Here is a 493,531-nt window from a genome sequence, read left to right as displayed (position 1 = left end):
GGTTATGATATAGGGTGAGATGCTCTTTGGAGGCTTGGTGCAGACCTGGTAGGCTGAATGGCCTCTTTCCGCACTGCAGGGACCCTTCGTCTATGCCTGCCAACAAAGATCTAATTACACTAATTCCAATTTTCTGATTATTGACCGCAGGTCTGCAGACTTATTTGGATTCTCATGGATAAAAATCGCTAGCAATCACTGACTTGACACTCATGTCCACATTTTATAGTGTTACGCTTGCTGTAAAAACCATTGAAATTATTGCACCTTGCTGATGAGGTTGAAATTATGTTGTAAAATGATTGATTAAGTCAGAAATAACTTGCATTGGTATAATATGTAATATTTATTCTTCAGTCAACAATTCAAAACTTGATTATCTGGTCATTCTGAGATTAAGATCTTAGTGTAGAAATCAGGAACAGGAATAGGCCATTTGGTCCTTTGAGTATGTCCCACCATTCAGTAAGATTATGGCTGCACTGATTGTAGTCTCATCGCTTTCACAATTGTATCATAGACAAGAGAATCAAAGCTACAATCAAAAGTTCATGTCGTAGAGATATACAGCATGGAAACAGGCCCTTCGGTCCAACTTGCACGTGCTGATCAGCTATCCTAAATAAATCTAATCCCATTTGGCCTATGTCCCTCTCAACCTTTCCTATTCAAATACCCATCCAAATGCTTTTTAAATGTTGTAATTGTATCAGCCTCCTTCACTTCCTCTGCCAGCTCATTTCATACACACACCACCCTCTGCTTGAAAAAGTTACCCTTTAGATCCTTGAGGTTGTACAAAATGCAGAGGAATGAAATTGTGGGAGATATAGCAGTTTGGATCGGAAATTGGCTTGCTGAAAGAAGACAGAAGGTGGTAGTCGATGGGAAATGTTCATCCTGGAGACCAATTACTAGTGGTGTACCGCAAGGGTCGGTGTTGGGTCCACTGCTGTTTGTCATTTTGATAAATGACCTGGATGAAGGCGTAGAAGGATGGGTTAGTAAATTTGCAGACAACACTAAGGTCGGTGGAGTTGTGGATCGCGACGAAGGATGCTGTAGGTTGTAGAGAAACATAGATAAGCTGCAGAGCTGGGCTGAGAGGTGGCAAATGGAATTTAATGCAGACAAGTGTGAGGTGATGCACTTTGGTAGGAGTAACCGGAAGGCAAAGTACAGGGCTAATGGTAAGATTCTTAGCAGTGTAGATGAGCAGAGAGAGCTCGGTGTCCATGTACACAGATCCTTGAAAGTTGCCACCCAGGTTGACAGGGCTGTTAAGAAGGCATATAGTGTTTTAGCTTTTATTAATAGAGGGATCGAGTTCCGGAACCAAGAGGTTATGCTGCAGCTGTACAAAACTCTGGTGCGGCCGCAATTGGAGTACTGCGTACAGTTCTGGTCACCGCATTATAAGAAGGATGTGGAAGCTTTGGAAAGGGTGCAGAGGAGATTTACTAGGATGCTGCCTGGTATGGAGGGAAGGTCTTAGGAGGAAAGGCTGAGGGACTTGAGGCTGTTTTCATTAGAGAGAAGAAGGTTGAGAGGTGACTTAATTGAAACATAAAATAATCAGAGGGTTAGATAGGGTGGATAGGGAGAGCCTTTTTCCTCGGATGGTGACGGCAAGCACAAGGGGGCATAGCTTTAAATTGAGGGGTGAAAGATATAGGACAGATGTCAGAGGTAGTTTCTTTACTCAGAGTAGTAAGGGAATGGAACGCTTTGCCTGCAATGGTAGTAGATTCACCAACTTTAGGTACATTTAAGTTATCATTGGATAAGCATATAGACCTACATGGAATAGTGTAGGTTGGATGGGCTTGAGATCGGTATGACAGGTCGACACAACATCGAGGGCCGAAGGGCCTGTACTGTGCTGTTATGTTCTATGTAAATCTGTCCCTTCTCACCATAATCCTGTGCTTTCAAGTTTTGGACTCCCCTAACCAGAGGAAAAAGACCTTGTGTATTTACCCTATCCATACTCCTCAAGACCTTATAAACATCTATAAGGTCATCCTTCAGCCTCTGACGCTCCAGGGAAAATAGCCCCAGCTGATTCAACCTCTCCCTATAAAGGCAAGCATACCAAATGCTGCCTTCATTATCCTGTCTACCTATGACTCCACTTTCAAGGAGCTATGAACCTGCACTCCAAAGTGTCTTTGTTCAGTAACATACACTAAGACCTTACCATTAAATATATAACATCTACCCTCATTTGCGTTTCCCAACTGCAGCACCTCGCATTTATCTAAATTTAAACTCAGTCAGTCATTCCTTGGTCCATTGGCTCATCTGATCAAGATCTTGTACTCTGAAGTAAGCTTTCCTGTCCACTACACCTCCAATTTAAGTGTCATCAACAAACTTATTAACCATACCTCCTTTGTTCACACCCAAATCATTTATATAAATGATAAAAAGCAGTGGGCCCAGTACCGATCCTTGTGGCACGTTGCTGGTCACAGGCCTCCAGTCTGGAAAGCACATCTCCACAGTCACCCTCTGTCTCCTACCTTTTAAGCCAGTTCTGTGTCCAAATTGTAATCCATGTGATCTAAATTTGCTAACCAGTGTACCATGAGGAATATTGTGGAATGCCTTCCTGAAGTCCATATAGATCATATCCACAACTCTGCCCTTGTCGATCCTCTTTGTCACCTCTTCAAAAAAAAACTCTCTTCCAATTAGAAAGACACTATTTCTCAAGCACAAAGCCATGCTGACTATCCCTAACCAGTGCTTACCTTTCCAAATACTTGTAAATCCTGTCCCTCAGGGTCCCCTCCAACAACTTACCCACTGCTGGTATCAGTTCATAGTTCCCTTGCTTTTCCTTACCACCTTTGTTAAGTAGTGGCATCATATTAGCCAACCTCCAGTCTTCCCGCACCTCATCCATTGCTAACAATGATGTCAGTGATATCTCAGCAAGGGGCCCAGCAATCACTTGCCCAGCTCCCCACAGTTTGAGGGTACACCTGATCAGGTCGCAGGGATTTATCTACCTTTATGCATTTTAAAATGTTCAGCACCTCCTTTTATCATGCACGTTTTTCAAGATGTTGCTATTTATTTCCTAGTGTTCTCTATCTTGCATCTCATTCTCCTCCTCCACTGTAAATACTGACTCAAAATACTCATTTAGTATCTCCTATGTTTCCTCACATAGATGGCCTTGCTTATCTTTAAGAGGCCCTATTCTCTCCCAAGTTACTTTTTTTGTCCTTAATGTATTTGTAGAACCCATTTGGATTCTCTTCCCCTATTTGCCAAAGCTATTTCATGTCTCCTTTTTGCTCTCCTGATTTCCTTCGTAAGTATACTCCTACTGCCTTTATACTCTTCACTTGATCTCTGCTGTTTATGCCTGACAAGTGCATCCTTCTTTATTCTTAACCAAAACCTCAATTTCTGTAGTCATCAATCATTCCCTACACCTACCAGGCTTGCCCTTCACCCTTGCAGAAACATATTACCTCTGGACTCAGTATCTCATTTTTGAAGGCCTCCCATTTTCCCACTATCCCTTTTATTGACTAACATCTGCGCCCAATGAGCTTTTGGAAGTTCTTGCCTGATGCTGTCCAAATTGGCCTTCCTCCAACTTAAAACTGTTGACTTTTAAATTTGGTCTATCCTTTTCCCTCGCTATTTTAAACCTATTAGAATTATGCTCACTGCCTCCAAAGTGTGCCCCCACTGACACCTTAGTCACCTGTCCTGCCTTGTTTCCCAAGAGTAGGTCAGGTTTTTGCTCCTTCTCCAGAAGGTACATCTACATACCGAATCAGAAAAAAATTCTTGTACGCACTTAAATTTCTCTCCACCCAAGTCCTTAAACACTGACAGTCCCAGTTAATGTCTGGAAAGTTAAAATCCCCTACCGTAACTACCGTATTATTTTTAGAGATAACGGACATTCCACCCCCCCCAACCCCAACATAGTTGTTTCTGAATTCTGAATTTCCTGCTGACTGTTGGTGGTCTTCTATCCCATCCCGATGAGGTGGTTATCCCTTTTTTTATTTCTCAGTCCTACCCAAATAACTTCCCTGGATATATTTCCAGGAGTATCCTCCTGAAATACAGCTGTAATGCTGTCCCTAATCAAAATCCTGCTCTCTTTGCTCTCTTGCTCCCTTGCTCCCTTTTAATCCTTCCCGTAGTATCTATACCCTGGAACATTAATCTGCCATTCTTGTCCATCCCTGAGCCACATCTCCAATTGCTATGATATCCCAATCTCTCATTCTCAACCATATCTTGATTTCATCTGCCTTACCAGTTAGGCCTCCTGCATTGAAATAAAAACAGTTTAATTTATCAGTCTCCCTCATTCTCTGCTTTTGTTCTTGCCTGCCCTGTCTATTTGATTTACTCCATTTCCCAATTGTACCAGTCTTGGACTGATTTCTCTGATTCTTCACTGCCTCCCTGGGTCCTTGCCCCAACTCCCCAACCACCATACCAGTTTAAACCCTCAAGCAGCTCTGGAAAACCTCCCTGCCAGTATGTAGTCCCTTTCCAATTAAAGTGTAATCCACCCCCCTTATTCAGGCCAATTCTATCCCAGAAAAGATTCCAATGATGCAAGAGTGTGAATCCTTCTGCCCTGTACCAGCTCCTTAGCCATGCATTCATCTACTGTATCCTCCTATTCCTACCCTCACTAGCTCGTGGCACCAGGAGTAATCCAGATATTACTACCCTCAAGGACCTACTTTTTAAATTCCTGCCAAACTTTCTATGTTTTCTCCTTCAAATCCTGTCCTTTTCCTAAGTTGTTAGTTCCACTGTGTACAATGACCTCCTTCTGGTCCTGCTCACCTTTGAGAATATTCTGTACCATCTAAGAAATTCTTGATGCTGGCTCCAGGGTGGCTTGTTGGCTGCAGAAATATCTGTACCTCTGACGAGTCCCCTATCATGATCAATCCATTGGAAACTGGCATATTCCTCACTACATTAGAGCCACACTCAGTACGAGAAATCTGGTTGTCAATGCTACCGTCCCCTGAGAGTTCATATCCCTTGCATTTTCCAAAACGGCAAACTTTTTTGAGATGGGAATAGGCACAGGAGACTCCTGCATCACCTGCTTCCCTCCACTACCTTTCTTGGAGATCACCCATCGACCTGACTGTATCTTTGGTTTCTCTCCCTCCATGCAATTACCATTCATCACACCTCCTAGCACTTGTAAATTCCTCATTGCCTCTGACAATCCATGTGATCCAATGGGATTCACAACCAAACACATTTCCTGCAGTCATAATAACCAGTAACATGGAAACTCTCCCTCATCTCCCACCTCCAGCAATAACAGCACATAAAAACAGAACTGTGGATGCTGTAAGTCAGAAACATAAACAGAAGTTGCTGGAAAATCTCAGCAGGTCTGGCTGCATCTTTGAAGAAAAAAATCAGAGTTAATGTTTCAGGTTCAGTGACCCTTCCTCAACAGGACCTGAAGTGTTAACTCTGATTTTTTTTTTATTCCTTCACAGATGCTGCCAGAACTGCTGAGCTTTTCCAGCAACTTCTGTTTATGTTTCTGAATAAGAGCCTATCACTCTAATAAAGGCCATCTTTGCATGTTAACAATCTGCAGACTCAGAAAATAGCAGTCTTACCACTCTAAAAACACTGCTCCAGACTAGTTTATTCCCTACGTTTTTATATTTTTAAAGTTATAGCTCATCTTCAAATTTTCAAGCCTTGTGGGGAACAGAATTTCACACTCATAGGTATTGCATAAAAATCTTTCCTCGCATTGCTGTTGGTTCTTTTGTGAAGTACTTTATATCTGTGTCCTCTGAGACAGGTGAAATAGAGTCTGCGCTGCACGTTATGGGTGCTGTACAGAGCTGGAACATTGGCTGCCATTTATGATTTCAATCTCTCCCTCACCCCCTTCCAATCATCCTTTGCTCCACGCTATTGAGCATGAGAGAAAGCATTTATCCACTGTTTTATCAAGGAGACCTGCTATTCTTTAAATTTGTTCTCTAGTTTTGGTCTTCCTGAAAAGAGAAAACATCTTCCTCTCCGGTCAGTCCACAGCATGTGGCCTGCAGAGATTCAAGAAGGCAGCTTATCACCACCTACTCAAGGGCAACAACGGATGGGCAATAAATGCTGGCCAGCCAGCAACGTGTACCGCTTTAAAAATGAAAATCACCTTTTTATTTTTCAGTGGGCATATGGTTTATTTTATGAGGAAGGTCACCCTATCAGGAATGAGTTCAGTGAACTTACTATAAATTGCTCCTAAAACAATGATTTATTTTCAAGTAAGGAGACCAAATCTCTATACAGGTGTCCAGATTTGGTCTTGCCAATGCCTTGTATAGCTGTAATAAAACTGAGCAACTTTTATAGAAGGCCAAATGCGAAAAAAGATGCTGGCAATCTGGAAGAAACACAATGCTAGCAAAGCACAAGCGGGCTAGCAAATTATGAAGAGAAAGAGAATTAATGTTTTGAATCTCCTATGACTGCATAGTTGAAAGGTGTTTGATAGTTCTTTTATACTTTCAACAGAGACAGAGGCACTTTCATAACTGAAAGATGTTGGAACATGTTTTTTTTAAAATATATGTTTTTGACAGAAGCAAAGACCTAGTGCAAAAGACAAATGACAATGGGTTCCAGCTTTGCTTGTCTCTGTGGGTTATCTGGAACATTCCTTGTTTCAGTCCTACCTGGGCCTCCACCTACATTTCTTTCTTCAATATCTTTTGGTACTGCTTCCTGCGCTCACCCAGATTTGGCTAAATTCATCATAGATAACAAAATGTGGAGCTGGATGAACGCAGCAGGCCAAGCGACTTCTTAGGAGCACAAAAGATCCAGCATCTGCAGTTCCCATTATCTCTGGGTAAATTTATCAGTTTGTTTTTTGATTCCTATTTCTGTCCTCCTTTCACCTTCACCTTGTCTATTTCTGATTCCCAGCCTTGACTTTGCTTTTATTTCTGAGATTAGGCTACCACCTTCCCCACCCCCCAACCCTTATCTATTACAATCCCCAACTCTCAGTTACTTTGGCTACACCACTCTCACCCTGCCACTTGCAAGGATTTCATTCCATTCTCATCAATTCAAGTGCTGCCAGTTTCCACTGGCTGCCTCTTACATGAAAGTCTTTTTCCGCAGATAGATTGTTAGGTGGCCTTCAGCTATGTTCGATTACATCTCTCATTCTTTTGCCTTTAACCCTTCCCCTCCTTTTCCGAACAATGTAGGTTTTCCCTTGTCATTACTTTTCTGCATCCAAAGGACCACCATCTGCCATTTTTTTGCCACACGCTGCAGGACACCATGACCAAATGCACCATCCCTTCTGTTCCACTGTCAGCATTCTGCGGAGACTGATTCCACCATGACACTTTGGTCCACTCCTCCATCACTCCTGGTGTTTTCTCATACCACCGTGGCACCTTCCCAAGTAATTGGAGAAGGTGTAACACTTGACCATTTACATCCTCCCTCCTGACTGTCTAAGGTCACAAACACACTTTGCAGGTGAAGCAGCATTTCACGTGTAGTTCTTACAATACACTGGATTGAATCATTGGTTACTATGCAATCTCCTTAAACATGGGAAAGACCAAAAACAAGCTGGTGACTGCTTTGCAGAACACCTCTGCTCTGAAGAAATGACCCTGACTTCCCTGTTGTTTGCCTTTTCAAAAAAACCATGCTGCTTTTGTGCTAATATTTCTGTCCTGGGCTTGCTGCAATGTTCCAACAAAGCATAATGCAAGATGAACACCTCGTTTTACATTTGCATACTTTACAACCTTGTGGTCTCTACATTGAATTCAAAAACTTCAGAAACTGTTTGTTGCCCATTTTTCCTTATGTTCTTTCCCACCTCTAGCCTTTTGGTTGTGTCTTATTTGGTTTTTCTCTGCCTAGAGCAAAGTAATCTTTCTCTTTCCCACCTTTATCTTAGACTTATTTTCCATTTTTCTTTTAACACCCACTTTGTCTTTTGCACTAGGTCTTTGCCTCTGTCAAAAAACATATATTTAAAAAACAAACACATTCCAACAGCTTTCAGTTATGAAGACCAGTTATACTGGACATTGTTACTTCTGTTTCTGTCAACTGCTGAGTTTTTCCCACATTCTGTGGTTATTTTACTATTTTTATGGTGCATTTGCTTTACAATAAATTGCAATTTCTATTTGTTTTGCTACTCGCTGCACAGTAAATTTGTGATTTGTGTACTAGGACACCCAGAACCTACTGAACCACAGAGGTTTAGCAATCTCATGCAATTTAAACAAAATAGTGCAGCTTTGGAATGATTGCAGTGTGTAAATTGGCTGCTGTGTTCCCTTCAAAACTTAAAAAGTATTCATTGACTGTAATAAACTTTGGCAGCCCTGAGGTCGTGAAGTGTGTTTATATAAAAGTTCTTTTTCACCCCTTTCTTAATCATTGGATGTCTCAAAAATCCTTACTAATTCAGGGATCTTGCAGTATGGTCACTGTTGTAGGAAGTGTAGAACAAAAATATGATGACACCACTGTGGACTCCTTGGCTTTCCTTCTAAATACCACCTTTGGTTCTTTTATGTCCATCTGCTAGGGCAGAGGGAACCTTATTTAATGTCTTATCCAAATAAAAACATTCCTTCAGTCCTGCAGTGTATTGTCAGCTCTATTTTGATGCTTGGGACGTCAGCTATGACACCAAGAACAGGATTACCTTCTTGAGCTTCAAAACTCTAACCTGGTCAATTGGAAGCAAACAAAGCCTCTGCTGTGTTTTGATTACCGATAACTATTAAGTAATGAGTAAACATACTAATCAATTCCCAAAGTATCTAATGCATGGAGTGGAATGTGATTAGTTATCTCAACTCCATCTCTACTTCTTTCATTAGCATCTACGTTAAAAAAAATTAAGGAAGCTTTGGATGATCTCTCTTTGATTCGTCATTCTTTCATCCTTATGTTTCTGTGAAGTGCCTCTAGTCTCTTATTTTCTATGTGGAAATGTGTTTCGTCAATGTACTTTGTTGTTGTTCAGCTAGTAAGATGCTCCAATTGGCTTTGGCACCCCTGAGTTCATGAAATTCTGTAGGCATCCTGCTTTTGATTGCAGTCCACTCTGCTGGAAATCAAGTGTGCTTCTCGAATGCTACAAGAATGTAAATAGAACCATGGGTTTGCCATTTGCGCCATCATACCTGCCCCATCATTCAATAATTATCTTGACCAACTTCATCATGGTCTCAACTCCTCCAATTTTCAACCTGCCCCCTATAATCCATTTCTGCCGAATTAATTAAAGGAAGTAAAGAAATGGCAGATGCATTGAACAGGATTTTGCATCACTTTTCACTATAGAGAATAAAAGAAATAGTCCAGAAGCAACTAGTAACCAAGAAATGGAAAGAAGGAATTTAGGAAAATTACAGTCATCAGAGAAGTAGAAGTTAATTGTTAGATACCAGAAGTACCAAGGCCCTGTGCCCTTAAAAGTAGAAGCAGTAGTGTTCAAGTGGTGCAATAACTGTCCCCACCTCTGGACCAGGAGACCCTGGATTCAAGCCCCATCTGCTGAAGTGGTGTGATAACATCTCTGAACAGGTTGATTAGAAATAAAAATAGCAAGTAAGATAGTTGATGTGTTCATTTTAGTTTTCCAAAAACATGCATTAGATTCAAAGGCAGCAAATGTAACTCCATTAATCAGAAAATGGGTGGAAACAGAAAGCAGGAAACCACAGGCCAGCTAACTTAACATCTATCACAGAAGACATGAGAAGCTATTGAGTTGAGAAGATTTGTAGCTCAGGTTGAGGTTCTGGATGTGAGTTTGCTCGCTGAGCTGGAAGGTTAGTTTTCAGACATTTCGTCATACTTTTTATTTGAAAAAATATACTTTATTCATAAGATGTACAAAAAATAAAACATTTATACACCTACCCAGTCATGCAAGCCGCTCCGGGTTACCCAGGGGGTACGTGCACCAATTAAAGGAAAAAAACAAACAAAGAAGAAAATAAAACAAAGCAAAGAAAATACCCCGGCAGTCGTCACCCCGCACAGTCCCCATTGGTCCTCTGACCAGTTGGGGAAGGCGCCAGCTGGGCCCAGTTACCAGACAGGGCCCTTTTTTCTATTCTGGACGGGAGGTTTCATACGGTGGTCTTGCCCCACCGCGCCTTGGTGGCGGCTGCCCCAAGCTTTAGCGCGTCCGTCAGTACGTAGTCCTGGACCTTGGAGTGCGCCAGGCTGCAACACTTGGTCGGGGTCAGTTCTTTCAGCTGGCAGACCAGCAAGTTGCGGGCAGACCAAAGAGTGTCTTTCACCGCATTGACGGTGATCCAGGCGCAGTTGATGTTGGTCTCGGTGTGCGTCTCGGGAAACAGACTGTGGAGCACGGAGTCCCGCATCACGGAGCTGCTCGGGACGAACCTCGATAATTACCACTGCATCCCCCTCCAGACCTCCTGCGCATAGGCACACTCCAGAAGGAGGTGATCAACAGTCTTGTCCCCCCCTGCCCCCCGCAACCCCTCGAGGGCAGCGTGCGGTGGCGCAGAGATTCCGGGCATGCATAAAGGATCTCACTGGCAGAGCCCCTCTCACTGCCAGCCAAGCAATGTCCTTGTGCTTGTTTGAAAGTTCTGGTGATGAGGCATTCTGCCAAACGACTTTGGCAGTCTACGTGGGGAACCACACGATGGGATCCACCCTCTCCCTTTCCCGAAGGGTCTCGAGGATACTACGTGCTGACCACTGCCTGACGGCCTTGTGGTCAAAGGTGTTTCCTTTCAAAAATTTCTCCACGAAGGACAGGTGGTACGGGATGGTCCAACTACTCGGAGTGTTCCGCGGCAACGAGGCCAGGCCCATTCTTCGCAACACTGGGGACAGGTAGAACCTCAGTAAGTAGTGACACTTGGTGTTTGCATACTGAGGATCTACGCGACGCTTGATGCAGCCGCACACAAAGGTAGCCGTCAGGGCGAGGGTGGCGTTTGGTACGCCCCTCCCCCATTTCCCAGGTCTTTGTACATGGTGTCCCTGCGGATCCGGTCCATCCTCGACCCCCAAATGAAGTGGAAGATGGCCCGGGTGACCGCAGCAGCGCAGGTCCAGGGAATAGGCCAGGCCTGCGCCACATACAACAGTACCGAAAGCCCCTCGCACCTGACAACCAGGTTCTTACCCGCGATGGAGAGGGACCGGAACGTCCACCTGCCCAGCTTCTGCTTCAGTTTGGTGATACATTCGTCCCAAGTCTTAGTGCACGCCCCAGCTCCACCGAACCAAACACCCAGCACCTTCAGGTAGTCTGTCCTGACAGTGAAGGGGATGAAGGAACGGTCGTCCCAGTTCCCGAAGAACATGACCTTGCTCTTACCCCTATTCACTTTGGCACCCGAGGCCAGTTCAAACTGGCCGCAGATGTCCACCAGCCTACTCACCAACGCAGAAGACTGCGATGTCGTCCATGTACAGGGAGGTCTTGACCTGAAGGCATCCACTGCCTGGGATAGTCACGCCCTTCAGGCTCAAGTCCTTCCGGATGGATGCGGCGAAGGGCTCCACACAGCACACGAACAAGGCGGGAGAGAGCGGGCAGCCCTGCCTGACTCCAGATCTGACAGGAAAACTGTCCGATTCCCACCCATTGATTGAGACTGCGCTAACGATGTTGGCGTAGAGCAGCCGGATCCAATTGCGGATGCCCTCCCTGAACCCCAATTTGGAGAGGACGTCCCTCATGTAAGCATGAGAGACCCCGTCGAAGGCCTTCTCCTGGTCCAGGCTGACGAGGCAGGTGTCCAACTGCCTGTCGTGCACGTAGGCGATCATATCCCTGATGAGCGCGAGGCTCTCAGCGATCTTCCTGCCCAGCACAGCACAGGTTTGGTCAGGGAGAATCACCGACTCCAGGACAGACCTGACCCGGTTGGCAATGACCTTGGCCAGGATTTTGTAGTCCACGTTCAACAGTGAAATGGGACGCCAATTCTTAATTTCTTCCCTCTCCCCTTTCCTCTTGTAAATGAGGGTGATGATGCCCTTCCTCATGGACTTGCACATTTCCCCTGCCCGAAGCGCACTACCGTACACCTCCAGCAGGTCCTGGCCGACCAAGTCCCACAGAGCGGAATACAGCTTGACCGGTAAGCCGTCACTCCCGGGAGTCTTAGTCCTCTCCAAGGACTTGAGGGCTCTGGTCAGCTCATCCAGGGATATTGGCTGGTCCAGCCACTCCCTCGTGCTGTTGTCTAAGACCTCCGCGATAGACGACAAGAACGACTCGGAGGCCGTGCTGTCTGTGGGCTTCGTGTTGTACAGTCCGGCATAGACGGATCTGCTGATCCTCAAAACATTGGGCCGAGACGACGTCACCGAGCCGTCATCCTCCTTCAGCCGGCTAAGCACAGAGCTCTCTTTGTACACCTTCTGAAAGAAGAAACGCGAGCTCGTCTCGTCCTGCACCACACACCGGACCCTGGACCGGAAGATTATCCTGGAGGCCTCCGCGGCGAAGAGCGAGGCTTGCTGGCCCCTCACCTCGCGGAGGTCCTCCGTGACATCGACACCCATCAACTGCAGAAGGAACAGGTTCTGCTCCCTTTTCTGGAGTCACGACAGCTTTCCCCGCCTCTCTCTCGCCTTCCAAACACCCTTGAGGACAAAGAACCTCTTGATGTTCTCCTTCACCGTCTCCCACCAGTCGCCTGGAGACTCAGAGGGGTTTCACAGTTCTCCAACCGGCGTACTCCCTCTTAAGCTCCTCGACGTTCTCTGGGGTCAACAGAGTCGTGTTGACCTTCCACGTCCCATTGCCGGCCGGCTGGTCGTCCTGTAAGTGACAGTTGGCCAGCAGGAGGCAGTGGTCAGAGAAGAACACCGGCTCGATGCCGGTGGACCTGACCAAGAACGTCCGTGACACAAACAGGAAGTCTAACCTTGAGCGAATAGACCCGTCTGGCCGTGACCAGGTGTACCTCCGCTGCGCCCCGTCTGCAGGGATGCTGATGACGTCGAGCAGCTTGGCGTCCTTCACCGTGCCCATCAGGAATCTGGACGTGACGTCCAGTTGACTCCCCCCACCCGCTGTCCCCACGCCGGATCTTCCATCTGCATCGATGATGCAGTTGAAGTCTCCGCCTAGGATGACCGGCCTGGACATAGCCAGCAGGGGTGGAAACCGCTACAGGACAGCCAACCGCTCACTCTGTACCGCTGGGGTGTACACGTTGATCAGCCTCAGGGGAGCGTTCCTGTAGGTGACATCAGCCACTAGGAGGCGCACCCCCCACCACCACCTGAACTTGAGAGATGGTGAAGTTGCGCCCCCGCAGCAGAATAGCCAGGCCCGAGGAGCGACAGTCGTTACCCCCCGACCAGATCAAAGGCCCACAGGTCCAGGCGCCGGACCATTTCCCGTACCTGCCGAGGTGCGGTATCCCGCACTCCTGCAGAACAGGAGGTCCGCCTTGACGGTGGTCAGGTAGGCCAACGTAGACGCACATCTTGCGGTTGACTTGACGCTGCGCACGTTAATGCTCGCAACTCATACCCCCATTGTGGGCAGTGACTGCAGTACCCTCCCCAAGTCCAAGGTCCAGCCCCTCCATCTGTCCCTTCGTGCCCATTGCCCGGGCTAACTGCTGGACGCTCTCCAGGCTGAGGAAACCGTCCGTGCTGCCTTCCGGGTGGCATCCCCCCGTCGGGGGTGCGGAGGCAGGAAAGTCCGTCTCTGGGTCAGGCTGGGGACGCGCTGTTTCCTCCTTCCCACCTAGAAGTTCCGGGGGGCCCTCCAGTGCCCCAGCGGCACATGACTGGGTGTCAGAGGGAGCCTCAGGACGCTTCCCGTCACCTGGAAGCGTGGTGCTGCTTTCCTTCTCCCCTGAGATCTTTGACTTCTGCTTTGTCGGGCCCTCTCCGAATCCCCCTCGTCAGAGGAGCTCTTATAGCCCCTCTGTAGCTGCCTCTTCCCGCCTGATGGTTGCGGTTCCTGAGCCCATCGACGCACCTTCCTCCTCGCTTTCCGGACTGTCGTCCACTCCCCTGGGCCGCCTGTCGCCGCCTCCATCGACTCCGGGTTGTCGGGGCGGGGAGCGGAGCCTGCAGGGGCGCTTTGCTGGCCTCGGGCCCATCCTGTGGGGCTGGGCCCTCCTGCACGACCTGCCCCTCCTGCACGTTAGTAGGGTCCTTTCAGGGCCCTGGTGCCTTCATCTCCTCCGGGGGACTGGCCCCGCATCGCCCCTGCTGGCGACCTGGGCGTAGGTGGTCCCCCCCGCTGCGGGCATGCCCTATAGAGGTGGCCCGCTTCCCCGCAAAGGTTGCAGCTTTTCTCTTGTGGGCAATCCTTTGCAAGGTGTCCCCCCTCCCTGCAGTTCCTGCAGATGGTGGCTTTGCAGTCGGCCACCACGTGACCTGACCTACCACGGGCATGGCAGACTTTAGGTTGCCCTACGTAGGTCAGGTAGACCTTGCTGCCGCCGATCGCGAAGCTGGATGGTGGGTGTACAATGTTCCCGTCCACGCCCACCCTCAGTGTCACCTTGACCTGCCTCTTACCGGTCCAGATGCCAAAGGGGTCCATGATGTCAGTTAGGTCCCCTTCCACCTTCACGTACCTTCCAAGGAAGGTCAGGACATCAACTGCTGGCACATGCGGGCTGTACATGTGTACAGTCACCATACGGCTCCTCTGCGCTGGCATCACAAACAGCGGGACAGCGGTCAATACAGAGAGGGGGCCCTCACCTCCTTTCTCCTTGAAAACCTCCAGGAAGCGCTCACAAAGCTTGGCACTCCTCAAGGTCACATTGTAAAAACCTCCTCCGGGGAAATCCTGCAGGCAGTAAATGTCCGCAGCAGCGAACCCACAACAGTCCAACAGGACCCTCTTCACGAAGAAGGTGCGGTCCACAGGTGCACCTTCATCCACCTTCTTTACAGAAACACGGACCTGGGGCACGAGCACTTGCCGCAGCCATCGTTGCAGGTTGGCTGCTCCCCTGAACCAGCGTTAGGCCGAAGCCAGCATTAAGATCCCCTGGTTGCAAGGGTGCACAGCCAACCCGACGTCTTCCTTTCATCTCCAACGCAGCGCTCTCCTCCTCTTGGTCCACAAAAGAGTGGGATCTTTATTTTGTTCCGATGTAAGCTGGTTCACTGAGTTTGTAGGTGTGTTCCCAGATGTTTTGTCACCATTCTAGGTAACATCAACAGTGAGCCTCCGATGAAGCACTGGCGTTATGTCCTGCTTTCTATTTATCTGTTTAGGTTTCCTTGGGTTGGTGATGTCATTTCCTGTACTTTTTCTCAGGGGATTGTAGATCAAAACACTACATTGGACAAACAGGCAGAAAGCTAGCCACCAGGATACATGAACATCAACACATTGGCTCCAAATCAATGTGAAGAATCTGGATGTGAGTTTGCTCACTGAGCTGGAAGGTTAGTTTTCAGACGTTTCGTCACCATTCTAGGTAACATCATCAGTGAGCCTCCGACGAAGCGCTGCTGTTATGAAACCTAACAGTCTGGTTAGGTTTCCTTGGGTTGGTGATGTCATTTCGTGGTCTTTTTCTCAGGGGATGGTAGATTGGCTCGGAGCCAATGTGTTTGTTGATGGAATTCCGGTTGGAATGCCATGCTTCTAGGAATTCTCGTGCATGTCTCTGTTTGGCTTGTCCTAGGATGGATGTGTTGTCCCAATCAAAGTGGTGTCCTTCCTTATCTGTATGTAAGGATACGAGTGATAGTGGGTCATGTCGTTTTGTGGCTAGTTGATGTTCATGTATCCTGGTGGCTAGCTTTCTGCCTGTTTGTCCAATGTAGTGTTTTGATCTACCATCCCCTGAGAAAAAGAACAGGAAATGACATCACCAACCCAAGGAAACCTAAATAGATAAATAGAAAGCAGGACATAACACCAGCGCTTTGTCAGAGGCTCACTGATGATGAACCTAGAATGGTGACAAAACATCTGGGAGCAAGCCAGCAACCTCAGTGAACCAGCTTACATCTGGAACAGAATAAAGACCCATTCTCTTGTGGACCGAGAGGAGGAGAGCGCTGTCTTGGATGTGAAAGGAGGACGTCGGGTTGGCTGTGCACCCTTGCGACCAGTGGATCTTAATGCTGGCTTCGGCCTAACGCTGGTTCAGGGGAGCAGCCAACCTGCAATGATGGCTGCGGCAAGTGCTCGTGCCCCAGGTCAGGGGGTCCGGAACACCATCCGTGTTTCTGTAAAGAAGGTGGATGAAGGTGCACCTGTGGACAGAGGAGCCGTATGGTGACTGTACATATGTACAACCCGCATGTGCCAGCAGTTCATGTCCTGACCTTCCTCGGAAGGTATGTGAAGGTGGAAGGAGACCTAACTGACATCATGGACCCCTTTGGCATCTGGACAAGTAAGAGGTAGGTCAAGGTGACGCTGAGGATGGGCGCGGATGGGAATGTCGTACACCCACCGTCCAGCTTCGCGATCGGCGGCAGCAAGGGCTACCTGACCTACGCAGGGCAACCTAAAGTCTGCCATGCCTGTGGTAGGTCAGGTCACGTGGCGGCCGACTGCAAAGCCACCATCTGCAGGAACTGCAGGGAGGAGGGACACCTTGCAAAGGATTGCCCACAAGAGAAAAGCTGCAACCTTTGCGAGGAAGCGGGCCACCTCTATAGGGCATGCCCGCAGCGGGGGGGGACCACCTACGCCCAGGTTGCCGGCAGGGGCAATGCGGGGCCAGCCCCTCCGGAGGAGATGAAGGCACCAGGGCCCAGCAAGGACCCCACTAATGTGCAGGAGGGCCCAGCCCCGCAGGATGGGCCCGAGGCCAGCAAAGCACCCCTGCAGGCTCCGATCCCCTCCGACAACCCGAAGTCGATGGATGCGGCGACAGGCGACCCAGGGGAGTGGACAACAGTCTGGAAAGCAAGGAGGAAGGTGCGTCGACGGGCCCGGGAACCACAACCGTCAGGCGGGAAGAGGCAGCTACAGAGGGGCTATAAGAGCCCCTCTGACGAGGGGGATTCGGAGAGGGCCCACCCGAAGCCGAAGTTAAAGACCTCGAGGGGGAAGGTAAGCAGCACCACGCTTCCAGGTGACGGGAGGTGTCCTGAGGCTCCCTCCGACACCCAGTCAAGTGCCACTGGAGGGCCCCCCGGAACTTCCAGGCGGGTAGGCGGAAACAGCGCGTCCCCAGCCTGACCTGGAGCCGAACCCTCCTGCCTCCGCACCCCTGACAGGGGGATGCCACCCGGAAGGCAGCACGGACGGTTCCCTCAGCCTGGAGAGCGTCCAGCAGTTAGCCCGGGCAATGGGCACGAAGGGACAGATGGAGGGGCTGGACCTTGGACTTGGGGATGGTACTGCAGTCACTGCCCACAATGGGGGTATGAGTTGCGAGCATTAATGTGCGCAGCATCAAGTCAACCGCAAGATGTGTGTCCACGTTGGCCTACCTGACCACCATCAAGGCGGACCTCCTGTTCTGCAGGAGTGCGGGATACCGCACCTCGGCAGGTACGGGAAATGGTCCGGCGCCTGGACCTGTGAGCCTTCGATCTGGTCGGGGGGGTAACAACTGTCGCTCCCCGGGCCTGGCTATTCTGCTGCGGGGGGGGCACAACTTCACCATCTCTCAAGTTCAGGAGGTGGTGGGGGGGGTGCCTCCTAGTGGCTGACATCACCTACAGGAATGCTCCCCTGAGGCTGATCAACGTGTACACCCCAGCGGTACGGAGTGAGCGGTTGGCTGTCTTGCAGCGGCTTCCACCCCTGCTGGCTATGTCCAGGCCGGTCATCCTAGGCGGAGACTTCAACTGCATCATCGATGCAGATGGAAGATCCGGCGTGGGGACAGCGGGTGGGGGGAGTCAACTGGACGTCACGTCCAGATTCCTGATGGGCACGGTGAAGGATGCCAAGCTGCTTGACGTCTTCAGCACCCCTGCAGACGGAGCGCAGCGGAGGTACACCTGGTCGCTGCCAGATGGGTCTATCCGCTCAAGGATAGACTTCCTCTTTGTGTCACTGACGTTCTCGGTCAGGTCCACCGGCGTCGAGCCAGTGTTCTTCTCTGACCACTGCCTCCTGCTGGCCAACTGTCACTTACAGGACGACCAGCCGGCCGGCAATGGGACGTGGAAGGTCAACACGACTCTGTTGACCCCAGAGAACGTCGAGGAGCTTAAGAGGGAGTACGCCGGTTGGAGAACTGTGAAACCCCTCTTTGAGTCTCCAGGCGACTGGTGGGAGACGGTGAAGGAGAACATCAAGAGGTTCTTTGTCCTCAAGGGTGTTTGGAAGGCGAGAGAGAGGCGGGGAAAGCTGTCGCGACTCCAGAAAAGGGAGCAGAACCTGCTCCTTCTGCAGTTGATGGGGGTCGATGTCACGGAGGACCTCCGCGAGGTGAGGGGCCAGCAAGCCTTGCTCTTCGCCGCGGACACCTCCTGGATAATCTTCCAGTCCAGGGTCCGCTCCGTGGAGCAGGACGAGACGAGCTCGTGTTTCTTCTTTCAGAAGGTGCACAAAGAGAGCTCTGTGCTTAGCCGGCTGAAGGAGGATGACGGCTCGGTGACGTCGTCTTGGCCCGACGTTTTGAGGATCAGCAGGTCCGTCTATGCCGGACTGTACGACACGAAGCCCATGGACAGCATGGCCTCCGAGTCGTTCATGTCGTCTATCACAGAGGTCTTAGACGACGGCACGAGGGAGTGGCTGGACCGGCCGATATCCCTGGACGAGCTGACCAGAGCCTCAAGTCGTTGGAGAGGAATAGGACCCCCGGAAGCGACGGCTTACTGGTCGAGCTGTATTCCGCTCTGTGGGGCCTGGTCGGCCAGGACCTGCTGGAGGTGTACGATAGTGCGCTTTGGGCGGGGGAAATGTGCAAGTCCATGAGGAAGGGCATCATCACCCTCATTTACAAGAGGAAGGGGGAGAGGGAAGAAATTAAGAATTGGCGTCCCATTTCACTGTTGAACGTGGACTACAAAATCCTGGCCAAGGGGCATAGCCAACCGGGTCAGGTCTGTCCTGGAGTCGGTGATTCTCCCTGACCAAACCTGTGCTGTGCCGGGCAGGAAGATCGCTGAGAGCCTCACGCTCATCAGGGATACGATCTCCTACGTACAGGACAGGCAGTTGGACACCTGCCTCGTCAGCCTGGACCAGGAGAAGGCCTTCGACAGGGTCTCTCGTGCTTACATGAGGGACGTCCTCTCCAAGTTGGGGTTCGGGGAGGGCATCCGCAATTGGATCCGGCTGCTCTCCGCCAACATCGTTAGCGCAGTCTTGATCAACGGGTGGGAATCGGACAGTTTTCCTGTCAGATCTGGAGTCAGGCAGGGCTGCCCGCTCTCTCCTGCCTTGTTCGTGTGCTGTGTGGAGCCCTTCGCCGCCTCCATCAGGAAGGACGTGAGCCTGAAGGGCGTGACTATCCCAGGCCGCGGAGACCTTCAGGTCAAGACCTCCCTGTACATGGACGATATCGCCGTCTTCTGCACCGATCGTCGGTCGGTGAGTAGACTATTGGACATCTGTGACCCGTTTGAACTGGCCTCGGGTGCCAAAGTCAATAGGGGTAAGAGCGAGGTCATGTTCTTCGGGAACTGGGACGACCGTTCCTTCATCCCCTGCACTGTCAGGACAGACTACCTGAAGGTGCTGGGTGTTTGGTTTGGTGGAGCAGGGGCGTGCACTCAGACTTGGGAGGAGCGTATCACCAAATTGAAGCAGAAGCTGGGCAGGTGGACGCTCCGGTCCCTCTCCATCGCGGGTCTGAACCTGGTTGTCAGGTGCGAGGGGCTTTCGGTACTGTTGTATGTGGTGCAGGCCTGGCCTATTCCCTGGACCTGCGCCGCTGCAGTCACCCGGGCCATCTTCCACTTCATTTGGGGGGTCGAGGATGGACCGGGTCCGCAGGGACACCATGTACAAAGACCTGGGAAATGGGGGAAACGGCGTACCAAATGCCACCCTCGCCCTGACGGCTACCTTTGTGTGCGGCTGCATCAAGCTGTGTGTAGATCCTCAGTACGCAAACACCAAGTGTCACTTCTTACTGAGGTTCTACCTGTCCCCGGTGTTGCGAAGGATGGGCCTGGCCTCGTTGCCGCGGTACACTCCGAGTAGTTGGACCGTTCCGTACCACCTGTCCTTCGTGGAGAAATTTTTGAAAGGAAACACCTTTGACCACAAGGCCGTCAGGCAGTGGTCAGGGCGTAGTATCCTCGGGGCCCTTCGGGAAAAGGAGAGGGTGGATCCCATCGTGTGGTTCCCCACGCAGACTGCCAAAGTCGTTTGCCAGAATGCCTCATCGCCAGAACTTTCAAACAAGCACAAGGGCATTGCTTGGCTGGCGGTGAGAGGGGCTCTGCCAGTGAGATCCTTTTATGCATGCCCGGAATCTCTGCGCCACCGCACGCTGCCCTCGAGGTGGCTGCGGGGGGATGAGACTGTTGATCACCTCCTTCTGGAGTGTGCCTATGTGCAGGAGGTCTGGAGCGGGATGCAGTGGTATTTGTCGAGGTTCGTCCCGAGCAGCTCCGTGACGCGTGACTCCGTGCTCTACGGGCTGTTTCCGGGGACGCACACCGAGACCAACATCAACTGCGCCTGGAGGACCATCAATGCGGTGAAAGACGCTCTTTGGTCTGCCCGCAACTTGCTGGTCTGCCAGCTGAAAGAACTGACCCCGACCGAGTGTTGCAGACTGGCGCACTCCAAGGTCCAGGACTACGTGCTGAGGGACGTGCTAAAGCTTGGGGCAGCCGCCGCCAAGGTGCGGTGGGGAAAGACCACCGTATGAACCCCCTCGTCCAGGATAGGAAAAAGAACCCTATCTGGTAACTGGGCCCAGCTGGTGCCTTCCCCAACTGGTCAGAGGGCCAACGCGGACTGTGCGTGGTGACGACTGCCGGGGTGGTTTCTTTGCTTTGTTTTTTTTTCTCTCTGTTTTGCTTTTTTCCTTTAGTTGGTGTACTTACCCCCTGGGTAACCTGGAGTGGCTTGCATGACTGGGTAGGTGTATAAATGTTTTATTTTTTGTACATTCTATGAATAAAGTATATTTTTTCAAATAAAAAAAGTGATGAAACGTCTGAAATCTAACCTGCCAGCTCAGCGAGCAAACTCACATCCGTTAGAACCTATTATCAAATATAGGAAGCTATTATCAAATATAGCACAGCATTTAGATTAGATTTAGATTCCCTACAGTGTGGAAACAGGCCCTTCAGCCCAACAAATCCACACTGCCCGTTGAAGCAGCCCACCCAGACCCACCCCCCACATGCCCCTGAATACTATGGGCACCTTAGCATGACCAATCCACCTAACCTGCATATCTTTGGACTGTGGGAGGAAACCGGAGCACCCAGAGGAAACCCACGCAGACATGGGGAGAATGTGCAAACTGCATACAGACTGTCGCCCAAGGCGGGAATTGAACCCAGATCCCTGGCGTTCTGAGGCTGCAATGAATTAAGGTAATCATGCAGATTCAACATGGTTTTGCTAAAGGGGAATCATGTTTGACCAATCCATTGGAGTTCTTGTGGATAAAGCAACACACTCTATGGATGTATTGTATTTAGATTTCCAAGATGTTTATGATAGATTCCCACGTTAAGGGTTATGGCAGAAAATAAAAGCTCATGATGTAGGGATGTTATTAGCATGGATAGAAGATTACTTCTTGTTAACCAGCCAATGTGTAGGTATAAATGTATCTTTTTCATGTTGGCAAGATGCAAGGATTGGCTTCACATGAGCTGTGCTGGGATCTCAACTGTTTACAATTTACATGAGATGGAAGATGTAGTTGCCATATTTGCTTATATCAAGGGTAGGAAACTAATTGTGAAGAGGACATGCAGTTACAGAAGACTTAGGTTAAGTGTGTAGTCCAATATCTGGTAAATGGAGTATAATGGAATAATATGGAATTATTCATTTAGCAGGATAAATAAAAATAAAGCATGTTGTCTAAATGGTGAGAGATTAGATCTGTGGTTCTGAGGGATCTGGATTGTAAAAAGCTGGATTGTTGATACTACACATAATCAGGCAAGATAATAGAATGTTATAATTTATTGAAAAGCAAGTGGAACACAAAAATAGGGAAGTTGTGCTTTGGTTGTACAAGGCACTGATGAGAACAGCCTTATCTACAAATATACCCTCAAGTAGTTATCTATGGAAATCACTTAAAGTAAATAAACCAACACCAAGAACAGCACCTTCTATTTAAAATTTGTAATTAAATTCTTAAATAGACCAATATAAAACACACTTTGGTACCAAATCTCATAAAGGTCTAATAAGCATATGACTGTAGGTTGGGCCTGAGTAAGCAGCATCTTAAAGGAGGAAGGTGAGATTGAGAGGTTTAAGAAAGCAGTTTGAGAACTTAAGGACTGTATATGTGTGGGCAGATCTGTCAATAGAGAACCTCAAATGATCAGGATTAAATGATTGCAGATATTCTGGAGAGTTCTGAGGCTGTAAAAATGGTCATAGATACTGTGGGATAAGGCCATGGAGGGATTTGGAAAAAAACATTAAGAATGTTTAAATCAAGATGTTGCTTAGAAGGGAGCCAATGGAGGTCACCAAAATACAGGGTTATGAAGTCACGCAGCATGGAAACACACCTTTCAGTCTAACTTGTCTGTGCTGATCAGATATTCTAAACTGATCTCATCCCAAATACCAGTATTTGGCCGATTATCTTTCTAACCTCTTCCCATCCATGTATCCACTCAGATGCCTTTTAAAAGTTGTAATTCTATCCAGCCCCACCACCATCTCCTCTGGCAGCTTGTTCCACACATGCACCACCTTCTGCGTGGAAAAAGTTACTCCTCGGGTCCCCTTTAAATCTTTCCCCTCTTACCTTAAACCTATGCCCTCTAGTTTTGGACTCCCCTACTCTGGGGGGGGGGAAAAGATCTTGGCTGTTCACCCTATCTATGCTCCTCATGATTTTATAACCTCTATATGTAGAGGTGAAATAGGCTGGGGCTATTTTCCCTGAGCTTCTGAGGCTGAGGGGTGACCTTATAGAAGTTAATGGCTGAATATGCAGGGACCACCCCCCCCCCCCCCCCCCCCGGCCATCCTGGGGAAAAGACCTTGTCTATTTACGATATCCATACTTCTCATAACCTTATAAACCACTATAAGTTTGCCCTTTAGCCTCTGATGCTGAGGAAATATAACCCTAGCCTATTCAGCATCTCCCTGTAGCTTAAGCCCTCCAATCCGAGCAACATCCCTGTAAATCTTTTCTGAACCACAGAACTTGGTGCAATTAAGGACAAATAGAGCAGAGGCTTGGAAGTTGTCAAGTTTATAGAGGATGAAATTTGGGAAATCAGTTCAGAGTTCATTGGACTAATCCAGTCTGGAGATAAAGAAGGCATGAACGAGAAGGTCAAGAATAGGATAAAGGATGGGAAGATTGCAATAACAAAGATGTCGTGGAACAAAAAGTAAATGAAGTGTTCGAGACTGTAGTTAGGAAACGAAGCATTTTTCCAGAGTGAATGAATGTGTTTGAACAAAATATAACCCTGTTCTCTTTTTCCTTTATTTCATTCATGGGATGAGGGTGTTGCTGGCTAGGCAGCATTCATTCCTAATTGCCTCAAGGGCATTTCAGAGTCAACTGCACTGCTGTGGGTCTGGAGTCACATGTAGGCCAGACCAGGCAAGGATGACAGTTTTTCTTTCGGGAACTAAAGGGGATTAGCAAAACAAGATTGGTTTTTCCAACAGTTGGCAATGGATTTATGATCATCATTAGACTCTTCAATTCCAGATATTTATTGAATTCAAATTCTCCAGCATCTGCAGTTCCCATTATCTCTCGCCACAATCTGCCATGGTGGAATTCGAACCCGGGTCCCCAGAACATTATCTCAGTCTCTGGATTAACTGTCCAGTGTCAATACTACTGGGCCTTCGCCTCCCCTTCTGTTTCATAGTGATCATATGAAAATCAAAACTAAAACATATCAAAATGGGCGACAAAGTTCATGGTCTGAAATTGTTGAACTCTGTATTGTGTCTGAAAGCTGTAAGGTGCCTAAGCGGGAGATAAGTTGCTGCTCCTGGATTTTGCATTGAACTTCACTGGAACACTATTAGGTTGACAAAATGTCTAGAGGGGTAAGCTTGTAAAAATAACTTTTGTCTGAATCATTTAGGATGTTATTTGCCATTTTGATAAAATCAGTTTCAGTATTGTGGCATGGTGGAGATTGACTATTGATTCAAACATGGAGTTTGAGAAAGATGGACACAGATTTGGGAGATAACAACATGTGCAAATGCTTTGGAGAGCAATTGGAAGTTGATGATGGGCTGATGGTTTCCAAGGATGGAAGGGGTTGTGTGTTTTGTTGAGGAGAATAGTGATGATTATATTTAAAGGAACTTTTCAGAGAATCCAAGGAACATGAGACAAGATTTTAAAAAAAAATCATGGCATATGGGTCTCACTGGCTGGGCCAACATTTTTTGCCAATCCTCGCTGATCTTGCAGCATAGTGGCTCAGTGGTTTCCACTGCTGCCTCACAGTGCCAGGGGCCCAGTTTAATTCCAGCCTCTCATAATTTCTGCCTGGAGTTTGTACATTCTCCCTGTGTCTATGTGGATTTAGTAGATTGACTATGTTAAATTGCCCATAGTGTCTAAGTAGGGGGTGGGTCTGGGTGGGATGCTCGTCAGAGGACTTGATGGGCTGAATGGCCTGCTTCCACATTCTAGGGATTCTATGAGAGATGGTAGTGAACTGCTTCTTGAACAGTTACAGTCCACATGCTGTTGGTAGATCCACAATGCCCTTAGGGAAAGTGTTCCAGGATTTTAACTCAGTGACACTGAAGGTATGGAGATATTTCCAAGTCAGGATGATGAGTGGCTTAGAGGAGAACTTGCAGGTGCTTGTGTTCTCATATATTTGCTACCCTGTCATTATAGATGGTAGTGGTCATAGGTTTTTAAGATACTGTCTAAGGATCCTTGATGAAATTCTGCATTTCACTTTGGTCAATGATGGAAGGAATGGCTATGTGTGCACATGAGCCACTCAAGCGGGCTGCTTTGTCTAGGATGGTGTCAAACTTCTTGAGTGGTGTTGGAGCTGCAGTCATCCAAGCAAGTAGGGAGTATTCTGACTTGAGCCTTGTCGTTGGGGGACAGGCTTTGGCAAGTTACCTGCTGCAGGATTTCTAGCCTCTGAAATGCTTTTGTGGCCATTATTTATGTGGCGAGTGTAGTTTAGTTTCTGGTCAATGGTAGCTCCCAGGAAACTGATGGTGTGGAATTCAGTGACGATAATATCATTGAATGTCATGAAGCAATGATTAGATTCTTTCTTGTTGGAGATGGTCAATTCTTGTCATTTGTGTGGGAGCATGGAGTGATATTGACTGGTCAGAGTTTATTGAGTTCTGAAGAAGTTAAATTGAGCTAAAAGCATTAATTCTGTTTTACTCTCTCAACAGATGTAGAGACCTACCAAGTTTCTTTAGCATTCTTCTATTTTTACAACCGATAGGAATTGGGTTGGAGAGAAACTGGAGCAAATTCAAGTCCAGGGCAGGGAGTGTTCTTTACGTTTGCCTGGTGACATAGGGGAAAGATAAGGATGGCTGAAGAAGCTGATCATTTGGTCTCAACCTTACTGCTAAGGAAGGAATATGCCACACATGCTGTTGGAGGTAAGATTGGCAGAGGCAGGACAGAAGATTTTTGAAAGGATGTTTGCAGAAGAGAAGAGTTGAAGAATTGTCTTTGTATCCCAGGGCGATCCAGTAAATGAAAACAATGAAAGTATGTTCTTGATTATCAATAATTATTTGAAACAGTATAATTCAACACTTAACCATGCCATTCTAACAGTTAGGCTTTTTAATAGGACTTTTGCTTCTACTGAGGACTGGAGTATCTATTTATTTTTACAAGAGTGGATGTTATTGATAAGTATTGGTATGGATGGAATTCATCCTTGGAATTTACTGATGCCAGGATAATTGAATGCCTGCACTCAACGAGAGGCTGATGATAATGTTTCAGATTTTTATTTGAATATTGGACTACTGCTCAATTCATTTAATTCCTAGCTTTAAAATAATCAAAATACTGAATACTGCAAACCATAGATCATAGAATCCCTACCCTGTGGAAACAAGCGCTTCGGCCCAACAAGTCTCCACCGACACATCTGCCTATAACCCAATTTAGCATGGTCAATCTAGCCAGCCTGCACATCTTTTGACTTTGCTACAAGTATAACAAATTGTTGTTCTACAGTGAAGATAATAAAATGTGAGGCTAGATGAACACAGCAGGCCCAGCAGCATCCCAGCAGCACAAAAGCTGACGTTTCGGGCCTAGGCCCTTCATCAGAGAGCCCGAAACATCAGCTTTTGTGCTCCTGGGATGCTGCTGGGCCTGCTGTGTTCATCCAGCCTCACATTTTATTGTCTTGGATTCTTCAGCATCTGCAGTTCCCATTATCACATCGTTGTTCTACAGTAGTTGAATTTCGGAGATTCAATGATCTCCACCACACGATAAGCCGAAGTAGACCACAGAAGTAGAACCAATTTTTTGAAAACGCAGGGTCATGCTTGTAGAGCATCTACTTGGGGGAAAAAATGACAGCGTTTAATTTCTTTTGTTGTGAAATACCAAACTACGCGTTGGAAGGTTGTATTTACTCTTTTCAGCATGCACTCTATTTTGTTATTGTTCCCTAGTGCTGGAGTTGAACAAAACGCATGCAGTCTCGGCAGATATGTTTGCAGTGTATATCCTTCAGAGATCCTCGTCAACGTTCCCACGGTAACCCTGCCACATCTGCGATCTTTGCTGGATCTTGCAGCGCAGCAACAGGCTCTTTGATGTCTGCAAAATAAATAGGTTTTGTTACAGAGAGACGCTGCCTGTGAAGTTTATATCCACCAGAAAGGTTAACCTTCCATTTTTGAAGGCTGTGGGAGATTTATATTGTCCAGCTCGGGCTGTAACTGAAGCCCGAATCACTTGGCTAAATAAATGTTTTAAAGCGAATAAGTTTTCTGCGATGACCAGTTTGCAATTTAGGGTCTGTGAATTAGGAATCAGTCGATTAGTTCATATTTCCTGTAATTCATCCATGAATCTATACTCAAATTGTTCCTTCCCCATCACCCTAATGTGTAACGACAATTTACTTCATCTTTGATTAAAACGAATAACGGAGGAGGCTGGCGATCTGAAACAAAAACAGAAATTGCTGGAAAAACTCGGCAGGTCTGGCTGTATCCATGGAGAGAAAGCAGAGTTAACTTTTCGAGTCCGGTAGTTTGATTTTTCTCCAGAATTTCTGGTTTTGTTACTTAATCTTTGCCTGGTTTCTGACATTTAAATAATTGTCACTTTAGAAACACGCCTCAGAAGGGTCCAGAACCTAAACGTCAGCTTTCCTGCTCCTCTGATGCTGCCTGGCCTGCTGTGTTCATCCAGCTCTACCCCTTGTTATCAGAGATAATGGGAACTGCACATGCTGGAGAATCCAAGATAATAACATGTGAGGCTGGATGAACACAGGCCCAGCAGCATCTCAGGAGCACAAAAGCTGACGTTTCGGGCCTGGACCCTTCATCAGAGAGTCTAGGCCTGAAACGTCAGCTTTTGTGCTCCTGAGATGCTGCTGGGCCTGCTGTGTTCATCCAGCCTCACATTTTATTATCTACCCCTTGTTATCTCAGCTTCTGCAGCACGGCAGTTCCAACTATCTCTGTAACATTAAAACGTTTTATTTTCCTCAGTATTATATGTTACAATAAATTATAGGTTGCATACTAAATGTACAGCCGCTCCGTGCTTGCTGATAGCCATTCAGTCGGTTACAACCCGGTGTTGGCTTTGGGCAGAGGGGGCTGTGTTGTGTGAAGAAGCAGAACCACCGCTATCGGATCCTGGCAGGTCACTAGCAGATGACGGCTCGAGCTCAACTTGGTCCACGGAGACTCGCCCCACTGCTACCATTGGACTAGCTCCGACCGGCCGCAGAACCGATTGGCCCGAGCGAGCTGTCAATCAGCAGGTTTTGTCATTGGAAGGGCGGGAACGGCTGCTGCAGGAGCAAGCGGCGAGGAGAGGGCACCGAGTTCTCCAGTGAGCAGGTAAGGGTCGTGTACAAGGAACACCAAAAGTTCAAAAAATCTCCGACTCTCTCTTGCGTTCGTCATAACCAGTAGATTAAAAAAAATACCGGGAGTGGCAATATCTAAAGTGTGTAAATTTGAGTGACGGTTGGGAGGTTAGGATAATGTCATGTGTTTGAGAAAAACCGTAACTGGACATGCATAGCAAAAAGGAGAGTACCGTGTGAATTAATTCAGGTAAGTGATTGTTTGGCAATTTATTTTCATCCCCGAGGATTAAGATTTTCCTGCCTATGTTTATCTTGGTGGTTGCGCATGCTGTTTTGTGGATTGCGCTGCTACTTATCTTGAAATACGAGCTGTCGAGGAGAAATTTTGTTAGATTGGGATCCGCAACTTGATAATCGTGATTCCTAAGTCACAGTTGGGTGCAGTTTGAAGGTAAATCTCTCCAGTATGTCGCTGGACGATGCCAAGCACTGATTTACGTCCGTTTTGGTTCACTAGCTATAAGTTCAATTTACAAAGGGCCGTAACGTAGTAAAACAGCCCGAATTTTTTCACCAGAACATATACCACCGTTTGATGCGGAAGCATTTAAGAATCTGTTAGGGCAGGTGACCAAAGCTTGTTCCAAGATGATGGTAAAACGCATCTTAAAGGAAGAGAAAGAAGTGGAAAAGTTTAAAGAGGAAATGCTTGAGATTTGACCCCAGGTGGCTGGCCGGCACTAAACCTCAGCTGCAGAAATAATTTTAGGTGAAGTAATTAAAAATTTTGTGCAAGAGGACAAAGTTGGAAAGTACAGAGATAAATGTCTTGCCCATTTACAACCTTGCGAGCTGATATTAAGTCTTTTAACATTTTCATAGCCTGTTTAATGAAGGAAATAATAAACGTAGTTAAACAAAAGACGTGAATGGAGTCTGCTCATGTTTAAAATCAAATGTTGAGTAGCTGTTTCTCAGTTCTGGTTATGATTTCCCCTTGTTTGATGTTGCTTTTTTCATTTTTGTACACTGTTGAGAAATTACGAGGCTAAGCCTGCTTGTGCTTGGAGAAGATGAGACCCAAATTGCATGATGCTAGGAATTCCTGGCAGTTTTTTAATTGGTTGTGCAAAAAGTATTATAAAGTAGCAGAAATATCTATCCTAATGAGCCGAGCCAAATGAGGAAATTTTAACGATAGTAGGATCTGCAGACACTGGAATATCTGAGATAACCACGTGTAGAGCTGGATGCTGCTTGGCCTGCTGAGGAAATTTTAAATCTCTGAAGTGCTCAGTGATACAATTCCGCGCTCTCAAAACCAGTAGGGACTCTCTGAAACTGGAAGCCCACACAAAGGTTTAGGACAGGTACTTCTTCAAACTTGCATGTGTGGATTTCAGCTGTACAATCTTTGTACTTCTAAATTAATTTAGTTTTTACTTCCTAAATCTCAACTGCAGAATGAATTTAATCTATTTTCCATCTATTCATTTTTTTTCCTATTTTCTGTTTTTAGCCATTCATGATATGTGGACTTCACTGATGGGGCCAGTATTTGCTACCTGTCCTTGGTACCCTTGAGAATTGAGCTGCCTTTTTGTGCCTCTGCAGCCCATTTGGTGTAGGTAGACCCACAAATGCTGTTAGGGAGAAAGGTTAAGGATTTTGACCCAGTAACACTGAAGGAACAGCAATATACTTTTAAGCCTGACTAGTTAGTAGCTTAGAGGGCAACTTGCAGCTCGTGGTGTTCCCATGTAGGAGCTGCCCTTGTCCTTCTGGATCGTATTAGTTGTAGGCTTAGAAGTTGCTGCTTAAGGAGCTTTGGTGAATTTTATTAAGCATAAAACAAGGCAGGACCTGGATGAGACATGGCAGGGCAAGGGCAAGAGTGATGTTGTGGCTTGTATTCAAGTGTTTATTTTGTGTTGACAATTAAAATGTGTGAAATCCTTAAAAACATTGTGTAAGATATCTTTGCAAGGTACAAGTGAGTTGAAAATGGAATAGAATTTTTTAAAAAGTTACTTGCGTTTAACTAGAAGTAATTGCACTCAAAAGCCAGTTCAAAATATGACCAAATGTAAATCTGATGCACACAGTTGGAGAAAGACTTGAGACCCTGAGTACCCAGTGACTCTCCATTGTCTATGTTGGTAAGTATTTTGGTAGGGTTTGAATTCTAGAAATTGTAGGCACCTACTTATTGGGACTCTAAAATTCAAACTACCCCTTAACCAAAAATATTCATGGAGGTTTGAAATGACAGAATCAGGAAACTAAATTGATTGATATTGAATAAGATACAAATTTTATTTATTTCAGGTATATGTTCCATTTAAATCAAGCTTAGAAAACAGAACCTCTTCAAGCCCTAGCTGCAACCTTTACATGGGTTCAAGATTTCACACAGATCGATTGATAACATAAACTTATATCAATATTTCTTCCGGTGCTGAGATATTCTTAGCTGATTGCAGAAAGAATTGTAGTGTCAATATACACTGTATCTGTGATGTCTAAGTTGTCATTTTAGAAGTAAGTTATTGAAAGAATATAGTTTTACTGAGATCAGATGACTGAATTTGGAAGTTGCATTGTTCATGTTACATTTGAGTTTTATATAACTTACATTCTGGGGCTGTCTTTAAGGTGAAATGAAGGGAATTGTGTGACTTATTTTGTCTGTTTATAGCAAGTGTGGATGGTTTAATTATGTTATATTGGAGGGGATGCTGTTTCACTGGGAAGAACGAATTAGGGGTATGTTTGCTGAGTTTGTAGATGATGCAAGGGTAGTTGGAGGGCCAAGTAGCATTGAGGAAGGAAGGAAGCTGCAGTAGGATTTGGACAGGCTAGGATAGTGGACAAAGAAGCGGCAAATGGAATTTTTATTTTTCTTCATTCAGGGGATGAGGGTGTCACTGGCTAGGCAGCATCTATTGCCCATCCCTAATTGCCTAAAGGGCAGTTAAGAATCAGCCACATTGCAGTGAGTCTGGAGTCACATGTAGGCCAGACGAGGTAAGGATGGCAGTTTTCTTCCCTAAAGGACATTAGTGAACTAGATGGGTTCTTCTGATAATCGGCAATGGGTTCATGGTCATCATTAGATCCTTAATTCCAGATATTTGTTGAATTCAAATTCCACCGTCTGCCATGGTGGAATTTGAACCCGCGTCCCCAGAACATTACCTGGGTCTCTGGATTAATAGTCCAGCGATAATGCCACTATGCTATTGCCTCTCCTTAGAAATAAAATTTAGGAAAATGTGAGGTTATGCACTTTGGTAGAAGAATAGAGGTGAAGGCTATTTCCTAAATGGGGAAAAGCTTCAGAAATCTGAAGCACAGGAGGACTTGGGAGTCCTAGTTCAGGATTTGCTTGAAGTTAACGTGCGGGTCCAGTTGGCACTTAGGAAGACAAATGCAAGATTGGCATTCATTTCAAGAAGCCCAGAATACAACAGCAGAAATGTACTGCTGAGATTGTATAAGGCACTGGTCTGACTGCATTTGGAATATTGTGAACAGTTTTGGGGCTCTTATTTGAGGAATGATGTGCTGGCTTTGGAGGGGGTGACCTTTCCAGACCTGCTGAGTTTTTTTCCCAAGGATTTTCTGTTTTTGTTTCTGATTTTCAGCATGATTTATTTTTTGTTTAGTTGTCATAACTTCTTGTTTTTAAACAAGAAGCGAGAGACTTTATTGCTTGTGAACCAGTTGCTCCATGCCTCCTATGAAGAAGTGTGTGAATTTGAAGGAAAAAATCAGAGCACTGGTGGTCTTGGGAAACAAAAGGAACACTCCAGTGAATCCTGCTGTTATTGAACAGTTTCCCCAGTATTTTACTTGCCCCTCCCTGCAGAATATCAAATTTATTTGACTGTGTGTGTGTGCGCATACAAGTAATTTTTTATTCATTACCAGGATGTGGGCATCACTGGTTGGGTCAGCATTTATTGCCCATCCTTAATTTCCAATAGGGATGTTAAGAATCAACCACATTGCTATTTTGTTTGGAGTCACATGTATGCCACATCAAAAAATTGTGTTGGATGTTATGTCAGTGTGCTGGCCTTATGGACGTGCTATGATGCTGCAAGTTGAAAATCAAATCTTAAAGTAATGTGGAGCTGGCATGCTGCTGGCTTGAATTAAATAGATGCTTCTGTACTTTTGAACTCAAAGATTAACAGGGTTGAGTAATCACCGTAGATCCAAAGGTGACCTGATAGATGAATATTAACACAAAACGTAAGTGCAAGTTGTAGAGTCTAACAGGATCTGAGATGACATCCCATGAATGTTCTGGAACAGGGTCAAAGGTCACACATGTATGTTAGGTTTTTGTGGATGCTTAGCAATAACATCAACAGTTAACTTTGTGGTCACCTGTTTAAACAAAACTTCAGCTAAATGACTGAAATCAGATAGGAAATCATTATCCCATGAGTAATTAGCTAACATTTCTATTTTCACTTTTTGTTATACTGTTCACCTTGGAATTGATAGATATCACTGTTACTTAGCGTAGACAGGCCCAGTACTTATGTTGTGATGCCATAATTAACAAAGATGAAACTTGCAGGAGTGTGGGAATGCAATACTGTTTTAGGGATGGCTGTGAAATGAGGCATTTTCGGCACTCCAGAAGAACTAATTGTCTGTCTGTAACTTCCTTTGGCATGCCTGGAGGTTACAGAAGATGATATATAAATGCATGTTTCTTGTATAGCACACAGTTGATTTTCTGGCATTAAAAAGAGAAAGTATGAGAAGTGCATACAATTAATTAGTCACTAAAAGGAAAAGACAGACTAACACAGCCTGTAGGATGGTTGAGGCAGTTAACATCACACCCTTCAAAACGTACTTGGATAAGTACTTGAAATGTCACAAGATTCAAGGCTCTGGGCCTAATGCTGGAAACTGTAGATTTAGTATAGCTTTGGAAGTATAAACTTGATGGGCTGAATGACCCCTACTGTGTGATTCTACGGACAGTTCAGACATCCAGACAATGACAGAGAGAACAAATTGCAGCACAGCACAGGAATGAGCCCTTTGGCCCAAGATGTTATGCCACACATGACACCAAATTAGACTAGTCCTTTCTACCTCCTCTTCTAGGTCCATATCCCTCCCATTTCTTGCATATTCATGTGCTTATCTAAAAGTCCCTTAAACACCCCTATTGTATCTCCCCCTACCACCACCTCTGGCGGGTCATTCTAGTTTCCTACCATTACGTTCTGATTGTCAACCCTATCTATTCGTCTCATGATTTTATAGACTTTTATCAAGTCTCTCGTCAGTCCGTCGCTCCAGAGAAAACAACCTAAGTTTTTCTAGCATCTCCTTCAAACTCGTACCCTGTAATCCAGGCAGCATCCCAGTAAACCTATTCTGCACCCTTTCCAAAGCCTCCATATCCTTCCTGTAGTGTGGTGACCAGAATTGAACATAATATTCTAAGTGACGCTTAACCAAAGTCTTACAAAGCTGCAACTTGATGTACTGACCCTTGTACTCATTTTCACGACCAATAAAGGCAAGGGTGCTATACGCCTTCTTTATCATGCTATCTACCTTTGTAGCCACTTTGAGAGCTGTGGATTTGAACCCCAAAATCCCTCTGTACAATGCTGTTCAGGGTCCTGCCATTAACTATGTATCCTTAGCATTTGATCTCCCAAAGTGCAACACCTCACACTTACTCAGATTAAACTCCATCTGCCATTTTTCTATCCATGTCTGCAACTGATCCCTGTTTCGCAGTATCCTTTGACAGCCTTCTACACCATGACAACTCCACCAATCTTTATCATCCACAAACTCACTAACCCACCCGTCTATATTTTCATCCACATTATTTATATGTATGACAAACAGCAGAGGTCCCAGTACAGATCCCTGAGGAACATCACTAGTCAGTGACCTTCGGCCTGTGGAATTCATTGCCATGGAGCACAGTGGAGGCTGGGATGTTAAATGTCTTCAAGGCAGAGATTGATAATCCCTTGATCTCACAAGGAATTAAGGGCTGTGGGGAGAGTGCGGGTAAGTGGAGTTGAAATGCCCATGATTAAATGGCGGAGTGGACTCGATGGGCTGAATGGCCTTACTTCCACTCCTATGTCTTATGCCTTAAGGTCTTATCTTTATTCATAGCTATCTTAAAACTTAAGGAGTTGTGATCGCTGTTTCCAAACTTCTTTCCCACTGAAAGGTCATTCACATGGCCAGGCTCATTAGCCAATAGAAGGTTCAGTATGGCACTCCTCTAGTGAGACTAGCCACATGCTGTTTCATGAAACTCTCTTGAATGCGCTTAATAAATTCTGCCCTGTCTAAACCTCTTCCTCAAATGGAATCCTAATCAATATTGTGCAAGTTGAAGTCACCCACTGTGACAGCCCTATTGTCACTGATTTCCGTAGTTTGCTTATATATTTGTTCCTCAATGTCGCGGTTGTTGAGGGACCTATAATATAATCCTATTAGAATGATTGCATCCATCTTATCTTTGAGCTGTACCCACCTTGTTTCAGTGGATGAGCCATCTAGTATGTCCTCTTTGAGTGCAGATGTGACATTCTCTCAGATTTGTAATGACACTCCTCCACCTCTTTTATGTTCCTCCCTATCTCATTTAAAATAACAAAACCCTGGAATGTTAAGCAGCCAGTCCTGTCCCCCCCTCAGCTGAGCCGCTGTAACGGCCACAACAACAAGAAAGCCACACCGGCCCCAAAATGACTTTCCACATCAAGCAGATGTTCACCTGCACATCCACGAATGTGGTATACTGCTACCGCTGTACACGGTGTGGCATCCTCTACATTGGGGAAACCAAGCAGAGGCTTGGGGACCGCTTTGCAGAACACCTATGTTCAGTTTGTGGGAAACAACTGCACTTCCTAGTCGCGAACCATTTCAACTCCCCCTCCCATTCCTTAGGCGACATGTCCATCCTGGGCCTCCTGCAGTGCCATAATGATGCCACCCGAAGGTTGCAGGAACAGCAACTCCTATTCCACTTGGGAACCCTGCAGTCCAATGGTATCAATGTGGATTTCACCAGCTTCAAAATCTCCCCTCCCCCCACTGCATCCCAAAACCAGCCTAGCCTGTCTCTGCCTCCCTAACCTGTTCTTCCTCTCACCTGTCCTCTCCTCCCACCTCAAGCCGCACCTCCAGTTCCTACCTACTAACCTCATCCAGCCCCCTTGACCTGTCCATCCTCCCCGGACTGACCTTTCCCCTCCCAACCTCCCCACCCATACTCTCCTCTGCATCTGTCTTCTCCTCCATCCATCTTCAGTCCGCCTCCTCCTCTCTCCCTATTTATTTCAGAACCCTGTCCCCATCTCCCTTCTTCTGATGAAGGGTCTAGGTCCTAAACATCAGCTTTTATGCTCTTAAGATGCTGCTTGTCCTGCTGTGTTCATCCAGCCCCACACTTTGTTATCCAGTCCATATTACTGCTTAGCTAACATCTTAAGCTAAACAATGCCTTTGTTTTAATAGACTAAATGGATGAATGTAGAAAGGATATTTCCTGTTGTGGGAGAATTTAGAACGAGGAGATCCTAAATGAGTACTTTGTGTCAGTATTCATCCAGGAGAAGGAATTGGAGGATAGTATGATTAAGGTGCTAGGGAATTTTGAGATCGAGACGGAGATGGTGGTATATCTCTGAAAGAGCACCACAGTGGATAAGTCCCCAGGGAATAATGGTATGTACCCAGGTTTTTGAGACAGGCAAGAGAGGAGATTGCTGAGGCCTTGACCAAGATCTTTGTATGCATTGTTTAAAAGTAAAGGGCATACAAGTTAAAAATAAAAGAAAACTTTTTCTCAGAGGATTGAGTGTCTTTAGAATGCCTTTCCTCAAAAGGCAATGGATATAGGATCTTTGCCTTACCACTGTCTTAAAAATATGCAGTTTTAAAAACAAAGCAAAGAGCATAAATGCGTTGAAGATTACTGGGAAGCCAGAGGATTGGGAAGTCTTCAAAAGTCAACAGAGGATAACTTAAAAGAGCACTGGGGAAGACACTGGACCGCTGGAAAATGAGACTTGCAGTAGTAATGGGGAGCAAAGAAATAGCAGAGGAATAGATACTTTGCATCAGTTTTCACAGTGGATGACATCAGCAGCATGCCAGAACTTTGAGAGTCGGGGCAGAGGTGAATGTAGTGGTCATCTCAAAGGAGAAGGTGCTGAGGAAGCTGGAAGGTCAGAAGGTGGATAAATCACCCAGACCAGATGGACTACACCCCACAGTTCTGAAGGAGGTAGCTCAGGAGATTGTAGAGATGTTGATGGTGATCTTTCTGGCATCAGTCAAGTCAGGGAGTGCCAGGACTGGACAACAGCTAAATATGACACCCCTATTTAAGAAGAGAGAGAGGCAGAAGATAGGAAGTTAAATGGATGTGAGTTTGCTCGCTGAGCTGGAAGGTTAGTTTTCAGACGTTTCGTCACCATTCTAGGTAACATCATCAGTGAGCCTCTGACGAAGCGCTGGTGTTATGTCCAGCTTTCTATTTATCTGGTTAGGTTTCCTTGGGTTGGTGATGTCATTTCCTGTTCTTTTTCTCAGGGGATGGTAGATTGGAGAAGGTTCAGAGGAGGTTTACCAGGATGCTGCCTGGACTGGAGGGCTTATCTTATGAAGAGAGGTTGACTGAGCTCGGTCTCTTTTCATTGGAGAAAAGGAGGAGGAGAGGGGACCTAATTGAGGTATACAAGATAATGAGAGGCATAGATAGAGTTGATAGCCAGAGACTATTTCCCAGGGCAGAAATGGCTAGCACGAGGGGTCATAGTTTTAAGCTGGTTGGTGGAAAATATAGAGGGGATGTCAGAGGCAGGTTCTTTACGCAGAGAGTTGTGAGAGCATGGAATGCGTTGCCAGCAGTAGTTGTGGAAGCAAGGTCATTGGGGTCATTTAAGAGACTGCTGGACATGTATATGGTCACAGAAATTTGAGGGTGCATACATGAGGATCAATGGTCGGCACAACATTGTGGGCTGAAGGGCCTGTTCTGTGCTGGCCTGTTCAATGTTCTATGTTCTATGATTTGGAGCCAATGTGTTTGTTGATGGAGTTCCGGTTGGAATGCCATACTTCTAGGAAGCATCTAGGACAAATCTTCTCAAAACTCGATAGGAAGTTAAAGGCTGGTTAGCTGACCTCATTAATAAGATTTTAGACTCCATTATTAAGGGTGATACTGCAGAGTTCTTGGAAGTGCATCGTAAAGTAGGGCTGAGTCAGCATGCTTTATCCATAGGAGGTCATGCCTGACAAATCTGTTAGAATTCTTGGAGGAGATAACGAGCAAGTTAGACAAAGGAAAGCCAGTGACGTGATCTGTTTGGATTTCCGAAAGGCCTTTGACAAGATGCCATATATGAGGATGCTGCATAAGATGATAACCCATGATGCTAGGGTCAAGGAACTGACTTGGATGGAGGATTTAGCTGACTGGTGGAGAGCAGGGATAAAGAGGTCTTTTTCAGGATGGCAACCCAAAAAAGTGAATTTCCACGGGGATCTGTGTTGGGATGACAACCATTCACATCACACATTAATAAACTGGATAAAGGAACTTAGGGCATTGTTGCTAAATTTGCAGATGACACAAATAACTGGAGGGACAGGTAGGGTTGAGGAAATGGGGAGGATGCAGAAGGACTTGAACAGGCTAGGAGAGTGGGCAAAGAAGTGGCAAATGGAGAAGTATGGGAAAGTGTGACTGCTTCTGTGATGGTTGGTCTCCAGAGTTTTCGCTGGCCGCATGTCCAGAGGGTCTTTTTACTCTTTCTCTCATCTCTCTTTGAGTTGTGCTGTCTCCTTCCTGTTGGCTTAGGCTCATCCATTTATCGCATGCCTTTTCCTTATTGGCCCTGGACCAGAGACTTGTCCACAAGGCTTTTACATAACCACCTCTTTTTTTTGATTTTGCTGAACTTGGTTGGTACCAAGTGGTTCCAATCAGCTCAGGCCAGCACCTCTATTTGGGTCATTTGCAGGTCACAAGCTGTTTCTCCCTGTGTGTCAGCAGTTTTAAACTGAGCATTCACAGCAGTATGTCGGCAGCTGGTACCTCACGCCCTCCCCCTCGCGCCCTCTCTCCAAACAGAAGAATAGAGGCAGGGAAACTTTTTTCTAAATGTAGGAAGTCTTCGGAAATCTAAAGCAAAAATTGACTTGGGAGTCTTAGTTCAGGATTCTCTTAAGGTTTAGCAGGCAGGTTCACTTGGCAGTTGGGAAGGCAAATACAACGTTGGTATTAATTTTAAGAGGACTAGAATACAAGAGCAGAGCTGTACTGCTGAGTCTGTGTAAGGCTATGGTTAGACCACATTTAGAATATTCTGAACTGTTTTGGGCCCCAATCTAAGAAAGGATGTGCTGGTATTGCACAGGGCCCAGAGGAGCTTTACAAGAATCATCCAAGGGATGAAGAAATGTTCGTTTGACGAGCGATTGAGAACTCAATGGAGTTTGAAACTTCCTTAATACTGAGAAGCCTGGATAGAATTGATGTGGAGAACATTTTCATTAGGAGGTGCGACTGGGACCCGAGGGCACAGTCTGAGGGAAGAGTGCAAGATAGCAGACAAAGACTCATCCCTCCCTGACACACTCAGTACCTTGGTTTGAGCAGAATGCTAGCAATGCAGTGATGCCTCCCCCGATAGCCCCGGACACACCAGTTTCCCCTCACCACTTCAGATGTCAGATCGGCTTCCTGGGAGTCAACCCAAGGAAATCGACGGGTCTGGATGGTGTCCCCGGCTGAGCACTCCGATCCTGTGCGGACACAACGGGCGGAGATATTCAACAACATCTTCAACCTCTCTTCTATAAGCCGAAGTACCAATCTGCTTCAAGAAGACCACTGTCAACACCCGTGCCCAAGAAAGTGCATGTAACGTGCCTTTAATGACTACCGCTCAGTGGTTCTGACCTCAATACTCATGAAGTGCTTTGAGAGGCTGGCCATGGCCCATTTCAACTCCAGTTTCCCAGCCTGCCACCAACCCCAACAATTTGCCTACCGAGGGAACAGGTGCACAGAGGGTGCTATTTCCCTAGGCCTGCATTCATCCCTGGCACGTCTGGACATCAAAGACACCCATGTCAGACTCTAGTTTGTTGACTACAGCTCTGCCTTCAGCACCATTATCCCCTCTGGACTGATCTCAGAACTGCGTGACCTTGGTCCCAGCTCCGCCGTCAGCAACTGGATCCTCAGCTTTCTGACCCATAGGTTGCAATCAGTGAGGATAGGTAACTGCACCTCCTCCGCAATAACACTCAACACTGGAACACTCTTTCTCTCTCCCCCCCCCCCCCCCCCCCCCCACCACCCCCCAACCCCCTGCCAAAGGATGCATCCTGGGCTCCTTATTGTACTCCCTTTACACCTATGACTGTTTTGCCAAATTCTGAATGAACGCAATCTACAAGTTTGCTGATAACACCACCGTAGTGGGCTGGAAATCTAACAGTGATGAGTTAGACTACAGCAGGAGATAGCGGGCATCGTGATGTGGTGCAATGAAAACAATCTGCCTTTTAATGTTGGCAAAACTAAAGAACTGATAGTCGACTTCAGAAAGAAAGGAGGAGAACACACCCCGATCTACATCGATGGTATTGAGATTGGGAGGATGAAAAGCATCAAATTCCTTGGAGTGATGATAACTGACGACCTGTCCTGGACTTTCCACCTAGATGTGACAGTCAAGAAGGCACAACAATGCTTCTTTTTCCTCAGGCAGCTCAGGAAGTTTGTCATGCCCATAACGGGTCTCACCACCTTCTACAGATGCACTACTGAGTGCATATTGTTCAGGTGCATAATGGCCTGTTACAGTAATTGCTCTGCCCAGGCCTGTAAGAAACTGCAGAAGCATGTGTGTACAGCCCAGACCATCACAGAAGCCACCCTTCCAACCATGGACTCTATTTACGTGGTTTGCTGCCATGGAAAGGCAGCCAACATTATCAAAGACTCATCACACCCTGGTAGTTATTTCCTACAACCTCTTCCATCAGGCAGTAGGTACAGAAGCTTGAACACATACATGAGCAGGTTCAGGAAGAGCTTCTTTCTAGCCGTTATCAGACTGATGAATGGACTCTCTAGCTTCAAATAACACTGATATGGCTGACTTTGATCTTGCTAAGCTCACGCTGTGTGCATTGTAACCTGTATCCCTCCTGTCTAAGATTAACAAGGGTTGGAGCTGGATGAACACAACAGGTCAAGCAGCATCATAGGAGCACAAAAGCTGACTCTTCGGGCCTAGACCCTTCAAGTCTTTTTGACCTGTACATCCTTTTCTTCCAATGATCTGCTTTTACTGCTTGTAAATAAAGCTTTTCACTGTATTTTGGTACACTTAATAATAAATCAATTGAGATGATTCTTTAGAACTGAAATAATTTATTCAGCTATAGGGTGATTAATCAGTGGAACTCATTACCCAGAGGGTTACCAGCTGACAAATCCCACATGGGGGAGCAAAGAAAAACACAGCAAAGAATTCCTATGGCTCACCTGCGAGCAGTCCTTGTGAGACATGGCAGGGCAAAGAAAAACTTCACCCCCTTTCTACAAGTACAATGCCCACTTGCAAATGAACCCATCTGAGCTGGTTAAAATCCCAGCCTCTGCCCTCCCCCTGGCTTTTATGCTGTCCCTGATTTCCCCTCATAACCCTAGTTGCCTCATCCTCCCTGTAGAATGTTGTTTCTTCTTTGGAATGAATTTTTGCTGTGTTCTCTGAATTACCTCCAGAAGCTCTTGCCATTGCTACTCCACTATCTTCCCTGCTAGTCTTCCCTTCCAATCAACTCTGGCCAACTCCTCCCCCATGTCTTTGCAGTTACCTTTAACTTAATTGTATTATGATTACATCTGATTCCAGTTTCTTCTGTCTCAAACATCAGAGTGAATTCTATCATATTATGGCCACTGTCCCATAAGAGGATCCTTCACCTTCAGCTCCTCAATCAAGTCTGCCTCATTATACATCACCAAATCCAGAATTACCCATTTCCTTGAGCTCTACCATAAACTGCTCCAAAAAACCCCAAATTCCCTTTCTTGAAATCTGCTACCAACTTGATTTTCCCAATCTGCCTACATAATGAAGTGCCCAATGAGAATTATATTAGTGCTTTTCTTGCATGCCTTTTCTACCTTCTGATTTATTTTCTTCCCCACTACTGCTTGGTGTCTTGTAGATAGCTCACATCTTTTTTCTTTTGCATTTCCTTGACTCTACCCAAAAGATTCTACCCCTTACAACTGTATATCGCTTCTTGCTATTGATTTGATTTAATTTCATTTTTCACTAACAAGGCAACCATAACCCCTTTGCCCATCTACCTATCAATCAGATGCATATCCTTGGATATTTAGTTCTCAGCCCTGATCCTTTTTGCAGCCACATCTCAGTGATACCCGCAACATGATACTTGCTGATCTCAGTCTGTTAAAAGGGCAGTCATCTCGTTTTGTGTACTGCATGCATTTAGGTGCAACACTGTCAGTCCTGTGTTGACTGTTCCCCCCACACATTTGTTCCCCTATCTGCTGTGCCTGAAGTTAGATTCCTGACTCTTTCCATAGTTGTTCTATTTTTTTTGTTCAGGAAACTTTAATAACTTTTGCTAATCCCTTCCTCCCTCCATTTCTTATTTCCCATACAACTGGCTCCCCCTCTCCTTTATTAATTTTAAAACCCTATCTACAGCCCTAGTTTGTGGTTCACCAGAATGCTGGTCCCAGTATGATTCAGATGGAGCTGTCCCATTGGGTGGCTCCCTGCTTTCTCAGTGCTGGTGCCAATTGGAACCCATTTCTTCCACAACAATCTTTGACCCATGTGTTTACCTCTTTAATCTTGTTGACATTGGGCCAGTTTGCTTGTGGCTCAGGTAGTAATGCAGAGATTATTACCTTTTGGTTCTGTTTTTTAATTTAGCTCCTAGTTGGTCACGTTCCTGAACAGAACCTCTTTTCTCTTTCTACTTACATCAATGACACCTGTGAGGACCATGACAACTGGATTGTGCCTGTCCCACTCCATGTTCCTCTGCAGCCCAGATGAGAAATCCTGAAACTGGGCACAGTCTTTGGGGCTTTCGATCCTGGCTACAGAATGTAATTTTCTCTGCACAGACAGACATGTATTGAGACACATTGATAAAAGTATGCTTGTCTTCCCCTCTGATAGAAATGAGAAGAGAACTACAGTGGCAAAATATTTCCCAGAAATAGAAGAAATATTTTCTGAATGCAAGAAACAGGATTAGTTTTTCATAACATAGCGATGTTGCCACAGTTTTTTGGTTTACTTTCAGTGTCACTGAACATGCAGAGTACACATGCTAGGACGTTTCGCTTCCTGGTCTTGGCCCTTCATTAGTTGAACCAAGTAAGCGTGAAGTTTAACTTAAGTTAAAGGTTTATGATAACAGCTGGGAACATCCTGGAACAGATATGCTTAGAAGCTGAAACAAGAAAAAGAATTCTATTACCTGCATGAGGATTGAATTACATGTTTCTTTTTTTTTCAATTAAAATCCAGGTTCGACCAGGCTGGATTTTAAAATAAATCTCTACCTCTGCTAGAATGAATGTGTGATATTTCGTGTTTAATTATAAGAAGGATGCTTTCCAATACTGGTTTGATTCAGCCATTCTGAGGAAATGGCAGTACAAAGAAAAATTTGAAAAGTGCAGTTGGTGTCTTTTTATTTGAACAACATGCACTGTGCAGTGATATTATTTATGTAAATCCATAACTATTTTTAGTCATCACATGTTCACAAAGAAAAACCACATATTTGTGACAGTGCTGGAGGAAACTGCACAGAGTTGGAAGAATATGAAATTCAATTACAGTGTTCGTAGTGAAGCAAAAACACAACATTGTAATGAATTTGAATAGATAAACAAAGGAAAACAGTTGATGATACTTGAGTGTTAGGACTATTTGTTGCCAACAAGGACTGAATATTGTGACTTTTTCTTTCATGGTAAATTCATTAATCTCTAACTAACTGTATACTTCTAAATGTAAGAAATAGGATCGGTACGGTGGGTGACAACTCTTATGTTTTCAAGAGGGTGCTGCACTGGCTCGTGAATGGAAGAGAAACAGCATCATATGAAGTGGAATTAGAGATCACATATTTGCTCCATATGATTTCCTGACTGTTCTTGATTTCCTGTGGAGTTTGGAGAGGAATTTTGCAAATTGTTTTTTTTTCTCTTTTTCTATCCTTGGGTTTCTTTTTCTCCTCTTGCCTTTCCAAGGATATTGCCTCTCTTGCGAGAGGTTGGGTGTGCAAGGTGTGGTAGAAAGTGATTTTCCAATCCTTGAGTGTGGACTGGGCTTGATGAACCAGCTGGCCTCTTTCTTCTCGACCTTTTTTTCTTGTGTGTTCTTACATGCTTGTGACTATATGCAAAGTATGGCTAATACTTTAGTGAGAGAAGGCACAATTATAAACTCGAACTGATTTATGTGAATGCATCAAATCAAGCTTTCCAATGAAGTACCTGTATACTACTATGTTTACAAGATAATAAACCATACATAATATCTCAAACTTGCTGTTACCAGGGTCTCTAGTTTCTTATTCTATTACAGACTGCAAATTTCTCTGTCTGGGCAATTAAGATTCTCTCTGAATTTAGGTTCCCTGTCCAACAGAAACCAGGAATCAGGTGGAGCAGGAGGTAATTGTAGGAGAGCACTGGGCAGTTCGAATGGAGTGAAGAATTACATTTCCCTCGTCCACTCCCATCTAACCATCTACAAATTTTAAGGCTGCAGGTGCAAAGAACACCTTTCGTAAACCAGTGGGATCCTCTGTTAACACCACATACTTTGCCAGAACTGGGGAGTTTCTCTGATAGGCTAAACTCTACCAGGAGCTCAATCAATGGCCAGAAGAAGTCCATTAAGATGCCGTAGCTTGTGAGTATTAGAAGGTTTTCTATAGAGTAGCACTTAAGTTATCCAAATATGTCTCTCAGCAGTGGTCCTCTCTTGCATCATTACCTGAAATTTTCTCTCCCCTTCTTTTGAGTGTAATTGGGCCCTCTGTGGCAATCTTAACTCTGCCTGCAAACGTAGGTATGACTTTAGTCCACGCTGATTAATCCCGAAAAATTCTTCATCTTTATGGCTCATGTCTCGTCTTAAACAGTATGCATATCAGTTTTAGAAACTGAAAATGCATTTTTCAGCAGAACAAATGCGTGACTAGTAATTTATTATTGGAAAATCTTGCTTTCTATAAAAAAAGTTAGCAAAGTTTCCAGATAATCAGAAATGAACATGCTGCAAATTGGAGTAATGGATGTTGGGTCAAGTATGTTTGTTATTCTCAGAGACAAACAAGATGAATATACTCGAGCCTGTTAGTAAAGACACACTGTTAATTTGCTATTTACTTGCTACATAAATGTTTAAATGCCTAATCCAGCGGTTAGCTGGCTCAGTGATTTTAATTGTGAGCAATAGTAAATGCCTGGTGTTTGAACTTGCCCTGTAATTTGGAAAAATATTTTCTTACTACAAAAGAGACCCTGCTTATATTGTTGGGCATTTATGGCAATAGATGCAGCCTTGTTAGTGTCACCCATGTTCTAAGTATAAATAAATAAAGTCGTGTCATTTAAAATCTGTGCAAGTGTCAAAATATTGCATTTTAGTATTTTTATTCACTAATTTTCATGTATGAATATTTATCATCAGAAATTCACATTCCTCTAATTAGTGTCTTAATTTTTGAGTTTTAATTTTGAACTTATAAACAATAGACCAGTTTCTGATTGGCTGCAAGATTTTTTTACCTCAAGATGTTTTTAATGTTAGTGTAAATAACAATAACTGCAACCCAATAGACAGTAGTATAAATTGGTAGCTACCATTAACTCAAAACTGATTAACAACTAGATAAATAAGACTAGAAGATATAAAAATGGAATTAGTCCATTCAGCCCACTAAGTTTGCTCTGCCATTGCATGAGATCATGTCTGATCTGATAACGCTTAACTCCACTTTCCTGCCTTTTCCATATAACCCTTTATTCATGTGAAAAATAGACATTAAAAATTTGTCTATTTCAGCCTTGGTGATTGACCCAGCTGCAATAGCCTTCTGCAGTAAAGAATTCCAAAGATTCACTACCCTCTTTAGAGAAGAAGTTCCTCCTCATTTCTGTCTTAAGTTTCTGACCCCTTATTCTGAGATTGTGCCATCTTGTCCTAGACACTCCCGCAAAGGAAAACAACATTTTTTATCTACCATGTCTAGTCCCTTAAGAATTTTGTATATTTTAATAAGTTTGCCTCTCATTCTTCTAAATTCCATTGAGCACAGGCAATCTGCTCAGCCGTCCATCTGTACTTGGTATAAACTGAGTGAACTCCTCTCGACTGCCTCTAATACCAATAAACCCTTCCTTACATAACATGCCCAAAACTGTTCAGCTCTGGTCTGACTAGTGCCTTGTATAGTTCTAGCAAAACTCCCTACATTTATATTGTATTTCCTTTTGAAATAAAGGCCAACATTGTGATTCATGCTTAAGGACACCCAAATCACCCTGTTATGCAGCCTTCTGCAGTCCAGTTCCATTTAGACAATATTCAGCTCCTTTATCCTTCCTAACAATGTGCATAACTTCAAATTTTCCACACATTATATTCCATCTGCCCAGGTTTTGTCCGCTTACTTAACATGTCTGTGTGCCTCTGCAAACTCTTTGTGTCATCCTCACCACCTGTCTCCCCATCCACTTTTTATTGTCATTTACAGAACTGGCAATAGTACATATACTTTTCCTCATCCAGGTTGTTAATGAATATCATAAACAATTGTGGCCCCAGCACTGATCCATGTGGCACACCACTAATTACACCGAACTGTTTTCTATAACGTTGATCTCTCACAAATAGGCTGGAACATGAAATAAAAGTGCCAAACTAATTTGATAGAGGATGCTTTATTCAGATTGAGGCTTGTTGTTTCAATAGAGTATAGGAAACTTTATCAAGAACTGAAATTGCAGAGAAACTCAGTAGGTCTGGCAGCATTTGTGGAGTGAAAGCAGTTAATGTTTCGAGTCCAGTGACCCTTCTTCAGAATTTTAAGGGAATTTTTGTGTTGTGCTATACTTAGTCTGGGAGGTTCAAAGCTGATCCTGGACCCTGAAATGGAAAAGTTGTTCCAGCTTCTATAACTAACATCTCTCATCTTTGATTAACAAAAAAATTACAAGGCATGCTTGCATTGTAAATTATATAGTCTTGAATTCATAGGACAGCTGTCTCATGACGTAACCTGGGATTGAGTTCCTAAAAAGGTAAAGTCACCAGAGTTGTGCCAGACTGTTGGGCTGCTCTCTCATTAGAGAGTAACAACTGGTAGTGGTTTAACCCAAATGGAGGAGAGAGGTTGAGAAGGAAAGTCCTTTGTGGTAGCCTCAGCAGATGCAGGAATTGAACTCTGACTGTTGGCATCACTGTGCATTGCACACTGGCTTCCGGTCAACTGAGATAACAGGAACATTCACTGTTTATAATACTGAATGTTTTGAGGTAAGGATGTTCTTCAATTATCCTGAAAATAGCAGCCATCCGTTGCTCAGGGTGCATCTAGGAAAATTCCAGTACAGACATGCCAAAAATGTGGGAAAAGAACATCTACCCATAAAGCTGCCCCAGTGACTTGCTGAGTGTTTTTGAAACTTTTTGTTTCCTGAAAAAATGGCTTTTACCATTAGAATTCAAGACTTGAGGCCAGCCTGCAACAGAAATAACCCTACTGTTTTGTCCCTGTTGTGGTCTCAAAAATATGTTTTGTATTGGCTTAATGGCAGGAGACGGAGTAATGATGAATGGCCGCTTTTTGTCTGGAGACCTGTGACCAGTGGTGTTTCACAGTGACTAGTTCTGGGTCCACTTTTGTTTGTCATTTATATAAATTATTTGGATGAACATATAGAAGGCATAATTAGTAAGTTTGTGGACAACGCCAAAATTGGTCATTGTAGACAATAAAGAAGGTTTCCTAAGATTACAAAGGGATTTTGATGAAATGAGTCAATGGATTAAAAAATAGCAGATGGAGTTCAATCTGGATAAATGCGAGATATTGCATTTTGGTATAACAAACAAGGGTAGGGGCTATGCAATTAATGGTAGGGCCTTGGGTAGTGTCGTAGAACAGAGGGACCTAGGGTTACATGGACATGATTCTTTGAGCTTTGCTTCACCTATAGACAAGTTTGTTAAAAAGACGTTCAGCATGCTTGCCCTTCATTGCTCCATCCCCTGAGTATCGGAGTTGGGAAGTCATATTGAGGTTGTATGGGACATTCGTGAGGCCTCTTACGGAATACTGTGTCCAGTTTTGGTTGCCTGCTTATAGGAAGGATACCATGAAACTGGAGAGGGCTCAGAAGATATTTACCAGGATGATGCTGGGTGCAACAAGATGTACAGCTGGATGAACAGAGCAGGCGAAGCAACGTCAGAGGAGCAGGAAAGCTGATGTTTCGGGTCTGCACCCTTCTTCAGAAATGGGGGAGGGGAAGGAGATTCTGAAATAAGTAGAGAGAAAGGGGGAGGCGGATGGAAGATGGATAAAGGAGCAAATAGGTGGAGAGGAGACTGACAGGTCAAGGAGGCCGGGATGAGGCTGGTAGGTAGGAGGTGCGGGTGGCCCAATGCAACCCTCTTGTTTCTTAAAAAAAAAAACACCCCTCCTCCTACCTACCTGCCTCCTTGGCCAGTCTGCTTTCCCTGGACTGATGTACCCCCCACCCTAACTCCCTAACTGCACTCGTCTTTACTGGCTCCATCCCTGCCTCCTTGATCTGTACGTCTCCTCTCCACCTAACTGCTCCTTTTATTGATCTTCTATCTGCCTCCTCTCTCTCACGCACACTCTCTATTTATTTCAGAATCCCCTCCCCCTCCCCCATTTCTGGAGAAGGGTCTAGGCCTGACATGTCAGCTTTCCAGCTCCTCTGATGCTGCTTGGCCTGTTGTGTTAATCCAGCTCTATACCTTGCTATTTCAGATTCTCCAGCATTGGCAGTTCCTACTATCTCTGATGCTGGGTATGGAAGGTTTCTGTTATAAAGAAAGGCTGGATAGGTTGACACTTCTTTCACTGGAGTGTAGGAGGTTGAGAGATGACCTTGTAAGAAGTTTATAAGATAATGAGAGGCATAAATAGAGTTAATGGTAGTTGTCTTTTCCCTAGGATGGGGGGGTGGGGTTTCAAGACTAGGGGGCACATTTTTAAGGTGAGAGGAGTGAGATTTAGAAAAGACATGAGGTAAGATTTTTGCACAAGGTGGTTTGCAAGTGGAATGAGCTTCCTGTGGATGTGGATACAGTTACAACGTTTAAAAGACATTTGAATAGATACCTGAATAGGAAAGGTTTGGAGGGATATGGCCCAGGAGCAGGCAGGTCGGACTAGTTTTGTATGGGAATATGTTTGGCATGAACTGGTTGGACCCAAGGGTATGTTTCCATGCTGTATGACTCTAACTTCAAGTGTGCAGGAAATGTGAACCCAGATCGTTCACACAGTGACAGTCACTGTTGGATTGTTGCTTTAATCCTAGTTTTCTGTGCACTGACACTTGTGCTTTTCTGGCTATGTCTTCTGAGATTGAGACAGATGTGCAGCACAAACAAGCTCATATAGAACTCCATTGTAGCGAAGAAGACAAGTCACCACCCTCCCTGCATCCTGTTATGGCACTAGCTGCCAAAGGTAAGTTTTAAATGTCTAGTGGGAATGTTAGTGAATGCATGAATGGAAGAGTGAGTGAGTAAAGGTTGAGGATGTGTGTTGGTGGGATTGGTAAGTTTGGAGCTGGATAGGGTGGTGAAATGTAGTATGTTGGGTCAGGTTGTCAGGTTGTAGGCTGGTTTGGTGAGTGTGTAGCCGGGTGCTTTATGTTTGGGTCAGTAGAGTAGTCGGGTGGCTGGAGGAGGTTGTGTGGGTTGGTCAGTTTGAGTGATTGGTGATTGTAGGTATACAGTTACCCAGGATTGGGCTAGGACGTTTTTTTAAACATTTTCTTTGACTATCCAAGTATGCCGGAACTGTTCAAAGTTTCTGATTCTAATTCTGAATCAGAGATTTTGCAGAGAGGCCCAATGAGCAAGAGAATTGCCCATAGTGATTCAGACTTCCTGGGCAAATCCAACACAGGTCAGCAGGCTGGGACTTTTGTCAGGTTCCAGTGCCTATCTCCAAAGATCTGGGGCCAGAAAATCTTGGCCCATTTCATTTTTGGCGTCCCCTACCTCCTTTCCCTTGGTGATCCTTATTTATTTAGGGTAGCTTTCAGCTTGATCTCCAACATGGCTGAGACCATATCTTATGGCTGGAACCCAACAAATAGAGAGCACTGATGGTATTTGAGCTTGTGAGATGTGGGCGTGTCAATGGGAGTGCACCTTTATTTTCACGGGACAGATGGATGCAAGGACTCACATGTGACAATCAAGAGGTTCATGCACTGGAAATGGCTATCCCGATTTTGAAAGACGCTAAAACTTGAAGGAATTCAGAGAAACAGACAGCCAATGTAGCTCATCATACTTTGTCAACTTACTAACATGTAAAAACACTAAAACATCATATATCAATGCAAAGTGTTTTCAAATCCTTTAATGCTAGAAGTTATTTTTCTAGTTTTGGCTTGGTTCTGATGAACATCACTGGACTCGAAACACTAACTCTGCTTTCTTTCCACAGATGCTCCAGGAATTTCTGTTTTTGCTATTGCTTTAGGCGTGGAATGGAAAAAAAAGCAAAGCAGTGTCCAGTTTAATTTTGTAAGAAAATGGTATATTTCCAAAGAATGTACAAGAGTTAAAAACAGCCATTGAACCACAAAATTAATAATGCTTATAAGAACAAAAATATTCTTTGGAAGAAAACGTAATACAAGATAGAACATTCATTAGAATTCAAATAACTGGAGGGTAGGCCATCTTTGGAAGATATAAATCAAACTTTCTTAGAGGAGGGGAAATCCTGCTGGACCTGCTGAGTCTTTCCATTAAGTTCTGTTTTTGTTTCTTAGAGAAGTCTCATCTGAACCACATCTACGACATATCAGGCACGTTAATGGTCATTCAGCTAGTTTCAAATTTGACACTGGGTGAATGTTACAATTTTGTCTGAAAGGGTCTTGGTTGAGGATATTGAATACAATCTTCTGTCAGAGAACTACATGGTGCTGACAGAATATCTCTTGTGATCAAAGAAACTCTAGGAATACCCATAAAGCATAGAGATGAATAGAACAGATACAGAAAAAAGGAGCAGGAAAAAGGAACTCGAGAGACTGTTCCTTCTTTTCCCCAAATCCTTTGATCTCTTTAGCCCCAAGTACGGTATTCAAATCCTTTGTAAAATATGTATGTCAGTGCTCTGAACAAAAATTCATGGTTTGCTCTTAAAATTCTCTGCATTGAAGAAGGTCAGCCAGTTCAGTAACCAAAATAACTGTGATCAACTTAACATTACTTATTAAGAGGAAGACTTTACATGTTCAAAGAACAACCTTCTGAGACAGAAGACAGAAAATACATCATTCAAGTTTAATTACATTTGTATCTGACAGCTCTTCACACCAGAGAAATTGGAAAATACCACTGATTTTCACAAGTTTGGAAGATCATTCAATTGTTTTCCAACTGTACCTGAATATTAAACATGGTCATTGAATATCCTTGACACAGCAGCTACTGGGAATTAGTGTTAGACCTTTGATACAGCCAATTCACCTATTTGAAAGAATCAAAGCAACAGTCAACTTTGCTGTCTACGATTTGAACCTGATCAATTGAAAGTGTTATCCAAAAGAACGCTAGCAAAAATGACAGATCACTTGAGTTTACCTTGTTACAGTGTCAAAAAGAGGAGATTAATTCTTTCAGACACACAACTACATACTTTGACATGACTTGAGGAAAATAAAGATCCTCTATTGGAGATAAACCTTCAATAGCCATGTCTATGCCAGAGGATGTCAAAGGATGTCCTCGGCAAACAATGCTTGGGAAATTAAATATCCACTGGTGTGGTAATAAACTGTATGTGAGTATTTCATCCTCAAACAGGAGACGTTCAACCTAACAAAGTTATCAGTCATTTATAAAGTCAGATACTTGAGGGGGTAGTGATAACTACTTTACTTTATTGTACTTGTTTATTTGAAACACTTGTTAGAAAAATTTAATAACCAGAAAAAAAGTTTGAGGAGAGTTGTTGTATAGAGTCATAGAGTCACAGAATCATGGACCAAAAGACCCTTTGGATCGCCCGTCCGTGCTGACCAGACATCCCAATCTGACCCAGTTCCACTTGCCAGTATTTGGCCCATATCTGTCTAAACCCTTCCTACTCATACCCATCCAGATGCATAAGAAGTATTAGGACATGAAAGAATGAACTCGCATCATGAGTAAGCTCATCAAGAGCATTCCAGTGCAAGCATGATGGGATGAACGGCCTCCTGCGTCATCATAATTCTGTGATACAAAGGTCCATTCTTGGGAAGAGCTAAGTAGAGTTCAGTTTCCACTTCTGCTTCTGGTTCTGTTTGTGACCAGAACTCTGTGGGAATGTTTTCTTAGCAGTAATGTGAACTTAACCTTCACTTGAGCCTGATGTTCCACAAGAGTCCGTCATGTAACTATCAAGTAATCCGTGATAAACCTGTTTATTGTTCATCAGGATTGAAACTATGCTAAATTGTCATGAGGGCATCGCCTGCATGGTACCAGTAACTTTGATTAATGCCAGCAAGAAAGTTTGACTGCAGTGACCCTACTCTATATTCCAGGTGGTTCTGGGAGATGATTGTGACTGTAGAATTTGGCATTCTGATATGTCTGGTCTGGAGCAGCAGAAGTTGCATGCTATATATGCCTTGTACATCGCATCAAATACTTAAACGAGCTCAAGAAATACAATTTGTCCTTCAAATCCATGCTGGCTTTCATAGACTCATACAGCATGGATCCACCAGTATATGTTGACCACGTTTCCAAACCAAACTAGTCCCACTTGCCTGCATTTGGCCTGCATCCCTCCTATTCATATACTTACGCACATGTCTTCTAAATGTTGTAACTGTACCTGCATCCAAAATGAACCTCTGGCAGTTCATTCCACAGAGGAAACATGTTCCACATTAAAAGGTTGCCTCTCCCCACCAGTGTCTTTTTAAAATCTCTCTCTTCTCACCTTAAAAGTAGGCACCCTAGTTTTGAACCTCCCTACCCTAGGGCAAAGACCCTTGCTATTCACCTTATCTATGCCCTCATAATTTTATAAATCTCTGTAAGGTGATTCTTCAACCTTCTATACTCCAGTGAAAAATGTCCAAGCCTCTCCTTATAACTCAAGCCCTTCGTTCCTGGTAACAGCTAGTAAATCTTTTCTGAACCTCCATGTTTATCAGAGTCACTGTTTATTTTTGATAAAGAACTGCAGATGCTGGGAATCTGAAACAAAAATAGAAATTGCTAGAAAAACTCAGGAGGTCTGACAGGATCTGTGGAGTGAAAGCAGAATTAACATTGAACAATCTGAAGAAGGACCCAAAACATTAGCTCTGCTTTCTCTCCACAAATGCTGACAGATCTGCTGACTGAAATATCATTTCTGAAAGCTTCCTCACCAACAACATTAAACTGACTGACCTGTGGTTGCGTTACACTTTGCACAATGATGCAATATTTACAATTCTCCAGGCTTCCGGGCACCACCCTTGTACTTAAGATTTAATCATTATGGCTGTTGTCTCCTCAATACGCCCCCCCCCCCCACCTTACTTCTTTCAGTACCTTTGACTATATCTCATCTGATCCTGGTGACTGTATACACAACAAACCTATCTAACGCTTATTTATCGTCAATGTTTGGTCTATCCAATATCATGATTGCCTTGTTATTTACTGTGACTTAGGCAGTATCGCCTTTCTTGATATCAACGGATAAAGGGTTCTTATTTAATACCTCAGCATATCCTCTAAACATATCCCGTTTTAGGTTCTTAACTCATTTTCAAATGCTTTTACTGTTTGTGTCTATAGAAGATGTTTGTATTCCGTGTCATGTTGTCCTCCAATAGAAATGATTTAAATTGTACCATCAAGTATGCTATCTCACTAGACTATCATATACCACAAGTTGATCCATTCAATACTACGACAATGCACAATATATTAACAATCTGTCTTTCAGTCCAGTGTTATCAAAGATTTTTCTAAAGCCAAGTTTGCAAAGGTAGGCAGGCATAGCAAGCTTTGTAAATATGTAAATGCAGTTTGTTCTTTAACTACAAATGTCTCCTTGCTCACATGCTTAAAGGTAGCATCTGTAGGAGTGAAAAACAATTTTCATGATATCTTCTGTACAAAGGACAACAAAAGGGCAGGAATGAGTTGGAAATGTGGCATGCTTTGTATACAGCCAGACCTGAACTCATTGTTGCTATTCCTTGCAATTTGAGATTGCAATGTTTGTTTTAATGCTGTCAATGTCAAGGGACTGGGGTCCATATCAGAGACCCATTTGGAGCTTCTGGCCTCCTCGTCTGTTCCCTGACATGCTCCTAATTCCAAACAGTTTTGAATAAGGGTTTTTGGGGTTGAATTGATTGCCTACCCCCAAGCTCTGGATTGCCACTTGAGGTCATTAAATGTAAAGGCCCTATTTTAGTGCCAGTTGAGATTCCTGTAACAATACAGGCAGCCTGTTGGGTTTGTGGGGCTGAGACTGATGAATCTTGTAAGGTTGCACTCCTCCCATATGAACAGTGGGCCATAGACATAGCTGCTTGACATACCTTGGATAGGCTTTGAAGAAAGGTCACTGGACCCGAAACATTATGTCTGTTTTCTCTCTATGGATACTGCCTGACCTGCTGAATTTTTCCAGCATTTTCTGCCATTTTGATTTCCAGCATCTGCAGTTCCTTGGTTTGTTTTTGGTGTTTATGCCTTGAAGAAGTTACCCCCTGCAGGATCATCAGGCAGCTGTGGTGTTTTAATATGTAAGAACAAATTTACCTCTACTTGTTTCTTGTCCCCATCTTCAGATTTGCAGTTCCATATCAGCTGATGAGTTAAGAGGGACTTCTCCTGGCTCTTCAACCAATGGAGCCCACTTGCCATCTATGACTGGAATTTAATTTGTTGAAGATTTGAAAATTCATTTGAGAGTGTTTAAAGCAATGTGGGATCTGGAAACAAATCCATGTCCAGTTCCTTACATCTGATCAAAATCCCAGTTCTTGATAATTGTGATGGAACTCAGATCTGCCAACCCAGGCTGGGCTTCTCTGCAAGAAAACCATAACAAACTTTTGTTTCCTGAGAGCATCAAGAAATGAATCAACAACTCAATAAGTCACACTGTTTGTGTCTGCATATACCTACATTTATCATCAAGAGCCTCATGTTTGTTATCTCAGTAAGATTGGTTGCATTGGAGATGATGCTTTCTTCTCAGCAGATTATCTACAATATAACCAACTAGATTATCAGCAAGGTTTATTGGCTAGCCCAAAGAACATCTGATCAACAGATTCAATCACAATGTCATGTTGATCCAGATTTTTCTGATATATGCATAAATGTTGCAGGCAAGGCATTCTTATCGTTTGTTTTGAAACATTATGTGGCTTTTATTGCCTAGGTAATGCGTCATATATTCTGAGAATCAATTCTTGGAAAAAGTTCAGAGGAGCACTATTAGGTTAATAGTTCTAAGACTCTTATTTAAAATGACTGCCTGGAAGGGTGGCCGAGGCAGAAACTTCCATCATGTTTTTAAAGTATTTGGGTACAGAGCAAGGGCTTGTGTGGATTCAGGCTGTGAAGCCATTTTCAGCTAATTAAACATGATGGGTTGAATGATCTTCATTGGTACTGTGAATTTCTGATTCTGTGAAGACAAATTCTAGTATTAGACAAGAAGGATATTCCTTCTAGTCTAAAAAGGATATTCTGAAAGATCATTTAAAAGAAACATTGGTAACAGAAACTGAAGAGCACAGTAAGCTAAAAGGTGAAAGTTGCAACCTGTTGCTCGAGGCAAACAAGTTATGTGGCTCAGGGCTGAGTAGATTTAACACCATTTTTCTTGGACTCAGTTTTAGTAGAGAAAGGTTTGATGTGTTGAGTGGATGTTTTGTAAATAGACTTGTAATAGCCATCTTCATGTATTGACTTGTAATAAATGAAATATTAGATCTTTTTCTCAATTTTTTGTTGTCATATGTTTTGTGCACCTGGAATATTTTGTTGTTGCTCATTTTAACCAGAAGATCAAATTGTTCTTGTTTTAGAGTAAAGTTCATAAACAGAAAAATGTGGCCATGTTTTATAATACATGTGCAAAACAATGTGCTGGCACACCCATAAAGGTCCTGATCAACAAAGGAAGTTTTAGGTATCTGCTAAGTAGAATTACCTATATTTCACATTCTTTTGTCACTTTTTAAACTATTGCCTGCATTTGTTCTTGATGATTTAGTTCTGTCTTTAGGACAAAAACAAATTAATGCTAGAGCTGCTTGTTGGTACGGTTTGTTAGCTTGGCGAGGTTACATTGAGGCAATCACAAGCTCATTGGTTTGGCTCCAGATAATATTTAACCTCTTGTCATCCATTGACACGGTCCTAAAAACTCTTGAAACTTTGATTTTAGTTTAGCCTACCAGGCTAGCTGTATTCATCCTCTTCCTTTGGAAATTGTAACCAACTAAAAAGTGAATTCTGCATCTGTTCCTAAAGTCAGTGAGTCGCCCAACTGAGCATAGAACCTACTTATGTAAAATTGCCATTTGGAAAAGTGACTAAGGCAGTCATCTCTGGAGCCACAATCTGTGTTCATTAGAACTGGGTCAGTTGATGGTTCACGTTGTGGTGGCTTCAGTATCAGATAGTTACGTGTTGAGTTGATTCTAATCTGCACTCAGTTTTCTGAATACAGCTAAAGAACAAATTTAATGTCATTTATGAGCGAACAGTAAATCTCTCATTGTATAATAGTGATTAACTTAGCCCAGTCCTGATAAAGGGTTTCAGTCCGAAATGTTGATTTTCCTTCTCCTCAGATACTGTCTGACTTCATTAAACCACTTCTTCTTTCTATGTCAGCATTGTCATCTTCAAGATACTACTTAGTTAAGCTATTAACTTGAATGTAATGGATTATTGTAAAATTGTGATTGCTTTAATTCTCATTCTGGCTGGGCTCTGACGGTACTCCATCAGACCATAAGATTAAGGAGCAAAAGTAGATCATACAGCTCTTTTCTATCTCTGCTGCCATTCAATGAGATAATGGCTGAGCTGATAGTCTTCAACCCCACTTTCCTGCCTTTTCCCCATAAGACTTCATTCCTTTACTGATTAAAAATCTGTTTATCTCTGCCCTGAATATACGCTGACTCAATTTCAACAATCCACTGCAGTCAAGATTTACTACCCTATGAAAGAAAATGACTGACCCCCTTACTTTGAGATTATGCCGTTTGAGGAAACAACCGTTACGCATCTATCCTGTCAAATCCCTTAAGCTTTTACATGTTTCAGTAAGGTTGATTGTCTCTCATTTTTCTGCATGCCAATGATTACAGGCCCAACCTGTAAGAAAATTCCTCCATACCCCGATTCAAAACAGTAAATCTTCTGCAGACTGCTTCTAATGAAAGATATCTTTCCTTGGATAAGAGTACCAAAACTATTCACAGAATTCCAGCTGTTATCAGGCTAATGCTTTACATAACTTTAGCAAGACTTCCCTAATTTTACACTTTGAAATAAAGACCAAACTTTACATTTTTCTCCCCTATTATCATTTGAATCTGGATGAAACGTTTGTGATTCAGGTACAAGGACCTCATTATCTCTCTGTTCTGCAGTCATTCCCCAATTAAATAATCTTCAGCTCTTCTATTCTTCCTATTAAAGTGCATTACCTCGTAGTTTCCAAAGTTGTATTCAGTCTGCCAAGGTTTTGACCACTCACTTAACTTGTCTATATCTCACTGCAGACACATTCTGTCATCCCCACTATTTGCCTTCCCATCTGTATTTGTGTTATCTGTAAACTTAGTGAAAGTACATTCCCTTTTGTCGTCCAAGTCATCAATATATATTGTAATTAATTGAGGCCTTAGCATTAACCTGTGGAGAACCAGAGAGATGCAGGTTGTCATCCTGAAAATACACCACCGCCGCCCCCCCCCCCCCCCCCCAATCCCAACTCTATCTCCTATTAGTCAATCCTCTGTCTATGCTATTATACAACCTCCAATACCATGGGCTGTTACCTTATTAATAAGACTTATTGCAGTACCCCCTTATTAAACTGATCCAAATATGTCATATCTAATTGATCCCCCACTATTTACTCTGCTTGTTACTTCAAAGAACTGTAATAAATTTGGGCATGATTTCTTCTTTATGATGCCATACTGACTTTGCTGATTATATTAGGTTTTCTAAATGCTCTTCTCTCACATCCTTTCTAATGGACTGTGTCGTTTTCTCAATGATGACAGATGTTAAGCTCACTGCCGTACAGTCACCTGTTTTCTGTCTCCCTCTCTGTCTTTAGATAAATGTGTTATATTGATTATTTTCCAAATTTTGGATCTTTCGTAACTCTGAGGATTCTTGGAAGAGCATGGCTAATGCATCCACTATCTTTGTAGCTGCTACTTTTTAAAATCTTAAGATGCAGCTTATCAGGACCAGGGAATTTTACTGGCTTTTAGCCCAGTTTGTTTCCCTAGTACTTTTTCTCTGGTGATAGTTGTGGTGAATCTCAATATTGCTGAAGTGAAAATGAAAAATGCTGAGTTCCAGGGCGGCACTTGGGATTCTTAACTTTAGCGAGTTTTGAGAAGATTTGTAGCTCAGTTTGAGGTTCTGGATGTGAGTTTGCTCGCTGAGCTGGAAGGTTAGTTTTCAGACGTTTCGTCTCCATTCTAGGTAACATCATCAGTGAGCCTCCGACGAAGCGCTGGTGTTATGTCCCGCTTTCTATTTATCTGGTTAGGTTTCCTTGGGTTGGTGATGTCATTTCCTGTCCTTTTTCTCAGGGGATGGTAGATTGGCTCCAAGTCAATGTGTTTGTTGATGGAATTCCGGTTGGAATGCCATGCTTCTAGGAATTCTCGTGCGTGTCTCTGTTTGGCTTGTCCTAGGATTGATGTGTTGTCCCAATCAAAGTGGTGTCCTTCCTTATCTGTATGTAAGGATACGAGTGATTAGTGGGTCATGTCGTTTTGTGGCTAGTTGATGTTCATGTATCCTGGTGGCTAGCTTCCTGCCAGTTTGTCCAATGTAGTGTTTGTCACAGTTCTTGCAAGGTATTTTGTAGACGTCATTTTGTAGACAAAATACCTTGCAAGAACTGTGACAAACACTACATTGGACAAACTGGCAGGAAGCTAGCCACCAGGATACATGAACATCAACTAGCCACAAAACGACATGACCCACTAATCACTCGTATCCTTACATACAGATAAGGAAGGACACCACTTTGATTGGGACAACACATCAATCCTAGGACAAGCCAAACAGAGACACGCACGAGAATTCCTAGAAGCATGGCATTCCAACCGGAATTCCATCAACAAACACATTGACTTGGAGCCAATCTACCATCCCCTGAGAAAAAGGACAGGAAATGACATCACCAACCCAAGGAAACCTAACCAGATAAATAGAAAGCGGGACATAACACCAGCGCTTCGTCGGAGGCTCACTGATGATGTTACCTAGAATGGAGACGAAACGTCTGAAAACTAACCTTCCAGCTCAGCGAGCAAACTCACATCCAGATTCATAACTTTATTCAATTAATGGCCACTTAAAGGCCTCACCTTTCCCCACTAGTATTTTACCCATTGTCAGGTGAAGACTCCAGACATATAGGAAATACTAAGCTTTGGCTGTACAGACTAGTGTCTGGCTGTAGGCGAGAGGGGAGCTTCCTTTTGAGGATCCTCAGGCCAATTAGAGGAGCATTCTGCCATTCAGCCTTCCCTCCAGCCTCTTGAACCCAGCTCCCCATAACCTTCCCCACACTCATCCCTTTCCTGAGACCCCCAACCTTGGACATGCCTGTCAGATCGTGCTTCTCAGCGTTGTGAACTGCTTGCAGGGCTAGCAGTTGCCATGCTCCAGATGGGGCTACTGAGACCATAGGGCTGTTAGCCAATCCGAATAGTTTACAGTACTCTTAAATTGAGAGTTCCTCTAGTGAAAAGAGTGGAAGTCCTGCCTTCCCAGCTTTAACTTGCTGTGGGGTAAGTGCCAGAATTCTGGATGGGCTCTCCTTTGACTTTTTATTAACCTATTTTTCTAATCACTATGTTCATTCATGTTGTAACACACCTCTGGAGAAGGTAGGGCTTTAACCTGGGCCTCCTGGTTCAGTGTGTGCACCACAAGAGACCCTCTCTCCTTTGACTTTTTATCCGGGAGCATGGATTCATGGCACCTGGTAACATTCAGCCAACAGTGAGATTGGACTGATCAGAGGGGCACAGCTGTAAACAGTCACCTTGCCCCATTACACTTTTTAAAAAAACAATAGAAAATCAGATGGGCACCTCTGCGTGGGAGCACACTGACCGAAACAGTTACTACATTTTTTTTTCCTTCATTCATGGGATGTGCATGTCACTGGCCAGGCCACTATTTATCACTCATCCTTATTTGCCTACAGGGCAGTTAAGTATAAACCATATTGCTGTGGATCTGGAGTCACGTATAACCCAGTTGCAATCCCTAAAGGAACCATGTAAACCAGATGGGCTTTGTTTCCAACAATCATTTCATGGTCATCATTAGGTTCCTAATTCCAGATACTTTTTGAATTCAAGTTCCACCATCCTCCATGGCAAGATTCAAACATACATTCTCCATAACATCCTCACCTCCTATGAGAAACAAAGCGTGATATCTGTGTATACCCTACAAGTGAACTGAAAGTTAGCATTTATTTTTTGGAGAAATGCATGCTTTCCTAGTGCCTACAATCACCTTTATTTCGCCTATTATAGTGCAATTCCTAAATGTAACTTAAGGTGCTGGAAAATTGTTGGCTGTTTATGCCTCTACAGGAAAGTCATGGGACTGAGATGACCCTTCTCCCATGCCAGTTGCTGAAAATAATGTCACAAAACCTCATACTCTAAACCTCAAAACTCCATACAAATGTAGAATTTTATAACACACAACTTATCCATTTGGCCCATTATGTCTGTGTCATCTGTTTGAAAAACTGCCCACCTCTTGGCCCACTCCAGCTTTATCCCCTACAACCCTACTAAAGAGTACAGTCAAGTAAATACCAATTTATCGTTAACTTTTCAGTCATTTGCTTTTGCTGCACTTTCAAGCAGTATGTTCCAGATCTTAACAATCCTTAAGTTAAAACGAAAGTATTGCTTTGCAGGAATTTGTTCAGATGTTAGACCAAATGATCAAAAACTTGATCAAAGAAAAAGTTGACCCTAAGGAGTGTCTTAACGTGGGAGAGAGAGCAATCCAGGGAGGAAATCCAGCTTAAAACCCAGACAGAAGGATGGATACTAGGAGATCAGAATTGGCGTAATGTAAAATTGAGGTGCTTATAGAAGTAATAAATAGTGCTGGGCAAACAGGACTTCTTGCAAATTATGATATTGACATGGGAATTTTGGTATGACCACAAGTTTATAGAGGGTGAAAAATGGATTATTTGAATATGTGAAACCGATGAAATCCCATCAGCAAAGTTTAAATATATTATGTTTGTCTACAGAACTTCCTATTTATGTTTTCTGCAGTTCCTCTAGTTCACATGTAGATCTGAAGCAATGGGCTTTAAAGCATGAAGCCTATACAGTTCCCTTTAATGCTTTTCACAATCTGACTTTTCTGTGCAGTTTACTCTTGGGAGCATAGTGCCAATTACTTCATTAGAAAAATGTCAGCTGAAGAATTTATCATTTATACATTTTACAAATATTCCAAAGAATAATGACCTGCAGTAGTTTGGTGTAGCAACCTTCTTTGTATTTAGTTACACATCAGTTTAGAACTATGAGTAATACCTTTCATGCTGTACACCATTCTCTCCATATTTCACTTTTATATTTACTGTCATAACAATTTTGAAAAAAATGCTTTTGTTTAAACTTCACTTAAAAGGAGAGTTGACCTAAAGTCATGAAACAATAAAAAAACTTCGCAAATCTTCTGAGGTTGGAACGAAAATATTGGTGAGTTGACTAACGACGGATTGTGTAAGGACTATTTAACTTCAAATATATGTGGTCAGGGATGAAAGATGAAAGGAATGCTAAAAATCTAATCAATAAGTTGCGTATGGCTTCAGCATGAAATAAATTTTGATTTCACATCAATGTATCATGAGTTTTTGATTCTAACTAGGTATCAAAAGCAATCCTAGAGCAGAGGCTAACATTGATTTGCTCATCACTTAGACTAAGGATAGAAAAAATCAGCCAGGTTCTTAATGTTTCATTAATTCCAATGATGAGGAATGTTCAAATGTTAATGTAACAAATAGTAGAGAATGGCTTTTGTTACATTACCTTCTTGCATTAAATTGCCTGCAAACACACATTGTCTCATTCACAATTATGGGACAGTGAGGGCAGGGTAACTGACATCATTTAATCTGTGTTCAAGTCTGAGTTTAGATATCAAGAGGAGAATTAGAAGATAATAAATCTGGCAGCTGTTGTATCATTTTGTAGGTAAATTGTCTTGATTGGAATTGGTGAACAATTAGGATCATTGCAATCATTTTGCATGGATAGGAATTATTTTAATTATAACATTTTATGTTAGACCTTTCTATCCATTCATTTGAGAATTTAATTTATGTTAATCAACAGAAAAATACATTATAAAATAATCTGCCATTCATGAACTGATGCAACATCAGTTTCTATTCGGAGTTTAGTAATGGGATTAAATTGTGTGGCGTAGATTATAATCAGACTAATTGGAAATAACAAACCTGAATTTACCTTATTGCTGATTTGAATACTGCCAGACTCCCATACATACATACTATTTTACCAAAAGTTATTAATTCATAAATAGGTTTGACTTTGACATACCTTGTAATCAATCATTATTGCACACCTCTAGACAAATGGGACCTGAACCCAGATCTCCTAGCCCACAAGTACGGAAACTACCACTACACCAAAAGAGACCACAAAGTGCTGGAGCAGAGCTAGGCCATTCAGCCCATCAAGTCTGCTCTACCATTTGAAAATGACTGATTATGTTTCTTTACCCTATTCTGCCTTTTCCACATAACCCTTGATCCCCTTACTAATCAAGACTTTATCAATCTTTGTCTTAATGACTTGGCCTCCACACTTCTGCAACAAGGAGTTCCACAGATCCATTACTCTGGATGAAGAAATTCCTACTCATGTCAGTTCAACTGCTTCTCATATAGTGTCATAGAGACATACAGCTCAGAAATAGACCCTTTGGCCCAACTAGTCCAAGTCCACCAGATATCCTAAATTAATCAAGCCCCATTTGCCAGCATTGGGACCATATTCCTCTAAGCCTTTCCTTTTCATATACCCATCCAGAAGCCTTAAAATGTTGTAACTGTACCAGCCTCCTCCACTTCCTCTGGCAGCTCACTCCATACACGCACCACCGCCTGCATGAAAAAGTTGTCCTTTAGGTCCCTTCTAAGTTTTCCTCTCTCACCTTAAACCTCTGCCCTCTAGTTTTGGACTTGCCGACACTGGAGAAAAGCCCTTGCCTATCTACCCTATCCGTGCCGCTCATAATTTTATAAACCTCTAAGATCAACCCTAAGGCTTCCAGGGAAAATAACCTCAGCATATTCAGCCTCTCCATAAAGCTCAAACCCTCCAATCTTGGCAACATCATTGTAAATCTTTTCTGAAGCCTTGTAAACATGAAACCTTTCAACAAGCTCTTCATTCCTGGGTTTAACCTGTGACGCTCCTCTGGAACCTCTCCAAGGTTAACACATCCTTATTTAGATATGTGGCCCAAAACTGCTCTCAATATTCTAAATGCGGTCAGACCAGAACCTTTATACAGCCTCAGCTGTTGTAATGAATACTAACATGGCAGTTAGAATGGCAAATGCAATCTGAATCTGATTGTTAATCTTAAGGGCATTTTGTACTTGGGGTGGGGCAGGGGGAAGTGGGGTGAGCAGTTTGGTACTGTGTGCGCGTTTACATATATGATATCAGGTGGGATAGTATATGGAGTGGCAGGACAGTTTGGTGTGGGGATGTCAAGTGGCGAGGGAGCCAGGTAAGCGATAGATTATTTAGGGTAGGTTAGGGTGGAGATATCAGGCTGGCAGTCGAAGTGAGTTTGCGTCCTGCATTAGGGAGTGTTGTGGGAGGAGAGAAAAAGAGACAAAGAATGTTACAGGAAGGTAGTAAAGGATGTAGAAGATAGAATGTTGGCTTTGGAGAGGAGCCAGGCCATTCCTCAGAGATGGAAGATCTGGTACTGCCGTGAGACGGTGTGGGTGGCAGCGGAATAGTATTTGTATATTAGACTACTTTTAAAAAAATCTAATTTTTTTCTGAGCAGTTATTGAGGAATTATCCACCTGAGTCTTTAGTGTTCTGGGCAATTCTTTAGAGTCTGCAATGTTGAAGATTCTGCAGAGTCCGCACCTTCCATTCACATCTACTCCACAGAAATGACTCTTCGGTTTTCAGAAAACCCAGACTATTGAGTTGTTGAAATTTGACATATGTGCAAGAATTAAAGCTTAGCATGGTGTATTTTTCATATTTTTTAAAGGAACACAATACTGTAATTTTATTGATTATAGATATACTGTACATGTACTGTGAACATGATCAATTATGCTGCCACACATAATGAGTAAGGGATAACAGTTCTTTTATTCTGTAGTGAGAGTTCATATTATCTGTCTGTATTGTACTGAATGTTAATATAATGTTGGTATAATGCATTAAAAATGGGGTAATTTTAAAATGCTGTTTGAACTTCTCCTATGGCTTTTATCCTTGAGGTTTTTGTAACTCCATTATAAGATTAAAAAATAAAACAACTGGATGCCGAACTAATGCATTTCAAACCTTCAAAATATAGGGGCAGTGGTGGTGTACTGGATTGCCTGGGTCAGTATAATACTGTATAATCATGTGAGCCACTGTTGTCATGTAAAGGAGTCAATACAACTTTTACTTCAATTAAATTAATGAAGAATCTCCTAATTTTCCTTGCATTACTAGAAAGCGGATATCAAGGATTTAAAACCCTTTGGTCCCAAGTAGCTAATCATTTGTCAAACTATACTGACCACAGTATAAATAGTTAACAAAGTGTAAGATAATAAAGTGTGGAGCTGGATGAACACAGTAGGCCAAGCAGCATCTCAGGAGCACAAAAGCTGACGTTTCGGGCCTAGACCCTTCATCGGAGAGGGTTCTGGAATAAATAGGGAGAGAGGGGGAGGTGGACTGAAGATGGAGAGGAGCGTATAGGTGGGGAGGTAAGGAGGGGATAGGTCAGTCCAGGGAAGACTGACAGGTCAAGGAGGTGGGATGAGGTTAGTAGGTAGGAAATGGAGGTGCGGCTTGAGGTCGCCCCCCCCCCTCTCTCTCGCCCCCCCTCTCTCTCTCACACCCCCCCCCCCTCTCTGTCTCTCTCACCCCTCTTTCTTTCTTTCTCTCTTTCTCTCTCCCTCACTCTCTCCCCCACTCTCTCTCTCCCCCACTCTCTCTCTCTCTCCCCCCCCTCTTTCTCCCTCCCCTCTCCCTCTCTCTCCCCCCCCTCTCTCTCCCCCCCTCTCTCTCCCCCCCTCTCTGAGAGGAAGAACAGGTTAGGGAGGCGGAGACAGACTGGGCTGGTTTTGGGATGCAGTGCGGGGAGGGGATGAGCTGGGCTGGTCTTGGGATGCAGTGGGGGAAGGGGAGATTTTGAAGCTTGTGAAGTCCACATTGATGCCATTGGGCAAATGTTTGTGGATATTAGCCACCCACATCCACTCACCATACTTTTGATTGTGCCTCCTCTATTTATATTGCACTGTACCTGACGTATGCTTCCTTCTTAGTCTTTATTCACCTCTCAAAACCCTTGACAGCCAGGGTTGTCCGGACCTGCCGCCTTTGCCCTTCACTCTTCTAAGAACACGCTAGCCCTGAATTCTCACTGTACTACTTTTAGAAGACCACTTTCCAAATGTAGACTTACCTGCAATGGCTGCTCCCAGTCTAGGTTTGCCAGATTCTGTCAAATGGTATTGAAATTGGCTTTCCCCCAATTTAGACTCTCAACTTCTGCATTATCCTTAGCTTTCTATAAATTTCTATAAAAACTTTGAAACTTATGGAGCTATGGCCACTATCACCAAAATGCTTGCCCACTGAAATTTCAGCCACATGACCGACTTCATTCCTTAAGATTATGTCTCGCACTAGGACTGTCTATTTACTGGCACCAAATGCTCTCCTAGATGTACTTTAAAAACTCCAGCCCATCTGATCCTTTCACACTAATGCTATCCCAGTTAATACTTAGAAAGTTGAAGTCCCATCCAACAATAACCCTGTTTCTCTGACAACTTTCTATGATTTGCTTACATATCTACTGTCTCCCTCTGGGAGATCTGTGGTACAATCCCAGTAAGGTAATTGCCCCTTTTTTATTTCTAAGCTTTACCCAGATGGTGTTATTTGAAGACCCTTCCATGATGTCGACCATCATTGTAGTAATGATGGAGTTCTTTATCAATAATGCAAAGTGCCACTTCTTACATCCCCTTAAGTGTGCCTGAATTTCGACATATTTCGGAATGATCATTCCACAGGGTCAACATCTTGTGCCATTGTTTGTAGTTGATAAAGTTCACAATACTCCAGGAACAGGTTACTTGACTTTACCTGCTACTCCCCAAATCAAATTTCTTTCTCTATTGCTAACAAACTGCAAACCACAGAAATAAGGACTTTACACGCTGACTCCCTCCTGATGTTACTCACTCAATGTTTAGACCTACTTCCTGAACAGTGAATCCTCTTGCCTTATGCTACTTCTTGAATTGAGATGTCGCCTCAAGACCTCTGCCCTGGATTCAGCTCCCATTCATCCCCAGGTTTGCTCCTGTCGCACTGGTCCAACTGAGCTTGATCCAGGCCCTACTCCTATGCTTTCAGCTGGTTTGCTTCTGTCGCTGCCCCAGGTTCATTTCACTCCTTTCCCGCAGTCACTGCTGCTCCAACTGAGAAAAACAACAAAACGTTTTTACATACAAAGGGGAAAAATACTTTTTTTTATCCTTTATTGATTCACTGGATGAGGGTGTTGCTGGCTAGATGGCATTTATTGCCTGTCCCTAATTGCCCAGAGGTCAGTTCAGAGTCAACCACGTTGTTGTGGTTCTGGAGTCACGTGTAGGCCAGACCAGGTAAGGATGGCAGTTTCCTTCCCTAAAGGGCATTAATGAACCAGATGGGTTTTTCCACAACTATTGACAATTGATTCACAGTCATCATTAGATTCTTAATTCCAGATATTTATTGAGTTCAAATTCCACCATCTTCTGTGGCAAGATTCGAACCCAGGTCCCCAGAACGTTAACAGAATCGCTGGATTAACAGGCCACCACCTCCCCCTGTAATACACTCTGTCATTTGAAATTATCTTATTATAGATACCAGAAATAAAGTTTCAATTATTTTTGCCTTAACAACAAGCTTACAGATACTCAACCTCAATGAAGGGTCACCCTGTCTCTACTCTATTTTAGAGTCACCATGGCTAAAATCCAGTTTCATTTCAGCAAATTTCTGCTTTCACTCAGTGTTATTTCTTTAGTTAACGTATCTTCTTGAGCCCTGTAAACAAACTGTTAAAACAATGCAATTATTTCTTGAAATGCTGATGACAGCTTAATTTTGTTTTCTTCCCACTACCCTAGTTTTTAATGCACTGAACTATTCGCCTCAGGGATTGTAAAGGTGTCTTTTAATTCAAGAGAATAAACTTTCAGAAAAAAACAGTACCAGCCTCCAAAGTCAAAATTTGAAAAGTCAAAATTTGAAAAATTGTGGGTGGAATTTTCCCTTGATTTGTATAACATGGTCAGAATTCACTTTCACCCTTCAGGACTTCACTTTTGAACTCAGGGACACCTTTGACATTCATACTCCTGCTAGGATGCTTTGTTCGCAGGAACGCACAGCCAGCTCATCCATCTACACAGAATGCATTTTTCGGCTATTAGTGCTTAGTCAATTTGCACTTATTTGGAGGCTATTAGCCTCTGGATTACATAACATCTTACTCAGAGCACAGGAAGGGTTGGTAGGTGTGGAGGATGATTTGCACGCAGCTGTGAGGCTTGTAGCCCATGAGAGGGGGTGAGATTTATGTGCATTGGTAGCACTGGAGTGAATGTATAGAAAAGATGGTGGCACTTCTTTCCTTCAAAGGTTTGTGGAGTGCAGAAGATCATTGACCTTTCTGCTACACTGTTGGCATTCTGTCTAATCCCAGAGGAAGCACTGATGTGAGCCACTTTATATCCAGGCTTGTTGTGTTTGATGCCTTGGCCCCCTATGGTGATCCAATGGGTAGTGGAAAGTGTTTCTCTTGACCATTCCCTAGTGTCTGGAAATCGGGATGCTGGCATCCTTTGGTGAGACATTTGTTTCCTAAGAGGATGCTGGGTGTGGTATATCCTGCTTTGCGGCATTTGAAGTGAAGTGCACCTGGATTTTAACTTCGGCATCGTGGCTTATTTGCCAGGATGTTACCTGTGGTGGCAGGCATTCTGCCCTTCATGCTGCATGATTTCACGAGAAGGACATCATAGAGGCTGGGTTACATAGTTGTTGAAGTGAAGAACAGAAGACATGGAGAAAAGTTGTGATCAGCCATGTCAGGACACTCACCATGAAACTCCCAAAACTCAACAGCCCCATATACAATGTGTACAAGACTAGAAATTTAGCTTACTTTCAATTGTGTATTGGTGGGTAATGCCTTTATAAGATTCATTATAGTGGATATTCCTAATGCAGGGACTGACCTTACTTGCCTCTGATTAAGTGCTTTATGTTTGTCTGTTTTGTTACTTTTTAGCTTTGGCCTATCGCTTGCTTTTCTCCAAAACTCAATCTGCTCCCCCACTTTTCGAGACCCTTGTTCCATTTCCTCTTGAAATCTTACTCCCGAGTTTCCTGGAAGAACCTTTGATTGAGGGTGACCTGGAGTCACTGTATAATTTCTGATTGAAGTTCAGTCTCTTGCTTATGAGACGAATGATGGGTTGGAAGCCTAGCAAAGTCCTGGGATTCCTGCTTCTCCTTTGAGTATTGACCTGATTTATCAGTAGTGATGGTTTTGGCATGAACCAGACATTACAGGTTTGCATGTTGATCACATCAAGTAATAGTCAGTAGAGTGGAGAACATGAAAACAGGAGTAGGCTATTTAGGCCCAGGAGCCTGTTCCACCATTCAGTGATTTTGTGTCTGATTTGTGACTTAACTGCATGTAACCAAGTTTTTCCCAATGTCTCGTTGATACCACTTTTCTTAGAGTTCAGTCAATTTAGATTGATGGATTTTTGTTGATCCCAGCTTTAAAACGTAATTGAACCTGCATCAGCTAAAATTCCAAATCTCTACCAGTAGGGACAGAATTCAAACGGATAATCTTACTGTCAAGACTGTAGCTTTCAGTTGCACTGTCTCTAATTGTTTTTTGCACTTTTGACATCTGTCAATTAACCTGTCTTAAGTGTATCAGAGATAATGGGAACTGCAGATGCTGGAGAATCCAAGATAATAAAGTGTGAAGCTGGATGAACACAGCAGGCCAAGCAGCATCACAGGGGCACAAAAGCTGACGTTTCGGGCCTAGACCTTCATCAGAGAGCTCTCTGATGAAGGGTCTAGGCCCGAACCGTCAGCTTTTGTGCTCCTGAAATGCTGCTTGGCCTGCTGTATTCATCCAGCTTCACACTTTATTAACCTGTCTTAAGTGGTTTCTTTTCTAGGCTTTGTATTTAAATAATGAGCATTTCATCTCAGCTGGAAAGAATGAGCAGAGCAACAATATATCCTTAGTACTAAGGAGAGCCCATGAAGAATGTAGCAGTTACCATTGAGCTGTTTGCATTTTTTTCTGTTTTGTCTGAATGCATCACACATTGACTCCAGACCGACATGATACCTGAGAGGTTGCATTCAGTGGCAGATGGTGGAATTTGAAATCCATAAAAATCTGGAATTAAGAGTCAAATAATGACCGTGAATCTATTGCTCATTATCAGGAAAAGTCCCATCTGGTTCACTAATATCCTTTAGGGAAGGAAATTGTCATCCTCACCTGGTCTCATCTACATGTGACTCCAGATCTGCAGCAATGTGGTTGCCTCTTAATTGCCCTTTGGGCAATTAATGATGAGCAATAAATGGTGGCCCAGCTGGTGAAGCCCTCATCCCATGAATGAATTTAAAAAAAGCACTACTCAACACCTGTATGTTAAATTGACATGACCAAAGGCAACTTGTATGCATAACGGAGTGATTTCACACCAACACCCTGGACCCCAAATTTTTATTCCTCTTTGATCTTTGCTATTGTGCTGAAGATATTAATAGCTGTATGAGCACCAAAAGCGCTCCTGTAACAAGTGACCTTTGTGCATGAGTGTGAACATTGGTAGAACACGGCAAAGGGAGAGCCGTACAAAATTCAGACAAGATGTATATCTCCGAGAAGAACGCATTGAACCTAGTCTGAATCCCCTGCATGTTCCAGGAATGTTAATTGAATTGTACAGTATTGCTGTACATTATAGCCTCTGGAATCAACTGCTCGCTTAACAATTTCAAATGGTAAACATAACTCCAGTTGATTCTGGTAGCAGCTGTTGGCAATGCTTCAATACATTCCATTTATTTACACCTCCTCAGAGCTGTGTTTTGTTACTTGTCCCATTACCATCTGTTTTTGTTATTTCATCCCTCATCTCTTCCACCCAATCCCAGGCCTAGGTTGTTTTTTCTTCCCCTCTTGCTTTCCCTGTCTCTGAACTTGCTTAAATACTGTTACATATTTAACTTTCCCCAGTTCTGATAAAATATTGTTGACTTGTAACATTAACATTGTTTCTCTGTTGACAACTTCAGTCTAATCTGCGTGGCCTGGTGGCTCAGTGATTAGCATTGCTGCCTTACAGCACTAGGGACCCAGATTCTAATTTGATCCTTGGGACACTGTAAGGAATTTGCATGTTCTCAGTGTCTGTGTGGGCTTCTGTTTAGTGTCTGGTTTTCTCCCACAGTCCACAGATGTGCAGGTCAGGTGTATTGAACAGAGTTCTATAATCATCCAAGTGTATCTAGCATTTTCTATTTATATTTCAGATGCCTAGCATCCACAGCATTTTGGGATAACAAGGTGTAGAGCTGGATGAACACAACAGGCCAAGTGGCATCGGAGGAGCAGGAAAGCTGACCTTTCGGGCCTGGACCCTTCTTCTGAAGAAGGGTCTAGGCCTGAAACGTCAGCTTCCTGCTCCTCTGATGCCGCTTGGCCTGCTGTGTTCATCTAGCTCTACACCTCGTTATCTCAGATTCTCCAGCATCTGCAGTTCCTACTATCTCATCCACAGCATTTTGTTTTGTTCCAACAGTATTGTAATCTCAGTAACTCAGTAGTGAGAGTAACTATCAAAATGGTACATTTATTTTACAGTTTGAGTATTATGAAATTATCTTTTTTGTGTTAACAATTAACTTAATTTATGCCTGAGCTCCTGCGTAAAGGTTCATAGAGAAACTGGTTCACAGGGAAACTGAGGGTTAGGGACTGACAAGGAAATACTGAAACAAGCAAACTTACTACATTCAAATATTCCTTCTATTAATTGTCTATAGATATGTATTAGTTAACAGCTTCACTGGTTATTAGCACACAGAAAGAAAAGGTGAAGGGGAAAAGCCAAAGGTCATTGATAGTGTGGATAGAAATAGAGTTAAATTCACCCATCCAGTGCAGTGTTTCGGTCCGAGATCACCGATCTGTCTATTCTAATGAAAATTGTCAATTTTGGGTATAGAACAACTTGCTGATATCTGCTGTTTGAATTTCTGCTCCTTGTATTTTGTTAGTATTTCCTTCCCACTTATTAACTCTTTAAAAAAATGCTTCTGTTTGATGATAAAACCAAAGTCTCCCTGACTTTCTTAAAAACCTGAACATTTGACACAAGGGATGAGTGTCATTGCTTTTCTCTGTATTGCCTCCAAAAACCTTGTTTCTCAACAACCAGCTCCGGATGTGCTATTCAAGCTTTAGTCAGTCCTGAACACTGTTTAATTTAATCATTTCCTCTAACTTGTATTCTGTTGTTTTGGCAATGTTATTGAATATTACCTAGCCTTGTTGATTCCATCTGTATTGTTGTACACCCTGAATGTTTAAATTGACGATCTCTTTAAATCCCATTGTTAACTATTTAAATGCCATTAAAATGAAATGAATTATGGAGTCATATAGCACAGAAACAAGCCTATCGGCCCAACTCAGAATTGTCCTGTGTGGAAGCAGCCATTCAGCCATTCAAGTTCACACTGAGCCCCTGAAGAGCATCTCACCCAGACCCATCCTCCTACCCGATCCCTATAACCCTGCATTACCCATGGCTAATCCACCTAACCATCATATCCCTGAACTCATCCATGTTGACCTGCTTTCCTAAACTGAACTAGTTCCATTTGCCTACATTTGGCCCATATCCCTCTCAACCTTTTCTATTCCGGTACCTGTCCGAGTGTCTTTTAAATGTTGTAATTGTACCTGCTTCTACCAGATCCTCTGGCATCTCCACTGAGTGATGTTATGTGGTTCAGGTTTTCTCGTTAATTGTTGGAGGTAATAATCACTGATCAGTAATAATCTTGCTGTAATCACTGTGGGGGCACTATAAACAAAGATATCCAAACTTAGTTTATGAACTCAAATCAAGAAATTATGAACAAGATTCAGCTTTATGTACCTTTTGCTTTATCAGTCAGTATCAATGCAGATTAAACTCTAATTAATGGGCAAATGATACTACATTTAGAGAATTATTGATTGCGGGCAATATAATCTAATTGAGACTTAGATAATTTCTAACCAAGACTTGAATCCTGTTATGGATCAGACCACACCCCCTCAAAATATTTTAAGGTAGCCTAGACCCTAACTTTTTCTTATTTTGAAGGCCAGTGTAAAGTGCTATGGTCCAGGTGCAAAGTGACTAATCAAACTACTCAGCATTAAGCAAAACACAATTTAAACACTATAGGTAAAATATCAGCAAAGAAGGAGGAATTTAGAATAACTCCTCCAATTGGAAAACTTAACAAACTAAGAATCAGAAACTATTACTAATTATCTGTTCCAGTATAGTAACATCCCATAAACACACCCTTTGGCAAAAAGGAAAATACAGAGAAACAAATTCTGGCTCATGCAATCTGCCAGCCTAGGAAGAGATGCCCCCAGCTTTGGCTGTAATCAAGAGAGGGAAAAATAGCTTTCACTTGTTCAAGCCCACAACAGCAACTGCTTAAAGCTAAACCTAAAACTAAAGTAAACTAGAAATCCTGGTCTGAGAGACCTGGCCACACCCATCCAGGCTGCTTCTATTGTTTAAAAAAGAACTCTAAGGCCTGATGAGCTGTTTATTCCAGTGGCTTTGGTAGACTATTGGTCTCTACCTTACAACCTCTCTTCAAAAAAAGCCAAAACGAAATAACCCCTTAAAAGACACAGCTTTATCACAAACCCGATTTGCCGTTTAGTGTCCGTTTTATTCACTCCTTGGTTAACCTGTTATAATGTATACATGTGAATATTTCCCACTTGATGTGTTGGGTTAAAGTGATACCTGAGCTTGTGACTGCACTGCTCTGGCATTAGTATTACTTTTGTAATGTTCTAAATCACAGGTTTGAAATCAGTTAAGCTCAACAAATTGACTTCTGTTTTCATGTCTGCTGAGAAACAACTATGTTGATTCTCTTGCGTTTTACGCTCCTTCCTGTAGCTAATTTCCTATTTGGTGAGCAAGATGATGTCATGACCTAAATCTGAAGCTTTTGTTGGCTGTGCTAAACATCAAGTCATTTAGAATTGAAGGTGGAATCATTAACAATAATGTAGTTTGCAGTTTACAGTTACAGTTACAAATACAATGAAAGCAGATTCTAAAAGTTTGTTTGCAATTGAATCTGCATTTTAAAGTGGAGTGTTAAGGGTGCCAGTTAGTAATAGAGGTACAAGACATGATTGCCAAAGTGCATCGCATTCTGCTGTTAGCCTCTTAATTGATCTGAAAAACAGCTTCAGGAATCTATCTATTTTGTTGAGTGCTGCATTGGCCTACATCCAAAGGTCTGGGAAGGAAACTGTCCAAACAAAAGCATATCACTCCTTCTACTCAATTAACTAATTTGTGGTATTCAATGCTTAATGTAGACTGTCACTATCTGCAGGAAGTGGATCATACCCTAGGGAAATGAGTATGGCTTTAAGATAATAACAATAAGGAGTATTCTTAGTGACAACTATTGTTCTCTTGCGGAAAGTTCTTGTATTGTAATAATTTCTTGTAAAGAGGGTGTGTTATGGATAAAATCCAATAATCCTGTATTTGTTGAAACTTGCAAGGTATTTTGAAGTAGTTTGTTAGTAAGGAATGAAGGGTGGAAAATTCGAACCTGGTAAGGAATACGGTGAGATAATCTACAGAAGGGTTCTGTCAAGTTTTTTGTTTCAGAGGATGGCCCCAAATACGGCACAGTGGCTCAGTGGTTAGCTGCTGCCTCACAGTGCCAGGGACCTGGATTGAATTGGACCCTCAGATGACTGTTTGTGCAAACTCCACCCATTCTCAGTGTCTGCGGGAGTTTTCTCCGCACTCCTCCCACAATCCAAAGATGTGCCAATTAGGTAGATTGGCTATGCTAAGTTGCCCCATAGTGGCCAGGGATGTGTAGGTTAGATATGGTAGCCACGGGAAATATTGGGTGGGCGATGTGTGTGATGCCCTCCAGAGATGTGGACTTGTTAGGCCGAATGACCTGTTTCCACACTGTAGGGACTTGATGATGATATAGGTTATAAAATTTCCATGGATGGAACACCACAACTTTTTCTTTAAAAAATGAATATTGTTCAGAAAAGAGATATTTTGTTGAAGTCTCTCATCTATCAGAACAGAAATCAAGACATCCACCCTTATGAATGCAAGACGAAAAGCTTTGACAGGATGCCTCCTTTTTCAGCAGTGCTTAAGTTCTATACTATCAAGCAATTGTATTTTAAAGGTGGTCCCTGTCAGATGGTAAAAACCAACTGGCAGATTAATTGCGCACAACAGAAATCCAATGAATTGCCATATATTACAGTTAAAGTCTGTCCACGAACATGCTCATCCTCAATGATAGAAGACCCCATTACATTAGTGCAAAAGATAAGGTTGAATCATTCTCAGCAATCTTCAGCCAGAAGCACTGAGTGGATGATCCATCTCGGCCTCCTTTAGTGGTACCCAGCATCATAGATGCCAGCCTTCAGGCAATTTGATTCGCTTCAAATGATTTTAAGAAACGATTGGAGGCACTGGATACTACAAAGACTGTGGGCCTTCTCAACATTCCAGGAATAGAACTGAAGACTTGTGCACCAGAATTTGCTGTACCCGTGGCAAGCTGTTCCAGTACAGATACAACACTGGCATCTACTTGACAATGTGGAAAATTGCCCAGGTGTGTGCTGTACACTGAAAGCAGTATTAATCCAATCTGACTAGTACTGCCCTATCATCAGTAAAGTGGTGGAAGGTGTCAGTGGACACAGTGCTATCAAGTAATGGCTGCTCTGCAACAAACTGTTCACTGAAATGCTGTTTGTGCACCACTCAGAATCTGACCTCATTACAGCCTTTCAAACATGGACAAAAGAGCTAAATTCCAGGAGGTGAGACCATGAAATTTATGTCTGGATTTGACTAAGAATGGCATCAAGGAGCCCAAGCAAAACTGGAATCAGTGGGAATCAGGGGGCAAACTCACTGTTCATTGGAGTCATACCTGGCACAAAGGAAGATGCTTGTGGTTGTTATAGGTTAGTCATCACAGCTGTAGGTCATCTCTGCAGGTGCTCCTACAGTAGCGCACTAGACCCAAACATCTTCAGCTACTTCATCAGTGACTTTCCCTCCTTCACTAAGGTGAGAAGTGGGGATATTCAGCTCCATTTCTGAATCCTCAGATACTTAAACAGCCCATGTTAAAAAAAAGACTTGGACAATATCCAGGCAGACAGGTGGTAAGTAACATTTGTGCCATGCAACTGCTAGTCAGTTACCATCTCCAATATGAGACAGACAGACAGACAGACAGACAATCTAATCACCGCCCCTGGACATTCAGTGGCATTACCATCACTGAATTCCCTCATCATCATCATCATCCATGGTGTTACCATTGACCAGAAACTGAACTGGACTCTCCATATAAAAACAGTGGCTACAAGAGAAGGTCAGAGGCTAGGAATACTGTGGTGAGTAACTCACCAAGTGACTCCCCAAAGCCTGTCCAGCATCTACAAAGCACAAGCCAGAATACTACCCACTTGTCTGGAAGAATGCACCCCCAACGATACGCAAGAAGCTTGACACCATCCAGGACCAAGCAGCCTCCTTGATTGGCCCCACATCCACAAATATCGACTCCCTCCGCCACTGACACTCCGAAGCAAAGGTGAATACTACCCACCAGATGTATGGCAAAGATCTTCAGAAAGCACCTTCCAAGCCTACAACCACCCCTGCCTAGAAGGATAAGAAAGTGGATCCTTGCGAACATGACCACCTGCAAGTGCACCTCCAAGCCACTCACCATCATGACCCAGAAATATATCACTGTTCATTCACTGTAACTGGGTCAAAATCCTAGAATTCCCTCCCTAAGCGCATCATGGGTCTACCTACAGTGCGTGGACTGCTGCGGTTCAAGAAGATAGCTCACCATCACCTTCTCAGACTCAACAAGGGACAGGCAATAAATACTGGCCAGCTAGCAACACTCATGTCCCATGAATGAATAACACAAAAATAGGCATATATGGTGTGCATCTAAGCTCCAGGCTCACTTCACAATGTGGAAGATTAAACTTCATTGCGACCCACATCCAAATGAATGATGATCCTTTGACTCATCAGTCCAACGTTACATGAAATTGAATTCTGTTTGCTTTGCAGGTGGTTTATATATTGCTTACAGAAAGATTTATATGTTGCTCATTTTAAATTTAATTATAGTAATTGAAGGGCAGCACTGACTTCGATCGTGATCAGTCTCATTTTTGTTTGTCACACCGGTTGCCAACTGGGACTTCTGAAATGATTCTATTCTTGAAAGATGCTGATTTGACAGATTCTTGAGGACCCAGTTGAGAAATCTTCGTCTGGAAGTACCGAAAGTTTGGATGATGGTTTCACCATGAGATAAATCAGAGATATGGGCTAGGATTTTGTCAGTGTCAAAATCTCAGACAGATGTGCTGGGAGACAGAGAGTATAACAATGTGGCTACTTTGCCTTTAACAGCAGTGGCTTGGCTGCCCACTTCCCAGGTCATTTTCCCAGTCTGTGGAATTTTGTTGGCTGTGAAATATCTTCCTGTTAATTCTATGCAAGTGTCACTCAGTGGCTTCCATCGGGAACTTTTAGTTTCCAAAGGCCCCATGACCGAAAGAAGGTCCCTGACCAACCAACCCTGATTGTTGAAGTTACACTTCCAATAACAATAAGATCCTTCCCTTCAAGTGCACCTTAGAGTGGAGGCACCCTCTGATTCTCCTTGCAGCCTCAGTGGTGGCCTTCTTGGTAATATCACTGTTAGAGGCTACAGAGCCGGTTCTTTGATTATGCCAACATTTCAGAGAAGCAGCCTGAAATAGCTTCATGAAGGCTAGTGTCCCATTAGCAAGTCACCCTTTATTTACACAGTATGTGACACTGACCCTACTAGCTCAGAGTCGGCTCTGAGAGTGAACAGAACCCTGACACTCCGGTTTATGCATGTCAGCCAGGACTCCCTGATTAGACCAGGTTAACAGCTCTAATCAGGGAACTTGTATTTGATGAGATCCACCTCGTTGACCTTGTTCCAATTACTATATGTGCCTCAATCGCCCCCAAGTCCTGCAACATAGGACTGTTTCTTTTCCTGTAGCTTTTCCTGGGGCATTTTCACACCAGGTTTTGGTTCTTCCAGTTCTGCCTCTGATAAGGGTGGCATGTGCTGGACCATGGCCTGTCTATTGCACCTGGAGCACCTCAACCAAAATTCTCCTTCGGATGATAACAGCATCTGTCATGTTCTCCTCTCCCTTGGATGTTCCTTTGGTAATAGAGGGAGAACCCATGAGTGCTGACAGTCTTGCCAGATGTTCTGAGGGTACAGGTATGTTTTACTCCTGTCCCATTTGTAAGGTTGGTTTCATGTGGCCCAGGTGCTCGTTCGAGACCATCTCTCTTACCCAAACTTTGTACATCACGGTACCTGACCTTGCATCGACTATGCCTCTTATCCACGCAGGGACATTTTTGTGGTTTTACACCAAATGTTGTCCCCTGAAATAAATTGCCTCCCTTGCTTAGAGGAATATTGTATCCAGTGTTGGTTCTCCTGCTGCTGTTGCATCATTCCCTGCCCCAACCCTGCCGGGATCCGGGAAGTTCAGATTTTAATCTAGCATGAAGTTTTCTCCCTATTAGCAATGGTGGTGGAGCTGTCCTGTAGTCGCAAGTGGGGTGGTCAAGTAATCAAACAGGAACTGGAACAGTTGGACTCTAGAGAAGCTGTAGGCTGTTTCATTAAGCTTGCCTTTAAAGTCCGGATTGCTCTTTCTACCAAATTATTGGATGATGGATGGACATTTTGGGCCTAGAAGTTCCTACCATCTCTGACACAATTTCAGCCTCACCAATGTAGTTATGTTAGCATTCAGCCCTGGCTACTAGGCACAACTTCTCACCAACATCTTCATTTTGGAAGCCCCGGATGCCCGTGGTGGAGTTCAGCCAGCTTTCTGGTGGCAACCTTTACACAGGACAATCACTCTTGCTAGTCAGGTCCAGAATGGTTTCAGTTCTCGTTATGATGGCCCTTTTGCTTCCACCCATCTCCACCAGCTGTTTGAGTTTTGCCAAGATAGAATCTTTTGTGTCCACAGTCTGATATTGTCAGCAGTGGCTGGAAGGGTGTCCAGAAAGTTTAAAACCAGAACAGACTCTTTTAGCGTTGGTACCACCAGTGGTGTATCCGCCAGTGGGAAGTGGCTCAAAGTATCCACATTTGCTACTCGGCCTCCTGGATGATATTCCAGCTGATAGTTGTACACACTTTGAATGAGAGACCAGCGCTGAATTCAACCTGAAGCTATGGTGTCTTGGTCCTGTCCTCTTTAAGTAGCCCCAGCAGGGATTTGTGTTCTGTTACTATTCCAAATTTATGTCTGTAAAGGTATTAGTGAAACTTTCTCACCCTAAAGGTGACTGCCAAATCTTCCTTCTCCATGTGAATGGATCTTTGTTCAGCATCAGCCAAAGTCCAGGAAGCATATGCTATTGGGCATTCTTCTCCCTGGGCCACTGGAGAACCATTCTACCCTGATCCCATATTGGGGGTGGGGGTGGGGGTGGCGGTGGTGGTGGCATCACATGTCAGCACCATGTCTTGCTTGCGATCATAGTGTGCCAACACCTTAGAGGGTTATAGCTGCTTCTTCACTTCCCTACAGGCTACGCCTTGGCTACAAGACCATTTCCAAGCTTGACCCTTCCTGAACAACAGACATAAGGATCCAAGGAGGGAGGTCAGGTTCTGGTACAGATATGGGAGCCAGGACACCTTTGATTGCCCACACTTTAAATTTTAATAGGTGTAACCTGGTCTTGTTGACTCTAGCCCAAGTAGGCCACTTGGGATACCTGGAACATGCATTTTTCCCTCCTAAGGTCTGCATCCACCTTGGATAAATGTTTAAATGCCATGTCCAAGCCCTCCAAATGCTCTTTATTGGTTTTCCTGGTTATTAGCACATTATCCAGATAAATGGTGACTTGGGGTATACCTAGGCTAGTTAAGTGTTCTCCATTGTATGCTGGAAAATGGCACAGGCTGAAGATAGACCAAAAGATAGTCTCATATTTGTACCTTATGGGTATTAATTGTAGCAGACTTCTGGGAATCCTCATCTAATTACAATTGCAGTTGCAAGTATACATGGCTCATGTCCAGCTTTGTGAAGGGCAACTACCCCCCACCCCTCAGTTTTGCCTATAAGTCCTCTGTGTGAGGGATTGGGTATTGATCCAGGTATTCCAGTTTACTATTTGTCTAAAATCCCCACAAAGGTGAACTGACCTGTCGGGCTTTACAATCAACGTGACTGGTGCTGCCCGTTCCTCAAGCTGTACTGGTTTAATAATTCCTTCACTTCCAGCCTCCTGATTTCTGCCTCTATTTTTGCATGTAGGGCAACTGGCACTGGGCAGGTCTTGCAGAATAGTGGAATTGCTTCTTATTCAATGTGTAAGGTGGCCTTGGCACCTTTGATAGTTCCTAGATCTTACTGAAAATTTTCCAGGTACTTAATGAGGACTTTGCTCTGGCACCAATTTTCTAATTAGCTCAGCATTTTTCAATTTGGGTGAATCTTTCTCAACCAATTTCCTCCCATCCAGCTTGGGTATGCTTTTTACTACAATCAGTGGTAACTGAACCAGCTGGTTCTCATACAAGACCAGAACTGAAGTCATCCATTTAATGTGTAAAGATTCCCCAGTATAGCTCCTCAGCCCAGCTGAGGCCTTACACAAACTTAAGGGTTGGAGCCTGGAGTAAATTTTGTCAAAGATTGATACGTCTGTGTCAGTACCAAACTCCATTAGAAGTTGGTGACAATTCAACCAGATGTTTATTTGATTGGTTCCGATTCAGATGTTGCTAAGCAATTTACCTGTTCCAAACCAACTGTAGGTGGACTTTAAGGTATGTACTTGCCTGGATACTGATCTATGTGTTCCCTCACTCAATTTAGACTGACAGCAACTACAATGGTCTCCAGGCCTGGATCCTGCAGAAATTTTAACATTTGGGTGAGTTTGGATTTATTTTGGAGTTTTGCTGTGGGCTGACCTAGGGACACTCTGCTCAAGATATGTTCTGAGTGAGGACGTGTCATTGCCTTCATGCAAGCGATGTTCCCCAAGCTCCTGTGATCTAGCGAGGGTGTCCACTTCCATTGGCACATCCTCTAATGCATATGCTCCACATGCCGTAGTTTCTAGTGACAAAGCCCGTCATAGTGTCAATTTGAAGTCCACTTGGGCTTCAGCTAGTAGGTGCATTAGCACTGTCACACCATTAATCCTGCATACCAAACAGTCTCTCAGCATCTCACTTAGGGTTGTCACTCTGGTGCATCAGAGAAAGTTAGGCTTCTAATAACCAATAAAGCTGTGGATCCACATGTTGTCAGAAGAATTACTAGTTGCCTTTTCATCTGCCCCAATATAATTTGCCCACAAAAATTTCTTTCCATATACTGGGCCAAGTCATCAATGGCAGGATTGAATGAGTCAATCCTCCTAAATAGTGGCATACAACCGGAAGTAATTGATCCAACTCAAAGACAACTGTTGTGAGCTAATCTCTCTCATTGCCACCAAAATAACTCCACAAAGGCAGGTATCCCATCACCAAGTCATCTGTTATTTCCACATGCAAAGCACATGACACTGACCTAGTAGGCTCATAGCCAGCTTCTAGAGTGAACAGACCCCTGATGCGCCTGTTTATATCTGTCAGCCAGGACTTCCTGATTGGACCAGGTTGACAGCCCCAATCAGGGAATTCATTTTCGATGATATCCATCTGGCTGACCTCATTGCTATCATTACACAGCCCACCACTCTCAATTGGATTGCTGCTCTGGTGATGGACCTTTAATTGGCTGGCAACTGCTGTTGTGGTCTTGTCGTCCCTCACAGCTACCTGTACTATCTCTGCAATGAGAATTCAACCCTTGACCCTTTAAAGACGCCTTAGACCCCTCTTTGGGGTTGTTTCAGCTGCCAGCAAGCACAGTCTGCCATTCTGACTACATGAAGGACCACATCCTTAAAAGTTGGGAAGAGTTCAATATGTAACTGCTCTTCCAAGGATGAAAGTTCAGGGCTTTAATTTCTGAACCATTTTTCCAAATCATGCAAAACATTTCAATAATATACCAGTATCAACAATTTGCATTCAGTATAGTAATTTCTAAAAATTGTACAAATTGTTGATGAAGTAAATGTTTAACTACAGGTAATACAAACATGTAAGAAGCTTTGAAATGCTCAAGAGTGTCTTCAGAGCTGTGATTCTGTGCAATGAACTTTGGTTTAATAGTTGGGACTGAACAAAGCCTAGCAGTTAGAGAGTGAGAAAGGATTGAGGATCAAGCAATTTAAAGGAGCTTTTGTTCATCTCATCACCTTTTTAGAAGATAGCTTCAGTGAAGTGTTGGAAGCATGTATGTTTGTGATGGCTGAGATATGAGGGGATGGAATTTAAAGGGGAACGAGATTAATGAGATAATATAGCCAGCGGAATAAGTATTCAGCCACAAGAATTTGAAGTTAAAATTAAAGATTGGCTAAAATAGTTACTTAAATAACTGTATGTGCTGGCCATTTCTTTGTGATAGCTTCATTATAAGGTAATGCTAGCTACATTTATAATCAATCATGTGCCATACATGATGTAAAATCAGATTGGTTAGCTGGGTCACCTTACATTAGGAAAAATATACTTACATTGGATGCAGTTCAGAGAAGATTCAGTAGGTTTGTTCCTGGGAATAGGAGCTTATCTTGAGAGTGAAGATTCAGCATGTTGGACCTGTACTCATTAAAATTCAGAAGAATGAGGGGTGACCTCATTGAAGCATGTAAGTTTCTGAAGTCGTCTGGTAGATTGGATGCAGAGACACTGTTTTGTCTTCTGGTGGTATCTAGGAGTGCACACTTTAAAAATAAGGGGTCTGCCATTTAAGATGGAAATGAGGAAGAATATCTTTTTCAAAGGTAATTAGTGTTCAGAATATTGTTCCTCGGTGAACAGTGAAAGCTGCATTACTTAGTACAGGAAACTTTCTGTAAACAGGTACCTATGGGATCAGTGATAATGGGAACTGCAGATGCTGGAGACTCCAAGATAACAAAGTATGAAGCTGGGTGAACACAGCAGGCCAAGCAGCATCTCAGGAGCACAAAAGCTGACGTTTCGCGCCGAGACCCTTCATCAGAGAGGGTCTAAGGCCCAAAACGTCAGCTTTTGTGCTCCTGAGATGCTGCTTGCCCTGCTGTGTTCATCCAGCTTCACACTTTGTTACCTATGGGATCAGGAGTGTGTGAGTTGATCAAATATTCCAGTTGATCAAGAAGTCCACATTAGCAACATAAAAACACACACTAAGTAATAGAAATATAATATATGGGATATACACATCACTGCTATACTTTATTTACAGTATAAGCCACTAAATAATAATGCAGCTTTGCCGTAAGTAAAACCTACTAGCAGAGAGCCTTCTCACTTGCACCTCAACTGAGTACTCTGTCATCATGGAGATTGTGATAATGCATTAAACTTACATCATTTCAAGTATATAAATATTGCCAGTATGTCAAAGGAGCCAGTTTATAATGTGTCAGTTAAAACAAAGTTTGCCGTATTTCAGGGCTGAGTTAGATGTACTTTTGTTTGACAAGGGAGGCAAGAGCCATGGGAATTAAGGCTACAGTCAGCTCAACCATGATGACATACTCCTGCTCCTATTTCTTCTTGTTTAAGAAAACGTATTAACTGGTTTTAATTGGTAATTGCCCAGCAACATTTAAGGAACATATGTGAATCTTTATAGCTTGGGAAGAATGAAATATGTGAATGAGATTTACCTCTTGGAGTAGATTCCTATGAGAGTACGTCCATGCCGACATTAACAAGACTGTGAATGACATGATGCAGAATTTTTACAGTACACAATTAGGCTACTCAGCCTGAAAAAAATGGTGCCCATGTTTATTATGAATTAGATTGGGTGTTTGGGGCACAATTTCAAAATTTGCAAATGGCACAAAAACTTGGGTGTGTTGTTACAGGGACGGCAGTGCTAATCCTCAAGCGGGAGTTAGACAAATTGATGGAAATGATACAGAAGAAGTATTTGAAGTTTAATGCAGCGAATTATGAAAGTATTCATTTTGGTAGGAAGAACTGGGAACTAATACAAAGAAAATACAATTCTAAAGTGGGGTGAAGAAGCAGAAGCATTGGAGTATGTGGACATAACTTATAGAGGGTGGTAAGGCAGGTTGAGAAAGTGATTGATAAGCATAGAGGTCCGATCTATGTGTGAATCCATACCCACGACAATGTGGTTGACTCTTAATGTTTTATTCACGTTTACACACTTATTCACATTTCTCGACCACAACAAAATAAAAAGAAACATTGACTCCACTGTGCACAGGTTTGGAAATGACACATCAAATGCCATGATTACTTCATCATGTTCAGAGGAAAATAAGCTCCTAGAATAGCATCTGAGTTCTGTTCAATGCCACTTGTTAAGACTCTGACATAAGGGTCAATCTTCCATTGACATGTTCCACCAGGAAGGCATGCTTAAAAGAATTGCAGGTGTTGTAGACTGCCAACCTTTGTGTCATTTTAAGGATGGATGTCAACTGGCTGAGTAGCCTTGGTAATTTTATCCTGTATAAAATGGTGAGGCACTGAAGAGGTTTTCGTCCCCGGCATCACCTTTGTGCTGTTCTCAGATAGGAAGTGTACATAGACTCCAAAGCAGTACTGCTTTCCAACATGTTACAACATGCAGATCTTGATTTGTGTGTCATAAATTCAGTCATGCTGGCTAATGTGAAACCGTTGAAAGTAAGCACAGAGAAACAGAACCTTTAATATTGATGTGGGAGAATGTAGGAGAGAATGCTGGAGAAATTCAGCAAGTATGGTAACATCTGTGGAGAGAGAGAAACAGTTCAAGTCTGGTATGACTCTTAAGAACGTCAGAGGTAAAACCTTTGCTGCTTCATCTACTGCTTGATAGAAGGAATCATCAGAGCTCTTTACTGCTCACCACCTCCTTATTGAGGGCATTTGGGGATGAGCAATCAATGCTGGTTTATCCAGCAGCCCTCACATCCTATGAAATAACTTCTAAAAATGCTGGAATACTATAAATTAAGACATCATGGCATTTATTTAAATAATGAAGGTTTTCATCTAATGAGCCATAGAAATATTGCAAAATTGTAACCCAGAATGTTGCCATTAAGCTCATTGTGTCTGGTTGCCCAATCTAATCCTACTTTCTAGCACCTGAAACATAGCCTTGCTGGTTGCTAATCGAGTTTCCTTTTGAATGAGTTAAAGGTTTTCATCCCTCCCACAAAGTGGACAGTGACTTCCAGACACTCTCCAATCTCTGGGTGAAAAGGGTTTTCCTCCTAGCTCCTTTAATCCTTTTACTGATCACATTAAATCTGTAGCCCCTGGCAATTGACCTCTCTCTTAGGTGAATCAGGACTTCCCCGTCAACTCTGTCAAAAGCCTTCATTATTTTGTACATGTCACCTGAGTCACCCCTCATCCTCTCTGTTCTAAGGAATCAACTGTATCCTCTACAATCTTTCTTCTTGGCTGCAATTTTCAAGCCCTGGTGACATTCTTCAGGGGCCTGTAGACGTGCACTATAAGATATTTCATTTCCTCCAGTCCTTTCAAACGCTCCTATTTATTGTGTATTGGGCTAGCTTCATAATTAAAAATGCCTGACTTCACAATTTATTTTTAGTTAAGGAAATACAGTTTAAATGTAAAATAATTACAATCATCAGTGGTCAGATTTCAGCTTGTCCAGACTCCATCTATTGGCTGAACATGGTCCGTGCGGGGTCAGTTGAAGAAGTCTCAGGAGAGTGGGAACAGGAGTGGTGCAAGAAAGGGACTTAGGCATGAGGGCCACAGAGGATCCACCTGAAAACATTCCTGCTGGTCACCAGGGACTTTGAGAACGGGAGCGTGGAGAAGAGGACCAAGGTAATTGGTGCGCAGGAACATAAAAGCCTGAGAAATAGAAACAGAAGGAGACCTTCTACTTCCGTGGCCATGGGTACCTGCAAGGGGCCCAAGCTATGCCTGCCTCTTTGTAGGTTACGTGGAACATTCCCTCTTCCGCACCTACACAGGCCCCAAACCCCACCTCTTCCTCCGTTACATTGATGACTGTATCGGTGCCACCTCTTGCTCCCCAGAGGAGCTCAAACAGTTCATCCACTTCACCAAAACCTTCCACCCCAACCTCAAGTTCACCTGGGTCATCTCCAACAATTGGCCCTTATCCTGAGATTGTACTTCCATGTTTGAGATCCTAGCTTGGCAAAATAACTTCTCAGGATCCACCCTGTTAAATACATTAAATATCTTGAACATTTCTATAAGGTCAGTCCACATTCTTCTAAACCTCAGAGAGTTTAGATCAATTTACTGAGCCTCTTATCATGGGGCAATTGCTCATCTCAGGAATGAATGCAGAGATTGTTTGATGTACTACCTCTAAAGCAGGAATATCCATTCTTAGCTATGGAGACCAAAACTAATTCAAGTATGATCTTACCAAAACCTTGTACAGTTATCATAAGATATCCTTGTTCTTGTAATCCAGCAGCCTTGCAATGAAGGTCAGTCTTTAGTCTTCCTAATTGTTTGCTAGTTGTGTGTGTTTTCCTTGTTTAGATCCATCCAAATATTTCTGAGCATTAACTTTGGTAGATTATGACTTCCTTCAAATCAAAAAATGCTTTTCAATTCTTGTTATTAAAGTCTATTGATTTACTTGCCCTCTGTACACTCTGTTTGCCACCTTGTTGCTCATTCATGTAACCTATCTTTATATCTTTTTTTAGCTTATTTTGTGTCCTTTTCACAGCTAACATTCTCACCTAGCTTCGGATTGTCAACAAACTTGAACACATTGCAATTGCTTTCTTTGTCTAAGCCATTAACATAGATTTTAAATAGCCGAGGTCCCAATTCTGGTCTTTGCAGCACTTTAATGGTTACAGGTTGCGAAGAAGAAAATGCGCTCTTTTCCCTACTTTCTGCTTTCAGTCTTTTAACCAATCTTCTTTCCATGTTACCATTTTACCACAAAATTTAATGAACCTTTGCTTTCTGCATTAACCTTTGATTTGACACCGTTTTGACATTTCAGAAATGTAAGCATAGTTCATCTACTATCTCCTTTTTATATGCCTGACTAGTTACATTCTCAAAAGCTTAAATAAACTTGTTAAATAGATTTTTAAAAAAAAAATGTTTAACTTATCTGATGATACTATCATTGTCGAAGTATATTGTTAAGACGTCTTTAGTCATACATATTTGTTGAGTTTGAGCTCCTGTACTCCCTTAGCTATCCTGCCACAAACTAGTGTCCAGTGAAGACAGTGAGTCACTGAAAGTGAGCTTAGTTGATCCATTGCATGCATATTGTGGGATTTTGAATAATTAGTCTGATTTTTAATGCAATGTGAATGTCTAGCATTCCACCAAGGTGTTGGGGCTAATATGGACATACACAGCAGTAAATCATACAAAGAGACTGGAATAGTCATCTTTAACAGTATTACAATATCAGCCATGTGCATTCCATTGTTTAATAGACTCATGAACTCATAGATGTTTACAGCACATTTGTGCCAGTCAACAAAACTCTGATTACACTAATCTCATTTTCCATTTTTTGGCCCATCGACCTGAAGATTATCGTGTCACAAATGAATATCTAAATACTGCATAGACATTACATGAGTTTCTGACTTGACCACCCTTTAAGCAATAGTTCCAGATGACCTTTTCAGTCCAATACCATCCTTAATTTCTTTAGTAAGCTATGAAAGTATCTTTCTCATGAAGATTTCATTTCCACTTTGAATATGTTTTTATTAAATATCTTTAAAAATGTTTTGCTCACTGATTGTTTAATGCCGTTCCTTTTAGTCTATTTCCTCATTCAAACCTGGCCAGATCACTCTTCAGAACTATCCTATTGGCTTTATTTATGCACGAGGTTCTTGTTTCCAACATCAGTTTTGTGTATTGAAATTTAATATGAAATTCACTTGTATTATAGGAAGGCAAATGGTATGTTGGGCTTTATCACAAGAGGATCTGAGTAAAGATGTCTTGCTTCAAGTATATAGATTCTGTGTGAGACTGTCCCTGTAGTATTGTGTGCAGTTTTTATACCCTTAATTAAGGAAGCGTACCATTTATGTAGAGAGATTGCAGCTGATGCTCCTGAGTAAGTATTAGTGGAATAGTACTCTAAAAGCAGATTGAGGAGATTGGGTCTGTATTCTCTAGAGTTTAGAACAATGAGGTAATCCCATTGAAACGTACAAAATTCTTTAAAAGGCCAGGCGGGGCAAATGCAGAAAGGATATTTACCCCATCTGAAGGATCAGGCTGAGAGTAAGAGTAGGCTATGTAGGCCTAAAATTAGGAATTTCTTCACTCAGAGAGAAGTGAATGTCTGAAATTGTCTTCTGCAATCTTCTGCTCTTCATCTTATTAGTTATGCAACCGGATAGTAACGGCATGTCTGAACAGGTCGATTAGAAAATGTCTGAACCAGGTTTCAGAGCAAGTTGGGGGGGGGGGGGGGGGCGGTACTTGAACCTGGATTTCCTTATTCAGAGAAACATGGTAACATAGAATATAGGAGTAGGAGGAGGCTATTTGGCCCTTTGAGACTCTACCTAGAATTAGAAATGGCTGGCTGGCTTATTCACCGAATGCAAACATGATGGGCTGAATGGTCTCACCCTGTGCTGTATTTTTTCCTATGGTTCTATGTTGGAGGATGGTGGCCATGAAGCAAGACCATGGAACATTGCTGTGAAGTTCACTTGGATGGTCAGGGCATTCAGCAAGCTGTAGCTACCATGTACCTGATCTGCGTTGCATGTTGGGAAATAAAAACTGAAAGAACTGTGGATGCTGTAAATCAGGAACAAAAACAGAAGCTGCTGGAAAAGCTCAGCAGGTTTGGCAGCATCTGTGAAGAAAAAATTGGAGTTAATATTTTGGGTCTGGTGACCCTCCTCAGAACATATTGTGAACTTGTTTCCTCTCATTTCTCTAAAGGAGAGGAGAAATGGAAGTAGCATATTAATAAAGTGAGATGGGGCTTCAATAAGATGCAAATGCAATAACATTGTTACCATTCAATGACAACATACTTAAGTTACTGTTTATGGCTTGAGGGGAATATCTAGAAAGTTTTTGTGAGACATCGAGAAGCTGATTTTTTTTCAGTTTAACTCTACTTCTTGTGCCATGCAAGGAAGGGGAGAATTCTGTCCTATCTATCTTAGGTACTGTTTAACAGATACTTGCTATGTTAACTTGCTTCGCGGTTAATCAGTACCTACATCAGCCAGGATCACTGTTAACTAGTATGTGCAGTCGATGGTTTGTGTATTATCATGATCAGTTCCCATGTTAATACATTCAGTATGTATGGTCAACCAAAATCATTAATTAGTATGTAATGTAGCTATTGTTATCTCATTTGGTAAATGTTATCCAGCATCAATGAGTTCAGCAAAATATTTCATTAAAAATTAGCCTCATGATAACAATGTAACCATTGTTCATTGTCATTGAAACCCGTCTGGATCAATGTTGTCCTTTAGCGAAAGAAATTTGCCATTTTTACCCTTTTGTATGGTCAACATGACACTACAAACCCAGAGTAATGTCTTTGACTATGACAATAAAATGTGAGGCTGGATGAACACAGCAGGCCCAGCAGCATCTCAGGAGCACAAAAGCTGACGTTTCGGGCCTAGACCCTTCATCAGAGAGGGGGTTGGGGTGAGGGTTCTGAAATAAATAGGGAGAGAGGTTGAGGCGGACCGAAGATGGAGAGAAAGGAAGATAGGTGGAGAGGAGAGTATAGGTGGGGAGGTAGGGAGGGGATAGGTCAGTCCAGGGAAGACGGACAGGTCAAGGAGGTGGGATGAGGTTAGTAGGTAGGAGATGGAGGTGCGGCTTGGGGTGGGAGGAAGGGATGGGTGAGAGGAAGAACAGGTTAGGGAGGCAGAGACAGGTTGGACTGGTTCCCTAACCTGTTCTTCCTCTCACCCATCCCTTCCTCCCACCCCAAGCCGCACCTCCATCTCCTACCTACTAACCTCATCCCACCTCCTTGACCTGTTCGTCTTCCCTGGACTGACCTATCCCCTCCCCACCTCCCCACCTATACTCTCTTCTCCACCTATCTTCCTTTCTCTCCATCTTCGGTCCGCCTCCCCCTCTCTCCCTATTTATTTCAGAACCCTCACCCCAACCCCCTCTCTGATGAAGGGTCTAGGCCCGAAACGGCAGCTTTTGTGCTCCTGAGATGCTGCTTGGCCTGCTGTGTTCATCCAGCCTCACATTTTATTATCTTGGATTCTCCAGCATCTGCAGTTCCCATTATCAGTAATGTCTTTGACTGTTAACTTTCCTCTGAAATAGCCTAGAAAACCACTCCGTTGTGTCAAACTGCTACAAAATCTAAACAAAGGAATGAAATTGGACAGAGCACCGATCATCAAATCTAGGCACCAGAAATGACAACAGCAAATGCAGCACTTTTGGATCTTGCAAAGAGACAAACACAGAGAATGCTGAAGAAATTCAACAGGTTGGAAATATCTGTAGAGAGAGAGAGAAAAGCAGAATTAATGAGTCCAGTATGACTCATCCAACCCTCCAAAGCCCTCCAGTCAATATCTCAGAGCTTGTGCTTTTAGATCCCACAGATCAGTCAAGCAACAGCCTGACACAGTCATACATTCAAGATAATACCTAAGAGATAATACCCCAGACATCAACATCTCTCAGTGTGTTCTGTCCTACTGGAGGGATAGATGCTTCAGAGATGGTGGCATAATGGAATACCGATAGGAGGGAGTTGCCCTGGGTGTTCTCAACATTGATTCTGGACCCCTTAAATCTCATGACATTAGGCCAAAAATGGGCAAGGAAACCTACCAACCTCCCTTGACAGAATCAGAACTCCTCCATCTCGAACACCCTGAGGATAGCAATGGCAAGAATGCATTTGTGTAGAGTACTTCAGTGTCTGTTACCAAAAGTGGCTTGACAGTTTTGTTATTATTCATGAGATATGGGCTTCACAGCATTCCTTGTTCATTCCTAGTGCCCTTGAGCAGGATGTATTGAGTTATTATCGTGACCTGTTGCAGTCCATGTGGTATAATATACCACAATGCTGTTGAGGAGAAAGTTCCAGGACTTTGAACTAGTAACAGTGAATATGAATTTATTTCCAAGTCACAATAATTAGTGGCTCAGAGGAAAACTTGCAGGTAGTGTCTGAGGAGTGTTGGTGAGTAGTAATTGCCCCACTGATCGAGCTGCTCAAGTGCTAAAGTTCATAGCTGCTAGACTGGCTCTGCAGTAGGTGGTGAGGGAAGCGACAAAATGGGAAAATCTAAGACCTGATCCTTACCTATGTACCTGCCACACCTGCATCCATCCTTGAGAATATCAGCAAACCACATTGTCATCATGGAGACAAGGTTCTGTCATCCATCCTCAATAGTGTTGAATGACAGTACCAACGTACTAAAAAGGAACGATTTCGAGCAACTCAAATTGGGTATCAGTGATGTGCCATGGATCACCATCAGCAGCAGAATTGTGCTCATTCACAGTCTCATGAGTGCACTGGACTATTCCATCAATAGGGGAATCCAGCACATCAATGCAAAAAATAGGCTGAAGGCGCTGGATACTGCAGAGCTGGGAGCCTTGACAACATTTTAGCAATGGCACTGAAGACTTCTACCCCTGATCTAGTCCCAGGCGATCAACCCTGGATCAGTGAAAAGTGCACAGGGACATGCTTGGAGCAGTACCAAGCATATCTAAAGATGAGGTGTCAACCACGTGATATGACAAAATAGCATGCCAAACAGCAAGTGATAGGGCTAAACAATGCTACAACAAGTACATCAGATGTAAGCTCTGCAGTCCTGCCATTTCCAGTTATAAATGGTGGTGGAACAGTTAAATCAGTAACTGGAAGGGAAGGGCCCACAAACATGCACATCTTTGATAATAGGGGAATCCAGCACATCAATGCAAAAAATAGGCTGAAGGCACTGGATACTGCAGAGCTGGGAGCCTTGACAACATTTTAGCAATGGCACTGAAGACTTCTACTCCTGATCTAGTCCCATCCCTAGGCAGCTGTTACAGAGAATGTAGAAAACTACCCTGTGTACAACATGCAAAAGAAATCCAACCCTGACAATTGCTATCCTATATGTTTACCGTCAGTTACACTGAAGACTGTGAATACCTTACAAAATGTGCTGCAGTGACTCATTAAGGCTCTTCGACGAGACTTGCCAAACTATGACCTCTGCTTCCTGGAAAAACAAGGTTGGCAGATGCATAGAAATGTAAGCTCCCCTCCAAGTCACTCACTGTCCTCATTTGGAAATATACTGCTGTTCCTTCACAGTCCTTCTACACCAAAAGGACTACAGTGGTTCAAGAAGGAAGCTCGCCACCACTACCTCCAGGGTAGTTAGGAATAGGTAATTAATGCTGGACCAGCTAACCATCACAAATTGTATGAAGAGCATAATATTTAGTTGGTATTTATGTTTTACCACAAGATCCCTGTAGGATTAATAATTTAGATATTGTTTAATCAATCTATTCGGACACCTCCTCCCACCCACCTTCCTGAAAAAATTCCATCCCCTATTCCCAATTCCTTTGCCTCCGCCGCATCTGCTCCCAGGATGAGGAATTCCACTCCCGTACATCCCAGATGTCCTTGTTTTTCAAGGACCGCAAACTCCCCCCCTCAGTGGTTGAGAACACCCTCGACCGTGTCTCCTGCATTTCCCACAACTCATCCCTCACACCCCCTCCCCGCAATAACAACCAAAACAGATTCCCCCTCATCCTCACATACCACCCCACCAGCCTCCGGATACAATGCATCATCCTCCAACACTTATGCCATCTTCCATCCGACCCCACCACCGAAGACGTTTTCCCTCCCACCTTTATCTGCTTTCCAGAGGGATCACTCTCTCCGTGACTCCCTTGTCCGCTCAACACTCCCCTCCAGCCCCACCACACTCGGCACTTTTCCCTGCAAACGCAGGAAGTGCTACAGGTGCCCCCACACCTCCTCCCTCACCCCCATCTCAGGCCCTAAGAAGACTTTACACATCAAGCAGATGTTCACCTGCACATCTGCTAATGTGGTATATTGCATCCACTGTTCTGTTGTGGCCTCCTCTACATCGGGGAAACCAAGCAGAGACTTGGGGACCACTTTGCAGAATATCTACGCTCAGTTTGCACTAAATAACTGCATCTCCCAGTAACGAACCATTTCAACTCCCCTTCCCATTCCGCAGATGACATGCCCATGCTGGGCCACTTGCATTGCCACAACGATGCTACCCGAAGGTTGTAGGAACAGCAATTCATATTCCGCTTGGGAACCCTGCAGCCCAGTGGTATCAACATGGACTTCACAAGCTTCAAAATCTCCCCTCCCCTACCACATCCCAAAACCAGCCCAGCTTGACCCGCCTCTCTAACCTGTTCTTCCTCCCACCTATCCCCTGCTCCCACCTCAAGCCTCACCCCCATCTCCCACCTACTAACCTCATCCTGTCCCCTTGACCTATCCATCCTCCCTGGACTGACCTATCCCCTCCCTACCTCCCCACCTACACTCAACTTTACTGGCTCCATCCCCGCCTCTTTGACCTGTCTGTCTCCTCTCCACCTACCTTCTCCTGTATCCATCTTCTATCCGCCTCCCCCTCTCTCCCTGTTTATTTCAGAACCCCCTTCCCTTCCCCCCTTTCTGAGGGAGGGTCTAGGCCCGAAACGTCAGCCTTCCTGCTCCTCTGATGCTGCTTGGTCTGCTGTGTTCATCCAGCTCTACACCTTGTTATCTCTTATTTGGAGATGCCGTTGCCTGTTGAAAACTCTAGAACAGGTGGACCTTTAACTCTGACCTTCTGGCCTAGAGGTTCATGTCCCACCAGGAGTGCGTCATAATACATCTGAAATAAGTTGATTTAAAAAACCAGTATATTATCCAGTACCAGTGTTAGCCACTTGGAGGAGCTCAGATTCAGCTCTATTTAGTAATTTACTGGAACTTGTTCGCAAATCCAACTACACCAGGTTTTGGTCCAACAGGTTTATTTGAAAACACTAGCTTTCGGAGAGTTGCTGCTTCATCAGGTGTAGTGAATGAGTGTTTAGGTTAGATTAGATTGGATTAGATTAGATTACCTACAGTGTGGAAACAGACCCTTTTGTTGGTGATTTTTGACCTTATCAAATCCAGTCGGACATCGGCACCTCCACATCATTACTGGAGCTTGAAAACTCACAATCAGCGAATAAGATGGTTAATATGATGAATGCTGGAACTGTTTCTTCATGATATGTAAGATTATTCTGTCATCAACTATGGTGAAGAGTTTAATAGCTGGGCAGATTGACTCTTTCTTTCTCTGTTTTTTGTTCTATTATCAGAATCCAATCTTTTCACTTGCTTTATTCTGAATTTACAGCAGTAGTACCACAACTGAGATACCAACATGGTGAACAGATTTTCCAAAGCCAAAAGCAGGACAACACATAAAGCTGAGACAAGGCAGCGCTCCACGATAATTGACATGTTGGGCAAACAGTTCTGGTGAGAGACAGCTGAAGATCAGAGGTCATGTGATGTCAGGACCTGGAATATGTCCAGCTAGAGTTGGCAACCCTTCCTAGGCACTCATTTCCTGAAGGTTGTGAATAAAATTGCAGATTTTTGTTGCAGTGACATTTCTGCCTCACTTTCTTAAAAATGAACTGAACCAGGACATGGTTTATTACAAGATACCAGTATCCTCTGTTCTGCTATCACTTTACGTGCACCATACAATGTTAAGACCCGTCTCCATTTAAGTGCCTTATTTATTTTTCATTTGCACACTGAGTTCTTACAGTGGATGTTTTAAACCAGAAGCAGGATTTTAAACTATTTCTATTCTACATACCTATATTCTTGAGGATTTTGTTCCCATCCTGAGCCAAACTAGAGTTGGAAATCTTGTGATCTTTCAATGAGAATTTTGAGTGAATGCACCACGGCTCAAGCAACCTTGTCTGTCACCTGCCTCCACACTGATTGGGGGTTTACTAATCAGCACCATCCTGCTACCTCTTCGGTGGTGGGGAAACTTCCAGAAACAATTGTTCATGATAAAATTAATAGCAACATGGAAAATGTGGATTGATTTGTTAAGGGAAAATGGAATCCAACTAACTTGCTGAATTTTTTCGAAGAGGTAGTAGAAAGGGTTGATGAGGAGAAGACGTTAATATGGTGTGTATAGATTTTCAAAAGATGTTTGATACTGTACCACACAGCAAGCTTATGAGGAAGTTACAGGTTTTTGAAAGAACTGCACGGAGGCCAATATCCTGTCACTAAGCCACCCTTTATTTACTTGTGCACAGTACACTTGCCAGCCAGCTCGGAGTCAATCTCTGAACTGAGGAGATTCTAAACCCCCTGTTTATATTGGTCAGCCAGGGCTTCCTGATTGGGCTTGGTTAACAACCCTAATCAAGGATCTCGTAGGCAACAAGGTCCTCCTGGTTCTAATCACTACAGTATGGAATAAAAGGGATAAAAGCAATGTGGATGCAAAATATGTATAAGTAACACAGAGATAGTAAGAACTGCAGATGCTGGAATCAGAGATAATGCAGTGTGGAACTGGACGAACACAGCAGACTAAGCAGTGTCAGAGGAGCAGGAAAGTTGTCGTTTCGGATCGGGACCCTTCTTTAGAAACACTGTTATAGGAAACAGAGAGTCATGGTACAGGGTGTTTATTGGACTGTAGAGGTTTGTAAAAGAGTTCTCCAGGGGTTGATATTAGGATCCTTGCCTTTCCTGATCTAGATGTGCTGGAAGCAACTTTTCAAATTTTGCAGATGGTACAAAACTTGGGAGGTTTGTAAACTGGAGGAACAACTGTGGAGAACGTCAAAAGGACATCGTCAAGTTGGTGGGATGGGCAAATACATGGTAGATGAAACGTAACGTGAAGAAGTGTGAGGTGATGCACTTTGGTACAAAGAACATTGAGGCAGTGTTAAATAAGAGGTATTATTCTAAAATTTGTGCAGCAGCAGAGAGACCTAAGGGCATATGTTATTAAAGATGGCAGGACAAGAAGAAAAAGCTTTTAATAAAGCATACAGAATGTTAAGCTTCATAAGTAGGGGCATACAGTACAAGACCAAGAAGGTTGGGATACATTTATATGGCAGTGGTTGGACTTCAGCTGGAGTATTGTGTACACCTCTGAGTGTTAAAGATTTGAAAGTATGTGAACACATTGGAGAGAGTGCAGCAGGGGTTTATGAGCATGGTTCCCATGAGGAGGTTTAAGTTATGAGGGAAGATTGGAGTATTAGGGACTGTATTTCTTGGAGAGGGGATGCCTAAGAAGAGATTTGATTGAAGTTTTCAAAATTCTGATGGTTCTCAACAGAGTGGATAAGGATACACTGTTACCACTCAGAAACCACTTAGAAACCTGTTTTAAACAAGTAACTGTGAGGTGGGGAAAACTTTTTATTCAGTGAGTACTTGTGGTATGGAATGCTCTGCCTGCAAATGTGCTGGAGGTAGGTTCAATTGAGGCACTTATAAGGGTCTTGGATGATTTTTTCTCTTCAAAAAATGTGTAGAGTTATAGGCAAGAGCAGGAAATTAGTGATAACGGGAACTGCAGATGCTGGAGAATCCAAGATAATAAACTGTGAAGCTGGATGAACACAGCAGGCCAAGCAGCATCTCAGGAGCACAAAAGCTGACGTTTCGGGCCTAGACCTTTCATCAGAGAGGGGGATGGGGTGAGGGTTCTGGAATAAATAGTGAGAGAGAGGGAGGCGGACCGAAGATGGAGAGAAAAGAAAATAGGTGGAGAGGAGAGTATAGGTGGGGAGGTAGGGAGGGGATAGGTCAGGTCAAGGAGGTGGGATGAGGTTAGTAGGTAGAAAATGGAGGTGCGGCTTGGGGTGGGAGGCAGGGATGGGTGAGAGGAAGAACAGGTTAGGGAGGCAGAGACAGGCTGGGCTGGTTTTGGGATGCAGTGGGGGGGAGGGGACGAACTGGGCTGGTTTTGGGATGCGGTGGGGGAAGGGGAGATTTTGAAGCTGGTGAAGTCCACATTGATACCATTGGGCTGCAGGGTTCCCAAGAGGAATATGAGTTGCTGTTCTTGCAACTTTCGGGTAGCATCATTGTGGCACTGCAGGAGGCCCATGATGGACATGTCATCTAAAGAATGGGAGGGGGAGTTGAAATGGTTCGCGACTGGGAGGTGCAGTTGTTTATTGCGAACCGAGCGGAGGTGTTCTGCAAAGCGGTCCCCAAGCCTCCGCTTGGTTTCCCCAATGTAGAGGAAGCCACACCAGGTACAATGGATACAGCATACCACATTGGCAGATGTGCAGGTGAACCTCTGCTTGATATGGAAAGTCATCTTGGGGCCTGGGATAGGGGTGAGGGAGGAGGTGTGGGGGCAAGTGTAGCATTTCCTGCGTCCCACTGCATCTCTGATGAAGGGTCTAGGCCCGGAACGTCAGCTTTTGTGCTCCTGAGATGCTGCTTGGCCTGCTGTGTTCATCCAGCTTCACACTTTATTAGCAGGAAATTAGCACCAGTTTTAAAGTGCTCAATGAGCCACTGCAGACATGATGGTCGTTTTCTTCGTAGAAAACGTTCTGTGATACTACGAGGATAAGACATCCCGTAAATCAACCCCCAGTTCCCTCTGTAAGTCAATGTTTGCTCCTCTGGATGTCCCCCAGCTGCTGACCTCAGGCCTTCTCCTGCTGGCAGCTAGTTCTGAAGTTATGCAACTAATCATGATCCAAGAAGGAATTTGGAATCATTTTGATCTGAATGACCAACTCCTCTGTGGATTTATTAATGTTCTCACTTGGCAGGGGTTCTGCAGAAGTCTGCAGCTCAAAATCTTGTCTGTGACCTCTTCTGATGATGAGTGGCCTGGTGTGTGTTTCTTGTGACTCCTGTTTTTTGTTTCACTGCTTGATTTTTATTTGTTATGTGATCACAAAATATGTGAGAGCAGATTTGTTTTTATGTTGTCGTTTTTGTTCCTTTTTGGAACGTCCACAACACTGGCTGAGCTAGTATTCATTGCCCATCCCTAATTGTCCTTGAGAAAATGGTGGTGAGCTGCTTTTTTGAAACACTGTAGTCCATGTGGTTTATAGGTACACACAGGAATGGTGACATAGTTCAAAGTCAGGGTGAAGTGTGGCTTGGAGGAAAATTAGCAGGTAATGATAACAATTGATATTTAGCCAGAATTATGTTAAGCAGCAAATTGGCAGAGGATGATGTCAAGTGCTTTTGGAGCTACATCCATTCAGGCAAGGGGTGAATATTCCATTAGACTCCTGACTTGTGCCTTGACAGGCTTTGGGGAATCAGGAGGTGAGTTTCTTACTGTGGAATTTCCAGCCTCTGAGTTGCTCTGGCAGTCACAATACTTAAATAAATAGTCCAATTCAGTTTTTAGTTCATCATAATCCTGAGTTGTACATAAGACGAAGTCTGATGAAAGCCAAGTTGAAATTCAGGTAGTAGACTGTTTGAATCATGTTACTTGGATTTTTCTTGTAATTCAGGCAGGGTGGGAAATTGGATGGTAATTTTGCTGTTGTCACTCTTCACTGACCTTTGAAGTACCCTTCTACATGAATGCAATAAACGAGGTAGTTTAAAAAATATTACATTTCCCACTATTATATCTAACATTCTGTGGTGGCAATGGACAAGAAGTGTTCAGGATCACATGGGTTTTTAGAGTCGTTAATGATTGAAAAGGGAAAGAAAATGATTGATTAGTTACTTGCTTGTGTTCTCCTGTCTTCAATTCAAGTAGACACCTTCCCTACCAACTCCTCCCTCCTCAACACCGGGCTTTCAACCACAGGCAGAATTAATGTTCCGTTGGCATCATTATCTTAGGTGAACATATGTTAAAGGTAATTAAAATACCTCCGCCTGATGTTACTAAATCCTATTTCACACTAGAACATAGAACATAGAACATTACAGCACAGTACAGGCCCTTCGGCCCTCAATGCTGTGCTGACCTGTCATACCGATCTCAAGCCCATCTAACCTACACTATTCCATGTACGTCCATATGCTTATCCAATGATGACTTAAATGTACCTAAAGTTGGCTAATCTACTACCGTTGCAGGCAAAGCGTTCCATTCCCTTCCTGCTCTCTGAGTAAAGAAACTACCTCTGACATCTGTCCTATATCTTTCACCCCTCAATTTAAAGCTATGCCCCTTCGTGCCTGCCGTCACCATCCTCGGAAAAAGGCTCTCCCTATCCACCCTATCTAACCCTCTGATTATTTTATATGTTTCAATTAAGTCACCTATCATCCTTCTTCTCTCTAATGAAAACAGCCTCAAGTCCCTCAAGCCTTTCCTCGTAAGACCTTCCCTCCATACCAGGCAACATCCTAGTAAATCTCCTCTGCACCCTTTCCAAAGCTTCCACATCCTTCTTATAATGCGGTGACCAGAACTGTACACAATACTCCAAGTGCGGCCGCACCAGCGTTTTGTACAGCTGCAGCATAACCTCTTGGTTCCGGAACTCGATCCCTCTATTAATAAAAGCTAAAACACTGTATGCCTTCTTAACAGCCCTGTCAACCTGGGTGGCAACTTTCAAGGATCTGTGTACATGGACACCGAGATCTCTCTGCTCATCTACACTACTAAGAATCTTACCATTAGCCCTGTACTTTGCCTTCCGGTTACTCCTACCAAAGTGCATCACCTCACACTTGTCAGCATTAAATTCCATTTGCCACCTTTCATCCCAGCTCTGCAGCTTATCTATGTCTCTCTGCAATCTACAGCATCCTTCGTCACTATCCACAACTCTACCGACCTGAGTGTTGTCTGCAAATTTACGAACCCATCCTTCTACGCCCTCATCCAGGTCATTTATAAAAATGACAAACAGCAGTGGACCCAACACCGACCCTTGCGGTACACCACTAGTAACTGGTCTCCAGGATGAACATTTCTCATCAACTACCACCCTCTGTCTTCTTTCAGCAAGCCAATTTCCGATCCAAACTGCTATATCTCCCACAATCCCATTCCCCCGCATTTTGTACAATAGCCTACTGTGGGGAACCTTATCGAACGCCTTGCTGAAATCCATATACACCACATCAACCGGTTTACTCGCATCTACCTGTTTGGTCACCTTCTCAAAGAACTCAATAAGGTTTGTGAGGCACGACCTTCCCTTCACAAAACCGTGCTGACTATCCCTAATCAATTTATTCTTTTCTAGATGATTATAAATCCCATCCCTTATAACCTTTTCTGACACTTTACCAACAACTGAGGTAAGGCTCACTGGTCTATAATTACCAGGGTTGTCTCTACTCCCCTTCTTGAACAGGGGAACCACATTTGCTATCCTCCAGTCGTCTGGCACTATTCCTGTAGACAATGACACTGTTAGTGAGAACTTGCTAATATATTGTCCTATTGTTATGATTCTTTGTCATTTTTTAAAAAATGGTAGGATTGCCCCATCGTGTGTTCCAGATGGTGAATCTGTGTATTTCCTGTGGCAATGTTGTTTTTATTATTCATGGGATGTGGACATCGCTGGCCAGGCCAGAATTTATTGCCCATCTCTAACTGCCCAGAGTGATTTGAACCTGAGTCCCTACGATATTAGAGATAATAGGAACTGCAGATGCTGGAGCAGCTGAGATAACGAGGTGTAGAGTTGGATGAACACAGCAGGCCCAGCAGCACGTTAAGGGCAGGAAAGCTGAGGATCGAGCCTAGACCCTTCTTCAGAAAATTTTCTGATGAAGGGTCTAGGCCCGAAACGTCAACTTTCCTGCTCCTAAGATGCTCTCTAGGATATTACTTGCATCTCTGGATTAATAGTCCAGTGATACTAGCACTAGGCCATCACTAGAAAGGGCAGGAAAAATCCCATTACTAATTTATAATAATGTTTATTATGAAGAGCCAATTATATTAACAAGCACAACTCTAATTAAGTTCTATCGTCCTCAGAGAATTTGTCCTTTGAAGGAAATGACTTACTGCTTATTCATGATGCAGCCTGTATAACAAATACTTCATTATTAGTAACATCACCAGGTGAACTGTAATGAATTGTATGAAATTGTTGAATGTTTCCATTCATAAATGTTTATGTAGCAATTCTTTCTTTCAGGTGTTAGCAGACATTTGGCAATTTCCTATTTTTGGATTAATGCCAATCTAAGGAAAAGTGGCTATTTTATTCCCACCTAATTAACTGTTTGATTACGATTACGTTCCACTAGCATTTATGAAAATGTTCTTGAACATGTGCGCTATAAACCAAGATTTTAAAAGTTCCTAAAAGAAAACACATATGGCAATTCTTTCTAAATTACTCCATAAATATTAATACCGTACCCTATGATGTGAGTGGGACCAATGCTCTAAAATCCTCTTCTGTGTTCATTTTGGTCCAGTTTTGCAAATCCTGGCACTTTATCTGTGAAATATAAAGCTCTTTTCATATAACGTAGCCAGGTTGCCTAGAAATAGGTGGCAGTTCAATTAGCAGCTAAACAGAATAGAATTACTAATGATTTGAAATTTTCCAGCACTTTCTGTTTCTGAATTCTGTTTTGACTTAGGATTTTCAGCTTCAGCAGTTTTCTGGTTACTTCACAATGTGGTAGAATGTTGGATCAAGTCCTTATATTAAAAAGAGTCCTGCTGGGTATTTCATTTTGTATAAAATGAACTATATCAGAGTTGGAGAATAAAAGACTTCCCACTTTTAAGGGTGGAATTTTCCTTCCCTCGTGTGCCATGAGAAATAATAGGAACAGTGGGAAACTATGGAGAGAATAAGAACAATTTTGGTCACTTAACAGCAAGAACTTTCTTTGCCAGTTTTCCCCTTGATCCCTAAGTAGTGAGTTCAGAATTTTACCAATGAGCAACAACTACCTTATTTCCATACATTTGCATCTCATTCATCACCTATCTTGCCTTATTGATACACCAACTCAAATCCCCCTCCACTTCACCAAGAACCTAGGTGGTGCAAATTCACCAGAGCACGTACCTGACGGCTGCAGCTCACTGATTACTTGTTCTGGCCATCATTCAAATGTTCCTTCATAACTTCATAACAACATACCTGCTCAGTCCACAGTCACTAAACCTCTTGAGCTGCTGTCCATTCAAGTGGGCATTGACAAGCCTCAAACTGCACTACATCATCATGCCTGCTGTTAGAGCAATTCAGACACCAATTCGGATTTCCAGCACTTTGGAGTTCACAGACACCTATGACTGGCATTCTTCTGCCAGCTTGCTTTATATGCAGGGACACACACTCATTTCATGTGCTTACATAGGATCCATTTTATGGATCATCACTTGCTTTTGTAGCATTTACTTACTTTAGTATTTGTGTGGAAGTTTATAGCCTCTGTATACGCCATATTGCTTTCCTTGCGCACACTCATGACTTCAGTACTGACTTAAGGGGTGCTAGCCTTTGTACGGCTTGTACTGCTCTCAGTGCACAGGGTCTTTAGTGCTCAGTAGCAGCTGTCACTCTCTGCGGCTTGCATTGGTTTAACAGAGAGAGAGTCAGGTGGCTTGTGATGGCGGGAGCACTGAACAGTGAAAGAGGCAGACATGTCAATACATTATGTCACACCTGCAGTATGTATCAGTGCTGGTGCTGTGAGTCAATCCTGATGATAGGTGTTGAAGTTCCCCACTCGAAGTACATTCTGTACCCTTGCTACCGTTACTGCTTTCTCCAAATGGCATTCAACATGCATTAGTCTGGATTTGTGAGCCAAGGGTTAGTGGTACGTGGTAAGCATGAAAAAGTTTCATTGTTCATGTTTGATCTGATACCGTGAGACTTCATTGAGTCCAGGCGCAACTCCCTCCTGCCTGGATATCACTGTGCCACCACCTCTGCTGGGTCTGTCCAGCTGGTGGGATGACACATCAATAGATGGGGTTAGTGGTGTCCGGGATATTGTCTTTAATTTATGATTCCAGGGGTATGTCTATGTTGGGTTGTGCTTGGCCAATCTGTGAGACATCTCTCCCACTTTGGCATTAATCCAAAGTTGTTGAGTATGACTTTTCAGGATCGACGGCTGAGTTGGCCATTGTTGGTACCTCCATCAATACCAGATGGTCGGCATGTTATCTTTCCTTTTTTAAAACTTTTAGTAGTTGTTATAACTGAATAGCTTGTTAGGCCATTTCAGAGAGGAGTTAAGAGTCAACCACATTGCTGTAGATCTGAAGACACGTGTGCCATACCAGATAAGGACTGATGTTTTCTTTCTCTGAAGGTCACTAGTAAAAGAAATGGGTTTTTATGGCAATTGACAATAGTTTTACGGTCATCATCGAACTTCTGATTCCAGATCTTATTGAAGTAAGTTGAAACACCATAAGGTATTTAGGAGCAGAATTAGGCCATTTAGACCACTAAATCTGGTCCACCATTCGTTCATGGCAGATATGTTTCTCAACCCCATTTTCCTGCCTTCTCCTGTAATGCTTAATCCTATTACCGATCAATCATTGTCTTAAAGACATTCAGTGACTTGCCTTCACTGCCCTCTGTGCAATGAGTTCTACAGATGAATTACCCTCTGGCTGAAGAAAATCGTCACCTCAGCTGTAAAGGGCCATTCGTTCACTCCGAGACTATGCGCTAGGGTCCTAGTCTCTCCTACTGGTGGAAACAACTTCTCCAAGTCCACTCTGTCCATGCCTCTCAGAATTCTGTAAGTTTTGTTCAGATCTCCACTGATCCTTCTAAACTCCATTGAGTACAGACCCAGAGTCCTCCATTGCTCCTCATATTGATAAGCCCTTCATCTACATCCTTTCTTAGAAATTGGGCCCAAAACTGCTCACAGTATTCCAAATGTGGTCTGACCAGAGCCTTATATAGCCTCAGCAGTACACCTTAGTTCTTGTATTCGAGCCCTCTTGAAATGAATGCTAACATTGCATTTGCCACCTTAACTGCCAACTCAATCTGCATGTTAGCTGAAGGAGAATCCTGAACTAGGACTACCAAGGCCCCTTTGTGCTTCGGATTGCTGAAGCTTTTCCCTGTTTAGAAAACAGTCCAGGCCACTATTCTTCCTGCCAAAGTTCATAACTTCATACTTTCCCCCATTGTATCCTATCTGCTAATTCTTTGCCCACTTGCGTAGCACAGCTAAGTGCTTCACAGCCTCTCCGTGTCCTCAATATTACCTGTACCTGCACAGATCTTTGTGTTATCTGTCAACTTAGCAATGATGCCCTCAGTTCCTTCTCCCAGAATGTTGATTTGTATTGTGAATAATTGTGGTCCCAACATAGACCTAGCGGAACTCCACTAGTCAGCAGCTGCCATCCTGAAAAAGACCCTTTTATCCCCTCTCTCTGCCTTCTGCTCATCAGCCAATCCTCTATCAATAACAATACCTTGCCACTAACACTTTTTATTTAATTTAGCACCCTCCTGTTTGGCACCCTGTCAAAGGCCTTCTTGAGATCCCAATAGCGCATGTCTGCTGGCTCACCTCTGTCAAATTGCTCATTATTTCCTCAAAGAATTATAACAGTTTTGTCAGTCATGACCTCTCCTTCACAAAGCTGTGCTGACTTTGCTATATTTTACCATATACTTCCAAGTATGCTCCAATTTCATCCAAAATAATGGATTCTAAAATCTTGCTAATGACTGAGGTCAGTTAACTGGCATATAGTTTCCTGTTTTCTGCCTCCTTCCCTTCTTAAACAGGGTTGTCACATTGGCCATTACCCAGTCCTCAGAGACCCTCTGAGTGATTCCTTAAAGATCACCGCTATTGCCTCTACAATCTCCTCAGCTATCTCCGTCAGAACTCTGCGGTGCAGTCCATCTGGCCCAGGTGATTTATGGCCTTCAGACCTTCCAGCTTCCTCAGCACCTCTTTAGTGATGGCTACTATGCTCATCTCTGTCCTCTGACTCTCTTGAAGTTCTGGTATGTTGCTGGTGTATTTCACTGTGAAATTTCCACTGTGAAAACTGATGCCAAGTGCCTATTCAGTTCATCCACCATTCCTTTATTCTCCATTACTATTTCTCCAGCCTCATTTTCCAGTGGTCCGATGCCCACCCTTGTCTCTCTTACCTTTTTTGATGTCTAAAAAATCTCTCGCAATCATACTTTATATTACCAGCTAGCTTACTCTCATATTTCATCTTCTTGCTTTTTAAGTTGTTCTCTGCTGATTTTTAAGGGTTTCCCAATCCTCTAGTTTCCTACTAATCTTCACTACATTGTTTGTTTTTTCTTTGGCTTTTATGCTGCCCTTGACTTGCTTTGCCATCTCATCCTCCTCTTAGTAGGCTTCTTCTTCCTTGGGCTGAATTTCTGCTGTGTCTCCTGAATTAGCCCCAGAAAATGCTGCTGTTGCTGCTCCACCAATTAACTTTACAATTAGCAGAAATTATTGGGAAAACTCAGCAGGTCTGGCAGCATCTGTGGAGAGAAAGTGGAGTTAACCTTTTAGGTCTAGTGACACTTCTTCAGAACAAATCCCTATCCACTCAAATTCTACACTTTCTGACCTTCTTGTTATTGATTTTATTTCATTGCTTACCAACTAGGCATCCCTGCCCCCCCTCTGCCCATATACCTGTACTTTCAATTGGGCATGTATCCTTGGACATTTAATTCCCAGCCCTGATCCCTTTGGAACTATGCCTGTGTGATACCCACAACATGTACCTGCCACTTTAATCTGTGCTACAAGCTCATTGACCTTGTTTCATATACTGCATGCATCTAAGTACAAAACCCTAATTCCTGCATTAACTGTCCTCCTCCTCGTAGTTGTCTCCTTATCTGCTGTGCCTGAAGTTAGGTTTGTGAACCCTTCCAAACTCTTTGTTCTATTGCTTCTTCTAGAAACTTTAACCTCTGCTAATTTGATCTGCTGGGATGGAATTAACTCTATGTTCTTTACAATATTTGGGTCATTTTCTTTGACTGTGTGAAAGCTGGTAAATCACGTGCCAGCTCATCATCACTGCATTAAGGACAGATTAACAATCCCATTCTATGATCCCTCTAATGCCGTATGTTGCATTGAACTCCACATGCGGAAGTCAATTCTGTCATTGTGTCTGCCAAGATCTCAGCTGTTTGAATTTTTGTGCCAGAGTTTTGTTTTAAGAAACAGATGGGGACTTAACCGGCATCTTCCAAACTTCACCTGTAAATATCTTTGGGATTAACTGATGCCATTTTCCACAGGGGATAGCTCTTCATATCCTTCCCCAGTGGGAAGCTACAGATCTCAGGCAGTGGAAATCTCCACCATTCCTGCTTTCTGTAGGTGTTGGGTGCTGTCAACTATACTATGTTGCTTTGACAGCTTCTTATCATAAACCTTCAGTGGTGTTCAAAAGACCAGTCCATTACTGTTCAAATTACATTTGACCATTGAAGCCAGATTCTGGAGTCTGACCAGATATCTTTGGAGTTTTTATCGCCTATATACTAGAGAACTCAAAGGTTCCTGTGTCCTTCCAAGATCATCAGGCCATTGAGAAATTATTTATTCAGTGGATGAGGGCATCACTGGCTAGGCCAGCATTTATTACCCATTCCTTATTGCCCAGAGAAAAGTTAAGAGTCAACCATATTGCAGTGGTCTAGAGTCACATGTAGGCCAGACTAGGTAAGGATGGCAGTTTCCATCCCTAAAGGACATTAGACATTATTGAAATTGCTGGAATTTAGTTACGTGACCCCTGAAGTACTGAGAAGTTTTGATTTCCTTATCTCGAGAAAGATATTATTACACAGAGGAAGTGCAATAAACATTCCCAGATTGGCAGGTCTGTCCTGTGAAGAGATTGGTCAACCTGGGCTTGTGTTCCATAGAATTTTGAAGAATGAAAGATGACTTAATTGAAACCCACAAAATATATAAAGTAATAGATAAGATGATTCCCTGGTTGTGAAGTTTAGAACTGGGGAGCACAAATTAAAAACAAGGGGATGCTATTTACAACTGAGATGATGAAGGATCTTTTTACTGAGAGTGGCAGATTATAGGCATTCTGTACCTCAGGAAGCTGTAGAAGCCGAGTCTTTGCCTGTACTTAAACTAGAGGTTGATAAAATTTTATCAGTAGTGTAAAAGGTAATGGGATAGTGTGATTAAAAGGCATTGGAGTTTTTGATCAGCCATGATAGCATTAGACTCGACCAGCTCACTGATCCTCACCTATTTCTGTATTCCTGTGTTGCAATGTCTGGTGATTTTGTGTATCTGTCTCTGTACAAGTAGATGTTGCTACATTGTCCAGTTAACGCTAATGCAAACCAGGCGGTGTACAGTCTCCTCAGTTGTATATGCAGCTTAAACAAAGACTGTACCAGAACATGTGGTACGCTTCCAGCCACATCCACTTTATGTCTACTAACTGCTGCGCCTATATGGTCTAGCATAGTTGATAAAAGTTAATTATTTTTCTAACTAAATGAGGCTCTTGTACAAAACATGGATAGTTTATTGCATGTTAGCAACTATTTATATTAATCGTAGACATTGTTACAGAGACCCTGAGGAGGTCTTGGATTCTGGGTCTTACTCCTTCGAGTTCTTGAACTATACTGCCCACAAATCAATATGATACCATCATAACAAATGGTGTTGAAGGAACCCTTCCAGACCCATTTGCAACACTTTTTACTATAAGAACATAAGAACTAGGAGCAGGAGTAGGCCATCTGGCCTCTCGAGCGTGCCCCGCCATTTAATAAGATCACGTCTGACCTTTGAGACTCAACTCCACTTAACCGCCTACTCACCATAAACCTTAATTCCTTTACTGTTCAAAAATGTATCTCGCCTTACCTTAAAAACATTCAGTAACGTAGCTTCAACCACTTCACTGGACATGGAATTCCACAGAATCACAACCCTTTGGGTGAAGAAGTTTCTCCTGACCTCAGTCCTACTTCTGCTTCCCTTTATTTTGAGGTGATGCCCTCTAGCCCTAGTTTCACCTGCTAGCGGAAACAACCTCCCTGCCCCCACTTTATCTATTCCCTTCATAATCTTATCAGTTTCTATAAGATCTCCCTTCATTCTTCTGAATTCCAGTGAGTATAATCCCGGTGTCCTCAGTCTCTCCTCATTATCCAACCCTCCCAACTCTGGAATCAACCGAGTAAATCTCCTGTGCACCCCCTCCAGTACTAGTATATCTTTTCTTGAGTAAGGAGGCCAAAATTGCACACTGTACTCCAGATGTGGCCTCACCAGGACCCTATACAGCTGCAGCATAGTCTCCTGTTTTTAAACTTCATCCCTTGAACAATGGCAGACAAAATTCCATTTGGCTTTATAATCAGCTGCTGCGCCTATGATTCATGCACAAGGACAGCCAAGTCCCTCTGCACAGCAGCGTGCTGCAATTTTTAAAGCACAGCCCATTTTGCTGTTATTCCTACCAAAATGGATGACCTCACACTTATCAATATTGTACTCCATCTGCCAGACCTTTACCCACTCACTTAGACTATCTATATCCCTCTGCAGACATTCAGTGTCTTCTGCGCACTTTGCTCTACCACTCACCTTAGTGCAAATTTTGACACACCACATTTAGTCCCCAACTCCAAATCATCCATGTAAATTGTAAACAATTGAGGTCCCAACACTGATCCCTGAGGCACACCGCTAGCCACTGACCACCAACCTGAAAAACACCCATTTACCCATATTCCTACCAAAATTGTAGAATAGATATAACTTATCTGTACTTTCCTGGTTTCTTCCTCCCTTTCAAAATTTCGAACAGATCTATGAAACCAGGGAGTGTTTTACTGTGTTAAGGGTGCTGATAAATGCAAGGAATTATTGTTGTCCAGTTTAGTTTGACACCAATAGTTTATTTTAGCTCTACCCTCTTCAGGGAATACTGAGTTGTTTCCTGCAATTGAAACAAAATTTCAAAACATATATTTTAGAGGAAGATTAGGCTTTAATAAAAAATATTTCTCACCAACAGCAAAATTAGATGAATTGCATGCAAGAAATCTTTCATTCACCGACCGCTGTAGCCAGAGACCGTTAAACTTTGGTTTCATGAATTTAATTATTTTAGTGGACAAAAAAAATTGTATAAATAGTACTTGTTCAGTGGATCAGTGCATCGCTGACAAGACCAACTTTTACTTTGATCCCTAAACAATTGTGTGGTTTGTTAGATAATTTCAGAAGGCAGTTAAGATGCATCCATATTACTGTAGATTTGGTATCGCATTGAAACAAATCAGATAAGGACAGATTTCTTCTCCTAAATAAGATATGTGAACCAAACAGGGTTTTACAACAGTGTGGAAGTTTCCTGATCACCATTGTTGATACCAGCCATTATCACTGATACAATTTCATTCAGATTTATACTCCTTTGATGTCATAGTGGGTTTTGAACTCATGCATCTGGGTTAGTATTCCAATTATATAACCACTATATAACAGTACTGTCATTTAGTTATTTCTGTGCCCATTTTGTGAGTGAGAATAGAATATAACTCAATAAGCCTGTGTGCATTACTATCATATTTTTGAAAGGCAATATTAACTAAAGCTGCTCACTGCATTGTCAATCAATTAGTATACTGTAACTTGTTACAAAATGAAAATATGGCTAAGCCAGTGAAAGTGTAGTCAAGTCCCTGTTCTGGTCACTGAAACTCTCTTCTGAACCATCACTTGGCTTTTGTTCTTTCAGGTGTTTATAGACCTGCTGCATTTCTAGTATTTTCTGCCTCTTGACAGTAAAACAATAGGAAACAATTAGTCGAGGAGTTGATCCACAATTGTCGCAGTGTCTCAATGGTGAGTAAAAGAGGTTCATCACTTGTTCATAACTTGCATTGAAACTGTTTGAGACTTTATAACAGTTGTTTTTTATGATCTTGGATTTGAGCTCAAAATCTCTGAGTTGTTCATCCAATACCATAGTCATTTACAGTACCACATTGAAATGGGACTTTTGTTTCCTTTGTGTATATAGACAAAATAATTGGTCACTGACCTGGGAATCTCAAATTATGGGACACTCATTTACAACTGAGATGTGAACAAATTTCTTCTGTGAGGATAGTGAGGTCTTGAATTCTTTACCCCAAAGACTTGTGAATCACAGAGTCATAAGGTGCACAGTATTTGCTGTGAAAATAACATAGGTGTGTTATGCCAGAGAATAATTGCCTTAGACGAGAGATTGGAACACTACTGGGAAATCAACATGTACGTACATGTGTATGTATTTAGTTATATGTTGATGTACATTGTAACATACTCAACAAGTTCAGTGGATGCCATAAACCACAGGTTGAAAGCTGTGAGTTCTTTCAGAAGCCAGTTGAACCTGACAGCTTTATTACTGTTTTTATTGCGCACTCGTAACTGGTGATCCAAGCGAGCAATACGTAAAGTACAGCATACCTTATGCACTTCTTCAAGAAAATGTGCAAGTTTTCATTTAAATTAATGTTTTTACCTTGTGAACCCCTGCTACATTATTCAGTAACAGTTAAAAGGAATAGCAGAGTCAGGATAAAACCTTGTGGTGTGACAGTGATATGAATAGGAAGAGAAGGAGACATTCCCTTTTACTCTAAGCATGTTTACCTGAAAGATTTGTGTACATTTTAGATACTGATTTATAAATAATTAATAGAATTTGATGAAACAGCTTGTGGTAGGAATTTTAGGAAATTTCATATCTACTAGACAAAATTGGCTTTCTATACTGAGTGTACCTGATTGATAGTACACTTCGCAGGATCTCGAAAGATAGTAACCTTAAACCTGATAATATTACAGGTGATCATATTGAACTTTATTTACTTCAAAGAAAGACAGGACTGGAGACAAAATTTGAAAACTCACTGGGTTGGATTAACTTGCTGTCGGGTTCCATCTCCTCATGATGTTGTCAGAGGCGACATCAACGTGACAATATCTGCCTGACAGTATTGAGTAGGCAAATTGTGTAAATTAAATACCAGTTAAGCAGCATAGTGAGAGTGTTGTGAGATCTTATGAAAGTTGCATGGTACCCATGTTTTGTCAGCACCTTGGCTATTCATCAGAGCTGATGGCGCAGCATGTGACCATTTAGGAATTAAAGTTACATTTCGTTCTCACTATAATGAGGGTAGGCAACAGGGATGATCTCTTGCATTGGGTGAACTTTCATGGGGAAATGCTACTGTTGTTGTAACTGTTGGGTTGTCTTCATCATCATATTCTGACAGGAAGACCAGGCTAAACACACCACAACAGTGAGTTTAGGTAGCAGACTTGACGTTTACTTATCCAGTGCTCAGCTAGACCTCAGCAGCGTGGGGAGCGACAGAGCACCTCAAAGGCAGCAATGCCAGAGATGGGTTGGATGAGTGTCAGGATGATTAAAAGGGCAACCCTTAACCAAGGATTTACAGGTAATGGCACATCTCTCTAATTGCTATGATATCCCCGTACCATGTGCCCAACCATGCCCTGAGTTCATCTGCCTTACCTGTTAGGCTTCTTGCATTGAAATAGATGCAGTTTAATTTATCAGTCCTGCCTCATTCTCTGCATTGCTCCTGCCTGCCCTGACTGTGTGATCTACTCCTTTCTCTAACTGTACCAGTTTCAGACTGATTTCTTTCCTCACTATTTCTCTGTCCCCTTCCCCGACAACCCCATTTATTCATTTAAATCCTCCCTAGCAGTTAAAGCAAATACCCCCACAGATATAGTCCCCTTCCAATTCAGGTGCAATTCTTCCTTTTTATACAGGTCACTTCTACCCAGAAGAGATTCTAATGATCCAAAAATGCAAATCCTTCTCCTCTGCACCAGCTCCTCAACCATGTGTTTATCTGTTCCATCATCCTATTCCTACCCTCACTAGCTCATGGTCAGGTTTGGAGGGTTTAAGCTATGGGGAGAGGCTAATGGGCTGGGGCTATTTTCCTGGGAGTGTTGAAGGCTGAGGGGTGACCTTATGGAGATTTATAAAATCGTGAGAGGCATCGATAGAGTAAATAGACAAAGTTTTTTCCCTGGGGTAGGTTAGTCCAAAACCAGAGGGTATAGGCTTAAGGTGAGAGGGGAAAGATTTAGAAGGGACCTATGAGGAAACTTTTTCACATTAAGGGTGCTGCATGTATGGAATGAGCTGCAAAGGGAAGTATTGGAGGCTGATAAGATTGTAGCATTTAAAAGGTATTTGGATAGGTATATGAATAGGAAGGTTTCTAGAGATATGGAGTAGTTGGTGGCAAATGGGACTAGATTTATCTCGGATATCTGGTCAGCCTGGACGAGTTGGAGTGGAGGATCTGTTTCCATGCTGTATATGTGTATGACGTACCAGAGAAGCAGTGCCATAGAAGGCCATGTATCATACCCACACTCTTCAGGATGAAGACCTCAAACCCCAAAGAACGTGTGGAGGTTCAGTACCAGTGGCTGTGAAGGTGACAATTGCTGTGAGTTTTTAGTCACGGGTTTCTTTCAGGCATCATCTAGAGATATTTGTATAATCTGCCAACCTGCACATTATAGGTGACAGGTAAAGAGATGGTGCATTTGAATTTTCCAAGGATGTAGCTAGTTCCTATGAGAATGTAGCCAAAATAGCTGAAATACTTTTCAAGATTGCTTTGCTCAAAGTGGAGGAATTCACTGTAACATTTTGGATACCCAGAGGTCCGGCCTCAAGGCTTATTTATACCTGCTATCCTTAGTATAATAAACAATACCTGCAGGTTAATGATGGCACTTCTAGGTTACTTGGCATTGAGGGAACAAAATACTTTCCAATAGATCATGGGCTCTAGCTGGCTGCAGCAGCCGTTGGCCATTGAGTGCAGTCTTTGAGGCCGTAGACCATGGTAAATCAAATGATGGTACTGAAGCCTATGGCTGTTTCAGCCTGAAAGTCCCCATCAATTTAAAAATTAATATATTCATCAGACATAGTCACTAGGGCATCAGTCACTACTTTGGGTCAAAGAGTCATATAGCGTAGAAACAGATGCTATGGCCCAACTCGTCCATGCCAATCAGGTTTCCTAAATTTACGTAGTCCCATTTGCCTGTGTTTGGCCCATGTCCCTCTTAAACTTTTCTATCCATGCACCTGTCCAAATGTCTTTTAATTGTTGTAATTGTAATTTCTTCTACCACTTCCCTTGGCAGCTCATTCCATATATGCACCATCCTCTCTACGAAAATGTTGCCGCTCTGGTCCCTCTTAAATCTTCCCCCTCTCACTGTAAACCTATGCCCTCTCGTTTTGGACAGCCCTACCCTGTGGAAAAGGCCTTGGCTATTCACCCTATCCATGCTCCTCATGATTTTATAAACCTGTGTAAGGTCACTCCTCAGCCTCCGACACTCGGGAAGAAAAAGACCCAGCCTGTCCAGCCTGTCCTTATTACTGAAATCTTTCAGTCTCAGTAACATCCTTGTAAATTATTTTTGCACCTCTTCCAGTTGTAGGAGCGAAACCCTGACAGGGGACAAAGACACAGGAGGCAGGCAAAATTCAGGCGCGTGGCAATATTTATTCAAGCTGTCAATTGATCGTGCAGGGAGAGGGCAAAAGACTCCCCCCACCAAAAAAGTCTGGCCTTGATGTGAGGATACCGTTATCCCCTTAATCTTTGACTCAGAACGTAAGAGAGATCAATGATGCTGTCATTTTCCCCATGGGATACAGTATTTTTATACATTTTATGTTATAATAATCACATACAATGTGGTCACTGTGCCCTCTCCCTTATTCTATCCAACCACTCCTGTGAAACACCTAATCAATGATGGACACTCCTAGGGATAGTCCCAGGTTCCCTGTGATCTTGTGATGTTTTAACAGATGTTGTAATCACCAGGTCTTGGGATCTTTCAATATATCCTATTAATTTGCATTGTAGAGTTACTAGATATACTCCTTCAGACATGTCCCAGACTTGCTTATCTCTAAGAACTGCTTGAATTCTGTTATTCATTGTATTCACTTGTTATTGCAATCAAATTCTGTTATTTATCCTATATTTCCCACTGTCCTAATTTTAAAAGACACAAAAGGCAGTTGATTCTGACCAATTGCTATAAGATTCACACTATTAATTCTATTATAAATTTAGTTATATGTAAAGTTTTATATCTACCCTTACGGTTGGCATTCTTTAGTTAATGAATTGTGGACAATTTGTATCTCATAGTGTGCACTAAGTATCCCGTTAGTAATAAAGGGAAAGCTTCCCAAGACTAATTAACTTTCACATCTATATTTGAATCATTTCCCCTGATGTCTTTACTGATCTTCATATTTTGTTATATAAGTGTGTTTATAATCACATTGAAATCTATCTTTCTGATTACCTGAAGAATCTTTAACGAGAACCTATTTCTTAATATTGTGAATAATTTCAAAGAAACAACTAATTACTGCAAAAAGCCATTTTCTGTTGGTTTCACAGCTGCACCGTGACCTAGGCTGGCTGCATACTATCTTCTGGGATGAGATTTATACCCCTTGTCCTAACTAACCTTTTTCACCTAATGGGACAATATTCTTTCATTAATGAAGTGTAGAATCAATCACTATCGTAGTTTAAAGAACTTGTTGATCCTCTTGAGTTTTGAGTCATTATCCAATAAGTTAATTTGTATTTGTAATTGGGGGAGCTTACTTTTCCTTTCATTGTTTGTTGCAAATCTTCAAGCTTCGGTGCTTGGACGTTTCTAATCAAACTGCCTATAACAAATCTTTTTACTGCAGTTTCTTGTGCCTGGTTCCTTTTGCCTCGGAATAATCCCTTCTCAAAGGTACCATTGTGTCTCACTTTAATGCTGGAGCAGGCTTTCAATTCTGTTCAACCACATATCAGCCATTTTGTGCAGGGCTAGAAGGACAGCTTAGCTGTCAGCCATTTTGTATATTCAAATATGAGCAGCCCGAACACCGGTTTAATAACATCCTTCCTAAAGCAGGGAGAACAGAATTATATGCAGTACTCCAAATGTGGCAGTTACAAGATTGATTCTAACATGTACCCGATAGCAGACATCAAGATAATTGGCCCATGGAACTCCTTCCCTTCTTCAGTAGATGGGTTGTATTTGCTCCTTTCCAGTTTGTTGGAGCATTTCATGAATATAGGGAATTTTGGAAAAATAACCTCGAAGTATTTCCATCTGGTTTGGGAGACTTGTGAACCCACAGCTCCATCAGTTTGCACAATACCGCTGCCCTCATGATTGTAATTTCATTTAGATTTTCTCTCCCTTCCACCTCCTGATTTTCAGCTTTTACTGAAATGTTTTCTGTACCCTTTATAGTGAAGACCAAAGCAAAGTACCCTGACCCTGACCCTGACCCTAATCCTGACCCTGACCCTGACCCTTCTGATGAAGGGTATAGGCCCGAAACGTCAGCTTTTGTGCTCCTAAGATGCTGCTTGGATTGCTGTATTCATCCAGCTCCACACATTGTTATCTCTTCACTCCAGAATGAGTGTTGTGATTGAATAGAACAAGTGATTTGTTAGAATACTAGAGTTGTGCTGCTGTTGTGTGGAGGCATTGGCCTAGTAGTATTATCGCTGGGCTGTTAATCCAAAGACCCAGGTTCAAACTGTGGACCTGGGTTAAAATTGTGCCATAGCAGATGATGGAATTTGAATTCAGTAAGTATCTAGAATCAAGAGTCTAATGGTGGCCATGAATTCAATGCCAATTGTCACGAAAATCCCATCTGATCCACTAATATCCTTCAGGGAAGGAAACTGCCAACATTACCTGGCCTGACCTACTTGTGACTCCAGACCCACAGCAATGTGGTTAACTCTTAACTGCCCTCTGGGCAATTAGGGATAGGCAATAAATGCTGCCTAGTTAGCGACACCCTCATCCCGTAAAATAATTAATGAAAGATTATCCTTTATTGCTTTTATTAGGGCTGCTTTCAGGCCAGCTCCAACTCTGATTTCACAGATTATTGAGCAGATGATGTTCATTGCAAAAAGACTAATTGGACATTTCAGTAAGAATGGAAAAGAGAGAGAAGTAGGTGGAGGAATTCAGAAATCACTAGATACAGCAATCAGAGATAAAGTTAGTGGGGAGCAATAACCTGTTCATTGATAGTTCGTTTAGGTTCTGCCAGAATCACTGAGCACCTTCTCATTACAGCCTTAGTTCAAACATGGATAAAACAACTGAATTCCATCAAGGCTTCAATGAGCCCTTGCAAATGTGGAGTCACTAGGATAAAGGGGCAAAAGTCTGCTAGCTGGAGTCATACCTAACAGAAGGAAAGATCTTTATGGTTGTAGGAGGTAAACCCTCTCATTCCCAGGACATCTCTGTAGGGATTCCTTGATATAGCATCTCAGAGATGAACAACTTCTGTAACTTCATCAATGACCTTCCCTCCATCATAAGGTCAGAGTAGGATGTTCGCCAAGGATTGCACAATGTTTAGCAGCATGATGACCTTTTAGAAACTGAGGTGTTCCATGTTTGAATGCAGCAAGACCTGGACAATATTCAAGCTTGATCTGGCAAGTATGGCTTTCAAGCAAACCTGATACTTCCAAACACAATAATAGATAACAAAGTGTGAAGCTGGATGAATGCAGCAGGCCAAGCAGCATCTTAGGAGCACAAAAGCTGACATTTTGGGCTTGAAGCTTTTGTGCTTCTGAGATGCTGTTTGGTCTGCTGTGTTCATCCAGCTCCACACTTTGTTATCTTGGATTCTCCAGCATCTGCAGTTCCCATTATCTCTGATCACTTCCAAACACAATGTCAGCTTCTGTGCAGTGGTAGATTGCAAGTTTTACTGAAAAGTAATAATGGTACAAAAAGAGTATAATTTATGACTTGTGCATTCCAATGGGGTGAAAGGGAAATTGGGTTACATTAACGGAAACACCAGCTGTGATTTTATGTAGTCAGATTCAGTGCCACTTTTATTTAAAACACCTGCACCAGATTGCCTGAAGACAGCCAAACCATAGAAATAGGTTCAGTTATGATCATTTATGGTAGTAAAAATGGATCACAATTTGATAATATTTAAGAATGGCACAAGAAAGCAAAGGAATTGTTACAAGCTTGTTAAGCGACACAACAGAAATTCATGAATGCATAAATTGCTTTCATATGGTGTTAGAGGTTAGGAATGTGTTTTTTTTCCACACATATAAAGCAACAGTATTCTTTTTTATGGTAAACTAAATGAAAAGGAGTTTGAAAATTAAATCCATTGAACTTTACAGTTGGCAATTAAAATGAAATGTAAGAGATATTGATACAGTCATTAGTTTTCACTTTGCATCCTGTTTGCATAAGGGGTCAGTCTCCATTAATGAAGCAGCTTGAATGGTGTCATTATCTTTCCTCTAAAGTGCTACACACATTTCTATGCTTCAGATCTCCTGAAGATGTACATAAATTATGAGTTAATTCAGCCATTGAGCACTCTGGAATTCTTCAGACCATAATTACATAGGAGCAGAAAATAGGCTATTTGGTGCATTGAGTCTGCACTGCCATTCAATCATGGTTAATAAGTTTCTCAACTCCGTTCTTCCACTTTCTCCTGTAACTCTTGATCCCCTTGACAATCAAGAACCTGTCGATCTCTGCATTAAATATACGAAATGACCTGGCCTCCACAGCCTTCTGTGGCTGTGAATTTCATAGATTCACCACTCTTGGCTGAAGAAGTTTCTCCTTATCTCTGTTCTAAATAGATTCACCACTCTTGGCTGAAGAAGTTTCTCCTTATCTCTGTTCTAAAAGGTCTTCACTTTACACTAAGGCTGTGCCCTCAGGTCCTAGTCTCTCCTACCAATGGAATCATCTTCCCAATGCCGACTCTGTCCAGGTTGTTCAGTATTCTATCAGTTTCAATTAGATCCCTCCTCATCCTTCTAAACTCCGAGTATAGATCCAGACTCCTCAAATGTTCCTCCTATGTTTAGCCTTTCATTGCTGGGATCATTCTCGTGAAGCTCAGCAGGTCTGGCAGCATATGTAAAGGAAAAGACAGAGTTAACGTTTGGGTCTGGTGACCCTTCCTTAGAATTAAAGGGTCACTGGACCCGAAATGTTAACTCCGTCTTTTCCTTCATAGGTGCTGCCAGACCTGCTGAGCTTTTCCAGCAACTTTGTTTTTGTTCCTGATTTACAGGATCTGCAGTTCTTTCAGTTTCATTCTTGCGAATCTCCCCTGGACCCGCTCCAGGGCTAGTACATCCTTACTCAAGTATAGGGCCCAAGATTGCTCACAATATTCTAAATATGGTCTGACCAGAGCGTTATAAAGCCTCAGAAGTACACCTCTGCTTTTATATTCTAGTGCTCTCAAAATAAATCTTTTGCCATACTTCCTTCTTAAACAGGAGGATTTCATTAGCAATTATCCAGCCCTCTGGGACCCTCTCTGACTCCAGTAATTCCTGAAAGATCCCCACTAATGCCTCCAGTATCTGTTCAGTTATCTTTTTCAGAACTCTGGGGTGTAGTCCAACTGGTCCTGGTTATGTATTCACCTTCAGACCTCTTCACTTAAAATTTATCACCTTCCTTGCAAAAATTTCTTGCTCATTGACACCCGGATTCCTGTGCTTGTGCAGGAAATTAGATCGCTTAAGTCATGTCACCATAAGAGCAATCCATGTCACTCTCCCATTGACTCCAAGTCAGATCTACAGAGATGCTAACTTGCTGTATTTAAAACATTGACTTGTCTTTTTCAGTGAAATATCACTGGCTAGACCTCCATACTGGACATTTGCTTTTGTGTTCTTGAATCAGTGACTGAATTAAAATGGTGCAGAATGAATACTCTTTCTTTTCCTTTAATGATCGTGCGTCTTCTCCAATTGACCTGATAGATTTTGGATACATGTGTGGGGCTTCACAGATATGGTGTAGCATTTTAGTGCAGTAATTTATTAGGTTAACAAAAGGAATAGCTTTTTTCAAAAAATAATTTATGATTGAGATTCTCCTGAATACTTGTGCTGTAAGTAATGATGCGTCTGATTCCTGAAAACCACATTAAAAAAGAAATTATAGAGTAACTGCCTTACGTAATTATACCATGCTCTTTTTTTTATCTCTGGCGCTTTATTGCCATCCCACCAATCACCAAAAGCAAATTTTTGTAGAAGATATTGTAACTCATTTTCTATTGAAATCAATTGTGCTTGTCGTTTTCTTGTATTTAAGCCATTACAAAGTCAGGTAAGTTTGCTTTGTGGCATGATATTCATATTATAATGCAGTTACAGAGTTTTATTTTTGAATGGCACAAGTCCGAGCTTCTTAAAGATTTATGTAGTAATTCACCACATTAGAATCTCCCAGAGTGATTCATAGCCAATGAAATGTGTTGAAATACAAGTACAGTAGCCACTATGCACACAGCAGGTTCCCATAAACACCATGTGATAACAACAAGATTATATGTTGTCGTGATAATGGTTGATGTATGAGTATTAGCCAGGATACTGGAAAAAATGCTCTGCACTTCTTTAGTTACTGCCAGGGAACCCTTTTTGTTTGAAAAAGCAGCTAGCAGTTCAGGTTACAATCTGAAGAAGCCATTGGACTCAATACGTTAATCCTGTTTCTGTCTGCAGAGATACAGTCAGACGTAGTGAGTTTCTCAAGTGCTTTTTGTTTTAATTTCAGTTTACTGTCCTGTTGGTCAAAGTAATAGCAGCAACACAGCCTCAGTTCTGCACTGGAGTGCCGGCCTAGATGTTGTGCTGAGATCTCTGAATGGGTTGTAAACACAATCTTCTGGCACAGAAGTGAGATTACCAGGATATGAACCATTTTACATTAACCATTCTGAGATGCAAGGAGTGATAACCGCATAGAAAAAGAAAGACTGATGAAAATAATATTGTATTATACTTTCTGATGAGGAAATTGATATCATCGCCAAAATAATTCTTTAAATTCTTTCCTTGAATTTTGTTATTGTTCTGAACTGTTGTTGTCCTTTTTTTGAAAAGGCCTTGGGGGAAGCTAAAGATGAAGCTATGTCCTATGACCAGTCATTTTTCTCCTGAGACGTTCTAGATTACATCCTGCCCAATTCAGTATGTTTATTTTATAAATGTAGGCTTTAGAGCTGCTTCTGCCACAATAACAGAGTAATTTTGTTGTCCACCCTTTTTTTGTACCTGCACCAGGAAAGAACATCATGATACATCAACAAAGATTTGTTAAAGTGAGAGAGCCTAAAGGGGCTATCTGTACTTACCTGAAGATTTATGATCCATGTACAAGCAACATGTTTTCCACCAGTTGGGATAATGTGGAAATTCTGAAGGACCCACAATGCCAATAACTGCAGAAAGTGCTAAGCTCTATCTCCCCCTCCTAGAACGCTGGCTTCATATTAAGCTGAGGGAAGAACAGCAAACTCCAGGATTTCAGCTGTGCCAGTCAGCCATTCAGATGCTTTGTGAATACATATACTTAAATTTTGGAGTAGAAGCAAGTGCTGTGCTGCCTGACCAAAAGGAAAGGGAAGATTTTGAAATTTGTACAGCTCATTTGACCCGAGCAAAGGAAGATGAAGGTAACCTCGGAGTACGTTTTGGGAACGTCCCAATCTATTGGGAATCTCCAGGTAATCAAGAAAACAGAAAATCAAGAGAAAAAAAAAGTAGCAAAGGCCCTGTATTAGATGTTGGATATATCTGGGTGACAGAAATCAAGAAGCATAGTCCTGCTGCAAAGTGTGAGAAGATTAAAATTCGAGATGAAGTGTTGTTGTTGAATGGACAGTTGATGGTTGGTGTTGATGTTGCAGGTGCCAGGTAAGCACTGAATATCCTAAAAATATTGTTTGAAGATTTCCTAATTTTTGTGTGCTCATTTAATTATGTATGTCAAGAATTAGGCTGACTAATTCTGATGTAATCATCTTTAAAGCTCAGTATAAACATGCACAACATAAACAGTAGACCACCCATGAAGAGAAATTAATATAACTATTTACTTAACTTTACATATTTATGTATGTGCCTATAGCTTCATAACTAAAGCTCTGTATTATGTATTGAACATTTTCTATGGTTAATATTTCAAATGTTGTCTATGGTGTGCAATTTGAGCCTTAGGTGCTGGCAATGGAATGGTTCTCACATTTCTGTGGATGTGTGAGACTCAGGTGTTGATTTATGAAGAAAAGGACATGTGTGAAAACATTATTTTGCACCTGGTTAGAAAAGGAGTCAAAACTATTTTTTAATATCTAATTAGCTCTTTTAAAGATAATTCCCTTATACTTTGGATTTCAGGAATTTGTCTTAATCTCTTGTGATGTGTTTAATTGTGTTTACATTTATGTGTAATTAATATTAATTGATTTGCTTCTCAAGAATGTGCATAATTAATCTATATTTCTAATACTTATTTTATAAATATTGTATAAGATATTTCTGGTTACAAAGAAGTGAAAATTGCAATTTTTATTAGAGGGAGATACAGATTGAGTTTCTACTTTATGGAGTAATTTGAGGCAAGTAGCAAAGATCCATAAAGTAAAAACTAGATGAGAAAGGGAATAGTAAGTATATTAATAGGGTTAGATGAAGTAAGTTGGAATATAGCCTGACATTGTACATGGTATGAATCCCCACTTATAACAGAACTCACCCTTTCCCAGTCGATTTGCAGCTTTAGGTCCTTTTTAACAATCTTCCTCCACTCATAACAAGTGTGTTATTAGAGAGAATGCTGTAATTAACCTAACAATTTCCTATGAATGTTAGTGTTTTAAATTTATATAGTTTGTTAAGACAGCCTTTTTCATTAGTGCAACATAACCTTAATGCAGTGATTGTTGTACAAAACTTCTTTCTGAGAAAATATAATTGACTTTGTACTTAGGAACACGTCAACCCAGAGAAAATTGAAAATTACTGTCTCAAAGGTATTTAACACAAAAGGGTCCATTTTGCTCCTGATACTATTGTATACAGATGTACTTCATAGATTTAATCTTGCCCGTACCTAACTGCGCTTAAAGAGGACACAGTAAAGTAAGTTTCATGCATAGAACATAGAACATAAAACATAGAAAAGTACAGCACAGTACAGGCCCTTCGGCCCACGATGTTGTGCCGTGGAATAATCCTAATCCAGAAATAAAATAACTTAACCTACATTCCCCTCAATTCACTGCTGTCCACGTGCATGTCCAGCAGTCGCTTACATGTCACTAATGACTCCACTTCCACGACTACCACTGGCAAACTATTCCATGCGGTCACAACTCTCTGGATGAAGAACATCCCTCTGACGTCTCCTCTATACCTTCCTCCTAACACCTTAAAACTATACAATTGAATGTCAGAAGGCTATACACAGATTTTCTTTAAGAGATTACCTTATTCTTATCTACATTCTGCCTCTCGATAACATTGAGCAGAAACTTGTTGTTGTTTTGAGACTAAGTGTGGCATCGATCGTAAAGGTAGGACATATATCCATTTGAAGGCAGGGTAGTTGTCTCTCTGAATTATTCCTCAGCTCATTGCCAGTGCACGTGCAGGTAGAGTGAGCAAGAGGTTCCGAAGGATGCCGGGGCATCCCTGGCTCCAACATCTGGCCAGATTTAGAAAGCACTCAAACAGTACTCTTTGCAATCCAGAAGCATCACGCATCCCCTGTTAGTTTCCACATGAAGATGCCTGCAACCAGACAGAAATTGGCTCCGTGTTAAAGTGATTCAACCCTAGAGTTCTCCTGCAAGCCATCTTGGAAAGAGGAATGTACTGTTCCTGATGGACAAACATGAAGGAAGTGCAACCTTCAGCTAGAGATGTGGATTTGGAAAGCCACTCGCATTGCGTATGCCTTCTACGTCTCTGCAATAGAAGGTACCTCTTGCTGATGCTCCGGACATGAATGCACAGCCCCGTCGTATATTTCAGCTTAACTTTGTATGGTGTCCTTGCCCACAAATTGCAGGAGTCATTGGCGCATCTTCAGTGGAACAACCTGTTCAGCGGTCGCCCTGTTAAATGAATGGGCAACATTGTATCAGTGTTCAGCATCAATTTAGGTGTTATACACTGGGGCTATTAGCCATGCCGTATGACAATATTCCTGATCGCCCACAAGTCAGTCCTGGAGAAGGTATAGGGGAGTGAAAATTTATAGCACATGATTGTTGTGTAGAATGTAAGCTTTGTGATAGCTCCCTGAATACCTATTTAGGAATCTGGCTGAATGGTGCCATGGAGCTCAGAGTACCACCCGCAAATAATTGTTGGCCGCTTGTACTTGAAGGAATCCAAATCCAACAACGTAAGCAGTGTGGCTCTCTGGGTCCATTGTCAATGCGACAAACAGATGTGCTTTCCTGAGAAGAGCATCTGTGAACTCTCAATTTCATTCAGGGGTGGTCTTTGGGCAGATACCACACAAATCCCCAGATGTGTTTTGAACAAAGCGGATGGGACGGAGGTGGTATACTGTTATGATCTTTGCCTGCCGTAAGCTTCCTCCCAAGTCATGCAGCTACAGATATAGGCAACCGTGTCGTTGGTCATGCAAAGACAACTGCAGCATTAACAATTGGATTTAGCTGTAATCCCTTGGTGGAACCTCTCAGTTCGATAACACTGAACCGTGCACTCCCCCATGTCTGAATCTGCTTGATGCTCCACAGCTGGAGGCTCCTGAGCCTTTTGAGTCTCTTGTGTTGTTGGCTGTGGGCATTCTTTAGCCACCAGAGTTTTAATAAATCTAGCAGAGTTGCAGGGTTTTGTTTGCCAATTATTTTGCATTATAGTAAGGATCTGTGAATGAGTACCAGGGAAGAGATGCGTGGTTTTCCTTTGATAATATGCTGTAGTCAAACTAGACTGTGGACACTGAACCGGTTACTTCTAACTTAAGTGAAAGCCTGACCTGTGCCATCTCAACATGGTGAGGCCTCTCTTGCACGAATCTTGACTGCTTCCTGTCTTCACTATTCAGCCACGTAGAAAGACTTTGTATGCTTCAGCAGTTATTGTGCATTCCATATGTGTGAGATGTAGCTCTGCTTCTTGATGACCTTCATAATTCCCTGCAACATGGACATTGCAACCTTGCTGCAAGTGTCCTTCTAGCATCTACCCTAACTCAAGAATTTTGTCTTGATGCTAACAATGCAAAATAGGCGTGTAGTGAATCTGTAGCCCCTTACATTGTTGTGCCAGTTTTTATTTTCCATTGACCTTGAAAATGCTGCAGAGACTTCAGTTTCCAACTGTGATGAGTAAATGAATCATGAAAGAAAGTCTAAACTATTAACCTTTATATAAAAAGGCAATCAATGCACCGCGAAATTGATTACTGGTTCGCACCGAGTCTGTTTCATGTGCTGTTGCAGATCAGTTTCACCCCTAATATTTTAAATTCTTCTAAACTCTAGGGAATGTAGGTCAGGTTTACTCAAGATATTCACAGTCAAATATTTCCAGTAGGTCTGTTATTCTTATCCATTTCACCTATTCTTCCACCTATTGCTGCCCTCTTACCATCTCCTCAGCTGACTGCTGGAATGCTCATATCCACTTGGGTGTTTTTGCCATTTCAACCATGGCACAGCACCAGAAAATCATTCATTTTGAAAAATATCTTTAAGTTAATTTAAAGACCACTGCAATGCTCCCCAAAACTCTGGTGCCAGATAAATGAAAAACATATGACATGCTATCCAAAGATGTCCCAATTTTAAAAGAAAACCTGTTTTTAAAAAAAAGTTCTGAGGAAGAGTTACCAGACTTGAAACGATAACTCTGATTTTTTTCTTCACAGATGCTGCCAGACCTCCTGAGCTTTTCCAACAACTCCTGTTTTTGTTGTTGGTTAAAAAAACTAGTTTGTTTCTTGCAATCACCACTCCCTGCGCCCCTGTTCCAATATCTGCCTTGCTCATTATCTTTAATAGTCCAGCCTTTAAGGTTTGAATTGCTCCTGGTCTTCCTGATTCTGTATCAGGGTCTAGAAATTCCTGGTGTACTGCAGTGTCATTGCCCCAGCGAGAACTGATAAAAGAAACAAAAACAAAGTTCTGAGGAAGGGTCGCCGGACCCGAAACTTAACTCTGTTTCCTCCTCCGCAGATGCTGCTGAGCTTTTTCAGCAACTTTGTTTTTGTTCTGATTACAGCGTCTTCAGTTCTTCTGGTTTTTACTGATGAAAGAAAATTGGCCTTCAAACTATTTTAACCTTTGAAATAAATATCAGCTGCGATTTGGAATACTGACAGTAGAGCTTAATGGTAAAAGGTTATTAATTGTTTTAAAATCTCACAAGTACAATTCTAATTTGAAGATGTGTGCTTTAGGTGCAAATATTTTCTAATCAACCTGTTCACACCTCTAGACAGTTGGACTTGAACCCGTGCTTTAGGAGCAGATTATTATCATGCATTGAATACACCTGAGACTGGAGTTAGAATCCAACGCTAATATCTTCCTTGTGTTTGGATCTAAGGTCAAACAAGGTTGAACAGCCTCACTTAATTTAATGGATTGGAAACCACAACGCAGCCCTCAACTTCGGCCCTAATTGGCATTGATCCAGTGGTTTGCTTCATAACAAAAAGGAAGTGAAAACATGTGCACATGAATGGGATTCACATGAGGTCTAATAGTATCTGGTAAAGTTTATACAAAAACAAGAACTTTTTTTATATATGTGACCTGAAGTTGGCACTGATGAATACCAAGTGCAAATGGACAAGCTGATGACTTTATTGTGTTAATAGACCCTGGGGACAAATTGCTGCTTGTCTTTCTACCTCTTCCTTTATAAAGCTCCAAAAACCTGCCACTTTGTTGTATGGTTAATTGGCTCCTTCTGTAGCTTGTTGTCAATCCTTGGCTGATTCCTGCGAGTGGCCTGGTGACTTGTTACTTCATTAAAGATTTTTACAAATTTATTCTTGGGATGTGGATGCCGCTAACAAGGCCAGCATTTATTGCGCATCCCTAATCACCATCGAAAAGATGAATGTGATTAACCTTCCTGAACTGTCACACGGATTGTTCAGGATTTTGATCCATTGATATTGAACGATTGCAGTAGCAAGTCTAGGTGGTGAGTGTCACTTAGAAGGGGTCTTACAGGTGGTGATGATCCCATGTGTCAGTTATCCTCATTCTACTTGATAATAGATGTTACAGGGTTGGCACATGCAGTGGCAAGTTGCTTCAGTACCTCTTATAAATGGTACACATTACTGCCAATGAGGGTTGGTAGCATCCCGTTACCTGTAAGCTGCGCAGCTGGTAGGGATCTTCACGTGCACACAGTTGTTCTCTGCTGTAAGACCTCCATTTCCATTAAAACATATTGTGCACAGAACTCAGAAGCTTGGACAGAAATGGAATTGGAGAAACATTGGTAGGTGTTGCAGCAATAAATATTTAAGTTGCTGCAACATAATGCCAGTTAAATGGGTTGCTTTGTCTGGGATGGTGACAAGCTTCATGAGTGGTTGTTGGAGCAGAGCTCATTCAAATTATTGGAGAGTATTCCATCGTATTCCTGACTTGTGTTTTGTAGGTGGTGGGCAGAATCTGGGGAGTCAGCTGGAAGTTATGTGTCTCAGAATTCAAGGCCTCTGACCCTTTTGTGCAGCCATAGTATTTATATGGCTAGTCTAATTCACTGTCTGGTCAATGATAATACCACCAAGATTTTGATGATGTGTCATCAGTGGTATTATTTTGGTTGAATGTCAAGAATAGGTGGTTAATATTTCTCCTGTTGGAGATGATCATTGCCTGCTATCAGCCCAAGACTAAATATTGTCCAGGTTTTGCTGGAAACAAGCATGGTTTGTTTGACTATCTAAAGAGTTGTAAAATGGTAGGCACTGTGTAATCATCAGCAAATCATCTCCACTTCTGAAGTTTTGATGGAAGAATGGTGATAACAGAAGTAGCTAATGGCTGTTGGCCCTAGGGCAGTACCCTGAGGAATTCCTGCAGTGATATCTTGCACTCAGATTATTATGAAAATGCTTCATTATTATTTTGTTTTTAAAGGATCGTGGACAGCGGTTCATTTGAACAACTGAAGAGATACTTTGACTGTTCCTTTTGAAAAAGCGTCATTAAAAGGAATCATTGGGACATAGTTTTAGAGACAGAGAGAGAGTGATCAGTGTGATCTGAATCTGAATTTTTTAATAGCCACATTCATTCAAAATAAAATGCAGTGAAAAGTGTGCACCATTGCTCATACATAAGTGCCATTCACAGAATAAAATAAAGAAAGAAAACTTAGAAAGTCCAATTTTCCTTCTTTGCCGTGAAACCACCACCACAGACCCATTCTGGGCTTTCCAGCCCACGCTATGCTGCCAGGCATGTCTTGCCCTTGGCCATACCAGTCCGGACAATGGTGCTGTCGGGGGCCTAATCCGCCTGGAAAATGAGAAACCCCATTCCAGGCCTCACAGGCCAACTGACTGACTCAGCTGTCGCCTCTGAAAACACCACTGCTGTTCCAGAGCCCATCAAAGCCGCCTCCTGCTGAAGAACACTCACAGCCACCAGTTGCTCTAGGACTCGGCCCCACAAAGCCCCAGGTATGTAACCTCACCGTCACTCTGGGTATGCGGCTCCTCACCTGCTCTGGTCCTTGGTCCCTTGGCCCCGCTCCAGGGACTTGGCCCCACCAGGACACACTGTAACCCACGTCTGAGATCTGAAACACTAAATAGCTGTTTTCCTGAAAATTGTAAAAAAGTTCTTCTGAACGTTTTGGTGGAATGGTCTCTGCCAAGGTCCTAATGCCCGTTGTCTATGTTTGTTGTCCATATGTGTTGGGGTGCTAACTGAATGCCATCTTGAATATTTCCTTTTTTTTCAAAAACTATTAATTATTGGCATAAGAGTTATTTTTTCAATGTTAATCTCTACACAGAAAATCTTTTTCTAGCGAATGTTACTTGCCAATTGTCCACCCAAGCTTGGATATTGCCCAGATTTTGTTGCATTTGAATGTGGACTACTTTAGTATCTGAGGAGTTGCCAATGATGCTGAACATTGTGCAGTCATCAGCGAACAACCCCACATCTAATCTTACGATGAAAGTAAGGTCATTGATGAAGCAGCTGAAGATGGTTGGGCCTAGGACGCAACTCTGAGTAATTCCTGCAGAGATGTCCTGGAGCTGAGATGACTGACCTCCAGCAACTACAACCATCTTCTTATGTGCCAGGTACAAATCCAACTGTTCTTAATTTAATGTGGAGTGAATCCAATTCTGGGAACCACTGGAGGAGGCTAAGTTGGACTCAATGAGCCAGATAGTCCAATTCTGACATAGATCTTATGGTCTAAGGTTGGAGTTATAGCTGTAGGTAGAAGCTGTCAATGAAGACATTGTTACTAAAGCATGGTATATCACTCTTTGCTGAGGTACAACACAGAGAATTATTTTCTTTAAGTCCTTAGTGATATAGCTTTCTGCTGACAACCTTTCTCCCCCACTCCCCCTTCCAGCCTTTTCTCCTGATCCATTCGGACTGTATTCATTCTCCAAGTGATTTCAAGGAAGTAGCTCCACAAGTCTGGGACCAATAATCTGCTGCAGAATCCTTGAATCCAACAAAAATCATTCAGCCTTTACCACATGGTCCACCCAGTGGAATTTGCAACATTAAACAACTGTAGAAAGCACAGTGCACTTGTAGCATCATTACAACATCTAGAAGAAATAGCATTGGTGCCACTGAATAAGTGCTCAGGTACGCAAGATTGAAATATGGCAGCCTCAGCATTAAGTTCAAAAATGGCTCATCCAGCATCAAATCAACATGGCCTTCTAATTAACCCGGTGAAGAGTTGGATGAACACAGCAGGCCAAGCAACATCAGAGAAGCAGGAAAGCTGATGTTTCAGGTCGAGATAACAAGGTGTAGAGCTGGATGAACAGGGCAGGCCAAGCAGCATCAGAGGAGCAGGAAGGCTGACGTTTCGAGCCTAGGGCCTAGGCTCGAAACGTCAGCCTTCCTGCTCCTCTGATGCTGCTTGGCCTGCCCTGTTCATCCAGCTCTACACCTTGTTATCTCAGATTCTTCAGCCACTGCAGTTCCTACTGTCTCTGTTTCAGGTTGAGACCCTTCAGAAATTGGGGGAGGGGAAGGGAATTCTGAAATAAATAGGCAGAGGGGGGTGGTAGATAGAAGATGGATAAAAGAGAAGATAGGTGGAGAGGAGACAGACAGGTCAAAGAGGTGGGGTAGGAGCCTGTAAAAGTGAATAGAGGAGGAGAGTTAGGGAGGGGATAGTTTGGTCCAGGGAGGACAGACAAGCCAAGGAGGCGGGATGAGGTTAGTGAGTAGGAGATGGGGGGTGAGACTTGAGGTGGGAGGAATGGTTAGGGAGGTGGGGACGAGCTGGGGTGTCTTTGGGATGCAGTTGTGGGAGGGGAGATTTTGAAGCTTGTGAAGTCCACATCGATACCCTTGGGCTACAGAATTCCCAAGCAAAGTATAAAATGCTGTTCCTGCAGCTGTTGGGTGGCATCACTGTGGCAACGCAGGAGGCCCAGCATAGACATGTTGTCCAAAGAGTGGGAGGGGGAGTTGAAATGGTTCACGACTGTGAGGTGTAGTTGTTTATTGCAAACCGAGCATGGGTGTTCTGTCAAGCAGTCCCCAAGCGTCCACTTGGTTTCCCCGATGTAGAGGAGGCCACAACGGGAATAGCAGATACAGTATACCACATTTGCAGATGCTCAGTTCGCAACAAACAATTACACCACCTGCATTCACCTTTACAGGCTCGAATCCCGCCTCTCCTCTCCATCTATCTTCTCCTTTATCCATCTTTTATCTGCCTCCCCCTCTCCCCCTGCTTGTTTCAGAATCCGCTTCCCTTCCCACATTTCTGAATAAGCGTCTCAACCTGAAACATCAGCTTTCCTGCTCCTCTGATGCTGCTTGGCCTGCTGTGTTCATCCAGCCCTACACCGTGTTAACTCAGATTCTCCAGCATTGGCAGTTCCTACTATCTCTGGCCTTCTAATTAACATCTTTGTCTACCTGCTTTGCATACTCCTGCGAGATGTCCATGGACTTTAACAGTTGTAGCAATACAACAAATGTTGCAATGTGTGACAGTGTGTGGACACGTTTTGGAGCTCGAAAAGCATTTGTACTGTCCAAAGAAAGTTATTAATATATCCAATTTCTCAACTGCTATGCGCAATGAAGACTACCTGAGTAACAGTCACTATTTATTTGCAGGCCTTGAGTTTCTCATCAGAGCACAATTGAATGAAGTTATAGTTTTTTTCAAAAGTTCTATTGACAATGTCGGTAATATCTCTGGTTATTTATTTCTTAATGGTAGCATAAGCAAGCTGAGAACAGACTGAACATCACCACAATTAATGCATTCTTCAAGGCAGTTCACCTGATGCTACATGTCTTTTGATATTTTAGCAGCTGTTTCTGTTTTAGCTAAAAAAAAGTGGTGACAGGTACTTCTGGCTCTGATTTCCACTGGGCTGTCAGGGATTACTTTCAGCTGGATCTCTTCTGACCAAGTCTTTGGTCAGAGGAATGTAACCAATACAATTATGTGATCTGATTTGTGATTGATGAAACCATCATGACCTAATCTAATAACTGGAGAAAGCTTCTTTTTGCATGATTGACTTGGCGTAAAATGTTTTCATCATCTGGAGAACTTGATGCATCTACTTCCTCAGAGTTTCAGTTTGGCAGGAATGAATTCCAGGGAGAATCTTGATTAAATAATTTGGTGGGAATGAATTTCAGGGATATTAGGAACTGCAGATGCTGGAGAATCTGAGATAACAATGTGTAGATCTGGATGAACACGGCAGGCCAAGCAGCATTTGAGGAGCAGGAAAGCGGATATTTCGGGCCTAGACCCTTCTTCAGAAATGGGGGAGGGGAAGGGGGCTCTGAAATAAATAGGGAGAGAGGGGGAGGCAGATAGAAGATGGATAGAGGAGAAGATAGATGGAGAGGAGACAGACAAGTTAAAGAGGCAGCAATAGAGCCAGTAAAGGTGACTGTAGGTGGGGAGTTAGGGAGGGGATAGGCCAGTCCAGGGAGGATGGAGAGGTCAAGGGGGTTGGATGAGGTTAGTAGGTAGGAGATGGGGGTGGGTCTTGAGGTGGGAAGAGGGGATAGGTGGGAGGAAGGACAGGTTAGGGAGGCGGGGACAAGCTGGACTGATTTTGGGATGCTGTTGGGGGAGGGGAGTTTTTGAAGCTTGTGAAGTCCACATTGATACCATTGGGCTGCAGGGTTTCCAAGTGAAATAGGAGGTGCTGTTCCTGCAATCTTTGGGGGGCATCATTGTGGCATTGCAGTTGGCCTAGGATGGACATGTCATCAGAGGAATGGGAAAGGGAGTTGAAATGGTTCCTGATTGGGAGATGCAGTTGTTTAGTGCGAACCAAGCGTGGATGTTCTGCAAAGCTGTCCCCGAGCCTCTGCTTGGTTTCCCCAATGTAGAGGAGGCCACAACAGGAACAATGGATACAGTACACCACATTAGCGGATGTGCAGGTGAACATCCGCTTGAAGTGCAAAATCTTCTTGGGGCCTGGGATGGGGGTGAGGGGGGAGGTGTAGCACTTCCTGCGGTTGCAGGGAGAAGTGCCGAGTGTGGTGGGGCTGGAGGGGATTATGGAGCAGACAAGGAACTCCCGGAGAGAGTGGTCCGTCTGGAAAGCAGATAAGGATGGGGCTGGAAAAATGTCTTTGGTGGTGGGGTCGGTTTGCAGATGGTGGAATTGTCGGAGGATAATGCTTTGGATCTGGAGGCTGGTGGGGTGGTATGTGAGGACAAGGGGGATTCTGTTTTGGCTATTATTGCGGGGACGGGGTATGAGGGATGAGCTGCAGGAAATGCAGGAGATGCAATTGAGGGCATTCTAGACCACTGAGTGGCGGGGGGGATGTTGCGGTCCTTGAAAAACGTGGACGTCTGGGCTGTGCGGGAGTGGAATGCCTCATTCCTAGAAGCACATGCAGCGGAGGTGAAGGTATTGGGAATAGGGGATGGCATTTTTGCAGGAAGGTGGGTGGGAGGAGGTGTATTCTAGGTAGCTGTGGGAGTCGGTGGGCTTGAAATGGATATCGGTTTCCAGGTGGTTACCAAAGGTCCAGGAAAGAGAGAGAAGTATCAGAGATGGTCCAGGTAAACTTGAGGTTGGGTAGAAGGTGTTGGTGAAGTGGATGAACTGTTCAATCTCCTTGTGGGAGCATGAGGCAGCGCCAATACAGTCATCAATGTAATGGAGGAAGAGGTGGGGGTTTAGAGCCAGCGTAGATACGGAAGAGGGATTGTTCCATGTATCCTACAAAAGGCAGGCATAGCTTGGGCCCATGCGGGTACCCATGGCCACCCCCTTTGTCTGTCGGAAGTGGGAGGAATTGAAAGGGAATTTGTTGATGGTGAGGACGGGTTTGGCCAAGCGGATGAGGGTAGCAGTGGAGGGGGACCGGTCGGGCCTACGGGACAGGAAGACGCAGAGAGTCTTTAGGCCATGTGCATGGGGAATGCAGGTGTGTAGGAACTGGACGTCCATGGTAAAGATGAGGTGTTGGGGACCAGGGAATTGCATGTTTTTGAGGAGGTGGAGGGCGTGGGTAGTGTCACAGATGTAGGTAGGGAGTTTCTGGACCAATGGGGAGAAAATGGAGTCGAGATAGGTGGAGATGAGTTCGGTGGGGTAGAAGCAGGTGGAGACAATGGGTCAACCAGGGCAGTCAGATTGCAGGAACAGCAACTCATATTCCACTTGGGAACCCTGCAGCGCAATGGTATCAATGTGGACTTCACAAGCTTCAAAGTCTCCCCTCCCCCTACTGCATCCCAAAAGCAGCTCAGCTCGTCCCTGCCTCCCTGACCTGTCCTTCCTCCCACTGTCCCCTCCTCCCACCTCAAGCTCCACCCCCATTTCCTGCCTACTCGTCTCAACCCACCCCCCTTGACCTGTCAGTCCCCCCTGGACTGACCTATCCCCTACCTAACTCCCCACCTACACTCACCTTCACTGATTCCATCCCCGCCTCTTTGACCTGTCTGTCTCCTCTCCACCTATCTTCTCCTCTATCCATCTTCTATCCGCCTCCCCCTTTCTCCCTGTTTATTTCAGACCCCCTTCCCCTCCCCTATTTCTTATGAAGGGTCTAGGCCTGAAACGTCAGCTTTCCTGCTCCTCTGTTGCTGCCTGGCCTGCTGAGTTCATCCAGCTGTATGCCTTGGTATCATGAATTTCAGGGAGATTGTTAATTAAAGAGCATGAATCTAAACACTAAATACATGCAAAGGCTCAGTTTATCAATGTAGTCAGTTTTGGGCTTCATGCAGGTCTATTGTGATAAATCGTTACAGCTAGAATTGTGGGAGGAATGCACTGCATCTCGTTGCCCTGGGCAGGTGATGGTGAGCAGCCACATTGAAGTTCGGCAATCCAGTTGTGTAGATGTACCATAATGCCATTTTTGGAGGGAAATCAAAGATTTTGACCCAGTGACGCTGAAAAAACCCATGATGGTGAATGGCTTGCAGGGGAGCTTGCAGCCTTGGTGATCCCAAGTATCTGTTGCCCTTACCCTTCTAGATGGAAGTAATCGTGGATTTGGAAAGTGATGTCTGAGGAGCCCTGGTGAATTTCCGCAAAGCATGGCATAGGGTGTCACAGTGGCTCAGTGGCTGGCACTGTTGCCTGTCAGCGCCAGAGACCCGAGTTCAGTTCTAGCTTCGAGTGACTGCCTTTGTGGAGTTTGCACATTCTCCCTGTGTCAGTGTGTGTTTTCGCAAGTGCTCCGATTTCCTCTCACAGTTCAAAGATATGCAAGTTACGTTAGGTGGATTTGCAATGCAGAATTGCCCACAGAGATGTGTAATGTGGATAAGCCATGGGAAATCCACGAATACTGGGATAAGGTGGGCGGGAGATAATGGGAACAGCAAATGCTGGAGAATCCAAGAGAACAAAGTGTGAAGCTGGATGAACACAGCAGGTCAAGCAGCATCTCAGGAGCACAAAAGCTGACGTTTCGGGCCTAGACCCGAGCAACTTCCCACCTGCAGTGGTCGAGAACGCCCTTGACAGTGTCTCCCACATTTCCTACACCACATCCCTCACACCCCGCCCCCGCAATAACCGCCCTAAGAGAATCCCCCTCATCCTCACATACCACCCCACCAACCTCCAGATACAACGCATCATCCTCCGACACTTCCGCCATCTACACTCCAACCCCACCACCCAAGACATTTTTCCATCCCCACCCTTGTCTGCCTTCCGGAGAGACCACTCTCTCCATGATTCCCTTGTCCGCTCCACACTCCCCTCCAACCCCACCACACCCGGCACCTTCCCCTGCAACCGCAGGAAGTGCTACACTTGCCCCCACACCTCCTCCCTCACCCCCATGCCAGGCCCCAAAATGACTTTGCACATTAAGCAGATGTTTACCTGAACATCTGCCAATGTAGTATACTGCATCCACTGTACCCAGTGTGGCTTCCTCTACATCAGGGAAACCAAGTGGAGGCTTGGGGACCGCTTTGCAGAACACCTCCGCTCGGTTCGCAATAAACAACTGCACCTCCCAGTTGCGAACTATTTTAACTCCCCCTCCCATTCCTTAGATGACATATCCATCATGGGCCTCCTGCAGTACCACAATGATGCCACCCGAAGGTTGCAGGAACAGCATCTCATATTCCGCTTGGGAACCCTGCAGGCCAATGGTATCAATGTGGACTTCACAAGCTTCAAAATCTCCCCCTCCACCACTGTATCCCAAAACCAGCCCAGCTCGTCCCCTCCCCCCACTGCATCCCAAAACCAGCCCAGCTCGTCCCCGTCTCCCTAACCTGTTCTAACTTTCACCTATCCCCTCCTCCCACTTCAAGCCACACCTCCGTTTCCCACCTACTAACCTCATCCCGCCTCCTTGACCTGTCCGTCCTCCCCTGACTGACCTATCCCCTCCCTACCTCCCCACCTATACTCTCCTCTCCACCTATCTTCTCCTCTATCCATCTTCGGACCGCCTCCCCCTCTCTCCCTATTTATTCCAGTTCCCTCTCCCCATCCCCCTCTCTGATGAAGGGTCTAGTCCCGAAACGTCAGCTTTTGTGCTCCTGAGATGCTGCTTGGCCCGCTGTGTTCATCCAGCTCCACACCTTGTTATTTAGAGTGGGAGGGAGGTTGGTGAGTCTCGGTGGGAAGCTCTTTGGAGAGTCGGCGTGGACTTGTTGGGCTGAACGGCCTGTTTCCACACTGTGGAGATTCTGTGATTCATCTTGTAGCTGATACACACTGCCGCTAATGACCATTGGTGATGGAAGGCGTCGTTATGGTGCAGTTCAAGCAGCTGCGTTGTGGTGTCAAGTTTCTTGAGCCTTGTTGGAGCTGCATCCGTTCAGGCAAGTGGGGAGCATTCCATCACACTCCTGATGTGTGATTTATGGATGGTATACAGACTGTGGGGGGGCAGGAGGTGTGTTTCTCGCCACAGAGTTCCCAGTCTCCTGACCTATGGCTGTTGTTATAGCTGTAGAATTTAAATGGCTACTCCAGTTTAGTTTCTAATCAGTGATATGCTCAAGGATGTAGAGGGTGGGACAGTCAATGATGTTAATGATTATGAAGTTGAGATAGTTATGGGCTATAGAATTTGATCAGCTTAAGTTGATTGGGAAATTCGGCAGAAGATCTCTGTTATAGTCAGATCTGGAGGTGACAAAGGCTTGATAATTAATTTGGTCATACAAGCCTGAATAGCGAAGAACACTTCGTGGACAGAGAATGATTATATTTTAAACATGCATACTTTTATGTACCAAGTACTTGCAGGATTGAGAAAAGGACAGATATGTGCATGGGCCTTGAGGTGGAACAAGGTAATCACCTCAATGACCACAGTAGAAACCACACTAGGAATTGTAGTATTGACCAGAACATCCAGGAGTAACTATCTTCCGGCTAAAGAAGTCTTCCTCATCTCAATGTTGAGGAATGTCCCTTCACTCTGAGGCTGTGCCCTCAGGTCCTAGTCTCTCCAACTAATGGAAACATATTCTCCATGCCCACTCTATTCAGGTCTCTCAGTATTCTGTAAGTTTCAATCAGATCCCCCTCAACCTTCTATATTCCATTAATTACAGACTCTGAGTCCTCAACCACACCTCATATGACAAGCCCTTTGTTTCAGGAACCATCCTTGTAAACCTCCTCTGGATCCCCTCCAACACCTGCAAAGCCTTCATTTGATACTTGTGAAGGTAATGGCCTAGTGGTATTATCACTGGACTGTTAAACCAGAGATTCAGGTAACAGTCCAGGGACCCAGGTTCAAATCCTGTCATGGCAGATGGTGAATTTGAATCCAATTCTAAAAAGGCCTGGAATTAAGAATCTAATGATGGCCATGAATCTATTAGTCAATTGTTAGGAAAAACCCACCTGGTTCACGAACACCCTTTAGGGAAGGCAACTGCCATCTTTACCTGGTTTGGCCTACATGTGACCCTGGGCCCTCAGCAATGTGGTTGACTCTTAACTGCTCTCTGGGGCATCCTGTTAATGAATAAAGGAAAAAATACAGGGCCCAAAACTGCTCACAATATTCAAAAGAGATAACAAAGTCTGGAACTGGATGAACATAGCAGGCCAACACAAAAGCTGACGTTTCGGGCCTAGACCCTTCATCAGAAAAGGGGGAAGAGGAGAGGGTTCTGAAATAAATAGGGAGGGGGGCATGGATCAAAGATGGATAGAGGAGAAGATAGCTGGAGAGGAGACAGACAAGTTAAAGGGGCCGGGATGGAGCCAGTAGAGGTGAGTGTTGGTGGGGAGATAGGGAGGGGATAGGTCAGTCCAGGGAGGACGGACACATCAAGGGGGCGGGATGAAGTTAGTAGGTAGGAAATGGAGGTGCGGCTTGAGGTGGGAGGAGGGGATATGTGAGAGGAAGAACAGGATAGGGAGGTGGGGAAGAGCTGGGCTGGTTTTGGGATGCGTTGGGGGGAGGGGAGATTTTGAAGCTTGTGAAATCCACATTGATACCATTGGGCTGCAGGGTTCCCAAGCAGAATATGAGTTGCTGTTCCTGCAGCCTTCGGGTGGCATCATTGTGGCACTGCAGGAGGCTCAGGATGGACATGTCGTCTAAGGACTGGGAGGGGGTGTTGAAATGGTTTGCAATTGGGAGGTGCAGTTGTTTAGTGCGATTCAAGTGCAAGTGTTCTGCAAAGCAGTCCCCAAGCCACCCCTTGGTTTTCCCAATTGGTTTTCAGGGAGAGAGTGGTCCCTCCAGAAAGCAGACAAGGATGGGGATGGAAAAATGTCTTTGGTGGTGGGGTCGGATTGCAGATGGCGGAAGTGTCGGATCGTCTCCGTGACTCCCTTGTCCGGTCCACAATCCCCTCGAAACCGACCACACCCGGCACTTTACCCTGCAACCGCAGGAAGTGCTACACTTGCCCCCATACCTCCTCCCTCACCCCCATCCCAGGCCCCAAGAAGACTTTCCACATCAAGCAGATGTTCACCTGCACATCTGCCAATGTGGTATACTGCATGCACTGTACCCGGTGTGGCTTCCTCTACATTGGGGAAACCATGCAGAAGTTTGGGGACCGCTTTGCAGAATACCTCCACTCGGTTCGCAATGAACAACTGCACGTCCCAGTCGTGAACCATTTCAACTCCCCCTCCCATTCCTCAGATGACGTGTCCATCCTGCACTGCTACAGCGATGTCACCCGAAGGTTGCAGGAACAGCAACTCATATTCCGCTTGGGAACCCTGCAGCCCAATGGTATCAATGTGGATTTCACAAGCTTCAAAATCTCCCCATCCCCCCCACTGCATCCCAAAATCAGCCCAGCTTGTCCCCGCATCCCTAACCTGTTCTTCCTCTCACTTATCCCCTCCTCCCACCTCAAGCTGCACCTCCATTTCCTACTTACTAACCTTATCCTGCCCCCTTGATGTGCCCATCCTCCCTGGACTGACTATCCCCTCCCTATGTCCCCACCTACAGCCACCTTTACTGGATCCATCCCCACCCCTTAAACTTGTCTGTCTCCTCTCCACCTATCTTCTCCTCTGTCCATCTTCGATTTGCCTCCCCCTCTCTCCCTATTTATTTCAGAACCCTCTCCCCCTCCCCCTTTTCTGATGAAGGGTCTCGGCCCAAAATTTCAGCTTTTGTGCTCGTAAGATGCTTCTTGGCCTGCAGTGTTCATCCAGCTTCACACTTTGTTGTCTTGGATTCTCCAGTATTTGCTATTATCTCTGACACATATTCAAAATGTGGTCTGACCACAGCCTTAAACAGCCTCAGTTGTATATTTCCATTCTTGTATTCAAACCCTATTGAAGTGAAAGCATTTGCCCTCGTTACTGCTAACTGAAGCTGCATGTTAACCTTAATGGAATCCTGAACAAGAAGTCTCAGGACCCTTTGTGTTAGAGATTTCCAAAGCCTTTCGCCATGTAGGACATAAACAATGCCTCTTTTCGATTATGCAATGTTGTAGGAAGAATATTTTTCCACTATGTATTCCAGCTGCCACTTCTTTGCCCACTCCCCTCCCCGGCTTGTCCTAGTCCTTCTTCAGCCTTCCCCCATCTTCAAAATTACCTGCCCCGCAACCTATCTTTATGTCATCTGCAAACTTAGCAACAATGTCCTCAGTCCCTTCATTTTGACTATTAATATAAAACGTGAGTAGATGTGCTTCTAACACTGACCCCTGCGGAACTCCACTAGTCACCAGCAGCCATCCTGGAAAAGTCTCCTTTATCCCTATGCTCTGCTTTCTGCCAGTCAGCCAGTTCTCAATCCAAGATAACAAAGTGTGGAGCTGGATGAACACAGCAGGCCAAGCAGCATCTCAGGAGCACAAAAGCTTGTGCTCCTGAGATGCTGCTTGGCCTGCTGTGTTCATCCAGCTCCACACTTTGTTATCTTGGATTCTCCAACATCTGCATTTCCCATTATCACTGATACAATTCTCAATCCATACTGATAAGTTGCCCCTAACATTATGGACTCATTTTATTTAGCAGCCTCCCATGCAGCACCTTGTCAGAGGCCTTATGGAAATCCAAATATATCACGTTCACTGGCTGTCCTTTGTGGAACTTACTCATTATCTCCGCAAAGAGTTCTAACAAATTTGTTGGCATAGCCTCCCCTTGATGAAGCTACGCTGACTCAACCCTATTTACCATGCAATTCCAAGTACTTCACAATCTCAAACTTAATTATAGACTTTACTTTGACTCAGTTGTAATACTGTTACATTTGATTGCAGCTTTTTCCTCTAAAACTGCGGGATGAATTCTATCATATTTTGGACACTACCTCCTAGGGGCTCCTTCTCCTTAAGCTCCCTGATGAGGTCTGCATCGCTACACATCACCAAATTCAGAATTGTCTGTTCTCTAGTGGGCTCTACCACAGTCTGCTCCAAAACGCCATCGCATGGACATTCCTTGATTTCCTTGATCTGTTACTGACCTGGCTTTCCCAATCCACCTACATATTGAAGTCCCCAATGATTGTTGTGATAGTACCTTTCTTATACCTTTTTCTACCTCCTGATGCATTTTCTTCCCCACATCCTGACTACTGCTAGGAGCCCTGTACATCAAGGTCTTTTTTCCTTTATGGTTCCTCATCTCTACTCACACAGTTTCTGTGCCTTCTGGCCCTATATTGTTTCTTGCTATTGATTTAACTTCATTTCCTACTGACAGGATAACACCATGCTCTCAGCTCATGTCCTTTTGATAGAACACAGCATTGGATATTTAGTTCCCAGCCCTGATACCCTTGCAGCTATGTCTGTCTGATACCCACAGCAGTGTACTTGCTAATTTCAGTATACACTGCAAGCTCAATTACCTTCTTTCATATTTTGCGTACGTTCAACACTGTCAGTCCTGTGTTGACTGCTCCTCCCCTTCTCTTAGTTGTCCTTTCATCTCCTCTGCCTGAAGTTAGATTCCTGACCGTTATCACACTCTCTGTCATGTTACTTGTTCTGGAAACTTTAATGACCTGTGGTGAGTTCTCTGACCCCTTTTACATTTTCCCTAATTTTCTATGCATATTTATAGTTTCAGAATAGCCTCCATGATCTTGAAATAGTGTAGGTTAGATGGACTTCAGATTGGTTTAACAGGTCGGTGCAACATTGAGGACCAAAGGGCCTGTACTGCACTGAAATGTTTTATGTTCTATGTTCCATGTATTATATGACCTTATCAATAAAGCCTAGAATACTCACTAATTTATTAACTCTCTCTCCACCTGTCCTGCACCTTTAATAAGTTATGTATGTATACACACAAGTCTCTCTGCTTCAGAAACCTCTTTAGATTAGAATTGATCTACTATTGATCGTCACCTTGAATTATCTACTACTGATCATCAGTAAAGTGATAAAAGGTGTCATCAACAGTGTTATGAAGCATCACTTGCTGAGCAACAATTAGCTCACTGGCACTCAGTCTGGGTTCCGTCAGGGCCACTGAGCTCCTGACTCCATTACAGCTTTGGTCCAAACATGGACAAAGGCACTGACTTCCAGGGGTGATGTGAAAGTGACTGCCTTTGACATCAAGGCCACACTTGAATGAGTGTGGTATCAATGAGCCCTAGAAAATCTGGAGTTGATTGAAATTGGGGAAAACTCTCCACTGGTTGGACTAAAATCTGAAAAAAGGAAGATGGATATGATTGATGGAGGTCTGTCATTTCAGCTCCAGGACATCTCTGCAGGAGTTCCTCAGGTTAGTGTTCTAGGCCCAACCATCTTCAACTGGTTCATCAGTGACCTACTTTTCATCACAAGGTCAGAAATGGGTTTGTTTGCTGATAACTGCACAATGTTCAGTGCCATTCATGACTCCTCAGATACTGGAGCATTTCATGTCCAAATACACCTAGACCTGGACAATGTCAAAGTTTAGAATCGTAGAAGTTTAGAATGTGGAAGCAAGCCATTCAGCCCATTGAGTCTGCACTGATCCTCCAAAGAGCATCCCACCCAGACCCTATCCCCCCATCCTTGTATCTCTGCATTTCCCATGGCTAATCTACCAAGCCAGCACATCCTTGGACACTTTGAGAAATTTAGGATGGCCAATCCACATAACCTGCACATCGTTGGACTGTGGGAGGAAACCACAGCACTCAGATGAAACGTACGCAGACACAGGGAGAATGTGCAAACACCACACAGATGGTCACCAGAGGCCGGAATTGAACCTGGGTTCCTGGTGCTGTGAAGCAGTAGTGCTATCTACTGATCTACCGTGCAACAAATGACAATTGGCAAATGATATTTGCGCTATATAAGTGCCAGGCAATGACAGTCAACAGCAAGAGAATATAACCATTATCCCGCAACATTCAGTAGCATTACCGTCATTGAATCACCCACTGTTAACATCTGTACGTCACGGAGACCTGTCACAACACCTTAATTGACTAATTAATTGATCCCATTGTCCTCCCACTGAGAATGTTGGCAGGAAGCTATCATGGCCCCCTTTTCTAAACTTTATCCACCATTTTATAAGTATTCCGACATTCAGCCAACTTCCTGATGGGTGATATAATTGAGCCTCAGATTTTATCATTTTTCTTGTAGATGACATGCAGAACACTGATGCACTTCAGATGTTATTTACGGGATCATCATCTTTAAGGTAACATTCGTGGCAAGATAATTTAAAGCACTCTCTTTATCTAAGAACAAAACAAATTGAAGAACATTTGATAACTCACATGCAACTGATTATCTGTGAATCATGTGTGAACTCTGGCCCTTCAGGGGCCAATGGTCTGATATCAACTGTCTTTCAAAGTTAAATTCTACCAACCTAGCCTTCTGTAGCTTGTATTGATCTAAAGAGACTCCATGACTTCTTCAAAACTTTTAATGCAATATAAATATGTGATAAATTATCATGGTTTTAATTGGCTTTCTTGAAGATCCTCAAATGCTTTCATGCATTCACATAAATCGTGTTTAAAAATTAGATGCAATACAGTTGCATTTATCATTAAATAATATAAATTATTTCAAATGTATGACTCAATAATTTCTGAGCCTTCCAGGACAGGCAAAAAGCTGTAGGGCCAGGCATAGTGTAGCATTGGACGGTATGGTGGCCCTCTGGTTAGCACTGCAGCCTCACAGCACCAGGGACCTGGGTTCGATTCCAACCTCAGGCAACTGTCTGTGGAGCTGGCACATTCTCCCCGTGTCTGTGTGGGTTTTCTCTGGGTGCTCTGGTTTCCTCCCACAGTCCAAAGATGTGCAGGCTAGGTGGATTGGCCATGCTAAATTGCCTGTCGTGTTCAGGGGTGTGTGGGTTATAGGGAGATGGGCCTAAGTGGGATGCTTCAAGGGGCAGTGTGGACTTGTTGGGCCGAAGGGCCTGTTTCCACACTGGAAGGAATCTAATCTTAACCAGTGTTGATTGATACTAAAACTTTGAACATTATGTCTTTCGAAAATACTTAGACTTTTCTTTGTCTAATTTTTATCTAGCTGACCCTACCAACTGAATACATGTTGTTTGACGGCACATGTGGTCCCAACAACATTTTGTTATTATTCTGTGTTTGACAGTCCTGACAGCCGAGACCTGGGGTTCAGAATAAAAGCAGAAAATGAAATTTGGTGCCAAGTGACAAAATTAGCAAAATGCAATGCCAAAAGTTAATGCTCCCCAATTAGAGAGAGCTTTACCTTGATTAACTTAAAATCCAAGCCCCCTCCCTTCAAAAAAAAACCTAACCTCAGCCAGTTAGAGATAGGAAGAACCAAACTACAAACAATATTTTGCATGTCCTCTTAAAAAGTCAGTTGTTTGTTATGTGCTCAGCATGTTTGGTGAGGATCAGACAAAGATTCACACTGCTCCAGAGAATTTTTAAAAAAGAGATCGATGTCTACCCTGAGGAGTGTATCCTCAAGAAAAGTAAAGTATAATTTATAGTTTGCCCATACAAACCTGAGTAGATACAAAAGCTGTGTGGACGCAGCGGTAAATATTTTAAACATCAACAATAGTATCAGTGACGTCTAACTGATGTACATTATGATTATTCTTTGAAACACATGTCAAGACCAGAATGTGAGAACATTTTTAAGCAAAGAATACCTGGATGAAAATTTGAACAGGAAACCCAGTTTAATTGCATGTGTTACTTGTGGGACTGTGCTATTCTTTGTGTACAAAATTTTGCTTTGAATTTAGTTTTGACTGCTGCCTTCAATTGATACCCTGATTGGCCTACTTTTCAATGTACCATCCAGTATGGAATTAAGCACCAGTGTTCCTTCCTGATTGTCAACGTGGTTACAAGTGTATCCTTCGTGCAGGTCAATTAACACAGGGAGTAGGGGAGGAGGTTTGAATCTGGTTGCATTACAGCCGAACACCCAGAAGATCACAAGCCCTCATATTGTTTAGTAGAAGGGTTGGATTAATAATGAATCTGAATCACAGCTATCTTCTAAATCTCCAGGACTTGTGCAGAGTCCCCATTTCAATGCGGCAATGCCTGACTTACTGATTGTGCCTCCAGTTGAGTAACTGATGGACCACCATAACAACCAGAATTGAGACTCCCTTTGCTCCTCACTTGCAGCTCGACGTTGAACGTGCTCCTAGTTCAGATGTAGACCCCAGTTTATCTGCTTCTTCAAAACCACAGGAAGACTGACTGCCTGACCCAGTGCCATTTCCAAAACTTTACCACTGGAAAGTATGCAATGGGTTGGGAAAATTAATTTTATACAAACCTTGGATATCTTTTTTTTAATTAACCAATATAAACCTCAGTAATAATCCAGAAATATGCTTGGTCTCAGTATAACTGAGCTTGAGGGACAGGAAACATTTATTTAGGGTTTCAAATGCAGATTGCAATCCAGTGATTTCTTTCCAAAGATATGACTGAAAAATTGATTTCCTGGCAGAAACTGTGAATTCTGCCAGAACTGATAAGGGTCAGGAATGTGTGCTCATAAAAATCAGTCTAAGGTGCACACCACTGTGGGTTTAATTTTTGTAAAGCCTGTGAGCTGTAGATAGCATCAGCCTCCTCAGATGTTGATCCGGTTCAAGGGGTAGTACTTTGGGTGGATAGGAAGAACAAGACAGGGTGGTTATGTGTAAATGTAAGGAGCAGATAAAGCACTTCTGGAGGTGATTAGATGTGAGCTGCAGATAGGGTTTGACAGTCAGAATCTTTTTTCCCAGCGTCTAATACTGGGAGACATGCATTTAAGGTGAGAGGGGAACAGTTCAAAGGAGATTTTTTTACACAGAGTGGTAGGAGTCTGGACTGAGCTGCTAGAGGTGTGGTGGAGGCACTTATGATAAAGGCATTTAAGGGACTTTTAGAAAGGCACATGAATGTGCAAGGAATATTGAGAGGAGTTTAATTTGGCATTCTGTTTGTACAGCACCCTAAAGGGCTCAATCCTTTGCTGTACTGTTCTATGTTCTATAACGGAAAGTGAAGTTCAGAAAAAAAAATTAAAGACGTTCATAATAAGAGAGTACTTGCTAGAAAGCAAAGTCATGCTTTTTTAAAAATTCTTTATTCTTTAACAGTTGAGGGCATCACTGGCTAGGGAGCATTTGTTATCCACCCCTAATTGCCCAGAGAGCAGTTCAGGGTCAACCACATTGCTGTGAGTCTGAAACTACATATAGGCCAGGCCAGGTAAGGAGGGCAGTTTCTTTCCCGAAAGGACATTAATGAACCAAATTGGTTTTTCCTGACAGTCGATAATGGATTCATGGTCATCATTAGATTCTTAATTCCAGATATTTTTATTGAATTCAAATTCTGCCATCTGTCATGATGGGATGTGAAGCTGGATCCCAGGAACATTATTCGGGTCTCTGGAATAACTGTCTAGCAATAATACCATTAGGCAATCACCTTCCCTGTGCGGAAAGTTGGAGAACAAGTTCAGCTGGTGATGGTGATAAATGAGTTAGAGGATGGAGCCACTCATGTATATCTATGCACTCATCCTTACAAGCTGGGTACAATTTAATGAGCCCATCATGACAGTGGTCAGGAGAATTGGGCAGAAATACATGCAGACATGTTGGAAAAACTGCCCCAGTTAAGTTGGGGGCAGGATGACCCAATGTGGCAATCCAGCCTGATAATGTCTGGATTTCAGTTGAGTTCATTAATGAGCTATTTGATGTTAATTGTGTTAACTGAAGTTGAGTACATTGTGTTTATATAAGAGATACCTTGCCCTTTTAAAGCAATGTTACTTACTTATTTGCCTCAATTTAGTTTTGCAAAAGAGTAAAAAGAAACACTACTAATACAAGAATGGAGTGAAATCAGGAGATGTATGAAATAACTCCACAGAGGCCGGTATCTCATCACCAAGTCACCCTTTATAGACATCTGGGGAGTCCTTGACACTGATCCAGCTCTTTCAGAGCCAGCTCTCAGAGTGATTAGGATGTCTGACACTCCTGTTATTTGTCAGCCAGGGCTCCCTGATTAGCCAGATTAACAGTCCCAATCAGGGAACCTGAATTCTATGAGGTCTACCTGGCTGACAAATCACTACAATACATGCCTGTAATATTTTAATATTTAATATTTGTGACATATACATACCTGTAATATTTGTGAATAAATCTGACCCAAATAGGATCCGTTTTGGATTCTAATGGGCTACTGTGAACAAAACAGTGACATCATAATTCCTAATCCCCATTATCCCCTCCTCTAGACCATGCCCTGTTCCTCTGAGATAATGGGAACTGCAGATGCTGGAGAATTCCAAGATAATAAAATGTGAGGCTGGATGAACACAGCAGGCCAAGCAGCATCTCAGGAGCACAAAAGCTGACGTTTCGGGCCTAGACCCTTCATCAGAGAGGGTCTAGGCCCGAAACGTCAGCTTTTGTGCTCCTGAGATGCTGCTTGGCCTGCTGTGTTCATCCAGCCTCACATTTTATTACCCTGTTCCTCTGAGCCTTCTTTCAGGATCCAGTGTGAATCCTCTGGGTAGGGCTCAGAGTATTATGGGTAGCAGCAACTTGTCCAGGGTGCAGTAGGTAATGGAAAGTTATAGATTTTTGTCTGCCAACTCTTGGGGGAGAGGGGGTGTGGCAGTGTTTCCAGCACACTGAGGGCTTGTTTTTATGAAAGGCTCAATGCTAACCAATTAAGTCCCTGAGGGTATGCCAATTGCATCAGATGACCTCCCAGTGAAGCAGCTTGGGATATTCACTGGTTTTCTAACTGTTGGGTAATTGTTATTACAAATAATTCCAGGTACTAATGGCCGAGTGCAGTTATAAGTTATACCATCCTATGACTGAAACAGATACAAAAGTCACAGAGAAACCAAGCAGTTAAAACATGTTGGATCACATCTGATCCTTAATACTTGATGATTTTTCTGCTTGACCCGCATTTCAAGCCTTGCTTTCTTTCTATGTAGTAAAGTGCCACAGGGGATTTCTGCATGATCTAACGGCATTTGCCTGAAGAAATTACAACAAACTAGTAAACATCTTGTCAGAATTTAGTGCATTGCTGCGTAATTGTTGACAGCAGCCTGTGTTTGATTTGTCAAAGAAATTGCAGTTTTCTGGCGCCAAAGCCTGAGGGCTTTGAACCTAATAGTTTCAGTGTTTGGAATCTTTTTTCAGAGAGTTTTTATATAGTTTTGCAGCCACTGATGTGGTTTGATAAATAAAGCAGTGACATTGTAATTTCAACAATGGTGTTATAATTTTTGAAGTATATGTTGCGCTCTATTTAGTTCCAATATTAAAGTTCTATCTATGTGTAACAAAGAGGCTCACTCAGTCTGCAGCAGAAAGCTGGAAAATAGTTTTTTATACACCATGTAAAGTAATTTAAAGAGGATACAGACATAGGGATAAAAATTGGAATTTGTTGGCATATGTTTTGGTATAAACAGGCACAACACTTCAGTAACTGGTGGTGAAATTGTGGACTTTATCTGTATCGGTGGTATGGTTGCCATATTGCTCATCCCTGATGACCTTCTGAAACAGTGTTGGATCACTGTCAGTGTACAAAGAACTTTGGAACAGATCAGAAAATATGTTTTGAAATAATTGTGACTGTAACAAACTTTTCACAAATCTTGGTCACTGCTGACATGTGATTTCCTATGAACAGTAAAAATTTGCAGATTCCCGAGCACCAGAGAAAAGGCATTTTTGCAGAAATTTTGCAAAAAACTTTTCAAGTTTTACCCATCAACACAAATGCAAGAATGTCAAATTTCAAATGAGGATGGCAATTCAGACAGCTGGAGAAAAGAGTGTTAATTGGTTGGCATGATGACTCTGATTGCTGTGGAGAAAGCAACAGGGAGCTATAGGCTCCCAATTTCTTGGGTACTTCAAAAAAAGGTGCAATTAAGCATACATTCATTTGCAGGGATCTGTTTCCTGCAAATAAAAGGAATGGGCTCAAACCTTGCAGATTTTTTGAATTACCAGGAGCATGAGGAACCTGTACATACTGATTGTGGCCTTCTCTGTGTCTACACTTTAACCTAATCAGAGTTTACTGCACAACAAAATGACACCCTTTTCTCTTTTGATATGAATTATTGTGATTTTTTTGAAATTGTGTTATTGTGTTTCATGTCAGTCTTTGTATTTGTCTACAAAATGACTATTTTACCAAATTTTTCTGCTTGGTATGGTTTTACCATATAAACAGAAAAGAAATTTTGTGATGTATCTTAATGAAGAAAAGGAGTAACTTTACATATTGCCTTGCAATAATATATTCCTTAAACTTAAGTCTGTCATTTCCGTCTGTCCCAAAGACTGCAACTGCTATTCTACTGTTTACTTTTGATATTCATTCCAGCTTCTGTGTGTACATTTTGATTATAATCCCTAGGATTAGATTTTTAAAAAAAAACTTCGGAAAGATGTTGAGAAACAATAACTGTTCCTGTCAGCCAGCATATTTTAGAAATTCACATCTGTGCTTCAAAGTTCCATCTGGCAGTTCATTGTTGGAAAATGCTACATTTAATATGTACATTGCATTTTCAGATGATCTGAAAAGAAATTGCAGTTGTATTTTAAAAAAGACTAGCATTTGTATAGCACCATTCATGGCCTCACAGCATTCCAAAGTGTATTCAAAACCAACAAAGTATTTTTAGAAACTGGGCCCTTGATGTAATTTAACAACCAAAGAACAAAGAAAATTACAGTACAGGAACAGGCCCTTCGGCCCTCCAAGCCTGCACCGACATGCTTCCTGTCACAACTAAAACTCTCCAGGGATTGTATCCCTCTATTCCAATGCTATTCATGTACTTGTCAAGATGTCCTTTAAAGTCAGCATAATATCTGCTTCCACTACCTCCCTCGACAGCAAATTCCAGACACCCACCACCCTCTGTGTAAAAAAAACTTGCCTCATACATCACCTTTAAACCCTGCCCTCACACCTTAAACCCATGGCCCCTGTTAACTGACTGCTTCATGCTGGGAAAAGGCTTCTAACTGTCCAGTCTGTCCATGTCCTTCATAATCTTGTAGACGTCTATCAGGTCTCCCCTCAACTTCCATCATTCCCGTGAGAACAACCCAAGTTTCTCCAAGCTCTCCTCCATAGTTAATGCCCTCCATAACGGGCAACATCCTAGTAAATCTTTTCTGTGTCCTCTGCAAGACCACCACATCCTTCTGGTAGTGTGGCAACCAGAATTGAACACAATATTCCAAATGCAGCCTAACTAAGGTTCTATAAAGCTGCAACATTACCTGCCAATTTTTAAACTCAATGCCCTGGCCAATAAAGACAAGCATGCCATATGCCTTGTTGACTACCTTTTCCACCTGCATTGCCACTTTCAGTGATCTGTGTATCTGTACACCCAGATCCCTCTGCCTATCAGTACTGTTAAGGGTTCTGCCATTTACTGTATTTTTTCCATCTGGGTTAGACCTTCTAAAATACATTACGTCACATTTTTCCAGATTAAGCTCCACCTGCCATCTCCATGCCCAAGTCATCAACTGATCAATATCCTGCTGTATCCTTTGACAGTCCTCATCTCAATCTACAATTCTACCAACACCTGTGTCATCAGGAAATTACTAATCAGACTACTTACATTCTCCTCCAAATCATTTATATATAAACCTGAGGAATGTCACTCGTCACTTGTCACAGCATTCAGAAACGCACCTTTCCACTGTTACCCTCCGTCTTCTACGACCAAACCAGATTTTTATCCATCTTGCAAGCTTACTTCTGACCCCATGCGACTTTACCTTGTCAAAGGGCTTACTGAAGTCCGTGTAGACAGCATCCACTGCCCTACCCTCATCGATCATCTTCATCATTTCCTCAAAAAACTCAACCAAGTTAGTGAGACACGACCTCCACTTCACAAAATCATATTGCCACTCGCTAATATGCCCACTGATTTCCAAATGGGAGTAAATCCTGTCTCGAAGAATCCTCTCCAATAATTTCCCGACCACTGACAGAAGGGTCACCGGCCTGTAATTAGCTGGATTATCCTTGCCCCCCTTCTTAAACAGAGGAACAACATTGGCTATTCTCCAATCCTCTGGGACCTCCCCTGTAGCCAGTGAGGATACAAAGATTTCCCTCAAGGGCCCAGCAATTTCCTCCCTTGCCTCTCTCAGTATTCTGGGGTATATCCCATCAGACCCTAGGGACTTGTCTACCTTAATGTTTTTCAAGATCCCCAATACCTCCTCCCTTTTGATCTCAACATGACCCAAACTATTTACACATCCTTCCCCAGACTCCTCATCCACCATGTCTTTCTGTATGGTGAATACTGACGCAAAGTGCTCATTTAACACCTCGCCCATTTCCTTTGGCTTTACATATAAATTCCCTTCCTTGTCCTTGAGTGGGCCAACCCTCTGCCTAGCTACTATTTTACTCTTTATATATGTATAAGAAGCCTTGGGATTTCCCTTAATCCTGTTGGCCAATGACTTACTATGACTCCTTTTCGCCTTCCTGACTCCTTGCTTAAGTTTCTTTTGACTTTTCTTGTATTTTATCTTTGCTTCGTGCGTTCCCAGCCTCCAAGCCTTGATAAGTGCCTCCTTTTTCTTTTTGATTAGGCTCACCACATCTCTCATTATCCAAGGTTCCCTAAACTTGCCATACTTATCCTTCATCCTTAAAGGAATGTGCCAGTCCTGAGTTCTGAGCAACTTACACTAAAAACCTCCCACATACCATATGTTGATTTGCCCTCAAATGTCTGCCTCCAATCTACACTCTTCAGTTCCTGCCTAATATTGTTATAACTTGCCTTCCCCCAATTTAGCACCTTCACCTGACAAATACACCATTCATCAGTATTCATCAGTACCTTAAAGCTTACTGAGTTGTGTTCATTGTTCTCAAGCTGCTCCCCGACTGAGATGTCGACCACCTGGCCAGGCTCATTCCCTAATACTAGGTCCAGTTGGACCCAATTCCTAGTTGGCCTATGTACATACTGTTTCAAGAAGCTCTACCGATAACCACATCAGATAATTTGCGCACTAACGCCTTTTGTCAGATGAATAGCAATGTGGAATAGGAGATAATCTGTTTTTCGTTGATTTTGATTAAAACCCTTATGAAACCTCTAGTAAGTTTTGGACATAACCGAAAGTGAAGCAAAACTGGCTTGATTCCTAATCAGTGAAGCTCGTTTCTCAGCCTGTTAAAACTGACTCACATATGTTGCACTTCATTAACAACCTTGGATATCATCAAACATGGATGTGGATGAGATGGTGTTGCACACTGAAACTTGAGAATTTGCATATTTATCTTCAAATCATATTAATTCTATTCCTTGAATGAAGTTCTCTTCTACTTCAGGGAGGAATTGCTTGCAGCTGATTTCACTGTTAAAACAAAATATGTACTGAACGCAAATTCAGTGAAAGACCGTTTTTACCTTTCACCATTACCAAGTGCACAGAGATAAACTTTGACCTACGTGTATTGACCGTCCATTTTTTTCTCTAACCTTTGTTTCTGAGGGTTGGGCCATGGGCTTCCATTTGATTTTTAGTTCATGCTTATCACAGAAGTACAACAGTGGTTTGGAGTTATCTTCCAGAAGATAAATAACTAGTAAGCTGTTTTGCTCTTATTGTTTACCTCCTTCCTCTTCTTCTGCTTTTCTTCTTTGGCAGTCCATCAGAGTCGTAGTTGACTTGCTTCCGCTTGGGCAATGCAAGGGTGTGGTACTGCAGTCGCTGGATAGTCCAATCCTGGATCAGATGGTGTTTGAGGCAGGTGGGTAAGATGCTCTGGATTCACTGATTGTGCTGGACTTCCAAATGATCGACTAGATGATGCTTGAAGTGTTTGATACCTTGGCAGGTCCTTCTTTTGCAGTTCATGCAGTTTAGGACCAGCAATTCCCTGTGCCGGTGGGGATGTAGTAAGACAGATATCTAACAACGGTGAATCAAAATACAGAAGGGAGATAGAGGGCCTGGTCACATAGTGTAATGAAAACAACCTCTCGCTCGAGGTTGGCAAGACTAAAGAACTGACTGTTGACATCAGAAAGAAAGGAGGAGACTATGCTTCCATCTACCTCAATGGAAATGCAGTTGAGAGGGTGGAGATTGTCAAATTTTTCGGAGTGATGATAACCAACAACCTGTCCTGGACCATCCCATGGAAATGTGGCAGTCAAGAAACACCTCTTATTCCTCAGGGACTCAAGAAATTTGGTATGCCCATGAGGACTTCTACAGATTTTGACAGATGCACAACTGAAAGCATACTGTCCGGGTATGGTAATTGCTCTGCCCAGGACTGTAAGAAACTGCAGAAGGTGGTGTGCACAGCCCAAACCATCAAGGAAGCCGACCTTCTATCCATGGACTCCATTTACGTGGCTCACTGCTGTGGAAAGGCTGCCAACATCATCAAAGATCCATCAAACGCTAGTAATGATCTTCCTACAACCCCTCCCATCAGCCCGAAGATTTAGAAGCCTAAACATATGCACCAAGAGGTTCAGGAACAGCTTCTTTCCTGCCATTATTAGAATGGTGAATGAACTGTCTAGCCTCAAATAATGCTGATCTTGCTAACATTGATCTTGCCTAGTGCACACCCTGTGCAATGTAACATGCATGCCTCTGTCTAAGTCTTTTTGATCTGTACATTGTTACTTACCATGATCTGCCTGTACTGCTTGTAAACAAAACTTTTCACTGTGCTTCAGTACATGTAACAATAAATCAATTAATTAATCAAATAAAATGGCATTTATTTAGCTAGGCTTTCAGGTGTTTCCTCTCCCTTCTAGTGATCTTTGACCATTGTGGAGTTTAGAGTAGAGCACTTGTTGTTTAAATGTTTAGAAAACCGATTTGGCGCATTGCTTACAATCTGGTGTTTGGAAGCATTTATAGACTGACAGTCACCTGCAACAGATGTTCCATAGCAGGTGTGTTTGTTTGACGGTCTCAGTGTAGGACTCAAAATTTGGTCTTTTAGGCCAGTAACAGGAGTATTCCTGCTACACCACAAGATCTTTTCCACAACTTGAAGGTCAGTATGATTTCATAAAGGGAAATCATTTCTGACAAATCTACTAGAGTTCTTTTAAGGAAGTTACAGCAATATAGTTAAAAGGGAATCAGTAGATGTAATGTATTTGGATTTTCCTAAGGCATTTGATAAAGTGCCACACAGGCTACTTAATAAGGGCCCCTGGTGTTGAAGATAGTATGTTAGCATGGATGGGGATTAGCTGATGAATAGAAGACAGAGAGTTGGGAAAATGGGCATTTTTAGGCTGGTGTGCCACAGGGATCCGTTCAGGGGCCCCAATTATTTGCAATATAATTAATGAGGTAAGTGAAGGTACTATAGCCACGTTTGAGGATGACACAAAAATATGTGGGAAGGCAAGTGGTGAAGATGAAACAGAGTCTGCAGAGGGGTGTAGACAGGTTAAACAAGTGAGTGAAAACCTGACAATAGAATAAAATGTGGGGAAATGTGAGGTTGTGCATTTTGTCAGGAAGATAGAGGAGCTGAATGTAATTTAATGGAGAAATATTCCAGAAAGTTACGGAACAAAGGGATTCTGGAGGACTCAGCCATGAATTGCAAAAAGCCCCCTTTACTTAAATCCACAGCCCTGTTATTGATTCTTGCTCCAAGGGGAAAAGTTACTTCCTGTCTACCCTTTCAATGCTCCTCAATTTTATTCATCTCAGTCGTGTTCCCCTCATTCTCCTGTGCTTCAAGGAAAGCAACCCAAATCTATCCAATCTCCCTTCACAACTAAAACTCTCCAGCCCAGGCGGCATCCTGTTCCTGGACAAATGACAACACTCCCAGTCGCGAACCACTTCAATTCGCCCTTCCACTCCTTGGATGACCTGTCCATCCTGGGCCACCTTCAATGCCACAACGATGCCACCCGAAGGCTGGAGGAACAGCACCTCATATTCTGCTTGGCAGCCCAATGGTCTCAATGTGGACTTCACAAGCATCAAAATCTCCCCACCCTCGACCTCATCCCAAGACCAGCCCATTTCTGAAAAAGGGATCAGACCCAAAACATCAGGTTTTCTGCTCCTCTGCTGCTGCTTGGCCTGCTGTGTTCATCCAGCTCTACACCTTGTTATCTCAGACTCCAGCATTGGCAGTTGCGACTATCTCTGACATCCTGGTAAATTTCCTCTGTACCCTCCGCAGTGCAATCACATCCCTCCTATAACTGCGCACAGTACTCAGTTGTAGCCAAACTAATGTTTTATACAGGTCCAGCATAATCCCCTTGTTGTTAAACCCTGTACCTTGGCGAATATGAACAAGGGGTATCCCACATGCCTTTTCTACACTTTATCTACCTGTAATGATACTATAAAGAACTGGTGGATATTTACATCAAGGTACCTCTGATCCACTGTACTTCTCAGGGTCCAACTGTTCATCATGTATTCCCTTACCACTGATGTAAATATTTTGCAGAGGTCGAAGGACAGGAACCAGAAGAAAGAAGGATGATGTTATGTTCGCATGTCCCAATGCAAAGCACGCTTTATGAAAAACTTGCTTCATTTAATTTTCGAGAGTCTTTGCTTTCAGTGGCATAGTTTTTTAAACAAAATTTCATGTTCTTGACAAAGCAAACGGTTATACTTTGAGAGTGAACTGGGAGATCTAGACTTGTATTGAAAAGTACATTTATAAAATGGTTCTGTATATAATTACAGCACTGTTGTGGAATTTTACGTTACCTGGCTGTGCTTTTATGGTAAAGTCGAAGAGCTACTGTATTTCCTAAAATATAGGAGAGTGGAAAAATACTAGAAGCCCTGTTCATTCTGAACAAACATAAAAAAGTTACTTTGTTTTGTCATCAAGTATGAGTACTTTAACAGACTGTGCAAGAAAATCTTTAATGTCAGTTCTGTATTATTTCTCAATTTGTATATGTAAAAAGACTCCTATTCCAATGCATAGTGGAACTGTGAACACTTGGGATGATCTATGGTTTTACTGCTGCTTCTTTCATTTTCTATCTTGTCATGGATATCGCTGGATACAGACAGAAACCAAAATAAAACCAAGAACTGCGAATGCTGGAAATTTGAAACCGAAACAGAAATTGCTGGAGAAACTCAGCAGGTCTGGCAGCATCAATGGAGAGAAAGCACAATGAACTTTTGGATCCGGTGACCCTTCATCAGACTCCTCTGAAGAAGGATCACTGGACCCAGAACATTAACTGTGCTTTCTCTTCATGGTGCTATAGGAATGGCTGAGTTTCTCCAGCAATTGATGTTTTTTGTTACAGACATAAATTAGTTTGCCACCTCCACCTCAACTCTATCATGAAGACTATAATGTTGCAACTTTCAAAGTGTTCTAGGTCAAAGTTTTAAATACTGTCACTTATTAATGGAATTCACAGAAGCCTTTGCTCCATGAAGAAGATCTGCCTGGCCCTAATTGCATCGAGGTACTTTACTAACGGGTTTGTGTTTTGTATTTCTGAATGTGACATTTATTTTGTGTTTTCATTGTCAGTTTTACCGAATCTTGCTCCTTGATGGAAAGTCTTACCCACCAGGAGAATAAGTCATGCAACCATGGATTGCTACCCATGAATTTCTGTTAGTTCATTATATTAACTGGAAAAGTGTGTCAGGCATTTCTGCTTCTGTTGTGCTGCCCTGGTGGACACAGCTTCCTGCTGGAAGTACACATTTGTAAAATTGTTGTTAATACGGTTGTTTCACAAAGTATCCTTACTCTGACTGTGAGTGCCTAGCGGTCTATAAGATTCAGTTTTCGTTTGCATATTAAACATTTTCATTATGATTTAATTTTTATTTTGCCCTTGATTCGAAGCATGATACCTTTTTGAGATTATATTGACACTACTACATAACTTGCATTGCTTATTTTCTACATTGTGACATAAGTTCCTATGGCTGGTAGACTTATTCTTACAGTTGTTCCTTCTCCTTAATTACAATATTGCATTGTAATCCTGCTCGACGCTTTAACATTCCATGTAGAAATTGTAGCATCAGTTGAAGAATAGAGACTACCCAATAGCTTCAGAAAGGTTTCAGATTTGGCCCTCTGATATGTGATGGCTTATTAATCCCTGTCGTAGCAACAATAAGACATCAATCGCTCATATTATTTAGCGTGTCGAAATAGCATGTGGGTTCCCAATTCTTGTCACTATCCTACTGCAAAGAGCAGACATAGAAGCATTTAGTATAAAGGCTTTCAAAAGGAGTAGTTGAGTACATGAGAGAAAGCAGGCCTGAGTAAACACCTTGCCCAGTGGTTCTACATGTCTTCATTTTAGGTCATGTCATGATACCTAATAGAATAAGAAACTTCTTGCTATGGCTGAACAAAATTGTTTGCATCTTTCGCTGTAGTACTGATTGTAAATGTTAGGCTGAGCAACTGCCTAGTGATTTTAACAATGTAGTTTCACTCATAACTGTCCTATAGGCAATAAATGCTGGCCTAGCCAGTGATGCCCTCATCCGATGAATGAATAAAAAAAAACAACAGGATTGTGGTTCCTTTGATATAGTTATACTTAAATTACAGAATCCTAGGTTTGTTGAACTAAAGGCAGTAACAGTTGTCGTGCTGCCATCGCTGTCAACACCATAAAAGCCAATTTTGATAAATGTTGGAGGTGTAGAAGTAAGATTGGAATGAGCTGCTGCATAGTTGTCATATCCATTGAAAAGAGCTAATCCAAGAGAGCAGAGCCATCTTCCATGGTCCCAGAAAGGGCAGAAATTATTTAAATGCAGCACTTTTAAAATTTACACTTCATTAATAAAGAGTTATATACAAAGAACAAAAAACCGAACAGCACAGGAACAGGCCCTTCAGCCCACCAAGACTGCACTAACACGTTGATGCCTTTCTACACTAAAAACCTATCCCCTACCTATTCATATACTTGTCAAAATGTCGCTAAAATGTTGCTATTGTAGCCGCCTCCACCACCCTCTCTGGTAGCGCATTCCAAGCATTTACCACCCTCTGTGTAAAAATGTGCCTCTTACATCTCCTTTAAACTTACCCCTTTTTACCCTAAACCTATGTCCTCTTTTAATGGACTTTCCTGCCCTGGGAAAAAGACTGACTATCCATTCTATCCCTCATAATCTTGCAAACATTTCTTTGGCATTCAAGTGAAAACAAATCACGTTTTTCCAATCTCTCCTCATAACTAATACCCTCCAAATCAGGTAACATCCTGGTTAATCATTTCTTTACCCTCTCCAAAGTCTCTACATCCTTCTGGTAACGTGGCACCCAGAACTGTGCACCGTATTCCAAATGTGGCCTAACTGAAGTTCTAAACAGCTTCAACATGATGTGCCAATTTTTATATTCTGTGCCCTGAATGACAAAGGCAAGCATGCCGTATGCCCTTGTGACCACCTTATCCACTTCTGTTGTCACTTTCAGGGAACTGTGGACCTGTATGCCTTGATCCCTCTGTATGCTGATGCTATTAAGGGTTCTGCCATTTACTGTACCTCCTACATTAGACCTTTCACAATGTGTCACCTTGCATTTGTCTGAATTAAATTACATCTACCATTTCGCTGCTAAAATCTCTAGCCTATCTATATCTTGCTGCGTCCTCTGGCAATGGTCTTCGCTATCTGTATCTTCTCCAATCTTGTGTTGTCTGCAAACTTGTTAATCAGGCAACCTCCTCAAAATCATTTATGTATGTTACAAACAAGAAGGATCCCAGCACAGATGCCTGCAGAACAATACATGTCCTATATCTGTAATCTAAAAAACACCTTTCCAATACTACCTCTCTTCTACTACTTATTCAGTTCTGTATCCATTTTACCGCTTCACTGCAAATCCCATGTGACTTCACCTTTTGTATCAGCCTGCCATGAGGGACCTTGTCAAAGGCCTTGCTAAAATCCGTATTGACAACATCTACCGTCCTGTCCTCATCAATCGTCTTTGTCACTGCCTCAAAAAGACTCAATCAAGTTAAGACACAAAGTACCCCACACAAAGCCATGCTGCCTATTGCTAAAAAAGTGATGACTCAATAATGAATAAAACTGGCACAATGGAAACACAATTAGATAAATTAACCTGAATGCAGGCTGAAAGCATTGAGTTTCACTCACTGGAAGTACATCTTGGGAAGAAATGGTCATAGCTCTAGTGTTTTTTCATCTGCAGTCGGTGAAGAATTATGTTACAAACTGGATTTCTTGATTTTGTCCAGTTATCAAGGCTTGGTGCTGAACATGTCTATTTTTCCTGATGTATCAAAAGAATTCCTGAGAGATAACCCCCATAAAATTTCAAAATAACCAGTGTTAATAATGCTGCCATGAGAAAAAGTCCCACAGAAACTCACTCTGAAATGAGTCAAACTATATGACCTATACACGAGCACATGAAGGAAGCACGGATTTTTAAACTGGAGTATACTTTGCCAATGCAGGAGATTGGTGCCACTATCAAGAAGGACTGCTGTGATCCGTATGCACAGCCTTCATAAACTTTTCACAGGATCACTGTTACTTCATCTGTGCATTTCTAGTTGTCTGAAGAATTTTCTGACGAAGGGTCTAGGCCCGAAATGTCAGCCTTCCTGCTTGTCTGGTGCTGCTTGGCCTGTTGTGTTCATCCAGCTTTACATCTGGTTATCTCATTTCTATTTGCCTATTGCTTTATTCAATATGCTTGTCTGTTTGAGGCAGTCATTATTACGCTGGTGTTACCCCACTAAGAACATGTAATTGCTTGCCTTTCTTGAGATCCGTCCTCACCAAGACTGATTTTCATAATGTATTCTGGACATGTTCCATCTAGTTTCACCAGGTTTGCTTATAGCTATTCAAAAGCATTTGCACACAACACGCCTAGTTGTAGACCGCTGACTTCAGTTTTTGCTGCTGGACCCTTCTTGTTTGCTGTGCCTGAGTGTGCTATGAAAATAGAAACATTTTTTAGTGCATCTATACCAAATGAAAATATTCTTCTTTACAAACTGTATGGTGTTAAGGCTCTGTAAAATCTGTAATTCACCAATAAGGATTGCTGTGAGGTCATCTTAGGTGCTCAATGTGGATGCATTTATGTAATGTCGTTGTTGATTGCCTCGTGGAGGGTAAGTAGCTGAAGCTTTTGTTTGAAAGTAACAAAATGCACAGATGCAGGGGTTACAAATGATTAACACTAAATGGTGATCCAAGATAGCACACCACCGGGTGTGAACACTGTGAACTATTGCATTATCAACAGAAACAAAATGAATCTAAGAAATATTTTATGAAAAGATGACTTCTTTCAGAACTTTGCAATTCTACAATGGAGAAACAAGTTGATACAACCAATGAATGAACAAAACCTGTACCTTACAATCACTGTGTTGAAACCATCAGTTATGTTATCTTCCATGTGAGATATTTAATTTTACGCATTTGGATGTTTGTAGGCTCAGAAGGAATTTCATGAATTTCCACAAAGCCAAAGTGAGGTCTGTATATGCTAAATTCTGTGTAGCCTTGCTGAATCAAACAGGAATTTCAGGTCATTCAAAGAACATTACAAGATCACCACCTTTTACTTGAAGTTATCTACAGTTTGTCAATGGCTGCTGTGATATTAGTAGCAAGTTATTTATGAAAGGTATATATCCCTTATTTCAGAGCCATCTCCTCTTAATTTCAATTTCAATTATGATGTCTGTTGAGGGCAGGTAGAAAATTTAGTTTGGTAGTCGAAAGAGGCCTTTTTGTAAGATAGGAAAATAGAATGGGTATTGCTTAATTCCCAGGATACTAGGAAGTACAGTTTACAGGATCAACATGGAGTTAACAGAAGTTCTTTAGATTTGTAAGAGAAAAAAGTCGTACTGAGAAACTGTGTTCTCAGGAAAACTGAAAACCACTGAATGCCAGGGTAAACTGAATGTCAAGTGAAAATGCATGCAAGATGTTGATTATTCAGTGACCTTGGTGGGAGGGTGACACAGTTCAGTGGTTACCACTGCTGCCTCACAGTGCCAGGGATCCGGGTTTGATTACACCCTTGGACAATTGTCTGTCTGAAGTTTGCACAGTCTCCTCAAGTCTGCATGGATTTCTGTCAGGTGCTCTGGTTTACTTCCACAATCCAAAGATGTGCAGGTTAGGTAAATTAGCCATGGGATTTGCCATAGGATAAGGTAGGGGGAGTGGATCTGCGTGATATTCTTTTTGGAGGGTTGGTGTGGGTTTGATGGGTCAAATGGCCTGCTACATCTGTTGCTGGGTAGTATAGTGTTCTTCAGCTGAATTTTAACTTTGAGTATCAGATTTGTCATGTGATTTATAGTCTAATTTGTCCACTCATCAATTAATTTTATGAAGAATACCACCCTGTGATTCAGATACAAATAACTAATGGTGGTGCATTCCAGCACATAGACTGATTATAGACATAACATGGTCATGGTTTCAGGATAAGGTACAGTGGGTTTCAATCAGAGATGAAGAGAAATTACTTCTCTCAAAGGGTCATGAATCTGTGCAATTACTACTCCAGAATTTGGTGGATGCCAGGACATTGAGTAAATTTAGGAGAAGGTAGACAAATTTTTAATTCATAATGCGTTGGGCAGGAAAGGAGTTGAGGCTGACATGAGATCAGCCATGTTTGTATTAAATGGCGCAGCAGGCTCAAGGTACTGAATTTGCCTATTCCTGCTCCTAATTCTTACGTCCTTTTGGTTACTGTACTGAAGGAGGTCATACATCTTGGAGGGCCCATGAAAGCTCTCTGCAAGAGCAGCTTAATTAATTCCACTGTCTGCCTTTTTCCCAAACCCCTGCAGCATTTTTTTGTCTTTTCAGGTGATTATTGTATGTATTCTGGATACTTTGGGGGTGGCACACTGGCTCAGTGGTTAGCACTGCAGCCTCACAGCACCAGGGACCCGGGTTTGATTCCAGCCTCGGGCGACTGTCTGTGTGGAGTTTGCACATTCTCCCCGTGTCTGCGTGGGTTTCCTCCGGGTGCTCCAGTTTCCTCCCACAGTCCAAAGATGTGCAGACTAGATGGATTGGCCATGCTAAATTGCCCGTAGTGTTCAGGGGTGTGTGGGTTACAGGGGAATGGGTCTGGGTGGGATGTTTCAAGGGGCGGTGTGGACTTGTTGGGCCGAAGGGCCTGTTTCCATACTGTAGAAAATCTAATCTAACCACTTACCACACTCTCAGGCACTGCATTCCAGATTCTAATCACTTAGTATGTTTCTTGATATACTGCCTTTAGCTGTTCTGCCAATCGTTTGAAATCTGTGTCCTTAGGACCTTGATTTGTCTACCTATGGGATTGCTTCATCTCTGTATATTTTATCTAGACCCTTCTTGATTTTGAATGCTCCTATCAAAGCTCTCCTAATTTCTTTATGAATAATCTCAGTTATTCCAGTCTGTCTGCATAATTTAAGTTCCTGGTCCCTGCCTGTAAATCTCTCCTGCACTCTCTGTAAAGCCTGCATGCCCTTCCTACTGTGCAGTGCCCAGAATTTGGCACACTACTTTATCTGAAGTTGAATCAGTGACTGGAAGCTTTTCAGCCTAACTATCCTAATTAATATCCAGTGATGCATTGGCATGCATTTTGCTAGAATCTGGTAAATTGATCGGACCAAATATATTGTTCATAGCTGCAATTTATTGACAGAAGAGGTAGATTCTTCTGGCATCCATCTACTCTGAACACTTACATTTGTACTGCCTGTGGATGATTAAATCCATGAGGGAGATGTGCAGTTGAGTGGAATTTTGGGAGTAAAGTTCGAAGAAACTTGCCTTGAACTACTACGTGAGAGCAATTGTCTCAACATGTCTTTTATTGCATTAATGGTGGAGAGTAATGTTACATGCATGGAATTACAGGAAAAAGCATGCAGAAAAGAGTCATTTGGCCCAACTAGACTGTGCTGGTGTTTATATATGCTATATGTGATCAGCTTGCATTCAAGCTTCCTCATCTTCATGTTTCATGTTTCTTTTCCCTTTCTCTGATGTACTCATTCAGATTCCTTTTGAAAGAATTTAAACCATTTGCCTCAACAATTCCTATGGTGGAGAATTCCACATTCTAACTGAGATAATAGGAACTGCAGATGCTGGAGGATCTGAGATAACAAGGTGTGGAGCTGGATGAACACAACAGGCCAAGCAGCATCTTAGGAGCAGGAAAGCTGACGTTTCGGGCCTAGATCCTTCATCAGGGACTCTGGAGGCAGAACATTAAGAAAAGGTCTCCTTCCAATTAAATACGATATGTGGATAAGGGAAGCAACAGGACTGATACTGAAGTTCACAATGTTGTCCATTAGGCAGCCACAATGGGAGAGATGACCTCTGCCTTTGTTTTAATTCATTCATAAATTATTGCTGTCATTGGCTGGACCAGCATTTATTGCCCGGCCCTAATTTCTCTAGCGAAGGTGGGGCTAAGCTGCCTTCTTGGATGGCTGCAATCCATTAGCTGTTGCTAGACCCACAGTATTGTTAGGGAGGTAATTCCAAGACACTGAAGAACCAGCAATGTATTTCTAAGTCAGGATGGTGAATGACTTGGAAGGAACTTATGAGTGGTGGTGTTCCTGTGTATCTGCTGCCCTTGTCCTGGATGGTAGCGGTCATGGGTTTAGATGATGTTGTGTAAGGAGCTTTGCTGAATTTTTACAGTGCATCTTGTAAATGCTGCTGCTGAGCATTGTTGATGGAGAGTGTCAATGTTTGTAGATGCAGTGCCAAAACAAGTTGCTGCTGCATCCTGGATGATGTCAGGCTTCTTGTAATTTTTTGGAGCGCGCCCACCTGGGCAAGTGGAGAGCATATTCCATCACACTCCTGACTTTCTGTCTTGTAGATGATGAACAGGGACTCAGGAGGTGAGTTACTCACTCAGTGTGCGTCTCTTCTGATCTGCTATTATAGCCACTGTACTTATATGGCTGGTTCAGTTCAATTTCTGGTCAAAGGTTGTTGGTGGTGAAAGATCAGTGATGGTAATGCCCTTTACTGTCAAAGGCAGATGATTAGATCCTGTCTTGTTGGAAATTGTCTGACACTTGTGTGGCTTATTACTGTTTGTCAACCCAATCCTTAGTATTGTCCACATTTTCCTGCACTTAGAAATGGATTGCTTCAGTGTATTCAGGGTATTTCAATGTGAAAATGGGTCTTTGTTTCCACAAGGACTATGGTGATGACTCTTACCAGTACTGTTACAGACACGTATTTCGATGGTAGGCAGGTTGATGATGTAGAGCATGATGTTGTAGAGTATTACAGCATAGACTGAGGCCCTTCAACCCATCTTGTCTGCTCGATCATCAAACACCTATCTATTCTCACTCCCATTTCCAAGCACTGGACCGTACTATTGTATTCATCTAAATCCTACTTGTTTGTTGTGTTGGTTCCTGCAACTAGCATTATTTCAAGCAGTGAGCTCCAAGTACCCATCACCCTATGGATGATGAGATAGTAGGAACTGCTGATGCTGGAGTCTGAGATAACAAGATGTAAAGCTGGATGAACACAGGAGGCCAGGCAGCGTCAGAGGAGCAGGAAAGCTGACGTTTCAGGTCTGGACCCTTCTTTAGACCCTATGGATGATAATGTTTTTCATGAAATCCTTCCTGCCCCTTATTTTAAACCTATGCCCTGTAGTTGTTGAATCCTCTATTCAGAGGAGAAATGTTTTATCTATCTAACCTGTCTATGCTGCTCGCAATTTTGTAGACCACAGTCAGCCCGTTCAGCTTTCTCTGCTCTAATTGTTGTGGTTGTCAGGGCTGTAAGCCATGTCCAAACTTTCTATGCTCAGCCATTTTCCTTCTTCCCAAAAGTTCCCCTTGTCCTCACTTTCCACGCCACTCATCTCGACTACCAAAGGACTATCATCTGCCATTTCTGATGCCTCAAACAGGATGCCACCACTACACACATCTTCCTCTCCCCTCCATTAGCAGCATTCTGCAGTCACTGTTTTCTCCTTGACACCATTAGCCACATTGACATCACGCCTCACTCCCCCATGGACCTTGCCATGCAATCTCAGAAGGTATTATACTTACCCATTCACCTCCTCCATCCTCCCTGTCAAAGGCCCCAAACACATTAGCTGGTGAAGCAACATTTTACTTGTACTTTCAATCTAGTCTGCTGCATCAGTTGTTCACAATGTGGCCTCCTTTACATTGGTGCAACCAAATACAGACTGGGGGTGACTATTTTGTGAAACACCTCTGCTCTGCCTGTATGAATTACCCTAATGTTCGAGTTGCTTATCAATTCATGCTAACATTTCTGTTCTGGGCTTATTGTAATGTTCCAGTGAAGCACAGCACAAGCTTGAGGAACAACATGCCTATTTCTGTTTGAGAACTTTACAGTCTCTTGAACTCAGTACTGAATTCCACAACTTCAGACCTTGTCCTCATTATATCTATTCCCCACCCCAGCTAATCCTGTTTGTATTTTGTTTACTTTGCTTTCAATGAGAAGACCCATTTTCACCCTTCCAAACTTTAATTTACACCTGTTTATTTCATGTCTGTTTCTCTTTCTCACCCTAGTTAGCAATTCCTTTGTCTTTTACACTGGGTCTCCAACCAAAAGCATTAAAAAAAACACCATTTTCAAACGCCTTTCAGTTCTGAAGAGTTATACCAGACTTAAAACATTAACTCTCTTTCTTCACACACGCTATCAAACCCGGGGGTGGTGATGGCCCACTGGTATATGGGGACCTGGGTTTGAAGCCCACCAGGGCAAATGGTAGAATTTAAGTTCAATAAAAACCAGGAATTAATAGTCTAATGATGACCATGATCGATTATGCGGAAAAACCGATCTGGTTCACTGAAGTTCTTTAGGGAAAGCCTACATGTGACTCCACACCTGAGCATTGATGATGAGCTGGTTCAGGACTGATGGTTTCTCTTTAAGCTATATCTTTATTTTTCTTCTTATTTTTAAACCTGTTCAAATTGGTGCTGGATTACGTGACAGTGGAGATTTTTTTGCTATTTAACTGATTTTCACCTAGTAAAATACATGTGGCAATAAAAAAAATTCAGTCAGCAATGTAGTTGACTCTAAACTGCGCTCTGTGATGGGCTAAAAATGCTGGCCTAGTCAGTGACACAATTGTCTCGTGAATGCATTTTAAAAAAAAGGATGTGCTGAGTTTCTCGAGTATTTTCTGTGTGTGCTTAATGTGTAGAGGTCTGAGAAGATCCCGTATCTGTGATATTTACAGGGTTCGATTCCAGCCTCGGGTGACTGTCTGTGCAGAGTTTGCACATTCTCCCTGTGTCTGCATGGGTTTCCTCTGGCTGCTCCGGTTTCCTCCCACAGTCCAAAGATGTGCAGGCTAGGTGGATTGGCCATGCTAAATTGCCCGTAGTGTTCAGGGGTATATGGGTTATAGGGTGATGGGTCTGGGTGGGATGCTTCAAGGGGCGGTGTGGACTAGTTGGGCCGAAGGGCCTGTTACCACACTGTAGAGAATCTAATCTGATCTAATCGAAAACCTCTCATCACTGGACCTGTGTAGCGTATTTTCTAGTCAACCTGTTCAGAGATGTTACTGTACAGCTCTGGAGCAGGTGGGACTTGAATGCAGGAACTTCACCCAGGTAAGGACACTGTGCCAAAAGAGCCTTCTGGAACTATCTAGTGTATTTCATTCATACATAACTCAATGGGTTCCAAAATATGGTGCTGCAGTAATCTCTAACTGCTGGTAGAAAGAAGATGTCAGTTTCTGAATTCTTTTCATGGCCATACTGGATCATGTGCACAGAAACATTACCTGTTCTGTCACGAAACTTAAGACCATAAGACTTAAGAGCAGAAATTAGGCCATTTGGCCCATTGAGTCTGCTCTGCCATTCAGTCATGGCTGACAAGTTCCTCAGCCCCATTCCCCTTCTTTCTCTCCGTCACCCTTGATCCCTTTGATAATCAAGAACCAATCTATCTCAGTCTTAAATGTACTCAATGACCTGGCCTTCACAGCCTTCTGTGGCAGTGAATTCCATAGATTCACCACTCTCTGGCTGAAGTGGTTTCTCCTTATCTCTGTTTTTAAAGGGCCCTCCCTTTACTGTAAGGCTGTGCCTCGGATCCTGGACTCTCCTACCAATGGAGGCATCTTCCCAATGTCCATTCTGTCCAGGCAATTCAGTATTCTGTAATTTTCAATTAGATCCCCTCCACATCCTTCTAAACTCCAATGAGTATAGTCCCAGAGTCCTCAAACATTCCTATTATCTTAAGCTTTCCATTCCTGGGACCGTTCTTGTGAACCTCCTCTGAACCCACTCCAGAGCCAGTATATCCTTCCTGAGATATGGGGCCCAAAACTGCAAACTGCAACTGCAAAAAATAAGTGCCAATATTGCATTGGCCTTCTTTGGTCTGAGTTTTGGCCTCTTTATTTGAAAAAGGATAAAATTTTACCTTAGAAGCAGTTCAGAGAAGGATCACGACTTATTCATGGGATGAAGTGCTTATCTCAGGAAGAAAGATTGTACAGGTTGGGCCAACATCCATCAGACTTACAAAAATAAGAGATGATCTGTTTGAATTTTTTAAAATTCTGTGGGGATTTGACTAGGTGGAAACTGGGAAAATGTGTGGAAAGTCTAGAACTAAGGGATTGTTTAAGAATAAATGGTCTCCCCTTTTAGATGAAGATGAGAGTTTTTTTGTCAGGAGGATGTTAAGTCTGTTCATGTCTGTAGAAGTCTCTCCCCCTAAAAGTAGTGGAAAGTAGATTATTGAATTTTTTTCAGAGAAGACTTAGAATTTTGATGGATAAGGGAGTCAGGGAGCACGGAAGACAGACGCGAAAATAGGCTGATATTTTGAGAAAAAGTTTTTTAATTGGGACCATTGAACTGAGAAGCCTGTTTTTGTTTCAGCATTTTTTATTGCACAAATAAGACGCTGTCTTGTAAGCATTGCTAGTGACCCTGCTTTCCAAAGCAAAATATTCTTTTCCTGTTTTATTTATGTTCCCATTAACTCCAGGCAGGAAGCATTAAATGGGTGTGTTATAAACAATTTCACTGCTGAGATTAGGCTTCTTATGGGTGGCCCGTGAAGTAACTTTTCCTTAATATAGAGTGGGCGAGCTGCATTTTTCTTGAGAGGCTGGAGGCTGATTGAAGTAAGGGGGAAGCAAGAGAAAGGGGAGGGTGGTTAGTGGAAATAAAACAGAAGAAAAGCGTTTCGAGTATCGGGGCGGGGATAAGGTCCTCCTCTCAGAAACACGTGACGAGCAAGAAAACAGCCAAGTGCAAATAAGATTGCAGCACCCAGCAGCCAAGCACATGCAGGCAGATGCCAGAGAAAATAGAAAACAGTGCTTGTCGAGGAGCTCAGTGGGACAGCACGCTCAAGTCAGTGAGCAGCTGGGCTGCACACTTAAGAGAACAGTTACCCTCCCCCCTCAGACCCTGCAGTAAAAGCCAGTAGGTGATTACGCCAATTAACAGCCACATGGGAATGATAACCTTCTCAGACAAGATCAGCTTAGGGCACCAGCTGCCCTGGACAGAGATTCTGACGAAGCAATAAATGCCGAAGTGAATTGAGAAAAAGAAAGAACTATGGGACTTCTGAAAAAGCAGCAGGTACAAGGAAAACTTTGCAAAGCGCAGAGGTTTTCTTTTGGACAACGGATGTATTTGCATTAAGTGTGAGTGAATGCCTTGATGTTAATGCCATGCCCAAGGCATATGGTAGAGAATTCTAATCAACCTAGGGACATAACAGTCTGTTTCAGTGTGGAATGTATATCTGTTACCTAAATTAAACCGTTAATTTCCAAAGTTTGTAGGACCTGTTTAATCACAGTGGGAAACAAACTCAATTTTTAAATGATGTAATAGATATTTTCCGTATTTAAGCACTGTTTGTTTGCCAAGAATTGATTTCTGCCTGGTTAGTTTATTAGCTGTGAATACGTTATGCATGCTTCTTATCACTATTGACACTTTCTTGATGTGGTTCACTCCCAAATATATCAGCATAAATATGCTATGGTTACATCAGAATTTTTGCAAATAGCTTATTACAAATGTGATGTTTTTATAGTATGCAGGGTCTGATTTTAACTCTGCCCATTTGACAAGAACTTGGTAGAACCATAGAATCCTAACAGTGCAGATAGAAGCTATTTGGCCCATTGAGTCGGCACCGACCCTCCAAAGAGCATCCCACCAGATCCACCCCATCTTGTAACCCCACATTTACTATGACTAACCCACACAGCCTGCTCATTCCTGGGCACTTTGGAGCAATCTAGCATGGCCAAACCACTTAACCTGCACATCTTGAGACTATGGGAGAAAACCGGAGCATCTGGAGGAAACCCATGCAGACAGTCACCTAAGTACCTGATCCCTGGTACTTGAGGCAGTAGTGCTAACCACTGAGGCACTGTTCTGCCCTAATCCTCCCAGTTTAGTCCTTCCTGTATAGCCCCTTGGGCATTAAAAAATCTAGGTCTTTATGTGACATATGATTTCTTTAAAATATTGTGGGGAGAAAAGACCTTGGCATGTGCTGGACTGGCAAAAATCAGTGCGGACAAGTGATAGGAACAACTGGACATAACTCTATACCTGCAGATCTTCTAACCCTGAGATTAGAATAGTGAGAGGCTGGGAGTAAGAGTGTGTTGAGAAAATTAAATTTTATTTGGCTATATAAGGATGAAATTGGTAATAAATAAATACATGGAATTCCATAGTTAGAACGCTATCTGGAGCAAATTTTACTGTTTTTCTTCTACTGATGTTTCTTATAAAAATATAAAGTCCCAAAGGCATACTTAACCTTTGAGCATTTCATAGCAGGATTGATTTCAGTCACCATCAGCGTATGTTTTTAAAAGTTCTTGACAGAGAAATTTGGAAGAGTTTAACACCAGAATATGAATGCTTTATATATTGTAATGGATTTTTAGAGAGCCTCAAAATGTAGTACCTGAGTATATTCCAAGGGAAGAGAGCAAAATAAATATTTAATGTGCATTCTCTGCCAGTAATAATCACAATGGGTTGCAAAGTACTTTTGTGTGATTAGAGAACTGAATGTTCAACTTCGTACAAGAAGGTTATGAAACTGAATTGTAATAAATTTGCTTGCTTCATTTAGGTGTGTTTTGGCAGTTCTTAGTGAAATTGTTGGCCAACCAGAGTGTCACCGATTGTAACTACGGGAGTAACTATACAGACTGTTCTGCTTCTCTAATTGAGTAAGTGAGTAGCTCAGGTGCCAGGTAGTACCACCAGGCAAGGAATGATGTAAATACCACAAAAATTGTTTGTTGTGGAGCTTGATCCCATTTGGGAAGTAATAATTACTGCTCTGGTGAACAACTACATTGTAACCTTGAGAAACAAGAGGAGAAGTTAGCCATAGATAACAAAGTGTGAAGCTGGATGAACACAGCAGGCCAAGCAGCATCTCAGCAGCACGTAGATGGTTAGCCATGGATGGTTTTCTTTTTCGTCATCACTGTCCATTGACCCTTTGGAGAGCACACCTAGGAATATCAGGTGAAGGAAGAAATGAGGGTCAGGAGTTATGCCTGCTGTTGTTGGATAACCTGCCAACACTCAGTTTTGTGTTACATTTGAAAGAAAGTTACTCCATTGAGGAAAGGGAGTATAAATGATACCAATGAAACCTCCAGTAGGAAATAGAAGTAATGATTGCAGCTTTATTTCGTTAAATCTACTTGAGAGGGCAGAATTGATGTTGGTTTAATATCCCTTCCAAAAGGTGACCGCTCTGGCAGTGCAGTGTCTCCTCGGCTCTGCAGTGATGTGTGAACCTAGATTGTAACCAAGTTCCTTACGCCGTTTGTAATTTTTGAACAGAGTGTGTACCTTCTGGAACTACAAGTGGCTGCTCAGCCTAGCATGAAATTTGTTTGAGAGGGAATGGATGATGGCCAGTGCCAGTGAAATATTCAGGATAAAATGATACAAAAGCTGTTGTGTTCCAGTACAGATGCTGTAATTAATGATAGTCCTGAGTTGTAATAATATTAGTCAAACAATATAGAATTTCCAAAATGCTATTGACTGCTTAACAGTTCTAATACAGCAAATAACCCAATGTATGTGTTATGTGCATCTATCGTTGTCACACTGATTACAAGTCTCAGGCATGAAATGTGTAACTGTGCTTAATATTGTGCCAGCAGCTCCCTGGTATATCTTGTAAATGGACATTTATCACCTTCATTTTGCAACTCAAAAACATGACTACTAGGGGAGGGGTCTTTGATTTTCAACTGAGCTACATGAGGTCATTAGAAAATGCTCCAGTATTATCATGTGGTGGTGGCAGTAAGAGAGAAGGTTCTCGGAACTATAACGTTTACCTTCATTCATTTGCTAATGTTAGCAGAAAAGTAAATTGGTGCATTGCATGCATCAGGTAATGAAAAGTGCAATGTTTCTAACAAGAATGTGAGAAATACCAATTAGCAAGTGAAAGATTCAACGATGATGTGTGAAGCACATGGCTAGACCTTTGAATCATAATTTCTTCTCCGAATACTTGACAAAACAAACAGATCATTGATATTTTTAATTACTGTGGTATGCAGGATCCAGCAAGACCTAACATTTGAGTGAGCAAATGTGAAACCAGTCCAGTCGATGTGGTAATAAATTCCAAAACAAAATAACTTTAAATTCCAAAATATTTGGGTCTGCTTACAAACGTTGTTCTGCATGTGTTGTAATTTTTGGATGTGCATAAAACTGCAAAAACAACTGAACTGTGTCCCCTGGCTAATTTAGCAATTGTATCAGGACGATTAGTCGCGACCTTGACTGACATGACAATGAAGTTGTCAGGCTGCTGCAATCTTGTTTCGTGTAGCATTGATATATAAAGGGGACATTATATGTCAAAACTAGGCAGTGCCCCAATTAAACTAAGATTTGAAGGTAATTTAGCGACCATCAGAGTAGTGTGTTGTGCACCATGGATTAGGAGGTTTCAGTGCTGCTTTTAGCTTTTGTAAACAGGAAATCCAGTCAGCAAGATCAAGGACGTGCATCATAGCTGCCAAGCTAGCAGACACACTAAGTCCCATCAGTGACACCAGCAAAATTTGGGTCCAACCAAAGGGAAAACAATTTACGTGAAGCGAGCTGTTGAAAGTGCAGGCAAATAGGTCAATATCCTTTCTTTCCTCATAATGTACAGCTTTAAGCCAAGTTGGTTTAAATAAGTAAACATATGATATTAAGCACACATTATCGTATCAGTTTTGCTGTACACATTTAAAGGGAAATTATGTTACTGAATTATTCTCAGATCAAGGGAAGTCTTCTTTAACTTCATATTGAAGAAAACAAAACTCTTGGTCCGCTGTATGTGAGCAGCAGCATTTAGGATCATAGAATCCCTACAGTGCAAATAAAGGCCATTTGGCCCATCAAGTCTGCACTGACTCTTCTCAAAGCATCCCACCCAGACTCCCTGTCCCCACAACCCTGTATTTACCATGGCTAATTCACCTAGCCTACACATCATTGCACTGTAGAAGGAAACTTGAGCACCTGCTGAAAATCCACCCAGACACTGGGAGAACATGCAAACTCCAAACAGATTGGAATTGAACTGGGTCCCTGGCACTGTGATGCTAACCACTGTGCCACCCCCTGTAAGTTTCATCCAGTAAGACAAAATAAATGGCCAGTTAATACCACAGGCTGAATTTTTCCAGAAATTGGCTAAGTGCCAGTTCTTTCGGAGATAGTAGGAACTACAGATTCTGGAGAATCTGAGATAACAAGGTGTAGAGCTGGATGTACTCAGCAGGCCAAGCAGCATCAGAGGAGCAGGAAAGCTGACACTTCTGGCCTAGACCCTTTTTCAGAAATGGGCGAGGGGGAGGGGATTCTGAAATGAATAGGCAGAGAGGGCGTGGCAGGTAGAAGATGGATAAAGGAGAAGACAGGTGAGAGGAGACAGACAGGTCAGAGAGGCAGGGGCAGAGCCAGTAAAAGTGAGTGTAGATGGGGAGTTAGGGAGGGGATAGGTCAGTCTAGGGAGGACAGACAGGTCAAGGGGGCGGGATGAGGTAGGAGATGGGAGTAGGGCTTGAGTTGGGAGGAGGGTTTAGGTGGGAGGAAGGATAGGTTAGGGAGGTGGGGACAACTGGGCTGATTTTGGGATGCTGTTGGGGGAAGGGGAGATTTTGAAGCTCGTGAAGTCCACAATGACACCATTGGGCTGCAGGGTTCCCAAGCGGAATATGAGGTGCTGTTCCTGCAACCTTCGGGTGGCATCGTTGTTGGCACTGCAGGAGGCCCAGGATGGACATGCCATCTAAGGAATGGGAGGGGGAGTTGAAATGGTTCGTGACTGGGAGGTGCAGTTGGTTCACAACAAACTACTCAGTTCACAAACGATTGCACCTCCCAGTCATGAACCATTTCCACTCCCCCTCCCATTCCTTAGATGACATGTCCATCCTGGGTCTCCTGCAGTGTCACAACGATGCTACCCAAAGGTTGCAGGAACAGCAACTCATATTTTGCTTAGGAACCCTGCAGCCCCACTGGTATCGATGTGGACTTCACGAGCTTTAAAATCTCCCCTTCCCCAACCACATCCCAAAAACAGCCCAGCTTGTCCTGACCTCCCTAACCTGTCCTTCCTCCCACCTCAAGCCCCACCCCCATCTTCTACCTACTAGCCTCATCCTGCCTCCTTGACCAGTCTGTCCTCCCTAGACTGACCTATCCCCTCACTAACTCCCCACCTACACTCACCTTTACTGCCTCCGCACCTGCCTCTTTGACCTGTCTATCTCCTCTCCACCTATCTTCTCCTTTATCCATCTTCGTTCCACCTCCCCCTGTCTCCCTATTTATTTCAGAATCCCCTCCTCCCCTCTATTTCTGAAGAGGGGTCTAGGCCTGAAACATCAGCTTTCCTGCTCCTCTGCTGCTTCGCCTGCTGCCTTCATCCAGCTCTACACCTTGTTATCCAAGTGCTAATTCTGTTGAGTTTCGTAGAGGGTTTCTTTCTGCAAATCGTAGTGAATTTTCTCAAGCTGTCTTCCCAAACTTGGCTCATTCCCTTTATGCCATGTGTCTATGTTGCCTCCTTGTCATATTCTCACACTCGTCACTGCTAGGACTTCCCACAATTCCTGATGTCAGTGCCATCTTTAAATGTCAGCTATGCACTTGATCAAGCACTGGCAGTCTGTAGACAACTTGCTTGGTTCATGTTAATTTCCCCAGGTATGTTGGACGTGAGAACATCACTTGGAGTTCTGCTGGATAAGGATGCTGTGGTCCCTGCCCTTAGATTGTTGCCTGAGATTGCACTGCCAAGTGTCCAAGATAGAGGACTGGAGGAGCAACCAGTGAACTGGAGTTACCAGGTGTTTGCTCTGATTTCTGTGTCGTTCATTGGTTGGGAAGATTGAGCCCTAAGGTTTTCCTGGTGATTTCATTATGCACTAGAAAACCTGTGCACGAGATTCACCTAAAAGTCATGTCAACAATTACTAATATAAGATAACAAAGTGTGAGGCTGGATGAACACAGCAGGCCAAGCAGCATCTCAGGAGCACAAAAGCTGACATTTCTGGCTGAGACCCTTCATCAGAGAGGGGGATGGGGAGAGGGTTCTGGAATAAATAGGGAGAGAGGGGGAGGCGGACCGAAGATGGAGAGAAAAGAAGATAGGTGGAGAGGAGAGTGTAGCTGGGGAGGTTGGTAGGGGGATAGGTCAGTCCAGGGAAGACGGACAGGTCAAGGAGGCAGATGAGGTTAGTAGGTAGGAAATGGAGGTGCGGCTTGAGGTGGGAGGAAGGGATGGGTGAGAGGAAGAACAGGTTAGGGAGGCGGAGACATGCTGGGCTGGTTTTGGGATGCAGTGGGGGGAGGGGTCGGGCTGGGCTGGTTTTGGGATGCAGTGGGGGGAGGGGACGAACTGGGCTGGTTTTGGAATGCAGTGGGGGAAGGGGAGATTTTGAAGCTTGTGAAGTCCACGTTGATACCATTGGGCTGCAGGGTTCCCAAGCGGAATATGAGATGCTGTTCCTGCAACCTTCGGGTGGCATCATTGTGGCACTGCAGGAGGCCCATGATGGACATGTCATCTGAGGAATGGGAGGGGGAGTTAAAATTGTTCGCGACTGGGAGGTGCAGTTGTTTGTTGCGAACCGAGCGGAGGGGTTCTGCAAAGCAGTCCCCAAGCCTCCGCTTGGCTTCCCCAATGTAGAGAAAGCCACACCGGGAACAATGGATACAGTATTCCACATTGGCAGATGTGCAGATGAACATCTGCTTAATATGGAAAGTCATTTTGGGGCCTGGGATGGGGGTGAGGGAGGAGGTGTGGGGGCAAGTGTAGCATTTCCTGCGGTTGCAGGGGAAGGTGCCGGGTGTGGTGGGGTTGGAGGGGAGTGTGGAGTGGACAAGGCAGTCACGGAGAGAGTGGTCTCTCCGGAAGGCAGACAAGGGTGGGGATGGGAAAATGTCTTGGGTGGTGGGGTCGGATTGTAGATGGCGGAAGTGTCAGAGGATGATGCGTTGTGTCCGGAGGTTGGTGGGGTGGTATGAACACCTCCACTCGGAATAAACAACTGCACCTCCCACTGCATCCCAAAACCAGCCCAGCCTGTCTCCACCTCCCTAACCTGTTCTTCCTCTCACCCATCCCTTCCTCCCTCCTCAAGCCGCACCTCCATTTCCTACCTACTAACCTCATCCCGCCTCCTTGACCTGTCTGTCCTCCCTGGACTGACCTATCCCCTCCCTACCTCCCCACCTACACTCTCCTTTCCACCTATCTTCTTTTCCCTCCATCTTCGGTCCCCCTCCCCCTCTCTCCCTATTTATTCCAGTTCCCTCTCCCCATACCCCTCTCTGATGAAGGGTCTAGGCCCGAAACGTCAGCTTTTGTGCTCCTGAGATGCTGCTTAGCCTGCTGTGTTCATCCACCCTCACACTTTGTTATCTTGGATTCTCCAGCATCTGCAGTTCTCATTTATCACTCAACAATTACGAATGGCCTTTTATAAGGCTGGGGGCGGTTACTAACAACATTCTGTGATTTTCCAAGACATGCATTTTCCAATGTGCATTTTGCACATCTTAATTTTTTCAATACATGTTACGAGACAGTGTTTCAGCCTGTAAGTCCTCAGCTTTTTAAATCCAACACTTCAATAGCTTCACTTCTGTCTACTGTTCTGAAACTTGCCCACTACCTGTTTTGATGTTTTCTGTGGATCAAAGTTTTGGTCTGATTATGCTCCAAAAGAGCACATAGGATGCTTTACTCTGCTGAAGGAGCTTTATAAAGGCAAGTTGTTTAAAGTTAAATTCAAATTTGTTTCTGGTCAAAGTCTGCATTTCAAAGCACAGGAGACTGCCTGATTTTACTTGTTGAATAATCTGCAAACTGAACTGCAGAAAGACACAATGTTTAAATGCCAGGTTTTTTCAAATTTGTTGGTGTTATTATTTCTTTAAATATTGGGTAAGATGGGCTGCGTTGTTGTATTATGATTAATTTCTTGCTTTGAATTTCTTGTTAATGCAGTGCGATTTGTTGTGATGCCACCAAGAATGGATCACTTGATGAAAATGTTCAGGTTGTGGTCAACAGTTTGACTTGGGTAGCCACGCTTGAAACTGTTCCTCATGTTCCACTCTTAGAGCAAGTGGCCATTTCTTCCGTAGCCCATCTTCAAGAGATTGATGATTGTCCAGGTTTTCCACGGGTGTACTTCGGCCAGTTACAAGGTTTCACTTGCTGATACTTGGAATCAACCAGAGGTGTCATTGGGAGTTGGAGCTATCTTCAACATGAAGAGTATTGTGGTAGAGATTACAGGATTTCAGATAAATGCACAGTTTATTTTGAGGGCTTGTGTCTGTGGGAGTCACTTTTTAGTGGTCAGCTGGTGGTGTTCTTTGAAGAGATACATTCCCTTTGGATATGAGGTGGGTCAATGTTTGCTTGCATAGGAAGACATTGAAGTGTGTTGGTCTGAAAATCCCAGAAATAATCCTGATGTTTGTGCTGGGTGAACTATAAATCACATGGACAGAGATAAAAATAAATAATTTGAATGATACAAGTCTAAATTAGAAACAGAGCATTTTGAATTAAGTTCTGATGAATGGTCCAATTTAAAACTGGAGGTAATTTTTTTTCTGCACATTATATCTGACATGGACATTTTCATTATTTCCTTCGGCTCGAGATAGCACCAGAAATTTCAAGATAGGGATGTTGTACCAAAATGATGAGTTTGTAACTCCAATACAGATTTGTAAAGTGTTATTCATGATGGTAAGAAATAACATCCTTTAAAGAATGGTGTTGTTGTATATGTAAGATTTGTTGTAAGTTATGTTTGTTGTAAGCTTTGTTATAAGCCTGCATTGCTCTGTTGACTTCAATGGCATTTTACATGATGTTGTTGCCTTTATATGGGTTATAAAATATTAATTTTCTATAATTTAAACAAAGAACAAAGAAAATTACAGCACAGGAACAGGCCATTCGGCCCTCCAAGTCTGCGCCGATCAAGATCCTCTGTCTAACCTGTCATCTATTTTCTAACGGTCTGTGTCCAGTTGCTCCCTGCCCATCCATGTACTGTCCAAATAGATCTTAAAAGACGCTAACGTGTCTGCGTCTACCGCCTCTGCTGGCAACGCATTCAGGCACCCACCACCCTCTGTGTAAAAAACTTTCCACGCATATCTCCCTTAAACTTTCCTCCTCTCACTTTGAACTCATGACCCCTAGTAATTTAGCCAGAATAGTTCGTATTGCGATTGATTTTCTTTTGATTAAATAGATAATGAGCCTATTTTAGAACTTTACACAACTCATTTGATAAATATCGACAACTTTGACTTACATTATTTATTTTAAATGGGCACGTATAAATTTTGCATGTGAAATTTGTGAAATTGCAAGTGCTCATTATCATCAGTTTTGAAATGTAAATTAGCACTCTGTGCAAGTACACTTCAATATTTGCCTGTGATTTCCCGAAATCCAACATGCAAGTTCTACGTCGGTGAAACCAAGTCAGATGACTGGAAAATGACTCCTGAAGTTTTACTACTGCAGAAGTCAGTCCATTTTACAAAAGAATATCAAATTTACACATAATGGAAGAAGGAACATTTATAAAGAGATAAAAAAGAAAATTTAATGACTGACAAAAAACATGAATATTGTTCAAAGTCAAAGAACATTCATATTGATTGCTGCTTTGAAAATAGGCTCCATTTAACTTTTGTGATAATGGGAACTGCAGATGCTGGAGAATCCAAGATAATAAAATGTGAGGCTGGATGAACACAGCAGGCCCAGCAGCATCTCAGGAACACAAAAGCTGACATTTCGGGCCTGGACCCTTCATCAGAATGGTCTCTGATGAAGGGTCTAGGTCCGAAACGTCAGCTTTTGTGCTCCTGAGATGCTGCTGGGCCTGCTGTGTTCATCCAGCCTCACATTTTATTATCCATTTGACTTTTGAGTATGTTTATTTGATACAATTTATCTGTTTATTAATATGAATACAATTATGTGACTACTATTATTGCACTTGTTCGATGAATAGAATGTTTTGATATAAAATTTGTTTTTTTTTAAGCTCTTCTTGTGTATAATTAAAGCAGTCAGCCGTCTTGACATTGGTCTAAGTTGTTGAAGTGGCTCCTAGAAGTCCACCATAAACAATCAGGAATGTCTCCACTTCCAGTTTCTATTCTCCTTCATTCCTGTTGTGATCTTGTGTTCAATATTAAATCCAAATTTCTGCACTGTATGTTGCAAATGATGCATTATAACCTTGTCTTTCTTGTGTATCCATGTAGGTGATGCATGTTTAAAAATTAAAAATCAGCCAAGATATACCCCACCTGCTGCCTTAATACATGTCTTTATATTTACTGATATCATAAAGCATGAATACGTTCCACTTTTAATAATATTTAAATTGACCTCCCCCTCCCATGCTCACCATGTAGTTGGGAGCTTGAAATAAACTTAACAGAAATGTTGCCAATATTTCGGGGTCACAGGGAGGACCTGGACAATTTGGTGGAAATCTGGGAGCCCAAGGATGCCAATTTGATGACTGAAGCTCAAAATCATTTTTCTCAACTTCTCACCATCAGTCACCTTCTCTAAGGTGAGATACATGTCATCCTCAGTACAACTGGTGAAAGACATTTGGGATTGTGTTATCTGATTTTTAATTTTTAACATCTCACTCACGGCAAAACTCTCCCGTCCTCTAAGGGTTTAATGTTGATCCCCCTACTCGGTTAATATTCTTGTCTGTAACCTTCCCAGTGATTTGGGAATGTGCATCACGGCAGTGTGAATTCATTACCAACCTACCTAGGATATCTCACAAACATCTGTCTCTCTGTAGGCACCTTTTCCACTTGTAACTTATTAGAGAAATATCTTTGCTTTTATTGCTATTTCTGTCATAAGTATTGCTGTAACATCAGTGGGTTTCAGAAACGCTCTAATCTTCTAAAGTCACAAAGATGTCATTTTGATGAATATAGGTGGAAATGCCTCTGGCCATTGAAGGGTCAATTCTCACCTGTTAATAATAGCAGAGGATTATTTGCCTTCAGTTACATCAGCTGGAATGTCAGATTAAATTTTTGATAGTGAATTCAAACAGTAATTATGTGAGGCAGGCATTCTGATCCTGATATTCTGTTCTAAGATAGCTGTTGAAGTAGCTTTCTTGTTTAGTGAATTTTCAGATGAGGGAATATCTCAAACTGTATCTAACATGCTATCAAAATCCTGTCTGTTGCAGAAGGTAGTGAAAAATATTGCAGGAATTGAGAAATAATACATCACCATTGAATTTTCTTATTCAAGGAATGTTTGGTCTACTTAACCAAGACTTTTGTTAGAGAGTGCTTGAGTAAATTAAATGGACAATTCATTGAGAAGAAACTACAATATTATGTATCCTGAATGGCTCAGCTGCATTTTTTATAGCTTGCTATTCTGCAGTTCAACAAAAGCAAAATGTCCATTTTGTACATTTTAGTGTTTACTACAGTTTTTCTCAATTTTATGTTAGGAATGGGAATAAGGAAGACAAGACAATCTTTAATGTTTCACTTTTTACAATTTACAAGAAAATGCTTACATAGTGATTCTAACAAGGTCAGACTTTGAGTGGGGGCCCACAATAAGACTTTGTAGTAGATGAGTTCCCTGTTTGGGGTTGTTAATCTGGTCCAATCAGGGAGCAGGAGTGTCAGACATCCTGTTCATTCTGAGGGAGCAGGATCCATGTCAAGGACTCTCCAAGTGTACATAAAGGATGACTTAGTGATGGGTTACTGTCCTCAGTAGAGTTATTTCAGTGGTGACGAGAGAAAAGCACGCTCCTATAGAAATTTGCTTGCAACAGTTGTCTTTTGATTTGGGGTAAACATTTCTGGTATCATGTCATCATTTGGGAGCCTTGGTTCATTTGATTCTGTTGTTGAAGACTGGGCCCAGTATGTGGAATGAATGCATTTTTTTTATAGGCAAATGACATTGGGGCAGACTATAAAGCAATGAATAATTCTCCTGAGATAACAAGGTGTAGAGCTGGATAAACACAGCAGGTCAAGTAGCATCAGAGGAGCAGGAAGGCAGACGTTTCGAGCCTAGACCCTTCAAAGAAGGGTCTTCTTTGAAGGGTCTAGGCCCTAAACCTCAGCCTTTCTGCTCCTCTAATGCTGCTAGGCCTGCTCTGTTTATCCAGCTCTACACCTTCTTATCTCAGATTCTCCATCATCTGCAGTTCCTACTATATCTGAATAATTCTCCTGACAGTTTGTGGACTCGTAGCTTTTTTGGTCATTAAGAGCCTCGCTTTCCCTGAGATGACAGATTTCAATATTACAACCCCAAGTCTCCTCTAATTATGAGATGCTATCAGTTTTACTTGCCAATTCGAGAATTGGGGAATCCATTTCGGGATTTTTGATGAAGACAACTGGTGGAGGCATGTGACTTTAGTTTAACTCTTAATGAGATGCTGAGAGACCATTTGATATTTGGGATGAATGATGTAACCATGTCATACTGCCTACCAGTTGAAGCCCAGCTGGATTTCAAACAGGCAATACAACTGGCTCTATCATTGGAAAATGCAGCAAGTGGAGCATGCAAGTTACAGGTTATTCCAATGGAAGTGGATACCCTTGTCCAACTGACCTCCAGGAACACTACTGGAGTGAAGGCAATTGCATAGCATCACTCAATATATCCTGAACAGAAGAACTGTAGGTCAACCCTCGGCAAAACCTCAAAACAAAGCCAAGACTCTGCCAACACGTTTAAATTTTCTTCAGGACTCGGCTTGCACAGTCTTTGTAGTTGCTGCCGGTGTACAGACTTGAGACAGCAAACAAGCCCCACTGGACACAAATTGAGTAAGAGAACTCATAGGTTGGTCTCCAGGAGAGTGCATGCCGTGGAAAGTCCATCTGCATCTGGTTTGGAACAGTTAACTTGCTTAGCAACATCCAAATCAGAACCATCAAAATAAACATCTGGTTAAGTGGTCATCCGGTTCTGATGGAGGCCGATATCAGTGCGTCTGTTTCAGTGATTGCAGAACAAGTCTAGAACAAAATTCACTTGGAATCCAACCCTTAGGTTTGCACCAAGACCCTGGCTAGACTGACAACTGATATTGTGGAATCTTTACAGATTAAGGGTACAACTTCATTTCTAGTCTTGTATGAGAAACAAATGGTTCATTTATCATGGATTGTAGTAAAAGGTTCAGGCCCAAGCTTGATGGAGTGGAGTTACTTGAGAGAGATTCACCTAGACTGACTCAACAATTTTCAATTAGAAATTGGCTGACTGAGTGAGGTCCTAATTAAATGCCCGGAAGATTTTCAGGATGGTTTGGGACTATCAAAGGAGCCAAGGCCACCTTACGTGTTGACCAGGAAACAATTCCATGATTCTGCAAGGTCTGCCTGGTGCCCTTTGCCTTCCGGGCAAACATGGAGGCAGAAAGTGAGGGAATCATCAAACCAATCCAGTTTGTGGAATGGGCAGCACTGATTGTACTGATTATGAAGGCTGATGGATCAGCTTGCCCTTGTGGGGATTTTAAGCAAGCAGTTAACTGCTTCTTGAGGCTGGATAAATACCCAATCCCTTGCACAAAGGATTCATATGCAAAGCTGGCAGGGGTGCTGTCCTTCATGAAACTGGACATGGTTCATGCATATTTGCCATTGCAGTTATTTGAGGATTCCCAGAAGTACGCTGCAATCGATATCCGTAAGAGTTTATACCAATATACAAGACTGCCATTTGGGATATTTTTGGCCTGTGCAATTTCTCAGCGGATGATGGAGAACATCTTACAAGGTCTACCCCTGGTCACCATTTATTGAAATGATGATATTAGTAGCTAATAACAGGGAAGACCAATAAGGAGCACTTAGAGAACTTGAATGTAGTCCTTAGGCATTTCCCCCAGGTGTGTGTATGCCTTAGATGGGAAAAACATATGTTCCAAACACCCCAAATGACCTACTTTGGGCTACATAGTCGACCAAGACTGGTTTACACCCAAAGGAAAATAAAGTGAGGGCAATCTTAGGTGATCCAGCTCCATATCTGTACTGGAGCTTAGGTCTTTCCTTGGGCTGGTAAATTGTTATGAAAAGTTTATCCGTAACTTGGTCTGCATCAACTCTTAAAAAAGAGTCAGAAAATGGTCATGTAGCCAAGTCGTAGCTTTCAGGGAAGCGAAGAAACAATGATCATTCTTTAAGGTGTTGGCGCACTGTGATCCCAAGTGATGTCTGGGATTGACATGTGATTACTTCCCATACAGCATTAGGGTGATACTAGCTCATAGTGGCTCAACAGAGAGGAACGCACCCAATAGTTTATGCATCAGGACTTTGGCTAATGCAGTGCATAAATATGCCCAGATAGAGAAGGAAGGTTTGGTAGTCATATTTGGAGTTAGGAAGTTCCAGCAATACCATTACGGACATAAATTTGTGATAATTACAGACCGCACAAACCCCTGCTAGGTCTACTTAAAGACAAGGCGATGCCGCCCATAGCTTCAACCCGAGTTGAGTGGTGGGCTTTAATTCTAAGTATCAAATGTGGATGCCGTGAGCCATCTCCCACTGGCAGATACACATTTGGTCATACTGCCACTGGAAGAGTCCGTAATGATTTTAAATTTTCTGTAAACACTTCGAATACTTCCAGTCACACCTGACAATATTAGACTCGAGTGCAGAACGATCCAGTCCCGGCAAAACTGAAACAGCTGGTGGTGACGGGGGAATCAAAGGGCTGTCACAACCAGAATTGAGACCTTTTTGGATCCAGACAGACCAGATCACTGTAGGGAATGACATATTATTATGGGGAGCAAGAGTGATTGTCCCAATCAAAGGTCACCACCAGATGCTGGCTGAACTCCACCAGGGTCATACAGACATTTCCAAAATGAAGATGTTGGTGAGAAGTTATGTCTGGTGACCAGGATTGGAAGCAGATGTAACTGCATTGGTGGGCAAGTGTCAGCAAGGACAAAAATTACCACCTGCAACTCCTCCAACATTTGTGGGAATGGCTGGGTAAACCCTGGGCTCGGTTACGCGTTGACTATGCAGGCCCTTTTGTGGGCTCAAAGCTGTTATTGTGGGCCCCCACTCAAAGTGACTGGACATGCATCAAGTTCATTTGTCAAACATATGGACGGCAATCATAAAACTGTGCTCGTCCTTTGTATGCATGCACTCCCTGAAATGTTGGTCACAGATAACAGGCCATTGTTTATCAGCCAGGAATTTGAGTAATTCCTGATGGTTAGGTACAGCTCCATACCACCCATCGTCCAATGGTCTGGCAGAAAGAGCAGTCCAAGCTTTGAAGGCAGGCTTAAAGAAATAGCCTACAGCTTCATTTGATATCAAACTGTCCTGGTTCCTTTTGGTTATTAGGATCATCCCTCGTGCAAATACAGCGATAGCTTCAGCAGAGTAGTTCATGGGGAGAAGACTCCTCACCAGGTTAAATCTGATCTTCTCAGACCTGGGGCGGGAGGACGATGAAACGGCATCAGGAATGCCAGTGCTGGACATAAAACTCCACTAAGCAAGATAGACACTTTACTTCAGGGGGCACAGTTTGGTGTGGGAACCATGGGAATGGCCCTGCATGGGTAAGGGGCAACGCGAGGTCAGGTCCAGTAATGTATAAAATTGGTCATGAACAAGCACAAGGATCTTATTAAAGCCTCAACCTTGCAAACTGTGTGGGAACAAAACACACCCATATACATAATCGAGTTATTGAACTTAGCAGGAATAGGCTACTGGCTCTCTAAGACTGCTCCAACATTCAATAAGATTATGACTGATCTTGTTGTGGTCAATAGCTCGACTTGCCTGTTTGTGCCTGCAGCATTCTTGTCCACCAAAATTCTAACTCAGCCTTGAAATGAGAGACCCAGCTTATGCCACCTTCTATGAAATAGAATTCCACACATGACACCAGGTTATAGTCCAACAGGTTTATTTGAAATCACAAGCTTTCATAGCACTGCTCCTTCATCAGGTGAAGGAGCAGCATTCCAAAAGCTTGAGATTTCAAATAAAGTTGTTGGGCTATAACCTGGTGTTGTGTGACTTCCGACCTTGTCCACCCCAGTTCAACACCAAACTTTCACATCACACTCTAATGAGCCATTCAGAGAAAAAAAATTATTCACCTCTGCTTTAAAATAGGGTGACCTCTTATTCTTAAGCAATGCTCGCTAGTTTTAATTGTTTAGCAGTACAGAACTTCAATGTTGCCAGAAGAGACACAAAGCGTGGTTCTTTTATCTTGGTTCATTCATCAGTTGTGGGATGCCTGCAGTCACAGTCTAAGGGACATATAATTAATAGGTCTGCTAGTTAATGGTCTATGTACCTGGCATCACATTAGCAGTGAACCCCACACAATTACATACGCAGTCTGTAGTGGACACCATGCTAACCATGCTCAACTAGCCCATTCTTGCAAAACTCCGAACATAGGACCTAACATGCAATGTGATTTTGCTGATGGATAATACTTACTAAACAATCCAGACTGGTTGAAAGAAAGGATTGACAAGATTTCTATGGAAAAAGCTTTACATCTGTTTGAATTTCCAAGCTGTTACAAACAGTGGAATGACAAATTAAATAAATTAAAATCTTCTGATGGGCCAGTGCAGCAAGCGCAAGCTTATAAACATTGACAGCTGATTCATAGCAAACAACAGATAGGTCAAAACACAGTGGCCAATGTGCCAGAAACTGCATATGCAGACTCATTCACTGAAACTTCACAGTGTTTCAGCTGTGTGGTGTAAGGATTTAACTTCATTCAAATGCGGTTGTTTATAATGTCATACTTGAACAACTGTCTCAAAACAAAGTAGAATCATCAGTCAGAAGTTTATTCTGTGGGCCCCCAATGAATTGTCCTTACATTGACTTTATCATTGGTATATTCTGACTCTCTGAGCTGGAAGGAAACATGTCCTGAAATAGGTAAGTGGGCTTTCTCAACTGAAATCTTAATGTATTTTTTTCTCAGCACTGAAAGCACAGGTTGATGCCATTGCTGTCTATTTTGTCTTAATAAGGTCTTTTGGCTAATACTTTTGAGTCTTGAGAATCATTTGGCCAGAGCTACTGGCTTGATATTGCATTTTTAGAGAGTCTCATATGCAGCTCCGCACAATAGAAGGGCGTTTTGTTGTTTGTATTCTAATAGAAGAAAAGCATATACTGCTTGGTCACTCTCTGCACTGTTTGCTTGCTGTTGTTGCAGATTAGGTTTCTTACTCCCTCAGTTAGCTTTAGCAGAGAGATACGGTTGTAAGGCAGAATGCTGGAGTACTCATGCTGGAAGTATGAAATAAAAGCAAATCTCTGGAATATGCATCAGTTTAGGCAGCATTATGTGTTAGTGACCATTGATCAAAACTGGCATAGACTGATGTTGCATTAGTTAAATATCCTTTTTGAATTGATGTCTGCTCAAATAAAATAAATATGCATGATCTGATAGCCAGCATAGAGAAATAGATGCAAGATAACAAAGGCTTAACCCGAATACTCAGAATACATGACAATTCAGAAGGACATGAAGATAGGAAAATGTGATAGGGTAGCCTACTAATTAAGAATGAACTAAGTACAATAGTCAGACCTTAGTTTTGTCTTAAAAATTATTTCTAAAGATCAAGATGTGGAATTGGTTTTGGTGAATAGAAAAGGCAAAGGTAAGCAGTCACCTGTGATAGCCATTTTACAGGTCCCCTAAGAATAACTCAACAGGATGAGGTATACTGGAAGAAATGTGAGCAATATACAGCAAAAATCATTGGTGATTTTAATTTACAAATGGCTTGAACAGATCAGATTATCAAAGCTAGCCTGGAAGATAAGTTCATTGACTGTGTGTGTTTTTTGAAGTGTTTCTTCAGAGCAGCTCATTTTAAAGCCAACTAGAGAGACTGTTCTAGAATAAAACAAAGAACTATCAATGCTGGAAATCTGAAAGAAAAGCAGTTCTCAAGAACGGTCACTGGACTCAAAATGTTAACTCTGTTTTCTCTCCAAGGATTTTGCCAAACCTGAGTTTCTCAATCTTGTATCCTTTTGACAAAATGGCGTGGCAAGATTCTTGCTAGGCAGTAGCGAGTTGTAAATTAAGGGGAGTTATTACTTATTAAACGCCCTGTTAATGTACCTACTTGCCTAATTATTGTTCAAACATGCCAAACGAGCTGAACATTTAAAAAAAAAGTGACAAGCAAACTTGTATGGGTACCTGATGAATTCAGCTTGCCACTTGCTCTGAACGAACTCTACGTTACCTATGAGCAAACTACAGTTCAGGGCATGATCCACAGGGACTAGCTGCAGACACCCCCAGTCTATGAACACTGGCATCTGACCTATGTCCACACAATTCCTTCTTATTTTTTCTCTGGCTGTGCAAGCCTTTGAGGTCTGCAACAAGTAGTCAATGCCACCGTGCTGGCACTGTGTGTGAAACCTTGTAGCAGCTGTGTGCTCTGTGCAGCTGAGAGAGAACATTGTTTACTAACATAATAAACGTCACAGATACACAAGCAGGATACCCTTGAAGCACAGACTTGCTTTGCCAGGTGCACTCCCTACTAAAATTGAAAACCGTCTAGAGACATTTTACATGAAGGGACGGGCACCCAGCACGTGGATTGGAATATGCTGTATCTCGGGGCTGCTTGCTTTCTCTCCTTGTGCTTCCTGTCCTTGCACTTCCCTCACTTGGTACTTGCCTTCATGCTTGCTCCATCCTTATCTTGCCATGCTATTTATTTGAAATCACACATTTAGGCAGCTTGCCTTGCTGGTCATCAGTCCTCAGTCAAGCAGGTGTAAGTCTTGCTGTATATCATGTACACCTGCACCATGTACCAGCAGTGTATCTGGCAAACACACTGCTTATGCAGCCAGCAAGCAGCCATATCTCAACGAGGAAGAAAATGGCTGTGACAATAATTGGATTGGATGGAGTAAGTGACTCGACCTTTGAAGGAGGGGGTTTCAAAGAGAAAGAACACAGACCTATGTGCTGTCCAGTACGTGGACGTGCCGGTCCCTGTTTCTTGATCATAGTAATATATTGCACCTATCAACTGCAATCATCACTGAACAACAAATTCACACTTGTACCTTTGGACACAGAGATCCTAAAAGAGCAGGGATGTCATAGGATGAGGACCGCAGAGGACTGCAACATCGTTGCCCTGTATATGACTCATTCTTTATTCTAGATGATGCAGCAGGTTTTCATAATTGACCTCCATTGTCTGATCATTGTCTGGGGCCATGAACTGATGCTTCAGGCTGTAACAATTACATTCGCAGTTATACACAGACAGGTGAACTATCAGATGTAAGTTAAAGCAGTGAACTAAAAAAAAACTGTGCATTGTCACTTGTGTCACTGTAGTGCTCTCAACTTTCTTCTTCTTAATGTACTCTAGTTCCACAGCAAGGTTGGATGGAGCCTGCTCAACAGTGGAGCTTGTTGGCTCTGGAGGTTTGGTCAAGCAAGCTATGAAGCATCTGTCTGGGCACTCTTAACATGCTAAAGGTCTTCATGCTAACCCAAACCCTAACCCTGCTTGGGCTATTCAAAAGGGGTCAAGGACATGGCATCCGTAGCTTCAGTTTGAATTTAGTGGTGAGCTCTCATTTTAAATGTGTACAGTTACAAGTTGGAACATCGTCTGGGACGTCATGTAGCAAATGCAGATGTCTTCAGCTGCCTCCTACTGGCAGATACACCACTAGGTGTGCTAGTGCCGGAATAGTCCGCTCTGGTTTAAAACTTTCTGGAAATACTTCCGATCACAGCTAACAATATCAGACTGTGGATGCAAAAGGATTTAGCCTTGGTAAAACTAAAACAACTGGTGGTGATTGGGGAAATAAAATGGCCTTCACAATCAGAACTGAAACTTTTCTGAACCTAGCAAGACCAGATCATCGTAGATGACAGCAGTTTACTATGGTTGCAAGAGTGATTGTCCTAAGTAAAGATTGCTGCCAGATACTGGTTGAACTCCGCCAGGGTCAGTAATACTACTGTAAACCTGCCCTCAAACATGGTGCGTCTTGAATGTCCTCCAGAAAGCAGGGGATGATAAGAAATGTAGTATTGGAGAGCTACCAGTTCTGCTTCTAGGACCACTAGATAACAATATTTCTTTTGCTAGGTGTACAGGGAGCTTGAATGACAAGTGTCAAGGGACGAGGAAGTTCGAAAGCATAAAAATTATTTTTCTGAGCTATGTATATCCAGCGGCTCTGGGTGAAAGGCAGCAGAGGTATCACCCAAAATCAGCCACAGTAGGAGTTGTAGTCCAATTTTCACACCCTCTATTGCAGTTCTGTATGCCAAAATGCAGTCAAAGAAAAGAACTGCTCAGCCCTGATGATATTTAGTGATCATCCGAAGGATTATGTCATTTGTGGTGATCCTGATTAATCTTCTGCAGAATTGTGATATCCACAACTTCTTCTATAATTATTTTGAAAAGATGACGGATTTTAGTATGAACAAGGTTCTTTGAAAATAATAGTTTGAAATTCAAATGACAAAATTGTTTTCTTCTCCAGAACTTCTAAAAAGGTTGTGAATGATTCTGATCTAATTTCTTTCTGAGGTTTGTTTCTTCTGGGACAGATTGGAAAGGAGTATCTGTAGCAACTAGGAAGAGTTATATTTTAGGATGGCTTGTGAATACTCTGGGAACAGATTGACCACAATGTTCACATGCTTTTAACACACTTCAGTGTAACCGTCTGAATTGTCCAAAAGGACCACAGATATGTAACTATTTCTTGAATGTCCAATGAAACAAGTCTGTACTCGTTGTATATGATAATCATTAACTTCCAGTATTCCCGAGGGAAATTCAATGTATTTTGTAAATGGTTTGGCCACTGTTTCTGTTTTTGTTCTTCATGCAGCTGTTTGGTTTACAGCAAGGCTGAAATGCCAATGACTGAACAGTTAGTAGTCATTCTTCATGGAAATATTGGAAAGAAATAGGTTACTTAGCTTGTTGTCAGTGAAGAGCACTATTCCCACAGTTCTGAAAATTACTGTCACCATGGAGAGAGTTATTCCCACAATGGAGAGAAGAACTCAAAAGAAGGAGAAATATTCCCATGGGAAGTTATTCTGAACCTGAAGCAGTTACTCCAGTAGAAACTGGGATCTAGAGTTTCAGTCTGGGGTCAGGAACTCAATGGCTGGATTATTTCCAGGCCAAATCCCATGTTGTTGTTTTTGTTTCAGTAATTCAACGTGAATTTTAAAGGCAAAAGCATGAATTGGTCCAGAGGTGAAGTAGTCGTGCCAGGAGCAGCCTAGAAGCGGGATGTCATACTGGAATGCAATACTGAAAAACAAATGGGCAGTCATGATGTTGCTTGAAGGAGTGGAGCAGGCAGGAGAGCACCAGTTTCCTAGTCCACACAAGTTCCCAACATTTGATCTTCAGATACTCAAGATGTTCTGCTCAAGAAATGCAACTTTATGTACTGCAAGAATAATTTGACTATTCCTTTTTTTTCTAGATAGTTTCTCATTAACAGCCAACAGTGGCTTTCTTTTTAAGAACTGTCAGCACATCCCAGAGTTTGCAGAAGACTGACACACCATCTGAATGCGCAACTTTTTCAATCCTCACAAACAGGGGCAAATGAAAACTTCAGCCAGGATTTCATCAAGATTATTCCTGTAATTAGGTAAGGATTTCGAATCTTTGCTCAAATTTGCATGCCCTCTTTCCAGGAGTGGTCTGGGAATTTGAGGGGTGTGCAGAGAATGTTGAAGCCTAGAAGGAAGGGTCACAGTCGAGACCCTTACTCAGTTAGAATATGACGTCAAACTCAAATTGAGATATAGTTGACGACAATGATTTTGTCTTCACAGCTTTGTTCCTTGAGTAACAGAAGCAATCATATTGCAGTTCCCCTGGTACTAAACGGGTAAAGACCCTCAATCATCCAAATCAATGGCCCACATTTCTTTACAATCCTTCCCTCACCAATCCCCCTCCATTATCACAGCAGTGATTTTCACGTAACAGTGTTAAGCTATCTTTCAGCTCAGTCGTAAATTCCAAAAATATGGTTCAAAGCAGTGCTGGGTTCATAGTACAGAAGAAGAACTTTGGCCCATCAAGTGTGCACTGACAAAACTACCGTAAATCTACACTATTCTCACTTTCCAGCACTTGAGCCATAGCCTTGAACATTGTGACGTTGCACATGCTCAACCAAGTACCTTTTAAATGTGATGAGGTTTTAAAATCTAAGCTAATCTTTCTCAAAGCTATCTTGCCATTCAGTTACCAAATCAAAGTAAAGCCATAAGAGACACCAGAATGTGTCTTTAAATCAAATGCACTGGCTACTATGTATGAGGGTGTAGAAAAATTCAGGGAAGATTTCATTGTTATGTAATTCTGCCCATACAGTTCATTATAAGTTTTTTTGGCCCTGAAACAGAACAATCTATCCCACTTACAGTGATTAATAATTTCATCACCATTTACTGTCCTTTGTCATTCCTGTCAATATTCCACCAGAAAATACAAACAATAACTTATTATTTTGAAATAACTCTGATTTATAGTGACTGGTGAGCTCTCAGTCAAACAGTCTTCCAGCAATTGTAGTTGTGTGTGTAACTGTGAGTAAGTATTTTTGCAGAAAGTAATATAGCATCTATAATTTAAAGTAATCATTCTGCATCAAATGGGGAATTGTGGGAATAGGCTTCAATTTGTTTCATAAACGCGGTAATTGGCATAAATGTAGTTGAGGAGCACCATCACTGAAAATTAAGCAACACTCTTCATCTCATCTATCTCCCCAAAAAAAATCATTCTCAGACTCTTGTCATGAATAGTCAGCTTCCTGGAACAGTATAGAACTTTATGACTGACAGTTTATTGGCTTGAAATTTGGTCTCTATGTACTTTGGAGAATCTCCTGCATGTCAGGACTTGCTGTTTTTGAATGCTAAACTACTTCAATCAAACAGTGCTTCCTGCCACACCCAACTTACCCCTGACTGACATCAAGTGGTGTGAATCAATGTCTTGTTACTTTCTCTTCTGCTTTCAGTTTGCCTTCCAGACTTTGTACTTTATCCTTCTTCAACTAAAGGGGACTTGCGTATTCATATTGACTACTGAATTGAATTACTATATTGAATTCACGGGGTCTAGGAGTCTTCTGGTACTTTGTTTAATTGACCATTTTCCCTTGTTTACTCAACTAGTATTTCTGATCATACATCCTGACCTTTTGTCCGTCATAAGGTTAGAAGCAGTGAGTTTCGTTGATGATTATGTGCAAGGATTCCTCTTTGCGACAGCACACTGAAGCAGTCTATTTTCAAATGTAGTAAGACCTTGATAGTATCCAAATTTAAATGATAAGTGACAAGTAACATTCATTGCCAGATAAATGACCACCTCAATCAAGAGACTATCTGAGCACTACTACTACTCCTTTGACATTCAGTGGCATTACTATCATTGAATCTCCCACTATCATCATTCTGGAGCTTACCACAGAGCAAAAACTGAACTGGACTAACCACATAAGCAGAGTTTGGAAGCTGAGAATCCTACAGTGGATAGCTCAGCTACTATTCCCCAAAGTTTCTTCACCGTCTAGAAGGCACAAGTCACGAGTGTGATGAAACACTCTCCACTTGCCTGGATGAGAGCAGCTTCAACAGAACTCAACAAACTTGACATCATCCAGGATAAATCAGCCAGCTTGAATGGCAAAACTTTCACAAATATTCCATCCCTCCACCACCAAAGTTCATTGGTTGCAGTATGTACCATTTACAAGATGCATTGCAGAAATTTACCAAGGCTCCTTAGACAACACCTTCCAAATCCATGATCGTTACTATCTGGAAGGACAAGGGCAGCCGTTACATGGGAATACCACCACCTACTGGGTCAACATTTTGGAATTCCCACTCTGACAGGACTGTGGGTGTATGTACATCAAACGGGTTGTAGTAAGTCAAGAAGGCGGCTTAGCATCTTCTCCTGGAGGGCACTTAGGGATGGATAATAAATGCCGGTCCAGCCAGCAATGCCTCATCCCATACATGAATAAATCTCAGTGGCTGTTAACAGCCTATTGACAATTAATGGGTTGGGTTTGAAGGAGAGGTGGGGTGTGGGATGCATCAAAGTCAACTCCCAGCCATTATACAGTATAAATTAAATAATAATTGGCAATAGGAATCCTGGTTCCTTCCCCTGAGCTGAATTGAGACATTAAGGGATAGTGTCATTATTATTTTGGCATCCTTTTGGAGATCCCACTTGATCTTGGGATGAGGCTCTAATTATCGTCCTTTATATCTATTAATTCATTTTCCTGATCATAAATAAAAGCATTATGAACTTTACACACACCTTATTATTCACTAGACTGATAAACCATCATTGGATTACTTGGCTCGTGTAAAAAGTACAATGCTTCGTTCATTGTTCTGTGGCATGGCGACTTGATTGGCGATTGTTTCAGTGGAAGTGCTACAAGGTTCATGGAAATTAGTCTATGTGCATTTGGTTGCAGTTTGTTACTACCCAACTGAGTTAATATGGATTATTAATGATTACTTTGCAGTTTAGGCCAAAACGAGGGATTAAGAAATTATGTAGTCATTAATGCAGCTTAAATTAATTCTAATGTAAAACAATACTACAGCTGTCGTAAAAGACAAAGTAAGTGCTGAGAAAATAAAACAGCTCTTAAAGGTCGTTTCACTAAGTAGAAGAGAACATTTTTAATTTGTGTAGTGGACCATTTAAAGAAAACTGCTATATTGCATCCCAGTGCAGTTTCTAAATTTTGAAAACTAGGTTTCTGGGAATGGTCAGTTTTTAGGTTAAGTTTTCAGCTAATTATATAAACTATGTTTGTGTCCAGACATTGTGGCTTAGCATTCACAATAATATAACACAAACTGTTTAGTATAAAAGTCAGGATTACAAAATTGTCTGAATCCAATTTAATCCAGTGATATGAGACCATGTCCACGAGGTAGTCTTGCATTGCATCAAGAGTATCATGGAATCGATGTAAAGAAAAGTTGAAGAAGTTACCACACAGGCAATGTTAAAATTTTATTATTCATCTTTTGAGTTTTGGAAAATTTCACATCATGTGATTACAGTTTATTGAATTGACCAGGACCCAGTGCTCAGATAGCAATGGGTGGAGCTCTGCTAATCTCCAGTAAAATCCAATTGCAATTTGTGTGATTGAGTGGAATTTTGCGTGTGTTAAAACTATAGATCCAGATCTGCCAAGCAGTAGCCGTCACTGTTGAATTGCTACTCCGCTTGAACTTTCCTTGGACTAAATGCTGCTCTGAACTTTTTGTGGGGTCTTTTGAACTAGGCTTCTCAAGAAATGCAGAGGGCAACATACATCTGAGCATTCCACTGGACAGTAGTCAAATCAGGAAGATGAGCTATGCCTCCCTTGTGTGGTATTAGCTATTGAATGCAAAGTTTAACTATCTGACGTGACTATCAATGAATGGGTGAGTGGACGAATGAATGGATTCATAGGATGGGCCTATGGGTGAGATGAAGATTGCAGATGGTTAGAGTGGGAGGTGAGTGAGTTCTTGAATTGGGATGGGAGAATTTCCATCATTCAAAGACCTTCATTGTTCTGTCAGGGAACCTGGCATTGGAAAAGGGAGGCACTGTTCATCCCCTTTCCAATACAAAACTCACTCATAATCTCCTCCTACCATTATTCACTTCTGGCCTCCAGTCCTGGTATGATACCAGGTCACTGGTATCATACCTGCAGCAGCTACTGCCTTCTTGGTGGCCCTGCCACTGAATAGAGCTTCCAATTTCTGAATGGTGGTGGGATTTTCAGGTCCTTGATGCTCACAATTAAGTACCTAGAATGGCAGGTTCTCACTGAAAAGGCAGCTCAACTTTTTTCTCAGTTTTTCAGCAGATAGGTGAGACCCTTGTCACATCTATTGCATACTGCCTATTGATAAGCTAGAAAAGTGGACAGGCAAGTGAATATAAAATGTAATAGCAAACGTTGGGGTAATATATTTTGCAAGAAGGGATACAGTGATGCAATGTAGACTTAGTGATATAATTCTAAAGAAAATGAAGGAACAGAGGTGTGTGGGGAACATGCATGTGAAGTTTTGAAGTTTGTCAGGTATATTGAGAGAATGGTTGGAAAAACATATGTGATCTTGGACTTCATAAATAGCGACATTAAGTACAAAAGGAGGGAAAATACTGAATCTCTAATTGGAGCACTGCATCCAGTTCTGGTTAGCACATTTAGGAAGGATGTGAGAGTCATTGAAGGGTGCAGAAGGTACCAGCGATAGAGGATTTTAACCACAAGATCAGATTTCAAAGTCTGGCATTGTACCTAGAGAAAATGAGATTGAGGGACACCTGATCAAAGTGAACAAGATAATGGCAAAGTACTTTTGTAGTGCAGTGGTAGTGTCCCACTTCTGGGCTAGCAGATCTGCATTCAAGTTCCACCTGCTCCAGAGATGTGTCATAATATCCCTGAACAGGTTACTTAAAAATATGTAATAAAAAATGACCGGGTTGGACAAAGTACACAAGGCAAAACTATTCCCATTAACTAATGGTGCTAGAATTAGATGATATCGAATTTAAGGTTTGGACAAAAGTTACAGGATGAATGTGAGAAAAACTTTTTTACATGTCCAGGTGGTAATGATCTGGATCATTATGAGCTATGGGATGGTGAAAGTAGAGATGGTCAATGATTTCAAAAAGAAATTGGATGGTCACTTGAAGAAAATAAACTTGCAGAGTTATGAGATTGAGTGGGGGAGAGGAACTGACTGGATTGTACAGAGTTGGCATGAATTCAGTAGGCCAGACAGACTCCTTCTATGCTGTATTTGACTCTATGAGCAGCTATCCATAATACACACGAATGGAGTAAATGCTTTAGACTCTGAAACATATATCATTAGGCTCTGCTTTCCTCTTTACAGTTACAAGTCTGCAACAAGTACTTTCAGCCTGACCTTGAACTTTTTCAAAATACGTATGTGAAATTCCTGTCATTATGTTTGTTTTGCTCATGTAGATGCTTTGTTGAGTTTTCCTTCAGCATGTCAAAGACATGGTTAGCAGTTGTTATTGAGACCCTCCTAATACTTAAGTGTTGGCTGTCTTTTAGGTGTTTATGTTATCATAGAAATCATACAATCCGTACAGTGTGGAAGCAGGCCATTCACCCACTGAGTCCATTACTAATCCTTTGAAGAACCAGACCCACCCCCTAACCTATCCCTGCAACGCTGCATTTTCCGTGGCTAATCCACCTAGCCTGCACATCTTTGGACTCTGGGAGGAAACTAGAGCACCCAGAGGAAACCCACGCAGACATGGGGAGAATGTGCAAACTCCATACAGACAGTTGCCGTTATGGAAAACATATTGCCAGAAGTATTAAGAGGGGTTGAGAGACATAAATCAGCATGGCAGTGAGAATTGAATTATTTCTCAATCTACTTTAAGCATTTGACTAGACAATTTCTGTTTATATTTTTAGTATATACTAAATACTTTTTGGTCTACTACTACTTCTGAGGTTATAGAGTTTATTGAAAACGGGAAGATGTCTGATTTGATTCAATGTAAGCTGCTGGTGGATATTTTTAAAGAGACAGTGGAAATGTTCCTTTAAGGAGGCAGCTGCTCAGAATTTGGCTTTGTTACTAATGGGGGGTGTCACAGTTCAAAGGGCTTCCAATAAAATATTTATTAAATGTTTAGTATTTAATATGGTTTATGAGAATTCCTGATATTAACTTCTTGAAGTGGTCAGATTTGAGACAGGTATTTGGGCTGCTTTTTTTCTGTCTGCTGGGATTACATTATCCCACAGGCAGCTTTGTCTATTGGGGGCATAGGATTTGCAAATCAGCAGATCCAGTCACTAAAACAATAAAGAAAGCTGGTGGATTACTGGATGTTCCAGACAGATGTATTAAAAAAATCAATATGGAATTGTGAATCTACAAGGTAAAGGTTCGTGCTATCACAGTTGGATGAATGAATGGAAAGTACTAAAAATCAGGCCTGCTTTTGTTAGAACTCTTGAGATTATGGGGTGACTGGATACAAAAAAAGTGCTGCAGCATATTTTAACAGTGTACTTATGTAGCACCTTTTACAGATGTTTAAAATGATGAAAGGATGGGACAAACAGATGATCAAGGCATGTGGAATGAGGAGATATAAATGCAAATTTAATATTTTGAACAAACTTCAAAATAAACTTTTTCAACAGAGGATTATGAAACTGTTGAATACACGCTAGAAATGGTGCTTGAAGATGATGCTTTTAAGTAAAGGTCATCTCGGCAGTGGAGGAAAGAGTAATAAATGGGTGTGGGCATAAAGTGGCTAAGTAGGATTAGGACAACACTTGATGTGGGGATTAGTACCAATATAGACCAGCGGAGACATTCAGACAATTGTGTTGTAATCATTTATGAAATTCTGTGTAATTTGAGGGCATTGAACAGCAGATCTTATAAACAATCACATCAGATGTGCTTTATTGTCGACAGAGAATTTTAAATAGGAGGTCACCTGCATGCAGGTCAAGTACCAACCACTCCCCCTTCCCCAAATAAGTTAGTTGTGAAAATTGTTGAGAGCACTGTGAATGTCCAGTGAGTGCTCCTGACCGTCGTGACATTTGCTGGGAGAATGCGTTAATAAAACAAGCCACAGAATTTTCCAGAATTGAATTAGTTTATGTGGGCATTACATAGAGCAGTAACTGAGTTATAACTAATCTAGATCCAAAAGGCATAGGAGCAGAATTAGGCCATTCAGCCCATTGAGTTTGCTCCAACAATTAAGGAGATCATGGCTGACCTGATATTTTCAACTCCACTTGCTTGCTTTTTCTCCATAACTCTTGACCCTCTTACTGATTAAAAATCTGTCCATCCCAGCCTTGAATATTTTGAACATCTGGCCTCAAAATCCACCAGCAGTAAAGAATTCTACACTATCCTCTGAGAGAAGAAATTCCTCCTCATCTCCATCTTAAACACGTACTCTAAGATTATGCCCTCCGATTGTAGACTCTCGCACAAATGAGCACAACTTTTCTGTGCCTACCCTGCCAAGATCTCTAAGAGTCTAGTATATTTCAAAAAGAGCGCCTCTCATCCTTCTCCTTTGCAATGAGTGCACTCCCAATCTACACAACCTATTGTCATAAAGCAGTCCTTTCAAAACTGGGATAAACCTAGAGAACCTTCTCTGGTCGACCTACACTGGGCATTGTGTATTTTCTTAGATAAGGGGATCATAAGTTTTCATAATATTTTGGTGTGGTTTAACTACAGCTTTGTAAGGTTCTGACTAGTCTTCGGAATTTTTATTTTTGATTCTGTTTGAAGTAAATGCCAAAATTCCATTTGTCGCCCCTACTACATGTTGAACGTGAATGCTACCTTTTTGTGATTCATGCATGAGAACTCCTGAATCCCTCTATACTGTAGTTTTCTACTGTCTTTTTCTATTTTAGTAATATTGAGCTTCTTTGTTCTTCCTGTCAAAGTGCACAAACTCACATTTTCCCACATTATTTTACATCAAGTTTTTTGCTCACTCACTTAAGCTGTCTCTATCCCTTTTTAGACTGTCATCTTCACCACTTGCCTTCCCATCTATTTTTGTGTCATCCTTTAACTTGGCATTAGTGTGTTCACATCCATCATCAATATCATTTATACATAGTTTCAATAATTGTGCCCCCAACATTGATTCATGTGACACCCTACTAGTTAGATGTTGCCATCCTGAAAATGCCTTTTGAAATTCTAAAACATTAAATCTGATAAAGACATTTTGTTGATTATATGTATATGGTCTTTCAGAAGACATTTGATGCAGTGTCACACAACAGACTTGCGGGAATGTTTTGGGCCATGGAATAGTGACAGTAGTCAGTGACATTGGAAAAACAATTACCTGAGTGAAAAAAACCAAAAATAATGGTCAATGGATCATTTTTAGGCTTGAGGAAGCTTTGTAATAGAGTTCCCCAGGGGGTTGGTATTGGGACCCTTGCTCTTCCTGATATATACTAATGATCTTGGTGTGCAGGGGACAGTTTCAAAGTTTGTAGATGACACTGTGAGGAGAACAGTATAGAACACTGAAAGGATATGGCCAAGTTGGTGGAGTGGACCCAAAGATGGCAGCTCATTTCAATGTGGAGAAGTGTGAGAAGATGTATTTTCGTAGGAAGAATATTGAAAGACAATTATTTAAAAAAGACGGTACAATTCTAAGGGGTTGCAGAAGTTGAGGAGCCTAGGTGTATATGTGCACTGATCACCAAAGGTGGCAGGACAGTAGAGAGAGCAGTTAATAAAGTATACTGTGTCCTTATCTTTATTAATAGGGGTATAGATTACAAGAGCAGGGAGGTGATGTCGATCTTGTATAAGATACTTGTTGGACCTCAGCTGGACAACTGTGTACATTTCTGGATTCCACATTAAAGGAACAATGTGAATGCATTGGAGGGAATGCAGAAGCGTTTACACAATGGTTTCAGGGATGAGGAACTTCACTTATGAGGATAGATTGCAGAAGTTAGTTGGGGAGAAGAGACTATGAAGACATCTGATTGAGGTTTTCAAAATCATGAGCCAGCTAGATACAGTAGAAAGGGAGAAGTTGTTGCCACACGTAAGTGAATAAGAATAAGAGGACATAGATCTAATGTGATGTGCAAAAGAAGCAAGGGTGAAATGGTAAAATATATTTCACAGCAAGTAGGTCATGGAATGTACTACTTGGAACTGTGGCAGAGACAAGTTTTGTTTCAGCAGCAGGAGGAATGGGCACGTCGACCAGGTAGCTGCCGGGAAGGTGAGTCACTGATTTAAAAACTTACCTCGTGAATAGGCGGAGCGTACACTAAGCAGGAGCAGACACGGGACTGCTGAGTAAGTGAGGTAATATATATGTGTGGTTGCGTTACCTGAAACACTATTCGGGTAGTGTCTCCCACCCATCCTCCTCCTCTAACCAAAAAAAAAGGTTCTGTGCGCCAGATTGGTCAGGTAACTAGTTTATTTTTTATTCTTTATTTTTCATCAGTCTCTCTGGGAATTTAGAATAATGGGAACGGAGGTCAGGGCGGTTGAATGTTCCTCCTGCAGAATGTGGGAGGTAAGAGTCACCACTAGTGTCCCTGCTGACTACGTCTGCAGGAAGTGCACCCAACTCCAGCTCCTCGCAAACCGCGTTAGGGAACTGGAGCTGGAGCTGGATGAACTTCGGATCATTCGGGAGGCAGAGGGGGTTATTGAGAGGAGTTACAGGGAGGTAGTCACTCCTCAGGTACAAGAAAAAGGCAGGTGGGTTATGGTCAGGGCCCGGAAAGGGAACCGGCAGGCAGTGCAGGGATTCCCTGTGGCCCTCAACAATAAGTATACTGTTTTGGATACTGTTGGGGGGGACGACTTACCGGGGAAAGCAGTGGGGCACAGGTCTCTAGCACAGAGTCTGTCCCTGCTGCTCAGAGGCGAAGGGGGAAGAGAAACAGAGCAGTAGTCATTGGGGACTCCATAGTTAGGGGGACAGATCGGAGATTCTGTGGGGACGAGAGAGACTCATGCTTGGTGTGTTGCCTCCCAGGTGCCAGGGTTCGTGATGTCTCTGATCGTGTTTTTGGGATCCTTAAGGGGGAGGGGGAGCACCCCCAAGTCGTGGTCCACATAGGCACCAATAACATAGGTAGGAAGAGAGATGGGGATTGAAGGCAGAAATTCAGGGAGCTAGGATGGAAGCTTAGAGCTAGGATGAACAGAGTTGTTGTCTCTGGTTTGTTGCCCGTGCCACGTGCTAGTGAGGCAAGGAATAGGGAGAGCGAGGAGTTGAACACATGGCTACAGGGAAGGTGCAGGAGGGAGGGTTTTGGATTTTTGGATAATTGGGGCACTTTCTGGGGTAGGTGGGACCTCTACAAGCAAGATGGTCTTCACCTGAACCAGAGGGGTACCGATATCCTGGGGGGGAAATTTGCGAAGGCTATTCGGGTGAGTTTAAACTAATTCAGCAGGGGGATGGAAACCAAAATTGTAGTTCGAGTATAGAAAAGGTTGAGAGTAGGGTGGTCCGAAATAAAGTTTCATGGATGCAAGATGGCACTGGCGAGCAAGAAGTTGGTTTGAAGTGTGTCTACTTCAATGCCAGGAGCGTCCGGAATAAGGTGGGTGAACTTGCAGCATGGGTTAATTCCTGGGACTTCGATGTTGTGGCCATTTCGGAGACATGGATTGAACAGGGACAGGAATGGTTGTTGCAGGTTCCGGGATTTAGATGTTTCAGTAAGAACAGAGAAGATGGTAAAAGGGGCGGAGGTGTGGTATTGTTGGTCAAGGAAATTTTACAGTTGCAGAAAGGATGTTTGGGGACTCGTCAACTGAGGAGTATGGGCTGAGGTTAGAAACAGGAAAGGAGAGGTCACCCTGTTGGGAGTTTTCTATAGCCCTCCGAATAGTTCCAGAGATGTAGAGGAAAGGATAGCAAAGATGATAGGAGTGAGAGAGACAGGGCAGTTGTCATGGGGGACTTAACTTTCCAAATATTGACTGGGAACACTATAGTTCGAGTACTATAGATGGGTCAGGTTTTTGTCCAGTGTGTGCAGGAGGGCTTCCTGACACAGTATGTAGACAGACCAACAAGGGGCAAAGCCACATTAGATTTGGTACTGGGTAATGAGTCCGGCCAGGTTTTAGATTTGGAAGTAGGTGAGCACTTTGGTGATAGCGATCACAATTCTGTTATGTTTACTTTAATGATGGAAAGGGACAGGTGTATACCACTGGGCAAGAGTTATAGCTGGGGGAAAGGCAATTACGATGAGATTAGGAAAGATTTAGGGAGCATGGGATGGGGAAGGAAACTGCAGGGTATGGGCACATTAGAAATGTGGAGCTTATTCAAGGAAAAGCTCCTATGACTTCTAGATAAGTATGTACCTGTCAGGCAGGGAGGAAGCTGTAGAGCGCGGGAGCTTTGGTTTACGAAGGAAGTGGAATCTCTGGTCAAGAGGAAGAAGAAGGCTTATGTTAGGGTGAGATGTGAAGGCTCAGTTAGGGTGCTTGAGGGCGACAAGGTAGCCAGGAAAGACCTAAAGAGAGAGCTCAGAAGAGCCAGGAGGAGACATGAGAATTTGTTGGCGGATAGGATCAGGTTAAACCCTAAGGCTTTCTATAGATATTTCAGGAATAAAAGAATGACGAGAGTAAGATTAGGGCCAATCAAGGATAGTAGTGGTAAGTTGTGTGTGGAGTCAGAGGAGATAGGGGAAGCACTAAATGAATATTTCTTGACAGTATTCACTCTAGAAAACGACAATGTTGTCGAGGACAGTACTGAGATACAGGCTACTAGACTAGGTGGGATTGATGTTCACAAGGAAGAGGTATTAGAAATCCTACAGAGTGTGAAAATAGATAAGTCTCTTGGGCCAGATGGGATTTATCCTCGGATCCTCTGGGAAGCCAGGGAGGAGATTGCTGAGCCCTTGGCATTGATCTTTAAATCGTCATTGTCTACCGACTAGTGCCAGAAGACTGGGGGATAGCAAATGTGGTTCCCCTGTTCAAGAAGGGGAGTAGAGGCAACCCTGGTAATTATAGACCAGTGAGCCTCACTTCAGTTGTTGGTAAAGTGTTGGAAAAGGTTATAAAAAATAGGATTTATAATCATCTTGAAAAGAATAATTTGATTAGGGATAGTCAGCACGGTTTTGTGAAGGGTAGGTCGTGCCTCACAAACCTTATTGAGTTCTTTGAAAAGTTGACCAAGCAGGTAGATGAGGGTAAACCGGTTGATGTGGTGCATATGGATTTCAGCAAGGCGTTCGATAAGGTTCCCCACAGTAGGCTGTTGTACAAAATGCGGAGGGATGGAATTGTGGGAGATATAGCAGTTTGGATCAGAAATTGGCTTGCTGAAAGAAGACAGAGGGTGGTGGTTGATGGGAAATGTTCATCCTGGAGACCAGTTACTAGTGGTGTACTGCAAGTGTCAGTGCTGGGTCCACTGCTGTTCGTCACTTTTATAAACGACCTGGATGAGGGCGTAGAAGGATGTGTTAGTAAATTTGCAGACGACACCAAGGTCGGTGGAGTTGTGGATAGTGACGAAGGATGTTGTAGGTTACAGAGAGACATAGATAAGCTGCAGAACTGGGATGAAAGGTGGCAAATGGAATTTAATGCAGACAAGTGTGAGGTGATGCACTTTGGTAGGAGAAACCGGAACGCAAAGTACTGGGCTAATGGTAAGATTCTTAGTAGTGTAGATGAGCAGAGAGATCTCGGTGTCCATGTACACAGATCCTTGAAAGTTGCCACCCAGGTTGACAGGGTTGTTAAGAAGGCGTACAGTGTTTTATCTTTTATTAATAGAGGGATCGAGTTCCAGAACCATGAGGTTATGGTGAAGCTGTACAAAACTCTGGTGTGGCCGCACTTGGAGTATTGCGTACAGTTCTGGTCACCGCATTATAAGAAGGATGTGGCAGCTTTGGAAAGGGTGCAGAGGAGATTTACTTGGATGTTGCCTGGTATGGAGGGAAGGTCTTACAAGGAAAGGCTGAGGGACTTGAGGCTGTTTTCATTAGAGAGAAGAAGGATGATAGGTGACTTAATTGAGACATATAAAATAATCAGAGGGTTAGATAGGGTGGATAGGGAGAGCCTTTTTCCCAGGATGGTGACGGCGAGCACGAGGGGGCATAGCTTTAAATTGAGGGGTGAAAGATATAGGACAGATGTCAGAGGTAGTTTCTTTACTCAGAGTAGTAAGGGAATGGAACGCTTTGCCTGCAACAATAGTAGATTCGCCAACTTTAAATACATTTAAGTTGTCATTGGATAAGCATATGGAGGTACATGGAATAGTGTAGGTTAGATGGGCTTCAGATTGGTACGACAGCTCGGCAATACATTGAGGGCCGAAGGGCCTGTACTGTGCTGTAATGTTCTATGTTCTATGTTCTAAATTCAACTGAGACATTCAAGAGGACGTTTAGAGTACAAAATGATCAGAGGTATAGATAGAATAGACAGCCAGAGACTTTTTCTGAGGGTGGAGGTAGCTATTACCAGGAGGCACAGTTTTAAAGTGAGTAGAGGTAGATATAGGGGAGACGTCAGAGGTAGGTTCTTTACTCAGAGAGTGGTAGGGGAGTGGAATGCATTGCCGGAGAGGGTAGTGGAGTCAGCCTCATTAGGGGCATTTAAACGGCTATTAGATAGGCATATGGATAATAGTATAAGGTAGGGGTGGAGGCTAGATAGATGTTAGGTTTAGGATAAAAGTTCGGCACAACATTGTGGGCTGAAGGGCCTGTACTGTGCTGTACTGTTCTATGTTCTAATAATTATTTTGATTAAAAATAGTGTACAAAGGTGTGGGGATGTTCAACAGATTGGCACTACATAATGATGCCCATTTAATGAGCTGACACAGGCATGATGAGCTGAAATAGCCTTCTTCTCCTCCATGACACTTCTGTGAAATGTCTGTCCATTATATGCTACTTTTGAAATTATTGCAGCTGCTTGCAATAATGAAATAGACAGTAAGAGCAATTGGTGACCAGGCTACCTGGTCGTTCAGCAGATCAAGAAGTTCACAGTGCTCCCAACAATTTTTCGTTCATTATACTTATTGTAGAAGGGCCAGTGCTGGAGAAATAACCTCCGTTATGTGACTTCTTATAGAGCATTCCCAGTTGGCAAGATTGTATGTCAAATGTGAATCTTTATAAACCCTACTGTTTAATATTCATCATCAAATTACACACAATTATTCTAAATGGGTGAATCATTCTTCGTTGGTGCTGATCGCCCACATCAGCTGTCAACCTAATCCCAATTAGCCGCTCTGTCCCCAGATCCATTTATTACTTTTTCCCTCCATCACCTGGGTAACCTATTCTGAAGTGTATCATCTTCAAGCACCATCACTCCTTGTTATCTACCAAGTGTCTGGTTTGAAGTGGTATCTTTACTTTCACTGAATTCATCTAATTGCAGCAAATGTTACCTAAATTCAAGATCAAATAACCTTTTTATTTAAATTATATTGCTATGCATTCTATTCTAATTTTGTTTTTACTCCCAGTCTAATCCACTTTGATGATAGGAACATTTGGTCAGGAATGATTTCACAACCCTGACACCCCAGAGCCTCGTTTTAAGTGGCCATACTTGATATAGGGACACAAGCTACAAAATAACACACCACAGCTGATCTTGATTTCATTCTCAACCAATGCCAGTAAATTGGCGATGAGATTGGCACTTGCTTGAAGGAGATAGTAATCAGTAGCAGGAACTTGAGCAAGTACTTTTCCTCACTGTATCAGGAGCACCGAAGCCAGTTATCGTGCTTTGAATTTGTTTTGCTTTCGTGGGTAAAGAAGTAAACAATTTTAAAAAAAAATTATGTAACTGAGAGGCTGATAGGCTTGTTCTTAATTTATTTGCTGCTTTCTCCTGTGCGCTTAAATTTATTAGCTGCTTTTTCCTGTGCGCTTACATTTATTCGCAAACGATTCTACTGGGTTAAAAGCACATTACAACTTTTGCTTGGTCATTTGAAAATCGCAAATTTTCTTGTATGATTTTTAAAATAATATCTTATTAACATTTTAGAAGTAAATGAAATAAATAAAAGCTGCCTATATCTGTAATAAATGTCTGAAGCATTCCCATGAAGTTTCATTGATGTTGGACCTCAGGATTTTATCCTTGTGATCTTCAAAAGCGTGGCTGTGGTTAGCACTGCTGCCTCACAGTGCCAGGGACGTGGGTTCAATTCCAGCCTTGGGTCACTTTCTGTGTGAAGTTTGCACATTCTCCCTGTGACTGCATGGGTTTCCACTGGGTGCTCTGGTTTCCTCCCACAATCCAAAGATGTGCAGATTAGGTGGATTCGCCATGTTAAAAATTGCCCTGTAGTGTCCAAGGATGTGCTGGTAAGTTGGATTAGCCATGGTAAATGCAGAGGTACAGGGAAAAGATGGGTCTGGGCATGTGAGATGCTCTGCAGAGGCTTGGACTGAATGGCCTCTTCCTGCATCGTAAGGATTCTATGATACTACCTGTCTTGGTTCTCAATTCCAGGCTGATAACGTGGGGTGTGTTCTAAGAGAATATCTGCTCTGAGACAAGACATTGAAGGGATTAAGTGAGGAGAAAAGAAAGAGGGGAATAATACTTGTGAAAAAAATTTATGATCTGAACAAAATGGTCAGCTGAAAAAACAAAAATCAGGCAGTTTCCAGAGTTACACTGGAAGGAACAATTCAGACTTCTAAAGGCGTGAGGTACAAAAGGATTCACAGTGCTGTAAATATATATAAACCAATACTAATGAAATCTGAAACTAATATTGTCAATTCTACGGACTTCTTTGAAATGGTTTTCTGAAATAGAGAGGGGTCAAATTGATAATTAGTCATATGGTTTGTCGAGGGTGAGGTGTGGAGTGAGTCAGTTGAATCTGACGGTGCTTGCCAGAGGTGAGTTCTGTTAAATAGATAACGGATATAATTAGTGTGATGGTGTAAATAACACACAATGTCTCAGGTACTGCAAGATGTCCCTACTTCTATGCTGTGTGTTTGTGTTTACAAAGTATCAGAAAGGATCAACATAATGTAAAAAAAATTGCCATTTAAAAAGACCTGCCCATCTTTGGCTCTGAACAATGATACCTTGTAGATAGAAAACCTGAATTAATGCATGCTCTTCTCCAAGTAGCCATGAGGTTATTTCTTGCAGCCATAATGAAAACCATGCAAGAGAGTTATCTTTACTTCTGGTTATTGAGATTAATTTGATAAAAGTTCACCCCCCTGCATTTAAAGTTAGATTGATTGATCAATTCCAATGATACTTTCTGCTTAAAAGTGATTAGCCTCTGTGTGATGCTAAATTTTTGCATTCAGATATCGGCTTGAATCTTCTTGGAATGAAAACCACCATCAGATTGCCTCTCCAGTTCCTACTTATCTGTGCTTTGATGGAGCTTGGCATTTCTGACCTGGATCTCTAATTCCAATCTCTTCAAATATGTGGAGCAAATCTTAAATTTAACTCATTTTCTGTGGTACTGGATCATTGAGGCTATGTATTCTGTTATGTTGATTAAGTAATACAATGATAAGATTTGGGAAATTTTAAACAGTTTATCAGCTAGTGTGTGACTGATACAGTGTGGGGTGAGATAAGTGGGTCTGGGACAGGTTGTCAGCTGTGTGGAGGTGTAATTAGTAGGTGCATTAGATACAAATATCAGGTGGATTCTATTTTCTATTTGGGAGTGTTGAAGAGTCGAGAGAGTTGTGAGGGAAATTGGGCAAGTTGGTAGTGGCATCTAGTAAGGTTGGGTTCAGGAGATTAATGAGTGTGTTAAGGATTCAAGAGGGTTGTTTGGGTGGGGCAGTCAAGGGATTAGTTAGGAGTGTGTGGGAGTTAGTCTAGGGCTTTTCAATCTAAAACTTTTTGGATGACATGTCGTATGAGAAAGCCAGAGCCATTCAGATAGTGTCCAGGGAGCAGAGAACTTGTCTATTGGGAGATCATATTTGCTAGGCAATTCCAGTGGAATCAGTGTTTTGGAATTTTTCAATACTCTGAAGCACATCTTTGGTCATATCTGTTATCCACAGCTGCCTGAAGGCTTGGAGATCTGGCCTATTCTCTTTTCAAAAGAACAATAATCAGTTTAAAATTTGGATTCTCCTCAAATTCACCAAACTGTCTGCCTGAGCCCCTGTCACAATTAAACCATTGGTTGGAGTAGTGATGAGCAGCACACCTGTCAGTGGACCAGTTGAAGCTTGAGTGAGCAATCAATTTCACCTAAGGCTGTCATTGAATCATTAATGAAATTTAACCAGCCGTAAGAGAGGCACTCAAGAAACAGCCTGCCTGGCAGTTTTCTCAGGTCCCTCCTTCATTGGCCTCCCAAGGTTTAATTGCCTCAGATCGCTTCCTACCATTGGCCTGTTAGAACCTAGCCTCCAAAGCCTGAGCTCGGATCTGGCAGCTTGGCAACCAGAAAGACCCTAAAACAATGATCTAAATCCTGATTCACTGCCACCTGCCTAACCCAAGGTCCTGCTGAACTGATAGCCACATGGGTTGGCTAGAAGTAGCTGCCTGAGATGTGACTCCAGTTTCTGAGAAGTGGAAATTTTCAGCCCTGTGAATGGCCAAATAATTGGATATGGGGCAGCTGGCATTTCCCTTAGGCTTTCCCCTGCTGACACTTTTAGCAAGGGGCTGGGAATCTTGAGCCTGGTTAATTGGTCCTATCTCTATATTTAATTTTGGCGGATTTGGGATTGAAATGAAGAGAAGAAAGACCATCTGTGAACAAAATAAAATTTGCCCTTTAAGGTACATTTATACAGGGGAACATGTAGTTCTTCTTTCAGTTATCCTTACTTTATTTAACTACTTTGCAGGCATATGTGGAAGCTTTCTTGCACTTTCCTGGGGATTAGGACATGTGTCCAGTAGCTGATCACATTTATGTCTGAAAACTGCCTTTGTTGCCTTTTCTATTCTAACCTTGACATTGGAGTTGATATTTCCAGAAATACCATTTATTGCCCAGGTGTGTTCAGACTCGTTCGGTACATGCAGTTTTATTGAATTAATCTGCAGGGAGCAAATGGAATAAGTTTGTTCTGATAACAATGAAAATTGCATCCCCTTCCCAAGTCCCTGCATAGACTGACAGCAAATAATCCTGAACTAGATTTATGTGAACCAACTGAATCTAACTGATTCCCTGAAAAGCAAACAGTTCCATTTTGCAAAGGCATATTTTTGAGACAGAGGTGATGCTGAATATTAGAGACAATTAATTCAGTGTAAATTAATAGTTAAAATTAATTTGATTTCAGTGTGTAAACAGGGCGTGGAACCACACAGAATAAAATTATTAACAATCAGTCTTCTGTTTTTTTGGTAATTAAAGAAATAGAACAGCAGAAAATTAGTGGATATTTGGGGAGAAACAAACTCATCTGACATAATTCATATTTGAAAGTCTTAATACAGTTATGGGGACCATGTTCTTTAATTTGCTCATTTTCTTTGAAACCAGTGTTTAATGTTAACTAGCGTTTTGTGACATGGAATTCTGTTTCTTTTAAAGGATCAGAAAGTTTACTGCACGTTCATAATTTCCCAAATAATTTCACTCAATAAAGTGCTTTTTGAATTATAAATGCTGCAACATAGTGGCCAATCTGTGTGTAGCCAGCGTCATTCAAACAGCGGACAAATGCTTCATCTGAATAATATCACATTATCTTCTTTCTAGCCATGGGAGTAATCTCTGGCTTTAGTGAACTGGTAAATAAATATATATAAGCAGGAAGCCTCACGTAATGTCCTGCCTCAGTCAGGGGCTTTGCAAACTATGCCTAGGTTCAACACCTTCAACTTTTGATTTTCTTACCACATCAAACAACAAGGCATAAATCTGAAAGTTGAATTGCCCTGCCTATGGTATTTTGAGCTTTAAAGTTTATTGTCAATATCGGGATTGTTTTCAGCCAGAGTTCATTTCATTCTGAATGTGCTGCTTGATGGTTATTCAATACTGTAGTCAACATATAGCAACAATCTGCGGCTGTGACAAAGACTGAATTTTAAAAGAAATCTGACGTTAGGAAGTAAATTTAAATTGGCAGCAGTGTAATTAGAACTGTTCCACTATTGAATACCTTATCAAGTTAAAGTTAAAGTTGGCTGCTGTTCGCTTCCTGTGTCCGTTTTACTATTAATTGCACAGGCTTCAGCCATTATGCTTCAATATTCTGGAATCTCTTAATAAATTTTTTCATCTTCACATATCTTTCACTGCTTTCAGAATTTTTTTTGGCTATTTCATCAGCCATTTCTTCCCACACCAGTGGCCATTTGTGAATAAATGGGATTAGGAGAGAGCATATGGTGCTAGCTTCACTGGGGGAAAAAGGCCATTATTTTCTTCTTCACCTGTTTCGTCCATGCCAATACATCAGGGGCTTTGATTCTTGAGTATTATTTGAGTATTGAATAACTTCCCATTTCTCTATCTGCCCTCCTGCACAAATTCTTTTCCCTTTCACTCCACCCAGCAGCTGCAGCGACGGCTGCTCCTCCCCTGCCTCATTACTCACCAACATCATTTTACTCTCTATCTTCCCACTTTTAACATCCTCATAAAATTTACTATTTTATTCAGGTTTTCAGTAACTCATTATAACCTTTTCTTGGGCTCAGTATTTAACTTGCCTTACAATTCTGTGATTGCCTTGATTGGAGTCCCCAGACAAGCACTTAGATCCTGTGTGGACCACCTGGTGGAGAGATTCACCAATATCTTCAGCCTCTCCCTCCTACAAGTTGAAGTTCCCACCTGCTTCAAGAAAACCACCATCATCCCCGTACCTAAGAAAGTACATGCAATGTGCCTTAATGACTACCGCCCAGTGGTTCGGACCTGCATAATCATGAAGTGCTTTGAGTGGCTTGTCACAGCCCACATGAACTCCAGTCTCCCAGTCTGCCTTGATTGCCTACAGTTTGCCGTCCACAGTGGATGCCATTTCTTTAGCTCTGCTCACATCCCTGGAACATCTGAACAACAAGGACAGTTACATCAGTCTCCTGTTCGTTGACTACAGCTCAGCCTTCGACACCATTAACTCCACCAGACTGATTACAAAACTCTGAGACCTTGGCTTCCTCTGCAACTGGATCCTCAGCTTTCTGACCCACAGATCACACCAAGTGAAGATAGACAACCGTACCTCCTCCATGAAAACTCCCACAACTGGTGGTCCGCAAGGGTGTATTCTCAGCCTCCTATTGTACTCCTTGTACACCCATGACTGTGTTGCCAAATTCCAAATAAACGCCATTTAAAAGTTTGCTGACGACACCACCCTGGTGGGACAGATACCTAACGACAACGAATGAGAATACAGACAGAAGATACAGGGCTTGGTTGAGAGATAGCAGGAACTGCAGATGCTAGAGAATCTGAGATAACAAGGTGTAGAGCTGGATGAACCCAGCAGTCCAAGCAGCATCAGAGGAGCAGGAGTGCTGACGTTTTGGGCCTAGACCCTTATTCACAAATGGGGGAGGGGATGGAGCCAGTAAAGGTGAGTGTAGGTGGAGAGGTAGGGAGGAGATAGGCCAGTCCAGGGAGGACGGACAGGTCAAGGGGGTGGGATGAGGTTGGTAGGTAGGAGAAGTCCACATTGAAGTCATAAGCTTCAAAATCTCCTCTCCCCCTACCGCATCCCAAAACCAGCCCAGCACATCTCCACTTCCCTAACCTGTTCTTCCTCTCACCTATCCCTTCCTCCCACCTCAAGCCTCATTCCCATCTTCTACCTACTAACCTCATCCCGCCCCCTTGACCTGTCCGTCCTCCCTGGACTGACCTATCTCATCCCTATCTCCCCACCTACACTCACCTTTACTGGCTCCATCCCCGCCTCTTTGACCGGCCTGTCTCCTCTCCACCTATCTTCTCCTCTCCATCTATCTTCCCCTCTACCCATCTTCCATCTGCCTCCCCCTTTCTGCCTATTTATCTCAGAACCCCTTTCCCCTCCCCCATTTCTGAAGAAAGGTCTAGGCCCGAAACATCAGCTTTCCTGCTCCTCTGTTGCTGCTTGGCTGGCTGAGTTCATCCAGCTCTACACCTTGTTATCTCCAGTTATACAGAGCTTGGTGATGTGTTTCAATGAGAACAACCTTGCTCAGTGTTGACAAAATTGAAGAACCAATGGTTGACTTCAGAAAGAAAGGAGAAGAACACCACCCCCCCCCCCCCCCCCACCCCGGTACAATCTGTATCAGCAGAACTGAGGTTGAGAGGGTGGGGAGGGTTAAGTTCCAAGGAGTGATGATAACTGACACCCTGTGCTGGATTTCCCATATAGATGCGATGTTCATGGAGGCACAATAATCCTCAGGCAACTCAGGAAATTTGGCATGTCCGTAAGGTCCCTCACCCATTTCTACAGGTGAACCATTGAACCCGTACTGTCCAGGTGCATAATGGTCTGGAATTGCTACTGCTCTGCCCAGGACCGTAAGAAACTGCAGAAGGTTGTGTGCACAGTGCAGACCATTAAGAAAGCCAACCTTCTATCCATCAACTCTATTTACACGGCTCGTTGCCACGGAAAGGCTGCCAACATCATCAAAGACCCATTGCACCATGGCAATGCTCGCCTATAACCTCTTCCGTCAGACAGAAGATACAGAAGCCCAAACGTGCATGAGCAGGTTCAGGAACAGGTTCTCCCTGGCTGTTATGGGACTGATGAATGTACTGTGTAACTTCAAATAATGCTGGTGTTGATTTTGCCTAGTGCACACCCTATGTGACATAATTGTATGCCTCTAATTTTTTTTTCATCCTATGATCTGCACGTCCTTGCTTTCTATGATCTGCCTGTACTGTTTGTAAACAAAGCTTTTCACATGGTACACATGACAGTAAATAAATAAAATAGAGATGCAAATAGTTGCAATTTATTAATTTGTGTTCTCCTTTAGTGCTCATATAGGAAAGCAGTGCTTGGGTGCTCCAGTTGACTGTATAATTGGTTTGTAAAGCGGTGACGCCAACAGGCTGAGGTTATCATGAACAACTCTCCTTCTTAACCTGTCCCCTTGCCTGAAATGTGGTAACCCTCCAGTTAAACCACCACTAGTTGTCTCCTCTCTGTAGTGTGGATGTCTTCTGGGACTGTGGAAACTTTACTTATTTACACGTTAGATTAAACAAGCAATTGAAAGTCTGAAATAAAATTCCACTAACCTTGATGGTGGGGGCAGAAGTTGGCAGCTAATTGTCCAACATAATCCAATGTGTTTGGCAGCATCTTTGGAGAGAAATTAGAGTTTATGTTTTGGGTCGAGTGACTGTTTCTCCGAACCGAGCAAGTGTCACCTAACCCAAAACGGAACTTTGATTTCTATCCACAGATGATGCCAGACCTGCTGAGCTTTTCCAGCAATTTCTGTTTTTGTTTCTGATTTACCGCATCTGCAATTCTTTTGGTTTTTATAATCCAGTGTGAGGTTACCTGAATTTAGTTCATGGGACTCATGCTTATGTTCTGTTCAGATACGGCCAAACCTAATGTGCAATGTTGCTAGCTGGTGGATAGGAGAGGGATTTTAACTGCCAGGGACCTGAAGAAATGACCTTCTTGTTACTCTGGTGAGAGGGCATTGTGCTCAGGAGATGAGGAGAGGAATCTGGGACAGAGGAGGACCAAGGTTACAATGAGGAAATAACAAAGCTACCTGGTTGTGTCCTTGTGAAATCTCAATGACTGCTGTTCATAGAACTTGGGTTCAGATTTCAGACTAGGTAAAACCATTGGAGCACAGTTTACAGTTTAAAGAGGAATCTGCTGTCATCCAGTGGTTGTCCCTCTGGCCTGGTCAAAAAAACAACAGATTATAATTGTGGCAGGTAGCTGGATCAGTGGGAGTGGTCTCTGTAGTTATTTGAACTCCTGGTCTGCTTTGTTTCCTCAAAATGGGCAGGATTAAAACAGTCAGCTAGTCCATTAGCTCTTTTAAAGAGAAAAGCCATATTCATGTTCTGACATCTATTCTATATACTAGAAATGTTATCGAGTCTTTTCTGTTAATTGCTACTAATGAACCTCGAAGGCTGAACTTTTTTGCCTCCATGGAACGTTGAGCTGAGGATTGGAAAGTGCAGCAGAGCCATGTTTGGATAGCTACCAGCTTTCTAGAAGCCATGAGTATTTTCCAGGGATGGCCAGGGAAGTGGATCACCTGTTGGCTGCATGGAGGTGGGTGGGAAATCCAAATGGTTAAGGCCCCAATTAGGGATGAGTTGTGGCACCACGGTCAACTGTCTCCCTCCCTCAGGGTCGCCGCCTCAATGAATTAAAGCAGCATATCTATGGCAGTGTCGGAAACCAGAGCATGTACTGCAGCCAAGAAAGTGCTGCAACCCCTGGTCCATACGTTTGCTGTCTGAGATGATTTCCTTCCAATCCAAAGGACTACATCCTTCGCTGTCTAAAGTGTTTCAGTATTTTCATGGGTCTGAGTGTGCCGCTATTTTGAGTCACTCTTATACTTGCTGGACTTGACTCAGTATCACCCACCTCTCACCTCGCCCCTCCAGAGACTGCCGCAGCTCCAGGGCTGACAGTACTGTGATTGGACCTGCAACGTGGAAAACCCACCTTCCATTCTAGGCTTGTGGACGTTGACCAATTAGGAGGCCACATCCAGGAAAATAGCTGCCCTTGTCTGGCTCCCTGGCAAGGAAAAACCACAGGCTAAACCCCACCAAATCTGTTTGTTATACGGTTGTTATGGCTGGTTATCAGCCTGTGTTTTTACTGGTAGCTGTTTCTTGTTTGTGGTTAAATTTGAAATTAATTTGTATTTACTCATAAAATAAAACATCAATAGAACTTTGGCTTGGGAACTGCACTTCTTATTCCCTCTGCGTTTTGTTTTTTTTTCATTCTGCTGCTCTTAACACTTGAATCATATTTTTATTGCAGGAAATTCTTTACATTTCTTCCTGATCTGTAGGCTTCAGACCAAAATAAATTAGTCTTCTGACAAACAGTTTCAAGACCATTTGTTTTTCTTAAGTTTAGAGGGGTCTGTACTTACTCCTTCACATGATATTAAAACTTAATTACCAGTTTGTCACAGTGACCCTTGGCACTACCTTTGTTAATGAGGACTTTATGAAATTAGACTGTTTTGCTCCTAATGTTAGTTGTACCGTGGAGCTTTTTCTATACTTAGATTAAGAAGAAAACAACCTGTTGTAGCCTGAAATTTTTTGGTTTTGTATTGCAAGTTTGAAAATGTATGAATCATGGCTGTTAAATTTCAAAAAGATACTCAAATTGACTGTATACTGTCAGACGCCAGGTTATAGTCCAACAGGTTTATTTGAAATCACAAGCTTTTGGACCACTGCCACTTTGTCAGGTGAAGTCTGTTGAATTATTACCTGATGTTGTGTGAAATCAGACCTTGTCCACCCCAGTCCAACACTAGCACCTCCATATCTTGACTGTATGATGTGGCATTGAAGGCAGTAAACACTAGCAAGACGCATTGGCAAAGTAGGGGTGTGGAAATAAAGGCATTGTGGCCAATTTCAACCTTAATCTGGTGTCAACATATAATATACCAGGAGAGGCCCTTAACAATAAGATTGGGCTGGTTTCCCACCCTTAGCCTAGAACAATGAGGCCAACTCTAACTTCTTAAGTTGCTGTTGCCAATTGCCCCAGTAGACATTGGCTTTCTGAACAGAGACCATGGGGATGATGTTGAACACTATAAATAAGTGAATGGGAAGTACTGAATCCAAACCAAACATGATTCAGACATAGAACATCGAACATTAGAACATTACAGCACAGTACAGGCCCTTCGGCCCTCAATGTTGTGCCGACATGTCATACCGATCTGAAGCCCATCTAACCTACACTATTCCATGTATGTCCATATGCTCATCCAATGACGACTTAAATGTACTTAAAGTTGGTGAATCTGCCACCGTTGCAGGCAAAGCGTTCCATTCCCTTACTATTCTCTGAGTAAAGAAACTACCTTTGACATCTGTCCTATATCTTTCACCCCTCAATTTAAAGCTATGCCCCCTTGTGCTCACCATCACCATCCTAGGAAAAAGGCTCTCTCTATCCACCCTACCTAACCCTCTGGTTATTTTATATGTTTCAATTAAGTCACCTGTCAACCTTCTTCTCTCTAATGAAAACAGCCTCAAGTCCCTCAGCCTTTCCTCGTAAGACCTTCCCTCCATACCAGGCAACATCCTAGTAAATCTCCTCTGCACCCTTTCCAAAGTTTCCACATCCTTCTTATAATGCGGTGACCAGAACTAGCCACTAGGACAGGAGGTGGTCTGGTGAGATTGTGGGTTGGTAGCCACTGTGCTTGCAGAAGGCAGGTTGGACCTTTAAAACTTTTAAGGAGTTTGTGTGCTTCCATTTTAACGAGGATTCTATTTTCAAAGTTCCTTGAAAGACCTGGTGCACAAAGGAAGCATGAAGGTTTAGACCTATCATGTTAAGTGCCTTAACATCACTGTTTGAGAACCAGGAGAAGAACTGCCCAAGTAACTATGAACGAAGTTTTTGTTGCTTGTCTTGAACTGACTCTGGTCATGCACATCTATAACTTTGATAAGAATTCAATTTTTTCTCATTTACTTTGGTACTTGTTGACATTGAGTATTTGGAATATTTTGAGAGAGGCCCAGAAAATTTGACATTTAAAAACAAAATAACAAACAGAGCATTTTGTTGAGCCTGTCCCTTGGGTGCCTCTTAATGTTGTTTGGCCACAGATCTATCATTTTGCTTTGGCTGTTTTTGAGTATTGTGTATCCCATCTCGCTAGTGTGAAATTCTTGGCATGCTAAGTGGCTGCAGTTGCACACCCAGCATCACGTAAGCTAGAAATAATTTGGCTAAAATTAAAATGATAATATTTCTGTATCATTTAAAAATGATCTTGCCTCTTTTCTCCCCTTCTCCTGAAAACGTTGATTTTGTACTGGGGTACAGTTACATTGGTACCAGCCATCACCAGGTACCTTGTTAAAGAAGCTATTATCCACATGAGCCATAATTATGAATTGCTGTGCAATGTTCACAGCTGAAACAAATTGTTTATTCTCACGTTTAGATGATTGACAGATGTATCTCAAATAGCAACCACTAGGCATCACAACCAAGAGCAGGATGTTTGACTGGGGATGGGATCTTGTGACGCAGAGGTGGTGTTCCAGCCCTTGGACCATCAGTACCAGCTTCAAGTCTCGCCTGCTCCCAAGATGTTCACAACATGTTTGACCAGATGATTTAAAAATATCTAAAGTAGACCATTTTATTAATCAAAAGTCTAGCTATTTAAGGGCTGTTGTGATGCAGTGGTAGTAGCGAGTTTTGAGAAGATTTGTAGCTCAGGTTGAGGTTCTGGATGTGAGTTTGCTCGCTGAGCTGGAAGGTTCGTTTTCAGACGTTTCGTCACCATTCTAGGTAACAACGTCAGTGAGCCTCCGACGAAGCGCTGGTGTTATGTCCCGCTTTCTGTTTATCTGGTTAGGTTTCCTTGGGTTGGTGATGTCATTTCCTGCGTTGGTGATGTCATTTCCTGTTCTTTTTCTCAGGGGATGGTAGATTGGCTCCAAATCAATGTGTTTGTTGATGGAGTTCCTGTTGGAATGCCATGCTTCTAGGAATTCTCGTGCGTGTCTCTGTTTGGCTTGTTTTAGGATGGATGTGTTGTCCCAATCAAAGTGGTGTCCTTCCTCATCTGTGTGTAAGGATACGAGTGATAGTGGGTCGTGTCGTTTTGTGGCTAGTTAATGTTCATGTATCCTGGTGGCTAGCTTTCTGCCTGTTTGTCCAATGTAGTGTTTGTCACAGTTCTTGCAAGGTATTTTGTAGATGACGTTCGTTTTATTTGTTGTCTGTATAGGGTCTTTTAAGTTCATTAGCTGTTGTTTTACTGTGTTGGTGGGTTTGTGGGCTACCCTGATGCCAAGAGGTCCGAGTAGTCTGACAGTTATTTCGGAAATGTCTTTAATGTAGGGGAGAGCGGTTATGGTTTCTGAGCCCATTTTGTCTGTTTGTTTGAGTTTATTGTTGAGGAATCGGCGGACTGTGTTCATAGGGTACCCATTCTTTTTGAATACACTGTATAGGTGATTTTCCTCTGCTCTGCGTAGTTCCTCTGTGGAGACATTCAGGGGTTCTGAAAGGCATGATATAAATACAAGTCTTTTTCTACGACTGGCCTCCTAACAATCAGAGGGAGATGGAGGAGCAGATATGCAAATCATAGAAAGGTCTGCGACAAACAGGCTTATAGTTGGAGGGGATTTTATTCAACTTTGTTAATATTGACTGGGATCACCTTAGTATGAAAGGAATCGATGCAATGGAATTTTTAAAGTGCATCCAGAACAGGCATTTAGGCATTTGATAAGGTTCCCCATGGTAGGCTCATGCAGAAGGTAAGGAGGCATGGGATAGATGGAAATGTGGCAGACTGGTTTCAGCATTGGCTGACCCTTAGAAGACAAAGGGTGGTAGTGGATGGAAAATATTCAACATGGTGCTCAGTTACGAGCGGTTTACCACAAGGATCTGTTCTGGGTCCTCTTCAGTTTGTGATTTCTGTAAATGATTTGGATGTAGGAGTGGAAGGGTGGATTACTAAGTTCGCAGATGATACGGAGATGCATCGAGTTGTGGTTAGTGCGGAGGGCTGTTCTAGGTTACAAAGGGAATTGATAGGATGCAGAGCTGGGCTGAGAAGTGGCAGATGGAGTTTAACCCTGAAAAGTGTGAGGTGATTCATTTTGGAAGGACAAATTTGCAAGCAGAATACAGGGTTAACGGAAAGATTCTTGGCAGTGTGGAGAGGCAGCGGGATCTTGGGATTCATGTCCACAGTTCCCTGAAAGCTGCCACCCAGGTGGATAGAGTTGTTAAGAAGGCGTATAGTGTGTTAGCTTTCATTAATAGAGGGATTGAGTTCAAGAGCCAATAAGTTATGCTCCACCTATACAAAAGTCTGGTTCGGCCACATCTGGAGTACTGTGTCCAGTTCTGGTGGCCTCATTACAGGAAAGATGTGGAAGCGTTGGAAAAGGTACAGAGGAGATTTACCAGGATGTTGCCTGGAATGGAGGGAATGTTTTACAAAGAAAGGCTAAGAGAGCGAGGACTTTTCTCTTTAGAACGACGAAGTATGAGAGGTGACTTGATAGATGTGTACAAAATGATCAGAGGTATAGACAGAGTGGGCAGCCAGAGACTTTTTCCTAGGGTGGAGGTCGCTAGTACGAGGGGGCATAGTTTTAAAGTGAGTGGAGGTAGATATAGGGGAGACGTAAGAGGTACGTTCTTTACTCAGGGAGTGGTAGGGGTGTGGAATGCATTCCAGAGAGGGTAGTGGAGTCTGCTTCATTAGGGGCATTTAAGCAGCTATTAGATAGGCATATGGATGACAGTATAAAGGTAGAGTTGGAGGTTAAAGAGAACTTAGGTTTCGGGTAAAAGTTTGGCACGACATCATGGGCCGAAGGGCCTGTACTGTGCTATGTTCTATGTTTTAGAACAGCTTTTTGTGCCACTACATTGATAGCCCTACCAGTAATGGGATGGTTTTCGACCTAATCCTAGGGAATGAAGCCGGTCAAGTGGTTGGAGTTTGAGAGTGAGCATTTTAGAGATAGTGATTATGACTCTGTAAGTGTCAAAATCTTTATAGAAAAGCGTGAGGGTAGTGCATAAGTTAAATATCTAAATTGGGGGAAGGCCTATGTCAATAAAATTAGACAGAATATGGAAAACCTAGACTGGGAGCAGCGACTTGCAGGTAAATCGACATTTGGAAAGTGGTCTTTCAAAAGTAGTACAGTGAGAATTCAGGGCTAGTGTGCTCCTCTAAGAGTGAAGGGCAAAGGCAGCAGGTCCAGGTAACCCTGGATGCCTTGGGTTATTGAGGGTTTAACAAAGAATATGAAGGAAGCCTATGTCAGGTACAGTGCATTAAAAATGGGGGAGACCCTTCAAAAGTCACGAAGAAGAAGTTTGTTTAAAAAGGAAATCAGGAGGGCAAACAGGGGCCATGAAATGTCTTTAGCAGATGGGACCAAGGAATACCTGAGGGTTTTTATAGGTATATTAATAGATCTACCACCAAGGAAAGGCTGATACCTATTATAGACCAAAGGGGCAACCCGTGCATGGACCCAGTGGATGTGTATGAGATCTTAAATGAAAATTTTGTACTCACAGAGGAGAAAGACATTGTAGCTGGGGTTTGCATTTGGGATGATGAACTTCTGGAACATGTTAAGATTAATAAGGAGGAAGTATTAAATGGGCATCAATAGGTTCTGAATATAGAGCCTGATGAGATGCATCCCAGGCTGCTATGGGAGAGAAGGGAGATTTCTGGGCCCCTGGTGGATATATTTAATACTTAGCTGGCCATACAGGATAGCTGATTCCTTTTTTCAAGAAGTGCAGCAGCGATGGGACAGGTAATTACAGATCAGTTAGTCTGATAGAGATAGTAGGAACTGCAGATACTGAAGAATCTGAAATAACAAAGTGTAGAGCTGGATGAACACAGCAGGCCAAGCAGCATCAGAGGAGCAGGAAAGCTGACGTTTTGGGCCTAGACCCTTCTTCAGAAAAGAGAGGTCTAGGCCCGAAACGTTAGCTTTCCTGCTCCTCTGATGCTGCGTGGCCTGCTGTGTTCATCCAGCTCAACACCTTGTTATCTCAGTTAGTCTGATATCAGTGGTAGGGAAAAATTTCTGAAGGAGAGGATTAAATAAATACTTGGAAAGGTCGTGGTTGATCAGGGATAATCAACACAGATTAGTTAGCAGAAGATCCTGTGGGAGTAATTTGTTTTTTGAGGAGCTGACCAAATATATTGATCGGGGTACTAGATTCAATGTGATTACGGAGTCATACAGCATAGAAACAGACACTTCGGTCCAACTAGTCCACGCCAACCGTGTTCCCAAGCTTAACTAGTCTCACCTGCCTGCTCCTGGACTATACCTCTCTGAACCTCTCCTATTCATGTACTTATCCAAATGTCTTTTAAATGTTGTAATTGTACTGGCAACCACCTGTGTGAAAAATTTGTGTCTCATGTCTTTTTTAAACCTCTCTCCTCTCACCTTAAAGATGTGCCCCCTAGTCTTGAGATTCCCTGTCTTGGGAAAATGATAACTACCATTAGCTCTATCTATGCCTTTCATTGTTTTATAAACTTCTATAAGGTTGCCTGTCAACCTCCTACAGTTCAGTGAAAAAGGTCCCAGCCTTTCTTTATAACTTAAATCTTACATACCTGGCAACATCCTGGTAAATCTCTTCTGAACTCCACCTGCCATTTTCCAGTCTATTGACCCACTTGATCAAGATTTCTTTGTAATCTTAGAGAACCTTCTTCACTGACTAATATGGTACCAATTTAACATGAACTTCAATAACACTTTTGACAAAGTCCCGCATGAAAGATTGATCCAAAGGTAAGAGCCCATGGGATCCAAAATTGGCTTACAAATAGGAGGCAAAAGGATGTAGGATTGTTTTTGTAATTGGAAGCCTGTGACCAGCGGTGTATCACAGAGGGTTCAGAGCTCTGATCTCTTGCTGATTGTTATGTATATTAATGGTTGGATGTAAATGTAAAAGGTATATTTAAGTTTGCAGATGACATGAAAATTGTGGAGGTGGTGTTGATAGTGAAGAGGATGATCTCAGGGGTGTAGTCTTATTTCGATCAGCTGGCATATTGGGCAAAGGGATTGCAGATGGAATTTAATCCCAATAAATGCAAATGATGCATTTTGCACGGTTTAATAAGGGAAAGATATACACAATGAATGGTATATCCCTTGGGAATACTGAAGAAGACAGGGACCTTGGTGTAGAAGCCCATTGATCCCTGAAGGTGTCAGCACAGGTAAACAGGATGGTGAAGAAGGTATACGGGATGCTTGCCTTCCTTAGCCGGGTTGTAGAACAAAGGAGCAAGGAAGTCCTTCTACAACTTTTGTAAAATATAGATTAGGTCACAGATGGAATGCTGTACACAGCTCTGGTCACTGCACTATTAGAAGGATGTGAATGCATTGGACAGGGTGCAGAGAAGATTTGCAAGAATATTGCCTGGGATGAAATGTCTGAGTAGTGAGGAGAGACTGGATAAGCTAGATTTGTTTTCCATGGAGCACAGGAATCTGAGGGGCAGATCTGATTGAGGTATAGTTTGGAGCTACTTTCCCTGGAGCATCGGAGGCTGAGGGATGACCTTAGAGATTTATAAGATCACGGGGGACTTGGATAAGGTGTATAGCCAAGGTCTTTTCCCCTGGGTGGGGGAGTCCAAACCTAGAGGACATAGATTTAAGGTGAGAGGGGACAGATTTAAAATGGTCCTAAGGGGCAACATTTTCACACAGGGGAGGTGCATGTATGGAATGAGATGCCAGAGGAGATGGTAGAGGCAGGTACAATAAGAACATTTAAGAGGCATCTGGAAGGGTATATGAATAGGAAGGGTTTAGAGGGATATGGACAAAATGCTGGCAAATGGGACTAGGTTAATTTAGGATATCAGGTCAGCATGGATGAGTTGGACCAAAGGGTCTGTTCCCATGCTGTACAACTCTATGACGCTGTACAAAATTGAGAAGCATAGACAGAGTAAATCATGTGTGTTAGTTCAGCATATTTTGTCAGTCAAGGACTTTGTTATGTGTGTGAATTATTGGCATGGACCGGTTCTGCCATACTGTCTGTTGGAGTGTATCAGTGGATCACTGTGGGATACTGAATATTACTCAGATTGAAATGAAAGAAGTTAAACTGTCATACTGCACAGTTTTTCTATCTGGAAACTATTCATCCTTACCCTTTTAGTGCTATATGTTATAACAATAAACAAAAAAAAACTGTTCTGAAGAAGGATCACTGGACCCAAAACATTAACTCTGCTTCCTCTCCATTGACCTCGCCAGATTTCCTGAATTTTTCCAGCAATTTCTGATATAATAGCAGCACCTCTGTTATTTTGCAACGGAGGAGACTTCTAAGCAACTCGTGGGAGTGAATTTTTCTAGACCTTGGCATGGGAAGCCTGTAGAAGGCAGCATCATTATCTTTCAGCCATGTCAACTTGCCAGCATTGAAGAAATTGGCAGACTGCCCTGAGCCTAATTGATGCAATAAAGAGGCCAGTTATAAGGGTCTTTCCTACTTTTGGCAACTAGCCAGAGGGCAAGGAGCCGCTTGGCCACGTGGGCAGATCCGTATGGACTAGTGGTCTTTCAGTCAGCTCCAGAGATAGGGCTCTTGTTTTGGGTATTCTTTAGCTCAACAAGTTGCTAACCTAGTGGCATAATATTCACCATCACAGTAACAGTTCTGCCTGTCCACAACAGACCCACACCGCCCGCCACCGCCCACCCCCCCCATCCCTGACTTCGTTCCCTGACTCTGCTTACCTGTTTGTGGAGGTGTAGGCCATTGTTGTACCATCCAGCTTCAGATGCAGCCCCACCCATGGCTATTGTTCATAGTAGTGTTCTGGGACTGCTGGGCCTCTGGTCATTGACAGCTGGGTTTCCATGTGTAATAGGGGCTGCGGCCCATGATGCTGCTGATCACTGAAATGAGGTCACCTTCCAATTTTGGGCTAGCTAGTGGAACTTCTGTCTCTGCCATTAAAATTCAGCTCATGGTTTGGACAGTTTTTAATGGAAATACAAATAAGCACAGTCCCTTTACTGTGTCCTGCACTAAGTGCCAATTGTACATTAATCCTCCCCACATGAATGCTTCATACTGATAAGTGTCAACTTGCTTCCTTAGAGGTAGTAAAAACTGCCAGTGCTGGAGTCTGAGATAACGCAGTGTAGAGCTGGAGGAGCACTGCAGGCCAGGCAGCATCAGAGGACCAGGAAAGCTGATGTTTAGGTGGGGACGCTTCTTCAAAACAGGGGAGGGGAAGGGGGCTCTGAAATAAATAGGGAGGTGGGGGCGGGTTGGTCTTGGGAAGGTACATGGGATAAGGTAGGTGAGTGCTAGTAGGTAGTGGTGGGGATTAGCTAGTGAGTTGGGAGAAGCAGATAGGCACGAGAGTAGACAGACAGGTTGAGGAGGTGGGGATAAGAGGGAGGGTTGGTCATGAGATGAAGATGGGGGTGGGGAGATTTTGAAGCTAGTAAAGTCCACGTTGAGACCATTGGGTTGTCGGTTCCCAAGGCAGAATATGGGGTGCTGCTTCTCCATTTTCCGCATGGCATCGTTGTGACACTGGAGGAGGCCCAGGATGGGCATGTCGTCCGGGGAGTGGGAGGGCGACTTGAACTGTAAGGTGTTGTCTTAAGTCATGAACAAAGTGCAGATGCTGTACAAAGTGGTCTCTGAGCCTCCACTTGGTTTCACTGATGTATAGGAGGCCACGTCGGGTACAGTTGATACAATAGACTGCATTAGCGCATGTGCAGGTGAACATCTGCCTGATATGGAAGGTTTTTTTGGGGCTTAGGATGGAGGTGAGTGGGGATGTGTAGGGGCAGGTATAGCACTTCCTACGGTTGCAGGAAAAGGTGGCGGGGGTGGTGGGGCTATGGGGGAGTGTGGAGTGGATGAGGGAGTTGTGGAGAGAGCGGTTCCTCCAGAAGGCAGATAAAGGTGTGGAGGAAATTATATCCTTTTGTAGTGGGGTCAGATTGCAGGTGGCTGAAGTGGCGGCAAATGATGCGTTGAATCGGAAGTTAGTGGGTGATACGGGTCCCCCCACCCTGGGGAAAAGATGTTGACTATTTATCCTCTCCATGCCCCTAATGTTTCATAAACCTCTGTAAGATCACCCCTCAGCCTCCGACACCCCAGGGAAAATAACCCCAGTCTATTCAGCCTCTCCCTATAGCTCAAACCCTTCAACCCTGGCAACATCCTTGTAAATCTTTACAGAACCCTTTCAAGTTTGACAACATCCTTCCTATAGCAGGGAGACCAGAATTGTATGCAATATTTCAGTAGTGGCCTAACCAATGTCTTGTACAGCGAAAATATCACCCCTCAACTCCTATACTCAACGCACTGACCAATAATGGCAAGCATAACCCCAAAAGCCTTCTTCACTATTATATCCACAAGTGACTCTACTCTAAACGAGCTATGAATCTGCACTCCAAGGTCTCTGTTTAGCAGCGTTCCCAAGGACCTTACCATTAAGTGTATAAGCCTAGCCCTGATTTCCCTTTCCAAAATTTATCTAAATTAAACTTCATCTGCCACTCGTTGGCCCATCTGATCAAGATCCTGTTGTACTCTTAGGTGATCCTCGCTGTCCACTTCACCTCCAATTTTGATGTCATCCACAAACTTACTGACCATACCTCCTATGTTCACATCCAAATCATTTATACAAATGACGAAAAGCAGTGGACCCAGTACTGACCCCGTAGCACGCTGCTGGTCACAGGCCTCCAGTCTGAAAAGCAACCTCTATCAATACCCTCTGTCTTCTACCTTCAAGCCAGTTCTGAATCCACGTAGCTAGTTATCCCTGTATTCCATGTGATCTAACCTTGCTAACCAGCCTACCATGAGGAACTTTGTTGAATGCTTTACTGAAGTCCATATAGCCCAAGTCCACCACTTTGCCCCCATCAATCCTCTTAATTACTTCAAAAAACACAATCAAATTTGTAAGACATGATTTCCTACGCACAAAGCAATGTTGACTATCCCCAATCAGTCCTTGCCTTTCTGAACATATATAAATCCTGTCCCCCCAGATTCCCTCCAATAACTTGTTTTCCACCAATGTCAGGATCACTGGACTATAGTTCCCTAACTTTTCCTTACCAACTTTCTTAAATAGACGAACCACATTAGCCAATCTCCAGTCTTCCAACACCTCACCAGTGGCTATTGGTGACACAAATATGTCATCCAGGGGCCCAGCAATCAATTCCCTAGTTTCGCACAAGTTCTACAATACACCTGATCAAGTCCTGGGGATTTATCCACCTTCATGTGTTTGAAGATGTCCAGCATCACATCTTCTATAATATGGACATTTTTCAAGATGTTGCTATTTATTTCCCCACTTTCTCTATCTTTATATCCTTCTCCACAGTAAACTCTGATGCAACATACTTGTTTGGTATTTCGCACGGTTCCACTCGTTGGTGGCCTTGCTGGCCTTTGAGGGTCTGAATTGTCTCCCTAGCCATCCTTTTGTCCATATTGTACTTGTGAAATCCCTTTGGAATCTCCTTTACCTTATTTGCCAAAGCTATCTCATGTCCCATTTTTGTCTTCCTGATTTCCTTCTTAAGTATACTCCTATTTTTCTAGGAATTCACTCAATCCTTGCAACCTATACCTGACATATGCTTCCTTCTTATTCTTAACCAAAATCTCAATTTTTCTCATCATCCAGCATTTCCTATACCTACCAGCCAGGCCCTTCACCCTAACAGGAACATACTGTCTCTGAACTCTTGTCATCTCATTTTTGAAGGCTATATGTTCGTGCTTTCACTGCTGTTCAGGATGACTACCATCGACTTATGACTTCTTAACCACTTTAGCACCTTAAGGAGCCAGTGGACATACATGCCCAGGTCCTTGTGATTCTCGGTGCTTCCCGGGGCCTTACCATTTATCATGTATTCCATTGCCTTTTGTCCTTCTCAAGTGCGTCACCTCACACTTATCCAAATTGAATTCCACTTGCCACTGATCAGTCCATCTGACCATTCTGTCAATATCCTCCTGTAAACTAAGGCTATCCTCCTCATTATTTACCACCTCATCAATTTTTGGATTATATTGAATTTACTGATCAATCCACCTGCATTCAAGTCGAAACCACTTATATATACCACAAATAACAAAGGTCCCAACACAGATAACTGTGAACCCCACTGGACGCAAGCTTTTAGTCACATAAATACCACTCAACTATCACCTTCTGCTTACTGCCACTCAACCAATTCTATATCCAATTTGCCAAAGTTGTTTTGCACTCGTACCTTTACTATAAGTCTCCCAAAAGGAACTTTATCAAAAGTCTTGCTGAAGTCCAGGTAGACTAGTTCAAATGCATGCCCTCATCCATACACTTGATAACTCTTTGAAAAATTCAATCAAGTTGGTCAGACATAACCTCTCTTAGCAAAACCATGCTGACTATTCTTGATTTATCCCTGCCTCTCCAAGTGCAGGTTAATTTTGTATCTTCAGAATTGCTTCCAATAATTTCTCTACTGCTGAAGTAAGGCTGACTGGCCTTCGTTTCCTGGTTTAAATCTTGCTTCCTCTTGAATAACAGTACCACATGGCTTTCTTTCAATTCTCTGGCACATGTTCTTTGCTTGGTGTGGGGGGGTGGAGAAACCATTAACCTCATTCAATATTCCTGGAATACATTTCATCTGACCTTGGAGATTTTTCTACTTCTAAGCCTGCCAAACCACTCAGAGCCTCCTGTCCCTCAATGTTAACTTCTTTAAATATAGCAGTGTCATTTCTTCCTAATTTCTACGTTCACATTGTTCCACTCATTATTGACACTGACACAAAGTTCTCATTTATAATCGTAACTATATTTTCAGCCTTCACGCTTTCTCTTCCTTGTTCTTGTTGGCTTTTAAAACTTTTAAAATACTCTGGTTTAACAATAATCTTTGCCACATTGTATGCATTTTCTTTCAATTTGATGCTATCCTTTTCTTCCATGGTTGGCTTCTTCTTTGCTGGAATCCTCTGTTCTCACTGAATATGTCTTTGCTGTGAGTTGAGAACTATTTTCTGGAAAGCCTGTCATTCCTCAACCATCTTTGCTGTTAAACTCCTTTCGCAGTCCACTCCAGGCACATCTGGCTTCATTATTTTGAAATAACCCTTCTTTAAACTGAGCACAGTTGTTTCCAACCCAGTTCCTGTCCTTCAAACCGAATGCTTAATTCTACCATGTTATGGTCGATGCTTGTTTTTATTCATTCACTGAATGAGGGCATTGCTGACCAGACAGTATTTATTGCCCGTCCCTCGTCAACTACGTTGCTGTGGTTCTGGAATCACATATAGGTCAGACCAGGTAAGGGTGGCATTTTCCTTCCCTAAAGGATATCAGTGACCCAGATGGGATTTTCCCGACAATGGATTCATGATCATCATTAGATTCTTGATTCCGAATGTTTTATTGAATTCAAATTCCACCATCTGCCATGGTGGGATTTGAACCAGGGTCCCCAGAATGTTATCTGGGTCTCTGGGTTAACAGAAACACCACTAGGCCATTGCCTCCCCAGTTTCCAAAGGGATCTTTTACTCTGACATCATTTCTTAAACCTGTCTCGTTACAATCACCAGATCCAAAATAGCTGCTTTTAACTCTGCAACCTCCTCCAATTTCACAGGCTGTCACTTGTCATCTGCATCTTTCCTTTCATGCATTCCATTGCTGCCTCATTTTGCCCTTTTGTGTTCATTCATGAAATGCTTCTGTCTTTCGTTCTCAGCCCTTACTTTTCCAATGTAGCTTTCTAGCCCTTCCTCATTTTGACTTATAAATAGATATTATAGGGAGGCAATGGCATAGTGGTTTATCGCTGGACTTTTATCCAAAGGCCTGGGTCCACCACAGCAGGTGGTGGATTTTGAATTCACTAAAATTCTGGAACTAAGAGTCTAATGATAACTACAGATCCATTGTCCATTGTCAGAAAAAACCATCTGCTTCACCAGTGTCCTTTAGGGAAGGATACTGTCATCCTTAGCTGATCTGGCCTACGTATGATTCCAGATCCATATCAATGTGATTGACTTTCAACTGCCCTTTGGGCAATTAGGGATGGCAATAAATTGCCAGCCTAGACAGCGATGCCGTCATCATGTTAGCGAATTTAAAACATCACAGCTGTATTAGGGACCGAGTCGCTTTAAACCTGAAAGTTACTCATGCAAGTTTACTCCAACTTTGTAGAAACTTCTTATGTCTTCTGAGATATGTTTAAAAATAACACGTAGTATTTTCTAAGTTTCTTCAAGGCTCTCTCAGGAACTACATTGTAGTTAAATAAGGAGACCAGTTACTACAGATTTCTGATACTGTATTTGAAATTCAGCAAGGACTTGCTATAACTAAAGAAAGCATTAAATAATTGGCACCAAAGGAGAAATGTTAATCTTTATGATACGTGATTAATGAAATGCATTGTTCGATAGAGAAGACATCTGAATTGAAACAAACATTTGAAATCCTTGCAGTTCATATACAAGATGATTTAGAAAAGATATGTCTTTAAAAAGGCACATACAATTTTCCAATTGACACAGAATCAGTAAAAATCATCTTTATAGAGTCTTAGAATCATACAGCATAGAAACAGACCCTTCAGTCTGTCTAGTTCACATCAACCATGTTCCCAATGTAAACTAGTCCCACCTGCCTGCATTTGGCCCTTATCCCTCTAAACCTTTCCTATTCATGTACTTATTCAACTGTATTTTAAACATTGCAACTGTACCTGCATCCACCACTTCCTCTGGCAGTTCACTCTACACACTAACCACTCTGTGTAACAACCTTGTGTCCTATTTAAATTTTTCTTTTCTTACATTAAAAAATATGGCCCCTAGCTTTGAACTCCTTAGGAAAGAGACCTTCGCTATTCACCTGATCAATGCCCTTGATGATTTTATAAATCTCCACAAGGTCACCCTTCAAACTCCTATGCTCCAGCGAAAAAAGTCCCAGCTTATCCAGACTATTTTTTATAACTCAGACCCTCAATACCCAGCAACAATCTGGTAAATATTTTCTGATACTTGTCCAGTTTAATAATATCCTGCCTGCAACAGGGCAACCAGAACTGCACACAGTACTTCAAAAGAGACCTCACCAATGTCCTGTACACCCTCAACATGACGTCCTAGCTCCTGTATTCAAATTCTTAACCAGAAACAGAAAGAGAAGCTGAACTAAATTGTTTTTTTGTACTTGCAACTGGAAAAGAACAACTGATGCAAGTCAGGCCAGAAAGCTGTGTTATCCTCTGCTTCTGTTTAGTGCCTCTGTGAATGCTGGCTCATGTCCCATCCTTGGCTGACAGTTTCATGCTCATTTTGTTGTGTATGTTCCTGTTCACTGTTCATTTCATGCTGTGGTGCCCTCACTGAGCCACATGCCCCACATGCTTTCACCAATCACCTGCCCTATGCCATATACCATAGCTATTTGTGTCATCATACATGCCTTTAGGCGCTGACTGAACATGTGTCTTGGTCATATGCATTTATTGGGTAGATTTGATTTGTGCAGTAGTGTAAAATTGATGGTAACAAATTTGGCAGCTTATTTTGATTCATTTCCAAATTTTATCTCTGATAACACTGTTGAGCTGGAGGAACATAGCAGGCCAGGCAGCATCAGAGGAGCAGAAAAGCTGACGTTTCAGGTCGGGACCCTTCTTCAGAAATGGTGGGGTTGGGGTAAGGGGGCTCAAATAAATAGATGGAGGGGAGTGGGCTGGTGATAGCAGGTGGGTGGTAGTGGGGATTGGACAGTGAGGTGGGAGGAGTGGATAGGTGGGAGAGAAGACAGACAGATCAAGGGTTTGGGGATGAGAAGAAGGGTTGGTCTTGGGATGAGGCACAGGGGTGGGGAGATTTTGAAGCTAGTGAAGTCCACATTGAGACCATTGGGTTGCAGGCTTCTAAAGCAGAATATGAGGTGCTGCTACTCCAGCTTCCGGATGGTGTCGTTGTTACACTGGAGGAGGCCCAGGATGAACATATCGCCCATGGAGTGGTTTGTGATTGGGAGATGTTGCCGTCTGTCGCAAACCGAGCACAGGCACTCTACAAGATAATAAAATGTGAGGCTGGATGAACACAGCAGGCCAAGCAACATCTCAGGAGCACAAAAGCTGACGTTTCGGGCCTAGACCCTTCATCAGAGAGGGGGATGGGGAGAGGGAACTGGAATAAATAGGGAGAGAGGGGGAGGCGGACCGAAGATGGAGAGTAAAGAAGATAGGTGGAGAGAGTGTAGGTGGGGAGGTAGGGAGGGGAAAGGTCAGTCCAGGGAAGACGGACAGGTCAAGGAGGTGGGATGAGGTTAGTAGGTAGCTGGGGGTGCGGCTTGGGGTGGGAGGAAGGGATGGGTGAGAGGAAGAAACGGTTAGGGAGGCAGAGACAGGTTGGACTGGTTTTGGGATGCAGTGGGTGGGGGGGGAAGAGCTGGGCTGGTTGTGTGGTGCAGTGGGGGGAGGGGACGAACTGGGCTGGTTTAGGGATGCAGTAGGGGAAGGGGAGATTTTGAAACTGGTGAAGTCCACATTGATACCATATGGCTGCAGGGTTCCCAGGCGGAATATGAGTTGCTGTTCCTGCAACCTTCGGGTGGCATCATTGTGGCACTGCAGGAGGCCCATGATGGACATGTCATCTAGAGAATGGGAGGGGGAGTGGAAATGGTTTGCGACTGGGAGGTGCAGTTCTTTGTTGCGGACTGAGCGGAGGTGTTCTGCAAAGCGGTCCCCAAGCCTCCGCTTGGTTTCCCCAATGTAGAGGAAGCCGCACCGGGTACAGTGGATGCAGTATACCACATTGGCAGATGTGCAGGTGAACCTCTGCTTAATGTGGAATGTCATCTTGGGGCCTGGGATGGGGGTGAGGGAGGAGGTGTGGGGACAAGTGTAGCATTTCCTGCGGTTGCAGGGGAAGGTGCCGGGTGTGGTGGGGTTGGAGGGCAGTGTGGAGCAAACAAGGGAGTCACGGAGAGAGTGGTCTCTCCGGAAAGCTGACAGGGGAGGGGATGGAAAAATGTCTTGGGTGGTGGGGTCGGATTGTAAATGGCGGAAGTGTCGGAGGATGATGGGTTGTATCCGGAGGTTGGTAGGGTGGTGTGTGAGAACGAGGGGGATCCTCTTGGGGCGGTTGTGGCGGGGGCGGGGTGTGAGGGATGTGTTGCAGGAAATACGGGAGACGCGGTCAAGGGCGTTCTCGATCACTGTGGGGGGAAAGTTACGGTCCTTGAAGAACTTGGACATCTGGGATGTGCGGGAGTGGAATGTCTTATCGTGGGAGCAGATGCGGTGGAGGCGGAGGAATTGGGAATAGGGGATGGAATTTTTGCAGGAGGGTGGGTGGGAGGAGGTGTATTCCAGGTAGCTGTGGGAGTCGGTGGGCTTGAAATGGACATCAGTTACAAGCTGGTTGCCTGAGATGGAGACTGAGAGGTCCAGGAAGGTGAGGGATGTGCTGGAGATGGCCCAGGTGAACTGAAGGTTGGGGTGGAAGGTGTTGGTGAAGTGGATGAACTGTTCGAGCTCCTCTGGGGAGCAAGAGGCGGCGCCGATACAGTCATCAATGTACCGGAGGAAGAGGTGGGGTTTGGGGCCTGTGTAGGTGCGGAAGAGGTACTGTTCCACGTAACCTACAAAGAGGCAGGCATAGCTGGGGCCCATGCGGGTGCCCATGGCCACCCCCTTAGTCTGTAGGAAGTGGGAGGAGTCAAAAGAGAAGTTGTTGAGTGTGAGGACGAGTTCAGCTAGGCGGATGAGAGTGTCGGTGGAGGGGGACTGGTCGGGCCTGCGGGACAGGAAGAAGCGGAGGGCCTTGAGGCCATCTCCATGCGGAATGCAGGTGTACAGGGACTGGACGTCCATGGTGAATATGAGGTGTTGGGGGCCAGGGAATTGGAAGTCCTGGAGGAGGTGGAGGGCGTGGGTGGTGTCACGGACGTAGGTGGGGAGTTCCTGGACCAAAGGGGAGAAAATGGAGTCCAGATAGGTGGAGATGAGTTCGGTGGGGCAGGAGCAGGCTGAGACGATGGGTCGACCAGGGCAGGCAGGTTTGTGGATTTTGGGAAGAAGATAGAAACGGGCCGTGCGGGGTTGGGGAACAATGAGGTTGGAGGCTGTGGGTGGGAGGTCCCCTGTGGTGATGAGGTCGTGAATGGTGTTGGAGATGATTGTTTGGTGCTCGGGTGTGGGGTCATGATCGAGGAGACGGTAGGAGATGGTGTCGGAGAGTTCATGATCGAGGAGGCGGTAGGACCTCCGCTTCTTCCTGTCCCGCAGGCCCGACCAGACCCCCTCCACCGACACTCTCATCCGCCTAGCTGAACTCGTCCTCACACTCAACAACTTCTCTTTTGACTCCTCCCACTTCCTACAGACTAAGGGGGTGGCCATGGGCACCCGCATGGGCCCCAGCTATGCCTGCCTCTTTGTAGGTTACGTGGAACAGTCCCTCTTCCGCACCTACACAGGCCCCAAACCCCACCTCTTCCTCCGGTACATTGATGACTGTATCGGCGCCGCCTCTTGCTCCCCAGAGGAGCTCGAACAGTTCATCCACTTCACCAACACCTTCCACCCCAACCTTCAGTTCACCTGGGCCATCTCCAGCACATCCCTCACCTTCCTGGACCTCTCAGTCTCCATCTCAGGCAACCAGCTTGTAACTGATGTCCATTTCAAGCCCACCGACTCCCACAGCTACCTGGAATACACCTCCTCCCACCCACCCTCCTGCAAAAATTCCATCCCCTATTCCCAATTCCTCCGCCTCCGCCGCATCTGCTCCCACGATAAGACATTCCACTCCCGCACATCCCAGATGTCCAAGTTCTTCAAGGACCGCAACTTTCCCCCCACAGTGATCGAGAACGCCCTTGACCGCGTCTCCCATATTTCCTGCAACACATCCCTCACACCCCGCCCCCGCCACAACCGCCCCAAGAGGATCCCCCTCGTTCTCACACACCACCCTACCAACCTCCGGATACAACGCATTATCCTCCGACACTTCCGCCATTTACAATCCGACCCCACCACCCAAGACATTTTTCCATCCCCTCCCCTGTCAGCTTTCCGGAGAGACCACTCTCTCCGTGACTCCCTTGTTTGCTCCACACTGCCCTCCAACCCCACCACACCCGGCACCTTCCCCTGCAACCGCAGGAAATGCTACACTTGTCCCCACACCTCCTCCCTCACCCCCATCCCAGGCCCCAAGATGACATTCCACATTAAGCAGAGGTTCACCTGCACATCTGCCAATGTGGTATACTGCATCCACTGTACCCGGTGCGGCTTCCTCTACATTGGGGAAACCAAGCGGAGGCTTGGGGACCGCTTTGCAGAACACCTCCGCTCAGTCCGCAACAAAGAACTGCACCTCCCAGTCGCAAACCATTTCCACTCCCCCTCCCATTCTCTAGATGACATGTCCATCATGGGCCTCCTGCAGTGCCACAATGATGCCACCCGAAGGTTGCAGGAACAGCAACTCATATTCCGCCTGGGAACCCTGCAGCCATATGGTATCAATGTGGACTTCACCAGTTTCAAAATCTCCCCTTCCCCTACTGCATCCCTAAACCAGCCCAGTTCGTCTCCTCCCCCCACTGCACCACACAACCAGCCCAGCTCTTCCCCCCCACCCACTGCATCCCAAAACCAGTCCAACCTGTCTCTGCCTCCCTAACCGTTTCTTCCTCTCACCCATCCCTTCCTCCCACCCCAAGCCGCACCCCCAGCTACCTACTAACCTCATCCCACCTCCTTGACCTGTCCGTCTTCCCTGGACTGACCTATCCCCTCCCTACCTCCCCACCTACACTCTCTCCACCTATCTTCTTTACTCTCCATCTTCGGTCCGCCTCCCCCTCTCTCCCTATTTATTCCAGTTCCCTCTCCCCATCCCCCTCTCTGATGAAGGGTCTAGGCCCGAAACGTCAGCTTTTGTGCTCCTGAGATGCTGCTTGGCCTACTGTGTTCATCCAGCCTCACATTTTATTATCTTGGAATTCTCCAGCATCTGCAGTTCCCATTATCTCTCACAGGCACTCTACAAAGCGGTCTCTGAGCTTCCGCTTGGTCTCACTGCTGTAGAGGAGGCCAAGTCTACATTTCCTGAACTTTACTAGCTTCAAATTCTCCCCACCCTGGCCTTATCCCAAGACCAATCCTCCCTCTCATTCCTGACTCCTTGACCTGTCCATCTACTCTCCCACCTATCTGCTCCTCCCACCTCAGTGACCAATCCCCACCACGAGACTACCTGCTAACACCATCCCACCTAACTTCCCCAGCCCACCCCCACCTCTATTTATTTCAGAGTCCCCTTCCCCTCCTCCATTTCTGAAAAAGGGTCCTGACCCAAAATGTGAACTTTCTTGATCCTCTGTGGCTGCCTGGCCTGCTGTGTTCCTCTAGCTCCACACTGTGTTATCTCAGACTCCAGCATCAGCAGTTCGTACTAGCTCCAATTTTGAACCTCTATTGCCTTTGATGATTAAAAATAGGAAATTTATGTAAAATTGTATGCTTTAAATTAAAGGAAGAAAAATCACAGCTTCAAATGCACAATTACACACCCCTGCCACTCCCTCACCCACCCACCAAGATACCCACAAGCACAGATATCCGTAAGTGACCTTGAAAATCATTGGGAAGATTAGAATCTTTGCTGACAAACCTTCATGGATCATTATATTTGGCCAATGTCCGTGATTCACTCAGTGAGAACATCCATTGCTGACCCCGCTAGGATGTCTGGATTCAGCGGTTAGATCCATGATTAGTTGAATACTCACTATTACTCAAAAATTGCAGGCTCAGTTACAAGATTTCTCGGGCCTCCTGGCAGATTTGGTCCATAGAGCTTTTGTGGGGGAGCTTGGGGTGGGGCTTATTAAATCCTTTAAGCAGATTAGAGACCACTGGGGGGAGAATGGAAGGATTTCAGAGGAGGGGGCTAGTGTTCAATAAAGGAAGTTGGCCAAGCTACCATACTTGATCGCACAGTTGAGTGGAAAGACACTTGCATCTTGATTCAGCAGTCAGTCACCTTAATTAATTGATTCATTGAATCAGTCACCTTTATTTAACTGAGCTAATGGGAACTGCAGATGCTGGAGAATCTGAGATAACAAGGTGTAGACCTGGATGAACACAGCAGTCCCAGCAGCATCAGAGGAGCAGGCCTTGTTACCTTTATTTAAATGCTGGGTTTTGTGGACTATGTCGTATGAAATTTCAAGTGGTGAATACAAGTAAGTCATGTAATCTGCTTTATAATATTCACTATCCCATTAAGACTATATGTAAGTAGATTAGAGTCAAATTCAAATTTATGTCACTTTAAGCCCTCAGCCACCACCTGACTCATCTCAAATTAAAATGGTTGGATTTTGAAATCCCCCTCAAATTACGACAGTATTGAAGCAGCATATAATTGAACATATGAAACATGAACCATACTTTTCTAATCCATAATCCCTGTGGCAATTTAAAGGTCAAAGCTGTTTTTCTTATGGATTATACTGATTTTTTTATGCTCAAGAAGAAAACATATGTGTGAGTTTTATCTCAAATACACAAGGCTTGGGAAAACGTTACTGAACATAATAGGTTATTCACAATGAGACCAAATCAATTTGTTTGATGACAACAGTTAATTGCACATACATGTTATTTCGTGCTCTTCAAATCAGAACTGAAAAGATTCTTTTGATTTATGTTGTGGTTGATAGTAACTTGGGTATTGCCTCAGTCAGTAGGTTGTCTAAGGTAATAAAGTGTGAAGCTGGATGAACACAGCAGGCCCAGCAGCATCTCGGGAGCACAAAAGCAGACGTTTTGGGCCTAGACCCTTCATCAGAGAGGGGAATGGGGTGAGGGTTCTGGAATAAATAGGGAGAGAGGGGGAGGCGGACCGAAGATGGAGAGAAAAGAAGATAGGTGGAGAGGAGAGTATAGGTGGGGAGGTAGGGAGGGGATAGGTCAGTCCAGGGAAGACGGACAGGTCAAGGAGGTGGGATGAGGTTAGTAGGTAGGAGATGGAGGTGCGGCTTGGGGTGGGAGGAATGGATGGGTGAGAGGAAGAACAGGTTAGGGAGGCAGAGACAGGTTGGACTGGTTTTGGGATGCAGTGGGGGGAGGGGAAGAGCTGGGCTGGTTGTGTGGTGCAGTGGAGGGAGGGGAAGAACTGGGCTGGTTTTGGGATGCGGTGGGGGAAGGGGAGTTTTTGAAGCTGGTGAAGTCCACATTGATACCATTGGGCTGCAGGGTTCCCAAGCAGAATATGAGTAGCTGTTCCTGCAACCTTCAGGTGGCATCATTGTGGCACTGCAGGAGGTCCATGATGGACATGTCATCTAAAGAATGGGAGGGGGAGTTGAAATGGTTTGCGACTGGGAGGTGCAGTTGTTTATTGCGAACCGAGCGGAGGTGTTCTGCAAAGCGGTCCCCAAGCCTCCGCTTGGTTTCCCCAATGTAGAGGAAGCCACACCGGGTACAATGGATACAGTATACCACATTGGCAGATGTGCAGATGAACATCTGCTTGATATGGAAAGTCATCTTGGGGCCTGGGATAGGGGTGAGGGAGGAGGTGTGGGGGCAAGTGTAGCACTTCCTGCGGTTGCAGGGGAAGGTGCCGGGTGTGGTGGGGTTGGAGGGCAGTGTGGAGCAAACAAGGGAGTCACGGAGAGAGTGGTCTCTCCGGAAAGCAGACAGGGGTGGGGATGGAAAAATGTCATGGGTGGTGGGGTCGGATTGTAGATGGCGGAAGTGTCGGAGGATGATGCGTTGTATCCGGAGGTTGGTGGGGTGGTGTGTGAGAACGAGGGGGATCCTCTTGGGGCGGTTCTTTTTAAAACTTCAAAGACTCTGTAAGGATCTAGTCATTCTTCCAAACTAACTGGCTCTTTCCATACTGCCTCAGCCTCCTTTTCTTATATTAGTGTGGGAAACACTTGCGGAATTGCTTTGAGTTGCATTTGACTGTATTTTTAATGCGTTCATTTTTCTGCTTTATCTCCTTTTTCCTCAAAGCCAGAACGTGACCATGTTTCCAGCTTTCATGTGTGAGATTAGATAGTCAGGGGAAATCTTCAATGTTGTTTGCTTGTTTATTCGGCGTAAATCAAGGGAAACTCTTACCTCAATCATGTTTGGGATCTCCCATGCTGAGTCATGCCCATAGTTTAGCTGCTGCCATTTTAAATCTTGTGATTCTGAAATTGGTCCGACGTTTCTTAAAGCGCCAAAGCCTGATGCTTACAGCAGTGCTTCATTGGCCAAAAACTGGTTGGAGCCTGTACTAAATTCTTTTCATTTAGTTTTCCTGCCTTGTTTAAGCCCCTTGAAGGCCCTGCTGTAGGTTGTTGAAGAAGAGGTAAGTTTTTTTCGTTTTAATGTGTATTAATATGGACTCTTGCTTTTAACCTGACTGAAGGTGCTTTACCAGGGTGACACATTGGCCTGTACAAATTGCTGCTAGTACAAAAAAGAAGCCGGGAGCCAATTTGGGGCAGACCTTGGGCATCTGTGTCTTCGATGGACTCTCACTTTCACTCTGGTTTCCCTCAATGGCCAAATTTCTTGCCTTGTTTCACTGTGTAAATGTTTCATACCTTTTCAAAAACATACAAAGCTTGGGCTGCTGTTGCTCTAATCAGCTGTTCACTGTAAAACAAAACCAGCAGTTTTGTTTTAAGTTTGACAGCAGTCACCCACTCACATAAGTTACTTTCAGCTCATGCGGGCTCAGAGTTATGGCGGCATTTATGATTACAGGCCAGGAATTCTAGAGGCCTACTCCAATAATCCAGCACAACAGTGAGTTGGGGTATTATGGGGTGTAATTCTGAAACTGGATGTCTGTGAGATACATTGTTTGCTCAACAATATAGTTCCTTATCCAGGATTTTCCTGAAAGCCAGGGCCATTTAGTTTTTTTTATTCATTCATAGGATGTGGGCGTTGCTGTATTTATTACTTATCCTTAATTTCCCCAGAGGACAGTTAAGTGTCAACCACATTGGTGTGGCTCTGGAGTCACACAAAGGCCACACCAGGTAAGGATTGTAGATTTCCTTCCCTAAAGGGCATTAGTGAACCAGATGGGTTTTTCTGACAAATAGCCACAGTTTCTTCGTCATCATTAGACTCTTAATTCTAGACGTTGCTGCTCATATAATGAAAATATTTATTTAACTGAACTAAATAGATGCTTCTGATTGCCCTAATTTCTGATGCTTGCTTATAAGAGCAGGATAATGAAAATTCAGCCTTTGGTGTTCATCAGGTTGCTGCTGTGACACTAATTTATATTTCCATGATCAAAAACAAAGTTGCTGGAAAAGCTCAGCAGGCCTGGCAGCATCTGTAAAAGAGAAAAAAGAGTTAACGTTTCGGGTCCAGTGACCCTTCCTCAGAACTGGACCCGAAACGTTAACTCTTCTTTCTCCTTCCCAGATGCTGCCAGACCTGGTGAGCTTTATCAGCAACTTTGTTTTTGTTCCTGATTTACAGCATCCGCAGTTCTTTTGGTTCTTACATTTCCATGATGTTTGACATTGCAGACTCATCAATAGTAGAAGATCCAAGTGACAGAAAAGGCGCACAATGACTCAGTGATTAGCACTGCTGCCTCAAAGCGCCAGGGACCTCAGTTCCATTCCAGCCTTGGGAGCCTGTATAGAGTTTGCACATTGTCCCTGTGTCTTCTTGGGTTTCCTCCCACTGTCCAAAGATTGCATGTTAGGTGGATTAGCCATGCTAAATTGTCCGCAGTGTCCAGCATGTATAGGCAAGATAGATTATCCATGATCAATGCAGGATTATAAGAATAAGGTAGGAGCCTGGATCTGGATGGGATGTTCTTTGGAGGATCAGTGCAGACTTAATGGGCCAAATGGCCTCTTTATGCACTGTATGCATTCTTTGATTCAACAATAACATGCTGATAATGATCATCATGGAAACCTACTACCATGGATGTTTTTACTGAACCTGGCTGGGTTTGCTGAGTCAGGAGTCATTAATATGTTCATGTTGCTGTCCCAATGTCATTTTTGTCAGCAAAAGTGGCATCCACAGGATCCAGTTAGTGCTGCAATGATTTTAATCCATTGCACCAGAAAAATCAATCAAAAACTTTAAAGGGGCTTAAGGAATCTGAAGATGGGGGAAGTTACCCATTGAGATTTGTCAGGTTAGCTATTAGTATGAGTTGGTTGCTGGACTATTTGGATCACTCAGTGATATTGGGAAGTATTGGAAACAAGAATGGGGTACAGATCAAGAACCGAGGCCCTGTTCACACATCTTGGCTAATTGTTTGTATTTGCAGAATGCGTTACAGTTGAACCCAATCCTTATCTAACAACGTAAGAATAGCTGCATTGTAATCTGGAGTGAAAATTGAAGTGTTCTCTTGAGTTATTATGTTCAGTCTGGTAACATGAACACTGAGTGTAGGTTCTGATTGAGAACAAGTATCAGAAGATTTATTAATAGGGCAACTAAACGCATTGCAACAGTATCACAGACATTAGTGTAGTCTCAGCTCAAAGTGGTTGACTAACTGGCTTCCCTGATGAATTGCACTGTATGACAGTAACTATTCAAAGTAGAGCCAATACTTCAGTACAAGATTATCGCATACCATAATGTCATCACTTAGCTTGATCAGAGATACATGCAATATCACAACAGAAATCTTGGTTGCTTTATCTTTGTTCTTAGTCTGTGTCTGCTGAACCACATTAAAAAATGGTAATATTATCCCAGCGCAGTCCAGAGAGAAAGCATGAGAATTTTCAGTTTCTGAGGCCTAGTGCTTCACTGGACAATGCCTTTACCAACTAAATGATTGTGAGAACTTCTATGATGTCTGGATTTTCACTTACTTGTGTAGTAGCCTTTTGGCATTGGCCTAATGCACTTCTTCCTCCCCCGGCAGCGCAAGTCAAATGATGAATATCCTTTGTCAAGAATCACTTTTAGAGTGCTGATCCAATGCATTCTGTGTTGGAGCATCTGTGAGCTTCATTGAGAACTGTGGGATTCCATTCCTACAGTGCTAAGTCCATGATGCTAACAACAGCTCCCACAGCACAGCATGAAATGATTCAACCCTGTTGTGGTTAGGCTTAGCTGCTCTCTACTTGACGTTAATAGGAAGTGCCCCGTGGCAAGCCAAAACTGTAATCTGAGAATACCTGCTGAAAGTTGCAAAATGTTTATTATGGGTTTCTTATTGATGACTGAATTCAGGTTGTCAAAACCAGTACACAGATATTATACAGAAAAAATACAACATTACCAAGGCCAGGGGCTTGGTTAAATTATAAATTTGGCAAAAAAAATTTTGTGAAAAATGTTTACATCTATTATAACTACAGAGATTAAAAATATTTTAAGAGATAGCAAGACCTGCCGATGCTAAAGTCTGAGATAGTCGTAAAAATATTTTAGTTTTCTTAATAGCGATTAGCGTCAAATGGATGATGACATTTTAAAACTGTAAAATGGGCTTCTGGCAGAATTATAGCAGAATATTTAGGAATCATGATTTCATATTCTGGGATCATTGATCACTCTACATTCTGTATAAGTGGCAAGATCACATCTTTAAGATCAGATGTCTGTAGCGAAGTCACAAGCTTCTTTATTTGTACATATATATCTGCAGTTACAAGATAGTTGGTTGGTCACATTCACTGAATGTGATTAAGATACCAAAACTGCGCAGTACAGGTCCCAAATGATTCGATAGGCTGAGTCATGTTGATATCATTAAATGTATTCTGGCTTTCTAATGCTCATTTATGGTGCTGACTTGGGAGTTTTATCAAAGCAAAGTTTTGGCTTCCTTTTGTTTCCCCTTTATACTGTCATTCACATGTGCTGCTACTTCTGGCTTCAGTCATTTTCTTTCATTTTATCAGTGGGTTAGGTGTGGCATGATATTAGTTTTGTACTAGACAACTTTCTCTGACTTCATTAGGTGCATTTCTCCACTCAAGGATGGCCTTATCCAAATCTCTACTAGATTTGATTACTTTCTTTAAGATCTCTTAGGCGATTTTCACAACTGAGTTAGCCTTTCCATTTGGCTAGGAATATTGTAGAGATTATGTGTCACGTTGAATTTTCCAAAGCTTTATGATGCGGCTGAATCCTTCATTCATGAATTAAGGGCCAGTGTCAATTATCACAATATCTGTAACGACTAAAGTGTGCTTTATACATTCTACATTACCATTAGTTATTGATGTCAACTTGTCTCATTTCCAATTGTCAGAATTGCAGTCAACAGTGACCAGGTGATCAATTCCTGTGAGAGTGAAGAGGTCCATTTCAGACTTCATCCATGGTCTGTCTGGATGTTCATTTGACATTTGCGCCTCTTTAGTTTACCTTGGTATTTGTTACATTGCAGTGGCTGATGTCATCCTTAATCTCGTTGCTTATGTTTGTACAGAAGAGCACTTCTCTTGTCTTTCTCAGACTAGACTCATTTCTTGATACCTTGCGTGGATGCACTTCTAAATCTCTTTTCATCTGCTGAAATAAACATTTTATATTCTTTGTCTAGGGTATCATCATGGGCTGTCACATCAACTCTGTTCCGAATATTCTGTTATAGCAACCGGTGTATTCTTGATGCTTTCAGACCATTCTTTCTTCATGACTTCCTACTGCATTTGGAGAGGTGAATCTTGTGAAATTTGTTTAATTTGAGAAGACAATTATCTTTTGGACTCAATGTCCCTGATGACTTTCAAAACATGTCGAACTGTTACTTCTCTTGAATCTGACAGTGCTGTCACTGTATGGGAATCCTCACAATTAGGGAGTGCTGCTCTCAACAGTATACTGGTAATGTTTCCCTTTTATTTCATTTGCTATCACTACAATCAAAGTGGTATGTTTTTGCAAATACTTTAGAGCAGATAGAAGTGTTTGAGGAAGCAGCTTTGAAGTGCCTTGTCATCAGATTCTGTCACTTTCTATTCCTGAGCAAAATGTTCACAATCAAAGACAATAAAAACATTCTTTGCCAGTCAGTTCAGCTTTGTTGATGCTCTGCATGCAAATGGAACAGGTTAATTCTTGCTGCAAAAGAATTTCTTAAAGTCCTGTCTCACTTGCATCACACCACAATGAACATTGTAGTACCTCAGCTGCAGTTGATTTAATTGAAATGTACTTCTTGTTCTACATACAAATACTATTGCACATCCTTAGCAGTGAGCTTGTGTGGAAGTTTGTATTCTGCATTAATATGTGGCTCAAAACGTGCCTTGATAGCTTTCAAAATCTGCCATCTCTGCTTTTCTGCGCCTCAATGAGATCAAGACCCCATCATTGTAGCTAGTTCCACATTTAGCAAGGTTGCTATTATTACATTGCACAGTTTTTTAAAATTAATCCTGTACGTGTTTCATAGTTTTGTCACTGAATGGAAATGATTCCTTTTCTGTCTTAAATCACTTTTTATGCCCAAAGCAGCAAGGAGTGGAAAGTGCATAGCTGTTTGACTCACCGAGTAATTCAAAATTGCAGAGTGCTGTTTCATTATTTTACTTCTTCCTTGCTATTTCTTTTGGTAGCTGGTCCTTTAATCACTTTGAAATTCCACATATTTTCAGATGCACCATTCTTATGACACCATGTTTCAATTAATGTGTGTTTAATGGTTGCCACAGACTACACACAATGGCACTTAGAACAGATGTAGATGTTTCAGGACTATAGCACTGCACTAAATACAATTACATTCCTCCAAACAGACTCAAAGGCACCAATATTTGTGGTGGAGTTGGGAGGAGCATTTTTTTTGGGTGGAGAGAAGGGCCTAGAAACTTGATTATGTTGGGATATTGGAGATCCTGCCAAATTCAACGGCTGGACTTCATTACCATTTCTTAGATCTTATTTCCTGCTTGGCAACTGAACAGATTGAAAGGTTGGACAGCTGCCGACTAAGAAAACAGCAGCAGGAGGCTGCATTTAGGGGTCATAGGAATGGCCCCCAACAACTGGGAAAGTTTGGAGGTTGTGGCGGGAGTGCCAGATCCGTGTTCAGAGGGGGAAGGGGAATCAGGAAACGCAGGGCTGGGGCCAACCAGTTGTGATAGAATTTATGATGAAAACTTTGAAAAAATTACTCCTCTTCCTGGCTTACAAATAGATGTTTTTCAGAGCACTGTGTCCCAAATTTGTTGTCTTCCATCCTCTGTTAGTCACTTGGTTTCTCAGCTGGCCAGAGTTAAATGTAAATCATGCTCCCGACTGTACAATAGGAAACTGTTTTAAATGTTATAATGAAGAGTCCTGCCACTTAAGAGCAGAACACAGGCTCTCCATTGCAAAATGAAAGGCATCATGTCAAAATGGGATTGGTTAAGGAGGTCTTCTACAAGTTTAAACCACTTCTGCTGACTCCTGCTGATGGTTCAGTGGACTGGTGTTTTAGGTTAAACACTCACCCAGAAATAAGCAGATACCAGAATTCAACAACAACTTGTATTGAAATAACACCATTAATCACAGGATTGTTACAGTGCTGTAGAAGGCCATTTAGTCCATCGTGCCTGCACCCGTTCTCTAATCTATTGTTAATCTCCAGCCTTTTCTCCATATTCCTGACACCATTTCTATCCAAATAACTCTCCAGTGCTCTCTTGAATGCCTCAATTGGACCTGTCTGAAGCACATTTTCAAGACAGTGCATTTCATACCCTAACTATTCAATCAGTGAAAAAGTGCTTTCTCACATTACACTTTTTCTTTCTTTGCACATCACCTTAAATCTGTTCTCTCCTTTATTTTTCTTTTTGAGTAGGAATATCTTTTCCATATTTACTCTATCCAGACCGCTCATGATTTTGAAAGCTCCTATCAGATCTCCTCTCAGACCTCTTCTCCCTAAGAAGGGCAGTCCCAACTTCTTCAATCTAAATTCAAAACTGAAGCTTCTCATCAATGTAGTACTGTGTCCCAAGCTGCTTCACAAGAGCATCATGAAATAAAATTTAACTATTATTGAATGTTTTGCTCAGCCTTAAACAGAGGAAAAGAACAGGTTTTGTCATGCCTTGTTACAAGAAAGGAGAGAAAATACAAAGCTGTGAGATTTGTAATGGTCAGAACAAACAAAAGTAATTTTAACAATCATCATTTTTGGCACTGATACAAAGTGCATAATGTGGATTTTGGCAAGTTTTAACAAAATATGTTTGAAGCTAACATTCATTGTTGTGAAGAGTATTTGTTTGAAAAAGTACTGTGCAGTAGAAAATAGAAATAAGAACAGGGCAGAAATGTTTATTCCTGTTATTCATGGCAGGGTGTGAACAAAAGGTCATTGTTGTTCAAAAAACTCTTTACTTTGGCTTTTGTGGTATAGTAAGCCAATAAACCCTTTATGTGAGTGTGCAGTGCCAGTGACTATTGTAAAGAGCCAAGCCCATAATGCATACCATCAACAAGATTGAAATGACAGAGAATAGGCCAGTCAACAAATAATGATTAAATGTTGCTGAGGTTGGGGTTTCAAAGCCTGCTGGTTGCATCAGGAGGAGAGAATACTAAGGCTTGTAGGGAGAATAGTTATGATATGCCTAAAAAATGAGTAAAAAGTGCTGTGAAGCTCAAGAGTTCAAAATAGTTTGCATGGAAGAAAGGAAGCGGATAAGACATGATACTTATAATGTCTGAGGAACAAAGAGAATAGATCAGAGGGGCATTCCATTGGGCCAGACTGCTGAAGGACAAGGTTAAAGTCATTTTGCATGCATAATGAGTTGTGGTTGACTGACTGAATGAGAGTAATACCTGTATTCCATATGTCGGAAAGTAAAAGGTTAATATTCTTGTACTGGGACCAACAATGAGCTATTTCCAAACAGTATATGGGCAACCAAAATGTTGGGCAACCGTCCAATGCCTTAATACCATAGCATTAGTCAAACCTTCCTTTGCTGTGAAGTTCCTGTTGATTATAACCAGTAGCACAGATCAGCCAGAGAAATGCAGACTACAGAAGTTTGTTTTCTGTCTGTGAAATGTAATACTGGTTCGAACTCAGCTGCTAAACAGTAGATTTCACTATCACTGCCAATAATTTCAAGTTACTCCTTTTTAGTCAAAAAAAGGGGGGAAAGCTTGTTAAATGTTTAGGAAAAGAGACAATTCTCAGCAGAAAATACATAATTCTTCTTTATGAAACTCATCTTGACACTAGTCAGAAGCAAATCAATGTGTTCCAAATATAACATGGGATGCTCCCACTTGCTGATCAGGTATTTATTCCTGCTGGGTTCAGGCAGGAGTCTGACATTGAACTTAGAAATGAGATCCTCATGTTAAAATCTCTCTAGGACCTCATGCTATGTATCTTGAGGTTTTGCCACCTGCTCTGGATCCCATGTCGAGCTGTGTTCATGTCCTGAATTAAATTGGGAGTGTTTGAATTTTAACTGAGGGAAATTTCTTAACAATTGAAATATTATATCCCAGAGCATGATTTTTATTTTACAAATGTTGGAAACTTGCCGTTGAAACTGAAGCTACTGTAAATATTTCTTGTTTGCAGAGGAATAGTTTTTTGTTTGCATTGATCTCTTTAGAACTGCTCAAAACTTTGTTGTATAAGGTTAATATTGGAGGTCACATTAGGCTCCGTACAGTCTGATGATGTTATAACAGCTTGCATGGGGAGTAGAGGAGTCCAGCTGATGATCTCAGTGGTGTCAAATGTGTCAACCTGAGCTTTTGATAATCTAAGAAATTATTGCTTAGCTAGCCACTGTCACCTATTGCTATCATGTAATCAATTATGTCTTTTTGAGCCATTTATTCACCGTGGAAGCTTAATGCTGAAATAAGGTGCATCAAAGCCATCCAACAAGATAATGTCTATGCTGCTCAAATAATTTCTTGCTTGATATCATGGACAAGCTTTGTATAACAAACTCCTGAACAGCCCGAAAACCATTACTTTTGGTCATTAAAAAAATGACCAGTCTTCCTCGGATTACTCTAGAGGAATAGAGTATGTCAAGAGTTTGAGCAAGAGTTTAACTGTTTCGTGCTGTTACTATGCAGTGACAACATGAGTGATGTACACCAGTAACAGGATGGTGCTGTCAAACCAAAAAAATTCTTCTTGTCACACAACTGAATATATGGTATCAGTGCTGATTTGATGCTAGGTTTGTGTATGTCCCAAAGACTGGATCATATGAAACAACATGTCCTTTTTATTATTCACAATGAGCAAGATACTTACCTTTCCCAACTAGGCCCGCTTGCAAAACTCACAACAGTGTTCAATATAGGGTGCAATTCTGCAGTATTTGCTGGATACTCCTGAGTGAGTGAAGAATTGCACTGACACCAATTTAGGCTTGCCAGATGGATTCACAGTATGGTGTACCTGTGTTTATTAGGAGCTACATGGATTAAACCAGGGTCCTGTTCTTTGCAGACAGAATGAACATGTACATATCTGTACCTATTTCAACTTAACAAAATAGATGACAGTTATTTGTTTTGAATTGTCCTGATGAGTGTAAAGTGAAGGGCTTTGATGTAGTATCAGAGATAATGGGAACTGCAGATGCTGGAGAATCCAAGATAATAAAGTGTGAGGCTGGATGAACACAGCAGGCCAAGCAGCATCTCAGGAGCACAAAAGCTGACGTTTCGGGCCTAGACCCTGCCCGAAACGTCAGCTTTTGTGCTCCTGAGATGCTGCTTGGCCTGCTGTGTTCATCCAGCCTCAGACTTTATTATCTGGGATTCTCCAGCATCTGCAGTTCCCATTATCTCTGATACTATTTTAACCTCACTGCGAAGCCTCTTCCAGGGATGCCTAACCTGAAGAAGTTACCCTCCTCCCTCCGGACCAACCTCAGGGAATCTCTCTCCCATTGCAACTCTCTTGTAATCCGCCTCCCCCTCTCTCCCTATTTATTCCAGAACCCTCACCCCATCCCCCTCTCTGATGAAGGGTCTAGGCCCGAAACGTCAGCTTTTGTGCTCCTGAGATGCTGCTTGGCCTGCTGTGTTCATCCAGCCTCACACTTTATTATCTTGGCTTTGATGTAGTGGATGTTTTTTCAGCAAAACGCAAATATGTTGTCCTGTTCAGGTTCATTAGTGGTTTATTTTCTACTACTGTTGACAAAACAGTCCTGTAGAATATAATCCCATTTAGAAAGGAGGATTTTTGCCAGCACTGTACTGTAGCCATTAGCTTGTGGTGGTTGTTTCTGCAACATAGAAGATACCTCTCACCCATGAAACACTATCTACAAGTCACACAGCAGGAATGTGTTACAATGCTCTTCCCTTGCCTGGGTAAGTGCTGCTTTAACAACAATGAATGCATTCAACATCCAGGTTAAAGCTGCTAGCTTAATCACCACCCCATCAAACGCCTTCAACATTCACTCCTAACACCATCAACGCACAATAGCAGCAGTATGTACCATTTTCAAGATGCACTGTAACAACTTAATAAAGCCCCTTAGATCTTAAAAATCCATTACTATTACCACCACCAAGGGCAGCAGATATGTAATGCAACCACCTGCAAGTTCCTTTACAAGCCATGAAGCGACCCAACTTGGAACTGTATTGTCATTCCTTCACTGTTACTGGGTCAAGACCTTGGAGTTCCCATCCTACGCCATATAGACTATAGTGGTTCAAGAAGGCTCACCATCACCATGCAAAGGGCAGTTATGGGTGGGCAATAACTGATGGACTAGCCTGTAAAACTCCTAATTCATGACTAACTTTCAAAATAAACAGAGAAAGATCCTAACCCCATCCTTCTCGGTTTTCTAGCGACTTGACCTACTCAGCACGCTGTCTGTAATCTAGGAGGATGTATCCTGCAGCAGCTATATCTGGGAGCAATTGGTTTTGAGCAGAAACCTTGAAGAGAAGTCCAACTCCTTCAGCATATGCCTCAGAACCTCCTGTAGACTTCAGGTAAATGTGAAGAACACTAGAAAGCACACGTACAATCTGAGCAACAAGCAGTAGAAATGAATCAGCTCCTAACCTGAAACTAATTCCTGATCTCTTTAAATAGTGCTGGCGAGAGGTCCTTCCAGTTGCCAACACATGTTCAGCTGTGAATGTTTAAGACTCTATGTCAGCTGGAACAGTGAGCTCCAAAATGGCAGCATTGACATCCATGTGAGTGTTACATGCTTTCTGTCATCATAACCTGCCTGCTGTGCATAGATTCAGAAGACATTCACTACATAATAACAGCATCACCTCTTCTACCAGGCACGTGCATTCACATTTGCTGCTGCTTTTCTTGTTGCTTTGTAAATGGTAGCTGAGCTGCAGTGCAATTCCAGCATCTTTGTCTTAATTGAAAGGTTGCATTTTTGTGAATACAGATGTGGTGTTGGTGTGTAGCGAGAAATTATGGATGATCACAGAGACAGAAGCACAACTTGGCAACTCACTTTGTTTTTCAGTTCAGTCAAACTGGAAGGTATCCAGTCTTTGGCTTGATATTGGAATTTTCCAGCCATAACACATTTATACTGCTGTCTGAGCACTCCACGGAAATTATGCTGTTTGAAGAAAGGAGGTACTTAGCCCTGAGTGACCATTGCCACCTGCTGCTGGTTCAAACAAAGCAGCATAGAAACATTGATACAGATTTGGAGTTCATTAGCAATTGCTGACATTTTTAAAGAGAATTCTGTTCATAATCTCCAAAGTTCCTGTCAGTTTGCACAAGGTTATCTATCATCCATTGGAACCTCTTGACTTAACATTAATCAGCTGATGTCAATAAACTATGGTGGTCATGGTGATTTGACATGTCAATTATCTATGTAAGAGGGTCAGGACAGCGATAATGCAGTTTCTGCACAAGTTTCTGTAACTTAGTGACTTAGCTAATCAGGTTTGAGAAGCCTTTCCTGCCATCTTTTATTTTCAATCAATATAGGTGGAATATCCATTTAGAGAAAATTAAATCAGGAAATACATTTATGCGCACTGACTAAGGTATGAGGAGTATTTTCACTCATAAAGGTGTCAGATTACATGTCCAAATGCCGGTTAATTTGATTGTTTAGCTAGCTTATAAGTGAGTTCCACCTCAAAGTGCCAAAAGGATTTATATTTTTATAGTTTTCATGGAACATCAGCAAATCATAGAGTAAGTGATTTATTCTGTTCACATACCTCCTGTAAAATAGAACAACTTGCTGGCTTTCAATTGTGCCTCATTTCATTTGAGTGCCTTCCAGTCCTGTAAAGGCAACTGAACACTTGGGAAAATTGTTTCAAGATGGCAGTAAACAGTATGTATAGGAAAAGTTACAATTCCCACAACACCTCCTCCTTTAACAAAATTTGAGGCCACTCTGGATTTTCAGAACCCAAACTCCACATATAAGAGTGACTAGTGACACTGAAATGGAGAGGATATCTAGTGCCAAACTTGAAAAATTTAACATGACAGTGACTGCTCTTCTTTTTAATGACTTGTAACAACTAAACTTTATCACAGAAAGTACATCAGGCAAAACTAGCCTGGATAAAGCATGTTTGTGTCCCCATTATTACTTTTCCTCGGTTGGGAAATCAATGGCAGTAAAATGAGCTTGGGAATTCTAGTCTTACCAGGTTAGTACTCCAAATGGGCACCCAGTCCAGTGGGGTTCTACATTTTCCAAAGCCTTGGTTTACAATAAAAAGCCTAAGGCAATGACTTTTTCCAACTCTACCTTCTTTGACTGTCGCCTGAAGACTTTAGTATTTCCTTGAGCATGGTCCTGGACCATGGTCTGTGCCTATCTGCAAGATTTAGTGGAGCTCAGCTCCTTGCACATGAAGACTTGCAAGTTTCAGGATAACCAAAGAACATGTTTCACCAAGTTGATGTTTGTCTTGCTGTGTACCTCTGTGAACAGTCCAGGGAGCACACAATTCCGGGTGATGGATCTGCTTTGGATGAACCTTGACAAAAACCATTTATCCTCTCTCCAAACCATGCAATGCTTCAATGCAGTGGCATGTTCCACAAGGGGATGGACAACAGTCTGTTCCTTACTGCAGTCACTGTGAGGACAACATGCGAAAGGGGTGAGACTTCAGGCGTGTAGGAAGGATCTGACAGCAAACTTTGTTTTAATTGGAACCTTATCAACTAACACTCTTGATAAACTGGCAAACATTATATACCTTAAGTACAAATGTCTGGGTATTTGTACTGTAAATAAAGTATAAAAGTGAAAAGTATACCTCCTGAATTATGTTTCTATTACTTGCTGTGTGTTTTTACATTGATTTTAGGAGATGTATTGATGTTTTTATATAGATTTTTTTGAGGAAGCAGATATCTCAATGTTTCGCCAAGTCAGGATTTACTGTGGTTATGTGTACCTCGTGATATGTGGAATATTTGATTAACCTGCGTACTACAGTTGATAAAATCTTTGCTGTATCTTTCTCAACACTGGACAAGCAATGACTTTGATACTTGTTTTTAAAGTCAGGTGATGAGGCATTCTGCCAGTGACTTTGACAGTCTTGTCAGGGAATCATCTAACAGGATCTCCCACGTTCTTTTCCACCAGGACCTTGAGGGTGTTCTGAGCTGACCATTATTTGATGAACACCTGGTGAAAGATTTGTTTTGCATAAGCTGGTATGTTGCGTTCCAACTACTTTGAGATACCACAGAACTGTGGCCTTTGTAACGCTGGGGACAGGTAGAACCTCAGTGTCAGTATGCAAACAAGTGTCATGCATAGTCTACACACAGTTTGATACAGCTGCACAAAGAGGTGGCTGACAGGATGAGGGCAGTTGGGCATGATCTTTGTCCTTCCTTTAGCTAGCGATTTGTACACCATGTTCCTATGAACACTACTCATCTTCAACCTTCAGATAATGTGAAGGTTGGCACCAGTGATCATTGTAGATCAACAGGGAAGACCTGGGCCAGATCTGTGCTACTTACACCAACACTAAGAGCACCTCACTTTTGATGACTAGGTTTTTTTACTCATAATAGTGTTGTCACAGTCGTTCTCACATGCCTGCCTTTTGTTCAACCATGGCTACTTGCTCCTTCCAGTTTAATGTGGTCCAGAACCATCAAATCATATTAATGATTAAGACTACCACATCCCCAACGTTTGGTCTTTCAGTCATTTTCAGCTTCCTTGTGTCCTCCTCACCACCTCATAAATATCAAAACCAAGGTTTGGGAATTGGGTTAAACTGTTATATCTCCAAGCAATAACTACTGGAAGCTGGACCACCCAGAACAATGTAATATTATTGGTTCTTTTGAGGTTAAGTAGTTTGTATATTGTGAGCTTTTTCCCTTCAGGGCTGCAAGCACCAGTGAGGTAAACGAAGGGGAATAAGAATACAAGTGCTTGAAATTTGAAGCAAAGACAGAACATACTGGAAATATGCAACAATTTAATTATCACCTGAAACTCCTCTTCAGAATTGTGAAGGCTCTCAAGTAAAGTATTAAAATGTTAATTTTTATTTAAGATCTTTGTGGTATTTAATAAAGTATGATTTGATTCAGTTTTGTACATATTTCCCTATCTGATTATTCATAGACTGCTTTATGAAATCCCACAGAAATCTTACAATGGAGCTAATCTAATTAAAATGTTATAAAATGATGGGAATATTTATGATTCTTTTAGCCAATTTCTCTCTCTGCATCACATTCCCTCCTTCTTGGCCGTTGTTTCACTTGCCTCTCCCATTATATCTCTCTATATGACTGCTCACCCATAAAGTTACATGTTGATGGGATCCAGGACCTACTTTACATTTGTTTTATTTCTTCATGAGAAGCATTTGTAAGTGTTGTTTGACATTATACTTTTCTGAGGGCATTTTCCCTCTCCGAAGTTGTACAGTGGGAACATAATACTCCTGTACAGGATTTGTGTTTAGCTCTGTAGCCTGTGATACATTATTGGAATTGCCTGACTTTCTGACTACACCCATCGCTGGATATCAATCATTCAAACAAAGCTGTTATCCACTTTGCCCCGTGGCAATTCCTTGAATTTTGGCTCCTTTGCGACAGTTACTGTTTCACCTGCCATTCTGTCTATTTTAGCCTCATTGTTGAATTCACTTGTTTATTTTTCCAAGCTTTTGTTTGGAAGAAGTTTTTTCTCTCTTGTGACTGTGGTGTCATTTCTACAATCCTGAAGCCTTAGGAGTTTTAGACTGTGAAATGGGAAATTTTGGAATTATTATTAATGCCAGTGTAAGAGTTCTGGGATTGGAAACTTGAGTTGTCACAAATGAATTGTCAACAGCTTCTTTAACTGCAGCCGAAAGGCAAAGAAAAGGACTTTTAAAAATTGTGGAATCATGCAATGTAGAAAATGAACAATGTTTTCTGTAGATTTTTGCAGTTCACGGTCAAATCTTGTCACCTCAATTGTATGGTATTTTAGCTGCTAATTGCCCAACTCACTTATGGCTATTTGTTACCATTTACTGTTTTCATAGTATTGGTGACTTTGTAAAAGCAACATGTCTCTGTAAATCTGCAAGAGGCTCAACAGGTTTTAAAATTCAGTTTAGGGCATAATGTAGCTCCAGGTTTCCATGGAAACCACCATCAAATGAGAACATGTATGAATATTGGTCTTTTGTTCCTGACAACTAAAAGCTGGAAAAGTAGATTGTTCTCATTGTGCTCAATGACAGGCTAATTGAATTAATGCTGTGTCTAGCTCATTCTGTTTATCATCAGCGCAGATAAGGTTTTGGTGGGTACTTTTCAGACTTCTGTTCTTTAAGTGTGCTTTTCCTACTGTCTTGGTGGCTGCTGTTTAGCAAATATTCCCTTACTGTTGCAATACAGCGAGGGTAGTATTTAACGTTACATGTTTGTGTACTAAAATGTATAACTTAGCAGTAAACAGCTTCCAGTATTAATCAGCCTTTCAATAGGAAACTTAATTTGATTACTAGGTGGGGCAAACATCTGTCTGGAAATGATAAACATGCTGTTGATGATATTGGCAAGTTATATTCATTTTAAGTGATTGTTGCTATAAGTGATTGTTGAATATAGAGCAGCAACCAGTCTTTGAAGCAATTCAAATGGATTAAGGATTTAAGTAGCCACTTGCAGTTAAAGAAAGTTGCAGAGAACCAAATATAGCAGCTACTTTCATTGTCTAGGACAGTGGTTACTTTTGTTCTACATTTGAAAACATGGACATATACATAAGGGAAAACAATACAAATTAGACATTAAGTGGAGTTTACTTTTCTGACCTCTGGGTTGCCATTTATTTACACTAGTGTTAATCATAAACATTTTTTATTCAGACCACAAATGCACGCAAGTGTCTCTCTCTTACAGAATGTTCCAGTCTACTGCAACTCATGGTGAAAGAACATTACTCCAAGTTGCTATGGAAACTGCTGCAAATTGGGAAGTTACATTGGTGGTGCATAGGTCTGAGGCAATAGTTCCAGGCAAAATATAAAACTAAAAATCAGAGAAACTTGACTATGCCAATCAGCATTTCAACCCTCTCCAGCCATTCACTTACAATGTGGCTGATTTTCACCTCAACTCCAACCATCTACCTTTGTACCATGATCTTGTCTTGTCCTTTCTTAGCAAAAATTTGATGCTGTTAAGCTTGAAAATGTCAATTGACTCTGCCTCGCCATTTATGGAAGCTATGGCCTAGTGGTATTATCACTGGAGAGTTAATTCAGAGACCTAGATCACTACTGGTTCAAATCCTGCCACGGCAGAAGGTGGAACTTGAATTCAATAAAGGATCTGTAATTAAGAATCTAATGATGACCATGAATCCATTGTTGATTATTCGAAAAACCCGTCTGGTTCACTAATGTCCTTTAGGGAAGGAAACTGCCATCCTTACCCGGTCTGGCCTACATGTGACTCCAGACCCACAGCAATGTGGTTGACTCTGAGCTGCCCACTGGGCATTAGGGATGGGCAGTAAATACTGACCTGGCTAGTGATGCCCTCATTCCATGAATGAATTTAAAAAACCTATGGAAAAGTGAGTTCCCTATTTCACTACCTGAGAAATCATTCTTGTGATCCACTGTCCCATCTTCAACCTCAATTTCCCCTTCTAATGTCTTTCTACGTGTTGCTGTCTTCAAAATCCTCTCCTATCTTCCTTGAAACAATATGCTTGAGTCCCTCCAGTCAGGTTTCCCTCATTGTCATTTTACTGAAACGACTCTAATCAAGGTTACAAATGACATCCTGTTGTGACAATGTGGTTTTCCCTTTTTTGATTTGTCTTCAGCTTTTGATACAGTTGACCACAGCATCCTCCTTCAAAGTGTCAACTGTCGTTGTAGTGATTGTAATGAGGTAAACCAGGTGGATATCATAGAATATGAATTCCTTGAATGCAGCTGTTAATCTGGTCCAATTAGGGAGCCCTGTCTGACAGATATAAACAGGAGTGTCAGACGTCCTTTTCACCCTGAGAGCTGGATCAGTGCCAAGGATTCTTGACACGTAAATGAAGGATGACTTGGTGACGGGATACCGGCCTTTATTGAGTTACTTCAGTTGTCCAGTTGGGTGTGGCTGCTCCCACCTGCTTCCATTTTCTAGATGATAATGGAATAGTGTCGATTACATGGGCTTCAGATTGGTTTCACAGGTCGGCACAACATCGAGGGCCAAAGGGCCTGTACTGCGCTGTAATGTCCTATGTTCGACATACGTCCGATGGTTCGCTTCTGTACCATTATCTCTGATGTGTCTGAAGGAACCGTCCTTGGCTCCCTCCCATTTCTATTCTATACATGCTCCTTACTGACATCTGAAATTACAGGATGTGAGTTTGCTCGCTGAGCTGGAAGGTTAGTTTTCAGATGTTTCGTCACCATTCTAGGTAACATCATCAGTGAGCTTCCGATGAAGCGCTGGTGTTATGTCCCGCTTTCTATTTATCTGTTTAGGTTTCTTTGGGTTGGTGATGTCATTTCCTGCGACCAGTGACAAATAGAAAGCGGGTCATAATACCAGCGCTTCATCGAAGGCTCACTGATGATGTTACCTAGAATGGTGACAAAACGTCTGAAAACTAACCTTCCAGCTCAGCGAGCAAACTCACATCCAGAACCTCAACCTGAGCTACAAATCTTCTCAAAACTCACGATCTGAAGTTACAGTTTTCTTAGATGCTGATTGCATTGATGAGTAACACAGTGCACCAGGTTACAGAGCTGAAGAGAAGTCTTGACGCCCTGAGGAGCATCCAGGAGAATGAGGGTTATGTGGATAATGTATAGAAGGCAGTGGTCACCTTACACTGTAAAAGGTTGAAGGAGGATAGGGAATGCATGACTGACACATGCAAGCATTAGATGAGGCAGGTAGTGCAGGAAGTCCCCTAAGGCTATCCAAATATCCAACCAGTATTCTGTGTGAGTTCTGGTGATGGTGATAATGCCTGAGGAGATTGCAGGCCAAAGTAAAACCTGCAACACCATGGGTGGTTCAGCTGCATGGAAGGTGGAGAAAAAGGCTGTTAGGACTGCAGTGAAAGGAGACTCAATCGTTCAGGGCAAAGAGAGGTGCTTCTGCGACTGCCCTAGTGACAACAGGATGGTGTGGTGCCTGAGTGACTGCAGGGCATTTTGGGAGATGTGGTGGGGGGTGGGGGGGGGGAGGGGTGGGGGGGAAACGAGCCAGTGATTGTGGTACATGTTGGTGCCAGTGACAAAGGTAGGAAAAGGGATGAGGTCCAGAAGGCTGAATTTAGGGAGGTAGAAGGAGTTAGAAGCCAGATTGAAAGCCAGGGCCTCAAAGATAGTAATCTCTGGATTACTACCTGTGCTATGTGCTGGTGAGGCTAGGAATTGGCAGATTAGGCAGCTTAATATGTGGCGGGACTAGTGGTGTAGGAAGGCGGGCTTTGGATTTCTGCAAAACTGGGACTATTTCTAAGGAAGGTGGGTCCTGTTCTAGAGAAATGATCTTCACCCAAACAGTGACCGGGACAATATTCTTGCAGGTGGTTTTGCTAGCACTGTTAGGTGGACTTTAAACTAGTTTGGCAGGGAGTTGGGAACATCAGGAGAGGCTCTGAGTTAGTTAGAGTGGATGAGGGCTTAAGGAAGAAAAAGAATCAAGGCAGTAAATAAAAAAAGCAAGAAGCAGCTGAGCAATGTAGCACTCAGATGAGTGGAAACCAGGTAGTGACAAAAAAAAGTGAGAATGTTTGAAAACAAAGATTCTTCAGGAGGAAATGTTTAGGTTTCAAAAGGAAGGTATAAAAACAAGAAATGTAGCACTTCACCTGAATACTCTCAGCTTTGACAACAAGGCTAAAAATCAACATGGATGGGTATGATTTAGTGGCCATTGCAGAGATATGGTTGCAGGGTGGTCATGGCTGGGAGCTAAATATCCAGGGTATCAGACTATTCAAAGGACAGGAAGGAGAGGGAAGTGGTGTTGCTCTGATATTTAAGGACAACATTAGGGTGGTAGTGAGAGATGATACAGGTTCTGTGGAGAATAAGGTTGAATCAATGTGGGTGGATATTAGAGATAGGGGAAAAAAACCACAGATAGGTGTAAGTCTATAGGCCACCAATTAAATAAAATCATGGTAGTGGAATAATAAACAAAGAAATAACTGATACTTTTGAAAGTGGTACAGCAATTGTCAAGCGTGATTTCAATCCAAGTGACAAAACAGAAATTGCTGGAAAAGCTCAGTAGATCTGGCAGCATCTGTGAAGGAGAAAACAGAGTTAACATTTCAGGTCCGATGACCCTTCCGCAGAACTTTTAATCCACATATTGGTTGGTTAAACCAATTTGGTCAAGGCAGCCTGTAGGAGGAGTTCATAGAATGCATCTGCGATAGTTTCTTCAAACAGTGTGGAATTGAGCCCATGAGGAAGAAAGCTATTGAGATCTGGTCCTGTGTAATGAGACAGGAATAACTGATGATCTCATAATTTGGCATCCTCTCAGAAGGAGTGATCACAGAATGGTTGAATTTCAGATCTTGATGGAGGGTGAGAAGGTAAAATCCAATATAGTGACTTGAACTTGAACAAAGGAGATTGTATTGGGATGAGGGAGGAGTTGCCTAAGGTAGAATAGGAGCAAAGACTACATGGTAGGACAATTAAGGAACAGTGGAGGACTTTCAAAGCTATTTTTCACAGTGTTCATATTGGTGAAAAGGTAGGATTGTAGAAAAGGGATAATCAAAAATGGGTAAGAATTAAAGGAGAGTGTCAATTGAAAGCAAATGCATACAAAGTAGCAAAGATCCATCAGGGGATTGGGAAATCTTTAAAGGTCTATAGAAAACCGTGATAAAAGCCATAAAGAAAAATATCATGGACTATGAAAATAAACTAGCTCAGAATATAAAAACAGATAGGACAAGTTTCTACAAACATGTAAAATGAAAAAAAGTAGTTAAGGTAGACAATGGTTGTTTAGAGGATGAGAAGAAGAATTTAATGACGGGAAATAAGGAAATAGCTGAGGCATTGAATAGGTATTTTGTGTTGGTCTTCGCGCGGAGGACACAAATAACTTGCCAGTAATTGATGACAAAGAGACTAAGATAGGTGAGTAGGCGAGGACCTAGACACTATAATTATCACAAAAGAAGTAGTGTTGGGCAAACTAATGAGGCTAAGGTAGACGAGTTTCCTGGCGCTGATGGAATGTATCCAAGGGTACTAAAGGAGATGGTGGTAGTAGTAAGAGTAAATGCACCTGTGGTAATTTTCCTAAATTCTGTGGACTATGGTGTGGTTCCAGCTAATTGGAAAACAGCAAATGTAATGCCACTGTTTAAAAAAGGAGATAGTCAAGAGTGGGTAACTATAAGCTCATTAGCTTAACTTCTGTAGTGGGGAAATGCTTGAATCTGTAATCAAGGAAGAAATAGTGAGGCAGCTGAATACAAATTGTCCCATTGGGCAGATGCAGCATGGAATCGTGAAAGGCATGACATGTTTAACTAATTTACTGGAATTCTTTGAGGACATTACGAGCACAGTGGACAATAAGGATCCAGTGGATGTGGTATATCTGGATTTCCAGAAGGCATTCAACAAAGTGCTGCACAAAAGGCTGCTGCATTAGTTAAAGATGCACGGCATTACTGTTAATGGATTGCCTAGATAGGAAATTGGTTTACTAATGGAAAGCGAAGAGTGGGGTTAAACAGAACTTTGTTTGGGTGGTCATCAATAGCTAGTGGCATTCCTCAGGGATCAGTATTGTAAACAAATAGATTATTTAGAAATAGGACAATTAGATTTTTTGGGGCTAAATGTAGTTTGTCAGAGTTCAGAGATGACTCTAAGATAATTGGTAGAACAGTGTGTTCTGGGGACACTGAAAGTCTGCAAACTATAGAAAGGTTATGTGAGTGGGCAAGGGTCTGGCAGATGGAGTACAATATTGGTAAATGTGACATCGTCCATTTTGGTAGGAATACCAGCAAAATGGACTATTATTTAAATGGTGAAAAATTACAGCATGTTGCAATGCAGTGGGGCCTGGCTGTCTTTGTATATGAATCACAAAAAGTTGGTTTGCAGGTGCAGCAGGTAATTAAGAAGGCAAATTGAATATTGTCCTTCATTGCTAGAGGGATAGAGCTTAAAAATCAGGAGGTAATGCTGCAGATATAGAGTGCTGATAATGCCATACCTGGAGTACTACGTATTGTTTTGGTCTCCTTGTTTGAGAAGGGATGTACTGGCACTGGAGGAGGTTCACTAGGCTGATTCCAAAATTGAGAGAGTTGGCTTACAAGTAGACATTGAGTTGACTGAGACTATACTCGTTGGAATTTAGAAGAATGAGGGCGGTCATGTAGAAACATATATATTTATAAAGAGAATAGGTAAGATAGAAGCAGGAGGTTGCTTCTGCTGGAAGGTGGAGCATAGCCTTTAAGTAAGGGGGAGCAGATTTAGGACTGAGTCGAGGAGGAACTTCTTCTCCCAAAGAGTTGTGAATGTGTGGAATTCCCTGCCCAGTGAAGCAGTTGAGGCTACCTTGTTAAATGTTTTTAAGGCAAAGATTGACAAATATTTGAACAGTAAGGGGATTAAAAGTTATGGTGAGTGAGTGGGTAAGTGGAGCTTACTAAAGGGATGGAGATATGTGGAAAATATATGATTGAGTTTGTGGGCTGAGGCAGCACAAGGCGCAACTACCTATGGTAGAGCTACCAAAATCAGGATGCACAAAAGGCAGGAATTAGAGGAGATCGGACATCTTAGAGGATTAGGAGCCTGGAGGATATATTAAAAAGGAAAGAGAAGAAGAAATTTGAAACCAAGGATGAGAATTTTAAAATCAAGACATCGTTTAACTGTGACTCAAAAATAGTTCAGCAGGGAGAGAGATATGGTGCAAGTTGAGAAATCCATCTTACTAAATGGCGAAGCAGGCTCAGTGGGCCAGATGGTCTACACCTGCTGCTATTTCTTAAGTCCTTATTAATCTTCATGCATTTTTTGATGACACCAATCTCTTCCTTACTTCTACCTCTCTCGACTCTTCCACTGCTAGTAAACAATCATTCTACTTATCTAACACTGGATGAGCAGAATTTTCCTCCAAATCAATACTGAGGAGAGCCAAGCTATTGATTTTGGTCTCCTGTCTAACCTCTGTTCCTTATTTACTGTTATCATCTCTGTCCCTGGAAACAGTCTGAAGTTAAGCTAGTCTGTTCACAACCTTGGTTTCACGGTTGATCACAAGATGAGATTTCGTTTTCATAAACGCACTATTACTGAGACTGCCTGTTTCCACTTCTGTAAAATTAGCTGGCTTCACCCCATCCATGAGCTCATTTGTAGCTGAACCTTCACTTATTGCTTTGTTTCCTATAGATCTCACTATTCCAATGTACTTCTGGCTGATCCCTCACATTTTATCCTCTAAATTGGACACATCCAGAACCCTGGTATATTTCTTAACTTGCACCATATCCCTTTCCCTGCTGAACTATTTTTGAGTCACAGTTAAAGAATGTCTCGATTTTAAAATTCTCATTCTTGTTTTCAACTTTTTTCTTCTCTTTCCCTTTTAATATATCCTCCAGGCTCCTAATCCTCTAAGATATCCGATCTCCTCTAATTCCTGCCTTTTGTGCATCCTGATTTTAGTAGCTCTACCATAGGTAGTTGCACCTTGTGCTGCCTCAGCCCACAAACTCAATAATATATTTTCCACATCTCTCCACCTCTTTGTTTCACTTCCTGCTTATATACCCCTTAAAAGCCGCCTCTTTGATCAAATTGTTGTTGATCTGATCTCTTATCACATTTTCGTAACTTGATGTCATGGCGTATGAAGCCTCTATGAATATTATAAAATTATTCAATAATATTATAAAACAAAAAGTTGATGATTAGAGTGACCGGTGAAGAATACAGTTGTAGATAGGTTTGGGTCTATTTTGGCCTGTACTCTTTGGTATTTGGAAGAATGAAAGGTAACCTTATTGAAAGATATGAGATCCTTAGAGGACTTGACAAGGTAGATGTGAAGAAGTTGTTTCTCTTTGCAGGAGACCAGAGTAATCAGAGCAAGGGGTCACCCATTTAATACAGAGAAGATGAGGAATTCTTCTCTGTGAGTAGTGAATCTGACAAATTCTTTACTGCAGAGGGCTATAGAGGTTGGACTCTTAATTATATTCAAAGTTGAATTAATGAAATTTTTAATCAGTAAAAGAAATCAAGATTTATAGGAAAAAGGCAGGAAAGGGAAGCTGAGAATGATTTAGCTATCATGTAATTGAATAACAGTCAATGTGATGGGTTAAACAGCCTAATTCTACTTCATGACTTTTGGTGATTTTGATTTTGATTAGCTAAATCTACTTCATAAGTAGCAGTAGTTTCTATGAAATATAACTATAGGAGTTGCCTTACAAATAATTTGGGCAGACCATTATACTCTATACATTTTCTATTAAAAACATGCATGTTGTTCCCATTTTGCTAAAGATTGCATCTTATCCTTGAATGTGTAATCCATTCTTGCTCTCTGCTGTGATTATTTCTGAGTGAAATTTGAGTAAATAATCAAAAAGATTGGGCAGAGGTAAAAATATAATAGCTCTTACATATTTCAGATTGATTGAAACAAAAATATAAAGACAACATTTGTCCATTTGCAGTGTTTTTGGCTCAGAATGTGGAGCAGGATGCCGATTCAACAAGTTTATTTCCCTCTCTAAATCATAAAAGGGTTCATAATATCCCTGCTGACAAATTAATTGGTATACCATAATGTCAAGTAAAGGAGTTTGACATGTCATGTCATATTTACTTGCATTTGCCCCTTTACAAAGCCGTACTACCTGGCTCCAGGTGTTTTTGGCAGATGAGGACTTGAAACCACACTAGTGAAAAAGAGAACATTTATGAGCTATTTACACTGTTTAAAAAGACATTGCTGAGCAAGGATCCAGTAGGACCATCTTCCCTCAGGTCCCAGTTCCACGTGATATGACGTCATTGATGTTGCACCTTATCATCCTTACACTACATCTCCATCAAATCTTTAATTTTACCACTTAATTATTTGTATTTTCATCCTACTCCCACTGCCCCTCTCATCTACCAAGTCTCTTTCGCCAATGGAGCCAATCTCTAACAGTGTTCTTGGCTCCTCTTGAAGAAGTGAGGAAGGCATGGACTTCATTATTTTCTCCTTAGAATACAACTCCACCAACCCTCGTGTCATCAGCAAACTTACTAATCCACCCTTCTACTTCCTCATCCAAGTCATTTATAAAGATCACAGAGCAGAGGTCCTAGAACAGATCCCTGCAGAACACCATTGGTCACCAAGCTCCAGGCTGAATAATTTCTATCTACAACCACCCTCTGTCTTCTATTGGACAACCAGTTTTGTATCCAGACAGCCAATTTCCCCTCAGTCCCATGCTTCCTTACTTTCTGCATGAGCCTACCATGGGGAACCTTATCAAATGCCTTGTTAAAATCCATATACACCACATCCCCTGCTCTACCTTCTTCAATGACTTTCTGGATGAGGCACAAAACTGAGGTGCCACATACGTCATGGTAAACGAAAAAGTACATAATTGATATTGTACTTTCATCCACATACAGACTAAGGAGAAGCTAGTAGTTGGTCATGTGGAATAGTTGATAATATGGAACAGTTATTAGTACTGTAATGTCCACTTTATCAACTGCCAGTTTAACTTCAGCCTATATGTGAATGAAACACACCACATGTTTGACATTCCATCTTCTACAATGTTCTAGTAATTATCCACAGTGCCATGAGCTCTTTTATGATAATCCTCGAGAGTAGGTGGTGGTTCAGTTTAATACCTAATTACTATGAGCACTTTTTGAAGTTTACTACCTCATATATTTGCAGATTTCATTTAAAAATTCAGTTAGAAGACAATCGATTCCCTGTGCCTGACATTCTTTTTGCCACTGCTTAGAAGAATTGTACTGATGTTCAGTTGTACGGGACTGCCTGAAAGAATCAATTCTGTAAAATAAGGAAAAAAGCATGCAAGCTGTAAGCAAAGACTTATCCAAGGCAGGAAGCAGTTCTTTCAAATGTAAATTATAGGCTGTTTAACAAAAGTCGTTTAATCAGAGTTTATATCAATTTTATAGGCCATATGTGGCCAATTTTCAACTTATTAAAAATTGCACTGCAAGAATCTCTAATGAGGAGGCCTATGTTCTCTGACTGTAATCATTTAATTTAAAGATTAATCATTTAACTATAAAATCACAGCGTATAATACTGAATAAAGAGAGCTATGTTTCCCTAGGGTTATACAGGAGGTATGGTATGTTACAAGTATGAGATTCAATAAATTTTGCAACTGTCTTGAATTCAGGATAACAAGAAGGTTGTCATGTAACCTATTCTGCAGTCTGCCTGACAACAGGCTTGGATGATATATCTTAAAGATTAAAACGAGATGCAAGTATTTGCTGAAGTGTTCACACTTCAAGACAATAAGAACTTGAGAAATTTAAGAGCAGAAATAGACATTCAGCCCCTTAGGCCTGACCCATCATTTTATGAGGTCATGTCTGCTCTGCCCCCGTTTCGTGCCAGCCTCACATAATCCTGAACTCCTCAATATTTCAAAAACCTCATTTTTCTTCTTGTAGTGATCCAGTCTCACAACCAGCTGGAGTAGAGAATTCCAAGTATTCACTAATCTCTCAGAAGCAATTCCTTCACATCTCAGTGTGAAATGTGTGTCCCCTTATTCTGTAACTATGATACCCCCACTAGTCGAAACATCTTCTCAACATCTACCTCATCAAGCACCCTTAGAATCTTGTTTATTTCAATTAGATCACTCCTTATTCTTCTAAAATGTAATTAATAAAGGCCTAAACTGTTATTAGCCATTCTTGGTAAGTAAAACCCTTCATCCCAGGAATTCATTGAGTAAATCTCTTTTGAAATGCTTTCAATACAATATATCCTTTCTTAAATATGGGAACCACACTGTAGAAAGTACTCCAAATAGCACAACCTTTGTTTTGAAGAGGTGTCACTGGACTCAATGTTAACTCTGCTTTCTGTCCACATGTTGCCAGATCTGCTGAGTTCCTCCAACAACTTCTATTTTATTTTCAGATCTTTAGCATTCGCGGTTCTTTGTTTTATTTTAGGGCTGAATCTGTGTGTTTTACAGTGGTTAGGGGAAAATCCCACCACTGACATCTCCCCTATACCTTCCTCCAATCACCTTAAAATTATGCCCCCTTGTAATAGTAATTTCTGCCCTGTGGAAAAGGCCTCTGACTATCCACTCTATTTATACCAGTCATCATCTTGTAAACCTCTATCAAGTCTCCTCTCATCCTTCTTCGCTCCAATGAAAAAAGCCCTCGCTCCCTCAGCCTTTCCTCATAAGACCTGCCCTCTAGTGCAGGCAGTAAATCTCCACTGCATCCTTTCTAAAGCCTCCACATCTTTCCTATAATGAGGTGACCAGAACTGAGCACAATATCCCAAGTGTGGTCTAACCACAGAATTTTATAGAGCTGCAGCATAACCTTGTGGCTCGTAAACTCAATTCCCTTGCCAATGAAAGCCAACACACCATATGCATTCTTAACAGCCCTATCAAGTTGGGTCGCAACTTTGAAGGATTTATGGACGTGAACCCCAAGATCTCTCTGTTCCTCCACACTGCTGAGAATCCTGCCATTAACTCTGTATTCTGTATTCTGCATTCAAATTCAACCTTCCAACATGAATCACTTCAGACACTGCACACAGAGAGGACGTATTAGAAGGCTTATCCAATGAGGCAATATGGATAGATCTTAAAAATAAGATGGGCGTAATCAGTTTGATGGGATTATACTGTAGGCCCCTAAACATCCACTGAGAATTGAGAAACACATATGTCAACAGATTGTGGAAAGGTGCAATGACACCAAGTTTGTCACAGTGGGTAACTTTAACTTCTGCAATATTGACTGTAACTTTGAGCAAGAGGCTTAAATGGGGCAGAAGTTGTGAAGTGCATTCAAGAGGGTTTCTTGAGACAGTATGTGGATAGTCTCACTAAAGGAGTCCCGTGATGAACCTTGTATTGGCTAATGAGCCTGGCCAGGTGACTGACCTTGCAGTGGGAGAGAATTTTGGAAAAGTGATCACATCTCCTTAAGTTTTAAGATAGCTATGAATAAGGATAAGTCAGAACTTTACAGGAAAATACTAATTTGGTGGGAAGACAAATTATGTCACTATTAGGCAGGAGCTAGGGAGTGTTAATTGGGAGGGGCTGTTATCAGGCAAGTCTACATTTGACATGTGGGACCTGTTTAAAGAGCTGCTGAAGAGAGTTTAGGACCGATATATTTCAGTTAGGAGGAAGGACAAGGATCGTATGGTAAGGGACCCTTGGATAATGAGGGAGGTTGTGAATTTAGTCACAAGTGAAAAAGAAGCATATATAAGGTTTAGAAAGCTAAAACTGGACAGGCCCATGAGGAGTATAAAGAAAACAGGAAAGATCTCATGGCATTAGGAGAGCCAGAAGGGGCCATGAAATGACTTTGGCAGTTAGGTTAAAGAGAATCCCAAGGCATCCAAACATACATTAAAAAACAAAAGGATAACTGGGGAGAAGGTAGGACCACTTGAGGATAAAGGAAGGAACTTGAGTTTGGAGGCAGAGGATGTGGGTAAGATCCTAAATGATAACTTTGTGTCAGTATTCACCAGGAAAAGGATATGGATGATAATGAGATTTGTATGGAGGATGCTAACGTGCTTGGGCATTTTGAAATCAAGAAAGAAATGGCATTGGGTCTCTTGAAGATAAGTCCCCAGGGCCTGATGGTATCTATTGCAGGTTATTGAGAGAGGCAAGAGCAGAGATTGCTGGGGTCTTGACCAAGATCTTTGCATCCTCTCTAGCCACTGGAGACGTCCCAGAGGAGTGTTGAGTAGCTAATGTTGCTCCCCTGTTCAAGAAGGGAAATAGGGATAATTCAGGAAATTATAGACCAGTTAGTCTCACATCAGTGGTTGGGAAGTTACTGGAGAGAATGCTTAGGGATAGGATTTATGCACATTTAGAAAAACATCTCCTAATTAGGAACAGTCAGCATGGCTTTGTGAAGGGAACATCATATCTTATTGACTTAATTAATGAAGATGATCGCTGAGGATAGAACAGTGGTTTCCAGTTAGGCTTTCGACAAGATCCCTCAAGGTAAGCTCATCCAGAAGATTAAGATGCATGGGATCCACAGTGACATGGCTGTTTGGATTCAGAATTAGCTTTCTCATAGAAGGTAGAGATAGTGGTGGAAAGGTGATTTTCTGGCTGGAGATCTGTGACTAGTGGTGATCTGCAGGGATCTGTACTGGGTCTCTGCTGTTTGTCGTAATGTGGCGGTGCTGGTGTTGAATTGGGGTGGATAAGGTCAGAAATCAGATGATACCAGGTAATAGTCCAACAGGTTTATTTGAAGTCACAAGCGTTTGGAGTGCTGTCCCTTCGTCAGCAGATGTGAGGGAGAATCACACAGGACAGAATTTATAGGCAGAGAGATAAAAAGTCCACTCACACCATTTGTATGATCCTTTGATTTCTCAGTCTATAAAGTCTGTGTCTGTGTACTTCTCTCTTGCTTCACCTGACAAAGGGGCAATGCTCCGAAAACTTGTGATTTCAAATAAACCTGTTAGAATTTAACCTGGTGTCGTCTGACTTCTCTTTGTGATATATACAAATGACTTGGATGAAAATGTAGGAGGATGTGTTAGTAAGTTTTCAGATGATGTCAATATTGGCCAAATTTTGAATAATGCAGAAGGTTGTCAAAGGATACAGTGGCATATGGATCAATTGCAGCTATGAGCAGAGAAATGGCAGATGGAGAGATTAAGCCTGGTAAGCGTGAGTTGCACTTTTGGAGATCAAATGTTAAGGAGAATTATACAGTTAATGGCAGGACCCTGAACACCATTGATGTATAGAGGGATCTTGGGTATAAGTCCATATCCCCCTGAAAGTTGATAGGGTGGTAAAGAAGCTTGCCTTTATTGGTTGAGGAATTGAGTACAAGAGTCAGGATGTCATGTTGTAGCTTTATAAGACTTTATGTAGCATGTAGCATGGCCACATGTAGCATGTTGTGTTCAATTCTGGTTGTCACGTTACAGAAAGGATCAGGAAGCTTTAGACAAAGTCAACCTCTTCTGCACCAGGATGCTGCCTGGATTAGAGGGTTTTCACTGGAATGGCAGAGGCTGAGGGGAGCCTTGATAGAAGTCTATAAAATTATGAGATGCGTAGATAGGGTTGACTGTCAGAATCTTTCTCCCCAGAGTTGAAATGCCTAATGCTAAGGTGAGAGGGGAAATATTCAAAGGAAATGTTAGGGCCAAGTTGTTCTTACACAGCGAGTGGTAGGTGTCTGGAATGCGCTGCCAGGGCTAGTGGTGGAGTCCTATAAGGTAGGATCTTTTAAGGAACTTCAAGGTAAGCACTTGAATATTTAAGAAATAGAAGGATATGGATCAAGGGTAGGCAGCAGGTATTCATTTGTTTCGGTGTCATGTCCGGCAGAACATTGTGGGCCGAGGGGCCTGTCCCTGTGCTGTACTATTATGTTCTAAGAAACAAAGCAATTTTTGCACTTTTTGAGAAGAATTTCTGATGAGAAAAGTGTTCACCTTTGATCACTTTTGTCCCTAAATTGAAAATCCAAATATTCAGGGCATTTGTTTTACAGATTCTAGCATGAAATGTATTTTTTTCTCATGAGCTGAGTTTAACATAAAGCAAATTTATTGCACTCCAGGAGGAAGATCATTCGAAGTTGAGTAAAATTGAAACCCAAGTAGGAGATCATAAAATTGTAGAGAAAAATAAAAATAAAATGCTGAACTGCATTCTATCTTGCTGAGTGTACATTGGAAGGGACAGTGTCACTATATTGGCAGGTTTTAAAATAAATTAAATACTCCGGCAGAAAAATTGAAACACTGTAAAAATCCAGCAGATTACACAACGGGGAAAGTTAGCACTGCAACAGATTTACTTGTGCTGTGGTGAATAAATTTGCACTTGATTTCTGTCTCTGTTTTACTTCTATTTTCTGAGCAGATGTTGTGGGTGGCATGTCACTTCTGTGAGCTGCTGCTATTCAATGTGCCAATCTCCATTTACAGATCTGTTATGGTAATTAGGTGACCTAATTCAAGTTTTCAAAACTATGAAGAGAATTTTAAAAAACAACATATTTCTGTGTTCTTTGTGTCTGGACATATACTTAAAATACTTATATTAGGAGTGAGCACAGAGGCAGGGTATTAATATTGAGAAGGTGGGAGCGATCTGGCTCTTTGAACCTTGACAATCCATATGAAGTAGGTACACTGATGGTGCTGCTAAGAAGGCAGTCCCATCATTTGACACAGTAATAGTAATAGAATCACAGTATATTTGTAAATCAGGATGATGTGGGACTTAGGGCTAAATTGCCCTTGTTTTTCTCACTAGTAGAGGCCAAGAACAGAATCTTTTAGGGATCTGAGCAATGTGGACTATGATGAGATGCGTAGTAGAATTGGGTGACAAGTGTATCAAGGCTCATCTTGATGTTGAGGTCATCTTGTCCCATCATTTAGGCTTTTTGCAAGTGGCAAGATTCTACTTGGTTAGTGGCAAGAGGCCAATTGATGGGAATTAACACACGTTAAATGAATTGTTAATGCCACAACCCTATATATTAGTTAAAGGTCTCCCATTTGACCAAGATAATGAAATGTGAGGCTGGATGAACCCCCCATTTGACCAAACTTGCCAAACAAGCAGAAAGTGAGGATAACTCAAAGGGTAGAGCAGAGCTGGTATATGACCACCTCAGCTCACTGTGTGCTCTGATCAATTTCCACGTTGGAAACAGGGCAAATTCCATGGAGACCGACGGCACCCTTTGGCCATTGATATTGGCAAGCAAAATGTGCTAACCTCTAAGAACCCTCACAGTATATGCCCAGGCCACTTACAGGATGCTTCTGATTTTCAATCCTGAATGTATCAGCATCTAAGATCATAATTCTGCAGCAAAAACACTTTATGCTCAGCGACATTCACCCAGTTTATGTACTGGACCAGGCTTTGCCCTTCAGCTAGGTGCACCAGGCTGAAATGATCTTAGTCAAATAAAACAAAGGACTGTGGATGCTAGAGATCTGAAACGAAAACAGAAATTTCTTGTGACACTTAGTTACTGGACTTGAAATATTAATTTTGCTTTCTTCCCACAGATGCTGCCAGATATGCTGAGTTTCAACAGCAACATTTGTTTTTGTTGAATATTAATTCAGTATTGCCATGCCTTTTAGCACACCCACAAAGCCAAGAAGCTTGTCATGGTTGTCAGCAGGAAGAGAACTGTCTTCCTCAGGGGGTCTGTGCATAGATAGTGTCAAGGACAGCCTCTGATACCAGACCAGAGCCTGTTTGTGACTGAACTTTGTCAAGACATTTGTGTCTTTTATTCACTCCAAAAAGAGAGAACCAGTTCTTTTCCTCAACTGCAGTTCCAGTACAGTTACAACACTGGCATCTACCTGACAATATGGAAAATTAGAGTCAGAAGGGACTGCAAATGCTGGAAGCCAGAGTCAATTGGTGTGAGGCTGGAAAAACGCAGCAGGTCGGACAGCATCAGAGGAACTTCTCTAATGCTGTCTGACCTGCTGTACTTTTCCAGCCTCTCACCTTTACATAGAATGTAGAAAATTACCCAAGTTATGACCTGTACATTAGGAAGCAGAACAAATCCAACCAGGTCAATCATCACCCTGTCAGTTTACAGTCGATCATCAATGAAGTGATGGAAGGTGTCATCCACAGTGCTATCAAGCAGCACCTGCTCAGCAATAACCTGCTCAGTGATGTCCAGTTTGGGCTCCGCCAGGGCCATTCAACTCCTGCCCTTATTACAGCCTTGGTTCAAACATGGACAAAAGAGCTGAATTCCAGAGATGAGGTGAGAGTGACAACCCTTGATATCAAGGTCGCATTCGACCAAGTGTGGCATCAAGGAGCCCTTGCAAAACTGGAATCATTGGGTATTAGGGAGCAAACTCTCTGGTGTGTTAGAGTCATACCTGACACAGAGGAAGATGGTTGTGGTTGTTAAAGGCTAGTCATCCCAGCTTCAGAACATCTCTGCAGTTCCTCAGATTAGTGTCCTAGGCCAAACCATCTTCAGCTGCTTTGTCAATAACTTTCCCTCCATCACAAGGGCTGAAATGGAGATGTTGGCCAATGATTGCACAATATTCAGCATCATTTTGACTCCTCAGACGCTGAAGCTATCTGTGTCCAAATGCAACAAGATCTGGACAATACCCAGTCTTAGCCTGGCATTTTGTGATGCAAATATTATTTGCCACTTGTCAGCCCATGGTCATCAGCAATAAGAGACAATCTAACCACTGCCCCTTGACATTCAGTGGGTGTTACCATCAGTGAATACCCCACTATCAATATCCTAAGAGTTCTCATTGATCAGAAGCTCAACTGGACTTACCACATAAATGCAGTAGCTACAAAAACAGGTCAGAGGCTAGCAATACTGGGACAAGTAACTCACCTCCTGACCCGCAAAAGCCTATATACCATCTCCAAGGCACAAGTTAAGAGTGTGATGGAATATTCCTTACTTTCCTGGATGAGTGCAGCCCCAACCACACTCCAGAAGCTTGACATCATCCAGAACAAAGCAGCCTGCTTGATTGGCACAACATCCACAAGCATCCATTCTCTCCATTGCTGGTGCTCAGTGGCAGCAGCATGTAATATATACAAGATGTACAGCAGGAATTCACCAAAGATCCTCAGACAGCACCTTCCAAACTCACGACCACTTCCAGAAGGATAGCAGAAGGGCAGCAGAACACCACCACCTTCTAGTTCCCTTCTAAGCCACTTACCATTCTGATTTGGAAATATATTGGCATTCCTTCACTGTTGCTGGGTCAAGTTCCTGGAATTCCCTCCCTGAGGGTATTGTGGGTCATCCCACTGGTGGACTGCAGCGTTTCAAGAAGATAGCTCAGCACCACTTTCTCAAGGGCAACTGTGGACGGGCAATAAATGCTTGCCAGCCAATGATGCCCACATCCCACAAAATGAATAAATTAAAAGAAAACTGGATGTGAGTTTGCTCGCTGAGCTGGGAGGTTAGTTTTCAGTCGTTTCGTCACCATTCTAGGTAACATCATCAGTGAGCCTCCGACGAAGCGCTGGTGTTATGTCCCGCTTTCTATTTGTCTGTTCAGGTTTCCTTGGGTTGGTGATGTCATTTCCTGCGTTGGTGATGTCATTTCCTGTTCTTTTTCTCTTTCTAGAAAAAGAGCAGAAAATGACATCACCAACGCAGGAAATGACATCACCAACACAAGGAAACCTGAACAGATAAACAGAAAGCGGGACGTAACACCAGCGCTTCGTCGGAGGCTCACTGATGATGTTACCTAGAATGGTGACGAAACGTCTGAAAACTAACCTTCCAGTTCAGCGAGCAAACTCACATCCAGAACCTCAACCTGAGCTACAAATCTTATCAACTCGCTAAAAGAAAACTGCACAGTAATGACCTGGAAGTTTCTCTCTAGGCTGTACATAAGTCAGCCCCGGATTCAGGATGAGAAAGAAAAATCAAAGGCCCTCTGCTTTTAAAACAGATGCACATTGCAAACATTCATTTGTCCTTGTGAATTAGGAAAACAAGTAGACTATTAGGTTCCATGGGCCTACTCAACCATACAGAATGATTATGACTGATCTGTTTGTGTTTCAAATTCCGCATTCCCATTTACTCCCAAAGACCTTTAATTCCCTTAACTAACAAAAATCTATCTACCCCTACCCTAAAAAATTCAATGACATGCCTCCATCACTCTACTGTCGAAGTTGTACAATCTTCTAAGAAAAAATTGTTCCCCTCATCTCAATCTGAAAATGATTACCCCGATTTTAAACATTGTCCCCTAGTCAAGACTCACCCACAAGAGCAAGCATCCCTTCTGCATCCATCTTGTGAAGACCATTCAGAATTTTTTCCTACTTAATCAAATTATCCCTTATTCATCTGAACTCGAGTGGAAATGAGCCCTATCTGTTCAACTTTGCCTCATTTGACAACATATTCATTCTAGGCATCAATCTAATGAACTTCCTCTGATGCTTCTTGACCGCATTTATATCCCTTCTTAAATAAGAAGACCAAAACTGCACACAGTATTTGGGATTTGTAATATATTTCTAATTGCTATATGTAATATATAGATAAATGATTTGGAGGAATATGTAATTGGTTTGATTAGTAATTTTGCGGATGACACAAAGGTTGGTGGAATTGCAGACAGCAATGAGGACTGTCAGAGGATACAGCTGGATATAGTTTAGTTGGTGACTTAGGCAGAGAGATGGCAAATGGAGTTTAATCTGGAAAAATGTGAGGTAATACATTTTGAAAGGTCTAATCCAGATAGAAAATAGACAGTAAATGGCAGAGCACTTAAGAGACAGTGGGATCTGGGTGTATGGGTACACAGGTCCCTTAAAGGGGCAGCGCAGGTGGAGAAGATAGTCAACAAGGTATATGGTATGCTTGCCTTCATTGGCTGAGGTATTGAGTTTAAACATTGGCAGGTAATGTTGCAGCTCATAGAACCTTAGTTAGGCCGCATTTGGAATATGGTGTTCAGTTCTGGTTGTCACACTACCAGAAGGGTATGGTAGCTTTGGAGAGGGTACAGTAAAGATTTACCAGGATGTTGCCTGGTATGGAGGGCATTAGCTATGAGGAGAGGTTGGAGAAACTTGGGTTGTTCTCGCTGCAACAACAGAAGTTGAGGGACAACCTGATAGAAGCCTACAAGATTATGAAGGGCATGGACGGACTGGACAGTCAGAAGCTTTTTCCCAGGGTTGAAGAGTCAGTTACTAGGGGGCATAGGTTTAAGGTGTGAGGGGCAAGGTTTAAATGAAATGTATGGGGCAAGTTTTTTTACACGGAGGGTGGTGGACGCCTGGAACTCGCTGCCAGGGGAGGTAGTGGAAACAAATACAATAGTGACTTTTAACGGGCGTCTTGACAAATATATGAATAGGATGGGAATAGACGGATACGGACCCCAGAAGGGTAGGGGGGTTTTCATTGTGATGGACAACATGTTGGTGCAGGCTTGGAGGGCCGAACGGCCTGTTTCTGTGCTGTAATCTTCTTTGTTCTTTTTCTAATCTCACCAATGCCCTGTAGAATTTGACAAAAAATAAAATTAGAAGGAAGGTTTGACCTAATTCTAATTTACATCGGAAATTGTTCACCGCGACTTCAGCTAGGCCTTTTGATTTAGCATCGAAGAAAAATCACCTGATAACAGAAATATGTTAAGTCTAATAATCTTTTCCTGTTCCTAGAGAAATATATTATTGAACTAAAAGAAAAGGAAAAGAAAAAAAAGTGTACAGACAATGCATTTTTGTTAATTCTTGTGCTTTGATGAAAACCTTCATTTTGTGTTGGGGATGATGGTCCCCTTCAGAACTAGGTAAGTAAAATTTACTTGATTCCAAGAGATGATCTTGTGACCAAGCTGCCTTTGAGATAAACAATTGAAAAAGGTCCACGAAAGATTAATATTAAGTATTGGTAGGTTTCTAGGTTAGGTACTATATTCAACCAATTTAACTTAGCTTTATTCAAGCTGGACTCTGGGAACAGATCCTGCTCCTTCAAGCTGGATTCAGTTGAAAATCTGCATAGTGGCTGAAAGAGTTTGAAAGACCTTGAAAACTGAAGGACTCTTCTAAACAAAACATGTTGGGCTTCTGTGATAAGAGATAATGGAAACTGCAGATGCTGGAGAATCCAAGAGAACAAAGTGTGAAGCTGGATGAACACAGCAGGCCAAGCAGCATCTCAGGAGCACAAAAGCTGACATTTCGGGCCGAGACTCTTCATCAGGGTCTCGGCCCGAAATGTCAGCTTTTGTGCTCCTGAGATGCTGCTTGGTCTGTTGTGTTCATCCAGTTTCACACTTTGTTATGTTGGACTTCTGTGTAGCCCAGCTGAGAGGATAAAGACAGTTCTGGTATAGCACTCCAGTGTTAAAGAACATTAGAGCCAGCAGAGCCAAGGACTCTAAAACTGTGGAATATTTGGAGGAGAATTGATGGGGCAACTTTGCTGGTACAGTAGTAGTGGAAGGCCCAAAGATCTGAATCAATCTAAAACGTGGTGTCATTAATCTTCCAATTTTGATAGTTGTCTAGTTTCTTTAGGCCTACATCAAATTTGCGCAGGAGGAACTGAGTTTTTTTAAGAGTCTTAATCAGTATATTCTTTTGCTTTTAATACCTTAATGTAACCGGACTATCTATGATATTTATACTTTTTGATACTTTATTTTAAATAGCATACATGTGGCTTCATCCTGTTAGTAAATTCCTGGGTTTTTGGACTTTCAAAAGAAAAATTACAGATCTCTACCAGGATCACAGTACTATCACGATTTCAAGATGACCAAATTGTTTCACAGTCGTATAGGCATGTTTTGTAGCGTACTCACTGTCATAATGGAGGAAATGTAGCAGCCAAATTACACAGATCAAGATCCCACAAACCACAATCTGATAAATGGCTAGATAATCTGTTTCAGTGACGTTGGTTTAGGGATAAATGTTCATGAGGAACTCCCTTGTTATTCTTCAAAACAGTGCCACACCTACTTGAGAGGGTATGCTAGGCCTCAGCTTAATACTGCATACAAAAGATAGCATCTTTGACACTACAGCACTCCCTCAGTTATATGCAGAAGTATCAAACTAGACTGTGTGTAGGCATCCTGAGTGGAACTTGAACCTTCTTAGAGTCATAGAGCTGTACAGCTTGGAAACAGACTCTTCCATCCAACTTGTCCACACAACCAGATATCCTAAAGTTTTGGTCCCATTTGCCAGCATTTGGCCCATATCCCTTTAAACCCTCCTTATTCATATACCTTTCCACATGCCTTTTTAAATATTGTGATTGTATCAATCTCCACCACTTCCCCTGGCAGCTCATTCCATACACACACCATCCTCTGTGTGAAAAAGTTTCCCCTTAGGTCCCTTTTAAATCTTTCCCCTCTCACCTTAAACATATGACTTGTAGTTTTGGACTCCCCTACCCTGGGTGAAAGACCTTGGCTATTCACCCTCTCCATGCCCCTCATGATTTTATAGACCTCAATAAGGTCATCCTTTGACACTCCAGGGAAAAAAGCCCCAGCCAAATCAGCCTCTCCCTTTTGCTCAAACCATGCAAACCTGGCAACCTTTTTGCAAATCTTCTCTAAACCCTTTCAAGTTTCACAACATCCTTCCTATAGCAGGGAGACAAGCATTGAACACAGCATTCCAAAAGTGGCCTAACCTATGCTTCAAAACAAACCCTAAACAGCTTCAACATGACCTCCCAACCCCTATACTTAACAAAGGCAAATATGCTTTCATTGCAAAATAGAATCACAGAATCCCAAAGTGCCGAAAGAGACTGTTCATCCCATCAAGTCCACACTGACTCTCCGAAGGGCATCCCACCGTGACCCAGTTCCCCTACCCTACCTTTGTACTGTAAGAGAAAACTGGAGTGCCCAACAAAAACCCACACAGACCTGTGGAGAATGTGTAATCTCCGCACAGACAGTCGACCAGGGTTGGACTCACATCCTTGTCCCTGGTGCTATGAGGTAGCAATGCTAACCATTGAGCTGCTGTGCCACCCAATATGGTTTATGATAAAGAGAAGATATGCTAAATTACTGCAACAGGGCATTATACCCGGAAACATTTAATTGACAGTATCTTATAGCATACCAGCATTTTGTTTCCTATCTATAAATGAAGAAAGTTTCTGGCTGCATTTACAGTTGGGATGTATTCCATTAACCAGCAATTTAATCTAAACTAATTCTGAAATCTCCTGTTAAAGTGAGCTGAGCGCTTGCTGGTGTTTTATTGTAGCTGGTATTATAGAAACCAGATGGATGTGTATTTCAATGCAACATAAGCTGACAATGACAGAACGTGGGCATTTTAAAAAGTGCGGCTGATTAAAATTGATTTTTCCTGTAACATTCTATTTACTCGTGCTTTTCTACTGTGCATTTTAAAAATAACTAATTTAATATTTAATTTCATCAGATATTATAAATTTTTAATCAACCTGTTCGTGGATGTATGATGCATCTGTAGAGCTGGTAGGACTTGAACTCAAGCCTTCTGGCTCAGAGGTAGGGACAAGAATCCTCTACAGATCTTACACAGCCACAGTTTTGACTGTATGTCAGTAACTAAGCACATGGTCCTTCTACTGGAACATCCAAACAATGATAGAAATATATCATCTGATCTGTTCAGCTTGTCACAAACAATACAGTGAAGGAGCACCAACTATGCATTGGGTTTGCCTGGCCCAACTCCTAGTCAACACCAAAATGAAAATCTCAACTTTTGAGTGACTTTTTCCCAGGTCAGGTTTCCAGAACTGGGAAATGTCCATGCAATGTGCTCACAACCCAGGAATGAAAATATAAGTCCTGTAATTCCATTGCGTCAATTCACAGAGTTGAAATCCTGCAATTCCCTTCTGAACAACATTTTGAGTGTTACGATACCACATAAACTATACAGTTCAAGGGGGTTGCTCAAGTCCATCTTCTCAAAGGCGATTAGAGATGAATGATAAATGTAGTGATGCTCACTTGTCAGGAAGGAATGATAAAAACTGGGAAATGATTAATACATTCATAGATGACACGTACAAAGTGATGTGTCTAGGCAAGTTTGATAAACTATGGTTTTATAAATACTCTTTGTCTGCAGGATACAGTACTGGATACAGCACTACATATAGCACAGGAAAAGGATTTGGGGTAGTGTTGCTAGGTAAATTGATAAAACTATGCTCAGTGTGTGGCAGTGGTAATGATAATTGTTTCCCCTAGTTCAGAATTGCAATAAGAACCAGCGACCCCGTTAATCTATAATGCATTACATAACATAAAATTTCATTGCAAACAATGCGAGCAACATTTAGTACTGTACTAAAAATCACACTTGCAATATATTCTGTAATAAGAATTAGTGATTCAACATCACTTGATTGTAGTAATTTTGCTGAACATGTGGGAGTAAACAAGACTAAGAAAGTCTAGCTGTCATATGTCAGTCAATTCCATTTCACACATAGTCAGTATGTTAGAAATTGCTGACAAAATGGCATCAGCCGAACAGTGATCAACAATCGGAATCCATTCTGAACCTGCAGGACTCAGGTGTTCATGGAAGTGAGAATGGGCAAACAAATAGCAATAAGGGGGAGAATAAGAGGAAAATGAGAATACAAGGAAAAAGAACAGTGTGTGGGAGCATTGGGGTTGATCTTTGAGGGAACTCGAGTCAGCTTGAATTGAGCCAGTCTCGACTAAGAGTGGAAAGTGGAAATGGCATTGTGTTTGGACAGGGAAAGGAGTGACAGTTTGAATTATGGGTACATCATTGATCGCTTGTTCTGAGGAGGACAAAGAGGAATGGCAATTTAAACAGATTGTTGAACAATTGAATTATGGGCTTTGGGAGAAGAGCACCCAATTGGATTGAGATGGAGTATAAGAAAATACAAACATAGGCATTGAGACAATAGGGTTAAAAACTATGTTGAAATTTTGGTACTTTTTTTTAATGCTTGTTGTGCCTTTGAAGGGAGCTTTGCCATTTGTAGTATGTGAAGGCAACATTCTAGAATTGCTTGAATGAAAGTCCTGGATTTCAAAACAACCAGTTATAAATCCTCCAATGCACTTTGTCTTCATAACATCAGGACTTATCAGTGACTTATTTTGAAGCCAAAGAAGTTTTAATGGAGCAGTCCATTTGTGGCTGCACAACAAGGGACACCTACCGATTTAAAAATAAGAAGTGCTAGAAATACTCAACAGATCTGCGTGCAGCTGAGAGAAACAAAGAGAGGTTAAGTTTACAGTTCAATAGAAACTTAGAAAACATAGAAGATAGGAGCAGGAGGAGGCCATTTGGCCCTTTGAGCCTGTTTCACCATTCTTCATGATCATGGCTGATCATCCAACTCAATAGCCTAGCCCTGCTTTCTCCCCAGAACCTTTGATCACATTCACCCAAAGTGCTATATCTAGTCGCCTCTTGAATAGATTCAATGTTTTGGTATCAACTACTTCCTGTGGTAATGAATTCCACAGGCTCACCACTCTTTGGGTGAAGAAATGTCTCCTCATCTCTGTCCTAAATGGTCTATCATGAATCCTCATATTGTGACCCTCGTTCTGGACACACCCACCATCGGGAACATCCTCCCTGCATCTACCCTGTCCAGCCCTGTTAGATGTGATTATTTATTTTGTGGTCTTATTTGAGTGTCATTAAGACAGAAACACATGGGCTGTTGATTTAGAAGGGGAATCAAAGATTACGGTGAAATGGTAGGAGAATGGGATTGAGAAACATATCAGCCGTAATTGAATGATGGAGCAGATTTGATGGACTAAATGGTCCAATTCTGATCCTATATCTTATTGTCTTATTGTGATGGTTTTTCTACCATAAAAGAAGGTAGGATGGTGAAGAACAAAAGAGAAAAGCAGGTCTGGGGTAGACAATGGAAGAGAGGGAAGAAGTGATGGAAGAAATGATATTGGTTTAACTGATTACACTACAGTGTTCTGCTCGTGTTTTTCTAAGGTTATGGATATATATTAAATAAATTACTTCTGCAGATTTTCTTTTACTTGTCCAACTGATTAGTAGGGTATTCTGGCTCGGAACTTGTCCAATGTAGGAGCTGGTGGCATTGTGGCAATGTCTGGTTATTTTGACGCACAGGCTAATGCTTTAGTGATAGTCTGAAACCTCACCTACCATTCAGTTAATAAAGTTGAGTTTCAATAACAATGACCATGGAACTATCAATGATTGTCATAACACACCTGTCTCACTAAAGTCCTATAGGGAAGGAATTTTGGCTGGTCTGGCCGACAAGTAACTCCAGACCAGACTAATGTTGTTGATTGTTGACTATTCTCTGAAGTTGCTGAGCAAGTCATGCAATTAAGGACGGGGAATAAAATGCTGTCTTGTCAGTGTCACCCATATTCCATGAAAGATCAAAAATTATATTTTGCTAAGCACAACAGGAACACGGACGATTGAGTGTGAAGAGAATTAACATCAGATTAGAGAAGCTGAAAACAAGTTTGCATCTTTTCACAGAATTTTCCCATAATGTTGCTGCATTCCCATAAAGTACAGAAATATCTTAACAAGCAGCGTTTTGATTTAAATGTATTGATGATTGTTTAGAATAAGGACTTCTGTATAAAATATTCAGTTTCTGTTCGTCAGTGTTCATGAACATATAACCATATGTTTCTTAACAGACATAAAGTGCTTCCCTTGTTTGTATTCCCACCTACTCCATTTGAGGAAGCCGACAAGACAAGCTTATAAAATGTTTTTGTGTGGCTGTGTATGTTTCTCACTGACATGCTGAATAATGACAAAAAAGAATCTCTGACTGTGTGTTATTTCTTGACCAACCAATATCCATTGAGTTTTCATTTTAGTTGCCTGAGTACAAGAGTAAGGGGTTTGTAGATGGCTAGAAATGGTGTTTCAAATGCAAATTCAGTGGATCCTATGTACAGAAATCCCTTGGCTACAGAACGATAAGTTTCAGTGTGAGGTTCAGTCTTCGTTTATGAACACCTGTCTCCTTCCTCGCTCTGTGAGAAGCTGTTAGCTGTGGCTGCTGTTTTCTTGTTCCCCTTTCTTTCATACTTCATTCTCAACATAGACACCTCTTCCCTCTCCTCTCAAAAATAAACATTTCATTTGTTTTGCTGATGTTCAGGCAGGTAAGGCAAAATTATTCAAAGTGTATTGATATTGTGTGTGTGTGTGTGTGTGTTTCAAAATTATGGTAATATTGTAGTACTTGGGCTGAGAGATAAGTAACAAGCTTGATAGCACAATCACAGCACTGTGCAGTATTCATTAGTAGGTGAGTTTGAGATGAAATTATCTGAAGAAATAAAACCTAATCATGGGAATGTCTACTTTAATCAACACTTTTCAACTGTGCTAGCTGTTCAGGAAGTGGCAATTCTTAAGATGTAAGATGTGAATTTTCATTTGTTCTAATCAAATTGCACTCTGTCAGTAATTTTCCTGGTGGGGATACTTTTGTTAATAGTCATGTGCACTATATAATAATTTACTGTTAGCACAGAGTTCACTGAGCCAACAAGGATGAAGGGATTATGTTTGCACAATCTCACAAAGATGTATTTCCATACTGGCGATGCTTCGATGGGAGCTTATGCAACTTAATACAGGTATCCAGTTCCAGAGCTTAAATGACTGAGCAATGTCCATCAAAGTGAATGTGCTGATTTTCAGTGCCAGAAATTGCTAATATTGCATTGCAGCTGTTGCACTTAAAAGAAAGGAAACAGTGGAGCATTTCAGTAAAAAAATCTAATTTCTGTACTTTTATGACAACTCTATTTCTTGTAACATTACAATCAGCATTAGCCCGAAGGGAATTATGCAGATAGCACACCCGTGGGCAATCTTTCAAGCCTGAAGTTTATGTCCTAAAATGAATGGAAATTGGGAAGAAAACTTTTAGTTTCCTCATGTTAAAATTTAATTGTTTTTACAAAAAATGCGCACAGGTAATGGAAGGGCATGTGTTGGGAAGCGGTGGGGGGAGGAGCTGCTGATTTGGAGGGAGAAAATTAAAAATAAGTATGCAATTGAAATTCAGTCTTGAGTTGATTATCTTAAGTGAGCAAAAAATGTCAAAGTTGCCATAAAAGTGTATTGAATGAGAGCAGCCAGACTGCCATTGTAAGTGTTTTAGCAAAGCATCTGTCCTGTTTGTGTAGATTAATTTATTGTCTAGGGTAAGTTCATATATCTCCTAAATCTTAAACTATAAAATCATATAAAATTTAAATGATTCAATTTTTATAATTCTATCTGTTTTATTAAGTGTATTTATTTTCAGATTAAGAAATTGAATTTTTCTCCCTTTGTGAAGCTAAATGTGAGAGGTAATCTATTGTTACCACAATTGGATTTTGCTGCTAAGTGGTTGGGAATGGACTAATAACTGAGAATATGGAGTACTGAGGCAAAGGATTAGCACATTCAATATATGATCATATTTTATCACTAAAACTCTTTAACAGATAACCTAAAGGATCATTTCAAGGACATATATTGTTTAAATTTGTGTTGAATTGCTATTGCTGAAAATTTTATCAGAGGTATTTCCATTTGTCTACCGTAGTTTCCTTGGAGATGAAGTAAAAATCCAATTTATATGATTGAAAGTGGCTTCTGTAATATTTGTAATAAAGTTATTGGGACAGCATGGGTGCCCCTGAGGAAATTGCTGGCTCTTTTCATCAAGTTACCTCAAAGTGCTTAACATTCAATGCAATGCTCTTAAAATATAGGGAAATATATGAATATTAAGGGAAATGAGCATAGTGCAAGAAATTGATGATGAAATGGAAGATCAGCTATGGTCAAATTGAACGGCAAAGTGGGTTCAAATGGTTGACTGGCCTACTCCTACTTCTATTTTTTAATATTCTGTAAAATTGAATTTGTGTACAATATGGTCCCATTGTAGTTGTGATATAAATAGCCTGATTTATGTACACTTCCAACATCATTTATTTTAAGTTTGATTTTGAATTTTAGAACATAGAACATTACAGCACAGTACAGGCCCTTCGGCCCTCGATGTTGTGCCGACCTGTCATACCGATCTCAAGCCCATCTAACCTACACTATTCCATGTACGTCAATATGCTTATCTAATGATGACTTAAATGTACCTAAAGTTGGCGAATCTACTACCGTTGCAGGCAAAGCATTCCATTCCCTTACTATTCTCTGAGTAAAGAAACTACTTCTGACATCTGTCCTATATCTTTCACCCCTCAATTTAAAGCTATGCCCCCTCGTGCTCACCGTCACCATCCTAGGAAAAAGGCTCTCCCTATCCACCCTATCTAACCCTCTGATTATTTTATATGTCTCAATTAAGTCCCCTCTCAACCTTCTTCTCTCTAATGAAAACAGCCTCAAGTCCGTCAGCCTTTCCTTGGGTTAATAACCTATGGGTTTTTTGTATGTTTAAAGTTAATAAGAAGTTGTAAGTATTTCTGTAGCCATAATGATTTCTTTTAGATATTTTCTTTAAAAATGTGAGGGTAGCTGAATAGATTTGAGTTTGCATTAGGATTTTTTGAACTGGAAATGTAGACTACTGTATCCCAAGGTTTTTCTTAGAAATTTGTGGGAGTCTTTTTTAAGCTTAAGGAAAACACACAGAGTAGAGAGAGAGGTTTTTATATCCATTATATTTATATTTTATTTTATTTTGTGTAGTACTGTCAAGTCCTTGCATGGAGATGCATGTATTGATCAGTGCTCCTGAGAAGGGGACAGTGTAGACTACTTGAGGAAAAGGGAGTTAGTGATATTTTTAGACCAGAAATGTTGAGGTAAATAAAAAACAAATTTACTAGAAAACCTCCGCAGATTTGGTAGTGCCTTTGGAAAGAGAAAAACACATAATAGAAGAACTCAAAATATTTATTCAGTTTCCTCCTCCATAAATACTGCCAAACCTTCCGTTTTTCTCCGGCACATTCTGTTTTTATTTCAGGTTTCTGGCATCTATAGTATTTTGCTTTTATTTAAACTTATCAGACTTCAAGTAACCTCATACCCTGTGAAATTCTTGATTGGGGCTGTCAACCTGGGCCAATCAGGGAGCCCTGGCTGACAGATATAAGCAGAAGATTCAGAGAGTCTTCTCATTGTAAGGACTGGCTGGTCAGAGCCCATGGACTGTGCACATGGAAGTGAAAGGTGAATTGGTGATGGGATACCAGACTATGTGCAGTTATTTCAGTGACAGTATACCTTAGCTCTGCTGTGATCTTTCGATGTTGAGGTGTGTCAAGAATAAATTACAGCTGTCATTGGGTCATGAGAAAATTCCATTCTGGAGTCTGTTCGCAATCTATTTGTGCTCAAGTTGGAACACAATGCAGGTTCTGGGGAAGGGTCACTGGACCCAAAACATTATCTTTTTTCTTTCTTTACAGATGCTGCCAGACCTGCTGGGCTTTTCAAGCAACTTTGTTTTAGTTCTTGATTTACAGTATCCACAGTTCTTTCAGTTTTTATTTAATATAAAATAGTTGCTGATAAGTATAGGAAATGTTCAAATGCCAGATATTTAAAATTTGGCCCCTGTATGGGATTCTGTTTGTAAGTATGAGTGTTCTTAAGTCAGCCATTTTTAAATTTGAACCTTCTAAATTAAAATCCACAGCCTGGTCACAAGTTCTGTTCTACATCAACAATATCGCATAATCGACTGGCCTGGGCTAATCATCGGGAGATGTGGGTTCAAATCTTAATACTGTAGCTGGTGTTATTTAATTTTGAGTGTTGTACTGTTGTGTGCCTCCCTCAGAGCCAGGAGACCCATTCAAATTCCACCTGGTCCAGAGGTGTATCTCTGAACAGTTTGATTAGCAAATATGTCAAGCTGCCACTCTGCACGTGGGCAAATTGATAAACAATTTAACATTAAACAGTTCAGCCGCAATGAATCAAAACTGGAACTGTCACAACAAAACTGCAACTGACACAGCGCAAAATTAGCTCTCTGTTCTCAAAACAGAATTTAAGATCTGGTTTTAAAAAAAAAAGGACATTTGTTGTGGAAAGCATGTGGGTCGTGTAATTGAGAGAAAATAAAATCATGTTACCAGGAGATAAAGGGACACTTTTCATACCCTTTATTGCTGAAATACCTTCAGATTAAATTGACTGAAACTAGTTCATCTTATAGAATCAGAAAAAGCAGTTATTGTTCAGCAATATTCTGATAAAGAATCCCAGGTATTCATTTCTTCCTCCCAGGCATTAAAACCACAATCATATTTATATGGGAGCCCCTTGTGAAACAGAGCATCCCATGGCACTACTTTGAAGTGTTGCTCAGCTAAAATTTGACACCGAGCCACCTAAGGAGATATTGGAAAGAGAGATGTCCGAAGTCTTGGTCCGGGATAAGGGCAGGGGTTGCTGGGGGAGTTCGACAGGTCTGGTGGCATCTATGGAGGGAAATCAGAGTTAATGGCTTGGATCCAGTGGAGCTGACGTTTTGGCTGTGGTTTCTTTCCATAAATGCTTCCTGACTTGCAGGGCTTTTCCAGCAATTTCTGTTTTTGTTTTTGGTTTTGGTCAAGGAGCTGGGGCTTAAGGATGTCATAAAGATGAGGGAAGTACAGATGTCAAACTCTTCGGAGAGGAAATTCCAAAGTCTAGGGCCCAAGCAGCTGAAGGCTGACCAGTGGAGGCGTAGCTAGAAGCTGCCTATTACAGTATATCTAACACCAGCCATCACAATGGGCATCCGTTGACTTTCTCTATGCAGTTAACAATTACGTAGAATTTCCTTCTGTAAAGCCCTACAACAAGAAACAGGGCTTTCGGCCCAATGCTCTGTTCATGTCCGTGTTTCACACAAGTGTTCATGTGCCAGTTCTTTCCATCCTCCCTCTTACACTTTATCAAGCCTCCTGCTAACTTTATCCCAGAACTGATGTAGTTAATCCTTTCATTACCCCACAACTCAAGAAACATTAACAAATTGGTGTGACATAAGAGACAGGGAGAAAATCATAGGATTAGAAGTAGACCTTTAGCCTATTGAGCTCTGCTATTGAATAAAAAAAAGGTTTGGGGAGATATGGGCCAGGACCAGGCAGGTGAGACTAGTTTAGTTCAGGATTATGTTCGGCATGGATTGATTGGACCAAAGGGTCTGCTGACTCTATGACTCTTAGTGTTAGGATAAAACCCTGAAGTCAACTTGAAGCTGAGTTTGTTTAAACACATATGTTTGAGAATAGGAATATGCTATTGGAGGTTCCAAAATTGGAATTAAAGTCACAGATACATTAAATGTATCAAAAGAATGAGATTCTGATGTAGTATTGTGTGCAGAATGTTACTATTTTTAAGCTTGTAACTACCGATGGAGAATTTTTCCACTTGATAAACATGTGCATAAAAAAAAGTGCATATTTGACAAATTTGCTTAATGGATATCTAAATCTCACCCTTCATTCCTAATATTTATTGTGGAGGCCCCGATCTTGGAAGAGATGCATGAGTATTTTGCACCTGAGGGCACCCTAATCTACAAAAAGGCCACACAAAAATATTCTTGGGTTATCAAGACAGACAAAATTCTTCTTTCAGCAATGGAAAACAAAGTTCAGTGCTTTGTGACTCGATTCATCCTCCCATAGGAGATGAAAATCCAGCCCTCAGTCAAGGTGAGATGATAGCTTAGTGTATTCTCATATTATTAGTCCAGAGACCTGGGTAATGTTCTGGAGACGTGGGTTTGAATCCTGTCACAGCATTTGGTGGAATTTAAGCTCAATAAAAATCTGGAATTGATAGTCTAATGATCGCCTGAAACTGCTGTTGATTGTCGCAGAACTGCATCTGGTTCACTAATGCCCTTTAGAGAAGGAAACTGCCATCGTTACCTTGTTTAGTGGACATGTGACTCCAGATCCACAGCAATGTGGTTGATGTGGTTAGAGTCACTTAACAATGGATAATAAATACTGACGTAGCCTGTGATGCCTACGTCCCATGAATAATATGAAAAACAATTATTCAAACTGGCTAAATTTATGAAAGGAAGAATTTCATCCTAGCCAATTATAGAGTGCTTCTTGTAATCCCATCCTTACATCTAGTTGATGAATGCAATCTGTCTGTGTTACAGTTACCTGGCTGACCAGTGCTGGAATGGCGGATGCATTTACCTGATCATGCTGCGTCGGATTAAACGCAAAGCTCCTCTTCCTCCTTCCAATGGCGGCAACAGTGAACTCAGGACAAGCAGTAGCAGCTCGGAGGCAAGTGGAAGTCCCACGCAGAATGGCAAACGGACTCGAAAGTTCGGTGTCATCTCTCGTTCTTCCCTCAACCGAGATAGCCAGGACAGTCAGGAGAGTCATAGCTCTGAGCAAGAGAATGGATATCATGTCTCCATTGAGGCAGAATGTTCAAAGGCTGAAGGGATTGATGCTCATTGTGACCCCAAAGACTCTGATGCAGCTGTTGACCAGATATCAGATGAGCAAATTTCTAATGGAATTACTGCCCTATCGACAACACATCAAAGAACTCGACTCTCAGAAACTGGGAAGACAGACTCTAGACAGAGTGAACACTCTACTCAGGTAACATACTTTTACAAACAACTGGAAGGTGTTTTTGTTTGTTGCAAACCGAGCGCGAGTGCCCTACAGAGTTGTCTCTTGAGCCTCCGCTTGGTCTCCCCGATGTAGAGGAGGCTACATCGGGAGCAGCGGATGCAATCAACCACATTAACAGATGTGCAGGTGAACATGTGTTTAATGTGGAAGGTTTTCTTGGGGTCTGGGATGGAGGTGGGGGAGGCGGTAGGTGTAGGGGCAGGTGTAGCACCTCCTGCGGGATCCGGAGGTTAGTGGGGTGATACGTGAGGACAAGGGGGTTTCTGTCTTTGTTTTTATTGTGGAGAGGGGATGTGAAGGCAGAGGTGCGGACAATGCAAGAGATGCGGTCGAGGGGAAGTTGCAGTCCTTGAAATACAAGGACATCTGGGATGTTCGGGAATGGAACGCCCCATCTTGGGATTAGCCACTGAGGAATTGGGAGTAGGGGATCGCATTCTTGCAGGAAGTGGGTGAGAAGAGGTGTAGTGTACATAACTGTGGGAGTCAATAGGTTTGAGATAGATATCAGTTTCGAAGTGGTCTCTAGAGATTGACAAAGAGAGGTCCAGGAAGGAGAGATAGGTATCAGAGATGGTCCAGGTGAACTTGAGGTTGGGGTGAAAGATATTAGCTCCTCCCACCTCACTGACCAATCCCCACCACTACGTACCTGCACTCGCCTATCACAATGACAAGTACCTTCCCCAGCCCGACCTCCCCTTCTATTTATTTCAGAGCCCCCTTCCCCTCCCCCATTTTTGAAGAAGGGTCCTGACCCGAAACATCAGCTTTCCTGCTCCTCTGATGCTGCCTGGCCTGCTGTGGTCCTCCAGCTCCACACTGTCTTATCTCAGACTCCAGCATCGATAGTTCTTACTTTCTCCTAATTATGTTGAATTCAGGTATGTAGCCCTGTTGGGCATTCCAGGCCCACTAGTGTCACCATCCCTCAATAGGTTGTCAAAGTTCCAGGATTGTCTCTCAGTTTCTAGGAATTGTGGAGCAATCTCTAATGTACACTGATACAAGAAACCTAGAAGAAACAAACAGAGGAGAATTTTAAAAAGTGATAATGGGAACTGCAGATGCTGGGATGGAGGGTCTAGGTCCGAAACATCAGCTTTTGTGCTCCTGAGATGCTGCTTTGCCTGCTGTGTTCATCCAGCTCCACACTTTGTTATCGAGAATTTTAAAAATATGTGCTTTGGCTCATGCTTACTGTGTATAAAAAGTGCCAAAGGGTATGTATTATTATGTGTCTTGGAGACGAAAGTGCCATTTTATAATTCCAGAATTACATGCATAGTGAAATATGTGTGCACATTTGGCTTGACCTCTGCAGTGATGTGTTTAAATAGGAGAGCGGATCTCTCATTTCAATGAATGAATCTTTAAAGAAAACTTTTTCTTCCTGATAACTGGCATTTTTGATAACGTTCTCTCAGGACATGTTAAGGCAGTCTGAGGCACATTTTGCCAATGACAACTGAAAGTGTGTGCTATCCTCAGTTCACAATACCATTTCATCATTGAGACAAATAGCTGTTAATTCTCATTGCATGCTTGGTTGCAGCTCATTATTTGAAACTGAACAGCTGTTGCGTTTGCCTAAGGTTTTGCCAGTTTCTGTGGACATACTCCTGGATGTTACATCCCATGCATGACATCCTGCCTCCAAACTACCCCATCCCCAATAACTGAAGTTTTTCAAAAAGTTACAAAGTAAATTATTTTCTTTTTAATTTTCCCATGAATTTTTCCACTGCTTGTTACATAACAGAATCTATAAAATTTGTACTTAATTTCTGGACACTCTAGGACACCCCCGAAGAGTTGGCAAATATAAAGTACCTGCAAATATCAGTACTTTCACAGCATTAACTTAAAAATAATAGTAATGTGGTTTGTCATGGCCAGTATATCTTAACAAAATCGTTGGGTCCACTGCTGTTTGTCATTTTTATAAATGACCTGGATGAGGGCGTAGAAGGATGGGTTAGTAAATTTGCAGACGACACTAAGGTTGGTGGAGTTGTGGATAGTGACGAAGGATGCTGTAGGTTACAGAGAGACGTAGATAAGCTGCAGAGCTAGGCTGAGAGGTGGCAAATGAAATTTAATGCAAACAAGTGTGAGGTGATGCACTTTGGTAGGAGTAGCTGGAAGGCAAAGTACTGGGCTAATGGTAAGATTCTTGGTAGTGTAGATGAGCAGAGAGACCTCGGTGTCCATGTACACAGATCCTTGAAAGTTGCCTTGAAAGTTGACAGGGCTGTTAAGAAGGCAAACAGTGTTTTAGCTTTTATTAATAGAGGGATCGAGTTCTGGAACCAAGAGGTTATGCTGCAGCTGTACAAAACTCTGGTGCGGCTGCACTTGGAGTATTGCAGACAGTTCTGGTCACCACCTGATAAGAAGGATGTGGAAACTTTGGAAAGGATGCAGAGGAGATTTACTAGGATGTTGCCTGGTATGGAGGGAAGGTCTTACGAGGAAAGGCTGAGGGACTTGATGTTGTTTTCGTTCGAGAGAAGAAGGTTGAGAGGTGACTTAATTGAGACATATAAAATAATCAGAGGGTTAGATAGGGTGGATAGGGAGAGCCCTTTTCCTAGGATGGTGACGGCGAGCATGAGGGGGCATAGCTTTAAATTGAGGCGTGAAAGATATAGGACAGATGTCAGAGGTAGTTTCTTTCCTCAGAGAGTAGTAAAGGAATGGAACGCTTTGACTGCAATGGTAGTAGATTCGCCAACTTTAGGTACATTTAAGTCATCATTGGATAAGCATATGGACGTACATGGAATAGTGTAGGTTAGATGGGATTCAGATTGGTATGACAGGTCGGCACAACATCGAGGGCCAAAGGGCCTGTTCTGTGCTGTAATGTTCTATATTCTAAAATGTAAATGGCTGGCATTCAAATCTGAAGGCTAGTTGATTCATTTTTGTCCACTAATTTTACAACAAGAAACGGACTCCCACAGTTTGTTGGAAATATGGTGATGATACCTTTGTCCCAATATTGGTCAAGCCCATTTCTTGGACCCCATCATGGCTCTGCCATTTTTCTGAGATTAGCCTCGTAAGTGATGGGCCAGAGCTCAGCGCTTCATAGGGCTTATAATGAAACCCTGTTACCTCGGCATTCTGTGAATATGAATCCCTGCAGTTTTTGTTACTAATTTCTGCTAGGCTTCTAAAAGGGATACAGCAAGATATTACATCATACAGAAATGAGTCACTTGATCCATCTTGTCCATCTTCCAGAGGAATATGTGGGGTATGAGTTGGCATGGGGATATAAAGGAGTCTCAAAGTGGAGTCAGCATTCTAGCCAGTCTATCTCAGCCCATGCCTGCCTCTGTGACTGCCTAAGATCTGCTCCCTGAGGGGGGTCCAACTCCATCTAATACCCATCGTAATTGACCACGCATCCCCATGGTCGTCAAAATGGAATGAAGGTAGCGAAGTTTTCTAAAATTTAAGATACGATGAGTAAGTAGGTTTAAGATGAGTATCTGGAATTTTTTTATGAAATAAGGAACTTCCTCCCCTGATCCATCTTGCAAAATGCAAATTAAAGCTATGTCTTTTTGACCATAGTTGAGCTCAGTGAGCCTGGTCTAGGTCATGGGCAGGGAAAAAAAAACCATAGGGCTTTAATTTACCTTCTGAATTCTGTGACCCGTTGCAAATTATTCGTGTGTGAACAATGGGTAGGGACATAGTTGACTTTAGCTTTAATGTCCTCTACTGTCAAACCGCTGTAGCATTCAGTTAGCTTGCAGTTTAAGAGAGGCTAATTGGATGATCATGTTGATCTCCGCTAGCACCCATGATATGATACTATAGCCTGAGTGAGTGTAGCAGGTGTAGAAATAAGGAAGGTCTAAAACAGAGGAAGTAAATATGGAACTATACAAGATGGAGAATCTAGAATCATTTACTTTGATTTTCAGTCATTGAAGTGGATTTTGTATTGATTATCAACAAGGCTTTGCTGCATCGTTACCTAATCTAACGAGAGAAAAATAATTGAATAAGAAATTCTAAGCCGATCAGATGTGCTTTGCGAAGGTGATGGACTAAAAATAAACAGCTCTTGCTGATAAAATTTTAATTCTGAGTCTATGAAGTCTCACCTCATGATGAATTCATTTGTATCCATTCCAAATAACCTGATATCAGGAAGTTAATAGTGACTCCTGTGTGCTTGTTAAATATCGTCGGATAATCTAGAAGCTAATAGACTTTTATGCCCAGAGGGAGAGCTGAGAAACATATGGCTTTGTATGTTAAATTGAGGAAGTTGATTTGCTTTCATGTTTCTTCGTCCCAATGTTCGGAAAATAACTACTGAGATTTATCTCTTCAGTGTAGGGTTGCATTGGCAGGGATGAGAAAAGACATCTATTGATCCCTCCAAATTTGCCCCATCTCAAAGCACATAGTTGTCCATCTTGTGTGTCCGGTAAACTCTTAGTGGGATTCCTACCATCTGAAGGAAGCACCTGACTGCAAGGATGTAAAATCTTACTGTGCAGTGACCTTAGAGGGGAACCTGCAGCCCTGCCTAAAATGGCCTGGCAGCAATTGGAAGCCTCAGTTGATACCAAAGGCCAAGACAGACGTGTGGATCTGGCTTAGAATGAGAAGGTGCACCTCCCAGTTGCTTTATCTCCACGAGGAGAATATTGTCATATATCAAATCCAATCACCACCTTCTGTATGGCAGCACAAGTAAGTAACAACACAAGGTGCAAGCTGGAAGAACTGCATCTCTTTTTCTGCTTGGGGACCCTGCAGCCTTCAGAACTGAATATTGGTTCAATAATTTTAGGGCCTAAGCATTTTGTCCCATGTCATTACCCCAGTCCCACACATCAGGCTTTGTTGTCATATGAGCTGCTACCGTATAACCCATTGCCACCCATTAATGGTCTCTGCTAGCAGCTTTGATCCTGCAAGCTGACCTTTACCCAGTCCTTTGTTTGCCCAACTGTTTTTCTGTCTCTTTGGGCTCCATCTCCAAATCTTGTCAATTCTTCCCTCCCTCCCCATCTTCAGCATAGAAACCAATCTTTTGCTAGCTCCAGTCAGCCCTGAAGAAGGGTCACTGGAACAAAACATTAACTGTCCTTTCTCTCCACAGATGCTGCCAGTTCTGAGATTTTCCAGCAATGTCTGTTTATGTTTCAGACCTTTCAACTTCCTCAGCTTCGAACGGACATTTTTCCTCATTCTTGCATCGTTTTGATATTTGTTTATTTTTTGAAGGGGGCCTGACTATTGGGTTTATATGGAACTTTGGTAAAACTAAATCAGCTAAACCTTACCTACAAAGGGACTAGAAATAGCACTGTAATTGAAACATCGACGCAGCCAATACATTAATGGGGGAGGGGGCGCGGTGGGGGGTGAATTATCTGTATTTTGTTTTTCATAAACTACCACGCTGCTTGTCAAGTTAATGATGGAATTTGATATAAAGCACCTGAATATGATATTTCATGATTTTAATCTTATAAGAGAAAAGAAATCCATGTCAACAATATATCATCCAGTACCTTAGCCAGGTTACTATGCATAACCTCTATTGTTCAATCAACCTGGCAATAATTGAGGACAATTGGCTCCATGTTAGCAAAGAGGCAATTTCAGAACTTATACCATCTGCTGCAAGGACACAAATAGTCAAACTGCAATGTAGGACTGCCGTTGGCAACCAATATTGAAGCAGGGTAAGTTAATTAGGCAGTGCTGAAATTTTGTTTCCCTAATAGCAGCTTCAGATTTAGAGATTAACTCTGTAGTGTTTGCAGTTATTTTCTACTTGCAATACATTTACATGCCATGAATATTTATTACAATAAAAATTTTTATAATTTTTCATGATAGTGTCAGCTGTGTACAAGAGTCTTAAGGCAGGCAGTTCGTGTTTGTTTAGGGGTGACATGCATTGTCAGTGTTGGGCTCATATGTCCTGAGGTTAACATTTTTCTTGTCATGTTCTGCTATACATGGGAAGGCAAAAGGAGAATAGCAACTTATACGGATGTTGGGACCAACAAGGGCTAGTAAGTGGTGAGGGGCTAGGGTGAGTGAGAAGTGAGATCAAGAGAGTTAGAGAGTGGAAGAAGGATGGATGAATGGACAGAGGGTTGTCTCAGGGACATGGAGGTTGTGGTGATTAGTTGGAACAGTCAAGGTAAGAAAATGAAGTGCATAAAGGACTGTGATAATAAAGTTCAAATGTAAATCCATCTCAGATTGTTGTCTGGCAGATTCCTTGCAGGGTTTTGAGTTCGTTTGCAGCATTTCAATTGTATTGTTCTATGTTCTATGTTCTATCCCAACAGTGTCCTTTACAATGTATAGAAAGGAGGCTGCAAGTCCAGCTATGTCCTATAGAGTGGAGGGTACATCCAGTGAATGTTCAATAAATGATGAACATAGAACATAGAACATAGAACAGTACAGCACAGAACAGGCCCTTCAGCCCACAATGTTGTGCCGACCATTGATCCTCATGGATGCACCCTCAAATTTCTGTGACCATATGCATGTCCAGCAGTCTCTTAAATGACCCCAATGACCTTGCTTCCACAACTGCTGCTGGCAACGCATTCCATGCTCTCACAACTCTCTGCGTAAAGAACCTGCCTCTGACATCCCCTCTATACTTTCCACCAACCAGCTTAAAACTATGACCCCTCGTGCTAGCCATTTCTGCCCTGGGAAATAGTCTCTGGCTATCGACTCTATCTATGCCTCTCATTATCTTGTATACCTCAATTAGGTCCCCTCTCCTCCTCCTTTTCTCCAATGAAAAGAGACCGAGCTCAGTCAACCTCTCTTCATAAGATAAGCCCTCCAGTCCAGGCAGCATCCTGGTAAACCTCCTCTGAACCCTCTCCAAAGCATCCACATCTTTCCTATAATAGGGCGCCCAGAACTGGACGCAGTATTCCAAGTGCGGTCTAACCAAAGTTTTATAGAGCTGCAACAAGATCTCACGACTCTTAAACTCAATCCCCCTGTTAATGAAAGCCAAAACACCATATGCTTTCTTAACAACCCTGTCCACTTGGGTGGCCATTTTAAGGGATCTATGTATCTGCACACCAAGATCCCTCTGTTCCTCCACGCTGCCAAGAATCCTATCCTTAATCCTGTACTCAGCTTTCAAATTCGACCTTCCAAAATGCATCACCTCGCATTTATCCAGGTTGAACTCCATCTGCCACCTCTCAGCCCATCTCTGCATCCTGTCAATGTCCCGCTGCAGCCTACAACAGCCCTCTACACTGTCAACGACACCTCCGACCTTTGTGTCGTCTGCAAACTTGCTGACCCATCCTTCAATTCCCTCGTCCAAGTCATTAATAAAAATTACAAACAGTAGAGGCCCAAGGACAGAGCCCTGTGGAACCCCACTCACCACTGACTTCCAGGCAGAATATTTTCCTTCTACTACCACTCGCTGTCTTCTGTTGGCCAGCCAATTCTGTATCCAAGCAGCTAAGTTCCCCTGTATCCCATTCCTCCTGACCTTCTGAATGAGCCTTCCATGGGGAACCTTATCAAATGCCTTACTGAAGTCCATATACACCACATCCACAGCTTGACCCTCATCAACCTTACTAGTCACATCCTCAAAAAACTCGATAAGGTTCGTAAGGCATGACCTACCCCTCACAAAGCCGTGTTGACTGTATTTGATCAAGCCATGCTCTTCCAGATGGTCATAAATCTTATCCCTCAGAATCCTTTCTAACACCTTGCAGACGACAGACGTGAGACTTACCGGTCTATAATTGCCGGGGATTTCCCTATTTCCTTTCTTGAAGAGAGGAATTACATTTGCCTCTCTCCAGTCCTCAGGTACGACTCCAGTGGAGAGCGAGGATGCAAAGATCTTCGCAAGTGGCGAAGCAATTGCATTTCTCGCTTCCCAAAGCAGCCGAGGACAAATCTGATCCGGGCCTGGCGACTTGTCAATCTTAATGTTTGACAAAATTTTCAGTACATCAGCTTCCTCTATCTCTATCCATTCCAGCATGCACACCTGCTCTTCAAAGGTTTCATTCACTACACAGGTCGTTTCTTTCGTAAAGACAGAAGCAAAAAACTCATTTAGGGCTTCCCCTACCTCCTCAGGCTCCACACACAAGTTCCCTATGCTATCCCTGATCGGCCCTACTCTTTCTTTGACCATTCTCTTATTCCTCACGTAAGTGTAAAATGCCTTTGTGTTTTCCCGGATTCCTTCTGCCAAGCCTTTCTCGTGCCCCCTCCTGGCTCTCCTCAGACCATTTTTGAGCTCCTTCCTTGCCTGCATGTAATCCTCTCTAGCTGAACTTAACCCTAGCTTCCTCCTTGATGAGCAAGGAGCTCTTGTGATCCAATGGTAGTGTCCCGACCCCTGGAATGGGGGAGCTGTGTTCATGTCCCTCCTGCTTCAGAGGTGTTTAGTAACTACTCTGAACAGGTTAATTAGAAAAAATAGGTTAAGAAAGAATTTATGAGCACGAAAACAATGTTTATTTCACCATTAATGAAATGCCCAAGACCCCACAGTAACCATTAATCATGAAGGAGCAAGTTACTGTAGATGCTGGAATCTGAACTGAAAACAAAAAATGCTGGAGACCATGGCACTTCAGGCAGAAGTATGTTAACATTTCGAGTCTGACCTAGGCTCGAAACGTTAACTTGCTTTCTCTCCATGGATGCTGCCTGTCCTGCTGTGATCTCCAGCACTTTTTGTTTCCAGTCTATCAGTCATGAGGTGTGTCAGTCCATTTAGTTCTATGACTAAACTTGTCTCCACAAACAACCATGATACACACATGAATAATTTGAAACAAAAATAATGTGAAACATTCACAAGTGAAATTTAAATTTGAAAAGCACCATCCCACCTTTGTGTTCTTGGCAAGTCTTGTCCGTGCTACAGAGCGGATCAGTAAAATTATGGCTATGATGCAGAACCTCACCGTTCATTTCGGAAGCTCTTTAATAGCCTGCTCAGAGCTGTAACGCTTTCAGCTGACAGTGGACTTCACGTGAACTGAACATTGAGCTGAAATGTCTCCCCAGCCAACGACTGCACCTGCCTCTGGTGCACGTTGCTAGCACTTTAAATTTGAATTGGAATTTCTTGGAAATCTGAAAAAAGCAAGTAAGCCGGCTATTTCCTGTTCCACTGTTGGGAATGGCACAGTAGGGTTAAAATTCCATTTACTACATTTCATCTGTTGATTATTTTGACGTATTATTTTCAACCTTTACAATCAAAGCATTTTAAATATGGAGAGCTTACATTGATACTCTTCAATTTAAATGATGCTGTCACACTTATAAACATTGCAAATCTTGTAATGACAATATTTATTATAAAAAGAATTTTCCCACATTCTGAGATTCCCCATTTTGGCAGCTTGTTCGCAAATAGGAAATTCTATTTTCCAATTAAGTTGCTGCTGTTTAGAAGGATTAATTGATCATTTCTCCCTAGATAATAAAATTAGACTTTACTTAAATTTGCAAACACTGCAATGTTTCTACTTAAAAATGTAGCATATAATAAAATGCTTGTTTAAATACTCCACACCTTGGCTGCTAAGATTTTATATGAAGAGAGTAAAATAGCAAAAAACAGATGTTTAATCTCAATGGAATACTGGTCTCATTTATCAAGATGTACTAGATCAGATCAAAAAGATCCCCAGTATATTTTCTGTCAAAAATACTGGCACATTGTAGTTCATGTTAAAGTCATTTACCAATGACTGCATTCTGTGCTTATTTGGTTAAGTCTGAGTTGTATCAAGGTTTTTGGAGTGTTTTTGCCATGAGGCCTAGGAAGTTTTGTCGTGACATTAATTACCTACCGCACCCCATAGAGTGTCTCCCATCCAGTTCCGACTCCCTCCTACTAAACTGTGTTCCCAGAATAATTCATCATTCCACAGGTATCCCAGAATTCACCAGTATTTCTTGTCCCTGCACCATCTTTAAAAGCTTGATGTGCACCAGGACAAGCACTTTAAAGCCTGAGTTTGCCCTCACAGTTCCTGACATTTGCCCCAGACATAGCATACTTCGAGGTATTGGCTCCTCAGTGAGTAGACAGGGACCTAGAGGTCCTGTTGGATGGGACGGTGCAAAGACAGGATTCCTAGAACATAAAACAGTACAGCACAGCACAGGCCCTTCGGCCCATGATGTTAGGCTGAATTATTATCCTACTAAGATCAATCTACCCTGCAAATCTTACATTTTACAATCCTCCATGTGCCTATCCAAGAGTCACTTAAAAGTCTCTAAAGTATCTGACTCCACTACTACTGCTGGCAGAGCATTCCACACACCCACCACTCTCTGTGTAAAGAACCTACCTCTGACAGCTCCCCTATACCTTCCTCCGATCACCTTAAAATTATGCACCCTCGTAATAGTCATTTCCACCCTTGGAAAAAAGTCTCTGACTATCCACACTATATATGCCTCATCATCTTGTACACCTCCTTTCAAGTCACCTCCAATCCTTCTTCGCTCCAGTGAAAAAAGCCCTCGTTCCCTCAACCTTACCTCATTAGACCTGCTCTCCAAGACCTTCCTGGTAAATCTCCTCTGCACCCTCTCTAAAGCTTCCACATCTTTCCTATAATGAGGTGACCAGAACTGAACATAATATCCCAAGTGTAGTTTAACCAGAGTTTTATAGAGCTACAACATAATCTTGCGGCTCTTAAACTCAATTCCCCTGCCGATGAAAGCCAACACACCATACACCTTCTTTACAACCCTATCAACTTGGGTAGCAACTTTGAAGGATCTATGGATATGGACCCCAAGATCCCTCTGTTCCTCCACACTGCCAAGAATCCTGCCATTAACCCTGCATTCTGCATTCCAATTCAACCTTACAAAATGAACCCACTTCACACTTTTCTGGGTTGAATTCCATCTGCCTCTTCTTTTCCCAGCTCTGCATCCTGTCAGTGTCCCGTTGCAGCCTACAATAGCCCTCCACACTGTCCACAACTCCATCAACCTTCATGACATTGGCAAACTTACTAACCCACCCTTCCGCTTCCTCATCCGGGTCTTTTATAAAGATCACAAAGAGCAGAGGTCCCAGAACAGATCCCTATGGAACACAGAGCTCTAGGCTGAATACTCTCCATCAACTACCACCCTCTGTCTTCTGTTGGACAGCCAGTTTTGTACCCAGACAGCCAAATTTCCCTAAACCCCATGCCTCCTTACTTTTTGAATGAGCCTAACACGTGGAACCTTATCAAATGCTTTGCTAAAATCCATATTCACCACATCCAATGCTCAGTCTTCCATCAATGTGTTTTGTCACATGCTCAAAAGAATTCACTGAGACTTGTGAGGCATGACTTGCCCCTCACAAAGCCATGTTGACCATTTCTAATAAAACTGTTTTTCCGTATAATCATAAATACTATTTCTCAATACTCTCCAATAATTTGCCCACCACAGACGTAAGACTGACTGGTCTATAATTCCCAGAATTATCCCTATTCCCTTTTTTGAACAAGGGAATGACATTTGCCACCCTCCAAACATCTGGTACTACTCCAGTGGACAGTGAGGACGCAAAGATCATTGCCAAAGGGGCAGCAGTCTCTCCCTCACTTCCTGTCGTCACCTTGGGTGTATCCCGTCTGGGCCAGGGGATATCTATCCTCATATTTTTCAAAATTTCTAGCACATCCTCCTTCCTAACAGCAACTGGTCCTTCCTCCCCAGGACCAGCAGTGGAAGGCATAGAACATAGAGCACGGAAAATAGAACAATACGGCACAGAACAGGCCCTTCGGCCCTTGATGTTGCACCGACCTGTGAACTAATCTAAGCCCCTCCCCCTACACTATCCCATCATCATCCATCTGCTTATCCAAGGACTGTTTAAATGCCATGAGCATGATACCTGCTCTTTAAAACCAAAAGAACTGTCAATCAGAAACAAAAACAAAGTTGCTGGAAAAGCTCAGCTGGTCTGGGAGCACCTGTGAAGGAAAAAACAGAGTTAACATTTCGGGTCCGGTGACCCTTCCTCAGAACCCTCAGAGGAACGGTCCCCGAACCCGAAACATTAACTGTTATTTTCCTTCACACTTGCTTCCAGGCCTGCTGAACCTTTCCAGCAACTTTGTATTCTTGGCCAATGATACCTGCACTGCCTTGGTCATATTCATTGGATGAATGATGGCCACACACCAAAAGCCTTCTGTTCAGTGAACTAGCTTCTGGGCCTCAGTCTCCAGGATGTGCACATTTTCTTTGGTCATCGTCTGTGGGTGAGGCATAAAAATGGCAGACATTAACACTGACACACAATATGTTTGTTCTTTAAAAGAAACATTGCAATGGATAATTATTCATTGTCAGCACTCTTATTTAATTCCCATTCCTCCAGAGGGAAGGTTGCCAAATTTGGAAGATGCACATGGTGAAAGGCTCAGACGGACTTGGTATTCAGATTACAGGAGGTCGGGGATCCAAACGTTCACCCCATGGTATCATTGTTACATATGTCGAAGAAGGAGGAGCAGCGCAAAGGTAAGCTTTAGTACCAGGACAATAGCAAATGTGTCACTGTACTTTGCAAAACTAACCAATGTTACTTAATAGTTACCTGCTCTGAAACATACATGAAATAATCAAGAAATGCAAATCAAGGCTTGTTTACATTTTTATCAGAGCTTCAGTTTGGTTAAATAATTTTGACACAAAAACAGAAATTGCTGTAAAAGCCCAGTACGTTTGGCAGCATCTTGTGGAGAGAAATCAGAGATATGTTTCGGGTCCAGTCACCTTTCTCAGACCGTGACTCAGGAAGGGTCACTGGACCCAAAATGTTAACTCTGATTTCTTTTCACAGATGCTGCGAGACCTGCTGAGCATTTGGAGCAATTTCTGTTTTTGTTTCTGATTTACAGCATCCTCAGCTGTTTCAGTTTTTAAATGATTTTGACACCTCCCGAATTTTACCAGTTGGGCGAGGAGAGGGTGATGATAAAATAGTGAGTATTAAGTCAGGACAACTGCCTGATGTGTTGCTGCTACCAGAGTGAGCAGATTGAATGCAGTGTGGGCGCCCGGTTGATGGAGGCATGTGGCCGATGAAGATAGTTAAAGGCTCTGGTAGGGATCATTCTACCGGGCCAATGGTATTTTGTTGGCAACATAGCGAACCCCATCAGATTGAAAGATTGCCACTCGAATAGAGGCAGCCTCCCTGTTACTCCAGGAACCATCAAAGCAGAGACTGAACTTCCTAATGAGGAGGACTGAATTAATCAATTTGTTGAAATAAAGATAATGCAAGATCATTGTTGACAGAAATGCACTCTGAGTAGTCCTGACGTGTTATATCCTTTTATTGCTTTGGAAACAAAATAGAACAAATTTTATAAATTGTGCTACAGTAGTTAAGTTTCTACAAAGAATCATGTCTTTCAGAATGGTCGTGATATAAACCTGATGAAGATAATTTCTATATCATTTAATTGACCCGTTTTTCACATGATCAGACCATAGCTTCATACAGGGCTATCAGAATACACAAGCTACATAGTTGGTTATAATCAGAATTTAGGAGCAGGTAGGTAGTGCCTGCTACCCCATTGAAGTCCCCATATGAGGTTTCCGTTCAACCCCTAGCCCGCTGAATTTCTTCTGCTTTTTTAAAAACTTACCCATCCAAACTCCTGATGCACATTCTTCAGCAGTAACTGTATCTTCTGGTAATGCTACTGAAATTTCAGGTCTGTCAGACCTCTTGTTGAGATGGCAGCATGTTGAGCCTGCTTACTATAACTGAGTGGATGACCAGCAGCTGGCTAAGTTACAGTCCAAACCAATCCCTGCTAGCAAAGGTAGAGTGGGAACTGTTTTCTACTTCACTGTTGGAGATCAGTGGTCAGGTCCAATGGGTCGGGTTAGGTTAGGTGGGGAAGTCAAAAGATCAGCAGGAAGTGAGGGTCATCAGATGGTGAACTTGGATTAGATTAGATTGGGGGCGCAGCCACAAGAAAGTCTGGGTTCAGGGGTGAGTTGTCAGCTGGTGAAGTCAGGTTCGTTTGGATAGAAGGAATTGGGAATCAGTATCAGGGTTCTGGGATTGGACAAGTTGTTTGATAAAGGGAGATGAGGATGCCATAGTGTCGAGAGCAGCTGAGGGTTATTACTGGCTATGCAGAGGGAGGGGTGGGGACTTGGGCATGTTAAGATTTAGGGTTGGGTAGGTCAGTGAGAATTTGGGGTGTCATGGGAAGTTTTCAGAGTGGGCCCATGGTAGAATTTAGTCTTCATGAGGGTAATTCAGCAGGGGGTTAATTGTATAGTTGCCCAAGAATTGGATCAGGACTTTTGCGTCTATATTTTCCTGAGTAACTGTGCAGATAAGTATATCATATTGTCCAAAGACAATTTCAAAGAGACTTGGGGAGCTGGGAGACTTGCCAATTGGAAGGTGAAGCTTCTGGGCAATTCCTATCAAGTCACTACATTGGGACTTGTGTGGCATCTCAACCTGTATGTTGGGGAGGTACATTCAGGTCTAGGCCCATTTTTCAACCAATTAATGGTGCTAAATTAAAAGGAAGAAAGTTTTCTTATTTAAAAAGCACCAATCATATTTGCAGTCTGTCACAAAGCTTTTCACTAGCAAAGGGAGCCTTTGAAGTAGTTGCCATTATTATAGGGAAAAAAAAATGTGCTATCTTATTTGTGGATAGCAAATCCTGCAAATCACAATGAGGTAACTAAGCAGATAACCTGTTTTAGTGATGTTAGCTGAGGGGTAAATAATGCCCAGAATCTTTATTAGTGGCATTGGACCCTTTTTATTTACCAGTTAAACTTCTCATCGGAAATACATCACCTTTGATAGTTCAGCAATTCCTACAGTATTAGCACTGCAGCGTCAGCCTGAATTAGATGATAATATTGTTAGTATCTTTTCCCTTTAAGGTTTGCAGTTCACTGTGGTCTTGACTGTTTCCTGAGCTCCAGGAGTTAAACGATAGATTATTTAATTGCTTTGTAGTTATGAATTGCAATCCAGAAAGCCACACTGCCCTTCAGTTCAAACAGGAAATCCATTAATAAGCTTTCATTGACCTCTGTGAAACGCTTGTCCTTTTCTTGGCAGTAAAACAAACAGCAACATGGAAGTCATAACTAAGACTTTAAGTAACTAACTGGTTTTTGAAACACGAGTATACAATTAATGGGGTGAAACAGGAGCACATCCAGAGGAAATAGTTCTTGGAGCCAGACAATAAATAATGCTCACTCCAGAATGTTGGCAACTTTAGAACCGTTGCCAAAATGTGGTTCTAATGCTGTGCATCAAACCACTTCATTTTATAATAATACTCAGTCTTCCTAATGTCTTCTTGTTGCTGTTGGCACCTCTGCTATCTTATGACTATCAGTTGCTTCTGGTTTGACACAAAGTCATAAATTCTAGTTTATAACCAACTGTATTGGCAGTGTTACCTGGTAACCTGGATAATGGTAGGAACAGCACCAAGTGCTGTCAATGATGGGACTGACAATAGAACACATGGCAAATGAATCAAATTATCTTTATCATTAATAGTCTGATACCATTATCATTCTAAAGAGTGTGAATTAGATTGCAGATATTTAATTAGATAGAAACTATTAAAAACAGAGATAAGATAACAAAGTGTGTAGCTGGATGAACACAGCAGGCCAAGCAGCATCTCAAGATCTCAAAAGCTGACGTTTCGGGCCTAGAACCTTCATCAGAAAAGGGGGATGGCGAGAGGGTTCTGAAATAAATAGGGAGAGAAGGGGAGGCAGACCGAAGATGGATAGAGGAGAAGATAGGTGGAGAGGAGAGTATAGGTGGGGAGGGGATAGGTCAGCCTGGGAGGACGGACAGGTCAAGGAGGCGGGATGAGGTTGGTAGGTAGGAGATGGAGGTGCGGCTTGAGGTGGGAGGAGGGGATAGGTGAGAGGAAGAGCAGGTTAGGGAGGCGGGGACGAGCTGGGCTGGTTTTGGGATGCAGTGGGGGAAGGGGAGATTTTGAAGCTTGTGAAGTCCACATTGATTTTTCTGTAATCTAATTTGTTTTAGTAGCCGTAAGTAGATATAATGCACCTGAATTTTCCAGTTAGCTTTTTTAAAATTCATTCATGGGATGTGAGCATACCTGCCTATACAAGCATTCATTTCTGTCAGTTGGCATTGTTGTATTTCACAAGATTGATTAATTGGGTGCACATAAAAAATGCAATTCAGATATAGATACTTCAGAATTAGGTGCAGGGGTTAGGTCATTTGGTCTGTCAAACCTATTTAGTCATTCAATAAGATCATGGCCATAATTCCACATTCTGACCTACCTTTGATAACCTTTGACTGTGAACATCTGAAAGTCCTTGACTTAAATGTTAGCTTCTCAACTAAAAAATGATTCATTTCTTTTCAGTCCCTTATATCTCAGTGACCACTTACAGAAAGCGTGAGAATGCATTGAGAACTCAACCATATAACCAGGCTTGGCAAACAGAAGAGCTCTATTAAAATTATAGTTGTTTGGAACCATTTTAATTTAAGGATGAACATTATGTGAATATGCACATCTGTCAGATTTGCAGACTTAATGTGGATGGTCTCCTCAATGTGTTTGTGCGTTCGTCCAATATATCTTCATTTACGTCCTGGTCTCAACCAGTTTTCTGGGAGTTGATTCATTGCAAGTGCACAATGGATTCCCAATCTGAGAAGGAAACCTAGCAGTATATGTGAAAATACATTAGTGGTGCAGCAGCAGCAGAAGAGATGATGAGAGCAGAAATGCCTAAGTAAAAGGCATCTGCTGAAGGCTTCATATGAGAATGAATTTATTCAGCAGCTAAGTGTCAGTGGATTCATGGTCATCATTAGATTCTTAATTCCAGACATTTATTGAATTCAAATTCCACTATCTGCCATGATGGGATTGGAACCCCAGGTCCCCAGAACACTATTTGGATCTCTGGGTTAACAGACCAGTGATAATACCACTAGGCCATCACCTCCGCAGTGCTCCCTGAACAACAGGACTGCTTCCCCGATGCAAGTCCGCTTCTTGATCTCTACATTCTCCCAATGTAATGTGTTTCCCTTCTCATGATGGGACTAAACTCAGCAATCACTCCTCTTAAATTTCATCTCTGCCCAACGATCTTTTTTTTCCTATCTTCCAGATCCTGTGCAATCATCTTCCAACACTCCATGCCATGTTGCATGCACCACCTGTTAATAATGAAAATCGCCATTTACTAGAATTCATTCCCTCAGCTGGGAAATCCCACCAAAATAAATGGCCCTAAAAGCTGTCAAACATTATATTGTTATGATCAAACCTCCTCAAAATGTATTCAGAAGATAGCTTCAACCCCAACTTTTTCTTATTTTTAGAGGCAAGTGTAAAGTATTGTGTTTCTGATGAAATTTGATTGGTCAAACTACCAGGCTCGAAGCAAAACTCACTTTGTTCTTAAGACTATAGTTAAAATACAAACAAACGAAAGAAGAATTGGAATAATTTAACTCTATTGGAAAACTTAACAGAATAATAGATTATTTGACTACTAAACAGCAACTGTTCCAATAAAATAACATCCCATAAACAGACCCTTGGCAAAGGCAAATTGTCTCACATGCACTTCTCCAGTCCAGGAGGAAAGAACATCAAAAGAAAACTCAAAGGGAACCGAAATATTTTGTTATAGCAGGGAGAGATGTATAGCAGCTTCCAAACCCCAACAGTTACTGAAAATTAAACTAAGATGCTGTTTCTCTGGGAGCTTGACACCACCCCTTCATGCAGGTTGTATTCTTCCAACTTTTAAACAGAAACCAAAGGCCTCTCAAGTTGTTTACTCTATTGGCTTAGAACAGAAGGCTTGACAACTGTCTCAGCCTCTCTTCATAAAAGAAACAGGACAAAGTGCGCCTCTTAAAGCCATAGTATCATCATAATATCCCCTTCAAACTCAGTTGAAATTATGCATGCCCTAATCAGCGTACCAAAGAAGGGAAAGATGCACATCCAACCTAAGAGAGCCTATACTCTTGATGGAACCATGTTGACCATGGGACAGAAACTCAGTTCAAACAAGATTACTCCCTAGATATTGAGGAATTAATCTCAACCTGAGGGTGCATCTCCTCTCCCCATTCACTTACCAGACCCCAGATCAACTCTCCAATTAGAAAATTAATATTCCAAATAAAATCATCTCTAACACTTGCCTGCAACAACAGATGGCATCCAGTCAGCAGGCAACATTTTTGGGAAGTACATGTGAAGTGCTAAGTGTAATGCCGTAATTTCAGTATTATTCACACCATCCCATTTAAAGCAAAAGGTTCCAAAAAGTAAAGCTGATGCATTGGAATTTTCAAGATTTAGTGAATGAATCTAAACCATCCAGATTTTGGTGAATCTGGATTGTGTAAACAGTTCAATGATCATTGTTATACAATTTTCACACCTCAGCATGTCCAAAAAACACATGCTGATGTAATGTAATCTTGTAATGTCAGCATGTTATGCATGATGTCTACTCTTTAAAAGTCATTGTCCAGCCTGATCACTTGTTTAGTGGTTTTCTCCTGTTCTTCTACCAGGGATGGAAGACTGAAATCTGGTGATGAGCTGCTAATGATTAATGGACAGTCACTGGTTGGACTCTCACATCAAGAGGCAGTGGCACTACTTCGATCAGCAGCAGGACTTGTACAGCTGGTTGTTGCAAGCAGGGTAGGTGCTCCTCTTTACGTGAAAGTTTTTATTTTAGTTTTTTGCCCTTTTTTCTATGACCAAAAGCATGAATCTAAGTGTAGCAGATGTTGAGCAGAACTTAACTTTAACCCTGGAACTTGTTGGAAAATCCCATATTGCTTCTTTCTTGGAGGACCTATAAAATAACCAGTCAATATGCAGTTAGATGGACACTATTAGGCCTCCCATACAAACAGTGCTCAGTAGACTGGCCAATCAGAAGGTCAAGGGCAGAAGACAGATGGAAACAACTCCCTCTGCAAGTTTTCCTCCAAGATACACACTAACCTGATTTGGAAATATTTTGATGGCCCTTCCTGTCGCTGGGTCAAAATTCTGGTAGTGCTTTCAATCATTTGGATCTGAAAGGGTTAATACACATTGAGTGCCATAAGCACCACCCACTATGACATTGCCATGAGGACCAGTGGAGAGAGTAACTCAGGATTTTGAAGAAGTGTTACCTTAGACCTAACAGTCTCTAATAATATATACGTTATCTTTGTAATGTCTAAATTGTTGCAGAAATGCACTTGTATCTTGTTTACTGCAAGAGATGTTTCTAGTTAGATCAAAAAGTGACTATACTTATCACTAGTAAACCCCACGGATACTTGAGGAGTGGATTGGAGACAGCACAGAAAAATATGGTGGCAGCATTAGACCTGAAGGTTTGTTTTAGCTTCATGAAAGAACAGTAATCTGCAAAGAAAATGTCAATGGGTTTTGAAGACTGACCTTCCTACTTATGTAGCTGTATAAGCATTGCTGGAAATCTCATCAGTAGAGATCTGATGAGCCCAAGAGGAGAATACCTTGTGGCAACAATGAAGTGTAGTTCGAAGAATGCTAATGTATTTCAGACTTGATAAGAAATGCTGAAAGAAATCTGCAGATCCAGGATAACTATCGAAAAACACCAGAGTTAGACACCAGTGCAAGTGCCACGTTATCATATAGCAAGCTTTGGTTGAGAAAACACTATTTACAGCTTAAGCCATGACTGCTTAAGCCAGGGGCATTGCAGTCAGTAATAAAGAAATGTGATCATCAATTCGCCAGTATGTGACCAGCAAATACCAGCCAGCCTATATGTACTTCACAACCAAGGATTCTCGATCATGAGCAGAAAGTTGCAAATTAACCTCTATCTCACTCAAAAGGCAGAAAAGGTTAAACTACAAAAGGTCAAGAAACAACGAATCAAAGACACAGCCAATAAACAGTATACCATCCTTGGAAAAAAATTGACAAATCTGCAAATGAATTGAGTCAGGTTGCAACATGGCACAGGTAACAACTCTTTATGATACAAGACACATATTAGATGCTGAGATGACTAGGAAGAGTCAAGCTCATGTTGAATATCTGACGATCTTTCACCTTTCAAAGAAGAATCTTCATCCACCGTTACGGCTATCACATCTAGCAAGACAGTCTTCAATTTCAGCAATTGAAAAAGTGAATAAATTGTTTTCATCACTAATGGCAAATGACAAAGTCCAAATTAATGAAAATTGAAATGATAGCTTTCTCTTCTCCAGAACCGATTGCAGACAATTTGAGAAATAGTGCTCATTGAAACTGATTGAAGATGTGGTGCATGGAAACACGGAAGCCACCACTAACAAGAGATGAACGATATCTCAATGATTCAGTGTATTGCGAAAAAAAGGACTGCCAGCAGTAGCAGTGATGATGCCCTCTACGAAAGAAATGTAAGATATTCAAGTTCAGTTCACTAGTTCAGACAGAACTACAGTACAGCTGCAAGACAATCCAAGAAAACTACCTTTTACTGAACAAACAACCATGCTTCTAAGACCAAGAGAATATGTTTGTGGGGAAAAATAAAATCTTCAGATTGCCTGAATTTATAAGTTAAAGACTTGGGGATAGGTGGGGTAGTGGTAAATGTAATTATATCAGCTAATGTATAGACAAATATAATGTATAGACAGATATAATGAGAAATAAAGAAACTTGGAGGCAGATGTTGTATATAAGTCTGGAAGGGTTTATACTGATTAAGTGTCATAACTACCACCCACTGTGATGAGGACAGGAGAGTAACTAAGAATCTTGAAGGGGTCAGATCAAAAACTAGGCTCTCCAAACAGTATAATCATCTATAAGCCATACCATATCTCTAAGACACAAATCGTTGCAGAGATGCAATGACCTATATTTTGTTTACTACCAGACATTTCTTTAATTGGACTAGAATAATATTTATTCAAACTAAATAATATGGGTCCTTGAAGAATGTACATTTAGAAGGGGTTAGTGGCAGCACATAACACTTCCTCACAACACTGTGTGTGTACCTACACTATCAGACTGCAATGGTTCATCAAGGCAGTTAAAATAATCTTCTTTATGGCAATCAGACATAGGTTCAAAAATGCTGGCTTAACGCCCACATCTCGTGAAAGAAAACATTTTAGCAACCTCTAGTATGAGCAATACCACCAAGAGTTCTGGCCACTACTGGTATGACATACGGGCCTAAGTTGTGAGTCACCACTGATTCTCATTTAGAGGTCAATCTGAGGAGGTTGGGATTTCAGGAATGGCAGGTGTTGAGAGAGCCACCATGGACAGGAACAAGGTCACCTGCAAGGACACCCCCTTCTCAATGCACTGTCCCTTAATTTACAGGCATTGTGCACCTTAAAAGAATCTGCCCTACTGAGCTGTGGCCAAACCCAACAAAGTTCACCTGAGTCCCTCCACCTGGGAAGTTCCCTACCTGCTGCAAGGTGAATGCTGGTGGCAGTGCTATGAGGCTCATAAGTGGTGTTCAAGTAGTCATTTGAGGGCTTTTGTTGAAAGTTATTCTCCACAAGTTGTTCCTGAATGTAGACTCACCTGCGCTCCCCAACCTGATCAAATGGCCTTCCCACCTCAACTCACCTTGGGACTGGGGGACATGAAATTCCATCCACTCTTCTTGCTGAATTTGTGAATGAGGCTTAATCTGGGAGGGGAATCAGTCAGAACTGTCAAATGCTATTATTTACTCCCCTCAATTTTCTAGATACTTTCTAATCATCTGTTATTACACATCTCTGGATCAGATGAGACTTGAACCTGGGCATCCTGGCCCAGAGGTAGGGACAATACTGCTACACCATAAGAGCCCCTCACTCCATTTTATACCTACCCATTTAAATAAATGGATAATTGAGTAGGTTCAATTTTGTGTGTGAGCTTCCCTGTACAGTTAACCTTTATATGTTATACTGAGGTGAAGAAGATCCTTCTTAGAGGAGGTAAGATAACTGTGCATCTGATCCATTATAAATAATTCTAACCTTAACCCCAGGAGTAACTCTCAATGAATGAATTTTCACAAAAAAAGTAACATGAAATGTCTTTGCCTTGAATTTTGTTAAATATGTTGTCCAATTCGCCTGCCAAAACTTACTTTAGGATAGCAGTACCCCTGTGAAAGTGATGTGTACCATTTGTTTAAATATCTTCCTATTTGCGTTAATTAAAGAGCACAATTACACTTGACTCCAGTCCAACTCCTGGTTTTAATTTTTTTTCTATGTATTTAATGTTAAAGCTGGTTCCAATTTTTAAGTCAGCACCAGGAATCTGCACTGAATTTGAGCATCAGATATAAGGGGTGCCTCCAGCCGGGTTACTTTTATGCTGCTATGCCTTCTTGTCTAAATTTGGCAGAAGGATTGAGTTTAAGTAATGGATGGAAATTGGGACCACCACTGCAGAAATTCAGGGAGCTGGTCATGATTATGCATTTACCACTCTCATGAAACTGTACCACTGTCTCTTTCACTGCTCCACAATAACTTGTAAGAATCCTGTAAATTGTTTTTCAAAGGGCAAATTAATTATAATGCATTGGAACACAGGAAGTGCTGGATAAAACATGCCAAAGTCTATGTAGTTTGCTGTCTATCACTCTGGCCTTAATGTGGCAATAATGGAGTTGTTGCCTACTTATAGAAGTAGTCAGGTCTGATCAAAGAGTCTGGTCTTAAAGATGAATTCTTGTTAAGGCTGTTCACCTTGCAGGAGTTCAAGTGAATAAACTGAAGCTTAAATCTCCTTTTTGAAACAATACAGATGCAGGTATTTCAAAATATGGATGTGCAAAAATGGGACAAATAGCTTCCTTTATCTCTAATTATCTAATGATCGTAGTGCTGGAGGAGTGGTGCAATTACAACATTGTCCTTTTGTCTGTGGATATTATGGTGTGTGACCTTCTAATTCTACAAATAACTTCTGTTAAAAACTGAAGTCATGGAGTCATACAGTGCAGAAACAGATTCCTCGGCCCAACTGGCCCAGACTCGCCATTTTCCCAAACTAAACTAGCCCCACTTGCCTGTGCTGAACCTTTCCTTTATATGAACTTACGCAAATTTTTTTAAATGCTGTAACCGTACCTGCAACGACCACTTTCTATGGTAGTTCGTTCCACACATGAATCACTCTTCTTGTAAAAAAAAGTTGCCCCTCAAGTCTCTTTTCAATCTTTCTCCTCTCATCTTAAAAATATGCCCCTAGTTTTGAATTCTCTACTCTAGGAAAAAGACCCTTGTCATTTGCTGTATCTATGCCCCTCTAAATCTCAGTAAGGCCACCCTTCAATCTCCTCCACTCTAGTGAAAACAGTCCCAGTCTTTCCAGGCAACATCCTGATAAATCTTTTGTGAACCCTTTCCAGTTTAATAATATCCTTCCCATAACAGGGTACCTAGAACTGTACACAATATTCCAGAAGAGGCCTCACCAACGTCCTTCACAACCTCAACGTGACATCCCAACTTCTATACACAAAGGTTTGAGCAATGAAGGGAAGCATGCTAAATGCCTTCTTAACCACCCTGTTTACTTGTGACACAAATTTCAAAGAATGATGTACCTGAAGCCCTCTGTTCTGTTCTACAACACTACCCAGGGCCCTACCATTAATTCTATAAGTTCTGTCCTTGTTTGTATTACCAAAATACAAAATCTCACATTTATCCAAATTAAACACCATTTGCCAGCACTCAGTATTCGTGTGCAACTTTCATATGATCGTTCATTGCCTTAGCAATTGCTTTAATCAGTGGAGATTATGTTGCATGTAGCTATCATTTTGTATCAGTGCCCTTACATTCATGATGAATTAATCTTAATCCGAATGTACTATGATTAAAACGTCTTTAAAACTGAAGCTGTACTGATTAATGATGGTTTTATGTTTAATAACGTTTAATTCATAGCTCGAATATTAAATTTAACTCTATACATGATCTGGCTTTTATAATAAATTACCCACTGGAGATTGCAATTCCTCAAGAGATAGTATCTGTGAATTCCTCCTGTTTATTAAACGGAAAGCTGTTCCTTTCAAAGATTAAAGGAGCGGCTCAAACGGCCTTATCCAACTGAAAATCTTGAGAAAGCAAGGTAAATATTAAAGCATAATTTTTAAAGTCTATTTTTCATTTGTAAGCTTAAATAAAGGTTTATGGTACTGCAAAGCACCACCAAGGTTGTTGATTTTTGTTCATGTGGTATGCGGCCCACCCTTAATTCCCTTGCGGAAGTTGTGGTGAGCCAACTCCTTAAATCTCTGCAGTCCATATGGTGCAGTTACACCCACAGAGCTGCTAGGAAGGGAGTTCCAGGATTTCGATCCAGCGACAACAAAGGACTGACAATAGAGTTCCAACTCAGAGTGCTGAACATCTTCGAGGGAAACTTGTAGGTATTGTTCACATGCCGAAGAGAAGATGAGTTAGATTTATTGTCACACATACTCACAAATGTTTACAAGTTACCACTTACAGTGCCATCTTAGGTACCAAAGTACATAGGTACAGATTCTTAAATACACATGCTTAGGGAAGATAATTAGAAAAATAAAGACAAAAAGCTCAGCAATAAATTAGAAAAGTAGAGAAATAAGCGTTCAGAGTAACGGTCCTTTCAACCCAGACAGCGCTGGGCTTTACCTCGAGGCCAGAGGTGACTCCGAGCCTACGCCGGGGCCAGGAATCGAATCCACCCAATGACCTCGAGTCAGGTCTACACTGAAGCCAGGAGTTGAGTCCATGCTGAAGCTGGGAGTCGGCGCTGGCTTTCACTCCAGACATCGCCAATGCCACAAGGATGGGAGGTACAAAGAAAAAAAAGTGCAAAAAGGGGAGAGAAAAAAAGAAAAGAAACAGACGGAGTGGACAAGCTCTGACTCGGGAACCCTATTAAGTTGTCATGTTGGTTACGTGTCTCCTGCCGCAGTTTTTCTGTGTCATACAGGCACGGATTGGCAATGTGCTATCCATGGAACCTTCGTGACTTTTGAATCTCATCTGCTACCACTGTTCAAAGGCAGTGGAGGGAGTGAATGTTGAAGGTGGCAAATGAGGTGTGAATGAAGCAGGCTGCTTTGCCCTGAATGGTGTCAGGCTTCTTGACTGTTGTTGGAGCTGCACTCATCAGACAAGTGGGGAAAATTTCATCACAAAGTACAAAGAAAATTACAGCACAGGAACAGGCCCTTCGGCCCTCCAAGCCTGCGCCGATCGAGATCCTCTGTGTAAACCTGTCATCTATTTTCTAAGGGTCTGTATCCCTTTGCTCCCTGCCCATCCATGTATCTGTCCAGATACATCTTAAAAGACACCATCGTGTCTGCGTCTGTCACCTCTGCTGGCAACGCATTCCAGGCACCCACCACCCTGTGTGTAAAGAACTTTCCATGCATATCTCCCACAAACTTTCTTCTTCTCACTTTGAACTCACGACCCCTAGTAATTGAGTCCCCCCCCTCCCCCCCACTGGGGAAAAAGCTCTTGCTCTCTATACCCCTCATGATTTTGTAGACCTCAATCAGGTCCCCCCTCAATCTCCGTCTTTCTAGTGAAAATAATACTAATCTACTCAACCTTTCCTCATAGCTAGCGCCCTCCTGACTTGTGCCTTATGGACAGGCCCTGGGGATTCAGGAAATGAAGCACATGCTGCAGGATTCCCAGACTCTGACCTACTGTTGTGCCATAGTACTTAGATGTCTGGTCCAGCCAGTTTCCGGTTATGGATAAATCACCTGCCCCACCTAGCCTTGGACTTTGATACTGGGGGATTCACCGATTGTAATGCCAGTGAATGTAAAGGGCAGGGGTTAGATTCTATCTTGTTAGAGCTGGATACTTCCTGGTATATGTGTTGCAAATAGGCCTGACTGTTGTTCAGAACTTTATGTACTTGGGCAAGGACAGCTTTGCCGTCTGAATAGCTGCGAATGCAGGGATGAAAAATCTTTGCCTTTTGACATTTCAGCTGTGGAATTCCACCCTTTGAAATGTGTTTTTGATCTCTTTTTCTGCCTGTAGCCCTTTGTTTTGACTTGCACATACATGATCCAACAATGTCATGCTCTGGTGTTGGTGCACATAATACACATGAAGTCCAAACTGTCTGTATTATATACACTGTCTGTGTTACATGCAGAAGTGTTAAGATGCTATGTTTACTTTTGTGATATTGTATAAATGCATTGCACAGTTTTGAAGCTGATAGACAGTAAATAAACTGAAAAGTAACGTTTCTATCCACTTGAAGTCTAATAATTCCACCCATTTGAAGTGACACGGAAACATTTGTCCTTCATTACACACTTTAAAAAGTGCCATCAATCCTGGCCTTTTCTACCTAAGTAACTTTGCTGTTTTGTGTTATAATTCTTGGGAACACAAGATTTTCAGACCTTTTTGTCTTCACCACATTCATCCCTATCTGCAATCATCAGCAAAGATCCTTACTTGCAATTTTACAATGAGGATAGGATAATTAGTGAAGCAAGTGAAAATGGTTCACCAAGACACTACTTTGAGGGACTCTTGTAGTGATGGCCTGAGGCCGAGATGATCAACTTCCACAACCGGCGTGTAATAGGTATGTCTCCAACCAGGAAATAGCTTAACATAGGTTCCCAATTACTTCAACTTTACTGACACTCCTTGATGTCCACCAAGTCAAATGCTTGATGTCAAAGGCAGTTACTCTCAGCTCTTGAATTCAATTCTTTTGCCCATATTTGGATTAAGGCTGTATCAGAAATAATGGGAACTGCAGATGCTGGAGAATCCAAGATAACAAAGTGTGGAGCTGATGAACACAGCAGGCCAAGCAGCATCTCGGGGACACAAAAGCTGATGTTTTGGGCCTGGACCCTTCATCAGAGAGATGAGTGAGACCCTCTCTGATGAAGGGTCTAGGCCCGAAACGTCAGCTTTTGTGCTCCTGAGGTGCTGCTTGGCCTGCTCTGTTCATCCAGCTTCACACTTTGTTATCTTGGATTAAGGCTATAATGAGTTCTGGACCTACCAGAAATGAAACTGATCATCCAGGAGCAGGTAATTGTTAACAAATTGCCTGTTGATGCAGTTATTAACCACATCTTCCATTGCTTTGCTAATGGTCAAGAGTAGACTAATGAGGTGATAATTACCTGATTGTGACTGGCCGTGCAGTTTGTGGACAGGACCTGCTTGGGCAATTTTCCACATTGTTAGTGTAGTAGCCTCACTGGAGCATCTTGGCTAAGACCTGGAGTGTAAGTCTCATCAGGGTTATTTGCGATAAGCTTTACTATATTCAACGTTTTCGACAATTTCTTGATCTCACTTAGAATGAATCAGATCAGTTGAAGATTGGTATTCGTGATTCTGATTCATTGGATAATTATGCCTGAAGGTGTTTGCAAACACAACAGCCTGCTCTTTTGTAATGATATGTTGAAGTCTGCCATTGTTGAAGTTTTGGTTATTTGTGGAACCTTCTCCTGTCATTAGTGGCAAGATTATGAAGCTTAGTTCTGTTCCTTTGGTTTTGAGTATGAAGTAAATTAAGAAAGAGTCGGGGTAACAAAGTGTGGAGCTGGATGAACACAGCAGCCCGAGCAGCATCTTAGCAACACAGAAGTTTCGGGCCTAGACCCTTCATCAGAGAGGGTGGGTATGGGTTGTGATTTTTTTTGATTTTGAAATGCGTAGATTGTGGATGAAAAAGACAGTGAGGTAGTTGAGCCCTAAATTTTTGTTGCTGGGAAGGGATCACTCATTGTGCAGTAAACTTGTAAGGGAGAAATAAATTGAAGTTTAGGAAGACTAGGGGAAAAATTTTGAGAGCAACAATGGTCAGTAACAATTTTTGTATTCAAAACTACAACAGTGAAATAAAAGGAAAATTTAACTTGCCAAAATCAGCACAATGATGTCATCAGGTCCACTAAATGATGTTGGACGTCGCAATGCATCATTAACATTAAGCCTGCTGTCATGCTTATGGGCTGTACAAATGAATGACATTCCTGTTTCACATGGTTAGCACTTTTTAGAATGCAAGACCTTGATTGTCATTCCAACACAGAAACAGTTGGAGCCTGTACTGTGCATTGGATGATGAATTTTACTGGTAAACCAGACAAAGACATCTTGGAAAGGTAAGTTTAAAATCAATATTGTGGGGCCAGGAGAAGCAATATGCATCCAAATAGTCACTTATGATTCCAGCTGTCCTTGTGTATTTTTCAGCAAGCAATCCTCATAGCTGCTTTCTTGGATTTCATTGCTTTAATCTATTTATTAATCTGATTTAAAAATTACACTTGACATGGGATCTTACCAGTCCCACCAAAGCAGCTTTGACAGTACTGGGAGGAAAGTAGGATGGAACATTGTTAGGTTGATGGGTCAATGAGTTCTCGTGTTCAGCCGATCTAACCGTTGTGGAGTTGGAAGCGGGATGATTACCTGCTGGCAGTGTTGGGTTGTCAATTTGAATTTGTTAGTACCTACTTAGGGGCAGATTTGGAATGTGTTGGGTTTCTCCCAGCAACATACAGCTTTCCTGTGTGGCCTATGCCTGGCAGCTGCCAGTATGTTGCTTGTTGGTGGTTGGATTAATCCTAAACAGGCTGTCCTATGCTACAGGGCTCTCTGGGCTACAGCTGCAGCCACTGGTCAATCTGTATAGGGATTTCACCTGCACAGTTGTGATTGCAGTTTCTTTAACATCTGACAAATCTTCAAAGGGTACCTCAAGGTGAAGGCCCTGGCTAGGTCCCCATCCTGTCTCTGATTGGGCCTGCAGCCTCAGTTAATCCTCTACTGCAATCTTCCAGGCAGCCAATTAGGAGCCAGCTCTCTGCAGGATTTCTCCGGTAGGTAACAGGAAAAAATGAGTCCAGAAACTGCTCCCAACCAGCAAATAATTTTAATGTGTTAAGATTCTGCCCATAATTAACAACAGTACTGCAGACACAAATTGTAACCTCACTGTGTCCTGTAGTCCATGACACTTCAATGCTTACTAATAGATGCAGTAAGAAGTGCCTTTTCTTATCTAGGCTACTGGGCAGGATGTAGAACTGGTTTTAAAAAAAACCTTGTTAACCTTGTCCAGAGGATATTCACTTCATACAGTTAGTTGTAATATATGAAGAAGCTGTGTCTGGAATCCCTACTGTCAATGATGAAAGTGCTGATCAGGGGATTACGAGAAAGTAAAATAAACTGGAGACTAAAGCAAATGCTTTTGAAATATTTCATAATGCAAAACTGCACGACCGTGGAGGTGTGCAAACATTATCAGTCTGAAAACCAACCATTTTAATTATCCTTTCATCTCTTTTACAGGATGAATCTGAGATCCATTTCCAGAAGTTCCCCTCCACGAGTTTACCTGATTTGGTGACTAACTTTGTGGTTGCTGATAACTCCCCTTCTCCTACAGAAAATAAAGAGAATGTAAAACCAGACAGTGAAGATGCAGCAGCTGACTGCCAAGTGCATCACCATCCTGAAAGTGTAAGTGCTGATGTAGAAATGTGCATGTTCTTCTGTGTGCTAGTTTTAAATAATTGGTTCAAGAATTTTGCTGAAATTCTTATCCCTAACAATCGTTGCAGAAACTATATGTGACACTGTTAATATTGTAAGCAGCTGCTAGGGTTTAGCTGGCACAAGAGAATATCAACAGTTTCACTTCATGTAGAGACGTGGTTTCCAGAATATGTTGGGATCCTCACTCATTTACAGTATCATTCGCTTTATAGAAATTAAAAACTGCATGAAGACTTGAAACAAGGGAAATGGTGGACAGCAACTCCAGTGTGGGTGGCCGTAGAGAGAAACATTGTGGAAACTGGAGATCCAAAAGGCTAAATAGACAAGGTTACAGTTCAACTTTAGACATTTCATGATCCCACACCCTGCAGAGAAAAGGCCCAGCTTGAAATCTTACTGTTTCCTCAGTCTTGATCAACCTGCTGAGTGTTTTACAGATTTATTGTCACTGTCCGTAACAGATTGGTTTATCTCTACCTCCCCGTTGCATCTCCATCAATCACAGGAAGATTTCCTTCCTTCATGCTGCAAGATATTTCTGGCAAAAACAACATAATATCTCGTCAATCTTGAATCCTACATTATATACTTAGAGCTTCGTCTTTGCGCTGCTGAGTGATCTCACCAGGTTTGATGATGGATGACAAGTCTCCCCAGGATGTTTGTTATGAAACTGTTAAAGCCACGATCACTAAATTTAGAAGTGTTTAAAGCAAGTTGCACTGACCATTTCTTTCCCCACAGATGTTTCCAGACCTGCTCAATGTTTCCAGGATTTTCTTCTGCTTATTTCAGATTCTCAGCATCTGCAGTACTTTGCTTTTATGCATTTATGGGTTGGGATTGAGTGAAAACTGGTGGTTAACCTGACCATGAGAATTTGACCAGTTTTGCTGACACAGTGCAGGGTCTGTCAGAATAAATTGTTGCCTTTTATGATAATAAGAATAGGATTGTTGTTAACTTCAATCCTATTATAAACTCATTAGGTGGATGTTTTAGGTGAGTTTTATTAGTTTCTGCTCAACTAGAATCATGGACAAAGACTCTGAATAATTTTCTTTTACAAAAGTCCTAACTTCTGTTCATTGAAAAATGATTATGACAGATACGGTGGGCTGAATTTTCCCAGGCGCTGAATGATGTGCGCAGTAGTGGGCCAGTTGGGAAATTATGGTGACATCTGAAAACTGAGATTCTCAACGTCGTGGAAAAAGCAGTCCAATATTCCAACTGAGGTTTTAACAGCTAGATGAGTATCTCACTAGTGTGGCAAAAGGCTATGTACCTGCATTAACATCCCATTACACTAAGTCTTAACAGTTTGCTATTTTCAGAAGTGAAAAACTAGACAGTAACAATTCATAACATGAGGATCTGAGCAGGTACCCGGAGGCTTCAGTCATCAGCATCTTCTCAGGACCTCCCTCTTGGCCAGGAGCCCCCAACATCTCAGGAAACATTACCTAGGCAGCAACCGACTGCAGCCTCCATCCATAGAGGTTGACATCAGCAAAGCAGCAGCCTCCCCTCATCATCTTGGCCCTTTTGGGATTTATTTTTAATACACTTCAGCATTTTGATACAGCATTTTGGTGCTCACTGATGCCTCACATTGTAATGCTGCTGCTAGGACACTTTGCACCCAGGGGTGATACCCATCTGACACATTGAAACAAGATATATTTTAGGGCTCTTTGCTTACTTTCTTAGTGCTGCTCACTATGTATCTTCTTGGATTCTCACAGAATCTCTGTGTTCCCTATTAGTGCAGACAGATAGCTAGGGAACTCGTCATATTTTGGCAGCAATGAACAGTAATGGGAAACTGGTCAGTCAGAGTGCTTATACTGAGTCGGAACTGACAAATTAGGGACTGCAGTGGGCAGGATGGATTAATAATTTTGCAGGATAGATGATGTTGAGAGCTATTGAGGAAAGATGCTGCACAAATTAGTAATAAAGATAGACCATAAACCTTGGTGGAAATGCCAGGAGATCATAGCGTTGATGAATATTGCATACTTAATGAGGTGAGCAGTGTAAAGTTGTGACAAAAGTTGCCAGTGTTAATGGAAAGAAACCCTGTTTAAAACTCTGCAAAATTGACACTTTGCTACATTTTGGAAGAATTCAGAGCAAGGATTGTATTTTTGTGTGTTTTGAGTGTCAGTGTTGTCAGTGGAGATGTAAGCTGAATCCATGCACGAGTTGACATTTGAGGCATGACCGTGGCTGACCATCTGCTTCAAACTCAATTTACTGCACTTTGCTTTATTTACGTATAGAACCCCCCATTGTGGATTTATTTCCGAGCTGCTTCAAAGTTTACTCATTACCATGCACAGTGCCAACAGTATCTATTTTCTACATGGTGCATTGCAGCACCCTACCAAGGCTCCTGTGGCAATACTTTCCAAACTTGTGACCTCTACCATTTAGAAAGATGCAAGGCAGCAGATGCGTGGAAACTCCACAAGCTCCCCTCCAAGCCATCACCATCCTGACTTGGAAATGTATCACTGTTCCTTCACTATGGCTGAGTCCAAATCAGGGAACTCCTTCATTAACAGCTTAATGGATGTCCCTACACCACATGGATTGCAGCATTTGAAAAAGACAACTTACCACCACTTCCTTAGGGCAGTTAGGGATGGATAATAAATGCTGGCCTGGCTTGCAATGCTCAGGTATGTGAAATAATTTAGAAAAATAATTGTTGTTTTCCATGATTGTCAATAGAATACAGAGCTTTGAACTAAATTCTGGAAATGTGATTTCTTTAGTGAGTCATTGATTGCAGAGGCATACTTGCATTAGAGCAGGAATTTCAGCTCCCACACTTATCATTAGTAACTCATGCTGGGATAACTAGTTCATCAGCCCAGCCATGCTTACAAGTTTCGCAATCTTCTGTAATGTTCTACTTATAGATAAACTGCAGAAACAGATGTTTAGAAACCTAACAAAAATTTCAGGCATGAAAAAGCTGGAATGTATGTTGTGAGCATTGAATCCAAGATGTGTCTCTCAAAATACCGCATCAGGATTGTTCCACTGTGGGATTTTCTTGCAGTCCCTTCAGTTTTGAAAAAGAATCATATCTGACCTGAAACATTAACTCTGTTTATCTCTTCACAAGTGCTGTCAAATCTGCCAAGTTTCTCCAACACCTTGTTTTTATTTCAGACTTTGATCATCACTGCCTTTCGTGGAAGGGAATTCCAAATGCTTTTAACCTTCTGAGAGAAAAACATTTTCCTCACCTCAATCTTGAATGGGCCAGGTCTTAGTTTTAATTTATTACACTTAGTTTTAGATTCTCCCACAAGAGGAAATATCCTTTCGACATCCATCCTGTCAAAACCCCTTGGGCTCTCATATATTTCAATTAAGTCACCTCTGACTCTTCTAACTCCAGAGGATACAGGCCTAGCATGTGTAGACTTTCTTCACAGGACAATCCACTCATTCCAGGTACCTTTCAAGTAAACTTACTCTGAACTGCTTCCAATGTATTAACATCCTTCCCTACAAATAGTGACTAGTATTGTACAGAGTACTCCAGATACAGTCTCAACATTGTCATGCGTAACTGAGGCATAACCTCTCTTCTCTTACATTCAGTTTTCCTCACAATGGACTATAACAGTCTGTTAGCATTCTTGATTACCAGCTGTACCTGCATACTAACCTTCTAGGACACTCAGATCTCTCTGCATCTCAAAGCTGCACAGTCTCTCACCATTTGGATGATACGTTTCATTTTTATTCTTTCTGCCAAAATGAACAATTTCATTTTCCCACTTTGTACTCCAGCTTTTTAGATCATTGCCATTTGCGTATCAAATCTATCTCTTAGTGGGCTCTATAAACCATTTTCACAAGTTTCTTTCCTACCTATCTTTATACCATCAGCTAATTTAGATTCTCACTTAAATTCTGATTGTATACACCTGACATTTGAAATTTGTAGTGGATAATTATCCTTGCATAGAATTGGTGTACTATGCATGTGCATGATTTTTCATCCTTTGCTTTGTATCTGGCGTTCACTTTATATCAGAAGTTGCATTTTACTCCCTGTGAATTGTTGCATAACATACATCTGAGCAAAGAAGATTTTTAACACAAAATCATCAACCATAACTAATACCATAGTTTTTCTTTGCCACCAAATTATCTTCATTGAAATTACCTCTCCTCTCCTGAAGATGATGATTGTTGCTTGCTCAAATCCTGTCTTCTTCTGGTAAATTCAGCTCCTTAGCCTAGGGATGCTAACAAAATGTATTATCATTACTGATATAGTGAACACACAAATCAGATCTTATTTAGAACAATTCAAATACATTGCCTGAGCATCTCTCCTGACGTAGTCTCTTTGACTGGTTCCTACATACTTGATGTGTTATGACTTCAGGTAGAATTTCTCCTTCCTGCTGCTTCTAACATATTCTCAAAGTCATTGATCAGACTGTCTTGGTGCAAAATATAAAAAGTGAACTGGATCAGTATACCTCATTTAATCTATTTTAATAAGAAAGCAAAGCTTCATGTAGATGAAGAGCCGCTGGAAATGTTAATGTTCTTTCTTGCAAAAAATGACAGTAATACTTTTGTCAGAGTTATAAAATTGTTTAAAACTTTTCATCCAAAAGATGTAACATACCAATCAGATGATTTGCAAATCATTGATCAAGAAATACGATGATTTTTTTTTAAAGTGCTCTAGTATGTAGTGGTTTGGATTTTCTTCAAGTGGACACTTTTCCTTCTCCCTTCTAAGTGATGATGCATCACTGATTACTATTTGCTTTTTATGAAAGAAATAGAAAGCTTTTCGTTTTTATTTGGGGGATAAATTTTCTTTTTACTACACATCATTACTGCTCAGTAGCATCCTTGGAATCCTTAAAATTAGTAGGCAGAAAATATAGATAATAGGCCTTCCGGAGAGACCACTCTCTCCGCGACTCCCTTGTCCACTCCACACTCCCCTCCAACCCCACCACACCCGGCAACATCCCCTGCAACTGCAGGAAGTGCTACACTTGCCCTCACACCTCCTCCCTCACCCCTATCCCAGGCCCCAAGATGACTTTCCATATCAAGCAGAGGTTCATCTGCACATCTGCCAATGTGGTATACTGTATCCACTGTACCCGGTGTGGCTTCCTCTACATTGGGGAAACCAAGCGGAGGCTTGGGGACCGCTTTGCAGAACACCTCCGCTTGGTTCACAATAAACAACTGCACCTCCCAGTCGCGAACCATTTTAACTCCCCCTCCCATTCCTCAGAGGACATGTCCATCGTGAGCCTCCTGCAGTGATGCCACCCGAAGGTTGCAAGAACAGCAACTTATATTCTGCTTGGGAACCCTGCAGCCCAATGGTATCAATGTGGACTTCACAAGCTTCAAAAACTCCCCTTCCCCCACTGCATCCCAAAACTCACCCAGTTCTTCCCCTCTCCCCACTGCATCACAAAACCATCCCAGCTCGACCCCTCCCCCCACTGCATCCCAAAACCAGCCCAGCCTGTCTCCGCTTCCCTAACCTGTTCTTCCTCTCACCCATCCCTTCCTCCCATCTCAAGCCGCACCTCCATTTCCTACCTACTAACCTCATCCCACCTCCTTGACCTGTCCGTCTTCCCTGGACTGACCTATCCCCTCCCTACTTCCTCACCTATACTCTCCTCTCTACCTATCTTCTTTTCTCTCCATCTTCGGTCCGCCTCCCCCTCTCTCCCTATTTATTCCAGTTCCCTCTCCCCATCCCCCTCTCTGATGAAGGGTCTAGGCCCGAAACGTCAGCTTTTGTGCTCCTGAGATGCTGCTGGGCCTGCTGTGTTCATCCAGCTCCACACTCTGTTATCTTATAATAGGCACTCTGCTGGTTACTGGCAAAACAAAATTAAACAATCCTTGACAACTTTAGTTGACCTATCTCAGGATTGTTTGTCAGTATTGTATTGATTGATTGTCATCTTTGTGTTGCCACTTAAATGAAGAATAGTGTCAGAGGTTAGTACTGGACATATTAAGGATGTTATTCAGTTGTATGTTATTTAGATTTTCTGATTAGGCAACTGAAGGTGACTGGTCAGTGGATTGATGGGGTACTGTACAGAAATCCTGTTTCAATACATTTCTTTCGACAGGAGCTGCAATTTTCCATTGAGTTTTTTTGAAGTATTTAAGAATTAGATTTAGGCTTTGAAGGAGACTTAGGCTTTTGAAGGCTAATCCCATTGTAATGTGTGAACCTGATAAAGTATTTAGTTGAATATCGATGAAAAGATGCATTTTTGTCAGTTTTTCATGTCAGAGAAAATGTAAACAAAACTCAGCTTTTAACTGTCAGTCATCATTAATTGGTAATGCCTCTATCAATTAGAATCCGTTCACTAACCAATCAGTACTGTCCTCTCAAACAATGTACATGTTGATTTGCCTTTGTATTAATATCTCTGCAAATTGTCTTGACAAGTGCAAGATGAAAAACTTCACAATGTGCCCTGAGCCTGTTCATGATCATGTTTGATCCTTTATGTCAAGACCATATTCCTACTTTCTTCTCATACCCCTGATGTTTCTAAAATCTAAAAGTTTTTTTTCCTGAATACATTCAGAGACATGGCCTATACAGCCATTCCATGGGTTCAGCTGAAGAAATATTTCCTCATCTTGGTCCAAATGACCTACTCCATTTTCTCAGACTGTGTTCCCTAGTGCTATACTTTTTTAACCAGGGAAAACATCTTCCCTGCACCTAGTCTGTCGAGAAATTATTTACTATTTTGCACATAAAGCATTTAAAAAAAATAAATTGCGAGGCTCTGCTTGTGCCTGAAAGTATTCTTTGCTCCAATGTGTTAACAATGACTGTTACTATCTAGTGTCTGTCCAAATGGCTGAGCTAGTTTCTCAAATGTCTTTAGGTGTTTTATACCTCAAAAACTAAATGGATTTTGTTGATCTTCTGTGATAAAGTTGATCTTCTCCTCTTAAGAATTGATCTGTGTTACTCCCAGTCTTTGGCTTCACTCATCCCTGTGTGGCTTCACACAGTCAAATCTTACTTAGACCATGATAAATCTGATTAAAGGCTCCTCAGCAATTCCGACAATAATTATGTCTCAAATGGGGACCTTAAATTGTCATAGTCACATTTTTCCATGAAATAATATTTGATATCATCCATGGATTCCTCCAAGTGCATTAAATATTCTGTTAAAGCTTGTTGTTTGAAGAATTCTAATTGTTCTGAGACTAAACTATCAAAACCTTTCAGTGCTTCTTAACAAATATTTGTGGCTTCTTTTACAGCTTTGAAAACAACATCATCAGCTATTGTCAAATTGTTTACAGAAGTGTGCTTATTTATTCAGCTTCTGATTTAGCATTTAATTTGGATGTTATTCTGTAATCTTAACATTGTTTTCTTAAAAATCTTCTGTTGGCATATCTTCCCAATATGATTGTTTATTTTCCTTGCATAGAAAAACTTTTAATTTTGCAGTGTTACAATGCTGCAGTTGAGGGGTTTTCTACAATTCTGTAGTCAAAATGGAAGCTTCCTGCTTGCTGTAAGTAAAATTGAACTTTTTGTCTTACCTCCACCTTCTCTGAATGATTCTCACCAATCACTGCCTTAACAAATGATTCCTGTTTCCTTAAAGGCTTTCTTAAACGAATCCCATTTCATGCGGCTTTAACAAAAAATTCTTAGTCTGATTGGAACTTCAGTAATTGTTTCCTATCTGCAGCTTTATAAGATGAATCTTTTTTCTTTAGCAATTTTGACTAGGTGATTACACTGTCTGTGATGCCAAGTAATAGTCCTGTTGCTGTCACATTTTTATTTGCTACCATGTCCTGCTGACTATGGTTATAACTAAATGCTGCCTTCCTTTACCATGTCTAAGTAATGGACTCCAGCCTCGATAGTCTCCTAGCTTTCTTCTTCCAATAGACCTTGTGTGCTTAGGCCTCCGAAATGTCCCTCTGTGGCTTTAATTCTGGCTTCTTGACACTCCTGTTTTTAAATTGCTTTTGTGTCTTTTGATTTCCCTTACTGTACCTGTACCTCACACTGCCCACTTGCTGTGGTGGTGATGCTTGATATGACTTGCAAATACTTCTGTTTCCTTCACCCTGCATTGTTTTTCAAATGATTTCCTTCACCCAGGAATTTCACCTTCATTCACAGACCTTAGAACATCAGTTTGCTAGATAATAAAATGTGAGGCTGGATGAACACAGCAGGCCCAGCAGCATCTCAGGAGCACAAAAGCTGACGTTTCGGGCCTAGACCCTTCATCAGAGAGGGGGATGGGGTGAGGCTTCTGGAATAAATAGGGAGAGAGGGGGAGGCGGACCGAAGATGGAGAGAAAAGAAGATAGGTAGAGAGGAGAGTACAGGTAGGGAGGGGATTGGTCAGTCCAGGGAAGATGGACAGGTCAAGGAGTGGGATGAGGTTAGTAGGTAGGAGATGGAGGTGCAGCTTGGGGTGGGAGGAAGCGATGGGTGAGAGGAAGAACAGGTTAGGGAGGCAGAGACAGGTTGGACTGGTTTTGGGATGCAGTGGGTAGAGGGGAAGAGCTGGGCTGATTGTGTGGTGCAGTGGGGGGAGGGGATGAACTGGGCTGGTTTTGGGATGCGGTGGGGAAAGGGGAGATTTGAAACTGGTGAAGTCCACATTGATACCATTGGGCTGCAGGGTTCCCAAGCGGAATATGAATTGCTGTTCCTGCAACCTTCGGGTGGCATCATTGTGGCACTGTAGGAGGCCCATGATGGACATGTCATCTAAAGAATGGGAGGGGGAGTGGAAATGGTTTGCGACTGGGAGGTGCAGATGTTTATTGCGAACTGAGCGGAGGTGTTCTGCAAAGTGGTCCCCAAGCCTCTGCTTGGTTTCCCTAATGTAGAGGAAGCCACATCGGGTACAATGGATGCAGTATACCACATTGGCAGATGTGCAGGTGAACCTCTGCTTAATATGGAAAGTCATCTTGGGGCCTGGGATGGGGTGAGGGAGGAGGTGTGGGGTCAAGTGTAGCTTTTCCTGCGTTTGCAGGGGAAGGTGCCAGGTGTGGTGGGGTTGGAGGGCAGTGTGGAGCGAACACGGGAGTCACGGAGAGAGTGGTCTCTCCGGAAAGCAGACAAGGGTGGGGATGGAAAAATGTCTTGGGTGGTGAGGTCAGATTGTAGATGGCAGAAGTGTCGGAGAATGATGCGTTGTATCCGGAGGTTGGTGGGGTGGTGTGTGAGAACGAGGGGGATCCTCTTTTTGCGGTTGTGGCGGGGGCGGGGTGTGAGGGATGTGTTGCGGGAAATGCAAGAGACTCGGTCAAGGACGTTCTCGACCACTGTGGGGGGAAAGTTGCAGTCCCCAAGATGACTTTCCATATTAGGCAGAGGTTCACCTGCACATCTACCAATGTGGTATACTGCATCCATTGTACCCGGTGTGGCTTCCTCTACATTGGGGAAACCAAGCGGAGGCTTGGGGACCACTTTGCAGAGCACCTCCGCTCAGTTCGCAATAAACAACTGCACCTCCCAGTCGCAAACCGTTTCCAGTCCCCCTTCCATTCTCTAGATGACATGTCCATCATGGGCCTCCTGCAGTGCCACAATGATGCCACCAGAAGGTTGCAGGAACAGCAACTCATATTCTGCTTGGGACCCCTGCAGCCCAATGGTATCAATGTGGACTTCACCAGCTTCAAAATCTCCCCTTCCCCCACCGCATCCTAAAACCAGCCCAGTTCTTCCCCTCCCCCCACTGCACCACACAACTAGCCCAGCTCTTCCCCTCCACCCACTGCATCCCAAAACCAGTCCAACCTGTCTCTGCCTCCCTAACCTGTTCTCCCTCTCACCCATCCCTTCCTCCCACCCCAAGCCGCACCTCCATCTCCTACCTACTAACCTCATCCCACCTCCTTGACCTGTCCATCTTCCCTGGACTGACCTATCCCCTCCCCACCTCCCCACCTATACTCTCCTCTCCACCTATCTTCTTTTCTCCCCATCTTCGGTCCGCTTCCTCCTCTCTCCCTATTTATTCCAGAACCCTCATCCCACCCCCCCCTGTCTGATGAAGGGTCTAGGCCCGAAACGTCAGCTTTTGTGCTCCTGAGATGCTGCTGGGCCTGCTGTGTTCATCCAGCCTCACATTTTATTATCTTGGATTCTCCAGCATCTGCAGTTCCCATTATCACCAACATCAGTTTGCTCTCCAGTTGAACCTTTGCTCAGGATCACCCCTATAGACTATTGGCATCGAATGCAGCATGTAACTCCCATGGAGTGATGAATGCTCCAGCTTCAGCGCGTTCTAAACACTGCTGCTGCACATCCCTTACTAGATCTAAAATGTACTTAACTGTTGACTATGGACTGTGACTTGTTGAATTTTGCCATAAGGATATCTTCTATAAGTTTAATAAAGCTTGTCTGAAGATATTTTCAGATATCTATCTGTTTCAGCATTGCAGGAGGCATCGAAAAAGAACCCACACTGCTTGCCATTGTGTTGTTCAAGCTCCTTATACCATTGCTCATCATGTTGTATAAACAATCCACATCACTGTTCTTCTTCATCATCAACAACAACAAGCAAAAGCAGAAATTGCTGGAAAGGCTCAGAAGGTCCGGCAGCATCTGTGGAGAGAAATCAGAGTTAATGTTTTTGGTTCAGCGATTCTTCCTCAGAACTGATGGTAGTTGGGGAGAAGGTTGGTTTTTATGCAGAAGATAGGGTTGGGTGGAGGGGGTAAGAGGTAAACAATAGGCGGAGAAAGAGCCCAAAGAGAGAGAACAGATGAACAGTCAAACAGGTTCACCATGTTGTATGAGCAATCTGTACCACTGTTCACCATGACATCTATGCTGCCTGAGGTTTGCTGTCATTATCCTCTTCCATAATCTCCATGGTCTGCTTGGTGTTGTGCGTTACAGGAAAATTACTTGGTAGCCTAGCAAAAAAACACCTCTTGTCAAGGTATATAAGCTAGAGTTTATTGCTTGATAGCTACTATTTACAAATTACACTGCTAGACAGTGACTACAGAGAGGACCTAAATGGTACTTCGTACTCCTTCAAGATCCTATGCTGTTGTTCCCCCATGCCCATTTGATGTTTAATGAACTCCTCAGCATTGATCCTTTCAAACCCTTGTACAACAGTATGTGCCTTAGAGGAGGATTTGCAGATTCAATGTATCTGCTAACATAATCCAGATTGTATTACATTAGAGGGCAACGTGAAGAGGAATTATTAGAACAGTACTATTTCATCCTGTGCAAGCTGCTAAACAGACCAAGAAAATTTATGGATAGTATCTCCCACACTTGCATTTTTTTTTGGGTGTAGCACCATTTTTGGGTCCCAAGGATCACTGAAATTGGCATTTAATTCGGCCTGTAAGGCCCTCTGATCGACCAGTGGGAGGCTGTTTCAGATTTTGAGGAGGTGCCTGAGCAATGCCGGAAAAATTGAATTAACTTCAGAAAATGGCCAATAATAGACGACTTAATTGTGTTATTTGCCTGCTGACCTCGAGGAAGTTCAGAGAGAATTTTCTGTTAGTTTCCTACCTCCAAAGTTACCTTCAAGTATTTGGGAAGATACTGGTCAATGAGTACTTTGATTGGAATCCCACATTACATATAAAGTTACTTAATTTCTTCACTCTCGAGCAACACTTTCCACTTGAACAACTTATGTCATCCTTTTTAATGATCCTCACTGCCAACTTATTCCAGTTCTGTTTGCATAAAAATGTTTGCCTGGGTTGCATTTCAATTCCATACTTTTAGGTTGGATCCCCTGGTGCCTGAGCTCTTTACCATAATGAGAAATTTGCCTGGAATTTTCTTTAGTTGCCACATTGTGTCTTTATATTGTCATCATGAATGCAAAACTGGATCTGGTCCAATTGGATATGTCATCTTGAGTTGTCTGATATTCACGATGAAGGAGATTAAACTTAATTCTGTGAGACTGCAAATTTACCACATTTATATAAAATCTCATGATGCTACATGCTGCTGTGCATATTGGACTGAAGATTGCCAGAAGAAAAACTGTTGTCTGCTGCACAGCTGTTGTTAGACAGTGTTTGTGATTTGAAACTTACTTGGATTCAGACTTGTTCTCAAACCAGTGAAGCTCTTGAATTGGCTTTTATATTGCACTGTTTTTCTGTATGTGGTGCTACTCCTGATGTATCCTCAATTTTTTTAATACCTATAGACCCATTGCCAGGATTCTTGAAGGGCAAAGGGTCTTAGTGTAAAAGGAGGCCAATACTATGATTTGGCATACTTACAAACAAGGAGCCGGCCCTTTAAGCCTGCTGTGCCATTCATTAAGGTCATGGATATTCTGTTTGTAAATTCATATCCACATTCCCACTTACCCTTGATAACCTATAATCTCCTTGTTTTACAAGCCACACCATTAATGAAGACATGTTTTAGTCAAATGGTTTACCTTTTGCCCTTAATGGTATTTTTTTAACTGTTCACTACTGATAATAGAACTTCAAGAAAAATAATATTGTCTACATGAGCCCAAATTAACATCACCCTTTGTTTGTCATAGAATAACATTATTTTCATTAATCAAATGAAGCCACTAATTAAAAGACTGAAACTTACATGTTGGAGAATCTTCCATTAAGGAATGTTATAGAACAGAAAATGATTACTGTCTGTCATTGCAAATTATGAACCCTGCTTTTTGTATACAGTTAACTGGAGTATTAATTTTATTGAATACACGTTCTAAAAAGTAAAGCCAATATATGTTTTCCCAATTACAATAGGAGCTGTACAATATAAATAACTCTATGTTTAACACTTTGGCCCCTATTTTAATACGAACTGACAGTCTGGAAATACAAACTGGCAGTCTGGTACAGAATGTCTTAAATGTTATAGAATATTAGAATAGCTACAACACCGAAGCGATTCAGCCTATCATGTCCGTTATCTGCCATAGTGGTGACCTGGTTCTAATTATCTAATTGAATTATACTTTTGAAATCTACCTCCGCCATCATCTCAGAGAGTGAATTCCAAATCATAACCACTTGTTGTATGAAAAATGTTTTTCCTCGTCACCATTGCTTATTTAGAGAAACATCTTAAATTGATGTCCTCCTGTGTTCAACCCTTTTGCTAAGGGGCACATTTTCTCACTAACAACTTTGTCTTGACCCTTCATGATTTTAAAACCTCATGTATTCTCTAAATCTTCCCTTCTTCAAGCAGAACTATCTCTGCCTCTCCAATCTATACATATAACTGAATTATATACATATAATTCCTCATTGATCGAACTATTCTCTTAAATCTTTTCTGCAACTTCTCCAACATCTTCGTGTCCTGCTGGAAGAACTGGGCACAGTACTCCACTCAAGGCTCAAGTGTTTTATACAGCTTAATGATCTTGTTCTTGCTTTTGCCCCAATATAAAACTGAAGATCCTGAATGTTTTGATCACCGTTGTCTCAACCTGCCCTGCCACTTTCAATGATTTTCACACAAGTGAGTGAGTTTCTGCTCCTGTGCACCCTTTTTAGAAGTGTACACCATTTTTTTCTTATTGCCTCTCATTATTCTTTCTGCTAAAATGAATCACTTTACATTTCTCTACATTATTAAGGGGAGGCAATGGCCTAGTGGCATTATCGCTGGACTGTTAATCCAGAAAGCCAGATAACGTTCTGGGGACCATGGCAGATGGTGGAATTTAATTTCAATAAAAATCTGGAAGTACAAATCTAATGATGACCATGAATCCATTGTCGATTGTCAGGAAAAGCCCATCTGGTTCACTAACGTCCTTCACGGAAGGAACTGCTATTCTTACCTGGTCTGACATGTGACTCCAGACCCACAGCAATGTGGTCGACTCTTATCTGTCCTTTGAGCAATTAGGGATGGACAATAAATGCTGCCTCTCCAGCAATGCCCTCATCCCATGAATAAATAAAACAAATTTTATCTGTAGCTTAACTATCCATTCCCTCAACCTATCTATGCCCTCTTGAAGTTTAACACTTTCTTCCTCGCAGTTCACAATATTTCCAAGTGTGTGCCATCTGCAAATTCTGAAATTGTGCTCTGCACACCCAAGACTGATTCATTAATATTAAAATAGCAGTCCTAATGCCCACCCTTCAGAACCTTACTCTCTACCCTCTTCCAGACCAAAAACACAAGTTCACTTCTACTGAGTGATAACACTTCTACTTTCTGTTTCTTTTTGTTTAGTTATTTTTGTAACTGCACTACCCATTTTACTCCATGAGGCATAACTTTAACGTAAGCTTAATAATCTTGTTATACAGTACTTAATCAACTCTCCTTAACAAATTTGTTCAAGCATTTATTAAACATATTGTGGATTATCTTTCCAAAAGCTTTCCCACCACCGAGGTTAAACTGACTGATCTGTAGTTACTCGGTTAACGTTGCACCTATTTTTTTAACAAAGTTGTAATATGTGCAAATCTCCAGTCTTCTGTATCTAAGGTAAGGTAGGATTGGTAGGTATGGTATTACCTTCACAACGTCCACTCTTGTTTCTGTCAGTGTCATTGAATGCATGTCATCTGGCCTGGTGACTTGTTAACTTTAAGTACAACAAGAGTTTCACATGCACTCTGTTTCCAAATTGTTAGCCAGTCTTGACCATCATTGTGATGTGGCAGCATCTATTTTCTTGGTTCAATATATCAGCCATGCCCTGTTACTCCAAACAAGGCCTCTTCTAGGTCCCTAATCATCTGACTCCAAACAAGGCCTCTTCTAGGTCCCTAATCATCTGTAGTCCTCTCTTTTTTTAACCACACTTCTGTCGTTCATATGCTTGTAGGAGGCTTCTGGATTCTGTTTTATGTTACCTGAAAGAATTTTCTCATACTTGACCTTGGTATGACCAATGCAGTTTTGGTTTCCTTATCTGAGGAAGATTTTCTGGCTATGGAAGGAGTGTTACAAAGGTTTCCCAGATTCCTAGGATGATAGGTCTGATGTATGAAGAGAGACTGGATCAGTTAGGACTATGTCCACTGGCGTTTAGAAGAATGAGGTGGGGGGCAGGCTGTTGGGTGGTGGTGGTTGAGATTTCATAGAAACCTAAAAAATTCTGACAGGACTAAGCAGGGTTAATATAGAAAAGATATACCAGAAGACTGGGGAGTGCAGAAACACAGGTCACAGTTTAACAATACGAGTTAAGCATTTACGACTAAAATAAGAAGAAATTTCTTCACCCAGAGACTGGTAAGCTTGTAGAATTTTCTGGCACTGAAGGTAGTTGAGGCCAAAGCACTAAAGTTTTCAAGAGAGGAGATGGATGTGGTTCTTTCGGTTAAAGGAATCAAAGGGGAGAATGCAGGAACAAGGTACGAGTTAGATGATCAGCTATGATGATGTTGAATAGTGAAGCAGTCTCAAAGGGCTAAGAGGCCTGTTTCTGCTCCTGTTTTCTAATATACACTTCCTTTGTTTCTCTTACTTGTTTCTTCACTTTCCTTCTAATCTTTAAATATTTAAGATATCTGCTAATCAGCTTGCACACAGACATTCTTACGTACATCTGGAGCAGGTGGGTCTTGGACCTGGAGCTTCTGGTTCGCAGCTAGAGACATAGCCACTGTGCCACAAGTTGGTCTCTCCTAATTCCTTTATGCACCTTGACTATCCTCTCTAATAGTACTTCCTGATTCCCGTTACTCCTGCAAAGTTCTTTAAATTGTCCTCAAAATCACAAGCAAATCTTGAAATGATGTTGGCCGTTCCTCTGTTCAAGTACAGTCCCTTCAGCCTCTGCAGGTCCTATTTCAGGCAGAACTGTTCCCAAAATTCAAAGAAATGCACAAGACTCTAAGAGAAAACTGGAGATGGAAATTGACAAATTGACTCACAGCTTTGCTCCTGTCGGAAACCTGCTACGTCCATTTTTAACATGGGAGGTGGCTCAAGTTGTAAATGTTGGCACCAGAAACAGACAAATGCCTCAGGGATATACCAAAGTAGGAGTTGGATCCCACAGTCTGCAGGTGCACTTTCTGCAGCAAACTGGTCACCAATTTGTCTTTGTCAAATTAACCAGTCCAACATCTTCATAATAGATGCTACCATCCAGAACGAGACAGATATGGGATTTTCAGTGGTGCAGGCTTCATTCATGTCCAGTGCGAAAACAGACTGCATATAACTATTAAGACGTCAGTTGAGCTGGTTGCTAATGTGATACAGCTTCTGATCCATTAATGTTGAACTGGTGTCTGATCAAATGTAGAAGGATAGTGCAAGTCTGAGCCTGTTTCACTAGTAGGTGCCACAATGCCTTCATTCTGGAAAACCCACCTATCTACCCTGTTTCCACTTATCCAAGCGTATCAAAAGATAACTGCAAGTGGCAAAGAGACTGTGCTTATCTTGGTAATTACACTATTCAGCAACCTCCCATGCCAGAGCTATACAGGGTGTAATGATAGTTCCAGGAGCATCATATAGCATGGCTTTTGCCAAATTAAAGAAAAGGTTGAGATGCCTCAAGTGCTCTGTGATAGGGTGTGTCATTTTAGTTTGCTATATCAAACGCAGCTAAGGATTACAAAGAAGATGGAAGAAGTAGTAAGCCCACAAAAAGTAGCATCAGATAAGGAAGAATTAACTGGAAGTGAAAGACAACCACAGGTGCAAGGCCCACAAAGTGTACAGCAACTAAACATGCCAAGAGACGTTTGACATCTTTGACTTCAAATAAGTTCATCAATTTCCTTGCCGGAAATATTAGCCAAAATCCCTCAGCATTATCTGTCCTTGTTATATCTCATCACGTCTGTGATTCTGCTTTGAAGAACATTGAAACAATTCAGCCAACCTCTTTGTCAATGAATTTCTGACAATGCAACAACAGCTTGTATTTTTATAGGAACTGTTCATGGTAAAATATCCTAATGTGTGTTAAGGGGAATTAAAGAGCAATATTTGAAACAGCACTACATAAATGGAGTCTCGGGAAATGAATTGGTAAGTTAAAGTTGTAGGTGTAATTAAGGTGTTTATTTTGATTCCAAACATAATGCCACAATGTTTTTTAAATCATCTTAAGTGATCAATTCTAGAGGTTTTCACAGAAGATTAACTAATATGTCTATTTCTTTGAGGAACTCAGTTGAGCTGGTAGATGGATGTTGCTGTCATGTGACACCCTTGAGATGATTTTGGCAGCAATTTCATTGGGTACTCAAGCCTCAGATGAATTGTAGAAGGAAAGGGCAAGTTTGTGCCTGTTTTGGCCTGTTTCGTGCCTGTTTCCTGCCTGCTACCTTCCTAACTTTGGCTGCTGCTAGGACAGTCTGGCCTTGCTGTCTTTCTGGCACTGTGCCTTCGAAACATGACGCAACTAAAAATTTATGGCAAACAACTCAGCAAGAATTATGAAAAATGAATTACTGCTGATAAGTCTACTGGAATTCTTTAAGAAATAATGGAGTTTGTGGTTATTGCAAATTAATGAATTTTGAAATTGTCTTGGTTCATGTAGATACTTGGGATTCAGGAAGAGGTTCTAAACTGAATGACTGATTAGAGAGAAAGTAACTATCAATGGCAGCAATTCTAATTTAGCATCTGTCACTTTAAGAATTTACAATGAAACCTGAGTAGGCCATTCACCCCTCTATCCTGTTGCCGATTTGTCTTGGGCATCTGCAGTTAATAATAGTAACTTATTTATTTATGTTGCTAAAGATGCATCTAGTAGGGAGTATCTTTTAAAGATATTTAATCTAGTTGTTACTGGGTTTAATCACTTGAATGCAGGAAATATTGTGACTCTTTTGTTTCTTGGTTGTATTTTCTTTGCCATTGTAAATTCAACACTTTTATATAAGTGCTGTACAAGTCTCTTGGAAATGTTTGATATTATTAACTAAATTCCCTCTGTCAAATTTCACATGATAACCGGTCTACCATTACAATGAAATGCTGAAATTAATCCTACCTACCAACATCATCCCGTCTCCTTGACCTGTCCGTCTTCCCTGGACTGACTTACCCCCACCCTAACTCCCCACCTCCACTCACCTTTACTGGCTCCATCCCCGCCTCTTTGACCTGTCTGCCTCCTCTCAACGTATCTACTCTTTTATTCATCTTCCATCTGTTTCCCCCTCTCTCTTTATTTATTTCAGAACCCCCTTCCCCTCCCCCATTTCTGAAGGAGGGCCCAGACCCAAAACGTCAGCTTTCCTGGTACTGTGCTGCTTGGCCTGTTGTGTCCATCCAGCTCTACACCTTGTTATCTGTATTAAAATTGACATGTTGTCTTGTCTAATGAAGTTCCACTGTTCGTGGTATTTCATTATGGCTATTGTGCCCAGCTTATAATCTCTTCTTGAATATTTCTTCGCAAACTGCATGTAATAATATTCTATAATATGAAGTAAATTGATCACAGTAAAGGAGTGTAAACTGAATGAAAATGAAAGGCATGATTTTGATCAAAATTAGCAGCCATTAGGTACCAATACGGTCTCTGAATCCTAAGATTGTGTTCAATTACCATTTCAAATACTAGTCCAGAAATTTAAGATAAACGTCCAGTTTAATACAGAGGAAGTGCTGCAATGTTTGAGATGTTATTTTACAGGAGTGACTTTAAACTGATGTTTCACCACCCCTCTTACGCAGACATGAAGAGAATGGGAATTATTCCTTGGTAACCTGGTCAATATTCCTCCCTCAATTAAATCACAGGATTACATTATCCTGTGGGAATACACTGCGCACAAATTGACAGCAGTCCTTCCGTATTATAACAGTGGCTGCACTTCAAAAGTATTTCATTGTCATAGAAGTGCTTTGATGCCTTAAGATCATGAAAATTCCTACGTAAAAGCAGGTGTTGCTTTCTTTTACTTGTTATTTTTGTATTGTTTGGACTTTTATTGCAGGTTTCAGAAACTGACAAAGGCGATACCCATGAACGTGTAGAAATGCCACAGTTCAGTTGTCGAAGTCCAACACCAGGCGGCAGTGTAATGAAATTCAGGAGCAGATCTCAAGGTAAGTAGTGTAATTACTGCTCGTATAAATGATCTGTTAACCATGCTTTTGTTTGCTCTGGAGGAATGCACAGCAATATGGGAAGAGGACCAGTCACCTTCTCCGCTCTCCTGGCATAAGTGCCACCACCTTCTCTCCAATATCTCTCACTCATTTGATGTCTGCTGCTGTAGCCACCTCCCACTAAGGTTCATGGAGGCACTTATGCCTGCAGAATGGAAAAGGTCATTGGTCCTCTTCCTACATTGCTGTACATTCCTCTAGATGGACACTAAAGGTTAGAATGCAGATGCAGCAAGTAATCAGGAAAGCTAATTGAATATTATGCTTTATTGTGAGGGGAATTGAATGCAACAGTAGGGTGGTTATGCTTCAGTTGTACAGAAATTGGTGAAAACACATACAGAGTTCAGTATTGGTCACCATATTTATGGAAGGATGCCATAGGGAGGTAGCTCAGAGGTTTATTAGACTAATGCCTGGAATGAATGGATTGCCTTATGCGGAAATGCTAAACAAGCTAGGCCTGTATCCTCTGCAGCTTAGAAGAGTCAGAGGTGATTTATTCAAAACATACAGAATCCTGAAGGGACTTGACTGCCTCGGGGCACCATCCCTCACCTCTTTGCTGCTATATTGGAGGAGCTCAAGCAGTTCTTCAACTTTGCTAACACCTTCTAACCTGCCCTCAAATTCATATGGACCATTTCTAGCACCTCTGTCCCTTTTTTGGACCTCGCCATTTACATCTCTGGAAACTAATTCACCACTGACATCTATTTCAAACCCACTGACTCCCACAACTACCTTGACTACACCTCCTTTCACTCACCCTCCTGCGAAAGTGCTGTCCCATACTCTCAATTTCTCTGCCTACGCCGCATCCAGGATAGGGCATTCTACTCCAGGATATCCCAGATATCCTCTTATTTTAGGGACCATAATTTCCCCTCCTCAGTAATTTTGGATGCCCTCAACCCATTTCCTGCATACCTGCCCTCAAACCCCCTCCCCTCGACAACAATAAGGATAGAGTCCCCTCAGTCCTCAAGTACCACCCACCAACCTCCAAATCCAAGCATCATCTTCTGACATTTCCACCTACAATCAGACCCCACCACCAAAAAGATATTTCCTTCCCACCCCTGTCCACTTTCTGTAGGGGCCGCTCATTCTGTGACTTACTAATCAGCTCAACGGTTCCCACCAACTTCTCCACCACACCCGGTACCTTTCACTGCAACAAGAGATGCAACACCAGCCTCTACACCCCCTCTCTCACCTCCATCCGAGGCCCAAACAATCCTTCCAGATGCGGCAGAGATTCACCTGCACTTCATCCAACCTGACGATTGTATCCATTGCTCCCGATGTGGTCCCCTCGATATCAGGGAGACCAAATGCAAACTCAGGTTCATGGAGCATTTGTGCTCTGCATGTATCAACCAATCCAACCTTCTGGTTGCCATCTATTTTAGTTCTCGCTCCCACTCCCCTGATGACATGTTCATCCCGGGCCACCTCCACAGGCAGAGTAAGGCCAAATGTAAATTGGAGGAACAACACCTGATATTTCACCTTAGGAGCTTACAGCCCGATGGCCTCAATATTGACTTCACCAGCTTCACAATCTCTCCATCCTCACCCTTATCCCATGTCCAGCCTCCCCCTCCTCCTCACCTCCATAACTTGATCTAATCTGTCCCATCCTCCTACTCACCTGCCCTCCCCACCGTTCCCACTCACCAATCACAATAACCTCTTACCTGCATCCACCTATCACCATCCCACATACCCTTCACCGAGCCCCAAACCCAGCCCCCCCCTCGCTCTATTTACTTCTGGGCTCTCCTCCCCCTCCTCAGTCCTGATGAAGGATTTCAGCCCAAAATGTTGACTTTCCTGCTCCTTGGAAGCCGTCTGACCTGTTGTGCCTTTCCACCTTCAAATCGATTGACTCTGGCTTCCAGAATCTGCAGTCCTTAGCATCTCTAATTCAGCTGAGGTCCAGAAGCATTTTATAATTGTTAAGAGTGCTACCTCAACCCATGACACTTTCATTCACATCTTAATTTTATCTGGTGATTATCCGAATTACATCTGTTAGTGAATTTGTATGATACTACATCATGTATCAAAATGTCATGAGTGTTTTTATATAAATGTATCATTTTCTAATTTGTAATATTTATTTATTAACAGTTAAAACAATTGTATGTGAGAAATGGGTACTGTTTTGTTGCATCTTCTCAAGGAATAATTCCGATCAGAATTCATATTTGCTTTAACTTTAGATTCTTTCTTCAATACTGGAATTATTCTGGGATCCCAAATAGGTTGTCTTGACTAGTGCTTCACACTAACAGGATTAAACTGACATTGCCTGAAACTCTGAAGTAGCGCTGTTGATATTTACAGCTCACTGATCACATTATAACTGAGAAACTGGCCTCATTTCCGAAATCCATGCTCCTGCAAATCTTCCTTGAAAGGTCAGATCTTCAGCTAGGAAAGCATTGTATGAACTCAGGTACACAACTCCATAGGTTAATGGCCAAAAAGTTGTGGGGAACAACCCAAATTCCTGACATAGGCTGCTAACTAAATTTCCATATGAAATGCGTACGGTTTTCTATCTGATTCTCACTCAGCTTTCTTTGACAGGTGGAGGGAGCCGCTTGGAATCTGTGGGTGAAGATGATGAGCTGATAGTGGAAAATGGTGAAGCAAGTTGTGACATGTCAGAAAAGCCAGCACGAGGAGGCCGCAAGCATTCCCTTCCCCAGCAGCTTGATGCAACCGGTATTCGACAGGTGTGTGCCCAGCATTTTTACTATGTTCATCTAAGTCATCAGTATGCAGCTGTTAAGTTGGTCTTATTTTTCATAAATAGTTTTTCTCAAGACCTCCTGAGTTTAAATTCATGAATGTGGCTTGATCAGAACAGCAAACTACATATCAATTCACAGGGTGTAATCAAATGGCTTCTAACAGAAAAGGGCTCATGCCTTTATCCACATTATTTTATGAGCAAAACCAGAAGTTGCTGGAGAAACTCAACAGGACTGGCAGCATCTGTGGAGAAAAAGCAGTAAAAGTTTCAGGCCCAGTGACCCTTCTTCTGATCTGATAATTGCCAGGAAAAAGTGGAATAAATGTTAAAGAGAATTTTTGGGGGGTGGGAGGAGTGGTGTTTGTTGGTGGAGCCAAGGCAGCAAGGGGAAGGATATTGGTAAGCCGAGGAGAAAGGAAAGCTGATGATGGAGACCCATAAGTAGGTGAAATTGCGTTGGCTTTTTTCAAAGCAGCCCTTATCATGACGACCTGGGGTGTTGGGGTAGCCAAAGCATGTGGAAAAAGGTGTTCACATTATAAAATTACTGGATTCGAAATTGATTCCTGAAAGCTGCAGAGCATCCAAGCGAAAAATGAGATACTGTTGAGAGTACAGCTTGTGCTAAGGCTTGCTGCAACACTGCAGCATGCCCATGAGAGAAATATTGGCGCAGGAACTCAGTTGAAGTGTCAAGAAACAAAAAACTGAGTAATTTTTACTGACAGAATGTAGTTCTTCAAAACAGTCATCCATCTGTGCTTTGTTTTCCCACTGCACAGCAGAGACCACATTGTGAGCAACAAATACAGCAGACTAGATTGAGTGAAGTGCAGGTAAATTGCTGCTTCAGCTGGATGGTGTGTTTAGGATCTTAGATCATGAGCTGGGAGGAGGGAAACAGGCAGGTAATACACATTCTGCGATTACATGGGAAGGTGCCATGAAGATGTGGAGAGATATTTGGAGTGGAAGAGGAGTGGATCAGTGTGTCCCAGAGGGAATAGTCCCTTCATAATGCTGACAAGGGAGGAGAGGGGAATCTGTGTCTGATGGTGGCATCCCACCGGAGGTAATGAAAATGGCATTTTATGATCCTTTGGATGTGGATGGTGGGGGGGTGGTATGTGAGGACAGGGGGACCCTACCAGTGTTGTAGGAGGGAAGGTAAGGGTTGAGGACTGAAGTGAAGGAGATGGGTCAGACCTGGCTGAGGGCCATGCCAAACCAGTGCAAAGAATTCTCAGCTGAGGGAAAGCGTGGACATTTCTGAGGCAGCCCCCTGTAGAAGATGACATCCTTAGAACTGATATGACAGAGAAGGAAGAACTGGGAGGATAGAATGGAGTCCTTATAGGAACTGGGGTGTGAGGGTGTATAGTCCAGGTAACTGTGGGAGTTGATGGGTTTGTAGTGGATATTGATGACAGTCTATCCCTGGAAGTGGAAATAGAGGTGTCAAGGAAGGGAAGAGGGAAGTCAGAAATGAACCAGTTGAAGGTGAGAGTGGGATGGAAATTGGAAGCATTATGTTTGTGCTGCCTTTCTGAATTTATTAGTGCCATTATTCCACTTGCTCCTCATAACCTGCAAATTCATCCTTTTTAGATATTGATTTAATTCCCTTTTGAATGCTTCAATTGATCCTGTCTCCAAAACACAGTCAGGCAGAGCATTTCAGGCCTGAATCATTTGCAGTGTGAAAATGTTTTCTTCATGCCCCTTTTGATCTCTGATTTACTTTTGATCTCTGCCCTTTCATTCTTGATCCTTTCAGGAGTCGGAGCGGTTTCTTCCGACCTTAAGTTTGAATATCTCCATCAGATCTCCTCTCACCATTCTTTTCTCCAAGGAAAACAGTCTTAATTTCTCTAACCCACCTTGATGACAGACGTTTTCCATTCCTGGAACACTTGCCCTTAGAGGAATTACAGACCTCCTTCAAGGCTGAATTTAAAAGTGAATTTTATGACTCATGTCTGCATGTTAGGAATTTTGTTCTGGGAACCAGTGTCAATTTTCCATTATGGAGCATGCTGACCTCCATACAAAACTTAATGATCTTTAGTCACACTGCATGTATGACTGAGCCAGAGACTCTGATTTGTAAATGTCATTCTGAAGTTGATAGTCCAGTTTCTTAGTGTGGTCTAAACTGTATCTAGTATTTTGTATAGTTACAGAGGCCTGTACTCTGTAGTTTAGAAGAGTCTGGGGTGATTTATTTAAAATACACAAGATCCTGAGGGGACTTGACCTTGTGTGGGAGAATGTAGAACTCGGATTCCTAGTTTAAAAATAAGAGATTGCGCAGTTAAATCAGAGATGAGGAAACATCTTTTATGAGTCATTGGAATTCCCCTTTCTCAAAAGGCAGTGGATGCAGTAAATATTTTTAAGGCAGAGGTAGATTGATTTTTGATTACCAAGGGGAAGAAAGATTATTGGAAATATGCAGGAATGTAAAATCAGATCAGCCTTGATCTCTTTGAATGGTGACATAGGCTGTAAGGGCTGAGCGGCCTACTCTTGTTCCTCGTTCATATGTTTGTATGAGTTACTAGCTTTCCAGAAATTCCATTTATAGCCTAATGTAAACTGGTTAGTTAGATAGTGACTCTACAACATGCCTATATACCTCCTTCTTCTTTACTTATCATTTTTAGGAGTATCAAGTCATAAAAAAGTCAGCACGTTCCTTAAGCACAGTTCAAGTGGAATCACCATGGCGGCTAGCCCAGCCATCAATCATCTCGAACATCGTCCTAATGAAAGGGCAAGGAAAGGTAAGCATCTACTGTATCGGCGCCACTGTTGTTTACCTCACTTTTTTCAGTACAGTTTATATGCTTTGTGTTCTGCCTTACCATGCCTAATGTTTGCGCAAGCAGAATGCATCAATTTTATCCAACCCTAGGAATCTTTGGTAACTTGTAGATCAGCTAATTCAGCCTAGATCAAAGATTGAATGTGGGTAATTTGTTCTAGTCATATCTCATGAGATCATTGATGGTTCTCTTATGGGGAAAAAAAATTCAGACATTCACTAGCACCAAGGTGATTCCCAAGAGCTGAATTTTAAAAGTTAGAAAGCAAATCCACTCTTCTCACAACATTGATTCTAAAAGAAATTAAAGATTAGCAGAAAACTGTTCAACCCATCATGATGCCAAAAGGGGAAAAAAGCTGTTGGAAGGACCCTCAGTTTCTAGAAGGTAACCCATCAGACATCCAGAATATTACTTCAGTTTTATAACCAGCAACTACAGTGCTCACTGAATGCATTCTTTTCCATCTTCGTCGTGTCTTGCAAATTTGACCTTCCACCTTAATTTCTCAAAATGTGCTACCTAAGGAACCTGGCTACATGTTTCTGAAACATCGATGTACACATTTAGAAGTATTTTCATTTTTTAAAATATTTTGTTTGATCTGTATTTTTCAGGGTCTTGGTTTCAGTATAGTTGGTGGCCAGGATTCTGCTCGAGGACGGATGGGAATATTTGTCAAAACTATTTTTCCAAATGGTGCAGCTGCTGCTGATGGAAGACTGAAAGAAGGTCTGAAAACTGTCCTTTGATCCACACCGATAATACTAACAATTTTAGAAGGGTAGAGCAATATTTAAGTTGTCATTGATTATTTTAAATTTCGGCAAAGAACAAACAAGTTCCCAATTTTTATTGATATTATGGTAACTGAGTTTGATCGTGATTCAAATTTAGTTTATTATTGGATTTGGCCAATACCTGATGCCTGTCTGCCTGCCACCCAGTGAATCTCTCTATTTTACAAGTGTGGTTAAGAATATACAATAGCATTTTTCTCTCTACTTCACATATAATTTTTGTTAGCTGACCACTGGACATAGAAGACAGTCTCTCGGGCACCACAGTGGCTCAGTGGTTAGCGTGGCTGCCTCACAGCGCCAGGGATCCGGGTTCGATTCCACCCTTGGGCGACTGTTTGTGTGGAATTTGCATGTTCTCCCCGTGTCTGCGTGGGTGTTCCCCAGGTGCTCCAGTTTCCTCCCAGAATCCAAAGATGTGCAGGTTAGGTGGATTGGTCATGCTAAATTGCCCGTAGTGTTCAGGGATGTGTAGGTTAGGGGGATAGGACTGGGTAGGGTGCTCTTTGTGTCGGTGTGGAGTTGTTGGGCCGAAGGGCCTGTTTCCACACTGTAGGGATTCTATGAAGTCAGCATAGGAGAAAATACTCCAAGAATTGATCTAGGCTCTTCTTTGGGTCATTAAATTTCATCAAGAAGCTAGATTGTCAAATGTATGGAAGTTATATCGTTGTGACATCTCTGAAATAAAATCAATATGGGCTTATAAGATTTCATTCAGTATCAAACTTTTTGAATCCAAATATAGTTCTCATATTTTCCTGTGTCTAAATTTGGCTTGTGGGGTGTGGAAAGAATTATGGTCAATTTTGAAGGTTTACAAATGTACATCGTGTTTGTGACTTAAACAAAGTGAAAGGAAACAACTTCAACCAAGAAAACTGGTGGGGAAGAAGGGTGTTGAGGTATCATAACATTTAAAACAAATTTTATGGCTTGCAACCAAATCATCAGCAGTTGATGATGCAAACTAGGTATTAAGCCAAATCTGATGACCCAATCATTTTTTATAGTGACTTTTAAATATCAACTTTAAAACTATTTTAAGATTTAGCTCTTTGTTATGCTGCAGTGACTTATTCAATTTGGCTTGTTATTTTTGGCTCATTGAGAGAACTTACAGAAACAGAGCTTGCCATTTTGTAAATTATACTTAAGCCTCTCAGGTGCTCCAATTAAATATGAAACCACTTGTTATATGATTTGCAGGCTCCCAACAGCTGAAGAATGACCCTTTTCAGAGTTGGCATGATCTGTACCATAGCAAACCCTGGCTCGTTATAATAAACAATTTATTTAAGGAATAAAATAACATGAAAAGCTGGTTTTGATGTCAGGCAATACCCCAAAAAGACATTTTATTATTGTTGGATCTGAAATGATCAGGATGGGCACTTGTGTAATGTCTCACAGTCTGCATAAATCTGCTTTTTCTCTGCAGTATAATTACAGTGAATATTAGAGGAAAAAATGCAATTTTTATTTTCCTTTCTCGCAATGCCAATTTACTTCTTTAAATTTACAATTTGTCACCTTTATGGAATTTCGTATGGATATTTGTCCACTTTCTTTTGAATTGTTATATTTAGAAAAAGATGAAGGTTCTTAGTATGTTATTGTTATTTGGGAACTTGTATTCAAAAGTGGAAGGAAAATAAGTTTTAGTTTTTAGTTCTGTGGGAGTCTAATTTTTTGTTTGAAAGGTCAGAAAGCTATTTTTAAAAAATGCATTTCTAAGGAGTCATGTGATTTTAGTAAAATTTCTAGGAAGCCAGCTTAGGAGCGAAAGGCTTCAGCTCGGAAATCGAGGTGACCCTTCAATGAAGCATCTGCAACGTAATTGCTGGAGTAAAACGGATAGATCTTTCCTTCTGGGATCAGAAATTGAATTAATTCCAATAGTTCCTGTATAGAGAAATGTAGTTTGTGCTGAACTTTTTTTGTAATACATTTTCATGTTATTTTGTTAAAAGTACTTTGGCCGCCTCATGTGAATATTTTCAGTGATTGATCTCCACAGTGAACAAAAGAAGAATTAAACTTTTGGCTTGTCAAATCAGCTCTGGCTCTGGAAACTGACTTGCCCTATGTTACCATCAGCTGGGATCATAACAATAGGTAGATAGAAAAGGTTTAGCAGTAATAAGTTCCACATGGCTGATGTCACCAATAACTATCAACACTTCATTATAAGGTCCTTATTGCTATTAATTACCACAAAAAGCAACTAACTTTACAATGGCATCAATATTTTGTTGAGTAGTGCATATCACTTTCAGAGTATGAAACTTGCAGGATGTGAAGATGTAAAATACAGAATGTTACAACTTCAAATGTTTATATAGTTTAATGTATTTTTAACACTGTTTAATTGTTAGTCAGGTGCTCTTGGAGCCCCTGTCCAGTTTCTGTCCTTCACTTCTCATTTCCCAAGTATTGTTGTCTACTGAGTTTGTACAGAATTGTAGTGATTGGCAATTTCCTGAGATTCTAATGGAAGCAGTGTTAAATTTTATTCTGCAAAGATGCTTTATTTGTCTACTAATTGACATTTGGTAGATGCAGGGAGGATGTTCCTGATGGTGGGTGTGTCACATCCAGGGTAGACCATTTAGGATGAAGATGAGGAGACACTTCTGCACCCAAAGATTGTTGAGCCAGTGAAATTCATTACCACAGGAAGTAGTTGATGCTAAAACATTGAATATATTCAAAAGCACTTGAGGCAGATGGGATCAAAGGTTATGGGGAGAAAACAGGATTAGGCTATTGAGTTGGACAATCAGCCATGATCGTGATGAATGGCAGAGCAAGCTCGAAGGGCCAAATGGCCTTCTCTTGTTCTTATCTTCTATGTTTCTACGAGCACTTTTTGTTTAATTGGTTTATGACATTATTGCACTAATGGCAAAGTGCTTTTATCAATTTGTCATTGTTTATTCACTTTTCTTAAATCGCTGTTATAATGTGATTTGATTTATCTTTTTCTTTAAAACAGCAAGACTAAATTAACAGTGATGCTATGCCAAACATTTAACACAACATAGACAATGCACTTTTAAAAGGATGTAAATAGGCTTGTCCTGTTCTCAACAGGAGATGAAATTCTAGAAGTTAATGGGGAATCCCTGCAAGGATTAACTCATCAGCAGGCAATTCAAACCTTCAAGGTAAGATGTCACGTACAAAACCATTGTTTATCTTAAATAATTACAATAAAACTGGTACCAAGATAGTTTCTTGCTAAAATAATAGAAACCGAAAGAGCTAGAGGTAGTGATCAGGTGCATAGATGAAGGTAATGCAGTTGATGTGGTTTATATGGATTTCAGGAAAGCTTTTGACAAGGTCCTATTATGGGGAGCTGGTAAAGAAAGTAAAAACACAAGGGGTCCAAGTGTAACTTGGTAAGATGGCTCCAAAATTCGCTCACTGGTGGAAGGTTGTTTGTGTGACCAGAGGCCAGTATCCAGCAACATACAAAAAAATCTCTGATGTTGTGGTATATAATGCATATAAATGAAGTAGATGAGAATGTGGGGAGGGAGATTAGTTAAATTTGCAGATGACACAAAGATTGGCCAGGTAGTTAATAGTGAGGAAAACGTCTTGGGTGACAGAAAAAAAATTAGACCAGATGATCAGATAAGTGGCAGATGGAATTTAAACCTGAAAAGTGAGAGGAGATGCACTTTGGAAGATGTAGCAAGACATTGTAGTACACAATGAATGGCAGGATGTTAGGAAGATCAGAGGAATAGAGGATCCTTAAGGTGCTTGTCCACAGATCCCTGAAGGCAACAGGTTGGGTTAATAGGGTGGTTAAGAAGGCATATCTAGAAAACCTGTAATCAGTGGGTATCGGGGGCTGGTTAGAGTTATGCCTGGCACATAGGAAGATGGTTGTGGTTATTGAAGGTCATTTATCTCAGCACCAGGACATCTCTGCAATAGTTCCTCAGGGATGTGTCCTAGGCCCAGCCATTTTCAACTGCTTCATCAGTGACCTTTTTTTCAATCATAGGGTCAAAAGTGGGAATGTTTGCTGATGATTATGCAATGTTCAGCACCATTCGCGACTCCTCAGATACTGAAGCAGGCTGTGTTCAAATGCAACAAGATCTGGACATATCTAGGCTTGGCCTAGCAAGTGACATTCACAACACACAAATGCCAGGCTATGACCATCTCCAATAAGAGACAATCTAATATGACATTCAGTGGTATTACCATCACCAAATCCCCACTATCAACATTCTTGGCGTTACCATTGACTGGGAACTCAACTGAACTCACTGCATAAACACAGTGGCTATAAGAACAGGAAGGCTAGGAATACTGCAACAAGTAACTCACCTCCTGTGTCCCCAGAGCCCACCCATCTTTGACAAAGCACAAGTCAGGAGTGTAATGAAATACTTCCGGCTTGCCTGGATGGGTGGAGCTCTAACAAGAATCTTGACACCATCTAGCACAAAACAGCCCACTGGATTGGCACCACGTCCGCAAGCATCCACTCCCTCCACCACTGACGCTCAGCAGCAGCAGTATGCACTATCTACAAGATGCACTGTAGAAATTCATCAAAGATCCTCAGACAGCACCTTCTAGACCCACCACTTCCATCTAGAAGGACTAGGACAGCAGATTCATGGGAACAGCTTCAAGCCACTTACTATCCTGAGTTGGAAATATACCACTGTTCCTTCACTGTTACTGGGTCAAAATCCTGGAATTCCCTCCTTAATGGCATCGTACGTCCCCTCACAGCAGGTGGACTGCAGCAAGTGGTTCAAGGAGGCAGCTGACCACCACCTTCTGAAGAGACCTGGGGATGGGCAATAAATGCCGGCCAGTCAGTGATGCCTGCATCCCACAAATGAGTAAAAATGATTGAAATACTTGCCTTTAATTAGTGACACAGATTATAAGAGCAGAGAGGTTATGTTGGAGTTGTACAGAACTTTGGTTACGTCACAGCTGAAGTACTGTCTGCATTTCTGGTCACCACACTGTAGGAAGGATGTAATTGCACTGTACCAGTTGCAGAGTGGATTCTCCAGGATATTGCCTAGGTTGAAGTATTATAGCTATGAAGAGTGTCTGGATAGGCTCAGGTAGTTTTATTTAGAGCACAGAAGGCTGAGGCAGACCTAATTGAGGGCTGTGAGAGGCATGGACAGGGTTAAAAGGATGCATCTGTTCCCTTTTGATGGGTCAGTAAAAAGGGAGATATCATTTTAAGGTGAAGAGCAGAAGGTTGAGATGGGATTTGAGGTAAAGGATTTTCACTCAGAGTGGTGGGAATCTGGAATGCACTGCCTTGTATGTTTCTAGGGGCGGGAAACCTTGCAACCTTTAAAATGTACTTGGATGAGCACTTGAAATAATGTAACATTAGACCATAAGATATAGGAACAGAATTAGGGTGTTTGGCCTATCGAGTTTGCTCCACCATTCGAACATGGCTCGTATGTTTCTCAAACCTATCCTCCTGCCTTCTCCCCATAACCTTTAATCCTCTAACGAATCAAGAATTCAGGGCTCTGGGCTAAGTGCTGAAAATAGGATTAGTTTAGATAGGTTGGTGCAAACTTGATGGGCTGAAGGGTGTCTTCTGTGCTATTTGACGCTCTGGAGAAACTCAGCAGGTCTGGCAGAATCTGTGGAGAGGGGAAAGCAGAGTTACATTTTGAATCTAGTATGACTCTTCTTCAGAACATTGTCTTTCAAGAAGATAGCTCATCACTATCTTCTTATGGGCAGTTAGAAATGGACACTAAATATTATCCTGGTCAGCGGTCTCATAAAACTTAACCGATGATATTAGCCTGCTTATGGATTCATTCATCTGTCTATCCTAATGTGAAGTATGTAATTTTTCCCAATAGCAACTGAAGAAAGGAGTAGTGACTCTTACTGTTCGTACCAGGTTGCGCAGTCCTAGCCTTACTCCTTGTCCCACTCCAACCTTAATGAGTCGGTCCAGCTCTCCCAATTCCAATGCTAGCGGTGGAACTCCAGTCCCAACATCAGAAGAAGGTGACTGCTGTCGCAAAGGACCAGGGCCAAAAGATCGTATCATAATGGAGGTGACATTAAATAAAGGTAATGTGACTGATGTAAGGGCCAATAAAATGTTGAAAACTGTACAAATTACAGGAGCTCTGAGACTGACAAAACATCCAAGAAAAGAAAAAAGCTGCAAATGTAGTGGAGCTGGTGCTGTTTTGTTAATCTCAGTGCCCTGGGTCCTGTGTTCAAATCCCACCATGGCAGCTTGTCAAATTTAAATTTAATTAAGTGACATATTCAGTTAATTAATAAAAATTAAATTGGAAGTATGTTTCAGTAATGATATCATGAAACTATCATAGATTTTCATTAAAAATGATTGGTTCACTTAAAACCTTTAGGAAGAAAATCTGTCAGCCCCACCTATATAGGCTGACAAACGACAGGTATTTAACTGTTAACAGCTCTCTGAAATGGTTAAGTGAAGCATTCAGTTTAAGTGCAATTATGATGGGCAACAAATGCTGGCCTTGTTAATGAGACCCAAACCTCATGAAAGAATAAAAATGAAGTCATGATCATGTCAAAATATCTGGTCCCTATCTGCTCCCCAGGTAAAATATAAGTGCGATGGAAGCTTGAGAATGCTCGATTCTGAAGGGTATGTTAAGAGCAAGCAACTAACTGATGTGTACATTTTTCTGAATGTATGTTCCTGACTTGAGCACATTTTCTAGGAGAGGATATTGCAAATTCAAAGTTCTGATTTGCGATGGATGCACAACCAAAGTTCCTGTAAGGGGTTCACCTGGGGGAAGCTCCACACAGGCAACAGGAATTAGAAAAGTTAACTTTCAGGTAGTCTGCGTACTTGGTCTTCTGTAGTGTTTGTTGGGAGGACGCCAATATATCTGACTTGTAAAGTGACACATGTACAGATTAGTACTGGCTGTTTGCCAGGAGTTATAATTTGTGCAACAGTATTAACGAACTTCCAACAGTTCCTGTAAATATAACTGAAAATTTCATTGTTTTATCTGTGCAGCTCATGTAGGTAACTCGTTCACAAACATGAAAATATTTTATTCAGCAGGAACACGTATCAGGAATTCAAGTGTGCAGATCAACAAGCTCCTCAGAGTTTTCTGAACCATAATTCATAACATTTACTCTATAAATATCATGGAACACAAGAAGTAATTCTTTTTGGCATTCAGAATTATTTCACTAATTTGAACTGCTTAAAAGGACCCCTTTTCCCAAACAAAGCTTTACTGATTATCTGCGTATGAATTAGTTAGAACTTCTGCTTTCACTGCAATGGATAAAAGAATAATAAATGTGAAATGTGAAACCACAAAAAGAATAGTAAAAAGCTAGTCAATCAAAAACATCTGATCAGGCTTGGTATAAACAGTGTGTGCCCCCAGTTTGCCTTCCCTGCAATTGCAAACTGCAGAAAAAAGTTGGAAAAAAACAGCATGGACCATTCGTTAAAAAATTGTGTAAATTCTTTTCTGACTCCTAAATTTGGATTATCCAGTGCCAACCGACCAGGAGAGCACCTACTTCTGAATTAACCAGGAAAACTGAGTCCCCGTCAGGTAACTAACTTGCTCCCAAGAAGTAGATTAGAAGGCATCATTTTTACATGAGCTGTATAGTTCTGATTTTAGCAACCATGTTGATTTCCTGGGGTTGAGCGATTAGACAACTGAAGGAATGTGAGAATTGTTGGATTCAGTAAGACTATATTCTTTCTGTTCTGTACTTTCTCACTGTGCCTCCAAGTTTATCTTACACAATCTGCCTCCCTCCTATCACATGACCATCTGGAACTGCCAATGTCAGCCCACCACAATCTGATCTTCAGCCCCTGCAATCTGCCCCTTCACAATCATGCCACCCATGATCTCTCTCTCTCTCTCTCTCTCTCTCTCTCTCTCTCTCTCTCTCGCTCTCGCTCTCGCTCTCTCCTCTCCAGTATCCAATTACAGCCTTTTACTGCAGAGCTTCCCATCCAACAGTCAGTTTTTTAGCTAGCTAACTGCCAAGTGAAATGGAGTTTTGGTAAAGCCTCTTTGTACAGTATATCCATATGTCCAGAGCACTCAAAAACCCAATAACTGTAAATACTGACACCTATATTTCTTCAATGAAACCCCACCCTTGCCCGGAGTTTCCAATGTTGTGTATCTGGACCACAACTGCATTCAAAACTAAACTCTGAGCCTGGCTGGCCAAGGATTTTTACAGGTGAAAAGTTAAACTGCTGACAATATGCCTAACATCCTATTTGCTTTCCCTAAAGTCTCTATACTGTTTCTTAAAAAAAATCAACTGTGACCTTCTCCTGCTCTGCCATCTTCAATATGCACTCTTATGTGGAATGCACATATTTGAAATTATCCAGGCCTTAAATTAGCACACAGTATTTACGAGGACATATATCACATGAGCTCACTCCCATTATATATTTGCCTTTGCACTATGTATTCGACCTAAATTATTATTCTCTGCCCATATTTTCTTTTCTTGCCAGGCATTCATTCAAAACAACACTTTCAATATGGGATATCACTGAAACTGAATTCTACACAAAGTTGCTACCACTAAATACCACCCTCTGTAAGAATGCAAGTACTTATTTATGTAGCCTGAAATGTACCAAACATCTCAGCATTAATGAGACCTTGTATAAGTGTTTGCACTCCACTAAAATGTTACCTATATCGAGAGCATACATTTCCAATTAAGTAGAGTAGATTGACATCAATGAATTGCTCGCTTATATACTTACATTCCATTAATTTGGAACCAAAGGAACTAGTATAGAGAACAGTTTTGGATAATGTCTGTGGGGAAAGGAGATAAATTTTAGTTCATTTAATATACTCTTTACAGGAATAGGCTATGACTTAGTATTTTTGATTTGGTTAATGAACCGGTAGGGTCAGTGTTATTTTTATTTATTGATTTATTTTTATTTAAGTGGTATTTAGACAGGTGCATGAACAAGTAGGGAACAGAGGAATACAATGGGATTCGTTTAAAATGGCACTGAGTGGTGCAGTCATAGTGGGTCAAAGGGCCTGTTCCTAAGCTGAACTTTTTGTTCCTAAGATGCTGCTTGGCCTGCTGTGTTCATTCAGCCCCCACTTTGTTATCTTGGATTCTCCAGCATCTGCAGTTCCCATTATCTCTGTACGTTTTTGTTCTATTTATATAGTTTCAAAGGACATTTGTATGAGAATTAAGTAGGAATTTAGGACAATTAGATTAAAGTTCTTTCTGTTTACCATTATAATATTCCTTATACTTTGTAATTGATCTACACAGTATTGTCGGTGTTATGTGTTTCATTTCAGAGCCTGGAGTTGGCTTGGGGATCGGGGCCTGTTGTCTTACGTTAGAAAAAAGCACACCAGGAATCTACATCCATAGCCTTTGCCCAGGATCAGTTGCCAAATTGGATGGCAGATTGAGGTCAGTCTTCAACTCTGAAATATTTTCTCCTAAAGTTCGAAGTCCCTGGTCCTTCACTGAAAGTAACAGGTTGAGTGCTTCTTTCCACTCCCAAGGTGATGAGTTTTCACTTAAAAACTGTTTTAAAGAACTACAGATCAGATCAAGTGTTCTGGTCCACCCCATATTGATGCTACAGCCAAGAAAGCAGAACAATGCCTCTACTTCATCAGGGTGTAAAGGAAATTTGGCATGTGTATAAAGACTGTTACCAACTTCTATAGACACACCATTGAAAGCATTCTATTTGGATGCATCACAGTTTGGCATGGCAACTGCTCTGCCCAGGACCTGAGAAACTACAGAGTTGTGAACACCATCCAGTCCATAATGCAAGCCAACCTTCCATCCGTTGACTCCATCTATCCTTCTTGCTGCCTTGGGAAAGGACCAACATAATCAAAGACCCCTCCCACCCTGGCTGTAATCTCTTCAAACTGCTTCTGTTGGGCAGAAGATCCAAAAGCTTAAACATACATACCAACACATTCAAGAACAGCTGTTACTGGACCTCAGAATGGACCTTTCAAATTTTAAATTTAACGTTGATCTCGCCATTTGTGCGCCTTCTCTGCAGACTTACCATTATATTCTTTGCTCTGTTTTATTACCCTAATGCACTTTGTATGGTATGATCTGCCTGGACTGTACACAAAACGAAACTTTTCACTGTACCTAGGTATATACGATAATAATACATCAAATCAATATATTTCAGGAACTGATTTGTGAAAGATCACTTTTCTTTCCAATTTTCTGTTCACTCAAGTTGCCGATGATGCCTACTCTTTAGATACAATTTGAATGAACGTCTTTAAGTTATTTAACCAAGGACACAATCAAAGTGGAAACCAATTCTCCTCATTAGCAACCTCTAAAATCCATGCTTTCTAGGTTGCTTTACAGGTTAGAGGTCAAGGAGAGAAACTTTGTTTCCTTTCCAAAGCAAACTGTGCTTGAAATCTATATTGCCCTGTTGCCTCAATGGTAGAGTTTAGATGACTTGACACAGCCTTAAAAATGAATGTGGAATCATCATCTCTAATACAGCCTGTTAAAATGTCTGCCTTTACTTTATTGAGACACCCAGAAAATTGCCACTTCAAAAAATCTTTGAACGAGAGCAAGTAGCACCTCTCAGAATTTTACCTGTAACCGATGTCAATCCACAGCAGGATTTATAAATTGAGAGAAAGTTACTATTCTTTCCTTGTGAAATACAGGTTTAACACCTTGATCCCAGGTTCACTGCGCACCCTTGGCTTCCTTACAGAGCTTTCCCTTAGTCTCAGCTGCATCCAACTTAAACTCCATACCACGTGAGACCCCCACTGTACCTCCTAGTAATAAACGAAGATGCATAAATACTAGTCTCTTCAATAAGGCATAATCTCACCAAAAGGTAAGAAAGACAGTGTTTTAAAATTCATTTAGGGCATGTGGACATTGCTGGTGGCCGACCTTTTTGTTTAATTGCCCACCCTCAGTTGCCCTTGAAAAAGTAGTGGTGAGCTGCCTGTTTTAACTGCTAGAGTCTATTTGCTGTGGGTTGACCCACAATACCATTGGAGATGGAATTCTAGGATTTTGACCAAATGGCAATGAAGGAATAGTGATATATTTCCAAGTCAGGATGCTGATTGGCTTGGAGGGGAACTTGCAGGTGGTGGTGTTCCAATGTATTTGCTGCCCATTTCCTTCTGAATGGAAGTGTTCATGCCTTTGGAAGTGCCGCCTGAGGATCTATGATGAATTTCAGCAGTGCATCTTTTTTATTTGTACACACTGCTGCTACTGAGCATCAGTGGTGGAAAGAGTGGATGCTTGTGGGTGTAGTGCCAATCAACCCGGCTGCTTTCTCCTCGATGGTGTCAAGTTTTTTTGAGTGTTGTTGGATCTGCACCCATCCAGGCAAATGGGAAATATTGTTGCCTCATGCTTTGTAGATGGTGGACAGGCTCTGGGTAGCCAGAAGGTGAGTTACTCACAGCAGTACTCCTAGCCTCTGACCTGCATTTGTAGCCACTGTGTTTATACGACAAGTCCAGTTGAGCTTCTGGTCACTTGTAATCCCAAGGATGTTGATAGTGGGTGATTTATTTATGGTAACACCATTGAATGTCAAGGGGCAGTGATTAGGTAATCTCTTAGAATTGATCCTTGCCTGGCACTTGTGCTGTGCGAATGTTACTTGCCACCTGCCAGCCTGCATGTTGACCAGATCTTGTTGCATTTATTCATTGACTGCTTCAGTATCTGAGGACTCATGAATTGTGCAGTCATCAGCGAGCATCCCCACTTCTGACCTTATGACGGACAGAAGGTCATTGATGAAGGAACTGAAGATGGTTGAGCCTAGGAAACTACCCTGAGGAACTCCTGCAGAGATGCCCTGGAGCTGAGATGATTGACCTCCCACAACCACAACCACCTTCCTATGTGCTGGTATTATTCTAACCATTAGAGAGTTCATCCCCTGATACCTACTGATTCCAGTTTTGCTAGGACTCCTTTATGTTACTTCCAGCTGAATGTGGCCTTTATGTCAAGGGTTGTCAATCTCACCTCATCTCTGGAATTCAGCTCTTTTGTTCATATTTGAACCAAGGCTGTAATTAGGTCAGGATTTGAGTGACCCTGGCAGAACCCAAACTGGGCATCACTGAGCAGTTTATTTCTGAACAGGTGCTGTTTGATAGCACTGTTGATGACACCTTCCATCAGTTTACTGATGATTGAGAGTAGACTGATGAGGTGGTAATTGCCGGGTTGGATTTGTGTACTGGGCATACCTGAGCAGTTTCCATATTAGTGGGTAGGTGCTGGTGCTGTGTCTGTACTAGAACAGCTTAGCTAAGGGAGCAGAGCACAAGTCTTCAGTACTGTTGCTGGAATATTTTCAGGGCCTGTCGTCTTTGCAATATCCAGTGTCTGTTACTGTTTTTTGATATCACGGAGAGTGAATTGAATTGGCTGAATTCTGGTATCTGTGATACTACAGACCACTGGAGGAGATAGATCATCCACTTGCCAGTCTGCAAAAACTTCAGCGTTACCTTTTGCACTCATGTGCTGGTCTCTTCCATCATTGAGGATGGGGATATTTGTGGAGCCTCCTCTTCCAGTGAGTTGTTTAATTGTCCACTGCCATTCACTACTGTATGTGGCAGGACTGCAGAGGTGAGATTTGATCTGAGGGTTGTGGGATCACCTAGCTCTGTCACTTGCTGCTTATGCTGTTTGACATGCAAGCAGAGCTGTTTGGAAGCTTCATCGATTGATTCCTCATTTTCAGGTGTGGTTGGTGCTGCTCTTGGCATGCCCTCCTACATTCTCCATTGAACCAGAATTGATCCCCTGGCTTGATGGTAGTGGTTGAGTGTGGGATATGCCAGGTCATGATGTTATAGATTGTATTGGAGTACAATCCTGCTGCTGTTGATGACCCACAGTGCCTCATGGATGAGATTTTGAGTTGCTAGATCTTTTGGAAGTCTGTGCAATTTAAATCGATAATAGTGCCACGCAACATGATGGAGGATATTTTCAATGTGAAAGTGGAATTTCATCTCCCGAAGGACTGTGCAGTGGTCACTCTTATTGATACTGAATGGACAGATGCATCTGTAGACAACAGATTGATAAGGATGAGGTCAAGTATGCTTTTCCCTCTTGTTAGTTCCTCACCATATGCAGCAGAACCAGCTTTGTCCTTTCGGACCCAACCAGCTCCATCAACAATTGTAATTCAGAATGTTCAATATGAGCGGGTAGTGATGGGAATTGCATGTTCTGCGTCAGCTACACTATATCCTGGGAATGTTTTGTCATAATTGAGACTGCTAGAACTCTAGGATTCTTTGCCAACTGTTTCAGCAATGACAGTCAAATCGGTGCATGAGATGGCAGATTTTAAAGGAAATCTCTCAAAGGTTCTGAAACAGCTGAATCTCCACACCATAAACATTTTTAACAGGCTGTCTACAAACCATGATATACAAAACTTCTTGGGGGAAGAAGCCATTTTCAACATTGTCCAGCAGTGTGTTGACCTGATTTTAAACTAGATGGGGGATAAGTCATAACTAAACGTCACGTAGTTATAGCTGATGCCTTATGTTCTGATTTAGTTGGTATACCTTGAAAAAATTTTGTAACCCATTAATGAGTTGCTACTTGTCAGTCTCTCTTGCATTTCAGTTTTGGCAAATTGCCACTATACTCTGAATTTCAATGAAGTCAAACGAGCCAGGAACTGTGATCAGTGGAACTGAATAGTCCCCATTACCCCATGGTGCATAGGGCATAACATATGAAATAGTTACATCAGTAGGCATTTGGCCCCTCAAGCCTGCTGTGCCATTCAGTAGCATCATGGCTGATCTGACCTTCCTCACTTTGCTGCATTTCCTCATTCCCTTCTGATCAAGAATCTACTTGTCTCAGTCTTGGTATACACAGAACTCTGTCCCACCAACTGTCTGTGGCAAGAGTTCCAAAGGCTCACAACCCTCTGAGATATGAAATTACTCCTCATCTCAGTCTTAAATTGGTATCCCCTTCTTCTGAGACTTTGCCCTCTGGCCCGTGACTCTCCGTTGGAAGGAACCATCCTCTCAGCATTTACCCTGTCTGGCCCCTTAAGAGTCCTATACGATTCAATGAGGAGGGAAGTGAAGGGTAAAACTTTACAAAGGCCTTCACTTTGCACAGTAATAAAAGAGGACAGATGCCAGCATTAAATTGAAAAGTATGTTGTTTCAAAAAACATTTTTGCCACTGTTACTTTCTTCGTGTCTTGTGGTCTTACTTGTATGAGGATTGTTGATATGAGAGCAGCTAAAGAGTTTTAGTAATCTTCTGCCAACTTTATAAGATGGAAAATGTTTTCCTTTTTGAGGACCTGAACCCACATATTTCCACTGAGTGCAGAATGGAACCCTTAAAAAAACTAAAACGTCCTATCTGGCACCAGAAAGGAGCACATCATTGTAGTACAATGCGAGGGTTGGAGACCCCATCACATTGTCAAATCTGTTTAATTGGTCAATTTTAGCTTTTCTACCATAAGCAAATTGAGGTCTGTAAGTGGCTGAGTCAGGGCCTCATGCTGACAGTGGTGGATGGGTGAGGGTTGGACCCTCATGCACAGGTGCACACGTGCTCATACATACACACTTTTGTACGTACATTTGTATAGACACACATAAATGTGGCAGACTACCATACTGTGCACACCTGCCTGTGGGGCTAGGGAGGAATCATCCTGCTTATAAACCTGTAGCCAGAGGAGAATCATATTGGCAGCACTAACAGTCCTTGTGGGAAGACATATCTCCTTCTCACCTTCCACATTGACATCCTGACACCTTTCCCCATGGCCTGCCTGCTGGTGCAGTCGAGGCCATTCCATTTACCTGGTTTTGGGGCCTCCAGTGCTCTTCTTCCTCCTGGACCTCCTGCAGTACCAGCCTCTAGTGACACTGCCAATGCTGAAGAGTTGCCACCCTCTAATTGATCTAATTGACCTGCATGTATGGTGTCAATCTTGGAGGCTCTAGAAGTCCCAGTAGCGGGCAGATATGTTAGAATTTAAATCATTTTAGGATTCCAGGAATGACCACAGAGAGTATGCCTCTGGTTCTCCATCAGTGGACAGAGAATCACTCCATCATTAAATCCAGTCCTACATGTGGTACTTGCTACATTAAAAGAATAAAATGTGTAAAATAACATAATCTCGTTTAAAAGGCTTCAGTTTAAAATTGATTGTAATCTTCCACATGTAATGTTAGACTAGAAAAAAGTATGTAATCAAATGATTTTAATTAGCTCCTTACAGTTGAATTTTAGTGTATATGCACTTTAGAAATACAGACATCACAATTAAGGCATCATACCTCTTAATTTTGTTTCACACACTAAAATCGAATACATAATTTTCTTTCTTTTTCATTCCAGCCGAGGTGATCAAATTTTGGAGGTGGACTCAGTAAGCCTGCGACATGCAGCTCTGAGTGAAGCATATGCAATTCTAAGTGAATGTGGCCCAGGCCCTGTCAGCCTTATTATTAGCCGTCATCCAAACCCAAAGGTAAGATTCGTGACTAAGTCCAGGCGTTCAATGGATTCTGAGATAAAAATAGAAAATGCTGAAATAGAATTCATTTTCAAATGATTATGAAAGTAGAAAAGAGGTTGTGCAAATGCAGGTCCAGTCCAATGGATTCTCCTTTTACATTGAAAATTAAAGGATATAACTATGTGGATCGGCATCAGTTATCTACCAAATCTGCTGCACTATTATATATGAAATCTCAAATTATTCAAATACTGTATCTAAAAGAGTTATTTTATGAAATTAAAATGTATATATAATTTGCATTTGAATGAGTTTATACTACTTTGCATTTCACATACCATCTTCTTCCTCTAATGCTCTTAAAAGAAGTTTGTTCCATTGAGATCATTTTTTTGCTGAAATATCATGTTTATAGAATTATTATGAATTTACCATCCTTTGGGTACAGCTGATACTTGAAGGAGTAAGTTCTGCCGTTTATGTGTGCCTTTTGTTTTCTGTTGAACTGTTCCTTGTACCATCACAGATGGCACTTAATAAAAATGTTTACAGGTTTAATAATTTTCAGAAATTGGAGTTAGATTTAGAGATCTATGATCCTGACAATTGAGGGATAAGGCCAAAAGGCAAATGAGCTTTATTTAAAAGAAACTGGAAAGTTCAGAGATGCAGCAATCCTGCCAAACTTAATGACAGAAATTTATTATCACTCTTTGCACCATTTCTACTGACTGCTGACCAAATTGATCAGAATTTTTCCAGCAATTTCTGTTTTTGATTCCGATTTCCAGCATCTACAGTTCTTTGTTTCATTTAAAATCCTGAGGAGACTTGACTGGGTAGATGTTAAGAACATGGTTAGATTCCCTACAATGTGGAAACAGGCCCTTTGGCCCAACAAGTCCACACTGCCTCTTAAAGCATCCCACCCAGACCCATCCCCCTATAAACCACACATCCCTGAACACTACGGGCAATTTAGCATGGCTGATCCACCTAGCCTGCACATCTTTGGACTGTGGGAGGAAACCAGAAGAAACCCACGCAGACACGGGGAGAATGTGCAAACTCCACACGGACAGTTGGCCAAGGCTGGAATTGAACCTGGGTTCCTGGCGCTGTGAGGCTGCAGTGCTAACCACTGAGCCACCGTGCCGTCCATGTTTCCCGTTGTTCAAGAATCTTGAACTAGGGCCGTAGTTGAGAAATAAGAGACCACTCAGTTAAAACAAAGGAGGAAACATTTATTTTCTCTTAGAAGGTTTTGAGTCTTTGAAATTTCATTCCTTTAAAAGGCAGTGGATGCAAAAACATTAAATATTCTTAAGGTAGAGGTAGATATATTCTTGATTACTGAGGGGAATGAAAGATCATCAGGGAGATGCAGGAATGTAAAGTTGAGATTAAACTCAGATCAACCATGACCGTATTGAGTGGCAGAGAAGGCCCAGAAGGCCGAGTGGCCTGCTTTTGTTCCTTGTGCTTGCGTTTGTATGAGTGGCTATCTGCCTGATTGAAAATCAAGTGGCCTAGGGTTTCTAGTGGACATGCATTTAAGTGTGATAAAGAGGGTTTCTGTATCAACTTGGAAGACACAATGTCATCAGGCCTGAGCAATCACTCCTGGTCATCTTGATCAATTGAAATAAAATAAAAAGAATAGTGTTCTGGGCCTCTTCATATTCCAATCTTATTTGGACTGGCTTCAGTGTTTTGGGAAATCACTGATTTCCCTGCCAAACCCTAAGTTAAAAATATCATTGGTGTCCAATTCATGTAATCAGGCCTGATTTGTGGATCTGTCAATTAAGACCTCACCAGATTAAAAATTGAGCCAAGTAGAATGTAGATGGCTTTCTTGTGGATAAGTCACCCAATTTTTGCCAAATGGATAGGTTTAATATTCGTCCACTTTGCTTCCCCAGGTGGTAGGTTTGAGTAAGGGGTGGGGCTGGGTGTTCATTAATTTCTGGTGTGTAGCCTACCTGCCCATCTGGCTGTTTGACCCCATGTTGTGTGACATTGTCCAGCTCTGTATGTGGCAAGCAGCTTGTCCACCATCGGAATAATAAGGCTCTGAATGAATGACCACTTGAGCACCACATGGCCACCCTCATCTCAATATTCTACCCACAACAGGGTAGCCCGCCTGGTGTTGAGCAAATTAAGGTGGGAAGGACAGTGTGGTCATCCAGTGCCCATCGGTATCTTGTAAAATCCTGCAACAACCATTCCCCGACAGTCACTTTTATTGCTTTAGCACCACACCTTCCTCTGTTACACTCGCCATTTTACTCTCACTCCCGCACCCCTCATTGCTTCTCAAACCCATTACCTGTCACTAAACTCACTCTGACTGACCCTGACTCCAGTGAAGTATCCCCCACATACTGCAGTGACAGCTCCACTGGAAATTCTTTTAGTCTCAGAAATAACCACCACTCCAGTCAAGTATGGCTGTGAGCATAAAGCTGGTGGGAGACTCTGAGACAGACTTTCCTGACCCCGAGGCATGGAAATTCAGCTTCCATATAATGGTCGGGCAGATGGAGACAAGAGGACCACAGCACCCTGTAAAATATAATCCTTTGTTTCAGTGGTGGAGCAAGTGTCTCGTTTGGACTTGTCATAAAAATAATTTATCCCCAGTTTGTCTTCTGTTTAACACCTTGTCCTTTCTACTTTGTGTAAAAGTTGTGTAAATCAGATGGAGACCCCCAAGTGAATTGTAAGAAGAAATGTTCCAGTGGTTTATTGCCAAGAAATATAAGTGACTTTAAATTACAAATGTCTTCTGAGTACATACTTAAAATTCATCACAACAGGAGCTCCATTTGTAACCATGACCTCAACTTTATGAAGTATTATTGATGTATTTTTCCAAGTATTGTTCAAAATTGGGATTTATCAGCCTGGAAATATTATTACCATGGCTTTTTCACGTTCTGATAGCGAACACTTTTAATTTGATCTGATTTGCGATCCAGGAATGGAATATTGTTAAATGCTATAGCTTTGCATAGTTGTTAGGTGCTGCCATAATTTGAAAGTTGTTGCAGTTTCGTAATGAATATTTTAAACTATCTGCATATTTTCAAGTAAAGTAGTCAGAAGCAAGACAGATTTTACTGTTGTTTCACGTACTTCCTAAACTTAGTTATCTTGTGCATGGAGATCGCCAATGTAGGCTGTGGCAATTGTCAGGGTAGAAGACAAAATCCGGGAGATCAGCAGCGCCTGGTCATTCCTGGTCACCGGTTCCTGATGTGTCAGTCTAGCCAAATCGAGATGGCATGCAGAAAGACAAGAGGAAAAGAAGGAGATCATGCTAAATGCTTCAACAAAAAGAAAGTTGATAGCGTGTCTTGAAAAACAGTACTAGGCCCTATAAATATGAATTTGAACACAGTTTTTAACTGTCAAATTTTCATTTGTGCATCGTGAGCGTCGCTGGCTGGCCAGCATTTATTTCCTGTCATTAGTTGCCCTTGAGAATTGGTGCTAAACTGCCTTCTTGAACCACTGCAGTCCACAAGCTATAAATTGGCTTACAACGCCCCTGGGGAGAGAATTCCAGAACTTTGACCCAGCAACAGTGAAGAAATGGCAACATATTTCTAAGTCTGAATCGTGAATGGCTTGGAGAGGAACTTGCAGGTAGTCATTCTCCAATGTAGCCATGTGCCCCTAGGTGGAAGTGGTCATGGGTTTGGAAGGCGCTGTCTTGGGTAAGTTTCTGCACAGCATCTTATAGGTAGCTCACACTGCTGCTACTGAGCATCAATGGTGGAGGGAATGGAGTGGTGACAGTCGGGGGGCTGCTTTGCCCTAGATGGTGTCAAGCTTCTTGAGTGTTGTCAGAGCTGCAGCCATCCTGGCAAATGGGAAGAATTCCATCACACTCCTGATTTGTGCCTTGTAGCTGGTAGCAGGCTTTGGGTAGTCAAGAGTTGGGTTACTCGCCAGAGTATTTCTAGCCTCTGACATGCTTTTGTAGCCACTGTGTTTATGTGGCGGGTCCAGTTAAGTTTCTGGTCAATGGTAACCACCGGGGATGTTGATAGTAGTCCTTGTTAGCCCAACCCTGGATAATGCCCAGCTCTTGTGGCATTTGAACATGAACCCCTATTGATGGGTTGGTCAGATTTGCAGATTGCACTTAGCCCTGTTAATTGGAAGAAGAAACAAGATGAGCAAGCATTTACTGAATGGCAGGATACTGAGTAGCTTAGATGAACAAAGGGACCTTCGAGTAATTACTCACAGATCCCTGAAGCTGACAGAGCACATGAATAGGATAGTTGAAAAGGCACATGGGACACTTGCTTTCATCACTAGTGGCAAAGAGTATAAGAGCAAGGAGGTAGCGTTGGAGTTGTACAGAGCGTCAGTCGGGCCACAGCTCGAGCACTGTCTGCAGTTTGGGTCACCTCACTACAGGATGGATCTGATAGCACTATCAGGGGTACAGAAGAGTTTCACCAGGATGTTGCCGGGGATGGAGAAATTGAGCTATAAGGAGAGCTTGGGTTATTTTCTTTACAGCAGAAAGACTGAGGTGGGGGGGACATGATTGAGATGTTTAAGGTTATGAAGGCTATGGACAGGGTGAATAGTGTACAGCTGTTCCGCTTGGTTGAGGGGTCAGTCATGAGAGGGCATAGTTTTAGGGTAAGAGACAGGAGATTCAGAGGGAATTTGGGAAAAATCTTTTTCACTCAGTAGATAGTGGGAATCTGGAATGCACTGCCTGGGAAGTTGGTGGAGGCCGGAAACCTGACAAACTTTAAAATAAATATTTGGATGAATAGTTCAAATATCATATCATTCAAGGATATGGGACAAGTGCAGGAAATTGGGACCAGTGAACTTTTAGTGGTAGTTGTGTCAGTGCAGACTCAATGGGCCAAAGGGCGTTTTCTGTGCTGTATGAATCTGTGAATCTATGAAATTGCTTCAGTATCTGAGGAGTTGCAAATGATGCCAAAAGTTGTGCAATCATCAATGCACGTCCCTAGTTTTGATCTTATGATGGAGGTAAAGTCATTAATAAAGCAGCTAAAGATGGTTGGGCCTAGGACACTACCCTAATGAACTCCTGCCCAGAGGGTCCTGGAACTGAGTTGATGGATCTGCAACAACCACAACTATCTTCCTTGTGCTAGATATGACTCCAACCAGCAGAGGGTTTGCCTCCTGATGTTAGGGCTTCTTGATGCCATACTCAATCAAATACAGCCATGGTGTCAAGAGCTGTCACTCTCACCTCTTATTTCTGGAATTCACCTCTTTTGTCCATGTTTGACCCAAGGCTGTATTGAGGTCAGGAGCTGAGTGGCCCTGGATGAACCCAAACCGGGCATCACTGAGGCAGGTTATTGCTGAGCGGTGCTGCTTGGTAATACTGTTGATGACATCATGCATCACCTGACTGATGATCCAGAGTAGTCTGACGAGGCAGTAGTTAGTTGGAATAGATTTGTGCTGCTTCTTGCCCAAGACATAACTGGGTAATTTTCCATACTGTCAGAGAAATGCCCTGTTGTACCTGTACTGGAAGAGCTTGGTTAGGGGAGTGTCAAGTTGTGGAACAAAAGTCTTCAATTGTATGGCTGAATATTGTCAGGCCCCATATCCAATGCTTCCAGCCATTCCTTGACGTCATGTGGAGTGAATCAAATTGGCTGAAGACTGGCATCAGTGATGCTGGGGACCACTGGAGGAGGCAGGAACTCACCTCCACAAGGACTGTGCAGTGGTCACTCTTATCGATACTGTCATGGACAGATGCAACAGCAGCCGGCATATTGGTAAGGATGAGGTCAAGTATGTTCTTCCCTCTTGTTGGCTCCCTCACCACCTGCTGCAGTCCCAGTTTGGCAGCAATGACATTTAGGACCTGACCAGCCCAAACTGTAGTACTGTTGCTGAGCAACTCTTGGTGGTGAACATTGAAATCCCCCACACAGAGTACACCTTCAGTGCTTCCTCCAAGTATTGTTCAACATGGAGGAGCACTGCTTTATCAGCCAAGAAAGGACGGTATGTTGTAATCAGCAGAAGGTTGCCTTGCCCACGTTCAATGTGAGGCCTTGAGACTTCATGGGGTCTAGTATCAATATCGAAGACCTCCAGTGAACACCCTCCTGACTTTGTGTACCACTGTACCACTACTTCTGCTGGATCTGTCTTACCAGAGGGACAGGACGTATCCAGAATTGGTGATGGTGGTCCCTGGAACTGGATGAACTACGGATCATTCGGGAGGCAGAGGGGGTAATTGAGAGGAGTTACCGGGAGTTGGTCACTCCTAAGGCTCAGGACAAGGATAGATGGGTTACAGTTAGGGGGAGGAAAGGGGACAGACAGACAGTGCAGAGATCCCCTGTGGGCATTCCCCTCAGCAATAAGTATACCGTTTTGGATACTGCTGGGGGGGATGACCTACCAGAGGAAAGCCATAGTAGTCAGTTCTCTGGCACTGAGCCTGACACTGTGGCAAAGAAGGGAATGGGGCAGAATAGAAAAGTACACGTGGTAGGGATCTCAATAGTTAGGGGAATCGACAGGAGATTTTGTGGTCAGGATTGGGATTCCTGAAAGGTATGTTGCCTCCCTGGTGCCAGGGTCCGGGACGTCTCCGATCGGGTGTATAAGGTTCTAAAAGGGGAGGGCGAACAGCCAGAAATCGTGTTACATATTGGCACTGATGATATAGCCAGAACAAGGATTGAGGATATAAAAAGTGATTTCAGGGAGTTAGGATGGAAGCTGCAAAGCAGGACGAACAGAGTAGCGTTCTCTAGTTTACTACCGGTGCCACGAGATAGTGAGGTGAGGAACAGGGAGCGGGTGCAGCTTAACACGTGGCTGCGCAGCTGGTGTAGGAGGGAGGGCTTCAGATATGTGGACAATTGGGATGCCTTCTGGGGAAGGTGGGACCTGTACAAGAGGACGGGTTGCATCTGAACTGGAAGGGGACCAATGTCCTGGGTGGAAGGTTTGCTCCAGTAGTTTGAGAGGGTTTATACTAGTATGGCAGGGGGGTGGGAACCTGAGCTGTATACTGGAGGTGAGAGTTGATGCAGGTGAGGCAGCAGCAAGAGGTAGACCAGCTAGTGGGAAGGATTTTCCTGGGAAGGAACCAAGGGATCAGTTAAAGTGTGTTTGCTTTAACGCAAGGAGCATCAGGAATAAAAGTGATGAACTTAGAGCATGGATCAGTACCTGGTGCTATGATGTTGTGGCCATAACAGAGACATGGGTTTCTCAGGGGCAGGAATGGTTGCTGGATGTTCCACGGTTTAGAGCATTTAAAAAGAATAGGGAGGGGGGAGAAAGAGGAGGGGGTGTAGCACTACTAATCAGAGAGGGTATCACAGCTACAGAAGCTTCCATTGTCGAGGAAGATCTGCCTACCGAGTCAGTATGGGTGGAAATTAGGAACAGCAAGGGAGTAGTCACCTCGTTAGGGGTTTACTACAGGCCCCCCCAGTAGTAGCAGGAAGATTGAAGAAAGCATAGGTCGGCAGATTTTGGAAAAGTGCGGACGTAGTAGGGTTGTTGTAATGGGTGACTATAACTTTCCCAATATTGATTGTAACCTCCTTCGAGCAGAAGATTTGAATGGAGCTGTTTTTGTAAGGTGTGTTCAGGAGGGTTTCCTAACTCAGTACGTTGACAGGCCGACGAGGGGAGAGGCCATTCTAGACCTGGTGCTCGGAAACGAGCCGGGGCAGGTATCAGATCTTGTGGTGGGAGAGCATTTTGGTGATAGTGACCATAACTGCCTCACATTCTACATAGCTATGGAGAAGGAGAGGATTAGGCAAACTAGGAGGATATTTAATTGGGGAAGAGGAAACTATGATGTGATTAGACATGAGTTAGGAAGCATGGACTGGGAGCAATTGTTCCATGGTAAAGGCCCTAGAGACATGTGGAGACTGTTTAAGGAACAGTTGTTGCGAGTGATGAATAAATATGTCCCTCTGAGACAGGCAAGAAGGGGTAAGATAAAGGAACCTTGGATGATGAGAGCGGTGGAGCTTCTCATCAAAAGGAAGAAGGTAGCTGACATAAGGTGAAGCTAGGGTCAAGCTCAGCTCTAGACGATTACAGGCAGGTGAAGAAAGAGCTCAAAAATGGTCTGAGGAGAGCCAGGAGGGGGCATGAGAAAGGCTTGTCAGAACGGATTGGGGAGAACACAAAGGCATTTTACACTTATGTGAGGAATAAGAGAATGCTCAAAGAAAGAGTAGGGCCGATCAGGGATAGCATAGGGAACTTGTGTGTGGAGTCTGAGGAGGTAGGGGAAGCCCTAAATGAGTTTTTTGCTTCTGTCTTTACGAAAGAAACAAACTTTGTAGTGAATGAAACCTTTGAAGAGCAGGTGTGCATGCTGGAATGGATAGAGATAGAGGAAGCTGATGTGCTGAAAATTTTGTCAGACATTAAGATTGACAAGTCGCCAGGCCCGGACCAGATTTGTCCTCGGCTGCTTTGGGAAACAAGAAATGCAATTGCTTCGCCACTCGCGAAGATCTTTGCATCCTCGCTCTCCACTGGAGTCGTACCTGAGGACTGGAGAGAGGCAAATGTAATTCCTCTCTTCAAGAAAGGAAATAGGGAAATCCCCGGCAATTACAGACCAGTAAGTCTCACGTCTGTCGTCTGCAGGGTGTTAGAAAGGATTCTGAGGGATAGGATTTATGACCGTCTGGAAGAGCATGGCTTGATTAAATGCAGTCAACAAGGCTTTGTGAGGGGCAGGTCATGCCTCACAAACCTTATCGAGTTCTTTGAGGATGTGACTAGAAAAGTTGACGAGGGTCGAGCTGTGGATGTGGTGTATATGGACTTCAGCAAGGCATTTGATAAGGTTCCCCATGGTAGGCTCATTCAGAAGGTCAGGAGGAATGGGATACAGGGGAACTTAGCTGTCTGGATACAGAATTGGCTGGCCAACAGAAGACAGCGAGTGGTAGTAGAAGGAAAATATTCTGCCTGGAAGTCAGTGGTGAGTGGTGTTCCACAGGGCTCTGTCCTTGGGCCTCTACTGTTTGTAATTTTTATTAATGACTTGGATGAGGGGATTGAAGGATGGGTCAGCAGGTTTGCAGACGACAAAGGTTGGAGGTGTCGTTGACAGTATAGAGGCCTGTTGTAGGCTGCAGCGGGACATGGACAGGGTGCAGAGATGGGCTGAGAGGTGGCAGATGGAGTTCAACCTGGATAAATGCGAGGTGATGCATTTTGTAAGGTCGAATTTGAAAGCTGAGTACAGGATTAAGTATAGGATTCTTGGCAGTGTGGAGGAACAGAGGGATCTTGGTGTGCAGATACATAGATGCCTTAAAATGGCTACCCAAGTGGACAGGGTTGTTAAGAAAGCATATGGTGTTTTGGCTTTCATTAACAGGGGGATTGAGTTTAAGAGTTGAGATCTTGTTGCAGCTCTATAAAACTTTGGTTCGACCGCACTTGGAATACTGCATCCAGTTCTGGTCGGCCTATTATAGGAAAGATGTGGATGCTTTGGAGAGGATTCAGAGGAGGTTTACCAGGATGCTGCCTGGACTGGAGGGCTTATCTTATCAACAGAGGTTGACTGAGCTCGGACTCTTTTCATTGGAGAAAGGGAGGAGGAGAGGGGACCTAATTGAGGTATACAAGATAATGAGAGGCATAGATAGAGTTGATATCCAGAGACTATTTCCCAGGGCAGAAAAGGCTAACACGAGCGGTCATAGTTTTAAGCTGGTTGGACGAAAGTATAGAGGGGATGTCAGAGGCGGGTTCTTTACACAGAGAGTTGTGAGAGCATGGAATGCATTGCCAGCAGCAGTTGTGGAAGCAAGGTTATTGGGGACATTTAAGAGACTGCTGGACATGCATATGGTCACAGAAATTTAAGGGTGCATACATGAGGATCAATGGTCGGCACAACATCATGGGCTGAAGGGCCTGTTCTGTGCTGTACTGTTCTATGTTCTATGTTCTATGTTCTATGTTATATAAGTATGACTATGTCAAGCTGTTGCTGAACTAGTCTGTGAGACAGCGCTCCCAATTTTTGCAATAGCCCCAAGGTAGAGATGTACAGCATGGAAACAGACCCAATATTTAGTGACATTGAAGTGGTTCAACGAAGTTGTCATGAGCAGCGATCCTGATTAGATGTGCCTATGTGCCAATATGCAGCAACCGGATAGGCACCACAGAGGCTGTTCAAGGTTGCCCATTATGCTGAAAATGCAGTTGTTCTAAACATTTCAAGATACCACAGACTGTGCACAATGAAAATAATTGAGGATGTATAGATGGTGAGGTAGAGCTGGCTATCATGAGTGTGTATGTGAAAACTAACAAATGTTTTCAGATGATATTGGCAAGGGCAGCGTGTAGTTGAGTAATGAGAGGGGGTAATGGTTAGATCCTTGGAGACACTAAGTACTACAGCACCTTACCTGACTCTGAAAGGGCTTTACAGCCAGTAAATTATTTTTGAAGTGCACTCACTTTGGTAATGTAGGAAAACAAGGGGCCGTTTTTTTCCCTGTGTGCGTACTTGAGGTTATTCACACTGTATGTGACAACACAGCTAAAGCCAAATTCCATCCTATCCCACACATATATGTTTTTGTCAGCTATCACTAGAAAGAAATCAGGAACAGGTATGTTGTTTGATAGTTTCCTTCTTCCAGCACAGGAATAGAGAGGCCAGTTGTAGCAACTGATCCCACTCAGACCAGAGGGATCTCCTGTTGCCCTCTGATTAGATTCAGGTAATTATGAATTTGGAAATGCTGTACTATTTATCATTTCATTGTACTCACCCTTCGATATCTTTTGTTGATACATATAAAATATGTTCTTTTGATGGTGTATGAGTACTCAAAGCTTCATATAAACTGCAGCTATAAATTTCCATGTAACTGGTGCAGAAAGCACAGGCACAGGTAGATTACAATCTGGCACAGAGCTACACTGTTGCTCAGAATAGTTAGAGGCCTAGTTAAAACTCAGGACATAGTTAATCTGAGGATCATTAGGTGAGGTAGACTTTGTCATTTCTCACCTAGGCATATGGAGGAGGTCAGATAGGGGGCTCTCCACTTGCCAATTCACCTAATTGAAATATTTATTAATTGTTATGAAACACAAGAACTCTCAGAGAAGCATACAGACAACAAAATAACATATCAGAAATAGTTTCTTATTAGGGAGAAACCATGAGGCTAAAATCCCATATGCTCTTGTAATATAATAGTTTGATTCTTCCGTGTGCAATCCAAAAATTACACAATCTTATAAATAGTTCTCCCAAAAGAATATTGAATGAATCATCAGGAAACTAAATACTGTTTTTTCAGTTCCCAAAAAATTACATCTTAAGTTCAAAAGACAAAGAAGCCCTTTTAAGCATCTGATCAGAAATAGTTTCCATTCCAGCATGGAGGGCAATCAAAATATCAGGTATATTCATGTAATTACTCAGTTGTTTGTTTGGGTATTTCAAATGGTTATTAATCACAAAGTACCATTGCTTTGGATTATTTGGTTTAAATTTTTTTAAAAATGATAAACATATTTGCAATAAAGTTTTTAAAAAATCAAATGTTTATGAAACTTTCGTTCATTAAGTCACAAACCTCCAGATAAAATAAGCATTGTGAAATGATTTAAGTTGTTACGAAGCATTTTTCCACTTCTGAAAGCAGGACCACGGCTGCCAGGTTTTCCCAATGCTGTACCAGAATGCTCATGCTTCAGATTTAGAGCTGGAAACTTTTCTGAAATCTACCCTTCATCCCAAGCTTCTTGTGCTGTTGCACCAATCATCACTTTTCGCTTCATAATTATGCAGGAGAATATTTCTCTTTCACAATTAAGAAACCTGTTACTTAGGAGTACATTATGTGATGGAGTTGTCACAGGAGCATGGGACTTGCCAATGCTACCACCTGCACCTTTCTTGAAGTGATCTTCAAGATCTTACAGCAGTAAGTACAGAAATCAGGCAGCTTCCCCTATCTCTGTCCCCCAACTGGAGTATTTGTGGCAGGAGTCAAAGCAATATCCAACAGTCTGCCAAGTTAGGTTACGGAAAAGGAATATGAGTCCATATGAAAAGGAAACGGTAGGAGAACTCGCTGCCTGTTATGATTTTCCTCTGCTCTCTCCTTTCTGCTCGGGGTAGGGGGGTGTGGGGTGGTGTTGCTAGAAAATCCAGCTTTTGGTATCCGCAAGCTAATTGAATGTGGAATGATATCACAGCCAAGGTTGATCCAACACTTAACTAACATCACATCAGTCATCAATTCCATGGATTCTGCCTGTTTACTTTGTCATTCGCTGATTGGGCTCACAATGGATGATCTGTGGAAATGGGCTCATTTCACACTACTACAGCTGCTGGAATTTAAATTCAATAAATCTGGAATTGAAGACGTGTCTTAGCCATGAAATTGTCATCAATTCTTATAAAGACCCATCTGATTCACTAATGGAGCTGATGAGTGTGGCTTTGTTAAGGAAGGTCATTCCTTGCAAGTTTGATTGAATTCTTCGAGGAAATGACAAGAAGGATTGATGAGGGTAGTACACTGGATGTTGTCCATATGGCTTTTAGGAAGACATTTGACAAGGTCCCACATGGCAGACTGGTCAAAAAAGTAAACGTCCATAGGATACAGAGTAATGTGTCGAATTGGATCCAAAGTTGGCTTAGCAACAGGAAACAGAGGGTAATAGTCTATTGCTGCCCTTGTCAATGGAAAGCTGTTTCAAGTGGCATTGCACAGGGCTCACTGTTGGGGCTCCTGATATTTGTTTTATACATTAACGATTTGGACTTGAATGTGGGTGGGCACAATTGGGAAATTTACAGATGACACAAAAATTGGCAATGTAGTGAATAGTTTAGAGGATAGCAGTTAGCTCCAAAATGATGTATATGGGTTGGTGGAGTAGGCAGGAAGATGGCACATGGAGTTCAACTCTGATAAGTGAGAGGTAATGCATTCAGGGAGGTCAAACAGTAAAAGGGAATATACAATAATATACTGAGAGGAGCAGATGAAATGAGACATCATGGCTGCAAGTTCACTGGTACCTAAAGATAGCAGTACCAGTAGATAAGATTGTAAAGAAAACATATGGAATTTTGTGCTTTATTGTCAGAAGCGTAGAATACAAAAGTAGAAATATTATGACGAAACTGTAAAAGACACAGGTGAGGCCACAAATGGAGCTTATGTGCAGTTCTGGTCAGTACATTACAGGTAGGATGTAATTGCTCTGCAGAGATTTACTGGAATGTTGCCAGGGCTGGGGAATTGTAGCTACAGGGAGAGATTGGAGAGGTTGGGTTGTTTTTCTTGGAATAGAGAAGGCTGAGGGACAACATGATTGAGATACAGAAAATTTTGAGCAGCAAATTCAGGAACTCACCAGAGAACGATTAAATTAGACTTAGTATTGTGTAATATGTCAGGATGAGTTAATGACCACAGAATAAAGGCACCCCTATGTATCAGTGACCACACTATGATTGAATTTTACATCCAGTTGTAATGGGAGAAAATTGGGCCTAAGGCTAGTATCTTAAACCTAAATAAGGGTAGATGTGTGGGCAAGAAAGCTGAGCTAACTGAAGTGAACTGGCATACAGGCTAAGGGTTAGATCAATAGAAATGCAGTGACATACATTTAAAGGAATATTTAAAAATGCTCAGCATAAGTACATTCTACTATATCAAAAAAATTCCAAGGTGAGGATGCAACGTCCGTAATTAACTAATGAAGTTAGGGGAAGTGTTAAAATTAAGAAAAAAGTATACAATTGCACAATGATGAATGACAGATCAGATGGTTAGTCAGAATATAAAGAACAGCAGAGAGCCTTGAAACAGCTCATAGAATCCCTACCATATGGAAGCAGGCCATTCAGCCCATTGAGTCCACACTGACCCTCCAAAGGTCATCCCACCCAGACACCCCGCCCCCACCACCCTATCCGTGTAGCCGTGCTATTTAGCATGGCCAATCCATCTAATCTGCACATCTTTGGACTGTGGCAATAAACTGGAGAACCTGGAGGAAACCCACGCAGACACAGGGAGAATGTGCAAACTCCACACACAGTCACCCAAGTTAATCAGGAGAAATAAATTAGAATATCAGACAAAGCTAGCTAGGAAAATAAAAATGGATAGCAAGTGTTTCTACATGTATTTTAAAAGGAAAAGAGTAAGTGAAGTTTGTATTGGTCATCTAGAGAGAGACGAGGAGTTAATAATTATAAGGAAACAGTGGATGATAGGAACAAATGTTGTGCCTTCACTATAGCATACATAGAAAACATTCCGATAATAGCTGTATATCAGAGACAGGATGTTAGTGAAATTGCAATCATTAGCAAAGTAGTACTAAGCAAACTGATGAAGTAGCAGGCTGATAAGTTGCAGGGTTCAGGTGGATTTCATCCTAGAGTCTTAAAAGAGATGCGTCTAATAGGGTTGCGTTGGTGCGAATTTCCCCACATTGCTTAGATTGAGATAATGTTCCAATAGACTGACTGTAGCAAATATAACCTTCTAATCAAGAAGACAGGGAGACAGAAAACTAAAAACAATGGCCAGTTAACCTGACCATCTGTTGTCAGGAAGCTTTTGGGATTGACCATTAAAGAGATGATAGCTGCACACTTCAAAAATCTCAAAATAATCAGGAAGTATGGGCGTATGGAAATTGTGTTCAACCAATCTATTGGAGTTTTTGATGGAGTAATGTGCTGTGGATAAAAGAGAACCTGTAAACATACTGTACTAGAACTTGCAGAGGCATTTGATAAGGTGCCACGTCAGAGGTTATTGCAGAAATTACAAACTCATGGCAAAGTGAGCAACATAGTAGCTTGGACAGAAGATTGACTAGTTGGCAGAAAATAGAAATTATGTGTGAATTGGCCTTTGTCTGATTGGTAGGAGGTAGGAGTTTTGGCATTGTCTGTGCTGTTCCCTCAACTTTTTGCAATTTACATCAATGATGTGGATGAGGGGAGTGAAGGCATGGCAATGATTCTTGCAGACTCCCCCAAGATATATAGGAAAGTATGTAATGAAGAAGTTATAAGTAAGTTGCAGGCAGATATAGATACTTCAAGTGAGTGGAAAAATATCTGGCCGAGATAGTATTATGTGGGAAAATGTGGAGCTGTTTACTTTGACAAGAAGAGTGAAGAAGAATTGTATTATTTCAGTGAAGAATGGCTGGAGAATTTTAAGACACAAGGATTTAGATGTTCTTAGTGCATGAGTCACAAAGGTGAACATGTAGATGCAGGGTGTAATCAAAGCGGTTGTCCTTTATTACAAGAAGATTACTAGATTGATCCCTTGAATGTGTTAATTCTGAGGATAACTGGACAGACCAAGCTTTGAAGCCACTAGAGCTTTGAAGAGTAAGGGGTGACTTCATTAACGTATATGAGGTCCTGAACAATCTTGACAATGTGGACTTAGAGAGGGTGTGAGTGAGTCCAGAGCTAGAGGGCAATATTTCAGTGTCACCCTTTGGTACAGATGTGAGTTGAATTTTTTTTTCCTCTGAGAGTAATGCAACTTTGGAACCTCTGGTTCAGAAGGTGGTAGAGGTCGGGTCATTGAATGTTCTTAAGGTAGATGTGGATAAATTCTTGTTAGACAAGGGAATCAAAGGTTATCAGGTAGACAGGAATGTGAAAATTGAAATCAAATAAATCAGCCATGATTTTATTGAATGGCAGAGCAGGATGAGTGATGAATGACCTACTTCTGCTCCAGTTTGTTTCTATGTAATGTTCTGTACTCATTCAACTGATGGGACCATATGTTACTCCAGACTCTTAACTGCCCTCTGAAATGACTTAGCAAGCTGCTCAGTTCAAGGCAGTTAATGATGGGCAACACATTTGGGTCCTGCCAGTGATGCTGATATGTCCCAGACAGAATAAGAAAAGAAATTGTAGCTCCTCTCAACTAATGTGGCAGAAGTGAGGAATTGAACTTGTGAACTTTCTGCTTTGTTTGGCTTAGTAGTGATCCACAACAGAAAGTTCAAAATTATTTTGCACCATTGAATTTGCTTCTTTTTGACTGCATTTCACTATATGGACAGTAGAATTATGACCAAAGTATTATACATCTACGTGAGTTGTTTTTCTTGATAAATTGGCATCAATTATGCAGAGATTGTGCTTTTGCCAGAGACTGATATTTGTTATTGTGCACAGGTTAAGGTTCCTTATTTGGTTAGTCGAAAACTTTGCCCCGCAACTCAACACTGATTGCCAAACTGATTCCTTCCCTAAAACAGACCCCTCTCACATTGGACCATTTTCCACATTTTTAGAGCACATTGTTTAAATTGAGATTCCTGAATTACATTCTGTAGAATTGCATCTCAAGTACAGCTGTGACTCTGCTACATATCTAGTGGACATTAACCGGAAGCTGACGCTTATGCTATTTGTATCTTAAATGAATATACTCTACTTTATAGAAGTTCTAAGTTGTTTAGTTGTACGGATAAGCCACAAATCCATGTGTACCATTATGATTAAGTGTTAATGATTTTACACAGAATGTTTTTTAAGCAGGATTCAAATAATCTCATGTTTTTAATCAAAGGAAAAGATATTTTAATTGAAGTTGTTTCCCCTTTGGCAAATGAAACCCCATTTACTGGTCTTACAATGCCAGTAAAAACTAACATGAAGTGGTAGGTTTACAGTTTCTGAGAATGAAACAAGTGGACTTTGTTTTATTTTTCAGGATCTCATGGTGAATTTGAAAAAGCGTTCACTCTTGTATAACTTCTGGCATTCATTCCTTTACTGTGTGGAATCTAAAGAGCCTGGCTGAAAGGAAATAACTGGAGCAAGACTGCAAAATATTTGAAATCTGATCAATGTACATACCATTCAAAATAAATGAGAAGCAGGCTCCTAAGTCAATGAGTCATATTGGCAACAAAATGACAGAACTAACAACATTAATACCACCAGTGCAAACATGTTAATATAATCCCCCTCCCAAAACAAAACCATTAAGGAACATAAATATGCAACTGTTTGCAACATGAAGGATAAGGGGCATCTCAACTATTGATTAATTAGTTGTTCATTTACAATTCATTAAATTTGTAGAGGTGGAAAAAATAGTGATGTTGTTCACTTCATAACTTTACATAGGGACTTTGTGTGAATCTCAATGAATGCAGGCTTGCAGCTGGTTCTGCACTAGGAACCAGTATTAATGTGATTTACCGTACATGCCTGAATGGAAATCAAAACATAGTCTGAATATTGAGATCATTGTAAGCAGGAGTTTGAGAAGAACAGGATTTCACATGCTTTCTGAGATCATGGGAACTACAGATGCTGGAGAATCCAAGATAATAAAGTGTGAAGCTGGATGAACACAGCAGGCCCAGCAGCATCTCAGGAGCACAAAAGCTGACGTTTCGGGCCTAGACCCTTCATCAGAGAGGGCGAAGGATCTAGGCCCAAAACATCAGCTTTTGTGCTCCTGAGATGCTGCTTGGCCTGCTGTGTTCATCCAGCTTCACACTTTATTCACACGCTTTCTGCCTAGTTTCTGATCTTCTGAAAAGTTGCTACTGAGATTTTAATAGTGACTCGCAATGCTATATTGAGTCCTGCATTGGCTGTGCTGTGGTAGTTGACACTGCCTAGCATTAAAAAACTACAGTTTTCATGCATCATGTGATGATGTGGTGTTACCATCATCTGAAATGTGCAGAGAACTACTGTTTAATTCTTTCTCAGTGGACAGAAAATGTTTTACCATGGGAGTTGATTGAATGATCCCATAGCATTACAGGAAAAAGGAAAGGTCTTGTATTCTGCCAATGCAGTAGGGGCGTACTTGACATGCATTCAGGTGCACAAAAGCTTTTCTGATGAAGGGTCTAGGCCCGAAACATCAGCTTTTATGCTCCTAAGATGCTGCTTGGCCTGCTGTGTTCATCCAACTCCACACTTTGTTATCTCGGATTCTCCAACATCTGCAGTTCCCACTATCTCTGCTCACAATTTTAACCTCACTGCGAAGCCTCTTCCAGGATCCCTAACCTGAAGAAGTTACCCTCCTCCCTCTGGACCAACCTCAGGGGATCTCTATCCATCCCCCTCTCTCCCTATTTATTTCAGAATCCTCTCCCCATTCCCCTTTTCTGATGAAGGGTCTCAGCCCGAAGCGTCAGCTTTTGTTCTCCTAAGATGCTACTTGGCCTGCTGTGTTCATCCAGTTCCACACTTTGTTATCATGTATTCAGGTGCGCAGTCTGTGACGTCACTGGCCAGAGACAGTGAGAGTTGCTGCCTGCATCAACGAGCAATCTTTTGGATGGTTGCTGATCTCAGCCCTACCCCTAAAACCATAAAACATAGAAGCAGAAGTCTGTCCACCATTTAATGAGATAATGGTTGATGTGACAATACTCGACTCCACTGTCCTGTTTTTTCCCCAAAATCCTCAATACCCTCCATGATTAAAAATCTGCCTATCGTAACCCTGAATATATTTAATGACCCGCCTCCACAACTGTATATGGCAAAGAATTCCACAGATTCATTACCAGCTGAGGGAAGAAATTCTTCCTCATCTCTGTCTTAAAGTGAGGCCCCTTATTCTGGGATAATGCCTTCTGGTCCTAGACTCTCCTAGAGAAGGAGAAACAACTTTTCTGCATCTACCCTGTCAAGTCCTGTAAGAATCGGAAATGTTTCAATCAGGTCATCCCTCATTCTTGTAAACTCTTCAGTACATGCCCAACCTGCTTAACCTTGCATATATAAAAAAAATTCCCAAAACTGGGGTCAACTTTTTCTGAACTACTTCAGTAAACTTTTTTGAAGCTAAGTTAGATATTTTTTTGAACAATAAAGGAATTAAGGGATATAGTGAGAACACGGGTAAGTGAATCTGAGTCCACGAAAAGATCAGCCATGATCCTATTGAATGGCAGAGCAGGCTCGAAGGGCCAAATGGCCTACTCCTGCTCCTAGTTCTTATGTTCTTATCAACTACTTCCAGTGCTGGTGTATCTTTCCTTAGAAAAGAAGACCAAAACTGTTCACAGTATTCTTAGTGTGCTGTAACTATTGCTTTGCAAAGTTTCAGCAAAAACTTCCTTCCTTTATATTGTATTCTCTTTGAAATAAAGACCCATTATTCCTTTTGCTTTCCCCCTTAGCTGTTGAACTTGAATGATAGCTTTTGTTTATTCATGGATGAGATCTAGCAAATCCCAGTATGCTGTAGCTTTTTGTAGTCTTTTTCTAATTAAATATTGTTCAGCTCCTCTGTTCTTCCTGCTAAAATGAATAACCTCACATTTTTCCATATGTACAGCTATCAAATAAGCCTCTTCTGGATGACTTCACGTCTTAATATTGCCCAAGTCCTGAGTGATGGCACCTTCAGAATCTCTACATTACCTTCTCTGTCAGGGTTAACATGTAGAACACCAGCATAGCACGATCTGTGTCTCACACTTATTTCAAACTATGCACTGCCTTCTCCTGCAAGATGAATGCAACCAGATTTATGAGAGGATTGCTCACCCTCATAATGTTCACATGAGATTGCCCTTAGTAATGCCCACAGTTCATTTGAACCCATTTGTTAGGGTTGCTGACACCTCATGGTACCGAGTTTGCTCTGTTCACATGCATGTTGTTGTATGCAGAGTTAGACCTGAAAATCAGGTGTTACTTGCCACTTATTTTTCCATAAGAGCATAAGAACCAGAAGCAACAGTAGATCACATATGTCTGCTCCACCCTTTATGACTTGCAGCATCAAATCCATCTTCCCACTCACGCTAATTCATTTGACAGCTCTATTTTAAGATGAATAGGATGCAGTATGCTCCTGTCCAGTGTATGCTTTGGTTTGATTCCCTTAGAGTCTAAGTCTGTTATTCCCTTTTATGTATTCAAGGATGAAGCATCCCATATCCCCCAAGGGCAGAGCATTCCAAAGAATCGCACCCTTGTAAGTGAAGAAATTTCTCTTTTAGTCCTAAATGATTGACCCCTTACCCTTATATCAGAAGACTGTGACCCCATGTTTTAGATTCCCCAGTCAGAGGAAAACATGTCTCACCATCTGTTCTATCAAGTCCCTTCATAATCTTGTATGTTTCAATGAGATCACCTTTCATTTTTCTAAGTTCCAGAGAATATAGAACTAATTTGTACATCGTAGAACAATCCTGTTATCCCACTGATTTATCTACTGACTGCAAGGCCTCCAATAGAAGTATATCTTTCTTTTAAAATAGCAACCAAAACTGCGTACGGTGTTCTAGCTGTGGTTACACCAAAGCCTTGTAAAATTATATTAAGACAGATTTGTGAATTACAACTAACTTTCAATAAAGTCCAACACACCATTTGAGTTTCTGTAAGCTAACTTTGTGTGATTGTATGAGTACATCCATTTTCCATTTTCATTTCTTCTTAAAAATATTTTGCTTTTCTGTTCTTACAACAAAGGTGAATAATAAGGTCTGTGAATTTCAATACTGGTGTGATACTAGGTATGAAGATTGTACATCCCGACGACTGAAGGATCGGATCAGATCAGACAGCATATCTCTCTCTCTAATATATTATGTAACACACACGCACATGCACGCGCACACACACCTTGCAGTTACAAAACTTGAAACTCAGTAATTAGGCAATGCTGGATAATGATCAATGAGGGTAGAGTGGTAGATGTTGTTTACATGGACTTTAGCAATGCCTTTGACAAGGTCCCACATGACAGGCTGATGCAAAAGGTAAAGTCACATGGGATCCACAGTGATTTGGTACAATGTATACCACAACTGGCTTAGTCTTAGAAAACATAGAGTAGCAGTGGAAGGGTGTTTTTTTGACTGGAGATCCTGTGACCAGTTGTGTTCCACAGTAATGTGTGCTGGACCCTAGTGTTTTTAATATATATAAATGATTTGAAGGACAATATAGGTGACCTAATTAGTGAGTTTATGGACAACACAAAGATTGGGAGCAGGGTATAATGAGGAGGATTGCCTGAGGTTACAGTAAGATATAGGTAACATGGAGAAATGGAAAATGGAATTTAATTTGGAAAAATTTAAGGTGATGCATTTTGGGAGATCTAATGCAGGAGGGAAATTGCAGTAAACGGTTCTTAGTAGCATCAACATAGGATCGAGGTGTACAGGTCCACACTTCCCTGAAAGCAACAAATCAAGTGGATAAGGTGATCAAGAAGGCAAATGGTATGCTAATCTCCATCAGTCAGGGCATAGAGTGTAAAAATTGGCAAGTCATTTTGTGAATGTATCGAGCTTTAGTTGGGCCACATTCAGAATATTGTGTACAGTTCTGGTTGTCACTACCAGAAGCTGTAGAGGCTTTGGAGTGGGTGCAAAAACAGTTGACAAGGATGTTGCCTGGTTTTCAGGGTATTGTCTATGAGAAGAGATTGGACAAACTTGTTTTGTCTTCATTTAAACACCGAAGGATGAGAGGCAATCTTATAGAAGTTTGTAAAACTATGAGAGGCATGGATAGTTGGAGTCTTTTTCCCAGGGTGGAAGTGTTAATTACTAGGAGACATAGGTTTAAGGTAAAAGGGATTGGGTTTAAAGGAGATGTAAGAGGTAAGATATTTTAGAGTGCCTGAAATGCACAGCCAGAGAAGGTAATAGAAGCGGATACAATAGCAACTTTCAAGGGGTATCTTAACAGATATATGAATAGGCACAAAATAGATGAATATGGACCACATAGAGGCAAACATTTTTTAGTTTAGAATGGTTTCATGCATCAGTGCAGTCGTGATGGGTGAAAGGGCCTGTTCCTGTGCTGTATTGTTCTTTGTTAATCCTGAGTGCATGAAGAATTACACTGACAACCAATTTAAGATTGTCAGTTGAGCTTGCAGTGTTGCACATTTTTTATGTACTAGAAGCTACGTGTGCACGAACTGTGTCTGTTTCAGCTTAACAAAATTGGTGATGGGCATTCTCTGATTCTTCTCTCAGGACAATGCCTTGACAAATCAGAGTCAACATGACTTTTCAGATGTTTTTCAGTCCCCAAAGAGTTACATTGTCATCAAACTCTAATGCTCTGTTCTGAGGAAGGGTCACCAGACCCAAAACGTTAACTCTGTTTCTTCCCTTCACAGATGCTGCCAGACCTGCTGAGCTTTTCCAGCAACTTTGTTTTTGAACCTAAAATCTATTGTTTGATAGGCACTGGAATCAATTATTAAGAAAGTAATAGAGGAAAATTTGGAAAATCATAATCTAATTAAGCAGAGTCAGCATGGCTTCATGAAAGGAAATCATATCTGACTAATTCATTAGTTTTTTGAGCAAGTCTCAAGCAGAGTGGATAGAGGCAAACCAGTAGATGTGTTGTATTTGGCCTTCTAGAAGGCATTTGACAAAGTATCCCACAAAAGGTTAAGTCACACGATGAGAGCCCACAGTGTTGGAGATAGTATATTGGCATGGATAGAGAATTGGTTAATGGGCAAGAAACAGTGAGAGTGGGGATAGGTTCCTTTTCATGTTAGTGATTTGTAAACAATGGAGTTCCACAGGTATCAGTGTGGGATTCTATTTATAATGTATGTTGACTTGGAGGAAGGAAATGAATGTACTGTAAGCAAATTTGGGGACAACACAAAAATAGTTGAAAAGGCAAGTTGCAAGAGGCATATAAATAGTTTAAAAAGAAATGAGAAGTCAGTGGCTAAAGGGTTGTCAAATGGAGTGTAATGTAGGAAAATATGATGTTGTTCATTTTGGAAGGGAGAACAAAAGCATATTATTTAAATGGCGAAAAAGTGCAGGAAACTGCAACACCAGGAGACTTGTGCATGAGACACAAAGTTAGTATACAGATGCAGCAGGTAATTAGGAAAGTTATTGGAATCCTGGCCCTTATTTCAAGGAGGTTGGTGTGTAAGAGCAGGGAAGTCTTACTGGTGCTGGTGAGGTTATATCTGGAGCAATGTGTGCAGTTTTGGTCCCCCGCTGTAAGAAGATATGTAACTTCATTGAAATTAATGTTTCTAGTCTGGTGACCCTTCCCCAGTTCTGAGGAAGAGTCTCCGGACCCGAAATGTTAACTTTGATTTTTCTTCACAGATGCTGCCAGACATGCTGAGATTTTCCAGCAACTTCTGTTTTTGTTCCTGATTTACAGCATCCACAGTTCTTTCGGTTTTTATAACTTCATTGGAGACGGTTCAGAGAGGGGTTTGTTTGGATAATCCCTTGCATGTAGGGATTGCTTTATGAATAAACAGTTTGAGACTCGATTCACTGGAGTTTAGAAGAATGAGAGGTGGTCTCATTGAAACATGTAGGATTCTTCAGGGCTTGACAGGGTAAATGCTGCGAGGATGTCTCCCCTCATAGCAGAGTCTAGGACCAGAGAGTATAGTCTCAGAACAAAGGGGGGACCATTTTATGAATGAGGTGAAGAGGAATTTCTTCTCTGAGGATTAAGAGTCTTTGGAACTTGTTGCCATGGAGAGCTGTGGGGGCAGAGTCCTTGTGTGCATCTAAGGCTGAGATAGATTGATTTTTGATAATAGGAGAATAGAAGGTTATGGAGAAAATGCGGGAAAGTGGGTATGAAGTATGTTAGCTCAGCCATGATCCTACTGAATGGTGGAGGAGGCTCGAGGGGCTGAATGACCTACTCCTTTTCCTATTTATTACGATCTTAAATCAGGGATAGATAATCCAACACCTGGAAAACAGATTCTACTTGAGAGGCTGATAGAATCCATTTGTTCAGAGATGAAATTAAGTGTGCACAACTTCTAAAGGTATTTAACTTGGCTCAGGCTAATGCAAAATGGTTCACAGTATTTTAGTATTGTGGTAATAGGTGAGTAGATGGTGTGATCTTGGACATGCATATTAGGAGTTCAGTTGTGGAAACTCAGTGAAACCCATTGACCTCCCCATCCAAATTCCTGATGTACATTATTAATGCATAAAGCTGTACATAGGACCAAGACTTTATAAAATCTTTGCTAATTGCTAAAGTAATTTTTTCCCATGAACTGATTAGCTCACACTATAATGGTAAATGAATCCCACAGTGAACTCTGAAAGTTTAATCTGCAATCGTTATGATAACCAGACAGCAAAATGGTTATTTTAGTTAAAACAATGTTTATTTCTCCCATTCCCAATTGCCCTACAGATCTCAGAACAGGAAATGGATGAGGTGATAGCACGTACGACACATCGGGAGAACACAAGTAAAGATGGACAACTATCACACACCACAGGTACCAACAGCTTCTGAATTTCCTCTTTCCTTCCATTTTTTTTCTTCTCATAAAGTATGTATTTTGGAAGATGTAAAAATTCCATTTTCTGATACCCCAGGTGAAATTTTCACCAGTTTGGATGGAAACAAGATTATTGTGCATTGAAGATTATGTGAAAAATTTACTGCTTCATAGAGTCAGAGACATGTACAGCACAGAAACAGCCCCTTGAGCCCAACTGATCCATGCTGATCAGATATCCTAAAAGATCTAGTCCTAGTTATCAGCTTTTGGCCCATGTCCCTCAAAGCCTTTCCTATTCAGATACCCATCCAGATACCATTTAAATGTTGTAATTGTACCAGCCTCCACCACTTTCTCTGGCAGCTCATTCCATACATGCACCACCCTCTGCCTTAAAACGTTGGCTCTCATGTCCCTTTTCCCTTCTCACATTAAATCTACACCCCCTTGTTTTGGATTCTCCCTCCCCAGGGAAAAAACCTTGTCTATTTACCCTCTCCATGCTCCTTATGATTTTACAAACCTCAATAAGGTCACCCCTCAGTCTCTGACAATGCAGGGCAATCTATTCATCCTATTCAGCCTCTACCTATTGCTCAAACCCTCCAATCTTGGCAACATCCTTGTAAATATTTTCTGAACCTTATAAAGTTTCACAAGATTCTTCATATAGCAGGGAGACCAGAATTGTCCACAGAATTCCAATAATGGCTTATCCAATGTCCTGTATAGCTGCAACATGACCTCCCAATTCCTATAGTCAATGCACTGACCAATAAAGGCAAGCGTTCCAAATGCCTCCTTCACTATCCTATTCACCTGTGACTCTACCTTCAAGGATCTACGAACCTGCACTCCAAGGTCTCTATGTTCAGCAACATTCCCCAGGACCTTACCATTGAGTGTATAAGTCGTGTTCTGATTTGCTTTTCCACAGTGTAGCACCTCACATTTATCTAAAGTAATCTCCATCTGCCATGCCTTGGCCTATTGGCCCATCTGCCTGTCTGATCAAGATTCTGTTGTACTCTGAGCTAATCTTCTTTGCTGTCCATTGCATCTCCAATTTTGGTGTCATCTGCAGACTTACTAACCAGACCTCCTGTGTTCACATCCAAATAATTTATATAAGTGATGAAAAGCAGTGGACCCAGCACCAATCTTTGTGGCACACTACTAGTGACAGGCCTCCAGTCTGAAAAGCTAGTTTTCCCTCTAATCTGTGATCTAACCTTGCTAAGCAGTCTACCATGAGGAACCTTGTCGAACCCCTTACTGAAATGCGTATAGATCACGTCCAACATCTTTTTTGACGTGTGATCTGTGTTTCTGTGTTGTACGTAAGATTCCACTTTCTTGTCTGGGATACAATAGAGAATCAATCACATTGCTATGGGTCTGGAGTTAGATGTAGGCTAGACCAAGTGAGGACAGCTGTTTCTGACTTGTCCTGACTGGCTCCTTTTATATAATTTATTTATTTCTCTCTACCTTTTTTCTCCTACATTAAGCCAGTTTGTAGTAACCAGTCTTTTACAACACTAACTGGCAAAATTGAACAACTAGACCACCTGTTGTTTACAACTGTTGATAGTGAATGCAAGATTACCAATTACAACCTATATTGATAAGAAGACGATCAACACCTCGTGTTCAGATAAGGAACATAGAACGCATCAGTTTGCTAGATTAAGTGCATATGTCTTGATTAAAGGGTTCTGATGGAAATTACCAATATTTCTATATCAAACCTCCAGTTTGAAAAAAGAATTTATCAAACAAATTTGATAAACAGGATAGCCTGAAATTCTGGTCCAGATCATGGATGGAGTGTGGTAAATCCTGTCCCCAGATTTTGAGGAAGGACCAAAGGAAATAATTTCTCTTGATCTGTCTCAGTGAATTTTTTTAATCCCTTTAAAATACCTTAATTAGATGATTGCTCAATCTTATAAGCTTAAAAGCGTGTGAGCCAAATTTATGTGACCCGTTGGGTCATTAAGTAACCCTTTAAGCCCTTCTATCATTCTCGTCCATATGCACTGTTAGACAAATATCGTGTATTTTCAGAGGATCACAGCTCAAAACTGAACATAATATTGTATCAGTGTGAAAACCAGTGCAAATGAGGCATTTTTCACATTAGCACGATTCCAGTCCCCATGTTGCAGGTTGCCAAGATTTTTTTTTATATTGCCAGGATTCTTCCTGTAGAAATTTACTAATATAAAACCAGTCATTAATGCAAGAGAACATTTGTGAAGTTAAATGCCTTTTTCCCACAGGGTTATCTTCAAAGAGTCCATCGCCTAGTGTGAAATCCAAGCAGGGTGATGGATCTTCTCTCAGTTGGACGATGAAACGTTTTCTGGAACCCACAAGTCGGGTCAGTGAATAACTTTCCATAGTTTTGCAGGATGATATATATTGTAACAAACTGCTTTCATCAAAAGACAAGATCTTTACAAAACCTTTTCACTTTATTGTTCTAAATTAAAGTCTCTTGCTGAGTTAGAATTTTGTGTAATTTTATTATGCCAGTCAGATGCAAATGTTCATTGCTTCCATAATTACTGGCCTGTGAAGAAGATGTTCGCAGCCAATACCATGAATGAGGGGCCCAATTCTGAATCAGCACTAGCTTGCAGCAGCAGTACTCAGTGATGTGTGAATCAACTCACAGGCAATTCAATAGCTGAAGGGTGTTGTCATCGTGAAATCAGATTTGTTTTCACATTAAGCACAAAATAGGAACGTAGAATAAGATTATTTTGCCTTGTTTTAGATGACATTTTGAAAGCAGGGCAGACTCGAATGTATTGAATGGCTTACTCTGTTCCTTTGTTCCTAGATACAGGGTATGATTCTGGTTCTATTAAAGTAGAAATTTATGTGCTTTGCTCAACCTATTTCAATATTTACAAAAGGTACAAACACATCTTTGTGCAGGGCGTCATTCACCAATAAAAATGATTGTTAATGGAATTTATCATTTTAAATACCTCAATTAGACAAATACTTAATATTCTAAATTTATGTGAATATACGCAGAGAGTTGTGAGAGCATGGAATGCGTTGCCAGCAGCAGTTGTGGAAGCAAGGTCATTGGGGTCATTTAAGAGACTGCTGGACATGTATATGGTCACAGAAATTTGAGGGTGCATACATGAGGATCAATGGTCGGCACAACATTGTGGGCTGAAGGGCCTGTTCTGTGCTGTACTGTTCTATGTTCTATGTTCTATAAACTAGGTTTATGTGACCTGTTGTATCATTTTGTAAGCCTTTAAGCCCTTGTAACAGTCATTTTACCATCTCTAAGACCAATGCATTATGTATTTTCAGAGATTTTCTGCCCAAAACTGAATGTAGCATTGAACTAGGATGAAACCCATTGTTGATGAGGCATATTTTCACATTGACATGATACCAGTGCAAATGGTTCATGGTACTCTAGTTTTATTTGTAGGCAATGCATTTGAGTTTTTTAGTTCCTAGTTATCCAGTTAGATATGTAGGTTATGTAAGTTCCTTTCATTTCATTACTATTTCCAATAGTTTAAAAATTTGGATCATGTCTTTCTGTTCACTTTGTGTCCAACATAACAAATTTATTGAACTCCCCAGGGTTTCTGTGGTTAAGTGCAGTATCCTGTTTGGATCGGAGCCAAAAAAAACCCAAGAAAATATCATGTTTAAGCATTGGTGTGTGTTGTTTTGGCTAATCTCTACTGAATTCAGCATTAGTGTTTTACTTGGCCTCAAGTACGGGGAGAGCGTGGGTGTGAAATGTCACATGAGTCTTAACCTTTGCTCCTATCAGTTGACTCCTGCTGAAAGTCAACCAATGTGCTTGGTGCCCAGGCTCTTACATAGAAAGGCATTTTGCCAAGATTCCAGCATTCAGTGGAGCATAGCAAAGGGCAAGGAAATAAATTCTTGTTTGTAAAGGGAAAATCGGTCTAAAACTTCCTTGATCTCAATAAATTGAATATTTTTTATTCACTTGTATTATGTGGGCATTGCTGTCTGGCCAGCATTTATTGTCCAACCCTAGTTTACTTTGAGAAGGTGGTGGTGAGCTGCCTTCTTGAACCACTACAGTCCATGTGCTGTAGGTAGACCCACAATGCTGTTAGGGAGGAAATTCCAGATTTTTTCCCAGTGACAGTAAAGAAATGGTAATGTGTTTCCAAGTCTGCATGGTGAGTTGGTTGGAGGGAATCTTGCAGGTGGTGATGTTCCTATGTATCTGTTGTCCATGTCCTGATGGGTGGAAGTGGTCATGGGTTTGAAGGGTGTTGTCTAATGATCTCTGGTGAATTTCAGCAGTACATCTTGAAGATTGTGCACACTGCTGATGCTGAGCATTGTGATAGAGAGCGTAGATGTTTGTGGATATGTTGTCAATTGAGCAGGCTGCATTGTCCTGGGATGGTTTCAAGCTCTGTGTCAAGAGTGTTGTTGGGAGCTGCACCCATCCAGGCCACTGGGGAACATTCCATCACACTCCTGATTTGTGCCTTGTAGCTTGTGTACCAAATTTGGGGACACAGGAAGTGAGTTACTCACCACAGTATTTCTAGCCTCTGACCTAAAACCATGAAATCATAAGATAGTGCATCTGATCCCATCACTACCCAAAATGCTGGTAAAGTATTTGCATCACTGGTAGACAGGGCAATTAAGAGGGCATTTGACACACTTGCTTTCATTGCTGTGGCCATTAAATATAGGACTTACGAAGTCATTGATGCAGTTGTACGGTATGTTGGTGAGTCCACTTTTAGAATACTGTGTAAAGTGCTGGTGTCCTACTATAGGAAGGATATTACTAAATTGGAGAGGATACAGAAAAGATATACAAGAATCTTCGTGAGACTGCATTGTTTGAGTTATAAGGAAAAGCTGGATAAGCTAGGATGTCTTTCTGGAGTATTAGAGGTTGAGGGGTGACCTTAAAGACGTTTATAAAATCATGAGAGGCATGGATTAGGTGAATAGCAGAGGTCTTCTCCTTAGGTTAAGGGAGTTCAAATCTAGAGAGCATATTTTTAAGGTGAGAGGGTAAAGATTTAAAGGGACCAGAGAGTCAACATTTTGGATGTGAGATTGCTCGCTGAGCTGGAAGGTTAGTTTTCAGACGTTTCATCACCATTCTAGGTAACATCATCAGTGAGCCTCCGACGAAGCGCTGGTGTTATGTCCCGCTTTCTCTTTATCTGTTTAGGTTTCCTTGGGTTGGTGATGTCATTTCCTGCGTTGGTGATGGCATTTCCTGTTCTTTTTCTCAGGGGATGGTAGATTGATTTGGAGCCAATGTGTTGTTGATGGAGTTCTGGTTGAAATGCCATGCTTCTAGGAATTCTCGTGCGTGTCTCTGTTTGACAGAGAAACGCACGAGAATTCCTAGAAGCATGGCATTCCAACAGGAACTCCATCAACAAACACATTGATTTGGAGCCAATCTACCATCCCCTGAGAAAAAGAACAGGAAATGACATCACCAATGCAGGAAATGACATCACAAACCCAAGGAAACCTAAACAGATAAAGAGAAAGCGGGACATAACACCAGCGCTTCGTCGGAGGCTCACTGATGATGTTACCTAGAATGGTGATGAAACGTCTGAAAACTAACCTTCCAGCTCAGCGAGCAATCTCACATCCAGAACCTCAACATGAGTTACAAATCTTCTCAAAACTCGCTAGTCAACATTTTCACATAAAAGGTAGTTTGTATGCGGAATGAACTACCAGAGGAAGTGGTAGATGGAGGTACAGTTACAACATTTAAAAGACATTTGGACAGATACATGGATAGAAAAGATTTAGAGGGCTAAATGCATGCAAGTGGGACTAGTTTGGTTTAGAAACTTTCTTGGCATGGAAAATTGGACTGAAGGATCTGTTTCCATGCTTTATGACTCTGATGCTACGGGGCAGAATTAGGCCATTCAGCACATCGTGTCTGCTCTGCCATTTGATCATGCCTGATACGTTTCTCAACCCTATTCTTCTGCCTTCTGCCTGTAATGTCCATCTGCTTACCAATCAAGACTTATCTCTGCCTTAAATATACTCAGTGACTTGGCCTCCACAGCCCTCTGCAGCAATAGGTTCCACAAATTATCCCCCCTCTTGCTGAAGAAATTCCACCGCATCTCATTTCTGAACAGGTGCCCCTTCACCAGATAGGCATATCTTAAAATGAGTTGTCTAATGCTGGTCCTGGCATGCCAGGGTTGATCCGCTGGCTTGATGGTAATGGTTGAGTCGGGGATATGCCAGGCTGTGAGGTTACAGATTGAGCTGGAGTACAATTCTGCTGCTATTGATGGCCACAGGTGCCCAGTCTTGAATTGCTAGATCTGTCAAAGTCTGTCCCATTTAGCATGGTGACAGTGCCACACAACATGATGAAGGGTGTTTTCAATGTGAAAGCAGGACTTCATCTCCACAAAGACTCCACAGCGGTCACCCTTACCATACTATCTTGAACAGACATATCTGCAACAGGTGAATTGGTAAGGATGACTTCAAATATGTTTTTCTGTCTTCTTGGTTACCTCACCACCTGCTGCATACCCAGTCTGACAGCTCTGTCCTTTAGGACCAGGCCAGCACAATCAGTCATATTGCTGCTGAGCCAGTGTCGATAGTGGACATTGAAATCTCCCACCTAAAGTGCATTTTGCAACCTTACCACACTCAGTACTTCCTCCAAGTATTGTTGAACATGGAGGAGCACTGATTCACCAGCTGCAGGCAGATGGTATGTAGTATTCAGCCAGAAGTTTCTTTGCCCATGGTTGCCTTGGTGTCAGATGTTAGTAAGAAGGAGATTAAGTAGTCAACAGGCTGTTTCTGCTATTGTCTTTTCTCTTGCTTAGGTCTATGCCAGGTGGTGTGTCCTGTTTCATTTATGTGTTAAGATTTCTTAGAGATAGTTACAACTGAGTGGCTTGCGAGTCTGTTGCGGAGGGTAGTTCATAGTCAACCACATCACTGTGGATCTGGAGTTATATGTAGCCAAGTGTAGGTGAGGATGGCCAATTTCCTTCCCTGAAGAACATTACCAAACCAGATGAGTTTTTCTGACAATCGGCAATGGCTCCATGGCCTTCAGTAGATTCTTAATTCCAGATATTTATTGAATTCAACTTCCACCATCTGCTGTGGAAGAATTCAAGCCCAGGTCCCCAGAACATTAGCTGAGTTTCTGGATTAATAGTCCAGCAACAATACCTCTGTTATGGTACACTTGTCAGACTTCGGACTTACATTTGCTTCTAAATCAAAGATGAACTCAATCACCTTTTACTTAAAACTAAATATTATAATGGGTTAGGCTGCCAGTTTTCAAGGCAGTAAAATGTTTCACTTTGTACATTCCTGTTTGATAGCTATTTAAAATAGCATGCAATAATTGTAAAATGTCTTGTAGTGATTCATGTGTTGCTATGACATGACAAACATTATTGAACTTTTGCAACTACAACTCTAGTATTAAAAACGAGCATTGTAATTAAATCTGTCATACTATGATTAGTAAGATTTTAGTAAAGTTTCTTCCAAGTATTACAGTGTATGATTTAGTTTTATGATGTTTATTCGGTTTTCATGATTTAATGTTAAATAAAAAATGGAATGGTTAAATAGATTAAACTGAAATACTGTGCGCGCTGGAAATCAAACAAAAAACCATAGTACTGAAAATACTCTTCAACTGTAATTATTCTTATTCAAGTAGTCTTCCAGAAGAAACTATTCAACTCCAAAATATTAACTGAGCCAGATCCACTTAGTTACTCCAGGGATTTCTCTCCTTATTCTGGTTAACCAGAAGTTTAACATATTCTCCTTTGCCTCTGGAAGTTTAGTTTATATCCATTCTGAACTGATGGGATGAAAACCTCTTACTACTGACTGTAGGAAGTCAATATAAAACGGCAGTTGCAAGGATTATGTAACTACATTACAAACTGTTTACAAGCCTAAAACAAATTAACAACCTTCTTCAGGGAGGCCATTGTGTCTGATATGGGATGGTTTACACTGGCACAATGAAGGGTTGCTATCACTGGAATTTAAGATTTTTCTTTAAACACTGAAGCAGGGGCTTTCATTGACATGTAGTTTCATGTTTGTACATGAGTTAATTATGTTCAATGCTGGCACTATGTGCCCAAAATGGAGACACATTGCATTATTTAACATTGATAACCCACTATTGATGGAAAAATCACTTAAAAGTATGTTTAAAGCTATTAAAGTAACTGAATAATATTTGGAATGTTCAACTTAATAGATGAAGCGGCCTACTTTTGCTCCTTTTTTTAATATTTAAATCACAAGAAATGTGTAGATGAGAGATTTTGCAAATAAGGTTGCAAGTCCCAGATTCAATGGGACTCAGAACGCCAGGACAACAAAATACTCCCTCCCATACGCACCAGCAGCCCACAGGGTTAAAACTACCAGGCTACATATTGCATACAGGCCTCTTCTGCCATCTGGTAAATTGGTATATTCATGAGATGAGGCCCTAAATTGAGCATTACTTGTCCAAAATGACCTCACTTAGGCAACATGCCGCTGGCACGTTTGAAATCTCCCCCATCACCCATAGAACTGTGGCAGGGCCAAATATGGATGTAGCCAATGACACTTGCTCTCCTTGAGGGTAATGAATCTAGGCTGTAGAGGATGGGCCAAGGCCAAAGTAGATTTTTAATCAGTCAAGAAATCGAGTGTTACAGAGAAAAGGCAGGGAAGTGAAATTGATGATTAAGATTGATGCCTGGCTTTTGTACACAATTGCCAAAAGAATTTTAACACAAGTAAAGTTACTTTTCGGTAGGTAAAGTAGGAAAGGCACATATCACTTAGAAAATGAACCTAAAGAGAATACTTAAGCAAAGGGGCTAGGTTTACTAAACTAATACCTGGAAAGAGCAGATTGCATCACAAAAAAAGGTCAGTCAAACTAGGCCTTCATCCTCTGGAGTTTAGAGATGACTTGATTGAAACATGCAGGCCCTAAGGGGACTTGACCGGTTGGAAGACTCCTGTTGTGGAAGAATCTAAAACTAGGGGACATAGTTTAAAAATAAGGGAGCACCCATTTAAGACAAAGATTAGGAAACATTTTTCTCTCAGGGTTGTGTGTCTTTGGAATTTCCTTCTTCAAAAGACAGTGAATGTAGAATCTTTAATTATTTTTTAGGCAGAGTTAGACAGATTCTGGATTACTCAATGGATGAAAGATTATTGGTAATATGCAGGATGGTAGAGTTGAGATTAATATCAGATCAGCCATGATCTTACAGATTAGCAGGGCAGACTCAAAGGGCCAAGTGACCTGTTCTCATTTCATGTTCATATATTCACATACTCGTATTATCAGACCAGCCGAGATCTCATTGAATGGCAAAGCTGACTCAGTAGCTGAATGGGGGATGACAAAGTGTGGAGCTGGATGAACACAGCAGGCCAAGCAGCATCTTAGGAGCACAAAAGCTGACGTTTCGGGCCTAGACTCTTCATCGGAAAAGCGGGTGGGGGAGAGGGTTCTGAAATAAATAGAGAGAGAGGAGGAGGTGGATAGAAGATGGATAGAGGAGAAGATAGGTGGGGAGGGGATAGGTCAGTCCAGTGACGACAAACAGGTCAAGGGAGTGGGATGAGGTTAGTAGGTAGGAAATGGAGGTGCGGCTTGAGGTGGGAGGAGGGGATAGGTGAGAGGAAGAACAGGTTAAGGAGGCGGGGATGAGCTGGGCTGGTTGTGGGATGACTGAATAGACTGCTTTTGCTCCTCTGTCTTATGGTCTAATTTATACCTGAGTATTTTCCCGATGGAGCTGGCCCAGAAATTTCAGCCTAGCAATAAGCTTCTTGACTTGCCTCTGAATTACCTGCTGCACAGTTATGTCTTACTGTTTCTTGAACTATCACTGGACAATGGACTCAATGTGTGGCACAAATAGAGCACCAAGTTTTTTAATCATGAGTTGCTGTAACTTATGTGCTTCTGTTCTGGAGATGAGGAGGAATTTCTTCACTCAAATGTCAGTGAATCTTTGGAAGCCTGTACCCTAAAGGGATGAGGAGGTCTGGTCATTGAGTATACTCAAGATGGAATTGATAGATTTTAACATAACAAAGATATCAAGGTCTATGGAGATAGTGTGGAAAAGGGTGTTGAGGTAGACGACCAGCCATAATCTCGTGAATGGCAATGCAAGAGGGTGGTGCTGAATAACCCACTCCTGTTTCTATTTCTTATGTTCCAATATTAATCATTTCAGCCCCCTCCATCTCTATTGATAAATAGATTTGCATTGAGGGAATCAACAATTTTAAAACTGAAATATATCAGTTCATCGTACATGCACTTGGTGGTTTTTATGGAGGCACATTTTGGGCCACAATTATTGAGCATATTTGAATGAAGTTCATACAATTCACATGAGAAGTGAGGGAAGCTACCGATAATGATGACCGAAAGAACCGTGGATGCTATAAATCAGGAACAAAGACAAAGTTAGTAGGAACTGCTGATGCTGGAGAATCTAAGATAGTAAGGTTTGAAGCTGGATGAACACAGCAGGCCAAGCAGCATCAGAGGAGCAGGAAAGTTTGAGGCCCCCCTGACCTGTCCGTCCTCCCTGGACCAACCTATCCCCCTCTAACTCCCCACCTACATACACCTTCACTGGCTCTAACCCCGCCTCTTTGACCTGTCTGTCTCCTCTCACCCTATCTTCTCCTTTACCATCTTCTATCCGCCTCCCCCTGTCTCCCTATTTATTTCAAAATCCCCTTCCACTCCCCCATTTCTGAAGAAGGGACCCGACCCGAAACGTCAAGCTCTCCTGCTCCTCTGATGCTGCTTGGCCTCCTGTGTTCATCCAGCTTCACACTGTGTTATCACAAAAACAAAGTTGCTGGAATAGCCTGGCAGGTCTGGCAGCATCTGTAAAGGAAAAAAACAAAGTAGAAGTTCTGAGTTCTGAGGAAGGGTCAAAATGTTAGCTCTGTTTTTTCCCTTCACAGATGCTGCCAGAACTGCTGAGCTTTTCCAGCAACTTTGTTTTCGTACCGATAATGAGGTGCTGCTGACTGTATCCCAAGTTTTTCGAAGTTTGTCTCACAATTTGTTCCATTTTCCCATAAAGTAAATAACTCTCCCTAATTTTCATTATCTCAACCACCTGTAGGAGACTGAACATGGAAGTCTCCCCTTACATTTACCTTATTGTTTCTTTAATCATGTGCACAGTGGGTGACGGTCATCAGCCCCATTACTCACCCCACCCCTCCAGCTCTTATGGTAACTCATAAACCTGGTCCTGTGACTGAAGAGTCTTTTATTTCGTAAGCATTGGTCATTCTGGTCTCTTTTTACAATGTTTTCTTGTACCCTCCCTGAAAGCATTGGAGCCTGTGAGTTCTAAATCTTTGCCCTTGATTAATCAGAGGAATGAACCTGGTGATAAATTAATACATCCTAACAAACAGAGAGAACAGGGTACTCCAAGCACATGCTCAGCCACAGGGACAAAACAGCAAAATTTGCCTGAGAGAAGTTTATTGTTTTCAAATAAGTAATTAGTATCAGGAGACTTAAAGACACTCATGAAGTGAAATCAAAGAATAGTTGGTGTGGAAAGATGAGCCATGCATCCTGTTGTCTATTTTAATAATACCTGTGAGCTTTGAATCACCAATTCATGTTTTATTTAGACACGTGTTGTTGGAGTGGGATATGTAATAACAAACTCTCAAAATCTTTAATCAAAGACTTAGTAATGTACAAATAGTACAATTAGACAGTGCTACTCAGTGTTGTTGCCAGGATTAATACAGTTCACTCTATGGTGAGAAGACTGGTGACTGCACTCATAAATCACACCCTTTTATAGTCAGATGAAGATTCACTTATGCAACCTTAAAAGAGAGTTTTGTATACCTGATTAGAATACACAGGGAGATTTTCTTCTTTCCTGTACCTTGGTGACATTCTGTTTCCAGATGCAGGAAAAAAGAACAGAGAGCTCTTATCTCCAGTACTGACCCCATGTTTGCTGAACAGAAAGTTTATAGGAATCTTAACTTGTGTAACTGGATCTGCGCCTGCACAGTGAACTGAGTCTCACGCCTCTTGCTTTACAGAGAAAGTATCAAAAAGTACCAGCCTGTGTCTCTTACAGGAGACCAGTATGGGATTGTTTTATTGATTTTGTTCTATGATATTCAGATTTTTCTGCAACACTCGACATATTAATCAGGCTATTTTTGCCACTCAGTGATTCCAACATTGAATGTATCACACTTGACATTTAACGTTTGAGTCATTCTGTTCTGAGCAATAATCAGCATGGATTCACTTACCCCTTAGCCTTCTGCTCTGAGTCTTACTTTTAATGAAAGGGATCCTAGGTTGCTGCGTGCTGTAGATAGTAATTTGTATGAACAGCAGTAGAAGTAAATTAATGAGAGAATGGTGTGGACCAAAGCTGCAGTTGGCTTTTTCATAAATGTATGAATCTCAGGATGCTTGCAGCACAGCAGGAGACAACTGTTGTGTCTATGCTAACCTTGTGCAAAAACAATTTGGCTTTCCAACATCCTTCTTGGATAGCCCTGCAAATCCTTTCTCTTCCACTGATTATCCAAAAATAAGGCTACGGTTGAGTCAGTCTCCAGCACAATGTCAGGCAGTGCATTTCGGATTCCGAACCATTCACTGCTTAAAAGAACTTTTCCTCACGTTACCTTTGTTATTTTGCTATCCACCCAAATAATGTCCTCTGGTTCTTGAGCCTTCTACCAGTAACAAAAACAACTTGTTTAGCATCTTGCGCAACACAATAACTCTTGGAACATTAGAGTTTTAGAAATCGAAGTGTGACGGAGGCATGTAAGGAAATATTAGATCAGATGAGCAAAAGCTTGCACAAAGAGATAGATTCTAAAGGTTGCCTTAAAGGAGGAGTGTGGTAGTGACATAGATACAAGTTATTTCAGAGCTTTAGGCCAAGCACCTGATGAAACAGCCACTTATGGTATAGCAGTTGGAATTGAAAATGCCAAAGAGGCCTGGATTAGAGGAGTGCTAATATCTCAGAGGGTACTGGGTTTGAGAAAAGACAGGTAGAGGCAAGACCATTGAAGGGAATTGAAAACAAGGAAGAGAATTTTATTGACAATCTCAGGCTTCAATTAATAACTCTCAGAAACATCAAAGACATCAGCAGTGTATTCCTGCACTGACTCTGACCATTTGAGTACTCTTTCAAAACCATGATTTAATCTCACAAAACTTTGTCATGAATTTCATGATTATTGTATTGACAAGGTGATATGAAGTAAGATGGGAGGAGGCCAATGCAGGGCATAAGCGTTGGCAGAGAGATGTTAGGTCGAAAGGCTTGTTCCTGTTATATACTGTAATTTTCAATCTAATCCTATTCTCTTTCAGCAAGGGTCATTGAGTTCAGAAATAGAACTCTCCCAGTACTTTTCCAATCATGTTCCCAGCCAGTCGTCACTCTCAGATACAATGTTAACAGCTTCCAGTGAGGAAGAACATCTCCGGCATAAGAGCATAAGTAACTCATTGGATGACAGTGTTGTTTCTCCTCAAAGTCCAGGTTTGACTTATTTTAACTTATTTTTTTCCTTTTCGGCAATTAGGAACAGGAGTGCACTATTCAGCACATCAAGCCTGCTCATATCTGATCATTTACTTGAACACACTTTTTGCTATACAGTCACCATATCACATGATTCATTAGATACAGAAGTTTTTCAATTTCTGTCTTGAACATGGTCAATGATTGAGCTTCCACAGCTTCTAGGGTAGAGAATTCCAAAGATTCACCACCTTCCCAGTGCAAATATTCCTCCTTATCTTGGTCTACCCTTTATTCTAAGGCTATGCCCCCTAGTTCCACACTTAGCAGCCAACAGAAACATCCTCTCCACATCCACTATGTAAGAGTTTGCTAAGTTTCAATGAGATCACCTCTTATTCTTTGCAATCCTAGAATGCAAATTCAGTTCTCTCAATTTCTCAAAACAAAACACACCTGCCAACTAGAATTAGAACCTCTAGTCCACTCCTTCTATAGCAAATACATTCTAAATTACATGCAGAAACCATAATTATACACAATGCTTCAGATGTAGTCACACCAGTGCATTACAGAATTGCAGAAAGACGTAGAGTCATAGGATCATACAGCATTGAAACGGATACTTCGTTCCAACTTGTCCATGCTGACCAAGCTTCCCAAACTAAACTACTCCTGCACCTGTTGTCTATTGTCTAATCCCACTTACCTGCCTTTAGCCTGTATTCCTCTAAACCTTTCGTATTCATGTACCTATCCAAATGTCTTTTAAATGTTGTAACTGTACTTGCATCAACCACTTCCTCTGCCAGTTCATACCATACACGAAGTAGCCTCTGTGTGAAAAAGTTGCCCCTCAGGTCCCTTTTGAATCTTTCTCCTATCACCTTAAAAATATGCCCTCTAGATTTGAACTCACCAACCCAAGGGAAAAGACCTTTGATATGCCTCTCATGATTTTTAAACATCTATTAGGTCACTCCGCAGCCTCTTACACTCCAGCCTATCCTCTTAACTCAAATTCCCCAGTCCCAGCCACTTTTTAGTAAATCTTTTATGAACTCTGTCCAATTTAATAATATCCTTCCTATAGAAGGGTGCCCAGAATGTACACAGTACTCCAACAGCCTCAGCAACGTCCTATACAACCACAATATGACATTCCAACTCCTGTACATGGTGGTCTGAGCAATGAAGTCAAGTGTGCCAAAAGCCTTCTTTTTGAACCCATCTACCTGTGATGCAACTTGCAAAGAACTATGTACCTGAACACAAGGCCTACCATTAATTGTACAAGTTCTGCCCTTGTCCGTTTTACTAAAATGCAGTGCCTTGCATTTATCCAAATTAAGCTCCATCTACCACTCCTCAACACATTGACACAATTGATCAAGACCCTATTGTAATCTTAGATAACCTTCCTTGCTGTTGACGATACAACAATGTTAGCGTCATCCGCAAACTTACTAACAGTGCCTCCTAAATTCTCATCCAAATCTTTTACACAAATTACAAAATAAAGTAGGCCCAGGACCGATTCCTGGTCACAGGCCTCCAGTCCGAAAAACAACATTCCACCACCACCTTCTGTCACTTACTATCAAGTCAATTTTGCATCCAATTGGCAAGGTCTCCCTGAATCCCGTGTGATATAATTATACTAATTAGTCTACCATGCAGAACCATGCCAAAGGTTTTACTAACATCCATGTAGACAATATTTACTGCTTTGCCCTCCAATATTTTTGGTTACGTTCTCAAAAAACTCAACCAAGTTTGTGAGACATGATTTCCCACACACAAAGCCATGCTGACTATCCCTAATCAGTCCTTGCCTCTCCAAATGCATGTAAATCCTATCTGTCAGAATCTCCTTCAATAATTTACTAATCAGGGATATCTAATTTGCAGGTCCCTAGTTCCCACACCCCTCCATATAGCCTCTCTTAAATAAAGAAACAAAATTAACCACTTCTAGCTCCTCACCCATGGCAGTAGATGATGCAAACATCTCTACTAGAGGCCCTGTAACTTCTTCCCTAACTTCCTAAGACATCTTTGCTACTTTGCTCAAATCCTCTCACAATGAAGATGATTGTATTATTTGCCTTCCTAATTTCCTGCTGCAGTTTTTAAAGTCTCACGAACAGGGACACCTGGGCTCCTTTTGACAGCAGCACTTTCCAACGTCTCACCAATTGATAAATACACTGTTTCAGTTTTGATAAAGTTACATTTACTCGCATTATATTTCCTCTGCCATGTCCTTGTCCCTTCCTTTAGCTTTTCTAAGTCACCTATTCATGCTCACAACTTGCATTCTCACCTAGTTGTATCATCATTTATCTTAATTTTTTTTAAGAAAATAACTTGGCAGGTACGCCCAAACGAATATAACAAAAAAAATTACATGTATTTTCAGTGCCCAAAGAAATTGGAGTGCCGAAGCCAGAGGTGTCCTCCGTCTCCCTTAGCAATGGGAAATCTGTTGTACCTAAGAACAAACATGTGGAAGTGGCTCGACAGGCCAGTCCAAGTGACAGCCCCAAATCAATTCGCAGCCCTCTTCTACGACAGAGAAGGGTCATTTGCTATGATGACATCAGTGATGATGAAGACTTTGTGAAGGTTGAGGAAAGCGCTCGACTCAAACAGCCTCAAATCACGCAGAAGATGCCAGAGGAAGATTCAGGAATTATTATAGCCACGTCTTCTGTTGAAGTGGATGATGAAAGCCAAGATGGTGAGTTGTTGAGAAATGTCAGCAGCGATGGTGCCCTACCTCAGGGCAGCAGCTCAGTAGAGTCTGAGGACAGCTCAATGGAGCAAATGGTTGACTCGCCCTTCATGCCACTTAAATTCTTTGAATCGTCCAGTTCCACTGACACTAATCATAGCACCCTTGAGATCAAGGAGGGTCAGGTGGAGTCCAAGCGATCACCTAAACTTGAGCACAAAGCTGTCACTCGAGTGAAGAGCATGATGAGCATTGAATGCCCACAAAACCTCTCGAAGCAGAAGAATGAGGAGCATCATTCACCTCCCACCAAGCCCATTGCAAGGCCACTGCCTCAGAGCAAAAAGACTGAGACGGGAGACACCTCAGTAATGTGCTGCACAGAAACAGTACATCTCACACGTAAAAGATCAGAATCATTTGGATTGGAATTGGAAATCAAGGCTTCTCCTTTAAGAGTTCTGATAACAGGTTTACAACCAGGTGGAGCAGCAGAGAGAGTAAGTTAAAAGTTTCCTGTTTCTTTCATTATTTATCACTTTTAAATAAATTAAACAACTAATTGGAAATAACTCTCAAGTTACTTGTGATCTTTGTAAATTTAAATGACATAAGAAGGTGAAAATATGGAATAAAAACCGAAAGAACTGCAGATGTTGTAAATCAGAAACTAAAGTAGAAATTGCTGGAAAAACTAAGCAGGTTTGGCAACATCTCAGGAGAGAAATCAGAGTTAATGTTCTGGGTCGAGTGACCCTTCCTCAGAGGAATCCTGAGGAGGGTTTACTCAATCCAAAACATTAATTCTGATTTCTCTACCTAGATGCTACCAGATCTGTTGAGCTTTTCCAGCAATTTCTGTTTTTGTTTCAGGTGCAAATATGGGCTTGTTTCCTTAGTCAATATTAAAAATAATGCCATTGACATAATTGAAGTATTGTAAGTACAGATCAGATGATGTTTACTTGTGAAATGTTCATTATTTTATGCTGTAGTTACACTTTAACCGTGGTATTGCAATAGATTGATTTGAAGAGTGGTTAAACTGGCAACACTGAAGCAGTTCTATTTGCAGCAGCAAGTGAGGGCTGGATTTTAACCATGCTAGGAATAGGCCAGAAGAGGGTTGGCGGCTGCTTGTAAAATAGCACTGGGGTGGGGGGGGGTGTTGCGGGGTTGTGTGAGGATGGAAGATTGCCCATTGCCTTCAAGCTGCCCTGTCACAGTATGATGCCAGTGGTGGGGAAAGCCACAATCCTGACTTGTGCCTTGTAGATGTTGGTCAGTCTTCAGAGAGTCAGGAGGTGAGTTACTTGCAGTTATATGCCTGGACTCTGACCTGTTCTTGCAGCCACTGTGTTTATATGGTGAATTCAGTTCAGTTTCTGATCAGTGGTATCTCCAGCTTGATGATAGTGAGGAATTCAGTGATGGTAATGCCACTAAATATTAAGCGGCAATGGTTAGTTTGTCTCCTACAGGGGATGGTCATTGCCTGGCATTTGTGTGGTGCAATTGTTACTTGCCACCTTTCAGCCCAAGCCTGGATATTGATCAGGTCTTGCTGCATTTGGATCTGTATGGCTTCAATATCTGAGCGTTGGGAATGGTGCTGCACATTTTGTAATCATACCCACTGGAGGAAAGGCCATTGATGAAGCAGCTGAAGGCATTTGGGTCAAGGACACTACCCTGAGGAACTCCTGCAGAGATGTCCTGGAACTGTGATGACTGATCTCCAACAACCACAACCATCTTCCTATGTACCAGATATGACTTTAAACAGCAAAATAGTTTCCACCCAATTCCCATTGACTCCAGTTTTGTCAGGGCTACTTGATGCCACGCTTGGTCATATGGTGCTGGCAAAACTTAACCTGGTCATCAGTGAGAAGGTTTTTGCTGACCAGGTTCTGCTTGCTGGCATGTTGACAATTCCTTCCGTAATTTCACCAGAGAGTAGGTTGATAGGATATTAATTGCCAGGTTGGATTTGTCCTGCTTTTTGTGTGTAGGACATTCCTGGGCAATTTTCCACATTATTAGGTACATGTCAGTATTGTAGCTGTATTGGAACAACTTGGTCCTCTTGGCCAGAAACCAAAAGGATCATGTCCAACTAGTGTCAGCTTTTACCAGCAGAGGGTGGATCCTCCACCACACGGGGGACCTGTGTTAAATCTGATGCCCCTCCTCCAGTGGTAATGCCTGCCCTTATGACTGCACCCCTAACAATAACTGACATTTACCTTGTTCCAACAGTCATCCATTGCATCTGAGTGCAGCCCCAGCAGTGACCACCACTCCCAGTAATACTGCTATTATGTGTTATTGTTGTTCCATTTAACTTTGGAAAGTTTTAGAACACTTTTAAAGAAATGATTCCATGCTGCTGTAAAACCAGCTTCTGGTTCAGTACTGGATGTAATTGACAGACGTATATGAGAACTTTAGGAGGAAATAAGGCCAATTACTAGTTGCAGTCATTTTGACAAAAAGCTCATTGGCCATAGATCTTTAATTATGAATTAGATTGGGTCAGACGAGTGGTTCAAAATGTAGTCTGGCTTCACTGGAATAATAACCAATAGACGCAATTGTAATTGTCAATTTTGTGTCAGATTAGCAAGGTATTTCGACAAAATCTGAATAAGATTGCGGAGTAGACTTCATTTTGAAGTTTATGTTTTGACAATGAATGTACTTACAGTAATTTTAGTTTTACAGAACACGGGAAAAACAATATTTCAATGTATTATACATTTCATTCACCTACCTCCTGTAATTGAGACAATTTATTGATCCAAGGCTCAGTTTAAACAGCTGAGAAAGGGTCACTGAACCCAAAACGTTAACTCTGATTTTTTTTTCTTCACAGATGCTGCTAGACCTGCTGAGCTTTTCCAGCAACTTCTATTTTTGTTCCTGATTTACAGCATCCACAGTTCTTTTGTTTTTTTTTAAATTTATGTTGCATAATTTGTCTGCTATGAAAAAAAGAATCATGTGGCAGATTATGATAGGCTCAAGTGGCCCCTTGTACTGAGTATCAGTTCTTAGATATGATCTCTGAGCATTGTTATCATTTATTGAGATGTTGTGGAGTGAGCAATCTACTGTGGATTGTAGAAGATATGAGGTCTGCTTTTGGAAGTGGCCACTGACATTGAGCTCCAAAAACATTTTAAAGGACATACAAACGTTGTAAAGAACAAGAATATCAATGTTGACATTGATCTGAATTCTGGGGTCTGAATTCAGTCACATGAGCAGCTGTAGAGACTAAGTATATTTATGTATGATCTGGGACTTTTTCTCCCCCTTTGTTTTATGCCTGCCCTCTGTAGTGCTTGATGCCTTCCTGGAGTGTATTTCAATAGTCCGTTAGCTCAGTTGGTTAGACGACAGAGTGGCACCAACAACACAGCTTGAATTCCAGCACTGCTGATGTTGTCATGCAGGTCCTGCCTTCTCAACCTTCATCCTCACCTGAAGCATGGTGACCATCAGGCTAAACCACCACCTGTCATCTCTCTTTCTGTCTCTCTCTCTCTCTCACATGAGAGCAGCCCTCTTTCTCCTCTCTTTAACAGGAGAGCAGCTCTATAGTTCTCTGGGACTATGACGACTTCACTTACTTCCATAGAAGCTGGAAATGCTTATTTGGGTGGCCAGTTGTCATGTATGAGCAATTAAAATAGGGACTGTTGGCAGGTTATCTTAGCAGGTGAGTCAGCATCACAGTTGACAGTCACTTCCTGCTCTTTCAATGCCAGCATTTGCTGCTGGAGTTAACTGGAAAATGACCAGGAAGCCCTAATGTACTCCTCCCTTCCCCACCCAGTCCAACAATTAACCTGAGGCCAGCTTTACTTCTCCTCATGGCTGAAATCAGGTAACTCCTATTGAGCTGAGCCTTAGACATCCCACAGTTGGGTGCCTCAGCATCAAGCAGTATGCATATGGCGAACTTACATTTCCATATTTAAATTTCATGTTTGTTGTTTCAAAAGCTTCACTTGTAGCTAGTAAACTCAGGACAGTTCAAAATTGTAGCCAGATTATTGCTTTGTCTGAATTGTGCTATAAATGGTGTACTTTAAACTTTGTGATGGCTGAGTTTCCGTAGTAATCAGCATGCCTTTCTATTCCATACTTAGACTTTACACTTTGCTCATTGGTTATGAGACAATCACAGTTACATGCATTAGCACGGCATTATTTTTTCCAGGAATCTAAGGGAAGGCTTGGTGCCGGAGATGAAATTGTCTTCATTAATAACACACCAGTCTTCAGCATGTCTTACCAAGAGACTTGTAACTTTATGTACAACCTCCCATCCACCATTACACTTGAAGTACGCAAACCAGTATCCGGTAAGTAAGGAATTTTGTGTAGAGTTTGTGTTTGTGAAAAAGGTATGAATTTCTCCTATAAGTGTGCCTTCTCTTCATGAGAAAGGTGTATGCAAGCAAACTAAAATGGTTGCATTCCAATGCAGTTTTCTAGTGTATACCTAAGAAATTGTGTACCAAATGCACCCAATAGAAATTAATTATTTGCTTATCTATTAAAACTGCTTTCACAAGGAGACTGTCTTGGACCTATTTTCCTAATGAACCTGTTCAGAGATGTTATTATACACCTTTGGACTAGGTGGGACTTGAACCAGGTCTCTCAGTTCAGGATTAGGGACACTACCACTGGGCCACAAAAGGGCCAGGAGATGTCTAGGAAGCTGATGCCAATTATTTAATTGACCTGATTAAATTCAGTCAATAGAAGAGCAAAGGAGGAGGCAGTTGAGGTGCAGTGGTAGTGTTCCTCTGTTTGGACCAGATGGCTTGTGTTCAAGTTCTACCTCCTCCAGAGATGTATTATAACATTAGGTAGTTGGTTAGCTCAGTTGGCTAGACAGCTGGTTTACAATGCAGTGACACTAACAGAATAGGTTCAACTCCCACACTGGCCAAGGTTACTATGGAGGGCTGTCTTTCTCAACTTCTCCCCTTTCCTGAGGTGTGGTGACCCTAAGTTAATCCTCTACTTGTTATCTCTCTCTCCCCCTTGTGAAAGCAACCCTGATGCCTGGTAAGACTGTGATGACTTTACCTTTATAAAAGGTTGATTGAAAAATTAAAAGAGGGAAGACAATGTTCTAGACTGCTTGTGTTAATGATGTCTTACTGAAAAGCATTGTGTTCTGTTATATATTTTTTCCAACAAATTCTGTAATAACAGTACCTTTGACACATTTTATCAAAACTTTTCACTTTTTTCAGCAATACTCAGTCTTCCATACAGTACAGATGACTATTCGTAATTGCATGTAATGTTGCAGGTTTCCAAAATTTAGCCTGTATTTAAAACCAGAATGGCTAGATAATCATTGTCTATTGCCATCTGTTCTTCACTTTCTCACTTCTGAAGCAAATTCAAGATAAAACTGAGCTTGTAATAGTAGACCAGCATTTAGCCAGCATCACAAAATTTACTTCTCCCCAGCCTCTACTTAAACGTGTTGCTTTGGTCCAAGAAATGGGAGGTGTATGGGACAAAATACGAGTATCCTGCCCAGTAGTTGATGCCAGCCTTGTGGCTGCCAGTCTTTTAATTCCTGTGTATTTCAGTATTTATGAGACCTTTGCAGGGCCTTTGTCAAATATGAAAGGTGAAGGTCTGAAAACATCTACTCATTCAGCAATACCGTTTTAACCTAGTACTAAGGGACAGGCAACTGCTGTCACCCTGCTGAAGAAATCTGTCAAGAAGGAGCACTATCTCTGAAGAAGGTCAAAACAATAAATTATTTAAATACGGAAGTTTCCTTGTGTGCCCACTTATGGTCAGGCATACTTGTCCAGGCCTCACTCAACAGCCCATGAGTAAAGGTCCTCCCTCGTTACTGGAATCCTGACCCTCACTCACAACCAACTTACCTGACTATTTCTATCCACCTGCTCCACTTGACTGACTCCCCACACCCCATCCATCATCACTCATTGCTCGTGCAGTACTGTGGGAGCTCTAAATTGTCACAGGTGCCAACTTTTGATTGAGGTGTTAAACCAAGGCCCTCAAGTGAATGTAGAAAGTCCTCCTTCAGTAGTTTGCAAAAGGACAGCAACATTACCCCTGGTCTCCAGGTCAATAAATTCTTCCTCTCAATATAACAGGAAATAGATTATCTGATCATTATCACATTTATAGGAGTTTTCTGGAGGCAAAATTGGCTATTGAATTTCCCACATTATAGCACTGCAGCACATAAAAAGTGCCTGAAAAGCACTCGGATGCCTGGCAGTCATGAGAAGTATGATACCATGTTTTTTTCTTTCATTGATGCGAGCTTCAAGATAGCATTGGACATGAATTAATGAACATAGCTTCAATGGCAAATATTGCATGGGATGCCACATTTCTATTTTACTCTAATTGGGGATGGCTGCTTAGCAAATTTCAAAAAGGTAAAGTTTGATAACATTTGTAGATTTATGGAAATGAACAATTCTAAGCCATTAAATTTATCATTCAAATCCTTAGAATCCCTGCACAGTGGAAACAGGCCATTCAGCCCAATGAGTCCACACCAACTCTCCAAAGATCATCCCACCCAAACCCATTCCCCTATCCTTTCCCTGTGACCCTACATTTCATAGAACATAGAACATAGAACAATACAGTGCAGAACAGGCCCTTCAGCACTCGATGTTGCGCCTGCCTGTGAACTAATCTAAACCCTTCCCCCTACACTATCCCACCATCATTCATATGCTTATCCAAGGACTGTTTAAATGCCCCTAATGTGTTTGAGTTCACGACATTGGCAGGCAGGGCGTTCCACGGCCTTACCACTCTCTGAGTAAAGAACCTGCCTCTGACATCTGTCTTAAATCTATCATCCCTCAATTTGTAGCTATGCCTCCTCATACAAGCTGACGTCATCATCCTTGGAAAAAGACTCTCACTATCCACCCCATCTAATCCTCTGATCATCTTGTATCTCTCTCTTAAATCCCCTCTTAGCCTTCTTCTCTCCAATGAGAACAGACCCAAGCCCCTCAGCCTTTCTTCATAAGGCCTTCGCTTCAGACCAGGCAACATCCTGGTAAATCTCCTCTGCACCTTTTCCAATGCTTCCGCATCCTTCCTGTATTGGGGTGACCAGAACTGCACGCAATATTCCAAGTGAGGCCACACTGGCATTTTGTACAGTTGCAGCATGACATCACAGCTCCGGAACTCAATCCCTCTACCAATAAAACCTAACACACCGTAAGCCTTCTTAACAGCACTATCGACCTGGGTGGTAACTTCCAGGGATCTATGTACATGGACACCAAGATCCCTCTGCACATCGACACTACCAAGAATCTTTCCACTGACCCAGTATTGTGCCTTCCTATTATTCTTCCCAAAGTGAATCACCTCACATTTATCTGCATTGAAATCAATTTGCCACCTTTCAGCCCAATTCTGCAGTTTATCCAAGTCTCCCTGCAACCTGCAACATTCTTCCACACTGTGCACCACTCCACCGACTTTAGTGTCATCTGCAAACTTACTAACCCATCCACCTATGCCTGCATCCAAGTCATTTATAAAAATGACAAACAGCAGTGGTCCCAAAACAAATCGTTGAGGCACACCACTAGTAATTGGACTCCAGGCTGACTATTTTCCATCAACTACCACTCGTGGCCTTCTTACAGAAAGCCAGTTTCTAATCCAAACTGCTAAATCTCCCTCAATCCCATACCTCCGTATTTTCTCCAATAGCCTACCATGTGGAACCTTATCAAAAGCTTTACTGAAGTCCATGTCCACCATGTCAACTGCCCTACCTTCATCCCAAAGCTAATGCACCTAAACTATACATCTCTGAACACTATGGGTAATTTAGCATGACCATTCCACCTAATTTGCACATCATTGTGGAAGGAAATTGGCAGAAACCTACACAGACACAGGGAGAACATGATACGCTGCACAGACAGTTGCCCGAGGGAGGAATTGAACTTGGGTCCCTAGTGCTGTGAGGCAGCAGTGCTAACCACTGAGCCACCGTGCCACCCCTGAGTAATGTAAATGAGTAACAAAAATGGCCATTGAAAAGGGCCAAGCAACAGAGCTGATTAAGAAACGAGTTTCTAGCTTTTCTGTCTAAGAAGCAGAGTGGAGATAACAGTGTTACAATGAAAAGGCAGGAGAATGGCACTAATTCAAAATGCTCATTCAGCATGTGGGTGCAGGCAGAATGGGCTGAATGGCCTCTTTCTGCAGCATAACAATGTTATGACTAAGGACTGGATAGATTGTTTCTCAGCCTGGAATTGCTGCTCTTTCCAGCCTGATTTGTGGATCGGGTTTTTGTTTTGGAGAGAGAGGAGTCTTTACAATCTCTTTTGTGGCAAGCAGGCACATTGTCATCCCCCATACCTGATCCACTCCCTGCTTTGGGGCCTCTCCACCCCTTCCCTGACTGCAGCCATCTGGCAGGGACCAACCCCTGTGTTCTGTCTCCCATTTGGACCGATGTGCTATTGATGCCCTTTGTGTGCAGGTCTGAATGAAGCTACTTAATGTTCTTCTAATCAGAAGCTATTTCTCTCCCATGTGTACACAAATGAGGAGCATCTTCTTGCGCAGTCTTTCACTTGTACGTCCTGTGTTTGGAACCTGATAGCGGCTGGTGGACAATGACAGAGGCCTCACATCAGCAAATGGGACCAAATGAAATACCTCGCCTGCCAACTTGCCGGTAGCTCTCAGTATTCTACCCCTTGTACTAAATAAAAAGTTTCTGTGTGTCACACTTGCATAAAAATGATCTTTAGATTATTTGGCAGCCTGAGGGCAGATGGATTATAGTCAGACTGATTGATCTCAAATTCAGAGACATTTGTTTTTTCTGCACAGGGATGAAAATTATTCACAGTTCTGGAATCCTATGAAATATTGTTCTGGATGTGAGTTTGCTTGCTGAGCTGGAAGGTTAGTTTTCAGACGTTTCGTCACCATTCTAGGTAACATCATCAGTGAGCCTCCGAAGAAGCGCTGGTGTTATGTCCCGCTTTCTATTTATCTGGTTAGGTTTCCTTGGGTTGGTGATGTCATTTCCTGTTCTTTTTCTCAGGGGATCAGGGTAGCCCACAAACCCACCAACACACTAAAACAGCAGCTAATGAACTTAAAAGACCCTATACAGACAACAAACAAAACGAACGTCATCTACAAAATACCTTGCAAGAACTGTGACAAACACTACATTGGACGAACAGGCAGAAAGCTAGCCACCAGGATACATGAACATCAACTAGCCACAAAACGACATGACCCACTATCACTCATATCCTTACATACAGATGAGGAAGGACACCACTTTGATTGGGACAACACATCCATCCTAGGACAAGCCAAACAGAGACACGCACGAGAATTCCTAGAGGCATGGCATTCCAACCGGAACTCCATCAACAAACACATTGATTTGGAGCCAATCTACCATCCCCTGAGAAAAAGAACAGGAAATGACATCACCAACCCAAGGAAACCTAAACAGATAAATAGAAAGCGGGACATAACACCAGCGCTTCATCGGAGGCTCACTGATGATGTTACCTAGAATGGTGATGAAACGTCTGAAAACTAACCTTCCAGCTCAGCGAGCAAACTCACATCCAGAACCTCAACCTGAGCTACAAATCTTCTCAAAACTCGCTAAATATTGTACTGTCAGCAATCAGAAAACTAGACTCTCATCCAACCATATGGCTGACAGAACATAGAACAGTACAGCACAGTACAGGCCCTTTGGCCCACGATGTTGTGCCTATTATCCTACTAAGATCAATCTACCCTGCATACACTACATTTTACTATCTTCCATGTGCCTATCCAAGAGTCGCTTAAAAGTCTCTGAAGTATCTGACTCTACTACCACTGCCAGCAACACATTCCACACGCCCACCTCTGTGTAAAGACCCTACATCTGACATCTCTCCTTTACCTCCCTTCAATCACCTTAATATTATGCCCTCTCATAATAGTCATTTCCACCCTGGGGAAAAAAAGTCTCTGATTCTCCACTCTATCTATGCCTCTCATCATCTTGTACACCTTTATCAAGTCACCTCTCATCCTTTTTCACTCCAGTGAAAAAATCCCTAGCTCCCTCAGCCTTTCCTTATAAGACCTGCCCTCCAATCCAGACAGCATCCTGGTAAATCTCCGCTGCACCCTGTCTAAAGCTTCCACATCTTTCCTGTAATGAGGTGACCAGAACTGAACATAATACTCCAGTGTGGTCTAACCAGAGTTTTATAGAGCTGCAGTATAAGCTTGTGGCTGTTAAACTCAATTCCCCTGCCAATGAAAACCAACATACCATACACCTTCTTTACAACCCTATTAACTTGGGTAGCAACTTTGAGGGATTTATGGACATAAACCCCAAGATCCCTCTGATCCTCCACACTGCCGAGAATCCTGCCGTTAACCCGGTACTCTGCATTCCAATTTGATCTTCCAAAATGAATCACTTCACACTTCCTGGGTTGAATTCCATCTGCCACTTCTTTGCCCAGCTCTGCATCCTGTCAAAGTCCCATTGCAACTACAACAGCTTTCCACATTGTCCACAACTCCACCAACCTTCGTGTCATCTAATTTAGTGACGGGAGGCAGAGTCTTTCAATTGAGATGGAGTGATTAGAATCCTTACAGTGTGGAAACACACCCAACAAGTCCACTCTCAGAGCATCCCGGCTAGACCCATCCCCCTCTGCTGAATCTGTTGTCCAATAAGAATAGAGGAAGCCTTTAAGAAGACAGCAGAGCTTCTGAGTACAGGCAGTAAGAAGCATGCTTAACTATTTTGTGGTCAGAGTTGGTGTAAGCCAATAGAAACTGCTGACTGTGGCACCAATAGGGTACACATGGATTGTGCTGTCAGCCATTTTGGTTAACACTTGGTTGACAGGTCACATTTTGACTACTTTCAGCAGTCATTTCTAACATTTAATAGGAGAGAAATCAAGTAACGTGCCACCTCCACCACTATCACCCCACCCCACCCCACCACTACCAAAACACATACTCACGTGCACAGACACACAACCTCACAGAAAAGAAAATACTAGAAAACTGGTGCAGGAGTATTGGCAATGGCTGAGTGGTAGTACTGCCATCTCTATACTAAAAGATTTAAGTTTTATTCCAAGGATTCAAATATACAATCCAGGGTACATTTCAGTCCAGTACTAAGGCATTGTTGCATTGTTAGAGGTGCCACCCTTGGGGAAATATTGAACTAAAACCTTGTTTACTCTCTCAGATACGCATAAAAAGTCGCACGGCATAATTCAGAATGATTAAGGGAGTGGTGTTGGTATTCAGACCAACATTTAACCCTCAATTCAGTAAGGCAGATGAGTTGAAGGTACAGATTTATTCCTGAAAAATGCTATCACAGAGGCACATAGGATTTAAGATAGTAACGGATAAAGTCAGGGAATAAAGATTCTGAACTGGGGGAAGGCAGATTTTAGTATATAAGACAGGATCTGACCAAAGTGGACTGGAATGAGCTATTTACAGGAAAATCTACATCAGAGCAGGAGGAGCCATTCAAAGGGGTGACAGTGAGAATAGAGGGCCAACATGTGCTTGTACAGTTGAAGAGGGAGATCAACAAATCAAGAGAATCCCAAATGTCAAGGAATGTACAGGATTGGATAAGAAAAAAGGGAAGCAATGGAAAGGTAGACGCTGGGGGCTTAAAACAGCAGAAAATGCAGGGGGTTACTCAAAGACAAATTAAACAGAGTGGTGGGAGAGAAGGCAGACAGGTCAAGGAGGCAGGGATGAGAGGGAGGGTTAGTCATGGGATGAAGCCGGGGCTGGGGAGATTTTGAAACTGGTAAATTCCATATTGAGACCATTGGGCTGTAGGCTGCCAAGGCAGAATATGAGGTGTTGCTCCTTCAACTGGGCAGCGTCATTGTACACGGGAGGAGGCCCAGGATGGATATGTCATCCAAGGAGTGGGAGGGGCGGCTTGAAGTGATTCGTGACTGGAAGGTATTGTCCTTTGTACAGCACCTGAGCTCAGTTTGTGACAAAGTGGTCTCCAAGCTAAGCCAAGATAATAAAATGTGAGGCTGGATGAACACAGCAGGCCAAGCAGCATCTCAGGAGCACAAAAGCTGACGTTTCGGGCCTAGACCCTTCATCAGCCCTGGAAGAGGTTTCGCAGTGAGGTTAAAATAGTATCAGAGATAATGGGAACTGCAGATGCTGGAGATTCCAAGATAATAAAATGTGAGGCTGGATGAACACAGCAGGCCAAGCAGCATCTCAGGAGCACAAAAGCTGACGTTTCGGGCCTAGACCCTTCATCAGCCCTGGAAGAGGCTTCGCAGTGAGGTTAAAATAGTATCAGAGATAATGGGAACTGCAGATGCTGGAGATTCCAAGATAATAAAATGTGAGGCTGGATGAACACAGCAGGCCAAGCAGCATCTCAGGAGCACAAAAGCTGACGTTTCGGGCCTAGACCCTTCATCAGCCCTGGAAGAGGCTTCGCAGTGAGGTTAAAATAGTATCAGAGATAATGGGAACTGCAGATGCTGGAGATTCCAAGATAATAAAATGTGAGGCTGGATGAACACAGCAGGCCAAGCAGCATCTCAGGAGCACAAAAGCTGACGTTTCGGGCCTAGACCCTTCATCAGCCCTGGAAGAGGCTTCGCAGTGAGGTTAAAATAGTATCAGAGATAATGGGAACTGCAGATGCTGGAGATTCCAAGATAATAAAATGTGAGGCTGGATGAACACAGCAGGCCAAGCAGCATCTCAGGAGCACAAAAGCTGACGTTTCGGGCCTAGACCCTTCATCAGCCCTGGAAGAGGCTTCGCAGTGAGGTTAAAATAGTATCAGAGATAATGGGAACTGCAGATGCTGGAGATTCCAAGATAATAAAATGTGAGGCTGGATGAACACAGCAGGCCAAGCAGCATCTCAGGAGCACAAAAGCTGACGTTTCGGGCCTAGACCCTTCATCAGCCCTGGAAGAGGCTTCGCAGTGAGGTTAAAATAGTATCAGAGATAATGGGAACTGCAGATGCTGGAGATTCCAAGATAATAAAATGTGAGGCTGGATGAACACAGCAGGCCAAGCAGCATCTCAGGAGCACAAAAGCTGACGTTTCGGGCCTAGACCCTTCATCAGCCCTGGAAGAGGCTTCGCAGTGAGGTTAAAATAGTATCAGAGATAATGGGAACTGCAGATGCTGGAGATTCCAAGATAATAAAATGTGAGGCTGGATGAACACAGCAGGCCAAGCAGCATCTCAGGAGCACAAAAGCTGACGTTTCGGGCCTAGACCCTTCATCAGCCCTGGAAGAGGCTTCGCAGTGAGGTTAAAATAGTATATAACCTCACTGCGAAGCCTCTTCCAGGGCTCCAAGCTAAGCCAAGACTGCTTTGTAGAGCCCCTGTACTCATTTGCAACAAACAATAATACCTTCCAGTCACAAACCATTTCATCTCTTCCTCCCACTCCCTGGACAACATGCCCATCCTGGGCCTCCTCCAGTGTCACAACGACGCCACCCGGAAACTGGAGGAGCAGCACCTCATATTCCATCTTGGGAGCCTACAACCCAATGTCTCAATGTGGACTTTACCAGCTTCAAAATCTCCCCACCTTTGGCCTCATACCAAGACCCTCCTTCTCATCCACCCCTCCCTGACCTGTCCATCTTCTCTCCCACCTATCCACTCCTCCCACCTCACTAACCAATCCCCACCACTGCCTACCTGCACTCTCCTATCACTATCCCACCTACCTTCCCCAGCCGCACCCCTCCTCTCTCTATTTATTTCAGAGTTCCCTTCCCTGTCCCCCATTTCTGAAGAAGGGTTCTGACCCAAAACATCAGCTTTTCTGCTCCTCTCTTGCTGTCTGGCCTGCTGTGTTCCTCCAGCTCCACACTGTGTTATCTCTAACTCTAGCATCGGCAGTTCCTATAATCTCAAACTGCAGTCTTTATTCATTCTGTTTGTACTTGCTTTTGCTGGCTGGAAATAAAAGTTAATATTTGGAATTGTTCAGTTGCTTGCCTGTCTGTCATGTTCGCCAACTTGACAATGATAATTTTCAAGTCTCCGGTGGGCATTGGAGACAAAATAATAGTGATTTAGAGGGTGTTTAGAGAGGATATAATTAAAGACAGGTAAATTGTGTTGCAGTTAAAGTGAGAGAATGGAATTGAATGGGTGAGAGAGTGTCAGCTGCGCCACCTATGTGCCATGACTGCTCTGTGCTATGACATTTCTGGTGAGGGGCAACACCAGACTGCCAATGCTTTTCTGGGTCCTCAGCAACCTTTTAAAGATGGTACCAGCATCAGGGATACTGGTCTTTGGGAAGTTTTAGTAAGATGGAGCTGGAATTGAATGTGAGGAATGCCGTAGGGCTGGTATAGGTACTTAATGAGGCAAGTTGGCAAGATTCGGTGAGAGAATTCAATGAGCTTCTTGGTGAAAACCCTCCAAAAGAACTTATTTATGAGAAAAATTCACCCCATTTTGTCAGAGCTTTTCATCTTGCAGTCATCAGGAAAATTCGCAAGAATATCAGCTTAAGATGAAAACCAACTTAAGATGAAAACCAACATTTATGCTATGTGAGAAAAATGCAAGATTGACAAATTTTTTTGGCCGTGCTCAAAATATGGCACTACCAAATGGCTGCTTCAAATTTCAAGACGTTTACTGTAGCAAACAAACGGAAAGCAACATCAATTAAACATTAATTAATAGGCTACAAATACTTTTAACTACAGAAAAGATAACCCTTAATAATGCCCAAACACCACTGGTAGCCACAATGTGCCACATATATTCCTTATAGCATGTCCTCTGCTGATTACAGATGTTTCAATGATCAAGGAACTGTGCCATCTTCTTCAACAGGAACTAGAACTAGTTGGACATGATAGCACTGCTTGGATCTGTTACTGTTTCCCTCAATCTTGACAGTAGGTCCTTTCACGAAAAAGCAGAAGACATAACGCACATTTCCCAGTTCACCAACTAATCCTGCATGAGGGAGTTGACAGAGATCCCATACCCTAGAAGAAAGGGTCTCTTTCTAGAGAGAGGCAGGAGGAGCGAGGACTATTGGCATATCTGAGAAAAACGTTTCTATTGCCTGTTTCACTATTTGCTGGCCCCCTCCTTACAGCCACTTGCACTACATGCAGTCAGTGGTATATTCCATGGAATCAGAACCGTTCCCCTTAGAGTGGGACAGGTCAGCTGAAACATTTATTAGGCGCACGTGCCCTATGGGATCTTCGGCCTACAAGGACCATGGGTTGCATTAAATTAATTCTACAATAATTGAAATAATCAGATGCCAAGTAGTTTGCGTACGCCTGCCTCAACAATATCTGGGTGCAAGCTAATCACAAATGTAACCGTTATACCCCAAAACAGGACAATCCAATTTTTGGCCTTTAATGATTTACTGTAAGCTAACTTGCATTTAATAAACTTTATTATTTCAGATAGGAGCTCAGAAATTATATTCCCACCAATTGCATAATTTCTTCTTCCTGCTCCAACTATAGGAAGGACAGGATTAATACAATATAATGCTAATCATTATAGATTCGTCTAAATATGATTCAATATATAACAAGATTTGAAATATGACAGTATTGTCCAATGCTTATTTTTTTCTGCAGCTGTGGACAGATTATCGACGCTCATCTCATCATCATCTACAGATCTGAATTTAGTAGAACCTAATTCTGTAGAACTTGATCAAAATATGATCACCAACAAAAGCAATGCACAAATGTTTGAAGACTTTATGCAAAACACAACATCAAGCTTTGAAATGCAGCCCCTGGAAAAACCTACTGGAGACAATATGGTGGAAAACAAAGTAATTTCACAGGATTGCAGTACCTTGCCACACAGTCATAGATCTGACATCCCAGTTACAGACATTGATGATGTTATCAGTCAGCTAGATTCTGTTGAGGATGACATCCCAAATACTTCATCTTTGAATTCAGAAAGGAGTCAAGTTGATATTGCTGCTCATTCCATAACAACTCTGAACAACACAAATGATGTCAGTAATAAAGGTGACTCTTCAATTGACATCACACAAGAGGTTCTCGACTATTCTGTTCTGAATTCAGTCAACACAGGCAAAGTATTTTCGGTAAACAAAACATGTCTGACTAACTATTCCAGAAACTTGAGTACTGAGAAGAAGGACAAACAAATGGGTTTAACAGACACCAAGGAAGATAGTAAACAACAATCTATGTACGCTGCTGCAGTGGACTCTGATTCAGAGGCTGAATCTTTGGATAGCCCTCATTCATCCTGTAATAAAGTGGCCCTGGGTTTACCTGGAGATGTTGTTTTCACGCACTGTGAAAACCTTAGTATTGCAGATTCGGATACAGAAGAGGTTGAAATCTGCTTCCAGCCCAGTGATCAAGCTCAAACTCCAGAGCAATTTGTGCAACTTCCAACAAATCTGAACCAGGAGGTTCTGCATGAGAGTGACTTATCAATGACCAAGCTTGCTCCAGAAGCAGGAAAAGAGACAATTTCAGCAGATAAAAAGACATACCATAAAAATGAGCATAGTTTAATCTATTCCACGCTGCCTTTCAATTTTGATATGACTGGCATAGAGGTTGCCAAACAGAGCCTAACGTCAAATCATACGACTGATAGACTTGCCGAACCAGTAAAATCTGAAAGCACAAGTATCTGTACGGCTTCTAATGTGAATGAGTCACAAAATAAACATCTAGGATTTGATCCTTCTTCCAAGCAGAATCTGCCAATAAGCTCTCTGGAAGACACAGGTGTGATGACTTTTCATAATCAAAAAGATTCAGACAAAGGCCAATGTATCGAAGAAGAGACCAGGGAATTTGATAAAAAGTTGGAACTTCCCAGTGATTCTGCCTTTTCTGCATCAAGACTTCAGTCAGAATCATGTTTGGAATTGAATAAAACAGATGATTTTTCTTCACCGCAAGATGCGTTGAAGCATTCTAAGAAGGCAGAAATTACAAAAGTAAGTCATAATTCCTTGTATCCAGTGCCTAAACCCAGATTATCCGCTACAAGTAAGCCAAATCTGGGTTCTCAGAATGTTGCCTTATCTATGATTCAGCTCAGAAAGGAAAGACTAACTTTGTCAGGTAGTGGGAAAAATTCTAGTCCCCTGCCACAAAGACAAAATCAATTCAAACAATCCTTAGGACCACAAATTGGGAAATCTTCCATGCCATTTAAAGGACAAAATGAAAGTGGTGCAGCATCTCAAATGTGTGCTAGATCTAAGTTTCAGGACAAAACACAGAAGTTCTATTCTGCACCAAAACTAAAGGGTCTCAGCATTAAAAGTAAAAACAAACCACCATCTGAAACCAATGAGAAGAGTGCAGCAAAATCTGATGGATTCAAAAAATCAGAAACATTGCAGAAATGTCCAGAAAAGTTAGGAGTTTGTGATCATCAATCATCAAAACTCACCACCAGAAGAGCATCTTTGACATGTAATATAAAAACAAATAAACATCCTGAAAAAAATAAATCCGAAGCAAAGAATGAGAAAGAAATCAATAACGTTCCTGTACATTCTTCAGGAGAACAGCTTTCAATCTATTTGTCGGTAGATGATAATTTCCTAATAAGAGAGAAAGATAAGGGTGAAACAAAGACCTCCAATATCACAGGTAAAGTGGATTTGTGCAACGAACAACAAAGACAAGTTTTGAAAGTAGATCCTAAAAATCAAAAAGAGACAGATCAACAAATAATACTGGATCATAAACGAAAAGAGGAAGAACCCACAGAAACTGTATGGATTAGAGGTCCTCATGAATCATATGGGGAATCAAAAAATTATGGAAATCAAGAAAGCATTACACAAATATCCAATGAAACATCTGCTGAACAATATGTCACATCTCCTGTAGAATTATCTCAGAATATTGACACGATGAACAAAACCCAGAAGAACTTGGCTCATGAAGCACAAACAGTAGAGCAGAAACTGTTACAAAAAGAACAGGTGGATGGACATTTACAACCTTCAGGATATAAATCATTGGAAGAATCTACTGTACCCTCATCTTCATTCAATGTAGTTGAAGAGCAAGAATGCATAGCAACCCGACGGAGCTTTATCGAATTAAAACTAACATCACCTCCATTGGAGAGGAAAGAAGTTAATAACATAGCTACTCCTATAGGGTTTTTGGAGCACAAGTCAGAGAAATGCCCTATAGTTCAGGATAATGCCCAGAAACCAAAAATAGCTCCTAAACCTCCTGTGAGCTTAGAGCAGAGACCAACTCAATTAAGTAGTGATGACACACAATTAGATAAGAATCCATCTGAACCCTATCTCATTAAAGCTTCTCAAAGACAGAAACTGTTACTGGAGAGAGAGGTAAAATCATTTGACACATCACAATTACACACCATTGTTAAAAGTACAGATAATGTTCAACCAAATGTTGAGGCAACAGGAACCTTAAAGAAATCTTTGAGTGAAGAAAAACACTCCAGCACAGATTTTATCTTCTATCAAAGAGATAAAGATAAATCAAATAGGGGAAGTTCAACAAATGAGCTGAATTGTCCACCAGAAGGAGGCTCTTTTTCTGTCAGACAGAGAATTAAGTCTTTTGAGAGCCTAGCAAGCTTCGACAAACCAGTAATCAGGAAAATAGACACACATTTTCTAGACTCATCCTTTGTTATTTGCAATGCCAATTCATCTACCAAGCCAGCAATAGGAAGGCGAATATCAGGAAGTGCAATACCTCTAACAACATCTAATGTTTCATCTGTTCGAGACTTTGATGTGTCACGTGCATTGAGACGTAGTTTGAGCTCCTACACTGAAGGGAGGTCTGAGATTGCCTTTCCATCAACACAATTAGAAAAGTCTCCATCAAGTGTGGCTTTTCTCAACTTTGAACCAAATCATTCAAAGAGCTATGCTGAGGATCTTAAGAAGACCAAGGAATGTGAGTCTAGTAGCAAAATGTCTCAGGAGCAGGATTTAAATTCATGCAAGGTTAACAACAGTAAAAATAGATCGTCAGTCAACCATCGACCAAACTCTTTGTCTCGGTCCAAGCTGCGGGAACTGAGAGCATTAAGCATGCCAGATCTTGACAAATTGTGCAGTGATTATTCTAGTGATCCAACAACCCAGAGTTTTAAAAGTGAACTGGAAGTCAAGCCAAGAACATCTATTGGTCTTGCTGCTGAAAGCCTAACAAATGTGTCTTCTGGAACTGCTTCTGCTACCAGTGGTTCTGGTTCGGTGAAAATCTATAGATCTGGAATTTCTAATTTCAGATCAAAGAATTCCTGGAAAAGCAGCAATGGAGCACTAGATTTGTGGTCTGACGACGAGCTGGCAAATAGTCAGAGTTTGTCGGACAACAAAAGCAGAAGTTGGTCAGTCAGGTTAGTAAGAATAATGCCTGAAGCTATGTACTGAATTATGTTGATTTAAAACAGGGAATAATTCATTGATGTTCTCTAAATGTCAAGAGCGGGCAAATGTGCAAAAGAACAAAACACCCAAATTATTTAAGTTTGGTGCAAGCTTGGTGGCAGAATGCATCAGATGAGAAGGTAGTGTCTCTGCCCTAATTAAAGCCATGGGGGGAAGAATTATGGACATCATTCCTATCCCAATTCCAGTTGAGGCCCTAAATTAAAGCCCAGTAGAGGACTCGGTCCAAATGCTGCTGCTCAGCATTGGGAGGAGAACTTACCATGCAGGAAACCGAAAAAGCATAATCAGAATTTCTTGCAGGGTCTCGGGATTGGGCAGGGAGAAATGCCCTTTTCAAAGGCACTCAGTGCTTGAGCAAGGGACCCAGTTTTGGGAAGGGAGATCCTCTTGAGAATCACCTTCCTGCCCAACTCATTTCGTTACTGAACCACAGGAGTCAGGGTTGATATTCTGAGGGTCCATGAACACATATTGTTAAATCCTGGACAACCTGATCTCTTTTGATGCAATTGTAATCATGTCCACATATTGTGGTGGCCCATTATTGCTAGACAATCAACTGTAAGTGGAAGTTAAAACATAGTAACAGTTTCAGGCAGGTGTAATTCAGTCAGTTTACTCTTCCTGACTATAGTATTGCCTTGGAATATTTCTATTAGCCCTGAATCACATATAGAGAAAGACCAAAAATGTTAAATTCTTGGCTTTCCATTCGTTTGACCCTTGACAATTAGTGAATATTATGTTTAGAACAGTTAGTCAATCTTCTATCTCAATGTTGCTGTTTCTCATCTCTTCTATATCTCTGTCCTCTCCTGCCAACGTATCCTTTCTGCATTATTCACTTTGTCTTTTTCTTCTTCCTTTGCTGGAGGAATAAGTTCCTAAGACATAGGTGCAGAATTAAGCCATTTGGCACGTCAAAGTCTGGTCTGCCATTCGACCACGGCTGATATGCTCCTCACCCCCCATTTTCCTGCCTTCTCCCCATAACCCTTCAACCCATTACCAATTAAAAATCTGTCTAACTCCTCCTTAAATTTACTCACTGTCCCAGCAATCACCGCACCTTTGGGTAGCAAATTCCACAGATTCATAACCCTTTGGGAGAAGTAGTTGCTCCTCAACTCTCTTTTAAATTTGCTACCTCTTATCCTAAGACTATGACCCCTCATCCTAGAATGGTCCACAAGATGAAGCACCTGCTCCACATATAATTTATCCACGCCTTTTATCATATTGAATACCTCAATTTGATCACCTCTCATTCTTCTAAATTCCAGAGAGTATAAGCCTAAACTGTTCAATCTCTGTTCATATGATAAACCTCTCATCTCTAGAATCAATTGGTGAACTTCCTCTGAACTGCCTCTAAGGCCACTACATCTTTCCTCAAATAAGGGGACCAAAACTATGCGCAGTACTGCAGCTGCAGTCTCACCAATGTCTTATCTAGTTGCAATAATACTTCCTTACTTTAATACTCTATTACTTTAACTATAAAAGCCAACATTCCATTTGCTTTCTGTATTATCTGCTGTACCTGCATGCTAGTTTTCTGTGACTCATGAACATGGACACCCAGATCCCTCTGCACCAGAGCACCCCACAATCTCTCCCATTTAGATAATAGGTCGCCTTCCCATTTTTCCACCCAAAATACATGACTTCATGCTTATCCACATTAAACTCCATCAGCCACATTTTGTCCCACTCTCCTAACCGATCTATATCCATTTGTAAGGTTCTGATTTACTCATTGCTGTTGACTGTCCTGCCTATTTTTGTGTGATCCACAAATTTGATTCTAGAACTTTCTTTCCCTGTATCCAAGTCATTAAGGTAGATTGTAAATAGCTGGGGTCCAAGGACTGAACCTTGTGGCTCACCACTTGTTACTTCTTTCCATCCCAAAAAAACCCATGTATCCTGACTGTCTTCTATCCATCAGCCATGGAATGGCCTGGTGCGGCTGAGATAGAAGTCACCAAAGATAGAAGCTTGTTTGCTGTACTGCATGTGTGTTAGGGTGTGGACCTCAGTGTCTGTTTCAACTCCAGTTTGATGTCCTGTCCTCTCTTTTTCCAAATTTCTACCCTTCGCTCTCATCACCTCACTTTGGTTCTTTCCTCAAAATAATTTTAAGAAAAGCTACTGGACAGAAAGTACTTTAACTAGGATAACAATGTCCAATGAATCTAGCTGTTTGAACAGCACTAAGTCAAATGCATATAGAACCTAGAAACAAAGAATTATTTGCATTCCAGGAGGCTATTCAGCCATGTCCATGCTATTCAACAAAGAATCACCCAACCTTCCACTTTCACTTTTTGGTATGTAGCCCTGTAGATCACAGCACTTTTGAGTGCGTATTTAAATGTTTTTAAATGTGATGTGGGTTTTGCCTCAATCATCCTTTCAGTACTGAGTTCCAGAGCCTCACCATCCTCTGAGTCAAAATATTATTCGACTCCCCTCTATTCCTTCAACGATTCACTTTATATCTATGTCTCCAAATTATTGTAGAGTGCATTTTATGGATTGCAAATTTGCTCACACCCCTGCTAAAAAGTCTTGAGTCTGCCCATGATCTTGACACAGCAATTTATCACTGGAAGCAATGTTAGTGACCTTAAAGTGAGAGTCCCACCAGTTTCTTGGGAGGATGTTCCGTGGAATTGGCTGCTTGTTTTGCAGTCCCACCAGCGCCAGCAAGAATGATGACAGTTGTTGGGACCACAGACCCATCATCCCAAGGAGCCCTGATAACTCTGGGCGGAGGGTCTTGGTGAGTGGGGTGGAATTTACAAAGGGGGACTTTGGGGGACAAGGGTGGTAAGAGGAACTAGGTGCAAGAGGCCTCAGGGGTCAATTTAAGGATTTAGGGACTTTGGGGAAGGGTGCCTCTGATAGGCCATTAGTAACCAATAACTGTCCATGTAAGCGCCTCAATATGTCCAAAGTTGAGTGGGCCACCTGAAACCTTTCATACTGTAAAATTTCAGACAGATTGGGGAGGGAATGTAGTTGGTGGGGGGAATCACTTAACAAAATTTTGTGATTCCCCCCATCTCTTCCATCCCACACCAAATATCACCCTGAGTGTTTGCTAATGGGGAGAGAAATCTCTTTTCCGCTCTATCTAGGGCACTTATAAATTTAATTAAGTCTCCCTTCATTCTCCTGTGTTCCAGAGAAAACAACACAGCTGACCCAAAGGAGCAGCAAAGTTGACGTTTCGGGTCGAGACTCTTCTTCAGGAAAGGGGGAAAGGAAGGGGATTCTGAAATAAATAGGGAGAGAGGGGGAGGTGAGTAGAAGATGGATAAAGGAAAAGATAGGGTGAGAGGAGACAGACAGGTCAAAGAGGTGGGATTAGAGCCAGTGAAGGTGAGTGTAGGTGGGGAGTTAGGGAAGGGATAAGTCAGTCCAGGGAGGACAGACAGGTCAAGGAGGCGGGATGAGGCTAGTGGGTAGGAGATGGGGATGGGACTTGAGGTGGGAGGAATGGTTAGGGAGGCGGAGACGATCTGGGCTGGTTTTGGGATGCGGCCAGGGGAGGGGAGGTTTTGAGCTTGTGAAGTCCTTGGGCTGCAGGGTTCCCAAGCGAAATATGAGATGCTGTTCCTGCATCTTTAGGGTGGCGTCATCATGGCAATGTAGGAGGCCCCGGATGGACGTGTCTTCACAGGAGTCGGGGGGGTGGGAGTTGAAATGGTTTGCAACAGGGAGGTGTAGTTGTTTGTTGCGAACTGAGCGTATATGCTCCACAAAGCGGTCCCCATACAATTGATTGATTTTATTGTCACATGTGCCAAAAGACAGTGAAAAGCTTTGTTTGCAAGCGGTACAGGCAGATCACAGCAAGCAAAGGATTTCTGAAGAAGTGTCTAGGCCCGAAACGTCAGCCTTCCTGCTCCTCTGATGCTGCTTGGCTTGTTGTGTTCATCCAGCTCTACACTTTGTTATCTAAGACTTAGAGGCACACGGGTTACATTGCAAGTTACATCATTTAAGGCTACAGTCCATTCAACAGACTGATAACAGCCTGAAAGAAGCTGTTCCTGAACCTGCTTGTGTGTGTGTTCAGATTTCTGTACCTTCTGCCTGATAGGAGAAGTTATATAGGTAGTCATTACCTGGGTGCGATGGGTCTTTGATGATGTTGGCCGCCTTTCCACTGCAGTGAGTTGCACAAGTAGAGTCCATGGATGGAAGGTTGGCTTCTATGATGGTCTGGGCTGTGCACACCACCTTCTGTAGTTTCTTATGGTCCTGGACAGAGCAGTTGCTGGACAGTATGCATTCAGTGATGTGTCGGTAGAAGTTGGTGAGGCACCTTATGGACATGCCAAATTTCCTGAGCTGCCTGAGGAGGAAGTGTTGTTGTACCTTCTTGACTGTTGCATTTATATGGAAAGTTCAGATACGTTGCTGGTTATTATCACTCATAGGAACTTGATGCTCTTCACTCTCTAAACCTTAGTTCCGTTGTTGTAGATGGGGTCATGTGCTCCTCCCTTCTACCTGAAGTCGATGATCAGTTCTTTAGTTTTGCCAGTGTTGAGAGACAGATTGTTTTTATTGCACCACGTCACGAAGCCCTCTATTTCCCTTCTGTATTTTGACTTGTCATTGTTAGATATCCATCCCATGACTGTGGTGTTGTCAGAAAACTTGTAGATGGCGTTCTTCGGAATTTGGCAACACCATCTTAGCTATATAGGGAGTACAGTAGGTGGCTGAGGATATATTCTTGACGGGTGGGGGGCTCCAGTGCTGAGTGTTATTCTGGAAGAGGTGCAGTTACCCATCCTCACTGATTGCGGTCTGTGGGTCAGAAAGCTGAGGATCCAGTTGCAGAGGGTGGAGCTGAAACCAAGTTCATGAAACAGGATGTTGTATTTTTAGCTCTTTTGTGCTCTTTTAAAATTTGCTTAAACTATTTCTTTAAACATTTTAAGACCGTAAGACAAAGGGGCAGAAAGCCATTTAACCTATCAATGTGATAAAGATATGAATCAGAGATAACAAGGTGTAGAGCTGGATGAACACAGCAGGCCAGGCAGCATCAGAGGAGCAGGAAAGCTGACGCTTTGGGTCGAGACCCTTCCTCGGAACTGGGGGAGGGAAAGGGGGTTCTGAAATAAATAGGGAGGGGGGGAGGCGGATAGAAGATGGATAAAGGATGGATAGGTGGAGAGGAGATAGATAGGTCAAAAGGTGGGGATGGAGGCATGAAAGTGAGTGTAGGTGGGGAGTTAGGGAGGGGATAGGTCAGTCCAGGGAGGACGGACAGGTCAAGGGAAAACCAAACAGAGGCTTGGGGACCGCTTTGTGAAACACCTATGCTTGGTTCGTGACAAACGACTGTACCTTCCAGTCATGAACTATTTCAACTCCCCCCCCCACTCCTCGGACGACATGTCCGTCCTGGGCCTCCTGCACTGCCACAACGATGCCACCCAAGGTTGCAGAAACAGCAACTCATATTTCTCTTGGGAACCCTGCAGCCCAATGGTATCAATATGGACTTCACAAGCTTCAAAGTCTCCCCTCACCCAACTGCATCCCAAAACCAGCCCAGCTCATCTCTGCCTCCCTGCCCGGTTCATCCTCCCACCTTTCCCCTCCTCCCACCTCAAGCCCCACCCCCATCTCCTACCTATTAGCCTCATCCCGTCTCCTTGATGTGTCTGTCCTCCCTGGACTGATCTATCCCCTCCATAACTCCCCACCTACACTCACCTTTACTGGCTTCAACCCCACCTCTTTGACTTGTCTGTCTCCACTCCACCTATCTTCTCCTTTGTCCATCTTCTATCCGCCTCCCCACCTCGCTATTTATTTCAGAACCCTCTTCCCCTCCCCCATTTCTGAAGAAGGGTTTCGACCCAAAACGTCAAGCTTTCCTGCTCCTCTGATGCTGCTTGGCCTGCTGTGTTCATCCAGCTCAATACCTTGTTATCTCAGATTCTCCAACATCGGCAGTTCCTACTATCTCTGCAGGCAAGTGGGATTAGTTTAGTTTGGGGACATGTTCGGTGTGGATTGTTGGACAGAAGTGTCTGTTTCCATGCTGTATGACTTTATAGATCATGGCTGATCTGATAACCCTCAATTCCACTTTCCTGTCTTTTCTCTATAAACCTTGACTTTTAAAAATTTTTTTTATTGATTGAAAATCTGTTTATCTCATCCTTGAACATAATCAAGAACCGAACCTGCAGTAAGGAATTACACAGATTCACCACCCTCTGAGAGAAGGAAATGCCCTCTGCCTTAAATGTTCATTCCCTTATTCTGAGATTGTGCCCTCAGGTCCAAGTACTATCCAAGGGAGAACAATCTTTTCACATCTACCCTGCAGAGTACCCTAAGAAGCTTGTCTGCTTCAATAAGGTTGCCGCTCATTCTCTAAAGTTTCAATCATTACAAAGTACAGGTTATATTTGAATACAGCCTACTTAATTTATTTCCGTAAGACAGTCCCTGTGTGTCTGGAATCAGCTGAGTGAACATTCTTTGGACTGCTTCCAATGTCAGCATATCTTTGCTTAGATAAGGGGCCTGAAACTGCTCAGAACATTGGTCTGATTAGTGTCTTGTATAGTTTTAGCAATACCTTCCAAATTTTTTACACCATTCCCCCGAAATCAAGGCCAAAAACTGAACTTGGATGCTACTTTTTGTCATCTGTGGGTAAAGATTTCTGAATTCCTCTGTTCTGTCACTATCTGCAGTTTTTCTTCACTTAAATAATGTTCACTTCCTGTATTCTTCCTGCCAAAGTGCATAACCTAACATTTTCCCACCTTTTATTCCATCTGCCAAGGTTTTGCCCACTCACTTAACTTGTCTGTATTCCTCTACAGATGCTTGTGTCATCATCATAATTTCCTTCCCATCTATTCTTATGTCATCTGTAGACCTGACTATAGTACATTTCCTCATCCAAGTTATTAATATATATTGTAAATAATAAGTTTCAGTAACAGAGAAGAACACTTTATGAGGCACTGTGAACCCAGTAACCAGTTTGCACAATCACAGATGATTTACAATCTCTACTGAACAGTACTTCTGCCATTACAACAAAACTATCAGAGTGCCACCTACAGGAATGAAGAATGTTGCGTAATGAGTTTTTATTAAAGTTCTTTTCTAAATTTAGTGCATAACAGGTAGAGGTATGATGATGGAAAAGTGGTACAGAAACCAACTGTGTCCCTTAAAGGAGAAGTATGCTTTTTGCAAGTTGATTATTTGCTCACTCAGGCTTTCACAGGCAGGATTTCACAGCAGAGATTGCTTCAAAAGCAAATTGTCGTTCCTAGTGGCAAGGTTGTCAGTCAGAAACTATTCTGCACAAAACCATGTTTTATATATTTTAATTGTTGATCATCACTTCTGAGCAGCTACCGAGAGCTCAAGTGGTCATTTTTAGCCCCTTGCTGTGCAGAGAGATATATTTATTGTTGTTTTGAAGCATTTCAGTTCTCCTGTGTTTCTGCTATTCCACAGCCCACATAGAGATTCTAAACATACATTCAACTTTATGTAAAAAATGGGAAATTAGAGTTTTATTTTTGTTATGAGGTCGTTTTATCTGCCTGCCTGTTCTCTACAGGCCACACACACTTAGCCTGTGGAGCAGAGTTCTGGACCCTGCCTTGAGACTCCATGCAAAAATATGATTTCTAAAACAGGTGAACCACAAGGAGAGAACATGCAACCAACTAATCTGGGCTATGTCTTGTTTTAGCTAAAATACGCTGTTGTTGCTGTTTTGATTATGAAATACTTCTGTTAAACTGCATTGTCGATTTAAGAAGTTTTGTAATGACTCTTGACCTATGGTATTCTTACGCCTTCAAAATCTGTTTTTCAGCCTTGAAGATTTATCCCATTCCTCCCAGGAGAAGCAGAAATTACATGCTGTTTTGTCATCGATAATAGCTAAAGCAGATGTTGCAAAACTAATACAGGAAGCTGAGATAGTAGCTGAGGTGAGATTTTCCAACATTCTGAATCCCCAGAGCTAGAGATTTTTGTTGGTTCCCAATGTTTGCTAACAGGTATGCTGCTTGTGCTTGTAGCCATGGAAGTGAACATTGCAAAAGACAAAACTGTTGAAAAAAGTGCTAATGGCATTAATTCAGAGATAATGGGAACTGCAGATGCTGGAGAATCCGAGATAACAAAGTGTGAAGCTGGATGAACGCAGCAGGCCAAGCAGCATCTTAGGAGCAGGAAAACTGACGTTTCGGGCCTAGACCCTTCATCAGAAATGTGTTTCCAAAACGTCAGCTTTCGTGCTCCTAATGCATTAATTGTTTGTCTTAGCATTATTCAAGGTTTTCAGTATTTCTGACGGGGGAATAACCATCAGCAACAATGTATGTCACTTCAATGTCAGTTGCTTGCATAAAGTTCGCAGCAGGGAAAGGTACTTTTGTGTCTCAGTTTGTATACCTATAACTCAGAAATGACAGTTTGTGTTATAGTAGCATAACTTCAGCAGCTGTCTTTTATCACCTACAAAGATCTTGTGGACAGTACAACCTGGGTAATTCTGACTTGATGGCCTTTAAACTCTGCCTAATTTTCTTCCTTCCCCATTGTTCTAAATGGAAAACACCACCTAGATTATAGAATAGACTTGTTGCCACCAGTGACTAATTTCAGTACCTTTGTGTCCTATTTTGAGATCTGTGGGCATGCAATAATATTTTCCATGCCTAGTTCAGTTCTCAAAACAATCCATTCTTAGGAATTAGCCGACACAGGGACAGAATTTATAGGCAGAGAGATCAAAAGACCGTACAAATGGTGTGAGTGGAGTGTTGACGGGCTGAATAGTAGTCTCTGTGATCGAGAGTGTCAGATGGTGGTCTAGGCCCGGAACGTCAGCTTTCCTGCTCCTAAGATGCTGCTTGGCCTGCTGTGTTCATCCAGCTCTGCACCTTGTTATCTCGGATTCTCCAACATCTGCAGTTCCTATTATCTCTTGAACAATTGTTCTCTGCTATTGCTACTCAAGTGAAATCTCAATGAAGTGACTAAAGTAATTCATTTCATTGCTGTGGATCCCTGTAACTGTGAAACAATTGAATATTCCCAATGAATTTCACCTCAACATTAAATGAGATTTTCATCAGATCACTTTAACTAGATCGAGTCCAGGTCACTGATTGAAGTCCCGCATCTATTTCACTTTCTGACCTGTTGTTCTAAATCTCTCATTTCCTTATCTTAAACTAAGTGTAACCAAATATGATTGTAAAACCAATTTGTGTGAACAGTGCCTGATTAACATGAAGACTTAAACTGAGATTTTCCAATGAGTATCTGAAAGGGCAGGTATATTTATAAAAGATGCTAATAGCATGGTGATGCTGTAAATTCATTTTCTGTCAAGATGATAGAATAGATGACACCTACGTGATGGGACTAAATCATTTCTCATGTAAGCGTTTTAGAAGGGGTTTGTCTGCTATTTCCAGCAGCAGTACTACTTCGGGAATGGCTTTGATATTTTTTTCTTTCATGGGATTTGCGTGCTTTTTTATGTGTACTTTGCCTTTGGGAAATCTCATTTTTAAGATCTCCATGTGCTTTGGATATATATTGTGGTAACACTTCCTAGCAGTTGGCATGCTTGGCTATGTGTCTGCAACCTGCACACGCTACTCAGCAGGTTTTCTGTAATGTCTGCATCGTGGCTTGCAATAGATTTTATTTCCTGATTTAAATAAACCCATGGAATTAATCAATCGATTATTAGGCCATTATCATTAAAAAGACAGATGTCTTTTTAGTGTAAAACAGCAGCTAATGAACTTGAAAGACCCTATACAGACAACAAATAAAACGAACGTTATCTACAAAATACCTTGCAAGAACTGTGACAAACACTACATTGGACAAACTGGCAGGAAGCTAGCCACCAGGATAGATGAACATCAACTAGCCACAAAACGACGTGACCCACTATCACTCGTATCCTTACATACAGATAAGGAAGGACACCACTTTGATTGGGACAACACCTCCATCCTAGGACAAGCCAAACAGAGACATGCACGAGAATTCCTAGAAGCATGGCATTCCAACCGGAATTCCATCAACAAACACATTGACTTGGAGCCAATCTACCATCCCCTGAGAAAAAGAAAAGGAAATGACATCACCAACCCAAGGAAACCTAACCAGATAAATAGAAAGCGGGACATAACACCAGCGCTTCGTTGGAGGCTCACTGATGATGTTACCTAGAATGGTGACAAAACGTCTGAAAACTAACCTTCCAGCTCAGCGAGCAAACTCACATCCAGAACCTCAACCTGAGCTACAAATCTTCTCAAGATTGTTTACTTTTCTTGTCAGACCTCATTGTTTATGAGTTTCTGTCTCAGCTCTTGAAATGAATTATGCTAAGGTCACATTTATAGAGGGAGCAACACAACAAAGGGTTTAAATATCTAATTATTAAACATTAGCTTAATGTGCTGAGCATTTGAATTTCCTACTGGAATAAATGATGCAGTGGGGGACCCCATACATCACTATGAGGATCATTACCCTTCTTGATGCATATTAATGACTGAGATGGAGATAGGTGTGGCACAATTTAAAATAGGCATATAATATGAAATGTGGAAGTATTGTTAACAGTGAAGAGAGTAATGCTTATAGGCTGGTAGAATGGGTGGACACATGACAATGACATATAATATAGTGAAGTGCCCAGTGATATATTTTACCAGAAAGGCTGAGATAAGTCAGTATAAAGGGTACAAAGCTAAATGGAGTGCAAGGATATAGAGAACTGACATAAATCCACAGAAATCATTGAATGTAACGGGGCAGGTTGTGAAAGCAGTAAAAATCCATAAAGGAGCCTGGACTTTATAAATAAAAAAATAGAATGCTAAACCAAGTAGTTATAGTGAAACTTTATGAAGCTTTATATAGGCTACAACTGGAATGTTGTGTCCTACTATGAACATCACACTCGAGATTGAATGTAGTGCCATTGGAGAGGGTGCAGAAAAGATTTACATGAAATGCTCCAGGAATTAGATGCTACAGTACAGAATCATACAACACAGAAACAGGCCCTTCACCAATAAACACCAACTACGTTAATCCCACTTACCTGCAATTGGTCCATAATCTAGAGTAACCTGGCATCACCCAGATGCTTCTTAAATATTGCAAGAGTAATATCACCCTTGCAGGCTGCACATTCTACGTGAAAAAAGTTTTTTTTTCATCACATCTCCTTTAAACCACTTACTCCTGACCTTAAACTTATGTCTTCTGATCTTAGACACCAGTGCCATGGGGAAAGGATTCTACACTGTCTGTGCCTCTCATAATTCTGTATACCTCAAAAAGACATCTTCCACTCCAAAGAAACCAAATCCAGCCTATCCAGTCTCTCCTCATAATTGAGATTTATCACCCCAGGCAACATCCTGATGAAAATTGTTATCACTGGTAGAAAGATCAGGAATTTGAGGACATGGGTTTAAGATTAAAGGCAGAAAATGCAACAAAGACATGAAAAAAATTCTTACAAATTAGTACGTGGTTAGGAACTAGAAGGCATTGCCCGAGTGTGGTGGAGATGAGTTCACTTCAAGACTTGCGAATGAGAATTAGATCAGTACCTGAAGAGAAACTATATACAGTGCTGCAGGTAGGAGTTAGAACTATTTCTGATGAGAATGAATGAACTGTGCGATGTTCACGCTTCCTGATACATAGACAGATGCCTCTGCTGTAGGTGGCTGATGAGGCTGAGGTCAAGTACATTATCCCGCTTGGTAATTCCCTTGCCACCTGCCACTGACCCATCTAGTTTTTAGGACTTTCGGACAGAACTAGCTCAGAGTGGTGCTGGCAATCTGCTCTTGGAGGTGTGGTAAGAGTCTGACAAAATCCTCCCAGGCATGTCATTAATCTGATCCTACGGGCATAACTGATAATTAACTTCCATGTCAGTTCTCATTTTTTCAGTCTTACTTAAATATGTCCCAGGTTTCCTTCCAAATATTAAATTTTCATCCAACACCATTCTTCCTACTGGCAGGTTTTCTTCAGTTCATTTTGTAGCTCTGCAGATGACTTTTCAGACTTGAGAACTTTTTCACCAGACTTTTAAACAAATAATATCAAAGAAAATGTGGGGTTTAGTCACAGAGCACTTCTTTGAATTGATTATGTGGGATTTTGAGTAGGACGTGCTGATAATATGAGAAAATACTATTGTTTGTAATGCAGAATTAAGTGAGCACTATTTTTCTTCAATTTATGAGAACAGAATAAAGAAGACATTTATGTCATTGTGTTGACCAAAGATGAAGGTGCTGGACTAGGTTTCAGTATTGCAGGAGGGGTGGACCAGGAGCATAAATCTGTTACTGTAAGTATCATGAAAACTCTATTTACATTTATTGCAAACTATTGACAGTCGTGTGGTTCGAATCATTTGATCCTTGGTTCTTGTCTCGCAAAACAGCTAGCATGTAAGGTTCTCATCAATATTATCTAATGCAATGGAAATGTCAGCTGGCGCCATCTGCAGGATTACAAATATATTGCTGTGAATGGAACAGCGGGTGAAAACTGTAGAAGCTCCCAAGAGCAGAGAATGAGGCTGCCAGTGGCATTTAACTGTGCGGGAGGAGAAGCAGCAGCTTCCCAACAGCAGGGTTAAGGTTGGGAATTCATTAGGTGATGGATTTAAGGTAGATTGTGGATCCATGGCAAATGGCAAGAACTTATTTTGAATGCATCAGCATGTTGTGCATGCCAATTAAAGCAAAGTTTCACCAGATCAAATTGTACTTTTGCCACTAGATCAGCAGCTTTGGGTGGTGAACTTTATTAGACCAAGGGAAAGGAGGCTGAGCTGATGCATTATGGTTGGATGGTGGCTATCTAGACAGCAGGATAAGGGAAGTAGGGTTGTGCTGGCCTAAATAAAAGGCATAGACAACAGACAGAGGGAACTGGATAAACAGATAGAAAGTCAGCCTGTACTGGAAGCAGCTTAAGCAGAGTAGAAGAGATGATGTGGAAGTGCTGGTGTTAGACTGGTTTGGGTAAGGTCAAAAATCACATGACACCAGTTTATAGTCCAACAGGTTTATTTGAAAAAACTACCTTTCAGAGTATTGCTCCTTCCTCGGGTGTAGCGAGAGAGGATGTATCAAGACACAGAATTTATACATAATAGATCAAAAGTTCATAATCTGATGCAAATATGTTGGATAAACCTAAACAGGAAGGAGGGGGGTAATCCTAAACAGGAAGGAGTCAGCCTGCAGAATTGGGCCGAAAGGTGGCAAATGGCGTTTAATATGGATAAATGTGAGGTGGTTCACTTTAGGAGGAATAATAGGAAGGCAGAATACCGGGTCAATGGAAAGATTCTTGGTAGTGTGGATGTGCAGAGGGATCTTGGTGTCCATGTACATAGATCCCTGAAAGTTGCCACCCAGGTTGATAGTGCTGTTAAGAAGGCTTACGGTGTGTTAGGTTTAATTGGTAGCGGGATTGAGTTCCGGAGCCGCGATGTCATGCTGCAACTGTACAAAACGCTAGTGCGGCCTCATTTGGAATATTGTATGCAGTTCTGGTCGCCCCATTACAGGAAAGATGTGGAAGCATTGGAAAAGGAGCAGAGGAGATTTACCAGGATGTTGCCTGGTCTGGAACGCAAGCCCTATGAAGAAAGGCTGAGGGACTTGGGCTGTTCTCATTGGAGAGAAGAAGGCTTAGAGGGGATTTAATAGAGACATACAAGATGATCAGAGGATTAGATAGGGTTGGCAGTGAGACCCTTTTTCCGAGGATGATGACTTCAGCTTGTACGAGGGAGCGTAGCTACAAATTGAGAGGTGATAGATTTAAGACAGATGTCAGAGGGAGGTTCTTTACTCAGTGAGTGGTAAGGGCGTGGAACGCCCTGCCTGCCAATGTAGTTAACTCAGCCACATTATGGGCATTTAGACAGTCCTTGGATAAGCATATGGATAATGATGGGATAGTGTAGGGGGATGGGCTTCGATTAGTTCACAGGTCGGCGCAACATCGAGGGCCGAAGGGCCTGTTCTGCGCTGTATTGTTTTATGTTCTATTTTGGGTTTAGTCGATAGTCACTTCAGTTGTATCGTCCTTTGATCTTTTACATAGAAATTCTGTATCTTGATACCTCCTCTCTCACTACACCCAAGGAAGGAACAACACTCTGAAAGGTAGTTTTTTTTAATAAACCTGTTGGACCATAACTTGGTGTTGTATCATTTTTCACGTTGTCCAATAGAAGAGAGATCAAGAGTGATCGGGGCAGGACAATGTTGAGGTTGGGAGAGCTTAGAATGGTGGATGGATGGTATGTGATGCTGGACAGAGTATCCCAATAAATGGAACAGCTGTAGGATGATCGAGGATGGCAGTGGATGGCTGGAAGATCTCAGAAGGCAGAGCTAGAAAGATGAAGGGAAGGCAGAGGGTGATAGAGAAAAGTCAGTGGTGACTGAGGGAAGGTGCAAGGTAATGGCTTGCAGCTCTGGCCTCATGAGTGGGGCTCTCCAGGGACGTAGAAGTGACAGCTGGAAGAGGTGACCAGGGTGAAGGAAGGAGTGGTAAAAGTGTTGGATGTAGTCGATGTGCAACAGTGGGCTCCCAGTTGGACCACAGTCTTTGTCAGAAAGGTGAGCTAAATCAGATCTTTGCCAGCCTTCTGTCCCCAGTTCACTTCAGAGTTCTCATACACACAATATTTTTTGCTGCTGTGGCAAAAGAGAAGAATTAGCACAAACTGGCTCAGGGTTAGATTCACTAACCTGTAAAAGGACAACAGAAGGTGGTATCAGAGAGTTAAGCAGCTCCTGAAGCTGTTAATCATTGGCTAGTAAAAGGTCAAGTCACCAGAGTCTTACCAGATCATAGGGCCACTCTCTCATTAGAGGGGGATGACTGGAGGTGGTTTAACCTGAGGGTCACCATGCCTCAGGTAAGAACAAAGAACAAAGAAAATTACAGCACAGGAACAGGCCCTTCGGCCCTCCAAGCCTGCACCGATCAAGATCCTCTGTCTAACCTGTCATCTATTTTCTAACGGTCTGTGTCCATTTGCTCCCTGCCCATCCATGTACTGTCCAAATAGATCTTAAAAGACACTAACATGTCTGCGTCTACGACCTCCGCTGGCAACACGCTCCAGGCACCCACCACCCTCTGTGTAAAGAACTTTCCATGCATATCTCCCTTAAACTTGCCTCCTCTCACTTTGAACTCATGACCCCTAGTAATTGAGTCCCCCACTCTGGGAAAAAGCTTTTTGCTATCCACCCTGTCTATACCCCTGGGGGTCTGGGTGGGATGCTGCAACGGGCGGTGTGGACTTGTAGGGCCGAAGGGCCTGTTTCCATACTGTAGGGAATTTAATCTAAAAAAAAGGTGGAGTTTCTGAAATTGCCAACAATGTAGTAAGGCTGGGGATTGAAAGCATTTCAGAATTAACAAAAGTGGATGAAGATCTGGATAAAGAAAGAGGAAATCGAATATGAAAGTAGACTAGCAAGAACAAGCAAAACCGATTAAAAGCTTTCATAAGTATTTAAAATGATAAGAAAAGATAAATATGAGCCCACTACACATTAAGAAAAGAGAGTTGGATAATGGAGAGTAAGGAAATGACAAAGAAACTAAACAAATATTTGTCCTCAAAGAGAAAGATTAAAAATAAATCACAGGAATATTAGAGATCCAAGTACCTAACTCAAAAGAGGAGCTGAAGGAAATTAGCATTAGTAGAAGAGTAGTATAGGAGAAATTAGTAATTTCTTCTGGATCTGCTTATCTACATCCCAGAATGTTTAAGAAAAGTACTTTTAGAGATACTGGATGAATGGACGATCCATTTTCCAAAATGGGAGTGCAATGAGGAATCACTGAACTGGAAATGTTAAATTTGTTTTCTCCCGTAGATGCTGCCAGGCCTGCTGAGTTTCTCCAGCAATTTTTGTTTTTGTTTCAGATCACCAGCATCTGCATTTCTTTGTTTTATTTCACCAAACTGGTGCCTGGAATGACAGAATTGTCCTATGAGGAGAGGTCTGGTTGACTGGGACTATATTCTGCAGAGTTTAGAAGAATGAAAGGTAATCTAATTGAAACAAACAAGTAGTTGAACCCTCCCACAGCATGATATGGCTACAGAGCGGGCTTGTTCTGAGTATGTCACTCACTGCCAAACCTTTCTGCAGAAGTGGTGGGAGTCAAACTGTCCACACCTCATCAATTTCAGCCCAGATGAGAGAGAGAGACTTCAGGTTTAGATTAGATTACCTACAGTGTGGGAACAGGCCCTTCGGCCCAACAAGTCCACACCCAACCCCATTCCCCCTATAAGCCACACACCCCTGAACACTACGCACAATTTAGCATGGCTGATCCACCTAGCCTGCACATCTTTGGACTGTGGTAGGAAACTGGAGCACCCGGAGGAAACCCGCGCAGACACAGGGAGAATGTGCCAACTCCACACAGTTACCCGAGGCTGGAATCGAACCTGGGTCCCTGGCGCTGTGAGGCTGCAGTGCTAACCACTGAGCCACCATGTCACCCCAGGTTGATACTTAGATAACTACAGGCTGTAACACACGAGTATAAAATCAATAATGTGTGAATAGTGTGAAAATAGGTTTCCACATGAGGAACACCTGCAGAGTTATATTCTGTTGATTAACATATCCAAAAATTGGCAGGAAGTAAATGAATTGCACTGTGAAGATAATTTATTCATGTATTTCATGTGAAATAAAACATGAGACATTGTAGGGGCACAGTGTTAAGAGAGTGGGCACATAAAAAAAAATTAATGGACCAGAACTGAATGGCAGTTAAAGGGGGAGAAAACAAAATGGATTGGAAAGGGAAATCAGGCTGACATGAACTGATAGAAATGAGACAGATACCAGACTGTGATCAGTGCAGGGCCTAAGGAAAATTTTACAGGAACAAAGACAGACCGACTCCTGAAGTGATGAGCAAAGCCAAATGCCAGCATTTTAAAATGAAAATATTCACTTTGTTTTTTCTATACACTGAAAGCGTGTAGGCAGTTTCCAGTTGGCATGTGAGTAAATTTGGTTTAAGATTCAGGTGGACTCCACTTGCCAGATGTCTAGAAAAGATAATGCTACAAATTGAGGAAAACAGTAAAGAATAAAAGACATTGTGTGGACACCGCTGGATATTTCAGATGGGAGATATGATTACAGCCTCATGGAGAGAGTGGGAATAGAGAGGGAGACACCCCATTTCAGCAGAGTGAACTACTGATCTTTGACCCTGCCCCCTCCCCCCTCTGTCCTCCGTGCCTTCTGCACCTTCCCTTCCCCTCTGCCCCTTTTCCTGAACTGAAGCTGAAAGTGAGACCCAGGAAGCCCACAGATGACTAATCACTGGGCACATGAAGGCTTCAATTTAGGCAAGGGACAGTGGGCCACCATAAGATTGGCGTAGGAGCAGATGGGAAGATGCTGGGAGAATCTGTCAGGAGATTTTGTGGGGCCCCACCTGCAAATTTGCTGGCAAGAGAGTATAACATTCTGTCCCATAAAGAAAAGCTAACAGGACAGAGGATGGAAAATCCCCACCAAAAAAAGCAAGAAGTCGTATACACATTAATAGAGACCAGAGTGTTTAAAATGTATGTGATGAGAGACAGACACAGATTGATGGAAGGAGCAAGAAAAAGAAAGTCAATACAACAGTTTCCTTTCTGACCTAAGTAAATGAGTCATTTGTTGAACATCAGTTTTTTGATCAATTCCATAACATACCCCAACACCCATTATCAGTTAATTAAAATTAACAATGTTATTTCTCTTCTGTAAAGATGAAGGCAGAGTTTTCTATATGATCTCAGGAAGTGACAGTTATTACAATATGCAGAAGTGGTGAAACATTTCTTGATTGTGATGATTGACCAGTTTGATATTATTCATCCATTAATATTAGTGGTATATGACTTTGCCCAAAACTGAACTCTGTTAGTGTTAAATGTCTGATCTACTTTTCCATGTAGTTTTTTTTTCTATTAATTATTTTACATTTCCCTAAGGAGAGTTTAGAAAGGCAGAGCTAACCAAGTTATTTTGCAGTGTGGATCAAGCCTGTGGGGGAGTCAAAAGATTAAATTTAACACAATAATTTTTTAAAAAGAACCAAAAACTCAAATTACAACAATTCAACATCTCATGGAAACGTTAGTAGTAAATTTTTACTTTTGAAAGTATTACTTAAATATGCTGCAAATAATCAGTATGGTACATTTTTGTTAAATATATTGCAGAGGAAAGTTGTTCCTTTCAAACACTTTCTTTTATCCTGCAGATTCACAGAGTATTTTCAAGAGGTGTGGCAGCTCAAGAAGGTACCATTCAGCGGGGAGACTACATCCTTTCTATCAATGGAATGTCTGTAATAGGCACAACACATGTAGATGTGCTGAATGCACTTCACCGGGCCCGCTTACATAAACAGGCCATCATTGTCATTAAAAAAGGAAAGGAACAGGAAGAAATTTCTTCCAAGCCAGATTTATCACTTTCTAAAGGAAACCATCTCACAGTGGGAAGAAATGATACTACAGAAACACTAGGAACAGGTAGGAGTCTATCAGGTCTCAGTATGAACTCAATTCTGAAGAAGATTTCCTTGTACATTCTGTTAATGCTTTGCATTAGTCACTCCTAGCTAAAAGTTAATCTGGGGGTCAGTTAGTTCAGCGAGCTGAGCTCATTTACGAAGCAGAGAGACATCAGGGAGGATCAGGATGCAGGGAGACACCATAATGACCCCTCCTCCTCAGCTTCTCCCTTCATCTGAGGTCTGGCGTCCTCAGGTTAAACTACCACTAGTCATCTCTCTCTTATGAGAGAGCAGCCCTTGTTGTCCTCTGGGACTATAGTGACCTTTCCTTTACTTAGCTGAACGTGCTTCACAAGAGACACCCCATTCATTCCAGATGAAGTCATAGAGTCATACACGATAGAAACAAGTCCTTTGGCCCACCATGTCTATGCTGCCCAACAAACACCAAACTACACAAATCCCATTTACCTGCACTTGGTCTGTAGCCTACTATGACATGGTATTTTAAGTGCTCATCCAGATGCTAACCAAAGTTAATTTAGGTGCATTTGAATTTCTGGGTTGTGTGTGATTGGAACAGTTTGGAAACACTTTTGGATTCCATGGGAAGTAGTACTATTACCAAAAATAGAGCATATAGTTATAGTCCATCTTGGACTGAATTATGGCTTGGAAATGGATTATTCAGCAGAAAGGGCAAGTTGTGCACAGAGAGAGAGAGGGGAGAATTTTTAATAGCGGGCTGTACGTACAAAGTGTTTTCAGAGAGCATTTCTTCACTTCCCCAACAACCCAAGGCAAGCATGCTTCACCAAGGAGATAGACACTGAACTGCATTACTTTCTACAATTGGATCAGCATGCTGACAACAGGACAATGTTGCACTGCCAGTGGGTGTGAAGATTAATGTGGCTTCAATTTTTAAATCAGCAGCTCCTTGCAGGCAGGAGCAGGTGGCACTGCCAGTCTTTCATAATTCACAGTGCTGCTCTGAATCAGGAGGTGCCAGAGAACCTATAGGCCAGGAAACTGAAATTTATCATCTTCCATCCAACCAGAGAGAAATACAAGGAGTGACCATATGGCACTGCCCAGGCTAATGCAATTTCCAATTGTGCTGAATGGAGTAGGAAACCATGGACTGACTGCTCATGGACCCCACATATACTGTGTGAGATGTACCACATTTACAGGACATACCTCTCCATGAAAGTGCAGATTTTATCTAGATATCATGGTACCCTGGCAGCAAGCATGATACATGAATCCTGGGCCAGTCAGCTATGCCCATTATCTTTGAGCCACTGTGATATCCCGAACACTGGCTCTTAGATGGCAAGGCCTGCCTCTGCCTTAGATTTGGCTCAAGAGTTCCCTCCACCACTGATATGGACAGTGTGCTTACACTGAAAACTATACTACCATCAGGAACACAATGAAGTAAACTAATGGTGTTATAAAACAACTGCCTGATCTGCTAAGGAGGTTGGCCCTCCAGGTTTGTAGTTGTCTGATATGTTTTCCATAGTATATAAGCTCATGATTTTACAAATTATATCTCTGTGGTACTGTGAAAAATCATCCTGCTAAAGAAAAGAAAGAACATCAGTGACTGCTTTATAATGTATTTGTGTGATATGCCTGCCTTAGCTGAATAGTTCAAGATATGTGGAACATGCAGGGAGTATGAGGATGGCAAATTTGGTTAAATATGCGATGGTGAGATGGGCCATCTGAGTGTTTGATCTGACACCTTATTGCTAATGAGCATGTGATACATAGACCAGTGAGAAAAGTTGGTAGTGTCTTATGAAAGAGATGTGTGTACAGACCAATGTGAGGTCATTGAATCTTTTCCAGAACTGCAGTCAGCTACTCGGGCCCAGGCTCTGGAAAGTGACCTCCAAAGTCACCAGATTCAATTCCTTTAAGAGGGAACGTCTTGTGACCTCTCAAACTAAGCTTTGCATTGCATTCCTGAGAGCACGCTCTCTAGTCTTTTAGTCCATTTGCAGTCTCCTTCTTTCAATCCTGATATAGTTCTATGAGTTACTGTAGCCTGAGTGCACTTGCCTTTGAGAAGGGCATCTAGCAGTGTTCTGGCCATGCAGATTCCTACCCTTCCAACTGTTTCACACTGTTAGACATTTTGCAGTCACATCAATACACAGACAGTATGAAGTTTTTGTGCTGCTTCCCTCAGCTTGACAAATCACTGGCTTATTGTGCATCGTGATCCCCACACCTAAAAATGGTGCGACTCCAATTCTTAGTCTACCCTGCCATGACCAACACAATGTGAACTTGGGATATTTCTTCAAATGTATTTAGGAGGATAGATAATTCCTCTTCTGAATCCATGCTAATGTTGCATAGATACTTAATTTCATTCTTATTAATGCATTCCATTATTTTGCATGCAATAATATTGAGACTAAAAGAACATGGTTGCCTATATTTATTTTATTCCCTTTTTTGAATGCCTTAGTCTCTTTCCATTTCATAGAATCCCTAGAGTGAAACAGGCCCTTCGGCCCAACAAGTCCACACCAATCCTCCAAAGAGCATCCCACTCAAACCTATCCGCTTACCATTTCCCATGTCTCGTCCACCTAACTTAAACATCCCTGGACACCACGGGCAATTTAGCATGGCCAATCCACCTAACTTGCACACCTTTGGACTGTGGGAGGAAACCCACACAGACACTAGGAGAATGTGCAACTCCACAATGACAGTCACCTGAGGGTGGAATTGAACCGAAGTCTCTGGTGCTGTGAAGCAGCAGTGCTAACCACTGAGGTGTATAAAGTAAGTAAAGCCACTGTACCTCCAGAGGATCATAGAGATGCTGTCTCATCACACAAATGACTGGTGCCAAGTTTAACCCGAGATACTACACCTTCAAGCAAGGACCTTCATGGTTATCTCAGCTGGTGGGGGAATTGAACCCAGCCAACCAGAATCATGCTGCATTGCAAACCTGCAAACCAACCAACCAACCAACTGAGCTAACTGACCCCCAAAACTGATAGGAAAATATCACATATACTTAAAAGCTGCTGAACAGGGGAAACAGGGTCAAGCAGCATCCCCAGACAACAAGCTCTGATCCAAGATGATCAGAGGATTAGATAGGGTGGACAGTGAGAGTCTTTTTCCTCGGATGATGATGTTGGCTTGTACGAGGGGGCATAGTTGCAAATTGAGGGGTGATAGATTTAAAACAGATGTCAGAGGCAGGTTCTTTACTCAGAGAGTGGTAAGGGCGTGGAATGCCCTGCTGCCAATGTAGTCAACTCAGCCATATTAGGGGCATTTAAACAGTCCTTGGATAAGTGTATGGATGATGATGGCATAGTTGAGGGGGCTGGGCTTAGAGTAGTTCACAGCTCAGCACAACACCGAGGGCTGAAGGGCCTGTTCTGCGCTGTATTGTTCTATGTCCTAATATAAATCAGGAGCATTTTGCTGCCACCAAACACCATGGGCCTGACGTGATCTTACCACGGAGCCTTCTGAGCTGGAGTCAGACAGGCTATCATTGTGCCACAAGGAAAGTTTGTTGGAAAGTAATGCTTTAAGCAGAATTAATGCTTAAATCTGTTTTGAGCAGTCCTAAGCTGATTTAATTGCCAACGAAAACATTGTGCCATTATCCATGCAGCCTCTTCATTGATATCATTGAAAATCTTATTTGATTAGTTTTAATTCAGATAGTTTTTTTTAATCATATCTCATTGCACAATTTGAAGATGAGCAAGGAGTTCTCTTAATGTTACGGTCAACGTTCGTCCCTCAACCAAAACCACAAGAAGCAGATTATCTTGCTATTCATTCACTGATCGATTGACTGATTTTATTGTCACGCATCCTCTAATACAGTGAAAAGCTTTGTTAACGAGCAGTACAGGCAGATCACAGTCAGTACACATCAAAAAGACTTGGAGGCATACAGATAACATTGCAGGCTATATTATTTGAGGCTAGAGTCCATTCAACAGTCTAATAACAACAAAAAAGAAGCTGTTCCTGAACCTCTCGTGTGTGTGTGTGTGTGTGTGTGTGTTCAGAATTCTGTATCTTCTGCCTGATGGAAGAGGTTGTAGGAGGTCATTGCCAGGCCAAAGTTCTCCTCTGTCCAACTTCAAGCTGTGGATGAGCAGAAATGTCCTCCAGCTAAACATTGGGAAGACTGAAGTCATCGTTCTCAATCCCCACTGCAAACTTCACTCCCCACAATAGATTCTAGATTTCTCTCTAGCAACTGTCAGAGACTGAACTTGTTTGCAATCTTAGTTTTATATTTGCGTCTGTTATAAACTTCCAACCATCACTGAAATATGCTATTTCCACCCCCATGCCCTTGCTACAGCTCAACTGCTGCTGAAATCCTCATCTGTGATTTCATTACTACTAGATCTGACTATTTTGCTGATCTCCCACTATGTTGTGACAACCTGTCACCCTTTTGGTCAGATCTGCATTGGATCCGGGTCAAGCAACATCTCAACGTTAACATTTAAATTTGAAATTCAATTTCAATTGATATTTTGATTGATTACAAATTGATTTCAATTTGATATTTTCACATTCCTCCATGGCCTCACTTCTCCCTGTATCAGCCCCACAGTCCTGAAGATATATGGACTCATGTAATCAAGCTTCACCTTTGTAATTTTAATCACTTCTCTTTAGGTGATCGTGACTTCAGCTGCCTAAGCCCCAGCTCTGGAGTACTCTTTCTAAACTTCTCTGCCTCTCTATTGTTGTTTCTTCCTTTAAGATACTTCTGAAAACCTACTTTGTTGGCCAAACCTTTAAATACCTGCCTTAATATTGCCTTTTGTGGCTTGATGTCTAATTTTGCTGTATGGATGGCAGTGCTTTGAAAGTTTACAGAATAGTTTTATTTAAATTTTCATTCTGTCATGGGATCTGGGTATTTTCGGGCTAGATCCACTTTATTACACTGAGAAAGTTAAGGCTCCAGGTAACAAAGGCACAAATAAGGCCTTTAGTAGCTGCTGAAAAAGGCAAAGTCGAGTGACGTTTTAGAGGTAGCAATAATACAAGTACTATGTGCCAAGTTAAAGTTACATTTGTCTTAGATATTACAGATGTGAATGTGGACCTTAGAGGGGCCATCACTGTTGAGCTGCTGAAGACGTCTGCTGGCTTAGGATTCAGCCTAGATGGTGGGAAGGCTTCGATCAATGGAGACAGACCTCTGTACATTAAGCGAATATTTCAAGGTAAGTATTCCCACTAAAAATGCGCATATATACAGAAGCCTTCCTTAATAAATTCAATCAAAGCAAAAACAAAAGTGTGTTGATTGAGGTTTTCTAAATAATAATTTTGTATAAAACCAGCTAAGATTAAATAAATTGTTTCAGCCATTAGTACTTACAACTGTTTTGATCAAACTGTTCAGATGTATCATATCATATGTCTGGAGCAGGTGGAACTTGAATATGTGTAATAATAGCCAGCTCCTTTTATAGCAGTTAATGTAACTGCCACAGGCCCATCTGAATGTGAGGAGCAATCTCCAACCTGTAAGTTATTTTATGCTAAGATAAATATGTCACAGCTTTATCTTGCAGAATCAGTATTGATGATAAGCCTTGCAATTCTTCTGCCCATCTCACCCACACCTGCTACCCTATCTGGCTCTGCATATTTAGAAGTCATTAACTCAGTGTTGTCCATGAATTAAATCAATTAAAAACTGAAATATTTGCTATTTCACTTTCTATAGAACTGATAACCTCAGGCCTTGCCAGAAAACTGGCCTTCGTTCATGGGTGTCGGCTCCATGGGCTGAGAAGTTGGTAATGAGATGCATTCTTGAACCTGCAGTCCATGGGTTACAGGGAGACCCATAATGCTGTTAGTGAGGAAGTTCTGGGATTTCGCCCTTGGCACTGATTGAACAGTGATATATTTCCTAGTCAGGATGATAAATGGCTTGGAGAGGAAATTGCAGGTGCTGGTCTTCTCATGTATCTGCTGTCCTTGTCCTTCAAGATTTGTAGTGGGTCTGGATTTGGCACTGTCGAAGGATCTTCAGCGAATTTTTTAACAATAAATCAAACGCTTAGAATACTGCAATCTAACAGGTCTAACCTGTTATTTTTTTCAGTGTCTAAACTTGCCTGCTTCAGTAAAATGTAAGCACAGTTCCACACCAATTTTAGGGCCTGAGCACCGTCTCCCTTGCCCATGGTGTGTGTTATAAATCTGTGCTAAATGTACACAAAAGGCTACTGCTGAAACTGATTGCAGTCATTTAAATGTGTGCATGAAAGGAGAAGGTTCTTGCAGTACAATGGTAGTGTTCCTACATTTAAGCTAGAAGACACATGTTCAAGTTCCACCTGCTCCAGAGATATGATGTGACACATCTGAACAGTTTGATCAAAATATCTGTTAAGTACTAATGGCTGAAACAATTAATTTAAACTGAGCTGGTTTTGAAAAGAATGTATTGGAGAGATAAACAAATTATTAGGCAAAAAGCAAAATAAAGAGAAACCCAACAAGGAGATCTATGGCAGCCAATTGCTGATAGCAAATGGATGGTCTGTTATGTGAAGTGGGTGTAAGGGGGAATACGTGAGTCAGTACCTTACTTAGTGATAGTGAACTGTAACCAGCAATAATGGTCAGGCTGAACATTGTGTTCACAACCTGCAGGATGGGTGTCAGACACAGAGTAAGATACCGACCAGGCAAACAATGGTCACCCAACAATACTGTGTGCCTGAGATTGGAAGGCACAAGTTGTTGTCCATCAATATGTCCCATGTTTTCCGCTCACCAGCAAAAATGATGTTGAGGTGCCACTGTTGGATGGGCTAGACAAAGTCAGAAGTCACAAGACACCAGGTTATAGACCAACAGGTTTAGACCAACACAAGGGAACTGTCAGGAATGAGGTCAGTGATCAAAAAAGTTTCAACCAAACTTAAGAGAACTGTGTTTATTTTTAGGAGTGAGATATATTAAAATGGGTTACATTTTTATGTGATTTTTATTTGTGCATTCGATGTTCTCTTTGTCTAATCATGTCAAAGCATGATGTACAATTTGAGATTAGTACTCTTCTATTCCCTGTAATGTCACATTTTACATGGTTTTTGTTCCTGTTCTGGCTGCACTCCCTCTGAAGCAAAAAAAGCATAAAGCGCCTTAAAAACAAACAGATTTGTCAGTAGTGCTGAATTTCATGGCTTAATTCACATTATATTTTACCTGTTGTAACCTGCAGGTGGTGTTTCTGAACAATCTGGAAAGATCAATGTTGGGGATGAATTGCTGGCAATCAATGGAAAGTTCCTGCATGGTTTCATGCACTATGATGCTTGGAACATTATCAAATCTGTCCCTGAAGGACCTGTCCAGCTCGTGATTCGGAAAATTAAAACAGTTTCATGATTGAGGTTTGTTCGATGCATTGGAACACAACCAATAACATCATTATGCCAAAGTGAAATGAAAACCCTCAAATTCCATCAAAATTATCTCTGTCAATGTTTTTCTTCAAGAAGTGAGAATTGGCAAAATAATAAGACAGATTATAGCAGAATTGTGTATCTTCCAGAATCAAAGGCCTTTTTATTACAATAAATCTGTGAGAAGAAAAAGGCTCAGGGAAAAAAGATTTCAGAATCTTCTGTTGTATTCCAAAGCAGAAATTGGAGATCTATTGATGTTCAAATAATCCAACACAGAGGATTTACATTTGGAAAGCTCCCCCTTGATACTTGCATGCACTCATTACCATGCTTAAAAATCTTCAAATCAAGTTTCTGGGAAATGCATTGTCTGAAATGAAGTGGATACTTTCTCTGTAGAAAGATGTCTATAATAAGGTTGAGAATCCAAAGCAAAAGGACCGCCTGCGTACACTGCTGAAGTTTACCTTGTTTACTGCCAAGCAGTTTATTGACAACACTTTGTACCAATGCAATTCTGCTTACTTGCACACATCCAAAGGACAGTGGTCATTATTTGGATTTTAAATATCAGCCAAGTACAAGATTGGGACTTTGTTATGCAGGCAAAGGAACCAGTAATTACCATCAAATAACATTCCGCCAACCCCTTTGTGCGTAACACTAGCCCTAGAGCACTGTGATTCCACTGGTTAGAAGTGTGAAGCTCAGGGAAGCTGCTTGTCCCTTGGCACTCATTCATCCTTGATCATAGGAACTAACAAATCTTGGAGCATGCATTCTCAACCAGGAAATGTTATGCTCTGTAACTCCAATTATTCCAATTCACAGGGTCTCTTCAGCAGTATCTCTGTGTGTGAAGTAATCATCATGCATAGGCAGTCATTTTGTGCATCAAGTTTCAAACAATACAAGAGCCCCCTGTATTAAAACTAGTTGTTCAATATATTTCAGAACAGCGGGGCAGTTTTCCCCTTGAGGAAGCCAGCAAAAGAACTTGGTGAGATGGAAGCATTTTTTACATAGTGCTGTGCCAGCTGCCTACAATCCTCCACGTATTTATTCTAATAGGCAGTATATTGTCAGCTGTTTGCACCCAGTTAATTTGATTAGGGCCCCCCCCAACAGAAAACCTGTCTTCGTGTCCATAAGGAGCAAAGGCTGTTTTTCATTAGCAAATGTCTATAAGCAATGGGGTACTTCTATTCTATGGTTCTCAAATTAAGGCTCGAGAGACAGTGATCTGTGGTGCTTCAAAAGCTGATCGGGAGTTTAGATTAGCATGACATGACCACCTTTTCCCTGGCTCGTCCTTCAAACTGGCTAATGACAGTGTGACATCAAGACCAAGCTGTTGCTATCAACATTAGTTGGGAAATGTCCCAGCCCTCTTGACCTACCTCAGTTAAATATACCCTAAAAAGAGTAATTTTCACTCCATGACAAGCAGGAATAGAAGATAGGTGGGCCTCTAATCCTGAAAGCAGAGCATAGGAGACTATAGGAGTAGATGAGTGTTGGAGTAGATTGTTGAGAAGTCCCATTTTGCTTGTCTGGAATTTTGTCCAATAGTGTAGGTTAGATGGGCTTGAGATCGATATGACAGGTCGGCACAACATCGAGGGCCGAAGGGCCTGTACTGTGCTGTAATGTTCTAAGAATTTTTTTTTAATAACATGTGAGGTCCTCTAACTATCACTGCTGTCACAAACTTATGGCCTTTCATACCCTCCATGCCAACTCAATCTTGGCTGGCCCAGCATCCACCCTGGGCAGATCGCAGGAAACATCTAGAGATAAACAAAAACTTCAAACAATATAATATAGTTCTCATTTCTACAAACTTGATAGTGAAAGCACTCACGTTCTAGAAACCCATTCAAAACTTTAAAATCTCAAGTAGTTTAAAAATGTTCTATTCAGACATCACATCAAGGACAATTAATCTTTTCTTAGCCTCTTAAACATCAATCAAACTGAACCCTGACCTCCCACAGAGATAAATATAGCTTCTGAAATACAGTCAAGCATTCATAATGACAGATGCTCTCCCTTGACAAAATGCCAATGAAGAGTTCTATTGAAACCACACAACCAGATGCTGCTCTTCTTTATAAAGAAAGAAGGTGCAGCAGATGGCTTGTCAATTAATCAAATTGTAGCTGTCAATGTTGCTGATTTTGTTTTAACATTTAGCAGGGATTTCATTTATTTTAAAGTCATAGTAGTTCTTCAGACTTCATTCATTCTTAAGGAACATTTATATCTTAATCAATTTACGACTCTCACACTGTGAACTAAGGCCTTTGAATAAGCCAAATGGGATCTATTCTAACTCAACATTGAATTCAAGTGACCCTGCTGAGTTTGGTTTTCCTTCCAAAGTGAATCATACCCCAGCAAATTTCCTCTATCAGCAATCAGGACTCAAGCATCTGGATTCCGCCCACAATGTTTCAAAAGCTTCCCTGGCTCCATGAAAATCCAGCCCCAAGAACTGGTTGTAACGAATAGAATCATAGAATTTTGCAATACAGAAGGGGGGCCATTTAGCCCATCACACCTGTGCCAGTTCCCAAAAGAGCTACCCTTTCTCCAGCCTTATCTCCAAAGCACTCTAAGTTCATCACTTTCAAATGTATATCCAGCTCTCTTTTGAAACCTCCTGTTGAATCTGCCAGCACCACTCTCCTAGGCAGCACATTCCAACAACTTGCTGGATAAACAAGTTTCTCCTCATCTCACTCTTACCTCTCTTGCTGAAAATCTTGAAATTGTGACCACTAATTACTGACATACCAACGAGTAGAAACAGAATATTCTTCTTTACCCTGTCAAAATTGTTCATCATTTTGAACATTCAAGGAGATCACCTCTTAATCTTCTCCTTTGCACTTGCTCCAGGACTATAACATCCTTCCTTAAATAAGGTGCTTAGAACTGAACGTGTTATTCCAAATATGGTCTGACCAAAGATTTGTAGAGGAGTAGCATCACTTCGCAATTTTTATACTCATTGTCTCTATCTATTACCCCAATGATCCTTTATGCCTTCCTAGCAATTATTTCCACTTGCCTGTCTACCTTCAGAGAAATATGCCCCTGCACCTTGAAGTCCCTGTCCTTCTATTAAAGTTGTACTATTGTCTCTCCAAGTACCATATCAAATTCTTTCTGAAAGTCCAAAGACAACATCCACAGCACTACCCTTATCCACTACCTATGAAACTTCATCAAATAACTCAATTAAATTTGTCAGACATGACCTTCCCTTAACAAAACTATTTTTACTGTCTAGTATGAACTTATATGGTCTAAGTATATATTTATCTTATCCCATATTACGGCTTCCATCAGTTTTCCAACTATTTATGTCTAGCTGACAGGTCTGTAGTTTGGATGAAGGGTCTAGGCCCGAAACGTCAGCTTTTGTGCTCCTGAGATGCTGCTTGGCCTGCTGTGTTCATCCAGCCTCACATTTTATTATTTTGGAATTCTCCAGCATCTGCAGTTCCCATTATCTCAGGTCTGTAGTTCCATGGGTTTGTACATTTCTTAAACAATACCATCACATTTGCATATTTTCAACTGCCCCATTATCACCATTTTCAGATTTGGTAAAGACAGAGCAAAGTACCATTTAGTACCTTTGCCATACCCTTTGCTTCAGTGAGTTTACCCTGCTTATTCCTATCCTTCACTAATCGTTTTACTATTAATATGTTTGAAAACATTTTAAAATTTGCTTTAGTGCAGCCTGCCATCCTTTCCTCATGCTTCTTCTTAACCTTCCTTAACCTGGAATTCACTGTTAAATCCATTAAAAGGTGTTTCCAATCATCATCTTAAGTTCAACTTTTAGACCCCTGCAATATGTCCTTTTCTAGTCTGGGGTCTTAATCCTTGATGTTTATCCTTTTCTAATTTAATACTGAAACTTACTATATAATGATCTCTATTTCCCAAGTGGCCCCCACTTTGACATTCTCCATTTGACCTGCCTCATTTCCTAGGACCAGATCCTGCACAGCTTCCTCCCTAAAATGACTGGAAATGTACTGTTCCAGAAAGTTCTCCTGTACACATTTCAGGAATTTCTCCCCTTCCATGCTGCATACTCTCGCTTTGTTCCAGTCTACCCTAGAGTAATTGAAATCACCAATTATCACAACCCTACTTGCCGATTTCCATAATCTGCCTACAAGTGCTCTCTTGTACTTCCCACTATTTGAAAGTCTATAAATAAATACGCAACAAGGTCACCACTGCCTTCCTGTTTTGCTCCTCCAACTATATATAGATTTTCATTCAGGAACAGCATCTTGTTGAAGGGCAATATCTTTGACCAACACTACTACGCTTCCTCCTTTTTTACCTACCTTGCTTCTACTAAAAAAAAATCTTATAACCTGGAATGTTAAGTATCCAGACCTTTTCTGGCTTGGGTCACGTTTCTGTTAGTGCTACTATGTCATATCCCCATAGAGCAACTTCTACTTCCAATTCCCCAATTTTGTTCACTACAGTCCATGCATTTGCATACAATTTAGTCCTGTCCGTATCTCTTTCATCCCCAGTGGGAGGTAACCATTTCTTTGTTTACTATAAACTTTCAAAACCTTCCCTTACTTCCTTTTCCTAGTTCTCCATCTCTCTTTTACCCTGTCTGGCACTTCCAAAGCTAGACCCATAGAACAACCCACTCCACTGCCTTACAATTTTGAATCCACCCCCACTATCCTATTTACTGTCTCAGCCAGGAGATTACTTCCATTTCAGCTGTGTTGAAGCCCATCACTTTTGAACAGCTTTCTCCTTTCCCAGAAGTGTTCCCAACGTCCTAAAAATCTAAACCCCTCTCTTCTACACCATCCATCAATCCACGCATTTACCTTCTGATCTGTCTTTGCTTAAATGGTGAAGCTAATGGCGCAGATGTGTTTCTGACATTACTACCCTGGAGGTCTTATGTTTGAACCTACTCCCTAACTCCTGACAAGATGCATCACTTAAATGCAGAATTCAAAATATCAGTAAGCTGAGCTCCCAAAATGTAATTAGCTCAATTCAGTCATTCTTTATAAAATTTATGGTGTTTGTTTCAAGTTAGCTTTTACAGCAAGGTAAATATGGTTTAAACTCTTGTATTTTAATCCATATCAAGTGATCGCAAGGAGCTGTTGTTATGTCTTGTTATGAATCAAGTCTTGTTCGAAACTGAGTAAGATTTGTTTCCTTTTTAAACTAAATCATGATAAAATAAGTCCTGCAAGACCTCCAAGCTGTCCCTCTCCATATCATTGGTTCCCACAAGAACCACAAACACTAGCTGTTCACCTTCTTTCCAGACATTTATCCAGCCATTCAGTTATGTCCTGAAGGCAATATTATGCATTATGCAAGCTACCTAACTAAAGTGACATTAGTGATTCCAACCTGCCTGTCAGGAGTGAACCTAAAAAGACAAGTAAAACTAATGGGGTGGAATTATGCTCCATGCTATTAGCTTGTAATGCAAAAGGTATTATGACAAATAGGTTAATGTCACCATTAAAAGAAAGGAATGGGAACCTCGTGCATAATCACACACCAAAAACCATGTGTACAATTTCACGTCATTTGTGAATCACTAACAATAACTTGTGGATCCAAAGGAATGAATAAATAACCAGCCCTTTAATATCTACAATTAATTGAATTTCTAACAGTTTTCTTTGCACCTCAAGCTATGCCATTAGATTGATTCCCTGTAGGTGGCAGTAGTACCAGATCCTTTGTTATGCAATCCTTTCTATCTCGGAAACCATTTTTTATAAAGATGTCAAAACATTTTGAATTTATTTGTGCTGGCAAGATCACATTTCATGCCCATTTCTTGTTACCGTAATAGTTTTTATTTATTAAACTGCTGCAATCCTTAAGGCAGCAGAACTTCTGTAAAGATCTACGAAGTTCAACAATTCAATAGGTGCATTCAATACTGAGAAAGCAATAACTTGCATTATGTAGTGTTTTACCATATTAATATCACGAAGTGCTTTACAGGAATGTTATCAGACTGATTTGACACGTTAAGGCAGATGAACAAAATTTTAGTCAGAGGTCAGGTTTACTTAGCTTCTAAAAAGTGGATGAACAGTTGGAGAGGTTTAGGGAGGAGATTCCAGAACTTAGCAAAAGTAAATGATAAAATACAGTTTCAAAACTGTGTAACCATAACTATTTCTGCCCACTGCACTTATCAAGATTTTCTCTAAATAGTGATGAGGTAATCATCAACCATGAGCTAAATGAATGACAGAACAAACTCAAGGGGCTGAACGGCCTACTCCTGTTCTGCATATTGTCATTAATTCAAAAAGTATATAAATATTGAGGCTTGCATGCAGCAATATATCTCAGTGCATTTGCAAAGGATAAGATGCATCGTGTAAATGTAGGATTCAAAATTCCGGTAAGCTGAGCTCCTAAAATGTAATTAGCTCAATTCAATCTTTCTTTATAAAATTTATGGTGTTTGTTTCACGTTAGCTTTTACAGCAACGTAAATATGGTTTAAACTTGTGCATTTTAATCCATATTAACAAGAAACTAAATTTAGCAAAGCTGAAGTGACCACGAGGAGCTATATGTCTTGTAATGAATCAAGTCATGTTAGAAACTGAATAAGATTAGTTCCCTTTTTAAACCAAATCATGGTGAAATAAGTCAGTGTACAGATTAAATAGTTGCACCTTTAATCTGAAATATTTATCTGGAATCTTATATAAAGCTTAATGCCTGACTCTGTTTGAAAGAATTCACATTCCAGACTAATATAAAACCAAAACACTACAGATTGCTCTAAATCTGAAATAAAAAAAACGATCATTTTGTTTGGCAGCATCTGTGTAGTAAGAAAAAGTTAATGTTTTGGGTCAATTACTTTTCATCAGTTCTGATTTATTTTACCTGATTATTGCTCTGAAAAATTAACTTTTGATTCTTTCTCTGTGGATGCTACTTAACTGTCTTTCAAGTATTTGAATTTCCACCCTTTGTTTGCCCTAGTATGCCCTGTTGTTTTGATAATATCCTGTTTGGAATGGACAGTTTCAACGTGCTAATATAATGAACAATGTATTCAATATGCGCAAATTATTTTAATAATTTGTTATTATAAATGTTACTGGACTTACTGATGGGAGAAAGATATATGAATGTCAATATCTGGATTGAATTTATTTTTCTCTGACACTATTTTCTTTCCCTAAAATTTGTAACTATTGAAATCCCCTATTAAACTTCCACTTTAGTTTAATTTGCATACCTATTCAGGTGCTCCTAGAATCATGCAAGTACAATATGAGGATAGTCAGTAGCTTATTTGTCTACCTTTGGGAAATGTAACATAGATCTCAACAAACAGCACCAGATTTCATAATGTACATATTTTTCAATCAAACTGTTCAGGTGTGTTACATTTTCTGGAGCACGTGGTACTTGAATCCAGATCTTCTGGCCCAAGGTAGGGATACTACCACTGCACCACAAGAGCTCCAATTTCACAGTGTAAAATAAATAAGAACAATCAAGCCTCTAACTAAGCCGTCCCATCCTTATTTATTTTCATTGTTTTGTTATGTTTTCAAATTGCTAACATCTATTTGGTGATGCAGTGAGTTCACTCTTTTTTTGAAAACGGTAATGAATGTTATGTAAAGACAGACTTTGGTATCGCAAATGGGTTCTTTAAACTAGCATATTCTAGCATTACAATTTCACCAATTCAACTCTACACTTCTCACTGATTCAATTTTAAATCTACAAAAGTATCTAATTATCAATGAAAAAATCATTTAAAGGTAACACCTATTAAATTGAGAATTTTACACCAACCTGCTTGTGTTTCAAAAAGAATTTTGGTGCACAATAATCTGTAAAATACTGTTGTAAAAATATCTTTATTTGTGTATTAGTATGACTGCTTTATCAACAGTTGTCTTACATGAACTTTAGGGGTTTAAAAGAGTGCAATTCTACTAGATGGACTGTATATTTTTTAAAGTGGCTTTGCGCTCATTGTTTAAAGCTGAAAAATCTGTAAACGAGGTTTTATATTGATTCAAAACAATATTTTATGAAATAAAAATGCATCCTAACTATATATTATAGTTCTGTCTAACTTGATATTGTTTTATATTTAACTGTTTTTTTTTATTCACTGAATTGTTTTGTGCTCAGAATCTCTCTTCCTCTACATTCATGGCTTCTCCTCAGTTAATCTTTTGCCAGCCTTACCTACTGCATCTTATGAGAATTTTCTAAGTAAGTTAAGTAGCTTCTTCATCTGCTGTAATATGACTGTGCCTCAGCGTACAAGACCAGGACACTATCCTGGTGTGAAGTACCCAAATCACTCAGCCTACAGGTTTTTTCTCTGTGTGATCTCACAGTTAAATTTGGATCAATGTGTGTCAACCAGGTTTGCCATTTCATGCCCAAGTATAGATAGGCTGTGACTCAACTCCCAGTTCAAATTTGTCACCTTCACAAGCAACCTGAGTTTAAACCAGGACCCAAGGAAATAAGAAACAAAAACAGAAGTTGCTAGAAAACCTCAGCAGGTCTGACAGCATCTGTGCAGAGAAATGTTTCATCTGCACTGACCTTTCCTCAGAACTGATAGTAGCTTGGAAAAATTATTTGTTATGCCAAGGAAATAAGGATTATTGTTGAGACCGTCAAAAATGGCAAGACTTTTGAAATTCTTGTCAGCAATACTGACTTACTTGGCTTCTGTGATCATGTCAAAAGGCGGTTAAAAGTCTACAATATTGCTGCATAAACCAAGTAAAGATAACAGACTCCTGTAAAAACTAAACCAAATGATTTTTGCAACAACTAATGTTATTTCATAGTTATCATTACTGAGACTAGCTTTCAATTCCAGATCTTATTAATTGAACTTAAATTCCAACAATGGGGGTCACTGAATCCATCTTCTCTAGTCTGGATCATTGGACTACGAGTACAGTGTCATTACCATGATGCCCCCCCCCCTCCTCATTTCAGCAGGCTAAAGGATTGCTACTATTTACAGGTAAAATATCAAGGGATTACTTTTTTTAAGATATAGATTATTAAGTGTTGTATTACTGCTGTTAAATACTGATTTTTTTTAGATTAGATTAGATTCCCTACTGTGTGGAAACAGGCCCTTCGGCCCAACAAGTCCACACCGCCCCTTGGAGCATCTTATTGTCACAAGTATTAGTTATCATAACAAATTACTTGCTAGAACGGTAGAATGTAAAGATTCTCCTCTGTGAATTCCTCATCTTTGATTTACCCTCAGTCCTGCCTTTATTTCCCATCTTCAGCTGCTCCTGATTGTCAGTCTGGGTCTTGAAACCTCACATGCTGATGAAAATGAAAAGTACTCATCTACAGGAAACCCATTCATTATACGTGCAGTAACATTTTCAGACATCACTTGATCGGGTGTCACAGATCAAACAATGTTGTCAAGTGTCATGTGGTTTGATCATCATGAGATGAAACCTTCAGGAATGGCCTGCAGCCTGCTTTGTAATAACTCTCCCAAAGGTCAGATTATACCAGCAAATTTCTGAACACCTCAATCAGCGGTCTTTAGAAATACATGTGATAGGATCCAGTTATAGCAAACACCAGTTGCTACTGGGATTTCCCAGCTAACCTTAATTGACAAGTGTTGCAAACAACTGAAATTCTGTAGGCAAGGAGTTGTCACTTCCCCGGCTCATTCAAAATGTACTAATGCAGTAATGAAAGCCAGTACGTCCAGTGAAATGAGCATCCAGGGAAGGGAGAAGAGAATGCTCATGCCAAACAAGTTGGCTGAAGCTCCCACTCTCTCCCTATTTATTCCAGAACCCTCACCCCATCCCCCCCTCTGATGAAGGGTCTAGGCCCAAAACGTCAGCTTTTGTGCTCCTGAGATGCTGCTGGGCCTGCTGTGTTCATCCAGCCTCACATTTTATTATCTAGGCTGAAGCTCTTATTCCTTTTTCAAATATATCTTGATTATACTACAGATTAATCTTCCCGAGCCTTGAATGGCATTGTCTATGATGAGAAATTTGAGAAAATTAGGTGAGATTCTGAGCAGGGCCCTACTCAACATCAAAACCAAAAAGTTCCAATTATACAAACAACTCCCTGATGTCAAGATGTGATTCTCACCAGTGAACTGCAAGAGACACGTAAACAGGGATTATTGCTCATTATCACTTAATCTCACTTCATAAATGAGCACTTTCCCAGTCTCCCACCTACCAGATAGGAATACTTGGCATCCAGTTTCTGATATGAAAATGAGGGGGGGAATCTGGCAGCTCCAGCCTCTGTGCATCATGTCTGATCCAGTTTTACAAAGTAATGCCACACTTTGGACCACCTGTCATTAAAGTGCTGCAGCAAAGTGAGTATGCTCAGGGATGGGCACCCGCTCACAGATTACACCAGGTGCATCACAGGCCTGCTTGCTCACTTAGTAATCACTCATTTTGAGCCGACTTTGATGCTTACAGCACATCTGCATCACCTTGCCTTGTCTTTTAGTGCAGAAACAAAGCCAGTCAGCCTGTCATGGTTGCCAGCAATGATCAGTCAAGGGGGTGAACACATTGCTATACATCACTGCGCTACATCAATCTCCACCTACACCAAGTGACAGCTGCATCCACTGCAAGCCCGCTGCCTGAGCTTCAACTGAGGTCACAAAGGCTATAAGGAGCAGTCCTCAGTCATGTCAAGGGAACCAGGTATTCCAGAGGCTTAGACATGGTCAATCAGTTGTTTGGGATGGTCCAGGACAGGGTCCTAATCTTATTGTGGATGGCAGGTGAGGTAAATTTTGAATGTCACACTACCTTCATGACTCTTGCTGCTTGATTGTAGCTTGCTTTCTTCTGGAATGAGAAAGAGAGGGATTTAATGAGATGAAAGCAGATAGTACAGCAGTTAGTGCTGTTGCTGGGGTGTCGGGGGAAGGCTGGAAAGGCTGTGCATCTCAAGAGGAGGAGTGGGCAATGCAGAGGACATGCAGTGTTAGTAGTGAGTGGGTGAAAGTGCGTGAGGGAATGTGTCACACACAGCAGTGAGAACAGTAAGCATAAACCTTCGTTCAAAGAAAGACTATGGAACTGTAATTAGCCTAGATTATCTAGTCAAGTCTTTAAAATGCAGATGATGAGAACAAGCCTTGTGATTCTGGAATAGTGCTGTCACAGTTGAGGCTGACAGGTTGAAGTTGTTTTTCTAACAGAAAGAACTCCACTGAGGCTGATCTCCTATCAGCAAGTCACCGTTTATTTACATGTGCACAATACATGGACTCTCAACAGCTAGCTCAGAGCCAGTCCCTAGGGTGACAAGACTCTTTGACATTCCTGTTTATATCTCTCAGCCAAGGCTCCCTGATTGGCCCAGGTTAACCATGGCCCAGGTTAACAGCCTCAATCAGGGAACTCATATTCAATGACATCCACGTGACCAACCTCATTATAATCATTATACTAACATTTTGCTTAGCTCAAAGCTGGCATCTTTCTGCCTAATGCATTGAATGGAACAGATTTCCTATTTTTCTCAGTTCCAGTGTGCACTTCTGGATGGCTTTCAGATTCTCTGCCTTTATTTTGAGAGAAATCCAATTGCTCGTGAAAGGTGAGACGAGTTATGGGATGGAGGCTCATGCATCACCACGCCTTCGTCGTCACTAACATCAAAACTTTCTCTAGAGTTGCTGCTGAATTCAACGTGCTATCTTCCTTTTATTCATATATATAATTTGCCCCACAAAGAAAGTCTAAGTGTTGATTATCAGATGTAGATTGTGAACACTGAGTTCACTGCCCTAATTGACCCTCTGAAGCAAAGGTTTGCTCCCTCCTCCAGACAGCTCTTCAGGCTTAGCTCAGCCCATTCCAGTGGAGACTAGGCCAAAATGTCCCATCCCAGTCCACTCCATCCATCCCAGCCCATTCCTGTCCCGTCTCCCATTTCAGCTCAATCAAGTTCACCCAATTCTAGTCTAGCCTATCCCAGCCCAGATCAGTCCAGATGATTCCAAACAAAAAAACAAAATTGCTGGAGAAACTCAGCAGGTCTGAAGTATCTGTGGTGAGAACGCAGAATTAACATTTCATGTCAAGTGACCCTTCTTAGGGCAGCACCGTGGCTCAGTGGTTAGCATCGCTGCCCACAGCTTTGATTCCAGCTTTGAGTGACTGTCTGTGTGGAGTTTGCACATTCTCCCTAAGTCTGCGTGGGTTTCCTCTGGGTGCTCCGGTTTCCAGCCACAGTCCAAAGATGTGCAGGTTAGGTGGATTGGCCATTCTAAATTTTCCATTGTGTCCAGGGATGTGCAGGCAAGATGGCTTAGCAATGATAAATGTGGGTTACAGGAAAAAAATGCGAGGGAGGCTGTTTGGGTGGGATGCTCTTCAGAGAGTCAATATGGGCCCGATGGGCCAAATGGCCTTTTTCTACATGGTGGGGATTCTTTGATTCATCAGACCTTACACTGATTCCAGTCCAGCCCATTCCATTTCAGTCCAACCACCCATTTCAGCTCAGTTCAGTCGATTCCAGGTCAACTCGTTCCTGTTCGGTTTAATCCCCAGGCCAGTCGCACATCCCAGTCCATTCCAGTCCACCAGGGTATTCCATTTCAGTCTCTGTGTGCACGGACGATGTGGAGACAGAGTCACGCGGCAGGGTGTGGTGTCTGTGCTTCCCTCTCGCAAACGTTGACTTTTTTTGTGAAAAACAAAACTTTGCCGTTTCCAAAGAGAGGAAATTCCCTTTGTTTGGCTGGAAACGTCAACATGGCTTACTCCCAGTGTTTCCTTGTTTTTCTGTGTGGATTTGGGTTTCGTCACGCGAAATATGTGTCAGTGATATTTCCTGACAGGCTGACATATATTTCAAGACAATAACAATTCCTTTCACACATCAAATAATATGTGTAAATGGAGATCATTACATCGGGAGATACGACCGAAGGTCAAGATATTTCCGTCAGATGTTGAGAAATAAAGATGAATAGAGGAGCAAAGGGAGCTCCCGTAAAAGCTGAAGTAGGGAAGAGATTATGAGATTTTTAGTCTGGATGTAATGCCTTACCGAAAAAAATGGCGGAGGGCTGAAGTTTAAGCAATTTATACAAGCAACAATTCAGATGTTAGCTAAACGGGCGGAAAAAACATGCGACCAGTAATAGATGAATGGTTTACTGATCCCTGTTGGAGATGTTGCTGTTGTGTGCAGTGGAAATGTACCTCCCTCTAACCTAGGAGACTAGGGGATTAAAATGAAAGAGCAAAGAAAATTACAGCACAGGAACAGGCCCTTCAGCCTTCCAAGCCTGCGCCGATCCAGATCCTCTGTCTAAACCTGTTGCCTACTTTCCAAGAATTTGTATCCCTCTGCTCCCTGCCCATTCATGTATCTGCCTAGATACATCTTAAATGACGCTATCGTGCCCACCTCCGCTGGCAACGCGTTCCAGGCATCCACCACCCTCTGCTTAAAGAACCTTACACGCATATCTCTCTTAAACTTCTCCCCTCACCTTGAAAATGTGTTCCCAGTAATTGAGTCCCCCATTCTGGGAAAAAACTTCTTGCTATCCACCTTGTCTATACCCCTCATGATTTTGTAGACCTCAATCAGGTCCCCCCACAATTTCTGTCTTTCTAATGTAAATAATCCTAATCTACTCACCCTTTCTCCATAGCAAGTGCCCTCCACACTAGGCAACATCCTGGTGAACCTCCTCTGCACCCTCTCTAAAGCATCCACATCCTTTTGGCAATGTGGTGACCAGAACTGTACGCAGTACTCCAAATGTGGCTGAACCAAAGTCCTATACAACCGCAACATGACCTGCCAACTCTTGTACTCAATACCCCGTCCGATGAACGAAAGCATGCCGTATGCCTTCTTGACCATCTATCGATCTGCATTAGAGATCATGGGAACTGCAGATGCTGGAGAATTCCAAGATAATAAAATGTGAGGCTGGATGAACACAGCAGGCCAAGCAGCATCTTCGCAGCACAAAAGCTGACGTTTCGGGCCTAGACCCTTCATCAGAGAGGGGGATGGGGAGAGGGAACTGGAATGAATAGGGAGAGAGGGGGAGGCGGACCGAAGATGGAGAGTAAAGAAGATAGGTGGAGAGAGTATAGGTGGGGAGGTAGGGAGGGGATAGGTCAGTCCAGGGAAGACGGACAGGTCAAGGAGGTGGGATGAGGTTAGTAGGTAGCTGGGGGTGCGGCTTGGGGTGGGAGGAAGGGATGGGTGAGAGGAAGAACCGGTTAGGGAGGCAGAGACAGGTTGGACTGGTTTTGGGATGCAGTGGGTGGGGGGGAAGAGCTGGGCTGGTTGTGTGGTGCAGTAGGGGAAGGGGAGATTTTGAAACTGGTGAAGTCCACATTGATACCATATGGCTGCAGGGTTCGATCTGCATTGCCACCTTCAGGATACAATGGACCCGAACACCCAGATCTCTCTGTGCATCAATTTTCCGCAGGATTTTCCATTTACTATATAGTTGACTCTTGAATTGGATCTTCCAAAATGCATCACCTCGCTTTGCCTGGATGGAACTCCATCTGCCATTTCTCGGCCCAGCTCTCCAATCTAATTATATTCTGCTGCATTCTCTGACAGTCCCCTTCACTATCTGCTCCTCCACCAATCTTAGTGTCATCTGCAAACTTGCTAATCAGACCATCTATACCTTCCTCCAGATCATTTATGTACATCACAAACAACAGTGGTTCCAACACGGATCCCTATGGAACACCACTGGTCGCAGTTCACCATTTTGAGAAACTCCCTTCCACTACAACTTGATCTCCTGTTGCCCAGCCAGTTCTCTATCCATCTAGCTCATACACACTGGACCATATGTAACTTCACTTTCCATCAGCCTACCTTGGTGAACCATATCGAATCAATTTAAATCTAACTGATTCAATAAATCTGGAACTGAAGACTAGTATTCACCACAAGAGAATGAAACTATTGGTTTTTCACAAAAAAAATCTAGTCCAGTAATGCCTTGAAAAAAAGGAAATCTGACATACACATGACTTCAAACCCACAGAATGTGGTTGATTCTTGAAAGCCTCTGAAATGGCCTGTGTGCCCACATTCTACAGTGGTTCAAAAAGACAACTCAGTGCCAGCATCTCAAGGCAACTAGGAATGGGCAATAAATGATGCTCTAGAGAGCAATAGTCCAGGTCCATTAATGAATAAAAAAGAACTTCGATGTGGAAACATGTCAAATGCCTTCTGGAAGCCAACAAGCTCCCCACAGTGTATGTTACTCCTTCAAAGAATTACAATAAATTAATTAAATGATTTCCCTTTCACAAAACCTTGCTGGATCTTCACGATCACCTTGAGTTTTTCCAAGACCCCAATTATAATCTTCTGATTAATCGATTCTAACACCTTTCCTGCAAAAAATGTGAAACTAACTGGCCTATAGTTTCTTGCCTCTCTCACTTTACCAGGTTTGCATTTTCTAATCAGATGGAAAATTTCCCAAACCTAAAGGATTTTGGAAAATTAACATGATTGCATCTACTACCTCATTAGCAACCTCTTTTACGACTCTAGGATGAAGTGCATCAGGACCTAGTGATTTATCAATCCACAGTTCCATCAGTTTGCTCAACACCTTCTTCATGCAGCTTCTCCTCTAACAGGAGCAGTGCTATTGTGCCTGTCTTCCGTGACTGTGGGCTGTCTGATTGGCCACAGGCTGCAGCTATCATCCTAATTGGATTGCAGTCATGGACGCAATGTTTCCACTGTTCAAGTCCAGAAAGGTCTCCCAGGTAGATGCCCTCAAAAAGAGCACAGCGGTGGAATCTAGCCGTGGTCCTTGATTTTTGTTTAAATGTGCACATAATTTCCCTTTATAGTATGTTTGTAGTACAAAACACCAGAGTGTGAGGTGAACATAGGAACTATAGATTTTATTTGTTAGGTAAGTTACTACATTGACAGTGTGAAGGTTATGAAAACAATTTCATGCCAACAACAATAATCAACAGATGATAGTAATTGTGATTTAAATTAGTTTACAATAAAGTCAAATTAATTGAAACAATGCCGTTTATAGATTATAATTATGAACATTGATGTTTGAGTACTTCAAAGTATGTTTCAACATAAAAATGCTCACTTTTTTTCTTGTACTCGTTCAACTCTCAATTTTATTAACTTTACGAAGTACTCGTTGTTCTAAATTCCTGGGTTATTAAAGGACTTTATCCACGCAATTTAATTCCAGCAAGAGCAGAAATTAACTTTACAATAAATGTTTCATTATTCAACGGAAAATTGTAAAATGGTGTCTTTATTCGAAGTACTTTTCTTGACTCTGTTACATTCTCCCCCCCGCAGACCCACAGGGGTATATTTGTTGTCTGATGCTGTATATCTCCTACTCCTTCCTGTCACATGGTTGAAAGTACCCGGAATCTGAAATTTGTCATTTTCTCGTCCTTCAGGAATGACATTAATCTGTTACTGTTTTCCAAAAACTCGGTCATAAAATGATCCGTTAAATATTTGTTTCAATATTCTTGATTGTTTTTTTTCGTGGCGCTTTGTTCAGTTTGGAGAGACTTGAGTAATATGTATCTCAGGTGCAGAAAGTCTCCGATTTTCCTCACCTCCAGTGCCAGCTCCTTCATGGCTTTTGAATCTAAAATAAACAAATCATTGTTATTGTTATCAACTTAATCTGCCACTATATTAAATATTACGTCTTATGTTCTTCACAGTTACGTATTTCAAAACTGAAGACTTGCATTTTTTCAGATCATTAGAAATAGGAGCAGGAGTCGGCCATTCATCTGACATCGCGGTCCACTTGCCCGCCCTTTCCCTGAACCCCTTCCTTTCCCAATTGATCAAGAATCTAATTTTCAACTCATTCCACGTTATTAAAATCAATACGGCAGACCATGTGCAGAACGAAATCTCCACTCTGCTGCTGCTCTATGTTAACTCCAGTTCCTGCATTAGTGCCGATTTCTTCACATATTTAAGCAATTTTATATCCTCACTGAGAACTAATTTCAGATTAGCCGAATTTAACAGTAATCCACATTTAAATAGTTTTATTGCATTAAAATATTCAAAGGCGCATTTCAAATAGCTCCCTCAATAAACAGATAAGATAGAAAAAAAACTCCCATCTTTTCAGTTTGGATTCCTAGTCTTCAAGAAATAACAAGATTGTTGTACAAACATGCTATCCTAGCCAGGTAGAGATTCCTACAAATACTTTTCTTAATCCTTATCACTCTTCGTAAACAAACTGCCCAAGTTAGTCATCACGGAAAGTGCAATGAAATAACTTGCAGAACATCATCGATAGCAATTATACTAAGCGCGACTGACACGTAATGAAATCTTAACACTCAGAAACAGAAACCTCGCCGACATTGACTACCGAAAGCATAGTAAAAAGTCTGGCCTGCTATTGCCAATATTAGCATCGTAAACTGCAGATACGCGATAGCTGACTTTCTTTTTCCAGGATGCAATGTACTCGCCAGCGGGGAGATCCTGAGTCGCCGATCTTTTGCAGCTTGCCCGTGTTATTGGCTTCATCAACTTTTGCTCTGGATTACTCTGGATACAGATCAGACAAGATTCTTCAGCCGAACTGTGTAAACAGGAGCGAGAGTTCACTTTCGTCAATGGTTAGTTCGACTGCAGTCGATCTTTTGTAATCGATGCTACGGGTTATATAAAGCGTGAGTGATTGAGCACGAGTGGTGCATTTGGCAATCTCAGTCAATACCTGTGGCTGGGAAAGCACCTCGGCAAGCGACATTTCCGGGAATTCCACTGCTTCTCAACGACTCACAGAAGGGAGAGACGTTATCATAAGACACCTGCAAACCGCCCACCCAGAAACAAAAACAAGAAGCTGGGAAATCGCAACAAGTCACGCAACAGCTGTGTGAATTCACCAGCTCAATGACCTTTCATCAGAATTAGCCATCGGTTTGGTCAGCAACATTTGCACATGTCAACTACAAGTGACGTATGTGTCTGTGAGTTTGTGTGAATATTCAAGAGAAAGCTGAGGCACGCAAAATACAATAGAATCAAAGGAAGTTGATAGGCAGCCAATTTTGAGTGATTTTACTCTAAGTAACTCGTGGGATGTGAGTGTTGTTTACTGTCCATCCCGAATTGCCCTGGAGAAGATAGGATTGTCTTCTTAAATGCCAGTAAAGGACTCACAAAGGACAGTTTTGAGCTAACAACTAGGTCAGCCTGATTAGGAAAAACAGCTTTCCAACACTAAAAGACACCAGTGATCCAGATGGTTGTTTATGAAAAACTGGTGCTTCACAGTCACATTTATGACACAAGTTTTTTATTTGAAAATTATTTAATTAAATTAAATTTTCCAACTACTATGTTGAGATTAAGAGCTTATGCATCTGTATTATTAGTCCAGCTCTCTATCATACTATCAACTAATCAGATGACTAAAACTAAACTGAACAAATGAGACAAATGGAGGAAACAATAATAATAGGAATGCAAACATAATGGTTACAGCTTACGTGACACAGCACAGCAATTATATTAGAATCATTGAATCCCTACAGTGTGGAAAGAGGCCATCTAGCCCAGCAAATCTGCATTGACCCTCCAAAGAGCATCCCATCTATACCCAGCCCCCTACTGTATCCCCGTTAACTCACATTTACCATGGCTAACCTATTTAGCCAACATATCCCTGGACATAATGGACAATTTAACATGACCAATTCACCTAACCTGCACATATTTAGGCATGCAGCTCCTGGATTTCATCCCAACAACAAAGAAAGAACATTTCCACGTCAGGAATGGACCAGACTTTAGGGGACTTCAGAAGTTACATTCACCTTTATAAACTTGTCCATTTTGGCAGTCAAGATCACTGGGAAGAGAAATATTCTTGCAAGTACATTTAGTGAGTTGCTGCAAATAGTGTCAAATATCCAGTCACAATAAGAAATTTCAGTTTACTCCAAAATTAAATTGGCATTTGTATTTGGTCACAACATGTTCATAAATTGAAATTGATGTGGCTCTTATTTAAGCATAATGTCATAATGATACAGTTTCACACGCAGAATGTTATTATATTCCAATTTGGTGTTGGCCTTGGCATAGTGTTTCACTTTAAATGCAGTGATAAATCAGATCTGATGCTAATGTATAATTGCTTAGAAACAGTGAACAATTGCTTAAATCCACAATGAGAAATGCAATGAGAATTGTGTTCACTGGCTCAGCAATTTGACAGAGTCACCAGTTAAGTCACATTATATGTGCGAGTCTAGATCCAACCCATGATTTCCAACACAGTGGAAGACATTCTTGGAAGCTTGATCATGTGACATCTACTCACATGACACATGCTCACATGGTAAAAGTTAAATGTTACCTGCAAATTAATGTTATTGCATGGACCATATGGAGATTAGGATCACTGCAGCTCAGTATCTTTGTTTGAATTTTCGTGCCAGCACCTGTTGTGCAAGAAATTTGAGAGCCAGGAGGCCACCTGGGACAGGGCGAAGAGGAAAAAAAAACCCAAGAATGGAAAAGAGGGGAAATGAAAAGTGAAGGAGTGAATCATAGAGGAGAAATTAGAGATGGGAAGAATTTGATTTTATTTGAATAAAAGGATTAAATTGAATGAAAGGCTCTATTTCTGTGCCTTATTACTCTATGATTGCAAAGACCACACTTGTTTTCCCTGAATATATCAGTTTGGGTGATCTAATTGAGGTATCTCAAGTGATTAATAGATTTGACAAAAAAGGCAAAGAGAAACAGTTTTGTCTTAGGACAGTCCTTTACAAGGAATCTAAAAATTAAAGCCAAACAAATCAAGGACGATATCAGAAAGCATTTCTTCTTACAATGGAGAAATGAAGCTCTTGAGTTGAATTAAAACATTCAAAATTAAGGGTAAATGAAGATACAGTTTAACTTTGATCTAGTTGAATGGCAGGATGTGCTCAAGTGGCTCTCCTTCTGTATATTTATTAAAAATGATTCACTTTTAACAAATCTTAGCTGGCTATTCTAGATGCTGCAGTACAATAGTTGAAGTTGCAAAAATTTGACCAAAAACAAAGACAAATTATGGAATTATAATGTGGTTATGTTACATCCAAGTGATCATGTCCATGCTGGTTCCCTACAGGAGGAACTCAGTTAATACCATTCCCCCAACTTTTTCTCATAGTCCTACAATTTTTGTGCTTAAGGTAATATGAAATTCTCCATTAAAAGTCTTGAATGAATCTATGTCCATCACAGTCTCAGGCCATACGCATCCGATTCAAACTACTCACACATATAAATGTTTGTCTGTATATTACATTTCAATTTTTTGCCAATCACCATAAATCTGCTCTGGTTCTTGACCTTCATGACATTGGGAACTGTAGCTCCCTATTCTCTCTGTCTAGATGTCATGTCATTTTCAAAACATCTACCAAATTCCCTAAAAACCTACCTTCTACAAGGAGAGCAACCCAAGTTCTCCTAACTATTCACAGTACTGAAGTTCCTGAAATTTGGATACAACATTGTAAATCTTTTCACTGTTTCTGACTACTTGTGTTGAAGATTTGTAAGATGGGGCAAAAATCCCCATCAGTTTATGGGCATTCCCTGGACTAAAACCTTGTGAAGACAGAAGTTGTGGAAATTACATTGGATTAAATTTACTGAACCTTTGGACTGAAGAAACGGTCGGCTTCAACCAAACCAGGAAAAGGCTAGTTGGGACAGACTGGGTAATATGCAGGCATGGTGCAGATGTCTGGAACAGGAGTTAGTCTGCAAAACTAAAGGAAGACCCCCATTCATGCCCTAGCTTAAACAATGGAAGCCAGACTGCAGGAAACATACAACTTCAACAATTTCAGACCTTATGGAGCCTACAGTAGTACAAAACCATTCAGTTTCCAACCTGTGCTCAGGCACAGAAATACTGAACATTCCACACCAATGTGCTACATGTAAATCAGTTTCAACTTTGGATGTAAAAACATTCACACTACTATTCAAAACTTAACAAATACCCATCCACGGGAAATGCTGGACATTTCAAACCATCAAAACCATTCACCTGAATCAAAAAAACATTCACACCTCCTCCAGTAATCAGGAAGCTCATTCAGCCCCGAGAAGAGGAACAATAGCTCGGCAGCCAAGATAACAAAGTGTGGAGCTGGGTGAACACAGCAGGCCAAGCAGCATCTTAGGAGCACAAAAGCTGACGTTTCGGGTCTAGACCCTTCATCAGAAAAAAAAGCCTGATTTTTTCTGATGAAGGGTCTAGGCCCGAAAGGTCAGCTTTTGTGCTCCTAAGATGTTCCTTGGCCTGCTGTGTTCATCCAGCTCCACACTTTGTTATCTCGGATTCTCCGGCATCTGCAGTTCCCAATAGCTTGGCAGCCAAAACCAGATTTGGCAAGAGGTAAGGGGGCCTGCAGCTGGGAATAACTGGGGGCACCGATCCCAGCAGTATTGCACTGTGGTACCATCAATGCACTCCAATTCCATCTAGGTGTGTGCTCTGAGGTGGATTCTGTGTATGCCCGGTGTGAGCGGTTCGAAAGAGGAGTTTGAGAGTCGAAACAAAAAGCAAGCCTCACACACGAAGCAGCCAAGGCCGTGAGGAAGGGAAAGGAGATTGGTCAGATTTACTGATTGAGAGAAAAGTTCCTGCAGATGCCTCCGAGTCAAGGACCGCACACTGAAACTTCCACACCAAGAGCAACCGTCATGCTCATTGAACACCATCAACCAACCACGAACCTCTACTCGATGTCTGGAGGCGAACAAGAGCATCCAGAGCCATAAGACACCCACCGGGACAGCATCACCAACATCCATCGCCATCCAGGACAATAACCCGCTTACGAGGACCACCAAGAAAGGAAGGAAACTCAAGGGAACTCACCCTTCAGATGCAACATTCCTAACTGCATCAGCGGATACCATGAGACTGACTGTTAGCAGCACTTGTAGCCCTTCACGGAGTCCCAGCTACGGCAACAGACTATGGACAAGAGCCAGTCAAAACTGCATTTTCACATCAGGGGTGAGTCTAAGGTCATCGAGACCCTTCAACCAGCTTGGCTAGTCTTTGATAGGGGAATGAAAAACAGGAGAGGTCCTTTGCGGCTTTAGGACAAAGAGGTTCTCTCCTGGGGTAGGCTTAATTGTAAGGCCAGGAGATGCCGGCACATTGCTGCAAGTGTATGCTTGAGGAATCACAGAGAAAAACGTTTTAGGAGGATCTGGATGTTCTGTATGTAGCGGTCGTTGCAGTTAGGGATGGCCTGAATGTAGGTTGCAGTCCATTTGGGATGATCTGATTCCACAGGCAGGTACTGAGAAAGGCAATGTGGCTGTAGTACCTGGTTTGTTTCAATATGTGGTTGAGCATTTTCAGAGCCGAAGAACTTACCGAAGGGTGCAGTGGGAGAAAGATCCCTGGAGGTCTTTCCAGAGGGAGCAGAGTAACTTCAAGATAGGCATCCATAGAAGAGCTTCGCAGTGGCGTTAAAACTCACTCAGGGATAGTAGGAACTGCTGATGCTGGAGTCTGAGATAACACAGTGTGGAGCTGGATGAACACAGGTGGCCAAGCAGCATCAGAGGAGCAAGAAAGTTTACGTTTTGGGTCTGGACCGTTCTTCAGAAAGAACCTTCTACAGAAAGAAGGACCCTTTTTGAAGAAGGTCCAAACCCGAAACATAAGCTTTCCTACTCTTCTGATGCTGCCTGGCTAGCTGTATTCATCCAGCTCCAACACCTTATTATCTCAGACTCCAGCATTGGCAGTTCCTACTATCTCTCAGATAGGGGAAGGTGGAGCTCGGCGGCTAACGGTGTGAACGTAAGAACTAGGAGCAAGAGTAGGCCATCTGGCCCCTCGAACCCAACCTGCCTTTTTGAGAGACAGCTCCACTTACCTGCCCGCTCACCACAACCCTTAATTCTTTAACTGTTCAAAAATTTATCTAGCCCTGCCTTAAAAACATTCAGCGAGGTAGCACAGTGATAGCTTCCCTATCTCTGGGCCAGAAGGTCCAGATTCAGGTTCAAGTCCCACGTGCCCTGCAAGTTTCAGGGCATCTCCGAACAGATTAAAGTAAATTTAATGAACTTTGGGGTCTTGTGGTGAAGCAGTGGTATTCCCTATCTCTTGTCCAGAGGTTTAGGTTCAGGTCACACCTGTTCCATCAGAATTGTTGAGTAGAAACATTTCTATAAATGGGCCTTTTAGGAGATTTTTAAAAACTCAGACTGAAAAGAGCTTCCGGAGTTCGATCCACTCTGGTTTCAGTCTAAATGTTTAATTGATTCAAGAAGATTGAGAAAATTTTTAAGGCAGAGGTAGAGAATATTCCTGTGAAACTAGGGGGTTGTAAGGTTATCAGGGTAGGTGGGAATGTGGATTTGGAGTTACAATCAAAATCAGCCATAATCTTATTGAGTAGTGAAGCAGATTTAAGGGCTGAATTTGCCTTCTTCCAGTTTGTATAAGGCACAGTCATCACTAGCTATAGAGAGATTACCATTCCCCAACTTCATCTGTCCATTTGTTGATCTGGGATAACAAACCATTCTGGAGGAGAATATTATTAACTACAGGTATCAGCGTCATTTTGTTTCATCTGTCCATCTGCCAAACTAGGAACAGTAAGCCATTGAGATAAGTGGATGTACACAGCAGGCCAAGTAGGATCAGAGGTGCAGGAAAACTGATGTTTCGGGGACATACACCTTTTTAGCCCATTTAATTTCTGCATCATATATAAATCGTTGCTTTCTAATAAAAGCTTCATCACATAAGCAGTCAACAATTTGTAGATAATTCTAAGAAGTAACAATTTAAATATATTATTCAGTGAAAGAAGCCACACAGCTGTGACAATCGGGGATGGTTTACTGATACCAGAGGGCAAACACCACAGAATGTTTTGGTCTTGAAGTAGTGGGGCAGTATCCTGCTCCCCACACGAGGTATTAGGGAACTCTTCCCCATGGTCTTCATCCTGGAACATCTTTCATCTGTTTGATGAAGACTGCTTTCTGGTGACTGCCTGCTGATGAGAACTGCTGTCTACAAAGCCCATTTAATGAAAAACCCTTTCTGAAAGAACTGTCCTCTACTCTAACACGGTCACTCCAGCACTGATATGGCCCATCCCGTTTTTGGTCCCTGCGTGGAATGCTCCAGCATGGATTTCACCTCAGCCTGGCACAGTTGTTCTAGCACAGAATCTTGTTCCTGAACTCTCAAAATTTGTCTTAATGAAGTCAACAAGTAATGATTAGAGATAATGGGAACTGCAGATGCTGGACAATCTGAGATAACAAAGCATGGACTTGGATGAACACAGCAGGCCAAGCAGCATCTTAGGAGCACAAAAGCTGACATTTCGGGCCTAGACCCTTCATCAGAAAAAAAGCTTGCAGTGGGAGAGATATCCCCTGAGGTTGGTCCAGTAATGCTGACGGAATTGCCTCACTGGCACCAAAATAAGGTATAAAAATGCATTACAAAAATCAGACCATTGTAAAAACTAAGATTACTGATTAAAAAATGTTTAATGGAAATTGCCAGAATCACAGTATCCAAACACTCAATGGTTGCAAGTTTTTGCAAAATAGAATTTTTATGCATATGTATGATAAGCTTGCATATGACAATAAGACAGTTTTACTGGAGACCCAGTGAACCTTTAAAATGTTTGCTTACAATAGGTTTCTCTCATTAGTTATTAGTGAGATATGTAATTTGTTCAGACTTTAAACTAACACTTCACATTCACAGTACAACTTAAAGTCAAACATTCTCAAATGTTATTTTTAAACAGATATTCAATAAAGAATAAAAACCTGTGCAACTGAGGTTGTTCAAAATCCATGGCAGGCCTGGTATACATGTTAAACCATTTTATTTCATTTCACAATTAACTAATAATTGCAGCTTCTGCACCCCCCCCCCCCCCACAAAGATCTCAGATTGTGCATTCGAAACAAACTTTAAGCTATGTAAGTTTCCAATAAACTATTCAACATGGCGTCGGGTCAAGGTGACAAGTGAAGCTTTTTCCACTGTATTTTACTGTACAGTACCGCTGTAAAATAAACGTGACAATATTTGATTTATTGTCGTCACGTGTACCGAAGTAGTGAAAACCACTCATTAATAAACTGCTCCATTAATACACAATTTTCAACTGTTAAAAAAGTGACAAAAGAAAGCCGTTGAAAAGTTTCAGTTTAACATTCAGTCACTGCCATTTTTACAAACATGCGAGGCAACATAGCTTCCTTTTTTTAAAAAACGTTTCACACCTTTTTTTTCCCTCCTCCCGAGCGTGTAGTTTTCGGTCTAATTACCCTCCGAAATGAATTATTCACCACACTGTCCAACAAAATCCTCTCGGTATTGTTACTGTTGTTTTTGTTTTGTTCCCACCGTTGCCCATTTTGCTGCTCCTTCCACCCCCTCCTGGGTGACCGACATGCCCAGGCTTCAGTTCTTCCGACAGGCCCCAACCATTAACCACTTTTAATGAGGAAAGCTCAGTCCCGGAACGGGCAGAGAAAGCACCGGCGGCGTTTTTTTTTAAAGAAACCATTTTTTTCGGTAATAACCTTCGGGTTGGTTGTGTTTACTTTTGGCCGGGGGCCGCTCAGGTAGATTGCTGAAAGACTTTGATGGTGTTCAGCATGAGCTGGAGGAAGTTAACCAAATCACCAATATTCCTCAGCTCCACGCCACATTCCTTAAGAGCCTTCGGATCTGAAAGAAACAACAACGATTGCTCTGTTTTAATAACATGTCCAAAGCCAGCTCCTTTCTTTTTAAACAAAAAGAACAAATCTCAACCCGAGTAACCGCTTTAAATAAAAAAAAGGTGGGTGGGGCGGGACCTGACGGTGGACCTGTTGCTGCTTTAAAGAAAATCCTTGGGGGTTTTTTTGATGATTATTGATACTCATTCGGCCCCGGGCGATGGAGTTTTAGTTGGGAGTTTCAGGGACACAGCTCCCGGACCATTTGGGGGGAGCGGAGCAGATCAGTCAGGCTCCCCCTCCCGTGTAACTCAAGGACAGAGATAATGGGAACTGCAGATGCTGGAGAATTCCAAGATAATAAAATGTGAGGCTGGATGAACACAGCAGGCCAAGCAGCATCTTTTGTGCTCCTGAGATGCTGCTTGGCCTGCTGTGTTCATCCAGCCTCACATTTTATTAACTCAAGGACAGTTACCTTTCAGAGACGGACTCCGCCGCGGCCCCGGGCTTTTCACCGAGGAATACACACGGACTTTCATTTTGTCTCTGTCTCCTGGCTGCCGCCTGTAGTCGCCGGGACGGGGAGCCCCTCGGTGCCGCCTGTGGTCGCCGGGACGGGGGGAAAGCTCTCTGAGCTGGGGCCTGAACGCCGGGAATCCTAATGCGACGAACTGCAGTGAACAGACGGCGAACTAAATGCAACCGGGAAGTCAGCCTCTTATTTTATAGGCGTTAATTAAATAAAGCGGACGTGATGAAACGGAACATTTTTGAAAATGTCATTCTTGCCTCGTCATCAAGATTGTTGTTTTCGTAGCCTGGTCGGCTGTTATTTCTCCTTGTGTGGGTTAAAGAATGATTTTAAGAAGAGCCGGAAGTCAGTTTACTTTCTGAGAAAAGAAAACAACTCTGATGTTATCCTGTACCGCCCAAATCATTATTTCTTTTAACATTACACCTGGAAACACCTTCCCCGAATTCTAGATTAACGAATCTCTGCTGTAAGCTCCATATTCCTGCCACCCTTTCTTGGGTGCCATTCCCTTCCTACACTGATTGCTCAGTCAGCCTGCAGCTTTGATGTCCTATTCGATCCTAAACTAAACTTCTGATTCTAGATGGTCACCATCACTTCCTTGCACCTTGCGTCAGTTTCACTTCAGTGATTCCAACCCTTCCTCAGCAAACCTTCTATCATCATGGTTCAGGTTATAGAAACCTCTGTCAGTCTTATTCTATCACCCTTTCCTTCCTGTCTTATTTCAACCCCACATTTAGATTTTAAAGTATCCTCCTTTTGTTTAAATCATTTTATAGCCCCGCAATGCCCTACCTTTGTGATTACCTCCAATACTAGACTTGCCCTGTACCTGCACTTTCAGCTCCCTTCCTTATGACTTGCAGTGAATCCATCCACTGGCAGCTTTCTCTTCATCTGCCTAACCCTAAACTACATGTAATGGAGTTCTCTCCTTGAACCCCTCTGCCTCATCTCTTACTCAAAACTTCATGAAACCTACTTCTTTGAAGCTTTTCCTCATCCTTCTTAATATCTCCATCCATTCTAAATCTATTTGGGGGAGGGGGGGGGTTGATTCAGTCAGGTTTTTTTACTTATTCATGGGATGTGGACATGTCTGGCTAAGCCGGCATTTAATGCCCATCCTGAAAGCCTAGAGAGCAATTAAGAGTCAACCATATTGATTTGGATCTGGAGTCAAATGTAAGCCAAATCAGGTAAGGATGGCAACTTCCTCCCGTGAATCAAATAGGCTGGACAGCTGGTGAGTGAAGCTAACAGAATGACTTCAGTTCCCACACTAGCTGAGGTTTTCTTGAAGGATTCTCCTTCTTAACCTCTCCCATCACCTGAGGCAATAGAGACCCTCAGGTTAAACTACCATCTGTCTCTCTCTAAGGAAGGCAGCACTATATCCTCTGAGGCTATGGTGATTTTGCCATAGATCTATCTTGAGACACTTGAGCAAAGGTGTTAATTTTTTTATTCATTCTTGGGATGTTCATGTCTACTGATATGGCCAGCATTTATTTATTGGCTTTTCCTAATTACCTGGAGGGCAATTCAGAGTTAACCACATTGTTGTGGAACTCAGATCACACGTAGGTCAGGCTAGGTAAGGACAACAGATTTCCTTCCCTGAAGGACACTAATGAACCAGATGGGCTTTTCCAAAAATCAACATGGTTTCATGGTCATCATTAGACCCTTAATTCCAGAATGTTTTAATACTGAATTCAAATTCCACCATCTTCCATGGTATCAAATTGGCTGCTACTTATAGAAAGCCACTGGAAATGGAAGTAGTTGATCACAGATTAGAAGTTAGCTACTAAAGCAACTTTAAAAATGTTAATTGGGATGTTGAAGGTATCTATAGATTCACAGGCCTAACATCTATTGTGCACATTGTATTAGCGACATCCCGAATGACAATGTAATGCTCCAACTGGATAATGGTGGAATCAGAGGGAGTTTGCTTAGATGAGGAGAGAGAGTTCTTGCTCATAAAACTACTGAAGTTCTTTGAAGAGATGATGTCTGGAAGGCAGATGTTTCTTGATTCAAAGGCCCTCCACGTTAAACACCAGGCATAAACACTTCAGGGCACACTCCATTGGCACCTGTCACAAGGACTCTACATCCATAAATATTGGCATCTGAAATGTAACAGCCACTAAGAACCCTCATGGCACATTGCTGATCCATTCACAGTATGTTTCTGCAGACAGAAGGCTAGGTTAATGGTATTGGCGTTGGTAATATCAGGGTTGATTTGGGTGAAAGCAAGTGAGGGAAGATGTTGCAGGCAGTAGTGAGAATGATAGAGCATGAGCCTTGGTTGGAGGTGGATGCAGTAGCAGATATAGAGTGAGTGTGAAATATTGGAGGGAAGAGGATGGCACATGCTGGTGGATGGCTGAGACTGCAGTCGACGAGGCTGGCGTAGTCTGGTGGCATGGGTTCCACTGCCAGTCCTGGAGGGTTTGTGGACTGATCTCTGAACCACCCTGTCCATCAGAGTCTTCAGGCGCATGCCTGCAAAGCTGTGTGCCAGTTTTCACTGCTCTGCCATGTCTAAGGCAAATGTCAAGAACTTTTTCTTTGCAGTGGTCTCTGGACTGACAGCACTTGTCCAGGTACACAATGGCCTGTGTATTCAGTCCATTCTGGGATATTCCGTAAGTGGTTCCAGGTACAGTGAGTGGTTACGATAGGGCTAAAATCAGATGAGAGTGGTATCATGGCTGTGGCTGGGGTGGGTATGATGGCAAGTTTGGTGAGATTTGGCATAAAATTCTTGGAAATTCTCTAAACTTGAAAGAAATAAGATAATTGTGAATGAAGGTTTTTGTGGCATGGAGTCATGAATGGATTACAGAGAATGTAAATGATTTTTAAAGCAACTACCTCTTTTAAACTTTAGTAAATGTGTGTATATATCCAATTCACAAATGAATACAACTATTAAATGCAAAATACTGCGAATGTTAGAAATCTGAAATGTTAGCTCTCTTTCTCTCTTCACTGATTCTGCCAGATCTGCTGAGTTTCTCTGCATTTGTTTTATATGGCTCTAATATTGACTGAATGACCTCATCATATTTTCTATATCCCTTCATTTTTCCGTATGTTTTATCTTTTTCATTCAAGGTCACAAACTGACTTCAGTCTCACACAGCATAATGACTGGGTTGGTTCTTACTGGATGTGATAAAAGTGTGAAGCGCGTTTCTGTTCTTCAGCACAGATGTTGGATTCCAGTCAGGAATATTAAACAAGTGATCCCTTGTTCTGCTCCAGCCAGTGTTTTAAACCAAAAACTGAAAGAACTGTGGATGCTGTAAATCAGAAACAAAAACAGAAGATGCTAGAAAAGCTCAGCAGGTCTGACAACATCTGTGAAGGAAATATCAGTTAACATTTTGGGTCTGGTGACCGTCCTCAGAACTTGTTTTAAAATATCCATTAACCATTACGTCACCATATCTCAACATTAACACCTTCTCATTAAACCTTCAGGATGTCACAAAGTACTTTATAATCACCAGTGTTATTTATTTTAGACCAAACAGCAAACTGAGGGGACGGAAATGTGGGGACATGACGGTTTAGTGGTATGAGGACAAAGAACAGTACAGCACAGGAACAGGCCCTTCAGCTTGCCAAGCCTGTGTGGACACATTTAGCCCTTTCATACTAAAACTGTCCTCATTTACGGGATCCGTATCCGTCTATTCCTGTCCTGGTGCTTCCTGAATGATGCTAATATGTCTGCTTCTACCACCCCCTCCTGAAATAACTTGAGAAGAATCTCCCATTGCCCGTCCTCTTGTTGTTTGAGGGGGTCATATTAACTATCTGTTTGCTTGATGTGTGAACGCCCAGCAATTTGTGGCTGGTTCATTTCATCCATGCATCACTCCATGCATAAGATTCTACTTCTGATGTCTTTTTGCAAACCATGCTCTCAATAGTAGGTATCTTAGTGGAGGAAGCTGTGTGGTTACATACCAGAGCTATGTGGCTGTATTTTACAACAGACAACAGAATGTGCTTTCAGTTAAAAGGGCTGGGATGTCAGATGGTATCAACTGGCATGGGAAGGCAGGTGGAAGACAACTCATTTTTTAATGAAGTGGGAAGAAATAGGAGGCACAATCATATTTTGGGAAGGTGGTGTGGACACGTTTTGCACCTGCCCTGGAGAAATTACCCATAATACAAAGTCAGAAATTTCTGATTTACAGCATCTGCAGTTTTTTCTCAAGTTTTTTTTCTTCCTGAGACCTTCTGTACAAAACCCACACCTCCACCCTCCTCATACCCACCTTCCATAAGGTGAATAAATCCTCCCATCCTATACCTTCAGATTACCTCACTTCAAATTTATCGCTCCTTCTTTGTAAGATGAAGACTTAGCAGCAGTTCAACCACAAACCGCACATCCCCAGCACCCCCACCCCCACCCCACAGCCCATTTCCAGCCAAGAGTACACATGGTTTGAGTTTGCCTTAGGAAAGACTGACAACTGCCCAGAGTATGCTCAGTGAGCTGCAGCTTTTGCTGTTTGGCTGACAACGCCTGAGATTTACCGTTGGCATGGACCTGAGCATCACTTGGTCTCTCTTCATTCCTTGTGTGAGAAATGGCTGCTGCTGTCACTATCTGCACTACCTCTCCTTGCGTATCGATGAAGTCCTCGAGAGGTAGTGTTACCGAATTTACACAGACAACTGAGACTGGGAATGAGCGTGTAATCGAGCTGGTGGAGGGTAGCGCCAGACCGTATGCATAGAGACCGTGCAGTCTCTTCAAATGATATCACATCTCATGGATGGTTCAGTGTGGCTGTATTCCTAGCCTGCCCCTCGTCTTTGGGGGGAGATGAAATATTAGCATGAAGCAAATTGTTCTACAAACGTGGAGTCCAATCTGTCATCAGTTTCCAGTGGCAGTAAGAGCCCACATGACGTAGGGAGTGTTAACACAACCAAATTATGGCACACTCTCCTTGCTTACTGCAAGACTCGCCCAGCCACGACAGCCTGCCCTGTCGTGATTCATTTGATCTGCAATGCTTCCTCTTGCATCAGTCCAAGTTTGCAATAACAGCTCTTTCAGCTCTTGTACGTTGACGCCCCCCCCTGCAAATACGAGCACAGGCTTTGTCAGTGCTGCCAGTGCGCTGCAGCGTAAATGTGCAATGCCGCGCCAAATGTATGCAATGATGAGGTGGCAATTCGGTATTTTCTGACCCTAACAAGGAGAAACACATCGGATTCTAAATATATGTCTGTTCTCCTTCAAAACTGGTCCGAATGGCCCAGAAATCTAAAATCCTGTTCTGCAGCATCTGACCAAGTCATGCATTCAGCTGTTCTGTCCCGTAATCTCTGTGCTCCAAGTACAAAGCATTGGACATACTTAAAAAATTGCTATCGTTGAGGTCCTACCTTAAAATTCATTTACTAGTTCCATTAAAAATATGCCTGTAAGACGTCATCCCTTATTTTAGCCATGTTGTTGATATTAGTATGGAACGTGATCTCTCTGTGTTCAACCTGCTATCTCAATATGATCGTTAATCCAAATCAGCCTAACTTCGGCATATAGCGTTGCCACATTGCTGAGTCAATGTCTACAGTTTCGTATTTAAGACCATGAAGGCACTGTTAGCTCAATGGCTGCAACAGTTCAAAGAAGAAGGCCCGCCATTAAAATCAAACCATTATTAACCATCAAATTTAATTATTGCCTATTGGAAATTTGTTTTGGGTACGGTGTTTCGTTATTTAAGAAGTACATAAAACGAAAGAAAATTGTCCTCCCGTAAAAATCTGACTAATAAATATATTTTAAAAAACTATTAGCACGACATTTGGAGCGGCACAGTGGCCCAGTGGTTAATTACTGCTGCCTCCCAGCGCCAGGGATTTGGGCTCGATTCCACCCTCCGGCAACTATCTATGTGGAGTAATAGCTGAGTTCATCCTTCTTCAGAAAAAGGGTCCAGACCCGAAACGTCAGCTTTCCTGTGTTCATCCAGCTCTACACGTTGTTATACCAGATTCTCCAGCATTGGCAGTTCCTACTATCTCTATCTATGTGGAGTTTGCACATTCTCCCTGTGTTTGTGTGGGTTTCCTCCGGGTGCTCCGGTTACCAGCACAGACGAAAGATGTGCAGGCCAGGCGAATTGGCCATGCAAAATTGTCCGCAGTGTTCAGGGATGTGTCGATTAGAGGATTGGGTCTGGGTGGAATGCTCTGAGGGTCGTGTGAACTTATTGGGCCAAAGGACCTGTTTCCACATTGTCGGGATTCTATGATTTATACATAAAAATAATCAGTAATTAAAGCACTAAAACCATACGGAATAATGGCTGAGAAAATACAAAAGTTGGGAAGGGCAGATATTAGGGGGAAATCATTTTAAAACATCTGCAACTAGGCAGTAAATGCAACAAAATATCAAGAACATAAGTATAAAATGTATTATCACACGCGCAGCAGTTGTGTGGACCATTTCTATCAGGGCAGTGATGATAACAAGTGTATCCCAAAAATCCTTGTTCCCTTTCCGGGGCTATGTTTCTAAACTGAACTATTTCTGTCATAAGAACCTTCTATTCTAGTATTTTGGGTTTTTTTGGAATTTAAGTTTCAACTGTACAAAGAGTTCCTATTGTTACTGCCCGATCTCAGTCCATTGACTCTGCACAGGTGCCCACAGTCTTGTATGTCGAATGCAAATAGGACCGGCACCAGATTTGGTGGAAAACAGCCTGCCCGTGCTGTCCGAAGTGAGATACTGGGATATTATTGCTGCTGGTTGGGGTGTAGTTAAAGAGCTGGGAGTTTCTATGGAGTTGTTAACATAAACCATAATGATGTCATAAAGGTCTAGAAATAAGAAGACCCGTCAGTAACATCAGTAACTTGTAATGGTACAGTATGTATGTAGAGATTATCAGTTAGAGACTGTGAAAACAAGTCAGCTCCACAGGATCAAACAAGTGAGAATGAAGAGTTAATAAAGGTTTGAAGGTAGGGGAGAAAAGAATTGTGGCAGAAGAAAAAGGTGAGAGAGTTTGATTTAAAAGCATGATCAACGAAAAGGAGCCAGATGGATTTAGGGGCAGCAAAAAAGGAAGTCACAATATTGATTCATTGAGAATTCTCTTCAAAGCAACTAAACAAAGGCTGTGTCTCAAAAGTTAGTAATGACCTTGAGGACCGAATTATTTTAAATGGAAGAACGCAGATTTTATGTGTTTTTGGCTTTTAGCTGTTCTGTTCCTGTCCCCGATGTATTCCTCTTTGTAACTAAAATAGAAATAGCTGGGAAAGTGCAGCAGGTCTGGCAGCATCTGTGAAGAGATACCAGCAAACGTTTAAGGTCAGAAGCGTCACCGGACCCGAAACGTTAGCACTGATTTCTCTTCACTGATGCTGCCAGACGTGCTGAGCTTTCCCAGCAATTTCTGTTTTCGTCTCTGATTGACAGCATCTGCAGTTCTTTCGGGTTTAATAGGTATTCTTCTTTGTGTTAGTGTAAACACATTGATGAACAGTTACAAACAATATATTCACGTTGAGGGTATTACGCGGAATGGAGCTTTCTCCTCTTCCTCTGGACATGGCTGTTAATGTCCTAGGTGTGATTTTGCTGTAATTGTTTACTATAATCATGACTAAATCTGCCTGCACTCTGGACTGTGAAAGCACTCAAACAATAAAAAACACTTCCTCTATGAATCCATCAGGACAAGTAAAGAGATCTCCTTGTTGTCCCAATCCAATGGTTGTAAATAACAATAGCCAACGTTCTGTGTTGTTATGCACAATAGGGAGCGGCCACCCATTGTCATGGCCCTGCCAGAAACTGGGGAGATGCTGGTGAAAAGTTTGACAGAAAATTTCAGCAGGAGATGGGACATTATCTTTGTGCGAGTCAAGCTTCTTAAAGTGTACGATGTTGAGTTTGAGCTTTAACTGTCTACAAAATATTTCCTTCCCCAAGACATCCAATTTCAGTTTCTGAGGTTGTGTATAAAAAGTTGCAACTTGACAGCCACTGACAGGGCTGTTTGGTTAATTTAACTAAATAGCAGATTTGTTGGTTGACATTGACATAATGCAGATTTTTCTACGTCACTCAATCTACGAAGGCACAATGTCATTGTCCTACTGTAACTAGATATTCTAGTCTGAACAGATGCAACGTTTGTTCTGGGCGACAATATCCAGTTTCACTGTTGTGATGTTGTTCTTGATTTCCTTCTGTTTTGCTCCTCACAGTTTACACAATTTCTGCGTAGGTCCGACAACGGTACACTGGCATAGTGGCTACGTTGGTGGGCTAATAATTCAAGGGCCTGGATTAATGACCCAGAAACATGAATTCAAGTCACACTTCAAAATGGGCACTCTAAATGCAGTTAATTAAATAAAGAATGAAAAATGCTAGTATGGATGAACATAAAACTACGAAGTTGTCATTTTAGAAAGCCTATCTAGTTCAATAGCATCCTTCCGGGAAGATAATCAGTTATCTTCATTTGTTCCATCTGCATAATTTGTAGTCACACTCCGAAATTATCCAGCAAGCCGCCTAAGAAGGTTTAGCAAAAATGAAACAGTGCAGAGTGTGCAATCCCAATCTAGGCACGAAACACAACACAGGCACTCGGAGTTCAGGGAACTCTGCAAAGTCATCCCCACAAACATCTGAGAACTTGTTCCAAGACTAAGGGAACTACCCCACAGATAGATCGGACAATATCTGATTGTGACCCTACTCATTGAATCATGCCTATAAGTTAAAATATCAAATTTTTCCATTTACCATCCGTGGGTGTGATCCCCTCACGAACCAGCCACCCCCCACTTCAACATTATGTTAACTGGGGCGGATTGAAAACAGGTGGAGCAGTGCTAAACTAAGCATACTGGAGGCACAAGCAATCATCAATATCAGCAGAATTGTATCCAGCCACATTACGGACAAAGATTATTTTCACACATTCATAAAAGGAGAGGGCAGCGTGGAATGTTGCTCCTCCAAAAAGGGAAAAAAAAATGCCTTCATGAAGTTCTTACTAATGCTGTTTTATCTACGTATTTGTACTTCCCCAAAAGTAAGTTTTGTTTTGAATATCGGGGAATGAACCAACAGTTTTCTTGCATCTTTACATTTCCAAATTTTCTTTGATGGTGTAAAGTATGTAGTTATTCTAAATCAGAGTGGCATGGCTATTTAAATGATTACACTTTGTGCTATTGAACTTTATATATATTTCATTTTGTTCTGTTCCAAACAGTCAATAACCTTTTCTTTGTCATAGAAGTGTGTATGTTTCAATTAAGGCATTATTTATGCTCTTTGCAAATAGGTTTCACTTTTGTTCTTCGTTATTTACTTAGTTTAGGAAATAGAACAGGATTAGGCCCTTCGGCCCACTACGTCTGTGCCAATTGTGATGCCATTCGAAGCTAACCCCATCTGACAGTACATCGTCCATATCCCTCTATTCTCTGCCTGTTTCATGTGTCCATTTCTCCAATTCTGACAATAGTTTATGTTTAGAAAAGTCTGTGCTGTAAACATAAATTACTTTTGAACAATGTCAGTAATAACATTAGTGACTGTTAGAAAGTTGTTCTTTTGTGTCTCATTCCCTGAAATGTATCAGTACTACATGAGTACACTGCGACACACTCTCACTGGTGTGGACTTTTGGATGACTGAGTCTGTCCCCTGATGGATGTGAAAGATCCCGAGACACTAACTGAAGAAGAGCAAGGGAATTGAATGGTGTCTTTGTTGACCTCTCTGTCCAAAGGCAGCTCCAACCAATAGTGACATGATCTCCACTCCAGGTAGGGCAGGAAGGCAGGTCTAGAATCCACTCTTATTGGAACAAGTCTGTCGCATCACTGTCCATTCATCTGATCAGACTATCTGACCCCCCCCGCCCCTCCAGCTGTGCCACTTTCCCCCTTCCCCTCCAAGGAGAGTCAAATTGTAATGGCAACATACCCTTTTACATGCATACCCTTTTAGCTGCAGATAGCAATGACAGTAACTCTGATTTTTTTCCATCTCATGGCTCATCTTTAATCTGTCCCGCAACTGCTATTATTGCATTTTGGAAGGACCTACACATTGATACTGTTTGGCCATGTTATGAACTCACCTTCCTTAGCCACCAAGAATTGGAGTGGACTTAAAAATGGAACATCTGGCTCAGAGACAGGGATGCTACCTCTGCACCAGTAAACCTCCTTTGCTGGTGTCCCAGTTAATATCAACATGCACATTCACTGCTTTGTTTTTTGTTTATCATTTGTGGGATGTTTTTGTGTACAAATGGGTGCTGTGGCTTCCTATTTAACAACAATGATTACATGTGTTAGGAAAGCATTTTCGTATCTTTAAAACAGTGGAGGAATCATTGTATAATTCAATCTTCAGCTAGGGAAAATAAAATTTGTTCTCAGCAGATTTTTAAGAAAAGGTAAATGTACATTTTATTTAGTGAGAATCACACTATTATGGCACAGTGCTCAAGGCTTTTCTTTATAAACCATTGAAAATTGGCTTCTAGCCGGTCTTGCAGTGGTACTGTCTTTTCCCAAACCGGGAACCGGAAATTGAACAAAGATTGGCTTTGTCTTAATTTTTAAATATTTTTCTCTTCTATGCCTTCTGTTATTAATATATTAATATAATATATTATTTCACCCTAATGTGGAAATTTTGTCCATTGGATTGAGAATTGGTTGACAGAACAGAAACAGAGGGTATGAATAAATGGGTCTTTCTGAGTGGTAGGTGGTTACTAGTACAGCATGTAAGGATCGGTGCTTGGACCCCCAAATGTTGATGATATATATATGACCTGGACGAGGGAGCCAAATGCAATACTTCCAAGTTTTCTGATGACATAAAACTGGACAGAATTGTGATAAATAAAATAAGGAACCGTGGATGCTGGAGATCTAAAACAAAAACTTTACTGGTGATAGCAGGACTGTCATATAAAGGGAGATTCGTTCAAAGGAGCCCGTATTCACTTCAGTTTGGTAGAATGAAAAGGGGTCTGGTTGAAAATGCTAGAGAAATTCAGCAGACCTGGCAGCATCTGTGGAGAGAAAGTAGAGTTAATGTTTTCAGTCCAGTGACTCTTCACCAGAACTTTTAGCAGTTAGGAACCATCTTTAGCAAAAATCCCACTTCTCCCAATCTCAAAACAGCATATGCAATATAAGTGGATAAATGTGAAGTTATACACATTAGTGTGAAAAACAGAAAGGAAAAGTACTATTTAAATAGTGATATATTGAAATAGAAGAAAGAAGTAGTCATTTATTATCACTTGTATTTTTTACAAATAAAAGTATAGTGTAAAGTATTTAAGTCACCATACCGTGGTGCTTATATTAATAACAGAAGGCATAGAAGAGAAAAATATTTAAAAATTAAGACAAAGCCAAGCTTTGTTCAATTTCCGGTTCCCGGTTTGGGAAAAGACAGTACCACTGCAAGACCGGCTAGAAGCCAGCACCGAAGCAAGCCATCCATGCTCGGCTGCTGGAATTCCAGTCTGCTGAAAATGTACATAAAGGGACTTGGGTGACCTTTGTCAATGAAAGTAGATAGACAGGAGAGCAAGTAATTAGGAAGACAAATGGTATGTTGGCCTTAATTGTCAGATGATTAGGTTCAGAAGTAGGAATGTCTTACTGCAGTTATGCAGGGCCTTGGTGAGACCATGCGCACAGAATTGCATGTAATTTTGGGTCTTCATATCTAAGAGATGATATAATTTCTGCAGAGACAGAGCAGCAAAAGTTCACTAGACTCTACTGGTGATAGCAGGACCGTGATATGAAGGGAGGTTGGTTCAAAGGAGCCTGTATTCTCTTCAGCTTAGCAGAATGAAAAGGGGTCTGATTGAAAAGTATACAATTCTAACCGAGCTGACAGACCAGATGCAGGAAGGATGTTTTCCATGGTTAGGGAATCTAAGATTAGGGATCATAGCTTTAGGATACAGACTAAACCATTTAGGACTGAGATAAGGAAACATTTCTTCACCCAGAGGATGGAATTCACTAGCACAAGAGGCTGTGGAGGCCAAGTCACAGAGTATATTCAAGAGAGATATTGATAGAATTTTAAATATTGAAGTGGTATGGAGAGAAAATAGGTTTATGGTATTGAGATAGAAAATCAGTCATAATCATATTTAATGGGAGACCAGGCTCAAAGGGTCAAATACTCCTGCTCCTATGTTTCTAATGTTTTTGTCCTTTTGAGGATTGTCCATATAGTTTCCTATTTTAATACTTTTTAACTGCAATAATTTTTGCTTAAACAATTTCACCAATATTACTTCTGTTTTGAAACTCACTCCTTAGTCAAAGACTAAGTCTACCCAGCTAATCAAAAACTTATTTTACAAAGCAAGGTGTCAGGAGTTTTCTGCATCTAGCAGAATCCTGAATTTCATTCATGTTCTGAGCCTTAAGCTGTCATTTGTTCCGGCCTGTGATTAGAACACTGTAAAAGATGGCCATGCAATTAGTTGACTTCCCCTTTTCTGGATTAAATTTTCAACTGATCTAATGTGTTCTTTTTAGAAGGTCAGTCACAAACAGTAAAGATATATTGTAAATTTTCTGGTCACAGAGAAGTATTCTGCTGAATGACTTTTCTGCTCCAAACTCCCAATATATACTCAGCTCAAGTTCTGCATGCAAGTCCAAATTTGCAAAATCTACCTTATAAACTTCGAAACATTAATTTATGTATAGATTATCACAAAATTACTTTGTACTGACATACTTCTGAAAAATGAATCACACAGCAATGTTGGTTTTATATTTTTCCCTTGTTTTTACATTGTGTTGAATTTCAAGTTTAATATAAGTTTAGTATCAAGTTTAACAAGTTGACAGAATTGGTCTATAATTTATTCCCTTACCTCTTTATCAACACAAAAACTTCTATCTCCTTAATTTTTCTCTGCTTAGGGGTCATCGTCTCAATTCATTTCATATAAGTAACATAAAACAGGGTAAGAAGGATTCCATGGACATGTATAAGAGTAAATAATTCCCGGCTGGTGTCCATCTAGTGTCCATATTATGTACACCTCATTAAAAAATGGCTTTCTCAGCATTCCAGAATTTCTCCTTAATGACAGTAGAATTGCAATCCAATGGTTGATCACATGGTGTTGTTACAGTGAATTGAAAGAATTGCTGTTTCGCAATAACATGTAATATATAAAACCAAGACCACACGGTGGCTCAGTGGTTAGCACTGCTGCCTCACAGTGCCAGGAACCCAGGTTTATTCTACCCACAGGTGACTGTGCAGAGTTTGCACACTCTTCCTGTGCCTGCTTTGGGTTTCCTCCGGGTGCTCCGGTTTCCTCCCACAGTCCAAAGATGTGCAGGCTAGGTGGATTGGCCATGCTAAATTACCCATAGTGTTCAGGGATATGTAAATTAGGGGGATGGGTCTGGGTGGGATGCACTGAGGGTCAGGGTGGACTTGTTGGGCCAAAGGACTTGATCCACACTGTAGGGATTCCATGATCTAAATTTACAGTGACTGGCTTTTTACCAGGAACTGAAAGCTACCTCATTAATCTGGAACATCCAGCATTTAACAATATGCAGATTCCTGGAAAGCTGTCTGTAGTATACAAGCTAAGCATATATCTTTAAATATAAATATAGCCGAGTCAATGTGGAACTGCTGAGGCAATTGCTTGTTATGGTACAAATATTGGTCATGGGAAAGAGTCATACAATCTAGAGGTCTTATGTAACAATCCCAACATTAATTTGTTCATTTGAGACTTTGACGAAAATAGTAGCGTAATGAACCAGACCAAACCCTCTTAAAATATTCAGAAGACAGTCTAGACCCTAAACTTTTCTTATTTTAAAGGTAAATGTAAAGGATTACATTCCAGATGTAATTGGTCAAATTACAAGATTTAAAGCGAAACATGCTTTATTCATCCATTATGGCTAAAATACATGAAAAGAAACAAGGAATTGGAATAACTTAACTCTATTGGAAAACTTAACAGAACAATGGATACATTAACTGTTAGTAATTAGCTGTTCCAATATTGTAACATCCCATAAATACATTCACGGCACAAGCCAAGTTCGGAACACAGATTGTTTCACATGCAACTCCCATAGCAGATAAAGAACCCTCAGCCTATGGCTGTAACTGAGAGAGAGACAAAAAAATGGCTTTCACTTCTTCCAGATCCCTGCTGAAAGCTAAACTGAAACTTCTGGTTCTGTAGGAATAAAAACAGAAGGAGCTAGTAAAGCTCAGCAGGTCTGGCAGCATCTGTGAAGAAAAAATCAGAGTTAACATTTTGGATCCAGTGACCCTTCCTTAGAACTTCCTTAGAGTTGTTCTGTGGGAATTTGACCACACCCACTCAGGCTGATTCTATTGTTCCAGCTTTTAAAAAACCCAAGGCTTCCCAAGTTGTTTGTATTTTCATAGTCTGCTCAGTGCCTATCGCCCAATCTCTCTCTAAAAGAAACTAGGACACGTCTTAAAGCTACGGTATCATCACACCTTGCCCCTGAAGTAAAAGCCATCAATATACAGAGATGGCTTCATTTTTTTAAAAATCCATTGTTATTAGCTCAGAATACATATATATTATATTGACTCTAAGTATTTAAACATTCACAACTACAGTCTATTTCACTCCAGTTTTTCTCTCCACCAAATGCCCCGTCTTTCTTCATCAAAGTTGTGAACAATGCATTGGCAATTACATTTCCTCGTCCTGCCACATATTTTATTTTCATATTGAGTGGCTGCAGTAATAAGCTCCATTTAAATAGACTGGAATTTTTGTCCTTAAATTTCTCCAAGCAAAAAGGAGAAGCCTTTGACATCAAACAGAAATTAACCTTACGGAAGCTGAACTTTACAAATGTTTTTGCAATGAAATAATTCCATTCACATATTCTTTGTCTCAGTAAGCACAGGAGAAAGATTGAAGAGTGAAATCAAGGCCACAAAGAATTGTCATGAAATATAGAGGGTCTAGAGTCATAGTCGCAGAGATTTCACAAGAAGGAAACTCTTCTGCCTATCATTTCTGCACCAGTAGCCAAACATCCATCACTTCTAATACTATTTTCGAGTATGCTATGGCATTAACATAACATAGAACATTACAGCACAGTACAGGCCCTTCGGCCCTCGATGTTGTGCCGACCTGTCATACCGATCTCAAGCCCATCTAACCTACACTATTCCATGTACGTCCATATGCTTATCCAATGATGACTTAAATATACCTAAAGTTGGCAATTCTACTACAGTTGCAGGCAAAGCGTTCCATTCCCTTACTACTCTCTGATTAAAGAAGCTACCTCTGACATCTGTCCTATATCTTTCCCCCCTCATTCACCCTATCTAACTCTCTGATTATTTTATGTGTTTCTATTAAGTCACCTCTCAACCTTCTTCTCTCTAATGAAAACAGCCTCAAGTCCCTCAGCCTTTTCTCGTAAGACCTTCCCTCCATACCAGGCAACATCCTAGTAAATCTCCGCTGCACCCTTTCCAAAGCTTCCACATCCTTCTTATAATGCGGTGACCAGAACTGTACACAATACTCCAAGTGTGGCCGCACCAGAGTTTTGTACAGCTTCACCATAACCTCTTGGTTCCGGAACTTGATCCCTCTATTAATAAAAGCTAAAACACTGTATGCCTTCTTAACAGCCCTGTCAACCTGGGTGGCAACTTTCAAGGATCTGAGTACATGGACACCGAGCTCTCTCTGCTCATCTACACTACCAAGAATCTTACCATTAGCCCATACTTTGCCTTCTGGTTACTCCTACCAAAGTGCATCACCTCACACTTGTCTGCATTAAACTCCATTTACCACCTCTCAGCCTAGCTCTGCAGCTTATCTATGTCTCTCTGCAACCTACTGCATGCTTCGTCACTTTCCACAACTCCACCGACCTTAGTGTCGTCTGCAAATTTACCAACCCATCCTTCTACGCCCTCATCCGGATCATTTGTAAAAATGACAAACAGTAGTGGACCCAACACCGACCCTTGCCGTACACCACTAGTAACTGGTGTCCAGGATGAACATTTCCCATCAACTACCACCCTCTGTCTTCTTTCAGCAAGCCAATTTCCCATACAAACTGCTCTATCTCCCACAATTCCATTCCTCCGCATTTTGCACAATAGCCTAGTGTGGGGAACCTTATCGAACGCCTTGCTGAAATCCATATACACCACATCAACCGGTTTACTCTCATCTACCTGTTTGATCACCTTCTCAAAGAAGTCAATAAGGTTTGTGAGGCACGACCTTCCCTTCACAAAACCGTGCTGACTATCCCTAATCAATTTATTCTTTTCCAGATGATTATAAATCTTATCTCTTATAACCTTTTCCAACACTTTACATTGCAAATGCTCAGCTAATTCTTAAATATCTTGAGGGTTTCTGCCTCTACCATCCTTTCCAGCAGTGAGTTCCAGATACCCATAACTCTCCGGGTGAAAAATGTCTTTGTCACATTCCCTCTAAACCTCCTGCTTCTTTCTTTAAAACTGTGCCTGTTAGTTATCAATCCCTCAGCAGTCAATCTTGCCTACTTTAAAGAAATTAACTCCAAGCCTTCCTAGCTGAATTTCTCCAGCCCAGGCAACACCCTGGTGATTCTCCACTGCACCATCTCTAGTGTATCACTTCTTTCCTATAATGTGAACACCAGAAATGTACATAGTGTTGCATTGTGGCCTAGCTAACATTATATAGCCCTCCTTGTTCTTGTATTCAATGCCATGAACTAAAAGCATCCATAAGTCTTCTTAGTCACCTTATCTACCCATCCTGCTGCCTTCAAAGGTCTATAGACATGCACGCCAAAGTCCTGCCAATCCTCTGTACTTTCGAACATCTTACCATTCAACATGTACTTCCTTGTATTGTTAGTCCTGCCAAAATGCATCGCCTCACACTATTAAGAATTGAATCTCATTCGCCAATGTTCAGCCAATCTAAACAGCCTATTTATATCATCATGTAAGCTAAGGCTTTCCCCCTCACTGTGTACCACACCACTGATTTTGTGTCATAGAGTCATACAGCTGAGAAACAGACACTTCATTCCACCCAGTCCATGCCACCATGTTCCCATGGGGCTAATCTAGTCCCATCTGCCTGCATTTGGCCCATGTCTGAAATAAATTCACAGAGGCTGGTATCCTGTGAGCAAGTCACCCTTTGTTTATGCATATATAGTACAGCTTCCTCAGAGCCAGCTTGCAGAGTGAACAGAACCTCTGACACTGCTATTTTTATCTGTCAGCCAGGGGTCCCTGATTGGAGAAGGTTGACAGCTCCAAACAGGAAACTCATATTCTATGAGGCCCACTTGGCTAACCCTGGTCCATGCCTCCTTTATTCACATCTAGATCAACAAACAGCAAAGGACGCAGCACTGAAACCTGTTGCATGCCACTTGACACAGACTTCCAAGGACAAAAACACCCTTTGACTCCTAAGATGCTGCTTGGCCTGCTGAGTTCATCCAGCTCCACACTTTGTTATCTCTTTGACCATCACCCTCTGCTTCCTGCCACTAAGGCAACCAATCCTGTCTCTTTTCATACATCAGTCCTGTCAACGCAGGAATCTGTCTGGTAAACCTTCCTAGTCCTTCTTTCACAGCCAGAACATCCTTCCCTAGGTAAGGAGACCAAAACTGCACACAATGCTCCAGGTGTGTTCTCACCAAGGCCGCATATGATTTCAGTCAGGGTCAATTTTTAGACTCCTCATTGGGAATCAGGTTTAATGCCTGGTCACCCATAGGCTGTCAGCACTTTATGGCAAAAGTATAGCACAATTTTAAAAATTCATGATTTCCTTTACCATATATTATCATACATTATCTTAACTTAGCAGATTCGTATTTAGGTGTACTGTCCTTACATCTTTTCTTCCTCGTATACTTATACTGTAAGATACTCAATTTTGTAGACTAAGAATGCTTGTACAAACAGAATAAATTATTCAATGTAGTCTCTTTAAGATAAAAAATAGATTTCAGAAAGCTCACCACAAGTTTTAATACAAAAACTGTACCACACCAGAAAGTTACATCATTTAGTAAAAACGAATTGTCATAATTTCATGCTGATCAGTCAAAATTGTAATATGTTAAATGAACAATTAATTTCAGCAGACAATATCACTAGCGTAGAGCATGACATGTACCAGTTTATTCCTTATGTCAAAAGTGGGTATAAATTCTTGGTTCAACATTTCCATTTCAGTTTTCAAATTACGCAATTGTACAAAATTCAATGCTACATTAAATGCTAAGTCTGACACAATTGAATTAATTTCTCCATTCCCCCGTGGTTATCCCCTTGCTGGGACTGAAAGTGGACCCCAACCCAATAAAATGGACAGTACAGGATTTAACCAGCAGCAGCCAATTGAGCTGCCAGGGCTATTGACCAGTTGAGGGTAGTGATTTGCCTCCTGGGGCTGCTGGCCCACTCAGCAAGCGAGTAGCTTGGCACCAATTAAGGAAGCTTTTACTAACACTGCAAGAAGGTGTCACAACAAAAACTAGGTGAACTTCCTAATTTAACTTGAATTACATTGCTGTAATCGGACAGTGAAGCCTTCAGTGACACTAGAGGTAACACAGCATAGAGGAGGATCTGGATATGGGAACTAGATTGCAAGCCAGGCAGAGCTGTTACCAGACGAGTTATTGGGGAGCCTTGCTGATATACCCCAGTCTTCTGCAACAAATATCAATAATGCAATATGATTACCCACTGCTGGGTTAATGTAGTCCATCATTTGACCAAGTTCTGTTTGTGGATCTTGTGGTGAGTACTGAATACATTGAAACATTTAGCCACAGTCCCTCAAATGAAATAGGATTGCACTGATGTCCTGAAGCTCGTGTTTGTGTGACTGTGCACACATCGAATATAGGAACAGGAACAGGCCATTCAACCCATCCAGTGTAGTCCTTTGTTACGATCATAGCCAATTCATGCATGCCTGTATGGAATTATAATATAAACTCATCATAGGTTACATATGAAGTTAATTCCCTAAAAGTGAGAAAAGTAAGAAGTAATAAAAACAGAAATTTCTGGAAAAACTTAGCAGGTCTGGCAGCATCTGTGGGGAGAAATCAGAGTGAACATATCGGCTCGAGTGACATTCCTCACTAAGAAGGATGTTTTCCCACTAAGGCAGCAGTAAAATCTCCTTCCCTCTATTTCCAAGAAGAAATCAAATGGAGAAAGTTCAGTTTAATGGAGCAATTTCTTGAATCTAAACACATTTTTGAGATCATGGGAGCTAGGTTTTAACTCACTCAAATAACACCCAATTACACAGCTATAATCAAATACATTATACTATTCAGATATTTGAAGAGTGGCTGCTGAGACCAAATTTTAGATTCTTTGAATGCAGCATAGACAGTGTTTCTTAAATGAATAACTGGAGGACATCTTCAAAAAGGTTTATTTCAAACAGAATATGTACAGAAATGTGGAGATGAGCAGAATAAGTATACCTCCTAATTCATATTAAACTGTAGGCTGTTGCAGGCTAGTATTCCAACAATCTCTATGCCCATTGATAATGAAATGTGAGCTGGATGAACACAGCAGGCCAAGCAGCATCTTAGGAGCACAAAAGCTGACGTTTCGGGCCTAGACCCTTCATCAGGCCTTCTGATGAAGGGTCAAGGCCCGAAACGTCAGCTTTTATGCTCCTGAGATGCTGCTTGACCTGCTGTGTTCATCCAGCTCCACACTTTGTTATCTTGGATTCTCCAGCATCTGCAGTTCCCATTATCTCTATGCCCATTGAGTCTCCTTATAAGCCGAAACCTCACTTTAATTGATTTTCAGTGTTCCAGTTGACCAAATTACCCCCAATGACCAGGAGTGCTATTTCACATTTACCTGCATTAATTTTTATTTGCCATTTATTCACCCATCCCACTTACTTGTCTACACTCTCTGGAGGTGTAACCCTATCCTCGTTACAGTTTGCAATAATTCCAAGTGTTGTGTCATTTGCACATTTTGAAATTGAGCTTGCAGGCTCCAAAATATATACAAAGAAAAGCTCTATTACTGACACCTGGGAACCCGACTGAATACTTCTGCTGGTACAAAAAGCAACTGTTTAATGCATTTTCTTGTCTCCTATGCTGCCACCTACTGTTCTGTTTATTCCCTTGGCATCAGCTTTGCTGGCAAAATGATTATGTGGCACTTTATCAAATGCTTTTTGGTAGCGCATGTGCACCACATCAATTGTAATAGCCTCATCAGCACTTTTTAAAATCTCAACAAGCTAAAAGAAATTATTTGCTTTTAATAAATCCATGCAATATTTCCTTAATTAGCCCACATCAGTATTGGATAGCCTCCCAATATGTTTTTCCTCCACCTCCACCTCCTCCAGAACTTCCAATTCCCTGGCCCCCAACACTTCATTTTCACCATGGGCATCCAGTCCCTATACACCTGTATTCCGCATGCAGATGGCCTCAAGGCCCTCCGCTTCTTCCTGTCCCACAAGCCCGACCAGTCCCCCTCCACCGACACCCTCATCCGCCTTGCCGAACCCATCCTCACCCTCAACAACTTCTCTTTCAATTCCTCCCACTTCCTACAGGCAAAGGGGATGGCCATGGGCACCCGCATGGGCCCCAGCTATGCCTGTCTCTTTGTAGGTTACATGGAACAGTCCCTCTTCCGCACCTACACAGGCCCCAAACCCCACCTCTTCCTCCGTTACATTGATGACTGTATCAGCGCCGCCTCTTGCTCCCAGAGGAGCTCAAACAGTTCATCCACTTCACCAACACCTTCCACCCCAACCTTCAGTTCACCTGGGCCATCTCCAGCACATCCCTCACCTTCCTGGACCTCTCAGTCTCTATCTCAGGCAACCAGCTTGTAACTGATGCCCATTTCAAGCCCACCAACTCCCACAGCTACCTAGAGTACACCCTCTCCCACCCACCCTCCTGCAAAAATTCCATCCCCTATTCCCAATTTCTCCGCCTCTGCCGCATCTGCTCCCACAATGATGCATTCCACTCCTGCACATCCCAGATGTCCAAGTTCTTCAAGGACCCCAACTTTCCCCCCACAGTGGTCGAGAAAACCCTTGACCGCGTCTCCCGCATTTCCCGCAACACATCCCTCACACCCCGCCCCTGCCACAACCGCCCAAAGAGAATCCCCCTTGTTCTCACACATCACCCCATCAACCTCCGGATACAACGCATCATCCTCCAACACTTCCGCCATCTACAATTCAACCCCACCACCTAAGACATTTTTCCATCCCCACCCTTGTCTGCTTTCCGGAGAGATCGCTCTTTCCATGACTCCCTAGTTTGCTCCACACTGCCCTCCAACCCCACCACACCCGGCACCTTCCCCTGCTACCGCAGGAAATGCTACACTTGCCCCCACACCTCCTTCCTCACCGCTATCCCAGGACCCAAGATGACTTTCCATAATAAGCATATGTTCACCTGCACATCTGCCAATGTGGTATACTGCAACCCATTGTACCCAGTGTGACTTCCTCTACATTGGGGAAACCAGGCGGAGGCTTGGGGACCGCTTTGCAGAACACCTCCGCTCGGTTCGCAAACAACAACTGCACCTCCCAGTCGCAAACCATTTCAACTCCCCCTCCCATTCTTTAGATGACATGTCCATCATGGGCCTCCTGCAGTGCCACAATGATGCCACCCGAAGGTTGCAGGAACAGCAACTCATATTCCGCTTGGGAACCCTGCAGCCCAATGGTATCAATGTGGACTTCACCAGCTTCAAAATCTCCCCTTCCCCCACCGCATCCCAAAATCAGCCCAGTTTGTCGCCTCCCCCCACTGCACCACACAACCAGCCCAGCTCTTCCCCTCCCCCCACTGCATCCCAAAACCAGCCCAGCCTGTCTCTGCCTCCCTAACCTCTTCTTCCTCTCACCCATCCCTTCCTCCTGCCCCAAGCCGCACCTCCATCTCCTACCTACTAACCTCATCCCACCTCCTTGACCTGTCCGTCTTCCCTGGACTGACCTATCCCCTCCGTACCTCCCCACCTATACTCCTCTCCACCTATCTTCTTTTCTCTCCATCTTCGGTCTGCCTCCCCCTCTCTCCCTATTTATTCCAGAACCCTCACCCCATCCCCTTCTCTGATGAAGGGTCTAGGCCCGAAACATCAGCTTTTGTGCTCCCGAGATGCTGCTGGGCCTGCTGTATTCATCCAGCTTCACACTTTACTATCTAAGTTTTTCCTTGTGTTGCATTCTAGGCATCTATCTTAAGCCAAATACTAAACTGCTACCACTTCTGCACATAATACTTGCTTTGCTTTTTCAATATATGGATGCCAGTGGTCCCCAAATGTGTCTTACCACTGATTGCTGTCTGTTGCTGTTAACAGAGTAACTGTTTCCTGGTTACTGCATAACTGACACACAACATCACCTCACATGCTTACATTTCCAGACAGGTAGCACTTCACATTGTTATAGAATCTCAAAGTTTAAAAGTGATGGCATATTTACTGATGAAGCATAACTATGAAGTCAAATGATTTTCTGAATAATCTTCACGTAATGAAAATTTAATTTCAGTTCTCTTTATTTCAGTATCTGGCTGCAGTGGCTGAGTACGGGTGAAACCCCCAGATACAATGTCTTCAGGACAAGGCTCAGGAAAGCAAAAGGCAAAAAAGGCCAATTTTGCCCCACAAGCTGCAGGTCATGAGTCCAAACAGATCGTACCACGAAACGAGGCAGACAACAGGTCTGGAGCTAGCCAAGCTGTGGTCCCATATCAGCCATCACAAGCCCAGCAACAAAACACCATGCTTGTTCCAAAAGGTAATGTGAAAAATACTGTAAGAGCCACTTTGGTTATCACTTCAGGTTGGCAGCACGTTATGTTATGAAATAGAAAAGGCAATGATTTGGGACTATACGAGCTGACTCAAAACTTCATGTGGGTTGTGCTGGTCTTTTGGCTTTTTAATGGGAGTGTGGTAGAACCTCCAACAAAAATGTGACAGGAGTTGAGATTGTAACCATGGAAATTCAGAGCTATCATCTTCAATCAAGTTCAAAACCAAACAGCAAGCAAAATATTGACAGAGCAGGAGAAATGGAACCTTAACACAGGAACCTGTTTAATTAATTGTGCGGGCAGATGTGTTATGTCACAGAGTAAGTTCTGATGTTTTCTTTTGTGGGGATAAAAAGCATCTAAAGGTAAGAGAACTTAAATAATTAATGTATATCTGCCATTGGAAATAGAACTGTGGAAAGTTTAGCCTTCTGTTTTGTTGCCTCTGGTTTAACTCCAGGAATACAAGCTGTATGACGTGGGAGCTGGCTGATCCCATTGTGAATGGCACTGACCACATCTACAGCAAGTGTTGGTTGCTGGAAGAACTCCGGATCAGAGTAAATGATCTGGAATCTGAGCTTCAAACTCTGCGGCACATCCGGGAGGGGGAGAATTACCTGGATGCTATGTTTCAGGAGGAGTCACACCTGATAGATTAAGTAATTCAAATTCAAGAAGTGTTCAGGGACAACAGGGTGTGACTGTAAGTTGAGGCAGGTAGGGAGATTCTGAGTTCAGGAGTGTGGTAGGCATCACAGGACTGGCAGTTAAACATCCAAGGATTCATAACATATCGACAAGACAGGGAGGTGGGCAGAGGGGTGGGGTAGCTTTTTTAGTTAAGAATGAAATTAAATCTACGGCACTAAATGACATAGGGTCAGAGGATGTGGAGTCTGTATGGGTGGGGTTGCGGAACCACAAAGGCAAAAAAACTATAATGGGGGTTATGTACAGACCTCCTCACAGTGATCAGGACCAGGGGCACAAGATGCACCGAGAAATAAATAGGGCATGTCAGAAAGGCAAGGTCACGGTGATCATGGGGGACTTCAATATGCAGGTGGATTGGGTGAATAATGTTGCTGGTGGATCCAAAGAAAGGGAATTCATGGAATGTTTGCAGGATGGCTTTTTGGAGCAGCTTGTGATGGAGCCCACAAGGGAGCAGGCTATTCTGGACTTAGTGTTATGTAATGAGCCAGACTTTATAAAAGACCTTAAAGTAAGGGAACTCTTAGGAGGCAACGATCATAATATGGTAGAGTTCAGTCTGCAGTTTGAAGGAGAGAAGGCAAAATCGGACGTAATGGTGTTACAGTTAAATAAAGGTAGTTACAGGGGCATGAGAGAGGAATTGACAAAAATCGACTGGAAGCAGAGCCTAGTGGGTAAGACAGTAGAGCGACAATGGCAGGAGTTTCTGGGTGTAATTGAGGAGACAGTACAGAGGTTCACCCCAAGGAAAAGAAAGATTATCCAGGGTGGGATTAGACAGCCATGGCAGACAAAGGAAGTCAGGAAATATATCAAAGAAAAAGAGACAGCCTATAAAGTGGCCAAGAGCACTGGGAAATCAGAAGATTGGGAAGGCTACAAAAACAAACAGAGGATAACAAAGAGAGCAATAAGGAAGGAGAAGATCAAATATGAAGGTAGGCCAGCTTGTAATATTAGAAATGATAGTAAAAGCTTCTTTTAATACATAAGAAACAAGCGAGAGGCAAAAGTAGATATTGGGCCGCTCCAAATTGATGCTGGAAGGCTAGTGATGGGAGATAAGGAAATAGCTGAAGAACTTA

General features: G+C 42.1%; 2 protein-coding genes across 2 annotated transcripts in view; both read left to right on the top strand.

The window, feature by feature from the left end:
* Nucleotides 1-28,170: 28,170 nt before the first annotated feature.
* Nucleotides 28,171-450,397, top strand: pdzd2 (PDZ domain containing 2). Its single transcript, XM_048530010.2, has 26 exons — nucleotides 28,171-28,201; nucleotides 109,546-109,652; nucleotides 120,041-120,673; nucleotides 284,371-284,830; nucleotides 297,309-297,451; nucleotides 303,549-303,681; nucleotides 314,373-314,543; nucleotides 333,585-333,696; nucleotides 336,361-336,509; nucleotides 339,196-339,315; nucleotides 339,975-340,089; nucleotides 343,254-343,327; nucleotides 346,049-346,265; nucleotides 349,541-349,658; nucleotides 355,659-355,791; nucleotides 380,063-380,150; nucleotides 382,442-382,542; nucleotides 393,643-393,814; nucleotides 396,219-397,033; nucleotides 400,765-400,909; nucleotides 412,291-416,068; nucleotides 424,015-424,132; nucleotides 428,455-428,556; nucleotides 434,544-434,817; nucleotides 439,916-440,059; nucleotides 442,081-450,397. Exons 3-26 carry the CDS (start codon nucleotides 120,189-120,191, stop codon nucleotides 442,245-442,247), a joined length of 8,334 nt encoding a protein of 2,777 aa, XP_048385967.2. The 5' UTR covers nucleotides 28,171-28,201; nucleotides 109,546-109,652; nucleotides 120,041-120,188; the 3' UTR covers nucleotides 442,248-450,397.
* Nucleotides 450,398-491,517: 41,120 nt separating this feature from the next.
* The window catches only part of LOC132206727 (protein FAM221B-like), a 37,582-nt gene continuing 35,568 nt past the window's right edge, over nucleotides 491,518-493,531 (top strand). The window contains exons 1-2 of the mRNA XM_059641633.1: nucleotides 491,518-491,707; nucleotides 491,957-492,046. Coding sequence (XP_059497616.1) covers nucleotides 491,518-491,707; nucleotides 491,957-492,046 — 280 coding nt within the window. The remainder of the gene's footprint in view (nucleotides 491,708-491,956; nucleotides 492,047-493,531) is intronic.

This window comes from Stegostoma tigrinum, chromosome 1 (assembly GCF_030684315.1).
Source record: "Stegostoma tigrinum isolate sSteTig4 chromosome 1, sSteTig4.hap1, whole genome shotgun sequence".
In the NCBI taxonomy this organism is placed as follows: domain Eukaryota; kingdom Metazoa; phylum Chordata; class Chondrichthyes; order Orectolobiformes; family Stegostomatidae; genus Stegostoma; species Stegostoma tigrinum.
The sequence above is the reverse complement of the archived record's forward strand: the minus strand, read 5'-3'. Positions and strand labels throughout refer to the sequence as shown.

Coding starts and splice junctions, on each gene's coding strand:
- pdzd2 (XM_048530010.2), top strand. CDS start 120,189: ATGCCAATAACTGCAGAAAGTGCTAAGCTCTATCTCCCCCTCCTAGAA. Junction 284,831..297,308: donor AGAGTGAACACTCTACTCAG/GTAACATACTTT, acceptor CCATTCCTCCAG/AGGGAAGGTTGCCAAATTTG. Junction 340,090..343,253: donor TGATGGAAGACTGAAAGAAG/GTCTGAAAACTG, acceptor TGTTCTCAACAG/GAGATGAAATTCTAGAAGTT.